General features: G+C 46.0%; 3 protein-coding genes, 2 long non-coding RNA genes and 1 pseudogene across 10 annotated transcripts; 3 read left to right on the top strand and 3 right to left on the bottom strand.

The window, feature by feature from the left end:
• Positions 1 to 46983: 46983 nt before the first annotated feature.
• Positions 46984 to 47958, bottom strand: LOC135036529 (B box-binding protein-like). The gene has a single exon (XM_063954462.1). The coding sequence runs from the start codon at positions 47956 to 47958 to the stop codon at positions 46984 to 46986; it is 975 nt and encodes a 324-aa protein (XP_063810532.1).
• A 30033-nt stretch (positions 47959 to 77991) lies between these two features.
• Positions 77992 to 159731, top strand: LOC134923200 (thioredoxin-like). The gene is made up of 5 exons (XM_063920733.1): positions 77992 to 78069; positions 94220 to 94324; positions 148823 to 148882; positions 155151 to 155216; positions 159409 to 159731. Exons 1-5 carry the CDS (start codon positions 78043 to 78045, stop codon positions 159475 to 159477), a joined length of 327 nt encoding a protein of 108 aa, XP_063776803.1. The 5' UTR covers positions 77992 to 78042; the 3' UTR covers positions 159478 to 159731.
• A 5923-nt stretch (positions 159732 to 165654) lies between these two features.
• On the bottom strand, positions 165655 to 313321 carry LOC134899942 (prostaglandin reductase 1-like). Its single transcript, XM_063914210.1, has 10 exons — positions 313223 to 313321; positions 215690 to 215805; positions 181587 to 181632; positions 179679 to 179735; positions 177974 to 178141; positions 176647 to 176764; positions 173117 to 173272; positions 172384 to 172489; positions 170262 to 170380; positions 165655 to 166843 (listed from the first exon to the last, which is right to left on the bottom strand). Exons 1-10 carry the CDS (start codon positions 313225 to 313227, stop codon positions 166730 to 166732), a joined length of 1005 nt encoding a protein of 334 aa, XP_063770280.1. The 5' UTR covers positions 313228 to 313321; the 3' UTR covers positions 165655 to 166729.
• On the top strand, positions 308780 to 482191 carry LOC134899958 (uncharacterized). Of its 3 annotated transcripts, none has more exons than XR_010173494.1 (6): positions 308780 to 309305; positions 310975 to 311153; positions 425616 to 425764; positions 476845 to 476908; positions 478642 to 480017; positions 480964 to 482191. It is a non-coding gene; the product is annotated as an uncharacterized LOC134899958 (long non-coding RNA). The 3 variants fall into 3 exon arrangements; XR_010173496.1 differs by having other exon boundaries at positions 476845 to 476940; XR_010173488.1 differs by having other exon boundaries at positions 476845 to 476959.
• LOC134935547 (5S ribosomal RNA) lies at positions 439450 to 439568 on the bottom strand (annotated as a pseudogene).
• LOC134899979 (uncharacterized) lies at positions 459183 to 463995 on the top strand. 4 transcript variants are annotated; one of them, XR_010173525.1, is made up of 3 exons: positions 459183 to 459268; positions 460455 to 461830; positions 462777 to 463995. It is a non-coding gene; the product is annotated as an uncharacterized LOC134899979 (long non-coding RNA). The 4 variants fall into 4 exon arrangements; XR_010173507.1 differs by having other exon boundaries at positions 459199 to 459287; XR_010173519.1 differs by having other exon boundaries at positions 459236 to 459316.
• Positions 482192 to 552623: the final 70432 nt, after the last annotated feature.

The raw sequence follows: 552623 nt of genomic DNA, 5'->3' as shown, positions 1-552623 counted from the left end.
AGCCGACGTGCAATGCCATAACTAGCCAAAAATAAAAGGCCAGGACTTCATGGGGAAGGGCGTGTCCACAGAATAGTACCAGTTCACATTACTCCGCATAGTATTGTCCGTTACTCACATTACACTTATGCTTGTACTGGCATGCACTAAATACTGTATGTTGCTACCAGTTTCCTCTCTTGCTGTGAATTCCAGCAGAGGGTATTCTAGAGTGGGATGGCATTCTGTTGAGAGAGAATAGCATAGGTTTATAGTAACTCTGCTGCTGCCAGCAGTGGCCCACAGTAGCTACGAGAGTACATTAGTCAAGCGGCGGGGCTACATTGTATACCTTCCACAAAGGAGTCTGGGTCTGACCATTCTGGCTATGATCACTAGCACAAAAATCTGCGCTCACTGCAGCAGTTTTAATGAAATGTATGTTAGTTTAAAGAGGTACAACAGACAGAAACGGAGGGGGTGCAAATCCCCACCCCTAAATTTCCCTTCAGCACACTAAAAATTACCTGAACCTATCTGGTAATAGAAATTCAGAGAATTAGTCACAAATGGTTGCAAACACGTTTAGCTGCTGAGCCACTTCACAGATTCTCTGATATCAGCAGTCCTAACACTACATAATAGCAGAGTCCACATACCTCTCCCCCTTTCCAGCACCTGATACATAATTATCTCCAGGATTTACCGAGCAACTACCATTGTTTGTAGTTTAAAGAGGTACAAGACACATATACAATCAGTCATAGGGGGATATCCAATTATCCCCGGTAAAACATCGGGTACGAAAAATGGCCGTTTTTCTGACTTTTTTCAGATGTTTCACTGTTTTGTTTTGTTTTGTTTTACAGGCTATCCAGATTGATTGCCTGTAAAATGCAAAAACCTTTCTCCCAAACACACACAGGTTCAGTGAAACCTGTGTGTTTCCGTGTGAAACAGCTCCGTTTTCTGATGAAAACTGGGCTGTTTCCGGGGATTCTGCTTCACCTGCCGGAGGCAGGTGAAACAAAATCCCAGATAAACTGCGTCACGCACAGGCTTATAGGGGCTAATTAGCTAGCCCCCGGCAGGACAATCAGCCCTGGTAAATTACCAGGGCTAATTGGATATCCCCCATAATGTATCTACTGTACAAACAGTTACAATGTGATGCAGGCACAAAGTAAAATAAATGTAGTGGCAACTCTTGTCAGAAAATGTACAAGGCCTGTGGAATAATACTGAAATAAGGAGGGGATAGGTGGGGGGGGGGGGGGGGGGTTTGGTTTCTGGTCGGAGGATCAATATGATTTATATAGGAAAGGATTTTTTCACATTTAGTGGTCCTTTAGGTCATTCACCCCTGAAGAACCTCTTCAGCTCAACCCTTTCCCATGGGGATAGTACTAATAGTGGTCATTCCTGAGGAAGGCCAGGAAGCTCATTCACATACTTTTTAACAGAGACGCTACAGGCTGCTGATAAAAAGGAACGGGAACTGCTCAAAACACCAAACAGCACAGACCCTGAGACAGGCCCGGCCGGGAAGACTTTAGCACCGGAAGTATACAGGAAGGTACGATACATGGAGGGCAATCGACAGGTAAGACTCTACAGAGGGGGTAGTGTGTGGCAGAAGGCTCGTTCAAACCCAAACTTTCTCATACGTCCTAGAGGATGCTGGGGACACCATTAGAACCATGGGGTATAGACGGGATCTGCAGGAGACATGGGCACTTTAAGACTTTGAAAGGGTGTGAACTGGCTCCACCCTCTATGTCCCTCCTACAGACTCCAGTTTTAGAATTGTGCCCAGGCAGACTGGATGCACTCTGAGGAGCTTACTGAGTTTCTCTGAAAAAGACTTATGTTAGGTTTTTTATTTTCAGGGGGAACTGCTGGCAACAGTCTCCCTGCTTCGTGGGACTAAGGGGAGAGAAGTTATGACCTACTTCCAGTGAGTTCAAAGGCTCTGCTTCTGGCTACAGGACACCATTAGCTCCTGAGGGTTTGATCGCTAGGTACGCCTAGATGCTCGTTCCCAGAGCCAGCCATCACCCCCCTTACAGAGCCAGAAGACAGGTGAGTAGAAGAAGATCAAGAAGACTTCGGTGACGGCATTCTGAGGTACCGCACAGCGATCGCACGCTGCGCGCCATGCTCCCACACACACAGCAACACTACAGGGTGCGGGGAAGGGGGGCGCCCTGGGCAGCAGTAAAGCCTCAAAAAGAACTGGCATGAGAGGACATAAGTGCCTAGGCACTGTCCTAACCCCCGCCAGTATAAATATACATTTCAAAAAAAGCGGGACTGAAGCGCCCCATTAAGGGGGCGGAGCTTCGTCCTCACAGCTCACACAGCTCAGTGACATTTTCCTCTACACAGGCTGCAGAGACGCTGGTCCTTCCTCACACTTTTGAATAAGTATCAGGGTGCAAAACGGGGGGGGGGGGGGGGGGGCACAGAAATATTGGTGCAATATGTGTTTAATATAAAAGCGCTCCAGGTCTGGGGTATTCTTTAGTGTTTCAGAACCGGTGATTGATGCTGGGTTGTGAGCTGGCAAACTCCCTCTGTGTCTCTCTGACAGACTTTACTGTGGGTCTGTCCCCTATATGCCCGGTGTGTCTGTGGGTGTTGGGTACACGTGTGTCGGCATGTCTGAGGCTGAAGGCTCTTCCCAGGAGGAGGCTGTATTAGGGACACAAACGGCTGTGGGAGTGGCCCTGTCGGCACCGCCGACTCCGGATTGGGTAAATGTGTTGAACACCTTGAATGTAAATGTCGCTCTTATTAGTAAGATGCTAGATAAGTCTGAGTCTTAGACCCAGGCATGGAAGAAATCTGTAGAAGATATGTTATTGCAAAGTCAGCTCCCCTCAGGGTCACAGAAACGTACGCTGGCCCAGTTGGTAGACACTGATACCGACACGGACTCTGATTCCAGTGTCGACTATAGCGATTCCAGATTAGATCCAAAATTGGCAAAGAGCATTCAGTACATGATTGTGGCGGTTAAAGAGGTACTACATATCACTGAGGACCCGGCTGTCCCTGATAAAAGGGTCTGTATGTATAAGGAAAGGAAACCTGAGGTAACGTTTCCTCCCTCTCATGAACTGAACACGCTATTTGAAAAACTCTGGGAAGCGCCTGACAAAAAGTTTCAGATTCCCAAAAGAATTACAGTAGCTTATCCATTTTCCTCGGCGGATAGGGAAATGTGGGAGTCACCCCCCACCGTGGACAAGGCTCTGTCACGTTTGTCTAAAAAGGTGGCGCTCTCGTCACCTGACACGGCGGTCCTTAAGGATCCTGCGGATCGTAAACAAGAAACTACGTTAAAGTACATTTATGCGACCACAGGTACGCTACTCAGACCTTTCATTGCGTCTGCGCGGGTAAGTAGTGCTATCGAAAAGTGGGCAGACAACTTGTCTTCTGAAATAGATACCCTAGATAGGGATAACGTCCTCTTGACGCTGGGATATATCAAGGACGCTGCAGCATACCTTAAGGAAGCTGCGAGAGATATTGGTCTTTTGGGATCGAAGGCCAATGCCATGGCAGTCTCAGCTACACGAGCGTTGTGGATTCACCAATGGAATGCTGATGCTGATTCCAAGAAAAGTATGGAATCTCTACCATATAAAGGTAAGGCTTTATTTGGTGACGGCCTTGATGATTTGGTATCTACAGCTACCGCGGGTAAGTCATCCTTTTTGCCTTATGTTCCTCCACAACAAAAGAAAACGCATCACTATCAGATGCAGTCCTTTCGGCCCAATAAATACAGAAAGGGCCAAGGTTCTTCCTTCCTTGCTACTAGAGGAAGGGGAAGAGGTAAACGATCACCAGCCTTATCAGGCTCCCAGGAGCTGAAGTCCTCCCAGGCTTCTGCCAATTCCACCACATGACGTTGGGGCTCCTATGCGGGAGTCCGTACCAGTGGGGGCACGTCTCAAACTCTTCAGTCAGTTTTGGGTTCGTTCGGACCTAGACCCATGGGTTTTACAGATAGTATCCCAAGGGTACAAGCTGGAGTTTCAAGACGTTCCCCCTCGCCGGTTTTTCAAATCGGCCTTACCAGCTTCTCTTCCAGACAGGTAGTTTGCGGCACAATACAAAAGTTGTGTCAAAATTAAGTTATCGTCAGGGTTCCCCAGTCAAGACCAATCCTAAACCTGAAATCCCTAAATTTCTACCTAAAGAAATTCAAATTCAAGATGGAGTCTCTCGGAGCAGTGATCTCAAGTCTGGAGGAAGGGGATTGTATGGTGTCGGTGGACATAAAGGATGTCTACTTACATGTTCCCATTTATCCTCCGCATCAGGCTTACCTGAGGTTTGCAATTCAGGATTGTCATTACAAATTTCAAACATTGCCGTTTGGTCTGTCCACGGCTTCGAGGATTTTCACCAAAGTGATGGCGGAGATGATGGTTCTCCTTTGCAAGCAAGGAGTCATGATTATCCCTTACTTGGACGATCTCCTGATAAAGGCGAGATCCAGGGACCAGTTGGTAAAAAAAAGTTGCACTCTCCCTGACAGTCCTTCAGCAACATGGTTGTCTCCTAAACTTGCCAAAATCACAGTTATTTCCGACGACGCGGTTGTCGTTTTTGGGAATGATATTGGACACAGAACTACAGAGAGTCTTTCATCCAGTGGAAAAGGCTCTGGAACTTCAGAGTCAGGTCAAAAAAAATAAAAAATTCTGAAGCCAGCAAGAGTGTCAATCCATCAATGCATTCGGTTGCTGGGGAAGATGGTTGCGGCCTACGAGGCCATTCAGTTTTGCAGGTTCCATGCCAGAGTGTTCCAGTAGGACCTGTTGAACAAGTGGTCCCGGTCCCACCTACACATGCACCGGAGGATAATCCTGTCTTCCAAAACCAGGGTATCACTCCTGTGGTGGCTGCACAGCTCTCACCTCCTAGAGGGGCGCAGGTTCGGGATACAGGACTGGATCCTAGTGACCACGGATGCAAGCCTCCGAGGCTGCGGAGCAGTCACAATGGGAGAAAACTTCCAAGGAAGATGGTCAAATCAGGAAACTTGTCTCCACATAAATGTTCTGGAGTTAAGGGCCATTTGCAACGGCCTTCTGCAAGCGGAACATCTTCTTCGAGATCTACCTGTACTGATCCAGTCGGACAATGTAACAGCAGTAGCGTACGTAAACCGTCAGGGCGGAACAAAAAGCAGAGCGGCAATGGCAGAAGCCACAAGGATTTTCCGCTGGGTGGAAAAGAATACAAGCGCTCTGTCAGCGATCTTCATTCCAGGAGTGGACAACTGGGAAGCAGACTTTCTCAGCAGGCATGATCTCCATCCAGGAGAGTGGGGCCTCCACCAAGAAGTCTTCGCAGAGGTGACAAGTTCGTTGGGGAGTGTCTCAAGTAGACATGATGGCATCTCATCTCAACAAGAAGCTTCAGAGATATTGTTCCAGGTCAAAGGACCCTCAAGCAATTGCACTGGATGCACTGGTGACACCGTGGGTGTTTCAGTCGGTGTATGTAGTCCCTCCACTTCCTCTCATTCCAAAGGTTCTAAAGATCATAAGAAGAGCTGAGATCCGGGCGATCCTCATTGTCCCAGACTGGCCAAGGAGGGCTTGGTATACGGATCTTCAGGAATTACTCATAGGAGATCCCTGGCCTCTTCCTCTGCGCGAGGACCTGTTACAACAGGACTCCCCAACAACAGGGGCCGTGCATGTATCAGGACTTACCGCGGCTACGTTTGACGGCATGGCGGTTGAGCGCAAAATCCAAGCCCGTAAGGGTATTCCCAGTGAAGTCATTCCCACCCTTATTCAGGCCAGAAAAGGGGTAACGTCTAAACATTACCACCGTATTTGGAGAAAATATGTTTCTTGGTGTGAATCCAAGGGGGCTCCTACGGAGGAGTTTCGACTAGGACGTTTTCTCCATTTTCTACAAGCAGGTGTGGATGCGGGCCTAAAATTGGGCTCAATTAAGGTACAGATTTCGGCCTTATTGGTTTTCTTTCAGAAACAATTGGCCTCCCTTCCAGAAGTTCAGACTTTCGTGAAAGGCGTGTTGCACATCCAACCTCCATTTGTGCCTCCAGTGGCACCATGGGATCTTAATGTGGTGTTGCAGTTCCTTCAATCACATTGGTTTGAACCTTTACGGAAGGTGGAGTTGAAATTCCTCACTTGGAAAGTGGTCATCCTGTTGGCCTTGGCATCTGCAAGGCAGGTGTCTGAGTTAACAGCCTTGTCTTACAAGAGCCCTTATTTGATCTTCCATGAAGATAGAGCTGAAGTGAGGACACGTCAACAATTTCTACCAAAGGTGGTTTCCTCTTTCTACATGAACCAACATATTGTGGTGCCTGTGGCTACTGACGCCTTCGCCGAGTCAAAATCTCTGGATGTGGTCAGAGCTTTGAAGATTTATGTCACCAGAACGGCTCAGATTAGGAAAACAGAAGCTCTGTTTGTCCTGTATGCTCCCAACAAGGTTGGGTGTCCTGCTTCCAAGCAGACCATTGCACGCTGGCTCTGTAACACGATTCAGCATGCTCATTCCACGGCTGGATTGCCGTTACCGGAATCGGTAAAAGCCCATTCTACAAGAAAGGTGGGCTCGTCCTGGGCGGCTGCCCGGGGGGTCTCGGCATTGCAACTTTGCCGAGCAGCTGCTTGGTCGGGGTCAAACACGTTTGCAAAGTTCTACAAGTTTCACACCTTGGCCGATGAAGACCTTAAGTTTGGTCAATCGGTGCTGCAGGGTCATCAGCACTCTCCTGCCCGTTCTAGAGCTTTGGTATAACCCCATGGTACTAATGGTGTCCCCAGCATCCTCTAGGACTTATGAGAAAATAGGATTTTAATACCTACCGGTAAATCCTTTTCTCTTAGTCCGTAGAGGATGCTGGGCGCCCATCCCAGTGCATACTGTATCTGCAGTTGTGGTTACACACTTGTTGTGTTACGTTTATTGTCAGCATGTTGCTGCTAGTGTTCATGCCGTTGGCTTGTGTTCTGTTGAATGCCATGTTCTGCGGCATGCTTGAGGTGTGAGCTGGTATGAATCTCACCTCAGTTTAACAATAAATCCTTTCCTCTAAATGTCCGTCTCCCTGGGCACAGTTCCTATAACTGGAGTCTGGAGGAGGGGCTTAGAGGGAGGATGTACGTTAGCAGGGAAAGGGATACTACTGCACTAGCATATTATAGAAAAGTTCCAAATTAGAACAAATTAGAACAAAGGAAACCCCTAGTTATATTATATATCAGATATTTGAATTATATAGGGGGTGCTGCCACTGAATATATTGTTGCCAATATATAGTTATGCACAAAAAGAAACAGAAGGATTGGACTTGAAGTGGCGCACTTAAACATTAAATTGATACATAAAATATAACTTTTATTAGAGTATATTTGTTAAAAAGACCTGTAGCTGTGAAATATTAAAACCAAAAACATATAAATTGTCATTGAATAAAAACACACACTGTGCTAACTGTGTAGTGCTACACATATATAATATATTATAGGTACTATGACCCTTGAATCAAATTATATGTGTTGTTAGGCTGAGTGCCCAATGGCGCTTTAAAGTCACTGATCAGTTGTACTAGATAGGCTTACTGAGGGTACTGTAAAGTGCAATATTCCAATAGAAAGCTCCCCCTCAGTTTGGGCGCTGTGATCCCTCACTTATGTGCAATCATATGCTTGTACAGCTATGAGTCAGTGTTTATCCTCACTAGTGATCTCAATGTAATTAGCTGTTCTCAATCAATTTACAGCAGGTAATATCTGAAGTCAGTATCACTTTAAGTGAATCTCAATATAATTAGCTGTTCTCAGTCGATTTACAGCAGGTAATTAATAAAGTCAATATCACTTTAAGTGAGTAATCACAATGTTCATTAGTGATATTGTTAATGAGAGACACTGTAATGTCCAAAAATGCATATAAACTGACAGTTTTCCACAATATTCACTACTATTATAGTGGAATATAGATCATAGCTGTGAGGCACAGGGTTTAGTGAGCTGTTTGAGTATTGCACTAATGCCGTACACTGGAACACTCCATCAGCTGTTAATAGCAGTATATCCTAACTGGCTGTTTTGTAATTATCAGCTGTGTGATGGAAACCTATATATCAAATGAACAGCATTTAACCTGAGTAGCACATAAACACTGCTAGATAAATTGTTCTATACTTGTAAAGTAACAAGCAGTGCTGTAGAGATGTCTCAGCTGCTACATTAAGCAGTGTATCTTAGTCTTGCTACAATGTTGCTAGTACATGCAGCTTGCTGAGTCATATGTGGTTAAATAATCCTCTCAGTGCAGGAAAGCTTGTGAGCTCCAACAGTGTCATGAGGCTTCACAATAGCCAGCTCAGCTTTAGTATAGATCTCGCTCTATTCCTAACAACACAATACATTTAGCACATTGTTATTATACACAGCAGCACAGTGTGACTCGCCGACACGTGTTTCACAGTTAAGTTTTTTCAGGGCTAACCAGAATGCCTCCAATAGCCCTAATTTAACAGTACAGATACACCAATCGCGGGGCAGATTCCTGGTCACGTGACTGGGCCATCCAATCACGTCGCGTCTCCTGTTAATGGGATTTGGACTGTGCTCAGTCTAATCATGTGACACCTATTAACCTATCAGAGAGCCCAAAATACGTGCACCAGAGATAGGCATAATGTTAAATCTGTGTCTCTGATTCTGGGCTACGGTTCAAGTCATCTGACTGGTTAGATCCAATGGAATCATAATAATAGGTTCCTGAGAGTAATATTAAAGGGATACTCGGTGTTTCCAGTATGAGAGATAAACTTGAGTATGCTTAGTAAGTAAGGTGAGTGTATATTGGAAAAGTGATGTATAACAGTTGTCATTGGCAACCACATAATAGGAAAAACAACAAAATGAACACCTCAAACTGTGCAATGTGAAAATAAAATAAACAATAAAATTGTGAAAAACAGCTGAGTGGTATACTATGTGTGTCTGTGTCAGAATTTAATTTAATACAGTGAAAATAAGATAGTGACTGTATATTATTTATAATGGTCATGTAAATATTTCATGGCCAAGAGTGTTTATTGTCTGGTGAGTGAACTGAAAATGGTGAAATTATAATGATGATTTGATCTAATAGTGACCCGCCAAATAAATGTGATTAAAAATATGTGATATGCATACAAATTGTACACTTATAAATATATTATGAAGGTGGTCCTACAGAATACTAATTCATGGAGTAGTTCCCAGCAATCTCATTATTATAATACATTTAATATGTTGAGCCACCTTATAATTGAGAGATATTGAGTCTACCTGTTGTATATAAATATACCTACTATCTCATCCCACGGTAGCATCCCTTATCTTGTATCGTAGGAACCTATGGAACCGGTTCCTCTCAGTATGATTGGATGTACACATCCCTAATTTTCTCAGATGTATTTTCCCATATTATTCCCAAATCTGCATATATCTCCTTGTCCCCATTATTCCTGGTGTAGTTGTCTCTTTTTAAATTCGAGGTATCTGTTCAAGACGGTAAGTATAATTTCTTATAATTCCTATATACTCATTATTCCAACATAGATAACCAATGGATCACATATGGATTATTTGTTTTGCTTGTTGTTTGTCACCTAGTTTATCGTAGGCCCCTGACCAATCTCCATTGGATGAGCATGTGCTATTCCCCAAGGGAGTAATTCTGAGTTGATCGCAGCAGGAATTTTGTTAGCAGTTGGGCAAAACCATGTGCACTGCAGGGGGGGCAGATATAACATTTGCAGAGAGAGTTAGATTTGGGTGGGGTGTGTTTAAACTGAAATTAAATTACAGTGTAAAAATAAAGCAGGCAGTATTTACACTGCACAGAAACAATAACCCACCCAAATCTAACTCTCTCTGCACATGTTATATCTGCCACACCTGCAGTGCACATGGGGGGTCATTCCGACCTGATCGCTCGCTGCAGTTTATCGCAGTGCAGCGATCGGGTCGGATCTGCTCCGGCGCCGCAGTGCGCCGGTGCATACTGGCTGGCCGAAGGCCGTTGTATTGTAACGATCGCCTCTGCCTGATTGACAGGTAGAGGAGGTCGCTGGGCAGGAGGGGGCTGGACGGCAGCGCTAAGCCGCCGTTTAGGGGGCACGGCCCGGCAATTGCAGGCGTGGCCGGACCATTGGGGGGGCGGGCCGCGGCGGCTACGTGACATCACACGCAGCCGCTGCGACCCGGGCAGCGAGGAGGTTCTCCCGACCAGCCGCAGGAGCTGCGCTGGCCGGGAGTTACACCTGAAATGCAAAAGCATCGCCACTGTGCGATGCTTTTGCATTTCTGCGGGGGGGCGGCAATGACATGCGAGGCAGACTAGCCTTGTGCTGGCGGTCCCCCCGCATGTCAGAGTGCCTGATCGTAGCTGTGCTAAATTTAGCACAGCTATGATCAACTCGGAATGACCCCCACGGTTTTCCCCAACTACTACCAAATTTGCTGCTGCGATCAGGTCTGAATTACCCCCTTTATTTGGTACTAAACAGAGTAAATTACAGTTTTCAACAAACATTCATTAAGTAGTCACTTTTGCAGGAAACAAATGTTTCAGTCTACATAAAACTTATAGTAAAAATCCTAGTGCTCCCACTCTAATAAATTGGACAGGGGACAGACCTTGGGTAAAGGTTTGTGGTGTGACAGATGGTGCTACCTTTTTTTTAAAAAAAAACTCCTTCTGATTGGTATAGAGTGGTTACATCAGCAAGTTTACTTAATACATATAATAATACATTCCTTTTACGGTTTATACTCAATACCCATAACGATTTTGCTATGGTTCACTCCGCTGGGAAGTTGACCTTTAAGTCGTTGGTTGTTCTCATATGTGCATTTAATATAGGTAGAGAAGACCACAATGTGTAATAAATTCCTTACAACCCAACTGAGTAATATATTATGAGGGAATTCATATGTATTCCTGGCAGATGGGATGCTGGCTATCAATATCCCGTCAGCGGCATACCGCTGAATGTCAGCAGCGAGGTGAGCACAAAGAGTGCCCTTGTAGGCGCGCTGCGCTCTCCACGCTGCAGGCTCGCTGTGATCGCCACAGGTTCTATTCCCACTCTATGGGTTTCGTGGACACCCACGAGTGGGAATAGCCCCAGTGCGCCGGAATTCCGGCTGTTATCATTGTCGGTATTTTGGCGCTGGTATCCTGACCCCAATATCCCAAAAGCCGGCAAATTAACTTCATCCCATTATAATATGTAAATTAGTATGTCTGTTATTTAAATGTGTATGTAAGTATGTTGGAGTCGTACCAAAAACTCACAGATATACGGTGAGTAAATTTCATATAAAGATATCTTTCATGCTACATAAAATGGATGAAGTAATCAGTGGATGAGGTGGCATACCTCCCTTACAATTTGAGCTAATGGTGTAACTCATATAATGGTATCTTTATGTCCAGGATTACTCATGGAGAAAATAGGATTTTAATTACCTACCGGTAAATCCCTTTCTCGTAGTCCGTAGGGGATACTGAAAATCCATTTAGTACTATGGGGTATAGATGGGTCCACTAGGAGCCTTGAGCACTTTAAGAATTTGATGGTGTGCGCTGACTCCTCCCTCTATGCCCCTCTTACCAGACCAAGGATAGATAAGGAAAGTGGTGAGATTATGAACCAGCACACACAGAACAAGAGGAAAGCCATGCTAACCAAACTTGAAACCAGGAACAGCAACAGCTGAATACTTAACCAAGTGGAGGAAGAACGAAGCACCGGGCGGGCGCCCAGTATCCCCTACGGACTACGAGAAAAGGATTTACCGGTAGGTAATTAAAATCCTATTTTCTCTTACATCCTTGGGGATACTGGTAATCCATTTAGTACTATGGGGAAGTACCAAAGCTCCCAAACCGGGCGGGAGAGTGCTGAGGTTCCAGCAGAACTGATTGACCAAACTGAAGGTCCTCAGAGGCCAAAGTATCGAACTTGTAAAACTTTGCTAACGTGTTCGAACCTGATCAAGTAGCTGCTCGGCAGAGCTCTAAAGCCGAGACACCCCGGACAGCTGCCCAAGAAGAACCCACGACCTGGTAGAGTAGGCCTGTATAGATTTTGGAACCGGCAATCCTATTGTGGAATAAGCATGCTGGATAGTGAGCCTGATCCAGCGTGCAACAGGCTGCTTTGAAGCAGGACACCCAATCTTATTGGGATCATAGAAAACGAACAGCGAGTCGGATTTCCTGTGATGAGCTCTCCTCTTTAATTAGACCTTCAAAGCCCTCACAACATCTAAAGACTTTGAAGTAGCAGAGGTTTCCGTAACAGCTGGAACCATAATAGGTTGGTTGATGTGAAACGCGGACACCACTTTAGGAAGAAATTGCTGACGAGCTCTGAGTTCAGCTCTGTCCTCATGGAAAATTAAGTAGGGACTCTTGTGAAACAACGCCTCTAGCTCCGACACATGTCTTGCTGAAGCCAAGGCCAACAGTGTGATGGTCTTCCATGTAAGGTACTTTACGTCAACCTCCTGTAACGGTTCAAACCAGTCCGATTGGAGGAACTGCAGCACCAAATTAAGATCCTGAGGTGCCGTGGGAGGCACAAAGGGAGGCTGGATGTGCAGAAAAACCTGTCAAGAACGTCTGGACCTCAGGGAGAGAAGCCAATTGTTTCTGAAAGTAAATAGACAAGGCCAAAATCTGGACTTTAATGTTTGTTTGCTCTCACACCAAGAGACATACTTCTTCCATATACGGTGGTAATGTTTAGATGTTACCCCCTTTCTGGCTTGGATCATAGTCGGGATAACCCTGTCAGGAATCCCTCTCCTGGATAGATTCAGCCGTTCAACTTCCATGCCGTTAAACGTAGCTGCAGTAAGTCTTGATAGACGAACGGGCCCTGTTGAAGAAGATCCTCACAAAGAGGTAGAGGCCACGGATCTTCGATTAGCTTCTCGAGAAAATCCGCATACCAGACCCTTCGAGGCTAGTCCGGAGCAATGAGGATTGCTTGAACCTTTTCCCTTTTTATTCTTTAGAATTCTTGGGATCAGAGGAAGTGGAGGAAACACGTACACCAGCTGGTAGACCCACGGAGTTGTCAGATCATCTACCGCTACTGCTTGTGGGTATCTCAAACTGGAACAATACTGCTTGAGCTTCTTGTTGAGTCGAGAAGCCATCATGTCGATCTGTGGATATCCCCACCGACGCATCAACCACCGGAACACCTCCAGTTGGAGGTCCCACTCCCCCGGGTGTAGGTCGTGTCTGCTGAGGAAGTCTGCTTCCCAGTTGTCTACTCCTGTAATGAAGACCGCCGACAATGCCACGGCGTGCCCAGAGGAGAATTCTTGACACCTCTGACATTGCTGCTCTGCTTTTTGTTCCGCCCTGTCGGTTTATGTACGTTACCACTGTAACATTTTCCGACTGGACTTGAATGACCTGATTCCCAAGTAGAGATGAGGCCTGCAAAAGGGCGTTGTAGATTGCCCTGAGTTCCAAGATGTTTATTGGAAGGACGACTTCCTGACTTGACCATCTTCCTTGAAACTGCACCCCCTGGGTGACTGCTCCCCAGCCTCCAAGGCTTGCATCTGTGGTTAGCAGAATCCAATTCTGATTTCCGACCCTCCGACCCTCGAAGAGGTGAGAAGTCTGTAGCCACCACAGAAGGGAGGTTCTGGCTCTTGGTGACAGATCCTCTGGTGCATGTGAAAATGCGATCCGGCCCATTTGTCCTTTAGATGCAGCTGGATGGGTCTCACAAGAAACCTTCTGTACTGAAGCGCCTTGTAAGAGGTCACCATTTTCCTCAGAAGGCGAATGCACAGATGCACCGAGATCCGGGTTGGCTTCAGGACAGCCCGAACCATCGACTGAATTACCATAGCCTTCTCCGAGGGAAGAAACACTCTCTGAGACTCAGTATCATTCCCAGAAAAAGAAGCCTCTGTATCGGTTCCAGGAGAGATTTTGGTAAGTTCAGAATCCACCCGTTAACCAGGAGTAGTCTGGTTGAGCGGCCAATGCTGTCCAACAACCGCTCCCTGGACGGTGTTTTTATCAGAAGATCATCCAGGTACGGAATTATGTTCACTCCCTGTTTGCGGAGTACAAACATCTCTGCCATCACTTTGGTGAACACTGTCGGTGCCGTGGAGAGACCAAATGGCAGGGCCTGGAACTGGTAGTGACAGTCCTGCAGTGCAAACCGTAGATAAGCCTGATGAGGCAGCCAGATTGGAATGTGAAGGTATGAATCCTTGAAATCCAGAGACACTTATGGGCCCTACACACATGCCGATATTACTGCACGATATGAATGATCTCGTTCATTAATGAATGAGATAACGCTCATATCGTGCAGTGTGGAGTCACCAGCAATGAACGATGCGCGGCCCCACGTTCGTTCATCGCTGGTGACATGTCGGCTGTGCATGCAGGCCAATATGGACGAGATCGTCCATATTTGCCTGCACGTCTATGGAGTCGGGTGACGGGGGGAGTGAAGAAACTTCACTCCCCCCGTCACTGCCCCCCCGCCGCCGGGTCGCCCGTCGGCCGTATTGGCCGTCGGGCACCTCGGCGGCACATCACCTAATGTGTAGGGCACATAAGAATTCCCCTTCCTCCAGACCTGAGATCACCGCTCTCAGAGACTCCATCTTGAATTTGAACACTCGGAAGTACAGGTTCAACGACTTGAGGTTCAAAATCGGTCTTACTGAACCGTCCGGTTTTGGTACTACAAACAATTTGGAATAATGGGGGTCATTCCGAGTTGATCACTCGCTGTCGATTTTCGCAGCGCAGCGATTAGGTGAAAAATCTGCATTTCTGCGCATGCGTATGGGCCGCAATGCGCATGCGCGCCGTATGGGTTCAAAGCCCGTTGTGGTTGTGCACAGGTTGTAGCGAAGTTTTCAGTCGCACTGACGGCCGCAAGAAGATTGACAGGAAGGGGGCGTTTCTAGGTGTCAACTGACCGTATTCAGGGAGTGTTTGCAAAAATGCTGGCATGTCTGAAAACACGCAGGCGTGGCTGGGCGTTCGCTGGGCGGGTGTATGACGTCAAATCCGGACTCGAATAGGCTGAAGTGATCTCAAGCGCTGAGTAGGTTCAGAGCTACTCTGAAACTGCACAAACTTTTTGCAGAGCTTGGCTACAAAAGTGTTCTGCTAAGCTAAAATACACTACCCAGTGGGCGGCGGCATAGTGTTTGCATGGCTGCTAAAACTAGCTAGCGAGTGATCAACTCGGAATGACCCCCAATACCCCTTGTTTTGCAGATGAGGTGGAACTGGAACAATGACCTGAGTCTGTACCAGTTTTTGAATGGCGTCCTATAAGGTTATACTTGCCTCTTGAGAAACTGGTAAGTCTAATTTGAAGAATCTGTGAGGTGGGAGCTCCTGAAACTCAAGTCTGTAGCCCTAGGAAATAAGATCAATGACCCAGGGATCCTGACACGAACCTATCCAGATGTGACTGAAAAATTTTAGTCGGGCTCCCACCCGCCAGTCTTCCAGGTATCGCGGTCCACCATCATGCTGAAGGCTTTGAGGAAGCAGAGCTTGAGTTCTGTTCCTGAAAACCGGTAGTTGCTGGTTTGCGTGGTTTACCTCTAGCGCCTCTGGTGGCTGTAGAAGAACCTCTTGCTTTGCCATTAAACTTGGCAGTCCGAAAGAACTGTAGATTAGGTCCTGAGTAGGCCTTCCTAGCTGGTGGAGCTGCAGAAGGAAGATATGTGGACTTACCCGCAGTAGCTTTGGAGATCCATTTGTCTAGTTCATCCCCAAATAAGGCCTCTCCTTTGAAGGGTAGGCCTTCCACGCCTTTCCTGGAGTCCGCGTCAGCTGTACGCTGGCGTAGCCATAAGCCTCTGCGGGCTGAAACTGCCATAGCAGTGGTGCGTGCATTAAGCAAGCCTATTTCTTTTATGGCTTCCACCATAAAGTTTGCAGAGTCCTGTCACAACTGAGGGCCTGAGCTGACGGGAGGCAGCCTCAGTTGTAGGGGCTGAGATGTAACGGAACCTGGGAGGTTGTATCAGACCCCTAGACATGTAAGTAACATGTAGAATAACTGCCCGAAGGCGTGACCACGACAACCAGGATAAAAGTCAATGATGTTTATTATGACAAACTCCGTAACAGCAGCAGTAAAGGAAACATAAAAGTCAACAGAGGATAAATACAATTCCTGGGTACTACAGGGTGGCAAGGGCCACAGGCACTGGTAGTGTGAGACAGTTCTTATAATCTTCTAGTTGGAAAGTCCTTACCAGGCCTGACTGTAGCAATGGAGAGAACCCAGGATCGTACCAGCTGGTGTTCCAGGAAAAGGCTGGGCTGCTGAAGATAAAACGGCTGCTGTGGATACTGGCTGGAACCAGACTGTTGTTGGTACGGAGTGGATACTGGCTGGAACCAGTTAAATAATAAACGAACTTGAGAGCGATGAAATAATAATGAAGTTTGGAGTTTGAGAGCGGTGAAATAATAATACCGGTGGAGAGTGGTAAACTGCAGAAAGGACACCGGCCCTTTAAGAGAAGCTGTACACTGCTGGAAGCTGGGCTGGAAGCAGGTGATTGATAATGAAGTTTGGAGTTTGAGAGCGGTGAAATAATAATACCGGTGGAGAGTGGTAAACTGCAGAAAGGACACCGGCTCTTTAAGAGAAGCTGTACACTGCTGGAAGCTGGGCTGGAAGCAGGTGATTGTTGTAACTGGAAACAGGTGAGTCCAGAATGGATCGGAGAGTCAGGCTACACCGCAGATGGAATGCTGGTGCGGGTCTCTATAGCAGAAGTCTGGAGACAGGAGCTGGAACCTGGAAGACAACCACAGGAGAGAGACAAACTGGAACTAGGTTAGACAACCAAAGCACTGACGCCTTCCTTGCTCAGGCACAGCTTACTTATACCTGCAGCAAGGAAGGGGTTGGCTAGGCAATTATGCAAATCAACAATACAGACAGCAGATTGGTGGAAATGATCAGATGACAAAATCCAAGATGGCTGCGCCCATGCAGACACTTGGAGGGAAGTTTGGTTTGTAATCCATGTGAGAATTGAAACAGTAATGGCGACGCCGGCCACAGGAGACGGGAGACGCCAGACTGACAAGCGCACATTTAACCACGCGGGCACAGCGGAGGCCGCGGCTGATGAAATCACCACTCTGACATTCTGCATGTGGAAACTCAGGAACAGCGGGATCCGGTCCTGGAACGCTGAGCCAGCCTTAGGAGGCATCTGAAGGGTAAGTAATGGCGTCCAGATACCCGGATCGTGACAGCACCCCCCCCTTTAGGAGTGGCCCCAGGACACTTCTTAGGCTTTAAAGGAAACTTTGCGTGGAAATTTCGGACCAAGGCAGGAGCATGGACGTCTGAGGCATTGGTCCAAGAGCGTTCTTCAGGACCATAGCCCTTCCAGTCAATGAGGTATTGTAACTGACCGTAACGGAAACGTGAGTCCAAAATCTTGGCCACCTCGTACTCGACTTCCCGTTGAGTCTGAACTTTGGGAGCTGGAGGAAGTGCGGAATGAAACCGATTCAGGATCAGCGGTTTCAACAAAGAAACATGAAATGTCCTGGGTATTTTCAAGAAGGATGGTAACTGTAACCTGTAGGCAACAGGATTGATGACTTGTTCAATCTTGAAGGGTCCGATGTAGCGAGGTGCAAATTTCATGCTGGGAACTCTCAACCTCAAATTCTTCGTGGACAGCCACACACGATCACCCACCTTGAGAGCAGGAACCGCTCTACGCTTCCTATCGGCAAACTTCTTATACCTGAATGAGGCTTTAAGCAGGGCTGCGCGGACGTTCCTCCAGTTATTTGAAAACTGACGCAAGGTGACATCCACTGCTGGAACAGAAGTTGCGGGAAGCGGTTGGAATTCTGGGACTTTAGGGTGGAATCCATAATTAATGAAGAATGGTGTAGAAGAAGATGAGGAATGGTATTGATTGTTGTGGCTGAACTCGGCCCAAGGAAGGAGTTGAACCCAGTCATCTTGAGAGGAAGACACATATATACGGAGGAAGGCCTCCAAGTCCTGATTCACCCTCTCGGTTTGACCATTGGTCTGAGGATGGTAAGCCGTGGAAAACCTTAACTTGACTTGGAGGGCTTGACACAAACTTCGCCAAAATTTGGCTACAAATTGTACTCCACGATCCGAGATGATCTCTTCAGGAAGACCGTGAAGTCGGAAGATCTCTTGTATAAACACTTGAGCCAACTTGGAAGCTGACGGAAGACCGGTGAGAGGGATGAAATGTGCCATCTTGGTGAACCGGTCAACTACCACCCAGATGGTATTAAACTTGTTGCAGATAGGTAGATCGGAAACAAAGTCCATCGACAAATGGGTCCAAGGTCGACGGGGAACAGATAATGGAACCAGTTGCCCCGCAGGCGACTGGCGGGAGACTTTGTGTTGGGCACACTTTGGGCAGGAGGCAATAAATTCCATAACGTCCTTCTTCAGAGTTGGCCACCAGTAGGACCTAGAAATAAATTCAAGGGTTTTTTGAATGCCTGTATGTCCAGCAAAACGGGAAGCATGGGCCCAATGCATGAGCTTCTTCCTTAGAACTGGCTTAACAAAACTTTTCCCTGGTGGAGGCGTAGAGTCCATCCCTACCATGGAGAATGCCAACGGATTAATAATAGGATGCTTATCTGCAGACTCGGACTCATTTTCTTGCTCCCATGAGCGGGAAAGGGCATCGGCCTTACGATTCTGAGAACCCGGACAGAACTGGAGTTTAAAGTCAAACCTAGAGAAGAAAAGTGCCCATCTGGCCTGACGAGGATTCAGACATTGTGCGCCTTTGAGATATAAAAGATTTTTGTGGTCGGTAAGTATGGTGATTGAGTGGGAAGCTCCCTCCAACAGGTATCTCCACTCCTCCAGAGCGAGCTTGATGGCTAGCAACTCCTGATCGCCAATGGCATAGTTGCGCTCAGCTGGGGAGAACTTCCGGGAGAAGAAACTGCAAGGATGTAGATGTCCATCTTTGGCCCTCTGGGATAACACAGCTCCTACTCCAACGGAGGAGGCATCTACCTCTAAGATAAAAGGAGAGTCGGTGTCGGGCTGTTTCAGAACTGGTGCAGAGATGAACCGTTGCTTCAGAAGGTGAAAGGCCTGTGTAGCTTCCTCGGACCACTTGGACGGATTAGCACCTTTCTTGGTTAATGCAGTGATAGGCGCCACAATGGTGGAAAAGTCTCGTATAAATTTTCTATAATAATTGGCGAACCCTAAGAACCTCTGGACCCCTTTGAGGCTTAAGGGTATAGGCCAATTCTGGATTGCTTGGAGTTTCTCAGGATCCATCTCTAGTCCGGAACCGGACACAATGTAACCTAGAAACGGAATGGTTTTAACTTCAAACACACACTTCTCCAATTTACAATAGAGGTGATTGACACGGAGACGGGAAAGAACCTCTTTTACCCAGAAACGATGATCTTCGAGATTATTAGCAAAGATGAGGATGTCGTCTAGATAAACCACGACATGGCGGTACAAGATGTCCCTGAAAATCTCATTCACGAAGTGCTGGAAGACTGCTGGAGCATTGCTCAATCCGAAGGGCATGACGAGGTACTCATAATGTCCGTCACGGGTGTTAAAGGCGGTCTTCCACTCGTCACCCTCACGGATTCGGATGAGATTGTAGGCACCCCTCAAGTCCAGCTTTGTGAAAATAGTTGCACCACTAACTCTATCAAAGAGCTCGGTAATCAGGGGTAAAGGGTATCGGTTCTTGACGGTAATGTCGTTCAGACCTCTGTAGTCGATGCACGGACGCAGACCACCGTCTTTCTTCTTAACGAAGAAGAAGCCTGCGCCGGCTGGAGAAGAAGATGGTCGGATGAAACCCTTCGCCAGGTTCTCTTTGATGTACTCTTCCATGGAGTGTGTCTCAGGCAGAGACAACGGATAAGTTCGACCTCGCGGTGGAACCTTCCCTGGAATGAGGTTGATTGGGCAGTCCCATTCTCTATGAGGAGGAAGGATATCAGCAGAGGCTTTACTGAACACGTCCGTGAAGTCTTGATATGGAGGAGGCGGAACATCAGATGACCTGGGGAAGGAAGAACAAACAGGAAGAACTTTGGCTAAACAAGTCTCAGCACAGGAGGGACCCCATGCCAGTATTTGCGTAGTCGTCCAGTCAATTGATGGGTTGTGGAGACGGAGCCATGGAAGGCCTAAAACCACTGGATGTGTGGCTCTTGGAATCACTAAAAAAGAAATATACTCAGAATGAAGAACTCCCACTCTCAGACGAACTGGAAGAGTCCTTAAGGAAATGACTGCGTCAAAAATCTTGCTGCCATCCACGGCAGTCAAAGAGATGGACGAGGACAGTCTCTCGGTGGGTAGGGACCACCGTTTAACATAAGCTTCGGTTATGAAATTCCCAGCTGCTCCGGAATCAAGGAGGGCAATGACGTTCCTGTAACGTTGAGCAATTTGGAGCGACACTGGGAGGTTACAGTCATGAGGAGATGGAGAGGAGATCATTACTCCTAGCCGGCCCTCTCCTTGGCGAGCTAGGATCTGGAGTTTCCCGGACGTTTGGGACAGGCATTGATAGTGTGCGACGGAGCTGCACAGTAGAGACAGAGAGACTCAGAGAGACGTCTTCGGCGCTCAGCGGGAGATAGACGAGAACGACTAATTTGCATAGGCTCATCCTTGGATGGAGATGGTTGACGAGGAGGAGGAGCAGAAGATTTAGGAGTAGATGATCTTCCTCGCTCGGTTGCTCTCTCTCTGAAACGTAGATCAACCTTCGTGCAAAGAGAAATGAGCTCATCCAACTTAGAGGGCAAGTCTCTGGTAGCTAACTCATCCTTGATGCGTTCTGATAAGCCATGCCAGAATGCAGCATACAGGGCCTCGTCGTTCCATGCCAGTTCGGATGCCAGGATTTTAAACTGTATAAGATACTGTCCCACAGTACGTGTTCCCTGGCGTAAACGGAGAATCTCAGATGAAGCAGATGTTATCCGGCCTGGCTCGTCGAAGATGCGCCTGAATGTAGCTACAAAGTCAGTATAGGAGGATAGCAGGGGATCAGACTTCTCCCATAAAGGTGATGCCCAGTCAAGGGCTGAGCCACTGAGAAGGGAGATGATATAGGCAATTTTGGTACGGTCACTGAAGAAATTGCCAGGTAGAAGCTCAAAGTGGATTTCACATTGATTGAGAAATCCCCTGCAGAACCTTGGAGATCCATCAAATTTTGCTGGCGTTGGAAGATGAAGATGTGGACTGGAAATGGGTAAGGTGGGTGGGGTTACAGCTGGTGTCACTGTAGTGGACGCACCGGACGTGCCAGGTCCACGGAGGGTCGTTTGAATCCCATCCAGCCGTGTAGAGAGATCCTGGAGACAGCGGATGATGTGGCCCTGTGCAGCCTCCTGATGTTCAAGTCGGGCTGCCAGTTCTTGCATCGGCCTGGTCGCTTGATCCTGGTCTCCGGCTGAATTCATTAGGTCAGTGCTTACTGTCACAACTGAGGGCCTGAGCTGACGGGAGGCAGCCTCAGTTGTAGGGGCTGAGATGTAACGGAACCTGGGAGGTTGTATCAGACCCCTAGACATGTAAGTAACATGTAGAATAACTGCCCGAAGGCGTGACCACGACAACCAGGATAAAAGTCAATGATGTTTATTATGACAAACTCCGTAACACAGCAGCAGTAAAGGAAACATAAAAGTCAACAGAGGATAAATACAATTCCTGGGTACTACAGGGTGGCAAGGGCCACAGGCACTGGTAGTGTGAGACAGTTCTTATAATCTTCTAGTTGGAAAGTCCTTACCAGGCCTGACTGTAGCAATGGAGAGAACCCAGGATCGTACCAGCTGGTGTTCCAGGAAAAGGCTGGGCTGCTGAAGATAAAACGGCTGCTGTGGATACTGGCTGGAACCAGACTGTTGTTGGTACGGAGTGGATACTGGCTGGAACCAGTTAAATAATAAACGAACTTGAGAGCGATGAAATAATAATGAAGTTTGGAGTTTGAGAGCGGTGAAATAATAATACCGGTGGAGAGTGGTAAACTGCAGAAAGGACACCGGCCCTTTAAGAGAAGCTGTACACTGCTGGAAGCTGGGCTGGAAGCAGGTGATTGATAATGAAGTTTGGAGTTTGAGAGCGGTGAAATAATAATACCGGTGGAGAGTGGTAAACTGCAGAAAGGACACCGGCCCTTTAAGAGAAGCTGTACACTGCTGGAAGCTGGGCTGGAAGCAGGTGATTGTTGTAACTGGAAACAGGTGAGTCCAGAATGGATCGGAGAGTCAGGCTACACCGCAGATGGAATGCTGGTGCGGGTCTCTATAGCAGAAGTCTGGAGACAGGAGCTGGAACCTGGAAGACAACCACAGGAGAGAGACAAACTGGAACTAGGTTAGACAACCAAAGCACTGACGCCTTCCTTGCTCAGGCACAGCTTACTTATACCTGCAGCAAGGAAGGGGTTGGCTAGGCAATTATGCAAATCAACAATACAGACAGCAGATTGGTGGAAATGATCAGATGACAAAATCCAAGATGGCTGCGCCCATGCAGACACTTGGAGGGAAGTTTGGTTTGTAATCCATGTGAGAATTGAAACAGTAATGGCGACGCCGGCCACAGGAGACAGGAGACGCCAGACTGACAAGCGCACATTTAACCACGCGGGCACAGCGGAGGCCGCGGCTGATGAAATCACCACTCTGACATTCTGCATGTGGAAACTCAGGAACAGCGGGATCCGGTCCTGGAACGCTGAGCCAGCCTTAGGAGGCATCTGAAGGGTAAGTAATGGCGTCCAGATACCCGGATCGTGACAAGTCCTGTATATGTTGCAGGAGTAAAATAATCTCCCCCTGAGGCAAGGTATCTAACCCCTCAATTAGGTTACCTGACCATTTGGCGATGGCCTTAGTAATCCACCCAAATGCTGTAGTGGGTCTCTGGGCCACCCCAGCAGCTGTATACAAGGATTTGAGTGTAGTCTCAATTGTACGATCAGCCGTGTCTTTTAGGGAGGCTGCATCCGGGACAGGCAATACAATTTTTCGTGACAGCCTGGATACAGATTTATCTACTATTGGTGGATTTTCCCATTTTTTCCTATACTCAGGAGGAAAAGGAAAAGATGATAGCAACCTTTTAGGGATTTGAAATTTCCTATCAGGATTAACCCACGGTTCTTCAAACAGGGTATTTAGTTCCTTTGACATAGGAAAAGTGGCTGAGGATTTCTTTTTTATATTAAAATAAGATTCCTCAGTCTACTCTGTCACCTTATCAGGGATATGCAGAGCTTCTCTGATAGCCTCTATGAGAGCCTCTATTCCATGTGACAGAGTAGCCTCCCCACCTCTTAGTCCACCTCCACCTCCTACATGTCAGACCCTTCATCATCAGAGTAAGACTGCAGGATATGGGCCAAAGTACGTTTTTGTAGACAAATGGCAGGGGACTGAGATGCTGATTTGGGCACTGAGTCTCTTTTCATAAACTCAGTGTCAGGGCCAAGTGTTTTTGTGAATCTGTTAACCCTAGAACAACCAAAGGTGTAGGTGCTGGGGTATGATGAAAACAGGAAGGACAAAGAAAGTTCAGTTTCATATATTTATTAAAGGCAACAATTCCAGTAAGGAGTTAAATGACAGTTATTAGTCACCATCTGTATACTGACGTATGGCACTGAATGGTATAATGATAAGCAGGAACAGTCTTAAAGATGCATTGAAGAAATGTTCATACAACTGAGTTTAAACAGGCTTGTGAATGAAAGAATAATTATCCAAATGAAGCAATGATTGGTGCCAAACTGTAAGGAGTGTTAACTGGATACTGTAGACATAAATGAATAACTGTAGAGACTTGTACTGAAGCTTAAAGGTTAAACTGGAAGGCTGTGAAGAATTGATTGCAGCAACAATGAATATACAATATTGAATGAAATACTTGCAAGTTGTGAAGATAACACTTGAAGCACTGTGAAACTGCAGCAGACGACGATGGTGAAGAATGAGTTAAACTGGATGATGAGAGATCGAGAACCAGGATTAAGTGAAAACTTCCACAGACTGTGATTATAGCAGGCAGTCACTAAACAGAGAAACCTCACACAGGACTCCGGGGATTCCATTTGTTGCCACTTAGAGAGTGATTAACTGACAGCACAGCAGGAAGCTGGTGGATCTCTTGCAGTGAAGGCTGCAGGCAGATCCCTGGGAGCGGAGGCGATATCAGGACCACTGGGACTACTGTACACAGGATATCACGAAGAGAGCACAGAGCTAGGGCATAGAGTAGATACAACAAAGCACTGGCTCAGAATAACATAATCCCAGCCTACTTAAAGGCAGCACAAGCACGGGATTGGCTAACACCCACAGGTGTTTCACAAGTGCTCTCAGGTGCTCATTTGGTCAACAACATGGCTGCCTCCTATACTGTAGACACACAGCGGCATCTTCGGCCATTCGGTCCCCGCACTCCCGGCTCCCAGAATCTGCATCACCTCTGCCGCTGAACATGCCATGTCCCCACACGGCCGCACAGCACTACGAGCAACTGCACCGGCAACAGATGGACCCCAGAACCTGCAGTGGTGAGTGATCGGTTCATCATAGTACCCCCCTTTAAGGGTGAACTCCGGACACCTTTGATCTTTGTCAGGATTCTTGGAGTAAAATTTTTGTACCAGTCTTGGAGCATGAACATCTTCAGCAAAAACCCAGGACCTCTCCTCCAGTCCATAACCCTTCCAATTAACAAGAAACTGCAGACGTCCATATCGACCAATCTCCTTAACCTCAAATTCCTCATCCTGCAAAGAGTGAACTTTAGGAGGTTTGGACAGGGCAGTGTGAAACTTATTGAGAATCGAAGGTTTCAACAATGATATATGAAAGGCTTTAGGAATTTTCAAAGAAGGTGGCAACTTGACTTTGTATGACACAGGGTTGAGTACCTTTTCAATGGGAAATGGACCAATAAACATGGGAGCAAACTTCTTAGAAGGAACTTTGAACTTAAGATTGTGAGTAGAAATCCAAACTTGGTCTTCTACCTTGTAGTTTGGTACAGCCCAGAGCCGGATTAAGGGGGGGGGGAGGGCTCGAGGGGCACGTTACCCTGGGCCCCCTCAGTGAATGGGGCCCCCAGCTTTGGTTACAGCTGCAGTGCAAAACAGCACTGCGAGCTGTAGAAAATGAAAGTAAACAAGATGGAGGATGAGGAGGGGTGGAGTTCGGGCATGGGGGCGGGGCTTCACGGCACTGTACATTCGGTGCTTGGCAAGCAGCATGGGAGAGGAGGAGAACTTGGAGGCAGGACGGGATCAGATGCACACATACAGTGTGCCTGCAGTGCCCACCCAGTGATTTTAGAGGGAGGTAAGAGGGAGGAGTGGGGGGACTGTGTAAGAGGGAGGAGGGGGACACTATATGTTTATGTGTAAGAGGGAGGAGGGGAACACTGTATATGAATATGTGTAAGAGGGAGGAGGGAGACTGTATAAATATGTGTGAGAGGAAGGAGGGGGACACTGAATAGGAATATGTGTGAAAGGGAAGAGGGGGACACTGTATGAGGGAGGAGGGGGACACTATAGGAATATGTGTGAAAGGGAAGAGGGGGACACTGTATGAGGGAGGAGGGGGACACTATAGGAATGTGTGTGAAAGGGAGGAGGGGGACACTATAGGAATATGTGTGAAAGGGAGGAGGGGGACACTGTATAGGAATATGTGTGAAAGGGAGCAGGGGGACACTGTATGAGGGAGGAGAGGGACACTGTATAGGAATATGTGTGAGAGGGAGGAGGGGGACACTGTATAGGAATATGTGTGAAAGGGAGGAGGGGGACACTGTATGAGGGATGAGGGGGACACTGTATATGAATATGTGTGAGAGGGAGGAGGGAGACACTATATAAATATGTGTGAGAGGGAGGAGGGAGACACCGTATATAAATATGTGTGAGAGAGAGAGGAGGGGGACACTGTATAGGAATATGTGTGAAAGGGAGGAAGGGGACACTGTATAGGAATATGTGTGAAAGGGAGGAAAGGGACACTGTATAGGCATATGTGTGAAAGGGAGGAAGGGGACACTGTATAGGAATATGTGTGAGAGGGAGGAGGGGGACACTATGTATATGTGTAAGAGGGATATGTTTATGTGTGTGACTGTATGTTTATGACTGTGTGTGACAGTTTGTATATATGTGTGATTGTATGCATGTGTGTCTAACTGTACATATGTATGTGTATATGTGTGTGACTACTTATGTGACAGTATGCAAGTGACTGTGTGTGCGACTGTACATATGTATATGTGTGTGACAGTATGTATGTGTATAAGTACTGTATGTGACTGTATTCATGTGTATGATAGTATATATGTATGTGTACTGTATATGTACATATACATATCACCCCCAACAATCACGATGTGATGGGACAGTACTGTTTTTTGGGTTCTGTCCCATCAGTGGGCAGGAGCAATGGGAGGGACATAATGCTCCCAACTACTGTGCGCATGAGGCTGGGGCTGCTGGGGAAGCAATGTCCATGCCCCCAGCATGAAGTGAAATGGGCATGTGACTTGTGGCCACACCCCAGTTCATGTGCACACTGAAGGTTTGCGCACTAAGGAGGTCATTCAGATGTGATCGCTGGGCTGCGTTTTTTGCTGTCCTGCAATCAGATAGTCGCCGCCTGCAGGGGGAGTGTATTTTCGCTGTGCAAGTGTGCGAACACATGTGTAGCTGAGCTGCTAAAAAGCAGTTTGTGCAGTCTCTGCGCAGCCGAGGACTTACTCTTCCAGTGCGATTGAATCCTGCTGATCGGGGCCGGAGGTGACGTCAGAAATCCCCCCTGAAAACGCTTAAGCCCGTCTGCGTTTTTCCGGACACTCCCTGAAAACGGTCAGTTGTCACCCACAAACGGCCTCTTCCTGTCAATCACCTTGCAAACGCCTGTGCGAATGGATCCTTCGCACCATCCCGTCGCTGACCACCTATGCCCGTTGTAGTTGTCCGACGCGACTGCGCATTGCGGTACATATGCATGCGCAGTTCGGATCTGATCGCCCACTGTGCAAAAACGCACAACAGCGATCAGATCTAAATGACCCCCTAAGACCTGATCCAAAAATGTTAATCTTTAGGGCCCCCCCAGTATTAAGTGGATTTAATCAACGACTTGCGCACACAACTCCATATTTTAGACAACCATTGAAGCACTTGATCTGCTGCTGGAACCTCTTGAGCTGGCAACGGATGGAACTCTGGCACACGAGGATGATAACCAAAGTTAGTATAAACCGGCGTAGATTCTAAAGATGAATGAAAGAGATTATTATGAGCGAATTTTGCCAATTGAAGGTAGTCAATCTAATCATCCAGATGGTCCATCTGTCTGGGGATGATATGCTGAAGAAAAATTCAACTTAATGTTTAAAGATGAACAAAGCGACTTCCAAAACTTGGCTACAAATTGTGTTCCCCCATCAGAGATGATCACTTGAGGAAGGCCATGCCACTTTAAGATCTCAGAAATGAATAATCTGGCTAGTGAAGGAGCTGATGGTAATTCAGTTAACGGAATGAAATGCGCCATTTTCGAAAATCGATCCACTATCACGTAAATGGTACTCCGCCCTTTTGATGGGGGTAAATCTGTCACGAAATCCATTGAGATATGAGTCCATGGTTGTTTGGGTATAGATAACGGATGTAACAAACCTGGAGGAGCACTCTTATCTATAAGCTATATGAAATAGGGCTAGGGAGCACAATATGCACTTGGGTCAGTAATTTGTTAGATAATAGGGAGCAGCGCGTTGTGGTCAATGGATCATTTTCAAATTGGACCAAAGTACTAAGTGCCACAAGGGTCTGTACTTGGACCACTTTTGTTCAACATTTTCATCAATGACCTAACAGTAGGTCTAGAGAGCATGGTGTAAATTTTCGCAGACGATACCAAGTTGTGTAAGGTTATAAATACGGAGGGGGATGCTGAGTCTCTTCAGAACGACTTAACTAAACTGGAAGCATGGGCAGCAAAATGGAGAATGAGATTCACCACAGACAAGTGTAAGGTTATGCACTGTGGGGGCAAGACCAAAAATTACACCTACATACTAAATGGGGTAATATTAGGGGATTCTGTACTGGAGAAAGACATAGGGGTTCACATAGATAACAAATTAAGCAGCAGTACCCAAAGTAGGAGTGCAGCAAAGAAGGCTAATAAGATATTAGTATCCATAAAACAGGGAATTGATGCTAGGGACGAGAGTATTATACTCCCATTATATAAATCACTAGTGAGGCCACATCTTGAATACTGTGTGCAATTTTGGGCACCACATTACAAAAAGGATATCCTGGAGCTAGAAAAGGTTCAGAGGCGGGCGACCAAACTAATCAAGGGCATGTAGACGCTGGAATACGAGGAAAGGCTTGTAAGGCTAGGCATGTTTACATTGGAATAGAGGAGACTATGGGGTTTATTTACTAAGCTCACGATTTTGACCGAGATGGTGTTTTTTCTTCAAAGTGTCATCTCGGGAATTTACTAAGCTCAAATCTCGGCAGTGATGAGGGCATTCGTATTTTTTTGGAAGTCAAATAAAAAAAATACGAATGAATACACCATCGGTCAAATACGACTGTTTTTTGATACAACTCGGTAATTTACTAAAAAGTGTATTTCACAAACACTGCCGGCAATAGCCAAACACTGCCGTGAATAAATACAAATTGTAAAAAAATACAGTTTCAAAACAGACCTGCTTTTTTTTTTACAGTGTTCTGATAGGCATGCACGGATCCATGAGATCCGTGCATGGTTATCAGTGGGAAGGGGTGGGAAATAGTGTAAAAGTAGTAAAAAAAAAATGCGTGGGGTCCCCCCTCCTAAGCAAAACCAGCCTCGGGCTCTTTGAGCCGGTCCTGGTTAAAAAAATATGCGGGAAAAAATGACTGGGGTTCCCCCATATTTAAACAACCAGCACCGGGCTCTGCGCCTGGTCTTGGTGCAAAAAATACGGGGGACAAAAAGCGTAGGGGTCCCCCGTATTTTATACACCAGCACCGGGCTCCACTAGTCAGAGAGATAATGCCACAGCCGGGGGACACTTTTATATAGGTCCCTGCGGCCCTGGCATTAAATCACTAACTAGTAATCCCTGGCCGGGGTACCCTGGAGGAGTGGGAACCCCTTAAAGCAAGGGGTCCCTCCCCCTCCAGCCACCCAAGGGCCAGGGGTGAAGCCCGAAGCTGTCCCCCCCATCCATGGGCTGCGGATGGGGGGCTGATAGCCAAGTGTAAAATAACAGAATATTGTTTTTTGCACAAGAACTACAAGTCCCTGCAAGCCTCCCCCGCAAGCTGGTGCTTGGAGAACCACAAGTACCAGCATGCGGGGGTTAAACGGGCCCGCAGGTACCTATAGTTCTTCTGCAAAAAAAATACCCACATAAAAACAGTACACACACACCTTGAAAGTACAACTTTATTACATACATTCCGACACACACATACTTACCTATGTTCATCTGCCGACTCGGCCCACGTCTCGACGTCGATTCCAGGGTACCTGAAAATAAAATTATACTCACCTAAATCCAGTGTGTCCTGTTCTTTTTTTATAATCCATGTACTTGGCAAAAAAACAAACTGCATACCCGATCCACGCACTGAAAGGGGACCCATGTTTACACATGGGACCCCTTTCCCCGTCTGCAGGGACCCCCCCTGACTCCTGTCAAAGAGGGTCCCTTCAGCCAATCAGGGAGCGCCACGTCGTGGCACCCTCCTGATTGGCTGTGACCTCCTGTAGTGTCAGTGAGGCTGTGCAGTGAAGATTCAATGTAGCGCCTATGCGCTCCATTGTATCCAATGGTGGGAACTTTGCGGTCAGCGGTTGACCGAAAGTAACCTCACCGCTGCCCGCAAAGTTCCCACCATTGTAAACAATGGAGCGCATAGGCGCTACATTGTATCTCTGCCGTGTGCTGCCTGACAGACACTACAGGAGCACACAGCCAATCAGGAGAGTGACACGACGTGGCGCTCCCTGATTGGCTGAAGGGACCCTCTTTGACAGGAGTCAGGGGGGTCCCTGCAGACGGGGAAAGGGGTCCCATGTGTAAACATGGGTCCTCTTTCAGTGCGTGGTCGGGTTTCCGTTTTTTTGTTTTGCAAAGTACGTGGATTATACAAAGAAAACAAGATACCCTGGATTATGTGAGTATAATTTTTTCACAGGTACCCCAAGGATTCTACATGGAGAAAAGGACTGAGCCTCGTGGGAACATAGGTAAGTATGTATGTTTGGAGGTGTGCATGTATGTAATAAACTTATACTGTCACGGTGTGTGTGTCCTGTTTTTTGGGGGATATTTTTTTAGTAGTAGTACTACAGGTACCAGCGGGCCCGGTTTTCCACCGCATGCTGGTACTTGTGGGTCTCCAAGTATCAGCTTGCGGGGAGTCTTGCTAGGACTTGTAGTACTGCTACTGAAAACAATATTCACATTTTTTACAAAAGGCTATCAGCCCCCCATCCACCGCCCTTGGATGGGGGGGGGGGACAGCCTCGGGCTTCACCCCTGGTCCTTGGGTGGCTGGAGGGGGGGGGACCCCTTGATTTAAGGGGTTCCCACTCCTCCAGGGTACCCCGGCCAGGGGTGACTAGTTGGGTATGTAATGCCAGGGCCGCCGGGACCAGTATAAAAGTATCCCCCGGCTGTGGCATTATGTACCTGGCTAGTGGAGCCCGGTGCTGGTTTCAAAAATACGGGGGACCCCTACGCTTTTTGTCCCCTGTATTTTTGGAGCCAGGACCAGGCGCAGAGCCCGGTGCTGGTTTATGAAATATGGGGGAACCCCTGTCATTTCCCCCCCATATTTTGTGAACCAGGACCGGCTCAAAGAGCCCGAGGCTGGTTTTGCTTAGGGGAGGGGGGACCCCACGCATTTTTTTTTGTGCTTTTTAACAATTTTTTTTTTTTTTACGAAAGGTGCACAATGAAGCCCTGCACGGATCTCACAGATCCGGCCGAGATTCATTGTGTTAATGTCGACAGTGTTTTACTATTCACTCCCGTAAAACACTGCCAAAAAATACGAATGACATCGACATCGGAAAACACGAAAATGCAGAATACGACAGCTTAGAAATTAGTCGTAATAAATTCAAAAAGTTGCAAATTTACACTTTCGATGTCATTCGTGTTTGAACTTTAACCTCATTCTGAAAAATACGAATTTTAGTAAATATACCCCTAAGAGGGGACATGATCAACATCTACAAATATATAAGGGGTCAATACACAGAGCTTGGGAGGAACCTGTTTTCTATAAGATCAGCACAGAGAACACATGGTCACTCGCTTAGGTTAGAGGAGAGAAGTTTCCGCACATTGAGGCGAAAAGGTTTTTTCACAGTAAGGACAATACGTGTTTGGAATTCCCTGCCTGAGAGATTAGTAACTGTGGACTCAGTCAACACCTTTAAGAATGGGTTAGATAAATTCCTATTGGATAAAGATATTCAGGGTTATGGTGCATAGGCACGCATTATAGTTAATTTAACTATTCCTAACATAAAAATAACTAGTCCTATAATAAGACTGCATAGGAGACCACAAATAGGTTGAACTCAATGGACAATTGTCTTTTTTCAACCTTAGTTACTATGTAACTCCTTGGACAATTATGTTGGGCACATTTAGGACATGCTGCTATAAACTCTCGAACATCAGTTTTGAGACGTTGCCGCCAGTAAGACTGTTGAATAAATTTGAGAGTCTTTAGGACCCCAGGATGACCCATGAAGGATGATGAGTGAGCCCAAGTAAGTAGTTGTTTTCGAAGATTTGTGGTGACAAAGGTTTTGCCAGGTGGAGGAACTTGGACTGAAGACGTTTGAGTCGTTAAAAAGGATGTAGGACTCACAATGGCTTGATTCGCGGTAGCATAATTTGATTCAGAAGAATTGAAAGACTGAGAAAGGGCATCTGCTTTTTTGTTTTGAGACCCTGGACAATAGGTGATCTTAAAATTAAACTGGGTGAAGAAAAGAGCCCATCGAGCTTGTCGTGGATTCAAACACTGAGCCGACTGCAGATAGCGAAGATTCTTATGATCAGTATATAATGTAAAAGGGTGTTGTGCTCCCTCTAGAAGGTATCTCCACTCCTCAAACGTCAATTTGATGGCACGTTATTCCGCTCCCCAATAGCATAATTACTTTCGGCCAGAAGGAACTTATGGGAGAACTATCTGCAGAGATGGACTTTTTTATCTTTAAAGACTTGTGACAACACAGCTCCCACTGCTTCCGTAGATGCGTCTACCTCCATTAGAAAGGGACGGTTCAAATCTGGCTGTCGAAGAATGGGAGCTGACACAAAGGCTTGCTTTAAATCGGAGAAGGCTTTGATTGCTTCAGAAGACCAGTTCGTAGGATTTGCTCCCTTGCAAGTCAGGGCTGTGATGGGAGCGGCCAACGTAGAGTAATTCTTAATGAATTCCTATAAAGATTAGCGAAGCCAAGGAGTCGCTGAATCCCCTTAAGAGTCGTAGGAGTGGACCAGTCTTGGATAGCTTGTATATTTACAGGATCCATACATAGCTCTTATCTGGAAATTATGTAACCAATGAACGGTATAGAAGATACTTCAAATGTACACTTCTCCAACTTACAATATAGTAGATTTTTCCTCAGGTGGGTCAGTACCTCTTTAACTTGGTGATGGTGAGACTTCAGATCCTTGGAGAATATAAAGATATAATCCAAGTACACTACTAAAAACTTGTAGAGAAGATCTCGAAAAAGTTTGTTCACATAGCTTTGGAAAACTGCAGGAGCATTACAAAGACCAAAAGGCATTACAAGATATTCATAATTCCCATCCCGGGTATTAAAGGCAGTCTTCCATTCGTCCCCTGCACGGATGCAAATTAAATTGTAGGCTCCACGAAGATCTCATTTTGTAAACACAGTAGCTCCCTTTACCCGGTCTAATAATTCTGGAATTAACGGCAATGGGTACTTGTTCTTCACAGTGATCTCATTAAGTCTGCGATAATCTATGCATGGTCGTAAACCAACGTCTATCTTCTTTATGAAGAAGAATCTGGCTCCTGCAGGTGAAGATGGTCTAATAAATTCTTTGGATAAATTCTCTTGTATATACTCAGACATAGCTTGAGTCTCCAGGATGGACAGTGGATAAATTCGCCCCCTATGAGGTATTTTGCCTGGCACCAAATCGATTGGGCAGTCCCATTTACGATGAGGGGGTAAGGAGTCAGCCGCTTGTTTACTGAAGACATCCACAAAAGATTGATAGACTGAAGGTAACTCGGGAAGACCGACTGACCGTAGGGGTTTAACTGAAGCTAAACAGTCCTTGGAACAATATTCTCCCCACAAAATAATTTCCATAGTTTGCCAGTTGAATTGTGGATTATGTTTCTGCAGCCAAGGTAATCCAAATATCACATATGAGAGGCTTTGGGAATCACGAGGAAGGAAATATATTCAGAATGGAGCACACCAATTTTCATCTTGAGACATACGGTTCGATGAGTGATTATGCCGTCTGGAATTTGACTTCCATCCACTGCTGTAACAGCAACTGCTACTTCCAGAGGCACGGTTTGAACTTTAGATTGTATGACAATGGCTGAGGTGATGATGTTCTCGGCTGCACCGGAATCTAGGAGTTAGATCTGAGGAAGCCACTGACATGAATACACAGGCGGGGAAACGCGTCTTTTAAAAGTTTTAAAAGCTGATCCTGAGCACCTAATTGATAAACCAGGCAAAAACAACTTGCCTCACGACTGGGGAATTTCTACTTGATCTCCAGATAAGGCTTGCTGAGAAGGTTTGAAGCACCAGAGCCGGCACTTGAAATCTATACAACCCAGGAGGAGGATGTTTTAATATATATGTATTAACATGGCCATGCTTAATTAATAACTGCTTTGCATGAACAAGCCTGCTCTTTCCAAAGAAAAACTGCTTTAAAAATCCTGCATGCTAACCAATTAATAACTGCAATAGCAGAGACTATGTTTTAAGATCTATAAAAGCTGCATGGAACACTGAATACTTATTATCTTTGTAACTGGATAAAGAGACTCTGTGGCGATAGCCTGCAAATTTCACTAACAAAGCAACATCTGAAATCTGTTCTGATAAAGATACAAAGTATAAAGTGGAGCTTGGTTACATTGTAATGCTCATTATGCTGATATGAGACAAATGTTTCTTTACTGTCTATGATAAATTGTTATATACATATTGCCATGTTTTGAGATAGAAAATAAGATTTTTAAACCTACCAGTAAATCTTTTTCTCCTAGTCCGTAGAGGATGCTGGGGACTCCGTAAGGACCATGGGGTATAGATGGGCTCCGCAGGAGACATGGGCACCTATAAATAACTTTTAGTATGGGTGTGCACTGGCTCCTCCCTCTATGCCCCTCCTCCAGACCTCAGTTAGATAACTGTGCCCAGAGGAGATGGACAATATGAGGAAAGGATTTTGTTAATCTCAGGGCAAGATTCATACCAGCCCACACCAATCATACCATATAACCTGGAATACCCAAAACCAGTTAACAGTATGAACATCCAACAGCATCGGTCCAAGACCGATTCCAACTGTAACATAACCCTTATGTAAGCAATAACTATATACAAGTCTTGCAGATTTTCCGCACTGGGACGGGCGCCCAGCATCCTCTACGGACTAGGAGAAAAAGATTTACCGGTAGGTTTAAAATCTTATTTTCTCTTACGTCCTAGAGGATGCTGGGGACTCCGTAAGGACCATGGGGTTTACACCAAAAGCTCCCAATCGGGCGGGAGAGTGCGGATGACTCTGTAGCACCGACTGAGCAAATGCTAGGTCCTCATCAGCCAGGGTATCAAACTTGTAGAATTTAGCAATAGTGTTTGAACTAGAGATGAGCGGGTTCGGTTCCTCGGAATCCGAACCCGCCCGAACTTCATTTTTTTTTACACGGGGCCGAGCGACTCGGATCTTCCCGCCTTGCTCGGTTAACCCGAGCGCGCCCGAACGTCATCATCCCGCTGTCGGATTGTCGCGAGGCTCGGATTCTATCGCGAGACTCGGATTCTATATAAGGAGCCGCGCGTCGCCGCCATTTTCACACGTGCATTGAGATTCATAGGGAGAGGACGTGGCTGGCGTCCTCTCCGTTTATAGAGAAGAGAGTGAGACTAGAGTAGAGAGAGACACAGTAGTAATTTTGGGGAGCATTAGGAGGAGTACTACTACTTGCTGAAGTGATAGATAGATAGTGTGACTGTATAATGTATATCTGACTTGTGGGGGAGACACTGACAGTGGGGAGCAGTTAGAGTCTGAGAGCAGGACTCAGGAGTACATATAACGTACAGTGCACACTTTTGCTGCCAGAGTGCCACACTGCCATTGTGACCACACTGACCACCAGTATAATATATATTGTGATTGTCTGCTTAGGAGTACTACTTGCAAGTTGCTGATAGTGTGACCAGTGACCTGACCACCAGTTTAATAATCACCACCAGTTTAATATATATATATATATATATAAAATTGTATATAATATATATATAATATTGTATACCACCAACCCGTTTTTTTTCTTTTTCTTTCTTCTTCTTTATACATACTACTATAGTAGCTTACTGTAGCAGTCTGCGGTGCTGCTGAGCTGACAGTGTCCAGCAGGTCCGTCATCAGTCATTACATAATAAATATATATACCTGTCCGGCTGCAGTACTAGTGATATTATATATATATATATATTGATTTCATCTCATTATCATCCAGTCTATATTAGCAGCAGACACAGTACGGTAGTCCACGGCTGTAGCTACCTCTGTGTCGGCAGTCGCTCGTCCATCCATAATTGTATACCACCTACCCGTGTTTTTTTTTTTTTTTCTTTCTTCTTTATACATACTACTATAGTAGCTTACTGTAGCAGTCTGCGGTGCTGCTGAGCTGACAGTGTCCAGCAGGTCCGTCATCAGTCATTACATAATAAATATATCTACCTGTCCGGCTGCAGTACTAGTGTGATATTATATATATATATATATATATTGATTTCATCTCATTATCATCCAGTCTATATTAGCAGCAGACACAGTACAGTAGTCCACGGCTGTAGCTACCTCTGTGTCGGCAGTCGCTCGTCCATCCATAATTGTATACCACCTACCCGTGGTTTTTTTTTCTTTCTTTCTTCTTTATACATACTACTATAGTAGCTTACTGTAGCAGTCTGCGGTGCTGCTGAGCTGACAGTGTCCAGCAGGTCCGTCATCAGTCATTACATAATAAATATATCTACCTGTCCGGCTGCAGTACTAGTGTGATATTATATATATATATATATATATATTGATTTCATCTCATTATCATCCAGTCTATATTAGCAGCAGACACAGTACGGTAGTCCACGGCTGTAGCTACCTCTGTGTCGGCAGTCGCTCGTCCATCCATAATTGTATACCACCTACCCGTGGTTTTTTTTTTTTTTCTTTCTTCTTTATACATACTACTATAGTAGCTTACTGTAGCAGTCTGCGGTGCTGCTGAGCTGACAGTGTCCAGCAGGTCCGTCATCAGTCATTACATAATAAATATATCTACCTGTCCGGCTGCAGTACTAGTGTGATATTATATATATATATATATTGATTTCATCTCATTATCATCCAGTCTATATTAGCAGCAGACACAGTACGGTAGTCCACGGCTGTAGCTACCTCTGTGTCGGCAGTCGCTCGTCCATCCTTAATTGTATACCACCTACCCGTGGTTTGTTTTTTTTTTCTTTCTTCTTTATACATACTACTATAGTAGCTTACTGTAGCAGTCTGCGGTGCTGCTGAGCTGACAGTGTCCAGCAGGTCCGTCATCAGTCATTACATAATAAATATATCTACCTGTCCGGCTGCAGTACTAGTGTGATATTATATATATATATATATTGATTTCATCTCATTATCATCCAGTCTATATTAGCAGCAGACACAGTACGGTAGTCCACGGCTGTAGCTACCTCTGTGTCGGCAGTCGCTCGTCCATCCATAATTGTATACCACCTACCCGTGGTTTTTTTTTTTTCTTTCTTCTTTATTCATACTACTATAGTAGCTTACTGTAGCAGTCTGCGGTGCTGCTGAGCTGACAGTGTCCAGCAGGTCCGTCATCAGTCATTACATAATAAATATATATACCTGTCCGGCTGCAGTACTAGTGATATTATATATATATATATATTGATTTCATCTCATTATCATCCAGTCTATATTAGCAGCAGACACAGTACGGTAGTCCACGGCTGTAGCTACCTCTGTGTCGGCAGTCGCTCGTCCATCCATAAGTATACTAGTATCCATCCATCTCCATTGTTTACCTGAGGTGCCTTTTAGTTGTGCCTATTAAAATATGGAGAACAAAAATGTTGAGGTTCCAAAATTAGGGAAAGATCAAGATCCACTTCCACCTCGTGCTGAAGCTGCTGCCACTAGTCATGGCCGAGATGATGAAATGCCAGCAACGTCGTGTGCCAAGGCCGATGCCCAATGTCATAGGACAGAGCATGTAAAATCCAAAACACCAAATATCAGTAAAAAAAGGACTCCAAAATCTAAAATAAAATTGTCGGAGGAGAAGCGTAAACTTGCCAATATGCCATTTACCACACGGAGTGGCAAGGAACGGCTGAGGCCCTGGCCTATGTTCATGGCTAGTGGTTCAGCTTTACATGAGGATGGAAGCACTCAGCCTCTCGCTAGAAAAATGAAAAGACTCAAGCTGGCAAAAGCACCGCAAAGAACTGTGCGTTCTTCGAAATCCCAAATCCACAAGGAGAGTCCAATTGTGTCGGTTGCGATGCCTGACCTTCCCAACACTGGACGTGAAGAGCATGCGTCTTCCACCATTTGCACGCCCCCTGCAAGTGCTGGAAGGAGCACCCGCAGTCCAGTTCCTGATAGTCAGATTGAAAATGTCAGTGTTGAAGTACACCAGGATGAGGAGGATATGGGTGTTGCTGGCGCTGGGGAGGAAATTGACAAGGAGGATTCTGATGGTGAGGTGGTTTGTTTAAGTCAGGCACCCGGGGAGACACCTGTTGTCCGTGGGAGGAATATGGCCGTTGACATGCCTGGTGAAAATACCAAACAAATCAGCTCTTCGGTGTGGAAGTATTTCAACAGAAATGCGGACAACATTTGTCAAGCCGTGTGTTGCCTTTGTCAAGCTGTAATAAGTAGGGGTAAGGACGTTAACCACCTCGGAACATCCTCCCTTATACGTCACCTGCAGCGCATTCATAATAAGTCAGTGACAAGTTCAAAAACTTTGGGCGACAGCGGAAGCAGTCCACTGACCAGTAAATCCCTTCCTCTTGTAACCAAGCTCACGCAAACCACCCCACCAACTCCCTCAGTGTCAATTTCCTCCTTCCCCAGGAATGCAAATAGTCCTGCAGGCCATGTCACTGGCAATTCTGACGATTCCTCTCCTGCCTGGGATTCCTCCGATGCATCCTTGCGTGTAACGCCTACTGCTGCTGGCGCTGCTGTTGTTGCTGCTGGGAGTCGATGGTCATCCCAGAGGGGAAATCGTAAGACCACTTTTACTACTTCCACCAAGCAATTGACTGTCCAACAGTCCTTTGCGAGGAAGATGAAATATCACAGCAGTCATCCTGCTGCAAAGCGGATAACTGAGGCCTTGGCATCCTGGGTGGTGAGAAACGTGGTTCCGGTATCCATCATTACTGCAGAGCCAACTAGAGACTTGTTGGAGGTACTGTGTCCCCGGTACCAAATACCATCTAGGTTCCATTTCTCTAGGCAGGCGATACCGAAAATGTACACAGACCTCAGAAAAAGAGTCACCAGTGTCCTAAAAAATGCAGCTGTACCCAATGTCCACTTAACCACGGACATGTGGACAAGTGGAGCAGGGCAGGGTCAGGACTATATGACTGTGACAGCCCACTGGGTAGATGTATGGACTCCCGCCGCAAGAACAGCGGCGGCGGCACCAGTAGCAGCATCTCGCAAACGCCAACTCTTTCCTAGGCAGGCTACGCTTTGTATCACCGGTTTCCAGAATACGCACACAGCTGAAAACCTCTTACGGCAACTGAGGAAGATCATCGCGGAATGGCTTACCCCAATTGGACTCTCCTGTCGATTTGTGGCATCGGACAACGCCAGCAATATTGTGTGTGCATTAAATCTGGGCAAATTCCAGCACGTCCCATGTTTTGCACATACCTTGAATTTGGTGGTGCAGAATTTTTAAAAAAACGACAGGGGCGTGCAAGAGATGCTGTCGGTGGCCAGAAGAATTGCGGGACACTTTCGGCGTACAGGCACCACGTACAGAAGACTGGAGCAACACCAAAAACGCCTGAACCTGCCCTGCCATCATCTGAAGCAAGAAGTGGTAACGAGGTGGAATTCAACCCTCTATATGCTTCAGAGGTTGGAGGAGCAGCAAAAGGCCATTCAAGCCTATACAATTCAGCACGATATAGGAGGTGGAATGCACCTGTCTCAAGCGCAGTGGAGAATGATTTCAACGTTGTGTAAGGTTCTGCTGCCCTTTGAACTTGCCACACGTGAAGTCAGTTCAGACACTGCCAGCCTGAGTCAGGTCATTCCCCTCATCAGGCTTTTGCAGAAGAAGCTGGAGACATTGAAGGAGGAGCTAACACGGAGCGATTCCGCTAGGCATGTGGGACTTGTGGATGGAGCCCTTAATTCGCTTAACAAGGATTCACGGGTGGTCAATCTGTTGAAATCAGAGCACTACATTTTGGCCACCGTGCTCGATCCTAGATTTAAAACCTACCTTGGATCTCTCTTTCCGGCAGACACAAGTCTGCTGGGGTTCAAAGACCTGCTGGTGAGAAAATTGTTAAGTCAAGCGGAACGCGACCTGTCAACATCTCCTCCTTCACATTCTCCCGCAACTGGGGGTGCGAGGAAAAGGCTCAGAATTCCGAGCCCACCCGCTGGCGGTGATGCTGGGCAGTCTGGAGCGACTGCTGATGCTGACATCTGGTCCGGACTGAAGGACCTGTCAACGATTACGGACATGTCGTCTACTGTCACTGCATATGATTCTCTCCCCATTGAAAGAATGGTGGAGGATTATATGAGTGACCGCATCCAAGTAGGCACGTCACACAGTCCGTACTTATACTGGCAGGAAAAAGAGGCAAGTTGGAGGCCCTTGCACAAACTGGCTTTATTCTACCTAAGTTGCCCTCCCACAAGTGTGTACTCCGAAAGAGTGTTTAGTGCCGCCGCTCACCTTGTCAGCAATCGGCGTACGAGGTTACTTCCAGAAAATGTGGAGAAGATGATGTTCATTAAAATGAATTATAATCAATTCCTCCGTGGAGACATTGACCAGCAGCAATTGCCTCCACAAAGTACACAGGGAGCTGAGATGGTGGATTCCAGTGGGGACGAATTGATAATCTGTGAGGAGGGGGATGTACACGGTGATATATCGGAGGATGATGATGAGGTGGACATCTTGCCTCTGTAGAGCCAGTTTGTGCAAGGAGAGATTAATTGCTTCTTTTTTGGTGGGGGTCCAAACCAACCCGTCATTTCAGTCACAGTCGTGTGGCAGACCCTGTCACTGAAATGATGGGTTGGTTAAAGTGTGCATGTCCTGTTTATACAACATAAGGGTGGGTGGGAGGGCCCAAGGACAATTCCATCTTGCACCTCTTTTTTCTTTAATTTTTCTTTGCGTCATGTGCTGTTTGGGGAGTGTTTTTTGGAAGGGCCATCCTGCGTGACACTGCAGTGCCACTCCTAGATGGGCCAGGTGTTTGTGTCGGCCACTAGGGTCGCTTAGCTTACTCACACAGCTACCTCATTGCGCCTCTTTTTTTCTTTGCGTCATGTGCTGTTTGGGGAGTGTTTTTTGGAAGGGCCATCCTGCGTGACACTGCAGTGCCACTCCTAGATGGGCCCGGTGTTTGTGTCGGCCACTAGGGTCGCTTATCTTACTCACACAGCTACCTCATTGCGCCTCTTTTTTTCTTTGCGTCATGTGCTGTTTGGGGAGTGTTTTTTGGAAGGGCCATCCTGCGTGACACTGCAGTGCCACTCCTAGATGGGCCCGGTGTTTGTGTCGGCCACTAGGGTCGCTTATCTTACTCACACAGCTACCTCATTGCGCCTCTTTTTTTCTTTGCGTCATGTGCTGTTTGGGGAGTGTTTTTTGGAAGGGCCATCCTGCGTGACACTGCAGTGCCACTCCTAGATGGGCCAGGTGTTTGTGTCGGCCACTAGGGTCGCTTAGCTTACTCACACAGCTACCTCATTGCGCCTCTTTTTTTCTTTGCGTCATGTGCTGTTTGGGGAGTGTTTTTTGGAAGGGCCATCCTGCGTGACACTGCAGTGCCACTCCTAGATGGGCCCGGTGTTTGTGTCGGCCACTAGGGTCGCTTATCTTACTCACACAGCTACCTCATTGCGCCTCTTTTTTTCTTTGCGTCATGTGCTGTTTAGGGAGTGTTTTTTGGAAGGGCCATCCTGCGTGACACTGCAGTGCCACTCCTAGATGGGCCCGGTGTTTGTGTCGGCCACTAGGGTCGCTTAGCTTAGTCATCCAGCGACCTCGGTGCAAATTTTAGGACTAAAAATAATATTGTGAGGTGTGAGGTATTCAGAATAGACTGAAAATGAGTGGAAATTATGGTTTTTGAGGTTAATAATACTTTGGGATCAAAATGACCCCCAAATTCTATGATTTAAGCTGTTTTTTAGTGTTTTTTGAAAAAAACACCCGAATCCAAAACACACCCGAATCCGACAAAAAAAATTCGGTGAGGTTTTGCCAAAACGCGGTCGAACCCAAAACACGGCCGCGGAACCGAACCCAAAACCAAAACACAAAACCCGAAAAATTTCAAGTGCACATCTCTAGTTTGAACCCGACCAAGTCGCCACTCGGCAAAGCTGTAATGCCGAGATGCCTCGGGCAGACGCCCAAGAAGATCCCACCTTCCTAGTGGAATGGGCCTTTACTGAATGTGGTAACGGCAATCCACCCGTAACATAAGCCTGCTGAATCGTGTTACAGATCCAGCGAGCAATAGTCTGCTTTGAAGCAGGCGTGCCAATCTTGTTGGCTGCATACAGGACAAACAGAGCCTCTGTTTTCCTAATTCTAGCCGTCCTGGCTACATAAATCTTTAAGGCCCTGACTACATCCAGGGACATGGAATCCTCCAAGTCACTCGTAGCCACAGGCACCACGATAGGTTGGTTCATATGAAATGAAGACACCACCTTAGGTAAAAATTGAGGACGAGTCCTCAATTCTGCTCTATCCAGATGAAAAATCAAGTAGGGGCTCTTGTGAGACAATGCCGCCAATTCAGACACCCGCCTTGCCGAAGCTAAGGCCAATAACATGACCACCTTCCAGGTGAGAAATTTCAACTCAACCGTTTTAAGGGGTTCAAACCAGTGTGACTTAAGGAACTGTAACACCACGTTCAGGTCCCATGGCGCCACTGGGGCCACAAAAGGAGGCTGGATGTGTAGCACTCCCTTCACAAAAGTCTGGACTTCTGGAAGAGAAGCCAATTCCTTCTGAAAGAATATCGATAAGGCCGAAATCTGTACCTTAACAGAGCCTAACTTCAGGCCCATATCCACTCCTGTTTGTAGAAAGAGGAGAAAACGGCCGGGGTGGAAATCTTCCGTAGGAGCATTCTTGGCTTCACACCAAGATACATACTTCCTCCAAATACGGTGATAATGTTTTGCCGTCACCTCCTTCCTAGCCTTTATTAGAGTAGGTATGACCTCCTCCGGAATACCCTTCTCAGCTAGGATCCGGCGTTCAACCGCCATGCCGTCAAACGTAACCGCGGTAAGTCTTGGAACGTGCAAGGTCCCTGCTGTAACAGGTCCTCCCTTAGCGGAAGAGGCCAAGGATCTTCTGCGAGCATCTCCTGAAGATCCGAGTACCAGGCCCTTCAAGGCCAGTCTGGAACAATGAGTATTGTCTGTACTCTTTTCTGTCTTATGATCCTCAACACCTTTGTGATGAGAGGCAGAGGAGGAAACACATAGACCAACTGGAACACCCATGGCGTTACCAGAGCATCTACTGCTATTGCCTGAGGGTCCCGGGACCTGGCACAGTACCTCCGAAGCTTCTTGTTGAGGCGTGACACCATCATGTCTATTTGAGGAACTCCCCAGAGACCCGTTATCTCTGCAAAGACTTCTTGATGAAGTCCCCACTCTCCTGGATGGAGATCGTGTCTGCTGAGGAAGTCCGCTTCCCAGTTGTCCACTCCCGGAATGAAGACAGCTGACAGAACGCTTACGTGACTTTCCGCCCAGCGAAGAATCCTGGTGGCTTCCGCCATCGCGACTCTGCTCCTTGTCCCGCCTTGGCGGTTCACATGAGCCACGGCTGTGACATTGTCTGATTGAATCAGAACCGGTAGGTTGCGAAGAAGACCCTCCGCTTGTCGAAGGCCGTTGTATATGGCCCTTATTTCCAGCACGTTGATGTGCAGACAGGACTCCTGGCTTGACCATAGTCCTTGAAAGTTTCTTCCTTGGGTGACTGCTCCCCATCCTCGGAGGCTCGCGTCCGTGGTTACCAGAACCCAGTCCTGAATGCCGAACCTGCGACCCTCCAGAAGGTGAGCACTTTGCAGCCACCATAGGAGAGACACCCTGGCCCTGGGGGACAGTGTTATTTTCTGATGTATTTGTAGATGGGACCCGGACCACTTGTCCAGAAGGTCCCATTGAAACGTCCTCGCATGGAACCTGCCGAAGGGAATGGCCTCGTAGGCTGCCACCATTTTCCCCAGAACTCGAGTGCATTGATGAACTGACACTCTTTTCGGCTTTAGCAGGTCTCTAACCATGTTCTGGAGGTCCTGGGCTTTTTCCAACGGGAGAAAAACCTTCTTTCGTTCCGTGTCTAGTATCATGCCTAGGAACGATAGTCGAGATGTTGGAACCAACTGTGACTTTGGCAGATTGAGAATCCAACCGTGTTGCTGGAGCACTCTCAGAGAGAGTGACACGTTCTTCAGTAATCGATCTTTTGATCTCGCCTTTATCAGGAGATCGTCCAAGTATGGGATAATTGTGACTCCTTGCCTGCGCAGGATCACCATCATTTCCGCCATTATCTTGGTGAAAATCCTCCTGTACCGCGAATCTCAGGTACTCCTGATGAGCGGGATATATGGGGACATGTAGGTAAGCATCCTTTATGTCCAGTGACACCATAAAATCCACCCCTTCCAGGCTGGCTATTACAGCTCGGAGTGATTCCATCTTGAATTTGAAACGTTTCAAGTACAGATTTAGGGATTTTTTATTTAAACTGGGCCTGACCGAACCATCCGGCTTCGGGACCACAAAGAGGGTCGAATAGTACCCTTTTCCCTGTTGACTCAGGGGAACCCCTATAACCACTTGCTGTTGACACAGCGTTTGAATTGCAGCTAACACTACTTCCCGCTCTGGGGTAGAAGCTGGTAAGGCCGACTTGAAAAATCGGTGTGGGGGCACCTCTTCGAATTCCAGCTTGTAGCCTTGGGAAACTATCTCCATCACCCAAGGATCTACGTCTGACCGAACCCAGACCTGGCTGAAGAGTCGAAGGCGTGCCCCCACCGGTGCGGACTCCCACAGGGGAGCCCCAGCGTCATGCGGTGGATTTTGTATAAGCCGGGGAGGACTTCTGTTCCTGGGAACCCGCCACGGCAGGTGTTCTTTTCCCTCTACCCTTACCTCTGGCAAGGAAGGAGGAGCCCCGACCTCTTCTGGGCTTTTGCGACCAAAAGGACTGCATCTGATACTGTGGAGTTTTCTTTTGCTGTTGGGGAACAAAAGGTAAAAAGGTAGATTTACCTGCGGTAGCTGTGGAAACCAGGTCCGCGAGCCCATCCCCCAACAACACATCACCCTTATAGGGTAAAACCTCCATATGCTTTTGTGATAGGTGGCTAAGCGTACCTGCAGTCTCACGCCTGTCCAGTTGTGGCCTCTCTGGTCGTTCGGTTCTTGCTTGTCGCGACGTCAGGCGGAATCTGCGTGGGAAGGCTGCGTAGGACCTGGGCAGAAGGGACGGGGATACCCCAGTATAGTCAACACCCCCCTTTTAAAGGTGAAAGGACCACTACGGTGGGATACAGTAACAAAGATTTATTATAGACAGGGTTAGTCACTGGTCCATGTGACTAAATTCACCTCTTAGTAGAGTTCAGTGCAATTCAATAAGCCACGATACTTTTAGTCACATACTAAAAATATAACATAACATTAACACAAGAGCATTTCAGAATTTCAACACTCAGACGTCTTATACAGCTGTTTCATGAGTATGCATGCGTTATACTGACGGGTCACTAGATGTCGCTAGATTGGATATGTTCAGTTTATGCTGCTGACAAAATGTTCCAGCTATATCACTGTCCTACAGGGGGTGCTGTAGAATGAGTTCGCACTGTGCACAGTATTTGTAATCCAACGGGTGGTGCCGTGGAGCAGCTACTTGCCATGTATAGCACCAGTTTCCAATAGAGGGCGCTGTGGAGTAAGTCATATCCCAGTATAGCAATGCTTCAAATAGAGGGCGCTGTGGAGTAAGTCATTTCACAGTCTAGCAATGCTTCAAATAGAGGGCGCTGTGGAGTAAGTCATTTCACAGTCTAGCAATGCTTCAAATAGAGGGCGCTGTGGAGCAAGTCATATCACAGTATAGCAATGCTTCAAATAGAGGGCGCTGTGGAGTAAGTCATTTCACATACAGTGGGTCACAGAGCAAATGACCCAATCCTAGCACACACATTGTGCTGCAGCTCAAACAGTCTAGGGATAAGTGTCACTTCGTGTTTTCCTTGCAATTGCAGTGGTAAGGGGAAGCAGAGGGTCTCACACAACCCTATCCCTTAAGGCTCTCTCTGGTACAATGACAGGCAGCTCCAAATAAATCCCACATGTCCCTCTCCTTGTACATAGGGTCCTGCTGTGATCTGTCCCAAGGGGCTGTGATGTTGCAAGCTGTCAGGGTGACCACTGTTGGTCTGGGTGCCCATATGTGGGGGCTGTCTGGGGTGAAGTAGAGTACCTGCATTATCTGCTGCTGTTGCCAGCTCCTGCCGGTCACTTCTCACTGCTGCTTTTCAGGATGACAGCCGTCTCTCGATGCCCAGTCTCTCCCAGCGCAGCGCGCCTCCAGACCTCCGCGTACAGCTCTTCACATCCACGCATGACACACTGCCTCCTGTTCCAAAGCCATGCTCTCTCTGTCTGCTCACTGCAGCTCTCCTTCCTGCTTCTCTCCCCACACAACACGGCCAATCAGAGCGCTCCCAGCTTCCCGCTCTGCAGGGATCCTGATGGAAAGCACAGGGTCCTAGTGCTATACATATTCCTCTCCTGGTTGCCATAGTTGCTTAGCAACCAGTGTAAAAAGGATTTTAATCCTCACAGTGCATCTGCAACTGGTTTAACTGCAGAAGGGGTACCCCAAACGCGGGTATCACATGTTCGCCCGCTGAAATTATGCGTGTCCCCACGCATACTGTAATGGATTAAAGTCCTACACCACAGTCTTTGAACTCCCAATACATGCAAATAATTAGATGCCAACAAGTTAAACCTGAACAGTTATACCTTTCTACTTTTACTCTTGTTAAATAGCTAGGGTATGTCCATCCCAGGGACCCCATCCCTCCGCCACAGGACTCCGATCCCTCTGCGGTACGGGTTCTTCAATGGTGTACATGGGTGGTACTCTATATCATGGCGTGCGATCTGCAACGAGCATGTGGTGCACCTTTATCGCATCTCATTGATCTTCGTATAGCCTGCTGTATCCTGAAGGTGAATTCTTCTCCCGTTATGGTCCTGTACTCACTATCCATTACAGGCTTCTCTTCCGTGGAATGGGCTTCAGCCTTCTCAGCTGCCTGTGGGGTCTCTGCCTGCAGTGCCTGGGGCTTGGGTTCAGACGATGGCATTGCTGGCTCCGGACTTCTGGATTCCACGGGTTCCACTATCTTTGTCATGGCCATGTGGACCACTGCTTCAGTGTCCCTTTTCTGGTCAGTCGCACCGGCATCTGTTTGCTCGAAATTTGCTGCACGGTAATCTGCGTCTTGCCTTTTTGGGATGTACTCTCGTTTTGGTTGAGGAGAAATCTGAGGCTTTATCACATTTTGAAGGCACTGCTGCACTGTCTCACTCTGACCTTTCGCAACCGGTCTCTCGCTTGTGTCCAGCATTTTCCTTTGCTTTGGGACTTCAGGTTCGGGTGGTCGGGGTATCCGTTCAGGTCGAGGAGGATTGGTGTTAGGTCTACCGGTCTCGCTATTACAGTCTCTTGGTTCCTCTCTGCTTCCGCTGTCCCAGTAGTCTTGCTGGTAGTAGAGTGGAGGCTTTCTATACCGCGGACAGCGCCAATACCGGTTACGCTCTCTGGCATGTCTGTTGCCTTGCACTGGAACGCCATTAGGACCTGTGACGTTGATGGCCTTAACGCCCCTTTTTCCATTGGTCAATTCAAATTCGACCCATTCCCCGCTTCCTAGGCTTCGGAAGTAATTGTTCTGATGGGTCTTCTGAATGCCCGTATAGTGAACATATATGGTTCTCTTAGTGTCTGTTCTCCTTATGAAGCCGTAACCACGCGTTGCACTAAACCACAATACTTGGCCTGTCGTCTTTCTTGTTCTGGTTCTTCGATCATCCCCACCAGATGGTACACTCATCACTCCGACTTGACTCTGCCACACCAGTCTTGGTCCTGCTTTTCTGGGTCGTTCCTCCCATGGTAGATCTATTCTCTCCACTCTTTCGGAGGTCTGTTGACATACAGTGCCTTTCAGAGCATGGAATTGATCGGTCAATCGTCGGCCCGATTCTCTTACTACGTCCCAGCGAGGACGACTCTGCCAATCTTGCTCATTGACGCCATTCTCTGTGTCTAGTCCTATCTTGGTCCCTGTCGAGCTCTTCTAATCTCCGGCTCATTTGGGAGAGATTCAATATCATCTCCGTCAGCCTCTGATTGAGCGTTTCCATAGGATCTGGTCCCGGTGGGGCTTGTGCTTGCTGGAGAACCGCTCCCACTTGGGCTAGTCCGTCTGACTTCACGGGCAGTGCGGTTTCTCTGTAGCTGTCATCTTCACTCCACTCTGAAGACGCATCTTTCACGACATTGTTGCTCTGATTTTTCCCAAGGATCTGCAGCACCGTCTCTTTGAATTCAGAGAAGGAGTTCCCTGGTTGCTGTCGTCTCTCCATGCGCATTTGAGAGCGAATCGTCTCTCCTCTTGCCCCTTCTACAAACAGGTCTGTTAACGTTCTATCTATCCCTTCGACTTCTCGTTCATCCAGGGCCCGTATAGCCTTTGCAGCTTCTTGTAGGGCCAGCGCGAAGTCTCGCAGTGATTCGTCAGGTCTTTGTTTTCTCGCATAAAGGCGGCTCTTTAATTCCGCTATAGTCTCGCAGTCGAATATGGTCATCAGCTTCTTAAAGATCCCTTCGACGGTCTTCTTTTCGCTGTCTTCCCATGCTTTCACTTCCCGTAGTGCCGAATCCGTCAATTGACCCATAACGATCTCTATTTTCTGTTCTTCGGTTAGTGAGTACAGGCGGAACATGGAGTACATCTTGTCTTTGAATTCTTTGAACGTACTCGAACCCGGCACTTGTTTTCCTGCAAACGTTGGTAACCATGGTGCTCCAAAATAGTATGGCATAGTCAACGGTGATGCCGCCATGGTGGTCGTGTTTCCTTGTCCGAGTGCCGGTGGTAGCATGGGAGTAGCGGGAACCTGTGGATCCGTCATCTTGCTCGTATCCTGTTCGTGACGCCAAGTGTGATAGGTGGCTAAGCGTACCTGCAGTCTCACGCCTGTCCAGTTGTGGCCTCTCTGGTCGTTCGGTTCTTGCTTGTCGCGACGTCAGGCGGAATCTGCGTGGGAAGGCTGCGTAGGACCTGGGCAGAAGGGACGGGGATACCCCAGTATAGTCAACACCCCCCTTTTAAAGGTGAAAGGACCACTACGGTGGGATACAGTAACAAAGATTTATTATAGACAGGGTTAGTCACTGGTCCATGTGACTAAATTCACCTCTTAGTAGAGTTCAGTGCAATTCAATAAGCCACGATACTTTTAGTCACATACTAAAAATATAACATAACATTAACACAAGAGCATTTCAGAATTTCAACACTCAGACGTCTTATACAGCTGTTTCATGAGTATGCATGCGTTATACTGACGGGTCACTAGATGTCGCTAGATTGGATATGTTCAGTTTATGCTGCTGACAAAATGTTCCAGCTATATCACTGTCCTACAGGGGGTGCTGTAGAATGAGTTCGCACTGTGCACAGTATTTGTAATCCAACGGGTGGTGCCGTGGAGCAGCTACTTGCCATGTATAGCACCAGTTTCCAATAGAGGGCGCTGTGGAGTAAGTCATATCCCAGTATAGCAATGCTTCAAATAGAGGGCGCGGTGGAGTAAGTCATTTCACAGTCTAGCAATGCTTCAAATAGAGGGCGCTGTGGAGTAAGTCATTTCACAGTCTAGCAATGCTTCAAATAGAGGGCGCTGTGGAGCAAGTCATATCACAGTATAGCAATGCTTCAAATAGAGGGCGCTGTGGAGTAAGTCATTTCACATACAGTGGGTCACAGAGCAAATGACCCAATCCTAGCACACACATTGTGCTGCAGCTCAAACAGTCTAGGGATAAGTGTCACTTCGTGTTTTCCTTGCAATTGCAGTGGTAAGGGGAAGCAGAGGGTCTCACACAACCCTATCCCTTAAGGCTCTCTCTGGTACAATGACAGGCAGCTCCAAATAAATCCCACATGTCCCTCTCCTTGTACATAGGGTCCTGCTGTGATCTGTCCCAAGGGGCTGTGATGTTGCAAGCTGTCAGGGTGACCACTGTTGGTCTGGGTGCCCATATGTGGGGGCTGTCTGGGGTGAAGTAGAGTACCTGCATTATCTGCTGCTGTTGCCAGCTCCTGCCGGTCACTTCTCACTGCTGCTTTTCAGGATGACAGCCGTCTCTCGATGCCCAGTCTCTCCCAGCGCAGCGCGCCTCCAGACCTCCGCGTACAGCTCTTCACATCCACGCATGACACACTGCCTCCTGTTCCAAAGCCATGCTCTCTCTGTCTGCTCACTGCAGCTCTCCTTCCTGCTTCTCTCCCCACACAACACGGCCAATCAGAGCGCTCCCAGCTTCCCGCTCTGCAGGGATCCTGATGGAAAGCCCAGGGTCCTAGTGCTATACATATTCCTCTCCTGGTTGCCATAGTTGCTTAGCAACCAGTGTAAAAAGGATTTTAATCCTCACAGTGCATCTGCAACTGGTTTAACTGCAGAAGGGGTACCCCAAACGCGGGTATCACATGTTCGCCCGCTGAAATTATGCGTGTCCCCACGCATACTGTAATGGATTAAAGTCCTACACCACAGTCTTTGAACTCCCAATACATGCAAATAATTAGATGCCAACAAGTTAAACCTGAACAGTTATACCTTTCTACTTTTACTCTTGTTAAATAGCTAGGGTATGTCCATCCCAGGGACCCCATCCCTCCGCCACAGGACTCCGATCCCTCTGCGGTACGGGTTCTTCAATGGTGTACATGGGTGGTACTCTATATCACGGCGTGCGATCTGCAACGAGCATGTGGTGCACCTTTATCGCATCTCATTGATCTTCGTATAGCCTGCTGTATCCTGAAGGTGAATTCTTCTCCCGTTATGGTCCTGTACTCACTATCCATTACAGGCTTCTCTTCCGTGGAATGGGCTTCAGCCTTCTCAGCTGCCTGTGGGGTCTCTGCCTGCAGTGCCTGGGGCTTGGGTTCAGACGATGGCATTGCTGGCTCCGGACTTCTGGATTCCACGGGTTCCACTATCTTTGTCATGGCCATGTGGACCACTGCTTCAGTGTCCCTTTTCTGGTCAGTCGCACCGGCATCTGTTTGCTCGAAATTTGCTGCACGGTAATCTGCGTCTTGCCTTTTTGGGATGTACTCTCGTTTTGGTTGAGGAGAAATCTGAGGCTTTATCACATTTTGAAGGCACTGCTGCACTGTCTCACTCTGACCTTTCGCAACCGGTCTCTCGCTTGTGTCCAGCATTTTCCTTTGCTTTGGGACTTCAGGTTCGGGTGGTCGGGGTATCCGTTCAGGTCGAGGAGGATTGGTGTTAGGTCTACCGGTCTCACTATTACAGTCTCTTGGTTCCTCTCTGCTTCCGCTGTCCCAGTAGTCTTGCTGGTAGTAGAGTGGAGGCTTTCTATACCGCGGACAGCGCCAATACCGGTTACGCTCTCTGGCATGTCTGTTGCCTTGCACTGGAACGCCATTAGGACCTGTGACGTTGATGGCCTTAACGCCCCTTTTTCCATTGGTCAATTCAAATTCGACCCATTCCCCGCTTCCTAGGCTTCGGAAGTAATTGTTCTGATGGGTCTTCTGAATGCCCGTATAGTGAACATATATGGTTCTCTTAGTGTCTGTTCTCCTTATGAAGCCGTAACCACGCGTTGCACTAAACCACAATACTTGGCCTGTCGTCTTTCTTGTTCTGGTTCTTCGATCATCCCCACCAGATGGTACACTCATCACTCCGACTTGACTCTGCCACACCAGTCTTGGTCTTGCTTTTCTGGGTCGTTCCTCCCATGGTAGATCTATTCTCTCCACTCTTTCGGAGGTCTGTTGACATACAGTGCCTTTCAGAGCATGGAATTGATCGGTCAATCGTCGGCCCGATTCTCTTACTACGTCCCAGCGAGGACGACTCTGCCAATCTTGCTCTTGACGCCATTCTCTGTGTCTATTCCTATCTTGGTCCCTGTCGAGCTCTTCTAATCTCCGGCTCATTTGGGAGAGATTCAATATCATCTCCGTCAGCCTCTGATTGAGCGTTTCCATAGGATCTGGTCCCGGTGGGGCTTGTGCTTGCTGGAGAACCGCTCCCACTTGGGCTAGTCCGTCTGACTTCACGGGCAGTGCGGTTTCTCTGTAGCTGTCATCTTCACTCCACTCTGAAGACGCATCTTTCACGACATTGTTGCTCTGATTTTTCCCAAGGATCTGCAGCGCCGTCTCTTTGAATTCAGAGAAGGAGTTCCCTGGTTGCTGTCGTCTCTCCATGCGCATTTGAGAGCGAATCGTCTCTCCTCTTGCCCCTTCTACAAACAGGTCTGTTAACGTTCTATCTATCCCTTCGACTTCTCGTTCATCCAGGGCCCGTATAGCCTTTGCAGCTTCTTGTAGGGCCAGCGCGAAGTCTCGCAGTGATTCGTCAGGTCTTTGTTTTCTCGCATAAAGGCGGCTCTTTAATTCCGCTATAGTCTCGCAGTCGAATATGGTCATCAGCTTCTTAAAGATCCCTTCGACGGTCTTCTTTTCGCTGTCTTCCCATGCTTTCACTTCCCGTAGTGCCGAATCCGTCAATTGACCCATAACGATCTCTATTTTCTGTTCTTCGGTTAGTGAGTACAGGCGGAACATGGAGTACATCTTGTCTTTGAATTCTTTGAACGTACTCGAACCCGGCACTTGTTTTCCTGCAAACGTTGGTAACCATGGTGCTCCAAAATAGTATGGCATAGTCAACGGTGATGCCGCCATGGTGGTCGTGTTTCCTTGTCCGAGTGCCGGTGGTAGCATGGGAGTAGCGGGAACCTGTGGATCCGTCATCTTGCTCGTATCCTGTTCGTGACGCCAAGTGTGATAGGTGGCTAAGCGTACCTGCAGTCTCACGCCTGTCCAGTTGTGGCCTCTCTGGTCGTTCGGTTCTTGCTTGTCGCGACGTCAGGCGGAATCTGCGTGGGAAGGCTGCGTAGGACCTGGGCAGAAGGGACGGGGATACCCCAGTATAGTCAACACCCCCCTTTTAAAGGTGAAAGGACCACTACGGTGGGATACAGTAACAAAGATTTATTATAGACAGGGTTAGTCACTGGTCCATGTGACTAAATTCACCTCTTAGTAGAGTTCAGTGCAATTCAATAAGCCACGATACTTTTAGTCACATACTAAAAATATAACATAACATTAACACAAGAGCATTTCAGAATTTCAACACTCAGACGTCTTATACAGCTGTTTCATGAGTATGCATGCGTTATACTGACGGGTCACTAGATGTCGCTAGATTGGATATGTTCAGTTTATGCTGCTGACAAAATGTTCCAGCTATATCACTGTCCTACAGGGGGTGCTGTAGAATGAGTTCGCACTGTGCACAGTATTTGTAATCCAACGGGTGGTGCCGTGGAGCAGCTACTTGCCATGTATAGCACCAGTTTCCAATAGAGGGCGCTGTGGAGTAAGTCATATCCCAGTATAGCAATGCTTCAAATAGAGGGCGCGGTGGAGTAAGTCATTTCACAGTCTAGCAATGCTTCAAATAGAGGGCGCTGTGGAGTAAGTCATTTCACAGTCTAGCAATGCTTCAAATAGAGGGCGCTGTGGAGCAAGTCATATCACAGTATAGCAATGCTTCAAATAGAGGGCGCTGTGGAGTAAGTCATTTCACATACAGTGGGTCACAGAGCAAATGACCCAATCCTAGCACACACATTGTGCTGCAGCTCAAACAGTCTAGGGATAAGTGTCACTTCGTGTTTTCCTTGCAATTGCAGTGGTAAGGGGAAGCAGAGGGTCTCACACAACCCTATCCCTTAAGGCTCTCTCTGGTACAATGACAGGCAGCTCCAAATAAATCCCACATGTCCCTCTCCTTGTACATAGGGTCCTGCTGTGATCTGTCCCAAGGGGCTGTGATGTTGCAAGCTGTCAGGGTGACCACTGTTGGTCTGGGTGCCCATATGTGGGGGCTGTCTGGGGTGAAGTAGAGTACCTGCATTATCTACTGCTGTTGCCAGCTCCTGCCGGTCACTTCTCACTGCTGCTTTTCAGGATGACAGCCGTCTCTCGATGCCCAGTCTCTCCCAGCGCAGCGCGCCTCCAGACCTCCGCGTACAGCTCTTCACATCCGCGCATGACACACTGCCTCCTGTTCCAAAGCCATGCTCTCTCTGTCTGCTCACTGCAGCTCTCCTTCCTGCTTCTCTCCCCACACAACACGGCCAATCAGAGCGCTCCCAGCTTCCCGCTCTGCAGGGATCCTGATGGAAAGCCCAGGGTCCTAGTGCTATACATATTCCTCTCCTGGTTGCCATAGTTGCTTAGCAACCAGTGTAAAAAGGATTTTAATCCTCACAGTGCATCTGCAACTGGTTTAACTGCAGAAGGGGTACCCCAAACGCGGGTATCACATGTTCGCCCGCTGAAATTATGCGTGTCCCCACGCATACTGTAATGGATTAGAGTCCTACACCACAGTCTTTGAACTCCCAATACATGCAAATAATTAGATGCCAACAAGTTAAACCTGAACAGTTATACCTTTCTACTTTTACTCTTGTTAAATAGCTAGGGTATGTCCATCCCAGGGACCCCATCCCTCCGCCACAGGACTCCGATCCCTCTGCGGTACGGGTTCTTCAATGGTGTACATGGGTGGTACTCTATATCACGGCGTGCGATCTGCAACGAGCATGTGGTGCACCTTTATCGCATCTCATTGATCTTCGTATAGCCTGCTGTATCCTGAAGGCGAATTCTTCTCCCGTTATGGTCCTGTACTCACTATCCATTACAGGCTTCTCTTCCGTGGAATGGGCTTCAGCCTTCTCAGCTGCCTGTGGGGTCTCTGCCTGCAGTGCCTGGGGCTTGGGTTCAGACGATGGCATTGCTGGCTCCGGACTTCTGGATTCCACGGGTTCCACTATCTTTGTCATGGCCATGTGGACCACTGCTTCAGTGTCCCTTTTCTGGTCAGTCGCACCGGCATCTGTTTGCTCGAAATTTGCTGCACGGTAATCTGCGTCTTGCCTTTTTGGGATGTACTCTCGTTTTGGTTGAGGAGAAATCTGAGGCTTTATCACATTTTGAAGGCACTGCTGCACTGTCTCACTCTGACCTTTCGCAACCGGTCTCTCGCTTGTGTCCAGCATTTTCCTTTGCTTTGGGACTTCAGGTTCGGGTGGTCGGGGTATCCGTTCAGGTCGAGGAGGATTGGTGTTAGGTCTACCGGTCTCACTATTACAGTCTCTTGGTTCCTCTCTGCTTCCGCTGTCCCAGTAGTCTTGCTGGTAGTAGAGTGGAGGCTTTCTATACCGCGGACAGCACCAATACCGGTTACGCTCTCTGGCATGTCTGTTGCCTTGCACTGGAACGCCATTAGGACCTGTGACGTTGATGGCCTTAACGCCCCTTTTTCCATTGGTCAATTCAAATTCGACCCATTCCCCGCTTCCTAGGCTTCGGAAGTAATTGTTCTGATGGGTCTTCTGAATGCCCGTATAGTGAACATATATGGTTCTCTTAGTGTCTGTTCTCCTTATGAAGCCGTAACCACGCGTTGCACTAAACCACAATACTTGGCCTGTCGTCTTTCTTGTTCTGGTTCTTCGATCATCCCCACCAGATGGTACACTCATCACTCCGACTTGACTCTGCCACACCAGTCTTGGTCCTGCTTTTCTGGGTCGTTCCTCCCATGGTAGATCTATTCTCTCCACTCTTTCGGAGGTCTGTTGACATACAGTGCCTTTCAGAGCATGGAATTGATCGGTCAATCGTCGGCCCGATTCTCTTACTACGTCCCAGCGAGGACGACTCTGCCAATCTTGCTCTTGACGCCATTCTCTGTGTCTATTCCTATCTTGGTCCCTGTCGAGCTCTTCTAATCTCCGGCTCATTTGGGAGAGATTCAATATCATCTCCGTCAGCCTCTGATTGAGCGTTTCCATAGGATCTGGTCCCGGTGGGGCTTGTGCTTGCTGGAGAACCGCTCCCACTTGGGCTAGTCCGTCTGACTTCACGGGCAGTGCGGTTTCTCTGTAGCTGTCATCTTCACTCCACTCTGAAGACGCATCTTTCACGACATTGTTGCTCTGATTTTTCCCAAGGATCTGCAGCACCGTCTCTTTGAATTCAGAGAAGGAGTTCCCTGGTTGCTGTCGTCTCTCCATGCGCATTTGAGAGCGAATCGTCTCTCCTCTTGCCCCTTCTACAAACAGGTCTGTTAACGTTCTATCTATCCCTTCGACTTCTCGTTCATCCAGGGCCCGTATAGCCTTTGCAGCTTCTTGTAGGGCCAGCGCGAAGTCTCGCAGTGATTCATCAGGTCTTTGTTTTCTCGCATAAAGGCGGCTCTTTAATTCCGCTATAGTCTCGCAGTCGAATATGGTCATCAGCTTCTTAAAGATCCCTTCGACGGTCTTCTTTTCGCTGTCTTCCCATGCTTTCACTTCCCGTAGTGCCGAATCCGTCAATTGACCCATAACGATCTCTATTTTCTGTTCTTCGGTTAGTGAGTACAGGCGGAACATGAAGTACATCTTGTCTTTGAATTCTTTGAACGTACTCGAACCCGGCACTTGTTTTCCTGCAAACGTTGGTAACCATGGTGCTCCAAAATAGTATGGCATAGTCAACGGTGATGCCGCCATGGTGGTCGTGTTTCCTTGTCCGAGTGCCGGTGGTAGCATGGGAGTAGCGGGAACCTGTGGATCCGTCATCTTGCTCGTATCCTGTTCGTGACGCCAAGTGTGATAGGTGGCTAAGCGTACCTGCAGTCTCACGCCTGTCCAGTTGTGGCCTCTCTGGTCGTTCGGTTCTTGCTTGTCGCGACGTCAGGCGGAATCTGCGTGGGAAGGCTGCGTAGGACCTGGGCAGAAGGGACGGGGATACCCCAGTATAGTCAACACCCCCCTTTTAAAGGTGAAAGGACCACTACGGTGGGATACAGTAACAAAGATTTATTATAGACAGGGTTAGTCACTGGTCCATGTGACTAAATTCACCTCTTAGTAGAGTTCAGTGCAATTCAATAAGCCACGATACTTTTAGTCACATACTAAAAATATAACATAACATTAACACAAGAGCATTTCAGAATTTCAACACTCAGACGTCTTATACAGCTGTTTCATGAGTATGCATGCGTTATACTGACGGGTCACTAGATGTCGCTAGATTGGATATGTTCAGTTTATGCTGCTGACAAAATGTTCCAGCTATATCACTGTCCTACAGGGGGTGCTGTAGAATGAGTTCGCACTGTGCACAGTATTTGTAATCCAACGGGTGGTGCCGTGGAGCAGCTACTTGCCATGTATAGCACCAGTTTCCAATAGAGGGCGCTGTGGAGTAAGTCATATCCCAGTATAGCAATGCTTCAAATAGAGGGCGCTGTGGAGTAAGTCATTTCACAGTCTAGCAATGCTTCAAATAGAGGGCGCTGTGGAGTAAGTCATTTCACAGTCTAGCAATGCTTCAAATAGAGGGCGCTGTGGAGCAAGTCATATCACAGTATAGCAATGCTTCAAATAGAGGGCGCTGTGGAGTAAGTCATTTCACATACAGTGGGTCACAGAGCAAATGACCCAATCCTGGCACACACATTGTGCTGCAGCTCAAACAGTCTAGGGATAAGTGTCACTTCGTGTTTTCCTTGCAATTGCAGTGGTAAGGGGAAGCAGAGGGTCTCACACAACCCTATCCCTTAAGGCTCTCTCTGGTACAATGACAGGCAGCTCCAAATAAATCCCACATGTCCCTCTCCTTGTACATAGGGTCCTGCTGTGATCTGTCCCAAGGGGCTGTGATGTTGCAAGCTGTCAGGGTGACCACTGTTGGTCTGGGTGCCCATATGTGGGGGCTGTCTGGGGTGAAGTAGAGTACCTGCATTATCTGCTGCTGTTGCCAGCTCCTGCCGGTCACTTCTCACTGCTGCTTTTCAGGATGACAGCCGTCTCTCGATGCCCAGTCTCTCCCAGCGCAGCGCGCCTCCAGACCTCCGCGTACAGCTCTTCACATCCGCGCATGACACACTGCCTCCTGTTCCAAAGCCATGCTCTCTCTGTCTGCTCACTGCAGCTCTCCTTCCTGCTTCTCTCCCCACACAACACGGCCAATCAGAGCGCTCCCAGCTTCCCGCTCTGCAGGGATCCTGATGGAAAGCCCAGGGTCCTAGTGCTATACATATTCCTCTCCTGGTTGCCATAGTTGCTTAGCAACCAGTGTAAAAAGGATTTTAATCCTCACAGTGCATCTGCAACTGGTTTAACTGCAGAAGGGGTACCCCAAACGCGGGTATCACATGTTCGCCCGCTGAAATTATGCGTGTCCCCACGCATACTGTAATGGATTAGAGTCCTACACCACAGTCTTTGAACTCCCAATACATGCAAATAATTAGATGCCAACAAGTTAAACCTGAACAGTTATACCTTTCTACTTTTACTCTTGTTAAATAGCTAGGGTATGTCCATCCCAGGGACCCCATCCCTCCGCCACAGGACTCCGATCCCTCTGCGGTACGGGTTCTTCAATGGTGTACATGTGTGGTACACTATATCACGGCGTGCGATCTGCAACGAGCATGTGGTGCACCTTTATCGCATCTCATTGATCTTCGTATAGCCTGCTGTATCCTGAAGGCGAATTCTTCTCCCGTTATGGTCCTGTACTCACTATCCATTACAGGCTTCTCTTCCGTGGAATGGGCTTCAGCCTTCTCAGCTGCCTGTGGGGTCTCTGCCTGCAGTGCCTGGGGCTTGGGTTCAGACGATGGCATTGCTGGCTCCGGACTTCTGGATTCCACGGGTTCCACTATCTTTGTCATGGCCATGTGGACCACTGCTTCAGTGTCCCTTTTCTGGTCAGTCGCACCGGCATCTGTTTGCTCGAAATTTGCTGCACGGTAATCTGCGTCTTGCCTTTTTGGGATGTACTCTCGTTTTGGTTGAGGAGAAATCTGAGGCTTTATCACATTTTGAAGGCACTGCTGCACTGTCTCACTCTGACCTTTCGCAACCGGTCTCTCGCTTGTGTCCAGCATTTTCCTTTGCTTTGGGACTTCAGGTTCGGGTGGTCGGGGTATCCGTTCAGGTCGAGGAGGATTGGTGTTAGGTCTACCGGTCTCACTATTACAGTCTCTTGGTTCCTCTCTGCTTCCGCTGTCCCAGTAGTCTTGCTGGTAGTAGAGTGGAGGCTTTCTATACCGCGGACAGCACCAATACCGGTTACGCTCTCTGGCATGTCTGTTGCCTTGCACTGGAACGCCATTAGGACCTGTGACGTTGATGGCCTTAACGCCCCTTTTTCCATTGGTCAATTCAAATTCGACCCATTCCCCGCTTCCTAGGCTTCGGAAGTAATTGTTCTGATGGGTCTTCTGAATGCCCGTATAGTGAACATATATGGTTCTCTTAGTGTCTGTTCTCCTTATGAAGCCGTAACCACGCGTTGCACTAAACCACAATACTTGGCCTGTCGTCTTTCTTGTTCTGGTTCTTCGATCATCCCCACCAGATGGTACACTCATCACTCCGACTTGACTCTGCCACACCAGTCTTGGTCCTGCTTTTCTGGGTCGTTCCTCCCATGGTAGATCTATTCTCTCCACTCTTTCGGAGGTCTGTTGACATACAGTGCCTTTCAGAGCATGGAATTGATCGGTCAATCGTCGGCCCGATTCTCTTACTACGTCCCAGCGAGGACGACTCTGACAATCTTGCTCTTGATGCCATTCTCTGTGTCTATTCCTATCTTGGTCCCTGTCGAGCTCTTCTAATCTCCGGCTCATTTGGGAGAGATTCAATATCATCTCCGTCAGCCTCTGATTGAGCATTTCCATAGGATCTGGTCCCGGTGGGGCTTGTGCTTGCTGGAGAACCGCTCCCACTTGGGCTAGTCCGTCTGACTTCACGGGCAGTGCGGTTTCTCTGTAGCTGTCATCTTCACTCCACTCTGAAGACGCATCTTTCACGACATTGTTGCTCTGATTTTTCCCAAGGATCTGCAGCACCGTCTCTTTGAATTCAGAGAAGGAGTTCCCTGGTTGCTGTCGTCTGTCCATGCGCATTTGAGAGCGAATCGTCTCTCCTCTTGCCCCTTCTACAAACAGGTCTGTTAACGTTCTATCTATCCCTTCGACTTCTCGTTCATCCAGGGCCCGTATAGCCTTTGCAGCTTCTTGTAGGGCCAGCGCGAAGTCTCGCAGTGATTCGTCAGGTCTTTGTTTTCTCGCATAAAGGCGGCTCTTTAATTCCGCTATAGTCTCGCAGTCGAATATGGTCATCAGCTTCTTAAAGATCCCTTCGACGGTCTTCTTTTCGCTGTCTTCCCATGCTTTCACTTCCCGTAGTGCCGAATCCGTCAATTGACCCATAACGATCTCTATTTTCTGTTCTTCGGTTAGTGAGTACAGGCGGAACATGGAGTACATCTTGTCTTTGAATTCTTTGAACGTACTCGAACCCGGCACTTGTTTTCCTGCAAACGTTGGTAACCATGGTGCTCCAAAATAGTATGGCATAGTCAACGGTGATGCCGCCATGGTGGTCGTGTTTCCTTGTCCGAGTGCCGGTGGTAGCATGGGAGTAGCGGGAACCTGTGGATCCGTCATCTTGCTCGTATCCTGTTCGTGACGCCAAGTGTGATAGGTGGCTAAGCGTACCTGCAGTCTCACGCCTGTCCAGTTGTGGCCTCTCTGGTCGTTCGGTTCTTGCTTGTCGCGACGTCAGGCGGAATCTGCGTGGGAAGGCTGCGTAGGACCTGGGCAGAAGGGACGGGGATACCCCAGTATAGTCAACACCCCCCTTTTAAAGGTGAAAGGACCACTACGGTGGGATACAGTAACAAAGATTTATTATAGACAGGGTTAGTCACTGGTCCATGTGACTAAATTCACCTCTTAGTAGAGTTCAGTGCAATTCAATAAGCCACGATACTTTTAGTCACATACTAAAAATATAACATAACATTAACACAAGAGCATTTCAGAATTTCAACACTCAGACGTCTTATACAGCTGTTTCATGAGTATGCATGCGTTATACTGACGGGTCACTAGATGTCACTAGATTGGATATGTTCAGTTTATGCTGCTGACAAAATGTTCCAGCTATATCACTGTCCTACAGGGGGTGCTGTAGAATGAGTTCGCACTGTGCACAGTATTTGTAATCCAACGGGTGGTGCCGTGGAGCAGCTACTTGCCATGTATAGCACCAGTTTCCAATAGAGGGCGCTGTGGAGTAAGTCATATCCCAGTATAGCAATGCTTCAAATAGAGGGCGCTGTGGAGTAAGTCATTTCACAGTCTAGCAATGCTTCAAATAGAGGGCGCTGTGGAGTAAGTCATTTCACAGTCTAGCAATGCTTCAAATAGAGGGCGCTGTGGAGCAAGTCATATCACAGTATAGCAATGCTTCAAATAGAGGGCGCTGTGGAGTAAGTCATTTCACATACAGTGGGTCACAGAGCAAATGACCCAATCCTGGCACACACATTGTGCTGCAGCTCAAACAGTCTAGGGATAAGTGTCACTTCGTGTTTTCCTTGCAATTGCAGTGGTAAGGGGAAGCAGAGGGTCTCACACAACCCTATCCCTTAAGGCTCTCTCTGGTACAATGACAGGCAGCTCCAAATAAATCCCACATGTCCCTCTCCTTGTACATAGGGTCCTGCTGTGATCTGTCCCAAGGGGCTGTGATGTTGCAAGCTGTCAGGGTGACCACTGTTGGTCTGGGTGCCCATATGTGGGGGCTGTCTGGGGTGAAGTAGAGTACCTGCATTATCTGCTGCTGTTGCCAGCTCCTGCCGGTCACTTCTCACTGCTGCTTTTCAGGATGACAGCCGTCTCTCGATGCCCAGTCTCTCCCAGCGCAGCGCGCCTCCAGACCTCCGCGTACAGCTCTTCACATCCACGCATGACACACTGCCTCCTGTTCCAAAGCCATGCTCTCTCTGTCTGCTCACTGCAGCTCTCCTTCCTGCTTCTCTCCCCACACAACACGGCCAATCAGAGCGCTCCCAGCTTCCCGCTCTGCAGGGATCCTGATGGAAAGCCCAGGGTCCTAGTGCTATACATATTCCTCTCCTGGTTGCCATAGTTGCTTAGCAACCAGTGTAAAAAGGATTTTAATCCTCACAGTGCATCTGCAACTGGTTTAACTGCAGAAGGGGTACCCCAAACGCGGGTATCACATGTTCGCCCGCTGAAATTATGCGTGTCCCCACGCATACTGTAATGGATTAAAGTCCTACACCACAGTCTTTGAACTCCCAGTACATGCAAATAATTAGATGCCAACAAGTTAAACCTGAACAGTTATACCTTTCTACTTTTATTCTTGTTAAATAGCTAGGGTATGTCCATCCCAGGGACCCCATCCCTCCGCCACAGGACTCCGATCCCTCTGCGGTACGGGTTCTTCAATGGTGTACATGGGTGGTACTCTATATCACGGCGTGCGATCTGCAACGAGCATGTGGTGCACCTTTATCGCATCTCATTGATCTTCGTATAGCCTGCTGTATCCTGAAGGCGAATTCTTCTCCCGTTATGGTCCTGTACTCACTATCCATTACAGGCTTCTCTTCCGTGGAATGGGCTTCAGCCTTCTCAGCTGCCTGTGGGGTCTCTGCCTGCAGTGCCTGGGGCTTGGGTTCAGACGATGGCATTGCTGGCTCCGGACTTCTGGATTCCACGGGTTCCACTATCTTTGTCATGGCCATGTGGACCACTGCTTCAGTGTCCCTTTTCTGGTCAGTCGCACCGGCATCTGTTTGCTCGAAATTTGCTGCACGGTAATCTGCGTCTTGCCTTTTTGGGATGTACTCTCGTTTTGGTTGAGGAGAAATCTGAGGCTTTATCACATTTTGAAGGCACTGCTGCACTGTCTCACTCTGACCTTTCGCAACCGGTCTCTCGCTTGTGTCCAGCATTTTCCTTTGCTTTGGGACTTCAGGTTCGGGTGGTCGGGGTATCCGTTCAGGTCGAGGAGGATTGGTGTTAGGTCTACCGGTCTCACTATTACAGTCTCTTGGTTCCTCTATGCTTCCGCTGTCCCAGTAGTCTTGCTGGTAGTAGAGTGGAGGCTTTCTATACCGCGGACAGCACCAATACCGGTTACGCTCTCTGGCATGTCTGTTGCCTTGCACTGGAACGCCATTAGGACCTGTGACGTTGATGGCCTTAACGCCCCTTTTTCCATTGGTCAATTCAAATTCGACCCATTCCCCGCTTCCTAGGCTTCGGAAGTAATTGTTCTGATGGGTCTTCTGAATGCCCGTATAGTGAACATATATGGTTCTCTTAGTGTCTGTTCTCCTTATGAAGCCGTAACCACGCGTTGCACTAAACCACAATACTTGGCCTGTCGTCTTTCTTGTTCTGGTTCTTCGATCATCCCCACCAGATGGTACACTCATCACTCCGACTTGACTCTGCCACACCAGTCTTGGTCCTGCTTTTCTGGGTCGTTCCTCCCATGGTAGATCTATTCTCTCCACTCTTTCGGAGGTCTGTTGACATACAGTGCCTTTCAGAGCATGGAATTGATCGGTCAATCGTCGGCCCGATTCTCTTACTACGTCCCAGCGAGGACGACTCTGCCAATCTTGCTCTTGACGCCATTCTCTGTGTCTATTCCTATCTTGGTCCCTGTCGAGCTCTTCTAATCTCCGGCTCATTTGGGAGAGATTCAATATCATCTCCGTCAGCCTCTGATTGAGCGTTTCCATAGGATCTGGTCCCGGTGGGGCTTGTGCTTGCTGGAGAACCGCTCCCACTTGGGCTAGTCCGTCTGACTTCACAGGCAGTGCGGTTTCTCTGTAGCTGTCATCTTCACTCCACTCTGAAGACGCATCTTTCACGACATTGTTGCTCTGATTTTTCCCAAGGATCTGCAGCACCGTCTCTTTGAATTCAGAGAAGGAGTTCCCTGGTTGCTGTCGTCTCTCCATGCGCATTTGAGAGCGAATCGTCTCTCCTCTTGCCCCTTCTACAAACAGGTCTGTTAACGTTCTATCTATCCCTTCGACTTCTCATTCATCCAGGGCCCGTATAGCCTTTGCAGCTTCTTGTAGGGCCAGCGCGAAGTCTCGCAGTGATTCGTCAGGTCTTTGTTTTCTCGCATAAAGGCAGCTCTTTAATTCCGCTATAGTCTCGCAGTCGAATATGGTCATCAGCTTCTTAAAGATCCCTTCGACGGTCTTCTTTTCGCTGTCTTCCCATGCTTTCACTTCCCGTAGTGCCGAATCCGTCAATTGACCCATAACGATCTCTATTTTCTGTTCTTCGGTTAGTGAGTACAGGCGGAACATGAAGTACATCTTGTCTTTGAATTCTTTGAACGTACTCGAACCCGGCACTTGTTATCCTGCAAACGTTGGTAACCATGATGCTCCAAAATATTATGGCATAGTCAACGGTGATGCCGCCATGGTGGTCGTGTTTCCTTGTCCGAGTGCCGGTGGTAGCATGGGAGTAGCGGGAACCTGTGGATCCGTCATCTTGCTCGTATCCTGTTCGTGACGCCAAGTGTGATAGGTGGCTAAGCGTACCTGCAGTCTCACGCCTGTCCAGTTGTGGCCTCTCTGGTCGTTCGGTTCTTGCTTGTCGCGACGTCAGGCGGAATCTGCGTGGGAAGGCTGCGTAGGACCTGGGCAGAAGGGACGGGGATACCCCAGTATAGTCAACACCCCCCTTTTAAAGGTGAAAGGACCACTACGGTGGGATACAGTAACAAAGATTTATTATAGACAGGGTTAGTCACTGGTCCATGTGACTAAATTCACCTCTTAGTAGAGTTCAGTGCAATTCAATAAGCCACGATACTTTTAGTCACATACTAAAAATATAACATAACATTAACACAAGAGCATTTCAGAATTTCAACACTCAGACGTCTTATACAGCTGTTTCATGAGTATGCATGCGTTATACTGACGGGTCACTAGATGTCGCTAGATTGGATATGTTCAGTTTATGCTGCTGACAAAATGTTCCAGCTATATCACTGTCCTACAGGGGGTGCTGTAGAATGAGTTCGCACTGTGCACAGTATTTGTAATCCAACGGGTGGTGCCGTGGAGCAGCTACTTGCCATGTATAGCACCAGTTTCCAATAGAGGGCGCTGTGGAGTAAGTCATATCCCAGTATAGCAATGCTTCAAATAGAGGGCGCTGTGGAGTAAGTCATTTCACAGTCTAGCAATGCTTCAAATAGAGGGCGCTGTGGAGTAAGTCATTTCACAGTCTAGCAATGCTTCAAATAGAGGGCGCTGTGGAGCAAGTCATATCACAGTATAGCAATGCTTCAAATAGAGGGCGCTGTGGAGTAAGTCATTTCACATACAGTGGGTCACAGAGCAAATGACCCAATCCTGGCACACACATTGTGCTGCAGCTCAAACAGTCTAGGGATAAGTGTCACTTCGTGTTTTCCTTGCAATTGCAGTGGTAAGGGGAAGCAGAGGGTCTCACACAACCCTATCCCTTAAGGCTCTCTCTGGTACAATGACAGGCAGCTCCAAATAAATCCCACATGTCCCTCTCCTTGTACATAGGGTCCTGCTGTGATCTGTCCCAAGGGGCTGTGATGTTGCAAGCTGTCAGGGTGACCACTGTTGGTCTGGGTGCCCATATGTGGGAGCTGTCTGGGGTGAAGTAGAGTACCTGCATTATCTACTGCTGTTGCCAGCTCCTGCCGGTCACTTCTCACTGCTGCTTTTCAGGATGACAGCCGTCTCTCGATGCCCAGTCTCTCCCAGCGCAGCGCGCCTCCAGACCTCCGCGTACAGCTCTTCACATCCGCGCATGACACACTGCCTCCTGTTCCAAAGCCATGCTCTCTCTGTCTGCTCACTGCAGCTCTCCTTCCTGCTTCTCTCCCCACACAACACGGCCAATCAGAGCGCTCCCAGCTTCCCGCTCTGCAGGGATCCTGATGGAAAGCCCAGGGTCCTAGTGCTATACATATTCCTCTCCTGGTTGCCATAGTTGCTTAGCAACCAGTGTAAAAAGGATTTTAATCCTCACAGTGCATCTGCAACTGGTTTAACTGCAGAAGGGGTACCCCAAACGCGGGTATCACATGTTCGCCCGCTGAAATTATGCGTGTCCCCACGCATACTGTAATGGATTAGAGTCCTACACCACAGTCTTTGAACTCCCAATACATGCAAATAATTAGATGCCAACAAGTTAAACCTGAACAGTTATACCTTTCTACTTTTACTCTTGTTAAATAGCTAGGGTATGTCCATCCCAGGGACCCCATCCCTCCGCCACAGGACTCCGATCCCTCTGCGGTACGGGTTCTTCAATGGTGTACATGGGTGGTACTCTATATCACGGCGTGCGATCTGCAACGAGCATGTGGTGCACCTTTATCGCATCTCATTGATCTTCGTATAGCCTGCTGTATCCTGAAGGCGAATTCTTCTCCCGTTATGGTCCTGTACTCACTATCCATTACAGGCTTCTCTTCCGTGGAATGGGCTTCAGCCTTCTCAGCTGCCTGTGGGGTCTCTGCCTGCAGTGCCTGGGGCTTGGGTTCAGACGATGGCATTGCTGGCTCCGGACTTCTGGATTCCACGGGTTCCACTATCTTTGTCATGGCCATGTGGACCACTGCTTCAGTGTCCCTTTTCTGGTCAGTCGCACCGGCATCTGTTTGCTCGAAATTTGCTGCACGGTAATCTGCGTCTTGCCTTTTTGGGATGTACTCTCGTTTTGGTTGAGGAGAAATCTGAGGCTTTATCACATTTTGAAGGCACTGCTGCACTGTCTCACTCTGACCTTTCGCAACCGGTCTCTCGCTTGTGTCCAGCATTGTCCTTTGCTTTGGGACTTCAGGTTCGGGTGGTCGGGGTATCCGTTCAGGTCGAGGAGGATTGGTGTTAGGTCTACCGGTCTCACTATTACAGTCTCTTGGTTCCTCTCTGCTTCCGCTGTCCCAGTAGTCTTGCTGGTAGTAGAGTGGAGGCTTTCTATACCGCGGACAGCACCAATACCGGTTACGCTCTCTGGCATGTCTGTTGCCTTGCACTGGAACGCCATTAGGACCTGTGACGTTGATGGCCTTAACGCCCCTTTTTCCATTGGTCAATTCAAATTCGACCCATTCCCCGCTTCCTAGGCTTCGGAAGTAATTGTTCTGATGGGTCTTCTGAATGCCCGTATAGTGAACATATATGGTTCTCTTAGTGTCTGTTCTCCTTATGAAGCCGTAACCACGCGTTGCACTAAACCACAATACTTGGCCTGTCGTCTTTCTTGTTCTGGTTCTTCGATCATCCCCACCAGATGGTACACTCATCACTCCGACTTGACTCTGCCACACCAGTCTTGGTCCTGCTTTTCTGGGTCGTTCCTCCCATGGTAGATCTATTCTCTCCACTCTTTCGGAGGTCTGTTGACATACAGTGCCTTTCAGAGCATGGAATTGATCGGTCAATCGTCGGCCCGATTCTCTTACTACGTCCCAGCGAGGACGACTCTGCCAATCTTGCTCTTGACGCCATTCTCTGTGTCTATTCCTATCTTGGTCCCTGTCGAGCTCTTCTAATCTCCGGCTCATTTGGGAGAGATTCAATATCATCTCCGTCAGCCTCTGATTGAGCATTTCCATAGGATCTGGTCCCGGTGGGGCTTGTGCTTGCTGGAGAACCGCTCCCACTTGGGCTAGTCCGTCTGACTTCACGGGCAGTGCGGTTTCTCTGTAGCTGTCATCTTCACTCCACTCTGAAGACGCATCTTTCACGACATTGTTGCTCTGATTTTTCCCAAGGATCTGCAGCACCGTCTCTTTGAATTCAGAGAAGGAGTTCCCTGGTTGCTGTCGTCTCTCCATGCGCATTTGAGAGCGAATCGTCTCTCCTCTTGCCCCTTCTACAAACAGGTCTGTTAACGTTCTATCTATCCCTTCGACTTCTCGTTCATCCAGGGCCCGTATAGCCTTTGCAGCTTCTTGTAGGGCCAGCGCGAAGTCTCGCAGTGATTCGTCAGGTCTTTGTTTTCTCGCATAAAGGCGGCTCTTTAATTCCGCTATAGTCTCGCAGTCGAATATGGTCATCAGCTTCTTAAAGATCCCTTCGACGGTCTTCTTTTCGCTGTCTTCCCATGCTTTCACTTCCCGTAGTGCCGAATCCGTCAATTGACCCATAACGATCTCTATTTTCTGTTCTTCGGTTAGTGAGTACAGGCGGAACATGGAGTACATCTTGTCTTTGAATTCTTTGAACGTACTCGAACCCGGCACTTGTTTTCCTGCAAACGTTGGTAACCATGGTGCTCCAAAATAGTATGGCATAGTCAACGGTGATGCCGCCATGGTGGTCGTGTTTCCTTGTCCGAGTGCCGGTGGTAGCATGGGAGTAGCGGGAACCTGTGGATCCGTCATCTTGCTCGTATCCTGTTCGTGACGCCAAGTGTGATAGGTGGCTAAGCGTACCTGCAGTCTCACGCCTGTCCAGTTGTGGCCTCTCTGGTCGTTCGGTTCTTGCTTGTCGCGACGTCAGGCGGAATCTGCGTGGGAAGGCTGCGTAGGACCTGGGCAGAAGGGACGGGGATACCCCAGTATAGTCAACACCCCCCTTTTAAAGGTGAAAGGACCACTACGGTGGGATACAGTAACAAAGATTTATTATAGACAGGGTTAGTCACTGGTCCATGTGACTAAATTCACCTCTTAGTAGAGTTCAGTGCAATTCAATAAGCCACGATACTTTTAGTCACATACTAAAAATATAACATAACATTAACACAAGAGCATTTCAGAATTTCAACACTCAGACGTCTTATACAGCTGTTTCATGAGTATGCATGCGTTATACTGATAGGTCACTAGATGTCGCTAGATTGGATATGTTCAGTTTATGCTGCTGACAAAATGTTCCAGCTATATCACTGTCCTACAGGGGGTGCTGTAGAATGAGTTCGCACTGTGCACAGTATTTGTAATCCAATGGGTGGTGCCGTGGAGCAGCTACTTGCCATGTATAGCACCAGTTTCCAATAGAGGGCGCTGTGGAGTAAGTCATATCCCAGTATAGCAATGCTTCAAATAGAGGGCGCTGTGGAGTAAGTCATTTCACAGTCTAGCAATGCTTCAAATAGAGGGCGCTGTGGAGTAAGTCATTTCACAGTCTAGCAATGCTTCAAATAGAGGGCGCTGTGGAGCAAGTCATATCACAGTATAGCAATGCTTCAAATAGAGGGCGCTGTGGAGTAAGTCATTTCACATACAGTGGGTCACAGAGCAAATGACCCAATCCTGGCACACACATTGTCCTGCAGCTCAAACAGTCTAGGGATAAGTGTCACTTCATGTTTTCCTTGCAATTGCAGTGGTAGGGGGAAGCAGAGGGTCTCACACAACCCTATCCCTTAAGGCTCTCTCTGGTACAATGACAGGCAGCTCCAAATAAATCCCACATGTCCCTCTCCTTGTACATAGGGTCCTGCTGTGATCTGTCCCAAGGGGCTGTGATGTTGCAAGCTGTCAGGGTGACCACTGTTGGTCTGGGTGCCCATATGTGGGGGCTGTCTGGGGTGAAGTAGAGTACCTGCATTATCTGCTGCTGTTGCCAGCTCCTGCCGGTCACTTCTCACTGCTGCTTTTCAGGATGACAGCCGTCTCTCGATGCCCAGTCTCTCCCAGCGCAGCGCGCCTCCAGACCTCCACGTACAGCTCTTCACATCCACGCATGACACACTGCCTCCTGTTCCAAAGCCATGCTCTCTCTGTCTGCTCACTGCAGCTCTCCTTCCTGCTTCTCTCCCCACACAACACGGCCAATCAGAGCGCTCCCAGCTTCCCGCTCTGCAGGGATCCTGATGGAAAGCCCAGGGTCCTAGTGCTATACATATTCCTCTCCTGGTTGCCATAGTTGCTTAGCAACCAGTGTAAAAAGGATTTTAATCCTCACAGTGCATCTGCAACTGGTTTAACTGCAGAAGGGGTACCCCAAACGCGGGTATCACACTTTTTTGAATCCGCATCACCCGTCCATTGGCGGGTCCATAAGGATCGTCTCGCTGAAATAGCCATGGCATTGGCTCTGGAACCCAACAATACAATGTCTCTTTGAGCGTCTCTCATATATAAGACTGCGTCTTTAATATGTGCTAAAGTTAGCAAAATAGTATCCCTATCTAGGGTATCAAGGTCAGCTGACAGGGTATCTGTCTAAGCTGCAACTGCACTACATACCGATGCCGACGCAATTGCCAGTCTAAGTAAAGTACCAGTATATGTAGAAATAGACTTTAGTGTAGTCTCCTGCCTGCGGTCTGCAGGGTCCTTGAGGGCCGCTGTATCTGGAGACGGCAGCACCACCTTCTTGGACAGGCGTGTTAGAGCCTTGTCCACTATGGGAAAGGATTCCCAACGTGCCCTGTCCTGTGTAGGGAAAGGGTACGCCATAAGAACCCTTTTGGGAATCTGCAGTCTCTTATCTGGAGATTCCCAAGCTTTTTCAAATAACTCATTAAGTTCATGAGATGGAGGAAAGTTTACCACAGGTTTCTTTTCCTTATACATGCGCACCCTCGTGTCGGGAACAGAGGGGTCTGTGATATGCAAAACATCTTTTATTGCAATAATCATATACTGAATAGTTTTTTCCACCCTAGGGTGCAATCTGGCATCATCATAGTCGACACTGGAATCAGAGTCCGTGTCGGTGTCTGTGTCCACAATTTGTGACAAGGGATGCTTTTGAGACCCTGACGGGCCCTGTGAGTCGGTCCAATCCGTGGATTGACCCCCTGATGTCTCCCTGGATTCTGCTTTGTCTAGCTCTAGCCTCTTATGCAATGATGCTACACTTGCATTTAACATATGCCACATATCCATCCATTCCTGAGTCGGCACTACCGACGGGGACACACCACTTATCTCCTCCACCTCCTCCTTTGATAAGCCTTACGCTTCAGACATACCGACAAGCACGTACCGACCCCCCACACACACAGGGATATAACTAAACGGGGACAATTCCCCAACCAGGCCCTTTGGAGAGACAGAGAGAGAGTATGCCAGCACACATCCAGCGCCAAACTGACACTGGAAAACCCAGATAGCGCTTTTATATATAATGCCAATGCTATTCCCACTCACTGCGCTTGAAATGTGAACCCCTCCTCTTTTTTCCAGCCCTCTGATGCGTTCAGCAGGGGAGAGTCCGGGGAGCCAGCGTTCTCTGCAGCTTCTGTGGAGAAAATGGCGCTGGTTAGTGCTGAGGGATCAAGCTCCGCCCCCTCCAGCGGCGGGCTTCAGTCCCGCTTCAATTTCATAAAAATGGAGGGGGATCGTCTATTTGCTGCCTCGGCAGCCTAATATATATATTTGTGCCAAAAACGAGGTTTATTGCTGCCCAGGGCGCCCCCCCTGCGCCCTGCACCCATCTGTGCCTGTGTGTGTTGTGTGGGAACAATGGCGCGCAGCGTTACTGCTGCGCGCTTACCTCATGAAGATCTGAAGTCTTCTGCCGCCTTGAAGTCTTCTTTTCTTCTCATACTCACCCGGCTTCTATCTTCCGGCTCTGCGAGGAGGACGGCGGCGCGGCTCCGGGACGAACCCCAGGGTGAGACCTGTGTTCCGACTCCCTCTGGAGCTAATGGTGTCCAGTAGCCTATGAAGCAGATCCTATCATTTAAGTAGGTCTGCTTCTCTCTCCTCAGTCCCACGATGCAGGGAGTCTGTTGCCAGCAGTGCTCCCTGAAAATAAAAAACCTAACAAAATTCTTTTACACAGAAAACTCAGGAGAGCTCCCTGTAATGCACCCTATCTCCTCTGGGCACAAGATCTAACTGAGGTCTGGAGGAGGGGCATAGAGGGAGGAGCCAGTGCACACCCATACTAAAAGTTCTTTATAGGTGCCCATGTCTCCTGCGGAGCCCATCTATACCCCATGGTCCTTACGGAGTCTCCAGCATCCTCTAGGACGTCAGAGAAATAATTGTTGAATCTATACAGAATTAAATATAGAGGTATAGGAAGGATTTAGTAATTACATTTATGATCTAAGATAAATAAAATATTTTTAAATTTAGTTTGCTAGCGCTGTCTGTGCTTGGTGCTTTTTCTGGTAGATTATTGAAAGGGTAGAGAAGTCCCTTTTTTTGCAGTGAGCTGCATGCAGACAGAATATTTAAAGTATATAAAGTACTGAGCCAATTTTAATTAGCGCAAGGGGGTACTTTGTTGTACTTTGTTTTGTTTGGATGTTTGCCGTAGCACCGCCTCCTGCGAATTGGTCACCCGACGGATCCATGGGGCCAATGCTTACTGTCAGGGCCGAGTGTTTTTGTGAACAGTCTTAACAGAAACAGTCTTAAAGATGCATTGAAGAAATGTTCATACAACTGAGTTTAAACAGGCTTGTGAATGAAAGAAGAACTATCCAAATGAAGCAATGATTGGTGCCAAACTGTAAGGAGTGTTAACTGGATATTGTAGACATAAATGAATAACTGTAGAGACTTGTACTGAAGCTTAAAGGTTAAACTGGAGGGCTGTGAAGAATTGTCCTTGATTGCAGCAACAATGAAAATACAATACTGAATGGAATATTTGCAAGTTGTGAAGATAACACTTGAAGCACTGTGAAACTGCAGCAGATGACAGTAAAGAATGAGTTAAACTGGATGATGAGAGAACGAGAACCAGGATGAAGTGGAAACTTCCACAGACTGTGATTATAGCAGGCAGTCACTGAACAGAGAAACCTCACACAGGACTCCAGGGATTCCACTTGTTGCCACTTGGAGAGTGATTAACTGACAGCACAGCAGGGAGCTGGTGGACACTTGCAGTGAAGGCTGCAGGCAGACCCCTGGGAGCCGAGGCGATATCAAGACCACTGGAACTACAAAGGATATCACGAAGAGAGCACAGATCTAGGGCATAGAGTAGATACAACAAAGCACTGGCTCAGAATAACATAATCCCAGCCTACTTAAAGGCAGCACAAGCACGGGATTGGCTAACACTTACCCACAGGTGTTTCACAAGTGCTCTCAGGTGCTCATTTGGTCTCCAACATAGCTGTCTCCTATACTGCAGACACACAGCGGCGTCTTCGGCCATACAGTCCCTGTACTCCCGGCTCCCAGAACCTGCATCACCTCTGCCGCTGACCACACCACATCCCCACATAGCCGCACAGCACTGCAAGCAACCGCACCGGCAACGGACGGACTTCAAAATCCGCAGTGGTGAGTGATCAGTTCGTGAAACTCAGTCATTGATTGTCTTAAGTATTGCGTCTCTTTCTCATTGCGGGACAATTGAGTAGAAATATTGGAAATCATTCCCTTAATGGCGTCCAGCCAAGCTGGCTCTGCCCCGCTAGCCTGGGAAGGTACACTGCACTGAGTACAGAGTAGTGAACCCCCTGGAGAAGTGGAACACTGTGCCTTACATGAAGCATACTATTTGTCTGACATACTGTGACAGCACACACACACACACACACACACAGGAAGATGTTAAATGCACAATTAACCCACAAAGAGCCCTTCCAGGGAGACACAGAGATAGTATGGAGCCAGCACACAGCGCCCTTACCGGTAATGCCAAGCTTAGCCGGTTCGCAAACTAAGTACCCAGATTGGGGACTTAGGGGGTCATTCTGACCCGTTCGCTCGCTGCTTTTTATCGCAGCCGAGTGAACGGGTACCCACTGCGCATGCAGCTTTTGGACGCCGTTTCGTGGGCACGGTCCGGCCAATGCAGGAGTGGCCAGACAGTGCGGGGAGCGGCCCGCAGCGGCTGCGTGACATCATACGCAGCGGCTGCTGGCTGGGGAGCGATGAGTAGCTCCCGGACAGCATGCAAAAGCTGCGCTGGTCGGGAGCTACTCTTGAAGTGCAAAGGCGTCGCCGCTGTGCAATGCCTTTGCACTACTGCGGGAGGGGGGGGCAGGCACTGACATGCTGGGCGTCCCCCCGCATGTCAGTGTGAATGACCGTAGCTGTGCTAAATTTAGCACAGCTACAATCATCTCGGTATGAGGGCCTTAGTACACTAATAAACGCTCCCCCCCTGCTATGTACGCTCATCGTGGTGGGGCTTGTGAACAGTTCCCTCAGAAGCTAGTGTCCTGTCAGCGGGGAACAGGACCATTAACCCTTCAAGTGGTTGGGCTGTTCCCCCCCTAAGTCCCACGAAGCAGGCAGGCTGGTGCCAAACAGATAAAATAAATGCAGAAAACTTTTCAGGAGCTTACAGCGATGTGATCGGCTCCTCCGGGCACATTTTCTAAACTGGGTCTGGTAGGAGGGGCATAGAGGGAGGAGCCAGCACACACTATTGAATTCTTAAAGGGCCCAAGACTCCTAGTGGACCCGTCTTTACCCCATAGTACTAAATGGATTCCCAGTATCCCCAAGAACGTAAGAGAAAGACATTTTGCCATTCTTAAAAAGGTTTCTTTGTGATGAGGAAAGTCTTGGTTTAAAACAAGAATTTATTTACAACACAACAACACAAAACAAAGCAGTAAAATGCAGTGGATGCATTTACCATGGAATTTTCCATACACCACAGAATAGAGGAGGCTCCAAAGTAGATATAATTTAAACAATTCCAAATAACCGCTATGATGATATTTACAGAGTAGAAATATGTGGAGTCACACCTCTTTTTCCAGGTTGCAGCATGAGGTGCTTATGTATGAGATCGCAGTCACAAGGTGTAATGTCTGTCCCCCCCCCCCCCCGTTACCTCCCTCAAATGTCTTTCAATCCCGTCGCAAGATCATCGTGGTGCATGAACAGTGCCACTTATATGCATGCGCAGCAGCAAATAATTGCTTCACTGCGTGCAACAACGGCATTGCGTCCATCACTGAATCAGGCCTTTAGTTCCTGGCTGTATCTACTGGGAACACTAGGTTAAGGTTTCTTTTTGTAGTTAAATGTGTAGGTTAATTACATTAGATCTCACAATCATCCACATTTGGTGGCATTAGTGGAGCTCTTATCCCACAGAACCATTCTAACTACAGCACATCAGGGGACTGAGATACCCACTGTCAGTGTCCATGCACACCATGGGTTGCTCCATCAAAACTTGCACCTGCCCTATGGTAGGTGCAGTGTCCCCACTCCACTGAAGGTAAGTCACTGCTGGGCCACCAGAATAAAATGTCAACATTCCAACATGCCTACATTTCATCACTGCCTACATGTCGACATGCTCAGCATCAACAATATGACTGTGCTGACATTCTCATGTCAACATTGTTGATGTCAACATTTCATAACCAACCCGCCTATTACCTTTCCAGCACCATCCAGGAATGCTCCTTACATTTCTGCCACCTGCCTCCAAATCTGTTCTGCGACTCTACATTAAAATGAGAGCGCATTTCAGACTCGTGCATATGAAAAATATTGCTCCTCTGCATGCGATGCATACTTAAGGAGCCCCTACTTCTCTGCTATTAAATACTTACAGTTGCCAATACCCAGTTAGACTCTACTATAACATAATGGGCAGGTAAAGTAAACATGACTGGACAATTTAGATCCTATCACACAAAGTAGGAATCCGTTACATAGGGGTCTATGGGGGGAATTTGTGCTAAATTCACCAAAGCGCCTATTCAGTTGTCAGCAAAAACGGTAATTTCAATTCACCTTTTCTGAGCAGATAATAAACTTGGGGAAAATCCCTATTTTAAGTTCAAAATGTGCAGATTTGTTAATGCACCCCGAGATACCCCCCTGAATAACTAATGAGGCACTTAGAAGTTTTTAATTGGTCAATAATGACATGTCATTTTTGGGGTGAAAAGGTGCAAAATTATGGAAACTGGGGTGCAAGGAGTTATGGGACAGGTATAGTGGGCGCTTTATTAGTGGGACAAGTGTTTTTAGACTTGCAGGTGGGAGTAATTAGTCTGTTTCTAATTTTTTTAAAACATCTCCTAAAACGACCCAAATATATACCCATTTTATGTATCCAAAGTTTAATTTTAGGACTTGTTTTAAAAAAAAAATTCTTATGGCCATTTGACCCAATTTAAGTACTTGAAATGGGTGTGGTATAATAGATAGACAGTGTCTAGTTAGACAGTCAAATGATAGACACCACATGTTAGACATTTAAAAGGTCGACGGGGAGAAAAGGTAGACCTGAAAAAGGTAGACAGTACAAAATTGCGTGGGGTCCCCCCTCCTAAGGCAAACCAGCCTCGGGCTCTTTGAGCCGATCCAGGTTGCAGAAATATGGGAAAAAAATGGACAGGGGTTCCCCCATATTTAAGCAACCAGCATCGGGCTCTGCGCCTGGTCCTGGTTCCAAAAATACGGGGGACAAAAAGAGTAGGGGTCCCCCGTATTTTTAAAACCAGCACCGGGCTCCACTAGCTGGACAGATAATGCCACAGCCGGGGGTCACTTTTATACAGTGCCTTGCGGCCGTGGCATCAAATATCCAACTAGTCACCCCTGGCCGGGGTACCCTGGGGGAGTGGGGACCCCTTCAATCAAGGGGTTCCCCCCCCCCCAGCCACCCAAGGGCCAGGGGTGAAGCCCGAGGCTGTCCCCCCCATCCAATGGGCTGCGGATGGGGGGCTGATAGCCTTTGTGATAAGTGTTTGATATTGTTTTTAGTAGCAGTACTACAAGGCCCAGCAAGCCTCCCCCGCAAGCTGGTACTTGGAGAACCACAAGTACCAGCATGCGGCGGAAAAATGGTCCCGCTGGTACCTGTAGTACTACTACTAAAAAAATACCCCAATAAAGACATTACACACACACACCTTGAAAGTATAACTTTAATACATCCATCCACACCTCCATATACACATACTTACCTTATGTTCCCACGCAGGTCGGTCCTCTTCTCCAGTAGAATCCATTGTGTCCCTGTAGAAAAAATTATACTCACATAATCCAGTGTTTTCGGCTCCTCGGTAAATCCTTTTGTAATCCACGTACTTGAAAAAATAAAAAAACGGATACCCGACCACGAACTGAAAGGGGACCCATGTTTTCACATGGGCCCCCTTTCCCCGAATGCCAGAAACCCACTCTGACTGATGTCTAAGTGGGTTTCTTCAGCCAATCAGGGAGCGCCACGTTTGGCACCCTCCTGATTGGCTGTGTGCTCCTGTACTGTATGACAGGCGGCACACGGCAGTGTTACAATGTAGCGCCTATGCGCTCCATTGTAACCAATGGTGGGAACTTTCAGGTCAGCGGTGAGGTCACTTTCGGTCAACCGCTGACCTGATGTTCCGCTCGCCACCCCTGTCAGGAATGTGTGGTCGGGATTCCGGCGTCAGGATTTCGACCACCGGGATCCCATCCAGCGGGATTTAGTACTGATCCCGCCCAGGGGCCTACACTGCTATTAAGACGGCCCTGGGCTGACCCCACAACTTACACATGGCCCCCCTCCACTACATCCCCCTGGTGCACCCTTCATGCCCCAGTCTAACACTGGGAAGGACTAGAGAGGCTCAGGGGAAATTCCATTGACAAAATGCGCAAAAGTTTGCAGCCAACCCCAGTAGCAGATTAATAATTGGCTTCTTGGAGTCAGCCTCCAAGCCTAACACTACTCTCAGCTACTGTATATGTTTTTAATTTTCTTTCCACATTTATTCTACTACTTTATGTGAAAATACAATACAGGAAATCCAGCAGTTAAAGAAAGCTAAGCATTAGAAAAGTCCCTAGGAACATATACGTATCCCAATGATTAATCTGAACACCTACACTAATCTGCGCCACTCCCAAAATGTCGGTGAGCAGAGGACAGATCACATTGTATTTAGTAATAATGGGCTGGGCTGCTGCCCCGAGGGCCAATGGAGAATGTACAAATATCAGTACGTGCCAAGGAAGACACAGAATGTGCCGCAGCATCTTCATAGAAGGAATTAAACTTGAAGTCTTGTGAAGCTTAAAGCACACCATGGCACTGCAAGAGATAAATGACCTGGTAAATCTTTTCCCCATATTTTGTGGTTCCTTTTAATAAATCTGTTTCATTTAGATTACATATTCACACTTACATAACACCGTAAGATATTTAGTTAATGTGGAACTAAATTCAAAACATATTTCGAGAAGTTGTTAAGGAGCAGTAGTTGTATTAAGATCTGATTTTTTCCTTATTGTCAAAATAGCTCAGGTAACTCTATAAGTTATGTAAAAGTTACTTTATTCTGGGAAAATTATTATTTCTAATCACAGGCTTTGATCAACAAATAAACTGCACTGTTATACTGTAACATCATTTATATAACATATTATCTAACATATATGTGAAATAATAGAATAGAGCATATCCATTATTACAACATTTTCCTTGATTTATGTACATACAGTACAGCAAGGACAGACACTGTGAGAGGACCTATTGTGACTTCCCCAACCAGTGAGAGCTACACAACACCCTTACTGTATAATACTTTACAAGGATGAATTAACTGCCTCTGAGAGTTGAGTTCCCCTGTTAATAAGCTGTTTACAATAAAAAGTACATTTACTCTAAAGCATGCAAGTGAAAAATAATCTTCATGTACTTGAAAAATAGATTTGCCATTTCAGTGCATATAATAATGTTAATTGCAAATTTTGATTGTGTATTGACGTAAAGTTGACTTTTTTTGTGCCTTATAAATTTTATATAATAATAATATTGTACCTGAAACAAAGAAATCTGCTTTGTCTTTGTGGTTGGGCACTCCACAAGTAGGAGCAGATTAGCTATAAGCTTCTCCAGGACTTTTCCCAGGCTCATGGGGTCAATTCAAGATTTTTTTTTTTTAGTGTTTACAGTCGTTGATTTTTTTATATTAACCTGGGGCCGGATCTGGCCTATTAGGGGCTGTCCTAGACATTAGACTGCTCTCTGGTGTTCTCTGTCTGTATTCAGTTTCTTATGCCCCTTCATAATTTATTAGACTGGTCATCATGCTCTGGAGGAACTGCTCACAGGGAGCATAGATTGTCATTTTATTGTGCTTCACTATAGCAAGTGAGTGTATTGGATCCCATATTTTTCTTGATAAATCAAGCAAGCAGTTTGAATTATGCCAAACATCATTTTTATATTGATGGTGGTATGTCTTAGGGTGTTTATTTCCCATGTATATATATATATATATATATATATATATATATATATATATATATATACACAGTTGTGATATACCTTTGGTTTTATTTAGTATTGGAACTTACTAAATATATGATCCTTGAATATCTAACCCCGCTTATAGATGTGGACAATCGTACAGTATGTTCATTTTTGTTTTAACTGTTCATACTGTGAGCCAAATTGTCTAGAAATGGCGCTGGATAGGGGACAGACAGCGGGAACGGTGAAGGATGGGGGGGACATCATACAGCCACTGCAACTATGAGTAGGGGGATGGGGGACAGAGAGTGGAGGAAGCAGAGGATGGGGACCACCATACAGCCACTGGAGGGCCAGAGGACAGGCAGCAGCAGATGATCCAGGGAGGGAAAGGCATACCTCCCAACTGTCCCGATTTTCGCGGGACAGTCCGTGGAAAAGGGGGCGTGGCTTCATCTAAAGGCTGGGATCACGTCGGTATGGTGACCTGCGCTCTCCTGACCTCCGGTCACGCATACCCAGCCCTTGTATAGTGATGTGTGGAATTCTCCATGTATTGTATATCAGTCTCCAAAATTATTTCTATCTATCTATCTATCTATCTATCTATCTATCTATCTATCTATCTATCTATCTATCTATCTATCTATATCCTAATGTGTATCTGGCACTCGGGGACAAATAAAGCGCTGGGACCAAGCAGGTTAAATCAACGTTTCGAGGTGGTAGCCCCTTTATCAAGACCATGTATACTGTATATACTGCAGCAGAAAAAACGGCGGTACTCCTGGGTCTTTTTATGGTTCAAACGTGTATTTCAAAACATCATAAAGGTTTTTTGGGGACTGTCCCACCCGCGGGCCGCAGTGTCCCGCGGTGGTGGTGGTGGTGTGGGGGGGGGGGGGAGTTTAGTTGGGAGGCTCCTGCACTTGCTGCTCTGCTTAGCAGAGCAGCGGAGAATAGACACTGTGCACATGCGCACAACATCTATTCATTGCAGACAGAGTGAGAGAGGGCATGCCAGCAGCTCACAGAGCGCTGGGCATGCCCCCTCAGTGATGAAAATGGGGGTGTGGCTCGTGATAGCAGGCCCTCCCATGAAGCCATGCCCCCTTTCCCACGGGCCACGCCCCTTATTCCGGCGGGCGCGTGCGAAGCACGCGCAGATGTCCCTCTTTACTACGGGACAAAGTTGGGAGGTATGGGAAAGGGGAGACGAAAGGGCTGAGGTTGTGGGCTGGGAGAGGAAAGACTTGGGCAGAGGCTGTGGGCTGGGAGTGGAGCAACAGGGGTAAAGGCTGCGGGCTGGTAGCAGAGACACAGGAGCAGAGGAGACAGCATAGATATAGGGAAAAAGTGTCACAATTCCAAAAAACTGGCTCCGCAGAAAGAGCAGCTTTTCTTAAGTAATACTTTAGTTAATGAGACAAGAAAAATGCCTCTGGTTCTTTGAACTTGCAGCCAGTTCAAAACATAATTATCAATACTGATAATTATGTAATGATGAATAGGCTCCTCAATAACTAATGTGCTGATCACTTCAAATTATATGGCAGTCACTAGGATGATCTCCATATTTAAGGTGTTCTCTAGGATATGAGTTTCTAAATGGCTCTCTATATTGTATAGGGGAGGTAGTTACATGACCGGCGGTCAGGAGACCGCCAGTCACAATACCGATGCCCCCTTACAGTCCCGACATTCAGCATGGTGACTAACAGAGACTATTCCCACTAGTGGGTGCCCACAACACCCATAGAGTGGTAATATAACCTGTGGCGAGCTCAGCTCACCACCGAGCCTGCAAGGGGCTTTGTTGCGCTCACCCCACCATCTAAAGGCTGGGATCACGTCGGTATGATGACCTACGCTCTCCTGACCTCCGGTCACGCATACCCAGCCCTTGTATAGTGATGTGTGGAATTCTCCCTGTATTGTATATCAGTCTCCAAAATGATTTCTATCTATCTATCTATCTATCTATCTATCTATCTATCTATCTATCTATCTATCTATCTATCTATCTATCTCCTAATGTGTATCTGGCACTCAGGGACAAATAAAGCGCTGGGACCAAGCAGGTTAAATCAACGTTTCGAGGTGGTAGCCCCTTTATCAAGACCATGTATACTGTATGTACTGCAGCAGAAAAAACGGCGGTACTCCTGGGTCTTTTTATGCTTCAAACGTGTATTTCAAAACATCACAAAGGTTTGAAATACCCGTTTGAAGCGCAAAAAGACCTGGGAGTGCTGCCGTTTTTTCTGCTGCAGTATTATCTTACCTTTATGGAGGGCACCAGGACAGCAATCCAGGTTTCAACGAGGGCCGGACTTACAAGTATCATATATATACAGGGTGATTCAAAAGTCACAGTACACCCTTTTGTTTCAAAAACTGTGCAGGGAATGGGAAAACTGAATACTCCAGTATTGTATGGGTGAGGTGGGCCATCTTTTAGGGTATGTACCGAACATGGGCGCCATCTTGAAATTGGTCATCTTGAATCTAAGTCAGCTTTTTCAAATGGAAAGGGGATCGTGTAACATGTCAAACAACATCAGCATTTGCTGTGGGGAGAAGGCACCCCTAGCACCCCTAGAGGTGAGGCAGCAGCACTGAGTATTTCAGCATACAGCATAAGTTTGGAAGGGCTGGAGCAATTTACACCAAACTTGGTACACATCTGACTTACAATATGGGAACAAACTCTGTGGGGGTTAGACACCCCTAGCACCCCTAGGGGTGATGCAGCAGCACTGACTATTTCAGCAGACAGCATAACTCTGGAATGCCTGCAGCAATTTGCTACACAAATGACTTACACTCTGGGAACAAACACTGTGAGGGTAACACACGCACCACTAGCACCCCTAGGGGTGGACGTGTGTAAGTGTCACTGGTACAGGGGGTGTTACGTGTGAAAGCGTCACTGGTACAGGGGGCGTTATGTGTGTAGGCGTCACTGGTACAGGGGGCATTATGTGTGTAAGCGTCACTGGTACAGGGGGTGTTGCGTGTGTAAACGTCACTGGTACAGTGGGTGTTGCGTGTGTAAGTGTCACTGGTGTAGGGGATGTTACGTGTGTAAGCGGTACTGGTACAGGGGGTATTACGTGTGTAAGTCCCACTACTACAGGGAGCATTATGTGTACAAGTATTATGTGCGCTGTACCTTTGTAAAGTATGGGAGGGTGCAAATTTATAGTTTGCAGGGGGGCGCCGTACACTCTAGCACAGGCCCTGTGTGTGAGAGTCTGTTGATGTGGGTAAGTGTGGAAGCAGCAGCAGGGCTGCCCCAACCCCCACCCCCGGGCCATGCAAACACTGCCGACTGTTGTTATTGTTTCATCACCCGAGCCGGGTGTAGTCTATGCAGGTGCTGTTCCCCCAGGGGTCACTGTGTAATGGGCCTCTGGGCTGTATACTTGTCAGTTTGATGCTTATAGCGCCAGCATAATTTGACACTAATGTCGGTCATTTTGGACATTTTATTTTTCACTCCTTCCCTTCCCCCATGCTGTTGGGGGCTGAACTTAAACGGCATCGGGAGTGTCACTATTCATCTCAGCAACCTCGAAAACTATGTTTTTTTTACATGTCAGCCCCTTCCTACCCCAACCCGTAGGGGTGCTAGGGGTGTCTTACCCCCACAGAATTTTTTGCCAGATTATAAGTTATATGTGTACCAAGTTTGGTGTAAATTGCTCCAGTCATTCCAGAGTTATGCTGGGACATACACACATATACACATACACACATAAATCCATTTTTATAAATATATAGATTTTTGTTAATTTTGTATAACCTCCACCTACTTCATATTCCAATCAGGCGGCATTGGGGTATAGCCTGGCAGTGTTATTTTAAGTACAGTGTATACCATGCTACAATCAGGGCGGGCGTGTCACTGGCTGATGATATTGTATATGAATATGCTATTGTACCAGGGACATGCAGTCAGGGAAGGCAGGGGAGGCAGTGCCTCCCATGTCATAATCATTAAAATAATAAAGAAAATACTTATGACACATATTCTGTGTCATAAGTATATGCATTAGGCTTTATATTATTTAAATGATTCCTAGTGTCTAAAATATAAATTTTAAATGAGTTTAGGAGGCACCGCTGTCGGTACAAAGGGAAGGAAGCGGGGAGGCGGGACCAAAAATTGGGCAGTAAAAGCCCATTAAAAAATGCAGCTGAAGCGGCACTTAGTGGAAGTGCCTCTTTGACAGGGGAGTGGCAGGGGTGTGCTTTCAACCCATAGCACGCCCCTGTCGCTAAGACTGACCAGCAGCAACACCAGCGATGGAGCGGGAGTCAGCAGAGCGGGAGGGGAGCTGCGAGTCCCGGAGCCCAAGTCTCTGTCTCGCCGCTGTAAGGAGTGTGAGGCGCGTCTTCCCCTTGTCCCGCCGCCGCCATCGTTCCTGAGTCCCGCCGCCGCCGCCGTCCCTACTCAGCCCCTGAGACCAGCTTCCTGCTGCCGCTGTCTGTCTGCTCCAGAGCATCGCTGCAGCTGCCAGCACCCGGACCCTAGGAGAGTGTCTGTGGATGGTGGATCGTGCCCCTCCCCCCCCCCAAGGCAAGTACCAAAAACACACACACACACACACACACACACACACACACACACACACTCTGGAGTCTGCTGATGTAATGTGTAAAAAAAATAAAAAAGGGGGACGCTCTCTGCCATAATGTGTAAAAGAAGGGGGACGCTGTATGCCATAATGTGTAAAAAAAGGGTGACGCTCTCTGCCGTAATGTGCAAAAAAAGGGGGACGCTGTCTGCCGTAATGTGTAAAAAAAGGCGGATTCTCTCTGTCGTAATGTGTAAAAAAGGGGGACTGTCTGCCATAATGTGTAAAAAAGGGGACGCTGTCTGCATAGGCGTGCTCAGCACATTTTATTAGGGGGTGCACTGTTGGAGGGGTGTGTCTAGCACCGCCTTTTGGGCGTGTCTAGCACCATCTATTGATGGTCAACGCAATATAAAATATCCACCCTTGTACCAATCCTAATAATGCAGATGCATTGTCAGATGTTGTGGTGTGGGCCCCCCTCCTCTCCTGTAGCCGTCACCGCCGCTGCTAGTGCTCTCAACGCTGAGACTCTGGCACAGTGCCAGAGTCTACAGCGCATGTGCAGGACTCCGAAAAATGGCCGCCGTGCCATTTTTCCGGAGTCCTGCGCATGCGCTGTAGACTCTGGCACTGTGACAGAGTCTCTAGCACTCAGTGCGCTAGCAGCGGCGGTGACGGCTACGGGAGAGTAGGGGGCCCACACACGGTCAGCGATGGATGCAGGAAAGGTAATTATAGAAGAAATGGGTGCAGTGTGTGCGGTGTGGCCCCCCTCTGGACCCAGTGGCCTGCGTGCACCGCACACACTGCACCCATTATAGATACGCCAGTGGGTGTGCACCAAACAAACACCCCTGATGGCACTCACTGCAATTACACTGCTCCTCCTCATCCTGGTCTGGCTCCCCCTCTCTTTCCCCTGCAAGCTGCAGCAGCTTACTTACAAATCAGTTACTAAACTGACACTGACAGTCGCAGACTTGTACTGCTACTGCTATAAAAACGAGTGACATGTCAATGCTGCTGTCAATCGCCTGCCAGTATTGAGCGCTGGCTGCATGCTGCTCCTCATCAGTGGCTTGCGTTGGTATAGAATAGAAGGAGAGAGGTGGGCGTGTGGCATGTGTGACGGGTGGGCGTGCGAGCAGCATGACGTCATCACGTCACATCACGCTGTTTTTGTACATGGAGATGGAGCCGGGAGTTCGAAAGCCGGTGGCAGTGGCACCCTTGATTAACCCAGGCGTCCATCAGTAATGCAGTCCTGAGAGGGTGCAGCGCAAAGGGGGCAGTAATCAGCCTGCTCGGCGATCGCTGCATCAGGCATGTGAGATCGGGGTGCAGGACATTAGGGGATGCCTGTGCGCACTAGCCCCCCCCCCCCCCGCACACGCCTATGGCTGTCTGCCGTAATGTGTAAAAACGGGGACTATCTGCCGTAATGTGTAAAAACGGGACGTTGTCTGCCTTAATGTGTAAAAAGGGGACGCTGTCTGCCTTAATGTGTAAAAAAGGGGGACGCTGTCTGCCGTAATGTGTGAAAAAGGGGGACGCTGTCTGCCGTAATGTGTAAAAGAGGGGGACTGTCTGCAGTAATGTGTAAAAAAGGGGGACGCTGTCTACCGTAATGTGTAAAAAGGGGGACGCTGTCTGCCGTAATGTGTAAAAGATGGGGACTGTCTGCCATAATGTGTAAAAAGGGGACGCTGTCTGCCGTAATGTGTAAAAAAGGGGAACTGTCTGCCGTAATGTGTAAAAAAGGGGAAGCTGTGTGCCGTAATGTGTAAAAAAGGGGACACTGTGGGGTTTATTTACTAAGATTCGTAATTTCCGAAAAAAGGTCAAAGTTCAATCACGAATGACATCGACAGTGTAAAACTGCAACTTTTTGAATGGATTACGACTAATTTACTAAGCTGTCGTATTCGTGTTTTTCTTTGCTTCCGATGTCGATGTCATTCGTGTTTTTTTACCTAATTTAACGGCAGTGATTAGCAAAACACTGCCGTTTTTTTTTACAATCAATCTCGGCCGGATTTGTGTGATCCGTGCTGGGGTTTTTTTTTTTTTTTTTTTAAAGTAAACAATGTAATTTTTTTTTAAAAAATGCGTGGGGTCCCCCCTCCTAAGCATAACCAGCCTCGGGCTCTTTGAGCCGATCCTGGTTGCAGAAATATGTGGAAAAAAATGACAGGGGTTCCCCCATATTTAAGCAACCAGCATCGGGCTCTGCGCCTGGTCCAGGTCCCAAAAATACGGGGGACAAAAAGAGTAGGGGTCCCCCGTATTTTTAAAACCAGCACCGGGCTCCACTAGCTGGACAGATAATGCCACAGCCGGGGGTCACTTTTATATAGTGCCCTGCGGCCGTGGCATCAAAAATCCAACTAGTCACCCCTGGCCGGGGTACTCTGGGGGAGTGGGGACCCCCTCAATCAAGGGGTCCCCCCCCCCAGCCACCCAAGGGCCAGGGGTGAAGCCCGAGGCTGTCCCCCCCCATCCAATGGGCTGCGGATGGGAGGGCTGATAGCCTTTGTTGTAAAATAAAATATATTGTTTTTAGTAGCAGTACTACAAGTCCCAGCAAGCCTCCCCCGCATGCTGGTACTTGGAGAACCACAAGTACCAGCATGCGGCGGAAAAACTGGCCCGCTGGTACCTGTAGTACTATTACTAAAAAAATACCCAAAAAAACACAAGACACACACACCGTGAAAGTATAATTTTATTAAATACATACACACATACATACATACTTACCTTAAGTTCCCACGCAGGTCGGTCCTCTTCTCCAGTAGAATCCAAGGGGTACCTGTTGAAAAAATTATACTCACGAGATCCAGTGGTCCAGGCTCCTCGGCAAATCCAGGGTTAATCCACGTACTTGAATAAAATAAAAAAAACGCTGTCACGACCACGAACTGAAAGGTGACCCATGTTTGCACATGGGTCACCTTGCCCCGAATGCCAGAAACCCACTTTGCCTTCTGGCTAAGTGGGTTTCTTCAGCCAATCAGGGAGTGCCACGTTGTAGCACTCTCCTGATCAGCTGTGTGCTCCTGTCTTCACTGACAGGCAGCACGCGGCAGTGTTACAATGTAGCGCCTATGCGCTACATTGTAACCAATGCTGGGAACTTTCTGCCCTGCGGTTGACCTAAAGTGACGTCACCGCTGAGCAGAAAGTTCCCAGCATTGGTTACAATGTAGCGCATAGGCGCTACATTGTAACACTGCCGTGTGCTGCCTGTCAGTGAGGACAGGACCACACAGCTGATCAGGAGAGTGCTACAACGTGGCACTCCCTGATTGGCTGAAGAAACCCACTTAGCCAGAAGGCAAAGTGGGTTTCTGGCATTCGGGGCAAGGTGACCCATGTGCAAACATGGGTCACCTTTCAGTTCGTGGTCGTGACAGCGTTTTTTTTATTTTATTCAAGTACGTGGATTAACCCTGGATTTGCCGAGGAGCCTGGACCACTGGATCTCGTGAGTATAATTTTTTCAACAGGTACCCCTTGGATTCTACTGGACAAGAGGACCGACCTGCGTGGGAACTTAAGGTAAGTATGTATGTATGTATGTGTGTATGTAATAAAATTATACTTTCACGGTGTGTGTGTCTTGTGTTTTTTTGGGTATTTTTTTAGTAATAGTACTACAGGTACCAGCGGGCCAGTTTTTCCGCCGCATGCTGGTACTTGTGGTTCTCCAAGTACCAGCATGCGGGGGAGGCTTGCTGGGACTTGTAGTACTGCTACTAAAAACAATATCTTTTATTTTTCAACAAAGGCTATCAGCCCTCCCATCCGCAGCCCATTGGATGGGGGGGGGACAGCCTCGGGCTTCACCCCTGGCCCTTGGGTGGCTGGGGGGGGGGGACCCCTTGATTGAAGGGGTCCTCACTCCCCCAGGGTACCCCGGCCAGGGGTGACTAGTTGGATTTTTGATGCCACGGCCGCAGGGCGCAGTATAAAAGTGACCCCCGGCTGTGGCATTATCTGTCCAGCTAGTGGAGCCCGGTGCTGGTTTTAAAAATACGGGGGACCCCTACTCTTTTTGTCCCCCGTATTTTTGGGACCAGGACCAGGCGCAGAGCCCGATGCTGGTTGCTTAAATATGGGGGAACCCCTGTCATTTTTTTCCCCATATTTCTGCAACCAGGATCGGCTCAAAGAGCCCGAGGCTGGTTATGCTTAGGAGGGGGGACCCCACGCAATTTTTTTTAACAACAAAAAACACTTTCCCACCCCTTCCCATTGATATACATGCACGGATCTCATGGATCCCTGCATGCATCTCAAATCACGAATAAAAAAAGCAGGTCTGTTTTTTTTTAGGACTTTTTTGCGAATTGTAATTTTTCACGGCAGTGTTTTGTGTTTTTTTGCTTAGTAAATGACCGAGATTCGTATCTAAACAGGCGTAATTTGACCGATGGTGTATTCATTCGTAATTTTTTACCTGAACTAGCAAAAAATTACGAATGCCCTCATCACTGCCGTGATTAGTGTTTAGTAAATGACCGAGATTGACCGAGATGACACTTTGATGAAAAAACGGCATCTCGGTCAAAATCGGGAGCTTAGTAAATATACCCCTGTGTGCCATAATGTGTAAAAAGGGGACACTGTCTGCCGTAATGTGTAAAAAGGAGACGCTGTCTGCTGTAATGTGTAAAAAGGGGACGCTGTCTGCCGTAATGTGTAAAAAGGGGACGCTGTCTGCCGTGATGTGTAAAAAGGGGTACCTAACTCTGATTCCAATGCCCCAACTATTTCAACTCAATGGCTACCTAAAACACAAATTTGCAAAAAATAAATACATTTTTAAATAAATAAAAAATAGAAGTAGGCAGGCACTGTCAGCCTACTTCCATGACATCACAAGTGGCGGTAAGGTTCATCGCCGGACTTTGCGGATCATTATGGCTGCAGTGCCTCACCAGCCAATGACCTCACCGCACGCCACTGTATTGTACTCTATTTTAAGTACTACTGTGTATAGGTGATGGGGGCCTGCCTGCTACAGCCAGTGGGACACTGATATATAATCAACACAGTCACACTGACTGAAGAGGGTAATAATGGGTATTATAAAATGCTGATATAAAATGCAGTCAGTGGGTGGACATGGTGCAATCAGTGAAGGGGGAAAGTAATATATTGTACTGTAATAGTATATAAAGGCAAAAACAGCAAACGTTGTAAGAAGCATAAATCAGGTATGAAAATATAGTGCTATGGATTGTTTGAGGGTGGTGGCCCCAAATCGGTAACCTGCTTAGGGCCCCATGAGGTCTAAATCCACCTCTGGTTGCTAGAAGACACCTCACAAGTGGCGTTTCATATATATATATATATATATATATACACACATACACACACATATATATATATATATATAATACTAGCTCGAGTACCCGGCGTTGCCCGGGATTTTGAGAATGTCTGTTTACAAAAATAAATGTAAATATTAAACACACAGTATAAATAACATTGTAGATAGCTGAATACCCATGCTTTGCTATGGGATGAGGATGGTAAATTAGAATGATAGTTGTCCGTTAATTTACATTGGTTGGAGATGTAGTATATAGGCATATCTTGCTTCCCTGATGCACTTTGTGTAGTGGCCGGACCCCTTTTTGGTCCCCCAAGGAACCCTGCTCTTCTCACTAATCAACTCTTAGTTTATGGCTTCTTGCTGCCTCCATTCCCCTCCTCACATCATGTCAGTGCCCCTGTGAAATTATCGATTTTTTCACAGTTTATTATATAGCGCAGCACATTATGTATCTCCTGATATACTCTGTGCTACTGGGGGACCGTGCTACTTCCACTATATAACTCTCAGTGTGTGGGTTTGTTCTACCTGCATCCCCCTCCTCACATCATGTCACTGGCATTGTCACATGCAGCCCTGTCATCACTGCCATATCATGCATGTCCTGATATAGTCTGTGCTGCTGGCCCACCCTTAGGGGTGCTAGTGGTGTCTTACCCCCACAGTGTTTGTTCCCAGAGTGTAAGTCATTTGTGTAGCAAGTTTGGTGTAAATTGCTCTAGGCATTAAAGAGTTATGCTCTCTGCTGAAATACTCTGTGCTGCTGCCTCACCCCTAGGGGTGGTAGGAGTGTGTTACTGCCACATTGTTTGTTCCCAACCTTTAAGTCATATGTGTACCAAGTTTGTTGTAAATAGGTCCAGGCATTCATGAGTTATGCTGTCTTCTGAAATACTCTGTGCTGCTGTCCCTCCCCTAGGGGTGCTAGGTGTGTTACCCCCACAGTGTTTGTTCCCAGAGTGCAAGTCTTTTGTGTAGCAAGTTTGTTGTAAATAGGTCTAGGCATTCGGGAGTTATGCTGTCTTCTGAAATACTCAGTGCTGCTGCGTCACCCCTTGGGGTGTTAGGGATGTCTAACTCCCACAGAGTTTGTTCACAGATTGTAAGTCAAATGTGTACCAAGTTTGGTGTAAATTGCTCAAGGCCCTCCACAGTTATGCTGTCTGCTGACATACTCTGTGCTACTGTCCCACCCCTAGGGGTGCTAGGGGTGTCTGACTCCCACACTGTTTGTTCCCAGATTGTAAGGCATATGTGTACCAATTTCTGAGTACATTGCTCCAGCAATTCCGGAGTTATGCTGTCTCCTGTTATACTCTGTGCTGCTGTCTCTCCCCTTAGGGGTGCTAGGGATTTCTAATTTTTTAAGTTGCCTTCACCATGTTTTAATACGCTTGTATGTCAAATTTCCTGATCTTCGCTTGTAATCTGTGGATTTGTATAGAAATACAGACAGAAGGACAAATTATCACTTTTATATAGTAGATTGTGTGTAGTAAATGTCCACAAACCTTCATTTTCCTTCCCTTAACTCATTGCCTCCACCACTTATATATTTAATGACCCCCCACCCCTTAAATATATATTTAATAATCCTCATACCCTATAAATATTTAATGATTCCCCATTCCTTAAATTTTTAATGAGCCCCCTCACCCCTTATATATTTAATAACCTTTTCTCACCCCCTCGTTATAAAATATTTAATGATTCCCCCCACTCCCTATAGCTTTATATACTCACTGCACAGTCAGGCAGCTTCAGAGTCCCGTAGCTTCCCAAATCCTGCACGCTCCTCACTGAATTCTTGGGGGATGAGATGTCATGAATTCTCATACCCCAGTGTCAGTTGCGCAGCACCGTCTACTCGACACCAGCCCTGCAGACGGAGGGGTGCAAGCACACGGGTAGAGTCACGGGTGCAGGCGTCAGGGATGATTTTACTTCTCTCCAGGTTCCGCCGCAGGCAGCAGCTCTCCCAGCAGATGCCACTGCTGCTGCGAGTGCTGCTGCTGGCAGTGGAGCCTGGAGATAGGCAGACTTGTCCAGCCAAGAGGCCCCCTTAGAAAGGGGGGCCCGGGGTGCTTATCCCCTGGGCCCTTCCCTTAATCTGGCACTGGCATAAAGTCACAGATGTGACAGCAGCAAAACACGATACATCTGACTCATATTCAGACCCATTCTTTGAAGTACCTACAGCAAATTACAACAGAGGAAATTCACATCTACAGTATATGTGATTTGAGCAGCACTGACATATATACGTAATCTAATGAAAATGTTTCTGAGTTCCATATTACAAGTTTGTGCAGGTGTCTGCAGACATGTTGCAGCAAGGAGAATGTACTCATTGAGTAGACAGTTGCTTTGTTTAAATTGCTGCCCAGGAAAACACAGATTATTATGCTATAAACAGTGTACTATCACCATGCTTACTAATTTTATGTCACAACTGTAATTGGTTGATGAACTCAGACTAGATGGTATATTGGATTGTGGTCTGATGTTCTTGGGCAGTCTGCCGTAATGTGTAAAAAGGGGGACTCTGTCTGCCGTAATGTCTAAAAAGGGGGACTCGGTCTGCCGTAATGTGTAAAAAGGGGACTCGGTCTGCCGTAATGTGTAAAAAAGGGGACGCTGTCTGCCGTAATGTGTAAAAAAGGGGACGCTGTCTGCCGTAATGTGTAAAAAGGGAACGCTGTCTGCCATAATGTGTAAAAAGGGGACGCTGTCTGCCGAAATATGTAAAAAGGGGACGCTGTCTGCCATAATGTGTAAAAATGGGGACGCTGTCTGCCATAATGTGTAAAAAGAGGACGCTGTCTGCCGCAATGTGTAAAAAGGGGAACTGTCTGCTGTAATGTGTAAAGGGGCTCTACCTGGTGTAGTGTCGCTACTGTGCAGCGTAATTTGAATAATGGAGACTACTGTGCACCGTAGAATGAATTGGTATTATTTTGTGGCCACGCCCCTTCCCCGTGAAGCCATGCCCCTATATATTTTACGGCGCGCACTGCCTCTATCTTGCATGGGGGGCGCCAATGCCGTTTCTTGCACACAGCGCTAAAATGCCTAGTTACGGCACTGCACAGATGTACATCAGGGAAGGGCTTTTGCAGTAGTAGTATTAGCATAAAGTCACAGACGCAACTACGACAAAGCTACAAACACAGCTGCTTCTAACTCAAAATCAGACCTATATTTACTAAAGTGTGGGATTTCAGAAGTGGAGATGTTGCCCATAGCAACCAATCAAATTCTACTTATCATTTATCTAGCACCTTCTACAAGAATAGCTAGAATCTGATTGGCTGTTATGGGCAACAGCTCCAATTCTGAAAACCCACACTTTAGTAAATATAGTTCTGATACCCCATAATGTGCATCACTGGGCATAAATTACTGACAAAGCAAACACATCTTATAGGTCACTATGGGCTCTATTTACAGAATGTCAGTTTTACAAATTAGAGAGATTTTCAGCGTTTTCAAAGCAGGATTGCATCCCTCAGATTTACAAAGCCCAAATGGCAGCAGGAAATGTAGTTACTATAACGGCTGTCGGGATCCCAGCGGTCAGGATCCCGACGCCGGAATCCCGATAGCTGGTAAAATGCCGGTGATTAGAATACCGACCACCCCTCGGTATTTACACTTGGGTGGTGGGTCCACGCCACTACCTGGGGAGAAAAGAACCTGTGGCGAATGAGCACAGCAAGCCCACGAGGGGACTCGCTGCGCCCGCTGATGGTAATACTGCTGGCCGGATGCTGCTGTCGGGATCCTGACAGCCGGCATCCCATCAGCCGGTATATCAAACTAAACTGGAAGCAGACTATATATTGAAACAATTACAACAAAAAGAGAAGGAGGCTGCGCTTTAAGAGGAAATGAACAATATCCACTGAATTGTGTAAAATTTATAACAATTTATTAAAAACACTACCTAATTAAAAAACAGTATTATTCTGTGCAATTATATTGTGCCATATGCATGCTTTAGAAAAATAAATTTTTACCCAAAATATTAATTCCGGACATGTGTCATATGAGCTCTAAACATATGAGCTCTAAACATATACCTTTGAAAAAGCTGCAAGGCATACGCAGCGAAACGCGTCAGCTTTCTGCAGCTTCTGAGCACGACTCTCTCCAATTGGATCCGAACCAGCCCACAACATTTTCCAGCTACCCAGAGGAATCCCAGAGAGGCACCATCCAACCACCGCACTGCATGAGGTACCCACAGCTTTTGGGACATTTACTCCATCCAAAATCCTCTAGCGGTCTATGGAAATGATAAAGGACTCTCCTAGTACCATCTAAATGGGACTCATATAGTGGAAAACCATTGGATATATACCACCTATGGGCAATACTTGGAACGGATCTTTTAGAGCTCATATGACACATGTCCGGAATTAATATTTTGGGTAAAAATTTATTTTTCTAAAGCATGCATATGGCACAATATAATTGCACAGAATAATACTGTTTTTTAATTAGGTAGTGTTTTTAATAAATTGTTATAAATTTTACACAATTCAGTGGATATTGTTCATTTCCTCTTAAAGCGCAGCCTCCTTCTCTTTTTGTTGTAATTGTATGCATATTGGGAGCGACTTCCCTCTTAAACATTGGCTGCCGCTTAGCTGAGCTCTTCATCTCACAGCGCCCGAATACCCTAGGGTATTTTTTACCTTTCTTTTATATATTGAAACACCATTAATATTTATCCAATTGCAAGTATAGAAAGTACAGATTTACTATGTGGCGGGTTTAGAACTAACTATAAACCTACTGACAAACCCACCACAAAAAATGAGGTGGTTGTGACAGGTTACATAACGTATAAAGCATGCTCAGAGGAGGAATCATAGTACACTTATATAATGAGGGTAATAACTGTACTGAATAAGAAGTAAGTAACATTGTTTCTTATGTGGGAAATACTATTTTGTTAATATCTTAGGGGGGAAACTGTTGTTTAATTTTTTGAAAATGGTAATATTATTTATTAATTATATTACAGGGGCATTATCCATTAATTGTTAACATTGTTATTTCTGCACTGTAGCATGAATTTGAAGGTGCATTGAAGGCAGCTGGGAGAAAACTTATCGTAGTGTGTTTCACCTCTGGAAACTGTGGACCTTGTAGAATAACATCACCGGTTATGGAAGTAAGTGGAGGATTAAGATTGAAATAATGTCATACAGTATAAAGATGATCTTGTGCTTCAAATGGTCCTGCAAAGTAAATAAGAGAACAGTTCACACAGTAAGCATCACAGTTTTCTGAAAATGTCTACAGTACTTTACTGCAGAATTGTAGGGATGTAACTTGGTAGAAATAATAGGAATTTAATACCTATCGGTAATTTATTTTCTCCTAGTCCGTAGTGGATACTGAGGTCTTGTACTTTAGTACCATGGGGTATAGATTGGGTCCACTGGAGGATGGCACTTTAAAACTTTTAGTGTGTGTATGTGTTTGCTGGCTCCTCCCCTCTATGCCCCTCCTTCCAGACTCAGTCTAGGAAAACTGTGCCCGAGGAGACGGACATAACATGAGAGAAGAACAATACAACAGCGGTGAGGCAACAAGGCAACACACAACCTTGAACGAGAGGAGGGGGCTAACCAGAACAGAGAATAGCAACACCAACCTAACCAGGATAGCAAAGCTATCCCAGCAACATAACTGGACCACAACGTCGGTCCAACCAAAAACTTACACAGGTAAGCAGGAACAAAGCACTGAGGCGGGCGCCCAGTATCCACTACGGACTAGGAGAAAAGGAATTACCGGTAGGTATTAAATTCCTATTTTCTCTTACGTCCTAGTGAATACTGGGGTCTTGTACTTTAGTACCATGGGGAAGTCTCAAAGTTCCCAACTAGGTGGGAGAGTGCTGAGACCCTTATAAAACCACCTGGCCAAACTGAAGGTCATCCTTGGCCAAGGTATAAAACCTATAGAATTTGACAAACGTGTTTGAACCAGACCAAGTTGCAGCCCGGCACAACTGGAGGACTGAGACACCCCAGGCAGCTGCCCAGGAAGAACCCACCAACCTTGTCGAGTGGGCCTGAATAGACGTTTTGCTTAGAGGCTGGCCGACCAATCTTGGAGGCATCATAAAGGATAAACAGCGAGTCAGATTTCCGATGAAGGGCCGTCCATTTGACATAGATTTTCAGAGCTCTGACCACATCCAAGGACTCAGGACCAACGGAAGCGTCAGATAACACCAGTACCACACTAGGCTGATTCACATGAAAAGCTGACACCACACTTGGCAAAATTTAAGTTCCGCCCTGTCTGCATGAAAAATCAAATAAGGGTTCTTACAGGATAAGGCCCCTAATTCAGAGACACACGCTTGGCAGACGCCAAAGCCAATAACATCACCGTCTTCCAGGTGAGAAATTTCAACTCCACCCTATGTAAGGGTTCAAACCAATCTGATTGGAGAAAGGACAAAACCACATTGAGGACCCATGGAGCCGTGGGAGGCACAAAGGGCGGTTGCATATGAAGAACACCCTTCAGGAAAGTCTGTACTTCAGGTAACATGGCAAGTTGTTTCTGGAAGAAAATAGACAGCGCCGAAATCTGGACTTTGATGGAGCCTAAACATAGGCCCATATCCACTCCCGATGCAGAAATAGTAGAAAACAACCAATTCTAAATTCCATGGGAGACACCTTTCTACTTTCACACCAGGAAACATACTTTTTCCAGATACGATGATAATGTTTTGACATAACCATCTTCCTGGCCTGGACCAGGAGGGAAGACCCTTTCTTGCTAGAATTTCCCTTTCAACTTCCAAGCCATCAAACGTAGCCGCTGTAAGTCTGGCTAGACGAACAGACCTTGCTAAAGAAGATCGTCTTGGAGTGGTAGAGGCCAGGGATCCTCCAGAGCCATGGCCAGGAGGTCCGAGTACCATGCCCGTCAAGGCCAATCCGGGGCAATTAGAATTGCCAGAACCCTTTCCCTTCTTAGCCTTTTAGCACCCTTGGGATCAGTGGTAGAGGAGGGAACAGGTATACAAACTGGTACGTTCACTGTGTCGTCAGCACGTCCGCTGCTACAGCCTGCAGATCCTTCATTCTGGAACAATAACGGCATAGCTCCTTGTTGAGACAAGAAGCCATCAGATCTATCTGCGGACAGCCCCACTGGTGAATTATCTGTTGAAACACCTGGGGATGTAGGCCCTATTCCCCTGGATGGAGGTCGTGCCTGCTGAGGAAGTCTGCTACCCAGTGGTCCACTCCTGGAACGAATATGGCTGAGATGGCCCTTGCGTTGGCCTCTGCCCAGAGGAGATTCTTTGACACCTCCTGCATCGCCACTCTGCTTCTTGTTCCCTCGATTGAACCTAGATCGCCTGACTCTTCAGGAGATGGGAGGCTTGTAGAAGAGCATTGTAAACTGCCCTGAGTTCCAGGATGTTTATCGGTAAAGCTGATTCCTGAAATGACCATAACCCTTGGAACTGGGCCCCCTGGGTCACTGCTCCCCAACCTCGGAGGCTGGTATCCATTGTCAGTAGAATCCATGAGGGGATATTGAAACTTCTGCCCTCTACCAGGTGAGGTATTTGAAGCCACCATAATAGAGAAATCTGGGCTTTTGGAGATAGGGTCACTTACTGATGCATATGTAGGTGAGAACACGACCATTTGTCCAGCAGATCCAGTTGAAAAGGCCGGGCATGAAACTTGCCGTATTGGATTGCCCTGTAAGCAGCCACCATCTTGCCCAGTAATCTGATGCAAAGATGTATAGACACCCTGCGAGGACTGAGTACCGAGCAGACCATCGGGAGAAACACCTTTTGGGATACCGTGTCCAGTATCATTCCCAGGAACTGAAGATGCTGGGTCGGTTCTAGGTGAGACTTCTGGAAATTTAGGATCCACCCATGATCCGTGTGTAGGCGAGTAGTCAGATCGATGCTGTAGACGCTCCCTGGACACAGCCTTTTTAGGAGATCATCCAAATAGGGGACTTTGTTCACTCCCCTCATGCGCAGCTGCAGCATCATCTCCGCCCTGACCTTGGTGAAGACCCTCGGAGCTGTGGATAATCCAAAGGGTAAGGCCTGAAACTGGGAATGGTCGTCCAAGATGGCGAACCTGAGGTAAGCCTGATGAGGGGGCCACATGGGAATGTGGAGGTAAGCATCCTTGACATCCTATAAACACCAGGAACCTCCAGAGCGGACACCATTGCCCGCAGGGACTCCATCTTGAATTTGAACACCCGCAGATACAGGTTGAGAGACTTCAGATTCAAGATGGGGTGCACCAAACCGTTTGGTTTGGGAATGACAAAAAGGCTGGAGTAAAAACCCCTGTTGCATAATGGATGAGGTACAGGAACTACTACCCCTGTCTGCAAAAGTTTTTGAATAGCTTCTTGCAAGGTAACTTTTGCTGCGGGTAAAGCTGGTAAGCCCGACCTGAAAAACCTTAGAGCAGGGAGTGTTTGAAATTACAGCCGGTATCCGTGGGAAATGAGGTCCCTCACCCAAGGATCCCGGCAGGACTCTGCCCATATTGAAGGCAAGCACCTACCTGAAAGTCGCCTTGTTGCTGGGGCCAACCTTCATGCGGAAGGCTTAGCGGCAGGGGATCTGGGGGTCTGGTCTAGGGAGACAGCAGGTGCAGGTTTATGGGACTTACCATGAGATCCTCTGGGAGTGGTGGAGACCCCTAGGCCCCTGCCTCTGAACCGTGCCACACGAAAGGACTGCGAGGGTCCAGTGTAAGAACGTCTAGCAGGTGACGCATCCGATGGCAGATAGGTAGACTTACCCGCCGTTACTTGGGAGATCCACTTATTTAATTTGTCTCCAAACAAGGCATCACCTTTAAAGGGAAGATTTTCTACACCCTTTTTGGAATCAGCGTCTGCCGCCCATTGACGTAACCAGAGAGCCCTGCATGTTGAGACAGCCATAGCAGTAGTGCAGCCATTTATCTTACACAACTCCTTTATAGCCTTGCTCATAAAATTTGCAGCATCCTGTATATGTTGGAGCAGAGTAACTACCTCATCCCAGGGTGGAGAGTCTAAACCATCAATAACATTATCAGACCACTTTACCACAGCCCTGGAGATCCATCCACAAACTATTGTGGGGCGTTGTGCTGCGCCTGCTGCCATATATATTGCCTTGAGCGTTGTCTCAAATTTATGGTCAGCTGGCTCCTTCAAGGACACAGTCCCGGGAACAGGCAGTACCAATTTCTTAGACTGGATATAGAAGTATCGACCGACGGGGGGTTTTCCCAGACCTTCCTATCCTCAGCTGGACGGGGAACGGTAGATAAAAACCTCCTGAGGAATTTAATTTTTTTTATCAGGTTTATTATTTTTTATCAATTTTTTTTATCCCTGGCCAGGGAGTTTAACTCTTTAGACACCGGAAAGGTAGCTGAACTCCTGGGTCTAACATTAAAGTATAACTCCTCATCTGGTTCCATCTCCTGATCCGGTATGTGGAGGACCTCACGTACAGCAAAAATGAGAGCCTCCACCCCAGGGGACAGATAGCTGTCCTCGTCCATATCATCATTATCCCCATCTGGCTAATCAGAATCAGATTGGAGCACCTGTGGTAGTGAGCGTTTATGTGAAGCCACTAGAGGGTGCTGAGAAGCCTTCTTGGAATCTGCTGCTTTAGCCACACAATCAATGGAGTGTTTCAACACCTGTCTCTCTCTTTTAGCTGCCGCTAGTTCAGAATTTAGATTTTGAATAGTGCTATTAAAGCTATCTAACCATTCAGGTGCCTGTGAGCTGGGCCCTTGAGGAGATAAGGAACATTGTTCACACATGAGTGACCTCGCTGAATACAGGGTAGAATTACAAGCAGCACACATAACCATATCCAAAGACATTGTAAAGGAAACTACAGCTCCCCACACAGACCCTAGAGAGACCTTGGAGTGACACTGAGGAGCGGACCCAGCACACAGCAGTAGAACGTGTGGAGTATAAGTGTATGTGAAACAAGTGCAGCAGCGCTACCGCTGGCATGGTCCCCCCTTGTCTATGACCCCTGGTACAAGTTTAAACAGCCTGTAACAGCTTGGGTCCTGGAGGAGCAGCGTGCATGCAGCCTTGATGATCTGCAGCAGCAGGAAATGGCGCCTTCCCTCTGCTGGTCTCGCTCCGGGAAGCCCCGCCTCTTGCAATGGCGTGTGGTCCCTCACATAGATTATACTGGCCATAGTTGTAAAACACATTAGAAATGTATTAAACAGTCCACACAAAGCCTCAAAGACAGTGAGCACTGCGGGGCAATAGCCCTGAGCCAGTTCGTCCGCGGCGGGTACCGCAGCTCCAGTCCCCTGACCGCCACGTGACATGCCACCAAACTGCATTGGGGACCTGCTAACCGGGGCCCTGGTGTAACACTCACCGCACCTGGTCTTTCGGCATCTGTTAGAGGCTGGCGGCTAGCTGCTGGCGTGGGCACACATACTGACGATGAGTGATCAGCACCTCAGGAGCTCAGTCTCCTGTCAGCAGGGATTATGAACCATTTACCCACAGGAGGTTGGTTCAGTCCCCCCTCTAAGTCCCACCAAGCAGGTAGTCTGTCTGCCAAGCAGAGCTACCTGAAACCCATAAACTAAATTAAATTTAAAGAAAAAACTGGAGCTCCAGAGAAGTGCACCCAGCTCATTGGGCACATTTTTCTAAACTGAGTCTGGTAGGAGGGGCATAGAGGGGAGGAGTCAGCACGCGCATACACACACTAAATGTTTTAAAGTGCCAGGCTCCAGTGGACCCGATCTATACCCCATGGTACTGAAGTACAAGATCCCAGTATCCACTAGGATATAAGAGAAATTGCAGAAGATAACAGGGTCAAGGCCATTTAGGTGTCCCTGTGTGCACACAGACTTGGGTGTAGGATGGGAGCCCTAAGCAAGGTCAGAGAGCAGGAAGTCAGAGATGGGGATGTCACAGAAATGGGAAAACAGTCACTAAGTCTAGGGAGTGACCACGGTGAGTTGGAGTTGAAGCCAACTGGTATAGACCATATGAGCATAATGAGTTTAGAAGGAGGAGTGCCAGTACAGATGACAATGGTAATGTTGAAATCCTGTAGAAAAATTCCCACAAGAAAGTGGGAAACCCAGGCAACAGAATTGCCAAGGATTTGGGAGACAAGACCAGTGAGGGCGATAGTTGACAGTAACATGGAGGTAGATGTAGAGAAGAGGTTTATAATATGATCTACTGTATTAAGGACAATGAGAGGGAAGTTAACAGAGGGTGACACTGAAAGTGTAACCAGGAGAGAGTGGGACACCTATAACCTACTCCATAACCTTGTTGGTCGCAGGGTTTGGGAAGAGTTGTGAAGAAGATAGCCCAATAGGAGAGTGCAGCAGGCAAAGCATTGCCATAGTGAGATATACAAGTTTCACTAGCAATAAGAAGACTATAGAAGTGAGATAAAAATATGTTATGGATGAGAGTTTGTTTTAGGTGGGTCTAGCATTCAAGAATCTACAGAACTGGGGGAAGTGGGTAAGAGGAGGGATGAGAATAATTTTGGAAGAGTTAGAGTTGGGTGGGAAGTTTTTTGGGGCAGAAAGAGGAGATGGTTCAGAAAGAGGGAATTCAGTGGCATCCAAGGATGGGGCAGATGTCACTAGCAATTAGGAGAAATAAGTGGATTAGGCCTGCAGACATATGGATGATGGGGAATATATTGGTATAGGCTAGGTATTGATGCAAGTGCAGGGAACAGTTTCTTTGAAGCTTTGGGTATAGGGAAATTAATAAGGGAAAGGTAGAGTGCAGTTAGAAATAGTAGGGTAGTAGAAGTTAGTAGGAAGAGGGTTAAGAAAATGTGTACATGGCAAGTGGAGAGAGGACAATAAAAACTGGGGGAATGATAGTAGAGGCTTAGTTTACTACTAACAATGTAGATGATAGGTAGTTATAAATAAGGACATAGCAACACAGAAGTGATCGGGTTAGTGAGAAGGGACTATGATCATTCAGGTGATCATGTGCAGGTTATGAGTAGGCATGGAAAGCATTAGACAGCAGTACCTGTGGGATGGTGGCATGTAGTTAGAATACAGTGATGGAGAGATGAGCGACTTATCACAATAATGACGTTTCATGACAGAACAAACTGTTTCTCAGAGGTACAAAGTTCTGGATAGAGAATGTTTTAATTCTTATCAATCTATGCATAGCATCACAAGAAGGTATAGTCATTATAATAACTCCTTGAATAATCCAGTGGTGAGTGTAATACATTATAATGTATTGAAATGGCCTTAAGTGATGGGAGTGGCAATTGTAACTACTTGTTTGTTGGACACATACATTTCTATTAATTGATTATTAATGGAGCTAGCACAATGCTGAGCCTGTAAAAAGCCAGGTTACTGTATGCTGGCCAAAGGATGTCATGCAACAAACTCACTCTTATAAAGGAGAGAGTTTTACCAGTGGATCTGTCCACAAGGTGCCCACTGCCCCCTAAGCCCAGCGGGTGAAGGGGTAGGCCACCTCACTATTCTGAAAGTCTGAATCTTTCAATAGGGGTAAAAATTGTGAAATATGAGGATTTGAACAAAATCTTTTATGCAGAAAGAACCATATTTTCCTAGTAGACTAGTAATAAATCTTTATATGGGATGCATTCAGCATCCAGCTGTCGGGATGCCGGCGGTCATGTGACCTACGCTGGAATCTCGACACCACTCAGGAGACCAGCGCTGGATCACCGACTTCCCGAACACACGGATCTAGCAGTCCCCGCGGGTGGCACCCGCCCACTTACTGGAAGTTCGGATCAACCCCAGCAAAGGACTGCCCACCGCTACCACGGCAACCCGTTGTCACTGTGAACAATATAAACCCATGAATAAATGTATTACAAAATACTTATTATATAATAATGTATCCTGATGACGGGTTTGCAATAAACTCAAAACATTGATTGAGTAAGGAGAATGCTGAATTAATTTTACATAAGTCCGGAGAGTGCCACTACTTGTGTAAGCTGTATGTATGTATGTATATATATATATATACACAGTACACACACACATATATAAGCCGCCAGCCGCCAAAACCTCTTGAGACTGAGACTCTGGTAAGCTTGTCCACAACACACATAGTTAAATGAAAAAAAAATTGCGTGGGGTCCCCCCTCCTAAGCATGACTAGCCTCGGGGTCTTTGAGCCGGTCCTGGTTGTAAAAATACCGGGGAAAAATTGCGTAGGGTTCCCCCATATTTGAACAACCAGCACCGGGCTCTGCGCCTGGTCCTGGTTCCAAAAATACAGGGGACAAAATATGTAGGGGTCCCCCCCGTATTTTTAAAACCAGCACCGGGCTCCACTAGCCAGAGAGATAATGCCACAGCCGGGGGACACTTTTACATAGGTCCCTGCGCCCGTGGCATTTACCCCCCCCCCCCAACTAGTCACCCCTGGCCAGGGTTCCCTGGAGGAGTGGGAACCCCTTCAATCAAGGGGTCCCCCTCCTCCAGCCACCCAAGGGCCAGGGGTAAAGCCCGAGGATGTCCCTCCCATCCGTGGGCGGTGGATGGGAGGCTGATGGCCGTTGTGTAAAAAATAGAATATTGTTTTTTTGTGGTAGAACTACAAGTCCCAGCAAGACTCCCCCGCAAGCTGGTACTTGGAGAATCACAAATACCAGCATGCGGGGAAATAACGGGCCTGCTGGTACCTGTAGTTCTACTACAAAAAAAATACCCCCCAAAAAACACAACACACACACCGTGAAAGTACAACTTTATTACATACATGCACACATACTTACCTATGTTGACACGAAGCCCCTCGGTCCTCTTCTCCAGTAGAATCCACGGGGTAACTGAAAAAAAAATTATACTCACAAACAATCCTGTGTAGATCGGTCCTATTCTTTTCCGACGTAATCCACGAACTTGATTAAAATAAAAACACGGAAACCCGATCCACGCGACTAAAGGGGTTCCATGTTTACACAATTGACCCCCTTTTCCCGAATGTCAGGACCCCCCGTGACTTCTGTCACTGAAGGTCCCTGTAGCCAATCAGGGAGTGCCACGTCATGGCGCACTCCTAATTGACTGTGCACTCCTGCCCTGTCAATCAGGACGAGCGCACTGCCTAGAATGGAGGAGAGCACTCCTCCATTCTAGTCAATGATGGGAACTTTGCGGTTTGCGGTAGTCCGCGAGGTTAATTGGCGTTGCTCTTGTGGGTGACCCCAATTAACCTCGCGGCCTACCGCAGACCGCAAAGTTCCCAAAGGGTGACTAGTTGGGGGGGGGGGGGGTAATGCCACGGCCGCAGGGACCTATATAAAAGTGTCCCCCAGCTGTGGCATTATCTCTCTGGCTAGTGGAGCCCGGTGCTGGTTTTAAAAATACAGGGGACCCCTACATCTTTTGTCCCCCATATTTTTGGAACCAGGACCAGGCGCAGAGCTGGTTGTAAAATATGGGGGAATTCCTGTGCGTTTTTCCCCTGTATTTTTACAGCCAGGACCGGCTCAAAGAGCCCGAGGCTGGTTATACATAGGAGGGGGGACCTCACGCAATTTTTTTTTCCTGTTTTTAAATGCTACTGTGTAAAAGGAAAACTGCAACAAAATGTTATTGCACTGTTGTTCATATAGAAGTACTAAAAGTGCGCAATACACCACTTATGAATTCATTATTGACTATAGTGCCTAACAATATGATTAATCGCGATTAATCGCAGAAAATCCTGCAATTAATCGCGATTAGAAATTTTAATCGTTGCCCAGCACTAATACATATATATTAGTGATGTGCACCGGACATTTTTCGGGTTTTGTGTTTTGGTTTTGGGTTCGGTTCCGCCGCCGTGTTTTGGGTTCGAACGCGTTTTGGCAAAACCTCACCGAATTTTTTTTGTCGGATTCGGGTGTGTTTTGGATTCGGGTGTTTTTTTCAAAAAACCCTAAAAAACAGCTTAAATCATTGAATTTGGGGGTCATTTTGATCCCATAGCATTATTAACCTCAATAACCATAATTTACACTAATTTTCAGTCTATTCTGAACACCTCACAATATTAGTTTTAGTCCTAAAATTTGCACCGAGGCCGCTGGATGGCTAAGCTAAGCGACCCAAGTGGCCGACACAAACACCTGGCCCATCTAGGAGTGGCACTGCAGTGTCACGCAGGATGGCCCTTCCAAAAATTACTCCCCAAACAGCACATGACGCAAAGAAAAAAAGAGGCGCAATGAGGTAGCTGTGTGAGTAAGCTAAGCGACCCTAGTGGCCGACACAAACACCTGGCCCATCTAGGAGTGGCACTGCAGTGTCACGCAGGATGGCCCTTCCAAAAAATACTCCCCTCCCCAAACAGCACATGACGCAAAGCAAAAAAGACGCGCAATGAGGTAGCTGTGTGAGTAAGCTAAGCGACCCTAGTGGCCGACACAAACACCTGGCTCATCTAGGAGTGGCACTGCAGTGTCACGCAGGATGGCCCTTCCAAAAAATACTCCCCAAACAGCACATGACGCAAACAAAAATGAAAGAAAAAAGAGGTGCAAGATGGAATTGTCCTTGGGCCCTCCCACCCACCCTTATGTTGTATAAACAGGACATGCACACTTTAACGAACCCATCATTTCAGTGACAGGGTCTGCCACACGACTGTGACTGAAATGACTGGTTGGTTTGGGCCCCCACCAAAAAAGAAGCAATCAATCTCTCCTTGCACAAACTGGCTCTACGGAGGCAAGATGTCCACCTCATCATCATCGTCCGATTCATCACCCCTTTCACTGTGTACATCCCTCTCCTCACAGATTATTAATTCGTCCCCACTGGAATCCACCATCTCAGATCCCCGTGTACTTTCTGGAGGCAATTGCTGCTGGTGAATGTCTCCATGGAGGAATTGATTATAATTCATTTTAATGAACATCATCTTATGTTATGCACACCAGTGCCTGCAGGAATGTACTGGTGTCAGAACTGTTATGCACTCCAGTGCCTGCAGGAATGTACTGGTGTTTGAACTGTTATGCACACCAGTGCCTGCAGGAATGTACTGGTGTCTGAACGGATATGTATGCAAAGCAAATGAACTCACAGACAGACACAGAAGGTGATAGGGTAACAAAATACACACAAAGTGAACAGAGAAGCCCAGAGGCTAAGGAACTGGGTGTCTCCCTAGTATTAGTAATGCTCAGATGGGAAAAGCAAGATGTTGTGTTTTAATACGTAGAGAACCCGAAATGCTGTTGCTAAGGGCAACAGCAAAACCCTAAAGGGTTACCAACGGGTGTGGCAGTAAACTCCTTGGTCAGAGATGGAATGATAGACACAAGGAGAGTCTCCACAATCCTAATTCTCACTTGCAGTGCACAGGTTCAGCTTACTGCCACTAAACTGACACCTGACACCTTGCACAGTGAGACAGGATTTAGGCAGGCAAGTCTTAGAATACAGCCGCAAACTTGCTAAGTTCACAGAGTAGTAAAAGAACACCAGCAAGCTAAACGACTGACTCCAGTCTTACTGCTAGGTCTGGATTGGCAGAGTGTATTACCAAATCCCCAGGCCTATTTGCAGTAAGCAACAACAAATACAAAGCTACACAGTACTGGCTAACTTTCAGGAACTGACTAACCAACAAAGATTCAGCAGCATCTGCTTAACCTGAGAAGAGGCCTTATAAAGCAGGTGCTGTCCACGCCCCACTCAGACCTCACAGACTGTGGGCACAAAAACCAGCACCGGATCCCCTGCCGTGCACAGAGCCTGTAACCACTGCACAGCAAAAGACCCGAACCGGAGTATCAGCTGCGCTCAGGTTACTCCGCTAGCACTTGTCTCCCGGTTGCCATGACGACGTGGCAGCACAGGGCAGGAGACCCTAACATCTTCTCCACATTTTCTGGAAGTAACCTCATACGCCGATTGCTGACAAGGTGAGCGGCGGCACTAAACACTCTTTCGGAGTACACACTGGAGGGAGGGCAACTTAGGTAGAATAAAGCCAGTTTGTGCAAGGGCCTCCAAATTGCCTCTTTTTCCTGCCAGTATACGTACGGACTGTCTGACGTGCCTACTTGGATGCGGTCACTCATATAATCCTCCACCATTCTTTCAATGGTGAGAGAATCATATGCAGTGACAGTAGATGACATGGCAGTAATCGTTGGCAGGTCCTTCAGTCCGGACCAGATGTCAGCATCAGCAGTCGCTCCAGACTGCCCTGCATCACCGCCAGCGGGTGGGCTCGGAATTCGTAGCCTTTTCCTCGCACCCCTGTCACGATCCGGGTATCTGGACGCCATTTCTTACCCATCAGATGCCTCCTAAGGCTGGCTCAGCGCTCCAGGACCGGATCCCATCTGTTATCCTAATGTTCACATTCCTGCATCCTCTCCTGTCTCTCTGAGACGCTGTCACAGTAACGCCTTATTACATCTGGCATGGCGTCTCCCACGGCCTCCGCCGCCGTCCCTGAGCTTCTGCATGCAGAGTGTCAGAGTGGCGATTACGTCAGCCGCGGCCTCCGCTGTGTCCGCGTGGTTGGATGTGCACTTGTCAGCCTGGCGTCTCCTGTCTCCAGTGGCCGGCGCCGCCATTACTGTTTTCATTACCACATGGATTACAAACCAAACTTCCCTCCAAGTGTCTGCATGGGCGCAGCCATCTTGGATTCTGTCAGCTGATCATTTCCTCCAATCTGTTGTCAGTATTGTTAATCTGCATAATTGCCTAGCCAATCCCTTCCTTGCTGCAGGTATAAATACACTGTGCCTGAGCAAGGAAGGCGTCAGTGCTTTGGTTGTCAAACCTAGTTCCTGTTTGTCTCTCTCCTGTGATTGTCTTCCAGGTTCCAGCTCCTGTCTCAAGACTTCCACCATAGAGACCCGCACCAGCATTCCACCTGCGGTGTAGCCTGACTCTCCAATCCATTGTGGATTCATCTGTTTCCAGCTACAACATTACCTGCTTCCAGCTCAGCTTCCAGCAGAGTACAGCTTCCCTTAAAGGGCCGGTGTCCTTTCTACACTTTACCACTCTCCACCGGTATTATTATTTCTCCGCTCTCAAGTTCTACATTTCAGTTCATATTTCATCGCTCCCAAGTTCATTTATTATTTGACTGGTTCCAGCCAGTATCCACTCCGTGCTAACAACAGTCTGGTTCCAGCCAGTATCCACAGCAGCTGTTTTATCTTCAGCAACCCAGCTTTTCCTGGAACACCAGCTGGCACAATCCTGGGTTATCTCCATTGCTACAGTCGGGCCTGGTAAGGACTTTCCATCTAGAAGATCATAAGAACTATCTCACACTACCAGTGCCCTGTGGCTCCTGCCATCCTGTAGTACCCAGGAACTGTATTTATTATTTGCTGACTTTTACGTTTTCTTTTACTGCTGCTGTGTTGCGGAGTTGTCATAATAAACATCATTGACTTTTATCCAAGTTGTCGTGGTCACGCCTTCGGGCAGTTATTATTCATGTTACTTACATGTCCAGGGGTCTGATACAACCTCCCAGGTTCTGGTACATCTCAGCCCCTACAACTGAGGCTGCCTCCCGTCAGCTCAGGCCCTCAGTTGTGACAGTAAGCACTGACCTAATGAATCCAGCCGGAGACCAGGATCAAGCGGCCAGGCCGATGCAAGAACTGGCAGCCCGACTAGAACATCAGGAGGCTGCACAGGGCCACATCATCCGCTGTCTCCAGGATCTCTCTACTCGGCTGGATGGGATTCAGACAACTCTCCGTGGATCAGGCGCATCTGGTGCGTCAACCACAGTGACTCCAGCTATAACCCCACCCACCTTACCCATTTCTGCTCCACGTCTTCATCTTCCAACGCCAGCAAAATTTGACGGATCTCCAAGATTCTGCAGGGGATTTCTCAACCAGTGTGAGATTCAGTTTGAGCTACAACCTGGCAATTTTCCCAGTGACCGTACAAAAATTGCCTACATCATCTCTCTTCTCAGTGGCTCCGCCCTTGACTGGGCATCACCGTTATGGGAGAGGTCCGACACCCTGCTATCTTCTTACACTGCATTCGTGTCAACATTCAGGCGCATCTTCGACGAGCCAGGCCGGGTAACCTCAGCTTCATCCGAGATTCTCCGTTTACGCCAGGGGTCACGTACTGTAGGACAATATCTGATACAGTTCCAGATCCTGGCATCCGAACTGGCATGGAACGACGAGACCCTGTATGCTGCATTCTGGCATGGCTTATCTGAGCTTATTAAAGATGAGTTAGCTACCAGAGACTTACCTTCTAAGTTAGATGAGCTAATCTCACTCTGCACGAAAGTTGATTTACGTTTCAGAGAGAGAGCAACTGAGCGTGGAAGATCATCTGCTCCAAAATCTTCTGCTCCTCCTCCTCGTCAACTGTCACCATCTAAAGATGAGCCCATGCAAATTGGCCGTTCCCGTTTAACTCCTGCTGAGCGCCGAAGACGTCTCTCTGAGTCTCTTTGTCTTTACTGTGCAGCTCCGTCTCACACCATCAATGCCTGTCCCGAACGTCCGGGAAAACTCCAAACCCTAGCTCGCCCAGGAGAGGGCCGGCTAGGAGTAATGATCTCCTCTCCATCTCCTCATGATTGTAATCTCCCAGTCTCGCTTCAAGTTGCTCAACGTTATCGGAACGTCATTGCTCTCCTTGATTCCGGAGCAGCTGGGAACTTTATTACTGAAGCCTATGTTAAACGGTGGTCCCTACCCACCGAGAGACTTCCTTCCTCCTTTTCCTTAACTGCCGTGGATGGCAGTAAAATTTTTGATACTGTTATTGCTCTAAGGACTCTACCAGTTCGTCTGAGAGTGGGAGTTCTTCATTCCGAACTTATTTCACTTTTAGTGATTCCAAGAGCCACACATCCTGTGGTCCTGGGCCTTCCATGGCTCCGTCTTCACAATCCTACAATTGATTGGACGACTACGCAAATCCTGGCATGGGGTTCCTCCTGTGCAGAGACATGTTTGTTTAAAGTAGTGCCTGTCTGTTCTTCCTCCCCCAGGTCGTCTGATGTTCCACCTCCTCCATATCAAGATTTCACGGATGTGTTCAGTAAAGCTTCTGCTGATATCCTTCCTCCTCATAGAGAATGGGACTGCCCGATTGATCTCGTTCCAGGGAAGGTTCCACCTCGAGGCCGAACTTATCCGTTGTCTCTGCCTGAGACGCATTCTATGGAGGAATACATTAAAGAGAACCTAGCAAAGGGGTTCATTCGACCTTCTTCTTCCCCAGCCGGCGCAGGCTTCTTTTTTGTAAAAAAGAAAGATGGTGGTCTGCGGCCGTGCATCGACTACAGAGGTTTGAACGACATTACCATCAAGAACCGTTATCCTTTACCCCTGATTACTGAGCTCTTTGACAGAGTTAGCGGAGCTACCATCTTTACAAAGCTGGACTTGCGAGGTGCATACAATCTCATCCGGATCCGTGAGGGTGACGAGTGGAAGACCGCCTTTAACACCCGTGACGGACATTATGAGTACCTCGTCATGCCCTTCGGATTGAGCAATGCTCCAGCTGTCTTCCAGCATTTTGTCAATGAGATTTTCAGAGACATTCTATACCGTCATGTCGTGGTCTATCTAGACGAAATCCTCATTTTTGCCAACGATTTAGAGGAACATCGTTTTTGGGTTAAAGAGGTTCTGTCCCGTCTCCGTGTCAATCATCTCTATTGCAAATTAGAAAAATGCGTCTTTGAAGTCAAGTCCATTCCGTTTCTAGGGTACATTGTGTCCGGTTCCGGACTAGAGATGGATCCTGAGAAACTACAAGCAATTCAGAATTGGCCGGTACCCTTAACCCTCAAAGGGGTCCAGAGGTTCTTAGGGTTCGCCAATTATTACCGAAAGTTTATACGAGACTTTTCCACCATTGTGGCGCCTATTACTGCTTTCACCAAGAAGGGTGCTAACCCGTCCAAGTGGTCTGAAGAAGCCATGCAAGCTTTTCATCTTTTAAAACAGAGGTTCATCTCTGCGCCTGTCCTGAAACAGCCTGACATCGACTCTCCTTTCATCCTAGAGGTGGATGCCTCCTCCGTTGGAGTAGGAGCGGTGTTATCTCAGAGGGCTAAAGATGGCCATTTACATCCTTGCAGTTTCTTCTCCCGGAAGTTCTCCCCAGCTGAGCGCAACTATGCCATTGGCGACCAGGAGTTGCTAGCCATCAAGCTCGCTCTAGAAGAGTGGAGGTATCTGTTGGAGGGAGCTTCTCATTTAATCACCATACTTACAGACCACAAGAACCTTTTATACCTGAAGGGCGCACAATGTCTCAACCCTCGTCAGGCCAGATGGGCACTTTTCTTTTCCAGGTTCGACTTTAAACTCCAGTTCTGTCCGGGCTCTCAGAATCGCAAGGCCGATGCCCTTTCCCGCTCATGGGAGCAAGAAAATGAGTCAGAGTCTTCAGACAAGCATCCTATTATAAATCCGTTGGCATTCTCCACGGTAGGGATGGACTCTACGCCCCCATCAGGGAAAAGTTTTGTGAAGCCGATGCTAAGGAAGAAGCTCATGCATTGGGCCCATGCTTCCCGTTTTGCCGGACATACAGGTATCCAAAAAACCCTGGAGTTTATCTCTAGGTCCTATTGGTGGCCAACTCTGAAAAAGGACGTCTTGGAGTTTATTGCATCTTGCCCAAAGTGTGCCCAACATAAAGTATCCCGCCAGTCGCCTGCGGGGCAACTGGTTCCACTATCCGTTCCCCGTCGACCATGGACCCACTTGTCGATGGATTTCATTACAGACTTACCCATGTGCAACAAGTTCAATACCATCTGGGTGGTAGTTGACCGGTTCACCAAGATGGCACACTTCATTCCTCTCACCGGTCTTCCGTCAGCTTCCAAGTTGGCTCAAGTATTCATACAAGAGATCTTCTGACTCCACGGTCTTCCTGAAGAAATTATCTCAGATCGAGGAGTTCAATTCACAGCCAAATTCTGGCGAAGTTTATGTCAAGTCCTCCAAGTCAAGCTAAAGTTTTCCACGGCTTACCATCCTCAGACCAATGGTCAAACCGAGAGGGTGAATCAGGACTTGGAGGCCTTCCTCCGCATCTATGTGTCCTCCTCTCAAGATGACTGGGTTCAATTACTTCCCTGGGCCGAGTTCTGTCATAACAACCAGTATCATTCTTCATCTGCTTCAACACCATTCTTCACTAACTTTGGATTCCACCCTAAAGTTCCTGAGTTCCAACCGCTTCCAGCAACTTCTGTTCCCGCAGTGGATATCACCTTGCATCAGTTTGCCAATATCTGGAAGAGCGTACGATCAGCTCTGCTCAAGGCATCGTTCAGGTACAAGAAGTTTGCGGATAAGAAGCGTCGAGCAGTTCCTGCTCTCAAGGTGGGTGATCGGGTATGGTTATCCACGAAGAATTTGAGGTTAAGAGTTCCCAGTATGAAGTTTGCACCTCGCTATATCGGTCCTTTCAAGATTGAACAAGTCATCAATCCTGTTGCTTACAGACTCCAGTTGCCTCCCTTCTTAAAAATACCCAGGACATTCCATGTTTCCCTGTTGAAACCGCTGATCTTGAATCGGTTTCATTCCTCACTTCCTCCAACTCCGAAAGTCCAAACTCAACGAGGCGTTGAGTATGAAGTGGCCAAGATCCTGGACTCACGTCACCGTTACGGTCAACTACAATATCTTATTGACTGGAAGGGTTATGGTCCTGAGGAACGTTCATGGACCAATGCTTCTGATGTCCATGCTCCTGCCTTGGTCCGGAGATTCCATTCCAAGTTTCCTCAAAAGCCAAAGAAGTGTCCTGGGGCCACTCCTAAAGGGGGGGGGTGCTGTCACGATCCGGGTATCTGGACGCCATTTCTTACCCATCAGATGCCTCCTAAGGCTGGCTCAGCGCTCCAGGACCGGATCCCATCTGTTATCCTAATGTTCACATTCCTGCATCCTCTCCTGTCTCTCTGAGACGCTGTCACAGTAACGCCTTATTACATCTGGCATGGCGTCTCCCGCGGCCTCCGCCGCCGTCCCTGAGCTTCTCCATGCAGAGTGTCAGAGTGGCGATTACGTCAGCCGCGGCCTCCGCTGTGTCTGCGTGGTTGGATGTGCACTTGTCAGCCTGGCGTCTCCTGTCTCCAGTGGCCGGCGCCGCCATTACTGTTTTCATTACCACATGGATTACAAACCAAACTTCCCTCCAAGTGTCTGCATGGGCGCAGCCATCTTGGATTCTGTCAGCTGATCATTTCCTCCAATCTGTTGTCAGTATTGTTAATCTGCATAATTGCCTAGCCAATCCCTTCCTTGCTGCAGGTATAAATACACTGTGCCTGAGCAAGGAAGGCGTCAGTGCTTTGGTTGTCAAACCTAGTTCCTGTTTGTCTCTCTCCTGTGATTGTCTTCCAGGTTCCAGCTCCTGTCTCAAGACTTCCACCATAGAGACCCGCACCAGCATTCCACCTGCGGTGTAGCCTGACTCTCCAATCCATTGTGGATTCATCTGTTTCCAGCTACAACATTACCTGCTTCCAGCTCAGCTTCCAGCAGAGTACAGCTTCCCTTAAAGGGCCGGTGTCCTTTCTACACTTTACCACTCTCCACCGGTATTATTATTTCTCCGCTCTCAAGTTCTACATTTCAGTTCATATTTCATCGCTCCCAAGTTCATTTATTATTTGACTGGTTCCAGCCAGTATCCACTCCGTGCTAACAACAGTCTGGTTCCAGCCAGTATCCACAGCAGCTGTTTTATCTTCAGCAACCCAGCTTTTCCTGGAACACCAGCTGGCACAATCCTGGGTTATCTCCATTGCTACAGTCGGGCCTGGTAAGGACTTTCCATCTAGAAGATCATAAGAACTATCTCACACTACCAGTGCCCTGTGGCTCCTGCCATCCTGTAGTACCCAGGAACTGTATTTATTATTTGCTGACTTTTACGTTTTCTTTTACTGCTGCTGTGTTGCGGAGTTGTCATAATAAACATCATTGACTTTTATCCAAGTTGTCGTGGTCACGCCTTCGGGCAGTTATTATTCATGTTACTTACATGTCCAGGTCTGATACAACCTCCCAGGTTCCGGTACATCTCAGCCCCTACAACTGAGGCTGCCTCCCGTCAGCTCAGGCCCTCAGTTGTGACAACCCCCAGTTGCGGGAGAATGTGAAGGAGGAGATGTTGACAGGTCGCGTTCCGCTTGACTTGACAATTTTCTCACCAGCAGTTCTTTGAACCCCTGCAGACTTGTGTCTGCCGGAAAGAGAGATCCAACGTAGGTTTTAAATCTAGGATCGAGCACGGTGGCCAAAATGTAGTGCTCTGATTTCAACAGATTGACCACACGTGAATCCTGGTTAAGCAAATGAAGGGCTCCATCCACAAGTCCCACATGCCTAGCGGAATCGCTCTGTTTTAGCTCCTCCTTCAATGCCTCCAGCTTCTTCTGCAAAAGCCTGATGAGGGGAATGACCTGACTCAGGCTGGCAGTGTCTGAACTGACTTCACGTGTGGCAAGTTCAAAGGGCAGTAGAACCTTGCACAACATTGAAATCATTCTCCACTGCGCTTGAGACAGGTGCATTCCACCTCCTTTGCCTATATCGTGGGCAGATGTATAGGCTTGAATGGCCTTTTGCTGCTCCTCCATCCTCTGAAGCATATAGAGGGTTGAATTCCACCTCGTTACCACCTCTTGCTTCAGATGATGGCAGGGCAGGTTCAGGTGTTTTTGGTGGTGCTCCAGTCTTCTGTACGCGGTGCCTGTACGCCGAAAGTGGCCCGCAATTCTTCTGGCCACCGACAGCATCTCTTGCACGCCCCTGTCGTTTTTTAAATAATTCTGCACCACCAAATTCAAGGTATGTGCAAAACATGGGACGTGCTGGAATTTGCCCAGATGTAATGCACGCACAATATTGCTGGCGTTGTCCGATGCCACAAATCCCCAGGAGAGTCCAATTGGGGTAAGCCATTCTGCGATGATCTTCCTCAGTTGCCGTAAGAGGTTGTCAGCTGTGTGCGTATTCTGGAAAGCGGTGATACAAAGCGTAGCCTGCCTAGGAACGAGTTGGCGTTTGCGAGATGCTGCTACTGGTGCCACCGCTGCTGTTCTTGCAGCGGGAGGCAATACATCTACCCAGTGGGCTGTCACAGTCATGTAGTCCTGAGTCTGCCCTGCTCCACTTGTCCACATGTCCGTGGTTAAGTGGACATTGGGTACAACTGCATTTTTTAGGACACTGGTGAGTCTTTTTCTGACGTCCGTGTACATTCTCGGTATCGTCTGCCTAGAGAAGTGGAACCTAGATGGTATTTGGTAACGGGGGCACACGACCTCAAGAAATTGTCTAGTTCCCTGTGAACTAACGGCGGATACCGGACGCACGTCTAACACCAACATAGTTGTCAAGGCCTCAGTTATCCGCTTTGCAACAGGATGACTGCTGTGATATTTCATCTTCCTCGTAAAGGACTGTTGGACAGTCAATTGCTTACTGGAAGTAGTACAAGTGGTCTTCCGACTTCCCCTCTGGGATGACGATCGACTCCCAGCAGCAACAACAGCAGCGCCAGCAGCAGTAGGCGTTACACTCAAGGATGCATCGGAGGAATCCCAGGCAGGAGAGGACTCGTCAGACTTGCCAGTGACATGGCCTGCAGGACTATTGGCTTTCCTGGGTAAGGAGGAAATTGACACTGAGGTAGTTGGTGGTGTGGTTTGCGCGAGCTTGGTTACAAGAGGAAGGGATTTACTGGTCAGTGGACTGCTTCCGCTGTCGCCCAACGTTTTTGAACTTGTCACTGACTTATTATGAATGCCCTGCAGGTGACGTATAAGGGAGGATGTTCCGAGGTGGTTAACGTCCTTACCCCTACTTATTACAGCTTGACAAAGGCAACACACGGCTTGACACCTGTTGTCCGCATTTCTGTTGAAATACTTCCACACTGAAGAGCTGATTTTTTTGGTATTTTCACCAGGCATGTCAATCGCCATATTCCTCCCACGGACAACAGGTGTCTCCCCGGGTGCCTGACTTAAACAAACCACCTCACCATCAGAATCCTCCTTGTCAATTTCCTCCCCAGCCCAAGCAACACCCATATCCTCATCCTGGTGTACTTCAACACTGACATCTTCAATTTCACTATCAGGAACTGGACTGCGGGTGCTCCTTTCAACACTTGCAGGGGGCGTGCAAATGGTGGAAGGCGCAAGCTCTTCCCGTCCAGTGTTGGGAAGGTCAGGCATCGCAACCGACACAATTGGACTCTCCTTTGGGATTTGTGATTTCGAAGAACGCACAGTTCTTTGCTGTGCTTTTGCCGCAAGTCTTTTCTTTTTTCTAGCGAGAGGATGAGTGCTTCCATCCTCATGTGAAGCTGAACCACTAGCCATGAACATAGGCCAGGGCCTCAGCCGTTCCTTGCCACTCCGTGCCGTAAATGGCATATTGGCAAGTTTACGCTTCTCCTCAGACGCTTTTAATTTTGATTTTTGGGTCATTTTTTTACTGATCTTTTGTGTTTTGGATTTTACATGCTCTGTACTATAACATTGGGCATCGGCCTTGGCAGACAACGTTGATGGCATTTCATCGTCTCGGCCATGACTAGTGGCAGCAGCTTCAGCACGAGGTGGAAGTGGATCTTGATCTTTCCCTATTTTTTTAACCTCCACATTTTTGTTCTCCATATTTTGCGCACAACTAAAAGCCACCACAGGTATACAATGTAGATGGGTGGATAGTATACTATTATTACTTATACTTATGGATGACGAGTGACGACACAGAGGTAGGTACAGCCGTGGCCTACCGTACTGCTGCTTATATATATATAATATACTGTATAACGGACCTGGTGGACACTGTCAGCAGACTGCTAAACTAGTATGAAGAAAGAAAAAAAAAACACCACAGGTATACAATGTAGATGGGTGGATAGTATACTATTATTACTTATACTTATGGACGACGAGTGACGACACAGAGGTAGGTACAGCCGTGGCCTACCGTACTGCTGCTTATATAATATACTGTATAACGGACCTGGTGGACACTGTCAGCAGACTGCTAAACTAGTATGAAGAAAGAAAAAAAAACACCACAGGTATACAATGTAGATGGGTGGATAGTATACTATTATTACTTATACTTATGGACGACGAGTGACGACACAGAGGTAGGTACAGCCGTGGCCTACCGTACTGCTGCTTATATATATATAATATACTGTATAACGGACCTAGTGGACACTGTCAGCAGACTGCTAAACTAGTATGAAGAAAGAAAAAACACCACAGGTATACAATGTAGATGGATGGATAGTATAGTATTATATTACTTATGGACGACGAGTGCACTGACGACACAGAGGTAGGTACAGCCGTGGCCTACCGTACTGCTGCTTATATATATATAATATACTGTATAACGGACCTGGTGGACACTGTCAGCAGACTGCTAAACTAGTATGAAGCAAGAAAAAAAAAAACACCACAGGTATACAATGTAGATGGATGGATAGTATAGTATTATATTACTTATGGACGACGAGTGCACTGACGACACAGAGGTAGGTACAGCCGTGGCCTACCGTACTGCTGCTTATATATATATATATATATATATATAATATACTGTATAACGGACCTGGTGGACACTGTCAGCAGACTGCTAAACTAGTATGAAGAAAGAAAAAAAAAACACCACAGGTATACAATGTAGATGGGTGGATAGTATACTATTATTACTTATACTTATGGACGACGAGTGACGACACAGAGGTAGGTACAGCCGTGGCCTACTGTACTGCTGCTTATATAATATACTGTATAACGGACCTAGTGGACACTGTCAGCAGACTGCTAAACTAGTATGAAGAAAGAAAAAACACCACAGGTATACAATGTAGATGGATGGATAGTATAGTATTATATTACTTATGGACGACGAGTGCACTGACGACACAGAGGTAGGTACAGCCGTGGCCTACCGTACTGCTGCTTATATATATATAATATACTGTATAACGGACCTGGTGGACACTGTCAGCAGACTGCTAAACTAGTATGAAGCAAGAAAAAAAAAACACCACAGGTATACAATGTAGATGGATGGATAGTATAGTATTATATTACTTATGGACGACGAGTGCACTGACGACACAGAGGTAGGTACAGCCGTGGCCTACCGTACTGCTGCTTATATATATATATATAATATACTGTATATCGGACCTGGTGGACACTGTCAGCAGACTGCTAAACTAGTATGAAGAAAGAAAAATAAAACACCACAGGTACACAATGTAGATGGATGGATAGTATAGTATTATATTACCTATGGACGACGAGTGCACTGACGACACAGAGGTAGGTACAGCCGTGGCCTACCGTACTGCTGCTTATATAATATACTGTATAACGGACCTGGTGGACACTGTCAGCAGACTGCTAAACTAGTATGAAGAAAGAAAAAAAAAACACCACAGGTATACAATGTAGATGGATGGATAGTATAGTATTATATTACTTATGGACGACGAGTGCACTGACGACACAGAGGTAGGTACAGCCGTGGCCTACCGTACTGCTGCTTATATAATATACTGTATAACGGACCTGGTGGACACTGTCAGCAGACTGCTAAACAAACTAGTATGAAGAAGAAAAAATACACAGGAGTGTTTTTCAGGCAGACAAACTTATACTGGACTGGTGGTCACTGTCAGCAAAACTGTGCACTGTACTCCTGCTATAACTGCTCCCCAGTCCCCACAATTAGGCAGTGTGAGCAGTGCACTCAGCACAGATATATCATGCAGCAGTGCAGCACACTGAGTGAGCACAGATATGGTGGTCAGAGCGTTTTTTTCAGGCAGAGAAACAAAGGATTAAACTCACTGGTGGTATAATCAAAACCCTGCACTGTACTCCCTAACAGCTGCTCCCCGTCCCCAATCCTCCCCACAATTATAACAATGTCACTCTTAGTCTTTTCTATTACGGAGAGGACGCCAGCCACGTCCTCTCCCTATTAATCTCAATGCACGTGTGAAAATGGCGGCGACGCGCGGCTCCTTATATAGAATCCGAGTCTCGCGAGAATCCGACAGCGGGATGATGACGTTCGAGCGCGCTCGGGTTAACCGAGCAAGGCGGGAGGATCCGAGTCGCTCGGACCCGTGTAAAAAAAAGGTGAAGTTCGGGCGGGTTCGGATTCCGAGGAACCGAACCCGCTCATCACTAATATATATATATATATATATATATACAAGAATCCATTCGTCTGAGCTTAACCTACAATATAAGCAGCACCTTTCTGGTAGTCACCTGCTGGTGGAGACTGAAACTTGGGATGCCAAGAGCAAATAACCTAAGTTGCGCTATTAAATGTGTTGCAGGGGTAATCCCTCAGTTAGTATATAGGGATGATCCCTTTAGGATAATATATCCTTTTACTAAAATGTCACTCACAATAAAAACAATTTCATACCTGAATATTTATTCGTGGTATACAATAAAAAACTCAATATCTAAAATACACACAATTTTTACATAAGTTTTAATGTACAAGATAACATATAACCGACCACTTATTTAGGAGATACAGTTTTTGTTTCCACCGCACCCATACAGGTGTGAGCTCAAGGTGGATGTCTGCTTTAGTTGGTACAGGGTGTTATGCTGACAACCAAACGCGGTTCGTCCACTGCGGGACTTCATCAAGGGTACAATTCAAAAAAGGCGATCTTATATACGAACTAGACAATGCTATTTCGTGTTAAATCAAAGCCATATTTCCCAGATGGCTTTAATGGAGCCCAATCTACTTTACCACAACGGATTGCCAGTGTATAATATGCTGTTGATAGGTGAGAACATTAAAAAAAAAAATCAATTCCCAGCTATGTGTGTATCCTTGCCTCTGTTCATTCTCTCTATTTTCATGCTAAGTTGCTATTCTAGGTAATCATTCATTGTAGTGACAGTCTAAATTTTAGTTTGCGATTCATAATTTATATAACAGAGTTAAGGAAATTAAACAGAGCATACCTAAATCAATAATGTACATATTATACTGTGCTTTAAACCCAAACTTGTCTCACTCTTCAGGACAGTTATTCTTGGCGATTCTACGGTACCTCCCCAAGGTCACTTAAGACACTAAATATTGCGTTATCTCTATTAATTAGCTCTTAGATGAAAATTCATCTAGATGTTAAGAGATTTTTTAATTATTTAACTTTTATAAGTATTGTTTAAAGAAACAAAACTACCTTGGGATTTAACCACATATAGCCTCAGAAAACCTCTATTTAGTCAAATACAGTAGCTACATGAGATATTTTATTGTTTCATCCATAAATTGTTTAATTTACTAGCTAAAATCTATGCCACATGCGATCAACTTTATCACATAAAAAAACCTATGTGATATCTATCAATACAACACAAATCATTATTTTATTTCAATGTTAATTCTCCTTCCCACATGAACCAATACATTTATTTTCTTACTTTCTGTCTTAAGTACTTATTCATCTGCCTTATAAGTCTTCTTTTCAGCTCCGATCAACAGATATGTACAGTAGCTTACAAAACTACGCTTTAGGGTATGAAATATGTGATGTTAAGCTACTGTAAGTACCAACAGTGTCTGCAGATGCACACTGTGGGGGTCATTCCGACCCGTCCGCAAGCAGCGGTTCTTCGCTGAGGTGCGAACGGGTCGGAACAGCGCATGTGTGGCGGCCGCATTGCACACGCGCATCATTGCGTCGCCGGGCAGCAGCCAGAACAAAGAAGAAAGTGATCGCTAGCGCGATCGAAAGAAGATTGACAGGGAGGAGGAGTTCCAGGGCGTCTACTCACCGTTTTCCGGGCGTGGAGATCCGAACGCAGGCGTGTCCAGGCGTTTGGAGGGCAGATGTCTGACGTCAATCCCGAACCTTCATCGCTGGATCCGTTGCACAGGGTTAGTAGGTCTGACCCTGGTCTTGTTTTGCAGGAAATTTTTTTAGCATAGCAGGACTGTACAAGCGATCGCAGCCCTGCTATGCTAAAATACACTCCTCCATAGGCAGCGTCAAGTTGATCGCACGAGCAGCAAAAAGTTGCTGCGTGCGATCAACTCGGAATGACCACCTGTGCCCTAACATTCCATTTAATTAAATTGCCCCTATAGTTTTAAGGTTTTGAAGGTAAAGGTACCTTATTACAATTTTTTTTTTATTTCCATACCTTAATTTTTAACATCCTTTGGGGCATTGTCATAAAATACAAAAAGAGATGTACATTAGTAACCATTGAATACATTTCTCTCCTATATCCTTAGATGTCAGTGCAGAATTCTTAGTTGTATTTTCTATCAAACATACTGTATGTTACTTGTATTAATTTAGTCATGTAATACCAAGATTTTGTCAAAATGCTTGAATACTCTTGCTTATCCATGACCTGTCAGTGTACTGACCTTGGCTTTCCTGTCTGTTCCTTGCATACACCCTGTGACTTACAGAATACCTGAAGTGTACCAGACATCAACTTGCTGATTTTTGTTAGTATTAACTACAATGAATCTATCAAGCCAGTAACCAGTATTAGAGACTACAATGTGCATTCCAGGCACAGTACAGTCCAAAACTGTTTACAAGGGTCCCTGATGAACAACTCTGGTGTGTCAGACTGTGCACCCTTGATATTGGTAGTGCAAATACAGGCTAATAGCGTCAAATCTATAATTATATCACACCGTTACTTAGGGGGCCCCCTGGACTTAACTATTCCAGCAGTAGGAGCTCACCCAATAGACTGGAGATCCCAGATAATAAAGAATAAGACAGAAGATAGAAGATACGACTGTGTCCTGATAGCTAGGACATAACTGGATACAACTTCGGTGCCACTGGGTTCTACGTGATACTCCCGTACCAGAGGTTGCAGAGAGGCAGAGTAATACGTTGACAAATGCGGGCAGACCATTGTATCAGGCATGGCTGCTGCTCAACCGTGCAGAGTAACAGCAGTTAGGTCAGATATAATGAAGATGTAGTAACTTGACCTTGCAGGCTAAGCTGAAGCTTGGCCTTGCAGTTTGTCAGCGGTCAGGTCAGATATGTAGGATTGGCTGTAGGTTTGATTTTACATAATATTAGCAGGCAGACCAGGAGTGCAGAACTGACCCAAGCTTGGCCTTGCTGGGTGTTACCGGGCTGACCAGTTGTGCAGAAGTGGCCGGAGCTTTGCCTTGTAGGGTGTTAGCAGACAGACCTGGCGTGCAGGGTTGAAAATGTTGACCTTAAAAGATCTTAGCAGACTGACCAGGCATGCAGATTGGCTGAACTTAGGGCCTAATTCAGATCTGATCGCTGCTGTGCGTTTTTGCAAAGCGGTGATCAGATCCGAACTGTGCATGCCTCTGAGCCGCAATGCACACGCGCATCGGACGGCTACAACGGGCATCGGCGGTCAGCGATGGGATGGTGCGAAGGATCAATTTGCACGGGCGTACGCAAGGTGATTGACAGGAAGAGGCCATTTGTGGGTGTCAACTTATTTTTAGCAGCTCTGCTACACACAGGAACGCACACTTGCACAGCGAAAATACACTCCCCCTGTAGGCGGAGACTATCTGATCACAGGACACCAAAAAATGCAGCCCAGCGATCAGATCTGAATTAGGCCCTTAGCCTAGCAGGATGTTAGCTGACAGGTCAGGTGTGCAAGGTTGACCAAAGGAAGCCAGGATGATCCAAAGTACAGAACAGAGCGACGAGGGCTCCTGCAGTAATTAAGGACTATAACCAGCAACGTCAGGCAGGAGTATCTGGAAGATTAAGGGGAGGAGAGCCAATCCAGAGGCCAGCTGGGACAAGCCGCCTTTAATTACAAACTCCATGTAGCCTGAGCACTGCACGTCCCTATTGAGACCTACAATCCCCCTGGCTGCCCGGAATCCCTGTTGCCTGGGCCACCATCGGGGAAGCTGCCAGGCGGAAGCGCTATGACGCAATGACCGGGACTAGTGCTGAGCTACCGCAGTGGCTTGTGACACCAATCCTGGTTTGCTTAAGGCAGTGCTTGATACATGTGAATATGTATGATGGGGTGTGGTATACAAGTTAGACAGTTAAACACAGTCATTAGGTCAACACCATATGCTCGACAGTCAGAAGGCCGATAGGGTCAAAAGTCCGACGCAAAGAAAAAAAAGTGTGCTATTTTTTTTTCAAATGTATTTTACCCAAATTTGTTGAAATCTATCCCCTTGCAGGCTCGCTTTGCTCGTCACGCTTCGGGCTCGGTGGCTCGCTCTACTCCGCTTCGCTTGCCACAAGATTACTAAAAGTAATAGTTTGTGACATGGATAGTAAATAAAAAAAAAGTTTTAAAAGCATTATAAAACCCTAAAAAACATGTGAATCCTGTTGACCTTTTGACTGTCTACAATATGTTGTCGACCAAATGACCGTCCATCTTTGAACTATCTATCAACCGCATCACTGTGTGATGTTGGTGCTTACTCAGACTCACATTTATTTCCCCCATCCAAATAATTCTAATCCCTTAAAGGGATAAGAAAACAGATTCTTCCAAAAGGAGATGGTTCGGGACAGTGGCGTAAGTTCATCCCAGTCAGCAGGAGGCAAGATAAATATTGGTGGGCACCCTCATATAGATATAAACCATGGACACGTCACACCATCAAAATGGGGGCCACACACCCCCATTTTGAAGAAAGGTGCCAGGTGCTACCCCCAACTCTGCCCCCAAATGCTGCAGCATTCATGCTGTGACTGACAGAGGTCTGCAGGCGATATCAAAAGATTCGTTCTGCACATGCGCCTGCGTAGAACCCAAACATCATATTCGTATGAAAGCTATTGGGTTTGCATAAAAATGTGAATTAGGCCCTCTGCCTGCACCAGACTCACACACAGCCCCCCATGGCAGGCAGAGCTTACTACAACACTTCTAATGAAGCCACATTCCACGCCCCCTCTGATTGGCTAGTATTCTGACTGACAGAGACCTCTGCAGCTGACAGGATATAGACATGGCCATAACTAGGGGGGGCCTAGGGGGCCACGTGCCCCGGGTGCTGGGCTGTAGGGGACGCTAAGGAGGCCAGTTCTGGTGCAGGCTGCAGCACTGGCAATGCTGCCAGCCCCGCTGGCTCCCGATGGCTTCCGGCTCCCCCTGACAGTCAGTGACCTGCTGTCGGGTGCCAGTAGCACTAGAGACTCCCGGCGCTTCCAGGTTGCTGATGCATATTGTGCGTGTGACGTCATGACATTGCACGTGCATGTGACGTCACACGCACACATTAGTGGCTGCAGACTGGGGAGAATGGAGGCGAGAGTCCGGCGCCAGCAGTAATCCAGGTGCATCCAAAAGAAGGTGCGTGGCGTGCTGGCAGCACTGGGGCTACAGGCTAAGCCTGGCTGCACACTGCAATAATGGAGGAGGAGGGGGGAGCCTGGGGGCGTAAATATTGCACTGCCTGTCTTGTGTTGCTGTTATGATTCCAATACTCTGGTCTGGGGAGATCTTATAGCAAGATCCCGAGTACTGGAACGTAATGCTGGGAGATGGAAGTGGGAATGGGAATAGCCCCTGGCGCCCTATCTCCGTTGTCTCGCCCGTGTTGTCCGAAATCTCTTGCGAGACTATGGTTGCTTGAGCCCATGGAAGCCGCGTTTGAAGGGCGGATTACGTCTGCCCAACTCCGATGCCCCCTCAGGTCTTAATGGGAGACAAAGAGAAATCCGAGACAGGGTGATAACAAGGGGCCCTCTAACTAAACAACAAAACCAGGGGCTATACACTAACTTTAAACTAGAGTATGTGCGGAAAAACCGCCAGGGAAAAGGACAACCAAAATACCCACTTGTCCACTCTCCTACTCGGCACCGCCGAGTTCCGGAGAGGACTGTGGGAGCGGAAACCTCCGCAAATGCTCCAAAACAGAATACGAGATGAAGCCACCTAGGCCGCAACACGCGGCAGAGCCGCCACTCACGAAAACCACTCGAGATCCTCTAGCGACTGTGGCGGGTAATTGAGGACCGGAAGGCTCCTTGGGATGAGATGACAACTCCAAGATACAGGAACTCTGAGGACAGGAATGACCGGACACAGCAGAAATGGAACAGACGTTCAGCAAACCAAAGCAGCATGCAGGAAGCTATAACCGGCGTCTGTATGAAGCACTGAGAAGGCTTTAAGCACTGCATCCTCCAATCAGGGTTCAGAGGCCGATTAACATAAATGTCGTGCAGCTGCCTTGCTGCACGACCAGAAGACCAGTGTGTTTAATTACTTGATTGACCCTGCAACGGGGAACGCGGTCCGCCCGTGGCGTCCCCGTTGCTAGGGTCCTGGCGGCTGAGCGCGCCCGGCGTCCTAGCGTTGCTAGGGACCCGGCGGCTCAGCGCGCACGGCGTCCCAGCGTTGCTAGGGACCCGGCGGCTCAGCACGCTCGGCGTCCCTAGTTGCTAGGCGCCGGGCCGCGAAGGGAACCCGGACCGCGGCGCCTAACAGTTGCCAGATAAATGTACACTCACTGTCATGTCAACTTTTTAAACCAGTATCCCACAGGTATTTATATGTATGTATGTATGTATGTATGTGTGTGTGTGTATGTATATATATATATATATATATATAATTTTATTTTTTTTGAGGCGAGGGGAGGCAATTACTGCCTTGCTCTGGGCGATGGAAATCCTAGTTTCGGCCCGGATATACCAATATTTTGTTTTTATTACATACTTTATTCAGGCAGCTAATTACACTGACTAGTTGTAGCAGGTTATTTCTCTGACTGCAGCCCCATCCTTGTTCCCGTATCCTTAAACTGCCCTCCCCAATCTCCACACATAACACACCCTATTTTTTATAAGCACTGTTCCCTCTGTACCTGGGTGAGCTGCTGACAGATGGCTCTTTATTACACCTGCTAAAGTAGCAGCAGGCAGGGAAAACATGATTCAAGACCCGGGTGTTGTAGATACAGAAGGCGTTGTGTACTGCACTAGGGAGTGAAGACACAGGAGTCCCATGATGAGGCTTCTCCTGAGCTGATCATCTACACGGGTCAGCGAAACATGTGATGAACTCCTCCAATCAGAGCTCAGCACATGCTCCTCTGATCCCTCTGCAGATTCTCATGGGAATTATTTCCCAAGTGTGCACTGCAGATTGCTGTATGCTATGTTTCGATCCTCAGCATGTAGCTGCTGTGCCTGTCAACAGGCGGCCCCTTGGGACCCTGCGGGACTCAGCACATGGAGAGGGAGACAATGAAAGAGAGGTGTCCTCTTCAGGGCTTCAGCCCAGTGGCAGCTGACTCCATTGTCTGCAGCAGTTCCACATCTGGTTCAGGAGATCTCTGTACCTGACACAAAATCTTATCCGTACAGTGTTCCTGTAAGGAGTCATAACAACACAGCAAGTCCTGACTAATGTGATCTTCTTACTCCAGCAGAATTCTAATGTCTCCAACACACATTAGACCTTGTAACACACTCCTGTTGGTAGGAGGTGACATCACCACACTCTTCCTCCGGATAAACCTATTTGTCCCAAAAACATGTATTTTTGTTCCCAATGAAACCCTAGCCATACTCTGTACCTCCCCTGGGATGTTACCATCTTATCATATATGCTATGTACCCAAGGGAGCTGTATGGCAGGCCTGGCCAACCTGTGTCTCGCCAGCTGTTTTGAAACTAGACCGGACTGGTTACCGACTGAAGGGTTAAAGCTGGACCGGACTGGTTACCAGCTGAAGGGTTAAAGCTAGACCTGGTACAGCTGCTCAGAAGACAAAATGCAGGTTCACTTGTCACACACAACATAACTAGTTGCACAGGCCCAGAGTACCTGCAAAGGACCTCCTTTTATACCTGAGTAGGAAACAGCAGGGAGTGTCAGTGAAGATAGTCCCTCATTGGCCCCTGCCATCATGTGACCAGAGGAAAGATGGTGGTGCCCATACAGGAGACCATGGGGAAGCTGGCCCAACACCACTGGCCCCATACAGCATGGACCATGCAGGGTGATCGCCACAGTCTGCCGGACACTGGATCCCTTCTATCACAGGACCCGACAGACCTCCTGCAGAACCCTGCAGTGTCAATGGTGAGCACTTAGGATGCTGGCCACGCATCCTGACAGTACCCCCCCTTCTGGGTCGGACAGCCAGACACGATCTCCAGGCTGCAATTTCCAACAAGCCCAACGTCTTTTATCAGCATGAATTTTATAATTTCGGGATGCCTTTTTCAAAGAAATATGAATGTCCATCCAAGCTTGTGAGAGATTTTGTATTCTAGATGAGACTGCTGGCAATTCAGAGGCTGGTAGAGGATGGAATTCCAGAATCCGCTGATGATAGCTGTAATTAGCAAAAAAGGGAGTTGTCTTAAATGCTGTATGATAACGAAGATTGTGCGCATTTTGGACCAAGGTAGAAGTTCCAGTCAATTATCTTGGGAAGAAGAAATATATAAACTAATAAAAGTTTCTAATTCCTGATTGACCCTCTCCACTTGCCCATTGGATTGTGGATGATAGGCCGTTGAGAAATTTTATTTGACTTGCATAGCTGTACATAAGGCCCGCCAGAATTTGGCAACGAACTGGACATCACGATCTGACAAGATCTCCCATGGAAGTCCATGCAGCCTAAAGATCTCACAAAAAAAACATCTGGGCGAGTTTAGCAGCAGAAGGTAGTCCAGTGAGTGCAATGAAGTGGGACATTTTTGTAAATCTATCTACTACCACAAGTATGATATTGAACCCCTTCTCTTCCAGTAAGTCTGTAATAAAGGGTCTAATTCAGACCTGATCACCATTGTGCAAAATTGCACAGAGACCGATTATCAAATGACTGTGCATGCATACAGATCGTAATGCGCAGGCGTGAGGTCAGACTGTGAAAAAATCCTGCGTTTTTGTTAATCGCTAGGCGAACGCAGGCTGAGAGACAGGAAGTGGACATTTAGAGGTGGTAACTGGCAATTTTCTGGGAGTGTCTGGAAAAATGCAGGCTTTCCCAAGTGTTTTCAGGGGGGGTTTGTGACGTCAGCTATGGCACGATCAGCCTGTTTGTATCGCACTGTAGGAGTAAGTCCTGGGCTATGTGCAGACTGCACAGACAGGAAAAATCATTCAATGGTGAGAGAGTTGTGAAAAGATTTGCAGATGTCCACTGTCTGGTAAACTTTTTGCACGGCGTACGCATGCATTCGCACACTTGCATGGGGCGAGTTTTCACTTTCTATGGGCGCGACTCTCTGATCACAGCCATCGATCAGGTCTGAATAAGGCCCAAAATCCATCCTGCATGAGTCCATGGACTAACTGGAATAGGAAGAGGTTGAAGAACACCAGCCACAGGAGAACGAGAAGATTTGTGTTGAGCACATGTAGGACAAGATTTATTGAACTCACCAATAACTTGCTTTATAGTAGGCCATCAATAATTTGATTGCAGAAATTTGAAGGTCTCAAAGATCCTGGTATGTCCAGGAGGAATGAGCCCAGGTAAGAAGACACTTCCTTAAATGTTGAGGAACGTGAGACCTCCCCGGTGGTGCTGTCAATTTTGTGGTAGAAAAAGAAAGAGGATTGATGATGGGTTTCTCATGAATGTCATCTTCCTCTTCTTTAGATGAAAAAGATCTAGACAAAGTATCGGCATTTAGCATTTTGGGTCCCTGGCCGGTACTTCATACAAAAATAAATATGAGCAAGGAAAAGAGCCCAGTGAGCCTGTCTTGGGTTTAAACAGTTAGCAAAAGACAAATAAAGCAGGTTCTTGTGGTCGGTAAAGATCGTGACTGAATGAAGAACTCCATCAAGCAGATACCTCCACTCCTTCAACGCAAGTTAATCACAAGAAGCTCCTGATCCCCGAGAAATTAATTTTGTACAGCTTGAGAAAATGTCCTTGAAAAGAATCCGCAGGGATGTAACTTCCTATCCTCAGCAAATTGAGAAAGGATAGCCCCAGTCCCAACACTAGAAGTATGAACTACCAAAAAGAATGGCTATTTCGACACCGGCTGTGAGAGTATGGGAGCAGAAATAAACTCTTGTTTCAGCTGCTCGGGCCATTTTGCAGGATTTGCCCCTTTCTTGGATAAGGCGATAATAGGAGCTGCAACTGTAAAGAAGTTCTTGGTAAATTTCCGGTAATAATTGGCAAAGCCAAGGAAACGTTGTATAGACTTTACAGTGGTAGAAATGGCCCACTCCTGGATAGCAGATAGTTTTTCTGGATCCATGCGAAGTTTGGAACCCGAGCTTATAAACCCAAGGAAAGGTATGCTAGTAACTTCAAAAGTGCATTTGGATAACTTGTCGTATAGTTTGTTCCTATGTAACCGTTGAAGTACCTCCCGATGTCTCTGGAGATCTTTTGAAAAGACCAAAATATCGTCCAAATATATGACCACGTATCGATAAAGGACATCACAGATGATCTCGTTGATGAAATTCTGGAAGACAGCTGGGGAGTTACAGAGGCTGAAGGGCATGACTAGGTACTCATAATGGCCATTCCTTGTGTTAAAAGCAGTCTTCCATTCATCGCGCTCATAGATCCTAATCAAGTTATACGCTCCCTTCAGATCAAGCTTTGTAGGTATTTTGGCACCCCGACCCTGTCAAAGAGTTCTGTAATAAAAGGCAACGGATATCTATTGTTAACAGTAATTTTGGTTAGGTTGCAGTAATCTATACAAGGACGTAACCCACCATCTTTCTTCTTGATGAAAAATAATTCTGCACTGGCAGGTGAGGTAGAAGGCCGAATGAACCCCATCTTTAAGTTCTGTTGCACATAGTCCGACTTAGCCTGAGTCTCAGAAATGGGCAGCAGGTAGTTTTGACCCCTAGTAGTTGTTTTTACAGAGATCAAATCAATCGACAGTCCCATGGCCGGTGAAGAGGTAACTGATCTGCAGCTTGTTCAGAGAAGACGTTTAAAAAATCTTGATATTCTGCTGATAGAGTGGGAGAAGAAAAAGAAGTCTCATGGCACATACATTCTGGTAAGACAGAGGTCTTCTGGTAGGAAAGACCCCAAGCTACAATTTTGGAGGTGCACCAATCAATGTGTGGGTTGTGAAGACGAAGTCATGGTGAACTCAAAACATTGTGATGTTCTCATAGGGCAAGACAAAAAAAATTGTTGTTCATGATGAGAAGTACCTATAGAAAGAGACGTAGGCTCAGTGACATGAGTAATAGTCCCTTCAGGGATCCGAGTTCCGTTGACTGCCGTGAGAACAACTGGTTGCTGAAAACTCTTGAGAGGCTACTCTAAAACTGTCATCAAAGTTGAATAAATGAAATTCCCAGCAGCCCCTGAGTCAATGAGAGCAGGAATTTGATAAGGATGTTTGGTACATTTGAAGGTCACCGTAATTAAACAGTCTGTTCTGGGAGGATGACAATCAGCTGCTTCCAACCTGACTCCTGTACAGGTCAGGAGGTTTAGTTTCCCGGAACAATTCTTTAAGAAATGATTGGCTGAGTCGCAACACAAACAGAGCTTCTCCTGACGTCTGCATTAATGTTCCTCAGGAGTAAGTTGGGACCGTCCTAGCTGCATCGGTTCCTCCATAGGAGGGGACTTGGGATGGAGGGTGGGAGCCAATTGAATTCTGGGATGGTCACCCTGACTACGTTCTAGCCCACGCTCATGAAGACGTAGGACAATCTTGATAATATAATAGTTCATAATGAGTTCAGGGCTTCCAGAGTGTCAGGCAAATCGTTAGTCACTAGCTCATCCTTTATACGCTCAGAAAAGCCGTTGAGGAATGTAGCTTTCAATGCATCATTATTCCAATGTATTTCAGAGGCAATGATTTGAAATTGAACTATATACTGTCCCACTGGGCGAGAGTCCAGCTCAACACAGAGTAGGTCTACCCAAGCTGGCACTGGTCTGTCTGGCTTATCAAAAATGTGTTTGAAAGAAGAAATAAATGAATAGTCAGAGAAAATGGGATCAGAACACTCCCACTGGGGAGACGCCCACTCAAGAGCTGACCCTTCCAGGAGAGACATTATATATGCAACCTTGGACCTTTGTGTGGGAAAGTTCTGCGAAAGTACAGTAACTCGAAGTGTACTTCGCACTGGTTCATGAAACCATGACAATTCTTTGGGTTACCATTATAACGACTTGGAATAGGTAGTTGTATCCGAGGCTTAACGCCCATAGCAGATGTGGAGACAAGTGCCGAAGAAGTTGAGAAGCAGGACCTAAGGAAGACACCGGAGGTGACTGAACTTTTATTGAGAGTTCTGCTCTACGTTGTTTGTGTGTGTGTGTGTGTGTGTATATATATATATATATATATATATATATATATATATAAATATATAGAGATACACTGCTCAAAAATATAAGGGGAACACTAAAATAACACATCCTAGATCTGAATGAATGAAATATTCTTATTAAATGCTTTGTTCTTTACATAGTTGAATGTGCTGACATCAAAATCACACAAAAATTATCAATGGAAATCAAATTTATTAACCCATGGAGGTCTGGATTTGGAGTCACACTCAAAATTAAAGTGGAAAAACACACTACAGGCTGATCCAACTTTGATGTAATGTCCTTAAAACAAGTCAAAATGAGGCTCAGTAGTGTGTGTGGCCTCCACGTGCCTGTATGACCTCCCTACAACGCCTGGGCATGCTCTTGATGAGGTGGCGGATGGTCTCCTGAGGGATCTCCTCCCAGACCTGGACTAAAGCATCCGCCAAGTACTGGACAGTCTGTGGGGCAACGTGGCTTTGGTGGATGGAGCGAGACATGATGTCCCAGATGTGCTCAATTGGATTCAGGTCTGGGGAATGGGCGGGCCAGTCCATAGCATCAATGCCTTCGTCTTGCAGGAACTGCTGACACACTCCAGCCACATGAGGTCTAGCATTGTCTTGCATTAGGAGGAACCCAGGGTCAACCGCACCAGCATATGGTCTCACAAGGGGTCTGAGGATCTCATCTCGGTACCTAATGGCAGTCAGGCTACCTCTGGTGAGCACATGGAGGGCTGTGCGGCCCCCCAAAGAAATGCCACCCCACACCATTACTGACCCACTGCCAAACCGGTCATGCTGGAGGATGTTGCAGGCAGCAGAATGTTCTCCTTGGCGTCTCCAGACTCTGTCACGTCTGTCACATGTGCTCAGTGAGAACCTGCTTTCATCTGTGAAGAGCACAGGGCGTCAGTGGCGAATTTGCCAATCTTGGTGTTCTCTGGCAAATGCCAAACTTCCTGCACGGTGTTGGGCTGTAAGCACAACCCCTACCTGTGGACGTCGGGCCCTCATACCATCCTCATGGAGTTTGTTTCTGATCGTTTGAGTAGACACATGCACATTTGGGGCTTGCTGGAGGTCATTTTGCAGGGCTCTGGCCAGAGCCGGCCCTAACCAATATGATGCCCTAGGCAAGATTTTGGCTGGTGCCCCCTAGCACCACCGCTGGTTCTGCCTCTGACCTTGCACCTCTTTCCCAGCACCATCACCCGTCACCCATAGCAGTCCTTGTACCCCCTATATTTTAAATAGGAACAGTTCGCACATTTGACGCACAGCCCAAAAAGGGGCATCTTCTTGCTTGGAAGGGCCATAGCCACACAATAGTAACCCAAATTCAAATTACGCCACGCAGTACTGCAACTTTACTCACATTTTATCTTGCGATAGTGTCCATAATTCATATTACATCCCACAGTAGTATCACTTTACCTTATAAACGTTACTCCTCACAGTAGAGCCCATTATTCACATTACATCACACTGAATTGCTCCTTATTCACATTACACCACACCTTATTGCTCTTTATTCACATTGGACGACACAGTAGTGCCCTTTCTATATGCAACGCCACATAGTAGAGCACCTTATACACATAATGCCACACATTAGTAATGCATTTATACACAATTCCACACAGTAATGCCCCTTACACATATGAGACACATTAATGTCCTTATAAACATAATGCACCTTACACATTATGACAACCTTTATTAATGCCCTTTTACACATAATGTCCCTTACACATATGCCGCACATTATTAATGCCCTTATACACATAATGACACACATAGTGCCCCCTACACATTTGCTGCACATTATTAGTGCCCCTATACACATAATTACACACATACAGTAGTACCCTGTTACACATATGCCGCACATTATTAATGCCCTTATACACATAATGACACACATAGTGGCCCTTTACACATATGTTGCACATTATTAATGCATTTTTACATGACACACATAATGCTCCTTACACATATTCCGAACACTACTGCACAACCAACCCACTCACATGCACACAGCACTCACACTTCCACTAACACTGTGACCTCTGCCTCTGCTTGGATACAGATGTGTCCTCACAAATCTTGCATCAATGCTAACGTCGGGCACCTTTTTTTAATGAAAATGCATCTGATTTGCATTGTTATGTGGCTAGGATGCACAAGCAGCTTCTGCTGATTAAACTGATATGCAGCATGCCTATATACTGTGTGAGACTGTGGCTGTATCTGCATATGAAATGCTACATACATAATATAGGCATGCCGCATATCATTTTAATCAGCAGAAGCTGATGATGCCCCTAGGCATATCAAATGCCCTAGGCAATTGCCTAGTTTGCCTATGCCTATGGCCGGCTCTGGCTCTGGCAGTGCTCCTCCTGTTCCTCCTTGCACAAAGGAGGAGGTAGCGGTCCTGCTGCTGGGTTGTTGCCCTCCTATGGCCTCCTCCACGTCTCCTGATGTACTGGCCTGTCTCCTGGTAGCGCCTCCATGCTCTGGACACTACGCTGACAGACACAGCAAACCTTCTTGCCACAGCTCGCATTGATGTGCCATCCTGGATGAGCTGCACTACCTGAGCCACTTGTGTGGGTTGTAGACTCCGTCTCATGCTACCACTAGAGTGAAAGCACCGCCAGCTTTCAAAAGTGACCAAAACATCAGCCAGAAAGTATAGGAGCTGAGAAGTGGTCTGTGGTCACCACCTGCAGAACAACTCCTTTTTCTCTAACGTCCTAGTGGATGCTGGGGACTCCGTCAGGACCAAGGGGATTAGCGGCTCCGCAGGAGACAGGGCACAAAAATAAAGCTTTAGGATCAGGTGGTGTGCACTGGCTCCTCCCCCTATGACCCTCCTCCAAGCCTCAGTTAGGTTTTTGTGCCCGTCCGAGCAGGGTGCAATCTAGGTGGCTCTCCTAAAGAGCTGCTTAGAAAAAGTTTTTAGGTTTTTTATTTTCAGTGAGTCCTGCTGGCAACAGGCTCACTGCATCGAGGGACTTAGGGGAGAGAAGTGAACTCACCTGCGTGCAGGATGGATTGGCTTCTTAGGCTACTGGACACCATTAGCTCCAGAGGGAGTCGGAACACAGGTCTCACCCTGGGGTTCGTCCCGGAGCCGCGCCGCCGACCCCCCTTGCAGATGCCGAAGATGGAAGAGGTCCAGAAGCAGGCGGCAGAAGACTTTTCAGTCTTCCTGAGGTAGCGCACAGCACTGCAGCTGTGCGCCATTGTTGTCAGCACACTTCACACAGCGGTCACGGAGGGTGCAGGGCGCTGGGGGGGCGCCCTGGGCAGCAATGTATAATACCTTTTTTATGGCTAAAAATACATCACATATAGCCCCTGGGGGCTATATGGATGTATTTAACCCCTGCCAGGTCTCAGAAAAACGGGAGAAGAAGCCCACCGAAAAGGGGGCGGGGCCTATTCTCCTCAGCACACAGCGCCATTTTCCCTCACAGAAATGCTGGTGGGAAGGCTCCCAGGCTCTCCCCTGCACTGCACTACAGAAACAGGGTTAAAACAGAGAGGGGGGGGCACTGATTTGGCGATATGACTACATATATTAAAATGCTATAAGGGAAAAGCACTTATATAAAGGTTGTCCCTGTATAATTATAGCGTTTTTGGTGTGTGCTGGCAAACTCTCCCTCTGTCTCCCCAAAGGGCTAGTGGGTCCTGTCCTCTATCAGAGCATTCCCTGTGTGTGTGCTGTGTGTCGGTACGTGTGTGTCGACATGTATTAGGACGATGTTGGGAGGCGGAGCAAATTGCCTGTAATGGTGATGTCACTCTCTAGGGAGTCGACACCGGAATAGATGGCTTATTTAAGGAATTACGTGATAATGTCAACACGCTGCAAGTCGATTGACGACATGAGACGGCCGGCAAACATATTAGTATCTGTCCAGGCGTCTAAAACACCGTCAGGGACGTTATAATGCCCATTTTACCTCAGTCGGTCGACACAGACACGGACACTGACTCCAGTGTCGACGGTGAAGAAACAAACGTATTTTCCTTTAGGGCCACACGTTACTTGTTAAGGGCAATGAAGGAGGTGTTACATATTTCTGATACTACAAATACCACAAAAAAGGGTATTATGTGGGGTGTGGAAAAACTACCTATAGTTTTTCCTGAATCAGATAAATTAAATGAAGTGTGTGATGAGGCGCGGGGTTCCCCCGATAGAAAATTATTGGCGGTATACCCTTTCCCGCCAGAAGTTAGGGCGCGTTGGGAAACACCCCTTAGGGTGGATAAGGCGCTCACACGCTTATCAAAACAAGTGGCGGTACCGTCTCCAGATACGGCCGCCCTCAAGGAGCCAGCTGATAGGAGGCTGGAAAATATCCTAAAAAGTGTATACACACATACTGGTGTTATACTGCGACCAGCGATCGCCTCAGCCTGGATGTGCAGCGCGGGGGTGGCTTGGTCGGATTCCCTGACTGAAAATATTGATACCCTTGACAGGGACAGTATTTTATTTACTATAGAGCATTTAAAGAATGCATTTCTATATATGCGAGATGCACAGAGGGATATTTGCACTCTGGCATCAAGAGTAAGTGCGATGTCCATATCTGCCAAAAGATGTTTATGGACACGACAGTGGTCAGGTGATGCAGATTCCAAACGGCACAAAGATGTATTGCCGTATAAAGGGGAGGAGTTATTAGGGGCCGGTCCATCGGACCTGGTGGCCACGGCAACTGCTGGGAAATCCACCGTTTTTACCCTAAGTCACATCTATGCAGAAAAAGACACCGTCTTTTCAGCCTCAGTCCTTTCGTCCCCATAAGCATATCTGCCCAGGGATAGAGGAAAGGGAAGAAGACTGCAGCAGGCAGCCCATTCCCAGGAACAGAAGCCTTCCACCGCTTCTGCCAAGTTCTCAGCATGACGCTGGAGCCGTACAGGACCCTTGGATCCTACAAGTAGTATCCCAGGGGTACAGATTGGAAAGTCGAGACGTTTCCCTCGCAGGCTCCTGAAGTCTGCTTTACCAACGTCTCCCTCCGACAGGGAGCCAGTATTGGAAACAATTCACAAGCTGTATTCCCAGCAGGTGATAATCAAAGTACCCCTCCTACAACAAGGAAAGGGGTATTATTCCACACTATATTGTGGTACTGAGTCTGAAACCAGAAGGCTCGGTGAGACCTATTCTAAATCTGAAATATTTGAACACTTACAAAGGTTCAAATCAAGATGGAGTCACTCAGAGCAGTGATAGCGAACCAGGAAGAAGGGGACTATATGGTGTCCCGGGACATCAGGGATGCTTACCTCCATGTCCCAATTTGCCCTTCTCACCAAGGGTATCTCAGGTTCGTGGTACAGAACTGTCACTATCAGTTTCAGACGCTGCCGTTTGGATTGTCCACGGCACTCCGGGTCTTTACCAAGGTAATGCCCGAAATGATGATTCTTCTTCGAAGAAAATGGACGACCTCCTGATAAGAGCAAGGTCCAGAGAACAGTTGGAGGTCGGAGTAGCACTATCTCAAGTAGTTCTACGACAGCACGGGTGGATTCTAAATATTCCAAAACCGCAGTTGTTTCCGACGACATGTCTGCTGTTCCTAGGGATGATTCTGGACACAGTCCAGAAAAAGGTGTTTCTCCCGTAGGAGAAAGCCAGGGAGTTATCCGAGCTAGTCAGGAACCTCCTAAAACCAGGAAAAGTGTCAGTGCATCATTGCACAAGAGTCCTGGGAAAAATGGTGGCTTATTACGAAGCGATTCCATTCGGCAGATTCCACGCAAGAACTTTTCAGTGGTATCTGCTGGACAAATGGTCCGGATCGCATCTTCAGATGCATCGGCGGATAACCCTATCTCCAAGGACAAGGGTGTCTCTCCTGTGGTGGTTACAGAGTGCTCATCTTCTAGAGGGCCGCAGATTCGGCATTCAGGATTGGATGCTGGTGACCACGGAGGCCAGCCTGAGAGGCTGGGGAGCAGTCACACAGGGAAAACATTTCCAGGGAGTGTGATCAAGTCTGGAGACTTTTCTCCACATAAATATACTGGAGCTAAGGGCAATTTATGATGCTCTAAGCTTAGCAAGACCTCTGCTTCAAGGTCAGCCGGTTTTGATCCAGTGGGACAACATCACGGCAGTCGCCCACGTAAACAGACAGGGCGGCACAAGAAGCAGGAGGGCAATGGCAAAAACTGCAAGGATTTTTCGCTGGGCGGAAAATCATGTGATAGCACTGTCAGCAGTGTTCATTCCGGGAGTGGACAACTGGGAAGCAGACTTCCTCAGCAGGCACGACCTCCACCCGGGAGAGTGGGGACTTCATCGGGAAGTTTTCCACATGATTGTGAACCGTTGGGAAAGACCAAAGGTGTACATGATGGCGTCCAGCCTGAACAAAAAAATGGACAGGTATTGCGCCAGGTCAAGAGACTTTCAGGCAATAGCTGTGGACGTTCTGGTAACACCGTGGGCGTACCAGTCGGTGTATGTGTTTCCTCCTCTGCTTCTCATACCCAAGGTACTGAGAATTATAAGACGTAGAGGAGTAAGAACTATACTCGTGGCTCCGGATTGGCCAAGAAGGACTTGGTACCCGGAACTTCAAGAGATACTCACAGAGGACTCATGACCTCTGCCGCTAAGAAGGGACTTGCTTCAGCACGTACCATGTCTGTTCCAAGACTTACCGCGGCTGCGTTTGACGGCATGGCGGTTGAACGCCGGATCCTAAGGGAAAAAGGCATTCCGGAAGAGGTCTTTCCTACCATGGTCAAAGCCAGGAAGGACGTGACCGCACAACATTATCACCACATGTGGCGAAAATATGTTGCGTGGTGTGAGGCCAGGAAGGCTCCACGAAGAAATTTCAACTCGGTCGATTCCTGCATTTCCTGCAAACAGGAGTGTCTATGGGCCTCAGATTGGGGTCCATTAAGGTTCAAATTTCGTCCCTGTCGATTTTCTTCCAGAAAGAATTGGCTTCAGTTCCTGAAGTCCAGAAGTTTGTCAAGGGAGTACTGCATATACAACCCCCTTTTGTGCCTCCAGTGGCACTGTGGGATCTCAACGTAGTGCTGGGATTCCTCAAATCACATTGGTTTAAACCGCTCAAATCTGTGGATTTGAAATATCTCACATGGAAAGTGACCGTAATGTTGGCCCTGGCCTCGGCCAGGCGAGTGTCAGAATTGGCGGCTTTGTCTCACAAAAGCCCATATCTGATTGTCCATTCGGACAGGGCAGAGCTGCGGACTCGTCCCCAGTTTCTCCCTAAGGTGGTGTCAGCGTTTCACCTGAACCAGCTTATTGTGGTACCTGCGGCTACTAGGGACTTGGAGGACTCCAAGTTGCTAGATGTTGTCAGGGCCCTGAAAATATCGGTTTCCAGGACGGCTGGAGTCAGGAAAACTGACTTGCTGTTATCCTGTATGCACCCAACAAACTGGGTGCTCTTGCTTCTAAGCAGACGATTGCTAGTTGGATGTGTAGTACAATTCAGCTTGCACATTATGTGGCAGGCCTGCCACAGCCAAAATATGTAAATGCCCATTCCACAAGGAAGGTGGGCTCATCCTGGGCGGCTGCCCGAGGGGTCTCGGCATTACAACTCTGCCGAGCAGCTACGTGGTCGGGGGGAGAACACGTTTGTAAAATTCTACAAATTTGATACCCTGGCTAAAGAGGACCTGGAGTTCTCTCATTCGGTGCTGCAGAGTCATCCGCACTCTCCCGCCCGTTTGGGAGCTTTGGTATAATCCCCTTGGTCCTGACGGAGTCCCCAGCATCCACTAGGACGTTAGAGAAAATAAGATTTTACTTACCGATAAATCTATTTCTCGTAGTCCGTAGTGGATGCTGGGCGCCCATCCCAAGTGCGGATTGTCTGCAATACTTGTACATAGTTATTGTTACAAAAAAATCGGGTTGTTATTGTTGTGAGCCGTCTGTTCAGAGGCTCCTACGTTGTCATACTGTTAACTGGGTTCAGATCACAAGTTGTACGGTGTGATTGGTGTGGCTGGTATGAGTCTTACCCGGGATTCAAAATCCTTCCTTATTGTGTACGCTCGTCCGGGCACAGTATCCTAACTGAGGCTTGGAGGAGGGTCATAGGGGGAGGAGCCAGTGCACACCACCTGATCCTAAAGCTTTATTTTTGTGCCCTGTCTCCTGCGGAGCCGCTAATCCCCTTGGTCCTGACGGAGTCCCCAGCATCCACTACGGACTACGAGAAATAGATTTATCGGTAAGTAAAATCTTATTATTGGGGGTGTCTTGCTAATTGCCTATAATTCCCACCTGTTGTCAATTCCATTTGCACAACAGCATGTGAAATTGATTATCAATCAGTGTTGCTTCCTAAGTGGACAGTTTGATTTCACAGAAGTGTGATTGACTTGGAGTTACATTGTGTTGTTTAAGTGTTCCCTTTATTTTTTTGAGCAGTGTGTGTATGTATGTATATATATATATATATATATATATATATATATATAATATAGATAGATACAAATATCTATATCCATCTATCTATTTTATATATATATTTGTCTTTTCTGTATTGTAGTGTTTATTCTGAGGACGGAACGTGTTGCTCCGAAACGTCAATTATTCTAAATACACTTGTATCTGCTGAAAAAATCTCCGTGTGCTGTTACTGTGGACATTTATCTTTGATATCGACATGCACCGGAGGAAGCTGTATGTTTGTTTGTGAGTGCCGGTATTTACTGGATGGATATATATATATATATATATATATATATATATACACAAAGGTTGGTATGGTCGGCACTCCCTGTATAAGTGTGCAACTGCCCCGGTGCCTTCCTTTTGAAGAAATGCAGAGAAAGAAATGTCCTTTTAGAGAGGGGTATGCTTCCATCCACTCCCAATAGTAAAGGAACAGGCGGCACTCCAAGGGACTTGTGAAAACAATCTTGTATTCAAAACAGTGCATCAAGTAAATGGCATATTATGGCCAACGTTTCAGCGCCGCGCAGGGCGCTTTTTTCAAGGCAATGTGCTGTGAAACAGGACAAAACAACATGACAGTGAAAACATACCTTTTAAATGTGAATGCCTCATGTCACGCCATGGAGCTGCGGGAGCCGGCGTCCAGCGGGGTTTCCGGTGGGTGTGCCCGTTACGTCACCAGGAAGTGACATCACTGGTAACTAGGCAACCGCGGGCGTCCCGGCTGCCGCTGTCATCCCGCTAGTCCTGGCGGAAGAGAGCAGGAGTGAAATAGTAAACGTAAACAATGTGAGAGTGATTGCTCAAATGGATACACATTTCTTTCAAAAAAGCAGCGCTGTGATAAATACACAGTGTGGCTGTGTTGTGTCTCAAGTGATTATGTGAAAAAGCGAGTGCCCAGGCGCTGAATGGTGAAAGAAATGTGAGTGATAAAAAACTGTTAAAATCAATTGCACCAGCAATGTCACTGACCGTAGAAAGATAAATGATTCATGCAAATACATAGTAATAATACCCATACAAAATGGTATTGACGTATTAAACAACTTATGAATGTCTGACATAAAAAGATAACTTGGGAAATGTTGTGACAACTGATGTCAAGAGTATGCGTGTGTGCATATATAAACGCACACTAAAGGTGGCTGTCAGACAGCTACCCCATGTGTTTTGCAGAAGTGTCTGACAACACTGACGTGATTGTACATGACTGGCACCCCACGTGACTGAGAGCAGGCTATCTATCTACCTGAATGAAACGTGTACTCAAACATTAATATCTCTATTAAGGCTGCATGTAATAGACCATCATGGGGTATATTTACTAAGGTCCCGATTTTGACCGAGATGGTGTTTTTTCTTCAAAGTGTCATCTCGGGAATCTACTAAACTCAAATCTCGGCAGTGATGAGGGCATTCGTATTTTTTTGGAACTCAAAGAAAAAAATTCCGAATGAATACACCATCGGTTAAATACGCCTGTAATTTGGTAGAACTCGGTAATTTACTAAAAAGTGTAATTCACAAACACTGCCGGCAATAGCCAAACACTGCCGTGAAAAAATACAAATCGTAAAAAAGTGCTAATATAAAACAGACCTGCTTTTTTTTACCGTGTTCTGATAGGCATGCACGGATCCATGAGATCCGTGCATGTTTATCAGTGGGAAGGGGTGGGAAAGTGTTAAATTTGTTGGAAAAAAATGCGCAGGGTCCCCCCTCCTAAGCAAAACCAGCCTCGGGCTCTTTGAGCCGGTCCTGGTTGAAAAAATATGGGGGAAAAAGTGACAGGGGTTCCCCCATATTTAATCAACCAGCACCGGGCTCTGCGCCTGGTCCTGGTTCCAAAAATACGGAGGACAAAAAGCGTAGGGGTCCCCCGTATTTCTGAAACCAGCACCGGGCTCCACTAGCCAGATACATAATGCCACAGCCAGGGGACACTTTTATATTGGTCCCTGCGGCCCTGGCATTACATACCCAACTAGTCACCCCTGGCCGGGGTACCCTGGAGGAGTGGGAACCCCTTAAATCAAGGGGTCCCCCCCCTCCAGCCACCCAAGGGCCCGGGGTGAAGCCCGAGGCTGTCCCCCCCATCCAACTTTGTGGTCAGCGGTTGACCGAAAGTAACCTCACCGCTGACCACAAAGTTCCCACCATTGGTTACAATGGAGCGCATAGGCGCTACATTGTTTCACTGCCGTGTGCTGCCTGACAGACACTACAGGAGCACACAGCCAATCAGGAGGGTGCCACGACGTGGCGCTCCCTGATTGGCCGAAGGAACCCTCTTAGACAGGAGTCAGGAGGGGTTCCTGGCAGTCGGGGAAAGGGGTCCCATGTGAAAACATGGGGCCCCTTTCAGTGAGTGGTCGGGTGTCCATTTTTTTATTTTGCAAAGTACGTGGATTACTTTTTTTCCCATATTTTTCCAACCAGGACCGGCTCAAAGAGCCCGAGGCTGGTTTTGCTTAGGAGGGGGGACCCCACGCATTTTTTTTTTTCATTTTTAAAAATGTTTTATTTTTTACGAAAGGTGCACAATGAAGCCCAGCACGGATCTCACAGATCTGGCCGAGATTCATTGTGTTAAAGTCGGCAGTGTTTTACAATTCACTCCCGTAAAACACCGCCAAAAAATACGAATGACATCGACATCGGTAAATACGAAAATGCAGAATACGACAGCTTAGTAAATTAGTCGTAATAAATTCAAAAAGTTGCAAATTTACACTTTCGATGTCATTCGTGTTTGAACTTTAACCTCATTCAGAAAAATACGAATTTTAGTAAATATACCCCCATGTCTAATAAAAATGTGTCCCAGATGACACACAGTCCCATGAATAGTCTCCAGGGTTTCACAGGAAAACGTTCCAAGCAATATGCTCGTTCAGTCCATTCGGTGCCAATGTGGACAGGCGATGGATCCTGCTCTCAGTCACGTGGGGTGCCAGTCATGTACAATCACGTCAGTGTTGTCAGACACTTCTCCAAAACACATGGGGTAGCTGTCTGACAGCCACCTTTAGTGTGCGTTTATATTATGCACACACGCATACTCTTGACATCAGTTGTCACAACATTTCCCAAGTTATCTTTTTATGTCAGACATTCATAAGTTGTTTAATACATCAATACCATTTTGTATGGGTATTATTACTATGTATTTGCATGAATCATTTATCTTTCTACGGTCAGTGACATTGCTGGTGCAATTGATTTTAACAGTTTTTTATCACTCACATTTCTTTCACCATTCAGCGCCTGGGCACTCGCTTTTTCACATAATCACTTGAGACACAACACAGCCACACTGTGTATTTATCACAGCGCTGCTTTTTTGAAAGAAATGTGTATCCATTTGAGCAATCACTCTCACATTGTTTACGTTTACTATTTCACTCCTGCTCTCTTCCGCCAGGACTAGCGGGATGACAGCGGCAGCCGGGACGCCCGCGGTTGCCTAGTTACCAGTGATGTCACTTCCTGGTGACGTAACGGTCACACCCACCGGAAACCCCGCTGGACGCCGGCGCCCGCAGCTCCATGGCGTGACATGAGGCATTCACATTTAAAAGGTATGTTTTCACTGTCATGTTGTTTTGTCCTGTTTCACAGCACATTGCCTTGAAAAAAGCACCCTGCGCGGCGCTGAAACGTTGGCCATAATATGCCATTTACTTGATGCACTGTTTTGAATACAAGATTGTTTTCACAAGTCCCTTGGAGTGCCGCCTGTTCCTTTACTATTGGGAGTGGATGGAAGCATACCCCTCTCTAAAAGGACATCTCTCTCTCTCTCTCTATATATATATATATATATATATATATCTTAAAAAGAGCTGGCACTCACCCCAAATAAATACTGCTCCGGTGCCCTCTGGAATAATACATATACAGCGAACAGGAACATGCAGCGGCACTCAAAGACTAGATCCCAGTAAATAATGTGCAAAAAAGAGGACTTTAATCCATAACAACAAAGTAAGGTCACCTAACTTTGTTGTTTTGGATTAAAGTCCTCTTTTTTGCACATTATTTACTGGGATCTAGTCTCTGAGTGCCGCTGCATGGTCCTGTTCGCTGTATATATATATATATATATATATATATATATATATATATCTATATCTATATATATCTATATATATATATATATATATATATATATAACAGGGACGTGCGGTGAGCTAAATGGCTCAGGAGGCACTGGCTAACCCCAGAGCCAGATTTTCATGCAATAAATGAGCCAAAGGGTACATCTGGGCATTATACACAGGTGCAGCAGTATAAACTCCTGGAAATTGGGTGAGTTTTGATTAGAGATGTGTGGAAAGGATACACAGGTGAGGCACTGCCTCTCCTGCCATAGACTTTTTACTCCAGAGTTTGGGCTATAAAAATTATTAGAATAATGCAAAGAAGATATTTCAAACAAATTATCAGTATTTTTCATATATTTTATTCAGTCAAAACTCTGGTTTAAATGTAAGTATGACAGGAAAGGCTCTGCCTCACCCCACCGCACATCACTGATATATAATATTATACATAAAACACATAGTTGAAATGATTGACATTTTTTTATAAAATCATTACAGACTTTCACAGTGTGGGGAGGGTGCCAGGTCTCAGGAGGGATTCACTGCAGCCAGAGCATCTTTGATGTCTGTAAATGCCCCATCTGGTTGACCAAGTCTGTGACACTGATAGTGTGTCTTGTGGGAGGCTCAGGCTGGGCACATCTGTTGAGTGTAGGACTGCTTCTTTGTGATGGCAAGAAACAAGTAAGGGCTGGTGCAGTGCAAGATCAGCGTCTTGATGTTGTGACGCCATCACCACTGGGACGAACCAAGTGACAGTTAAACGGAAGGGGACGACGACAGGAGGATTGATGCGGCCTTCCAGTTAATTAGGTTTTTAGTTAATTGGCAGGGGGCAGAGCAGGGTGTTTAAAAAGTATTAATATGTGCTTCTTCCCATTTTTTTTGTTTGTTTCCCTGATCTTCGGGACTTGTCTAACCCCTGGGGCCCAGTACGGGTGTCCCCCTCTGTCGTCAGGCCTACCTGTCACTTGTCAAACGGCCTGTAAAATGACAGAAGCTAATTGGTACTTTATCTCCCTCCAAGCTAAATTAAATCTCCCCCCAAGTACCATGTTCATAACTAGGGTGGTGCGACTAGTGACCAGCATACAGCACAAATGCCATATGGGGAGAATTATCTGCATCTACCTGCTGTCCTAACCCAGTAAAGCCCCTTCTCACCTGCCTCCACTGTATACTGAGCATTTGAGCTGCCCGCCGAGCACGTCACATCTTGCACTAGGCCATTCTTACCCGGGAGCAGAGCTCTGCTCCTGATGCACAGTCTGCCGGTGCCATCTTGGATCCTGCTGCATGGTGCCTCCTTGCTCCTGCCCAACCTCTACATCAGCAGCTGTCTGACTGGAAGACCTGGTGCGGTGCTCCAGGTGACAGCAGGGTCTTCTCCTCTCTCCTGTACCTGAGCTTGCAACCGGGGGTGAGTGCTTTTCTGGCGTTATGGCTGCTGCAGCTGCCATTTTTGCAATTTGCTCCTCAGAGACCTGTGCTGCCAGAGGTCTCCTGCTCTTCTGTGGGTACCTAAATGGGGAGCTCAGGTGCTCTCCATTTACCTGTACAGTTTGTATGTGCTGCCGCCAGCTGCTCTGTACTGCCTGCTGCAATGTATAATAGTAGCAGTGTGCCTGGCTCCTTTTTTGCCAGGTGCACCGCTACTATTATATAATGATGAGGAGGAAGAATGAGGAGGGGCTCTACTGTGGCATAATGTGCATAAGGGGCTCTATTGTGGCATAATGAGCATAAGGGGCTCTACTGTGGTGTAATATGTATTATCGGCTCTACTGTGGTGTAATGTGTATAAGGGGCTCCACTGTGGCGTAATGTATATAAGGGGGTCTACTGTGGTGTAACGTGTATAAGGGGTACTACTGTGCAGTGTAATGTAAATAACGGACATTTCTGTGTGGTATGATGTGAATTGTTACTATTCTGTGTCCACGCCCCTTCCCCCATACATTCCCGCCTCTTTATTTTTGGTGCACTATGCCTATTTCGGGGGTGAAACCAATTGTCTTTCTGGCACAGGGAACCAAAATGTCTAGTTATGGCTCTGCCAAGTACCATTTAATCAGCTCCTGTCATTTTTAAAACACAGACTGATTAGATGGTACTTTAGCCATACCTCCCAACTTTGGTCTTGTTGATAGAGGGACATCTGTGCCTGAAATTAGGGGGTATGACCTCGTGGTTAGTGGCCGTGGTCTTGCTGGAACCACCACAGTTGCAAACCATGTCCCATTTTCATCACTTTAGGGGCTGCTGGACATAGCCCCACTCCCTCTCTTCATTGAATAGGTGATGTGATCATGTACACAGAATCTATTCACCGCTGCTCTGCAGCCCCCCCCCCCCAATAGCTCAGGCCCACCCACTGCGGGACACTGTCAGTACCCTGTGGGTGAGACGTTGGGACAGTGGCCAAAAAAAATGGGACTGTCCTGCCAAAATTGGGATAGTTGACGGGTAAGCTTTATTTCTCTCCAAGCTTTGATAAATCTCCCCTTCAGTAAGAAAAGGCAAAGAAATGTCATATATAATGCACGTGGCTGGCACACACAACTTGTTTTTGTGTTTTTGTGTTGTAATATTGTCAGCCTTCATTATGTCATTTCTTTGGCACTGAAGTGGAATGTGGAAAAGTTTGAATGCCTTCAGTTGGCATAGGAAGTTCATTATAACTTAAGTTCTGCCCTGACATCTATTGCCTTAGAGAAATTGTTCTATTGGCAACCAAAGTGTAAATGCGTACCACTAGACGATATGGTGTATCATGACACATCATTCAGTAGATCGTTGAAGATGCATGCTTACGCACGCTATCAGAGACATCCTCTGTTGAACGCCAACTACTACTGAATGCAGCATGGCCCCAGCAAGCCGTTGTTCGTAGCTGCCGGTGTGTATGCACTTGCTGATGACAGCACCCCCCCAGGGTCACATCGCAGATGATGTTGCATCGTTTGGGAGTGGTCTAGTGTGTACATAGCATAAATCTCTCTTTTCTTAAAGTGAATGCAAAGGTAATCTCATGAAAGAAATGTCTTTTGCAAATGAAATGCCTGCCTGCAGAAATGTGTATAACGCTACACAGGAGCGTATATACAATATGCATTGATTTCCATGCACACTCAGCAGGAGAAATTACATTCAACTTAGAGATGTGCGGGTTTGGATGTATCTGGATCTTCAAATGGCATCTTATTGGCTATTGGCTCTCACATGTTTTGAATAGCCAATAAGATAATTCTAGATAAATCCAAACTTGTGATAAAATTTCCTGAAAAGAACTGAGTAAATCGAAACACGGACATCTCTAGTTCAACTTATTATCATTAACAGTTACTTATATAGCGCTCACATATTCCGCAGAACTTTACAGAGACTATTTGGCCATTCCCTGCCCCAGTGGATCTTACAATCTATGGGCCTAATCTGGACCTGATCGGAGTTGTGCAAAATCGCAAGGCAGGTGATTATCGAATGACTGCGCATGCATACGGATCATAATGCGCAGGCACGAAGCCAAGCGGCAAAATAAATCAGCATCTTTTTTGATTGGTAGGTGTACGCAAGGTGATTGACAGGAAGAGGACGTTTGTGGGTGGTAACTAGCTGTTTTCTGGGAGTGCTGCATCACAAGATGCAAGGGAGTATAATGACTGCTGCCCAGCGACATGTGTACTCATATAAAGTCTGCCGTCTACTGGAATGAAGCCCAGTCCCATCAGCCATCAGTAACTTGGACAGCAGAAGGAGGTGCCACCGGCCAGGGTATTGTACCCAGGATTAGTGTCTGCTGCTGGACATCTCTCCGGGTATTTGCTGACTGAGTCTATGTGCTCCCAGTGCCCCACCTTCTCTCCAGACCATCTAGGGGTGGGAAGGGAGGTGGGAAGGTAGCCACTGCAGGGCAAATAAGAGTTGGATGGGGCATTATAGGTTTAAGCTGTATTTTAAAATATCAACCAGCAGTGTTCGCCCTCTGACTCCCATGCATGGAAGTGGGTTGCGGGAGTGGTGCCAGAGTGAGGCTGATGGGTATCATGACAAGCTTACCAAACTGGACATCTGACGTCTACTGCAGACCACAGTGAGGACAGAGTACTCATTGACTGGGACTGAGGAGTAGGACGAATTGGAGCTCTGATCCCATCTGCTCTGCCTGTGATATTATTGTGCAGTGCCTGTCTACTCTAAGGAGCGGGAGGCGGATGATAGTAAGACAGTTAAAAGATACAGTCATTAGGTCAACGCCATATGGTTGACATTCCAAAGTCCTTCGGGGTCAAAAGTCCAACAGGGTCAAACATCCGACAGGTCGAAAGTCTGCCAGTCAAAAGGTCGACATGGTCAGAAGGTTGACACATGTTTTTAATGGATTTTTCATGCTCTTACAACTTTTTATTTTCCATTTACTATCCATGTCACAAACAATTACCTTTAGTAACCTTGTGGAGACCGAAGCGAAGCAAGCCCACGAGGGGACGAATTTCAACAAATTTGGTGAAAAAATGTTTAAAAACGGAATTTGTTTATTTTTTTGTGCCGACATTTTGACCCTGTCGACCTTTTGACTGTCGGACTTTTGACCCTGTCAGACTTTTGACTGTCGACCTAGTGACTGTCTAACGTTCAACTGTCTAACTTGTATACCACACCCCTAAGGAGCCTGGCCCTGGAGCTGTAAGTAAACTCTGCAGTGCACAGACGAGAATAATTGATTAGACTGTCTGTCTGTCTGTCTGTCTGTCTGTCTGTCTGTCTGTTAAGGTGAATGGTGGGCCTGCACTTGTATTATGTGGCATAATGTGAATATAAGGAGCACTACTACTGTGGGGCATAAGGTGTATATCAGGTACTACTACTGTGGCACAATGTGTATATGGGTTCCTACTACTGTGCAACATAAGGTGTCTATTGTGTACTACTAGCGTTGGAAGGTGAAACAAGGGTCCTGGTGGGATCCATGCTGTGAGCAGTTTTCACTGATGTTATGTATGATTAAAGATGCTTATACTTACGGTGGTATGACCGCCATTTCTGGTATATGAGCTACTGTTGTGTGAATTGTCCAAATATTTTTTTTTTCTAACAGAACAACCTATTTTTCATATATATATATATATATATATATATATATATATAATCTCAATAAGAAGAAATAGGGTGTGCGCCAGGGTGCATGCATCTTTAAAACACTTTTATTCTCACATAAATCAAACCAATTTACAGGTAATGTACCCTTAACGGCGGTAAAACACCGTAAGTTTGAACAGCAAAAATGTATCCAACGGTCAATACAGCAAGCACAGCATATAGCTCCAAAGAACAATCTTTTTCATATCAGGCCACGCCCCTATGCATTTCGTCACTTGGACTTGGTCAGAGGGCTGCCCGACACCTCATACAGCCTACTTTTAAAGCACTTATGTGTTTACAGACTGTTTCTGTTTTTATGGAATGTCCCGTCTCCATCCCCAGCAAATGGGTCAAATATGCCTAATGTTTCGCCCACTAAATACTTATGTTGTATTTGCACTGTGCTAACATATTATCTGAGTACCATAGGAATTATAGGACACATTTGTCACTTTATATCTTCAGTTAAATAAGATTACAAAGAAAATATTTTTTTTTTGTTTTATTACAGCAAATGTCTAAAGAAATGCCAGATGTACAGTTCATGAAAGTTGACGTTCAGAAAGACGACGTAAGTAGCAAGAATAATATATAATTACCGTTAAAAATCTATACATCCTTATTGAAATTGCAGATTTTTTTGTGATGCAAAGCATGAAATCAGGATACAGTACATCATATCAAATATTTAATGTGACCTTGAAACCAACAAAATGTACGCATAAAACAAATAGGCAAATTTAGGGAAAGTAAGTGAAATTATAAAATCCTACAATTGCTTGGTTGCATTACAGTAGCATGCACACACTTTCAGACAGTACCACTATTTGTATTAGAGCAAAGAATTTTTTTAAGTCTCTATTAACTTTGTGCACCTGGGGTACATTAACTAAGAGTTTTGCCATCTATTGCAATCAGATGGACATATAAAGGTGCTTACACAGTGGGTGATTTTGAGCTCAAAGTAGCTCATTTTTGGCATTTTCAGGTACTTTGAGCTTAAAATCGCCTTGTGTGTATGGGCAGGTGATGAGCGATGAGAGCTGTTTTACAGGCCGAGTGAACCACTTTCCACAGTCTCCTACTGTGGAAAGTGGTTGACCCATGTGAAAATAGCTGGGCTCATTGAAAATGGCACTGTGCGATTTTCCGGGCAGCAATTTTCACATCATCGCTCAGCAAACACACTGGGCAAAAACACCCAGTGCGTATGCACCTTTAGAATCCTGTATTTACTAACCATTTGATTTAAAAGTCTGGCAACGATGTACAGTACCTTGTATATTGTCTGTCTAAACCATATCTGATTACCCCTTTTTGATAGAATCTGCTTTCAGTATGTGGTGGATTTAAAGCACTGTACAGATCATTATGATCTATGCTGGCTTTGATTTATGGTTAAGGTTTAAAAGGGTAAAAAAATGTGCGAGAGCCCTAAAAAAATCTATAACCAGCCCCTGACCTCTCAGCCTAGGCTGGTATTGTAAGATAGGGGGAAATGGTTGCTGGCCTTTCAACATTAAATCAAGCGATGTGATCATTATTATCCGCCACATCAAAACCATTCGATGGTATAACCATCAATGGTTACAATGTGTGCATGCGCAAAAGTAATTGGAGCTTTACACATGCACTCATACACTGAACTGCAGATACCAATTTCCAGGTGAAAAAAACAGCCAGCCATTGGACGGACATCGAAAATGAACATCTGATGGCTTACAACCATCGAAAACCCACTATTCAGTGGAAATGTACATCTACTGTCAAAGGTCATTAGGAAAAAGAACCCCCCGACAAATGGAAAAGAGGTCAAAGTCTGAAAATAATGGGAGAAGAGAAGCCTCATCACAAAGGGGTTATGAGAGAAAGAAAAAAATACCCATTTAACAATGGCAGGGTGATTACATCTTTAATTTTCCAAGATCCAAGATATATTAGAATACATAGAAAGGAATTTTAGACCACCAAAATTTCAACATTATATGCCCAGAGTTCAGACCTATTATCGATATGAGCCATTAAGGAATCCAGTAGGAGATTATGAACAGCGAGATTATGCATATGCTAGAGATCAGCCTTTTTTAAGGAGAAACAACAGGAACTTTAAAAGGAGAGGAAAAAGGAAACGTTATTAGAAAAAAGTCAGAAAGTGAAGAGAAGGGGTAATAACGTAGGTTTAAAGAAGAAAACAGATAAGGCAAAATGATTAAAAGAAAAAGACATTGAAAGAAATTTAGGGGATAAAGAGAATGATATTGTGATTACTAATATATATATAATCTCAGATCCCAAGTTTTGTCAGATAAAGAAGAACCATTATTAAGTAGAGAAAAAACAAAAACAAATAATTACAGGGCAATAACTCCACATAAAACAGGAAGCGCTGCCTATACCAATCAAAAGAGACAACTCAATATCAAGATTTAAAAACTCTATATTTATATAATATTTATTTTATTCATAAAAATTGTATATAATGCTGCAGCATACAATAAAATACATTAAATCAACACATGATTAACATATTTTATTTAAGATGTGTGCTCTGCCCGGCATGCAGAATATCTGGAGAATACAAAGTCAAATTGAGGAAGCCGCTGAGGTGATTATAAGGCGGAGAAACACATTTTTGTAGTGACTGAGCCTGTGATCATCACCCCTGTAATTGTTGAAATATACCAGCTTTTATTACGGAGCAGTCATCCAGTGTATCAGCAATATGGGTCAACCACCAGAAGAGGGAACCCAAACACTGTGAGTGATCTGAGTGAGACGCAAAAGAGGCGACTCCAGATATTCTGCATGCCGGGCAGAGCACCAGCATATGGAGCCTGATTCTGGATTAATACAAGCACCATTTATCCGGAGGTGCTGGAAAGGGCAAATTGTATGGTAATTACCACGACATTTCATCTATGTGTGCACACATTTAAAATAGGATTCAAATCGGAATTGGGACTTATGAGTATAGAGAGTTCCATTAAGTTGTCTCAAGTTGTCCTATATTCAATCTACTGGATATTGAAGAATTGGCAATATATATTGGATAGAAGTAAATGTATGCTACGATCCATCAAGTTACCAGTGAACATGTTTTATTAAGTGGGATTAAAAATCCATATTAATTATGAGCCTCAATGAAATTTAAAATGATGTTGATCATGTGTTGATTTAATGTATTTTATTGTATGCTGCTGCATTAGATACAATTTTTATGAATGAAAGAAATATTATATAAATATAGAGTTTTTACATTTTGATATTAAGTTGTCTCTTTTGATTAGCATAGGCATCGCTTCCTTTTTTACAGGGAGTTATTTCCCTGTAATTATTATTATTATTTTTGTTTATCATAAGGAATGCAGTTATCCTTATAATTGGGTGCAGCAGCCTGTGCCTTCATTAAACCATCATTCTCTCTGTAGACACTAGCGCCTGATTGCATATACATGTGCCTGCGCACTAATTAGTGGGGAGGCACCTGTGTATGCAATATTGTGTTTTTTTGTTATTAAGTAGAGGACTCAATTTGTGTCGTCTAACTCTGCTAATTCCTTTGATTTATTTGTTGACACACATACGTTTTTAAGAAAGATGTCGTTAAAGAAATGTTTCTACAAAGAGAACTCAGATACAATAGAGGTAGCGGTAGAAAAAAACTAAAGGCCTAATTCAGACCTGATTGCTGCTACACAGCGATCACAGCCTGAAGCCCTTTCTGGAGTGCACTTGCGCAGTGGGCGCACTATGTGTGTGCACCCTGTTAGATGCGAAAGCATCTCACTGATACGATCGCCTCTGCCTGATAGACAGAGGTGGTTGTGGGGCAAGAGGGGGTGTGCCAACGCCGTTAGATCGCCATTGGTGGAGCACGGTCCAGACAACGCAGGCGTGTCCAGACTGTTGCGGGGGCGAGCCATGGCGACTGCATGAGGTCACACACAGCCACTGCAACCCAGAAAGTGGCGGGGAGCCGCCTGCCAGTGCAGCTAGGCTGCGCAGGCAGGGAGCTACGTGGCGGGTGCAAAAGCATCGCCACCGTGCGATGCTTTTGCACCTATGCGGGGGAAGGGGGAATAGGGCCTGACATGCGGGGCGGACTAACCCTGTGCTGGGCGTCCCCCCACATGTCAGAGAAACTGATCGTAGATGTGCTAATTTTATCACATCTACGATCAGGTCTGAATCACCCCCTAAGTTTCACAAAAAAATCTACATTTTAACCAAATACATCATAGAGGATGGATTAAAGGAAATTGTTTGGATGAGACGGTGTATAATAAACAGGTTTCTGATATTAAAAAAACTATATTTAGACAAAGAATATAAGTTGAATCATTTGGAAACAACATTAGCAGATGTAGCTAAGATAGATAGAGAAACCTTGGGTGCCATTCCGACCTGATCGTAGCTGTGCTAAATTTAGCACAGCTACGATCATCTACCCTGACACGCGGGGGGACGCCCAGCACAGGGCTAGTCCGACCCGCATGTCAGCCCCCCCCCCCGCACAAGTACAAAAGCATCGCACAGCGGCGATGCTTTTGTACATGCAGAGTAACTCCCAGCCAGCGCAGCTCCTGCGGCTGACCGGGAGTTACTCATCGCTGCCTGTCAATCAGGCAGAGGCGATCGCTAGGCAACGACAGCCGTCGCCTGTCAGCCATGCGACGGAGTGCTGTGGTGCCAGTGCATGCGCAGTTCTGAACTGAACGCTGCGCAGAAATGCAGCAAGTGTTTAGGTCAGAATGACCCCCTTTGTTAGTAAAAACAGGTTAGAAAAAAAACTAAGATTTCCATGTGCTTTTGTAACTAGGTTTAGTAAGGATTATAAAAATGTTTAGGGTATTTTAAAAAAACACTGGACTGTCGGGGTGATTCAGCCTGAATTGCAACTGTGCTAAAATCGCTATGAAGCGATTTCAGCACATGTGCGCATGCACGTATGCTGGTATGCACATGCGCAAGGTCTTAAACTGCATTTCCCTGTCTGGGGGCGGTGACGGGGCGTTGATGGCGCATTTTGTTGGCGGTGTCGATGCACCGTTTGGGGGGTGTAGTCCGGACAACACAGGCATGTCTGGTCCATTTGTGGGGCTGGCCGCTGTGGCTGCATCATGTCACACGCAGCCACTGCGACCCAAAAAATGGTGGCCCTCCGTCTGCAATGGCAGAGGTCAGTCCTAATCATGCACTTGCATGTTAGCAGGGGGCAGGACCCAGCATGCCGGGCAGTCTTGCCCTGTGCTGGGCGTCCCCCCACATGTTGGTGTAAAGGGTTATAGTTGTGCAATTTTTTGCACAACTACAACCCATGCTGAATTAGGCCCTGTGGGCCTAATTCAGACCTGATCGCTAGGCTGCGTTTTTGTACAGCCAACGATCAGGGATAAACTGCGCATGTGTATGCACCGCAATGCGCAGGTTTGTCACACGGGTTCAAAGCGGATCACCGCTCAGCGATGGGTTTGTGCGAAAAATCCATTTGCACAGGCGTTTGCAAGGAGACTGACAGGGAGGAGGCGTTTGTGGGTGTCAAGTGACCGTTTCTGGGAATGTTTGGAAAAATGCAGGTGTGTCCAAGCTTTTGCAGGGCGGGTGTCTGACATCAATTCCGGCCCTGAAGAGGCTGAAGTGATCGCAGCGGCTGAGTAAGTCCTGGGCTGCGCAGAGACTGCACAAAATTTGTTTGTACAGCTCTGCTACACTTGCGTTCGCACACTTGCAAATCAAAAATACACTCCCCTATGGGCGACGACTATGCGAATGCAAAAACCCCTAGCAAGTGAACAGGTCTGAATTTGGCCCTGTGTTAAAAAAAAAATTGCAGTTATAAAAAATGTTTAAGGGATACCGCCACAGTAATATATAAATGAGCTCCCAATCTTAAAAATTTGGGAGAACACGCAAACCATTTAAAGTCCGCCTTTGGTGAGCATTTGAAAAACATCTGGAAAGGTTATGAGAACCACTGTTTATCAGCGTATTTTAAGAGTGAACATGCATGTTCCATTAATAACATTCTAAGCTTTAAAGCTAGATAATATATTAAGAGGAATTGTAAAAGAAATGACACAGCCGCAGCCTTGGCATGGGCAGAAATGTGCTGGTTATATGAACTGGTCTCCCTTCAGCTAAAAGGATTGAATGAAGCGTTTGAATTAAAATGTTTTCCTTAATGTTTCCTGCTTTTGCCATATTGTGTTTCTTTCACTCTTTATTTATAAATTATGAGACTGCATATATTTTAGTTATTTTCATTACATTGTACTAAAGTGTGTAAAAAGAGCTTTTGTGTTTTAAAATGGCCATGGAATCTGTATGTTTTACCTTGGAATAAGCATACTTGTTCAGCAATCCGTATAAATGAGTGTATTACCATATCCACCTGTGCCTTGATAAAGACCCATTGTGAGGTTGAAATGCGTCGGGAGCAGGTGGACACGGCTAAAGTATCGTATGAGAAGAAGGGTACATCCTCATGGGAGAAGGTGAAGGTCAGGACCATGCACATGCTGGAAAGAGCAGCGAGTATCAGTAAAGAGAGCTAGCGGTAACACAGTATGGTAATCCCAGGATAACACCAACCCGTATACTTAAAATAACCATATGAATTCGGCATCCTGAAGGTCCTTTGAGGTTATTAGAGATGTTTTTCCTGATATAATATCACAGGCTTATGTGAGGAGGAATACACTCTGTATGCAGAGACATGTTATTTGACTTATTTGTTATTACAGTTGATGAATTTTATTTAATTTTGAGTGGATTTAGAGATTTGTTCTATTATATTAGAATACTATACTCTGTACCTAAAATTATGTTTTATTTTGTAGGAATTTGTGGAGCATTTTAAGATCAGTGGAGTTCCAGCTTTTCTTTTTTACAAAAATTACCAAGTGGTATGTTCATTAAAGTATTCCATAATTTATTAGCCAAAAATGCATTCATTTACCTGTCATCTAATGAAAACTAATTGTTATCTAGGGCTACCGAGTTTTTATCTTTATAAATGTTCCTTAATTTTGGATGAAAACTATGCTTACCATCCTCAGCAATGTTTTTTTTTTCCATATTATGGAGTGCACTGGACCAATAGTAACATAGTAACATACATAGTTGAAAAATGACAAAATGTCCATCTAGTTCAACCTTTTTCAATATATTCTTACCCTAATCCATATTTAATACTATTTTAACTATACTGACTTAGATGAAGTTGAATTACTAAGTCTAACTAACACTATAAATCATGCATTTTCTAAAATGCACTCACTTTTAATGCTATAACCTTGTATATTTATTTCAGTTAGGAATGTATCTAATCCACAGGTTCTCACAAACTCGGTCCTCAGGACCCCACACAGTGCATGTTTTGCAGGTCTCCTCACAGAATCACAAGTGAAATAATTAACTCCACCTGCGGACCTTTTAAAATGTGTCAGTGATTATTAATACACCTGTGTACTTGCTGGGTTACCTGCAAAACATGCACTGTGTGGGGTCCTGAGGACCGAGTTTGAGAACCACTGATCTAATCCATTTTAAACATATTGACTTAGTCCACCATAACTACATTCTCAGGCAGTAAATTCCAAATCCTTACTGCCCTTACTGTGAAGAACCCTTTCCTTTGTTGGGTAGGACATTTTTTCTCCTATAACCTCAGACAGCGTCCACATGTCCTGTGCAGAGATTTTTCAATAAATAAATCTGATAGATCCTTGTATTGTCCTGTTATATATTTGTAAATATTAATAATGTCCCCTCTCAGCCGTCTCTTTTCGAGTGTAAATATATCTAACCTAGTAAGCCCTTCCTCATAATCCAGTGCCTCTAACAGCCTCCACTTAATACCCAAATAGAGGAGAATCCCAGAATGTGGGTGAAATTTCCTGCTGCTGTTCGAACAGTTACACTGAATCTACCAATGCTACAAATGTAGGCCTAATACATGCTTCCTGGACAAAAAATACAAAACTTAACAAAACATCGAAATAGACTTCAGCTAGCTGGAGTTACTAAAAGAAGGAAGTACAGATAGGAGGTGCCGGGAGGGTCACAGTGATGCGGGAGATACTATACTAGAAGGAGGAAGAAAAACATTGACAACTTACATGAATATCACCATTGTGTCCATCTCACAATCAGGCCCTGTAAGAAAACATGTCTCTTTAAAGGTGCAATGTCGCTCATTTTCTTGGCAAGTGTGTATGCCGCCAGCGACAATTGATGCGCCACCCCGCAAGTCGGCAACGATCCTCCCTGTCGGCAGTGTATGCATGCTCTATCTGGACTGTTGTCCAGGAGCCGCATGCACGGCCAGCCGCTGCGTGACGACACTGTACGATATGAACGAGCGATGTTGTCTAGTGGGTATGCAGCTTAACTTGGTTCAACCATTTGTTTCATTTACCCAGAAGTGGTGCACCATCACTGGTGAAATCAGGAGGAACAGATATTATTCTACTGGCATTCAAATCAGGCTTACTGCTATGACCAGCATGCACCAGGGGGGCATCTGACAGCTGTCTTAGCTTCTTTTACTTCTAAACTGTTTGTGATGTAAATCAGGACAAATGAAAAGTAGGTCACTCATCACCGGGGGGGGGGGGGGGGGGAGTCCAGTATTTCCAAAGTGCTGGAACCCCCCTGTCTCCTTTTCCTCCTCTAAAAACAGCATAGTTAATGCTGCTATGTAGAGCAACAGTGGATGTGACATAGCTCCCAACCTTCTGGCATGGATAGAGGGGCAATACTTTCTTCTTACTGTTGTTCTGAATCTTGGAAGCATGTTTTGTTTCCTTACTAGTACCACTTTCAGACAGAAAACCCTGCAATTACCTTGCATTTAAGTGCCGTGTCATGTTACTGGGCTCTGTCTGACCCCCCCTTTCACACAGACAAGCAAATTATCGCGTCGAGAATTTCGACCCGGTAATTTGCAGATCAACACAGGTATTTTGTCTGTGTGAAAGAGTCAACCCAGGTTGAAATTCCAGTGTCTCCGACCCTGGTAAATTCCACAGAAAAAGGACCCGTGTTCATGAAATTACCGGGTAGAACTGCTTCACCCGGTAATTTCAGTTTCAGTGTGAAATAACTAAGCATATTAGAATAGTTTCCAAATGTTTCTAATTGTGAGAGGCAGTTCCAGGTTTTATAGTTTTTATCCTAAGCATTTTTTTCCCTGTAAATTTCTTAATGTAGTGAATATTGATAAACCACATAATAAAATTCCTCCTTTTCTGTCTCTCAGATGCAATTCTTAATATGTATTCTCTGGGCATTATGAGATAACATTTATTTGGAGAAGTACTGTAGCGTACTGAGACACAATTATATGTGACATGCTTAGATGGACCAGCTCAGGTGCAAAGCCCTTTGGTGTGGAAACTATGGGGGTCATTCCGACCCGTTCGCATGCAGCGGTTCTTCGCTGCGGTGCGAATGGGTCGGAACTGTGCATGTGTGGTGCCCGCAATGCGCATGCGCGTCGTTGCCCGGCGATGATCGCAAGAGGATTGACAGCGGGGAGGCGTTCCGGGGTGGATACTCACCGTTCTCAGGGCGTGGAGATCTGAACGCAGGCATGTCCAGGCGTTTGGAGGGCGGATGTCTGACGTCAATTCCGGGACCTTCATCGCTGGAACCATCGCACAGGGTAAGAAACTGCAGGGCTAGTGTTGTTCTGCACAAAACTTTTTTAGTATAGCAGGGCTGCACAAGCGATCGCAGCCCTGCTATGCTAAAATACACTCCCCCATAGGTGGCGTCTAGTTGAGCGCACGAGTAGCAAAAAGTTGCTACATGCGATTCACTCGGAATGACCCCCTATATTATGTTTTTATACTGGCATTTCTACTACTAACAGATCTACAGTAGTTTCCCCTAAGCGCCCTATTCATCATACATTATTGCCCCTTAGCATGTTTTTAGCAAAAAAAAAATCACAGATATCTTCTACATACCTTATAGAAATAAGGGGCACACATTTGAAAACTGCATGCTGAGTCCTGTTCCATCCTAGGGCTGGATTGCAAAGAAGGATCCATTCAGAACCCTCCGCTGGCCCTCACTGTGCACTAAGGGGGTAATTCAGACCTGACCGCTAGGCTGCGTTTTCGTACAGCAGGCTATCAGGTCTAAACTGCGCATGCGTATGCACTTTGTGCAAAAGATGCATTCTCATGGGTGTTCGCAAGGAGATTGACAGGAAGAAGGTGTTTGTGGGTGGCAACTGACCGTTTTCTGGGAGTGTTTGGAAAAACGCAGGCGTGTCCAAGCGGTTGCAGGGCGGGTGTCTGACATCAATGGGTTCCGGTCCTGAACAGGCTGAAGTGATCGCAGCGGCTGAGTAAGTCCTCGGCTGTGCAGAGACTACACAAAATCTGTTTGTACAGCTCTGCTACACATGCGTTCACACACTTGCAAAGCAAAAATACACTCCCTTATGGGCGGCGACTATCTGATCACAGCAGTGCAAAAATCGCCTGCTAGTGATCAGTTCTGAATTAAGCCCTAAGTTCACACAAGTGCACTAAAGGCCAGTACTCACGGCCCGATGCGGGAGAGATGTGTGCTGAGCGAACCGCTCAGCACACATCTCCCCCGGCGCACAGCACAGCGCGATGTGTGCTGAGTGTGTGTGTGTGGGGGGGGGGGGCGCTCATTTCACCCAGCGACCCGCTAGATTGGCCTGCATGCAGACCAATCTAGCACCAGCGATAGCGATGCGCGGGGCTGCGCATCGCTATCGCTGTTAGGGCTACACACGGAGCGATCTTGCTGAAAATCTAAGCAATCTAGTCAGATTGCTTAGATTATTGCTCCGTGTGTACCCCCCTTCCAACAGGGTAGACTAATTAGCTGTGACAATGATAGTTTCGGCATCATGGGACAGCTAAAATTGTAGCTGCCTCGACACATACAATACATTAAAAAATTGATCTCTATATTTAAATTTACATATAAATGTGTTTGAAACTGTTACAAAGTCTTTCCTAAAAGACAGAGTAAATGTATTTATTACTAAAGCACAATTTCACACCTGTCACTTATAGGTACTGACATTATTCATTTGCTTCATTCTAGGTGTACAACTTTCAAGGTGGAAATATGAACCATCTAAAGCAAATGGTTGAAGAACTGAGGTTCAAGTGAGTCAGTTCCTACAAGTGCTTCAGTTTCAAATAAGTGACCATGTCTGGATAGAGGAGATCTTAGGCCGGCTGACACACTTCAGTAGGGATAGGGAAACTTGATTTGATTATTGTAAAATTCTTTAATTAGACACATCTCTTTGGCTTTAACAAAATGTACAGATGTTCATTGTTTACTTAAAAGTATTCCTAATATTTTATATCCAGCCTTCCTATTTTTTTTATTACCCCTTTCAACCACTCCAAATTATTTGAGCACTGTTAAGGGATCATTTGGTTGTTATGTCTAAGTAAATTGCTTTCTAGTAAAATCTCAAAATTTTGTCTACACAATAAAGAACATGTTTATTTCTTTGTATTATTATTTATTTGCAGATAGACTTGTATTGAGCCAAAAAAAAAACCAATTAGCAGTCCAGCTGCCAGAAGGAGTGCAACCTACAAAGTGTAGTCTAGCCAGCACTGAGTAACCACAGCGCACAGTCTGAGCTCTGTCCCCAGTGACTGACTATAAAATATTAACCTGGGGGTAAGAACACAAAACCAGCCCGGGAACTCTCTGGAAGCAGCCCTAAATAGGGAGTGGGGTCAGGGCTGGGGAGAGCAGATATGGATCGAAGTACTGATAGGGTGTGGCAAAATAAGGAGAGGCATGGCCACCCCCTTAAAAAAAAAAATACTATTCATCTGACCCCCTCTGCAACTAACACGGGCCACTACTGTATGTGCAAGGGGATGTACTGTATGCTGATATATCCATGTGGCATGTAGTAAATATCACAACGCCAAAATCCCAACAGCCGGGAATGCCGACAGTGCTCGCCAGGGCGATTCCCACTTGTGGGTCTCCACGACACCCATTGAGTGGGAATGAAACCTGTGGCGAGCGCAGCGAGCCTGCGAGGGGACCCGTTACGCTCACCTTGCTGGTACTCTGGTTGGTGACCGGCGTGTCACTGTTGGTATATTGACAGTCGGCATCCCGTCCGCTGGGATATCATTACCATCCCATCCATGTGTGTAAGACCCTCTCATCCCTTCCTGTAAATATATTTAGCAATGCGTTACATACGGAAAGAGAGCTGTTTGGTGCGATCTGAGTGCAGAGGTGAGGCAGAGCAGTGTGCATGGGAGGGGGGGTCTGTGTGAGAAGGGGAGAGCTCTATGAGGGGGGGATCTAACGGAGTTGAAGAGCAGTGTAAGAGGGAGAGAGGTGTGTTGGGGGATCTGAGTGGTAAGACGCAGAGCTGTGGGAGGGGGGGAAGCTGTGAGTGGGGATCTGAGTGGGAGGGGAGCTGTGGGGGGGTTCTGTGTGAGGAGGGTAGGGCTGTGAGGTGGTGGAGCTGTGAGGAGGGTAGGGCTATGTGTGGGAATATGAGTGAGGGGGGGAGAGCTGTGAGAGGGTGGCACTTGTTCACCGTGGTGGGTGGGCTGAGGCAGGCACCGGCCGTACTTCTCTCCCTGGGGCCCTCCTCTATTTTCCTACATGCAGCGCAGGCTGACACAGCCTGCGCTGCAGTGAGACGCCGCAACCCAGTCCCATGACACAGTTACAGCGGTGGCGACCTCCTCGCCTGTAAGTGGAGAGAGACAGGAGCCGGGAGGTAGCGTGGCACATCAGAAGCTTATGCTCCTGCGCATGCGTGGCCTCCCAATGCTGCCGATCGTGGCAGCCGTCCCAACACGGGTGAGTGAAGGCCACTGAGGGGACGTTGGGACCAGCTAACCGGAAAGTGATCCGGCGTCCCAAGCCGCCCCTGCTAGCCCATCAGGGCCGTAACTAGGTGTGTGCAGAGTGTGCACCGAACATAACGCTGCAGGATAGGGGGCGCTGTTGGCGGCACTTGTCAATTATCTGTTTTAATTACATTCACTTGCAGCCCCCCCCCCCCTTTTTGAAGCCCAACAATTCATGACTGCCCCTTTCTCCTATGAACTTAACTTGATAGCTCTTTGTCATTCAGTCACACTGTGCTTTATTACATTTCAATATGTTGACATACCTAGGATTCGAACCCATTGCATGTGGCATTGCAGTCAGCCCTTGCATAGAAAACTAGAGAATTCTAAGTTAGAGAATTTTAACTATTTGAAGCTTATCTTGTACTTTGTGAAAAAAATTATCAGCATTGCATGTGTGGCTGCAAGAGGTTGGATATGAGGCTGCACACTACAAAGATCTGCTTAATTGTAATGCTAATTATTTTTTACAAAGTACAAGTAGCTTCATATTGTTAGAATTCTCAAAGTTTTTATGCTGGATCAAATAGATCAAAGAGTAGGGTGTTTGACTAGAATGTCACAGGTTATAGGTCTGAATCCTGGGTATGACAGTATCTTGAAATGTGTTATTTAATAAAGGGAATTGTAAAGGGGGGTACACATGGAGAGATCAGTGCTTAAATTCTAAGCAATCTGACTAGATTGCTTAGAAGTTAAGCACGGATCTTTCCGTGTGTATCCCCTACAGCGATAGCGATGCGCGGTCCCGCACATCACTATCGCCATGCTAGACTGACCTGCATGCAGGCACAATCTAGCACATCGCTCATTTCACCTGCTGGGTGAAATGAGCGGCCCACCCCCCCTCGCTCAGCACACAACGCGCTGTGCTCAGCGGGGGGAGAGATGTGTGCTGAGCGGTCACTGATAGATCACTCAGCACACATCTCTGGGGAAATCTCCCCGTCAGTACTGGCCTTAACTGAATAAAAGCGAGCACTCAAGTTAAGTGCATGAATGCGGTATAAAGAGTATTTGTGTCCAACCCCATTTTCTTTCAGTGGTCTCTAAATGTGTGTGTATAATCCATATATATATATATATATATATATATATATATAAATACAAAAGCCCTCACTCACTGACTGACTGACTGACTGATCACTAATTCTCTTACTTCCCTATATGTTAGGAAGCTGAAATTTAACATAGGTATTCTTCAGGTAGGAAAAAGGAAAACGATATAATTACAATTTTACTTAATAAACCTCCCCTGACGGGATGAAAAGGGGTTGACATAATGACATCATTACTGATGTGTGGCTTGCGTTGCATGAGCGATAACGCCAAAACGGACAATCGGATCCAAAGTTGGATTGTAACTCTGGTGTGTAGAATTTAATAAACTACAAAAAATTATCCTGTTACCTTTTACCGTATCTGCTAGGGTGCTCCTCAGGTAACGCCAAGAACCATGGATTAATATTTACTTACATTAAGACGTCTCAAATGTAAATTTCTATAGATTTACCAAATTTTTAACACTCAAGTATATGTACAACCGTGAAACTCAAACTCCCGTATGAATAATGGGTGAAACAGCTAGTACATATATATAAAAATATAAGAAAACGTGAAAAGGGGCATCATAGCGTGGGCTTTACCTGGGATCAATTTTGTAATGTCCCTTCCCCATAAAGCATTGCACCTTATGTCCCTGTTGGAAAAATTATGGGATAGGGGGTGATGGTGGGGCACCAAATTTTCTTTCTGGCTCAGAACACCGAAAAGTGTAATTACAGCTCTATAGCCATGGAGCATGAGCAGTGGTTTTTAGGTTGGAAAATTCTATGTTTGTGGCTGGCTGTTAACTAATGCTAATGTTAGTTGTACATTCATAATACTTGGCAATTCACACCAGTAGGCATTTGCAGATGATAGTTGCCAAATATTTCTGCTGTCAGGGTTATCACTGGTGTTACCTGGGGCTACTGGGCAAAAGCTATTAAAATCAGAAGATTGTGCTTACCTGCCATCTCATGGTTCAGAAGGTTGTGCTTACCTGCCATCTCGTGGTTCAGAAGGTTGTGCTTACCTGCCATCTCGTGGTTCAGAAGGTTGTGCTTACCTGCCATCTCGTGGTTCAGAAGGTTGTGCTTACCTGCCATCTCGTGGTTCAGAAGGTTGTGCTTACCTGCCATCTCGTGGTTCAAAAGATTGTGCTTACCTGCCATCTCGTGGTTCAGAAGGTTGTGCTTACCTGCCATCTTGTGGTTCAGAAGGTTGTGCTTACCTGCCATCTCGTGGTTCAGAAGGTTGTGCTTACCTGCCATCTCGTGGTTCAGAAGGTTGTGCTTACCTGCCATCTCGTGGTTCAGAAGGTTGTGCTTACCTGCCATCTCGTGGTTCAGAAGATTGTGCTTACCTGCCATCTCGTGGTTCAGAAGATTGTCTTACCTGCCATCTCGTGGTTCAGAAGATTGTGCTTACCTGCCATCTCGTGGTTCAGAAGGTTGTGCTTACCTGCCACCTCGTGGTTCAGAAGATTGTGCTTACCTGCCATCTTGTTCAGGAGTGGGAAGGTAATGGGTGAAGAGAGCAGAAGCGATGATGTGATTTGCCCTCCCACAATGGTCATGTCCAACTTGCCTTTGGGTGTCTCCCAGAAGCAGAAGATTAAATTCATATTGAATTTTCTTACACTACACCTTGGCAAAGGTATATTAGGCTAACTTGCCTTTAAGTGACTCTGAGCCACACGCATTATTGCACAAAACATATCTGACAACACTGCCAATCCCATCTAGTCCATTCAATCATGGATTTTGGGAGACTTACCATATGTAATTATAAAGCTTATTCTGAAAGACATCCACTAGCACCTGGGAGGACAGTACATAGGATGTATGTAGTATGTACAGTAGGAGGCATCACTGCAAATTCAGCCCTGTGCATAGTTGAAGACAGTTAAATTGTGAGCTGCTTACAGGCAGGAACCATTGGCAAGATAAATGGGATTTTAGTTAGAATGCCTGCAATCAAAACTCTGTAGACCAGGTGCTAAATTTACTAAACAGTGGGTTTTCAAAGCTGTCTGGATTTCAGCCGTTTTGTCCGTGAGTGTTAAATGGCGATAATATTGAATACAAAGTTACTAATATTAATATTACCATTTTAAATTCAGCTGGTAAAACTGCTGAAATATGGAAGCTTTTAAAACCCTGCCACACAGTGAATATAGGGGGTTACTTTACTCAGAGTGGATCGTAAACCAAAAAAGTAAGCACTTGGGCAAAACCATGTTGCACTGCTGGTGTGGAAGAAGTAACATGTGCAGAGAGATTTATATTTGGGTGGGTTATATTGTTTCTATTCATGGTACAGTAAACACTGGCAATTTAAATTTCAGTTTGAACACACCCTACCCAAATCTAACTCTCTGTGCACATATTTGTTTGCCCAATTGCAAACTTTTTTGGTTTGCTAAAACTGTGAATAACCTCCATAGTCCCGAGTCTCCTATGTAGATGACATAGCATTTATTTTATATTTTTTAATGCGTTGCTAATTTTTCCTTAACCCGATATACTGTATATCTCTTTGTTCTAGCACTTCTCTGTTTTCCAATGTACAGTATGTTTAAATAAAAAAAAAAAAATGTGGGATTGCGTAGCAAAGTAGACAAAATCAAGGATGGCTTAATAAAAATTCTGTGGATTTCAGTGAAATAGAGACATTCCATTTTTTCCTGAAGTCCCTCTCCATCTAACCAACTTATTTATCAGTTAGAAAATGACCCCCCTTTCTTTATGCAAAACATAAAATCAACTTATACAGAATCACAAATGTAGAAAAGTTACTCTAATGGGCCCTACACACTTGGCGATAACGATGATCGATATGAATGATATTGTTCAAAGATGAATGATAGATTGTTCATATCGGTCAGTGTGTATGCATCAACGATGAACGATATGCGGCCCCGCGATCGTTCATTGTTGATCTATCCTCATTTATATGTGCAAGTAATTTTGGATAATATAGATGCATGTACTCTCATATCGTCCAAATTATCCATCGATATCATCCACTGTGTTGGCAAAAATCATTGGAAAAAATTGACTATTGATAATATCGTTAGTCGATAAAATCGCTAACATCGCCCAGTGTGTAGGGACTTTAAATCTAAATTCAGAAAAGCTCATCTGAGGCGGCTCCATCGCAGGAGTGCACTCCCGGCGTGTCTAGGAGATCCATCCGTCAGTTCTGAGCATCTCCTTTGGAGACTTTCTCCCATTCTAGTGAATGGAATGTGTCTCCTACACAGGTGCGCGTGCCCAGCCAGAGACACTCTCGCACAGACGGAGCCACGACTAGCACGGCTCTGTCTATACACAAATGTTAATATTGGTCTCATAAATAACTCTGGTCATGTATTAAAGACCCTTTCAGTAGATGATGCAAAATATGTAGAACCTTTATTTCAAGAATGCATGTGAACAAATATGAATTATCATTCATTGTAAGTCATTGTGCCATACCACATCTTCTAATATAGTGAGGAGGGAAAAACTGTAGATTATGAAAAACTTACTGGGCTATATTTTCAAAGTGGCGGCTTTTATAAGCATCAGCTTCTAGGGGGTTTTATGTGAAAAATGGCACTCACATTAAATGTACAGCATGCAGGGCTTTACATTTTCACCTGAAACACGCCAAAGAGCTGTTGCTTATACAAATCGCCACTTTGTAAATACAGCCCAATATCTCATACATTGTCTTCTTGTCTCATACAGATCTGGACATACTTTTTGGAATACACTTTAGGCAAGCCATGGATCCAACTCAGAACGTAAAACACTGAATTACTGGGACAGCACTGCCAATTATATTGGGATGTTTTTTGGGGGTGGTTTCAGCTGTATTCCAGCTATAGGAATTCTTTTTAATTAGAGATGAGCGGGTTCGGTTTTACTCGGATTTACTCGGTTCTCAAAACGGCATCTTATTGGCTCACGGATGTCTCGTGTTTTGGATAGCCAATAAGATGTAGTTTTGAGAACCGAGTAAATCCGAGTAAAACCGGGTAAAACCCGAACCCGCTCATCTCTATTTTTAATTCGTTGTTGGTGTTTTTACAGCACAAATACATTTGTAACTATATTTCTTCTACTGGTAAACATAGGAAAATAGTTTGCTTTGCTTACACAATTAAATGTATCTAATTCTCCACAAAAAAAAAAAAAACGTCCCTCTCCTATTTTATTAAATCATGGACTGCCCACATTCCCCTTAGTGGGTGACAGAGAGGTTTAATTATTCAGTGTATTAATTCATTAAATGACTTCATCCAATTTGGTCACTAATTGACCCCAACATTACAGCGCATAAAATATATTTGAAATGCAATTTACATATTACAAAAATATAAAATGACTAGATACAATATAGAACATCAGTATCCCGCTGCATAATAACACACAGAGCTTATTTCAGCCACTCTCAGTAGGAAAGTAAAGCAGGCTAGATCCTTATTTAGCAGTTATGATGGCTTTTCCAATGTTGTCTCCTTTCAGCATCCCGATAAATGCAGAGGGCATGTTGTCAAAGCCCCTGGTGATGTGCTCATGGTACTTAAGCTTCCCCTGTGAAAAAACAATGAACTCAATATTAACTATTGCGGTGTCAACATGACAGCTTATATATATTATCAGTGGTGCTGAGAGAAGGGGGTACAGATTACCCAGGCTCGGGCATGCCAGGGGGCCCAGGCCAGAGTACACCAGTAGCCTTTTTTTTTGGAGGGGTGTAATTTTTTTTCTTTATTATAAATCAGTGGGCGTGCGAGCGACATGTCGCTCCATTGAGAGGAGGGCTGTATGTATGTGTCACCTGGCTGTTTGTCACTTGTCGTGGATGTCCCTCACAGCCACTTCCAGTCGTAGTGCCACTTCTGGGATCTCATGAGATGATGACATCATCGTCTCGTGAGTCAATTTTTGCAGTCAGCACTAGCAGCAAGTACTGTACATCCAGCAGGTTAGAAGCTCCACCTGCAGTTTTACTATCACTTTCACCCCTGTGACAGTAGCTCCATGCAAGCTGAGCAACAGCTTCATGCGGCGAGACTGTAATCTCTCTGTCCACGCCTGCCCGGGGCTACGGTTTGAGTTGCGGCAGTGATAGATACCCGGTGTTGGGGGAAGCATGGCCACTAAGGAGAGCAAGGGGGCCCAGCTCAGCAACAAACCATCCCTTCTGTTTGGCACCCCCCTGCAAACGATAAATTTGCACCCTCCCTCCCATGTAATAAAGGGACAGCGCACTTCGAAACATGCAAATGGGTGTGGTCTCACATGGAAGGGGCAGGGCCAGACAATAGTTCAAATTACACCACACAGTAGCAAAATCATATTCACATTTCAAAACACATAGTGTCCCTGATTCATATTACGCCACATAGTAGTTTCCATTATTCACGTTATAAAACAATGTAGTACCCCTTATTCACATTAAATCACACAATAGTGCCCCCTGGTCACGTTACACTACACAGCAGTACCCTTTATACACGTCACGCTATACATTAGTACCCCTTATACACTATGCCCACAGTAGTGTCCATTCAGAGGCGCCACCGGGTATGGTGACACCTGGTATGCACTCTGCATTACTCCCCCCGCACCGGATGCATGACCGCTCGAAAAGGGTCGTGGCCTAATAGAAGGGGTGTGTGGCCTCATTGAGATATTCATTGCATCACTCCAAGGGCGTGTCCAGCATCCCCATAGATGCTGGCTGCCCCCGGAGACTGGTCTATGTGTGTGCCAGCTCTAAATGTGTGAGAGGAGTTGAGTGCTGCAGGAGAATATCACCCAGCTCCTGTCACTGCAAAAGAGCGGGCACTTTGGTGTCACTCCTTCCGAGGGTGACACCCAGGTGACACCTGACTTGTTACGCCACTGTGTACCTTATACACATAACGCCCACAGCAGTAGCGGCCCTTACACATACCATTTACAGTAGTAGTGCAACACATAATGCCCATAGTAGTAGTGCCCCTTACACTAATGTCCACAGTAGTAGTGCCACACATAATAGCCACAGTAGTAGTATCACATCTCTAGTAGTAACGCCTCTTATACATATGCCCGCAGGAGGGCGGGGAGAGAGGGTGGAGTGTGGTACATCCACGGGAGATCAGCGCTGGGTGAATTGGTGACTGAAGAGCCACTTCATGCTGCTTGTGCTGCTGCCGTCATACAGATGCAGGCAGAGGGAAGGTGAGAGGAGGGAGACAGGTAGCTGACGCCGGAAGCGATGTGCTTCAAGTTGCCAGCACCGCTACTTGTCATACAGTTTGACAGCCGCAGCCATCTCAATCCTGCTTCTGCTAAAAATCGCATGTGAAGAGCCACACAGAAAGGTAAAATACGCCATGTGTACGCCGTCTTTCACCTCTGGATTTAGGTTTCTTGAAAATGTTGGAGGATAGCCTCAGGGGGCTATTCCAAATAAAATGAATGAGGGTCTGTTGAACTCTAATTAAGAGGATAACCGGGACTTCCACTAGAAGATTGGAAAAGATATATGGGGGAGATATACTAAACCTTGGAGAGTGATAAAGTGGAGAGAGATAAAGTACCAGCCAATCAACTACTGTTATGTTACAGGCATACTTTAGTTCATCTGCACCGTAGACATTTGGGGAGAATGTTAATTTGTACTGTTTGCAGCTACAATCCTGCCTGGGATGCATTTAATTTGCCGGCTGTCTGGGTGCCGCCAGATGAAATCCCGGTGCAACAGGACTATTCCCACTTGCTGCTGTCCACGACACCCATAGAGTGGGAATAGATCCTGTGGCGAACGCAGCGTGCCACCAATCTCGCAGTGTGGAGAGTGCAGCGAGCATGCAAGGGGACTCTTTGCACTTGCACTCCTGCCGGCATTCTGGCGGGCGGGATGCCGCTGTCGGGATATTGACAGCAGGCATCCCGTCCACCAGTAAATCATACTGAACCCTCCTGCCTAGCCACATGTTGTTTCCAGGTGTTTCCAGGAAGTTACTGTAGATCAGCTTGCAGCTTGGAAAACAGTTGGGGCAAGTTTTCTGAAAAAGTAGCTTGTAGTGAAATGCCAAGAAGTTCCCCATTTTTTTGTTTGCCAAGTAAAGTTTTAAAGGTTTCAATGTCCTGAGTATAATAAACAGTATAGCCCAGGGGTTCCCAAACTGTGTGCCGTGGCTCCCTGGGGTGCCTCAGGACACTTGCCGGGGTGCCCTGGGTTGGTGGTCCAGGACCAATTCAAATTATTCATGGTCAATATAATAGGAAAAACCAGTGCTGGTGGCTGCCAGTCATAAAATATGTGGCCAAACAGAAGCAAATCTTGTCCCTCACCACACAACTGACCCTAAGGATGACATATAAACGCGATCTACTTAATGTAATATTTCTTTCTAAATTTCTCAATAAGAAATTTTTGGCTTAGGAGTGCCGTGAAAAATATTCTGATATTCGGGGGCGCCGTGATTCAAAAAAGTTTGGAAACCACTGGTTTAGCCCGATATATATGAAAACTGGCAGTTAGTGTTCGACACATAGATGTTGGAGCCCAATCTGACATGTGGTGCAAAGACCAGAGTAAAAATCAGGTGCAACAAAGGCCAGCCATGTTTGTTGCAATTAAAAATAGTCACCTTTTCAGAGGGGATATTATTTAATAGGATTCATGTGAAGAATTAGCAATAAAGACCGAGGTAAAATTTAATAAGACCTAAGAGTAAGTGTCGTAATCCCAAGAGATACTGTGTAATGCTTTCTCAGAATCAAAAAAAGGATAATAACTGAGGATTTCCCATAGTTTATATGTATTAAAACTATAGTATGCCTCATATTGTCCCTCACCTGACACCATGGTATTCCATTTGTATTTTAATATTGCCACCATTCAACTTGCATACACCAAAATGTTCGGGGCACAAACAAATGTGATACCTGAGCTCTCCGATTACTGGTTCTTTTATATTATTTTCAAATGACGAAGGCAAAGAACACTTACCTCAACAACCCATTGCAGAAGTTTTTCCAGACCCTCATTGTATCTGTTCAGCCAACGCTGCACTATAAATCCTTCCATTCGCAGCTCTTGGAAAAGTAAAGGGATCTGGACATATTCTCCTGCAGTAAAAGAACGATATATTAGTGATGATTTCTCCATGACGTCTCAAATAGAATACACCATCTTTGATGAACAATTTTAACTTAAGAAAGAGGGGACTAAATGTGATAAGGTGTCCTGTGGCCCATGGTTAAATAACTATTTTGTAATGGTAAAAAGGAGTACAAAACAAATATTAGTTAAAAAAAATAAAAATGAAAATTGCCAGTTTTATGAATATACATCTTGGTCCAGGAGTCCCTTTTGTGGAAAATGCCTTTATGTCAACCTGAAAACTATATGTGGGACACTGTGTGTGGAGATGCTGGATAATCAAAAGATGAAAGGATGCAAAGCTGCTGAAAACACATTTTTATTTATGGAATACTGACAGCGAGCTAATAAAATGGCCACCAGGTAATTTCCAGGGCAAGGGTCATGAGCCAGCAGCTAGAATAGCTTTATCAACATCTATATCATCTCAGGTGTGGAATAGTACAGTATGCCAGAATAAAACAAAAAGAAAAATATACATGCAAATACATGTCAAAACGAAGGTTCACACCAGGTTTTGTAACTTGGCACTAGGCATGGAAATCCTGCCAAATTTATAAAATAAAGAATAAGGCTAATTAGGAAGATTCCTCCTGGGAATTATCTACAAAAGGTATTTCTCGAATTTTTGCACAGCAACTATCAGGTCCGAACTGCGCATGTGCCAGCACCGCAGTGCACCGGCGCATGCCAGACAGCTGAAGGCTGTCTCTGCACTGCAACCGCCTCTGCCTGATTGACAGGCAGAGGTGGTCGCTGGGTGGGAGGAGGCGGGCCGGCGACATATGGCCGCCTTTAGGTGGCGCAGTCCGGGCAACGTGTGCCTAGACCGTTGGGGGGTGGGCCGCGGCGGCTGCGTGTGACCTCACGCAGCCACTGTGACCCAAGCAGCAATGAGTAGCTTCCTGCTAGCGCACAGAAGCTGCGCTGGTGCAGAGTTACTCTTCCAGTACGAAAGCATCGCCGCTGTGCAATGCTTTTGTACTTGTACGACGGGGTAGGGCTTGACATGCGGGCGGACCTGTGCTGGGCGTCCCCCCGCATGTCAGGGAAGCTGATCGTAGATGTGCTAAATTTAGCACATCTACGATCAGGTCTACATCACCCCCATTGTCTGTTAGGGCACTGGGCACATCTTGTTCCAAGTGTGGTCAGAGTTTGCACTTAGTCATGGGAATCACCATGCGGATGTGGCTGGATAAAAAAAGGTCAAACACATCTCTGGAATACTTTTCTAACAGAAGCTTTGCTGTCCAGACTCCTTTCTCAGCTAAGACATTAGACTGCAGCTACCTTGGGCTGTTGGTGTTGTGGGTAATATCCCTTTGAGATACACACAATGCGAACTCTGCACTCATAAATTGAATGGCATTGTCAGTGAATAGTTGTTGAGGAATGCCATGCACTCAAGAGTGCCTTTTCATTGTATTAATTATAGCTGTACTGGTAATGTCAGCAGCCATGATATGGTGGCTTCAACACCAAGATGACCCTGGGTGGCTGAAAAATGTTGAAGTCAGTGGAGAATGAGAAACCACTTACCATGAAGGAGCACCCCGTCAGAAATAGTCAGTTCATCATGCATGGCAAAAAAATGGGCAGATGTCCTGGCAGAGGGCCCAATTCAGTATGTGTTGCAAAAGTGCTACAATCGCTATTTGGCAACTTTAGCACTTCTACACATGCATGCATGCCACTGCGTGCATGTGTGAGGACTTAAACTGTGACTGCAGACTAAGTCTTGTTGGGGGCAGTGAAGGGGCGGTGACGGGCGTCAACGCTTTGTTTTGTGGACGTTGATGCACCGTTTGGACAGCGTGGTCCGGACAAAGCAGGTGTGTCCGGACTGTTTGTGTGGCGAGCTGCGGCGGCTGCATGATGTAAATCTGGGTTTTCTATTCTTCTAACAGAAAAAAACATTGCTAGAAGTGACAGTGTTCAAAATCATACACTTGATATAACCTATTACCTTTTCTAGGGACTGAATCATTGTACAGAGAAATAGCTCCACAAACAGCGATCCTGCCATATTTTCTCATCTGATGCAAAGCCACTTCTGAAAAATATCCCCCAACCTACACACAGAAAAATACAAATAATTTGGTTTAATTTCAGTTTTCTACATCTTTATTGCCAATAACATCTACAATGTAGGCCGAATTGATGACTGAAGTTTATATAGCATCCACTAGTTTATACACTACTTTTAGCATGGTTTACTTTAAGGAAATCATGAACAAAGTGAATTTATTACCATCAAATATCAGAAAATCTTAGCACATAGTTATCTCTCTGCATGTGGTTCATTTCATGCTATTGGTTGGTGGCATGATGTCATTAGTATTTCCCTATTGTTGGTACTATAGTGTGATGTCATACTATTAGCTCTCCAAATGTTGGCTCATTGTCAGTTAAAGCTTAAATGGTTACTTTGTATATCTTTTATTATTAATAGGACTGAACATACATTAAAGTTTGAGAATTTTAAAACATTCAGAGCAACTGTAGAATCATTTTGAAACCATCTTTACTCCCTGGAAAAAAATACTGTAGAATTTTTTTTAAAACAATATACAGTATCCTAGTACAGAGGAAATTACATTGAGATAGTAAATGAGGATGCAGAGTTAGACAACATAAAAAGCCATTCTACAACCGTATTTTCATGCATTAATAGTTATGTTTCAATTATACTAACTTACATTCTCAAAGAAGCAATCATAACCCTCTGGAGATGCCTTCTTCAAGGCTTCTTCTAAGGAGCTTACTGTCTTGTAGTTGAAAGCTTCATCAAAACCAATTTCTTTCAAATATTCCACTTTGTCATCTGAGCCTGCAGAGCCAACCACCTTACAACCCTGAGAGATGAAAAGGCTATTAGTAGAACTACACACCACTGTATCAAATACTACAGTAGATATATATAGTATATACCAGTGGTACCCAAACGTGGTCCTCAATGCACCCTAAAGATAAGGCTGCTTGTGTACAGTGGTCCATCTCACTATACAGCTGTGTCGCCCTCCATACCTGTTGCTAGTGGCTAGTGTGACCATGAAGAGGTCCCACCAGATGGTGCATGCAGGGGAGATTTCAAGGACCCAGAAACCCACCTGATCGACTGAATATTTTTTTTCAGAGACAGCTATGTGTGTGTGCATATATATATATATATATATATATATGTAAATACATATATATATATATGTGTGTGTATGTATGTATATATATATATGTATATATATATATAAATATATATATATATATATATATATATATATATGTACGGTAATCACCCCCCCAATCCGCCCAGCGGTAAATCCTGCATATGCACCTGCCACCAATGCTTGCCCTTAGCAGGGCCCTATTACCTCATCCCCACATTGGTTTATACAGCACACCAGCAGCAGCCTTTGTTGTATGTTTCTTCAAAGACTATGACAGCTCCTGTGCATAATCAGCAAGCAGAGTATCATATTAAGACAGGGGCAAACTTAGGATTTTTAGGGGGGGGTCCACATATGAAAGAGAGAGGGAGAGAGAGAAGTAGACAGAGATCACATATATGGAAACCTCCAACCCACTGCGTGTATATGTAAGCAGGGCTGGACTGCCCATCTGGCGCTTCTGGCAAATGCCAAATGGGCGGGTCCTGTTACACAGAGAGCTGGGAAAGCCTCTCTGGTGTGGCCGCTCCCCCACCCCTCCACCCGTCTCCATGGAAATGGAGGTGTGCCATGAGTCCACGCCCCCCTGACTCGCGGCATGGCCTCGTGTGCCATGTTGTGCCAGCCCACTCATATCCATTTAAATGGGGGCATGCCGCAAGTCCAAGCCCCCTGACTCACGGCATCCCCCCCCCCACGGTAGTGTCCGTGTGCCACGCGCACATGCCAGGGCCATGTCCCTGTGTGTAAGAGATATATATTGTACATTCAGAGCCAAGGAGACATGGGGAGGGGGGGAGAGACATAGAGAGACACAGACATCAGGAGAAAGGGGGGCATGGGGAGGGAGAGAGAGAGACATGGGAAAGGAGAGAGACAGGGACAGAGAGAGAGAGAGAGACAGTTATGGAGAGAGTGTGACATGGGTATGGAGAGACAGACATGGAGAGAGTGACATGTGGAGGGAAAGACAGACATAGAGTTAGACAAAGGGAGAGAGAAAGATAGACATGGAGAGAGAGACATGGGCAGGGAGAAATCCACAGGTAGGGAGCAGACATGAAGAGAGAGAGACATGGGGAGGCAGAGACACATGGAGAGAGAGACAGTGACAGACATGCATAGAGAGAGACGGGCATAAGACATGGGGTGGGAGAGAGAGACTGACAAGAGAAGGGACCCAGAGAGAGGGACACATGGAGAGAGAGAGACACAGACACTGGGAGAGAGACAGATATGAAGAGACAGACACTGGGAGGGAGAGACAGATGTGGAAATGAAGAGAGAGTGACATAGGGAGGGAGCGAGAGAAGGGTCTCAGAGAGAGGGACACATATATAGAGAGAGAGACACTGGGAGAGAGATAGAGGAGACAGACACAGGGAGAGAGATGGAGAAAGAGAGACACAGGGAGAGAGAGAGAGACATGGAGAGACAGACACAGTGAGTGACAGACAGACATGCAGAGAGAGAAAAATAGAAATGAAGAGAGAGTGGAGGGGATGGGGAGGAAGAGAGAGACTGACATAAGAAGGGGTTCGGAGAGAGATACAGAGAGAGAGAGAGAGACACTCAGGGAGAGCAGACACAGGGTGAGAGAGACACAGGGAAAGAGATTCCCATGTTTGCCGCCATCAAATGATAAACATTTTATGGTTCACCGATGTTTACTCTGGGTCCCGTCCCCAATCCGGTCACGCTGCAGAGGTTTTTTTGCATGCGCAAACAGGGTTTTTGCGCATGTACAGATCATATGAAATTTTTTTTTCAATCAAATTCTTTTGATGTGATGGTTAGTTACCATCGCATTGAAAGATTCAATGGTGGAATCCCAGCCATCATGTGATGGTGGGCTTCCAATGTCCATCCCTAGCTATGTCTCAAAGGTCCATGGCAACTGCCTGAGAGGGTGGGATCCGGAATTGGCGGTGTGAAAGGGGAAACAAGGGACAAATTGCAGCTTAATCCCATTGAGTTCTGCTTTTCTTTTGCTATTCCACAAATCACAAATGTCATTCCGTACTGTATTTACAAGGTTACATTTTTCAGAAAATATATTTTCTGAATAGAGCTGAGACTACAATGGTCAATGTATTCTGCTGTGTTGCAATGTTACTGGGAAAAAAGTAAGTCCAAATTACACATGGTCAACAAAAAATGATACTGCCAAATGTGGGATAAACTGAACATTTTGCGGAACAGTTTTGAAAATTGTCCATCATTGCCCATTTGTTTTTTACTTTACTACTTATACTGCAAAATGCAAATCCAGTGTTCTGGGGAAGGTTAATGAGCCTTAACGATACTTTTATTTCTAAGGGGGAGATGTACTTAGCTTGGAGAGTGATGAAGTAAAAAGAAATACAGTGCCAGCCAATCAGCTCCTAACTGCCATATTATAGTCATATTATAGTCTGTGTTTGAAAAATGGCAGTTAGAAGTGAATTGGTCTATACGTTTATCTGTCTCCACTTTATTTCTCTCCAATGCTTAGTACATCTAGCCCCAAGTGTCTTGTCATCAGTGGCGGTTTTTACCTATGAGCTACAGGACTGGAGACTCCCAGGTAAAATCCGCCACCCAGCTAACTGTCAGTGCAGCCAGATGCAGTCCGTGAGACAGCACTGGCTTCACTGTAACTGGCAGTGACTTTCTATTGAAAGTCCTACCTGCCAGTCATAGACACTACAGGTAGTCCCATTGGATGGTGTATCCTCCCTACGGGACTGCCAGACCAGGCTGCAAGAGGCAGAAAGCTAGCTTCCTGTAGGTAGCTAGCTCCCTGCCTCATTAACTTCTAGTCGATGCAGTCCATAGAAGCTGTGGTTTTGTGCATACGCAGTACCGTCGTTGCTACTGCGCATGCACCGGGTCCCGGTATCTGTGAAATGTACATAGCACAGGTGCCGGGACTCAGGCGGCGGCCGCAGCAGGGACAAGGAGGGGGAGACCCAGCAGAAGCGGCAGGCAGGAGCCGCCTCTGCTTGTCATTGCAGTTATTCTGTATAAGGTACATTATTGTATATAAACGTGTGCTGTATTAGAGGTACTGCAGCAGTACTCACCATGATTTTCGCTATCTGGCCAACCAAGGAGCCAACAGCCCCAGCCGCTCCATTGACCAGGACAATTTCACCTTTTTTTGCAAAGCAGATCTCTTTTAAACCAAAGTATGCTGTTAGACTGTAAGGAATATAAGAATAATGTGCTCATGAACAGACAGAACATACAGAGGCTGGACTGCTTTGTGCAGATTCATGTAGCTTTGATTTACATGTATATAGTAGTATTAGTTACTGGGAGCTCAATAGTACAAGGCATTCCATCTTTATTAACCCAGCTCTTAATATTAAACCTAGTATAATATGTTACTGTACATTCTGCAAAGGCATTGAAAGAATGTAGGCTCTCACGATAAGGGCCCTCTTCCCTTATGTGCGTTTCCTTCTCTTACTTATACCACCTTCTACTTCATGCTGCCTTTGACGGCACCAAATCCCTTGGTTTTCTGCCCCGCTGATACTTATTTCAGTGTTTTCTGCTGTTGCAAATATGTTAATATACTCTGTACTTATCTTGTATTGTCTTAAACTGTTAGTAACTGTTTTCTTGTTTTGCTTATTTGTTTATACACTCTGTAATTAAGCGCTGTGGATCCCGTGTGGCACCATATAAATTAAGGATGATGATGATAATAATAATAATAATAATAATAATAATAATATCATCTATAAAGAGAAATATATAGCAAAGACAAAAGTTAGACTTTGAGACTATGCCTAAACACATTAATTTACAGTTGACTCACAAATAGTGTAAGCTTAATAAATGGGCAGCACAGATGGTGTAATCTGTGGGTTCAACACCCACTATGGCAATAACTGTGTGGAGTTTGTATATCCCCCCCCCCCTTCCCCCCGTGCTTGCGTGGGTTTCCTCCAGGTACTCTGGTTTCCTCCCACATTCCAAAAATATACTGGTAGATTAATTAGCTCTCAACAAAAAAATTAAACTGGTGTCTATGTGTGTGTATTTATGGTAAGGAACACAAAATGTATGCTCCTCTGGGGTAGGGATATATAAATGTCTAAGGTGTCAATTCATAAAGCAGTGAAAAGTGTGGAGAAGTGAGCCTGTGGAGAAGTTTCCCATGGCAACCAATCAGCTGCTCTGTACAAATGTATAGTATGCAAATTATAAATGTTACTTCAATGCTGATTGGTTGCCATGGGCAACTTCTCCACTGGCTCACTTCTCCACACATTTCACTGCTTCATGAATTGACCAGTTAATCATCAATTTTCCAGAACAACTGTTGGCTGGTTGGAAAGATAATCTTAGGTGTATAGCTATCTTGAGACTGTAGTGTGCATGGATTACATTTATACTTACCCAGGCATACCTATTGTTCCAAGAGCCAGAGACTTGGGGACATTGTCAGGCCAGTTTGGAAGCAATGGGGTCAAATCTTTGCCTTGAGAGATGTAATGAGTTGTCCAGCCAGCACTTGAAAGAACATAGCTGTGTGCTGGGAATGCAGAATTATTACTTTCCAAAACCCTATGGAAAAGGATTAATAAAGATAATATTTAATATCTTAGCGATAAGGAGCAAAGAACACTTATGGGTAAATTTATTAAGGAGGGAGTATTTTAGAACTGGTGATGTTGCCCATAGCAACCAATCAGATTCTACTTAACATTTATCTAGCTGCTTCTAGAAGATAATAGATAGAATCTGATTGGTTGCTATGGGCAACATCACCAGTTCTAAAATAACTCCCACCTTAGTAAATTTACCCCTGAAGTTCTACAGAAATTAAGATGTTGATAAAAATTTCTACAGAAATCTTATCTAAACAATACCACAGGCATTGTGTATATACAGTTTAATGTAAACATTGAATGCCTATAGTGTTATTGAGCGGTTCATATACTATATTCTGTTTAGTGCACTCACCAAAGCACAAATAAACGTACAAAGTTCTAGGGAGTCATTCTAAAATGATTTACCAAAAACTACTACAATTAGATACGTTTGGAGAATTAATTATGTTTTATATAGACTGTGTCAAATTTCTTTAGGTCATTTTTCAATTCAATTGAATTAAATAAACAACCTAAAAAAATGTAATTAAAAAATAACCTAAAGAATTAAAAAACAACCTAAAGAAATTTGACACAGTCAAATTAACTTTAATAGTGTAAATAAAAAAATAAAAAAATCCCATTATTAATATTTATGGGTATAGTCATGTGGTATTACCACATTAACATGTGTCATATCACATTAACAACATCACATTTGGAAACACAAGTGAAGTATGTACAGTATATAATGTAAATCAAACTACAGTATGTTGTTGTAGACAATGAATCATATTAAGCCCCTCAGATATGATGTCATTTATCAGGGAATTTCCTGTATGTACTGTATATGATTGGGCTTCAAATGATGCATATTATCACATTTGTTCAGTCAGAAAGATGACTGACCCATCCGATAGAGTACTTACTATCACTTTCATTGGCTAATGATATAGACATTCCCTAAAAAATATTCTTGCATTACAGGTTGAGTATCCCATATCCAAATATTCCGAAATACGGAATATTCCGAAATACGGAATTATTTGAGTGAGAGTGAGATAGTGAAACCTTTGTTTTTTGATGGCTCAATGTACACAAACTTTGTTTAATACACAAAGTTATTAATAATATTGTATTAAATGACCTTCAGGCTGTGTATATTAGGTGTATATGAAACATAAATGAATTGTGTGAATGTAGACACACTTTGTTTAATGCACAAAGTTATAAAAAATATTGGCTAAAATTACTTTCAGGCTGTGTGTATAAGGTGTATATGAAACATAAATGCCTTCTGTGCTTAGATTTAGGTCCCATCACCATGATATCTCATTATGGTATGTAATTATTCCAAAATACGGAAAAATCCGATATCCAAAATACCTCTGGTCCCAAGCATTTTGGATAAGGGAGACTCAACCTGTATCACTTTCATTGGCTAATAATATAGACATTCCCTAAAAAATATTCTTGCATTATCCAGAAAGAAACCAATGTTTAAATGTTACCTTGCAACCTGGGTGCCCATCATGACATCTCCCTCTTTCATTCTCTTACTATATGCCCTGTTTAGATACAAACAAAACAATATGAAGATACACATATCACATAAATTAGTTCAATTAGAGAAAGTAAAAGAGGGAATGATTTGATGACTTCTGTGTGTCATTTCAACATCTCTTATACGTAATGATTTTGGCAAGTTATATTGATGTTTTGTGTTTGAGTTGGTGGATTCTGTACCACAACATTGAGTCTTAAATTCGCATAATTACAGATAATCAACATATATTAATCTATGTATACACTAGTACACAGGATAAGTGTATACACTGCAACACTGGGGGCCTATTTTGGACAATTGTACCCAAGGCACAAATAGCACATGCATCTGTGCATTAATAAGTTGTTGTCTTTGATGGCCACAGAGCAGCATAAAGGGAGGGGGGGGGGGGGGGGGTAGTCAGGTTCCCCTGTTCTCAGATACTGGTTGAGTATCCCATGTCCAAATATTCTGAAATACAGATTTTTTTTCAGTAGGAACGAGATAGTGAAACATTTGTTTTCTGATGGCTCATTGTACACAAACTTTGTGTAATACACAAAGTTATTAAAAATATTGTATTAAATGACCTTCAGGCTCTGTGAATAAGGTGTATGTGAAACATAAATTAATTGTGCGTATGTACACAAACTTTGTTTAATTCACAAAGTTATTAAAAATATTTTATTACATGACCTTCAGGCTGTATGTATAAGGTGTATATTATGGTATGCAATTATTCCAAAATACAGAAAAATCTGATATCCAAAATACTTCTGGTCCCAAGCATTTTGTATATGGGATACTCAACTTGTACTCCTGTTCTGTTTGGGGGATGGAAGCTCAGTCACGGTCTTCCTTTCCAACTGTCCTCTGCGCATGTCTCACTGCACCATGTAATGCACAGACATGCACAAACAAGATTTCAGTTTGAGGGATGCAATAACTAAATAAGGTGAATAGGGCCTCCGTAAGGGAAGTGCTCCGGTTTGAGTGTGGCCATACAGCCTCTACCTCCACACTTTTAGATATAGGTAAACTCATCTATAGGCGAGCCAATAACCAGTGTTGTAAAAACATTAATGATGCGACATGTAACAAAGACAGGAAGAATGTTTTCTGCTCAATCCCATCATTTATTCAGCACATAAATGATGCTCAGATGAGCAGTGTTTTTGGTGTAAATGTAAACTTGAACTTTGTGGTCATAAACTGGAATTAGGCCTTCAAATGACTCTTCTCTGCTGTCCACTGTGACCATATTTATGTACAAGCGCAATCCTATAAAAGTAGGTGTATCCCCATTCTATGGGGATAGTTCTCAACAGTGGAATGTTGGTGTGCACTGTGCACTTATAAACTGTACAAAGTGGTATATGTAATACATTATATATATTATATTATATACATGCACTGCATGTCTTCATATTTCCCAGCTAGTATTTGACCTTGGCTGTTTCCCAACTACCTTACTGAAATATAAGGTCAGGTGTAAATAACCTCTCTCCAGATGCTCACAGAATAAGCATTATAGTATGCACTAGCACAATGCAGATTCACTATCTTGCCAGTGACTCATTGGCAGGAGGGGATCCCGCTCTTACCACTTCTGCGGTGCGGTGTCTCTTCGTTCGGGATCCCGATTGTCGGGATTCCAGCATCGAGATCTTGCTCCCTTTCTGGATGCTGGTGCCGGCATTCAGACTGGTGTCGGAATTCCGGTGTTGGTATTCTGACTGCAAGGTTCCCGACAGCCGGGATCCTGACTGCATCCCAGTGGGAGTACCCCTGAAAGACTCACTTGTGCTAGGCTTTAGCCTCTGTTTTACTCAATGTATGATAGATATACATAAATACAAATATAAACATATACCTCATGTATGGGTCCACACTGAAATACTCTGCTTCCACCAGCACCTCTGTAAGATGCAAAATATTAGAATTAATTTGACATACAATATTAAAAAAAAATCGTAAAACTATTAATTATTATGTATACATATATTTGTATATGACACAAAATATTTCTCTTATAAAAATACTTAAAATAATAACACTGCTAATCTAACAAGGATGAAACTGCAGATTTCTTTATTTTATACATCAAAATTGTTTATGTTCTACAATTCAACTTGCTTTTGCTGCAAGACTATAAAAGAGTGTGTTATGTATGTATATCTCTACATAGCATAAAATAAAGTTCCCACAGGGAGTCTATCTATTTGTTCAGGCTAATCTCAAGAACCACTGGACGGATTTAGGTATATAACATTAATCTATGACAAAAGGGAGCCGAGCAGTGTCGATTTTCGTGAAGCAAGCAAAAAGAAAAATGTCCGTTCAGAGCAATTTCTAGGTTTACATTGCCTAAGCCATTAAAAAGTTATCACAATGATGGACTTTATTTCATACTATGTAGAGATTGAAATGTGTTATCCAGTTTCTCAAGAATAAATTGATGTAAAGCCCTATTTATTGTTGTGTTGATGTCAGGAGGAAAACCGACTAAAGTCATCTACAAGAACATCTTATAAGACCTCAGTTAAAAAATTCAAACACCATAAATTAAAAAATGTTCCTGTGCAAAGCTGGGGCGGGTTGCTAGTATCATACAGTATATTATATAAGAGTGTTTCTTTCTAAAGAAATAAATACTTACAGAAATGTATATATTTTTTTCTTTAGAAAGAAATACACTCTCTGTCTTCTGTTTTCTGGTACTTGGTTTATTGATTGATGGCTTTGGTCCAGTTTACAGACCTTTCGCAACTGCTTTAAAATGTTTATTGTGTAACTGTATCCTGAAGTTTACCTAGAATATCTGTGTTCTTTGTCTCAGACATTATGCATGTACTTTACAGTATATATGTATGTACCTGTACGTATGTCAATGCTCCAGTGTTTCTATTGTGTAGACGGGATGCAGTTATGTGACCAGCGGTCGGGAGACCACTGGTCACAATACTGACGGCTACATCCCGGACCCCTGTAAATCCTAATAGTCGGCATGCCGACTCACAGGGACTATTCCCACTCATGGGTGTCCACGACACCCATAGAGTTGGATTAGAACATCGTGGCAAGCGCAGCTCGCCACTGAGCCCGCAGCGTGGCAAGCACAGGGAGCCCGCAAGGGGCTTCATTGCGCTTGCCACCCCCTCGCCGTGTTGACTTTTAGTATTATAGCATAGATTGATCCAGACATTTTGTTTATCTATCTGCCACATGTAGTGTTCTAAACAATGTTACATAAAACCATGTTCCAAAACCGCAACAGGAATGGAATAATTCACATTTCTTGCCACTGTTTATCACAAAATACTGTAATGAACTTTGGATATTCTCACCATGTTTATGTGGGATTTCTCCAGCTTCTACCCACATTTGAAAAAAATACTGGTGGCTTCTGACAAAAATAATTCTTAGTGTGTATATGTATTCTTGTGAGAACATAAATATATACATATATACACAGTGTACCAAGGACGTGCGGTGAGGTAAATGGCTCAGGAGGCACTGGCTAGCACCAGAGCCAGATTTACACACAATATATGAGCCAAAGGGTACATGTGGGCATTATACACAGGTGCAGCAGTATATACTGCTGGACATTTGTTGAGTTTTGATCAGACATGTGAGGAATACATAAGCATTGCTTCACCTGCCATAGACTGTTTACTCCAGAGTTTTGGCTATAACAGTGATTAGAACAATGCAAAGAAGATATTTCAAACAAATTATTTGTATTATTCATATACACAGTCAAAACTCTGGTAAAAACATTAGTGTGACAGGAAAGGCTCTGCCTCACCTACCTCACTCCACCACACGTCACTGCAGTGAACGTATACATAGCATACATTCCGCAAAAGGTCTGTCCTGGTGAAGTACCCAGGGAGCAGCTTCACCTCTCTGAAGTGCTCCACAGAGTGATCCACAGAGCGCCAGATTGCATGCTTGGTTGAAGTTGCTGCTGTATGGGGTTGGGAGTTCCCTAATGTCTGGTGTGTAATTGGAAGCACGGAAACCCATCATTGGTACAAAGAAGCTAGAGGGACTTCCAAAAAGAAACCTTTATAGACACATCTCCGCGCATCAAAGTGTGAGTTGGGTACGCCCCTTGTATCTATTATTTCACGTGTGTGTGGTGACCCTTGCTGGGATATATCGGATTAGAAGATTTTCACAGAAGATAATCCTGATGAATTAAAAGATACCCATTATACATATCTTTCATCCATTTGTGATGTGAGTATGGTACGCACATCACTTACTTATAGAAACCCCTAGTCGATATACACTCTGGATCCATTACGTGCTACACCAATGGTCGTCCATTTCCTCTCTTTTGTCTGAGGTGTCGAAAAGCTCATCTTTCTACCTGGAGGTGCAAAGAAACCTTGACGCGCATAAGACAGGAGAATCAAAGATACCTTTATAGGAAGAAAAAGTCACGTTGCAACGTGAGTTACGGTACGCACGTTCACACTTCCAGTTATGGTTTTTCCCTTATATAGGAGACATTCAAGAAAGGAGGGACTATACCGCAATAGACTATTCACCTTTTCCCCATGCCTATTGAAAGACTCTTTATATTTTAAAATATTCCATCATTGTGTATAGTTAGATTTGATGAGCGCAGAAGTGATGTTTACATTTTTTTCTTGTTTGCATAGTATATATACCAAAGCATACGATACATATACATAGTATAAATATATGTATATATGCAGGATACATATACATAGCATACATATGTATACATACCTATACACAGAATACAGACACATTATATGCATACATACTGTACATAGTGTAAATACAGTATTATTATTATTATTATTATTATTATTATTATTATTATTATTCTTTATTTATATGGCACCAGGAAAACAGTGACTTACAGTTGAAGATAATATAGGACAAGTACAGGGTAACTAAGCATAACTACATCAGTAGACAACACTGAGATAAGTATCAAGGTGGCCGAAGGATTTGGGCAGTTGAGGATTATTAAAGTAAGAAAAGGATAAGCACATGAGGGAAGAGTGCCCTACTCGTGAGAGCTTACATTCTAAAGAGGAGGGGCAGACAGACAGGGGTGACACAGATGGGATAGACCGAGCGTGGAACAGAGGGTTAGGGTGAGATTTGGCTGGGTTTGGTAAAGAAGTGGGTCTTAAGAGCCCGTTTGAAGTTCAGTATAAGTAAATCTTGAGTAAATCCCCTTATAACAGCTTCAAATCTTTAAGTAGGTTTAGTCTTGCAACCCTAACTCTCCTGGCAGTGTTTCAACCCTCTATATATGCTTGGAGAACTCTCATGGCTCAGTTACACCAAGATGGTCCAGGCAATCTGTTTTATCAGGACATTACCCACTGCCTCAAAGCAACTTATATATTTTGCCAGTTAAAGGTGGACTACAGATAGAGAGTTGCATTAATCCTCCCTATTGGCATTCTAGTTCCCGCCACAAAGACCCAGGCTCCAGACATCATTGATGGATGTATTTTATAGCACACCCCAGATTCTCCAGGTAAGAGATTATGAACCCCAGAAATGGATATGTCTTCTATGAAAACTACAATGCAATACCTGCTTCCACATTTACCAGGTACAGCAAGCCTTCTTACTAGTCTGGAACCTTACTACAGACCAAAGATAAATGCCAGTCTTAGCCCTAACTAACACATTTATCTAGAAAGATTTATACTGTAGTTATAAAGAAAAGAGACGAGAAAAAATGTCTCCTTGTTGGCGCACATAAGATATTTAAAAATTAACCTTTATCATAATAATTCAAAAATGTCCAATCACGAAGTAAAGACAGTAATATGACAAAAATATAATTATCCTATTGAGTGAATGAAGTGCTATAATAAAGTGAATTAAAATCAAGGCTCGCTACCTGTTTCATGTCCTTATTTATCAAATATTTTAAATGTATTGCTGCAGATCAGAGACCATAAAGCATGAACAGCTTGTATGCATGAATGAGCCCAGAACAATACTGCATGGAGATATATTAATGTTACACTGTTACCAGCAGCTGCAGAACACACAGTACTGCATGGAGATATATTAATGTTACACTGTTACCAGCAGCTGCAGAGCACACAGTGCTGCATGGAGATATATTAATGTTACACTGTTACCAGCAGCTGCAGAGCACACAGTGCTGCATGGAGATATATTAATGTTACACTATTACCAGCAGCTGCAGAGCACACAGTGCTGCATGGAGATATATTAATGTTACACTGTTACCAGCAGCTGCAGAGCACACAGTGCTGCATGGACATATATTAATGTTACACTGTTACCAGCAGCTGCAGAGCACACAGTACTGCATGGACATATATTAATGTTACACTGTTACCAGCAGCTGCAGAGCACACAGTGCTGCATGGAGATATATTAATGTTACACTGTTACCAGCAGCTGCAGAGCACACAGTGCTGCATGGACATATATTAATGTTACACTGTTACCAGCAGCTGCAGAGCACACAGTGCTGCATGGAGATATATTAATGTTACACTGTTACCAGCAGCTGCAGAGCACACAGTGCTGCATGGAGATATATTAATGTTACACTGTTACCAGCAGCTGCAGAGCACACAGTGCTGCATGGAGATATATTAATGTTACACTGTTACCAGCAGCTGCAGAGCACACAGTACTGCATGGACATATATTAATGTTACACTGTTACCAGCAGCTGCAGAGCACACAGTGCTGCATGGAGATATATTAATGTTACACTGTTACCAGCAGCTGCAGAGCACACAGTGCTGCATGGACATATATTAATGTTACACTGTTACCAGCAGCTGCAGAGCACACAGTGCTGCATGGAGGTATATTAATGTTACACTGTTACCAGCAGCTGCAGAGCACACAGTACTGCATGGACATATATTAATGTTACACTGTTACCAGCAGCTGCAGAGCACACAGTACTGCAGTACCAGAGTGATTTTTGAATTAGCTAATAAGGAAAATTGCTTAAACACTTTAGATCAACATCATCAGATAGATTTTATGACACATTGGGGCATCAGATAAATAATACATTACGGCCTCAGGAGTAATTATAGACAACCTAGCAAGGTGCTGTTAACACCCTTTATTATATATAACGTTTAAAATTATGAGAAATCAGACCAATTATAAGTAGTTTAGTGGGCATAAAATATATTTAGTGATTTATAGCAACCTTTAATGACAACAGACAGATATTACTGAATAGACAGCACTCCAATGAGCTCATAAATGTTCAATTGTTACAGAGAACATAACAAGGGATTTTACCCAGTAGCTACAATTGTAACAATCAAGTTACAATAAATAACAGTTTATATAGCACTAGGTAGTGAGTTTATCAAAGATTCTCCTTAATGAACATACCTGTACGAAGTAATCCGCAACACCAATAAATATCTGGTATAATATTCAGCCCAGAGAATATAGGGGTGATATGAAATTTAATTAGATATTTAATCCCAAAATGTACCAATATTGGGGAACCCTTTGACATAATTACATCAATTTATTGAGGTGCATTAGATAATAAACACTGATAGTTTGTCATTAGTAATAACGGGATAATCTAAATACAAGCATATGCTCTCCTTGATTTATAATATATGCTGATACATAACACCATTAGGTTACATAACCTAAAAATATTTTCAAGTGATTAATAATTGGTCTCTGATCTGCAGCAATACATTCAAAATATTTGATAAATAAGGACATAAAACAGGTAGCGAGCCTTGATTTTAATTCATTTTATTAAAGCACTTCATTCACTCTATAGGATAATTATATTTTTGTCATATTACTGTCTTTACTTCGTGATTGGACATTTTTAAATTATTATAATAAAGGTTAATTTTTAAATATCTTATGTGCGCCAACAAAGAGACATTCTTTCTCTTATCTTTTCTGTACAATTTAATTTGTCTCTGGTAGCACCCCCGTATGTCCAGTAGTTGTCACATGATATATTTATGGACATTGGTCGAGCCTTTTTCTTAGATATTACATATCCATTTAGCTGGTGCAGAGCAACATCCCATTCCCCCATCCCTGTTATGATACTGTAGTTATAAACAGAGTCATAACTAGACTTTTTGGTGCCCTGTGCCAGAAAGAGAATTGGCGCCTCCTTGTTCTAGCACCAATAACTTTAGAATTATACTGTATTATATTTCAAGTGGCTAAAAACTTGCAAATGTACTTTAACATCAGGCAAATGTGATAATGAGGTAAATTAAATATTAGCAATTTCTTAAATAAATGACCATATTCTGAAACTGCATCTTGAATTTGAAGATTACAGATAACAAAAATGGAAAAGTCCAGGGGAACATCCATTACTGGAATGGAAGACACATGTCAATCAAAGAATAAAATTGGAAAGTCTCCGGAAGAATATTCCTCCAAGGAAATTACAAGGATAGCTCAAGCAAGTGGAGGCAAAATCAATCTGGAGGAAATTCTCCAATATTTAAATGCCGTTTCCACAAAAGAATATTTCTGAAACCCAGTATAACAATATAGGAATCAGTGAGCTATAAAATGGCCTTTTTACACACTGGCATTACCCACATAGCATCCATACTCATGGGATTACTAGAGAAACAGGAGAAACCAATGACTTGTACTATACATTATCCAAATACAGTGTTGACAGAAGTTGACTTTCTTTCTTGGAGCACTCGAATAATAAATGTGTTAATCTTATTAAAAAAAATTATAACCTTTCTTAAATGGGATCCAGTCTCTAGGTCGACAGTAACTAGGTCGACACTATCTAGGTCGACCGCTATTGGTTGACAGTAACTAGGTCGATATGTTCTAGGTCAACAGGTCAAAAGGTCGACATGCATTTTTCACAATTTTTTTAAACCTTTTCATAGTTAACGATCCACATGGACTACGATTGGAATGGTAATCTGCCTGAAGGGGACACAGTGCACTAATTGGGGTTCCCGGTCAATCTACGAAGAAAACGACACAAAAAAAAACATAAAAACTCATGTCGACCTTTTGACCTGTCGACCTAGACTATGTCGACCTAAATAACCTGTTGACCTAGAGACCTTGTCGACCTAGTTACTGTTGACCAATAGTAGTCGACCGAGACACTGTTGAGCTAGTTACTATCTACCTTCCATACCACACCCTCTTAAATATACTCTAAAATCGTGATGTGTGTTTCTTTTACAACTACTTGAAACTATAAAAGCAATAAAACATGACTTGATCTCCTATCTGGTGAATGCCAGTATGTGGAGATCCACGTAGTAAGCGAACATTGTGAAAATAATTAGTGAATGAACATGTGGTCCTTCTGTATATAGAGATGTGCGGTGGACAGTTTTCGGGTTTTGTGTTTTGGTTTTGGTTTTGGATCTGGATCTCCATTCGTGTTTTGTATCTGGATTGGTTTAGCCAAAACCATCCTTTTGGGTTTTGGTTTTGGATCTGGATTTAAAAAAAACAAAAACAGCTAAAATCACAGAATTTGGGGGTATTTTTGATCCTATAGTATTATAAACTTCAATAACGTTCATTTCCACTCATTTCAAGTCTATTCTGAACACCTCACACCCAGAGGAATCACCGGGTGTCAGGCTGCACCCCCCGCACCCGCCTTGTGGCGCCACTGCTCACACCTAACAACATTGTTTTTAGGGGCCAAAAGGTTGCACCGAGGCAGCTGGATGACTAAGCTAAGCAACACAAGTGGGCGGCACAAACACCTGGCCCATCTAGGAGTGGCAATGCAGTGGCAGACAGGATGGCAGTTTTAAAAACTAGGCCCCAATGAGCACATAATGCAGAAAAAAAAGAGGTGCAAGATGGAATTGTCCTCAGGCCCTCCCACCCACCCTTATGTTGTTTAAACAGGACATGCACAGTTTAATAATTCCATCATTTCAGCGACAGGTGGTCCCCCTGAAAAAAGCTCACCAAGTTCTCTGAATCATAGCTAGCTACAAACATACCACCTCCATATTTGATGATTTTCCACATAATGAAAAGAGGCAAGAGGAAGAGGTGTCAATAAGGTGATTAAAATTAGAGAGGCGCATGCAATCAAGAACAACACACAGGCTTTCACCTCTACTCCTATATTGGTGTGGAACGAAAAGGACTTTAACCAAGCACATATATTATTACCACATTACTGGACAAACTAAAAATCTAGGAGCCAGATGTTATGCTGTTAGCGGAAAAACAAGAAGATTTGGATAATAGGGGCCGTCGAAACAATCTTAGAATCCGTAACGTCCCCGAGACGGTGGAACAGACCCACCTCACTGATTACCTGCTCCGCCTTTTCCACTCTCTCGCTCCCTCTGTTCCTGACGATATGCTACTCCTAGATAGGGCTCACAGGGCCCTACGTCCTAGATCTCAGGATGCTAAAACGCCAAGGGATGTAATTCTGCGTTTTCACTACTTTGCTGTCAAAGATCAAGTCTACGCCAAAGCTCGGATGTCTCCTGCCATCTCTTTCGAGGGCTCCGATCTCCTAGTCTTCCAGGACCTGTCATTGGTTACGTTGAATAGAAGAAGAGAACTAAAGGACATAACCAAAACCCTGAGAGACAACAATGTCAGATACAGATGGGGCTTCCCTTTTGCCCTCCAAGTCAGATCTGATGGTAAAGTCCTATCTGCTAGATGCCATGATGAAGCACTTCAACTGCTCCGCCACTTGAACATCTCCGGCCCTTTGGTTACCTCTCCGCATCCTCCCCCAGTCAACACCTCCCCTTCCCTCACAGCCCCATCCTCAAATTGGAACACTGTTGGATCTGCCTCCCATACCTCTCCGGGTACATGACTCTACATTTGTTACTGCCCCTGAGCTGGCCTCACTCCCGCAACAGCTCTCATTGGACCTCAGGGTGCCTTTTTGCGTTTCATCCGTGTTCCCATACCCTGTAGAGTCCTCTGTTTAGTTAATGTTTACTGTTTTTTGCCTTATTATATTTGTGGAGGTTGGGCCTGTTTGGGTCCTGGGGCCGAGGTTCTCTGCAGTCGGCCGCGCTGGCCCCTGCCCCAGATGACCCAATCGGATCACGCTTTCTGTTCCTGTTTTCAACAGTTCCAGTATTACTGTTTTTCTCCTTCCCTACGTTTAAATGCATATTTTTAGGGAGCCCAAGAGTTGGGGGTCCACGGACCTCTATTTTTTCTAAGGTTATGTAGTCATCACACCATATCTCCCCTTTGTCCCTTTAGATGTGCTCTTCCTCCTTTCCTCCCCCCCTCACCTGCAGCTCCTTTTGCCTACTAACTACATTATGCACACTTTATTGGTTTTGCCCACACACGGGACCCGGTCCCCACAAGTCTCTCCTACGAGCGGCTGGGTTCACCCATCCCCCATTCAGCCTTCAGGGTCGACGTCGGACGAACTAGGCCCGCGGGCCTATTCCTTCCTCGGGTTCGACCTGTGAGAATGGATTTTCTCTGTTTTCCAGTTGCTGGTGCTGACATATGCCTGTTTTTCATCTGTTCTCCTTCTATTTCTCTTCTTCTTTCTCTGGTCTTCTTCCCTTCTTTTTCCCCTCTCTCTTTCGAGGTCCCGCTGGTGCGTTTCCGCTTGAATAGTGCTCCACTCCTATTCCATGGTTCCTAGAATAGTTTCCATGAACACGAAAGGTTTGAACAGCCCACGCAAACGCTCTCTCTTATTTCAGTCCCTTAAAACAACTTAGAGGCGATATTATATTTCTACAAGAGACCCCCTTCTGTGGCACTTCACATCCTGAACTTAGGTCTAAAACCTTCCCACACACTTTCCATGCTTGCGATCCCATATGCAAGAAGAAGGGGGTTTCTATACTCTTTGCTAGCCACCTGACTTTCGTCCCCTCCGACATACTGAGGGACCCTGAGGGTAGATATTTACTGTTAGTGGGGTCGTTAAATGGGACCCCCTATACATTCTTGAATGTTTATGCTCCAAATCAACTACAGGCCCCTTTCCTCCATTCCCTGAATAGCCTCTTAGCTCTGCACAGACGCGGTAATGTGGTTATGAGTAGGGATTTTAATGTGACCTTGGATAGTGCTCTGGACAGATCTAAACCTCTGCCCAGATCAATGCATTCGCGTAATGCAGCTGCTTTGAATCTCTTGCTATCCCGACACCTTCTTTTCGATGCATGGTGAGTGAAAGAGATGTTTACACTAGATTGGACATGCTCTTTTTGAGTACAGAGCCTGCTCAGTGCATTCTTGACACCTCCATTTACCCTAGCACGTGGTCAGACCATGGTCCGGTCACGGTGGACGTCCCGGGCCCATGCCCTCCCGCTCGCCACCCTACGTGGCGGTTAAATGACAGAATCCTTCTCAATCCCCAAATGAAAGCCCACATAGCTGCTGAAATTTCCCATTACTTTAATACAAATGCATCTCCGACTGTTTCTCCTATGTTACTGTGGGACGCTCATAAGGCGGTCTTACGCGGATGCTTGATCAGTGCCTCCTCTCATAATAAGAAGGCTAGAACCAATCGCATTCGGGAACTCTCGGACTTGGTCACATCCCTTTCGCTGAGACACAAAACATCGGTATCTGAAGCAGATCTCTCTTCTCTGTCCTCTGCCAGAGGGGAACTAAACTTGCTCTTGACAGCTAAGGTGGAAACTAGCTTGAAATGGCTCAACCAATCTTTTTACGAAAAGGGGGATAAGGCTGATCGGCTGCTGGCTTCTTGGCTTCAGACTAGATTGGCGAGGAACAACGTTTTATCTATCCAGTCTTCCCCTGGTAAGAAAACTTGTGATCCTAAACGTATCACCGAGACTTTCTCTCGCTTCTACGAGAAGTTATACAATGCTTATGGGTCCTCTCAATCTAGCCCGGATTTTCTCGCGGACATATGTGCTTTTCTGTCCCACTGCCATCTGCCCTGCCTGTCCCCAATGGTTTCCGTGGAATTAAACTCTAGGATCTCTGATGAAGAAATTGCCACCGTCATTAAAAGCCTAAAACCTAACAAGGCTCCTGGCCCAGATGGCTTTTCAGCCACCTACTATAAGACTTTTCTTCCCCAGCTTATGCCCCATCTTTCACCTCTCTTTAGTGCTGTTTTACAGGGGGAATCATTCTCCAAATCGGCTCTGGAGGCTAGGATTATAGTTATTCCCAAAGATGGCAAAGATGCATCCAATTGCATTAACTATAGACCTATCTCGCTACTTAACTCTGATATTAAGATACACGCAAAAATCCTGGCCCTCCGACTGAACAGCGTATTGCCCCACCTTGTCCATAATGACCAGGTGGGATTTATCCCTGGTCGCCAAGCCCGCGATAATACGAGGCGGGTCATTAGCCTTGCCCACTATATCAACCTTACACATACCCCTGCTCTTTTGCTTTCTCTGGACTCGGAGAAAGCGTTTGACAGGATAGGTTGTCCCTTTATGTTCGAAACTCTTGCTCAATTTGGTTTTCGGTGTGAATTCCTTACAGGGATTCAGGCCTTGTACTCGGATCCCTCTGCAAGGGTTTCCGTAAATGGAGTGGTGTCAGACCCTCTGGGTATCTCTAACGGTACCAGACAGGGCTGCCCACTCTCACCCCTGATCTTTGCTTTAGTGATAGAACCATTAGTAGCCCGTATCCGGACCTCGACCGATATTGGGGGGCTGGAGGTGGGGGGCTCCGTTTACAAGATCTCCCTGTTTGCAGATGATGTCCTCCTCTTGCTTTCCTCACCGCACACTTCTTTGCCGAACCTTTTCAACCTTCTGTCTGAGTACGGACATATATCGGGTTATAAAGTTAATTGGTCTAAAACGGAAGCTCTCCCCTTCCACATTCCTCCTAACCACCTGTCCCGCATGCAATCCAACTTTAAATTTTCTTGGTGTGCTTCTAAACTCCGATACCTGGGGATCTTTATTTTTTAAACACATTTTAGTAGGTGGATCACAAAATTGTTACATTAATAACAGAACATACCAGGCAAAGTAGGTAACCGAAGTACAAATGTGACTACAATAGGTTGTAACATCAACAGAGTGGATCCCTTTTTTTTTTTTTCAAAGTTAAGGCAATTGAAAAGGGTAACTCTCGGCAACGGAGTGGCCGTCCGTCAAAAAGAGTTGACAGTGGGAATTAGAAGAAAATAATACTCGGAGGGAAAATAGAAGGGGTCAGGGAAATAGAGGAGATAGAGCAAATTCAGTCAAAAAGAAAGAAAGGGAGTAGAAAGAGGTGGAGGGGTGGCCTCCAGAGACAAGAGGTAGGTAGAGCTGCAATGCACGGTGTCAAGTTGCAAATGGGGAGGAAGCCTGTTGTAAGGTTAGCCATGGGGACCATATTTTATCAAATTGTTTCGAGGTGTTACGAATAACAGTGGTCATGTATTCCATTTTATGTACATACCAAATTCGGGAGATTATCACCGGTATTGGGGAGGAAGTCGGGTTCTTCCAGTCCGTGGCTATTTGGCAAGTCATTGCCGAAACTACATGTCGAAATAGCTTGTTTTGGTGTCTGTTAAGAGTATGGAGGGTCATAGGGAGCAGAAAGTATTGGGGATCAGGAGAAATGGAGGTGTCAAATAAGCGCGAGAGCAATGTAATGGGCTCACCCCAAATTTTAAACATTTTTGGGCAGGTCCACCATATGTGTAAAAACGAGCGAACGTCCGCACAACCCCTCCAGCATCTATCCGGAGTGTCGGGAAACATAGTGTGTAGATGGGAAGGGACATAATACCAGCGGTAGAGTAATTTGTAGATATTTTCTTTAATTCTTACACATATGGAACTGGAGGCTGCATTATCCCAGATATCCACCCAATCTTCATTGTCTATAGTGAATCCCAGCTCCTTTTCCTATGCCAACTCGTGAGGGGCCCAGGATGAAGGAGGGTGGTCGCTAAGTAAAGCGTAAATATCGGAAATGAGGCCCTTAGTGTTGGTGCGTTTCCAGCTAATGTATTCGAAGGGGGATAGTTGTCTGTGGAGAAGGGTAGTGGTAGTGGTGGAGTGAAAATGTCTAATTTGCAGATAGCGAAAGAAGTCCGAAGAAGGGATTACTGTTCCTTCTTGAATATCTGCAAATTGAGGGTAGGTAGCGTTAGAAGTGATGTCATTAATATATAGCATACTGCTCGAGTGCCAGGATGTATACGAGGACCTACACGTACCCGGGGGTAAGGCTGGATTATGAAATAACGGAATTAGTGGGGACGGGTTTGGGGCCAAAGTGAACCGTCTATTTGCCAGGTCCCATATCGCTAATGAGCGACTTACCACAGGATGTGAAAGGGCCATACGGGGGCGCTGGTTCCGGCGAAGCCATAGTAGGGAGGATAGTGTAGCTAGACCCATCTCCTCTGCCTCAATCCTCACCCAAACTTTCCCCGTCCCACCCTCGTTGCACCATTGTGCACATTGAGAGAGTTGCGCAGCATAGAAGTATTTTCTAAAGTCCGGGATACCCAGCCCTCCGCCTCTGGAAGGGCGCTGAAGCAGTTTAAGTCTGACGCGAGGGCGTTTACGGTTCCAGATAAAAAAAGGAGGTTTGGCGTTGCAAAGTCTTAAAGACATAGGTAGGAACATAAATCGGGAGAGTCTGAAACAAATACAGAAGTCGGGGGAGTACACTCATGTTGACAGAATTTATTCTGCCTATCCATGAGATGAAGTAGCTGGACCATTCCAACAAGTCATCTTTGATTTTCTGCAATAAGCGGGGGTAATTTGCTTGGAAAAGTTGGTAGTGATGATGGGTCAAGTATGTACCAAGGTACTTGATTTTCTTTGTATACCAATTACAGGGTAGGATAGTTTGTAGGTCTTGTTTGAGAGCTGCCGGGATATGAAAGTCATGGACCTCTGTTTTGTTAACGTTAATTTTATAACCGGAAAACTGTGAATATGAACGGATCTCAGTTAAAAGAGAGGGGAGGGATTGGGCTGGATCTGTGAGGGAAATCAGGACATCATCAGCGTATAACGCTATCTTGTGCTCGGATAGGCCTGTGGATACTCCGTGGATAGTGGTGTTATTACGGATCTTTGCTGCCAGGGGCTCCATGACTAGTGCGAAAATTAAAGGAGAGAGGGGGCATCCCTGCCTGGTGCTATTGGCAATCCCAAAACTGGCGGATGAAACACCGTTAACCAAAACCTGGGCTGATGGGGAGCGGTAGAGTGCTTTAATCCCCTCTAAAAAATTTCTAGAGAATCCCATTTTGCCAAGGACTGCGAAGGCAAAAGACCACGAAATGCGGTCGAAGGCCTTCTCCGCGTCGAGAGCCAGAATGAGAGAGGGAGACTTCCGCTTTTGAATGGAGTAAATTAGGTCTATAGCCCTTCTAGTGTTGTCAGACGCCTGGCGGCCAGGAATGAAGCCGACCTGGTCCGGGTGGACCAAACCGGGCAACAGGGGAGCCAGACGGTTGGCTAATATTTTCGCATATATCTTCAGATCGACATTCAATAGTGAGATTGGTCTATAATTTGAGCAACTAGTCGGGTCTTTGTCAGGCTTTGGGATTACCACTATGTCGGCCCGGGTCGTCTCCGGCAGAAAGGAGGCTCCCTCAAGAATATCATTGAATAAGGAGGAGAGATGCGGGTCCAACTCTTTCGCAAACAGTTTATAGTATTGGGCTGTGAAACCATCCGGTCCCGGAGTGGCTGACGAACGCATGGAGCGTATAGCGGCCATTGTCTCCTCATCCGAGATCCGACTATTAAGGGTATCTAACCGAGTGTCAGATAGGGCTGGGAGGGGGGTATCAGACAAGTATGAGTGTACTCCTCCAACCCCGTCAGGAGATAGAGGGGGCGAGTCAGACAAGTTATAGAGGGAGCTATAAAACAAGCGGAAATCTTCGGTCATCACTTCAGGGTCATATGTGTAGGTTCCCCTTTGTGGCGAGTACAACTTATCTATTGCGCCCAGCGCCTGTTTACGACGTAGTTTGTTGGCCAGTAGGGAGTCTATTTTATCCATTTTATCATAAAAGCGTTGCTGTAGCTTCCGGAGAATTAGTGCTGCACGGGTAGAAAGAAGGGTATTAAGTTGTCCCCGGAGGGAGTCAATCTGAGAGAGCAGAGAAGCGTCGGGGGTTGCTTTATGTCTAGTTAGTAAGGTGGCTATTTCTGATTCGAGTGAGGTAATCTCCTGCGCAGATTTTTTCCTAATTGCCGACGATTTCGCCAGCAAAGCGCTGCGAATCGTGGCCTTGTGAGCTTCCCACAGGACACTAAGCGAGATGTCAGGAGATATATTTTCGGAGAAGTAATGTGTAATTGCTAATCGGATTTCCTCCAGTGCAGAAGGGTGTTGCAAAAGCGAATCGTCAAGACGCCATTTATATTTCCTAAGAGGTGAGCGGTATATATCTATGAGGAGGTAAACCCCAGCATGATCCGTCCATGTCAGTGGCGTGATACCCGCATCGGAAATCAGTGGTACAAGGGCAGAGGAGATGTGGATCATATCGATCCTAGAATAGTGTTGGTGTGGAGCCGAGAAATGGGTAAAATCTTTAGTGTGGGGGTGTTGGGATCGCCAGGTGTCACAGAGCCCGTGGTGTTTTAAGGTAGCAGTGAGAGTACGAGAGGCCCGAGGCAGGGATGTCATGGACGCGTGAGGTGGAGGACCGGATCTATCTAACAACGGGTCGATAATGGTGTTAAAATCACCGCCCATAATAATGTTTCCCTGTGCTTCTCTGGACAGGCGTTTAGACAGAGAGTCAAAAAACAGAGATTGGTCTTGGTTGGGAGCGTAAGTGGAGACCAAAGTGAGAGTCACAGAGCGGAGGGTACCCATCACCATAAGAAACCGTCCGTCTGGGTCCATCACTGTCCTAGAGTGGATAAACGGAATATTACGGTGAATTAAAATGGCTACACCACGTTTTTTACAGTCCGCCGAGGCAAAGTAGGACTGGGAGAACCATTTACCCTTAAGCAGAGTATGGGAACCAGTGAGATGTGTTTCCTGAAGAAAGGCTATGTCGACTTTCTCTCGCCTGCAAGGACTCAGAAACACAGTACGCTTCCTAGGAGAGTTCAGGCCATTTACATTGACCGAAAATATTTTAAGGGACATGGCTATTCACATGAGGGAGTACGACATATTGCAAAACATGACCAGATAAAGTACTATTTGTGCCAGGAGGAGGCCACCCCTCGGGACAGAGAGAGAGAAGGAGCGGGAGGGTCAGAAAGAAGCCACAAGAAAAAAGAGAAGGGGAAAAACATAGAGAAGAAAAAACCCAAGCGGGGAAAAATCCCTGAAATTGTGGTTCCCGTTCGAGGACCGCAGGAAAGGAAAACTGCATAAACAACAATGTATACAACAAAAAGGGAATGTTGGGGGGTAACTGAGGTACCATGTGAGAGAGGGTAGACTACCCGGACCACAAGGGTTGAGTGTGGTCGTGGCCACTTTACAGCTATAAAGAACATAATATAATATATAACATATAGGGCTGTGTCCAGACAAAACAACAACAAAAAAAAAGGGGGGGGGGATTACCACGGGAGTGCAAACTAATATAACTTAACTGTAACAGCAATAACAGAAAATAGTTACGACATGGGATTTTGGACAGAGGTCAAATCCTCCGCAGCCATTGCTCATTACGAGGCATGGAGGCGCTGCTTCCGACAGTTTGAGGGCAAACCACCGCGGGGGGTCCCCCCAGGTCAGGGAGGATCTCTGTCCACAGTGCGCTGGCGGGTCACCCTTGTCAATTCAGGCAGGGGAGACTGAGGGTGTGGCGATTTAGAGGATGAGGTCGCCATGTCGACTGTAGATGATACCGGGAGGAGATCCAGCTTTGCCAGCAATTCCTGTCCTTGGGTCAAAGTTTTGACAGAATGAACGGAGTTGTTGAATGAAACATTAAGTTGAAAGGGGAATCCCCATCTATATCTTATCTGGTGCTGTCGCAGGACCCGGGTGACCGATTGGAGGTCCCGTCGTTTTTGGATAGTGGAGGGAGCCAGATCCTGAAAGATTTGTAACTGCATACCTTTAAACAGGATCTCTGGGGAGTCCCAGACAGAGGACAGGATTTTCTCTTTTGAACGGAAATAATGGAAACGGACAATAACATCCCTGGGCGGTTGAGCGGGAGAGGGTTTTGCACGAAGTGATCTATGAGCCCTATCACAGAGACACTCTTCGTCTGTGAGGTCTGGTACGAGGTGTATAAAGAATTCTCTCAGGAATGACGGCAGCGATGAGCCGAGGACTGATTCCGTAACATTGCGTATTCGTAAGTTATTCCTATGCGAGCGATTTTCTTGGTCCTCTTGTTGCTCTTTAAGAGTCTCCATTTCTTCGTGCAATCTAGTGAGCTCTCTGTCAAGGCGGTGTTGGGAGCGGCAGAGATCATCAGTCTTTGTTTCCAATGCATCCGCTCGGTTACCGAGAGCTGTTAGGTCCGATTTAAATTCTGCAATAGCGTTAGAGAGTTCCTGTTTAAACGCGGACTGCACTCCCTCCAGCAGGCTCAACATTACCGCCTGAATCTGAGGGTCAATACCCGCCTCTGAAGAGCACGGAGAAGGAGGGGAGTTTGTGGTCATGTTGGGGTTCTGCGGGCCCTTCGACTTTGAGCCAAAGAAGTTAGTCGGAGCTTGCGTTACTTTCTTGTTTTTGGACATAATGGGATATATAAAAAAAGAAAAAAAAAGAAAAAAGGACGAAAAAATTATTAAAGAAAGGACACAGTCCGTAAATTGTATAGTAGGTGAGCGGCCCAGGCAGGTCAGGTTGCTGACTTATGGCTCCATCCCGGGCTCCTATTGGAGTGAGAAAGCAAGTATTTCAGGCTTTAGAAAGCTCGAAGGGCGGAGGAGGGAGCTGCAGCAGCTTCGTAGAGAATAACCGTGGTCCAAATTGTGAGTTATTCCAGGCTTCAGTTAGTGTCGATCAAGTAGCTAACAGCAGCGGCCACCAGAGGGGGACGGATTGTCAGCTTCAAGTACACCAACAAAGGAGTCGGGAGGAAGGTGCCAGAGATTATTATATATAAAGTCCAGCTACATAAATATGGCACGCGTAGTATTTTATTATATTGTATTATATCATAATAATAATGATTCGAGGATACGAGGATCCGTGTGTCACAATAATGGAGCTGTAACTCTTTCAGGTGCTATCCCTGCAGCTGGGGTTAACTCGCAGCCCAACCTCTCATCCAGTGGTCTAGGTACACATGGTAAAAATTAAAGCATTTTTACGGCCGTCTCAGTTACGGGCGGTAGTGCGAGCAGGTTCTGCAATCTTGCAGGGGTGAGGAAAGTGTGATGCAGTGCAGCTTTACCTTTACTCCGGCTGGTTGCCAGGGAGCAAGATGGCGGCTTTGGATTCCTGTCACAGGCCTTAGTGGAAGGGAGAGGAAATTCCCCCCAGATTCAGTGGTGGTGTTAGTGGGCCTGGTCCCCGCGGCCACAACCTCCTCCGCCGGGTCTGATGTCCGCAATTAAGTTGATTACAGCGGCAGCAGCAGCCGCGGACAGACTGAGCGGCGCAGCCGCGGTCTCGCTCTCCCGCTCGTCCGGCCACCCAGCGGGGGTCGTAATCAGCTCCGGGGGAGTCCTTTGGCCCGGCCGGCTCGCCGCAGGCGGGGAGACCGCACTGCGGGGGGACCGTCCAGAGACCCCGATCCACTGCTGCGGCCCCGCTCACGATCTTGTCGCGGCACTTCCGGTCCGGGTGCCGCACTACTCCAGCCCCCGGCTTCTGCCGAGCAGGTAGGCCGCAACCTGCACGTGTCTCAGGGGCACCCACCGGCTCCGCAACCCACCGCTCCACAGCCAGCAGGGGCTCGACAGCCCCGGGGTGCAGATTATTAGGCTGTATCTGTTGCCGGGAGGGTGATATATATAGTCGGGGTCAGGAGCACTGATTCAGCAAGTCTTCCCTTCTCAATGGCCAGGCCACGCCCCCTCCCTGGGGATCTTTATTACGCGCCGCTACGGAGATCTGTATAGGGAGAACTTCTCCCCCCTGCTTATAAACATTAAGGCCGATCTCCATAAATAGCAGTCTTTGATTATATCTTGGTTTGTCCGCTTTGTGTGGAGAAATAAGATCCCTAGGATAGGTTTCTCCACTTTACGTAAACCAGTACAGGATGGCGGTAGAGGTTTCCCAGATATCCGCCTCTACTATCTGGCCACTCATCTTAGCCAAGCTATTGCTTGGTTCGCCCCTGCTCAGAATGTCCGATTGCTCCAACTGGAATCTGCACTGGGCCACACTATGTCTTTGTCGTCCTTACTCTTATCCTCCCCCAGATCTAGATCTCCTCATTTGCAACTGCACCCTGTGCTAGAATTCTCTTGCCAGATCTGGGCCTACTGCACTCGTCGCTTTCACCTGCTGTCATCCCCCTCTTCGCTTACCCCCTTATGGGATAATCCTTCTTTCGCCCCGGGTCATTCCCGGACTCGCTCTTGTCTATGGTCGGAAAGGAATATCTGCTTTGTTCTGGATGTACTGTCAGAGGGCGCCTGCGCGCCTCTATCGGATATCATGAGAAAATATAATTTCTCGGAAGCGAACCTCTATTTCCAGATAAGACACTTTGTCTCTTCTCTATCGAATTCTTCCCCGTTCCAACCTTTATCCACTCTGGAGTCTTATTGCTATCATAAACCACTAGCCCGAGGAATTATTTCCCTAGTATACTCCCTTCTTCAGGAGCGGGGTCAGTCGACGACCCCGGCTTTTGTACTTCAGTGGGAACAGGACCTGGGACCGCTGCCTGCTGACCATGATTGGTCGGATGTCTTCACTGCTGCCGCAAAATCTTCCATCTCAACCCTGGTAAAGGAAAACGCCTACAAAATATTATACAGGTGGTATTTTGTCCCCTCTAGACTCCATAAAATGTTTCCTTCCTCTTCGCCCACGTGCTGGAGAGGTTGCGGCGGCCACGGCTCTTTCCTCCACATCTGGTGGACGTGTCCTAAGATCGTGCTATTTTGGGACTCAGTCGCACACCTGATAAGCACAGTGCTCCATACCCAGGTATCTAAAGACCCTTGGTATTTTCTGCTGGGCCTCCCCATTGTTAACATTCCTCCAAACTCCGGTAAACTACTAACACAGATCTTAAAAGCTGCTCGATGCTCAATTGCCCTCCACTGGAAACAGAGGGAGGCCCCCCCTATTAAGCGGGTCATTGATAAAGTATGGTACTTAGCAAGCATGGAAAAAATCACTGCATACCTCCATAACAGATCTTTCCAGTTTCTTCTGATTTGGGAATTATGGTTCGAATCTCAAGCTCCCACACGTAGAATACGCTCCCCTGAGGGTTCTGTGGCCCTCCTACTGTGACTTTTGTAATCTCCTAACCTATCGAGTTGACATGGGACCATTCTTAATATTACCTTTTCGTGTATCTCAAGTATTACCTTCTATTTTGCACTAGCTCTCCGAGTGGCATTTGCTGGATACAGAGGCACACCGGCGGACCCTCCAACTCTGTCTTTTCTCCCTCTACTCTATACCTTCCCCGTCTTTCCCTTCTCTTCTTCTCTCTTCTCTTGCATTTTCTTTATCCTTCCTTTCTTTACTGGTACAGTCACGAGATTATTTCTGGGTTCCTATTTAATCGGTTTGCCTCTGTTACTCCCGATGTATATTTACCTTTATTTCTTTTATTATCAATGTAATGTCTTTAATTATGGGAACCCCATGACCTCTTTCCTAAGGTTATATTTCTGCTCTATCTATAATGTTGTTTTATGGATATGCTCTCCCCACGTGTTGTGGGGGGTTAATGTTATCCCTTATAACCTGAAAATTAAATAAACAATTAAAAAAAAAAACTAGGAGCCAAAGCCTCCGAATTTGTATCCCCTTATCTATTTTCAGGGATTACGATAATCTCGGATTTAATGCTGGGATGCAAATAAACTGGTGTATACCACAGGATCAAGATTGGATATTTTACCCTCCACAGAGTCTGGAGACTTATTTTGTGAAAATCTTGTGGGTTTCTTATTTTTCCATTTTTTAATTGCATTTTTATTTACATATTTTGTGGCAGATGCCTTATTTTCATTTTTCTCAGCTTCCAGGTACACGCATGTGAGCATACCTGTGTGTCTCAGTTACAGGCAAGTGAGCATACCTGTGTGTCTTGTTTATTTTATTCATATTTCTCTTACGTCCTAGAGGATGCTGGGGACTCCGTAAGGACCATGGGGATAGACGGCTCCGCAGGAGACATGGGCACTGTAAAGCTTTAGAATGGGTGTGCACTGGCTCCTCCCTCTATGCCCCTACTCCAGACTTCAGTTAGTTCCTGTGCCCAGTGGATACTGGATGCACTGCAGGGGAGCTCTCCTGAGTTTCTCTGAAAAAGCTTTTGTTAGGTTTATTATTTTCAGGGAGCACTGCTGGCAACAGGCTCCCTGCTTCGTGGGACTGAGGGGAGAGAAGCAGACCTACTTAAATGATAGGCTCTGCTTCTTAGGCTACTGGACACCTTTAGCTCCAGAGGGAGTCGGAACGCAGGTCTCACCCTCGCCGTTCGTCCCGGAGCCGCGCCGCCGTCCTCCTCACAGAGCCGGAAGATAGAAGCCGGGTGAGTATAAGAAAAAAGAAGACTTCAAAGGCGGCAGAAGACTTCAGATCTTCATGAGGTAACGCGCAGTGGTAACGCTGCGCGCCATTGCTCCCAGCTCACACACACAGGCACCACAGTAAGGGTGCAGGGCGCAGGGGGGGCGCCCTGGGCAGCATAAATATACCTCAGATAAGACTGGCAGAGTACTTATATATACTGTAAAGGCTATATAATTCCAAATCCCCCACCAGTATAAAGATTAGAGCGGGACCAAAGCCCGCCGTCGGGGGGCGGAGCTTGATCCTCCAGCACTAACCAGCGCCATTTTCTCCTCAGCATGCTGCAGAGAAGCGGCCCAGGACTCTCCCCTGCTGTTAGCTAGTACAGAGGGCCAAAACGAGGGGGGGGGGCACATTATTTGGCGCAAAAATGTGGTGTTTTACACATATATATATATAAAGCGCTGACAGGCTGGGATTTTTGTCTCAGTGTACAGTGGCGCTGGGTGTGTGCTGGCATATTCTCTCTCTGTCTCTCCTAAAGGCCTTATTGTGGGTCAGTCCCCATAATATTAGGTATCCCAGTGTGTGAGGGGGTGTCAGTACGTGTGTGTCTACATGTCTGAGGTGGAAGGCTCATCTATAGAGGAGGCAGAGCAGATGATTGTGGTGTCTCCGTCGGCGCAGCCGACACCTGAGTGAAATGTTTTAAATGCTAATGTGACTTTATTACACAAAAGATTGGACAAAGCTGAGTCCAAGGAAAAAGCAGGAAGTCAATCCATAGCTTTGACTGTGTCACAGGGCCCTTTGGGGTCTCAGAAACGTCCCCTTTCACAGGTAGTAGACACTGATACCGACACGGATTCCGTCTCCAGTGTCGACGATGATTATGCTAAGTTGCACCCAAGGGTGGCCAAGAGTATTCAATATATGATTGTTGCAATAAAAGATGTTTTGCATATCACTGAGGACCCCTCTGTCCCGGACACAAGGGTCTGCAGGTTTAAGGAAAAGAAACCTGAGGTAACTTTTCCCCCATCTCACGAGCTGAACGTCCTGTTTGAAAAAGCTTCGGAAACTCCAGATAAGAAACTGCATATTCCCAAGAGAATTATTATGGCGTAACCTTTCCACCCCCAGGACAGGTTACGGTGGGAATTCTCACCCACGGGGGACAAGGCTTTAACGCGCTTGTCAAAAAAGGTGGTGCTACCATCCCCTGATACGGCAGCCCTCACGGATCCTGCTGATCGCAGACAGGAAACTACCTTAAAATCAATTTATACACATACGGGTGCCCTACTAAGGCCGGCAGTAGCGTCGGCATGGGTGGGTAGCGTGGTTGCAGCGTGGGCAGATACCTTGTCATCTGACATTGACACCCTAGATAAAGATACAATTTTGTTGACCTTGGGTCACATTAAAGACGCAGCATTATATATGAGAGAAGCTGCGAGAGATATTGGGCTGTTGGGTTCAAGAGCCAATGCCATGGCAATTTCTGCTAGACGGTCCCTGTGGACCCGCCAATGGACAGGTGATGCTGATTCAAAAAGACATATAGAGACTTTGCCTTACAAAGGTGAAGTTTTATTTGGGGAGGGCCTCGCGGATCTGGTTACCACAGCTACTGCGGGTAAATCTTCTTTTTTGCCTTATGTTCTCCCACAGCAAAAGAAAACACCTCAATATCAGATGCAGCCCTTTCGGTCGCATAAGTTCAGAAAGGGTCGGGGCTCTTCCTTCCTCGCCAGAGGTGGAGGTAGAGGGAAAAGAGCGCCTGCTACGGCTAGTTCCCAGGGACAAAAGTCCTCCCCGTTCTCTACAAAATCCACTGCTTGACGCTGGGGCTCCGCTGAGGGAGTCCGCGCCGGTGGGGGCACGTCTTCGACTCTTCAGCCAAGTCTGGGTTCAGTCAGACTTGGATCCTTGGGCGGTAGAAATTTTATACCAGGGATGCAAACTAGAATTCGAAGATGTGCCTCCTCACCGATTTTTCAAATCGGTCTTACCAGTTTCCTCCCCAGAGAGGGAAACAGTGGCAGCTGCCTGCCATACAGAAACTGTATCATCAGTAAGTGATTATCAAGGTTCCCCTTCTACAACAGGGGAAGGGTTTTTATTCAAGCCTTTTTGTGGTCCCGAAACCGGATGGCTCGGTCAGGCCCATTCTGAATCTAAAATCCCTGAACCTATATCTGAAAAGGTTCAAATTCAAGATGGAATCTCTTCGGGCAGTGATCTCCAGCCTGGAAGGGTTTTTTTTTATGGTGTCACTAGACATAAAGGATGCATACCTTCATGTCCCCATTTATCCTCCTCATCAGGCGTACCTGAGATGCACTGTACAGGATTGTTATTACCAATTTCAGATGTTGCCGTTTGGGTTTTCCACGGCCCCGACAAGGTAATGGCGGAAATGATGGTGCTCCTGCGCAAGCAAGGCGTCACAATTTTCCCGTACTTGGACGATCTCCTGATAAAGGCGAGTTCAAGGAAAAAATTGTTACAAAGCGTATCTCTTTCCCTGAGAATACTACAACAACACGGCTGGATCCTAAATCTATCAAAGTCGCAGTTGGTTCCAACAACTCGACTGTCTTTTTGGGTATGATTCTGGACACAGAAAAACAAAAGGTCTTTCTCCCAGAGGAAAAAGCCCAAGTACTCCAGAACATGGTCAGAGACCTGTTAAAGCCAAAAAGAGTGTCAGTTCATCAATGCACTCATGTATTAGGAAAGATGGTGGCGGCCTACGAGGCCATTCCACACAGACTTTTCAGTGGGTCCTTCTGGACAAGTGGTCAGGGTCCCTCCTGCACATGCATCGGAAGATTGCCTTGTCCCCCCGGGCCAGGGTCTCTCTCCTGTGGTGGCTCCAGAGTGCTCACCTTCTAGAGGGTCGCAGGTTCGGCATTTAAGATTGGGTTCTTGTGACCACGGACGCGAGCCTCCGAGGATGGGGAGCAGTCACACAGGGAAACAACTTTCAGGGAATATGGTCAAGCCAAGAGGCTTGCCTACACATCAGTGTGCTGAAATTGAGGGCCATTTACAACGGTCTCAAACAAGCAGAGAATTTTCTTCACAACCTGCCTGTTCTGATCCAGTCAGACAACATCACGGCCGTGGCGCATCTGAACCGCCAGGGCGGGGCAAAAAGCAGAGCAGAAATGGCAGAAGCCACTAGGATTCTTCGCTGGGCGAAAAATCATGTAAGCGCTCTGTCAGCGGTCTTCATTCCAGAGTGGACAACTGGGAAGCAGACTCACGATCTCCATCTAGGAGAGTGGGGACTTCATCAGGAAGTCTTTACAGAGGTGACAAGTCGTTGAGGACTTCCTCAAATAGACATGATGGCATCACGCCTCAACAGGAAGATTTGGACGTATTGTTCCAGATCGAGGGACCCTCAGGCAGCGGCGGTGGACGTCCTGGTGACACTGTGGGTGTTTCAGTCGGTCTATGGGTTCCCTCCACTTCCTCTCATCTCAAAAATATTGAGAATCATAGATGAACAAGAGTGCAGACGATACTCATTGTTCCAGATTGGCCTCGATGGGCCTGGTATGCAGATCTTCAGGGACTGCTCTCAGAAGATCCGTGGCCCCTTCCTCTCAGGGAGGACCTGCTACTACAGGGGCCATGCGTGTTCCAAGACTTACCGCGGTTACGTTTGACGGCATGGCGGTTGAACACCAAATCCTAGCTAAAAAGGGTGTTCCAGAGGAGGTCATTCCTACTCTTATTAAAGCTAGAAAAGACGTTACGGCGAAACAATATCACCGTATCTGGAGAAAATATGTGTCTTGGTGTGAAGCCAGGATGCTCCTACTGAGGATTTCCAATTAGGACGTTTTCTCCATTTTCTACAGACAGGAGTGGATATGGGCCTAAAGTTAGGCTCACTTAAGGTGCAGATTTCTGCCTTATCCATATTCTTTCAGAAGGAATTGGCTTCTCTCACAGAAGTCCAGACTTTGGTAAAAAGAGGGTTGCACGTCCAGCCTCTTTTTGTGCCCCCAGTGGCACCATGGGACCTTAACGTGGTGTTAAGTTTCCTTGAGTCACACTGGTTTGAACCGCTTCAAACAGTTGAATTGAAGTTTCTCACTTACAAAGTGGTCATGTTATTGGCCTTGGCATCTGCGAGGCGGCTGTCCGAGTTGGCGGCCTTGTCTTTCAAGAGCCCCTATCTGATTTTCCATGCGGATCGAGCAGAGTTGAGGACTCGTCCTCAATTTCTGCCTAAAGTGGTTTCGTCATTTCATGTGAACCAACCTACTGCGGTGCCTGGGGCTACGGGATCCTTGGAAAATTCCAAGTCCCTTCCTGTAGTCAGGGCCTTAAAGATTTATTTAGCCAGAACGGCTACGGTTAGGAAAACAGATGCACTGTTTGTCCTGTATGCTGCCAACAAGGTTGGCACTCATGCATCTAAGCAGACTATTGCTCGCTGGATCTGTACCACGATTCAGCAGGCTCATTCTACGGCTGGATTGCCAGTACCAAATTCAGTAAAGGCCCATTCCACTAGGAAGGTGGGCTCTTCTTGGGCGGATGCCCGAGGCGTCTCGGCATTACAGCTTTGCCGAGCAGCTACTTGGTCGGGGTCAAACACTTTTGCTAAGTGCTACAAGTTGATACCCTGGCTGATGAGGACCTCGTGTTTGCTCTGTCTGTGCTGCAGAGTCATACTCACTCTCCCGCCCGTTCTGGAGCTTTGGTATAATCCCCATGGTCCTTACGGAGTCCCCAGCATCCTCTAGGATGTAAGAGAAAATAAGATTTTAAACCTACCGGTAAATCTTTTTATCCTAGTCCGTAGAGGATGCTGGGCGCCCGTCCCAGTGCGGAAACATTCTGCAAGACTTGTATACTTAAGGGTTAAGTTACAGTTGAGATCGGCCTCTGGCCGATGCTGTTTTTGTTCATACTGTTAACTGGTTATGGTATGCCACCATGTTGTACGGTGTGTATGGTGTGGGCTGGTGTGTATCTCGCCCTTAGATAACAAAATCCTTTTCCTCGTACTGTCAGTCTCCTCTGGGCACAGTCCTAACTGAGGTCTGGAGGAGGGGCATAGAGGGAGGAGCCAGTGCACACCCATTCTAAAGCTTTACAGTGCCCATGTCTCCTACGGAGCCGTCTATCCGCATGGTCCTTACGGAGTCCCCAGCATCCTCTACGGACTAGGAGAAAAAGATTTACCGGTAGGTTTAAAATCTTATTTTTATTTTAAAATAAAGCATCTCCTTAGATGTTTTAGCAGCCCCTCGTGTGCCCCCACAGCAGCCCCGGATCGGGCAAGTTGAGTTCGGGTGGGTTCAGTAAAGTACTAAGCAGGACTGTGCAGTGATTTTTTTTGTTATTGAGTTCCTGCCCTAGTGGAGCTTACCACTCTACAGTCAAAACTCATTTCATACTATAAGTAGGACTGTGGGAGGAAGCAATGCTAACCTCTGTGCCAACAGCATGCCTCAACCTGGCAAGCCAGACATCTTGGCTGTAAGCCACCATGAGACTCCATACTGGACCTTATTCAGTAACTGTTTGTGACTCACAGGAGCTCCTGGCCCATCTAGTGCTGCAGTGCAATGAAAAGCTGATGCAATGCAAGATCACTGAAACTCTGTTCTTCTAACACTGCAAGGTCTTGCGATAACCCTACGCAGCCCTTACATTGTACAATTATAAAGGAGAAAACATTTACAAAATAAAGAAACAGAACCCTGTACAACAAATGTGCGTCTTATATATAATCCCAAAATGTGGAACATTAATAATAAATCAAAATGAAGATTGACTAATTGGAGCCATTCATTTGAGTGAGTCCCTAACATAAAATAATTGAAAAGAACCTCTCTCTAATGCTAGGTACACAGTGCACATTAGAAGATGTAGATGAGCGGGTTCAGACAGGGCACCCCTGGAATTATATGGCAGACATATAGACATAGGTGTGTTTGGAAAATCTAGTTTTCTCTGGCAGTTGTGCTGGATTAAGATTCTGTCTTTTCTGAGTCTGACTGACTTTGGCCACAAATGTGGCCTCACTGGTGAACACTACATTAAAAGTGCAATTTCCATTTCAACCTTTGCGGCATTATGTTTTCACAAATCTGGTTGTGATGTTGAAGCTTGTTTCATATCCTGCTCTAGGCTTTAATTTAAACCTAGGATCAAGTACAGCAGCACCACTGGAATTATAAGGCAGCGCCCCTGGACTTATACAGCATAAACAGCACCCCTGGAGAATTGCACAGCAGACAGGCAACAGCACCCTTGGACGTAAACAGCAGTGGGGCAGCACCACTGATAGGGCAGAGGGACAGCACCCCTGGAATGATGTGGCAGATAAAGAAAAGATGTGCAAGATGGAATTGTCCTTGGACCCTCCCACCCACCCTTATGTTGTTTAAACAGGACATGCACACTTTAACAAAACAATCATTTCAGTAACAGGGTCTGCCACACTACTGTGGCTGAAATGATTGGTTGTATTGGGCCCCCACCAAAAAAAGAAGCAATTAATCTCTCCTTGCACAAACTGGCTCTACAGAGGCAAGATGTCGTCCTCATCTACATCCTCCCCCCGTTCAGTGTTTACATCTTCATCCTCACAGAGAAATAATTTCACACCGAAGAGATGGATTTTTGGTATTTTGTCCAGACATGACAATGGGCTTTTTCATCCCATGGCCAACAACTGCCTCCACTCATGCCTTATTCATACAAACCACATTATTTAGGTGTCAGTGGACTGCTTACAATATTACCCAAAGTTTCTGAAATTGACAAAGACTTATGATGAATGCGCTGCAGGTGACGTATAAGGGAGGATGTTTCTAAGTGGTTAACAGCCTTACTCCTACTTATTATGGATTGACAAAGGCAACACATGGCATGACACCTGTTTTCCGGATTTGTGGAGATGTAATTCCACACCAAAGAGGTGGCTTTTTTTGGTGTTTTGCCAAGCATAACAATGGGCTTTATCATCCCATGGCCAACAACTGTCTCCACTGGTGCCTTATACAAACAAACCACATCACAATCAGAATCCTCATTGTCAACTTCCTCCTCAGCGCCAGCTACACCAATATCCTCCTCATCCTGGTGTACTTCTACAGTGACATCCTCAATCTCAATTTCAGCAACTGGACTGGCGGTGCTCCTCCCAGCACTTGCAGGGGGCATGCAAATGGTGGTAGGAGCCTCCTCTTCCCATACAGTTTTGGGAAGGTTAGGCCTAGATATTGCAACCGCGGACACACTTGGACTCTCTTTGGGGATTTGTGATATCTCTGAATGCACAGTTGTTTTTTCCTGTGCTTTAACAAGCTTTTTTTATTTTCTTTTTTTTGGAGAGGGAGGAGGGCTTTCATCTTCATGAGAAGCTGAACTACTAGTCATGAACATAGACCAAGGCCTTAGCCTTTCCTTGCCAATTCGTGCATGAATGGCATATTGTCAATTTTACATTTCATATCAGATAATTTATTTTTTCTTTGGTTACTAATTTTTGCTTCTTGGGTTTACATGCCCTCTATGACATTGGGCATCGGCCTTAGCAGACGACATTAATGGAATTGCATATCATGACTGGTGGCAGCACTAGTATTAGGAACTGGAATTGGTTCCTGATCTTTCACTATTTTTTCCGCCAAATTTTTGTTCCCCATTTCACATGACAACACCCCTTTATTATGGCAGCACACAGAACAGTGCCCCTTTATTTTCTCAGCACCCCTGAATTTTTACAGCATACAGGACAGGGCCAGTGTACATTTATTTTCACAGCACCCCTATATTTTTACAGCATACAAGACAGGGCCAGTGTACCTATTATTTTCACGGCATCCCTGAATTTTTACAGCATACAAGACAGGACCAGTGTACATTTATTTTCACAGCACCCCTGAATTTTTACAGCATACAAGACAGGGCCAGTGTACATTTATTGCACCTCTGAATTTTCACAGAATACAAGACAGGACCAGTGTACATTTATTTTTACAGCACCCTTGAATTTGTACATCATACAGGACAGGGCCAGCATCCCTGTATTTTAACAACACCACTGTAATTTTACAGCATACAAGACAGGGCCAGTGTACATTTATTTTCACAGCACCCCTGAATTTTTACAGCATACAGGACAGGGCCAGCACCCCTGTATCTTAACATCACCCCGTAATTTATCAGCATACAAGACAGGGGCAATGTACATTTATTTTCACAGCTGTACTGCATACAGGACAGGGACAGCACCCCTGTATTTTCACAGCACCCCTGTATTTTCATAGCATAAAGGACAGTGCCCCTGTACAGCACAGTGACAGCCAGGACAGCAACACCCATGTACAGCTGCAGTACCCCTAACAGCAGGGCCGTAACTAGGGGGGGCTAAGGGGTCACGTGCCTCGGGCGCCGGAAGGAGGGGGGCGCCGAGAACTCTGCCCGGCTCCTTCGCCATCTGCTCCTCCACCCACCGATACATCCTAAAAATCCAGCATTGTCACGGAGGGGAGGTGGTAGCTATTGCATCCAGCAGGGCATATTCCTGTTATCATCAGCTGCCTACTGGACTATACCAGGTTACCTGCATTCACATACTGACACGCTGACCGCGGCCCGCTCACACAACAGTGCTTCGCTGCACTCACGATCGGCAGCACCAACACTTTACACTATCCTGCTACCTACATATAGATTGGTAAATGCTCAATTAGCTTAGTGATATCATTCAGGTGCTCGAAAGGAAGGGGTATTTCTGAGCAAGAAAAAAAGCAATTGGTTTCCCCAGCACCCTGAATGATAACAGTAACCAGATATAAATCCCACATGATAATAGAATTCAGAGATCTTCGTTACACATATTTGCGCAAATGTGTGGTTAAGCCCCAAAGCCGCATCAAGGCCTCTCTGTATATTTGGGGTCCCTAGCGCTATATCTAGGTGCAGGGTGTGGCACCCCAAAACACCAGAATGAGCCAGAAAGCCCAGCGTGGCACACCAGTGTAAAAAACTATAGTGTTAATAAATTAGTATTTAGGAAGCCGAAGCTATAGACAGGCTACCTGCAATTGCATATTGTCACACTGACAACGGTCAGCAAATTTAACAGTGCTCCACTGAACTTACAATCGGCGGCACTAACATCCCGTGTGGATATATATATAAAAAACAAATTTCTGGGAGGGGGGGGGGGGGGGTTGTTGGGGGTGCCAAATTACTGCCTTGCCCCGGGTGCCGAGAATCCTAGTTTCGGCCCTGCTAACAGCACATGACACTAGTGACAGGACGGCACCCCTAACAGCACAGGACAGCACAGTGACAGGATAGTACCCCTAAAGAGCACACACTGACCCCACCTGACGCCACCACCCACAGAGAGAGTTAGAGGTCTTTCTTCCTCACTCTCCAAGTCTGGAGTGAAAATGGCTTTATATGGAGTCCAAAACCCACGAGAATCCAACAGCAGCATAAAATTTTTTTGCCTCATTCTGGCAGGGAGTCCTGAGCCGGACTCGGTTCCCGACTCGGATCGTGAAGTGCGGGGGTGTTTGGTTCCCTGGAGAACCGAACCCGCTCATCTCTAGTATAGATAAATATCTTCTAATAGGTACAGTACTGTAGGTCCCATTAATTCAGTTTTAACTTTCTTGTTATGAAAGTGTATATGATCTTGATCAAATATATGTTCAATATGTATCACAAAGAATATTGTAGGTGATCAAAAAATACTGCAATCATAAATTGGAGAAGAAGAGAGAAGAGAATATGGTAGTCATGGTGTACTGCTGGTAAGTCTCGGGCTGCTACTTCCCACCTATGTGCTTATATAGGCAGTGAACTATTGGATGAGAGTGCATGAGCTTTACAGACTCTGATGAAGAAGGATAAAGAGTGCTTTTGTGAGAATGACCAGAGCAAAGGAGCACACAAGTGGTCTTGCAACGTGTCCAATATCAGAAAATATAAGAAATTATATGCTTCTACTACCTTTCTTTTTGCTATAATTAGCAGTGAACAGTCAGGAGTGCTTGCATAAGCTTGTTGTCCCCTCTGATGAAATAAGAAGAGAGGAATGGATCTGCTTGTTTTAGCATGCATAAGAGACATCCATTGTAGAAATATCCAGCGCAGAGAGGTACTCAACCAATTTCACAATGGGAATTACATTTTAGAAAATCAGTGGAGAAGTCAATGTGGAATTTATAATAGAGAGAAAGGTTGGTATCCGGACTCCAGGTCGAAAACAAAAAGGTCGACACACCTTAGGTCGACACCAATTGGTTGACACACCTTATGTCGACATGGACAAAAGGTCGACAGGAACAAGGTCAACATGGAAAAAGGTCGACATGAGTTTTTCACAATTTTTTTCTTTTTTGGAACTTTTTCACACTTAACGAGCCACGTGGACTACGATTGGAACGGTAATCTGTGCCGAGCGAAGCGGAGCGGAGCGAAGGCACCATGCCCGAAGCATGGCGAGCGAAGCGGGCACTAATTGGGGTTCCCGGTCACTTGGGGTTCCCGGTCACTCTACGAAGAAAACGACACCAAAAAAACTAAAAAAACTCATGTCGACCTTTTTCCATGTCGACCTTGTTCATGTCGACCTTTTGGCCATGTCGACATTTTGTCCATGTCGACCTAAGGTGTGTCGACCAATTGGCATCGACCTAAGGTGTGTCGACCTTTTTGTTGTCGACCTGGAGTCCCAGACCCGAAAGGTTAGAGCGTTACATAACAGTATTGAGAGATCTCCAGAATTTACTGTAGATACAGTATGTACAGTGTACATTAGTCAGGGCTGAAATAAGGTCTACCCTGGACCATGTACCCTGAGTCACTCCGTAGTTTCCACATAAAACTTGTACTATAATAACCAGAATTTAGCCAAGTAGTGCTCCCCAGAGTTGCATGCAGTATGATCAAGAACATAAATATTCCGCATTAATTTACAATCATCAGGGAAGCATATATTCACAGTGGGGAATGCATATAGTGTGGCTAGACTGATACAGGAGGAATGATCCTTAATTAATATCACACAGTACATAATCAAGCACATATGGACTGAAAAAAGGTCTGCCCTGGATCATATAGTCTGAGACAATCTAAAGTTTTCGCATTAAAAACCTTTGGTAAATGCAGAATTGGAGAAATGCATATACAGTATACCGAGAATACATACATTCCGAGAACATAAATATAATGTATTATTTTGCCCCTACACATTCCAAGAAATTATAAAGCTTAATTCATTGCTTTTAAAATCAGACCTGGCCTGATCAGATGACTTGGCCAGTAGTAGGAGTAACAGCCTACAGATTAGATTATGCAAGGGTGAGCAGTAAGCGACCCTCCAGCTGCTTGAACTATACATCCCAGCATGCCCTGCCCCACTTTTATCATGCCCCAATAGCAAAATTATGGCCACTTATTGCCCATTTCTGGATTAGTAGAGGAATGCCTGATGATATACAATAATATACATAGGCAGAAAAGAGATCTAGGAGCAATAGTCTGACTAATGGTGCATACACACTTGCTGAGAAAATGAGCCACATCGCACTACTGTGTGTTCACAAAATAAACCAGGGCAATATTATGGGCACAACATTAGGGAACTGCTATGGGGCAAAAAATGAACTAGGGTTTATGGTGCATAGAATTAACAATTGCTGCAAAGGGGTCTACAACACTAGACCGGCGCTTGGGATCCCGGAGCAGAGCACACTGACACCGGGATCCTGATCGCCGGAATGCCAGCAGCAGGGCAAGTGCAAAAGAGCCCCTTGTGGGCACGGTGGCGCGCGTCCTCCAGGGGTGTTGTGGACACCCCAAGAGGGAGAATAGTTGTCGGTATCCCAGCTCCGGGATACAGAGCGCTGGGATCCCGACAGCCAGGATATCCAGCGCCTCCCGCTGTAAAGAGGTGTCTCTCTTGCAGCATTTTAACAAGGACCACTACAAAATGTTGCAATGGGGCCCACACAGTTCTAGTTACGTACTGTCATTAAAACATTAATTTAAGGAAATTGAAAGGATTTGTAAACTGTCCATGATTCTTAAATTATCCATATTATAAACACAAGTATAGACTAATCCAGTGGTTCCCAAACTTTCTTGAATCAAGTCGCCCTAGAGTATCAGCATATTTTTCACAGCACCCCTAGGAGTGTTTTTATTGATAAATTTGAAAAAATAAAAGTCGTGGACCACCAACCTGAGACCCCTGCAATAGCCTTGCGGCACCACAGACAGGGTGCCTAGGCACACAGTTTGGGAACCACTGGACTAATCACTAAACAGCTTGTTACAGATTTGAAGCACAGTCAGCCTTACCTCCATGTTTTAGTTTTGGTAATTCAACCTCCTTTAGTTTGAAGTCTGATAATTTTGGTGCCCCCTCAAAGTACTTTGCCAGGGTCCATGAACGAGACAGCACCATTCTGTGGAGGCTAAAGAAAACCATAAGGTCAAATAATAGCTACACCCTGTTAAGTCTTTTAATACTTTCATAGGAAAGAGGTGGATTCATTTAGAAAAATCTGCTCTGCTCTATTGGCCCACATAACAAAGCTACATTCACACCACGGAGATTCCTTGCCAAAAACTTATCCCTATTTACATTTTCACTGAGCTGATTGAACTTCTTTTGTTGTTTTCTGGGCAAACATTTGTATTGCAAACCTTTACAAAATGTATGATTTTATGATATGGGTAACATAATAACATTAAATGAAGTAAATGTATTTTAAGTATGACTTGTCTCTTTCCAAAGCTGGGAAAGGCTGGGACTGCAAGTATAGTCATGTCTATTCATGTGGTAACAGTAACGATTAAGTGGGAGAGGTACTAAGCCTTGGAGAGTGATAAAGTGGAGAGAGATAAACTACCAACCAATCAGCTCCTGTCATTGGCCAGATGCATCATTGCTTGGAAAGTGATAAAATGGAGAGTGGAAAAGTACCAGCCAATCAGCTCCTAACTCCCATTTTTCAAACACTGCCTGTGACATGTTAGTTAGGACCTGATTGGCTGGGACTTTTTCACTCTCCATTTTATCACTTTCCAAGCGATGATGCATCTAGCCCACAGTCTGTAACATGGCAGTTAGGAGCTGACTGGCTGGCACTTTATGTCTGTCCACTTTATCTCTCACCAAGGCTTAGTAAATAGACCACTAAATCTCCAATATTAACTATTGCCTACCTACAGTTTTTGCCCACTTCCTGAATTCTTCTATTTTTGCATATTTTTCACAATTAATTATATCAAATATAAGACCAAGGCAACATGAGTTAACACAGTTTTTAAATAATCATTTCATTTATTGAAGGAAAAAAGTTATCAAACATCTGTATCACCCATGTAAAAAATGAATAGCTCCCTAAACCTAATACAGGTAACTGCAACCAAACACTTCCAATAACAGGTCAGGGCCATCTTAATGAATAGGCACACAAGACAGCTGCCCAGGGCCCCATAATTTTAGGGGTCTTTGAACAGGAATGGGTGGTGATCAAGGATGGTTCTAGACTGGAGCTCAGGGCAAAAGCTTAATTTGACTGGGGATGATTAGTCCCTCCACCTTGATACAGCTTGTTCTGTCTGCAGTGCATGAGTGCCAGAGACTGTCACACGTCTTCTCAGGCTCAGGCAGGCAGTGCATGGGTGCTTGAGGTGAGATGTGCTGCTGCTACAAGTCCAGAACCGCACCTGACTAAACTACACCCTACCATTACTGTACACCATACTTACCTACTCTCCTGCAAGCAGAGGCGTAACTAGCACGGGGCGAGCAGGGCATGTGCCCTGGGCGCCGTGGCAACCCCAGCAGAGGGGGGCACCACAGACACCTGCATGGCCCGCACACCCCATGCGCCCACCGCCGCCGGAGTTCCGCTCTGCTGCCTGCCGCCTCAGCCCGTCGGCTCCCACTAGGTGCGGGGAGGTGGCGAGAGTCAGTCAGTGGCGGAAGGAAGCTTGGATGCGGGCCGGCGCCAGCAAGGGAGAAGGGTGATGAAATCCATTTTCATCTCCCTTCAACTCGTTCTGTGCCGCTGGATGTCATTTTCCCTGATAACCGTCTCTGATGCCTGGCTAGCCCACGCACTGCCTGCTGGGAGACAGGAGGAGGGAGGAGGAAGAGTCACGGGGTAGCTCTGTAATGTCAGCGGCTACCATGAAGAGCCTTACCGCACCTGAGCCGGAGAAGCAAGTGATGCAAAATGCAAAGTATGTTGTGTGAAAAAATAAACAAACAAACAAACATGTAAATACCAGTGTGTGTTTTGCTATGTATGTGTGTATGTGTTTTGGTGTGTGTGTGTGTGTGTGTGTGTGTGTGTGTGTGTGTGTGTGTGTGTGTGTGTGTGTGTGTCTTGCTATATGTGCAAAGTGGCACTCCTTAAAGGAAAAGAGCTTCATGCACATGGTAACAGGACTTTGTGTCTAATAGACTATTCCAGCTTGTTGTATCCACTGCCCCAACATCTCCGTCCTCCTCACACATTACACCTCCCTGCCTCCCTCCCCACACATTACACCACCCTGCCTCCCTCCCCACACATTACACCCCCCTGCCTCCCTCCCCACACATTACACCCCCCCGCCTCTCTCCCCACACATTACACCCCCCTTGCCTCCCTCCCCACACATTACACCCCCCTGCCTCCCTCCCCACCAGAGGCGTAACTAGGGTTTTCGGAGCCCAGGGCAAGATGAAGAGTGGTGCCCCCTCCCCCCCCCCAAAAAAAAAAAAAAAGACACACACAAAAAGTATGTGCAAAATGGGCGTGGCCACACCCCAGAAGGGGTGTGGTCACGCACCAGATGGGGTGTGGCCACTTAAAATGGGCGTGCCAACATGACTATCGCCTACCCCTTGTGTCGCCTCTCAGTACACTATCACCTACCCCTTGTGTCGTCTCTCAGCACACCTTCATTCAATTTTTGCACAGTACGCATGCAGAGTCCCATTTTTACACAGTGCCAGATACACAATTGCCCCACAGTGCCAGATACACAGTGCTCCACAGTGCCAGATACACAGTGCCCCACAGTGTCAGATCCACAGTGACAGATACAGCGCCCCACAGTGCCAGATACAATGCCCCACAGTGCCAGATACGAAGCCCCACAGTGCCAGATACAATGCCCTACAGTGCCAGATACATGCCCCACAGTGCCAGTTACATTGCCCCACAGTGCCAGTTACAATGCCCCACAGTGCCAGCTACAATGCCCCACAGTGCCAGATACATGCCCCACAGTGCCAGCTACAATGCCCCACAGTGCCAGATACATGCCCCACAGTGCCAGTTACAGTGCCAGATACATGCCCCACAGTGCCAGTTACATGCCCCACAGTCCCATACATGCCCCGCAGTGCCAGATACAATGCCCCACAGTGCCAGTTACAATGCCCCACAGTGCCAGTTACATGGCCCACAGTGCCATACATGCACCACAGTGCCAGATACAATGCCCCACAGTGCCAGTTACAATGCCTCACAGTGCCAGATACAATGCCCCACAGTGCCAGTTACATGCCCCACAGTGCCAGTTACATGCCCCACAGTGCCAGATACAATGCCCCACAGTGCCAGTTACAATGCCCCACAGTGCCAGATACAATGCCCCACAGTGCCAGTTACATGCCCCACAGTGCCATACATGCCCCACAGTGCCAGATACAATGCCCCACAGTGCAGGTTACATGCCCCACAGTGCCATACATGCCCCACAGTACCAGATACATGCCCCACAGTGCCAGGTACATGCCCCACAGTGCCATACATGCCCCACAGTGCCACATACAATGCCCCACAGTGCCAGTTACATGCCCCACAGTGCCAGTTACAATGCCCTACAGTGCCAGTTACAGGCCCCACAGTGCCAGATACATGCTCCACAGTGCCAGTTACATTGCCCCACAGTGCCAGTTACAATGCCCCACAGTGCCAGATACATGCCCCACAGTGCCAGTTACAATGCCCCACAGTGCCAGTTACATGCCCCACAGTGCCAGTTACATGCCCCACAGTGCCAGTTACAATGCCCCACAGTGCCAGTTACATGCCCCACAGTGCCAGATACATGCCCCACAGTGCCAGTTACATTGCCCCACAGTGCCAGTCACAATGCCCCACAGTGCCAGAAACGATGCCCCACAGTGCCCGATACAATGCCCCACAGTGCCAGTTACAATGCCCTACAGTGCCAGTTACATGCCCCACAGTGCCATACATGTCCCACAGTGCCAGATACAATGCCATACAGTGCCAGTTACATGCCCCACAGTGCCATACATGCCCCACAGTGGCAGATACAATGCCCCACAGTGCCAGTTACATGCCCCACAGTGCCATACATGCCCCACAGTGCCAGATACAATGCCCCACAGTGCCAATTACATGCCCCACAGTGACAGATACATGCCCCACAGTGCCAGTTACAAGACTCCCCCCCCCCGTCACTCACCGCTTCCCTCTGCTATGTGAGGGATGGAGAGCGCAGCGCCTCTCCTGCCCCTCAACGCTCCAGGTCTCCGGCAGCGGCTATGTGGCACCAGTTCGTTAGCCAATCAGAGCTCGCGGACCGGCAGCCAATCAGGAGCCGGTCCGCAAGCTCTGATTGGCTAACGCCGCCGGAGACCGGACACACACGCAGCGCTGCAGGCAGCGCCGTGTGGCAGCGGCAGTTAGCACATCGAGGGGCAGGAGAGACGCTGCGCTCTCCTCCCCTCACATTGCAGCGTGACGGGGGCGAATGGGCATGATGCCCTGGCCGCCGGCGGCGCCCCCCCTCTGCTGGGCCTGCCAAGGCGCCCAGGGCACATGCCCCACTTGCCCTGCCTTAGTTACGCCTCTGCTCCCCACACATTACACCCCCTGCCTCCCTCCCCACACATTACACCCCCCTGCCTCCCTCCCCACACATTACAACCCCCCTGCCTCCCTCCCTCCCCACACTTTACACCCCCCCTGCCTCCCTCCCCACTCCTCTCTCTGTCACTCTCCCTGTCCCTATGTCCCTGCTGTCACTTTCCCTTTGAATTTTCAGTTCATTCTATGTGCTATAATGTAAATTTTTGCTCATTCTATGTACTATAAAGTGAATTTCGGCTCATTCTATGTGCTATAATGTGAATTTTGGCTCATTCTGTGTGCTATTATGTGAATTTTGGCTCATACTGTGTGTTATAATGTGAATTTTGGCTCATACCATGTGCTAAAATGTGAATTTCGGCTCATACCGTGTGCTATAATGTGAATTTCGGCTCATACCGTGTGCTATAATGTGAATTTCGGCTCATACCGTGTGCTATAATGTGAATTTCGGCTCATACCGTGTGCTATAATGTGAATTTCGGCTCATACTGTGTGGGGTAATGTGAATTTTGGCTCATACCATGTGGGGTAATGTGAATTTCGGCTCATACCGTGTGCTATAATGTAAGTTTCGGCTCATACCATGTGGGGTAATGTGAATTTCGGCTCATACTGTGTGGGGTAATGTGAATTTCGGCTCATACCGTGTGCTATAATGTGAATATCGGCACATACCGTGTGCTATAATGTGAAAGGGGCACCAGTATTAGATAGTATTAGGGGTCCTACTACACTGAATTACACGCCCCTTTTGAGTGACCACGCCCCCTTTTCCTGAGCGCGCGCGCTGGCGGCCCGCGCATAATTGCTATCTATACTTTTTCATTCCCCCTTCAAAAATTCCACTTCAACCACTGCACCTACATCTATACATACACACCCTGACATCTTTGTATACAGTGACACCGGTGGCGTGTGCACATACTTTCCTCTTGTAGTTTTTTTTTTATGGGAGGGGGGGGTGCGCCAGTATTGATCTTGCCCTGGGCTCCAAAAACCCTAGTTACGCTTCTGCCTGCAAGTGCCGGGAGACTCCCAATGTTTCTGGCAGTGCCCCGGACGAAAGAGTGGGCAGTTCTCCCGCATCCTGCCCACTTCCTAGTGAAGTAGGCAGGATGAGGAGATTCCACGTTCAGTGCATGTATGGAGGGGGCGGGGCTTAATGACGCAAACCCGCGAATCACAGCCTTTTGGGGGTGAAGTGGCGCAGTAGAAAATCACAGGGAAAATGGCTGCCGCACCATTTTCCTGGAGACCTGCGCATGCATACTAGACTCTGGTGTAGTGCTAGGGTCTCCTAGTGACCCTAGTGCTCAGAGTCTATTGCTCTGCCGGCTAGAGAGGAAGGGGCCCTGACAGAGACTGCACATGGGTCTCCTCCTCTCCTCAAGCGCCCCTAACTGCACGTTAACATTGCACTGCACTCAGGGCTAGCCCAAGTTTATTTTTTTTGTAAGCAAAAATTAATTTTGCCGCCCCTTGATGGGATAAACTTTTTAAGGGGTAGAGCGCCATAGTACAAAGTGGTGTGGTTACTCAAGAAAGGGGCATGGTCACACAATTGTACTCCCAAGGGTACAGGGTAATAGTGGGTGACAGGAAGATGTTAGGTAACTGGGGAGGCAGGGGTGACAGGGAGTTAGTGGGTGACTGCTAAGGCAGGGGTGACAGTGAGATAGTGGGTGACTGCAGCAGGGGGGACAGGGAGATTGTGGGTGACTGAGGCAGGGGTGAAAGGGAGATAGTGGGTGACTGCAGCAGGGGTGACAGGGAGATAGTGGATGACTGATGCAGGGGACTGTGTGGAGGCTGGCAGTTGCAGTTTATGGATAAAGAGGGCACTATATTGAATAATATTAATTTTAAACTTGTCCCTGGCTGGCTCATATACCTAGAGATTACTGAAGTGAATGTCAGCCAAGCAACAGAAATACCTAAAGAAGAAGAACTGGCCTCTTCTGGGAGCTTTAGCATAGTGATGAGCGGGTTCGGTTACACGGGTCCAAGCCATACTCGGATTCTCCCGTATGGCTCGGGTAACCCGAGCGCGCCCGAACGTCATCATCCCGCTGTCGGATTCTCGCGAGATTCGGATTCTATATAAGCAGCCGCGCGTCGCCGCCATTTTCACTCGTGCATTGGAAATGTTAGGGAGAGGACGTGGCTGGCGTCCTCTCCGTTTATGTTGATGCATTGCAAATATTTTGTGCTTGCTTATTACTTAATTGTGGGGACTGGGGAGCAGCTGTATATAGGAGGAGTACAGTGCAGAGTTTTGCTGACAGTGACCACCAGTAATACGTTGTCTGCCTGAAAAACGCTCCATATCTGTGCTCAGTGTGCTGCATATATCTGTGCTCACACTGCTTAATTGTGGGGACTGGGGAGCAGCTGTATTATATAGCAGGAGTACAGTGCAGAGTTTTGCTGACAGTGACCACCAGTATACGTTGTCTGCCTGAAAAACACTCCATATCTGTGCTCAGTGTGCTGCTTTATTGTGGGGACTGGGGACCACCAGTATAATATTATATAAGAGGAGTACAGTGCAGAGTTTTGCTGACCAGTGACCACCAGTATATAATATATAGCATTACGGTACAGTAGGCCACTGCTGTACCTACCTCTGTGTCGTCATTAAGTATACTATCCATCTAGATTCTATACCTGTGGTGCATTTCAGTTGTGCAGTTTGCTGACACAGTGACCACCAGCAGGCCCGGACTGGCCACTGACTTTACCGGGGAGAATACCGGTGGGCCGATTGGTGTGCGGGGCCGATTGGTGTGCGGGGCCGACTGTCTTACATGCCCCCCCCGCACTTCACCCACTGATACTGTGCTCACTAATCAGTTTGACGCGGCCACCGGCCATTGGGAGAGCAGGCTCCGCCCCCATCACACCCAGGTGACCCGGCTTACACAGTGTATGAGTCAGTAATGCTGCTGCTGCTGCCTGCCGCGGACCCTGCTCCCGTGCCAGTGGCTAATCCAGAGGCAAGCCACGCTACGCCACCCACTTCCCCCCCCTTCCCTTACCCGTATGTCCAGTGAAGCAGAGCAGTGGACCCAGCCGGCAGTCAGGGCTTTGCATTACAGTGTCTGGCCGGCCCCTCCCACCAGGCTCAGAGAGGGCTGCGTGAGTCAGCCCAGCCCTGCCCTCTCTCCCTGCTCCTCGGCTGCATACACTTCCTGGCTGCCTGTGTCCGTGCTGGTTTCTATTATTCAGAGGAATAAACTAAAAAGCAAGGTAGGGGCTGTGGTGAGTAATATGGAGCATGGAGGGGGGTAGTAATATGGAGCATGGAGGGGGCACTGTGTATAATATAGCATGGGTGTACTATGGGGGGGGGTGTTTCTGTACAATGTAATATATTATGGGTGTGGGAGGGCAGTTTATATTATAATAAACTATGGATGTGCTGGGGGGCTGTGTATAATGTAATACAGTATGGGTGTGCTATGTGGGAGGGGGTTGTGTATAATGTAGCATGGTTGTGCTATGGGGAGGGGAGCTTGTGTACAATGTAATATGCTATGGGTGTGGATGTGCTATGGGGGAGGGGGGCTGTGTATATTTAATGAAATATAGTATGGGTGTTCTATACGAGGCTGAAGTTAGCTTCTTATTCGGCCAACTTCTTATTCACTTCTTATTCGGCTCCAGCTTCTTATTCGCTTCTTATTCTGCTCCAGCTTCTTATTCAGAAATTATTATATTAAAATAAATTAAATAAGAATAGATCACTAAGTTAACATTGCATAAACTTCAAATAGTGTCCCTTACACCAATTTACAAGACATTTTGCATTAAACAAAAATGATTTAGGCATGAAAATGGTGGTAAAGCAGGCACAGACACCAGATTTCATCATTTTGAATAAGAAGCTGTAGCTGTGCAAGGGTTAAACAGCGTTGGTCAACAGATTTGACACTTGAAACTCACACAGGGTGGTCACTTACATATCACCCACTTGCAATTTGCCTTGACCAACAAGCATTTGGGCATGAAAATGGTGGTAAAGCGGGCACAGACACCAGATTTCATCATTTTGAATAAGAAGTTGTAGCTGTGCAAGGGTTAAACAGCGTTGGTCAAAAGATTTGACACTTGAAACTCACACAGGATGGTCACTTACATATCACCCACTTGCAATTTGCCTTGACCAACAAGCATTTGGGCATGAAAATGGTGGTAAAACGGGCACAGACACCAGATTTCATCATTTTGAATAAGAAGCTGTAGCTGTGCAAGGGTTAAACAGCGTTGGTCAAAGATTTGACACTTGAAACTCACACAGGGTGGTCACTTTCATATCACCCACTTGCAAGTTCCCTTCACCAACAAGCATTAGGGCATGAAAATGGTGGTAAAGCGGGCACAGACACCAGATTTCATCATTTTGAATAAGAAGCTGTAGCCGTGCAAGGGTTAAACAGCGTTGGTCAACAGATTTGACACTTGAAACTCACACAGGGTGGTCACTTACATATCACCCACTTGCAATTTGCCTTGACCAACAAGCATTTGGGAATGAAAATGGTGGTAAAGCGGGCACAGACACCAGATTTCATCATTTTGAATAAGAAGCTGTAGCTGTGCAAGGGTTAAACAGCATTGGTCAACAGATTTGACACTTGAAACTCACACAGGGTGGTCACTTACATATCACCCACTGCAATTTGCCTTGACCAACAAGCATTTGGGCATGAAAATGGTGGTAAAGCGGGCACAGACACCAGATTTCATCACTTTGAATAAGAAGCTGTAGTTGTGCAAGGGTTAAACAGCGTTGGACAACAGATTTGACACTTGAAACTCACCCAGGGTGGTCACTAACATATCACCCACTTGCAATTTGCCTTGATCAGCTGGCATTTGGGCATGAAAATGGGGGTAAAGCGGGCACAGACACCAGATTTCATCATTTTGAATAAGAAGCTGTAGCTGTGCAAGGGTTAAACAGCGTTGGTCAAAGATTTGACACTTGAAACTCATACAGGGTGGTCACTTTCATATCACCCACTTGCAAGTTCCCTTGACCAACAAGCATTTGGGCATGAAAATGATGGTAAAGCGGGCACAGACACCAGATTTCATCATTTTGAATAAGAAGCTGTAGCTGTGCAAGGGTTAAACAGCATTGGTCAAAAGATTTTACACTTGAACCTCACACAGGGTGGTCACTTAAATATCACCCACTTGCAAGTTGCCTTGACCAACAAGCATTTGGGCATGAAAATGGTGGTAAAGCGGGCACAGACACCAGATTTCATCAATTTGAATAAGAAGCTGTAGCTGTGCAAGGGTTAAACAGCGTTGGTCAACAGATTTGACAATTGAAACTTACACAGTGTGGTCACTTACATATCACCCACTTGCAATTTGCCTTGACCAACAAGCATTTGGGCATGAAAATGGTGGTAAAGCGGGCACAGACACCAGATTTCATCATTTTGAATACGAAGCTGTAGCTGTGCAAGGGTTAAACAGCGTTGGTCAACAGATTTGACACTTGAAACTTACACAGGGTGGTCACTTACATATCACCCACTTGCAAGTTCCCTTCACCAACAAGCATTAGGGCATGAAAATGGTGGTAAAACGGGCACAGACACCAGATTTCATCATTTTGAATAAGAAGCTGTAGCTGTGCAAGGGTTAAACAGCGTTAGTCAAAAGATTTGACACTTGAACCTCACACAGGGTGGTCACTTACATATCACCCACTTGCAAGTTGCCTTGACCAACAAGCATTTGGGCATGAAAATGGTGGTAAAGTGGGCACAGACACCAGATTTCATCAATTTGAATAAGAAGCTGTAGCTGTGCAAGGGTTAAACAGCGTTGTTCAACAGATTTGACAATTGAAACTTACACAGGGTGGTCACTTACATATCACCCACTTGCAATTTGCCTTGACCAACAAGCATTTGGGCATGAAAATGGTGGTAAAGCGGGCACAGACACCAGATTTCATCATTTTGAATAAGAAGCTGTAGCTGTGCAAGAGTTAAACAGCATTGGTCAAAGATTTGACACTTGAAACTCACACAGGGTGGTCACTTTCATATCACCCACTTGCAAATTCCCTTGACCAACAAGCATTTGGGCATGAAAATGATGGTAAAGCGTGCACAGACACCAGATTTCATCATTTTGAATAAGAAGCTGTAGCTGTGCAAGGGTTAAACAGCGTTGGTCAACAGATTTGACACTTGAAACTTACACAGTGAGGTCACTTACATATCACCCACTTGCAATTTGCCTTGACCAACAAGCATTTGGGCATGAAAATGGTGGTAAAGCGGGCACAGACACCAGATTTCATCATTTTGAATAAGAAGCTGTAGTTCTGCAAGGGTTTAACAGCGTTGGTCAACAGATTTGACACTTGAAACTCACACAGGGTGGTCACTTATCACCCAGTTGCAATTTTCCTTGACCAACAAGCATTTGGGCATGAAAATGGTGGTAAAGCGGGCACAGACACCAGATTTCATCATTTTGAATAAGAAGCTGTAGATGTGCAAGGGTTAAACAGCGTTGGTCAAAAGATTTGACACTTGAAACTCACACAGGGTGGTCACTTACATATCACCCACTTGCAATTTGCCTTGACCAACAAGCATTTGGGCATGAAAATGGTGGTAAAGCGGGCACAGACACCAGATTTCATCATTTTGAATAAGAAGCTGTAGCTGTGCAAAGGTTAAACAGCGTTGGTCAACAGATTTGACACTTGAAACTCACATAGTGTGGTCACTTACATATCACCCACTTGCAATTTGCCTTGACCAACAAGCATTTGGGCATGAAAATGGTGGTAAAGCGGGCACAGACACCAGATTTCATCATTTTGAATAAGAAGCTGTAGTTGTGCAAGGGTTAAACAGCGTTGATCAAAAGATTTGACACTTGAAACTCACACAGGGTGGTCACTTACATATCACCCACTTGCAATTTGCCTTGACCAACAAGCATTTGATGAAGTCGCCGAGCTACTGAAGGCGGGGAAACGCGTCTGTACGTCTCCCAAACACACGGGATACAGCTTTCAAATACCACATCCGCTGGCCAGCGTGTTGCAGACCCCACAAAGCCATTGGGACGGAGTGCTTAAAGGCAATGTATATGTACTCCAGATAAGGTTGCCGGGAGGAAGTCCAGCCGGGAGGAATACCATCAACTCCGCTGATTAACTGAGGTTATTCCAATTTCCATATTGGCATATATGGTAAACTAACCTGATATGAGCATTTGCATGATGTCTACTAATACTGCATGAATACGCATGAACTGTGTCTATTAACTCAGCGAGAGTTTTCAGCGAAGTATAATTATAAAGCTGAAGGACGCCTAAAGGCTAATTAACAACTCTAACAGCTAACAACTCTCAGGTGCTGGATATTAAACACTTTAGGTGCTACCTAGTGTTATTGAGACTTAAGTAAAGGAGACTTTGTTACAGATAAATTCCAGGTGATACATAGTCCCACAGCAGTATAAGATAAAGAGACTTTGTTGCAGAATAGTCTTGCAGTATTTTGCTCTGTGGTGGTACATTTTGTCATTTATATATCTAACTAGGTGCTTCATCGCGCCCTACGGGCGCTCTTCACACCGTCGCAAGGGCTACACCCCCTTAACCCTTGCATGCCTTTCTGGGGTTCAATATTTGTATTATATGGAGTATTACCTGCATTCCTTTGTTAGTGGTTAAATATTGCACAATGAAAGGGCGTGCGATGGTGAAGGAGGCGCAGCCCCTTGCGACGGCGTGAACAGCACCTGCAGGGCACGATGTACAGAATATAGCGGGTGCGGGGGGGGACTGCGGATGAGGGAGGGTGTCTGTAGATGCTGCGGGTGGAGGGGGGGCGGAAGCGGGGGGAGCCCGGATGGGGAAGGGTCGGGAGGTGCCACGGGTGGGAGAGGGGCAGGTGCGGGGATGTTGCGGATGGGTTAAGGGTTCCGTAGGTGCTGTGGGATGGGAAGGGGCGGGGGTGCCGGGGGTGGGGTAGGGGGTTTGGAGGTGCCGTGGGTAGGGAGGGGCAGGTACGGGTGGTGCGGCGGATGGGGAAGGGGGTCCGGAGGCGCTGCAGGTGGTGGAGGGGCAGGTGCGGGGGTGCCATGGGTGGGGGAGGGGTGGGTGAGGGGGGGACCGCGGATGGAGGAGGGTGTCTGCAGATGCTGCGGGTGGAGGGGGGCAGGTGTGGGGGGAGACATATATGGGGGTGGATGGTGGAGGGGGTCTGGAGGTGCTGTGGGTGGTAGAGGGGCGGAGGAGTGGGAGCCGCGGGTGGTGGAGGGGGTCTGGAGGCACAGCGTGTGGGGGAGGGGTGGAGTGCCGCATGTGGTGGAGGGGAATTTGCGGAGGTGTGGTGCATTGGTAGAGGGGTCTGGAGGCGCTGCGGGTACTGTACCTGCCAAAAAGGTAGTTGGAGGGTATGCAGTAACAGGGCCAGGACAGGGGTGACGGGGTCAGAACAGGGGTGACGGGGCCAGGACAGGGGTGACGGGGCCAGGACAGAAATGACAGGGACAGAATAGGGGTGACAGGGACAGAATAGGGGTGACAGGGCCAGGATAGGGGTAACAGGGCCAGCATAAGGGTGAAAGGGCAAGGATAAGGGTGACAGGGCAAGGCCAGGGATGACAGGGACATGACAGAACACAGGGCACGGGAGAGATTGGTATTAGGGACAAAACAGTGGTGACAGACAGATGTGTATTACCGGAGTCACTGCTGCTGGCTGCTGCTGTTCCACTCCAACCTGTTGGAATCTGCCGCTGGTGGAGACTTGGCATGGCTGACTCTCTCAGGCTGGAGTCCTGCTTCCTCTACCCGTCAGCATCCCTCCCCCCCTCCTCAGTCACAGACCGCGGACCTCGCGCAGCTGCCGGGCACTGAGGTAAGGGTAGACTGAGAGTGACTGGTTAGCCCCCAGGAGACGCTGCAACTGGAGGGAGGAGGGGGTCATAGCATGCACGCGCTGCTTAGCAGAGCAGCGGTGAATATTTAGTGGAGACAGAGGGAGAGGGGGCATAAGGGGGTACGGATTAAGGGGGAGTTCCGGCAGCAGAGCCGGATAAAGGGGGGGGGGAAGCAGGGCGTACGTACCGTGGGCCCCACAGTAGCTTTGTCCCAGCTCAGAAACTCCTCCGTCCTGCCAGCAACAGCATTGTGGTACAGTCAGCACACGCTTCTGCGTGTTTGCAGGTCTGTGGTGTTGCAGGGAGGCAGCAGCCTCCCTGCTTTCTTCTGCCTGTGCGGGTGTGTAGGGGAGAGCGACCACCTCCTCTGGATTTAGCCGTAGCTGAGGGGCCAAAATTCCATAAATAAAAAAAAAATCCCGGAATTTGCATAAGGGGGTGTGGCCACGTGGTCCGCGATTAGGCCACGCCCCCACCCCCACAGTAGGCACAGCAATGAGATAGGGCCCCCCTGTCTCTAGTGCCCTGGCCCCCCCGGACTCATAATCCGTCCTTGGAGGCATGCCAGCAGCTCACAGAGCGCTGGGCATGCCCCCTCACTGACGAAAATGGGGGACTCCTGTGAAGCCACGCCCCTTTTTGTTGGCCACGCCCCCTTTTGCCGTGCGTGTGTCCCTCCTTCTGCCTGAAGAAAGCTGGGAGGTATGCACCCCTGTCTGCCTGAAGAAAGCTGGGAGGTATGCAGTGCACCCCTGCCTGTGCCATGCCCATGCTATCTGCTTCTGCTCCTAGTCTCCTATAGCTTTGCCCAGATCTGTGACTCATTTGACTAACTCCACCCAGTGTTGTGACCCCGCCCAGCGTTAGCAAATGAGTCACAAAGTCACAGATCTGGGCTATTATATAGGAGATAATTTTTACACTATGGAGCATATTTTATATGTGTGAAAGGTGCTGGCCAGTATCAAATGGTTTGTTATATGTGATATAATTTTTTTTTCTTTTAAATAAAAAACAAAATATATCTACTACAGATTTCTAGCGCTTTTCCATTTGTTTTTTGGGCATTAAAATGGTGGTAAAGCGGGCACAGACACCAGATTTCATCATTTTGAACAAGAAGCTGTAGCTCTGCATAGTGATGAGCGGGTTCGGTTCCTCGGAATCCGAAGCCCCACGAACTTCACCCATTTTACACGGTTCCGAGGCAAACTCGGATCCTTCCGCCTTGCTCGGTTAACCCGAGCGCGCCCGAACGTCATCATCCCGCTGTCGGATTCTCGCAAGATTCGTATTCTATATAAGGAGCCGCGCGTCGCCGCCATTTTCACTCGTGCATTGGAGATGATAGGGAGAGAACGTGGCTGGCATTCTCTCAGTTTGTTCAGTGTGCTGCAAATATCTGTGCTCAGTGTGCTGCAAATATCTGTGCTCAGTGTGCTGCAAATATCTACATTCTCTGCCTGAAAAACGCTCCATATCTGTGCTCAGTGTGCTGCAAATATCTGTGCTCAGTGTGCTTTATTGTGGGGACTGGGGACCAGCAGTATTATATAGGAGGAGTACAGTGCAGAGTTTTGCTGACATGTGACCACCAGTATTATACGTTCTCTGTCTGAAAAACGCTCCATATCTGTGCTGCATTGTAGTATATAGGAGTACAGTGCATAATTTTGCTGACCACCAGTATATAATAGCAGTACGGTACAGTAGGCCACTGCTCTACCTACCTCTGTGTCGTCAAGTATACTATCCATCCATAACTGTGGTGCATTTAAGTTTTTGTGCGCAGTATATATATAGTAGTAGGACAGTGCATCATTTTGCTGACCACCAGTATATAATATATAGCAGTACGGAACAGTAGGCCACTGCTCTACCTACCTCTGTGTCGTCAAGTATACTATCCATCCATACCTGTGGTGCATTTAAGTTTTTGTGCGCAGTATATATATAGTAGTAGGACAGTGCATAATTTTGCTGACCACCAGTATATAATATATAGCAGTACGGTACAGTAGGCCACTGCTCTACCTACCTCTGTGTCGTCAAGTATACTATCCCTCCATACCTGTGGTGCATTTAAGTTTTTGTGCGCAGTATATATATAGTAGTAGGACAGTGCATCATTTTGCTGACCACCAGTATATAATATATAGCAGTACGGTACAGTAGGCCACTGCTCTACCTACCTCTGTGTCGTCAAGTATACTAGCCATCCATACCTGTCGTGCATTAAAGTTTTTGTGCGCAGTATATAGTAGTAGGACAGTGCATCATTTTGCTGACCATCAGTATATAATATATAGCAGTACGGTACAGTAGGCCACTGCTCTACCTACCTCTGTGTCGTCAAGTATACTAGCCATCCATACCTGTCGTGCATTAAAGTTTTTGTGCGCAGTATATATATAGTAGTAGGACAGTGCATAATTTTGCTGACCACCAGTATATAATATATAGCAGTACGGTACAGTAGGCCACTGCTCTACCTACCTCTGTGTCGTTAAGTATACTATCCATCCCTGTGGTGCATTTAATTTTTTGTGCGCAGTATATATATAGTAGTAGGACAGTGCATAATTTTGCTGACCACCAGTATATAATATATAGCAGTACGGTACAGTAGGCCACTGCTCTACCTACCTCTGTGTCGTCAAGTATACTATCCATCTATACCTGTGGTGCATTTAAGTTTTTGTGCACAGTATATATATAGTAGTAGGACAGTGCTTCATTTTGCTGACCACCAGTATATAATATATAGCAGTACGGTACAGTAGGCCACTGCTCTACCTACCTCTGTGTCGTCAAGTATACTAGCCATCCATACCTGTCGTGCATTAAAGTTTTTGTGTGCAGTATATATATAGTAGTAGGACAGTGCATCATTTTGCTGACCACCAGTATATAATATATAGCAGTACGGTACAGTAGGCCACTGCTCTACCTACATCTGTGTCGTTAAGTATACTATCCATCCATACCTGTGGTGCATTTAATTTTTTGTGCGCAGTATATATATAGTATTAGGACAGTGCATCATTTTGCTGACCACCAGTATATAATATATAGCAGTACGGTACAGTAGGCCACTGCTCTACCTACCTCTGTGTCGTCAAGTATACTATCCATCCATACCTGTGGTGCATTTAAGTTTTTGTGCGCAGTATATATATATATAGTAGTAGGACAGTGCATCATTTTGCTGACCACCAGTATATAATATATAGCAGTACGGTACAGTAGGCCACTGCTCTACCTACCTCTGTGTCGTCAAGTATACTAGCCATCCATACCTGTGGTGCATTTAAGTTTTTGTGTGCAGTATATATAGTAGTAGGCCATTGCTATTGATATATTACTGGCATATAATTCCACACATTAAAAAATGGAGAACAAAAATGTGGAGGGTAAAATAGGGAAAGATCAAGATCTACTTCCAACTCGTGCTGAAGCTGCTGCCACTAGTCATGGGTGAGACGATGAAATGCTATCAACGTCGTCTGCCAAGGCCGATGACCAATGTCATAGTAGAGAGCATGTAAAATCCAAATAAATAAAGTTCAGTAAAATGACCCAAAAATCTAAATCAAAATCGTCTGAGGAGAAGCGTAAACTTGCCAATGTGCCATTTACGACACGGAGTGGCAAGGAACGGGTGAGGGCCTGGCCTATGTTCATGGCTAGTGGTTCAGCTTCACATGAGGATGGAAGCACTCATCCTCTCGCTAGAAAACTGCAGTGCCACTCCTAGATGGGCCAGGTGTTTGTGTCGGCCACTTGGGTCGCTTAGCTTAGCCATCCAGCGACCTTGGTGCACCTCTTTTTTTCTTTGCATCATGTGCTGTTTGGGGACAATTTTTTTAATCTGCCATCCTGTCTGACACTGCAGTGCCACTCCTAGATGGGCCAGGTGTTTGTGTCGGCCACTTGGGTCGCTTAGCTTAGTCACACAGCTACCTCATTGCGCCTCTTTTTTTCTTTGCATCATGTGCTGTTTGGGGACAATTTTTATAATTTGCCATCCTGTCTGACACTGCAGTGCCACTCCTAGATGGGCCAGGTGTTTGTGTCAGCCACTTGGGTCGCTTAGCTTAGTCACACAGCTACCTCATTGCGCCTCTTTTTCTCTGACGTCCTAAGTGGATGCTGGGACTCCGTAAGGACCATGGGGATTAGCGGCTCCGCAGGAGACTGGGCACAACTAAAGAAAGCTTTAGGACTACCTGGTGTGCACTGGCTCCTCCCACTAAGACCCTCCTCCAGACCTCAGTTAGATTCTTGTGCCCGACTGAGCTGGATGCACACTAGGGGCTCTCCTGAGCTCCTAGAAAGAAAGTATATTTAGGTTTTTTATTTTACAGTGAGATCTGCTGGCAACAGACTCACTGCAGCGAGGGACTAAGGGGAGAAGAAGCGAACCTACCTAACAGGTGGTAGTTTGGGCTTCTTAGGCTACTGGACACCATTAGCTCCAGAGGGATCGACCGCAGGACCCGACCTTGGTGTTCGTTCCCGGAGCCGCGCTGCTGTCCCCCTTACAGAGCCAGAAGCATGAAGAGTCCGGAAAATCGGCGGCAGAAGACTTCGGTCTTCACCAAGGTAGCGCACAGCACTGCAGCTGTGCGCCATTGCTCCTCATGTACACCTCACACTCCGGTCACTGATGGGTGCAGGGCGCTGGGGGGGGGCGCCCTGAGGGCAATATATGACACCTTGGCTGGCAAATCTACATCATATATAGTCCTAGAGGCTATATAGATGTAAAATTACCCCTGCCAGTATTCCAGAAAAAGCGGGAGAAAGTCCGCCGAAAAAGGGGCGGGGCTTCTCCCTCAGCACACTGGCGCCATTTTCTCTTCACAGTGCAGCTGGAAGACAGCTCCCCAGGCTCTCCCCTGTAGTTTTCAGGCTCAAAGGGTTAAAAAGAGAGGGGGGGGCACTAAATTTAGGTGCAATATATGTATACAAGCAGCTATTTGGGGAAAAATCACTCAGTTATAGTGTTAATCCCTGCATTATATAGCGCTCTGGTGTGTGCTGGCATACTCTCTCTCGGTCTCCCCAAAGGACTTTGTGGGGTCCTGTCCTCAGTCAGAGCATTCCCTGTGTGTGTGCGGTGTGTCGGTACGGCTGTGTCGACATGTTGGATGAGGAAGGTTACGTGGAGGCGGAGCAGAGGCCGATAAATGGGATGTCGCCCCCTGTGGGTCCGACACCAGAGTGGATGGATAGGTGGAAGGTATTAACCGACAGTGTCAACTCCTTACATAAAAGGCTGGATGACGTAACAGCTGTGGGACAGCCGGCTTCTCTGCCCGCACCTGCCCAGGCGTCTCAAAGGCCATCAGGGGCTCAAAAAACGCCCGTTACCTCAGATGGCAGACACAGATGTCGACACGGAGTCTGACTCCAGTGTCGACGAGGTTGAGACATATACACAATCCACTAGGAACATCTGTTACATGATCTCGGCAATGAAAAATGTGTTACGCATTTTCTGACATGAACCCAAGTACCACATAAAAGGGGTTTTATTTTTGGGGAGAAAAGCAGCCAGTGTTTTGTTCCCCCATCAGATGAATGAATGAAGTGTGTAAAGAAGCGTGGTTTCCCCCGATAAGAAACTGGTAATTTCTAAAAAGTTACTGATGGCGTACCCTTTCCCGCCAGAGGATAGGTCACGTTGGGAGATATCCCTTAGGGTGGATAAGGCGCTCACACGTTTGTCAAAAGGTGGCACTGCCGTCTTAGGATACGGCCACCTTGAAGGAACCTGCTGATAAAAAGCAGGAGGCGATCCTGAAGTCTGTATTTACACACTCAGGTTATATACTGAAACCTGCAATTGCCTCAGCATAAATAGTGCTGCTGCAGCGTGGTCTGATACCCTGTCAGATAATATTAATACGCTAAGACAGGGATAATATTTTGCTAACATTGAGCACATTTAAGACGTTGTCTTATATATAAAGGATGCACAGAGGGATATTTGCCGGCTGGCATCCAGAATTAATGCAATGTCCATTCTGCCAGGAGGGTATTAGAAACCCGGCAGTGGACAGGTGATGCTGCCTGTAAAAGGCACATGGAGTTTCTGCCTTATAAGGGTGAGGAATTGTTTGGGGATGGTCTCTGGGACCTCGTATCCACAGCAACAGCTGGGAATAAAATTTTTTTACCTCAGGTTTCCTCACAGCCTAAGAAAGCACCGTATTTTCAGGTACAGTCCTTTCGGCTTCAGAAAAGCAAGCGAGTCCTTTCAGGTTCAGAAAGGCGCTTCCTTTCTGCACAGAGACAAGGGAAGAAGGAAAAAAGCTGCACCAGCAGCCAGTTCCCAGGATCAAAAATCTTCCCCCGCTTCCTCTGAGTCCACCGCATGACGCTGGGGCTCCACAGGTGGAGACAGGTGCGGTAGGGGCGCGTCTCGGGAACTTCAGGGACCAGTGGGCTTGCCCACAGGTGGATCTCTAGGTTCTGCAAATAGTATCACAGGGATACAGGCTGGAGTTCGAGGCGACTCCCCCTCGCCGTTGCCTCACATCAGCCTTGCCTGCTGCCCTCGGAGAAAGGTAGTACTGGCGGCAATTCACAAGCTGTACTTCCAGCAGGTGAAATCAAGGTACCCCTCCTTCAACAAGGCCGGGGTTACTATTCCAAAATGTTGTGGTACCGACACCAGACGGTTCGGTGAGACCCATTCTAAAATGGAAAGCCTTGAACACTTATATACGAAGGTTCAAGTTCAAAATGGAATCGCTCAGGGCGATTATTGCAAGCCTGGAGAATTTCATGGTATCACTGGACATCAAGGATGATTACCTGCATGTCCCTATTTACCCTCTTCACCAGGAGTACCTCAATATTGTGGTACAGGATTGTCATTACCAATTCCAGACGTTGCCGTTGGTCTGTCCCCGGCACCGAGGTATTTACCAAGGTAATGGCCGAAATAATTATCCCGTACTTGGACAATCTCCTTATAAAGGCGAGGTCCAGGGAGCAGTTGTTCGTCGGAGTAGCACTATCTCGGGAAGTGCTACAACAGCACGGCTGGTTTCTGAATATTCCAAAGTCGCAGCTGGTTCCTACTGTGGTCTACTGTTCCTGGGTATGGTTCTGGACACAGAACAGGATAAAAAGGTTTTCTCCCGGAGGAGAAGTCCAAGGAGTTGTTGTCTCTAGACAGAGACCTCCTAATACGTATACAGGTGTCGGTGCATCAATGCACGCAAGCCCTGGGAAAGATGGTAGCTTCTTACGAAGAAATTCCATTCGCCAAGTCTCATGCAAGGATTTTCCAGTGGGATCTGTTGGACAAGTGGTCCGGGTCGCATCTTCCGATGCATCGGCGGATAACCCTGTCTCCAAGGGTCTGGGTGTCGCTGTTGTGGTGGCTGCAGAGTGCTCATCTTCTAGGGGGCCACAGATTCGGCATACAGGACTGGATCCTGGTGACCACGGATGCCAGCCTTCGAGGCTGGGGGGCAGTCACACAGGGAAGGAACTTCCAAGGCTATGGAAAAGTCAGGAGACTTCCCTACACATAAATATTCTGGAACTGAGGGCCATTTACAATGCCCTAAGTCAAGCTAGACCCCTGCTTCAACACCGGCCGGTGCTGATCCAGTCAGACAACATCACGGCGGTCGCTCATGTAAACCGACAGGGCGGCACAAGAAGCAGGATGGCGATGGCAGAAGCCACAAGGATTCTCCGATGGGCGGAAAATCATGTGTTAGCACTGTCAGCAGTGTTCATTCCCGGAGTGGACAACTGAGAAGCAGACTTTCTCAGAAGACACAACTTCCACCCGGGAGAGTGAGGACTTCATCCAGAAGTCTTCCAAATGATTGTACACCATTGGGAAAGACCACAGGTGGACATGATGGCGTCCCGCCTCAACAAAAAGTTACAAAGATATTGCGCCAGGTCAAGGACCCTCAGGCGATAGCTGTGGACGCTCTGGTAACACCGTGGGTGTACCAGTCGGTGTATGTGTTCCCTTCTCTGCCTCTCTTACCCAGGGTAATGAGAATAATAAGAAGGAGAGGAGTAAGAACTATACTCATTGTTCCGGGTTGGCCAAGAAGAGCTTGGTAACCAGAACTCCAAGAAATGATCTCAGAGGACCCATGGCCTCTGCCGCTCAGACAGGACCTGCTGCAGCAGGGGGCCTGTCTGTTCCAAGACGTACCGCGGCTGCGTGGACGGCATGGCGGTTGAACGCCGGATCCTGAAGGAAAAGGGAATTCCGGAGGAAGTTATCCCTACGCTATTTAAAGCTAGGAAAGAAGTGAACGCAAACCATTATCACCGCATATGGCGAAAATATGTTGCGTACTGTGAGGCCAGGAAGGCCCCAAAGGAGAAATTTCAGCTAGGTCGATTTCTGCACTTCCTACAGTCAGAGGTGACTATGGGCCTAAAATTGGGTTCCATTAAGGTCCAGATTTCGGCTCTATCGATTTTCTTCCAAAATTGAACTGGCTTCACTGCCTGAAGTTCAGACTTTTGTTAAGGGAGTGCTGCATAGTCAGCCCCCGTTTGTGCCTCCAGTGGCACCATGGGATCTCAACCTGGTGTTGGATTTCCTGAAGTCGCATTGGGTTGAGCCACTTAAATCCGTGGAGCTATAATACCTCACGTGGAAAGTGGTCATTCTGTGGGCCTTGGCGTCGGCCAGGCGTGTATCAGAATTGGCGGCTTTGTCATACAAAAGCCCTTATCTGTTTTTCATATGGATAAGGCGGAATTGAGGACTCGTTCCCAATTCCTTCCTAAGGTGGTATCAGTTTTTCATGTGAACCAACCTATTGTGGTGCCTGCGGCTACTTGGGACTTGGAGGATTCCAAGTTACTGGATGTAGTCAGGGCCCTGAAAAGTATATGTTTCCAGGACAGCTGGAGTCAGGAAAACTGACTCGCTATTTCTCCTGTATGCACCCAACAAGCTGGGTGCTCCTGCTTCTAAGCAGACGGTTGCTCGCTGGATCTGTAGCACGATACAACTTGCACATTCTGCGGCTGGACTGCCGCACCCTAAATCAGTAAAAGCCCATTCCACGAGGAAAGGGGCTCTTCTTGGGCGGCTGCCCGAGGGGTCTCGGCTTTACAATTTTGCCGAGCTGTTACTTGGTCGGGTTCAAACACTTTTGCAAGAGTCTACAAGTTTGATACCCTGGCTGAGGAGGACCTAGAGTTTGCTCATTCGGTGCTGCAGAGTCATCCGCACTCTCCCGCCCGTTTGGGAGCTTTGGTATAATCCCCATGGTCCTTACGGAGTCCCAGCATCCACTTAGGACGTCAGAGAAAATAAGATTTTACTCACCGGTAAATCTATTTCTCGTAGTCCGTAGTGGATGCTGGGCGCCCATCCCAAGTGCGGATTGTCTGCAATACTTGTATATAGTTATTGCCTAACTAAAGGGTTATTGTTGAGCCATCTGTTGAGAGGCTCAGTTATATTTCATACTGTTAACTGGGTATAGTATCACGAGTTATACGGTGTGATTGGTGTGGCTGGTATGAGTCTTACCCGGGATTCAAAATCCTTCCTTATTGTGTCAGCTCTTCCGGGCACAGTATCCTAACTGAGGTCTGGAGGAGGGTCTTAGTGGGAGGAGCCAGTGCACACCAGGTAGTCCTAAAGCTTTCTTTAGTTGTGCCCAGTCTCCTGCGGAGCCGCTAATCCCCATGGTCCTTACGGAGTCCCAGCATCTACTACGGACTACGAGAAATAGATTTACCGGTGAGTAAAATCTTATTTTTTCTTTGCATCATGTGCTGTTTGGGGACAATTTTTGTAATCTGCCATCCTGTCTGACACTGCAGTGCCACTCCTAGATGGGCCAGGTGTTTGTGTCGGCCACTTGGGTCGCTTAGCTTAGTCATCCAGCGACCTCGGTACAAATTTTAGGACTAAAAATAATATTGTGAGGTGTGAGGTGTTCAGAATAGACTGGAAATGAGTGGAAATTATGATTATGGAGGTTAATAATACTATGGGATCAAAATTAACCCCAAATTTTATGATTTAAGCTGTTTTTGAGGGTTTTTTTGTAAAAAAAACACCCGAATCCAAAACACACCCGAATCCAACAAAAAATTTTCAGGGAGGTTTTGCCAAAACGCGTCCGAATCCAAAACACGGCCGCGGAACCGAATCCAAAACCAAAACACAAAACCCGAAAAATGTCCGGTGCACATCACTATGCACAACTACAGCTTCTTATTCAAAATGATGAAATCTGGTGTCTGTGCCCGCTTTACCACCATTTTCATGCCCAAATGCTTGTTGGTCAAGGCAAATTGCATGTGGGTGATATGTAAGTGACCACCCTGTGTGAGTTTCAAGTGTCAAATCTGTTGACCAACGCTGTTTAACCCTTGCGCAACTACAGCTTCTTATTCAAAATGATGAAATCTGGTGTCTGTGCCCGCTTTACCACCATTTCCATGCCCAAATGCTTGTTGGTCAAGGAAAATTGCAGGTGGGTGATATGTAAGTGACCACCCTGTGTGGGTTTGAAGTGTCAAATCTGTTGACCAACGCTGTTTAACCCTTCCAGAACTACAGCTTCTTATTCAAAATGATGAAATCTGGTGTCTGTGCCCGCTTTACCACCATTTCCATGCCCAAATGCTTGTTGGTCAAGGAAAATTGCAGGTGGGTGATATGTAAGTGACCACCCTGTGTGGGTTTCATGTGTCAAATCTGTTGACCAACGCTGTTTAACCCTTGCAGAACTACAGCTTCTTATTCAAAATGATGAAATCTGGTGTCTGTGCCTGCTTTACCACCATTTCCATGCCCAAATGCTTGTTGGTCAAGGAAAATTGCAAGTGGGTGATATGTAAGTGACCACCCTGTGTGAGTTTCAAGTGTCAAATCTTTTGACCAACGCTGTTTATCCCTTGCGCAACTACAGCTTCTTATTCAAAATGATGAAATCTGGTGTCTGTGCCCGCTTTACCACCATTTCCATGCCCAAATGCTTGTTGGTCAAGGAAAATTGCAGGTGGGTGTTATGTAAGTGACCACCCTGTATGGGTTTCAAGTGTCAAATCTGTTGACCAACGCTGTTTAACCCTTGCAGGACTACAGCTTCTTATTCAAAATGATGAAATCTGGTGTCTGTGCCCGCTTTACCACCATTTTCATGCCCAAATGCTTGTTGGTCAAGGAAAATTGCAAGTGGGTGATATGTAAGTGACCACCCTGTGTGAGGTTCAAGTGTCAAATCTTTTGACCAACGCTGTTTATCCCTTTCAGAACTACAGCTTCTTATTCAAAATGATGAAATCTGGTGTCTGTGCCCGCTTTACCACCATTTTCATGCCCAAATGCTTGTTTGTCAAGGCAAATTGCAAGTGGGTGATATGTAAGTGACCACCCTGTGTGAGTTTCAAGTGTCAAATCTGTTGACCAACGCTGTTTATCCCTTGCGCAACTACAGCTTCTTATTCAAAATGAAGAAATCTGGTGTCTCTGCCCGCTTTACCACCATTTCCATGCCCAAATGCTTGTTGGTCAAGGAAAATTGCAGGTGGGTGATATGTAAGTGACCACCCTGTGTGGGTTTCAAGTGTCAAATCTGTTGACCAACGCTGTTTAACCTTTGCAGAACTACAGCTTCTTATTCAAAATGATGAAATCTGGTGTCTGTGCCCGCTTTACCACCATTTTCATGCCCAAATGCTTGTTGGTCAAGGCAAATTGCAAGTGGGTGATATGTAAGTGACCACCCTGTGTGAGTTTCAAGTGTCAAATCTTTTGACCAACGCTGTTTGTCCCTTGCGCAACTACAGCTTCTTATTCAAAATGATAAAATCTGGTGTCTGTGCCCGCTTTACCACCATTTTCATGCCCAAATGCTTGTTGGTCAAGGAAAATTGCAGGTGGGTGATATGTAAGTGACCACCCTGTGTGGGTTTCAAGTGTCAAATCTGTTGACCAACGCTGTTTAACCCTTGCAGAACTACAGCTTCTTATTCAAAATGATGAAATCTGGTGTCTGTGCCCGCTTTACCACCATTTCCATGCCCAAATGCTTGTTGGTCAAGGCAAATTGCAAGTGGGTGATGTGTAAGTGACCACCCTGTGTGAGTTTCAAGTTTCAAATCTGTTGACCAACGCTGTTTAACCCTTGCACTGCTACAGCTTCTTATTCAAAATGATGAAATCTGGTGTCTGTGCCTGCTTTACCACCATTTTCATGCCTAAATCATTTTTGTTTAATGCAAAATGTCATGTAAATTGGTGTAAGGGACACTATTTGAAGTTTATGCAATGTTAACTTAGTGATCTATCCTTATTTAATTTATTTTAATATAATAATTTCTGAATAAGAAGCTGGAGCCAAATAAGAAGTGAATAAGAAGCTGGAGCCGAATAAGAAGTGAATAAGAAGTTGGCCGAATAAGAAGCTAACTTCAGCCTCGTGTGTTCTATGAGGAGGGAGAGGCTGTGAATAATGTAGTCTAATATGTGTGTGCTATGGGAGGGGGGGCTGTGTATAATGTGATATAAATATTAGAGATGAGCGCCGGAAATTTTTCGGGTTTTGTGTTTTGGTTTTGGGTTCGGTTCCGCGGCCGTGTTTTGGGTTCGACCGCGTTTTGGCAAAACCTCACCGAATTTTTTTTGTCGGATTCGGGTGTGTTTTGGATTCGGGTGTTTTTTTCAAAAAACCCTAAAAAACAGCTTAAATCATAGAATTTGGGGGTCATTTTGATCCCAAAGTATTATTAACCTCAAAAACCATAATTTACACTCATTTTCAGTCTATTCTGAATACCTCACACCTCACAATAATATTTTTAGTCCTAAAATTTGCACCGAGGTCGCTGTGTGAGTAAGATAAGCGACCCTAGTGGCCGACACAAACACCGGGCCCATCTAGGAGTGGCACTGCAGTGTCACGCAGGATGTCCCTTCCAAAAAACCCTCCCCAAACAGCACATGACGCAAAGAAAAAAAGAGGCGCAATGAGGTAGCTGTGTGAGTAAGATAAGCGACCCTAGTGGCCGACACAAACACCGGGCCCATCTAGGAGTGGCACTGCAGTGTCACGCAGGATGTCCCTTCCAAAAAAACCTCCCCAAACAGCACATGACGCAAAGAAAAAAAGAGGCGCAATGAGGTAGCTGACTGTGTGAGTAAGATAAGCGACCCTAGTGGCCGACACAAACACCGGGCCCATCTAGGAGTGGCACTGCAGTGTCACGCAGGATGGCCCTTCCAAAAAACCCTCCCCAAACAGCACATGACGCAAAGAAAAAAAGAGGCGCAATGAGGTAGCTGACTGTGTGAGTAAGATAAGCGACCCTAGTAGCCGACACAAACACCGGGCCCATCTAGGAGTGGCACTGCAGTGTCACGCAGGATGGCCCTTCCAAAAAACCCTCCCCAAACAGCACATGACGCAAAGAAAAAAAGAGGCGCAATGAGGTAGCTGACTGTGTGAGTAAGATAAGCGACCCTAGTGGCCGACACAAACACCGGGCCCATCTAGGAGTGTCACTGCAGTGTCACGCAGGATGTCCCTTCCAAAAAACTCTCCCCAAACAGCACATGACGCAAAGAAAAATAAAAGAAAAAAGAGGTGCAAGATGGAATTGTCCTTGGGCCCTCCCACCCACCCTTATGTTGTATAAACAGGACATGCACACTTTAACCAACCCATCATTTCAGTGACAGGGTCTGCCACACGACTGTGACTGATATGACGGGTTGGTTTGGACCCCCCCAAAAAAAGAAGCAATTAATCTCTCCTTGCACAAACTGGCTCTACAGAGGCAAGATGTCCACCTCATCATCATCCTCCGATATATCACCGTGTACATCCCCCTCCTCACAGATTATCAATTCGTCCCCACTGGAATCCACCATCTCAGCTCCCTGTGTACTTTGTGGAGGCAATTGCTGCTGGTCAATGTCTCCGCGGAGGAATTGATTATAATTCATTTTAATGAACATCATCTTCTCCACATTTTCTGGATGTAACCTCGTACGCCGATTGCTGACAAGGTGAGCGGCGGCACTAAACACTCTTTCGGAGTACACACTTGTGGGAGGGCAACTTAGGTAGAATAAAGCCAGTTTGTGCAAGGGCCTCCAAATTGCCTCTTTTTCCTGCCAGTATAAGTACGGACTGTGTGACGTGCCTACTTGGATGCGGTCACTCATATAATCCTCCACCATTCTTTCAATGTTGAGAGAATCATATGCAGTGACAGTAGACGACATGTCCGTAATCGTTGTCAGGTCCTTCAGTCCAGACCAGATGTCAGCATCAGCAGTCGCTCCAGACTGCCCTGCATCACCGCCAGCGGGTGGGCTCGGAATTCTGAGCCTTTTCCTCGCACCCCCAGTTGCGGGAGAATGTGAAGGAGGAGATGTTGACAGGTCGCGTTCCGCTTGACTTGACAATTTTCTCACCAGCAGGTCTTTCAACCCCAGCAGACTTGTGTCTGCCGGAAAGAGAGATCCAAGGTAGGTTTTAAATCTAGGATCGAGCACGGTGGCCAAAATGTAGTGCTCTGATTTCAACAGATTGACCACCCGTGAATCCTTGTTAAGCGAATTAAGGGCTCCATCCACAAGTCCCACATGCCTAGCGGAATCGCTCCGTGTTAGCTCCTCCTTCAATGTCTCCAGCTTCTTCTGCAAAAGCCTGATGAGGGGAATGACCTGACTCAGGCTGGCAGTGTCTGAACTGACTTCACGTGTGGCAAGTTCAAAGGGCATCAGAACCTTGCACAACGTTGAAATCATTCTCCACTGCACTTGAGACAGGTGCATTCCACCTCCTATATCGTGCTCAATTGTATAGGCTTAAATGGCCTTTTGCTGCTCCTCCAACCTCTGAAGCATATAGAGGGTTGAATTCCACCTCGTTACCACTTCTTGCTTCAGATGATGGCAGGGCAGGTTCAGTAGTTTTTGGTGGTGCTCCAGTCTTCTGTACGTGGTGCCTGTACGCCGAAAGTGTCCCGCAATTCTTCTGGCCACCGACAGCATCTCTTGCACGCCCCTGTCGTTTTTAAAAAAATTCTGCACCACCAAATTCAAGGTATGTGCAAAACATGGGACGTGCTGGAATTTGCCCATATTTAATGCACACACAATATTGCTGGCGTTGTCCGATGCCACAAATCCACAGGAGAGTCCAATTGGGGTAAGCCATTCTGCGATGATCTTCCTCAGTTGCCGTAAGAGGTTTTTAGCTGTGTGCGTATTCTGGAAAGCGGTGATACAAAGCGTAGCCTGCCTAGGAAAGAGTTGGCGTTTGCGAGATGCTGCTACTGGTGCCGCCGCTGCTGTTCTTGCGGCGGGAGTCCATACATCTACCCAGTGGGCTGTCACAGTCATATAGTCCTGACCCTGCCCTGCTCCACTTGTCCACATGTCCGTGGTTAAGTGGACATTGGGTACAACTGCATTTTTTAGGACACTGGTGAGTCTTTTTCTGACGTCCGTGTACATTCTCGGTATCGCCTGCCTACAGAAGTGGAACCTAGATGGTATTTGGTAACGGGGGCACACTGCCTCAATAAATTGTCTAGTTCCCTGTGAACTAACGGCGGATACCGGACGCACGTGTAACATCAACATAGTTGTCAAGGCCTCAGTTATCCGCTTTGCAGCAGGATGACTGCTGTGATATTTCATCTTCCTCGCAAAGGACTGTTGGACAGTCAATTGCTTACTGGAAGTAGTACAAGTGGGCTTACGACTTCCCCTCTGGGATGACCATCGACTCCCAGCAGCAACAACAGCAGCGCCAGCAGCAGTAGGCGTTACACGCAAGGATGCATCGGAGGAATCCCAGGCAGGAGAGGACTCGTCACAATTGCCAGTGACATGGCCTGCAGGACTATTGGCATTCCTGGGGAAGGAGGAAATTGACACTGAGGGAGTTGGTGGGGTGGTTTGCGTGAGCTTGGTTACAAGAGGAAGGGATTTACTGGTCAGTGGACTGCTTCCGCTGTCGCCCAAAGTTTTTGAACTTGTCACTGACTTATTATGAATGCGCTGCAGGTGACGTATAAGGGAGGATGTTCCGAGGTGGTTAACGTCCTTACCCCTACTTATTACAGCTTGACAAAGGGAACACACGGCTTGACAAATGTTGTCCGCATTTCTGGTGAAATACTTCCACACCGAAGAGCTGATTTTTTTGGTATTTTCACCAGGCATGTCAACGGCCATATTCCTCCCACGGACAACAGGTGTCTCCCCGGGTGCCTGACTTAAACAAACCACCTCACCATCAGAATCCTCCTGGTCAATTTCCTCCCCAGCGCCAGCAACACCCATATCCTCCTCATCCTGGTGTACTTCAACACTGACATCTTCAATCTGACTATCAGGAACTGGACTGCGGGTGCTCCTTCCAGCACTTGCAGGGGGCGTGCAAATGGTGGAAGGCGCATGCTCTTCACGTCCAGTGTTGGGAAGGTCAGGCATCGCAACCGACACAATTGGACTCTCCTTGTGGATTTGGGATTTCGAAGAACGCACAGTTCTTTGCGGTGCTTTTGCCAGCTTGAGTCTTTTCAGTTTTCTAGCGAGAGGCTGAGTGCTTCCATCCTCATGTGAAGCTGAACCACTAGCCATGAACATAGGCCAGGGCCTCAGCCGTTCCTTGCCACTCCGTGTGGTAAATGGCATATTGGCAAGTTTACGCTTCTCCTCCGACAATTTTATTTTAGGTTTTGGAGTCCTTTTTTTACTGATATTTGGTGTTTTGGATTTGACATGCTCTGTACTATGACATTGGGCATCGGCCTTGGCAGACGACGTTGCTGGCATTTCATCGTCTCGGCCATGACTAGTGGCAGCAGCTTCAGCACGAGGTGGAAGTGGATCTTGATCTTTCCCTAATTTTGGAACCTCAACATTTTTGTTCTCCATATTTTAATAGGCACAACTAAAAGGCACCTCAGGTAAACAATGGAGATGGATGGATACTAGTATACAATTATGGATGGACTGCCGAGTGCCGACATAGAGGTAGCTACAGCCGTGGACTATTGTACTGTACTGTGTCTGCTGCTAATATAGACTGGATGATAATGAGATGTAGTATGTATGTATAAAGAAGAAAGAAAAAAAAACCACGGGTAGGTGGTATACAATTATGGATGGACTGCCGAGTGCCGACACAGAGGTAGCTACAGCCGTGGACTACCGTACTGTGTCTGCTGCTAATATAGACTGGTTGATAATGAGATGTAGTATGTATAAAGAAGAAAGAAAAAAAAAAACCACGGGTAGGTGGTATACAATTATGGACGGACTGCCGAGTGCCGACACAGAGGTAGCTACAGCCGTGGACTACCATACTGTACTGTGTCTGCTGCTAATATAGACTGGATGATAATGAGATGTAGTATGTATAAAGAAGAAAGAAAAAAAAACCACGGGTAGGTGGTATACAATTATGGATGGACTGCCGAGTGCCGACACAGAGGTAGCTACAGCCGTGGAGTACCGTACTGTGTCTGCTGCTAATATAGACTGGTTGATAATGAGATGTAGTATGTATAAAGAAGAAAGAAAAAAAAACCACGGGTAGGTGGTATATAATTATGGACGGACTGCCGAGTGCCGACACAGAGGTAGCTACAGCCGTGGACTACCGTACTGTGTCTGCTGCTAATATAGACTGGTTGATAATGAGACGTAGTATGTATAAAGAAGAAAGAAAAAAAAAACACGGGTAGGTGGTATACAATTATGGATGGACTGCCGAGTGCCGACACAGAGGTAGCTACAGCCGTGGACTACTGTACTGTGTCTGCTGCTAATATAGACTGGTTGATAAAGAGATGTAGTATGTATGTATAAAGAAGAAAGAAAAAAAAACCACGGGTAGGTGGTATACAATTATGGACGGACTGCCGAGTGCCGACACAGAGGTAGCTACAGCCGTGGACTACCGTACTGTACTGTGTCTGCTGCTAATATAGACTGGTTGATAAAGAGATGTAGTATGTATGTATAAAGAAGAAAGAAAAAAAAACCACGGGTAGGTGGTATACAATTATGGATGGACTGCCGAGTGCCGACACAGAGGTAGCTACAGCCGTGGACTACTGTACTGTGTCTGCTGCTAATATAGACTGGTTGATAAAGAGATGTAGTATGTATGTATAAAGAAGAAAGAAAAAAAAACAACGGGTAGGTGGTATACAATTATGGACGGACTTCCGAGTGCCGACACAGAGGTAGCTACAGCCGTGGACTACCGTACTGTACTGTGTCTGCTGCTAATATAGACTGGTTGATAAAGAGATGTAGTATGTATGTATAAAGAAGAAAGAAAAAAAAAACACGGGTAGGTGGTATACAATTATGGATGGACTGCCGAGTGCCGACACAGAGGTAGCTACAGCCGTGGACTACTGTACTGTGTCTGCTGCTAATATAGACTGGTTGATAAAGAGATGTAGTATGTATGTATAAAGAAGAAAGAAAAAAAAACCACGGGTAGGTGGTATACAATTATGGACGGACTGCCGAGTGCCGACACAGAGGTAGCTACAGCCGTGGACTACCATACTGTACTGTGTCTGCTGCTAATATAGACTGGTTGATAAAGAGATGTAGTATGTATGTATAAAGAAGAAAGAAAAAAAAACCACGGGTAGGTGGTATACAATTATGGATGGACTGCCGAGTGCCGACACAGAGGTAGCTACAGCCGTGGACTACTGTACTGTGTCTGCTGCTAATATAGACTGGTTGATAAAGAGATGTAGTATGTATGTATAAAGAAGAAAGAAAAAAAAACCACGGGTAGGTGGTATACAATTATGGATGGACTGCCGAGTGCCGACACAGAGGTAGCTACAGCCGTGAACTACCGTACTGTGTCTGCTGCGACTGGATGATAAATAATGATATAAAAAATATATATATATCACTACTGCAGCCGGACAGGTATATATTATATAATGACGGACCTGCTGGACACTGTCTGTCAGCAGAATGAGTTTTTTATAGAATAAAAAAAAAAAACACCACACAAGTCACACGACGAGTGTTTAACTTTTTCAGGCAATCACAATATAGTATACTACTAACTATACTGGTGGTCAGTGTGGTCAGGTCACTGGTCAGTCACACTGGCAGTGGCACTCCTGCAGCAAAAGTGTGCACTGTTTAATTTTAATAATATGTACTCCTGGCTCCTGCTATAACCTATAACTGGCACTGCTCCCCAGTCTCCCCCACAATTATAAGCTGTGTGAGCACAGTCAGATATATACATAGATGATGCAGCACACTGGGCTGAGCAGTGCACACAGATATGGTATGTGACTGAGTCACTGTGTATCGTTTTTTTCAGGCAGAGAACGGATTATATTAAATAAAACTGCACTGTCTGGTGGTCACTGTGGTCAGTCACTACTAAACTCTGCACTCTCTACAGTACTCCTAAGCTCCAGTAAATCAAGTGTCTCTGTCTCAAATCAATCTCACTCTCTCTCTTCTAATCTAAATGGAGAGGACGCCAGCCACGTCCTCTCCCTATCAATCTCAATGCACGTGTGAAAATGGCGGCGACGCGCGGCTCCTTATATAGAATCCGAGTCTCGCGAGAATCCGACAGCGTCATGATGACGTTCGGGCGCGCTCGGGTTAACCGAGCAAGGCGGGAAGATCCGTGTCGCTCGGACCCGTGAAAAAAAACATGAAGTTCGGGCGGGTTCGGATTCCGAGGAACCGAACCCGCTCATCTCTAATAAATATACTATGGATGTGCTATGGTGGAGGAGGATGTGTATAATGTAATGTAGCATGGGTGTGCTATGGGGGAGGGGTGCTTGCGTACAATGTAAATACTATGGGTTTAGGTGTGATATGGGGGAGGGGGCTGGATATATCATAATATACTATGGATGTGCTATGGTGGATGTATGGTGCTGTGTATAAGGTAATATAGTATGGGTGTGCTATGGGGGAGTGGGAGTCTGTGCATAATATAATCTATGCTGTGTGTACTGGAGACAGTGGCAGATTCAGGCATGTGCCCCCAGGTCGTTCAGTTGATTTTTTTTTATTTTTTTATTTTATTGCAGCTGCATGAATGAGGCTGCAGCTGCCAGCCCTTCCCATGCTGCTATGATTGATCTCAGTAGTGGACTGTAGCCAGCGTGGCTCTGCGGTCTTCATTTTCAGCGTCCTCAGCTGCCGTAAAGTAGACCGTGCAGCAGTGGCCGGGTGTTGGCGAACCTGTTTGCGAGCTTATATTAATTCGGCAACTTATGAATAGCGCCGGGAATTAGCTCCCGACGCTATTCAATTCAGCTCCAGTTAAGTCGGCAATGTCCCGTTCTCGCCGACTAAACAGGTTGAATTGCCGGGAGAACGGGCATTCTCCGACTTAACTCCCCGGCGCGAGGCAGCACTTTTGTCGGGTTTCTTCTCTCATCCCCCGGGGATGACAGAAGAATTCCCGACAATTGCGGGTAACTAGCAGCTGAATTGAATAGCGTCGGGAGCTAATTCCCGGCGCTATTCATAAGTTGCCGAATTGAATTGACCCCTATGTGGCGTAATGTGAATTTCGGCTCATACTGTGTGACATAACGTGAATTTCGGTTCATACTATGTGGCGTAATGTGATTTTCGGCTCATACTGTGTGATATAACGTCAATTTCGGCTCATACTATGTGGCGTACATTTCGGTTCATACCGTATGGCGTAATGTGAATTTCGGATCATACCATGTGGCGTAATATGAATTTCAGCTCATACTGTGTGGTGTAATATGAATTTCAGCTCATACCATGTGGCGTAATGTGAATTTCAGCTCATACTGTGTGGCGTAATGTGAATTTCAGCTCATACTGTGTGGCGTAATGTGAATTTCAGCTCATAACGAGTGGCTTAATGTGAATTTTGGCTCCTACCATGTGGCATAATGTAAATTTTGACTCGTACTGTGTGGCGTAACATGAATAAGGGTCACTACTGTCAGTAGCTGGTGAGCATGGGGACATGTGTGACAAATGCTGGTGTCCTGCAGAGAAGGGGACTGATGGCATGGAAAGTGGCTATGATGGCACGTGTAAACTTTAAACTTTACTTGTCTTATATTAAAACTCAAATGTTCGTCCCCCTAAATCTCCTGTACTTTTCAGAGTGGCCAGCTCAAAATCAGGGTGTAGGTGGTGGGGGTGCAAGGGGTGAGGTGTGTGTGTGTGTGGGGGGGGGGAATGCATATGCACCTAACCCACCACTCTCTAATGCCACTACTGGGCCAGGTATAGTTTGGGGAAGTGTAAGCAGTGATAGGGTGTAACGGCAGCTAGGGCTCAAGGTTATGCCGTAGCAGACAGTTAGTACCGGCCGGTGGTCGCACCATTATGTTTAATTTTATTTCTCTGGGGTGTTTTAGATCTACTTTATTATTAGGAACTAGGTAGAAATTAGATTAAGCCATGTGATTATACTAAGAAAATGTAAAATAGTGCTAGACATGCCCCTGGGTGGTGCTAGGAACACCCTTCCTGCGGTGCACCCCCTAATAAAATCAGCTGCTCACGCCTATGATCAGTACGGAATCCCGATTCTCCCTGCATACCAGCTCCTGGGGTAGCCTGAGAGCTGGAAGGAGGTGGACGGCAGGCTGGGGGGAGAGACTGAGCTGGGCTGCTCCACTGTGCCTGGTAACAGGAAGCCACACACCTCCCACCTGCTGCTACCATGGCCTCTGCTGTCCCTGTCTCTCTCTCATTGCAGGTGGTCAGTATTGTGGGCATGAATGCATGCAGCCCTGCAGTGAGCCATCTCCATGTGTGCCTGGTGTGCAGTATGCTAGCAATCACCCTACACATATGATTTTATCATGTATTAGATAGGCCACTGATGTGTGTGCTGTGTACAGGGGTGTAGTACGGTAGGCCGGCGCTCGGGCTCCCGGCGACCAGCATACCGGCGCCGGGAGCCCGACCGCCGGCATACTGACAGCGGGGCGAGCGCAAAGGAGCCCCTTGCGGGCTCGCTGCGCTCGCCACGCTGCGGGCACGGTGGCGCGCTACACTATTTTATTTTCCCTCCAGGGGGGTCGTGGACCCCCACGAGGGAGAATAGCTGTCGGTATGCCGGGTGTAGGGGATTCCGGTGCCGGTATACTGTGCGCCGGGATCCCATCATTCGGCATACTGAATACCACCCGTGTACAGAAGCCATGGTTTTCAGCTGGGCACTCCCTCCCACCTCTACTGTGGTGGAATGTGTGTAAGGGGCCCTAACATATATAAGGGGTAATACTGTGTGGTGTAATGTGACTGACGGACACTACTGTAATGCACTAACCTTATTTTAAATTGGGGAGGGGCGCCAAAATCTATATTTGTGTACCAATTTTTTGGGGCTTGGGCCGGCCCTGGCTGTGATGTGACGCTGGCCTGTCTCCAGGGAGGGAAGAAGCAGCCAGGACTTGAGAAATGGGGCCATTGAGTCTGTCCTGATTGCTCCAATCAGACAGATCTCCATGTAGCACTGGCACTGCAGCTTGCAGGACATTTTTTTGTAGACTGACATGCTGCCTGCAGAGCTGCAGTACCAGTGGTACATAGAGATCTGTCTGGGTAAATAAATGGAGATCTGAGGGGGGACGACGACAAGTGAATGATAGGGACAACCAGAGGCGTATCTAGGTCGGGGCGAGCAGGGTGCTTGCCCTTGGTGCCATGACAGGTCTGACAGAGGAGGGCGCAGCCGGCCAGGTCAGTGTAACCTGTGCAGCGTCTTTCAAGGGTGTTTACTGAATGAAGAGCTCTACCAGCCTCCCACTGCTCCGCCTCCGATCTGTAGGGGTAGTTGGGGAGTGTGGAACTGGGTAGCCACACCCGATGTCATTGCCGGGCCAGTAGGAGTATGTAAGGATGGGGATGGGGAAGTTGCCCACGGAGCATCATGGGTGGGTAGGATGTCCAGATCCTGGAGGCTCTGCACCATGTGTGTGTATTTTTTTTTTTACATTTCTGCCATATCAGCAGTTTGTGCCGCCGCGGGTCCCGGTGGGAGGGATGGAAGGCAGCAGTCCTGCAGGTGTGTCATCTCCACAAGCGTGGGTGAGTGACCTCGGCCGGGGATGTTTGCTGACTTGACGCGCAGCAGCAGCCACCATGTCACACCACACAGCACACTGCCCTTTTCTCTCCTCACTTATGGCTCCACCTCCTCACACTGCTGCGAATGTAAGCTGCCGCAGGTTCCGACTCCCGCTCCTCCACGGCATTCCCCATGCACGGCTGCACTGACTGGGAGACTTCTGCAGAGCAGAACCATAATTCCTTATGGGCCCTACACACTGGCAGATAAAATGCATGATATGAACGTTCTCGTTCATTAATGAACGAGAACTCGTTCATATCGTGCAGTGTGGAGGCACCAATGATTAACGAAGCGCGGCCCCGTGCTCGTTAATCGTTGGTGCCCCGTCGCTTATGCATGCAGGCCAATATGGACGAGATTGTCCATAGTAGCATGCAGTGCTATGGACCCGGGTGATAGGGGATTGAGGAAACTTCACTCCCCCGTCAACTCCCCCTGCCGCCAGGTCGCCCGTCGGCCGTATCCGCCGTCGGGCAGCTCGGAGGCAGATCGGTACGTGTGTAGAGCCCATTACTGCAAGTTGGTAATGTTACATAGTACCTACTGTCTCTCTCTCTCTGACCCTGCTCTCTCTCTCTGTCCCTACTGTCTCTGACCCTGCTCTCTCTGTCTCTGACTCTGCTCTCTCTATCCTTACTTTCTCTGACGTCCTAAGTGGATGCTGGGACTCCGTAAGGACCATGGGGAATAGCGGCTCCGCAGGAGACTGGGCACAACTAAAGAAAGCTTTAGGACTACCTGGTGTGCACTGGCTCCTCCCACCATGACCCTCCTCCAGACCTCAGTTAGAATCTTGTGCCCGGCTGAGCTGGATGCACACTAGGGGCTCTCCTGAGCTCCTAGAAAGAAAGTATATTTTAGGTTTTTTATTTTACAGTGAGATCTGCTGGCAACAGACTCACTGCAGCGAGGGACTAAGGGGAGAAGAAGCGAACCTACCTGACTGGAGATAGTTTGGGCTTCTTAGGCTACTGGACACCATTAACTCCAGAGGGATCGAACACAGGACCCGACCTCGATCGTTCGGTCCCGGAGCCGCGCCGCCGTCCCCCTTACAGAGCCAGAAGCAAGAAGTGGTCCGGAAAATCGGCGGCAGAAGACCTCGGTCTTCAACAAGGTAGCGCACAGCACTGCAGCTGTGCGCCATTGCTCCTCATGCACACCTCACACTCCGGTCACTGATGGGTGCAGGGCGCTGGGGGGGGGGGCGGGGCGCCCTGAGCAGCAATATAAACACCTTGGCTGGCAAATCATCACAATATATAGTCCCAGGGCTATATATGTGATAAATTACCCCTGCCAGAATCCATGAAAAAAGCGGGAGAAAAGTCAGCCGAAAAAGGGGCGGGGCTATCTCCCTCAGCACACTGGCGCCATTTTTTCTTCACAGTGCAGCTGGAAGACAGCTCCCCAGGCTTTCCCCTGTAGTTTTCAGGCTCAAAGGGTTAAAAAGAGAGGGGGGGCACTAAATTTAGGCGCAATGGGGTATATTTACTAAGGTCCCGATTTTGACCGAGATGCCGTTTTTTCTTCAAAGTGTCATCTTGGTAATTTACTAAGCAAAAATCACGGCAGTGATGAGGGCATTCGTAATATTTTGGAAGTCCTAGGAAAAAATCACAAATCAATACACCATCGGTCAAATACGCCTGCAATTTGGTAGAAATCGTGAATTTACTAAAAAGTGCAAATCACAAACACTGCCGACAATAGCCAAACACTGCCGTGCAGAAATACAAATCGTAAAAAAGTGCTAAAAAAAAACAGACCTGCTTTTTTATCCCGTGTTTGGATAGGCATGCAGGGATCCATGAGATCCGTGCATGTTTATCAGTGGCAAGGGGATGGGAAAGTGTTAATTTTTTGAAAAAAAATTGCGTGGGGTCCCCTCTCCTAAGCCAAACCAGCCTCGGGCTCTTTGAGCCGGCCCTGGTTGCAAAAATATGGGGAAAAAATTGACAGGGGTTCCCCCATATTTAAGCAACCAGCAGCGGGCTCTGCGCCTGGTTCCAAAAATACGGGGGACAAAAAGCGTAGGTGTCCCCCGTATTTTTGAAACCAGCACCGGGCTCCACTAGCTGGACAGATAATGCCACAGCCGGGGGTCACTTTTATACAGCGCCCTGCGGCCGTGGCATTAAATACCCAACTAGTCACCCCTGGCCGGGGTACCCTGGAGGAGTGGGAACCCCTTCAATCAAGGGGTCCCCCCCCTTCAGCCACCCAAGGGCCAGGGGTGAAGCCTGAGGCTGTCCCCCCCATCCAATGGGCTGCGGATGGTGGGCTGATAGCCTTTGTTGTAAGTTATGAATATTGTTTTTAGTAGCAGTACTACAAGTCCCAGCAAGCCTCCCCCGCAAGCTAGTACTTGGAGAACCACAAGTACCAGCATGCGGCGGAAAACCGGGCCCGCTGGTACCTGTAGTACTACTACTAAAAAAATACCCCAATAAAGACATAACACACACACCTTGAAAGTATAACTTTAATGCATACATACACACCACCATATACACATACTTACCTTATGTTCACACGAGGGTCGGTCCTCTTCTCCATGTAGAATCCATGGTGTACCTGTTGAAAAAATTCTACTCACCAAATCCAGTGTAGAGGGCTCCTCGGGTAATCCATTTGTAATCCACGTACTTGTAAAAATAAAAAAACGGACACCCGACCACAAACTGAAAGGGGCCCCATGTTTTCACATGGGACCCCTTTCCCCGAATGCCAGAAACCCCCTCTGACTTATGTCTAAGAGGGTTTCTTCAGCCAATCAGGGAGCGCCACGTTGTGGCACCCTCCTGATCGGCTGTGTGCTCCTGTACTGTCTGACAGGCGGCACACGGCAGTGTTACAATGTAGCGCCTATGCGCTCCATTATAACCAATGTGGGAACTTTGTGGTCAGCGGTGAGGTTACTTTCGGTCACCCGCTGACCACAAAGTTCCCACCATTGGTTACAATGGAGCGCATAGGCGCCACATTGTAACACTGCCGTGTGCCGCCTGTCATACAGTACAGGAGCACACAGCCGATCAGGAGGGTGCCACAACGTGGCGCTCCCTGATTGGCTGATGGAACCCTCTTAGACTTAAGTCAGAGGGTTTCCTGGCATTCGGGGAAAGGGGTCCCATGTGAAAACATGGGGCCCCTTTCAGTTCGTGGTCGGGTGTCCGTTTTTTTATTTTTACAAGTACGTGGATTACAAATGGATTACCCGAGGAGCCCTCTACACTGGATTTGGTGAGTAGAATTTTTTCAACAGGTACACCATGGATTCTACATGGAGAAGAAGACCGACCCTCGTGTGAACATAAGGTAAGTATGTGTATATGGTGGTGTGTATGTATGCATTAAAGTTATACTTTCAAGGTGTGTGTGTTATGTCTTTATTGGGGTATTTTTTTAGTAGTAGTACTACAGGTACCATCGGGCCCGGTTTTCCGCTGCATGCTGGTACTTGTGGTTCTCCAAGTACCAGCTTGCGGGGGAGGCTTGCTGGGACTTGTAGTACTGCTACTAAAAACAATATTCATAACTTACAACAAAGGCTATCAGCCCCCCATCCGCAGCCCATTGGATGGGGGGGACAGCCTCGGGCTTCACCTCTGGCCCTTGGGTGGCTGGAGGGGGGGGACCCCTTGATTGAAGGGGTTCCCACTCCTCCAGGGTACCCCGGCCAGGGGTGACTAGTTGGGTATTTAATGCCACGGCCGCAGGGCGCTGTATAAAAGTGACCCCCGGCTGTGGCATTATCTGTCCAGCTAGTGGAGCCCGGTGCTGGTTTAAAAAATACGGGGGACCCCTACGCTTTTTGTCCCCCGTATTTTTGGGACTAGGCGCAGAGCCCGGTGCTGGTTGCTTAAATATGGGGGAACCCCTGTCAATTTTTTCCCATATTTTTGCAACCAGGGCCGGCTCAAAGAGCCCGAGGCTGGTTTGGCTTAGGAGGGGGGACCCCACGCAATTTTTTTTTAAAGTTTAAACATTTTTTTTTTTTTTTTTTTACAAGGTGCACAATGAAGCCCAGCACGGATCTCTCAGATCCGGCCGAGATTCATTGTATTAAAGTCGGCAGTGTTTTACAAGTCACTCACGTAAAACACTGCCTAAAAAAACGAATGACATCAACATCGGAAAAACCGAAAAGGCAGAATACGGCAGCTTAGTAAATTAGTCGTAATCAATTCAAAAAGTTGCATATTTACACTTTCGATGTCATTCGTGATTGAACTTTGACCTCAAACGGAAAATTACGAATGTTAGTAAATTTACCCCAATATGTGTATACAAGCAGCTATTGGGGGAAAAATCACTCAGTTATAGTGTTAATCCCTGCATTATATAGCGCTCTGGTGTGTGCTGGCATACTCTCTCTCTGTTTCCCCAAAGGACTTTGTGGGGTCCTGTCCTCAGTCAGAGCATTCCCTGTGTGTGTGCGGTGTGTCGGTACGGCTGTGTCGACATGTTGGATGAGGAAGGTTACGTGGAGGCGGAGCAGAGGCCGATAAATGGGATGTCGCCCCCTGTGGGGCCGACACCAGAGTGGATGGATAGGTGGAAGGTATTAACCGACAATGTCAACTCCTTACATAAAAGGCTGGATGAGGTAACAGCTGTGGGACAGCCGGCTTCTCAGCCCGCGCCTGCCCAGGCGTCTCAAAGGCCATCAAGGGCTCAAAAAACGCCCGTTACCTCAGATGGCAGACACAGATGTCGACACGGAGTCTGACTCCAGTGTCGACGAGGTTGAGACATATACACAATCCACTAGGAACATCCGTTGCATGATCTCGGCAATGAAAAATGTGTTACACATTTCTGACATGAACCCAAGTACCACATAAAAGGGGTTTTATGTTTGGGGAGAAAAAGCAGCCAGTGTTTTGTTCCCCCATCAGATGAGTGAATGAAGTGTGTAAAGAAGCATGGGTTCCCCCGATAAGAAACTGGTAATTTCTAAAAAGTTACTGCTGGCGTACCCTTTCCCGCCAGAGGATAGGTCACGTTGGGAGATATCCCCTAGGGTGGATAAGGCGCTCACACGTTTGTCAAAAAAGGTGGCACTGCCGTCTTAGGATACGGCCACTTTGAAGGAGCCTGCTGATAAAAAGCAGGAGGCTATCCTGAAGTCTGTATATACACACTCAGGTACTATACTGAGACCTGCAATTGCTTCAGCATGAATAGTGCTGCTGCAGCGTGGTCTGATACCCTGTCAGATAATATTAATACCCTAGACAGGGATAATATTTTGCTAACATAGAGCATATTAAAGACGTCGTCTTATATATGAGGGATGCACAGAGGGATATTTGCCGGCTGGCATCCAGAATTAATGCAATGTCCATTCTGCCAGGAGGGTATTAGAGACCCGGCAGTGGACAGGTGATGCTGACTTTAAAAGGCACATGGAGATTCTGCCTTATAAGGGTGAGGAATTGTTTGGGGATGGTCTCTGGGACCTCGTATCCACAGCAACAGCTGGGAAGAAATTTTTTTACATCAGGTTTCCTCACAGCCTAAGAAAGCACCGTATTTTCAGGTACAGTCCTTTCGGCTTCAGAAAAGCAAGCAGGTCAAAGGCGCTTCCTTTCTGCACAGAGACAAGGGAAGAAGGAAAAAGCTGCACCAGACAGCCAGTACCCAGGATCAAAAATCTTCTCCCGCATCCTCTGAGTCCACCGCATGACGCTGGGGCTCCACAGGTGGAGACAGGTGCGGTGGGGGCGCGTCTCGGGAACTTCAGGGACCAGTGGGCTTGCCCACAGGTGGATCCCTAGGTTCTGCAAGTAGTATCACAGGGATACAAGGTGGAGTTCGAGGCGACTCCCCCTCGCCGTTACCTCACATCAGCCTTGCCTGCTGCCCTCAGAGAAAGGGAGGTAGTACTGGTCGCAATTCACAAACTGTACTTCCAGCAGGTGAAATCAAGGTACCCCTCCTTCAACAAGGCCGGGGTTACTATTCCAAAATGTTTGTGGTACCGAAACCAGACGGTTCGGTGAGACCCATTCTAAAATTGAAATCCTTGAACACTTATATACGAAGGTTCAAGTTTAAAATGGAATCGCTCAGGGCGATTATTGCAAGCCTGGAGAATTTCATGGTATCACTGGACATCAAGGATGCTTACCTGCATGTCCCTATTTACCCTCCTCACCAGGAGTACCTCAAAATTGTGGTACAGGATTGTCATTACCAATTCCAGACGTTGCCGTTGGTCTGTCCCCGGCACCGAGGGTATTTACCAAGGTAATGGCCGAAATAATTATCCCGTACTTGGACGATCTCCTTATAAAGGCGAGGTCCAGGGAGCAGTTGTTCGTCGGAGTAGCACTATCTCGGGAAGTGCTACAACAGCACGGCTGGATTCTGAATATTCCAAAGTCGCAGCTGGTTCCTACGACGCGTCTACTGTTCCTGGGTATGGTTCTGGACACAGAACAAGAAAAAAAAAGGGTTTCTCCCGGAGGAGAAGTCCAAGGAGTTGTCGTCTCTAGACAGAGACCTCCTAATACAAATACAGGTGTCGGTGCATCAATGCGCGCGAGCCCTGGGAAAGATGGTAGCTTCTTACGAAGAAATTCCATTCGCCAGGTCCCATGCAAGGATCTTCCAGTGGGATCTGTTGGACAAGTGGTCCGAGTCGCATCTTCAGATGCATCGGCGGATAACCCTGTCTCCAAGGGCCAGGGTGTCGCTGTTGTGGTGGCTGCAGAGTGCTCATCTTCTAGAGGGCCGCAGATTCGGCATACAGGAGTGGGTCCTGGTGACCACGGATGCCAGCCTTCGAGGCTGGGGGGCAGTCACACAGGGAAGAAACTTCCAAGGACTATGGACAAGTCAGGAGACTTCCCTACACAAAACTATTCTGGAACTAAGGGCCATTTACAATGCCCTAAGTCAGGCTAGACCCCGGCTTCAACACCGGCCGGTGCTGATCCAGTCAGACAACATCACGGCGGTCGCTCATGTAAACCGACAGGGCGGCACAAGAAGCAGGATGGCGATGGCAGAAGCCACAAGGATTCTCCGATGGGCGGAAAATCATGTGTTAGCACTGTCAGCAGTGTTCATTCCCGGAGTGGACAACTGGGAAGCAGACTTTCTCAGCAGACACGACCTCCACCCGGGAGAGTGGGGACTTCATCCAGAAGTCTTCCAAATGATTGTACACCGTTGGGAAAGGCCACAGGTGGACATGATGGCGTCCCGCCTCAACAAAAAGCTAAAAAGATATTGCGCCAGGTCAAGGGACCCTCAGGCGATAGCTGTGGACGCTCTGGTAACACCGTGGGTGTACCAGTCGGTGTATGTGTTCCCTTCTCTGCCTCTCATACCCAGGGTAATGAGAATAATAAGAAGGAGAGGAGTAAGAACTATACTCATTGTTCCGGATTGGCCAAGAAGAGCTTGGTACCCAGAACTCCAAGAAATGATCTCAGAGGACCCATGGCCTCTGCCGCTCAGACAGGACCTGCTGCAGCAGGGGGCCTTGGCGTCGGCCAGGCGTGTATCAGAATTAGCGGCTTTATCATGCAAAAGCCCTTATCTAATTTTTTTATATGGATAGGGCGGAATTGAGGACTCGTTCCCAATTCCTTCCCAAGGTGGTATCAGTTTTTCATGTGAACCAACCTATTGTGGTGCCTGCGGCTACTTGGGACTTGGAGGATTCCAAGTTACTGGACGTAGTCAGGGCCCTGAAAAATATATGTTTCCAGGACAGCTGGAGTCAGGAAAACTGACTCGCTATTTATCCTGTATGCACCCAACAAGCTGGGTGCTCCTGCTTCTAAGCAGACTATTGCTCGCTGGATCTGTAGCACGATTCAACTTGCACATTCTGCGGCTGGACTGCCGCACCCTAAATCTGTAAAAGCCCATTCCACGAGGAAAGTGGGCTCTTCTTGGGCGGCTGGCCGAGGGGTCTCAGCTTTACAAATTTGCCGAGCTGTTACTTGGTCGGGTTCAAACACTTTTGCAAGAGTCTACAAGTTTGATACCCTGGCTGAGGAGGACCTAGAGTTTGCTCATTCGGTGCTGCAGAGTCATCCGCACTCTCCCGCCCGTTTGGGAGCTTTGGTATAATCCCCATGGTCCTTACGGAGTCCCAGCATCCACTTAGGACGTCAGAGAAAATAAGATTTTACTCACCGGTAAATCTATTTCTCGTAGTCCGTAGTGGATGCTGGGCGCCCATCCCAAGTGCGGATTGTCTGCAATACTTGTATATAGTTATTGCCTAACTAAAGGGTTATTGTTGAGCCATCTGTTGAGAGGCTCAGTTATATTTCATACTGTTAACTGGGTATAGTATCACGAGTTATACGGTGTGATTGGTGTGGCTGGTATGAGTCTTACCCGGGATTCAAAATCCTTCCTTATTGTGTCAGCTCTTCCGGGCACAGTATCCTAACTGAGGTCTGGAGGAGGGTCATGGTGGGAGGAGCCAGTGCACACCAGGTAGTCCTAAAGCTTTCTTAGTTGTGCCCAGTCTCCTGCGGTGCCGCTATTCCCCATGGTCCTTACGGAGTCCCAGCATCCACTACGGACTACGAGAAATAGATTTACCGGTGAGTAAAATCTTATTTTCTTTCTCTGACCCTGCTCTCTTTCTCTCTGTCCCTGCTGTCTTTCTCTGACCCTGCTCTCTTTCTCTCTCTCTCTCTCTCTCTCTCTCTCAGTCCCTGCTGTCTCTCCCTGACCCTGCTTTCTCTCTACGTCCCTGCTGTCTCTCGCTCTCTGTGTCCCTGCTGTCTCTCTTGCTCTGTCCCCGCTGTCTCTCTTTCTGACCCTGCTGTCTCTCCCTGACCCTGATGTCTCTCTCTATGCCTGTTGTCTCTCTCTGCTGTCTCTCTCTGACCGTGTTGTCTCTCTCACTCTGTTCCTGCTGTCTCTCTCTATGTCTGCTCTCTCTCTTTGTCCCTGCTATCTCTCTCTGTCCCTGTCTGCCACTCTATATCCCTGCTATCTCTCTGTCCCTGCTGTCTCTCTCTGTCCCCACTGCCTCTCTCAGTCTGTCCCTGTCTCTCTCTCTGTCCCCACCAAAGACGTAAGTAGGGGGGGGGGGGGGGGGGGCGAGCAGCTCTTCCTCCCAATGTCTTTTAATTAATTAAATCCGCCCCCAGTGATGACATCACCCGCGTGCCAAGCTGTGTCAGGGGAAGAAGAACTTTGGTGGAGCTGCATAGCCACAGAATGGATGTCACCACACAGTCTGGCGACTGCTGACAGCTGCCTGTCCCTGGCGGAGGAGAGCCATCCAGTCACAGAAGCCTTAGATTTCAGGTGAGTATATTTTTTTATCCGGCACTCCCACTAACCCACTCACAGCCTGTCACCCCATATCCACTACCCCCACTCACAGCCTGTCACCCCATATCCACTACCCCCACTTACAGCCTGTCACCCCATATCCACTACCCCCACTTACAGTCTGTCACCCCGAACCCACAACACCACCTTCTCGCTCACAGCCTGTCGCCCCACTCCCATTGACCCCAATCAGAGCCTGTCACCCCATTCCCGCTACCCCCACTCACAGCCTTTCACCCCTCACCCATTGTCACCACTAATAGCTGCCTCTCTCTCTCTCTCTGTCCCTACTCTATACTCCTCCTGCCTTTGTCCCTACTGTATGTTACTGCTGCCTCTGTGTCCCTACATCCCTGCTGCTTCTGTCCCTACATCCCTGCTGCTTCTGTCCATACTTCCCTGCGGCCTCTCTCTGTCCATACATCCCTGCTGCATCTCTTTCTCTGTCCCTTCGTTTATGATAGGCAAAACCAGTGATAGTGGCTGCCAATCACTGTTTTGGTCCTGGACCACATCCCATGGCACCCCTGCTTGTGCCCCGTGAGGACCCAGCTTGAGAACCACTGTAACAGAATATAGCATGAAGTTGCTATAATTGCCTTACAATTTATTTAGTGAGTGTGCAGAGGATTAAATGTCACCCCAGTTTTAAATTCTTAATTACTTCTGTCTGCTACAACACAATACTTTATAAACTTTTTAATGTGTTACATCCAGCTAATATAACATGTTCTGCCTTTTGTTGGTGTAACTCCATGTACATTACATTTTGAAGTATTAATCCCGCCTACTTTGGTATTGGCTCCACCTACAGTTGATTCGGTGCCGCCCACATGAGGCCACTTTTAGAAATTTTTCCAGGGCCACTTTTGATTCCCAATCCGCCCATGACCACCAGTATATATAGCAGTACGGTACAGAAGGCCAATGCTGTACCTACCTCTGTGTCGTCATTAAGTATACTATACAGCTACATTCTATACCTGTGGTGCATTTTAGTTTCTCTAACGTCCTAGTGGATGCTGGGGACTCCGTAAGGACCATGGGGAATAGACGGGCTCCGCAGGAGACGGGGCACTTTAAGAAAGAATTTGGATACTGGTGTGCTCTGGCTCCTCCCTCTATGTCCCTCCTCCAGACCTCAGTTTGAATCTGTGCCCGGACGAGCTGGGTGCTACTTAGTGAGCTCTCCTGAGCTTGCTATAAGAAAGTATTTTGTTAGGTTTTTTATTTTCAGGGAGCTCTGCTGGCAACAGACTTTCTGCTACGTGGGACTGAGGGGAGAGAAGCAGCCCTACTCACTGAAGATAGGTCCTGCTTCTTAGGCTACTGGACACCATTAGCTCCAGAGGGATCGTACACAGGATCGCACCCTTGGTCGTCCGATCCCGGAGCCGTGCCGCCGTCCCCCTCGCCGGAAGACAGAAGCCGGTGACAGAAGCAAGAAGACTTCGAAATCGGCGACAGAAGACTCCAGTCTTCATATGAGGTAGCGCATAGCACTGCAGCTGTGCGCCATTGCTCCCACACTACCCCCACATACTCCGGTCACTGTAAGGGTGCAGGGCGCAGGGGGGGGCGCCCTGGGCAGCAATTAGAGACCTCTTTGGCAATAGTTTGCATAATATACAGTTGGGCACTGTATATATGTATGAGCCCCCGCCAAAATTGTACATGAAAGCGGGACAGAAGCCCGCCGTCGAGGGGGCGGGGCTTCTTCCTCAGCACTCACCAGCGCCATGTTTTTTCTCCACAGCACCGCTGAGAGGAAGCTCCCCAGTCTCTCCCCTGCAGTTACACGGTAGAAGAGGGTAAAAAGAGAGGGGGGGCACATAATTAGGCGCAAAAATCAATATAAACAGCAGCTACTGGGTTAACATTAAGTTACTGTGTTATTCCTGGGTTAATAGCGCTGGGGTGTGTGCTGGCATACTCTCTCTCTGTCTCTCCTAAGGGCCTTATGGGGGAATTGTTTTCAGATCAGCATTCCCTGAGTGTGGGGTGTGTCGGTACGTGTGTGTCGACATGTCTGAGGTAAAAGGCTCCCCTAAGGAGGAGATGGAGCAAATATGTGTGTGAGAGGGTGTCTCCGTCGACAACGAAGACACCTGTTTGGATATGTGTAATTAAGTGCTAAGGTGAATTTATTGCACAAAAGATTAGAGAACAGACAGGAAATCTACCCATGTCTGTCCCTATGGCGCAGAGACCTTCAGAGTCTCACAATGCTCACTATCCAAAATAATAGACACTGATATCGACACGGGGGTATATTTACTAAGGTCCCGATTTTGACCGAGATGCCGTTTTTTCATCAAAGTGTCATCTCGGTAATTTACTAAGCAAAAATCACGGCAGTGATGAGGGCATTCGTAATATTTTGGAAGTCCTAGGAAAAAATCACGAATCAATACACCATCGGTCAAATACGCCTGCAGTTTGCTAGAAATCGGGAATTTACTAAAAAGTGCAAAACACAAACACTGCCGACAATAGCCAAACACTGCCGTGATAAAATACAAATCGTGAAAAAGTGCTAAAAAAAAACAGACCTGCTTTTTTATCCCGTGTTTGTATAGGCATGCACGGATCCATGAGATCCGTGCATGTTTTTCAGTGGGAACGGGGGGGAAATGTTATAAATTTTCTGAAAAAAAATTGCGTGGGGTCCCCCCTCCTAAGGCAAACCAGCCTCGGGCTCTTTGAGCCGATCCTGGTTGCAGAAATATGGGGGGAAAATGGACAGGGGTTCCCCCATATTTAAGCAACCAGCATCGGGCTCTGCGCCTGGTCCTGGTTCCAAAAATACGGGGGACAAAAAGAGTAGGGGTCCCCCGTATTTTTGAAACCAGCACCGGGCTCCACTAGCTGGACAGATAATGCCACAGCCGGGGGTCACTTTTATACAGTGCCTTGCGGCCGTGGCATCAAATATCCAACTAGTCACCACTGGCCGGGGTACCCTGGGGGAGTGGGGACCCCTTCAATCAAGGGGTCCCCCCCCCAGCCACCCAAGGGCCAGGGGTGAAGCCCGAGGCTGTCCCCCCCATCCAATAGGCTGCGGATGGGGGGCTGACAGCCTTTGTGAAAAGTGATTGATATTGTTTTTAGTAGCAGTACTACAAGGCCCAGCAAGCCTCCCCCGCAAGCTGGTACTTGGAGAACCACAAGTACCAGCATGCGGCGGAAAAACGGGCCCGCTGGTACCTGTAGTACTACTACTAAAAAAATACCCCAATAAAGACAACACACACACACCTTGACAGTATAACTTTAATACATCCATCCACACCTCCATATACACATACTTACCTTATGTTCCCACGCAGGTCGGTCCTCTTCTCCAGTAGAATCCATGGTGTACCTGTAGAAAAAATTATACTCACATAATCCAGTGTTTTCGGCTCCTCGGTAAATCCTTTTGTAATCCACGTACTTGAAAAAATAAATAAACAGATACCCGACCACGAACTGAAAGGGGACCCATGTTTTCACATGGGTCCCCTTACCCCGAATGCCAGAAATCCCCTCTGACTGATGTCTAAGTGGGTTTCTTCAGCCAATCAGGGAGCGCTACGTTGTGACACCCTCCTGATCGTCTGTGTGCTCCTGTACTGTCTGACAGGCGGCACACGGCAGTGTTACAATGTAGCGCCTATGCGCTCCATTGTAACCAATGGTGGGAACTTTGTGGTCAGCGGTTGACCGAAAGTGACCTCACCGCTGACCTGAAAGTTCCCACCATTGGTTACAATGGAGCGCATAGGCGCTACATTGTAACACTGCCGTGTGCCGCCTGTCATACAGTACAGGAGCACACAGCCGATCAGGAGGGTGCTACAACGTAGCGCTCCCTGATTGGCTGAAGAAACCCACTTAGACATCAGTCAGAGTGGGTTTCTGGCATTCGGGGAAAGGGGACCCATGTGAAAACATGGGTCCCCTTTCAGTTCGTGGTCGGGTATCCGTTTTTTTTATTTTTTCAAGTACGTGGATTACAAATGGATTACCCGAGGAGCCCTCTACACTGGATTATGTGAGTATAATTTTTTCTACAGGTACACCATGGATTCTACTGGAGAAGAGGACCGACCTATGTGGGAACATAAGGTAAGTATGTGTATATGGAGGTGTGGATGGATGTATTAAAGTTATACTGTCAAGGTGTGTGTGTGTTGTCTTTATTGGGGTATTTTTTTAGTAGTAGTACTACAGGTACCAGCGGGCCCGTTTTTCCGCCGCATGCTGGTACTTGTGGTTCTCCAAGTACCAGCTTGCGGGGGAGGCTTGCTGGGCCTTGTAGTACTGCTACTAAAAACAATATCAATCACTTTTCACAAAGGCTATCAGCCCCCCATCCGCAGCCTATTGGATGGGGGGACAGCCTCGGGCTTCACCCCTGGCCCTTGGGTGGCTGGGGGGGGGACCCCTTGATTGAAGGGGTCCCCACTCCCCCAGGGTGCCCCGGCCAGGGGTGACTAGTTGGATATTTGATGCCACGGCCGCAAGGCACTGTATAAAAGTGACCCCCGGCTGTGGCATTATCTGTCCAGCTAGTGGAGCCCGGTGCTGGTTTCAAAAATACGGGGGACCCCTACTCTTTTTGTCCCCCGTATTTTTAAAACCAGGACCAGGCGCAGAGCCCGATGCTGGTTGCTTAAATATGGGGGAACCCCTGTCCATTTTCCCCCCATATTTCTGCAACCAGGATCGGCTCAAAGAGCCCGAGGCTGGTTTGCCTTAGGAGGGGGGACCCCACACAATTTTTTTTTTTACATTTAAACTTTATTTTTTTGTTAAACAAAGTGCACAATGAAGCCCAGCACGGATCTCTCAGATCCGGCCGAGATTCATTGTATTAAAGTCGGCAGTGTTTTACAAGTCACTCACGTAAAACACTGCCAAAAAAAACGAATGACATCGACATCGGAAAACCCGAAAATGCAGAATACGGCAGCTTAGTAAATTAGTCGTAATCAATTCAAAAAGTTGCATTTTTACACTTTCGATGTCATTCGTGATTGAACTTTGACCTCAAACGGGAAAACACGAATCTTAGTAAATTTACCCCACGGAGTCTGACTCCAGTGTCGACTACGATAATGCAAAGTTACAGCCAAAATGGCAGAAAAGTATTCAATATATGATTATTGTAATAAAAGATGATTTGCATATCACTGATGACTCATCTGACCCTGACACAAGGGTACACATGTTTAAGGGGAAGAAACCTGAGGTAAATTTCCCTCCTCTCATGATGAAAAAGAGCGGGAATCTCCAGACAAGAGACTGCAGTTTCCCACAAAGAATTCTCAGGCAGTATCCTTTCCCCACTAGGGCCAGGATATGATGGGAATCTTCCCCTAGGGTGTCACGTTTGCCCAAAAGGTAGCCCTGACGTAACAGCTATTCTCAGGGATCCTGCAGATAGCGTGCACATTCTGGTACACTACTCAGGCCGGCGATTGTGTCGGCATGGGTTTATAGCGCTGTGGCAGCGTGGAATTGAGACCATAGTATGCATATAGATATATATATATGTATATATAGAGATACATATATATATATATATATATATATTAAAGATGCTGTCTTAAGAGATATGTATATATAAAATATGCCCAAAGAGACATGAGTATACTGGGTCCTAGAGTCAAAGCTATGTCGATTTCGGCTTGACGTGTCCTGTAGAATATGCAATGGACAGATGATGCCGACTTAAGAGGCATATGGAAGGCTGAGGATTGTGTGGAGAAGGGTTCTCGGACCTGGTCTCCACAGCTATAGCTGGTAATTCTGATATTTTGCCTTATATTCCTGCACAGCCTAGGAAAGCACGACATTATCAAATGCAGCCTTTCGAATAAAGAAACAAGAAAGTCCGAGGTGCGTCCTTTCTTGCCAGAGGCGGGGGCAGAGGAAAGAAGCTGCACAACACAGCTAGTTCCCAGGAACAGAAGTCCTCCTCGGCCTCTACAAAAATCCACCGCATGTCGCTGGGGCTCCACAGGCGGAGCTAGGCCCGGTGGGGGCACGCCTTCGTAAGTTCAGCCACAAGTGGGTTCACTCCCTGTTAGATCCCTGGGCAATAGATATTGTGTCTCAGGGATACAAGCTGGACTTTGAGAAGATGCCCCCTCACCGACGGTCCTACCGGCTTCCCCCCACGAGAGGGAAACAGTGTTAACTGCAATTCACAAATTGTATCTTCAATAGGTGGTGGTCAAGGTTCCCCTCCTTCAACAAGGAGGGGGGTATTATTCGACCATGTTGTAGTCCCGAAACCAGACGGTTCGGTCAGACCCATATTGAATTTAAAATCCCTGAACATATACCTGAAAAGGTTCAAGTTCAAGATGGAATCGCTAAGAGCGGTCATTGCAAGCCTGAAAGGGGGAGATTTTATGGTGACTCGGGACATAAAGGATGCATACCTTCATGTCCCCATTTATCCACCTCATCAGGCGTACCTCAGAATTGCGGTACGGGATTGTCATTACCAATTTCAGACGTTGCCATTTGGTCTCTCCACGGCCTTGAGAATATTCACCAAGGTAATGGCGGAAATGATGGTGCTCCTGCGGAAGCAAGGGGTCACTATTATCACGTACTTGGACGATCTCCTCATAAAAGCGAGATCAAGAGAGCAGTTGCTGAACAGCGTATCACTTTCTCTGGAAGTGTAACGGCAACACGGCTGGATTCTATATATTCCAAAGTCGCAGTTGGTTCTTACAGCTCATCTGCCTCTCCTAGGCATGATCCTAGACACAGACCAGAAAAGGGTTTATCTCCCGATCGAGAGAGCTCAGGAGCTCGTGACACTGGTCAGGAATCTATTAAAACCAAAACAGGTGTCAGTGCATCACTGCACTCGAGTCCTGGGAAGGAGGGTGGCATCATACGAGGCCATTCCCTTCGGCAGTTCCAAGCGAGGACCTTCCAATGGGACTTACTGGACAAGTGGTCCGGATCACATCTTCAGATGCATCGGTTAATCACCCTATCCCCCAGGGCCAGGGTGTCTCTCCTGTGGTGGCTGCAGAGTGCTCACCTTCTCGAAGGTCGCAGATTCGGCATTCAGGACTGGGTCCTGGTGTCCACGGATGCAAGCCTCCGAGGGTGGGGGGCAGGAAAGAAATTTCCAAGGGCTGTGGTCAAGGCAGGAGACTTGCCTTCACATCAATATCCTGGAACTAAGGGCCATATACAACGCCCTAAGTCAAGCGGAGACCCTGCTTCGCGACCAACCGGTTCTGATTCAGTCAGACAATATCACCGCAGTGGCTCATGTAAACCGCCAAGGCGGCACAAGGAGCAGGGTGGCGATGGTAGAAGCCACCAGAATTCTTCGCTGGGCGGAGAATCACGTAAGCGCACTGTCAGCAGTGTTCATTCCGGGAGTGGACAACTGGGAAGCAGACTTCCTCAGCAGGCACGACCTCCACCCGGGAGAGTGGGGACTTCATCAAGAAGTCTTCACGCAGATTGCAAGTCGGTGGGAACTGCCACAGGTGGACACGATGGCATGCCGCCTCAACAAAAAGCTACAGAGATATTGCGCCAGGTCAAGAGACCCTCAGGCGATAGCTGTAGACGCACTAGTGACACCGTGGGTGTTCCAGTCGGTTTATGTATTTCCTCCTCTTCCTCTCATACCAAAGGTGCTGAGAATCATAAGAAAAAGAGGAGTGCGAACAATACTCATTGTTCCGGATTGGCCAAGAAGGACTTGGTATCCGGATCTGCAAGAAATGCTCACTGAGGACCCATGGCCTCTACCTCTAAGACAGGACTTGCTGCAACAGGGGCCCTGTCTGTTCCAAGACTTACCGCGGCTGCGTTTAACGGCATGGCGGTTGAACGCCGGATCCTAGCAGAAAAAGGCATTCCGGGTGAGGTTATTCCTACGCTGATTAAGGCTAGGAAGGACGTGACGGCTAAACATTATCACCGTATATGGCGAAAATATGTTGCTTGGTGTAAGGCCAGGAATGCCCCTACGGAGGAATTCCAGCTGGGCAGTTTCCTTCACTTCCTACAGTCGGGAGTGACTTTGGGCCTTAAATTGGGTTCCATTAAGGTCCAGATTTCGTCTCTATCCATTTTCTTTCAAAAAGAACTGGCTTCTCTTCCTGAAGTCCAGACGTTTGTAAAGGGAGTGCTGCATATTCAGCCCCCTTTTGTGCCTCCAGTGGCACCTTGGGATCTTAACGTGGTGTTGAGTTTCCTGAAGTCACACTGGTTTGAGCCACTCAAAACCGTGGAGTAAAATTTCTCACGTGGAAGGTGGTCATGCTATTAGCCTTGGCGTCAGCTAGGCGTGTGTCAGAATTAAAAGCCCCTATCTGGTTTTCCATATGGACAAGGCAGAATTGCGGACCCGTCCACAATTTCTGCCAAAAGTGGTGTCATCCTTTCATATGAACCAACCTATTGTGGTGCCTGTGGCTACTCGTGATTTGGAGGATTCCGAGTTACTAGATGTGGTTAGGGCTTTGAAGGTTTATGTAGCCAGAACAGCTAGAGTCAGGAAAACTGAGTCGCTGTTTATCCTGTATGCATCCAACAAGCTGGGTGCTCCTGCTTAAAAGCAAACTATTGCTCGCTGGATCTGTAACACGATTCATCAGGCTCATTCTGCGGCTGGATTGCCGCTTCCAAAATCAGTAAAAGCCCACTCCACAAGGAAGGTGGGCTCTTCTTGGGCGGCTGCCTGAGGGTTCTCGGCATTACAGATTTGCCGAGCAGCTACTTTGTCAGGTTCGAACACTTTTGCAAAGTTTTACAAGTTTGATACCCTGGCTGAGGAGGACCTTGTGTTTGCTCATTCGGTGCTGCAGAGTCATCCGCACTCTCCCGCCCGTTTGGGAGCTTTGGTATAATCCCCATGGTCCTTACGGATTCCCCAGCATCCACTAGGACGTTAGAGAAAATAAGATTTTACTTACCGGTAAATCTATTTCTCGTAGTCCGTAGTGGATGCTGGGCGCCCGTCCCAAGTGCGGACTTCTTCTGCAATACTTGTATATAGTTATTGCTTAAATAAGGGTTATGTTTGGTTGCATCAGGGTTGATCTGATGCTCCGTTGTTGTTCATACTGTTAACTGGGTAAGTTTATCACAAGTTATATGGTGTGTGTCACAACTGAGGGCCTGAGCTGACGGGAGGCAGCCTCAGTTGTAGGGGCTGAGATGTAACGGAACCTGGGAGGTTGTATCAGACCCCTAGACATGTAAGTAACATGTAGAATAACTGCCCAAAGGCGTGACCACGACAACCAGGATAAAAGTCAATGATGTTTATTATGACAAACTCCGTAACACAGCAGCAGTAAAAGGAAACATAAAAGTCAACAGAGGATAAATACAATTCCTGGGTACTACAGGGTGGCAAGGGCCACAGGCACTGGTAGTGTGAGACAGTTCTTATAATCTTCTAGTTGGAAAGTCCTTACCAGGCCTGACTGTAGCAATGGAGAGAACCCAGGATCGTACCAGCTGATGTTCCAGGAAAGGCTGGGCTGCTGAAGGTAAAACGGCTGCTGTGGATACTGGCTGGAACCAGACTGTTGTTGGTACGGAGTGGATACTGGCTGGAACCAGTTAAATAATAAACGAACTTGAGAGCGATGAAATAATAATGAAGTTTGGAGTTTGAGAGCGGTGAAATAATAATACCGGTGGAGAGTGGTAAACTGCAGAAAAGGACACCGGCCCTTTAAGAGAAGCTGTACACTGCTGGAAGCTGAGCTGGAAGCAGGTGATTGTTTGAGAGCGGTGAAATAATAATACCGGTGGAGAGTGGTAAACTGCAGAAAAGGACACCGGCCCTTTAAGAGAAGCTGTACACTGCTGGAAGCTGGGCTGGAAGCAGGTGATTGTTTGAGCTGGAAACAGGTGAGTCCAGAATGGATCGGAGAGTCAGGCTACACCGCAGATGGAATGCTGGTGCGGGTCTCTATAGCAGAAGTCTGGAGACAGGAGCTGGAACCTGGAAGACAACCACAGGAGAGAGACAAACTGGAACTAGGTTAGACAACCAAAGCACTGATGCCTTCCTTGCTCAGGCACAACCTATTTATACCTGCAGCAAGGAAGGCATTGGCTAGGCAATTATGCAAATTAATAATACAGACAGCAGATTGGTGGAAATGATCAGATGACAAAATCCAAGATGGCTGCGCCCATGCAGACACTTGGAGGGAAGTTTGGTTTGTAATCCATGTGAGAATTGAAACAGCAATGGCGGCGCCGGCCACAGGAGACAGGAGACGCCAGACTGATGATTGCACATCTAAACCACGCGGGCACAGCGGAGGCCGCGGCTGACGTAATCGCCACTCTGACACTATGCATGCAGGAACTCAGGGACAGCGGTGGAGGCCGCGGGGAACGCCATTCCAGATGTTACATGGCGCCGCGGTGACCGCGTCTCAGAGTGACAGGAGAGGAGGCAGGAATGTGGACATCAGTGTAACGGATGGGATCCGGTCCTGGAACGCTGAGCCAGCCTCAGGAGGCATCTGAAGGGTAAGTAATGGCGTCCAGATACCCGGATCGTGACAGCACCCCCCCCTTTAGGAGTGGCCCCAGGACACTTCTTAGGCTTTAAAGGAAACTTTGCGTGGAAATTTCGGACCAAGGCAGGAGCATGGACGTCTGAGGCATTGGTCCAAGAGCGTTCTTCAGGACCATAGCCCTTCCAGTCAATGAGGTATTGTAACTGACCATAACGGAAACGTGAGTCCAAAATCTTGGCCACCTCGTACTCGACTCCCCGTTGAGTCTGAACTTTGGGAGCTGGAGGAAGTGCGGAATGTAACCGATTCAGGATCAGCGGTTTCAACAAAGAAACATGAAATGTCCTGGGTATTTTCAAGAAGGATGGTAACTGTAACCTGTAGGCAACAGGATTGATGACTTATTCAATCTTGAAGGGTCCGATGTAGCGAGGTGCAAATTTCATGCTGGGAACTCTCAACCTCAAATTCTTCGTGGACAGCCACACACGATCACCCACCTTGAGAGCAGGAACCGCTCTACGCTTCCTATCGGCAAACTTCTTATACCTGAATGAGGCTTTAAGCAGGGCTGCGCGGACGTTCCTCCAGTTATTTGAAAACTGACGCAAGGTGACATCCACTGCTGGAACAGAAGTTGCGGGAAGCGGTTGGAATTCTGGGACTTTAGGGTGGAATCCATAATTAATGAAGAATGGTGTAGAAGAAGATGAGGAATGGTATTGATTGTTGTGGCTGAACTCGGCCCAAGGAAGGAGTTGAACCCAGTCATCTTGAGAGGAAGACACATATATATGGAGGAAGGCCTCCAAGTCCTGATTCACCCTCTCGGTTTGACCATTGGTCTGAGGATGGTAAGCCGTGGAAAACTTTAACTTGACTTGGAGGGCTTGACACAAACTTCGCCAAAATTTGGCTACAAATTGTACTCCACGATCCGAGATGATCTCTTCAGGAAGACCGTGAAGTCGGAAGATCTCTTGTATAAACACTTGAGCCAACTTGGAAGCTGACGGAAGACCGGTGAGAGGGATGAAATGTGCCATCTTGGTGAACCGGTCAACTACCACCCAGATGGTATTAAACTTGTTGCAGATAGGTAGATCGGAAACAAAGTCCATCGACAAATTGGTCCAAGGTCGACGGGGAACAGATAATGGAACCAGTTGCCCCGCAGGCGACTGGCGGGAGACTTTGTGTTGGGCACACTTTGGGCAGGAGGCAATAAATTCCATAACGTCCTTCTTCAGAGTTGGCCACCAGTAGGACCTAGAAATAAATTCAAGGGTTTTCTGAATGCCTGTATGTCCAGAAAAACGGGAAGCATGGGCCCAATGCATGAGCTTCTTCCTTAGAACTGGCTTAACAAAACTTTTCCCTGGTGGAGGCGTAGAGTCCATCCCTACCGTGGAGAATGCCATCGGATTAATAATAGGATGCTTGTCTGCAGACTCGGACTCATTTTCTTGCTCCCATGAGCGGGAAAGGGCATCGGCCTTACGATTCTGAGAACCCGGACAGAACTGGAGTTTAAAGTCAAACCTAGAGAAGAAAAGTGCCCATCTGGCCTGACGAGGATTCAGACATTGTGCGCCTTTGAGATATAAAAGATTTTTGTGGTCGGTAAGTATGGTGATTGAGTGGGAAGCTCCCTCCAACAGGTATCTCCACTCCTCCAGAGCGAGCTTGATGGCTAGCAACTCCTGATCGCCAATAGCATAGTTGCGCTCAGCTGGGGAGAACTTCCGGGAGAAGAAACTGCAAGGATGTAGATGTCCATCTTTGGCCCTCAGGGATAACACTGCTCCTACTCCAACGGAGGAGGCATCTACCTCTAAGATAAAAGGAGAGTCGGTGTCGGGCTGTTTCAGAACTGGTGCAGAGATGAACCGTTGCTTCAGAAGGTGAAAGGCCTGTGTAGCTTCCTCGGACCACTTGGACGGATTAGCACCTTTCTTGGTTAATGCAGTGATAGGCGCCACAATGGTGGAAAAGTCTCGTATAAATTTTCTATAATAATTGGCGAACCCTAAGAACCTCTGGACCCCTTTGAGGCTTAAGGGTATAGGCCAATTCTGGATTGCTTGGAGTTTCTCAGGATCCATCTCTAGTCCGGAACCGGACACAATGTAACCTAGAAACGGAATGGTTTTAACTTCAAACACACACTTCTCCAATTTACAATAGAGGTGATTGACACGGAGACGGGAAAGAACCTCTTTTACCCAGAAACGATGATCTTCGAGATTATTAGCAAAGATGAGGATGTCGTCTAGATAAACCACGACATGGTGGTACAAGATGTCCCTGAAAATCTCATTCACGAAGTGCTGGAAGACTGCTGGAGCGTTGCTCAATCCGAAGGGCATGACGAGGTACTCATAATGTCCGTCACGGGTGTTAAAGGCGGTCTTCCACTCGTCACCCTCACGGATTCGGATGAGATTGTAGGCACCCCTCAAGTCCAGCTTTGTGAAAATAGTTGCACCACTAACTCTATCAAAGAGCTCGGTAATCAGGGGTAAAGGGTATCGGTTCTTGACGGTAATGTCGTTCAGACCTCTGTAGTCGATGCACGGACGCAGACCACCGTCTTTCTTCTTAACGAAGAAGAAGCCTGCGCCGGCTGGAGAAGAAGATGGTCGGATGAAACCCTTCGCAAGGTTCTCTTTGATGTACTCTTCCATGGAGTGTGTCTCAGGCAGAGACAACGGATAAGTTCGGCCTCGCGGTGGAACCTTCCCTGGAATGAGGTCGATTGGGCAGTCCCATTCTCTATGAGGAAGGATATCAGCAGAGGCTTTACTGAACACGTCCGTGAAGTCTTGATATGGAGGAGGCGGAACATCAGATGACCTGGGGAAGGAAGAACAAACAGGAAGAACTTTGGCTAAACAAGTCTCAGCACAGGAGGGACCCCATGCCAGTATTTGCGTAGTCGTCCAGTCAATTGATGGGTTGTGGAGACGGAGCCATGGAAGGCCTAAAACCACTGGATGTGTGGCTCTTGGAATCACTAAAAAAGAAATATACTCAGAATGAAGAACTCCCACTCTCAGACGAACTGGAAGAGTCCTTAAGGAAATGACTGCGTCAAAAATCTTGCTGCCATCCACGGCAGTCAAAGAGATGGACGAGGACAGTCTCTCGGTGGGTAGGGACCACCGTTTAACATAAGCTTCGGTTATGAAATTCCCAGCTGCTCCGGAATCAAGGAGGGCAATGACGTTCCTGTAACGTTGAGCAATTTGGAGCGACACTGGGAGGTTACAGTCATGAGGAGGTGGAGAGGAGATCATTACTCCTAGCCGGCCCTCTCCTTGGCGAGCTAGGATCTGGAGTTTCCCGGACGTTTGGGACAGGCATTGATAGTGTGCGACGGAGCTGCACAGTAGAGACAGAGAGACTCAGAGAGACGTCTTCGGCGCTCAGCGGGAGATAGACGGGAACGACTAATTTGCATAGGCTCATCCTTGGATGGAGATGGTTGACGAGGAGGAGGAGCAGAAGATTTAGGAGTAGATGATCTTCCTCGCTCGGTTGCTCTCTCTCTGAAACGTAGATCAACCTTCGTGCAAAGAGAAATTAGCTCTTCCAACTTAGAGGGCAAGTCTCTGGTAGCTAACTCATCCTTGATGCGTTCTGATAAGCCATGCCAGAATGCAGCATACAGGGCCTCGTCGTTCCATGCCAGTTCGGATGCCAGGATTTTAAACTGTATAAGATACTGTCCCACAGTACGTGTTCCCTGGCGTAAACGGAGAATCTCAGATGAAGCAGATGTTATCCGGCCTGGCTCGTCGAAGATGCGCCTGAATGTAGCTACAAAGTCAGTATAGGAGGATAGCAGGGGATCAGACTTCTCCCATAAAGGTGATGCCCAGTCAAGGGCTGAGCCACTAAGAAGGGAGATGATATAGGCAATTTTGGTACGGTCACTGAAGAAATTGCCAGGTAGAAGCTCAAAGTGGATTTCACATTGATTGAGAAATCCCCTGCAGAACCTTGGAGATCCATCAAATTTTGCTGGCGTTGGAAGATGAAGATGTGGACTGGAAATGGGTAAGGTGGGTGGGGTTACAGCTGGTGTCACTGTAGTGGACGCACCGGACGTGCCAGGTCCACGGAGGGTCGTTTGAATCCCATCCAGCCGTGTAGAGAGATCCTGGAGACAGCGGATGATGTGGCCCTGTGCAGCCTCCTGATGTTCAAGTCGGGCTGCCAGTTCTTGCATCGGCCTGGCCGCTTGATCCTGGTCTCCGGCTGGATTCATTAGGTCAGTGCTTACTGTCACAACTGAGGGCCTGAGCTGACGGGAGGCAGCCTCAGTTGTAGGGGCTGAGATGTAACGGAACCTGGGAGGTTGTATCAGACCCCTAGACATGTAAGTAACATGTAGAATAACTGCCCGAAGGCGTGACCACGACAACCAGGATAAAAGTCAATGATGTTTATTATGACAAACTCCGTAACACAGCAGCAGTAAAAGGAAACATAAAAGTCAACAGAGGATAAATACAATTCCTGGGTACTACAGGGTGGCAAGGGCCACAGGCACTGGTAGTGTGAGACAGTTCTTATAATCTTCTAGTTGGAAAGTCCTTACCAGGCCTGACTGTAGCAATGGAGAGAACCCAGGATCGTACCAGCTGATGTTCCAGGAAAGGCTGGGCTGCTGAAGGTAAAACGGCTGCTGTGGATACTGGCTGGAACCAGACTGTTGTTGGTACGGAGTGGATACTGGCTGGAACCAGTTAAATAATAAACGAACTTGAGAGCGATGAAATAATAATGAAGTTTGGAGTTTGAGAGCGGTGAAATAATAATACCGGTGGAGAGTGGTAAACTGCAGAAAAGGACACCGGCCCTTTAAGAGAAGCTGTACACTGCTGGAAGCTGAGCTGGAAGCAGGTGATTGTTTGAGAGCGGTGAAATAATAATACCGGTGGAGAGTGGTAAACTGCAGAAAAGGACACCGGCCCTTTAAGAGAAGCTGTACACTGCTGGAAGCTGGGCTGGAAGCAGGTGATTGTTTGAGCTGGAAACAGGTGAGTCCAGAATGGATCGGAGAGTCAGGCTACACCGCAGATGGAATGCTGGTGCGGGTCTCTATAGCAGAAGTCTGGAGACAGGAGCTGGAACCTGGAAGACAACCACAGGAGAGAGACAAACTGGAACTAGGTTAGACAACCAAAGCACTGACGCCTTCCTTGCTCAGGCACAACCTATTTATACCTGCAGCAAGGAAGGCATTGGCTAGGCAATTATGCAAATTAATAATACAGACAGCAGATTGGTGGAAATGATCAGATGACAAAATCCAAGATGGCTGCGCCCATGCAGACACTTGGAGGGAAGTTTGGTTTGTAATCCATGTGAGAATTGAAACAGCAATGGCGGCGCCGGCCACAGGAGACAGGAGACGCCAGACTGATGATTGCACATCTAAACCACGCGGGCACAGCTGAGGCCGCGGCTGACGTAATCGCCACTCTGACACTCTGCATGCAGGAACTCAGGGACAGCGGTGGAGGCCGCGGGGAACGCCATTCCAGATGTTACATGGCGCCGCGGTGACCGCGTCTCAGAGTGACAGGAGAGGAGGCAGGAATGTGGACATCAGTGTAACGGATGGGATCCGGTCCTGGAACGCTGAGCCAGCCTCAGGAGGCATCTGAAGGGTAAGTAATGGCGTCCAGATACCCGGATCGTGACAGTGTGATTGGTGTGACTGGTATGAGTCTTGCCCTGGATTCCAAAATCCTTTCCTTGTACTGTCAGCTCTTCCGGGCACAGTTTCTCTAACTGAGGTCTGGAGGAGGGACATAGAGGGAGGAGCCAGAGCACACCAGTATCCAAATTCTTTCTTAAAGTGCCCCGTCTCCTGCGGAGCCCGTCTATTCCCCATGGTCCTTACGGAGTCCCCAGCATCCACTACGGACTACGAGAAATAGATTTACCGGTAAGTAAAATCTTATTTTTGCAGTTTGCTGACACAGTGACCACCAGTATACTATATATAGCAGTACGGTACGGAAGGCCACTGCTGTACCTACCTCTGTGTCGTCATTAAGTATACTATCCATCTACATTCTATACCTGTGGTGCATTTTAGTTTTGCAGTTTGCTGACACAGTGACCACCAGTATACTATATATAGCAGTACGGTACGGAAGGCCACTGCTGTACCTACCTCTGTGTCATCATTAAGTATACTATCCATCTACATTCTATACCTGTGGTGCATTTTAGTTTTGCAGTTTGCTGACACAGTGACAACCAGTATACTATAAATAGCAGTACGGTACGGAAGGCCACTGCTGTACCTATCTCTGTGTCGTCATTAAGTATACTATCCATCTACATTCTATACCTGTGGTGCATTTTAGTTTTGCAGTTTGCTGACACAGTGACCACCAGTATACTATATATAGCAGTACGGTACGGAAGGCCACTGCTGTACCTACCTCTATGTCGTCATTAAGTATACTATCCATCTACATTCTATACCTGTGGTGCATTTTAGTTTTGCAGTTTGCTGACACAGTGACCACCAGTATACTATATATAGCAGTACGGTACGGAAGGCCACTGCTGTACCTACCTCTGTGTCGTCATTAAGTATGCTATCCATCTACATTCTATACCTGTGGTGCATTTTAGCTTTGCAGTTTGCTGACACAGTGACCACCAGTATACTATATATAGCAGTACGGAACGGAAGGCCACTGCTGTACCTACCTCTGTGTCGTCATTAAGTATACTATCCATCTACATTCTATACCTGTGGTGCATTTTAGTTTTGCAGTTTGCTGACACAGTGACCACCAGTATACTATATATAGCAGTACGGTACGGAAGGCCACTGCTGTACCTACCTCTGTGTCGTCATTAAGTATACTATCCATCTACATTCTATATCTGTGGTGCATTTTAGTTTTGCAGTTTGCTGACACAGTGACCACCAGTATACTATATATAGCAGTACGATACGGAAGGCCACTGCTGTACCTACCTCTGTGTCGTCATTAAGTATACTATCCATCTACATTCTATACCTGTGGTGCATTTTAGTTTTGCAGTTTGCTGACACAGTGACCACCAGTATACTATATATAGCAGTACGGTACGGAAGGCCACTGCTGTACCTACCTCTGTGTCGTCATTAAGTATACTATCCATCTACATTCTATACCTGTGGTGCATTTTAGTTTTGCAGTTTGCTGACACAGTGACCACCAGTATACTATATATAGCAGTACGGTACGGAAGGCCACTGCTGTACCTACCTCTGTGTCGTCATTAAGTATACTATCCATCTACATTCTATACCTGTGGTGCATTTTAGTTTTGCAGTTTGCTGACACAATGACCACCAGTATACTATATATAGCAGTACGGTACGGAAGGCCACTGCTGTACCTACCTCTGTGTCGTCATTAAGTATACTATCCATCTACATTCTATACCTGTGGTGCATTTTAGTTTTGCAGTTTGCTGACACAGTGACCACCAGTATACTATATATAGCAGTACGGTACGGAAGGCCACTGCTGTACCTACCTCTGTGTCGTCATTAAGTATACTATCCATCTACATTCTATACCTGTGGTGCATTTTAGTTTTGCAGTTTGCTGACACAGTGACCACCAGTATACTATATATAGCAGTACGGTACGGAAGGCCACTGCTGTACCTACCTCTGTGTCGTCATTAAGTATACTATCCATCTACATTCTATACCTATGGTGCATTTTAGTTTTGCAGTTTGCTGACACAGTGACCACCAGTATATATAGCAGTACGGTACGGAAGGCCACTGCTGTACCTACCTCTGTGTCGTCATTAAGTATACTATCCATCTACATTCTATACCTGTGGTGCATTTTAGTTTTGCAGTTTGCTGACACAGTGACCACCAGTATACTATATATAGCAGTACGGTACGGAAGGCCACTGCTGTACCTACCTCTGTGTCGTCATTAAGTATACTATCCATCTACATTCTATACCTGTGGTGCATTTTAGTTTTGCAGTTTGCTGACACAATGATCACCAGTATACTTTATATAGCAGTACGGTACGGAAGGCCACTGCTGTACCTACCTCTGTGTCGTCATTAAGTATACTATCCATCTACATTCTATACCTGTGGTGCATTTTAGTTTTGCAGTTTGCTGACACAGTGACCACCAGTATACTATATATAGCAGTACGGTACGGAAGGCCACTGCTGTACCTACCTCTGTGTCGTCATTAAGTATACTATCCATCTACATTCTATACCTGTGGTGCATTTTAGTTTTGCAGTTTGCTGACACAGTGACCACCAGTATAATATATATAGCAGTACGGTACGGAAGGCCACTGCTGTACCTACCTCTGTGTCGTCATTAAGTATACTATCCATCTACATTCTATACCTGTGGTGCATTTTAGTTTTGCAGTTTGCTAACACAGTGACCACCAGTATACTATATATAGCAGTACTGTACGGAAGGCCACTACTGTACCTACCTCTGTGTCGTCAAGTATACTATCCATCCATACCTGTGGTGCATTTCAGTTTTGCACAGTTTGCTGACCACCAGTATATAATATATAGCATTACGGTACAGTAGGCCACTGCTCTACCCACCTCTGTGTCGTCAAGTATACTAGCTTAGTCACACAGCGACCTTGGTGCGTCTCTTTTTTTCTTTGCATCATGTGCTGTTTGGGGACTATTTTTTTGAAGTGGCATCCTGTCTGACACTGCAGTGCCACTCCTAGATGGGCCAGGTGTTTGTGTCGGCCACTTGTGTCGCTTAGCTTAGTCACACAGCGACCTTGGTGCGTCTCTTTTTTTCTTTGCATCATGTGCTGTTTGGGGACAATTTTTTTGAAGTGCCATCCTGCCTGACACTGCAGTGCCACTCCTAGATGGGCCAGGTGTTTGTGTCGGCCAATTGTGTCGCTTAGCTTAGTCACACAGCGACCTTGGTGCGCCTCTTTTTTTCTTTGCATCATGTGCTGTTTGGGGACTATTTTTTTGAAGTGCCATCCTGTCTGACACTGCAGTGCCACTCCTAGATGGGCCAGGTGTTTGTGTCGGCCACTTGTGTCGCTTATCTTAGTCACACAGCGACCTTGGTGCGCCTCTTTTTTTCTTTGCATCATGTGCTGTTTGGGGACTATTTTTTTGAAGTGCCATCCTGCCTGACACTGCAGTGCCACACCTAGATGGGCCAGGTGTTTGTGTCGGCCACTTGTGTCGCTTAGCTTAGCCATCCAGCGACCTCGGTGCAAATTTTAGGACTAAAAATAATATTGTGAGGTGTTCAGAATAGACTGGAAATGAGTGGAAATTATGGTTATTGTGGTTAATAATACTATGGGATCAAAATGACCCCCAAATTCTATGATTTAAGCTGTTTTTTAGGGTTTTTTGAAAAAAACACCCGAATCCAAAACACACCCGAATCAGACAAAAAAATTTCGGTGAGGTTTTGCCAAAACGCGTCCGAATCCAAAACACGGCCGCGGAACCGAATCCAAAACACAAAACCCGAAAAATGTCCGGTGCACATCACTACTTAAGCATGACAGCGGGAAGGTGGGCTGCAGGCCACCCACTCAAACATGTCTCCTCTGCTAAGTCCACTCCAGGCTCCGCACGGTTGTATTGGGCATCCTCCCCAGCACAGTTTGCGCATAGTGGTGGTCATTCCGAGTTGTTCTCTCGCTAGCTGCTTTTAGCAGCATTGCACACGCTAGGCCGCCGCCCTCTGGGAGTGTATCTTAGCTTAGCAGAATTGCTATCGAAAGATTAGCAGATTTGCTATTAAATAATTCCCTGCAGTTTCTGAGTAGCTCCAGACCTACTCCTAGATTGCGATCACCTCAGTCCGTTTAGTTCCTGGTTTGACGTCACAACACGCCCTGCGTTCAGCCAGCCACTCCCCCATTTCTCCAGACACTCCTGCGTTTTTCCCTGACACGCCTGCGTTTTTTAGCACACTCCTGGAAAACGCTCAGTTACCACCCAGAAACGCCCCTTTCCTGTCAATCACTCACTGATCAGCAGTGCGACTGCAAAGCGCCGCTCGAGCAACAGCAAAACTGCTAAGTTTTAGTTAAATAACTTAGCGCATGCGCGATGCGTACCATGCGCATTTAGCATCAAATCGCAGCATAGCGAAAATCGGCAATGAGCGAACAACTCGGAATGACCACCATTGTAATGAGCAGTGTGATCTCATGATGCTCCGTTGCTCCTTACATATGCATGCAGGACTACACAGATGTGAGCAGCGTCCACAGCAGGCAGCAGCATTCAGTAATAGAAGTCAGTGAGACAGGCTGCAGAGGCAGGCACTTTATAATGTCCAGAGCGGCCTCTATGTGCGGCGCCTTACTCAGCTGCGTAGTTTGTGTATTTATAGGGCTGGCCCTGACTGCACTGCACACAACCATTACTGCACACTGCATGCTAACACTGCACTGCACTATTGTATATTCTACCATTACCTCACACTAACATTGTACTGCACTACACCCTACCATTGCTGCACATTGCATGCTAATATTACACTGCACCCTACCATTACTTTATACTAACACGGCACTACACTACACTACACTACTCCCTTCTTTTATTACTGTACATAGGGGGTAATTCAGACCTGATCGCTAGCTGTTTTTTGCAGTCCTGCGTTCGCATAGTCGTTGCCCTCCGGGGAGTGTATTTTAGCTGTGCAAGTGTGCGATTGCATGTGCAGCTGAATGGTACAAAGAAATCTTGTACAGTTCCTGAGTAGCCCAGGACTTACTCAGCTGCTGCGATCACTTCAGCCTGTCTGGGGCCGGAATAAACGTCAGACACCCGCCCTGCAAATGTTTGGACACACCTGCGTTTTTCCAAACACTCCCAGAAAATGGTCAGTTAACACCCACAAATGCCTTCTTCCTGTCAATCTCCTTGCAATCGGCTGTGCGAATGGATTCTTCGTAAAACCCATCACACAGCAACGATCCGCTTTGTACCCGTGCGACATGCCTGTGCATTGCGGTGCATACGCATGCGCAGTTCTGACCTGATCGCAGTGTTGCAAAAAACGCTAGATCATGTCTGAATTTCCCCCATTGCACATTAAATCCACAGCCACGCTTCACTTGTTGACTGACATGTAAATTGGAGTGGCTGCAGAACCACTTGATATACAATATTGTAGTTTATTACTAGCTGTTCTACCTATTCTTCACACAGGAGTTTCAGATTTTCACGTTTATACATATAAATGAGTGTTAAAAATTTGGTAAATCTATAGAGGTGTAAATGTGAGACGTGTTAATGTAAGTAAATATTAATCCATGGTTCTTGGCAATACCGGAGGAGAACCCGTAGCGGATATGGTAAAAAGTGACAGGACCATTTTGGTAGTTTATTAAATTCTACACACTGAAGGTGCAATCCAAATTTTGATCCGATTATCCATTTTGGCGTTATCGTTAACAAGCCATGCATCAGTAATTATGTCATTATGCCAACCCCCTTTCCATCCCCTCAGGGGATGTTTATTAAAACTCTAATTAAGTAATTTTCCTATTTTCCACCGGCAAATTACCTATGTTAAATTTCATCTTCCTAACATATTGGGAAGTAAGAGAATGAGTGAGTGAGTGAGTGAGTGAGTGAGTGAGTGAGTGAGTGAGTGAGTGAGTGAGGGCTTTCACATTTTTGTAGTTTATTAAATTCTAAACACTGGAGGTGCAATCCAAATTTTGATTCGATTGTCTGTTTGGGCATTATCAATCACACAACGCAATCCACGTATCTGAATGATGTCATTATGTCAACCCCCTTTTTTATCAATTCTAATTACGTAAGAGAATTAGTGATGAGTCAGTGAATGAATGAGTGAGGGCTTTAGCATGATAAATAGACAGACAGACAGACAGACAGACAGACAGACAGACAGACAGACAGATAGACAGATAGATAGATAGATAGATAGACAGATAGACAGATAGATAGATAGATAGATAGATAGATAGATAGATAGATAGATAGATAGATAGATAGATAGATAGATAGATAGATAGATAGATAGATAGATAGATAATCTGCTCACTGTGTCTGGCGCTGTAGATCTTTATAATAATAATAATAATAATAATTATTATTATTATTATTATTATTATTATTATTATTATTATTTTATTTCTATAGCACTCTTTCTCCAACAGGACTCAAGGCACTTTACAAACTCTTCCTGCACATGTTATATCTGTCCTCACTGCAGTGCACATGGGGGGTCATTCCGAGTTGTTCGCTCGCAAGCTGCTTTTAGCAGCTTTGCACACGCTAAGCCGCCGCCTACTGGGAGTGAATCTTAGCTTATCAAAATTGCGAACGAAAGATTAGCAGAATTGCGAATAGACACTTCTTAGCAGTTTCTGAGTAGCTCCAGACTTACTCGGCATCTGCGATCAGTTCAGTGCTTGTCGTTCCTGGTTTGACATCACAAACACATCCAGCGTTCGCCCAGACACTCCTCCGTTTCTCCAGCCACTCCCACGTTTTTCCCAGAAACGGTAGCGTTTTTTCACACACTCCCATAAAACGGCCTGTTTCCGCCCAGAAACACCCACTTCCTGTCAATCACACTCCGATCACCAGAACGAAGAAAAAACCTCGTAATGCCGTGAGTAAAATTCCTAACTGCATAGCAAATTTACTTGGCGCAGTCGCACTGCGGACATTGCGCATGCGCATTAGCGACTAATCGCTCCGTTGTGAGAAAAAAATAACGAGCAAACAACTTGGAATGACCCCCATGGTTTTGCCCATCTGCTAACAAATTTGCTGCTACGATCAGGTCTGAATTAGGCCCACTGACACTTGTGTAGTAGTACCTGTCTGGAAAGATCCACATGAACTACATAGTGCCCCTTAGAGGAACCATCCGTGGAATCCATCTGGAGTTGATGGTGGCAGGGTGTGTAATCAGTGGAGGTACACATTTACAGCAATAGCATACAGTGAGGTGGAAGTACGTTGTTAGGAAAAAAAAACACATTTGCAGGTAACCAACGGAAAGGGGAAAGTTGGGAACTTGGGATAACATTATTTTGATAAAATTATAAATATCCTAGTCTCATGGAAGCAGTACGGGTGGGTATGAGAATGTGTGGAGCACACTTAAGTCTGATGGAAATGTCCCTGCTGAGCCTGGTCCTGGGACTCACCTCCCACAGCTCCCTGCTCTCCTTGAGGGGTAGGCCCAGGGGCTGTCCTGATCAGGGGGCCTGTGTGCTGACTCTAGGTGGGCCCCTTCCTCTGTATGGTGCCAGTGGCAGAACTACCGCCAGTGCAAGCAGTGCCTTGCACTGGGTCCTGCCACTGTCCAGGGGCACAAAGCAGCGCGGCATGTAATGAATCAAATTGACTCATTACATGCCGCTGTGAGCTGCGGGCAACCACCTCCCACAGCACACAGCCGCCGCAGAGGAGAGGAGCACAGCGGCCACGGGGGAGAAGGAGGAGGAGGGCGGTGGAGCAGGGAGCTGCAGCAGCTCTGTGTAATTGGTGGAGGCACTGCTGCTGTCCCTTTCCTTCACCATAGGCTGTCCTCCGCCGCTGTGAATGCTGGGAAGTGCATCCCAGCATTCACAGTGGCGGAGGACTGCCTATGGTGAAGGAAAGGGACAGCAACAGCAGCGCCTCCACCAATTACACAGCGCTGCTGTGGCTCTATATATTCTGTCTGCCTTAATGTGTAAAAAGGGGGATGCTGTCTGTCGTTATGTGTAAAAAGGGGACGCTGACTGCCATAATGTGTAAAAAGGGGACGCTGTCTGCCGTAATGTGTAAAAAGGGGACGCTGTCTGCCGTTATGTGTAAAAAGGGGGACGCTGTCTGCCGTAATGTGTAAAAAGGGGACGCTGTCTGCCGTAATGTGTAAAAAGTGGACGCTGTCTGCCGTAATGTGTAAAATGGGGGACGCTGTCTGCCGTAATGTGTAAAAAGGGGACGCTGTCTGCCGTAATTTGTAAAAAGGGGACGCTGTCCGCCGTAATGTGTAAAAAAGGGATGCTGTCGCCGTAATGTGTAAAAGGGGACGCTGTCTACCGTAATGTGTAAAAAGGGGAATCTGTCCGCCGTAAGGTGTAAAAGGGGCTCTACCTGGTGTAGTGGTGCTACTGTGTGGCGTAATTTGAATAATGGAGACTACTGTGCACGCACTGTTATATGAATTTGTATTATTTTGTGGCCACACCCCTTCCCCACGAAGCCACGCCCCTATATTTTTTGTGCGCGCCTATGCCGCGCACTGCCCCTGTTTTGCATGGAGGGGGGGCTCCGATGCTGTTTCCTGCACACAGTGCTAAAATGTCTAGTTACGGTACTATTGCTAGGTATCCATTTCTCTGGCCCTGAGCAGGTCCCCCTCACCAGATCCTCTCCAGGGGTGAGGGGGTGGACTTGGATGGGATGGGGAGGGGGGGCCAAAAGCATTTTGTCGCACCTGGGCCCACCGCTCGCTAGTTCCGCCACTGTATGGTGCAGTAAGCTACGGCAGTGTGCCGGAGTCGTCTTCGCATGTGCAGGTTTCCAGAAACATTGCACTTGCCATGGTCCAAGGACAAATTATCCACTGCACATGTGCGGAGGCCATTTTGGAATTGATTTTTGTCCGTGGCTGGTAAACTGCAGCACCTGTCGTAGGACTCCAGAAAGGTGAGTATCAAAACAATATGGGTGCAATGTGTGCGGTGTGGGCCCCCCAGGACCCAGGGGCCCATGTGCACCGCACACATTGCACCCACGATAGAAATGCCTATGGTCCTAATGTTCTCAGCCGGAGGGGGTGGTTGGTCTGGTCCTGGTGTTCTCATGGCAGAGATGAGGAGAGGCCACATAATGATCCAGAGTCTTGTGGTTGTAATGCAGTACTTCTGCAGTAATGTTGGTTTGTTGTTTATTTGTCTTCTGTTTTCCTTCGGTTTAACACCAGTATAATGTTGCTATTGATTTTAAGCTGACACTTTATAACTAGACACTTTATATACTAGACACCCTAGCATCCTAAAGGAATGGTGTCCTAACCCATATAAGTATTCTGAGCTCCTACTCCACAGGCTACAACAGTTTGCCAGGCCACCACTGCCTCTGTGTCTCACACACATGATGTCCATCCAGGAGGCTGCAGGGCGGGTCCCTGATATATAAACCTGAGGAACCTGATGCCAGTAATGATGCTGTATGCTCTAGCACATCATTGAGCAACAACAGGAGCACAGGAGAACTACATTTACAATCCCAGCGACAGCAGTGACTGTGGCTGCTACCCTCAGGCTGCAGCGCCCCGGGCGACGGCCCTGCTTGCCTTCCCCTAGGACAGCAACTGGTGGTGGTCACACAATCAGATCAGCCAGGCAGCATGCTCGACCTGCCTTCCAGCCTGCAGACAGAGAGATAATGGCTGTCAGCATGCTGATTGGTGGATGGTTGTAGCTATTCACCAATCAGAGTCCTGACAGCATTCACTGTATTGAAGCACTTGGAGAGACATTTCCTGTTAATGCTTGGGTAGGAGCCCCAGTGCATTGCTTTGCCCAGAACCTACAATGCTATTAAGACGGCCCTGCAGAGATTCAGTCTTTCACATCGCTGTGGAGGAATTTTGGACTCTTTTGTACTTTAATTCAGCCACACTGGAGGGTTTTCAACATGAACTGCTTGTCTATGGTCCCGTCACAGCATCTCAATTGGATTCAACTCAGGATTTTGACTAAATCACTCCAAAACCTATTTTTCTTTAATAAATTAAATGAACATTTAAAAATTATATTTTGTGTTCACTCAGGTGGTCTTTGGGCCCGATTCAGCTTGGATCACTGCACATGCACGAGGACTTAGATTGAAATCGCAAGCACTCGCAGTCTAAGTGCCGGTGGGTAGCAGTGACGGGGCAGCGTTGCAGTGTTTTTTGGGAATCGGTGTGGCATTGGGAGGGCATGGCCCAGACAACGGAGGCGTGTCAAATGAGTGTTACAAATTTGGTATATTTATAGAGATGTAAATTAGAGACGTCTTAATGTAAGTAAGTATTAATCCATGGTTCTTGGCGTTACCCGAGGAGCACCCATACCAGATATGGTAAAAAGTGACTGTGCTTTTTTTGTAGTTTATTAAATTGTATACACTGAAGGTGCAATCCAAATTATGATCTGATTGTTTGGGTGTTATCGTTAATGCAACGCAAGATACCCATTGGTAATGACTTCATTATGTCAACACTCTTTTCATCCTCTTAGGGGAGGTTTATTCAAATTCTAATTATGTCGTTTTTCTATTTCCCACCTTCAGAATACCCATGTTACATTTCATCTTCCTAACATATTGGGAAACACAGAGATTGGGAATCTGCACACTCAGAACAGTGTAATATAGATGTCTGAAGTCTAATACATTGATTCATGAACCCCTTTTAATATTATCATACATAATTATCCAAGCAGGGGGTGATGTCAACTATAGTATACAAAACAATTAACATTTTTGGAAAAGAAAAAGAGAATCTGTACTGTTGACTAGTGATGAGCGGGTTCGGTTTCTCGGAAACCGAACCCCCCCCGAACTTCACCCTTTTTACACGGGTCCGTGCCATACTCGGATTTTCCCGTATGGCTCGGTTAACCCGAGCGCGCCCGAAGGTCATCATCCCGCTGTCGGATTCTCGCGAGATTCGGATTCTATATAAGCAGCCGCGCGTCGCCGCCATTTTCACTCGTGCATTGGAAATGTTAGGGAGAGGACGTGGCTAGCGTCCTCTCCATTATTGTTGAACTTGATTGTGCATTATTGCTTAATTGTGGGGAGGGCTGGGGAGCAGCTGTATAACATAGGAGGAGTACAGTGCAGAGTTTTGCTGATCAGTGACCACCAGTTATCCGTTCTATGCCTGAAAAAAACGCTCCATATCTGTGCTCAGTGTGCTGCATATATCTGTGCTCACACTGCTTAATTGTGGGGACTGGGGAGCAGCTGTATTATATAGCAGGAGTACAGTGCAGAGTTTTGCTGACAGTGACCACCAGTATACGTTGTCTGCCTGAAAAACACTCCATATCTGTGCACAGTGTGCTGCTTTATTGTGGGGACTGGGGACCACCAGTATAATATTATATAGGAGGAGTACAGTGCAGAGTTTTGCTGACCAGTGACCACCAGTATACTATATATAGCAGTACGGTACGGAAGGCCACTGCTGTACCTACCTCTGTGTCGTCATTAAGTATACTATCCATCTACATTCTATACCTGTGGTGCATTTTAGTTTTGCAGTTTGCTGACACAGTGACCACCAGTATACTATATATAGCAGTACGGTACGGAAGGCCACTGCTGTACCTACCTCTGTGTCGTCATTAAGTATACTATCCATCTAGATTCTATACCTGTGGTGCATTTCAGTTGTGCAGTTTGCTGACACAGTGACCACCAGTATACTATATATAGCAGTACGGTACGGAAGGCCACTGCTGTACCTACCTCTGTGTCGTCATTAAGTATACTATCCATCTACATTCTATACCTGTGGTGCATTTTAGTTTTGCAGTTTGCTGACACAGTGACCACCAGTATACTATATATAGCAGTACGGTACGGAAGGCCACTGCTGTACCTACCTCTGTGTCGTCATTAAGTATACTATCCATCTACATTCTATACCTGTGGTGCATTTTAGTTTTGCAGTTTGCTGACACAGTGACCACCAGTATACTATATATAGCAGTACGGTACGGAAGGCCACTGCTGTACCTACCTCTGTGTCGTCATTAAGTATACTGTCCATCTAGATTCTATACCTGTGGTGCATTTTAGTTTTGCAGTTTGCTGACACAGTGACCACCAGTATACTATATATAGCAGTACGGTACGGAAGGCCACTGCTGTACCTACCTCTGTGTCATCATTAAGTATACTATCCATCTACATTCTATACCTGTGGTGCATTTTAGTTTTGCAGTTTGCTGACACAGTGACCACCAGTATACTATATATAGCAGTACGGTACGGAAGGCCACTGCTGTACCTACCTCTGTGTCGTCATTAAGTATACTATCCATCTACATTCTATACCTGTGGTACATTTTAGTTTTGTAGTTTGCTGACACAGTGACCACCAGTATACTATATATAGCAGTACGGTACGGAAGGCCACTGCTGTACCTACCTCTGTGTCGTCATTAAGTATACTATCCATCTACATTCTATACCTGTGGTGCATTTTAGTTTTGCAGTTTGCTGACACAGTGACCACCAGTATACTATATATAGCAATATGGTACGGAAGGCCACTGCTGTACCTACCTCTGTGTCGTCATTAAGTATACTATCTATCTACATTCTATACCTGTGGTGCATTTTAGTTTTGCAGTTTGCTGACACAGTGACCACCAGTATACTATATATAGCGGTACGGTACGGAAGGCCACTGCTGTACCTACCTCTGTGTCGTCATTAAGTATACTATCCATCTACATTCTATACCTGTGGTGCATTTTAGTTTTGCAGTTTGCTGACACAGTGACCACCAGTATACTATATATAGCAGTACGGTACGGAAGGCCACTGCTGTACCTACCTCTGTGTCATCATTAAGTATACTATCCATCTACATTCTATACCTGTGGTGCATTTTAGTTTTGCAGTTTGCTGACACAGTGACCACCAGTATACTATATATAGCAGTACGGTACGGAAGGCCACTGCTGTACCTACCTCTGTGTCGTCATTAAGTATACTATCCATCTACATTCTATACCTGTGGTACATTTTAGTTTTGCAGTTTGCTGACACAGTGACCACCAGTATACTATATATAGCAGAACGGTACGGAAGGCCACTGCTGTACCTACCTCTGTGTCGTCATTAAGTATACTATCCATCTACATTCTATACCTGTGGTGCATTTTAGTTTTGCAGTTTGCTGACACAGTGACCACCAGTATACTATATATAGCAGTATGGTACGGAAGGCCACTGCTGTACCTACCTCTGTGTCGTCATTAAGTATACTATCCATCTACATTCTATACCTGTGGTGCATTTTAGTTTTGCAGTTTGCTGACACAGTGACCACCAGTATACTATATATAGCAGTACGGTACAGAAGGCCACTGCTGTACCTACCTCTGTGTCGTCATTAAGTATACTATCCATCTACATTCTATACCTGTGGTGCATTTTAGTTTTGCAGTTTGCTGACAGTGACCACCAGTATATATAGCAGTACGGTACGGAAGGCCACTGCTCTACCTACCTCTGTGTCGTCAAGTATACTATCCATCCATACCTGTGGTGCATTTCAGTTGTGCGCAGTATATATAGTAGTAGGCCATTGCTATTGATACTGGCATATAATTCCACACATTAAAAAATGGAGAACAAAAATGTGGAGGTTAAAACAGGGAAAGATCAAGATCCACTTCCACCTCGTGCTGAAGCTGCTGCCACTAGTCATGGCCGAGACGATGAAATGCCATCAACGTCGTCTGCCAAGGCCGATGCCCAATGTCATAGTAGAGAGCATGTAAAATCCAAAAAACAAAAGTTCAGTAAAATGACCCAAAAATCAAAATTGAAAGCATCTGATGAGAAGTGTAAACTTGCCAATATGCCATTTACGACACGGAGTGGCAAGGAACGGCTGAGGCTCTGGCCTATGTTCATGGCTAGTGGTTCAGATTCACATGAGGATGGAAGCACTCATCCTCTCGCTAGAAAAATGAAAAGACTTAAGCTGGCAAAAGCACAGCAAAGAACTGTGCGTTCTTCTAAATCACAAATCCCCAAGGAGAGTACAATTGTGTCGGTTGCGATGCCTGACCTTCCCAACACTGGACTGGAAGAGCTTGCGCCTTCCACCATTTGCACGCCCCCTGCAAGTGCTGGAAGGAGCACCCGCAGTCCAGTTCCTGATAGTCAAATTGAAGATGTCACTGTTGAAGTACACCAGGATGAGGATATGGGTGTTGCTGGCGCTGGGGAGGAAATTGACAAGGAGGATTCTGATGGTGAGGTGGTTTGTTTAAGTCAGGCACCCGGGGAGACACCTGTTGTCCGTGGGATGAATATGGCCATTGACATGCCTGGTCAAAATACAAAAAAAATCAGCTCTTCGGTGTGGAATTATTTCAACACAAATGCGGACAACAGGTGTCAAGCCGTGTGTTGCCTTTGTCAAGCTGTAATAAGTAGGGGTAAGGACGTTAACCACCTCGGAACATCCTCCCTTATACGTCACCTGCAGCGCATTCATCATAAGTCAGTGACAAGTTCAAAAACTTTGGGTGACAGCGGAAGCAGTCCACTGACCACTAAATCCCTTCCTCTTGTAACCAAGCTCCTGCAAACCACACCACCAACTCCCTCAGTGTCAATTTCCTTCTTACCCAGGAAATCCAGTAGTCCTGCAGGCCATGTCACTGGCAAGTCTGACGAGTCCTCTCCTGCCTGGGATTCCTCCGATGCATCCTTGAGTGTAACGCCTACTGCTCCTGGTGCTGCTGTTGTAGCTGCTGGGAGTCGATCGTCATCCCAGAGGGGAAGTCGGAAGACCACTTGTACTACTTCCAGTAAGCAATTGACTGTCCAACAGTCCTTTGCGAGGAAGATGAAATATCACAGCAGTCATCCTGCTGCAAAGCAGATAACTCAGGCCTTGGCAGCCTGGGCGGTGAGAAACGTGGTTCCGGTATCCACCGTTACTTCAGAGGCAACTAGAGACTTGATTGAGGTACTGTGTCTCCGGTACCAAATACCATCTAGGTTCCATTTCTCTAGGCAGGCGATACCGAAAATGTACACAGACCTCAGAAAAAGAGTCACCAGTGTCCTAAAAAATGCAGTTGTACCCAATGTCCACTTAACCACGGACATGTGGACAAGTGGAGCAGGGCAGACTCAGGACTATATGACTGTGACAGCCCACTGGGTAGATGTATTGCCTCCCGCAGCAAGAACAGCAGCGGCAGCACCAGTAGCAGGATCTCGCAAACGCCAACTCGTTCCTAGGCAGGCTACGCTTTGTATCACCGCTTTCCAGAAGAGGCACACAGCTGACAACCTCTTACGGAAACTGAGGAAGATCATCGCAGAATGGCTTACCCCAATTGGACTCTCCTGGGGATTTGTGACATTGGACAACGCCACCAATATTGTGCGTGCATTACATCTGGGCAAATTCCAGTACGTCCCATGTTTTGCACAAACATTGAATTTGGTGGTGCAGAATTATTTAAAAAACGACAGGGGCGTGCAAGAGATGCTGTCGGTGGCCCGAAGAATTGCGGGCCACTTTCGGCATTCAGCCACCGCGTACAGAAGACTGGAGCACCACCAAACAGTCCTGAACCTGCCCTGCCATCATCTGAAGCAAGAGGTGATAATGAGGTGGAATTCAACCCTCTATATGCTTCAGAGGATGGAGGAGCAGCAAAAGGCCATTCAAGCCTATACATCTGCCCACGATATAGGCAAAGGAGGGGGAATGCACCTGACTCAAGCGCAGTGGAGAATGATTTCAATGTTGTGCAAGGTTCTGCAACCCTTTGAACTTGCCACACGTGAAGTCAGTTCAGACACTGCCAGCCTGAGTCAGGTCATTCCCCTCATCAGGCTTTTGCAGAAGAAGCTGGAGACATTGAAGGAGGAGCTAAAACAGAGCGATTCCGCTAGGCATGTGGGACTTGTGGATGGAGCCCTTAATCCGCTTAACCAGGATTCACGGGTGGTCAATCTGTTGAAATCAGAGCACTACATTTTGGCCACCGTGCTCGATCCTAGATTTAAAACCTACGTTGTATCTCTCTTTCCAGCAGACACAAGTCTGCAGAGGTTCAAAGACCTGCTGGTGAGAAAATTGTCAAGTCAAGCGGAACGTGACCCGTCAACATCTCCACCTTCACATTCTCCCGCAACTGGGGGTGCGAGGAAAAGGCTAAGAATTCCGAGCTCACCCGCTGGCGGTGATGCAGGGCAGTCTGGAGCGAGTGCTGACATCTGGTCCGGACTGAAGGACCTGCCAACGATTACTGACATGTCGTCTACTGTCACTTCATATGATTCTCTCACCATTGAAAGAATGGTGGAGGATTATATGAGTGACCGCATCCAAGTAGGCACGTCAGACAGTCCGTACGTATACTGGCAGGAAAAAGAGGCAATTTGGAGGCCCTTGCACAAACTGGCTTTATTCTACCTAAGTTGCCCTCCCTCCAGTGTGTACTCCGAAAGAGTGTTTAGTGCAGCCGCTCACCTTGTCAGCAATCGGCGTACGAGGTTACTTCCAGAAAATGTGGAGAAGATGATGTTCATCAAAATTAATTATAATCAATTCCTCCGTGGAGACATTCACCAGCAGCAATTGCCTCCACAAAGTACACAGGGACCTGAGATGGTGGATTCCAGTGGGGACGAATTAATAATCTGTGAGGAGGGGGATGTACACAGTGAAAGGGGTGAGGAATCGGAGGATGATGATGAGGTGGACATCTTGCCTCTGTAGAGCCAGTTTGTGCAAGGAGAGATTGATTGCTTCTTTTTTTGGTGGGGGCCCAAACCAACCAGTCATTTCAGTCACAGTCGTGTGGCAGACCCTGTCGCTGAAATGATGGGTTCGTTAAAGTGTGCATGTTCTGTTTATACAACATAAGGGTGGGTGGGAGGGCCCAAGGACAATTCCATCTTGCACCTCTTTTTTCTTTAATTTTTCTTTGCATCATGTGCTGTTTGGGGACAATTTTTTTGAAGTGCCATCCTGCCTGACACTGCAGTGCCACTCCTAGATGGGCCAGGTGTTTGTGTCGGCAACTTGTGTCGCTTAGCTTAGTCACACAGCGACCTTGGTGCGCCTCTTTTTTTCTTTGCATCATGTGCTGTTTGGGGACAATTTTTTTGAAGTGCCATCCTGCCTGACACTGCAGTGCCACTCCTAGATGGGCCAGGTGTTTGTGTCGGCCACTTGTGTCGCTTAGGTTAGTCACACAGCGACCTTGGTGCGCCTCTTTTTTTCTTTGCATCATGTGCTGTTTGGGGACTATTTTTTTGAAGTGCCATCCTGCCTGACACTGCAGTGCCACTCCTAGATGGGCCAGGTGTTTGTGTCGGCCACTTGTGTCGCTTAGCTTAGCCATCCAGCGACCTCGTGCAAATTGTAGGACTAAAAATAATATTGTGAGGTGTGAGGTGTTCAGAATAGACTGGAAATGAGTGGAAATTATGGTTATTGAGGTTAATAATACTATGGGATCAAAATGACCCCCAAATTCTATGATTTAAGCTGTTTTTTAGTTTTTTTTGTAAAAAACACCCGAATCCAAAACACACCCGAATCCGACAAAAAAAATTCGGTGAGGTTTTGCCAAAACGCGTCCGAATCCAAAACACGGCCGCGGAACCGAATCCAAAACCAAAACATAAAACCCGAAAAATGTCCGGTGCACATCACTACTGTTGACGCACAGGGAGATTAAATTGTATTTAAAATATAACTTTTATTATTCCTTTGGTTAAAATACTGTGATTATAGCTCACATGTTGATCCTAGACTACAGTGAAACATATTATTTAAAATCGCAAACTCAACATACATGTGAAAAAAGAAAGATGGTGAAATAAAGATTTAAAATTGTATCCACGTGTTGTTATTTATTTGGTCTAATAAGTTCACAATGACTAGATCACTTTCGATTGTAAGCTCGCAAGAGCAGGGACTTCTTTCCTCATGTGCCTTTCCTCTTCTTACTTAAGGTGCATACACATTGGGCGTTTTTGCTCAGCGTGTATGCACAGCGATGATCGCTGTCATCGCTGGGCCGAAAAGCGCTCAGTGCATACACACTGAGCGCTTTTCCCTGCTGCCTAGCGATGTCAGCTGGGGTGAGCGGCTTTCCATAGCAGGAACGGTGTCCGCTGGCGATGAAGCAGGGGCGCGCCTCAGCGCTCACCGTTCATCGCTTGCTCATACACACTGGGGGGTTTTGAGCTGAAAGCAGCTCAAAACACCAAAAGTGACCTGCTTTCAGCTCAAAATCACCCAGTGTGTATGGGCCTTTACACTATCTTATACTCCATACTCCCTTTGGTGGCACCTAACGCTGAGTTTTCTATACCTGTCCTATATTGTCTTGAACTGTAAGTGCTGTTTTCTTGTTTGCTCATTTTATTATGTACTGTGTAACGGGCGCTGCGGATCCCTTGTGGCACCATATAAATAAAGGATGAAAATAATAATAATAATAATTTTTTGGGAAAGGAAAAAGAAAATCTGTAATTGTATTTAAAATATAACTTTTATTATTCCTTTGGTTAAAATACTGTGATTCTATCTCACATGTTGATCCTAGACTACAGTGAAACATAGAAGTTAAAATCGCAAACTCAACATACATGTGAAAAAAGAAAAAAGAAAGATGGTGAAATAAAGATTTAAAATTATATACATAATATCAATATCTTTGTATTATAACATTAGTAGCTAAAACACGTGAACATAAAGATATGGATATTATGTTGTATGACTGTCAGTCTCTATAGAAAGAGATTAGTGTAACACCTTGAGAAGAGATAAAGGCTACTAATAGCTGTGATGTATGATTATTGGTCTTGCAGCCTTAAGGTTGACTTAATAACAACCACACTGACACCCATGATAGGATGTACATACTGTATATTTAATATGTCTATCTCTGAGCGCTCACCATTTATACCCAATTATGATGACCATTATGGCTTCTCTATATGTCTGAATTACCATAACCCCCACTTGAAGCCTATTGTTAATGAGTATTTCTCTAGGGCAATATTGGCAAATAGGAGGTTTACGGTACTGATATATGTTTAGAATCATTCTAGTGACACAGAGACCAATTAGAGATTGCCATATGTTCAGGAACAAATGGATAATTTCTCTATACCTGTGGTGGTCTCCCCATTGGCATTATGATTCATAGTCACCACAACTTGCAGTCTAATACCCCTTTTCCACTAGCTTTTAAAACACGGGTAAATGTGCGGGGGCGCGCATTTACCCACTGTTTTTCCCTAGTGGAAAAGGGTCCCCCTGCAAATTCCCGGATCAAGTGATTCGGGAATCCTACCCGGGTAGCTTGCCGGGTTGAACACGTGTTCAACCCGGTAAGCTGTGTAGTGTGAACGGGAGCCGTGTCGAGGCGACACGGCTCCCGTTCACAGTGTATAGGGAGGGCGGCGTTGAGAGATCTGTGATCTCCCAGCGCCGCCCCTGCCGCATCACCAACCCGGCAATATGCCGGATTGGTGAGTGCTGTGGGAAAGGGGTCTATAGCACGGGTCGCAGCCGTGTCAGGCGACACGGCTGCGACCCGTGCTACAGTGGAAAAAGGGGTATTAGCCTCAAATAATAAGGAGCATCCCTCTGAGGTATACATTTGAGAGCAGCAGGTTGGTGTTGTAATTCTTGAGAGACCCCCATTAATTTATAGGAAAGTTAATATTTTAAGGAAAAAAGTTGGGGGGTGTGACCACAGGCAATTTTGAACAACCAATGAAAAAGAAAAGAGGGAATAATTGCCCTAGGGTGGTGCACAATAATAGACAATATTAAAACATAACTTTTAATTGTGTATCAATTCATGTGATAAAAACTAGCAAAATATAGAATAAAGGGGGTAATTCCAAGTTGATAGCCTCAGGAATTTTGTTAGCAGTTGGGCAAAACCATGGCCCTCATTCCGAGTTGTTCGCTCGCAAGCTGCTTTTAGCAGCATTGCACACGCTAAGCCGCCGCCTACTGGGAGTGAATCTTAGCTTAGCAGAATTGCGAACGAAAGATTCGCAATATTGCAAAAAGATTTCTCTGTGTAGTTTCTGAGTAGCTCGAGACTTACTCTTCCAGTGCGATCAGTTCAGTGCTTGTCGTTCCTGGTTTGACGTCACAAACACACCCAGCGTTCGCCCAGACACTCCCTGTTTCTTCAGCCACCCCCGCGTTTTTTCCAGAAACGGCAGCGTTTTTTCACACACTCCCATAAAACGGTCAGTTTCCGCCCAGAAACACCCACTTCCTGTCAATCACACTCCGATCACCAGAACGAAGAAAAAACCTTGTAATGCCGTGAGTAAAATACCAAACTTCTTAGCAAATTTACTTGGCGCAGTCGCAGTGCGAACATTGCGCATGCGCAATTAGCGGAAAATCGCTGCGATGCAAAGAAAATTACAGAGCGAACAACTCGGAATGAGTGCCAATGTGCACTGCAGGGGAGGGGCAGATATAACATGTGCAGAGAGAGTTAGATTTGGGTGTGGTGTGTTCAATCTGCAATCTAAATTGCAGTGTAAAAATAAAGCAACCAGTATTTACCCTGCACAGAAACAAAATAACCCACCCAAATCTTAATCTCTCTACACATGTTATATCTGCCTCCCCTGCAGTGCACATGATTTTGCCCAACTGCTAACAAAATTCCTGCTGCGATCAACTTGGAATTACCCCCAAAATCAAGAAAAGTGAAAGTAAATAAAGAGTTTTTATTAAAATGTTTATTTTGTGCACTAGATGCCACTGGAGTTTGCAACTATTAAAATATCCTTTGTTTCAATGTACTGTAAATGTGTCTATTTTTTATGTGTGTTTCTTTCTGATTTCTTATTATGTAACTTCAGTTGTGAGTCACATCTGATCACATTGTTATCAATAAACAGTTACTTTATCACTCAAGGGATTTGTGTGTGTATCAAATTGTACCTGTTATATACTCAGAGTGTATCTATTTTCATTTATTATGATAGGGGAATAATCAGAGCCGGCCCTGACCAATATGATGCCCTAGGCACGATTTTTGTCTGGTGCCCCCTAGCGCCACCGCTGGTTTCGCCTCTGACCTTGCACCTCTTTCCCAGCACCATCACCCCTCACCCATAGCAGTCCTTATTTTGGTGTTTGTACCCCCTATATTTTAAATAGGAACCGTTCGCACATTTGGCCCAAAAAGGAGTGTGTTTTTGCTGGCAAGAGGCATGGCCACACAATGGTAACCCCAATTCCAATTACGCCACACAGTACTGCAACTTTATTCACATTTGATCATGCAACAGTGTCCATAATTCATATTACATCCCACAGTAGTATCACTTTACCTTATAAACATTACTCCTCACAGTAGAGCCCCTTATTCACATAACATCATACTGAATTGCTCCTTATTCACATTACACCACACCATATTGCTCTTTATTCTCATTACCTCATACCATATTGCTCTTTATTCACATTAGATGACACAGTAGTGCCCTTTCTATATGCAACGCCACATAGTAGAGCACCTTATACACATAATGTCACACATTAGTAATGCATTTATACACATAATTCCACACAGTAATGCACCTTACACATATGAGACAAATTATTAATGTCCTTATAAACATATTGCGCCTTACACATTATGACAACCTTTATTAATGCCATTTTACACATAATGTCCCTTACACATATGCCGTACATTAATAATGCCCTTATACACATAATGACACACATAGTGCCCCCTACACATTTGATGCACATTATTAGTGCCCCTATACACATACAGTAGTACCCTGTTACACATATGCCGCACATTATTAATGCCCTTATACACATAATGACACACATAGTGCCCCCTACACATATGTTGCACATTATTAATGCATTTTTACATGACACACATAATGCTCCTTACACATATTCCGAACACTACTGCACAACCAACCCACCAGCACACAGCACTCACACTGCCACTAATACTGTGACCTCTGCCTCTGCTTGGATACAGATGTGTCCTCATAAATCTTGCCTCAATGCTAACGTCGGGCACCTTTTTTTTATGAAAATGCATCTTATTTGCATTGCTATGTGGCTAGGATGCACAAGCAGCTCCTGATTATTAAAATGATATGCAGCATGCCTATATACTGTGTGAGACTGTGGCTGTATCTGCATATGAAATGCTACACACAGAATATAGGCATGCCGCATATTATTTTAATCAGCAGAAGCTGCTGATGCCCCTAGGCATATCAAATGTCCTAGGCAATTGCCTAGTTTGCCTATGCCTATGACCGGCTCTGGGAATAATGTTGTTATTTACACAGATTTAAGGGGCCAATTTCTTAACATTATTTTTACTAAAATAATGTGAAAAAGGGTGTTTTCACACTCTTTTCACATTAATTTAGTATCACCTGAATGTATTAAAGGGCTTTTGGAGCAATTTTCATGAAACACTGCTCCAAACCATTTTCTCTGACGTCCTAAGTGGATGCTGGGACTCCGTAAGGACCATGGGGAATAGCGGCTCCGCAGGAGACTGGGCACAACTAAAGAAAGCTTTAGGACTACCTGGTGTGCACTGGCTCCTCCCACTATGACCCTCCTCCAGACCTCAGTTAGAATCTTGTGCCCGGCTGAGCTGGATGCACACTAGGGGCTCTCCTGAGCTCCTAGAAAGAAAGTATATTTTAGGTTTTTATTTTACAGTGAGATCTGCTGGCAACAGACTCACTGCAGCGAGGGACTAAGGGGAGAAGAAGCGAACCTACCTAACTGGTGGTAGTTTGGGCTTCTTAGGCTACTGGACACCATTAGCTCTAGAGGGATCGACCGCAGGACCAGACCTTGATGTTCGTTCCCGGAGCCGCGCCGCCGGCCCCCTTACAGAGCCAGAAGTGTTCCGGAAAATCGGCGGCAGAAGACTTCAGTCTTCAACAAGATAGCGCACAGCACTGCAGCTGTGCGCCATTACTCCTCATGCACACCTCACACTCCGGTCACTGATGGGTGCAGGGCGCTGGGGGGGGCGCCATGAGGGCAATGTAAACACCTTGGCTGGCAAATCATCACAATATATAGTCCCAGGGCTATATATGTGATAAATTACCCCTGCCAGAATCCATGAAAAAAGCGGGAGAAAAGTCAGCCGAAAAAGGGGCGGGGCTATCTCCCTCAGCACACTGGCGCCATTTTTTCTTCACAGTGCAGCTGGAAGACAGCTCCCCAGGCTCTCCCCTGTAGTTTTCAGGCTCAAAGGGTTAAAAAGAGAGGGGGGGCACTAAATTTAGGCGCAATATGTGTATACAAGCAGCTATTGGGGGAAAAAATCACTCAGTTATAGTGTTAATCCCTGCATTATATAGCCCTCTGGTGTGTGCTGGCATACTCTCTCTCTGTCTCCCCAAAGGACTTTGTGGGGTCCTGTCCTCAGTCAGAGCATTCCCTGTGTGTGTGCGGTGTGTCGGTACGGCTGTGTCGACATGTTGGATGAGGAAGGTTATGTGGAGGCGGAGCAGAGGCCGATAAATGGGATGTCGCCCCCTCTGGGGCCGACACCAGAGTGGATGGATAGGTGGAAGGTATTAACCGACAATGTCAACTCTTACATAAAAGGCTGGATGACGTAACAGCTGTGGGACAGCCGGCTTCTCAGCCCGCGCCTGCCCAGGCGTCTCAAAGGCCATCAGGGGCTCAAAAAACGCCCGTTACCTCAGATGGCAGACACAGATGTCGACACGGAGTCTGACTCAGTGTCGACGAGGTTGAGACATATACACAATCCACTAGGAACATCCGTTGCATGATCTCGGCAATGATAAATGTGTTACACATTTCTGACATTAACCCAAGTACCACATAAAAGGGGTTTTATGTTTGGGGAGAAAAAGCAGCCAGTGTTTTGTTCCCCCATCAGATGAGTGAATGAAGTGTGTAAAGAAGCGTGGGTTCCCCCGATAAGAAACTGGTAATTTCTAAAAAGTTACTGCTGGCGTACCCTTTCCCGCCAGAGGATAGGTCACGTTGGGAGATATCCCTTTGGGTGGATAAGGCGCTCACACGTTTGTCAAAAAAGGTGGCACTGCCGTCTGGGGATACGGCCACTTTGAAGGAGCCTGCTGATAAAAAGCAGGAGGCTATCCTGAAGTCTGTATATACACACTCAGGTACTATACTGAGACCTGCATTTGCCTCAGCATAAATAGTGCTGCTGCAGCGTGGTCTGATACCCTGTCAGATAATATTAATACCCTAGACAGGGATAATATTTTGCTAACATAGAGCATATTAAAGACGTCATCTTATATATGAAGGATGCACAGAGGGATATTTGCCGGCTGGCATCCAGAATTAATGCAATGTCCATTCTGCCAGGAGGGTATTAGAGACCCGGCAGTGGACAGGTGATGCTGCCTTTAAAAGGCACATGGAGATTCTGCCTTATAAGGGTGAGGAATTGTTTGGGGATGGTCTCTGGGACCTCGTATCCACAGCAACAGCTGGGAAGAAAAAATGTTTACCTCAGGTTTCCTCACAGCCTAAGAAAGCACCGTATTTTCAGGTACAGTCCTTTCGGCTTCAGAAAAGCAAGCGGGTCAAAGGCGCTTCCTTTCTGCACAGAGACAAGGGAATAAGGAAAAAGCTGCACCAGACAGCCAGTTCCCAGGATCAAAAATCTTCCCCCGCTTCCTCTGAGTCCACCGCATGACGCTGGGGCTCCACAGGTGGAGACAGGTGCGGTGGGGGCGCATCTCGGGAACTTCAGGGACCAGTGGGCTTGCCCACAGGTGGATCCCTAGGTTCTGCAAGTAGTATCACAGGGATACAGGCTGGAGTTCGAGGCGACTCCCCCTCGCCGTTACCTCACATCAGCCTTGCCTGCTGCCCTCGGAGAAAGGGAGGTAGTACTGGCGGAAATTCACAAGCTATACTTCCAGCAGGTGAAATCAAGGTACCCCTCCTTCAACAAGGCCGGGGTTACTATTCCAGAATGTTGTGGTACCGAAACCGGACGGTTCGGTGAGACCCATTCTAAAATTGAAATCCTTGAACACTTATATACGAAGGTTCAAGTTCAAAATGGAATCGCTCAGGGCGATTATTGCAAGCCTGGAGAATTTCATGGTATCACTGGACATCAAGGATGCTTACCTGCATGTCCCTATTTACCCTCTTCACCAGGAGTACCTCAAAATTGTGGTACAGGATTGTCATTACCAATTCCAGACGTTGCCGTTGGTCTGTCCCCGGCACGAGGGTATTTACCAAGGTAATGGCCGAAATAATTATCCCGTACTTGGACGATCTCCTTATAAAGGCGAGGTCCAGGGAGCAGTTGTTCGTCAGAGTAGCACTATCTCGGGAAGTGCTACAACAGCACGGCTGGATTCTGAATATTCCAAAGTCGCAGCTGGTTCCTACGACGCGTCTACTGTTCCTGGGTATGGTTCTGGACACAGAACAGAAAAAAAAGGGTTTCTCCCTGAGGAGAAGTCCAAGGAGTTGTCGTCTCTAGACAGAGACCTCCTAATACAAATACAGGTGTCGGTGCATCAATGCACGCGAGCCCTGGGAAAGATGGTAGCTTCTTACGAAGAAATTCCATTCGCCAGGTCCCATGCAAGGATCTTCCAGTGGGATCTGTTGGACAAGTGATCAGGGTCGCATCTTCAGATGCATCGGCGGATAACCCTGTCTCCAAGGGCCAGGATGTCGCTGTTGTGGTGGCTGCACAGTGCTCATCTTCTAGGGGGCCGCAGATTCGGCATACAGGACTGGGTCCTGGTGACCACGGATGCCAGCCTTCGAGGCTGGGGGGCAGTCACACAGGGAAGAAACGTCCAAGGACTATGGAAAAGTCAGGAGACTTCCCTACACATAAATATTCTGGAACTAAGGGCCATTTACAATGCCCTAAGTCAGGCTAGACCCATGCTTCAACACCGGCCGGTGCTGATCCAGTCAGACAACATCACGGCGGTCGCTCATGTAAACCGACAGGGCGGCACAAGAAGCAGGGTGGCGATGGCAGAAGCCACAAGGATTCTCCGATGGGCGGAAAATCATGTGTTAGCACTGTCAGCAGTGTTCATTCCCGGAGTGGACAACTGGGAAGCAGACTTTCTCAGCAGACACGACCTCCACCCGGGAGAGTGGGGACTTCATCCAGAAGTCTTCCAAATGATTGTACACCGTTGGGAAAGGCCACAGGTGGACATGATGGCGTCCCGCCTCAACAAAAAGCTAAAACGATATTGCGCCAGGTCAAGGGACCCTCAGGCGATAGCTGTGGACGCTCTGGTAACACCGTGGGGGTACCAGTCGGTGTATGGGTTCCCTTCTCTGCCTCTCATACCCAGGGTAATGAGAATAATAAGACGGAGAGGAGTAAGAACTATTCTCATTGTTCCGGATTGGCCAAGAAGAGCTTGGTACCCAGAACTCCAAGAAATGATCTCAGAGGACCCATGGCCTTTGCCGCTCAGACAGGACCTGCTGCAGCAGGGGGCCTGTCTGTTCCAAGACGTACCGCGGCTGCGTTTGACGGCATGGCGGTTGAACGCCGGATCCTGAAGGAAAAGGGCATTCCGGAGGAAATTATCCCTACGCTAATTAAAGCTAGGAAAGAAGTGAACGCAAACCATTATCACCGCATATGGCGGAAATATGTTGCGTGCTGTGAGGCCAGGAAGGCCCCAACGGAGGAATTTCAGCTAGGTCGATTTCTGCACTTCCTACAGTCAGGGGTGACTATGGGCCTAAAATTGGGATCCATTAAGGTCCAGATTTCGGCTCTATCGATTTTCTTCCAAAATGGAACTGACTTCATTGCCTGAAGTTCAGACTTTTGTTAAGGGAGTGCTGCATAGTCAGCCCCCGTTTGTGCCTCCAGTGGCACCGTGGGATCTCAACGTGGTGTTGGATTTCCTGAAGTCGCATTGGGTTGAGCCACTTAAATCCGTGGAGCTAAAATACCTCACGTGGAAAGTGGTCATGCTGTTGGCCTTGGCGTCGGCTAGGCGTGTATCAGAATTAGCGGCTTTATCATGCAAAAGCCCTTATCTAATTTTTTTATATGGATAGGGCGGAATTGAGGACTCGTTCCCAATTCTTTCCTAAGATGGTATCAGTTTTCATGTGAACCAACCTATTGTGGTGCCTGCGGCTACTTGGGACTTGGAGGATTCCAAGTTACTGGACGTAGTCAGGGCCCTGAAAAATATATGTTTCCAGGACGGCTAGAGTCAGGAAAACTGACTCGCTATTTATCCTGTATGCACCCAACAAGCTGGGTGCTCCTGCTTCAAAGCAGACTATTGCTCGCTGGATCTGTAGCACGATTCAACTTGCACATTCTGCGGCTGGACTGCCGCACCCGAAATCTGTAAAAGCCCATTCCACGAGGAAAGTGGGCTCTTCTTGGGCGGCTGCCCGAGGGGTCTCGGCTTTACAAATTTGCCGAGCTGTTACTTGGTCGGGTTCAAACACTTTTGCAAGAGTCTACAAGTTTGATACCCTAGCTGAGGAGGACCTAGAGTTTGCTCATTCGGGGCTGCAGAGTCATCCGCACTCTCCCGCCCGTTTGGGAGCTTTGGTATAATCCCCATGGTCCTTACGGAGTCCCAGCATCCACTTAGGACGTCAGAGAAAATAAGATTTTACTCACCGGTAAATCTATTTCTCGTAGTCCGTAGTGGATGCTGGGCGCCCATCCCAAGTGCAGATTGTCTGCAATACTTGTATATAGTTATTGCTTAACTAAAGGGTTATTGTTGAGCCATCTGTTGAGAGGCTCAGTTATATTTCATACTGTTAACTGGGTATAGTATCACAAGTTATACGGTGTGATTGGTGTGGCTGGTATGAGTCTTACCCGGGATTCAAAATCCTTCCTTATTGTGTCAGCTCTTCCGGGCACAGTATCCTAACTGAGGTCTGGAGGAGGGTCATAGTGGGAGGAGCCAGTGCACACCAGGTAGTCCTAAAGCTTTCTTTAGTTGTGCCCAGTCTCCTGCGGAGCCGCTATTCCCCATGGTCCTTACGGAGTCCCAGCATCCACTACGGACTACGAGAAATAGATTTACCGGTGAGTAAAATCTTATTTAATTGTCATTTTTTTTTTTTTATAAGCCCCATCGCATTCCTCATACTTATAATGGGAAATGCGTTGTGGCCAAATTTACAACAACAAAAAATACTGCAGTGTGCCCTATGATAATCTCGCCTGCTCTGCTCAGGCTGGCGAGATCACAGGGCAGCACTGCGATGTACACCCCTTGCCCAGCTTTCTTTGTCCCCACAGCCTACTGAAGCAGTGGACACCGGCTCCTGAACAAGTGAGTATAAAATCCGGGGTGAAGGGACACTTTTGCATGTGGGGGTAGTCGCGATGAGGGGGACCTGGTGGCAGAGGTAGCGACATGCGGCGGTGCATGCGCAGCAGGACATCGGGGTATTTTTTATGAAAAATAACCTGATGATGCCGCAGAGAGGCATCACAGGGACAGAGCATGAACGCAAGCTCTGACCCCTGCATGCGATAATTGATACATCCATGCAATGTATTAAAGTATCGCAGTGTGAGTTGGGTCGAGTTTATCACCTGTCATCCGCAACATCAGATGCGGATGGTGATAAATACACCCCTTAACCCTTTTGGGATTGTTAAAAAATCATCATTCCTTCTTGTCTCTTTAACAGAGATCAATACCTAGTGAGCAGATGCTCCATATGTGTCAAAATTCCTGTGTCTGTTAGTTTGTATCTGTTATATCCCTCAGGGTATTAACCCTTGATGTATTGCGACACAGTCATTGGAATGACATCAATCCTGTACTGCAATTGTTGTTATAAATGTGTTAATAAATAGTGCTAATGGTATTGTTGTCACGTGACCTGAAATACGTCCATCTGCAGTTCTTAGCGCTATTATTGGGTGAAGATTGTTTTAAATATTATTTAATTTTAACCAATGAGATGGTTATAATCTTCCTATTGGGATTATTTATCCCTTATATCAGCAGGCAGGCAAATAATTCAAAGACATGTCAATTCCAAATGTGTTATTCATAGATGGTGATCGATACTCCTACTAATACTGCTGGCATATTTGATTCGGCGATGTCTTTGTGCTGCCAGCATTTTAATCCATATTATAGGTATTGTAGCTGTAATATAGTTTTATACTGAGGAAAAGATAGACCATGAAGACCTTTAGAGATTATGATCATATATCCTTTATCTATCCTGGATTCACATAGAATCAGTGGTGTAACTATAGAGAGTGCAGGGGATGCGGCTGCTATGGGGTCCAGCAGCTTGGGAGGGCCCCAAAGGCAATCCCAGAGCACCCTCTAAAAAACATTTTTTTCTTAATTTTTAATTTTTAATTAGTGTTGCCGAGTTTGGGTTCCAGCAGTGTACTTATTGGTAGGGAGGAGAGAGATGGAGCCACTTGTTCTAGAGAATCCAGAAGCGCGGCTGCGCCTGCAGTAATGGCACCAGGGCAGCACAGCTGACAGACGCGCACTGATTGTGATTATACAGTGCCACATCCGTCTGCCTGCACCACCGGCACCACTGCGGCAGTGGCTTGCCCCCCCCCTCCTTCCTGTCAGTAAGTATACTGCTGGGCCCCAAACCTGGCGTAGCAGTAGTAAGTAAATATAAAACAATGGAGAAAAAAATAATATTAAATAATAATACACTTTAGCAGGTGGATTGGGATTGTCTTTGGGGCCCCACCAAGCCCCAAGACAGCTGCATCCCCTGCACCTTGTATAGAAAGAGCGTCCGGCCATTTCTGGTGTCTATGCCCTCTCTCATCTGTCCGTCTATGCCCCCTCCTATCCATCTGCCTATCCACCTATACCCCTGTATGGTGCTCTATCTGTCCGCCCATGCCCCTGTACATCCGTCTATGCCCCCTCCTGTCCATCAATCTATACCACCATATGTGCTCTGTCTGTCTGTCCATCTATGCCCTGTCCCGTCCATCCATGCCCCCAAATTGTACTCTGTCTGTCCATCTGTCCATCAATGGTGCTAATGTCCATCTATGCCCTCATATGGTGCTCTGTCCATCCGTCTGTCCGCCAATGCCCCAGACTGTCCATCCGTCTATGCCTCCACCCCATCCTCTGCTGTAGTCAAGTAGTGTCTCTCCTGCTCATTCCTCCCTCTCTCTCTCCCCCTCTATCATTAACACTCTCTCTCGCTACTCTCTTTCTCTCTCCATAACATTGTCTCTCTCTCTTTCTCTCATTCCATCTTTTTCCATGAAAACACTCTCTCTTTCTCTCCCTCTCTAACTCACTCCTCTCTCTCTCTCTATCTCCCTCTGACACCTTCTTTCTCTCTCTCTCACTCCACTCTCTCTACTGCTCCTAAGGGGCATTGTAGTGTCAAAGGCTGAGGGGTCCCTTTAAAGATTTTGCTATGGGGCCCACAAAGTTCTAGTTACACCCCTGCGTAGACTACCGGGCATCACTATAGATGTGAGCACTTAAATCAATCATAGCCTCATTAACACAGTCAGGGCCGTAACTTGGTGTGTGCCGATGGTGCCTTGCCCACAGCGCATATGCACTGTAGGCGCACCATCTGGCATCACCACCCGCACGGCCGCTCAATAAGAATGAATCTACCAGGACCCAGGAGGCGCCCACCGCACCGCAGCTCCGCACGAGTGAAGAAACAGGAAATAAACTACCGCTCCCAGCAGCCCTTGCTGCTGGAAGCTGTAATTTATTTCCTGTTTCATCACTCAGTGAGTGTGGGTCCGGCATGTGATGCTGCCCCCGCGCTCTTACTGTTGCCGGCCGGTTGGTTCTATATCGGAGGGGCTGAAGGGACCTTGTGACGTATTGAGGGGAGGAGCTACGTCACCAGGGGGAGGAGCTACGGGCGAACAGGGTACCCGAAAAGTACCCTCGCGGGCTCGCTTCGCTCGCCACGCTTCGGGCACGGTGGCTCGCTCCGCTCCGCTTCGCTCACCACCTAATTACTAAAGGTAATAGTTGGTGGCGTGGATAGTAGAGGAACTATCCCGCTGGCCTAGCTCCTCCCCCTTGCGTCGTAACTCCTCCCCCTTACGGAAAAGGTCCCTTAGCCCACTTGATTCTAGCATCTACCGTTGCCGGCCCCACAGCGCAGCACTGCAGGAGAGGAGACAGAGAGACAGCCCTCACTGCTGGGAGCTGAGGTCTCTGGCTGTCAGGGGGCGGAGCCAAGCTCAGGCAGACGTTACAGACAGAAGGCCCACACTCTGGAGGAGCAGAGGTGACAGGAAGTGTGTAAGTCTGTCTCTCTCTTCCAGCTCTCTCCTTCATCTCTACCCCTGATTAACACTCTCTCCTCTCTCTTATCTTTCTTATCTCTCCCCCTGTGTAACACTCTCCCCTCTACCTTATCTCTCCCCCCTACCTTATCTCTCCCCCTGTGTAACACTTCCCCTACCTTATCTCTCCTTCTGTGTAACACTTCCCCTACCTTATCTCTCCCCGTGTGTAACTCTCCCCACTACCTTATCTCTCCCCATATGTAACCCTCCCCCCCACCTTATCTCTCCCCCCTACCTTATCTCTCCCCCTGTGTAACACTTCCCCTACCTTATCTCTCCCCCTGTGTAACTCTCCCCCCTATCTTATCGCTCACCCTGTGTAACTCTCCCCTATCTTATCTCTCCCCTCTGTCTGATCTCTCCCCCTACCTTATCTCTCCCCCTGTGTAACTCTGCCCTACCTTATCTCTCCCCCTGTTTAACACTCCCCCTACCTTATTTCTCCCCCCGTGTTACTCTCCCCCCTATCTGATCTCTCCCCCTATCTGATCTCTCCCCCTGTGTAACTCTCCCCCTACCTTATCTCTCCCCCTGTGTAACTCTGCCCTACCTTATCTCTCCCCCTGTGTAACACTTCCCCTACCTTATCTCTCCCCATGTGTAACTCTCCCCCTACCTTTTCTCTCCCCCTGTGTAACACTCCCCCCTATCTTATCTCTCACCCTGTGTAACTCTCCCCCTATCTGATCTCTCCCCCTGTGTAACTCTCCCCTACCTTAACACTCCCCCTACCTTCTCTCTCCCCCTGTGTAACTCTGCCCTACCTTATCTCTCCCCCTGTGTATCACTTCCCCTACCTTATCTCTCCCCCTGTGTAACTCACCCCTACCTTCTTTCTCCCCCTGTATAACACGCTCCCCTACCTTATCTCTCACCCTATATAACACTATCCCCTACCTTATCTCTTTCCTTCTTGTATAATTCTCTCCGCTATCTTATCTCCCCCCTGTATAATCTCCCCTATCGTATCTCTCCGCCTGTATAACACTCTCCCCATAAAATCTCTCCCGCCATATAACACTCTCCCCACCTTATCTCTTACCCTGTATAACACTTCCCCTATCTTATCTCTCCCTCTGTATAACACCCTCTCCTTCCTCCTCGTTCCATCTGTATAACACCCTCTCCTTCCTCCTCGTTCCATCTGTATAACACCCTCTCCTTCCTTCTCTCTACCTCTGTATAACACACTCTCCTTCCTCCTCGCTCCCTCTGTATAACACCCTGTCCTTCTTTCTACCTCTGTATAACACTCTCTCCTTCCTCTTCTCTCCCTCTGTATAACACTCTCCTTCCTCCTCTCTCCCTCTGTATAACACACTCTCCGCGCTTCCTCCGTATAACACACTCTTCCTCGTCTCTCCCTCTGTATAACACTCTCTCTCTCCTTCGTCTTCTCTCCCTCTTTGTAACACCCTCCTCTTCCTCTTCTCTCTCTCTCTCTGTATAACACCCTCTTCTTCCTCCTCTCTTTCTCTGTATAACACTCTCTCCTTCCTCCACGCCCCCTTCGTATAACACTCTCTCCTTCCTCCACGCTCCCTCCGTATAACACTCTCTCTTCCTTGTCTCTCCCTCTGTATAACACTCTTGCATTCATTCTCGCTCCCTCTGTATAACAGCGCCACCTTTATCCTGGATCTGATGCTCGCCCCCCTGCAGTGTCTCTAGGGAGAGACATGATGACATAGGGGTTTGAAGAGGAGGCATTCCAGCTCACAATGAAGCAGCAGCCAAGTGAGTCCGGTCAGACCTCCGGTGACCTTTTCCCCACCTGCCGTCAGTCACAGAGCTTGGGGTGGTGAGTGATGTTTGAAACAAGAATGTTATTTTATATTTCTCTACCTGGAGCAATGTGTAAAATGGGAAAGTGGCGCTACTGTGCGGTGTAATTTGAGTACTGGAGACTACTGTGCAGTGTAATATGAATTGGTATTATTTTGTGATCACACCTCTGCCCCTAGAAGCCATGCCCCTATAGTTTTGGTGCGCGCCTACTATGTGTGCTCGCCCTGTTTTAAATATTGGGGGGGGGGGCGCCGATGCTATTTCTTGCACACAGCGCTAAAATGTCTAGTTACGGCACTGAACACAGTATCAGTAATTTCTGAGATGGTATTGTAAGTGTGGGTACTATTGCAAATGTCAGCACTATTAGCGCTGTGTGTGTAGTCTCTATTGTATTGTTGGTATGTAGTACTGTATGAGCACATACACAATAAAACCCCTCCGGGTTAGAACACGTTACCTTTCTGCCTAGATTCACATAGACTGCCAGGCTTCACTTTGAATGTGAGTGCTGTCTGTATTCTGATTGCCGGGATCCTAACCACTGAGATCCTGACTGCTGGGATCCTGACCGCATACCAGTTTCAGTACTCCTGCATCCAGTACCCTAATTATAACCCCACTCCCACCCCTTCCAGATGCAAATAACCGTACCAAGAGAACCCCATTAGTTTCTACATTGGAAAGCAAAAATTATAGTGGGTGTAATGGAAACTCACTCTAGAGGAACACCATAATAAACACTCTGCATAAATAATATTGATACAGTTGTTATCTAGTGTTCGAGGGGGAAAAGTACACCAGAGCAGGGCCATCTTAACAACATTGAAGAGTATCCGCTGTGAGCCAGACAGCATCCGGAGCTTGAAAGGCTTTTCCATTGTTGTCATCTAGTGGAGTCAGCTGTCAACGTATTTGAGTCACACCAATAGGTGCTATATGTTGGTTTTAAATGTGCTAAATGTGAGTGCAACGTATACTCATATGTTTATCAATATATAAAAACAATATTGCTCTATATTTGACTACTTTAAGTTTTAGAAACCTGTTGAAGAGGATCATCTAAATCTGAATCTGAATGGACTATAAGTGCTCAAAGAGGAATAGTATAAGTGTAAGCGGTTTGTGAATACTTTTGTCACCTAAATCACATTTGAATTGTAATAGGTTGTGCCACTGTGAAAACACAAATTTTGTGCACTTATATATTGTGGGAGGTCTTGGTGGAGGCTCCTTTTGTGTTTTTTATAGGCTGTAAACCTAGTGTGCGCAACTTGATCAACTTTTGTATACAACTATCTGTGTGCAGTTTTCATGGCTGTCCCTGATCAATTTGGTGCCCTAAAAATAGATGTTGACAACATCATTCTCTGGGCGAGAGGGCAAGGTTTTAGCTGGTGCAGCCAGTCAACGTATCAGTGGGTACCAGGGGGCCCCAGTTTCCTTCTATAGTCCAAAAACATACTGGTTAATGTCAGTGTGCGTAGGCCTCATGTACAATGAGAAACATTTTAAATGAAAAAGCAGATGTTAAATATGTGTGTGTTTGCCCCCCCAAAAATGTCGCAATTACATATATATGCTGAGCTGCATTGTTTTTAAGCATGTTTCTTCATAGTATGCTGCAGGCATATACCACACACTTTATTAAGTATGGAAAATCTCCGTAAGATTTTGTGAGTTTGTGGGGTAGAGAATTTGGACTGTAAGCTTCAAACATTCTCTTACAGTTCTACGCAATATGATGACTCATACAATAAAGGTTATAACTTTGATAGCAAAACATATAAACAGCTGCTAAATAGAAACTTTGGATTATCAGTGCAGTATGCATAAAAACTTAGGTTTACATACTATATGAATAAATATCCGCGCAGTACACATTCCAACACAAAGTGGGTTAAGATAAACAAGTGCTAGGAAATCTGTCCTTAAATGACCGACAGCTGCAGAGCTTATTATTAGAATAGCCATACTTAACATTACAAAGAAAACTCACATTTAACGAGGACTTATATACAGTGGGCTGCAACATTAGAACTAGGTGCATGCAATAGAAAAACAATAAATTCTCTATGGTACCTCATTGTTAGGAGATGGAAAATATCCAAGTTTGTGGAAGCTTCTAAAAGAATCTTGCAAGCTAGCTTAGTGCTACAGGCTCCTCCCACCTGTATATGGGATTTTTAATTAAAGGGGAAAGCTCACTGGGAATAGCAAACTTTGTTATCTGTGCACTAGTCCCAATGTTGCATTAAGTTAAACACAATGTCATGTGGAAGTATGTTTCTCTGACGTCCTAGTGGATGCTGGGTACTCCGTAAGGACCATAGGGTATAGACGGGCTCCGCAGGAGACTGGGCACTCTTAAAAGAAAGATTAGGTACTATATCTGGTGTGCACTGGCTCCTCCCTCTATGCCCCTCCTCCAGACCTCAGTTAGTATCTGTGCCCGGCCAGAGCTGGATGCACCCTAGGGGCTCTCCTGAGCTTCCTAGAAAAGAAAGTATTTGTTAGGTTTTTTATTTTCAGTGAGATCTGCTGGCAACAGACTCACTGCTACGTGGGACTGAGGGGAGAGAAGCGAACCTACCTGCTTGCAGCTAGCTTGGGCTTCTAAGGCTACTGGACACCATTAGCTCCAGAGGGATCGAACACAGGCCCAGTCCTCGGTCGTCCGGTCCCGGAGCAGCGCCGCCGTCCCCCTTGCAGAGCCAGAAGAACGAAGAGAAGTTGAAAATCGGCGGCTGAAGACTCCGGTCTTCATTAAGGTAGCGCACAGCACTGCAGCTGTGCGCCATTGCTCCCTTAGCACACCACACACTCCGGTCACTGATGGGTGCAGGGCGCTGGGGGGGGGGGGGGGGGCGCCCTGGGCAGCAATTAGATTACCTTACTTGGCGAAAAGCACATAATACAGTCTGATAAACTGTATATGTGCATTAACCCCCGCCATTAAAGTACATAAAAGGACAGAAGCCCGCCGCTGAGGGGGCCGGGCCTTCTTCCTCAGCACACCGGCGCCATTTTCTCTTCACAGCTCAGCTGGAAGGAAGCTCCCCAGGCTCTCCCCTGCAGTATCCTGGTACACAAAGGGTAAAAAAGAGAGGGGGGGCACATAAATTTAGGCGCAAAAACTGTGTATATAAGCTGCTATAGGGGAAAAATCACTCAGTATAGTGTACATCCCTGTATTATATAGCGCTGTGGTGTGTGCTGGCAGACTCTCTCTCTGTCTCTCCAAAGGGCCTGGTGGGGGAACTGTCTTCAAATAGAGCATCCCCTGTGTGTGTGGTGTGTCGGTACGCGTGTGTCGACATGTCTGAGGTAAAAGGCTCCTCTAAGGAGGTGATAGAGCGGATAAGTGTGTGGGAGGGTGTCTCCGTCAACAACGCCGACACCTGTTTGGATATGTGTAAGTGCTGAGGTAAAATTATTGCACAAAAGGTTAGGGAACAGAAAGGAAATCTAGCCTGGTCTGTCCCTATGTCACAGAGTCCTTCAGAGTCTCTCTATGCTCACTATCCAAAATAACAAACACTGGTATCGACACGGAGTTTAACTCCACTGTCGACTACGATAATGCAAAGTTACAGCCAAGAGGGCTAAAAGATATTCAATATATGATTATTGGAATAAAAGATGATTTGCATATCACTGATGACTCATCTGTCCCTGACACGAGAGTACACATGTTAAGGGGAAGAATGCTGAGGTAAATTTCCCTCCTCTCATGAGGAAAAAGAGCGGGAATCTCCAGACAAGAGACGGCAGCTTCCCACAAGAGAATTCTCAGGCTGTATCCTTTCCCCACTAGGGCCAGGATGTGTTGAGAATCTTCCCCTTGGGTGTCCTGTTTGCACTAGCTATTCTCAGGGATCCTGCAGATAGTGTGCACATTCTAGTATACTACCCAGACCGGCGATTGTGTCGGCATGGGTTTATAGCACTGTGGCAGCGTGGACAGGTACCTTATCAGCAGAGATTGAGACCCTAGTATGCATATAAATATTTTAAGATGCTGTCTTAAGTGATAGATATATAATTATAAAGCATGCCCAAAGGGACATGAGTATACTGGGTCCTAGAGGCAAAAGCTATGTCGATTTCTGCTTGACGTGTCCTGTAGAATATACATTGGACAGATGATGCCGACTTAAGAGGCATATGGAAGGCTGAGGATTGTGTGGAGAAAGGTTCTCGGGCCTGGTCTCCACAGCTATAGCTGGTAATTCTGATATTTTGCCTTATATTCCTGCACAGCCTAGGAAAGCACGACATTATTAAATGCAGCTTCTCGAATAAAGAAACAAGAAAGTCTGAGGTGCGTCCTTTCTTGTCCGAGCCGGGGGCAGAGGAAAGAAGCTGTACAACACAGCTAGTCCCCAGGAACAGAAGTCCTCCCCGGCCTTTACAAAAATCCACCGCATGTCGCTGGGGCTCCACAGGCGGAGCTAGACCCGGTGGGGACACGCCTTCGTAAGTTCAGCCACAAGTGGGTTCACTCCCTGTTAGATCCCTGGGCAATAGAAATTGTATCGCAGGGATACAGGCTGGACTGTGAGAAGATGCCCCCTCACCGAGGACCCGGCGGGCTTCCCCCCAAGAGAGGGAGCCAGTGTTAACTGCAATTCGTAAATTGTATCTTCAACAGGTGGTGGTCAAGGGTCCCCTCCTTCAACAAGAGGGTGTTATTATTCGACCATGTTATAATCCCGAAACCAGATGGTTCGGTTAGACCCATATTGAATTAAAATCCCCGAACATATACCTGAAAAGGTTCAGGTTCAAGATGGAATCGCTAAGAGCGGTCATTGCAAGCCTGAAATGAATCGGGACATAAGGGATGCATACCTTCGTGTCCCCATTTATCCACCTCATCAGGCGTACCTCAGAATTGCGGTACGGGATTATCATTACCAATTTCAACAAGGTAATGGCGGATATGATGGTGCTCCTGCGGAAGCAAGGTGTCACTATTATCACATACTTGGCTGATCTCCTCATAAAAGCGAGATCAAGAGAGCAGTTGCTGGACAGCGTATCACCTTCTCTGGAAGTGAAACGGCAACACGACTGGATTCTATATATTCCGAAGTCGCAGTTGGTTCCTACAGCTCATCTGCCTCGCCTAGGCATGATCCTAGACACAGACCAGAAGAGGGTTTATCTCCCGATAGAGAGAGCTCAGGAGCTCATGACACTGGTCAGGAATCTATTGAAAACCAAAACAGGTGTCAGTGCATCACTGCACTCGAGTCCTGGGAAGGATGATGGCATCATACGAGGCCATCCCCTTCGGCTGGTTCCATGCAAGGACAATGGAACTTACTGGACAAGTGGCCCGGATCACATCTTCAGATGCATCGGTTAATCACCCTATCCCCCAGGGCCAGGGTGTCTCTCCTGTGGTGGCTGCGGAGTGCTCACCTTCTCGAGGGCCGCAGATTCGGCATTCAGGACTGGGTCCTGGTGACCACGGATGCAAGCCTCCGAGGGTGGGGGGCAGTTACACAGGGAAGAAAATTCCAAGGTTTGTGGTCAAGCCAACAGACTTGCCTTCACATCAGTATCCTGGAACTAAGGCCCATATACAACGCCCTAAGTCAAGCGGAGTTCCTGCTTCGCGACCAACCGGTTCTGATCCAGTCAGACCGCAGGGGCTCATGTAAACCGCCAGGGCGGCACAAGGAGCAGGGTGGCGAGGGTAGAAGCCACCAGAATTCTTCGCTGGGCGGAGAATCAAGTAAGCGCACTGTCAGCAGTGTTCATTCCGGGAGTGGACACGGCCTCCACCCGGGAAAGTGGTGACTTCATCAGGAAGTCTTCACGCAGTTTTGCAAATTGATGTAAACTGCCTCAGGTGGACTACATGGCGTCCCACCTCAATAAAAAGATAAAAAAGGTTTTACGCTGGGTCAAGGGACTCTCAGGCGATAGCTGTGGTCGCACTAGTAACACCGTGGGTGTTCCAGTCGGTCTATATATTCCCTCCTCTTCCTCTCAGACCCAAGTGCTGAGAATTGTAATAAACGGAGGAGTGTGAACAATATTCTTTGCTCCGGATTGGCCAAGAAGGACTCTGTACCCGGAACTGCAAGAAATGCTCTCAGAGGACCCATGGCCTCTGCCTCTCAGTCAGGACATGTTGCAACAGGGACCCTGTATGATCCAAGACTTACCGCGGCTGCGTTGGACGGCATGGCGGTTGAACGCCGGATCCTAGCGGAAAAGGGCATTCCGGATGCAGTTATTCCTACACTGATAAAGGCTAGGAAAGACGTGACAGCAAGACTTTTTCACTGTACATGGCGAAAATAGGTTGCTTGGTGTGTGGCCGGGAAGGCCCTACAGAGGAATTCCAGGGGGGTCGATTCCTGCACTTCCTACAGTCAGGAGTGACTATGGGCCTAAAATTAGGATCCATAAAGGCCAAGATTTCGGCCCTATCCCTTTTTCTCTCAAAAAGAACTGGCTTCACTGCCTGAAGTTCGGACGTTGTTACAGGGGTGCTGCATATTCAGCCCCTTTTGTGCCTCCAGTGGCACCTTGGGATCTTAACGTGTGTTGGATTCCTAAAATCCCACTGGTTTGAGCCACTTAAGACCGTGGAGCTAAAATATCTCACGTGGAAAGTGGTCATGCTTTTGGCCTTAGCTTGGACTAGGCGTGTGTCAGAATTGGCGGCTTTGTCATGTAAAAGCCCATATCTGATCTTCCATATGGAAAGGGCAGAATGGAGGACTCGTCCCCAATTTCTCCCTAAGGTGGTATCATCGTTTCATTTGAACCAACCTATTGTGGTGCCCACTGGCGTGCGCAGCACATTTTATTAGGGGGTGCACCGTTGGAGGGGTGTGTCTAGCACCGCCTTTTGGGCGTGTTTAGCACCATCTATTGATGGTCAACGCATATAAAATATCCACCTTTGTACCAATCCTAATAAAGCAGATACATTGTCAGATGTTGTGGTGTGCACCAAACACCCCTGATGGCACTCGCTGCAATTACACTGCTCCGCCTCAGCCTGGTCTGGCTCCCCCTCTCTTTCCTCTGCAAGCTGCAGCAGCTTACTTACAAGTCAGTAACTAAACTGACAGTCGCAGACTGGTATTGCTGCCGCTGCTGGAAAAACGAGTGACGTGTCAATTCTGCTGCCATCCGCCTGCCAGTATTGAATTTGTCTTCCTAAGAGGAATGCTGGCTGCATGCTGATCCTCATCAGTGGCTGGCGTTGGCATAGAATAGAAGGAGAGAGGTGTGTATGTGGTGGGTGTGACGGGTGGGCGTGCGAGCAGCATGACGTAATCACATCACATCACGCTGTTTTTGTACATGGTGGTGGAGCTGGGAATTTGAAAGACGGTGGCAGTGGCACTCTCGATTAACCCAGGCGCCCGGTCAGTAATGCAGTCCTGACAGGGTGCAGCGCAGAGGAGACAGTAATCAGCCTGCTCTGCGATCGCTGCATCAGTCATGTGAGATCGGGGTGCCGGACATTAGGGGGTGCCTGTGCGCACCAGGCACCCCCCCTGCGCACACCTATGGTGGTGCATGCGGCTACTAGGGACTTGGAGGATTCCAAGTTGCTGGACGTAGTCCGGGCCCTGAAACTTTATGTTTCCAGGACGGCTAGACTCAGAAAAACTGACTCGCTATTTATCCTGCATGCACCCAACAAAAAACTGGGTGCTCCTGCTTCAAAGCAGACTATTGCTCGCTGGATCTGTAGCACGATTCAGCTTGCACATTCTGCGGCTGGACTGCCGCATCCTAAATCAGTAAAAGCCCATTCCACGAGGAAGGTGGGCTCTTCTTGGGCGGCTGCCCGAGGGGTCTCGGCTTTACAACTTTGCCGAGCTGCTACTTGGTCGGGTTCAAACACTTTTGCAAAATTCTACAAGTTTGATACCCTAGCTGAGGAGGACCTTGAGTTTGCTCATTCGGTGCTGCAGAGTCATCCGCACTCTCCCGCCCGTTTGGGAGCTTTGGTATAATCCCCATGGTCCTTACGGAGTACCCAGCATCCACTAGGACGTCAAAGAAAATAAGAATTTACTCACCGGTAATTCTATTTCTCGTAGTCCGTAGTGGATGCTGGGAGCCCATCCCAAGTGCGGACTCTCTGCAATACATGTATATAGTTATTGCTTAACTAAAGGGTTATTGTATGAGCCATCTGTTGGGAGAGGCTCAGTTATTGTTTATACTGTTAACTGGGTATAGTTATCACGAGTTGTACGGTGTGATTGGTGTGGCTGGTATGAGTCTTACCCTGGATTCCAAATCCTTTCCTAGTAATGTCAGCTCTTCCGGGCACAGATTCCCTAACTGAGGTCTGGAGGAGGGGCATAGAGGGAGGAGCCAGTGCACACCAGATATAGTACCTAATCTTTCTTTTAAGAGTGCCCAGTCTCCTGCGGAGCCTGTCTATACCCCATGGTCCTTACGGAGTACCCAGCATCCACTACGGACTACGAGAAATAGAATTACCGGTGAGTAAATTCTTATTTTCCCATATATATATATATATATATATATATATATATTAGAGATGAGCCGGTTCAGTTCACAGAGAACCGAACCCCCGAACTTCACAATCTGATGAAGTCCTGAGCCAGGTACCGAGTCTGGATCAGGACTTCTTGCCAGACTCTGATCCCAGAACGAGGAAAAATGTCACCATTCCGCTGTTGAATTCTCACGGGTTCTTGATCCCATATAAACAGCCGCGCATCGCTGGCATTTTCACTCCAGACTTGGAGAGTGAGGGAAACAGACCTCTGTCTCTCTCTCTGTGGGTGGCAGCATCGGGAGTGGTCAGTATGTGCTCTTTAGGGGTGCTGTTAGGGTTGCTTTCCTGTCACTGTGCTGTTAGGGGTGCTGTCCTGTCACTCACTGTGGTGTCTGTTCTCCTGTATGCTGTGAAAATACAGGGGTGCTGGCCCTGTCCTGTATGCTGTAAAAATTTAGGGGTACTGTGAAAATAGAACAAAAATAAAAATAAAAGATCTGCTAAGAAAGGTAAAATTGACAATATGCCATTCGCGGCACAAAGTGGCAAGGACAGGCTAAGGCCTTGGCCTATGTTCATAACTGGTGGTTCAGCTTCACATGAAGATGGAAGCCCTCCTCCCTCTCCAAAAAATAAAAAATAAAGCTTGTTAAACCATAGGAAAAAACAACTGTGCATTTAGATATATCACAAATCCCCAAGGAGAGTCCAAGGGTTTCCGCGGTTGCGATGTCTAGGCCTGACCTTCACAAGACTGCACGCTCCCTGCAAGTGCTGGGAGGAGCACCGCCAGTCCAGTTGTTGATAATGAGATTGAGGATGTCACTGTAGAAGTACACCAGGATGAGGAAGATATTGGTATAGCTGGTGCTGAGGAGGAAGTTGACGATGAGGATTCTGATGGTGATGTGGTTTGTTTGAGTAAGGCACCAGTGGAGACAATTGTCCGTGGGATGAAAAAGCCACCTCTTCATTGTGGAATTATTTCTCCACAAATCCGGACAACAGGTGTCAAGCCATCTGTGGCCTTTGCCAATCCATAATAAGCAGGGGTAAGGACATTAACCACCTGGGAACATCCTCCCTTATACGTCACGTGCAGCGCATTCATCATAAATCATTGTCACGTTCAGAAACTTTGAGTAATAGCTAAGCAGTCCACTAACACCTAAATTATGAGGTTTGTTTGTTTCTTTATGAGGATGAGGATGTAATCACTGAAGGGGGGGAGGAATCAGAAAATGAGGATGACATCTTGCCTCTGTAGAGCCAGTTTGTGCAATGAGAGATTAATCGCTTCTTTTTTGGTGGGGCCCAAACAAAGCAATCCTTTCAGCCACAGTCATGTGGCAGACCCTGTCACTGAAATGATTGGTTTATAAAAGTGCGCACGTCCTCTTTATACAACATAAGGGTGGGTGGGAGGGCCAAAGGACATTCTATCTTGTAAGTCTTTTCTTTGTCTGCCACATCATTCCAGGGGTGCTGCCCTTAAGGGGTGCCTCCCTCTACCCTATCAGTCTTGGGGTGCTGCCCCACTGCCTTTTAAGTTCAGGGGTGCTGTTGCCTGTCTGCTGTGCTGTGTAATTCTCCAGGGGTGCTGCCTATGCTGTATAAGTCCAGGGGTGCTGCCTATCTGCTGTATAAGTAGAGGTGCTGCTGTATAATTCCAGGGGTGCTGCTGTACTTGATCCTAGGTTTAAATTAAAGCCTAGAGCAGAATATGAAGCAAGCTTCAACATCACAACCAGATTTGTGAAAACATAATGCCGCAAAGGTGGAAATGGAAATTGCAATTTTAACTAAGTGTTTTCCAATGAGACCACATTTGTGACCAAAGTCAGTCAGACTCAGAAGAGACAGAATCATAATCCAGCACAACTGCCGGAGAAAACTAGATTTTCCAAACACACCTATGTCTATATGTCTGCCATATAATTCCAGGGATGCCCTGTCTGAACCCACCAATCTACATCTTCTAACGTGCACTGTGTACCCAGCATTAGAGAGAGGTTCTTCTCAATTATTTCATGTTAGGGACTCACTCAAATGAATGGCTACAATTAGTCAACCTTCATTTCGATTTATTATTAATGTTCCAAATTTTGGGATTATTTACAAGATGCGCATTTGTTGTAGAGGGTTCTTTTCCTAGGAAGGGTTATTGCAAGACCTTGCGGTGTTAAAAGAAAAGAGTTTCAGTGATCTTGCATTGTATCAGCTTTCCACTGCACTACAGCACTAGATGGGCCAGGAGCTCCTGCGAGGCACAGTTACAGAATTAGGCCCAGTATGGTGTCTCATCCAGGAAGATGTGTGGCTTGCCAGGCTGAGGCATGCTGTTGGCACAGAGGTTAGCATTGCTTCCTCCCACAGTCCTGCTTATAGTATGAAATGAGTTTCAACTGTAAGGTGGTAAGCTCCACTAGGGCAGGGGCTCAATAACAAAAAATTCACTGCACAGTCCTGCTAAGTACTGTACCAAACCCACCCGAACTCAAGTTGCCCGATCCGGGGCTGCTGTGGGGGCTCACGAGTGGCTGCTCAAACATCTAAGGGGCTGCTTTATTTAAAAATAAAATATGAATAAAATAAACAAGACACACAGGTATGCTCACATTCGTGTCACTGGGACACACAGGTATGCTCACATGCGTGTATCTGGTAGCTGTGAAAAATGAAAATAAGGCATTTGCCACAAAATGTCTAAATAAAAATGCAATTTAAATTTGCAAAAAAAGAAACGAACGAGATTTTCACAAAATAAGTCTCCAGACTCTGTGGAGGAGAAAATATCCGATCCTGTGGTATACACCAGTTTTTTTTTTGGCATCCGAGCATTAAATCCGAGATTATCTAAATCCCTGAAAATAGAGAAGGGGGTACAAATTTGGAGGCTTTGGCCACTAGTTTTTCAGTTTGTCCAGTGTCAAAGTCGAAAAATATTGCAATACACACACCACATGCAAACACCACAAAGATGGCATCCATGCATGTAGTCAGTCTGCCGTGCGTGCGCATACTCGCAAATTGCGTACAATCGCCTCCCACAGGAGTGCGCGTACGGGCGTGGTATGAGCAATTACAGAAAGATTCTTACTTGCAATGGAAATGATTAGACACATGCCACAGTGCCCAGCCTGTGTCGAGTCACTGTTCACACACACACTAATCTAACCAAACATGCACATCCTTCCAACACAATGTCTTGTTCACTCCAATGTTTGAACAGACCCCCTGGTCTGTGAAGAAAGACAAACACAAACCGAACAAGTCATCGTTTGGTAGGGGCCAGAACAATGGGAGACAAATATCTCAATAGATACACTCAAGCCTGCGGTTGCAAATTATTAACTACTGGCAGCCTGCAGTATAGAAACACTTATAAATAAATAAATATATATATATATATATATATATATATATATTTATTTATTTGTGTGTATCTTGAGAATGGTTGGTCATTTCATGTGTAGGATCATGTTGCCTGGAGATAACATAACAAAGTAACCTAATGAACATGGAAATATCTGTCACACATTACATATTTCCCAAACTTAGTACACACATTACACATAGTCTCCCCTTTCCCCTCATGCAACTTTTACTTATTTACAAGGCACAACAAGGGAATTATACACCTTTACAGTATGCGAGGGGACAGTAACTGATTAGAGCATCATGCATGGTATCTACGTGTTCGGATAATTATGAGTAATAATCCGGTGTTGGTTTGGAGAAGATCGCATGTCGTTGCGAATAGTTATTCGCAAAGGCAGATTAAAGGTATATTTGTGTTTATTATGTACTTGGTATGCGGTGGGAATCCAGAGCTGACCAGCTGTACACACCCCTGGATCAAGGCATCGCCCATCTCTTCAAACCGACCAATGACCTCTCCTGTACTGTAAACGACCATCCCTCTAACCAATCAGTGGAGAGCATACAGCCCCATTGTATTGTATTTTGGGCAAGGGTATATAAACCTTGCACCTGGGCCGGTCACTCTCTCTCTTGCTCTAAGGTCATCTTGCCAGATCGACTAGAGGACCGGATCTGGGTTGCGCAGGCGAACAAACGTACGTATCATTGGGTGTGACTCTCTCTCTGTGATTGAATTGTATTGTGTTGTACCATTTATATTTTAACTTATTGTAATCCCCTTTTACAAATATATTATTACTTGTTGCTGCTTTGGACCACAACATACAATCAAATACTGGTGTCGCATTCAGTTTCTGTTGAGCATTTGTATAGTGTAATTGCCACACCTAGAGCTGCCTCGTGCTCTCAGCGTGTCGGTCTGTGTGTATGCACTGAGTGTAAGCTGCACGGCTATTCCGGCGTGTACGCAAAGTGCGTGCACTGTACGGGACTGTGTACGCTAACTGGGGACAGAGTAGGAAGGTAAAGGATTTATTACAGCGGCCGCAGCGGCTTCAGTTACAGTGTGCAATAGGGGTTAGTGGCTGCTTTCCAAGAAGTCTATCGAACTTCTCAGTTGAGGGCATCGTCCGGCTCGTCTCATACTGTACCTGGCTTTTGCACAACATTGCAGGCGCTTGCCAGCAGCAAAGGGTGGATTAGCATTATTATATTGTGTTGAGCTATCTTGTGCTGCTGAACCGCGCCTGTACTGCATTGGTTAGGGATGCTGGCGTGAACCGCAAGGACAAAGGGAAAAAAAGCCATTTAAAAGTTTGTTTGTTTTTTGCACATGTAACCTTGCGTAAAGGCGCACACAGCGTACCCATACTTTGCATCCATCCCAAATTGTTGCCATAGGTTATAACGGTCATTTATAGGTTTGTGTGAAACCGGATACATCTGTGCTGCTATATACATTTGAAGTAACTGTGTTAATGATATAGTTGTAAGAACACAAAACGCAGCTCTGGCCTAGTCTTTTAGGTTAAACAGAGCAATTGTGGGGTGTGTTCGTGAGCGATAATAGTTTATATCGCTCACATTTATACTGTGTGATTTGTTTTAGTGCGGGCGCACTTTTGTACACGTGGCCCGGACAAAGTACGTGAGCGCGCACAAGCGTGAAAAGGCACGTGCGGTTGCGTAATTACGCAAGTTGCGTAAGATCGCTAACGCCAAGGACAAACCACACAATAGTTCAATTTAAAGCGGAGTAGTAGATGTTTATCTACAAATAGCACATAACTATCTGGTTTCAAACGCAGATAAGAATAACATTGATAAAGTGTGTTACCTCTGGGGAAAGCTATCAGTTAACAGGAAAGGATATTTTTCTGATCAGAAAACTATAGAGTGTTAGTGTGGGCTGAAAAGGGTGTGAATGTATTGAACCCCGCTTGGTGAACTCGGTGAAACTCGGTGAACTTGGTGAGCACGGTCTAGGTGGACACGTGCAACGGAGTGTGATAAAGCTTTGTGAAGTTGTTGTTTTAAAGGTTTTTTTTCTTGGTATTACACTCCGGCTGTTTTGGAGCACAGTGTGAAGACTCCAGTGATCCCACAACTTATAGATAGCAAGTGTCTATAAGCAGTACGATTGGACCGCACGGTTGTGTGAGCGATACGTGGCGCACGTGATACGAAGTTTTGCATATTTGTGCGTAAATCTCGTCATCATACGCGTTGTGTAAAGCACATGCAAGCGTGATTTGTGTAAAAATTGTCTTTTAGGCAGATATTCACTGGGTACGGTAAGCTACTCCTAAAGGCCCAGGGGATATAGGCCGAAGTAGGGCCTGCACTGGCTACGCGTGTCTGCTAAATAGGGTGGATCCGTGGTACTCGGAGCAGAAGAAGTTAGTGGAAGAACTTTGAGGACTTCCACCGTTAGACTACTGTGTTCGGAGCATTTTAGGAAGTTTTCCCGTGTTAAAAAGGTCCACAATGGGAGCCAAGTGCACAACACAGGGACGTTCCTCAGTCAGGGTTCAGACAGCCGAATTGAGACCCAGGGGGTCAGCTCGGTTGGTAATGTGGGGGAAGTATGGTCCCCACACTGAGACCTTTTGTGATGAATGGACACGAATGACTGTGGGGAATAAAGCATCATATCCTGGGATAGGTAGTTTTGATCCAGAGGTACTACAAAATGTAAGGATTAGAATATGCCTGCTCAAATCCAGAAAGCAAAGGGTAAGGCATACAGATTGTTTAAACTTGTGGCAACAAGAGGGGGATGTGCAAAGGGAGCTTACTCGCACAGCAAGTTCCAAACCAGGCAGAAGCGTGAATGCGACAGCACCACCACCACCATATGTTGATGGAGAGAAGAGTGTCACCACCAATGATACAAAGGTAGAGGTCAGGGAAATGCGCAGCGAATGTATTAAAACTAACGCTTGTACCTTGTACCCTGTTTTACCTTCTCCCCAAGATTACAGCAACGTAGAGGATGAGCCTAGCATGATCTCAGCCCTTGCCCTGGCTGCCACCATACACAACACAAGGGTGGGCATTGCCCAACCACCAAGGGCAGTGGCCGCATCAGCCAGTGAGGGGGCAGATGAGATTGTGGCGATTGGTAAGTACGGTAACGTCCATTATGCAGAAACAGTGACTCCCCGTATTGTAGAGACAAACAAGAAAGATGTGGTTGAGTTGCATTCAGTTAGGGTGATTGCAGTCCCTAACTGGAGAACTGACACTCAGGGGGTGACCCCAATCAGGAACATTGCAATGTACTGTCCCTGGTCCCGTATGGAGCTGAGGTCAATTATGGCAGAATTCCCTGACCCCAGAAAGGATTTAGTCGGATGCCAGAAATATATAAGAGATTTAGGACTTTCCCAAGAACCCACAAACAAAGATTGGCGGACGGTGTTGCGAGCGAGTCTCCCCTCTAACATTGGCATCCCAAAATTTATTACAGACTGCAACCTAGATGCAGAAGTGCCACTCACTGATGCTTACAATCAGGAGAATGTCAGGCAAATCAATATACAACTAGGTTTGTATTTCCCAGCTGTAGTTAGATGGAATAAGATTTTTCTATAAGACAGAAAGAGGATGAACTGGCATCCGAATATTTTCACAGAGCTTTGATGGAAATGGCTAAATTCACTGGGGTTGAGGATATTAGAGACAATGTCAACCACAGGGAAGTAGCTGTCTCTGTATTAATGTAGGGATTGAAGGAGGCACTGAAAACTAGGGTGCAAACTTCTCTGCCAAACTGGAGGGGTATTACGGTGACTGCACTTAGGGAATCAGCACTGGAGCACGACCGTAATATCCAGAAAACTAGGGAGGCACAAGGGGAGCGGTTGATGGTGATGAGCATCCAAGCACTGGAAGGAGCACCAACTCGACCAAAACCCCAGGCCCCTGACACATGGAAAAAGTCAAGAGTTTGTTATCTGTGTAAAAGGGCAGGGCATTATGCCAGCAATTGTAACAGCACACAAAAATTCAGACCCCCTAGACAAGAACACGAGTAAAGTAATTATACACATAGAGGAGATCAGGGATCATACAGGAGAGAGTACGAGCCGCATAGAGGGGAAACAAGGAGGTACCCACCACGGGAGGACTGGCGAGCCCCCGAAGACTTACCATTATCCCACTCACATATCATAGCTGCCAACGCCCAAAGGGTGGGTCCACAGCCCCAATAGAGGTTAGGCCAAACCTGTAGTCTGCAGCCTTTGAAGCTGATCGCTGGCCCTAGGAATAAACCTGAGGTCTTGGTCAAAGTAGCATGAACACTACAACCATTTCTTGTAGATACAGGGGCGGCCAGATCTGTACTCAAAGCTCCAACCAATTTACCGACCACGGGCAAAACCATTTCGGCTATGGGAGTGACGGGAAGAGTGCAGCAGTATCCTTTGTCTAGACCTGCAGAGATTACGATTGGGCCCTTGCAAACCAGACATTCATTTTTGTTGGCTGCGTCGGCTCCGACTCATCTACTAGGCAGAGACCTACTGGGCAAAATGCGATGTGTCATATATTGTACACCTGAAGGCGTGTTTTTAGATATCCCTGAAAACCACGCACAGGAAGTGTAAGATATGCTAGACACACCACAACGGCTAATGTTGCACTCTACTGTCCTAGACGCATGTCCATCGCAGGTAGAGGAAATGATCTCACAAATACCGGGTTCCCTATGGACCAAAGATGGACAAGACACTGGATTGATGGCGAATGTAGCCCCAATAGTGGTACAATTAAAAGATGGCAGGATAGCTCCAAAAATCCCCCAATACCCTCTGAAGCCAGAGGTAGAACTAGGAATTTTTCCTGTCATAGAACGGCTGCTACAGCAGGGCATCCTAGTCAGGACGTCCAGCACAGCCAATGGTCCCATTTTACCTCTCAAAAAGAGCGGGGGGAGGGGTACCGGCTAGTGCAGGATTTAAGAGTGGTGAACAAAATAGTTGAGAGTCAATTCCCCGTAGTGCCCAATCCAGCTGTCATCTTGATGCAGATCCCCGCAACCTCTTCACACTTCACTGTCATTGATCTCTGTTCTGCCTTCTTTTCTGTCCCTCTCCACCCCAACAGTCAGTACCTTTTCGCTTTCTCTTACAGGGGAGTACAGTACACCTGGACTCGTCTCCCCCAAGGCTCCATTGACAGCCCAAGTATCTTCTCCCAAGCACTGCATGACTGTTTGCAATCCTTTCAACCTGAAAATGGCTCAGTGCTAATACAGTATGTTGATGACTTATTGTTGTGCTCTGACTCATTTGAAACGTCCTTGGCAGATACGAAGCAGCTGCTGCTTCACCTCTCCCAGACAGGACACAAGGTTTCAAAGGATAAATTACAGTTGTGCAGTAAAAGGGTGAGGTATTTGGGGCATTGCTTGACACAAGGACAACGACACCTCACTGCTGATAGGATAGAAGCGATTCGCAACATGACTCTGCCGCAAACCCAACAACAAATCCATACTTTTCTAGGAATGTGCGGGTACTGTCGGAACTGGATTCCAGGATACTCTATTTTGGCACTACCTTTGCAAGAAATGGTCTCGTCAAACAAGCCAGACCGGGTCTCCCAAACTGAGGACTCCGAGATGGCGTTTGAGAGACTAAAAGAGTGCTTGTCACAAGCGCCAGCATTGGGAATGCCAGATTATGAGAAACCCTTTGAATTGTACGGTACGGAAAGTTCTGGGTGCGCGGCCGGAGTCTTGACCCAGAAACACGGTGATGCCAGCAGACCGGTAGCCTATTACAGTGCACAACTGGACACTGTAGCAAGGTCTCTCCACACTTGCCTACAAAGTGTTGCAGCCATCACTTTGTTGGTAAGTAAGAGTGAGGATGTAGTGCTAGGGCATGACATGACCATCCATACGCCTCATGCAGTGTCAGCCTTGCTAAACTCCACCCAAACCAGACATGTCTCATCAGCCAGGTTTACAAGGTGGGAACTATCATTGATGGCCCCTGTAAACCTCACCATCAAAAGGTGCAGCACGCTAAATCCAGCAACTTACTTGCCTGGTGTGCCTTGTCATGCACAAAGGGTGGGAGGTGAGAATAATGATGACATAGGGGGATTTAGTGTTGACACTGACACGCATGACTGTATGGAATACCTCAACCAAACTTTCACTGCAAGACCTGACATCAGTGACAACCCCTTAGATGACGTAGATTTAACTTTTTACATTGACGGTAGTTGCCACAGACAGACGGACTCGGGAGACCTGTGCACTGGGTACGCAGTTGTAGACGACAGAAGTATCATAGAAGCTGAGCCCCTGGGCCCACCGCACTCAGCACAAGTTGCTGAGCTGGTCGCCCTAACCAGAGCGTGTGAACTGGCCAAGGGTAAGTCAGCTAATATATACACAGATTCTAGGTATGCCTTTGGAGTGGTACATGATTTCGGGGCCCTATGGCGCCTCAGAAATTTCATGACAGCAGCTGGCACACCCGTGGCGCATGCGACCCACATCAAAAGATTGCCATCAGCAATACAAGACCCCGACAGAGTGGCTGTTATCAAGTGCAAAGCTCACACTTAGTCAAGACCCAGTGTCACTTGGTAACAGCCGGGCAGACGAAGCTGCCAAGGCAGCAGCAAGTTCAGCCACACTAACCAACATCACACCACTGATGACATTTAACACAATAAGCACACAACAACTCATTGAAATGCAAGATTTGTGTTCCCTGCAGGAGAAGTCCGTCTGGAAGGCGAAGGGATATGGAAAAGAGTCTTCGGGCCTCTGGACAGATGGGCACGGTAAGCCAGTGGCCCCCAAGGCATATCTTCCAGCCCTAGCGGAAGCAGCTCACGGCCTGACCCACTTGGGCAAGGAGGGTATGTGCAAACTGGTCAGGGCATACTGGAGTGCACCAGGGTTCTCATCTCATGCAGGTAGGAGGGCAATGGCTTGTATTACCTGCATGAGAAAGAATGTTGGGAAGACAATACCGACGGACCCATCCCATATCCCTCCTACGGACGGACCCTTCCAGGTAATACAAATAGACTTCATACAGTTACCACCCTGTAGGAATCTGAAATATGTCCTAGTGTGTACAGATGTCTTTTCAAATTGGGTAGAAGCATTCCCCGCTGCCACAAATACTGCTACGTTCGCTGCAAAGAAAATTGTGCAGGAATTTGTGTGTAGATATGGTATCCCTAGAATAATTTTAAGTGCTAGGGGTACCCATTTTACAGGTGAAGTCTTTCAGGTCATGTGCAAACTGATGGGTATTAATAGCAAGCTACATACTCCGTACAGGCCACAGGCGAGCGCAAAGGTGGAGAGAATGAATAGCACTATTAAGAACAAGCTTAGCAAAGTGATGGTTGAAACTGGATTGTTGTGGCCAGAGGCTTGCCACTAGTGTTGTACAGCATCAGAACCACTCCCAGGTCACCACTTAACCTATCACCCTTTGAAGTTCTTTTTGGGCGACAACCTCACGTAATGATTGACCCCCAGGATGATTTGAAATGTAATAATGAAGTGACTGTGCAATATTTGGTTAGGATGAGCCAGCAGCTCAGAAATCAACAAAGAAATCTAAAGCTGGTGATTCCTGACCTACCAAACAGTAGTTGTCATGACATTGAACCTGGGGACTTTGTGATGATTCAAAATTTTCTATGCTCAGGTTGCCTCATTGACAGGTGGGAAGGACCGTACCAAGTTTTATTGACCAGTACAACAGCACTAAAGGTCGGCGAAAGAGAGACATGGGTCCACTCGTCCCATTGCAAGAAAGTTGCAGACCCGGAGACAGCTCGTGATAAGGTGAAGAGAACCTTGTATCGCTGGAGCAGCTATTCCGGGAGAACTAAAAAGGCAAGACTGTTGAGCGGCACCCGAGCGTAGGGAGCGGAAAGAGCAAAGATGGTTGGTGCAGCCAGAGACGGTTAACAAAGATCAAGGAAGGTTGTCGCACCAGTTTTTCTTTTTTTCACCTCCCCACTACTTTCTCTTGTTTTTGTTTTTCCCCCTCATCTTCCCATTTTTGTCCCTAACGAAATGGATCCATCCCAAGAGACTGTATTCCGGCTTTTTCTGGTGGTTTTGTTTTTGTGCAGGACAATTTGGTTTTGTGAGGGCCCCCGAGACGTTGAGCAAGGATCTGGAGTTAGTTCTAATAGAGAGTATGGGTTGGTAGGACCCCAGGATCAGCGTATCGCTTTCGCCAAGGAAATCCACAAACCGGAACCCAACTCATCAATCACCAAAAATGTCATTTTATTGTTGTATGTACCGTTACATGTCTTCTGTTCATCTCTGTAGGGCTAGGTTAGTGAAACATACATAATCATTAGATAATAGGGACACATAATTGCTCACACATATGGATCCCCACGATGTATTATCAGATAAATGTGCTCCCCATTTATCATATAGCTCGGTGGAGTTTGTTGGACCATGTACAGACCCTTAATACGGGATGAGAAGGAATATAATGAATACTTCGCAAAGCCTAGAAGCTAGTGATGCACGATGATACATCCCCCTCAGGCAGTTACTCATACATACATGTTTTTCCTATCACACTAGGCCATCCATTTCTCACCTATGACCTTTTCTCCCTCTTCCAAGGTACATACTCGCCCATTGTAATGTATAGCATGTAAATATTTTTTTCTGTTATTAATATTAGTGGCAGTTATTGTTGACTGCCAAAGATTGGACTGTCAAAGTCGAAAAAATATTGCAATACACACACCACATGCAAACACCACAAAGATGGCATCCATGCATGTAGTCAGTCTGCCGTGCGTGCGCATACTCGCAAATTGCGTACAATCGCCTCCCACGGGAGTGCGCGTACGGGCGTGGTATGAGCAATTACAGAAAGATTCTTACTTGCAATGGAAATGATTAGACACATGCCACAGTGTCCAGCCTGTGTCAAGTCACTGTTCACACACACACTAATCTAACCAAACATGCACATCCTTCCAACACAATGTCTTGTTCACTCCAATGTTTGAACAGACCCCCTGGTCTGTGAAGAAAGACAAACACAAACCGAACAAGTCATCGTTTGGTAGGGGCCAGAACAATGGGAGACAAATATCCCAATAGATACACTCAAGCCTGCGGTTGCAAATTATTAACTACTGGCAGCCTGCAGTCTAGAAACACTTACACACATATATATATATATATATATATGTGTGTATCTTGAAAATGGTTGGTCATTTCATGTGTAGGATCATGTTGCCTGGAGATAACATAACAAAGTAACCTAATGAACATGGAAATATCTGTCACACATTACATATTTCCCAAACTTAGTACACACATTACACATAGTCTCCCCTTTCCCCTCATGCAACTTTTACTTATTTACAAGGCACAACAAGGGAATTATACACCGTTACAGTATGCGAGGCGACAGTAACTGATCAGAGCATCATGCATGGTATCTACGTGTTCGGATAATTATGAGTAATAATCCGGTGTTGGTTTGGAGAAGATCGCATGTCGTTGCGAATAGTTATTCGCAAAGGCAGATTAAAGGTATATTTGTGTTTATTATGTACTTGGTATGCGGTGGGAATCCAGAGCTGACCAGCTGTACACACCCCTGGATCAAGGCATCGCCCATCTCTTCAAACCGACCAATGACCTCTCCTGTACTGTAAACGACCATCCCTCCAACCAATCAGTGGAGAGCATACAACCCAATTGTATTGTATTTTGGGCAAGGGTATGTAAACCTTGCACCTGGGCCGGTCACTCTCTCTCTTGCTCTAAGGTCATCTTGCCAGATCGACTAGAGGACCGGATCTGGGTTGCGCAGGCGAACAAACGTACGTATCATTGGGTGTGACTCTCTCTCTGTGATTGAATTGTATTGTGTTTTACCATTTATATTTTAACTTATTGTAATCCCCTTTTACAAATATATTATTACTTGTTGCTGCTTTGGACCACAACATACAATCAAATACTGGTGTCGCATTCAGTTTCTGTTGAGCATTTGTATAGTGTAATTGCCACACCTAGAGCTGCCTCGTGCTCTCAGCGTGTCGGTCTGTGTGTATGCACTGAGTGTAAGCTGCACGGCTATTCCGGCGTGTGTACGCAAAGTGCGTGCACTGTACGGGACTGTGTACGCTAACTGGGGACAGAGTACGAAGGTAAAGGATTTATTACAGCGGCCGCAGCGGCTTCAGTTACAGTGTGCAATAGGGGTTAGTGGCTGCTTTCCAAGAAGTATATCAAACTTCTCACCAGTAATGTGGTAATTATATATTTGCTTGGTTAAAGTCCCTTCCATTCCACACGAATATAGGAGTGGAGGTGAAAGCCTGTGTGTTGCTCCTGATTGTGTGTGCCTCTCTAATTTTTAATCACCTTTTTGACACTGTCCTGTTCTTCTTCTTGCCTCTTCTCATATTGTGAAAAGTCATCAAAGAAGGAGGTGGTATGTTTGTAGCTAAATATGATTCTGAGAACTTGGCAAGCTTTTTCTAGGGGGACCACCTTTTGCTGAAATGATGGGTTTATTAAACTGTACATGTCCTGTTTAAATAACATAAGGGTGGGTGGGAGGTCCCGAGGACAATTCCATCTTGAATTTCTTTTTCTCTATGCATTATGTGCTCTTTGGGTCCTTGTTTTTAAAACTGCCATCCTGTCTACCACTGCAGTGCCACAGGGCCCAAAAACAATATCGTGAGGTGATCAGAATAGACTGGAAATGAGTGGAAATTAATGTTATTGAGGTAATAATACTGTAGGATCAAAAATATCCCCAAATTCTGTGATTTTAGCTGTTTTTTATGGATTTGTTTTTCAAAAAAATACAGATCCAAAACCAAAACCCGAAAGGGTGGTTTTGACAAAACCAATCCAGATCAAAAACACGAACAGAGATCCAGATCCAAAACCAAAACACAAAACCCGAAAAGTGTCCATCACACATCTCTACTTAAAAGCCCTCATTTGATGAAAGCCAATTTAATAGAATAATAAAAAAGCCACTATAATATTTTAATTATGGATAAATGTTTATATATACTAAATATGACAGCATACAGGGAAAGTATGTGCATGTCCTACCCATTTACACTCAATTCAAGATGACATATGGTACAGTATATTGGAAATATTTTGCAGTTACTGGTGCTTTTTGGACTGACCGTACCATCACAAGCATCCAAGTGCCACCCTCAAACAAGTGCCGCCCCCAAACAAGTGCCTAATGGCTAATTCGCCACTGCTAGTGACCCTAGTGCTCAAAGTAAAAAATGCTGCTGGGTGGAGAGGAGGGGGCCCAGAAGGAGACTGCACATGGGCCTCCTTCTCTCTGAAGACACCCCCCACCCCCTTCTGTGGCTCGTGCCTCTGCTACCCCAACCCAACTGTTCTCCTGCATATTTTGTGGTAGGCTGTGACAACTGAGGCCTTATGACATGGGAAATAGTGTAGTTTAAGACAGAAAGTATTTGACTTAAAAATTGTGCCCATTGTCATGTCTTATGACCATGATTGGTGCCCACCAAACATGGGTGCTGCAAGAAATAAGGAGATATGAGAAAATGCATAAGATGAAAGTGCTTCATGTACTGTACCTGCCAACATGGTACATTTTTCTAGTAAGTGACCACTTTATTAGGTACGCCTTTCTAGTACTGAATAGGACCCTCATTTGTCCCTAGAACAGGCTAGATCTTTTGTGCTGCAACAACTACTGGAAACACTACTTAGAGATTCTGGTCATGATGACTTAACACCATTGTACAGTTGTTGGGGTAATATAAATATACAGTGGGGCAAAAAATAAGATTTTAAACCTACCGGTAAATCTTTTTCTCGTAGTCCGTAGAGGATGCTGGGGACTCCGTAAGGACCATGAGGATAGACGGGCTCCGCAGGAGACATGGGCACTTTAAGAAAGAACTTTAGGTATGGGTGTGCACTGGCTCCTCCCTCTATGCCCCTCCTCCAGACCTCAGTTATAGAAACTGTGCCCAGAGGAGACGGACAGTACGAGGAAAGGATTTTTGTTAATCCAAGGGCAAAATTCATACCAGCCCACACCATTCACACCGTATAACTTGTGATATACTAACCAGTTGAAAACAACATAGCATCAGTCCAAGACCGATGAAACTATAACATAACCTTTTAGTAAGCAAAACTATATACAAGCCTTGCAGAAGTAGTCCACACTTGGGACGGGTGCCCAGCATCCTCTACGGACTACGAGAAAAAGATTTACCGGTAGGTTTAAAATCTTATTTTCTCTTACGTCCTATAGGATGCTGGGGACTCCGTAAGGACCATGGGGATTATACCAAAGCTCCCAAATGGGCGGGAGAGTGTGGATGACTCTGCAGCACCGATTGAGCAAACAGGAGGTCCTCCTCAGCCAGGGTATCAAACTTATAGAATTTTGCAAAGGTGTTTGAACCCGACCAAGTAGCAGCTTGGCACAGCTGTAGTGCCGAGATTCCTCGGGCAGCCGCCCAAGAAGAGCCCATTTTCCTAGTGGAATGGGCCTTGACCGATTTTGGTAACGGCAATCCAGCCATAGAATGAGCCTGCTGAATCGTGTTACAGATCCAGCGAGCAATAGTCTGCTTTGAAGCAGGAGTGCCAACCTTGTTGGCTGCATACAGGACAAACAGTGCTTCTGTTTTTCTGACTCTAGCCGTTCTGGCCACGTAAATTTTCAAAGCTCCGACCACATCAAGGGACTCGGAATCCTCCAAGTCTCGCGTAGCCACAGGCACCACAATAGGTTGGTTCATATGAAAAGATGACACCACCTTAGGCAGAAATTGAGGACGGGTCCGCAATTCTGCTCTATCCATATGGAAAACCAGATAGGGGCTTTCATGAGACAAAGCCGCCAATTCCGACACTCGCCTAGCCGAAGCCAAGGCTAACAACATGACCACCTTCCAAGTGAGATATTTTAACTCCACCGTTTTAAGTGGTTCAAACCAGTGCGACTTAAGGAAAATCAACATCACATTAAGGTCCCAAGGCGCCACCGGAGGTACAAAAGGAGGCTGAATATGCAGCACTCCCTTCACAAAAGTCTGTACTTCTGGGAAAGAAACTAATTCTTTCTGAAAGAAAATGGATAAGGCCGAAATCTGAACCTAATGGAGCCTAGTTTTGGGCCCATATTCACTCCAGTATGTAGAAAGTGAAGAAAACGGCCCAGATGGAATTCTTCCGTAGGAGCATTCCTGGCCTCACACCAAGAAACATACTTTCGCCATATACGGTGATAATGTTTAGCTGTCACGTCCTTCCTAGCCTTTATCAGAGTAGGAATGACCTCATCCGGAATGCCCTTTTCCGCTAGGATCCGGCGTTCAACCGCCATGCCGTCAAACGCAGCCGCGGTAAGTCTTGGAACAGACAGGGCCCCTGTAGCAACAGGTCCTGCCTAAGAGGAAGAGGCCACGGATCGTCTGTGAGCATCTCCTGCAGATCCGGATACCAGGCCCTTCGCGGCCAATCTGGAACAAAGAGAATTGTCTGTACTCCTCTTTTTCTTATTATTCTCAACACCTTTGGGATGAGAGGAAGAGGAGGAAACACATAAACCGACTGGAACACCCACGGTGTCACTAGGGCGTCCACAGCTACCGCCTGAGGGTCTCTTGACCTGGCGCAATACCTCTGCAGCTTTTTGTTGAGGCGGGACGCCATCATGTCTATCTGGGGCAGTCCCCACTGACTTGCAATCTGTGCGAAGACTTCCTGATGAAGTCCCCACTCTCCTGGATGCAGGTCGTGCCTGCTGAGAAAGTCTGCTTCCCAGTTGTCCACTCCCAGAATGAACACTGTTGACAGTGCGCTTACATGATTTTCCGCCCAGCGAAGAATCCTGGTGGCTTCCGCCATTGCCACTCTGCTCCTTGTGCCGCCTTGGCGGTTTACATGAGCCACTGCGGTGTTGTCTGACTGAATCAGAACTGGTAGGTCGCGAAGTAAGGTCTCCGCTTGACGAAGGGCGTTATATATGGCCCTCAGCTCCAGGACGTTGATGTGAAGACAAGCCTCCTGACTTGTCCAAAGTCCTTGGAAGTTTCTTCCCTGTGTGACTGCTCCCCAACCTCGGAGGCTCACGTCCGTGGTCACCAGAACCCAGTCCTGAATGCTGAACCTGCGGCCCTCTAGAAGGTGAGCACTCTGTAGCCACCACAGGAGAGATACCCTGGCCCTGGGGGACAGGGTGATCATCCAATGAATCTGTAGACGTGACCCGGACCACTTGTCCAGTAGGTCCCATTGGAAGGTCCTCGCATGGAACCTGCCGAAGGGAATGGCCTCGTACGATGCCACCATCGTTCCCTAGGACTCGAGTGCAGTGATGCACTGACACCTGTTTTGGCTTCAATAGGTTCCTGACCAGGGTCATGAGTTCCTGAGCCTTTTCTATCGGAAGATAAACCCTTTTTAGGTCCGTATCCAGAATCATGCCCAAGAAGGTCAGACGAGTCGTAGGAACCAACTGCGACTTCGGGATATTGAGAATCCAGCCGTGTCGCTGTAACACTTTCAGTGAAAGCGACACGCTGCTCAGCAACCGCTCTCTTGATCTCGCTTTTATGAGGAGATCGTCCAAGTACGGGATAATTGTGACACCCTGCTTGTGCAGGAGCACCATCATTTCCGCCATTACCTTGGTGAAAATCCTCGGGGCCGTGGAAAGCCCAAACGGCAACGTCTGAAATTGGTAATGACAATCCTGTACCACAAATCTCAGGTACGCCTGATGAGGTGGATATATGGGAACATGAAGGTATGCATCCTTTATGTCCAGGGATACCATAAAATCCCCACCCTTTCAGGCTGGCGATGACCGCTCTGAGCGATTCCATCTTGAATTTGAACCTTTTCAAGTCTAGGTTCAGGGATTTTAAATTTAAAATGGGTCTGACCGAACCGTCCGGTTTCGGGATTACAAATAGGGTTGAGTAATACCCCCTCCCTTGTTGAAACAGGGGAACCTTGACCACCACCTGTTGAAGATACAATTTGTGAATTGCATTTAAAACTAACTCCCTTTCTGGGGGAGAAGCCGGCAGGGCCGATTTAAAAAACCGGCGAGGAGGCACCTCTTCGAATTCCAGCTTGTAACCCTGAGAAACAATTTCTATTGCCCAGGGATCCACCTGTGAGTGAACCCAGATGTGGCTGAAAAGTCGAAGACGTGCCCCCACTGGGGCGAACTCCCTTAGCGGTGCCCCAGCGTCATGCGGTGGATTTTGTAGAGGCCAGGGAGGACTTCTGTTCCTGGGAACTAGCTGTGTTGTGCAGCTTTTCCCCCTGCCCTTACCTCTGGCCAGAAAGGATGCACCACGTACTTTCTTGTTTCTCTGTGACCGAAAGGACTGCATTTGATAATGTGGCACTTTCTTAGGCAGTGAGGGAATATAAGGCAAAAAATTGGATTTACCAACTGTAGCTGTAGAGACCAGGTCCGAGAGACCTTCTCCAACAATTCCTCACCCTTGTAAGGTAAAACCTCCATATGCTGTTTTGAGTCGGCATCACCTGTCCATTGTCGGGTCCATAGGACTCGTCTAGCAGAAATCGACATGGCGTTGACTCTAGAACTCAGTAAACAAATGTCTCTTTGAGCATCTCTCATATATAAGACAGCATCTTTTATATGTCCTAGGGTCAATAAGATAGTATCCTTATCCTGGGTCTCAATCTCCGCTGATAAGGTATCTGTCCCTGCTGCTACAGCGCTACAAACCCGACACAATAGCCGGTCTGAGTAAAGTACCAGAATGTGTGTAAATTGACTTCAAAGTAACCTCCTGCTTGCGATCAGCAGGATCCCTTAGGGTAGCCGTATCTTGGGATGGCAGCGCTACCTTTTTGGATAAGCGTGTGAACGCTTTGTCCACCCTAGGGGAGGATTCCCACCGTATCCTGTCCTTTGCTGGGAAAGGATACGCCATAAGAATCCTTTTGGGAATCTGCAGTTTTTTGTCTGGAGATTCCCACGCTTTTTCACACAACTCGTTCAGCTCATGAGAAGGGGGAAAGGTTTCCCTTATACATGTGTACACTGGTGTCAGGGACCGGGGGTTCCTCTGTGATATGCAAAACATCTTTTATTGCAATAATCATATATCGAATACATTTAGCCACTTTTGGCTGTAACTTTGCATCATCGTAGTCGACACTGGAGTCAGAATCCGTGTCGGTATCAGTGTCTACTATTTGGGATAGTGGGCGCTTTTGAGACCCCGAAGGTCCCTGCGACATAGGGACAGACATGGGTTGACTCCCTGGCTGTTCCCTAGCCTCAGCTTTGTCTAATCTTTTGTGCAATAAATTCACATTAGCACTTAAAACATTCCACATATCCATCCAGTCAGGTGTCGGTGTTGTCGACGGAGACACCACATTCATTTGCTCCACCTCCTCCCTGGGAGAGCCTTCTACCTCAGACATGTCGACACACGCGTACCGACACACCACACACACAGGGAATCCTCTTATCTGAAGACAGTTCCCCCACAATGCCCTTTGGAGAGACAGCGAGAGAGTATGCCAGCACACACCCAGCGCTAATGACCCAGGAAAAAACACAATATGTTTACCCAGATAGCGCTGTAATCTGTATATTGCGCCAATTATGTGCCCCCCCCCTTCTTTAAAACCCTCTTTCACCGTGGATAAGCAGGGAAGAGTCTGGGGAGCTTCCTCTCAGCGCTGTGCTGTGGAGAAAATGGCGCTGGTGAGTGCTGAGGAAGAAGCCCCGCCCCCTCGGCGGCAGGCTTCTGTTCTGCTCAAATATCGAAAAAACCTGGCTGGGGCTCTGTATATATACAATGCCCAGCTGTATATATACACATTTGCCAGAAAGAGGTTTTATTGCTGCCCAGGGCGCCCCCCCCTGCGCCCTGCACCCTTACAGTGACTGCAGTTTGTGTGTGCTGTGTGGGAGCAATGGCGCACAGCTTTACTGCTGTGCGTTACCTCAGTGAAGATCTGAAGTCTTCTGCCGCCTCTGCACTCTTCTTTCTTCTGATACTCACCCGGCTTCTATCTTCCGGCTCTGCGAGGAGGACGGCGGCGCGGCTCTGGGACGGACGGTGAGGGTGAGACCTGCGTACCGATCCCTCTGGAGCTAATGGTGTCCAGTAGCCTAAGAAGCAGAGCCTTAAAACTCACAGAAGTAGGTCTGCTTCTCTCTCCTCAGTCCCTCGATGCAGGGAGTCTGTTGCCAGCAGGCTCCCTGAAAATAAAAAAACCTAACAAATATACTTTCTTTCAGGAAACTCAGGAGAGCTCCCTGTAATGCACCCAGTCTCCTCTGGGCACAGTAGTAAACTGAGGTCTGGAGGAGGGGCATAGAGGGAGGAGCCAGTGCACACCCATACCTAAAGTTCTTTCTTAAAGTGCCCATGTCTCCTGCGGAGCCCGTCTATCCCCATGGTCCTTACGGAGTCCCCAGCATCCTCTAGGACGTAAGAGAAAAGTATTTGGACAGCCACCGATTGTGCAAGTTGAACCACTTAAAAAGATGAGAGAGGTCTGTAATTCCCATCATAGGTACACTTCAACTGTGAGAGACAGAATCTCAAAAAAAAAAAACCTGGGAAATCACAACAATTTATTTGTGTATTCTTGCGGAAAATAAATATTTGGACACCTACCAAGCAGCAAGATTTCTGGCTCTCACAGACCTGTTACATCTTCTTTAAGAAGCTCTTCTATCCTCCACTCGTTACCTGTATTAATGGCACCTGTTTGAACTGGTTATCTGTATAAAAGACACCTGTCCACACCCTCAAACAGTCAGACTGCTACCTGTCCACCATGGCCAAGACCAGAGACCAGAGAGCTGTCTAAGGACACCAGGGACAAAATTGTAGAGCTGCACAAGGCTGGGATGAGGCTTGGGAGGATATTACATTGCAAATTCTGGCTGGTCAACACACTTCATATCAGATGGTCAAGGACTACAGACAATATCTGGCCTGCATCTCTTCCCAAATCTCTGGCACTTGGAGCTGTTGGCATGCCTGGGTAAGTCACATCTGGAGCTGGAGAAAAATTCTAATGAAATTGCTTATTTGCATTTTTACTGCAGTCTTCTTATATTGACTAAGGTACCACAGCCAGCAATTTTGCCCATATAAAAAAAAACAGCAACAGACATATGAACAGTTATGGATTACTGACCAAATGATGTCTGTAAATATTAAATGTGTGCCACCAAAATGATCCAATCAAAACCCATTGCACCAAAAACTGTAGATGGTTACTGTCTGCTGTGTGTGTGCGGTACTCTACTTACTGTGATAACAGGTCAATATATGGTCCAGTCCAAGTGGATTATGCCATTCAGTGCTTGAGATCAAAGGATGCTATTTAATTTTTTTATTGTTTTTCCTGTGGGTGGCCAGCATTAAAAAAAAAAAAATTCACACCCTGTTAAGTTAACATTACAGGTTGAGTCTCCCATATTTGATATTACAAAAACTGAAATATTCCAAAAACTGTAGGTTCTTCGGGAGCCATGTCGGTGACGTCATCTAATTTTCATAACGTGACAGGTGTAGCTTACCTGTAACTCCGGCTTTGTCACCAATATCTAACTTTTCGGATACCCCTTCTCTGGTTCTGCTCTGTGGGGTGCCATTCCTGTCTGCTCGTTTTCTCGCAGGACCATCCACACAAAGCCGCCTGACTCCTTACTGGGAGCGATGCGACTTCCCAGCAGACCTACTCACCACTATGGAGGATATCCAATTAGCCTCGAAAAGGGGATGGGGAACTGACTATTTTATTATATTTTTTTCTCCCTATCATATTTTTCCAGACAAAACTCCCTTTTTTCACAAGAAAAATACATAAGATCCACAAAACGTTGTTGTCCTATGTATTTTGCACCCGCAGTCGGGTAAAAAATGTATACTTATTGGGGATTTGGTTTTGCCAGCATGAGCAGGGGCTGGCTGGCAACTTTTAGCCTGGGGGGCAAGTCAAGAGCACTGGCTCATAAGTAATGGCGCCATCTAAAATGGAGTTTTTATCTTATACTTTATTATAAATTTGTCAGTGCGGCCGTGGCTTCAGCAGAGCTGTGTAGTACAGGGGTGACAACCAGTCAGTTGCAAAGAGCCAGAAAAGATCTGTAGTCAAGGGCAAGAGCCATATCATGCGCGTGCCTAATGAGCAATGAGCAAAAATGGGGGGTGGCATAGTTGTCACAAAGCCACACCCCATTTTTATGCGCACATCTTTCAGTTTGATGTTTGTAGGCGTATAACCTCGTTTCATAACCCCATTTTTAGTCATGTTGTACAGTGCCACATACAAATAAAGCCCCTGTACAGTGCCACATACATATAAAAACACCAAAAAATGGGTGCCTCCACAGTGCCAAATATATATATATGCCCCCAGTGCCAGATACATACATGTCCTCCACAGTGCCAGATACATATATGTCCCCACAGTACAGATACCTATATGCCCCCAGTGCCAGATATGCCCCCAGTGCCAGATACACATGTCCCTCTAGTGTCAGATATGCCCACAGTGCCAGATATGCCCACAGTGCCAGATACACGTCACCCCAGTGCCAGATATGCCTCCAATGCCAAATATTACCCCAGTGCCATATATGCCCCCACTGCTAGCTACACGTCTCCCCAGTGCCAGATATGCCCCCAGTGCCAAATATGCCCCCACTGCCAGATGCATGTCCCCCCAGGGCCAAATACACATGTCCCCCCAATGCCAAATATGCCCCCAGTGCCAGAACACACATGTCTCCCCAGTGCCAGATATACCCCCAGTGCCAGATACATGTCCCCCCAGTGCCAGATATGCCCCCATTGTAAGATGCACATGTCCCCACACTGCGCCTCCCCCAAGTGCTGCTCACCGCTGTGCTGCTGCTCTGCTCAGTCTGCTACTTGTGAGGGGAGTAGAGTGCAGCATGCACCTCTCCTGCCCCTCAGTCTTCACTCTCCGGTGGTGTTGATTCTATCTAAATAGGTGCCGATACGTTAGACCATCAGAGTTCGCGGACCGGCAGCTAAGACTCCTGATTGGCTGCCGGTCCGCGAGCTCTGATTGGCTCACGGGCCAGCATCGTGCACTGCAGACTAGGGCAGCGGGAGGCGCCGCGGGAGCTTACGAGCCGCATGCGGAGATAGAATGAGCCGCATGCGGCTCGAGGGCCGCGGGTTGGCCACCACTGGTGTAGTGGAAGGTGGCAGCAGCGTGGCCCAGGGGGCATATGGCCGCGGCCGTGTTTTGGATTTGGACGCGTTTTGGCAAAACCTCCATGAAAATTTTTTGTCGGATTCGGGTGTGTTTTGGATTCGGGTGTTTTTTTTTTTCAAAAACCCCTCAAAAACAGCTTAAATAAACGAATTTGGGGGTAATGTTGATCCCATAGTATTATTAACCTCAATAACCATAATTTCCACACATTTGCAGTCTATTCTGAACACCTCACACCTCACAATATTATTTTTAGTCCTAAAATTTGCACCAAGGTCGCTGGATGACTAAGCTAAGCGACCCAAGTGGCCGGCACAAACACCTGGCCCATCTAGGAGTGGCACTGCAGTGTCAGACAGGATGGCACTTAAAAAAATTAGCCCCAAACATCACATGATGCAGAGATAAATTAAAAAAAAAGAGGTGCAAGATGGAATTGTCCTTGGGCCCTCCCACCCACCCTTATGTTGTATAATCAGGACATGCACACTTTAACAAACCCATCATTTCAGCGACAGGGTCTGCCACACGACTGTGGCTGAAATGACTGGATGGTTTGGGCCGCCACCAAAAAAGAAGCAATCAATCTCTCCTTGCACAAACTGGCTCTACAGAGGCAAGATGTCCACCTCCTCATCCTCCGATTCCTCATCCCTTTCACTGTGTACATCCCCCTCCTCACAGCGTATTAATTCGTCCCCACTGGAATCCACCATCTCAGGTCCCTGTGTACTTTCTGGAGGCAATTGCTGGTGAATGTCTCCATGGAGGAATTGATTATAATTCATTTTGATGAACATTATCTTCTCCACATTTTCTGGAAGTAACCTCGTACGCCGATTGCTGACAAGGTGACCGGCTAAACACTCTTTCAGAGTACACACTGGAGGGGGGGCAACTTAGGTAAAATAAAGCCAGTCTGTGCAAGGGACTCCAAATTGCCTCTTTTTCCTGCCAGTATACGTACGGACTGTCTGACATGCCTACTTGGATGTGGTCACTCATATAATCCTCCACCATTCTTTCAATGGTGACAGAATCATATGCAGTAACAGTAAACGACATGTCAGTAATCGTTGGCAGGTCCTTCAGTCCGGACCAGATGTCAGCACTCGCTCCAGACTGCCCTGCATCACCGCCAGCGGGTGGGCTCGGAATTCTTAGCCTTTTCCTCGCAGCCCCAGTTGCGGGAGAATGTGAAGGAGGAGCTGTTGACGGGTCACGTTCCGCTTGACTTGACAAGTGTCTCACCAGCAGGTCTTTGAACATCTGCAGACTTGTGTCTGCCGGAAAGAGAGATACAACGTAGGTTTTAAATCTAGGATCGAGCACGGTGGCCAAAATGTAGTGCTCTGATTTCAACAGATTGACCACCCGTGAATCCTGGTTAAGCGAATGAAGGGCTCCATCCACAAGTCTCACATGCCTAGCGGAATCGCTCCGTTTTAGCTCCTCCTTCAATCTCTCCAGCTTCTTCTGCAAAAGCCTGATGAGGGGAATGACCTGACTCAGGCTGGCAGTGTCTGAACTGAATTCACGTGTGGCAAGTTCAAAAGGTTGCAGAACCTTGCACAAAGTTGAAATCATTCTCCACTGCGCTTGAGACAGGTGCATTCCACCTCCTATATCGTGCTCAGTTGTATAGGCTTGAATGGCCTTTTGCTGCTTCTCCAACCTCTGAAGCATATAGAGGGTTGAATTCCACCTAGTTACCACCTCTTGCTTGAGCTGATGGCGGGGCATGTTCAGGATTGTTTGCTGGTGCTCCAGTCTTCGGCACGCGGTGGCTGAATGCCGAAAGTGGCCCGCATTTCTTCGGGCCACAGACAGCATCTCTTGCACGCCCCTGTCATTTCTTAAATAATTTTGCACTACCAAATTCAATGTATGTGCAAAACATGGGATATGCTGGAATTTGCCCACATGTAATGCACACACAATATTGTTGGCATTGTCCGATGTTACAAATCCCCAGGAGAGTCCAATTGGGGTAACCCATTCTGCGATGATGTTCCTCAGTTTTCGTAAGAGGTTGTCAGCTGTGTGCCTCTTATGGAAAGTGGTGATACAAATCGTAACCTGCCTAGGAACGAGTTGGCGTTTGTGAGATGCTGCTACTGGTGCCGCCACTGCTGTTCTTGCTGCGGGAGGCAGTACATCTACCCAGTGGGCTGTCACAGTCATATAGTCCTGAGTCTCCCCTTCTCCACTTGTCCACATGTCCGTTGTTAAGTGGACATTGGGTACAACTGCATTTTTTAGGACACTGGTGAGTCTTTTTCTGACGTCTGTGTACATTCTCGGTATCGCCTGCCTAGAGAAGTGGAACCTAGATGGTATTTGGTACCGGGGACACACTACCTCAAGCAATTCTCTAATTCCTTGTGAATTAACGGTGGATACCGGACACACGTTTAACACCAACACAGCTGCCAAGGCCTAAGGTATCCGCTTTGCAGCAGGAAGACTGCTGTGATATTTCATCTTCCTCGCAAAGGACTGTTGGACAGTCAGTTGCTTACTGGAAGTAGTACAAGGGTCTTCCGACTTCCCCTCTGGGATGATGATCGACTCCCAGCAGCAACAACAGCAGAGCCAGGAGCAGTAGGCGTTACACTCAAGGATCCATCGGAGGGATCCCAGACAGGAGAGGACTCGTCAGATTTGCCAGTGACATGGCCTGCAGGACTATTGGCTTTCCTGTCTACGGTGGAAATTGACACTGAGGGAGTTGGTGGTGTGTTTTGCAGGAGCTTGTTTACAAGAGGAAGGGATTTAGTTGTCAGAGGACTGCTTCCGCTGTCACCCAAAGTTTTTGAACTTGTCAATGACTTCTGATGAATGCACTCCAGGTGACGTATAAGGTAGGATGTTCCTAGGTGGTTAACGTCCTTACCCCTGCTTATTACAGCTTGACAATGGCAACACACGGCTTGACACCAGTTGTCCGCATTTCTGTTAAAATAATTCCACACCGAAGAGGTGATTTTTTTTTATTTTTTTTTTGTAATTTGACCAGGCATGTCAATGGCCATATTCATCCCACGGACAACAGGTGTCTCCCCGGGTGCCTGACTTAAACAAACCACCTCACCATCAGAATCCTCCTTGTCAATTTCCACCCATATCCTCATCCTGGTGTACTTAAACAGTGACATTTTCAATTTGACTATCAGAAACTGGACTGCGGGTGCTCCTTCCAGCTGCAAATGGTGGAAGGCGCCATCTCTTCCCGTCCAGTGTTGGGAAGGTCAGGCATCGCACCCAACACAATTGGACTCTCCTTGGGGATTTGTGATTTAGAAGAACGCACAGTTCTTTGCTGTGCTTTTGCCAGATTAAGTCTTTTCATTTTTCTAGCGAGAGGATGAGTGCTTCCATCCTCATGTGAAGCTGAACCCCTAGCCATGAACATAGGACAGGGCCTCAGCCGTTCCTTGCCACTCCGTGTCGTAAATGACATATTGGCAAGTTTACGCTTCTCATCAGGCGCTTTTAGTTTTGATTTTTGGGTCATTTTACTGAACTTTTGTTTTTTGGATTTTACATGCTCTCTACTATGACATTGAGCATCGGCCTTGGCAGACGACGTTGATGGCATTTCATCATCTCGGCCATGAGTAGTGGCAGCAGTTTCAGCACGAGGTGGAAGTTGATCTTGATCTTTCTCTATTTTATCCTCCACATTTTTGTTCTCCATTTTTTAATGTGTGGAATTCTATGCCAGTAATATATCAATAGCAATGGCCTACTGTACCGTACTGCTATATATTATATACTGGTGGTCAGCAAAATTATGCACTGTCCTCCTACTATATATACTGCGCACAACTAAAATGCACCACAGGTATGGATGGTATACTTGACGACACAGAGGTAGGTGGAGCAGTGGCCTACTGTACCGTACTGCTATATATTATATACTGGTGGTCGCAAAATTATGCACTGTCCTCCTACTACTGCGCACAACTAAAATGCACCACAGGTATGGATGGATAGTATACTTGACGACACAGAGGTAGGTAGAGCAGTGGACTACTGTACCGTACTGATAAAATACTGGTGGTCACTGGTCAGCAAAATTCCACACTGTCCTCCTACTATATACTACAATGCAGCACAGATATGGAGCGTTTTTCAGGCAGAGAACGTATAATACTGGTGGTCACTGGTCAGCAAAACTCTGCACTGTCCTCCTACTGTATAATACTGGTGGTCCCCAGTCCCCACAATAAAGCACACTGAGCACAGATATTTGCAAGCACACTGAGCACAGATATTTGCAAGCACACTGAGCACAGATATTTGCAGCACACTGAGCACAGATATTTGCAAGCACACTGAGCACAGATATTTGCAGCACACTGAACACAACTGAGAGAACGCTGCACGTCCTCTCCCTATCATCTCAAATGCACGAGTGAAAATGGCAGCGACGCGCGGCTCCTTATATAGAATACGAATCTCGCGAGAATACGACAGCGGGATGATGATGTTCGGGTGCGCTCGGTTTAACCGAGCAAGGCGGGAAGATCCGAGTCTGCCTCGGAACCGTGTAAAATTATTGAAGTTCGGGGGGGTTCGGATTCCGAGGAACTGAACCCGCTCATCTCTACATGTAACCAGTGTCGAACTGGGGTATGTAGGGCCCAACGGGGGAATACAGTGATAGGTGCCCATGTTTAGGGGTGTGGCCAGTCTCTAGAGGGGGTGTGCCCAGCCGCCACATTGGTTTGCCTAACCATTTTACATGGGTTGGTCCCCTAGTTAAATATATACAGTAAATACTGTAGTGCATGCATGATAATGTACTAGATTAATAACAGCACAGCCTGGAACTTGTCCCTAACCGACATATGAATCATACCATTAGGAATGATATTCAAGAAAGGTGGCAGCTTGCCTTACTGCCTACATGATACTATTCCACTTTGGCAATCTGTTGTGAACATTTACAGTGTGTACAATGAGTGTATTACCTTTTCTAATACTAATGTAGTAAAAGTTTTCTATGGTATTATATAAGCTTAATTTTGGGTCTGTTTGGTCTTATCTGTTCACATGTTACAAGCATTTAGCCAAAACCTGACGTTTGTCATGCAGTACTTTGTGGGTTTTTACCATGTATTCTTTACAATAGGTGTGTCATGAACTTTCTAATCACCATGAGAGTGCAATAATTTCAGCAGGCAGCTATCTTTTACAGGAAAGTTTACACTGGCAAATCATCAAAGGTGTGTCATAATGTACAATAGAAAAATGCTAAAAAAAATGTGCAGTAGTTATTAGCTAATAGCATATCATATGCATTCTGTAAATCTACAGCAAAAGGCAGATAAAGTAAGTTCATGGCAACTGAGTGTATTATGTCTGCTTTACATACACTGCATATAGGGCATTCATTCTCATCCTCCAAACTGTCATACAGTGCATAGTTTGTTAATCTGTTGGCAATTGTGTAATATCACTACTTGTACAATGAAACTAAGATCAAAACACATTTTGATGTTTTAGATGAGGGAACATTGGGGGTAATTCAGACTGCATCACTGCAGCGGCAGCAATCGCAGTCTGAATTACTATGCCGATGCTGGAATCCCGACCACCAACATACTGACAGCTGGGCGAGTGCAAATGAGCCCCTTGCGGGCATCTATTCTCCCTCCAGGGGGGTCATGGACCCCCAAGAGGGAGAAAAGCTGTCGGTATGCCAGCGGTCGGGATTCCGGCACCGGTATGCTGGTCATCGGGAGCCCGGCCGCGGGCAAACTGGAGACCACCCCCCAGACCAGTAGATGTCCCCAATCTGATAGATTCTAACCTTTTCGGACCCGACTTCATGGACGAAGTGAAGGTCCGCTATAAAACTCGTAAGTCCTTTGCAGACCTTAAAGGACCTCAGCCTTCCAGATGGCCCTTTCATAAGGAGGGTCATCCTGAGGGAGCCAGCAGTTCGACCCGGATCACAGAGGTGCCCCCAGAGCTCACAGGGGTGGCCCACCCTGGACATGGACCACAAGAGGCACAGGGTCCGGCGGCACATACACCCCCAGGAAAGACAGAGGATACGGTAAGTCACCTTATTCTACAACCTCCACCTTGTCTTTCCCAGGCAATAGCCTCCTGGAGGCAGATTACCACAGAGAGGTGGTTAAAAATCATGGAAAAAGGTCTATCCCTGCCCCTTTTTCATTTTCCATGACAAATTTTTCCCTGTTCAAAAAACACCAGTCAGTTATTAGATGGGGTCCTATCCCTTGCCCTGCAGCTAGGCAAGATAGAGTTGGCAGATACTTCCACAAAAGGTTGAGTCAGTCACCTTTTTACTGTCAGAAAGCAGGACGGTTCATACAGACCAGTCATAAATATCAAATCTCTCGACACATAAAACCTCATTCCTTCGACATACCTTTCCTACTAACAAAGAACGATTTCTGTATCAGAAAAGACCTCAAGGAGGCCTTTCATACAATTCAAATACACCCAAACCACAGAAGACTTCTGAGGTTCATGTGGAGGGATGTTCTCTATCAGCGGACCATCATGGTCTTCAGCCTTTCCACAGGAGAGGACTCCTCAGATTTGCCAGTGACATGGCCTGCAGGACTATTGGCTTTCCTGTCTACGGTGGAAATTGACACTGAGGGAGTTGGTGGTGTGTTTTGCAGGAGCTGGTTTACAAGAGGAAGGGATTTAGTTGTCAGAGGACTGCTTCCGCTGTCACCCAAAGTTTTTGAGCTTGTCAATGACTTCTGATGAATGCACTCCAGGTGACGTATAAGGTAGGATGTTCCTAGGTGGTTAACGTCCTTACCCCTACTTATTACAGCTTGACAAAGGCAACACACGGCTTGACACCAGTTGTCCGCATTTCTGTTAAAATAATTCCACAACGAAGAGGTGATTTTTTTTTTTGTTTTTTGTAATTTGACCAGGCATGTCAATGGCCATATTCATCCCACGGACAACAGGTGTCTCCCCGGGTGCCTGACTTAAACAAACCACCTCACCATCAGAATCCTCCTTGTCAATTTCCACCCATATCCTCATCCTGGTGTACTTAAACAGTGACATCTTCAATTTGACTATCAGAAACTGGACTGCGTGTGCTCCTTCCAGCTGCAAATGGTGGAAGGCGCCATCTCTTCCCGTCCAGTGTTGGGAAGGTCAGGCATCGCACCCAACACAATTGGACTCTCCTTGGGGATTAGTGATTTAGAAGAACGCACAGTTCTTTGCTGTGCTTTTGCCAGATTAAGTCTTTTCATTTTTCTAGCGAGAGGATGAGTGCTTCCATCCTCATGTGAAGCTGAACCCCTAGCCATGAACATAGGACAGGGCCTCAGCCGTTCCTTGCCACTCCGTGTCGTAAATTACATATTGGCAAGTTTACGCTTCTCATCAGGCGCTTTTAATTTTGATTTTTGGGTCATTTTACTGAACTTTTGTTTTTTGGATTTTACATGCTCTCTACTATGACATTGAGCATCGGCCTTGGCAGACGACATTGATGGCATTTCATCATCTCGGCCATGAGTAGTGGCAGCAGTTTCAGCACGAGGTGGAAGTTGATCTTGATCTTTCCCTATTTTATCCTCCACATTTTTGTTCTCCATTTTTTAATGTGTGGAATTATATGCCAGTAATATATCAATAGCAATGGCCTACTGTACCGTACTGCTATATATTATATACTGGTGGTCAGCAAAATTATGCACTGTCCTCCTACTATATATACTGCGCACAACTAAAATGCACCACAGGTATGGATGGTATACTTGACGACACAGAGGTAGGTGGAGCAGTGGCCTACTGTACCGTACTGCTATATATTATATACTGGTGGTCGCAAAATTATGCACTGTCCTCCTACTACTGCGCACAACTAAAATGCACCACAGGTATGGATGGATAGTATACTTGACGACACAGAGGTAGGTAGAGCAGTGGACTACTGTACCGTACTGATATAATACCGGTGGTCACTGGTCAGCAAAATTCTGCACTGTCCTCCTACTATATACTACAATGCAGCACAGATATGGAGCGTTTTTCAGGCAGAGAACGTATAATACTGGTGGTCACTGGTCAGCAAAACTCTGCACTGTCCTCCTACTGTATAATACTGGTGGTCCCCAGTAGTGATGAGCGGGTTCGGTTCCTCGGAATCCGAACCCCCCCGAACTTCAGCCTTTTTACACGGATCCGAGGCAGACTCGGATCTTCCCGCCTTGCTCGGCTAACCCGAGCGCGCCCGAACGTCATCATCCCGCTGTCGGATTCTCGCGAGGCTCGTATTCTATCGCGAGACTCGGATTCTATATAAGGAGCCGCGCGTCGCCGCCATTTTCACACGTGCATTGAGATTGATAGGGAGAGGACGTGGCTGGCGTCCTCTCCGTTTATAGAGAAGAGAGAGTTAGAGACACTATTTACTAATTTTGGGGAGCATATTAGGACTGGAGTACTACTACTTGCTGATAGTGTGACCAGTGACCATTGACCACCAGTTTAATTAATCCGTTCTCTGCCTGAAAAAAAACGATACACAGTGTGACACAGTCACATACCATATCTGTGCTCAGCCTCAGTGTGCTGCATCATCATATGTAATACTGTATATCTGACTGTGCTGAGTGCTCACTGCTCACACAGCTTAATTGTGGGGGAGACTGGGGAGCAGTTAGAGCAGGAGTACATAAATAATATATTTTAAGTACAGTGCACACTTTTGCTGCCAGAGTGCCACACTGCCAGTGTGACTGACCAGTGACCACACTGACCACCAGTATATTGTGATTGTCTGCTTAGGATGGAGTAATACTTGCTGATAGTGTGACCAGTGACCACCACCAGTTTAATTAATCCGTTCTCTGCCTGAAAAAAAACGATACACAGTGTGACACAGTCACATACCATATCTGTGCTCAGCCCAGTGTGCTGCATCATATGTAATACTGTATATCATTATCTGACTGTGCTGAGTGCTCACTGCTCACACAGCTTAATTGTGGGGGAGACTGGGGAGCAGTTATAGCAGGAGTACATATTTTAAGTACAGTGCACACTTTTGCTGCCAGAGTGCCACTGCCAGTGTGACTGACCAGTGACCACTGACCACCAGTATATTGTGATTGTCTGCTGACCACCAGTATATTGTGATTGTCTGCCTGAAAAAGTTAAACACTCGTCGTGTGGTGTTTTTATAAACGCATTCTGCAGACAGTGTCCAGCAGGTCCGTCATTACATAATATATACCTGTCCGGCTGCAGTACTAGTGTGATATATATATATATATTTTAATTTTATCTCATTATCATCCAGTCTATATTAGCAGCAGACACAGTACGGTAGTCCACGGCTGTAGCTACCTCTGTGTCGGCAGTCGCTCGTCCATCCATAATTGTATACCACCTACCCGTGTTTTTTTTTTTTTTCTATCTTCTTGATACTAGTAGCTTACTTTAGGAGTCTGCAGTGCTGACAGACAGTGTCCAGCAGGTCCGTCATTACATAATATATACCTGTCCGGCTGCAGTACTAGTGTGATATATATATATATATATATATATATATATTTTAATTTTATCTCATTATCATCCAGTCTATATTAGCAGCAGACACAGTATGGTAGTCCACGGCTGTAGCTACCTCTGTGTCGGCAGTCGCTCGTCATCCATAAGTATACTAGTATCCATCCATCTCCATTGTTTACCTGAGGTGCCTTTTAGTTGTGCCTATTAAAATATGGAGAACAAAAATGTTGAGGTTCCAAAAATAGGGAAAGATCAAGATCGACTTCCACCTCGTGCTGAAGCTGCTGCCACTAGTCATGGCCGAGACGATGAAATGCCAGCAACGTCGTCTGCCAAGGCCGATGCCCAATGTCATAGTACAGAGCATGTAAAATCCAAAACACCAAATATCAGTAAAAAAAGGACTCAAAAATCTAAAATAAAATTGTCGGAGGAGAAGCGTAAACTTGCCAATATGCCATTTACCACATGGAGTGGCAAGGAACGGCTGAGGTCCTGGCCGATGTTCATGGCTAGTGGTTCAGCTTCACATGAGGATGGAAGCACTCAGCCTCTCGCTAGAAAAATGAAAAGACTCAAGCTGGCAAAAGCACAGCAAAGAACTGTGCGTTCTTCGAAATCACAAATCCACAAGGAGAGTCCAATTGTGTCGTTTGCGATGCCTGACCTTCCCAACACTGGACGTGAAGAGCATGCGCCTTCCACCATTTGCACGCCCCCTGCAAGTGCTGGAAGGAGCACCCGCAGTCCAGTTCCTGATAGTCAGATTGAAGATGTCAGTGTTGAAGTACACCAGGATGAGGAGGATATGGGTGTTGCTGGCGCTGGGGAGGAAATTGACCAGGAGGATTCTGATGGTGAGGTGGTTTGTTTAAGTCAGGCACCCGGGGAGACACCTGTTGTCCGTGGGAGGAATAGGGCCATTGACATGCCTGGTGAAAATACCAAAAAAATCAGCTCTTCGGTGTGGAAGTATTTCACCAGAAATGCGGACAACATTTGTCAAGCCGTGTGTTGCCTTTGTCAAGTTGTAATAAGTAGGGGTAAGGACGTTAACCACCTCGGAACATCCTCCCTTATACGTCACCTGCAGCGCATTCATCATAAGTCAGTGACAAGTTCAAAAACTTTGGGCGACAGCGGAAGCAGTCCACTGACCAGTAAATCCCTTCCTCTTGTAACCAAGCTCACGCAAACCACCCCACCAACTCCCTCAGTGTCAATTTCCTCCTTCCCCAGGAATGCCAATAGTCCTGCAGGCCATGTCACTGGCAATTATGACGAGTCCTCTCCTGCCTGGGATTCCTCCGATGCATCCTTGCGTGTAACGCCTACTGCTGCTGGCGCTGCTGTTGTTGCTGCTGGGAGTCGATGGTTATCCCAGAGGGGAAGTCGTACTCGTAAGCCCACTTTTACTACTTCCACCAAGCAATTGACTGTCCAACAGTCCTTTGCGAGGAAGATGAAATATCACAGCAGTCATCCTGCTGCAAAGCGGATAACTGAGGCCTTGGCATCCTGGGCGGTGAGAAACGTGGTAATGGTATCCATCATTACTGCAGAGGCAACTAGAGACTTGTTGGAGGTACTGTGTCCCCGGTACTAAATACCATCTAGGTTCCATTTCTCTAGGCAGGCGATACCGAAAATGTACACAGACCTCAGAAAAAGACTCACCAGTGTCCTAAAAAATGCAGTTGTACCCAATGTCCACTTAACCACGGACATGTGGAGCAGGGAAGGCTCAGGACTATATGACTGTGACAACCCACTGGGTAGATGTATGGACTCCCGCCGCAAGAACAGCAGCGGCGGCACCAGTAGCAGCATCTCGCAAACGCCAACTCTTTCCTAGGCAGGCTACGCTTTGTATCACCGCTTTCCAGAATACGCACACAGCTAAAAACCTCTTACGGCAACTGAGGAAGATCATCGCGGAATGGCTTACCCCAATTGGACTCTCCTGTGGATTTGTGGCATCGGACAACGCCAGCAATATTGTGTGTGCATTAAATATGGGCAAATTCCAGCACGTCCCATGTTTTGCACATACCTTGAATTTGGTGGTGCAGAATTATTTAAAAAACGAGAGGGGCGTGCAAGAGATGCTGTCGGTGGCCAGAAGAATTGCGGGACACTTTTGGTGTACAGGCACCACGTACAGAAGACTGGAGCACCACCAAAAACGCCTGAACCTGCCCTGCCATCATCTGAAGCAAGAAGTGGTAACGAGGTGGAATTCAACCCTCTATATGCTTCAGAGGTTGGAGAAGCAGCAAAAGGCCATTCAAGCCTATACAATTGAGCACGATATAGGAGGTGGAATGCACCTGTCTCAAGCGCAGTGGAGAATGATTTCAACTTTGTGCAAGGTTCTGCAACCTTTTGAACTTGCCACACGTGAATTCAGTTCAGACACTGCCAGCCTGAGTCAGGTCATTCCCCTCATCAGGCTTTTGCAGAAGAAGCTGGAGACATTGAAGGAGGAGCTAACACAGAGCGATTCCGCTAGGCATGTGGGACTTGTGGATGGAGCCCTTAATTCGCTTAACAAGGATTCACGGGTGGTCAATCTGTTGAAATCAGAGCACTACATTTTGGCCACCGTGCTCGATCCTAGATTTAAAACCTACCTTGGATCTCTCTTTCCGGCAGACACAAGTCTGCTGGGGTTCAAAGAACTGCTGGTGACACAATTGTCAAGTCAAGCGGAACGCGACCTGTCAACATCTCCTCCTTCACATTCTCCCGCAACTGGGGGTGCGAGGAAAAGGCTCAGAATTCCGAGCCCACCCGCTGGCGGTGATGCAGGGCAGTCTGGAGCGACTGCTGATGCTGACATCTGGTCCGGACTGAAGGACCTGACAACGATTACGGACATGTCGTCTACTGTCACTGCATATGATTCTCTCCCCATTGAAAGAATGGTGGAGGATTATATGAGTGACCGCATCCAAGTAGGCACGTCAGACAGTCCGTACTTATACTGGCAGGAAAAAGAGGCAATTTGGAGGCCCTTGCACAAACTGGCTTTATTCTACCTAAGTTGCCCTCCCACAAGTGTGTACTCCGAAAGAGTGTTTAGTGCCGCCGCTCACCTTGTCAGCAATCGGCGTACGAGGTTACATCCAGAAAATGTGGAGAAGATGATGTTCATTAAAATGAATTATAATCAATTCCTCCGTGGAGACATTGACCAGCAGCAATTGCCTCCACAAAGTAGTACACAGGGAGCTGAGATGGTGGATTCCAGTGGGGACGAATTGATAATCTGTGAGGAGGAGGATGTACACGGTGATATATCGGAGGATGATGATGAGGTGGACATCTTGCCTCTGTAGAGCCAGTTTGTGCAAGGAGAGATTAATTGCTTCTTTTTTGGTGGGGGTCCAAACCAACCCGTCATTTCAGTCACAGTCGTGTGGCAGACCCTGTCACTGAAATGATGGGTTGGTTAAAGTGTGCATGTCCTGTTTATACAACATAAGGGTGGGTGGGAGGGCCCAAGGACAATTCCATCTTCCACCTCTTTTTTCCTTCATTTTTCTTTGCGTCATGTGCTGTTTGGGGGGTGTTTTTTGGAAGGGCCATCCTGCGTGACACTGCAGTGCCACTCCTAGATGGGCCAGGTGTTTGTGTCGGCCACTAGGGTCGCTTAGCTTACTCACACAGCTACCTCATTGCGCCTCTTTTTTTCTTTGCGTCATGTGCTGTTTGGGGAGTGTTTTTTGGAAGGGCCATCCTGCGTGACACTGCAGTGCCACTCCTAGATGGGCCAGGTGTTTGTGTCGGCCACTTGGGTCGCTTAGCTTAGCCATCCAGCGACCTCGGTGCAAATTTTAGGACTAAAAATAATATTGTGAGGTGTGAGGTGTTCAGAATAGACTGAAAATGAGTGGAAATTATGGTTATTGAGGTTAATAATACTTTGGGATCAAAATGACCCCCAAATTCTATGATTTAAGCTGTTTTTTAGGGTTTTTTGAAAAAAACACCCGAATCCAAAACACACCCGAATCCGACAAAAAAAAATCGGTGAGGTTTTGCCAAAACGCGTTCGAACCCAAAACACGGCCGCGGAACCGAACCCAAAACCAAAACACAAAACCCGAAAAATTTCCGGTGCTCATCACTAGTCCCCAGTCCCCACAATAAAGCACACTGAGCACAGATATTTGCAGCACACTGAGCACAGATATTTGCAGCACACTGAACACAACTGAGAGAACGCTCTCGTTTTTCAGGCGAGAGAGTAGATATTTTCAGCACACTGAGCACAGATATTTGCAAGCACACTGAGCACAGATATTTGCAGCACACTGAACACAACTGAGAGAACGCTGCACGTCCTCTCCCTATCATCTCCAATGCACGAGTGAAAATGGCAGCGACGCGCGGCTCCTTATATAGAATACGAATCTCGCGAGAATACGACAGCGGGATGATGATGTTCGGGTGCGCTCGGTTTAACCGAGCAAGGCGGGAAGATCCGAGTCTGCCTCGGAACCGTGTAAAATGATTGAAGTTCGGGGGGGTTCGGATTCCGAGGAACTGAACCCGCTCATCTCTACATGTAACCAGTGTCGAACTGGGGTATGTAGGGCCCAACGGGGGAATACAGTGATAGGGGCCCATGTTTAGGGGTGTGGCCAGTCTCTAGAGGGGGTGTGCCCAGCCGCCACATTGGTTTGCCTAACCATTTTACATGGGTTGGTCCCCTAGTTAAATATATACAGTATATACTGTAGTGCATGCATGATAATGTACTAGATTAATAACAGCACAGCCTGGAACTTGTCCCTAACCGACATATGAATCATACCATTAGGAATGATATTCAAGAAAGGTGGCAGCTTGCCTTACTGCCTACATCATACTATTCCACTTTGGCAATCTGTTGTGAACATTTACAGTGTGTACAATGAGTGTATTACCTTTTCTAATACTAATGTAGTAAAAATTTTCTATGGTATTATATAAGCTTAATTTTGGGTCTGTTTGGTCTTATCTGTTCACATGTTACAAGCATTTAGCCAAAACCTGACGTTTGTCATGCAGTACTTTGGGTTTTTACCATGTATTCTTTACAATAGGTGTGTCATGAACTTTCTAATCACCATGAGAGTGCAATAATTTCAGCAGGCAGCTATCTTTTACAGGAAAGTTTACACTGGCAAATCATCAAAGGTGTGTCATAATGTACAATAGAAAAATGCTAAAAAAAATGTGCAGTAGTTATTAGCTAATAGCATATCATATGCATTCTGTAAATCTACAGCAAAAGGCAGATAAAGTAAGTTCATGGCAACTGAGTGTATTATGTCTGCTTTACATACACTGCATATAGGGCATTCATTCTCATCCTCCAAACTGTCATACAGTGCATAGTTTGTTAATCTGTTGGCAATTGTGTAATATCACTACTTGTACAATGAAACTAAGATCAAAACACATTTTGATGTTTTAGATGAGGGAACATTGGGGGTAATTCAGACTGCATCACTGCAGCGGCAGCAATCGCAGTCTGAATTACTATGCCGGTGCTGGAATCCCGACCACCAACATACTGACAGCTGGGCGAGTGCAAATGAGCCCCTTGCGGGCATCTATTCTCCCTCCAGGGGGGTCATGGACCCCCAAGAGGGAGAAAAGCTGTCGGTATGCCAGCGGTCGGGATTCCGGCACCGGTATGCTGGTCATCGGGAGCCCGGCCGCGGGCAAACTGGAGACCACCCCCCAGACCAGTAGATGTCCCCAATCTGATAGATTCTAACCTTTTCGGACCCGACTTCATGGACGAAGTGAAGGTCCGCTATAAAACTCGTAAGTCCTTTGCAGACCTTAAAGGACCTCAGCCTTCCAGATGGCCCTTTCATAAGGAGGGTCATCCTGCGGGAGCCAGCAGTTCGACCCGGATCACAGAGGTGCCCCCAGAGCTCACAGGGGTGGCCCACCCTGGACATGGACCACAAGAGGCACAGGGTCCGGCGGCACATACACCCCCAGGAAAGACAGAGGATACGGTAAGTCACCTTATTCTACAACCTCCACCTTGTCTTTCCCAGGCAATAGCCTCCTGGAGGCAGATTACCACAGAGAGGTGGTTAAAAATCATGGAAAAAGGTCTATCCCTGCCCCTTTTTCATTTTCCATGACAAATTTTTCCCTGTTCAAAAAACACCAGTCAGTTATTAGATGGGGTCCTATCCCTTGCCCTGCAGCTAGGCAAGATAGAGTTGGCAGATACTTCCACAAAAGGTTGAGTCAGTCACCTTTTTACTGTCAGAAAGCAGGACGGTTCATACAGACCATTCTTAAATATCAAATCTCTCGACACATAAAACCTCATTCCTTCGACATACCTTTCCTACTAACAAAGAACGATTTCTGTATTAGAAAAGACCTCAAGGAGGCCTTTCATACAATTCAAATACACCCAAACCACAGAAGACTTCTGAGGTTCATGTGGAGGGATGTTCTCTATCAGCGGACCATCATGGTCTTCAGCCTTTCCAACGCCCCCTATACATTCACTCATCTTATGAAAGCAGTGATCTCTCACCTTCGCCAAAAAGTGATCCGTTGTATAATTTACCTAGACGACTTGTTAGTAGTCCACTCAGACCAAAAAACCCTTTTGCTTCACAAAGAGCTCATTATTTCTCTCCTCCAGAACCTAGGGTTTACTATAAATTGCGACAAGTCCATGTTAACACCTGTCCAGTCAATAATTTTTCTGCATTTCTTGATAGATACCCCTTCCTTCTCGATAGAAGTTCCCCCAGACAAGTAGATAGACATTCAAGACTTCGTATCTCGAACCCTATAAACACCGTTTCTCGCTGAGAGACTTGGCCAGGGTGATAGGGAAAATGAGGTCCTTAGATCAAGGATTTCTTCATGCTCCCCTTGTCTGCAGACACTCTCAGATTCTTCTTTCAGCTCTCCTTTGTCGGGGATGGACTTGGTCAGACAAAATCCTCTTGACACCCATAGTTCTCAAAGAGGTTCGCAGTTGGAAGGACCTTCCACTGCCATCTCCCAGACCTCTCCTACCTCCTCCACCAGACATGGTCATCACATCAGATGCGTCCCTCTCAGGTTGGGGAGCATTTACAAGAGACCAGGTAGTAAGAGGAAAATGGTCCGCTCAGGAATCTACAGCGCACATCAATCTATTAGAATTAGCACTTTCCTCTCTAGTTTCGCCGAGATCCCGGGACAACTCAGTCCTCCTCTGTCTAGACAACAGAACTGCAGTGTCCTACCTCAACAGAATGGGAGGCACTTGATCTCTGATTCTCTGCCATGAAGCAATAGACATCTGGAACTGGGCAGTGGAATGGTCCATACTCCTCTCTGCAACATACGTCCTAGGAGAGCTAAACAAGATAGCCAACTCCTTATCCAGGAAAAAAAATAAACACTGGATCGGGCGTCTCGGATGTTTTCATCAGTATCGTGAAAACCTTTGGTGGACCTGTTTGCAACTCCATCGAACACACAGGTCCCAACCTTCATGTCCAAAATCTGGACTCAAGGGGCTCTCCACATAGATGCAATGTCTTTTCCGTGGACAGATCTGATTCTCCCATATGCTTTCCCTCCTCCAGCTATGATACTGAAGGTACTTCACAAGAGCAAGACAGACAGAGTGTCTCAGCTCATCTTGGTTTACCCCGTTTGGCCTTCCAGAGTTTGGATCCCATTAATCAACCCTCTTCGCAAGGGACCCAAGCTTCCCCTAGGCATGTCCGAGGATTGCTTCCAAGGGACTCCCGACCTTCTACAGGAACTTCCACATTGCATGTGGATAGCGACATTACTCAGTTGCTGACCACCACTAACCTCTCGACCTCCTCAGTAGCCTTGATAAATGCTTCCCTTAGACCCAGAACAAAATCCAGATACCAGTCCATCATAAATGAGTTTTTGTCTTGGTGGGCTTCTCAGAATCCTCCTTTAGCTTCTCTTTCGGAGCCTAACTTAGCGCTAGACTTCCTGGCCATTAAGTTTGAGTCAGGCCTAGCCTCCGCCACCATACGGTCGTATGGCTTGGCCCTAGCTCTTCTCATTCCAGGGCTCACCGAAAACAAGCTGTACCTTAGATTACTCAAAGGTATTTTCTTGTCTAGGCCACCATGTCCGTGATACTCTTCCACGTGGGACATTAATCCTTTCTTAAACTACTTAGCCACAATCCCTTCAGATTCCAACATCTCCAATCTTTCAAGAAAACTGGCTTCACTACTAGAACTAGCTTTCGCAGCTAGAGGAGCCGAACTTTCCTTAATAGACACATCCGAACCCTGGATGACAACCACTCCAATGGGTTTCCATATCGTCCTAAAAGGTCACACAAAGACCAGCTCCATTCAAACCCCTTTGGTGGAGTTTGATCTAGAGATGAGCGCCGGAAATTTTTCGGGTTTTGTGTTTTGGTTTTGGGTTCGGTTCCGCGGCCGTGTTTTGGGTTCGACCGCGTTTTGGCAAAACCTCACCGAATTTTTTTTGTCGGATTCGGGTGTGTTTTGGATTCGGGTGTTTTTTTAAAAAAACCCTAAAAAACAGCTTAAATCATAGAATTTGGGGGTAATTTTGATCCCAAAGTATTATTAACCTCAAAAAACATAATTTACACTCATTTTCAGCCTATTCTGAACACATCACACCTCACAATATTATTTTTAGTCCTAAAATTTGCACCGAGGTCGCTGTGTGAGTAAGATAAGCGACCCTAGTGGCCGACACAAACACCGGGCCCATCTAGGAGTGGCACTGCAGTGTCACGCAGGATGGCCCTTCCAAAAAACCCTCCCCAAACAGCACATGACGCAAAGAAAAAAAGAGGCGCAATGAGGTAGCTGTGTGAGTAAGATTAGCGACCCTAGTGGCCGACACAAACACCGGGCCCATCTAGGAGTGGCACTGCAGTGTCACGCAGGATGTCCCTTCCAAAAAACCCTCCCCAAACAGCACATGACGCAAAGAAAAAAAGAGGCTTTTTACTGATATTTGGTGTTTTGGATTTGACATGCTCTGTACTATGACATTGGGCATCGGCCTTGGCAGACGACGTTGCTGGCATTTCATCGTCTCGGCCATGACTAGTGGCAGCAGCTTCAGCACGAGGTGGAAGTGGATCTTGATCTTTCCCTAATTTTGGAACCTCAACTTTTTTGTTCTCCATATTTTATAGGCAGAACTAAAAGGCACCTCAGGTAAACAATGGAGATGGATGGATTGGATACTAGTATACAATTATGGACGGACTGCCACGGTTAGGTGGTATAAAAAACCACGGTTAGGTGGTATATAATACAATTATGGATGGACGGACTGCCTGCCGAGTGCCGACACAGAGGTAGCCACAGCCGTGAACTACCGCACTGTACACTGGTTGATAAAGAGATAGTAGTATACTCGTAACAACTAGTATGACGACGGTATAAAGAATGAAAAAAAAACCACGGTTAGGTGGTATATAATACAATTATGGTTGGACGGACTGCCTGCCGAGTGCCGACACAGAGGTAGCCACAGCCGTGAACTACCGCACTGTACACTGGTTGATAAAGAGATAGTAGTATACTCGTAACAACTAGTATGACGACGGTATAAAGAATGAAAAAAAAACCACGGTTAGGTGGTATATATTATAATAATAATACAATTATGGATGGACGGACTGCCTGCCGACTGCCGACACAGAGGTAGCCACAGCCGTGAACTACCGCACTGTACACTGGTTGATAAAGAGATAGTAGTATACTCGTAACAACTAGTATGACACTATGACGACGGTATAAAGAATGCAAAAAAAACCACAGTTAGGTGGTATATATTATAATAATAATACAATTATGGATGGACGGACTGCCTGCCGACTGCCGACACAGAGGTAGCCACAGCCGTGAACTACCGCACTGTACACTGGTTGATAAAGAGATAGTAGTATACTCGTAACAACTAGTATGACACTATGACGGTATAAAGAATGAAAAAAAAACCACGGTTAGGTGGTATATATTATAATAATAATACAATTATGGATGGACGGACTGCCTGCCGACTGCCGACACAGAGGTAGCCACAGCCGTGAACTACCGCACTGTACACTGGTTGATAAAGAGATAGTAGTATACTCGTAACAATTAGGATGACACTATGACGGTATAAAGAATGAAAAAAAAACCACGGTTAGGTGGTAGGTATATAATAATAAATAATACAATTCTGGTCGGACGGACTGCCTGCCGTGTGCCGACACAGAGGTAGCCACAGCCGTGAACTACCGCACTGTACACTGGTTGATAAAGAGATAGTAGTATACTCGTAACAATTAGGATGACACTATGACGGTATAAAGAATGAAAAAAAAACCACGGTTAGGTGGTAGGTATATAATAATAAATAATACAATTCTGGTCGGACGGACTGCCTGCCGTGTGCCGACACAGAGGTAGCCACAGCCGTGAACTACCGCACTGTACACTGGTTGATAAAGAGATAGTAGTATACTCGTAACAATTAGGATGACACTATGACGGTATAAAGAATGAAAAAAAAACCACGGTTAGGTGGTAGGTATATAATAATAAATAATACAATTCTGGTCGGACGGACTGCCTGCCGTGTGCCGACACAGAGGTAGCCACAGCCGTGAACTACCGCACTGTACACTGGTTGATAAAGAGATAGTAGTATACTCGTAACAATTAGGATGACACTATGACGGTATAAAGAATGAAAAAAAAACCACAGTTAGGTGGTAGGTATATAATAATAAATAATACAATTCTGGTCGGACGGACTGCCTGCCGTGTGCCGACACAGAGGTAGCCACAGCCGTGAACTACCGCACTGTACACTGGTTGATAAAGAGATAGTAGTATACTCGTAACAATTAGGATGACACTATGACGGTATAAAGAATGAAAAAAAAACCACGGTTAGGTGGTAGGTATATAATAATAAATAATACAATTCTGGTCGGACGGACTGCCTGCCGTGTGCCGACACAGTGGTAGCCACAGCCGTGAACTACCGCACTGTACACTGGTTGATAAAGAGATAGTAGTATACTCGTAACAATTAGGATGACACTATGACGGTATAAAGAATGAAAAAAAAACCACGGTTAGGTGGTAGGTATATAATAATAAATAATACAATTCTGGTCGGACGGACTGCCTGCCGTGTGCCGACACAGAGGTAGCCACAGCCGTGAACTACCGCACTGTACTGTGTCTGCTGCTAATATAGACTGGTTGATATTTAAAGAGATATTAGTAGTATACAACAATACTATACTGGTGGTCAGGCACTGGTCACCACTCCTGCAGCAAAAGTGTGCACTGTTAATTAATATAATTGTACTCCTGGCTCCTGCTAACAACCTGCAGTGCTCCCCAGTCTCCCCCACAATTAATTATAAGCTTTTAATTTATACATTGATGACTGTGCAGCACACTGGGCTGAGCTGAGTGCACACAGACTGAGTCACACTGTGTGACTGACTGTGCTGTGTATCGTTTTTTTTTTCAGGCAGAGAACGGATATAGCAGAGAGAAGTGAACGGATATATTATATTAAATAAAAGTTAACTAGCAACTGCACTGGTCACTGACTGTGGTAAACTAACTCTGTCTGCGACTCTGCACAATCTCTCTCTATCTAATCTATCTATCTCTATTCTAATGGAGAGGACGCCAGACACGTCCTCTCCCTATCAATCTCAATGCACGAGTGAAAATGGCGGCGACGCGCGGCTCCTTATATAGAATCCGAGTCTCGCGATAGAATCCGAGCCTCGCGAGAATCCGACAGCGTCATGATGACGTTCGGGCGCGCTCGGGTTAACCGAGCAAGGCGGGAAGATCCGAGTCGCTCGGACCCGTGGAAAAAAAAGTGAAGTTCGTGCGGGTTCGGATTCAAAGAAACCGAACCCGCTCATCTCTAGTTTGATCTAGTCAGAGACCAGCTAGACATGGATCTTTGCATAGTTGAGTGCTTATCCACTTACCTCGCAACAACAGCTCCATGGAGAGATGACATTTCTAGCCTTTTTATCACATGCCGGAAGCCTTTTCGTCTGGCCAGACTCTCTACAATCAGGGGTTGGATAGTTTCTGCCATGCATTTCTTATCACCTGTATTACTGTTGAAATGTTTCTAGTAAACACATTTGTTTCTGCATCTATATGGTCTCCTGTGTCCTTCGTTACTAGGTTATAGGAGCTAAGGTGATCTTACCCCTTTAAATTTATCTCTTGTTCTAGTTAGGATTGCCATCTGTAAGCTTCCGTAAAATCTGCTGTCTGGGGGTGGGGCCTAGCGCCTTTTAGGGTGCACACGCACGTGCCCAGCATGCGCGCACAATCCCGTGATGCATGCCATGTGCGCGCATGGGTACTAGCGCTGCCGCGATCCGCGGCTCTGTCCCCGCTCCCCCCAGGCTGTGGGAAGGTAAGTGAAAGTTTTTTCTTTCACTATACCTTTCCAGCGATCCATCGGGAGGCTTGCACCTAACCCACCAGCTGTTGCTAGGTGGCAATCCTATTCCCTAGAACAAAGAGAGTTTGCAGGTCATAGATTCCTGCAAAGTATTGTTTCTGTTTATACATTTTACTATACCCTGCCTATGGGGTGGTGGTGAGTTGTGAATGGTGCAACCTGAGGCCTGAAGCAACATTGAAGCCACTGACAGCACAGCTACCAAAAAGCAGAGCAGTTCAGAGGAAAGAGAGAACCAGACAGATAGGCATCCAAGTCTTGGACTTCACAAGGCAAACTGTTCAGCATCTGAGGGTGCTGATGCAGAAACTGGATAAATCTGGTAAAGGTATGTCCGCAAGTTGTATGTGCACATACACATTATTAGTGAAATACATACCCCTAGAATGTAAGCTCTCACGAGTAGGGCCCTCTTCCCTCATGTGCTCACCCTTTTCTTCTTTAATAATTCTCAACTGCCCAAATCACAGTTTTTGGGCCACCTGGAACTTATCTCTGTCATTTACTGGTGTAGTTATGCTTAGTTACCCTGTACTTGTCCAAAATTGATTTCAACTGTAAGTCACTGTTTTGATTATGTGCATATGTACTCTGTAATTGGGCGCTGCGGAACCCTTGTGGCGCCATATAAATAAATGATAATAATAATAATAAAATGTTACAGCACCAGAGTGTACATAAACTCTCTATCAGTTAACAGTTTTGAGCATAGACCCTTTAAATACGTATTCACTAAAATCTAATAAAGACACATGACACTGGAGTTGACATTTAAAATATAGGGGTCTATTCATGAAGCAGTGAAAAGAGTGGAGAAGTGAACAAGTGGACAAGTTGCCCATGGCAACCAGTCAGATGCTACATATAATGCTATAGAATGCATTTGACAAATGTTACTTAAAAGCTGATTGGTTGTCATGGGCAACTTCTCCACTGGCTCTCTTCTCCACTCTTTTCACTACAGTACTTCACAAATAGACCAGGTAGTCAAATTTATTATGACAAATTAGTATGGTGGCGAATAAAGAATGGATGACAAAACAAGGTAATTACACTCCTGCAACTCAAAACTAAATCCTAGTTTCCCCGAGACAACCACTAGTAGACACCTCTACCTTCAAGAAAGAAGAAGAGACTTTGGATGGAGGCACCACCACTAGAAAAGGCATCCAAAGAAATCATAGTGTTATCGCCTACCCTGCAATAAAGGTGAGCAGGTGTACACCAGCAGAAAAATATATGTATACCAACCATTCCTTCACAACATGATCAACTATGTGATCCTTCCAGCTCAGAGGGAAATCCATGGGGACCAAAATTTTCTGTGCCAAAATTCCATTGAATAACAACACTGGGTACCTGTTGCAATTGCAGTTTTTTTCTTCTCTTCAATTGAATGTACTTCCCTTTAGCAAAACGAACTCTGTGGCTTCTTTGCTCTAGGACATTGATGGCTATAGTATTTGTTCCCATCTCTGATACATAAAGCATGTCTTTTATTTCTGTGACTTTAGTTTTAGTCCCAATTTTCAAGCAGGTTTTAATTGTTTCAACCTTTGTACCTGTAGGCACTTATTTCCAATTTTCTTTGATTGTGGTAGGGCCACATACATTTAAGATAAAATGCCTTGTTGCTCCTTGATCAATATATCAACAATCTTTTCTGCTGCTACCTGTGATACGCAGGACTGATTCATCTTTGTTGTTGTACTTCTTATTCTGCATGGCATTCAAATTTTTCTGCTTTGCGACCTATCCTGTATATAGCACTACTAGCATTTGCCCAAGGCTTTGCATGTGTGGATGTCTGTTATTGTTCATCGTAAGTAATTTTACAGAGACAGTAGTGTCATCTAATATTGTATATTTTAAATTGTACACATTGATCACAAAATTTCTTTGTAAACATGATTTGCAGTTTTTCCTTCAGGGATTAACACAAAAGATGCTTGGGGCTACTAACTCGTGAGCAAGCCATGTAAAGCTGCCCATGGGAGAAGCAGCTGGTCCTGAGATCTACACTTGAAGCCCTGAGCGTTTGCCCCTGCGACTTGTTGATTTTCACAGCGAAGCAGATGCTTACAAGAAACTGCAGGTGCTTGTAATGAAAAGGAAAATTGTTGGGGATAAGGGGCAATTGTGGTATAAACACACCTGCTCCACATTCCATTAGCATCTCTACTTCAATTAGGCTCCTCGGCAGAGAAGTCACTTTAAGTCGGGTTACGTCAGGAGCTGGCTGGCAACTTTTAGCCTGGGGGGCAAGTCCAGAGCACTGGCCCATAAGTAATGGCGCCATCTTAAATGGAGGTTTTTTTGTTTAAAAAATATTTATTAATAAAAAAAAAATTAGGCCTGGTGTAAATTATCCCAATGATACTTTATTATAAATTTGTCAGTGCGGCCGCTGCTTCAGCAGAGCAGTGTAGTGCAGGGGTGGCCAAACAGTCAGTTGCAAAGAGCCAGAAAAGATCTGTAGTCAAGGGTAAGAGCCATATCATGCGCTGAGCAAAAGTGGGGGCATGGCATAATTGTCACAAAGCCACACCCCATTTTTATGCGCACACATTTTGGTTTGTAAGAGTATGCCCTTGTGTCACAACCCCATTTTTAGTCATGTTGTACAGTGCCACATACAAATAAAGCCCCTGTACAGTACCACATACATATAAAAACACCAAAAAATGGGTGCCTCCACAGTGCCAAATACATATATGTCCCCACAGTGCCAGATACATATATTACTCCACAGTGCCAGATACATATATGTCCTGATAATGTCGATATTATCTTAAACCATACAGCTATACCGTATAACACACTTTTACCATGGAGCCGCTACGGCCGCTAAACTTAATATTCACTCTATATATCCTTTATGCTATTTGCGTAATGAGTCCCGTACCGCGTACGGACTCTGCATACAAACGCCGCGCTGAGGGTACAAAGTACACGCAGCGCGTACACACCTTATTAATACACTTTTGAACCTTATGCAGTTAGGTAATGTAATACACTTTAAACCCTAGCAGGGAAAAGAGGACACAACACCGATTTGTAGTTAAACACTGGGTTCCGACACCACAGAGTAATATATCTGAAAGGGGGTTAACAATACAATTCACACACTACAATACAACAGAGTAAATGGCTACAGTCAATGTACATACGTGAGAAAATTTGCATGCGCTTCCTGGTCCAGTCCTCCGCTAATCAGTTAGATAGCGTTGAGAGTCTTCTGACCGGCCGGCCTGCAGCAGGCTTTATTTATACAAGTCTTCCAAAAGCAATACAATGGATACTGTAATCCCTTTGTCCATTGGACAAAGGGATGCATCTTTACAGTACAGGAGAGGTCATAGGTTGATTTGAAAAGGTGGGCGATGTCTTTCTCAACTGCTCTTGTGGGTGGTCTTCTCTGGATTCCCGCCGCATACATAATATACAGTAAATACAGTTTATATCTATATTCTGCTTCTGCACATAACTATCCACAGGAACATGCGATCTTCCGCAAACCAACACCGGAATGTTACCCTTAAAATACCCTACAGCTGGATACCAGACACCACCTTATTACCTTAGTCTGTTCCCTCCTATCATGCAAAGGTGAATCCCTTTGTTATTAAATCATTTAAACTGTTGATACTTGCTGATGTGGTGCAGGGGGGCTATGTGTACAATGTGCACTATTTGGATTAAATATGTAATGTTTTGATAGCCCTCCATGCGTTCACAAACTCCGCCGTAAATACCCACACCACGCGCAGGACCGCGGGAGCGACCATACGCAAATTGCGGATATGTGCACGCACGGCGGAACAAGTGCACGCGCAGCGGGCATGTGTGTGTATTTTATACGTGCTGTGTGTTCTGGAATATTTTTCGACTTTGACAGTCCACCCTTTGGCAGTCAACAATAACTGCCACTATCTAAACACTAAACAGAAAAATATGTAATACAATATCTACAGATGATTGGATGGTAGGAGGAGAGGTGTAGGCGGGAAATGTATGACCTAGTGGGATAGTAAAAAGTATGTATGTATGAATCCATGTCTGAGGGGCATGTATCATCGTGCCGTATATGTTCTAGATAAGCTTCGAGGTATTGCGAAGTATACATTAAATCCTTCTTATCCTGTATTAAGGGTCTGTAAGTGGGCCAACAAACACTACCAAGCTCTTTTCGGCTTCTTGTTCCAACAAATGGGGTGCACATTTAGTTGATGATACATGGAGGGGGAACATATGTGAGTGCTAGTACATGTGGATATCACCTGTCGACTATGTGTGTCATTAACTGAAGGTTGTAGAAATGAAGATAAGACACATATCTAAAATACGTTCACATAACATTTTCATAATCGTTCTTGGGTAGGGTCGATGTCTTTTCTGGATCGGTGTATCTGGGCAAAGGGGGAGACAACGGAAAAACGGGTGAAAGAAACAGGCCATGGAATTCATTTGCAATCCTTATCATAACACTGTCTCTATGGATGGGTCATAAATTAAATCTGCTGCTGTAACAATGCCCCCGCTCCTTAGACTCATCAATTTTGTGCCGTGCTTGCACCGCGTTAGAATTCGAACACACCTAAATATCAAGCCAATTATGACGACTCCCAGGATGCAAAGGAGAAACTTCCCTACACTCATAATAACATTTTGAGCCCACTCTCCTAAACCTGAGAACCAATTGCGTGGGTTCAACCATGAGACCCAGCCGGTCAGTTCATTACCCACAGCGGTCAGGGTAAGATTGTGCCTCCTCCGGAACTCCCACTTCAACTGCAATATATCATCCATCTTTTGATCGATAATCTTTGTGGGGTCGTCAGTGCTGTTTGTAATATACGTGCAGCACTTCACACCATATTGAGTTGCCAAAGTGACACAGTACCCACCCGTCACAGCTGTGATATAATTGAGGACCATCCTATGCTGGATCAGTTCTGTCTTGTAAGCTTGCAACTCCCTACCCGTATACCTGAAGGTGTCGTCATACATCTCAGTGATATTATCTATCAAGTTCGTTAGCGCATGGATATACCTATAATTTATAATTCCTCTGGCAGTACGGGTGATGTCTAATGCGAGAAGGAATTGAATCCCGGTGGATTTGTGAATCAAATCAGAGGCTACGTGCTCTGTCCTATCTATGAGGTGTCTCTTAATGATGTGTTCATAGTGAGTATGAGTATAAGGAGCCTGAGCACTGCGGTGAACGTCTTTCATCTTATCATGGGTTATGGTCATGACCTCTGGCAACACTCTTCCAACATAACACAATCCCTCTGAGTTCGGGGCAAGCCACTTATACGCCTTCCTCCCACATATGAAATAGGCATCATCAGGGAGAACATATGGGATAGAATATGACATTACCATATTACAAACTTTCCAAGTGAAAAACCCAATCCCTAGTTTTCTCATCTGCTCAGTACAAGTATCAGGCTGGATGATATGAGCACAGTACCCTGGTGATACTTCTCCAACCCACATGGTCTTGCTTCCTCGAGTATACCTATACCGAAAATACCTTCCACTGTTGGCTATTATTTGGCGTACAAGTTGCGAGTCTATGGGTATCTTATCAGCTCTATGCGAAAAGGCCATGGTCTGGTTGTTCCATGTCACCTCCCAATTTCCTGGTTTTTGGTAATGTCGAAGTCAGAAAAATGTCTCTATGCACGTTGCCATATTTGCACCGCACACTGGTCCGTGCTGCGCATGCGTGCGCTCTCCCGTGGAGGCGCATACCCGCAATAGCGTGCACTCGCAGGCGCGGTATGCGTATTTACGGTAGAGTTTACGTAGTCGTAGCGTGCGACCCATTCGTTACAACTGTTCACAATTAATGTAGTTTATAGATCATGGTCCCTTTGATAGATTCTGAAAGTTTGGTTAAAATAGAATGTCCCTGAGCTGAGGAGTCCCTCTTTGCATCGTACGAAGGGTCTAACAGGAATCATACAGCAGTGTTTGGTACCCATCGGAAGAGTATTTAATTAGCAATATTCCGGTGTTGGTTTGGAGCGTATTAATCGCTCGTGCGAATAGTTATGGGCATAAGAAGTTATGTCCATTTATTTATTATTATTTGTTCTTACTTAGTCATGCATCTGAAACAGTTGGAGACAGGCATCAGTAGGTCTCAAATGTCTCTTTGACCTCAGAGATCCCCCAAACAATAGTTTGCATGTTAAGAGGGCCTCATATCTACACATGCATAAGGTAAACACAGGAATAGTAATTGAAGATCAATTGTACTCCAAATCAGTATCTTTCCCGCAGACGGAGTACAATAGCCTTTAATTACACTGAGCTTTTGAGACTCAATAAGGAGGGCCAACACCTGTGTTTACAAATGGGGCTGGATTTGTATACAGGAGAATGAGGGCTGAGATGTCATTGTCTCAACTGAAAGTGGACATCATGAATATAGAACAAAACCCAGACAGGATTCTGTTTTGTATTCGCCAAACAATAGCTTCTCACTAGACAGGAATGTGTTGGTCATCACCCATTGTGTTACATAACCAAGGCCACTGATGCAGCTGGCTCACATGCTGGGAGGGACACACACTTCCTGTGGTTGACACACCCCCACAGCTGGAATGCAGGTATGATATACCCACTGGAGATCACAGGGCTGACGGACACTCAGAACTAAGCTAGCATCAAGCAGCATGGCGGCTACATCCCCAGGACAGAATTCCTTCCCAAAGGCTAAGTATAGAATCACATGGCTATAGAAGGAAATATAGACATATTGCTTTCTGGTTTAAATAGGATATTGTAACTTGGCTGTGATGATTGTTGGGTGTTAGTGTTGGTGCCCTGTGGAATCTGTGATGGTAGCTGGGATCTTGTTAATCATAAATACCACCATGCAGTACTTTTGAATATGTGCTGGTAGCAATGGCAGGCTGATACTTGTGAGTACCTGGTGGTCTGGTCTTGTGATAACTCATATGCTCTGGTTATAGAGATACTGTGTTTGCTTGAAATTGTGAAAGGTGATTTAGATTGTTTGGAATTGTAAAATCAGAACATATGCATTGTTTTGAGGCTTGGACATTTTGGAATAAAATGGAGTCTAGCTTCTGCCCCATGCGGCATTGTAGGGACGATTGTGTAGCTGGGTGTTGTGTATATAGGGACAGGCAGCATGGGTAAGCTCAAGTACTTTCTAAACAAAGATTCTCAGCATTGATTAACTGCGCAGCGATTGTTCCTCACATGTGTAAGCTTCGCTGCAACCATATTGTCTTTTAATGTTATTGTGAGCCAATCTCTCTCAAATCTCTCTCTCTCTCTTGTCTTCTCATCTTCTCTTATTTCTCCTTAAACTTAACTGTATTGTATTGTAGTGTGTTTCCTGTATAGTTATCTGGTTAGGTGGTTTATGTTATACTGTAGTGTATCATTTGTACTGTGATTCCTTTTTGCAAGTATATTAGTTATAATACATAGTTAATAGGCTTTGGAACCTAAACCAGTATCTGTGTATTTTCTATAGTGTTAAGTGTTCACTTGAGCGTCGGTGACGCTCAAGCAGCTTTGTAGTTAGTCAGGTTACACAAGGTTGCACTTACACCCTGTACTCACATTAAGGTATTCAGTGTATTTCATTGGTATAAGGTTTTAACATAAAGGTATAGTGTTGTGAGCATCTGCATCGCTGGTGACCTCCTCGTGGTCTCGAGCGTAGGCTACGCTACAGCGAATCATTCCCCTAGACATAACCAATAACGTGTCCTGTGATCACTGGGCCGTGAGCGAACGTGACGCTTGAGCGTCTCGCCTACGGCTTAGCGATCGTTACGCAGATAGCGTACCCATACGGTATTTCTTAAGCAAACAGCGTACAGTGTTCTTAGCTTCATAAAGGGTTGTTTATACGACAAGGGAATTTAGCATTGTCAATTGGGAACTCGTCCTATACTTCTCACATCTGCACTAGGTAGATCAGCAGACATTATCCCCCAGCAAAGGGTGGGAGATTGTCTCATAGTGCTGGCGGGATAAGCGTCTGCTTCGCTTAGATAAAGAGTGCTGAAGGAACCCGGTAACCGGAAGTAAGAACAAAACGCTTGTGTCCTTTTAAAACTGTTTATTTTTCTTTTGTCTTGCGTACGCACGCATATATCTGCATTTCTGTTTCATTTTCGTATATCACTATTCCTGTTTGCCAATTTTATAGTTGATAGAAAGTGCTAAAAAGAGATTTGCTGTTATTTCATAGTAGAGGTAATAGTTAAAGTATAGAACAACACACGGTTTGTCTGAGATACAAGGCAGTCAGTGTGGATTGCGGTAGATGATCAGGGATCATTTACATTGATAAAAATATATTGTGTTACGGTGGATCTTTGCATTGCGTACACGTGTCGCTAACAAAGACTAGCGTACGCAATCCAAAGGCAGACGCACGCAGCGTTCATTACGCAACGTAGCGTCCGGTTACGCCCACGTAGCTCAAGTTGTGATAAAGTGAAGTAACGCAAAGGCGATAATTAACGCACAGCGGTAGATAACGCGAAGCGGTAAATAACGCAAATCTATTTTTGGAAAATCTGAAATTTAGTTTAACAGATCCTGCTCCTAATTGGTACACTTTTGGCCTAAAGACAATTTCTGCGCAGAAATAGATATAGAAACAAAAGTGTACATGTGTTGAGTGAGTGTGTTTTGTATACAAAAGTTTATATAACTGTAAGGTGGAACCAAAAGGAAAGCCGGGTACTCGTCAAGGGACATACGTGTAAGTGACATATACGGTGGCTAGGGAGGCATCCCTGGTTAAATAATATTTGAGCATTAGAGTATAGCGGACCATAAGGTAACAAGACCAGGAGGTCATAAGGTAACAGACCAGGAGGTCATAAGGTAACAAGACCAGGAGGTCATAAGGTAACAGACCAGGAGGTCATAAGGTAACAGGTAAAATAGACAAAGAGGTCCGCTATAAAAGTCCAGTGGCACAACGCCTGGGGTGTTGGTGCAGAACCCATATAGGCCATACAAGCTCTTGCTGAAGGAATCGCGGCCGGAAACATCGATTCCATTGATCTTTCAGTACATGACAAGTAGTGCTCGTGTACTGAACGATTGGACCGCACGTAATTGTGTGCAGTAGTTAGTAATCTGACCTAATACCATTAGAGTAAAGTGGTCACAAACGCTATTTGTACATTCTGACGTGATTTGTGTAATTTTTTATTTTTGGAAGGGAAGTTCGCTGGTCACTCAGGAACTATCCAACAACCGATACTTGCTGGGGAACGCGCCCCAGTAAATAAAGGTTCACAGGGGCCCTGGGTTGGGTACAGCAGCTCTGGTTACAGTGATTGCAGCACAGGCCAACGTGGGCGAGAAGTAAGTGGGGTACTTGATAAACCAACACCGCCGGCCTGCCCAAGGACATCTTGGTTTGTTTGTAAGGGTTCGCTGAAAACCTTGAGATAAAGATCCAAGGAGGAATAAGCAACGCCTGCAGATTATGGGGGCCATTTGTTCAGGTAGGGGGCGATCAACCTCGGTTCGGGTTGATTCAGAGAACCGACCAGTTGGGTCGGCACGATATGTAATGTGTGAAAAATACGGTAGTCACACAGAGGTTTTATGTGATGAATGGGAGAGAATGACTGTACAAGACAGGGACAAATTCCCAAGAATAGGTAGCTTCAGTCCAGTAGTGTTACAAAATTTAAGGAGGAGGATAAGTCTCATTGAACCAACGAAGAGACAAAATAAACATTATGAATATTTACAGTTATGGCAACAGGAAAGTGAATTACAAAAAGAGTCTATTGACTTTTCTGACTCTTATCTTGAGAGGAGAGACAGTGGCATCAGGAGAGGGGTTGATTGCGGAGAGAAAGACACAAGGGTGAACAATAAAAACGCTCTTAGCAACTGTAATATAGATTATAAGAATAAGTGTAATAAATGTAACAATGATTATTGTAATACTGTTGAATGTACAACTATTAACCTGTGCAAGCTGCACCCCATGTCAAACCTCCCTCAGGAATACAAACAAGAAAGTGAGCCCAGAACGATGTCGGCACCTCTTCCAGAAGCCATCCTACAAGACATCCAGGTGGACACGACCAAATTGGTAAAGGCAATAATCAAACCCCCTAACGGAGGGTCAGGTGAGGTCGTGTCCACAGGTACGTACAATGTTTTATATCACGCACAAACAAATGTACCTCATATTGTAAGACCAAAACAAGGTGATGTGATTGAGTTTAGTCCTGTCAGGGTGATCACAGTCCCCAATGGGAAGACTGACGATCAGGGAACCATTCCCGTCAAGGACAGTGCAATGCGCCATCCCTGGTCCCGGACAGAATTGAGATCAATCATGTCTGATTACCCAGATCCTAGGAAAGATCTAACTGTATGATCAAAGATTCACAGAAGGTATATCAACTCCCTAGACAACGACATAATCATGGTATCCAAGGAATCAGGTAGGTACAGGGAAAGCGGTTGATGGTGATGAGCATCCAAGCGTTTGAGGAGGCATCAAATCAACCAAAACCCCAGGCCATTGGCACATGGAGGAACTTAAGGATTTGTGATCTGTGCAAAAGAGAAGGGCATTGTGCTAGCAACTGTAATAACCCACATAAAGTTAGACCCCCTAGACCAAGAAATGAGCAAAATTACAATACACACCATTATAATCAAGGATCACATAGGCAGGAAAGGTGATTATTAGGAATGGAGGCAAGCCTGAAGTAACGGTTAATGAAGTGGGAGGTCATTCACTAAAGACACAGGAATGACCAGGTGAAAAGTTGTAAATGTATTTGTGAAAAATGTTTTTCTCTCCCTCTCTCTATCCCCATCTCTGACTAGTATTGGTAAGAATTCACACATTGCATACCCACTTGGTCCTTGCAGAAGTCTACCAAACCCCAGCATGACCTCCGCCACAATGTATTTCTGGCCAGATACAGACAGTGGAGTAATGCAGGTGCTGGTGGGGAGGGACTGCTCAAGGAGACCAGTAGACACATAGATATGACAGCCTAATAAGTCTGACAATGTTTTTCTAATGCTAACAATGTTTTCTTACAATGTTTAAAAATGCTTTGTTTCTCTTTTCTTATTGATGGTTATTGTCGAGTTATGTAATGTATATATGCACATGAATTGTTCTCTATCTCTTTTGTTTTTTTTTTATTTTCTCTCTCTTCTCACTCATGTTTCCATGGTTTAAAGATGCTATGTCACCCCTCAGTTGGACCAATGGTAATGCCAGATTTTTGCTCCTTACAGAAAGATCGTCGGTTAGGAAGGAATATTGCATCACCAGAATGATCGTTTTTGAAGACTGAGAGACAACACCTTTGAGAGGACAGCAGAACAAGAAGAACAACAAGACGAGAGAACTTATTATCGTAACGAGTTCTCTCCCCCTCAAACTGATTTTCTTATACCCCATTTACAAATTTCTTCTTTTCTCCTCCTGTAAGATGGACTTGCCCCAAGAGACTGCGATATGGATTTTCCCGTTAACCATGATGTTGACCAGAGCAGTCTGTTTCGGTGAGAGTACCAGTGAGGTCGAGAAAGGATCCAGAAAGGCTCTAATGACTGAGACGGAGGTGTAAATTTCCAATAGCAACCCAATCACCAAGCAAAGGCGAGTACCGGGCATGATCTAACAACCATGTTATTTGTAAACAACTGTGAAGGAATGTTAGTTCAAAAAGAAAGTTGTATCTGTAGGCTCTGTAACAAAGAAATGCCAATCCAGTTTTAATATCCATATGGACCGGCATCCATTGAGTGACTATCACTCTCTAGTGGGTAACGTGTTAAACCAAACAGATTGTTGGCTATGCTCTCAAGTACCTCAGGGTCATAGTAAATCAGGGCTAGTACCATTTCCTTTAACGTTAGGGGAGGTACTTGAGCTAAGTGGTGGGAGACCGGTGGACCGGAGGTTTAACATCTCCAGCCCTCCTAGTTTGAAGCTCCACCAATACCATGTGGATAGGTCCCTCATATGTTTTAACATCTCCAATCCCAGAAAACCGGGAAATTGGGAAGTGTCATGGAGCAACCTTACCATGACCTTTTCACACAGAGCAGATAGAATGCCTACAGATACAGAGCTCGTACGCCACATAGCTAGTAGAGGAAAATCTTTCCGGTATCGATATACCTTAGGAAATAGGATTACTAGAGTTGGAGAGGTATCACCAGGATACTGTGCACATATCGTACAAACTGATACGTGCATTAAGCAGATGGAAGAATTAGGGTCAGGAGATTTCACCTGGAAGGTTTGTAACATGGTCATGTCCTTCTCCGTCCCCTATGTTCTCCCCGATGACGCATATTTCATATGTGGGAGAAAGGCGTACAAGTGGCTTGCCCCAAACTCTGAAGGATTGTGTTATATTGGAAAAGTATTGCCTGAAGTGATGACTGTTACACATGACAAAATGAAGGACATACACCGTGGTGCCCAAGCTCCTTATACTCACACTCATTACGAGCACCGAGTTAAAAGACAACTGTCAGAAAGGTTAGAGCATCCGGCCTCTGATCTTATCCATGAATCCACCGGGATTCAGGTTCTGGTAGCGTTAGATTTCACTCGTACCGCTCGGGGAGTGATGAATTATAGATACATTTCCGCACTCGCCAATTTGTTAGATAATATCACTGAAATGTATGATGACACGTTTAGATACACTGGAAGAGAACTTCAAGCTTATAAAACAGAACTAGTTCAGCATAGGATGGTTCTTAATTATCTTACAGCAGTAACAGGCGGATATTGTGTTACATTGGCAACACAGTACGGCATAAAGTGTTGCACGTATATCACAAATAGCACCGAGGATCCGGTAGAGGTCATAGACCAAAAGATGGACGATATTCTCCAATTGAAGTGGGAATTTCGTCGAAAACACAATCTCACCCTTGCTGCTGTAGGTAATGAGCTGACTAGTTGGGTGTCATGGTTGAACCCGCGAAATTGGTTCTCCGGTTTGGGAGAATGGGCTCAAGGAGTCATAATGGATGTTGGAAAGTTTCTCCTATGTATTTTGGGTGTTGTTATATTTATTGGATTGATATTTAGATGCGGGCAGGCTTTAATGAGGTGCAAACAAAGTACAAAAGTGATGAGCTTGAGGAGTGAGGAAACCGTAATTAACCTGGATTTGATTTATGACCCAATGATAGAAACCAGAATGTGATGAAAAATGCGATTATACGGTCCGTTTCTTTCACCTGTTTTTCTGCTTTTCTCCAAGATGCAAAGACCCCCTTGGACGTGGAAGTTGACGAGACGCTATACAGACAACAGACAAGCACCAAAGATGAAGTTTTGACAACCTATGATATGGACACTTGATGAACTTTGCCATGGATCCCCAGTTTCCCTAGTACTTTTAAACTCACGCTAGCCCAACATTTTTTGTAAATCTGATGGCTCAGACAAAGCTATTTGCTCATGCCTAAGGAGCAATACAGCGCAAAGAAGACGACTCTCAACAGATACCGAACACAACCTCAACGACAGATGTACATTTCCCTGACATAGAATATCATTGCATTCTCCATAAGTGTTCTTTATCTTCATCTCTACAACCCTCAGGTAATAACACACATAGTCGACAGGGAATACAGGCACAGATATCAGCAACCACATACCTCCCCCATTCATGTATCATCAACTAAAATGTGCATCCCCATTTTGTTACAACCATAGCCGAAATGAGCTCGGTAGAGTTTGACAGCCCATCCACAGACCCTTAGTACGGGATAAGAAGGAATTCAAATGTATACTTCGCAATACCTCGAAGCTTGATTTACCACACGTACGGCACGATGATACATGACCCTCCAAACATGGACTCATACACACATGCTTCTACTCTCTCACTAGGTCATACCCTTTTCACACCTACTCCTCTCTTCTTCCTTACCCCACCATGGAAATCAATTAACCCCTGACTTACATTTTTCTCCTTAAACGTTTTGTGGCAGTTATTATTGACTGCCAAAGGGTGGACTGTCGAAGTCAGAAAAATGTCTCTATGCACGTTGCCATATTTGCACCGCACACTGGTCCGTGCTGCGCATGCGTGCGCTCTCCCGTGGAGGCGCATACCCGCAATAGCGTGCACTCGCAGGCGCGGTATGCGTATTTACGGTAGAGTTTACGTAGTCGTAGCGTGCGACCCATTCGTTACAACTGTTCACAATTAATGTAGTTTATAGATCATGGTCCCTTTGATAGATTCTGAAAGTTTGGTTAAAATAGAATGTCCCTGAGCTGAGGAGTCCCTCTTTGCATCGTACGAAGGGTCTAACAGGAATCATACAGCAGTGTTTGGTACCCATCGGAAGAGTATTTAATTAGCAATATTCCGGTGTTGGTTTGGAGCGTATTAATCGCTCGTGCGAATAGTTATGGGCATAAGAAGTTATGTCCATTTATTTATTATTATTTGTTCTTACTTAGTCATGCATCTGAAACAGTTGGAGACAGGCATCAGTAGGTCTCAAATGTCTCTTTGACCTCAGAGATCCCCCAAACAATAGTTTGCATGTTAAGAGGGCCTCATATCTACACATGCATAAGGTAAACACAGGAATAGTAATTGAAGATCAATTGTACTCCAAATCAGTATCTTTCCCGCAGACGGAGTACAATAGCCTTTAATTACACTGAGCTTTTGAGACTCAATAAGGAGGGCCAACACCTGTGTTTACAAATGGGGCTGGATTTGTATACAGGAGAATGAGGGCTGAGATGTCATTGTCTCAACTGAAAGTGGACATCATGAATATAGAACAAAACCCAGACAGGATTCTGTTTTGTATTCGCCAAACAATAGCTTCTCACTAGACAGGAATGTGTTGGTCATCACCCATTGTGTTACATAACCAAGGCCACTGATGCAGCTGGCTCACATGCTGGGAGGGACACACACTTCCTGTGGTTGACACACCCCCACAGCTGGAATGCAGGTATGATATACCCACTGGAGATCACAGGGCTGACGGACACTCAGAACTAAGCTAGCATCAAGCAGCATGGCGGCTACATCCCCAGGACAGAATTCCTTCCCAAAGGCTAAGTATAGAATCACATGGCTATAGAAGGAAATATAGACATATTGCTTTCTGGTTTAAATAGGATATTGTAACTTGGCTGTGATGATTGTTGGGTGTTAGTGTTGGTGCCCTGTGGAATCTGTGATGGTAGCTGGGATCTTGTTAATCATAAATACCACCATGCAGTACTTTTGAATATGTGCTGGTAGCAATGGCAGGCTGATACTTGTGAGTACCTGGTGGTCTGGTCTTGTGATAACTCATATGCTCTGGTTATAGAGATACTGTGTTTGCTTGAAATTGTGAAAGGTGATTTAGATTGTTTGGAATTGTAAAATCAGAACATATGCATTGTTTTGAGGCTTGGACATTTTGGAATAAAATGGAGTCTAGCTTCTGCCCCATGCGGCATTGTAGGGACGATTGTGTAGCTGGGTGTTGTGTATATAGGGACAGGCAGCATGGGTAAGCTCAAGTACTTTCTAAACAAAGATTCTCAGCATTGATTAACTGCGCAGCGATTGTTCCTCACATGTGTAAGCTTCGCTGCAACCATATTGTCTTTTAATGTTATTGTGAGCCAATCTCTCTCAAATCTCTCTCTCTCTCTTGTCTTCTCATCTTCTCTTATTTCTCCTTAAACTTAACTGTATTGTATTGTAGTGTGTTTCCTGTATAGTTATCTGGTTAGGTGGTTTATGTTATACTGTAGTGTATCATTTGTACTGTGATTCCTTTTTGCAAGTATATTAGTTATAATACATAGTTAATAGGCTTTGGAACCTAAACCAGTATCTGTGTATTTTCTATAGTGTTAAGTGTTCACTTGAGCGTCGGTGACGCTCAAGCAGCTTTGTAGTTAGTCAGGTTACACAAGGTTGCACTTACACCCTGTACTCACATTAAGGTATTCAGTGTATTTCATTGGTATAAGGTTTTAACATAAAGGTATAGTGTTGTGAGCGTCTGCATCGCTGGTGACCTCCTCGTGGTCTCGAGCGTAGGCTACGCTACAGCGAATCATTCCCCTAGACATAACCAATAACGTGTCCTGTGATCACTGGGCCGTGAGCGAACGTGACGCTTGAGCGTCTCGCCTACGGCTTAGCGATCGTTACGCAGATAGCGTACCCATACGGTATTTCTTAAGCAAACAGCGTACAGTGTTCTTAGCTTCATAAAGGGTTGTTTATACGACAAGGGAATTTAGCATTGTCAGTAATTGGAAATGTTGAAGCATAATAAGGATCTATCTACATGATACTGGTGGAGCTTCAAACTAGGGGGCTTAGAAATATACAATTTCTTGTCCACAGGTCTCCCACCCCATAATTCGAGTACCTCATCTATTGCTAAAGGGTACGGTACTAATCCTGACTTGCTCTGACCTTGAGGTACTTGTGAGCACACCCAGAATTCTGTTTGGTTTAAAACCTTACCCACTAGTGAGTGGTAATCACTCAATGGATGACGGTCCATGTTGATATTAAGGCTGGACTGACACCTTTGGATGCACCCATCCTCGTCTATGTTCTCACAATTTCTACAAATGCAATTTTCCTCAGCCAATAACCCTTCACAGTGCCTCCGAGCTCCCTGACTACCAGATCGTTTTCTGATACTCGCCTTTGCTCGAGTGATGTGTTGCTCTTGGAATTCTACAAATCCGTCCTCGCCATCAGAACCCATTCCAGATCCTTTCTCGACCTCTCTGGGACTTTCACCAAAACAGACTGTTCTGGTCAACAACAGGGTTAACAGGAAAACCCGGAATGCAGTCTCTTGGGGTAAGTCCATCTTGTTAAGGGGAGAGAAAGGAAACAAGAAGGGGGAGAAAAGGGAAGGAGAGAAGGAGGGTAGTGGGAGATGGAGAAAATAATAAAAAAAGAAAAACTGGTGCGACAACCGCCTCTGGTCTTGTTGTTCTCCGTGCTCAGGTGCTGTCTCAACAGTACTGCCTCTCAACCTTCCCGGAACAGACACTCCAGTGATACGATGTTCTCTACACTCTGCTCTTTGTCACGGGTTCTCTCTGGGTCAGTGACCTTCTTACAGTGGGACGAGTGGACCCAAGTCTCTCTTTCGGCAACTTTTAATGCTGTCGTGCTGGTTAGTAAGACTTGATACGGTCCTTCCCACCTGTCAATGAGGCAACCTGAGCGTAGAAAATTTTGAATCATTACATAATCCCCAGGTTCAATGTCATGACAATTACTGTTCGGTAGGTCAGGAATCACCAGCTTTAGATTTCTATTTTGATCCCTCAACTGCTGGCTCATCCTAACCAAATATTTTACAGTCCCTTCGTTATTGCATTTCAAATCATCCTGGGGGTCTATCATTACATGGGGTTGTCGGCCAAAAAGAATCTCAAAGGGTGATAGGCTAAGGGGGGGACCTGGGAGTGGTTCTGATGCTGTACAATACTAGTGGCAAAGCTTCTGGCCACAACAATCCAGTTTCAGCCATCACTTTGCTCAGCTTGTTCTTAATAGTGCTGTTTACTCTCTCCACCTTCGCACTCGCCTGTGGGCGGTATGGAGTATGCAGCTTGCTATTTATTCCCATCAGTTTGCACATAACCTGAAAGACTTCACGTGTAAAATGGGTACCCCTATCTCTTTCAATTATTCTAGGGATACCATATCTACACACAAATTCCTGCACAATTTTCTTTGCAGTGAACGTAGCAGTATTTGGGGCAGCAGGGAACGCTTCTACCCAATTGGAAAACACATCAATTCAGACTAACACATATTTTAAATTCCTACAGGGTGGTAACTGTATGAAATCAATTTGTATTACCTGAAAAGGGCCGTCTGTTGGCGGGATATGGGATGGTTCTGTTGGAATTGACTTTCCAATATTCTTCCTCAAGCAAGTAAGACATGTCATTGCTCTCTTACCCGCATGAGAAGAGAATCCTGGTGCACACCAGTAGGCTCTCACCAGCTTACACATACCCTCTTTACCGAGATGAGTCAGACCGTGTGCCGCCTCAGCTAAGCTTGGAAGATATGCTCTGGGGGCCACTGGCTTACCCTGTCCACCTGTCCAGAGTCCTGAGGACTCCTGGCCATACCCCTTTGACTTTCAGACCGCCTTTTCCTGTGGAGAACACAACTTTTGCATTTCAATTAATTTTTGTGTGTTGATTGTGTTGAATGTCATCAGTGATGTGATATTTGTTTGTATGGGGGTGCTGGCTGCTGATTTAGCAGCTTCGTCTGCCCGGCTGTTACCGAGTGAGATTGGATCTTGGTTGTAAGTATGTGCTTTACACTTGATAACAGCCACTCTGTCTGGTTCTTGTATCGCTGTTAGAAGCCTTTTTATGTGGGATGCATGCGCTACAGGTGTGCCAGCTGCCGTCATGAAATTTCTGAGGCACCATAGGGCCCCGAAATCATGCACTACTCCAAAGGCATACCTAGAATCTGTGTATATATATTGGCTGACTTACCCTTGGCCAATTCACACGCTCTGGTTAGGGCGACCAGCTCAGCAACTTGTGCTGAGTGCGGTGGGCCCAGGGGTTCAGCTTCTATGATACCTCTGTCATCTACGACTGCATATCCAGTACACAGGTCTCCCGAGTCCGTCTGTCTGTGGCAACTACCGTCAGTGTAAAAAGTAAAATCTACGCCTTCCAGTGGGTTGTCACTAATGTCAGGTCTTGCAGTGAAAGTCTGGTTCAGGTATTCCATACAATCATGCGTGTCAGTGTCTTCACTAAATCCTCCTTCACCATCATTCTCATCCTCCACCCTTTGTGCCTGTCCAGGCACACCCGGCAGATAAGTTGCAGGATTTAGTGCGCTGCATCTCTTTATGGTGATGTTTACAGGGGCCATTAGTGCTAATTCCCACCTTGTAAACCGTGCTGATGAGACATGTCTGGTTTGGGCGGAGTTTAGTAAGGCCGACACTGCATGAGGTGTATGGACTGTCAGGTTGTGTCCTAACACTACGTCTTCGCTTTTACTCACTAGCAAAGCTATCGCTGCAACACTTTGCAAGCATGTGGGGAGAGACCGCGCTACGATGTCCAACTGTGCACTGTAGTATGCTACTGGTCTGTTGGCATCACCATGTTTCTGGGTTAGGACACTTGCCGCACACCCAGCACTTTCCGTACCGTACAATTCAAAGGGTTTCCCATAATCTGGCATGCCTAATGCAGGTGCCTGTGATAGGCACTGTTTGAGTCTCTCAAATGCTAGTTCGGACTCATCTGTGTGCGAGATCCGATCTGGTTTGTTTGAAGAGACCATTTCTTGCAAAGGTAAAGCCAGTATGGAGAACCCTGGGATCCAGTTTCGGCAGTACCCACACATTCCAAGAAAAGTGCAGATCTGTTGCTGGATTTGTGGCAGAGTCATGTTGCGAATTGCCTGTATTCTATCAGCGGTAAGGTGTCTAAGGACTTGCGTCAAGCAATGTCCCAAATATTTTACCCTGGTCTGGCACAACTGCAACTTACCCTTTGAAACTTTGTGTCCCGTATGGGAAAGATGAAACAGAAGCTGTTTCGTGTCTTTCAAGGACGATTCGAGTGAATCAGAACACAGCAGTAAGTCATCTACATACTGTATTAATACTGATCCGCTCTCAGGTTGAAAGGATTGTAAACAGTCATGCAGAGCCTGGGAGAAAATACTTGGGCTGTCACTGAAACCTTGGGGTAGGCGAGTCCAGGTGTACTGTACTCCCCTGTATGTAAATGCAAAGAGGTATTGGCTGTCAGGGTGCAGAGGGACAGAAAAGAAAGCAGAACAGAGGTCAATGACAGTGAAAAATTTAGCAGTAGGGGGAATTTACATGAGGATGACAGCTGGATTTGGCACTACTGGGAATTGGCTCTCAACTATCTTGTTTATCCCTCTTAGATCCTGCACTAGCCTGTAACCCCTCCCCCCACTCTTTTTCACAGGGAAGATGGGACTATTGGCAGTGCTGGACATCCTGACTAGGATGCCCTGTTGTAGCAAGCGCTCTATGACTGGGTACACTCCTAGTTCCACCTCTGGCTTCAGAGGATACTGAGGGATTTTTGGAGCTATCCTACCATCTTTTATTTGCACTACTACGGGAGCTACATTCGCCATCAATCCAGTGTCTTGTCCATCTTTGGTCCAGAGGGATCCCGGTATTTGTGAGATCATTTCCTCTACCTAGGATGGACACCTGTCCATACCAGCAGAGTGTGACATTAGCCTTTGTGGGGTGTCTAACATATCCTGCACTTCCTGAACGTGATTCTCGGGTATATCCAAGAAGACACCCTCAGGAGTACAATATATGACACACCCCATTTTACACAATAGATCTCTCCCAAGTAGATTAGTCGGAGCTGATGCAGCTAACAAAAAGGAATGCTTGGTCTGCAACGGCCCTATCGTAATCTCCGCAGGTCTACTCAAAGGGTAGTGTTGTACTACTCCTGTTACTCCCATTGCCGAAATTGTTTTACCCGTGGTTTTCATACCTACCGTTGAATTTAACACTGACCTGGCCGCCCCTGTATCTACAAGAAAAGGTAATGATCTACCAGCTACATCAACTGTGTTTTTAAACACACTTAATGATAACTACTTAGTCCAACTAATTGAGGAACCAACTAGGTACAATGCAATCTTAGACCTGGTATTAACAAACAATGGGGATTTGGTATCAGGTATTTTAGTAGGGGAACCCATAGGAAAAAGCGACCACAATATGGTCACATTCAATATCAGTTTCCATAAACAGCCCTATACTGGCTCAACTAGGACTCTAAACTTTAGCAAAGCAAATTTTGAAAAGATGAGGGTATTTTTCAGGGATATTGAATGGGAAGGTTTGTTTTTAGGAAAAAATACTACGGAGAAATGGGAGGTACTAAAATTCCTGCTAGCTAAAAATACACTCAAATTTATTCCTATGAGTAGCAAAAAAAGGAATAAAAATCATAAACCGATGTGGCTTAACAAAAAGATTAAGGAACTTATGGGCAAGAAAAGGCGAGCATTTAAAAAATACAAATCTGACGGGGAAGCAGAGTCATTTCAGCACTATAAGGAATGTAACAAAATTTGCAAAAAGGAAATAAGAGCGACTAAAGTAGAAACTGAAAAACTAGTAGCAAAGGAAAGCAAAGCGAATCCCAAAAAATTATTTAAATACATTAATAGCAAGAGATTAAAGAAGGAGAGTATAGGCCCTTTAAAAGACAAGTTAGGAGTCTTAAGCAAAAATGATAATGACATAGCGGACATACTAAATGTGTTTTTTTCAACAGTATTCACTAGAGAGGACCAATTTCAGGGACTGACACACAATCTCAATAATGAGAATATCCCACTGATAGGTACTTATTTAAGCGAGGAAGTAGTCTGTGACCGATTAAAACATTTAAAGATTAATAAATCACAAGGGCCCGATGGTATTTACCCAAGGGTTCTAATGGAGCTTCACTCTGAACTGGCAAAACCGCCATCTTTGATCTTTAAGGATTCAGTTATATCAGGTATGGTTCCCAAAGACTGGCGTATAGCGGAAGTAGTGCCTATATTCAAATAGGGGAGGAAAGCTGAACCATGTAATTATAGACCAGTTAGTCTTACATCTATAGTGGGGAAAGTATTGGAAGGTATTCTAAGAGATAGTATTCAGAAGTTCCTTGAAGTCAATAAGGTCATTAAAAGGAATCAACATGGGTTTATGAAGGACAGATCCTGTCAAACCAACTTACTTGGCTTTTATGAAACAGTAAGCGCAAACCTAGATCAGGGTAAAGACGTGGATGTAATCTTTTTAGACTTTGCCAAAGCGTTCGATACTGTACCACACATGAGACTTATCTACAAGCTACAAGAATCAGGGCTAGGAAGCACAATATGCACTTGGGTCAAAAACTGGTTATATAACAGGGAGCAGCGCGTTGTGGTTAATGGATCTTTTTCAACTTGGACTGAAGTGCTAAGTGGTGTTCCGCAAGGCTCAGTATTAGGACCGCTATTGTTCAATATTTTCATTAACGACCTAACAGAAGGTCTAGAGAGCATGGTGTCAATTTTTGCAGATGATACCAAATTGTGTAAGGCTATAAATACAGAGGAGGATGCCGAGTCTCTTCAGAACGACTTAGTTAAATTAGAAGCATGGGCAGCCAAATGGAGAATGCGCTTCAACACAGACAAGTGTAAGGTAATGCACTGTGGTAACAAGAACAAAAATTACACCTACCTACTAAATGGGGTAAAATTAGGGGATTCTGTACTGGAAAAGGACTTAGGTGTCCTCATAGATAGCAAGCTAAGCAGTAGTACCCAAAGTAGGACTGCAGCAAAGAAGGCTAATAAGATATTAGCATGCATAAAACGGGGTATTGATGCTAGGGACGAGAGTATTATACTCCCGTTATATAAATCACTAGTGAGGCCACACCTTGAATACTGTGTACAATTCTGGGCACTGTACTACAAAAAGGATATCCTGGAGCTTGAAAAGGTACAGAGTAGTGATGAGCGGGTTCGGTTTCTCGGAAACCGAACCCCCCCGAACTTCACGCTTTTTACACGGGTCCGAGGCAGACTCGGATCTTCCCGCCTTGCTCGGCTAACCCGAGCGCGCCCGAACGTCATCATCCCGCTGTCGGATTCTCGCGAGGCTCGTATTCTATCGCGAGACTCGGATTCTATATAAGGAGCCGCGCGTCGCCGCCATTTTCACACGTGCATTGAGATTGATAGGGAGAGGACGTGGCTGGCGTCCTCTCCGTTTAGAATAGAAATAGATAGTGAGAGTGAGACACTTGATTTACTGGAGCTTAGGAGTACTCAGAGAGTGCAGAGTTTACTAGTGACTGACCAGTGACCACCAGTGCAGTTTTATTATTATTTAATATAATCCGTTCTCTGCATGAAAAAAAACGATACACAGTATACCATATCTGTGCTCAGCCTCAGTGTGCTGCATCATCTATGTATATCTGACTGTGCTGAGTGCTCACTGCTCACACAGCTTAATTGTGGGGGAGACTGGGGAGCAGTTATAGCAGGAGTACATATATTTAACAGTGCACACTTTTGCTGCCAGAGTGCCACTGCCAGTGTGACTGACCAGTGACCAGTGACCACCAGTATATTGTGATTGTCTGCCTGAAAAAGTTAAACACTCGTCGTGTGGTGTTTTTATTCTATAAACGCATTCTGCTGACAGTGTCCAGCAGGTCCGTCATTATTTAATATATACCTGTCCTGCAGTAGTGATATATATATATTTTTTATATCATTATCATCCAGTCTATACTAGCAGCAGACGCAGTATGGTAGTCCACGGCTGTAGCTACCTCTGTGTCGGCAGTCGCTCGTCCATAATTGTATACCTACCTGTGGTGTGTTTTTTTTTTTTTTTCTATCTTCTTCATACTAGTAGTTAACTTTAGGAGTCTGCAGTGCTGACAGTGTCCAGCAGGTCCGTCATTATATAATATATACCTGTCCGGCTGCAGTAGTGATATATATATATTTTTTATATCATTATCATCCAGTCTATATTAGCAGCAGACGCAGTACGGTAGTCCACGGCTGTAGCTACCTCTGTGTCGGCAGTCGCTCGTCCATCCATAATTGTATACCACCTACCTGTGGTGTTTTTTTTTTCTATCTTCTTGATACTAGTAGCTTACTTTAGGAGTCTGCAGTGCTGACAGTGTCCAGCAGGTCCGTCATTATATAATATATACCTGTCCGGCTGCAGTAGTGATATATATATATTTTTTATATCATTATCATCCAGTCTATATTAGCAGCAGACGCAGTACGGTAGTCCACGGCTGTAGCTACCTCTGTGTCGGCAGTCGCTCGTCCATCCATAAGTATACTAGTATCCATCCATCTCCATTGTTTACCTGAGGTGCCTTTTAGTTGTGCCTATTAAAATATGGAGAACAAAAATGTTGAGGTTCCAAAAATAGGGAAAGATCAAGATCGACTTCCACCTCGTGCTGAAGCTGCTGCCACTAGTCATGGCCGAGACGATGAAATGCCATCAAAGTCGTCTGCCAAGGCCGATGCCCAATGTCATAGTACAGAGCATGTAAAATCCAAAACACCAAATATCAGTAAAAAAAGGACTCAAAAATCTAAAATAAAATTGTCGGAGGAGAAGCGTAAACTTGCCAATATGCCATTTACCACACGGAGTGGTAAGGAACGGCTGAGGCCCTGGCCTATGTTCATGGCTAGTGGTTCAGCTTCACATGAGGATGGAAGCACTCAGCCTCTCGCTAGAAAAATGAAAAGACTCAAGCTGGCAAAAGCACAGCAAAGAACTGTGCGTTTTTCGAAATCACAAATCCACAAGGAGAGTCCAATTGTGTCGTTTGCGATGCCTGACCTTCCCAACACTGGACGTGAAGAGCATGTGCCTTCCACCATTTGCACGCCCCCTGCAAGTGCTGGAAGGAGCACCCGCAGTCCAGTTCCTGATAGTCAGATTGAAGATGTCAGTGTTTTAGTACACCAGGATGAGGAGGATATGGGTGTTGCTGGCGCTGGGGAGGAAATTGACCAGGAGGATTCTGATGGTGAGGTGGTTTGTTTAAGTCAGGCACCCGGGGAGACACCTGTTGTCCGTGGGAGGAATAGGGCCATTGACATGCCTGGTGAAAATACCAAAAAAATCAGCTCTTCGGTGTGGAAGTATTTCAACAGAAATGCGGACAACATTTTTCAAGCCGTGTGTTGCCTTTGTCAAGCTGTAATAAGTAGGGGTAAGGACGTTAACCACCTCGGAACATCCTCCCTTATACGTCACCTGCAGCGCATTCATCATAAGTCAGTGACAAGTTCAAAAACTTTGGGCGACAGCGGAAGCAGTCCACTGACCAGTAAATCCCTTCCTCTTGTAACCAAGCTCACGCAAACCACCCAACCAGCTCACTCAGTGTCAATTTCCTCCTTCCCCAGGAATGCCAATAGTCCTGCAGGCCATATCACTGGCAATTCTGACGAGTCCTCTCCTGCCTGGGATTCCTCCGATGCATCCTTGCGTGTAACGCCTACTGCTGCTGGCGCTGCTGTTGTTGCTGCTGGGAGTCGATGGTCATCCCAGAGGGGAAGTCGTACTCGTAAGACCACTTTTACTACTTCCACCAAGCAATTGACTGTCCAACAGTCCTTTGCGAGGAAGATGAAATATCACAGCAGTCATCCTGCTGCAAAGCGGATAACTGAGGCCTTGGCATCCTGGGCGGTGAGAAACGTGGTTCCGGTATCCATCATTACTGCAGAGCCAACTAGAGACTTGTTGGAGGTACTGTGTCCCCGGTACCAAATACCATCTAGGTTCCATTTCTCTAGGCAGGCGATACCGAAAATGTACACAGACCTCAGAAAAAGACTCACCAGTGTCCTAAAAAATGCAGTTGTACCCAATGTCCACTTAACCACGGACATGTGGACAAGTGGAGCAGGGCAGGCTCAGGACTATATGACTGTGACAGCCCACTGGGTAGATGTATGGACTCCCGCCGCAAGAACAGCAGCGGCGGCACCAGTAGCAGCATCTCGCAAACGCCAACTCTTTCCTAGGCAGGCTACGCTTTGTATCACCGCTTTCCAGAATACGCACACAGCTAAAAACCTCTTACGGCAACTGAGGAAGATCATCGCAGAATGGCTTACCCCAATTGGACTCTCCTGTGGATTTGTGGCATCGGACAACGCCAGCAATATTGTGTGTGCATTAAATATGGGCAAATTCCAGCACGTCCCTTGTTTTGCACATACCTTGAATTTGGTGGTGCAGAATTATTTAAAAAACGAGAGGGGCATGCAAGAGATGCTGTCGGTGGCCAGAAGAATTGCGGGACACTTTCGGCGTACAGGCACCACGTACAGAAGACTGGAGCACCACCAAAAACGCCTGAACCTGCCCTGCCATCATCTGAAGCAAGAAGTGGTAACGAGGTGGAATTCAACCCTCTATATGCTTCAGAGGTTGGAGGAGCAGCAAAAGGCCATTCAAGCCTATACAACTGAGCACGATATAGGAGGTGGAATGCACCTGTCTCAAGCGCAGTGGAGAATGATTTCAACGTTGTGCAAGGTTCTGCAACCTTTTGAACTTGCCACACGTGAAGTCAGTTCAGACACTGCCAGCCTGAGTCAGGTCATTCCCCTCATCAGGCTTTTGCAGAAGAAGCTGGAGACATTGAAGGAGGAGCTAACACAGAGTGATTCCGCTAGGCATGTGGGACTTGTGGATGGAGCCCTTAATTCGCTTAACAAGGATTCACGGGTGGTCAATCTGTTGAAATCAGAGCACTACATTTTGTCCACCGTGCTCGATCCTAGATTTAAAACCTACCTTGGATCTCTCTTTCCGGCAGACACAAGTCTGCTGGGGTTCAAAGAATTGCTGGTGACAAAATTGTCAAGTCAAGCGGAACGCGATCTGTCAACATCTCCTCCTTCACATTCTCCCGCAACTGGGGGTGCGAGGAAAAGGCTCAGAATTCCGAGCCCACCCGCTGGCGGTGATGCAGGGCAGTCTGGAGCGACTGCTGATGCTGACATCTGGTCCGGACTGAAGGACCTGACAACGATTACGGACATGTCGTCTACTGTCACTGCATATGATTCTCTCCCCATTGAAAGAATGGTGGAGGATTATATGAGTGACCGCATCCAAGTAGGCACGTCAGACAGTCCGTACTTATACTGGCAGGAAAAAGAGAGGCAATTTGGAGGCCCTTGCACAAACTGGCTTTATTCTACCTAAGTTGCCCTCCCACAAGTGTGTACTCCGAAAGAGTGTTTAGTGCCGCCGCTCACCTTGTCAGCAATCGGCGTACGAGGTTACATCCAGAAAATGTGGAGAAGATGATGTTCATTAAAATGAATTATAATCAATTCCTCCGTGGAGACATTGACCAGCAGCAATTGCCTCCACAAAGTACACAGGGAGCTGAGATGGTGGATTCCAGTGGGGACGAATTGATAATCTGTGAGGAGGGGGATGTACACGGTGATATATCGGAGGATGATGATGAGGTGGACATCTTGCCTCTGTAGAGCCAGTTTGTGCAAGGAGAGATTAATTGCTTCTTTTTTGGTGGGGGTCCAAACCAACCCGTCATTTCAGTCACAGTCGTGTGGCAGACCCTGTCACTGAAATGATGGGTTGGTTAAAGTGTGCATGTCCTGTTTATACAACATAAGGGTGGGTGGGAGGGCCCAAGGACAATTCCATCTTGCACCTCTTTTTTCTTTCATTTTTCTTTGCGTCATGTGCTGTATGGGGAGTAGTTTTTGGAAGGGCCATCCTGCGTGACACTGCAGTGCCACTCCTAGATGGGCCAGGTGTTTGTGTCGGCCACTAGGGTCGCTTATCTTAGTCACACAGCTACCTCATTGCGCCTCTTTTTTTCTTTGCGTCATGTGCTGTTTGGGGGGTGTTTTTTGGAAGGGCCATCCTGCGTGACACTGCAGTGCCACTCCTAGATGGGCCAGGTGTTTGTGTCGGCCACTTGGGTCGCTGAGCTTAGTCATCCAGCGACCTCGGTGCAAATTTTAGGACTAAAAATAATATTGTGAGGTGTGAGGTGTTCAGAATAGACTGAAAATGAGTGGAAATTATGGTTATTGAGGTTAATAATACTTTGGGATCAAAATGACCCCCAAATTCTATGATTTAAGCTGTTTTTTAGGGTTTTTTGAAAAAAACACCGAATCCAAAACACACCCGAATCCGACAAAAAAAATTCGGTGAGGTTTTGCCAAAACGCGTTCGAACCCAAAACACGGCCGCGGAACCGAACCCAAAAACCAAAACACAAAACCCGAAAAATTTCCGGTGCTCATCACTAGTACAGAGGAGGGCGACCAAACTAATTAAGGGCATGGAGACGATGGAATACAAGGAAAGGCTTGAAAGACTAGGCATGTTTACATTGGAAAAGCGGAGACTAAGAGGGGATATGATCAACATCTACAAATATATAAGGGGACAATACACAGAGCTTGCGCGGGACCTGTTTTTGGTTAGATCAACACAGAGGACTCGTGGACACTCGCTCAGGTTAGAGGAGAGGAGATTCCGCACAATACGGCGTAAAGGCTTTTTCACGGTAAGGACAATACGTGTTTGGAATTCCCTGCCCGAGGGAGTTGTAATGGCGGAATCTGTCAACACCTTTAAGAATGGGTTAGATAAATTCCTAATGGATAAGGATATCCAGGGGTATGATGCATAGTCATGCATTATAGTTACTATAAATAGGGATAAAATGCAATGGCTGACAGCAGCATCAGTCAGAAATTTTAGTCAAATCATCATGCATACGAGACCACAAATAGGTTGAACTCGATGGACAATTGTCTTTTTTCAACCTCAGATACTATGTTACTATGTATGTTACTATGACCTCAGGTTCACTACCAAGGCTAGCAATTAACTTCACTGGCTGCAGACTACAGGTGTGGCCCAACCCCTATTGTATATTGTGACCCTCCCGCAGCGCACTGGCAGCTACAATATGTGAGGGGGGTAGCTGAGAATTTTCGGAGGTCTGCCAGTCCCTCCTAGGTGGGTACCTCTTTGTTTCCCCTGCGTGTGGCTCGTAACTTCTCCAATGCGGTCCCTGATCCCAATTATGTGTATTATAGTGTGGTTCATATCCTGGTCTAGGGGGTCGATATACATTATGTGTGCCTTTATAACTACAGTTTCGTGCAAAATGTCCTTTCTTCCGACAGTTATAGCATACTACTACACGTGACTTACCATCAGGGGTCTGGGGTTTTGGCTGATGCGGTTTGGTGGTAAGGGCATTTATACTCACTGTCATCAGCTTATCCCCCTGTGACTCCCTGTGCTTCATGACGTTCCGATCGTGCACGATAGCGGACTCTCTTAATGCAGCCACCGAGATACCTCTCCAGTTAGGTAGAGTGGTTTGTACCCTTGTTCTTAATGTCTCTTTTAACCCGTCCATTAATACTGACACAGCTACCTACCTGTGATGTATATTGTCCTTAATGTCCTCGATCCCAGTGTATCTAGCCATTTCCTGCAGTGCTCGGTGGAAATATTCAGATGCCGTTTCACCTTCTTTTTGTCTTATGGAAAAGATTTTATTCCATTTGACAACAGTCGGGAAATATACTCCTAATTGCAGATTTATTTGCCGTACATTCTCCTGAGTGCACTCATCAGTGAGAGGTACTTCTGCGTCTAATCTACAATCAGTTATAAATTTCACGGGGTCAATATTGGAGGGCAAACATACCCGTAGCACTGTTCGCCAATCTTTGTTTGCGGGTTCGGTGGCGTTACCTAATTCTTTAATGAACCTATGGCATGCAACTAAATCTTTTCTGGGATCAGGAAATTCAGACATAATTGACCTTAATTCAGTCCGGGACCAAGGACAATGCATGGCAATGTTCCTGACGGGAGTTACTCCCTGAGCGTCAGTCCTCCCATTGGGGACTGCGATCACCCTGACAGGATTTAATTCAATTACATCATTTTGATTTGACTCTACAATGTGAGGTGCTATTGTCTCTGCATAATGTATGGTACCGTACTTACCTGTGGACACGACCTCACTTATCCCTCCGCTAGGGGGCCTTACTACTGATCTTACTGGTTGGGCCGTGCCCACCTGAGTGTTCTGCATGGTGGCTGCTAGAGAGAGTGCCGATATCGTGCTGGGCTCATCTTCTTGCTCACAGTCCTGAGGAAAGTTTAAAATGGGATACAACTTGCAAGGGTTAGCGTTAGTGCATTTATCAACTATACTCTTATCGGATACCAATATGCCATTGTCTGTAGCCACTTTCTCCCCTACAATATACGGTGGTGGTGGTGCGGTTGCCATCATTTTCCTGCTAGGTTTGGAACCTGCTGCGTGAGCTAATTCTCTTTGCATATCGCCCTCTTGCTGCCATAAGTTTAAACAGTTTGTGTGTCTGACCCTTTGCTTTCGGGATTTTATCAGACATATCCTAATCCTTAAATTCTACAATACCTCTGGTTCAAAACTGCCTACCTTAGGGAATGGTTCCCTATCTTCCGCAGTCATACGTTCCCATTCATTGCAAAAAACTTCTGTGTGTGGTCCATGCTTCTCACACATTATGTACCTCGCCGACCCCCTGGGCCGCGGAATGTCAACCTGAATTCTGGTTGAACGTCCCTTACTTGAGCAACTGGCCCCCATATTTTGCAGGTATTGTCCTTTCGGCTAATCCCACAAAAAAAAACAAAATACTCAATATAAGGCAACGGTGAAAGTTCTCTGAGTGCTTTCACCCACTCACGCCACCATTGGCCAGTACTACCATACACTGTTGATAGGGCAGGCAATGTACCCAACCTAGGGCCCCTATGTAACCTCTATTTACTGGAAGTTTCTGGGAATAACTTACCCTTTCCAGTAAATATTGGCCATTGGAGATTTCCTGAGAGAGACCAGCGAAAACTCCCTAAACCTTTATTATACACAATCACGCTTGCGTATGCTATAGTTAGCGCTAATGATACCGCGATTTTACGCAAAGCTCGTAAAAAGAGTATCACGTTGCGCTAATATTGCACCCACTAACGCGCGGTCCAATCGCACAGCGTTGAGGTACTTGTTACTTATCCGCCGTACGACCAATGGAATCGATTTTTCAGGCTGCGAAACCTCAGCCGGAGCGTATAAAAAAAAAAAAAACCTATATGGGTAAACCTCGCTAACCCCCTGGGCTGCGGTACTCTAAACCTTGCTGACCTTCTGGGCCGCGGTACTCTGCTACCTTGCTCCTTTGTACTTCAATCTATATTAACATGAGTCAGCTGCCTCACGCCACCAAGTCTCCACTCACTTGATGTACCACTCGACGGGATCCCGAATTCCCTGGGTCCACAAAACCTTTATTATGTTTGCTCACTCACGTTCGTTCACTCAAATATACTTTGGTTTTTCTGTACAGAAAATTAACTTTCATTCAGATAAACAGCCTTAGTACCAGAGGTAATACAGTAAAAAAGGTTTTATTTAAACTAAATTTTGGAAACCGAGCAATTTGTGCTATTGTAGCGTGGCTACTGTTCCGCCCCTAAACTAAACAATGCTATTGTGTAATTTGTACTTAGCGGTCGTACCCTTACGCACGTTGCGTAAACATGCGACAGTGCGTATGTCTTTACGTTGCGTACGCAGTCCCGTACTTTGTCTGAGACACGTGTACAAAAAAAAACATACGTCCGCAATAGTACAAATCCCACACGTCTATAAATGTAAGCGATATTATCTATAATCGTTTACTTAACACAACACAGTTGTCTTTCTGTATAAACCTTTTTAACTAGGCCAGACTGTGTTTGTGTTTTACGTTTACTTCCTTAATATTTATTCTATATTTTTAACTAAATAGCAACAAATTTCTCCGTACAGGTCTAAATGAATCTAGTAATCAGTATTTATGGCAACAATATGAGCAGGTATACAAATACAAAGCACAGGTGTATGCTTGTGTTGTGTGAGCATTTGGTGCCAAACAGAAATTCACAGACCTTTAAAAAAAAAAATAGCTTTGCGTATTTACTTTACGGGTCCCACCAGCATCCCTACAAACCATGCAGAGCAGACGCCATCTAATCAGCAATAAATTAGGGTTTCCAGTGTATCCACCAACCAGGAGAAGGCTTACGTGGGATACCTATCCGACCTTTGCTGATAGATAAAGTTTGTTTTAACCTGCTAGGCTGCGGGTATGAGGAAAAACCGGACGATGCCCCCAATTGATAATGTCGCTATTATCTTAAACCATACAGCTATACCGTATAACACACTTTTACCATGGAGCCGCTACGGCCGCTAAACTTAATATTCACTCTATATATCTTTTACGCTATTTGCGTAATGAGTCCCGTACCGCGAACGGACTCTGCGCACAAACGCCGCGCTGAGGGTACAAAGTACACGCAGCGCGTACACACTCAATTGATACACCTTAAACCTTCGTAGTAATGCAATGCAATGATATTATACTTTACACCTTATGCAGCGCTGACGGTACAAAGTACCCGCAGCGCGTACACACCTTATTAATACACTTTTGAACCTTATGCAGTTAGGTAATGTAATACACTTTAAACCCTAGCAGGGAAAAGAGGACACAACACCGATTTGTAGTTAAACACTGGGTTCCGACACCACAGAGTAATATATCTGAAAGGGGGTTAACAATACAATTCATACACTACAATACAACAGAGTAAATGGCTACAGTCAATGTACATACGTGAGAATATTCGCATGCGCTTCCTGGTCCAGTGCTCCGCTAATCAGGTAGATAGCGTTAAGAGTCTTCTGACTGGCTGGCCTGCAGCAGGCTTTATTTATACAAGTCTTCCAAAAGCAATACAATGGATACTGTAATCCCTTTGTCCATTGGACACAGGGATGCATCTTTACAGTACAGGAAAGGTCATAGGTTGATTTGAAAAGGTGTGCGATGTCTTTCTCAACTGCTCTTGTGGGTGGTCTTCTCTGGATTCCCGCTGCATACATAATATACAGTAAATACAGTTTATATCTATATTTTGCTTCTGCACAGAACTATCCACAGGAACATGCGATCTTCCGCAAACCAATACCGGAATGTTACCCTTAAAATACCCTACAGCTGGATACCAGACACCACCTTATAACCTAAGTCTGTCCCCTCCTATCATGCAAAGGTGAATCCCTTTGTTCTGAAATCATTTAAACTGTTGATACTTGCTGATGTAGTGCAGGGGGTCTATGTGTACAATGTGCACTATTTGGATTAAATATGTAATGTTTTGATAGCCCTCCATGAGTTCACAAACTCCGCCGTAAATACCCACACCACACGCAGGACCGCAGGAGCGACCATACGCAAATTGCGGATATGTGCACGCACGGTGGAACAAGTGCACGCGCAGCGGTTATGTGTGTGTATTTTATACGTGCTGTGTGTTCTGGAATATTTTTCGACTTTGACAGTCCCCACAGTGCCAGATACATATATTACTCCACAGTGCCAGATACATATATTACTCCACAGTGCCAGATACATATCTGTCCCCATAGTGCCAGATATGCCCCCACTGCCAGATACACATCTCCCCAGTGCCAGATATGCCCCCACTGCCAGATACACATCTCCCCAGTGCCAGATATGCCTCCACTGCCAGATACACATGTCCCCCCAGTGCCAGATATGCCTCCACTGCCAGATACACATGTCCCCCCAGTGCCAGATATGCCTCCACTGCCAGATACACATGTCCCCCCAGGCCAGATATGCCCCCAGTGCCAGATACACATGTTCCCCCCCCCCCCCAGTGCCAGATATACTCACAGTGCCAGATATGCCCCCAGTGCCAGATATGCCCCCACTGCTAGCTACACGTCTCCCCAGTGCCATATATCCCTCCAGTGCCAGATACACATCCCTCCAGTGCCAGATACACATGTCCCCCCAGTGCCAGATATGCCCCCAGTGCCAAATATGCCCTCACTGTCAGCTACATGTCTCCCCAGTGCCAGATATGCCCCAGTGCCAGAAACACATGTCCCCCCAGTGCCAGATATGCGCCCAGTGCCAGATACACATCCCCCCAGTGCCAGAAACACATGTCCCCCCAGTGCCAGATATGCCCCCCATGCCAGATATGCCCCCAGTGCCAGATACACGTCCTCCCAGTGCCAGGTATGCCCCCAGTGTAAGATACACATGTTCCCACACTGCGCCCCCCCCAAGTGCTGCTCACCGCCTCGCTGCTGCTCTGCTCAGTCTGTTGCTTGTGAGGGGAGGAGAGAACAGCGTGCGTCTCTCCTGCCCCTCAGTCTCCACTCTCCGGCGGCGTTTATTCTCTCTAATTAGGCGCCGGTCCGTGAGCCAAGCAGAGTTCGCAGACCGGCAGCTAAGACTCCTGATTGGCTGCCGGTCCGCGAGCTCTGATTGGCTCACGGGCCAGCGCCAGGCACTGCAGACTAGGGCAGCGGGAGGCGCCGCGGGAGCTTACAAGCTGCATGTGGAGATACTGTAGAAAGAGCCACATGCGGCTCGAGAGCCGCGGGTTGGCCACTGCTGGTGTAGTGGAAGGTGGCAGCCGGCCCGTGACTCTTTGCAGTAGCGTGCCCCCCCCCCGGGCCAGCCCGCCCCTGGGTTCCATTGCATAAATTGGGCAATCAAGTTCTGCAGAAGCATGATTGGAAAACCAACTTTCTAAATTTATATGCATATAATCATTTTGGACTTGAGGAGCCTGCACACTGCACATGCCTAGTGTGAAGCGTTGTTTTTTCCTTTTATTGCTCCTCTCCCTGATGTCACCAGGGCCGCAACTAGGAGTGGGCCAGTGGTGACTGGCACACAGCGCAGAACCAGGCAACACCCTCCTGGCCGCTCCGCTACCGCCGCACTGTGGGATCCATCCCGCATCCCCCTACCATCACCACCTGGCGCCCAGACTGGAGTGTGCAGCGCCGGGAGGAGCAGCCACCAAAGAGGACCCCTGTGAGGGGAGGACTGGGAGACGCCATTGGAGAGGATCTGCAGCAGAAGACCCTCCCCATCCTGAGTAGGAGAAGCAGAGGAGAAGCAGAGGAGCAGCGCTGGCCAGTCAGGGGCAACACAGGCACCGTGGATGATGCCTACCTAGAGGTGAGGACCCGAGAAGGACCCCTACCAGACACCAGGGAATACCACGCTGACACTGCAGGAGAAGAGAGAAGAACTCGGCAGAGGAGCCAAGGACGAGCTCGAGCAGTGAGAGGACATCACAGGCGGACCCCAGCAAAGAGCGCAGCCCAGTGCTGAAGACCAAAGGAGCCAGATCAGAGGTGACAGAAGAGCTACAGCGATGGGTAAGACACAGTGTACAAGTGTGTCTGCTGCCATACTCTGCCCCTGACTGCACTAAAGTAAGGGGTGGAGAGGAGGCTCTGGGTGCAGTGTGTCTAAGGGGCTACTGGGTGCAGTGTGTATAAGGGCGATACCTGGTGCAGTGTGTATAAGGGGTTACTGGGTGCAGTGTGTATTGGGGTGCTACCTGGTGCAGTGTGTATAAGAGGCTACTGGGTGCAGTGTGTATAAGGGGCTACTGGGTGCAGTGTGTATAAGGGGTTACTGGGTACAGTGTGTATAGGGGTGCTACCTGGTGCAGTGTGAATGAGGGGTTACTGGGTGCAGTGTGTATAGGGGTGCTACCTGGTGCAGTGTGTATGAGTTACTGAGTGCAGTGTGTATAAAGGGGTTATTGGGTGCAGTGTGTATTGAGGTGCTACCTGGTGCAGTGTGCATAAGAGGCTACTGGGTGCAGTGTGTATAAGGGGCTACTGGGTGCAGTGTATATAAGGGTGCTACCTGGTGCAGTGTGTATAATGGGTTACAGGGTGCAGTGTGTATAGGGGTGCTACCTGGTGCAGTGTGTATAATGGGTTACAGGCTGCAGTGTGTATAGGGGTGCTACCTGGTGCAGTGTGTGTATAAGGGTTACTGGGTGCAGTGTGTATAAGGGGCTACTGGGTGCAGGGTGTATAAGGGTGCTATCTGGTGCAGTGTGTATAAGGGCTTACTGGTTGTAGTGTGTATAGGGGTGCTACCTGGTGCAGTGTGTATAAGAGGCTACTAGGTGCAGTGTGTATAAGGGGCTACTGGGTGCAGGGTGTATAAGGGTGCTTATTTTGAGGGAAGGACAAAACGTCTGAAGGATAATGCACAGGTATTTCTACAAAAATTAACATAAGTAATTGTAGTTAACCAACCGATAGATGAAATGAAATGAGGGCTAAGAGAAAGAGAAGCCCTAGTCAAATTGAAACTGGGTTGGAGGTGCGCCACTAAGCTGAGTATGCAGTGTTTTTCTAAACATTATTAGTGTAAACCACTAGTGGGTTTCTCACTAAAAGAAAGGCTTAGTGTGTGGCGCACTCTTTTGAAATATTAATGCAGTGTTAAAACATAACTTTTATTTAATCTTTTAAAATAAATCTCTGTAGCCAGGCAGGACAAGTCATCTGATAGCCTGAGAGTACGAGGTAATAGAGTATTATATTAACCCTAAATTTCAAAATACTGTAATAATAATAATTCTACAATGAGATTAAAGTAAACGAAATATTGAGATACATATATTAATAAATTAAAAATACAAATTTTATAACCAAGCTGTGTGAATATTTATTCAGAAATTATCAATGCTAATAGGCTATTATTTCAGAGAATTATTAACCCATGCGGCTCATTAAATTAGTAGTCCTTTATTATTTCTAGGACCCAGACTGCTGCAAGGCAAAGTTTGTACCTAAAAGGAAAATGTGAAGGTGTTGTAACATAACGCCATCTTTTATACCAGTCTACTGTTCAAGACTGTATAGTGCAGATGTAAATTGATACAAAATTATGTCCACCAACTTGCAACAATTATATGGCTGGCATAACAACAGATACAAGAGAACAGATAATAAATGAACTGTCTCTTGTAAAGATATTAATGAGAACTGTGAGGAAAAAGGGGGTCAGGTTATAAACAAAATAATTGATACTCCTGATAAATACAGTCTCACAAGTGATCATTAATTTATCAAATATAAGTAGACACAATCAGATGTTAGATGCTAGTCTCGATTCATCAAACAGACAAACTAATCGTGTATATAGAAAGGTACAACCGTATAATTAAACTCGTTTGTCCATGTCTCAAAATCTCCACATTTACAACAGCTTTTATCATTTATATGGTGATAAATAGCATTAATAGGTTGCTATACTAAAAGACTGGTTATTAATGTTGCAGCTTATTATTCAAAATCCCATATAACACTGTATGTTATTAAAACATTTTGGAAGTGCATCAGATAGGGAGAAACAGATATAAACAAGAGCCCTTGGTGTGTGGAAACGGATACCCTTTCTACTGTTGCCCCATATACCACAGTGGGCAGTTGTGGGTACAATGAGAGCGGGGAAGAGCCGTCCACCAAGGACTGAAAGGACAGAGTAGTGCGAGCTGCTTCTGCTGTCCACGTTCTATGTCCCCCCTCCCCTGTTGCATATAGGCATTGCAGGGGAAGCCGCAGACAAGAGAACAGTGGATGAGAGGGCTGCTCTGAGTATCTTTCTGATGTCCCGTGTGGTGTGTCTGTGTCAGAACGAGGGGGATTCCCCGTTAATCCTGTGGGGCCACTGCCACGGTGAAGCACCTGGTCGAATCAATCGCAGCCGTAGTTATAACAGAACACTGGGTTTGCACCTGGAGCGGGTAGTGATCTCCGTAATGACAGGGAGCCAAGTCGGCAAACCTCCGTCTTAGCAATACACAGCCGAGTCTCACTAGTATTACGTGCTGAGTATAATTGCCGGTCAGCTAGAGAGCCGCTATCCAAATAGGGCACCGGGAGTATAACATACCGGGCTGGGTATAATTACCCGTCTTTTGGAGAGCCACTACCACAGTGGAGCGCCAAAAATGTAGCTTGCCGGGCTGGGTATAATTACCCGTATGTTAGAAAGCCGCCTCCGTCTTAGCAGGGAGCCGTAAGCAATACACACCCGAGTCTCACTAATATAACATGCCGGGCTGAGTGTAATTGCCGGTCAGCTAGAGAGCCGCTATCCAAATAGAGTGCCGGGAGTGTAGCATACCGGGCTGGGTATAATTACCCTTCTTTTGGAGAGCCACTACCCCAGTGGAGCGCCGTGAGTGTAGCGTACCGGGTTGGGTATAATTACCCGTCTGTTAGAAAGCCGCTGCCTTAGTAGAACACCGGGTCAGGGTTAATCTCTGCACCCCTGTGTGTGGTCTCCGTCTTTGCAGGGAACCGACAGGTTTCTGTCCCTGCAGCGAGCCTGTACAGGAGATGGGCGCCGGGTCGGGTATAATTCCCGAACCTCCGTAGGAAGTACACGCCCACGTCCCGCTGATGACGTACGTTTCACAAAATAGCTTGATCACATCAGTGATATAAGGGTGCTACCTGATGCAGTGTGTATAGGGGTGCTACCTGGTATAGTGTGTATAGGAGTGCTACCTTGTGCAGTGTGTATAAGGGGCTACTGGGTGCAGTGTGTATAAGGGTGCTACCTGGTGCATGGTGACTCTGCTGCCTAATGTTTAAAAAGTGGACTCTTCCTGCTTAATGTGTAAAAAAAGGGGACTCTGCTGCTGTATTGTGTAAAAAAAAAAAAAAGGGGGGACTGCCTGACATAATGTGTAAAAGGGGGGGCTCTGCAGCTGTACTGTGTAAAAGGGGGCTCTACCTGCCGTAATGTGAAAAAGGGAGCTCTGCCTGATGTAATGTGTAAAGGGAGCTCTGTGGTCACGTCACTTCCCCATGAAGCCATGCCCCTATAGTTTTGCTGTCACCTTCGGCACACACTGGCTCTATTCTGTATATGGGGGGGGGGGGGGGGGGCACCGATGCTGTTTCTCGCACACACCGCTAAAATGTCTATTTACGGCACTGGATGTCACACTGAGATCATACATAACTCAGTTTCTTTCTAGGTCACAAGGCTATACAATATTGAAAACACAATCCATATTCATTCAGTTTTGCGTGATGCCCAAACGAACAGACAGACAGACATAAAAATCTGGGTTTTTTTTTTATCTCTATAGTTCAAAAACAGCCCATAGAAGTATATTTCTCAAAAGAAAATTGCTGTTTACAGACACGACCCTTATGTATTTGTTTATTTATTACCAGATATTTATATAGCGCACACCTATTCCACAGCGCTTTACAGAGAATATTTGGATATTCATATCAGTCCCTGCCCCAGGGGAGCTTACAGTCTATTTTCACTACCACATGTAAACGCACACACATTCATGCTAGGGTTAATTTTGTTAGGAGCCAATTAAACTACCAGTATATTTTTGGATTGTGGGAGGAAACAGGAGTACCCAGGGTAAACCCATGCAAGTAAGTGGAGAATATGAAAACTCCACACAGTCAGGGCCATGGTGGTAATTGAACCCATGACCTCAGTGCTGTGAGGCAGTAATGCTAACCATTACACTATCTGTAATGCCCAGCTTTATCATATGTATTATTACTTGAATTTTCAAGTTTCCCACTCTCTGTGCAGTACTCTCAGCATTAAACTTAAATGGCACACTTACTTGGAACTATGGTAGCTTTGCTCGGACTGTGGGGATAATTCAGAGTTGATTGCAGCAGCAAATTTGTTAGCAGCTGGGCAAAACCATGGGGGTCATTCCGAGTTGATCGCTTGCTGGCTAGTTTTAGCAGCCGTGCAAACGCATTGTCGTCGCCCACCGGGGAGTGTATTTTAGCTTTGCAGGACTGTGAACGCTTATGCAGCAGAGCGCCTGCAAAAACATTTTGTGCAAAACAAGCCCTAAACCTGTAGTTACTTATCATGTGCGTTGATTCTAACGATGGAGGGACGGCTTTTGACGTCACACACCCGCCCAGCAACGCCTGCGTTTTTTCAGACACACCTGCATTTCCTCAAACACTTCCTGAAAATGGTCAGTTGACACCCAGAAACGCCCACTTCATGTCAATCTTCCTGCGTTCAGCCGTGCAAAAGGAATCGTTAGAACCATAGCAAAAGCACAAAGCGCACATTGTGGTGCATACGCATGCGCAGAAATGCCGATTTTTTTTGCCTGATCGCTGCGCTGCGAACAACGGCAGCTAGTGATCAACTCGGAATGACCCCCCAAGTGCAGTGCAGGTGTGGCAGATATAACATTTGCAGAGAGATTTAGATTTGGATGGGTTATTTTGTTTCTGTGCAGGGTAAATACTGGCTGCTTTATTTTTACACTGCAATTTAGATTTCAGTTTGAACACACCCCGCCCAAATCTAACTGTCTCTCTGCACATGTTATATCTGCCCCCCCCCCCTGCAGTGCACATGGGGCCTCATTCCGAGTTGTTCGCTCGCTAGCTGCTTTTAGCAGCCATGCAAACGCTAAGCCGACGCCCTCTGGGAGTGTATCTTAGCAGAGGTGCGAACGAAAGGATCGCACAGCGGCTACAAAATAATTTTGTGCAGCTTCAGAGTAGCTCCAGACCTACTCCTAGCTTGCGTTCACTGCAGACTATTTAGTTCCTGTTTTGACGTCACGAACACGCCATGCGTTCGGCCAGCCACGCCTACGTTTCACCAGCCACTCCTGCGTTTTTATCCGGCACGCCTGCGTTTTTTCACTCACTCCCTGAAAACGGTCAGTTACCACCCAGAAACGCCCGCTTCCTGTCAATCACTTTGTGGTCAGCAGTGCGACTGAAAAGCTTTGCTAGACCTTGTGTGAAACTACATTGTTTGTTGTAATAGTACGACGCGCGTGCACATTGCACCGCATGCGCAGAACTGGTGTTTCTTTGCCTGATCGCTGCGCTGCAACCAAAAGCAGCTAGCGATCAACTCGGAATGACCTCCATGGTTTTGCCCAACTGCTAATAAATTTGTTGCTGCGATCAACTCTGAATTACCCCCTGTGTCTGTATGTAACTTGGTTGTGTTTGCTTCTAACGCTATGACTAGAAAGTCAAACTCACACGATACATTTTGTAGCATTGCTACGGCAATTTCTCAATATTCTACTCAGACAATAGTTGCTGAGAAACAGTTAACATTTTGTAAATGTAGTCACCCTACTGCTGCATTTATATTTTTGGATTGTGGGAGGAAACCCATGCAAGTGAGAGGAGAATATACAAACTCCACACAGTTAGGGCCTTGGTGGGAATGGAAACCATAACCTCAGTGCTGTGAGGCAGTAATGCTAACCATTACACTATCCGTAATTCCCAGTTTTATTATATGTATAATTACTTGAAGTTTCTCACTCTCTGTGTGTAATGCAGTACTTTCAGCATTAAACTTAAATGGCACACATTGTTGGAACTGTAGTAGCTTTGCTCAGACTGTGTCTGTATGTAACTTGGTTATGTTTGCTTCTAACGCTATAAGTAGAAACACAAGACTAGAAACACTAGTTACATTTGTAGCATTGCTGTGGCAATTTCTTCTTATTCATGAAGTCCACGTCTGGGAAGCCCCATCTGTCTACGAGTAGTTGGAAGACTTCAGGAGGAAGACCCCACTCTCCGGAGTGAACGTCCTGACAACTGAGGAAGTCTGCTTCCCAGTTTAGGATGCCTGGAATGAACACTGCCGATTTGATCAGCAGATGGCGTTCCACCCATTGAAGGATACTTCCAACATTGCCATCCGGCCTTGGGTACTGCCTTGATGGGTGATGTAGACCACCATGGTGGCATTGTCTGATTGTACTTGAACAGGCCTATTCTGTACCAGTGGAAAAGCCAGAAACAGTGCATTGAACACTGCTCTCCATTCCAGAATATTGATGTGAAGCAGGGATCCTTCCAACAACCCTGAAAGGAGTTTTGCCCTATCACCACTCCCCAACCCTGCAGACTGGCATTTGTTGTTAGTAGGACCCAGCTGGGGATCCAGAAGGGATGGCTCATGCTTATTTGCTGGTCCTGTAGCCACCAGGACAGCAACGAGCGAACCTCCGGAGTCACAGAGATCATCTGAGATCTGATCCGATGAGGCAGGCCATTCCATTTGGATAGGATCAATTGTAGAGGGCGGGAATGAAACTGAGCGTACTCTATCATGTCGAAGGATGATACCATCAGATCAAGCACTTGCATCGACAAGTGTACTGACACTCTGGGGTGATGAAGGAAGTGTCGTATCCGGTCCTGAATTTTCAGGACCTTGTCTGGAGAAAGAAACAGTCTGACTGTGGGTGTCCAGAAGTGCCCCTAGGTGTACCATGCTCTGAGATGGAACCAGTGAGGACTTTCTCCACTTTATCAGCCACCCGTGGGCCTGAAGGAAAGTTATTGTCAGTTGGAGATGAGAAGAATTTCCTTTGAATTTGTCAGGATCAGAAGATCGTCCAGGTATGGCAGGGTTCTGATCCCCTGGCGATGGAGGTAAGCCGTCATAACAGTCATGACTTTGGTGAAGATATGAGGAGCTGTCGCCAGTTCAAATGGCAGCACCTGGAATTGGTAATGTAGGTTGCCAATAGCAAATCGCAGGAACTGCTGATGTGACTTGGCAATAGGAATATGCAGATATGCATCCTGTATATCCAGGGATACCATATTGTCTCCGGGTTCCATAGCCAGGACTATCGAGCACAAAGTTTCCATTCAAAACTTGGATACTTTCACAAACTTGTTCAAAGATTTGAGGTTGAGAGTAGGCAGGTGTGAACCATTGGGTTTGGGTACCAAGAACAGGGTCGAGTAATAACCTCTGCCCCTTTGGGACTGAGGAAATGGCACAATCACTCCTGTATGAAGGAAGGCCTTGACTACAGTTTGCAGAGTTTGTGCCTTCAGCAGGTCATATGGAAGGCCCTTGGTGAAGAACTGGTGAGGGGGACATCCCTTGAGCGAGACAGTGTACCCGTGAGAGACAACTTCTAGCACCCAAACGTCCGAAGTGGTCGCGTGCCAGACCTGGGCGAAGGGCAGAAGTCGGCCCCCCACCCTTGGGTACCCCAGAGGAAGGCCCGCCCCATCAGGCTGCAAGCTTGTCAGGCTTAGCGGCAGTCTGCTGGGCTGCCCAGGGCTGTTTAGCCTTGGACTTGGAGGGTTTGGGATTGCAATACTGTCTAGTGTATGACTAACCCCTCAATTTTCCCTCAAGCCGAAAGGAACAAAAAATGGTATTCTTGGTCTTCTGAGAAGGATTATTAATGGGGAGAAAAGCTGTCTTGGCAGCTGCCAGTTCAGACACTTTTTTATTTAGGTCTTCCCCAAACAGAATGTCCCCAGTGAAGGGGAGGATTTCCAAGGTTTTTTTGGAATCTAAATCCACTTTCCATGGTCTCAACCACAGAATGTGGCATGCCAGAATGGACATAGCAGATGCCTTGATGGCCAGCACTCCCGCCTCAGATGACACTTCTTGTATGTAATAAGAAGCCATCTTAATGTTAGACAGGCATAGTCTGCCTTCCTCAGAGACATGCTCAGTAAGCTCATCCTCCAGTTCCTGAACCCAAGCTTCCATGGCCTTTGCAGCCCAAGAAGCAGCTATAGTGGGTCTATGAACAGCTCCTATAAGGGGGTATTTAGATTTCAGGCACCCTTCAATACGTTTATGAGTCGGTTCCTTCAGAGGGGTGACTGTAATAACTGGAAGAGTGGATGACACCATGAGGAGGGCGAAATGAGAATCCTCCAGAGGCAGATTTTCCCATTTGTTGCACAGCTCTGCAGGGAGAACTTAACGAGTTAAAGCCCCTTTGGAGACAGGGAACTTTTTGCCTGGGGTAGTCCAGGGTTCCAGTCTGATGTCCAACAAATGATCAAAATGGGGTAATTCAGTTTTAACCACCTTCTGCTTTTTAAACTTGTCAGTATTTTTAGCCACTGTAGTGGAATCCTCCTCAGAGAGTTGGAGGATATGCTTAATAGCATTCACCAGTGCAGGGACATCTATGGACATGGGATAATCCTCATCTGCAACACGGGAGTCTGTGTCAGAGAGAATAGTACACTCCCCCTCCTCTTCAGATGAAACATCAGAGAGGATAGTGGATTGTGAGGTAGAAGTAGCCTGCTTGGGGGGATTAGAGACACGTGTGACCTGTGGGAGCATTTTGTCTAGGCAGCGACTGATTAAGCTGCTGCAATTGATTAGACAAATTTTCTGCCCACAGTGGGTTCACCATAGTGACAATTTGAGGAGGAAGTGCCACAGTCGGACCCATAGGGACGCAAGGTGTTCTACCAGAGTACCTAGTAATTATGAAAATACTGCCCATGGGGGTCTCCTGAACAGGGGCAGGAGCAGCGGATTGATTGGTAGACATAAAACAAACAGTACAGAGACTGTCATGTAATATGTCCCCCTCAGCCAAACCAGCTGAGCACACTGTGCATGACATTGTTACAGGGGCTTCAGCCTGTTTGCGACCCTTTTTGTTAGACATTCTGATAATGGAAATAACTGGACTTATACAGTACGATAAATGCAATGTAAACAGTACAGAAGACTTAATGCAAGCAGTACAGGGTACAATGTAACTGTGACACAGATTAATATACTTATATATGGGGTGGCACTCGATATCCCGGCTGTCAGGATACCGGCGCTGGGAACCCAACCGCCATGATACCGACAACTATTTTCCCTCTTGGGGTGTCAAAGGGGCTCTGTTGTGCTTGCCCCGCTGCTGGCATTCCAGCGGTGGGGATCCCGGCGCTGGTATGCTGGCCACCGAGATCCCGACAGCCGGGCAAGCGTAATAGACTCTTATATATGAATATATATAAAACCAGTGGCGGAACTGTGGGAGGCAGTGGAGTCGTCTGCCGCCGGGCTCCTGACCTCAAGGGGGCACATCTCCTCCACTGTCTCCCGCTACCTGATGATCGCTCGCTGCTACTTTTTTTTTAATTATTATTCTTGCAGACGGAGGGTCTATGTCAGTGACTCGGAAGCTGCCTCCTGTATATACAGAGAGCTGGCACTGGCTGCAGCTAGGGGGAGCTCCAGAGCGCAGCTCCTCCAGGGCTTTTCCAGTTAAGCAAGCCAGCCAAGTGAAGCTCTCTGTTCCTTAGTCAGGCTGATGATAGCCAAAGGTAGACACTGGCAGCACTTGCCTCAAGCTGCATTGTGGGGGGTGTGGGGAAGGTGCAGTTGGGGGTGCTGGGGGGGCTTTAATAAATGTTGGAAGCACAATGTTTTGTGTGTGCATGTTTTTAAGTGAGGTGTGTGTGTAAGTGAGTGGCATGTGTGTGTGGGAGGCATGTATGTATGTGTGTGTAAGTGAGAGGCATGTGTGTGTAAGTGAGAGGCATGTGTGTGTAAGTGAGAGGCGTGTGTGTGTGTGTGTGTGTGTGTGTGTGAGGAATGTGTGTGTGTAAGTGAGAGGCATGTGTGTGAGAAGCAAGGATTAAAGGAGGCATTTGAGCATTTCTACAGGACTATGTACAGAGCACACACCTGGTCTGGGTACACGCCACCTTACAAATATATGGAGGGTTGTCCGCGCGTGTGTGTGTGTGTGTGTGTGTGTGTGTGTGTGTGTGTGTGTGTGTAAGTGAGAGGTGTGTGAGAGGCATGTGTGTGTGTAAGTGAGAGGCGTGTGTGTGTTTTTAAGTGAAGGAGGCACGTGTGTGTGTGTGTGTGTGTGTGTGTGTGTGTGTGTAAGAGGCATGTGTAAGTGAGAGGCATGTGTGTGTTTTAAGTGAAAGAGGCATTTGTGTGTTTAAGTGAAAGGCGTGCGTGTGTGTGTTTAAGTGAAAGAGACGTGTGTGTGTTTTTAAGTGAATGAGGTGTTTGTGTGTTTTTTATATATATCGGCACACCGCTGCGCCAAAGCATCTCCATCGAGACACGCTAGTGGGTGAGGGAGCACTGTAGCTGTACTATACAGGTATGCTGGTGTCTGTTTTATTGTAATGACTGACTTGGAGTGTGTCCACTTTGTATGTGTATCTATATTACTATTGGGAAAGGTACCTGAGCACGCTACAACTGTTCACCCTGAGTGCCGGAAAGTTACATATGGTATGTGTGTGTATCAGGGACGTGCAGTGAGGGGAGGCAGGGGAGGCAGTCCCCTGTCATAATGAGTAAAGTAATACAAAGAAGATATTTATAACACTTCCTGTGTCATAATTATCCTCTTTGCATTTTTCTAATCCTATTTGCTGTGAAAACAGTGCTAAATGTGGGTGGGAGGCAGCTGAGAGCGCTGCCTCCCACTGACAATGAGAAAGTGTGTGAGCGGGGGGCGGGCAGGAGGCGGGGCCAAACGGAGGGCAGGAAAAGCCCATTGAAAAATCATAGAATAGAGGCACCAGCAGATCTGCCTCAGTTACAGGGGCGTGCCTGCATCAGACCTCAGAGCACATCCCTGTCAGTGAGGCAGGTTTGATTGGTCAGCAGCTGCAGCACTGAGCAGTGACTGTTTCCTGCTGTCATTGTCAGTGCAGAGTTCGGCTCTCTCCCCCTCCCTCTCCAAGTGCTGGTCGTGTTACAGATTGTGGGTAAGGCTATCAGGGTGCACACTCCAACGTCTATAGCTGTGGTAGCACTGCTATAGCCATGTACAGTAGGATCAGGCTGCTGCTGTCAGGGTTGGAGCTATGGGAGGAGCAGGTTGTGTGTCACTGTCTGCTCCAGCCTTCAGCTGCTGCCTGTGGATGTGTGTTACTGATAAGCAGTAACCTAAGTATGTTACTCCCTCATTCCCACACACACTGCTGAAGCAGCAGCACAGCTCTGGCTGGGAGTGTGAGGAAGATGGACACTGGGGTTCCTCACTTGTTGTTCTGTACACTGGAGTACTCCTGGTGTCATTTCTTATGTTTGTACTCGGTTCACACTTGCCAATGCTCCCACATCCTGCGGTAGACTCCTGTTCCACCAACCAGTCTCCCGCTACCCCGCAAAGCCCTTCCAATCCCACGGAACCCTCCAGGCACATCTAAAATTTGAAATGCGCAAGGAAGGCCACGAAATGGGTGGAGCTTGATGCACAATGACGAATTCGCCAGCCACACACGTCAGGTAGCATTGTCCGTGGCCGCACAGCATTACACTGCATATAGCCTGCAAGGAGTGAATCAATGGTGTATGCAGGCCAGGCCCAGCGACAGGGGGGGTCAAAGGGGACACCCGGCCCGGGCCCCGTCGTTGTTAGGGGCCCCAAGGTCCAGGCCGGGCCGCCCGCTGTGTGGTTGATTTTTTTTTTTTTTTTGTTCAGCGTGCGTGTTCTCCCTCCCTCCGGAGTCCTGTGTTCACCCCTCAGTGCCCCCAGCCCCAGGTCACCTGCCGTCCGGGCCGCCCCTCCAGAGTCCTCACCGCACGCGGTCTCCGTGACTGTGCTGTGTGAGTGAGTGAGGAGCTGGACGGAGCGCAAAGCAGGAGCGGCCCAGTCGGGACAGACAGAGTACTGCGGGAATTGGGGAGGCGATGCAAGCCTAGTCAATTAGCGCCGCGGCTCCGGCGGGCGGCTGTGAGTGTCAGTGTGTTGCTGCTGCAGGCAGCCTGCTGGTAAGGCTTTTCTCAGTTCATATAATACATGTATAGGGAATGGGATTTGGGTTTGGTTTAGGGCTGTAGGATTGGTTTGGGGCGGGATGCAGGCAGGCACATTCTGCATGCATCTGCATTCTGCACATATGGATGCATCTGCATGCATGCATGTGCATGTCAGATGAGATCAGACTCATCAATATATTTATTGGCACATGCAGGGAGGGATGTGTGACTGTGAGTCAGGGGGCAAGAGGGGGTTTGGGCTGGGGAAGGGGGGGCGCAGAGATTTCAGTGTACTGGGCCCCAAAATTTCTGTTGCCGGCCCTGATGCAGGCATGAAGAACACACTCCACAATGCCCCTCTCCTGCGGCAGCTGCGGCGGATCCCTCCCCGGCCAAAACCATGATAGCAGTGCATTGTGAGCCATGGGCAGTGAGACATCTTGGATGGGGAATTATGGAGGAACTGGCCAAGGGTGGAGAGCTGCTCTCATAGAGAGACTGACAGCTCTGAAATGGCAGGGGCTTGGACAAACTGGAGAAGGAGGAGGAGTGCACAGTCTCAACTTAGTGAGTGTCTGTGTAGTCTGGCAGTGTGTGTGTGTATTAACACTGACCCCAGTGGAGGTAAAAAAAAGTATTTGTCAGATGGTGTATGTGGTCATATTCCTTGCATACATGTCTTGAGACAATTACAGGCACTTTATCGGTTAATATTACATAGTGCTGTATACCTGCCTAATTAAGCAGCATGTAAATGTGGTTATCACGCTATATGATTTGATATACCGTATATACTCGAGTATAAGCCGAGTTTTTCAGCACATTTTTTGTGCTGAAAAAGCTCCCCCTCGGCTTAATCTCGAGTGATGCTCCCGGAGTCCTGTGCAGGAGCAGAGCGCAGGGGGCAGCCATGAGGGAAGGAGGAGGAGGAGGGAGGGGGACTCGGGAGCCGCAGCAGCGCACTGTAATTGGTGCATCAACCAGTGACGCTGCTGCAGCCATCCTTCTCCCTCTCCATGCTCGCTGAAGCACCGCCGCGCCGCCCGCCTCCTCAGCCGCTGCGTTCTGTCCCAAGGACGGCCACCGCTGCCCGCACCGCCTGCCGCTGCCTGCACTCCTATGCCCCGTCATTGTTGGTGAGTAGAGACAGGCTACGGGAGGGGGAGCGCGGGTGTGTCGGGGGGGGGAGTTGGGGGCAGGGCACATCGGGCACTATGAGGGCATACGGTATCTGGCACTGTGGGGGCATATGTAGCACTGTGGGGGCATATCTGGCACTATGAGGGCATATGTGGCACTGTGGGGGATTATCTGGCAGTATGAGGGCATATGTGGCACTGTGGGGGAATATCTGGCACTATGAGAGCATATCTGGATATGAGGGCATATCTGGCACCGTGGGGGAATATGTGTATCTGGCAATGTGGGGGCATATCTGGCACCATGGGGGCATATTTAGCACTGTGGGGGCATATCTGGCACTGGGGGGCATATCCGGCAGTATGAGAGCTGCATTTCCCACCCTAGGCTTATACTCGAGTCAATAAGTTTTCCCAGTTTTTTGGGGGGAAATTAGGTGCCTCGGCTTATATTCGGGTCGACTTATACTCGAGTATATACGGTAGATTATATTTATTTGAAAGGTTTTGGTTGTAAATCTTGTTATTGCTGATTGTAGATTTTGCTGCCCTGAGTTACCATATTGTTGCCGGGATGCAATGGAGTCCGAAGGTTGACGGCCGATCCCAGACGTTTTATAAAAGGGGCAATCACTTACAAGGCATAGTTTTGCCTTGTTAGTGATGTTACTAAGATAGCGTTTATGTCTTATCTGGTAAATTGGTTTCCAAAAAATTATCTGCCACTTAGGGTATAAGCATACCTCCCAACATTAGGGTATAAGCATACCTCCCAACATGACCCTCTCCGGGTGGGACAGAATGCTCTGCTTCTGGACTCCCCTCTTAATTGATGATTGCCATCACCTGTAATGAAACACCTTTCCTATCCATTAACCTGTTCAACACAGGTGCCGGCATTCATAGATTAAGAGAAAAGTCCAGAAGCAGAGCATTGTGTCCCTCCTGGAGAGGGTCATGTTGGGAGGTATGTATAAGGAAATTATGTTATTAGTACATACCTCACAACATGACCCTCTCCAGGAGGGACACAATGCTCTGCTTCTGGACTTTTCCCTTTCTCTATGACTGCCGGCACCTGTGTTGAACAAGTTAATGGATAGGAAAGGTGTTTCAGCACCGGGGCTGGCAATCATCAATTAAGAGGGAAGTCCAGGAGCCGAGCATTGTGTCCCTCCTGGAGAGGGTCATGTTGGGAGGTATATTCGTATATTGATATTATATGAAGGGCAGCTGTTGACCCCTAGTTACTGTAGTGTCACAGAGCCCATAGAGTAAGTCAAACTGTTATCTTTCGAAATCTCCAAATGTTTACTGCATAGTTGCCTACCCTCCCATTTACGGAGGAGGCTCCTGTTACCCCAGAATTTTTAAAACATCCTACGGATTCACCAAGGCCAGTGAGCCGAGTAGTGGTTTACCACCTCAGCTATAGCCTATGTGTGTATAAGGTGTCTGCAGCAGCGTGTACCAGGCTGTGTTCCTCCTGCTGGCAGGGTGTGCAGTGTCTCTGTAATGCCATACTGAGTGTCAGCAATTAGCATGGTAACCTGGGCACCTGCAATGTTTAGGCTTAGTACACCGGCTACTGGCACAATGCAGCCACAGCCGCAGTGAGTGAGGTACCAGCAAGGGGATCCCCTCCTCACACTCCCCAGTATTACCAGTCACCCGAGTCTGCAGGAGTCTGGGTGGGATGTGGCGGGAAGGTGTATTTCCTACTTATGCTAGTGTGGTGTTTGGCTGTGCTGGGATGTTGCGTGCCGCAGTGCGAGTCCCGGCTCTCGGTCAGGCATGCTAGTACAGAACGTCAGCGGTCTGTGTACAGTGTCTGCTTCCTGCATGGGTTAGACATGAACTGTCAAACCCAAAGATACCCATGGTGTGCTCTACTCATGAAAAAAGGGGTGATCCTTACCTGCCTTCCTGGGGGCTAGCCCAGTCGAAAGAAAGGGAACCTTGTACTAGCGGGGGGGCTGTATATGTATATAGGATTATTTAACCTATCTATCCTGTACTAAAGGCACACATATCAGGGTTAGGCACTAGGGAGGTTAGGGTTGGGCTACGGGAAGGGAGGGTTAGGGAGAGGGAAGAACACCCCCTACTCACCCCAAGCTGTACCTTGGTGTAAATCCATTTCTGTTATTAGCCAGTGCCTCCCCAGTCATTGACCTCACCGCACGTCACTGGTGAGTATATGTAGGGGGGCACCAACATTTATCATGCCTCCGGGCCACTGGATAAAACCTGTGTTACTTATATTCTAACCCAAATGCACCGCAGCCTAGGGTATAGAATAATAGGGAGATATATATGAGATACACTTGAAAGTGAAACCAGACGCACTCGGTCACACACAATGCAGAATTTATATCACATTAATATAATACTGCAATGGACCCCTATATCACAGCACAGCCCGTAGACTAGAGAATATAGCAGATAACTCGCTGCCTTGTGTCTACTGAGAGGAAAGTGGTAGAGTAAAGCAGCTTAAGGGCGGGAAGTCTGCTGTAGATGTCACCCAGAGCCGGGGGAGGAGCTACAGGTCAAGCACCGCCTCCCCTATGCTGGTATTCCACCCCAGGTACTGCAGGGCCTTATTAAACTAGGTGTTAATACACCTAAACCTGTGCCCTTATGCCCTAGTGGTCTAGTGGGGTTCCTGCTCGGTGACAGTGTCTACGCCAGCGCCGCAGTCAGTCTCCCCAGATCGCGGTCGGAATGCGATTTAATGGCATGTCCTGCTAGGAGGCCCTCTTACCTTCCTCCCGGTAGCAGCAACGCGAATCCAGGGAGCATTCCACGGCTGTGCTTATGACCATGGATGTCCCCACAGCGTTGCCAGCTCATGAAGAAAAAATCTACTTCTTGTAAAAACAAAAGCTATCAGATTATTGTAGTGTCACTTGTTACTGCTAAATACCCTACCTAGACAGTTAATGTCCCTTTTGTGACATCCAGTCAAAGGGCTGGGCAGATGGCAGGGAATAGAATTAGGTCAAGAACGCAAGCTACGGTCAGGGCAGGCATCAAGCAAGAATAGACACAAACACACCAAGAAAATTAAGACCAAAAAACTAAGATAAAGTTATTGCACTACAAAGGGCATTTGAAGAGTGCAGTCATCACTACAAGGATGCATGCTTTTCAAGAGAACACAGTCACGATGGCATAGACCTGAAGCATGCAAAGAGATCCCTGATATTTGCAATGGGGCATTACCACGCCCGCACACAGCTAGCCATGACAGCATTGGAGTACGCATCAGAACAGATGAGTAATGCTGCGGGCACATGACTGTGACAGCCGGAGCTCTAGGTGTGAGCCTCACCAGCATGTGGGAGAAGTGGAAGAGGCGCCGAAGAGCGGGCCGGAGGGAGGTGTATATGGCGCTGTATGTATCACTGCTGTGTGCTGCTGGTGCCCTGGGTTCTAGAATTTGTGACGTCACAGTGCCCTGGCTGTATACAGGGTGCCCGCGGAACGCAGATGCGAGTGATGTAGTGGGTGATGTGCCGCAGGTCCCCGGATTGTGGCAGCACTGATCCCTGGTACTCCTGCCAGTAAGGTATCAGTATAATCAGTATATGTGCCGTCTCTCGGGGGTGCCATGTACAGGGTGGAGCACCGCCTATATACAGTACCTTGCTAAAGTATTCACCCCCTCCTCTTTGCATTTTTTATGTTTCGTTGCCTCACAACCTGGAATTAAAATGGATTGTTTGAAGGTTTGCATCATTTCATTCACAGAAAACTTCAGCGTGCATAACTATTCACCCCCCTAAAGTCAGTATTTTGTAGAGCCACCCTTTGCGGCAATTACAGCTGCAAGTCGCTTTGGATAAGTCTCTATGAGCTTGCCACATCTTGCCACTGGGATTTTTGCCCATTACTCAAGGCAAAACTGCTCCAGCTCCTTCATGTTGGATGGTTTCCGCTTGTGAACAGCAATCTTCAAGTCTGACCACAGATTCTCAATTGGATTGAGATCTGGGCTTTGACTAGACCATTCCAACATATTTAAATGTTTCCAGTTAAACCACTCGAGTGTTGCTTTAGCAGTATGCTTTGGGTCATTGTCCTGCTGGAAGGTGAACCTCTGTCCCAGTCTCAAATCACAGGTAGACTGAAACAGATTTTGCTCAAGAATATCCCTGTATTTACCACCATCCATCTTTCCCTCGACTCGAAACAGTTTCCCAGACCCTGCTGCTGAAAAACATCACCACAGCATGATGCTGCCACCACTATGTTTCACTGTGGGGATGTTGTTCTTGGGGTGATGGGATGTGTTGGATTTGCACCAGACATAGCGTTTTCCTTGGTGGCCGAAAAGTTCAATTTTAGTCTCATCTGACCAGAGCACCTTCCTCCATACATTTGGGAAGTCGTCCACATGCCTTTTGGCAAACTCAAAACGTGCTTTCTTATTTTTAACACTAAGTAATGGCATTTTTCTGGCTACTCTTCCATAAAGCCCAGCTCTATGGAGTGTATGGCTTATTGTGGTCACATGAGTAGATACACCAGTCTCTGCTGTGGAACTCTGCAGCTCCTTCAGGGTTACCCTTCATCAGAAGATCAGCCTGTCCCCCAGGGCCAGGGTATCTCTCTTGTGGTGGCTGCAGAGTGCTCACCTTCTAGAGGGTCGCAGGTTCGGCATTCAAGACTGGGTTCTGGTGACCACGGACGCGAGCCTCCGAGGATGGGGAGCAGTCACAGTGGGAAGAAACTTCCAGGGACTGTGGTCAAGCCAGGAGGCTTGTCTACACATCAACGTACTGGAATTGAGGGCCATATACAACGGCCTGCGTCAAGCGGAGAATCTTCTTCGCGACCTACCGGTTCTGATTCAGTCAGACAACGTCACAGCCGTGGCTCATGTAAACCGCCATGGCGGAACAAGGAGCAGAGTGGCAATGGCGGAAGCCACCAGAATTCTTCGCTGGGCGGAAAATCATGTAAGCGCTCTGACAGCAGCCTTCATTCCGGGAGTGGACAACTGGGAAGCAGACTTCCTCAGCAGACACGATCTACATCCAGGGGAGTGGGGTCTTCATCAAGAAGTTTTCACAGAGATTGCAAGTCAGTGGGGACTGCCTCAAATAGACATGATGGCGTCACGCCTCAACAAGAAGCTTCCGAGGTATTGCGCCAGGTCAAGGGACCCTCAGGCAGTAGTAGAGGACGCCCTGGTGACACCGTGGGTGTTTCAGTCGGTCTATGTGTTCCCTCCTCTTCCCCTCATCTCAAAAATATTGAGAATCATCAGACAAAAATGAGTACAGACAATTCTCATTGTTCCAGATTGGCCTCAAAGGGCCTGGTATCCGGATCTGCAGGAAATGCTCACAGAAGATCCGTGGCCTCTTCCTCTCAGAGAGGACCTTTTGCAACAGGGGCCCTGTCTGTTCCAAGACTTACCGCGGCTGCGTTTGACGGCATGGCGGTTGAACGCCGGATCCTAGCTGGAAAGGGCATTCCGGATGAGGTAATTCCTACTCTGATAAAGGCTAGGAAGGAGGTGACAGCGAAACATTATCACCATATCTGGAGGAAGTATGTGTCTTGGTGTGAGACCAAGAATGCTCCTCCGGAAGATTTCCATCTGGGCCGTTTTCTCCACTTCCTACAGACTGGAGTGAATATGGGCCTAAAATTAGGCTCCATTAAGGTACAGATTTCAGCCCTGTCCATTTTCTTTCAGATGGAATTGGCTTCTCTCCCAGAAGTCCAAACTTTTGTGAAAGGAGTGCTGCACATCCAGCCTCCTTTTGTGCCTCCAGTGGCACCATGGGACCTTAACGTGGTGTTACAGTTCCTTAAGTCTCACTGGTTTGAGCCTCTTCAATCCGTGGAATTGAAGTATCTCACTTGGAAGGTGGTCATGTTGTTGGCCTTGGCATCGGCAAGACGAGTGTCTGAGTTGGCGGCTTTGTCTCACAAAAGCCCTTATCTGATTTTCCATGTGGATAGAGCTGAGTTGCGGACTCTTACTCAATTTTTGCCTAAGGTGGTTTCCTCTTTTCATATGAACCAACCTATTGTGGTGCCTGTGGCTACACGGGACTTGGAGGATTCTGAGTCCCTGGATGTGGTCAGGGCATTGAAAATTTATGTAGCCAGAACGGCTCGGGTTAGGAAAACAGAGGCACTGTTTGTCCTGTATGCAGCCAACAAGGATGGCGCTCCTGCTTCTAAGCAGACTATTGCTCTCTGGATCTGTACTATGATTGAGCAGGCTCATTCTACGGCTGGATTGCCGTTACCAAATTCGGTAAAGGCCCATTCCACTAGGAAGGTGGGCTCTTCTTGGGCGGCTGCCCGAGGCGTCTCTGCATTACAGCTTTGCCGAGCGGCGACTTGGTCGGGTTCAAACATTTTTGCAAAGTTCTACAAGTTTGATACCCTGGCTGATGAGGACCTCGTGTTTGCTCAATCGGTGCTGCAGAGTCATCCGCACTCTCCCGCCCATTTGGGAGCTTTGGTATAATCCCCATGGTCCTTACCGAGTCCCCAGCATCCTCTAGGACGTAAGAGAAAATAAGATTTTAAACCTACCGGTAAATCTTTTTCTCCTAGTCCGTAGAGGATGCTGGGCGCCCGTCCCAGTGCGGACAACATTCTGCAAGACTTGTATATAGTTATTGCTTACATAAGGGTTATGTTACAGTTTTGGTCAGTCTCGGACTGATGCTGTTTGTTTCATACTGTTGACTGGTTCGTATATTCCAGGTTATATGGTGTGGATGGTGTGGGCTGGTATGAATCTTGCCCTTGTATTTTCAAAATCCTTTCCTCGTACTGTCCGTCTGCTCTGGGCACAGTTTCTCTAACTGGGGTCTGGAGGAGGGGCATAGAGGAAGGAGCCAGTGCACACCCATTCTAAAGTTCTTTATAGTGCCCATGTCTCCTGCGAAGCCCGTCTATACCCCATGGTCCTTACGGAGTCCCCAGCATCCTCTACGGACTAGGAGAAAAAGATTTACCGGTAGGTTTAAAATCTTATTTTTTCACTGAAACGTACTTGTTCATATTTTACGATCCCAGTGGACGTGGAGGGAGAATATAATAGTGTGCCGAGCTCAGCGAGCCATGTGAGGGGACGTGGTACACTTATACGGTGTCCATATCGACCTATGTCGACATACACACCAAAATTAATTTTGAAAAACTTGTGTCGACTTTTTGACCTGTCAACATTTTAACGGTCAGCATTTTGACTGTGTTGACATTTTAAATGTTGGCATTTTGACCATGTCGGTATTTTGACCTTGTCACGATTTTGACCATCGGTCAATTGTTGTTGGTAGTTTGACCATCGGGATTTTGATTGTAGGTAAATCATACTGATCCCCTTGGTCCTTGTACATAAAATATGTTTGGAATGATGCTCTTGCTCCACGTTGTGCCTAGTTTTTGCCTTGATGCCTGGATTCATTGTTTTTCCAAACGGTTTTCACTACTAGCATCTTGGAACCTTTTTTTTATAAATTAAGTATATTAACCTCATCTTCACTATGCTTTGTGTCCCCCTGTGAGGTGATTAGGGATGGACTGCCTATGTCCACTCAGATAACTGTAATGCTCACAGCACACGTATAACACTACTTATACCCCTTTGAGACCAAAATCCTGGATCCAGTCCGGCTCACTGAATACAAGTTTCAAGCCGTGTCACAGCGGCTTAAAACCCCCTCACACCGCAGGCTAGAGCTGGGTTATTGCCAGGGTTTATCCTCTGCCAGCGCTTGGCAATGAACTCCCCAAGCTCCGGTGAGCCAGCTCTCCCTATTGTTAATGGGACCAGGGTCAGATGACCAGGATTACCCATTCACACCGCCCTGTAATCTGGGTCGTATAGTGTCCAACTCAGGTCGCTACTCAAGTTGGATTTCTGGGTTACTCACCCTGTTTTTTTTTTTTTGGGAACCTTTCACGACCCGGGTCATTATCTGTACTGCTATCTACAAGATAGCACGCTGATATGCTGGGTAATGTATAAATGGTCAGTGGCACTGACCATTCCGACACCTACAGCTATCGATATCGACAGCTGCAGGTGTCATTGCCCATTCACCACAGCAGGGACAGCTCTGTCCCCGGCTGTGGCGGCTGTTGGGTTGCATAGGAGATCCCGCAATAGTAGTTAGATCTCGTGCATGTCCAGTGGCGCTGGCTTGGGGGAGGCAGAGCCGGCCCTAACCAATATGATGCCCTAGGCAAGATTTTGGCTGGTGCCCCCTAGCACCACCGTTGGTTCCGCCTCTGACCTTGCACCTCTTTCTCAGCACCATCACCCCTCACCCATAGCAGTCCTTGTTTTGGTGTTTGTACCCCCTATATTTTAAATAAGAACAGTTCGCACAATTGTCGCACAGCCCAATAAGGGGTGTGTTTTTGCTGACAAGGGGCATTGCCACACAATAGTAACCCCAATTCCAATTATGGCACACAGTACTGTAACTTTCTTCCCATTTCATCATTCGATAGTGTCCATAATTCATATTACATCGCACAGTAGTATCACTTTACCTTATAAACGTTACTCCTCACAGTAGAGCCCCTTATTCACATTACATCATACTGAATTGCTCCTTATTCACATTACACCACACCCTATTGTTCCTTATTCACATTAGATGACACAGTAGTGCCCTTTCTATACGCCAGGCCACATAGTAGAGCACCTTATACACATAATGCCACACATTAGTAATGCATTTATACACATAAATCCACACAATAATGCCCCTTACACATGAGACACATTATTAATGTCCTTATAAACATAATATGCCTTTACACATTATGACAACCTTTATTAATGCCCTTTTAGACATAATGTCCCTTACACATATGCCGCACATTATTAATGCCCTTATACACATAATGACACACAGTGACCCCTACACATTTGCTGCACATTATTAGTGCCCCTATACACATGACACACATACAGTAGTACCCTGTTACACATATGCCGCACATTATTAATGTCGTTATACACATAATGACACACATAGTGCCCCTTACACATATGTTGCACATTATTAATGCATTTTTACATGACACATATAATGCTCCTTACACATATTCCAAACACTACTGCACAACCAACTCACTCACATGTACACAGCACTCACACTGCCACTAACACTGTGACCTCTGCCTCTGCTTGGATACAGATGTGTCCTCATAAATCTTGTCTCAATGCTAACGTTACACACCTTTTTTAATGAAAATGCATCTTATTTGCATTGCTATGTGGCTAGGATGCACAAGCAGCTTCTGCTGATTAAAATGATATGCAGCATGCCTATATACTGTGTGAGACTGTGGCTGTATCTGCATATGAAATGCTACACACAGAATATAGGCGTGCCGCATATCATTTTAATCAGCAGAAGCTGCTGATGCCCCTAGGCATATCAAATGCCCTAGGCAATTGCCTAGTTTGCCTATGCCTATGGCCGGCTCTGGGGGGAGGGACACAGCACCAAGCTGGTGCGCTGTGGCCAGTGGCAGAACTAGCGAGTGGTGGGCCCAGGTGCAACAAAATGCTTTGGACCCCCTCATCCCGTCCAAGTCCACCCCCCTCACCCCCAACTCCAAATTAGGGATTTATTACATGCTCCCGTGTGTGTGTGTGTGTGTGTGTGTATATATGTATATTTGTGTGTGTGTGTATGTATATATATATATATATATATATATATATATATATATATATATATATGTAGAATTTAGATCCGCGCACACTGCGGTTAGTCCAGAGTTTGTTTGCTCATGTGGTGCCTGCTCATCCACTCCTGCCAGGAGTAAGGGATTTCTAAATAATATCAAGAATAAGGAGAGCGCACCGGTGAATGATAATAAAAGGTAACACTTTACTATGTAAATATCCACGTACATGAAAGTTAAAATTGATGCACTTAGCCAGCTCCTGACGAAGTCCCATAGTGACGAAACGCGTTGGGCGTGGCTTGCATCCGTAGACGAAGTCGGTCTCCAGTCTGGAACAGAGCAGACGATCTCTCCGTGAAAAATACTCCGCCAGCAGAAGGTTCAGCCCGAGGCGGCAGTTATCGGAGGACTGGCTAAGTGCATCAATTTTAACTTTCATGTACGTGGATATTTACATAGTAAAGTGTTACCTTTTATTATCATTCAACGGTGCGCTCTCCTTATTCTTGATAATATATATATATATATATATATATATATATATATATATATATATATAATATATATATCTAAAATTTAAAAAACGGATTGCTGTCCACACAGGTGTATGTGTATATAATGTGTATTTAAATGGTCGGCTGTCATTTGCTCCCGTCCATTGCCAGATTTTCGTTCCGGCCAGCCAGATTGGAAGATAGATCTTTAGGTGTATGGGCCCCTTAACAGTTAACTAAAGATTGTGCCTTTGAAGACTTTCCCCATAGCGTAGTTGCAGGACTGAACTAATAGGAAATCCTATACTGTCTTCAGGAAACTGTTCAGGGACACATACAGTATGGAATTGTAAGTCTGTTATTGTACTGTACTATATCGATTTACAATCCAAGCCATGCAGATCCTCTGTTTAGAAAGAAAAGATATATATATATATATATATACAATTGTTCCCAAAGTTTTGCCCAAGGGGGTTAGACAAGAGGAGACCAGCACACCACCAAATGAAAAAATATAAAAAACATTTAATGAGTAAATAGCATTATCAGGCCTTTTGAAAAAAGATTCTTAGTACTCATCATAAGTCACTGAGCAGTATTCATAGTACAGAACAGCCATCCCAACGGCCCGTTTCGGTTGTCACACCTTCATCATGGGGTCAGCTGGTGTGACAACCGAAACGGGCCGTTGGGATGGCTGTTCTGTACTATGAATACTGCTCAGTGACTTATGATGAGTACTAAGAATCTTTTTTCAAAAGGCCTGATAATGCTATTTACTCATTAAATGTTTTTTATATTTTTTCATTTGGTGGTGTGCTGGTCTCCTCTTGTCTAACCCCCTTGGGCAAAACATTGGGAACAATTGTATTATTAAGAATCGACACGGCACCCTTCTATTTCTATTTAAGTGTGTGCGCTTCATTTCTGGACTTTATATATATATATATATATATATATATATATATATATATATATATATATAAACAAGAAGTATAATAGCAGGCACTCACAGTATGTTCAGCCACCGGGGTGCCATCCAAGGAAGGAAATATCATTAATACAGTCCCCTGGGTGAAGCTATACTTAATCACCCTCCAGAGACCAGGCGGCACTCCACGGATTTTTAAAGAGAGAAAGCTTTTATAAATATGCTCAAAAAAAATATCAATACATAGTGCTTTTTTGCACTATGTATTGATTTTTTTTGAGCATATTTATAAAAGCTTTCTCTCTTTAAAAATCCGTGGAGTGCCGCCTGGTCTCTGGAGGGTGATTAAGTATAGCTTCACCCAGGGGACTGTATTAATGATATATATATATATATATATACACGAGAGAATAGGAATAGGGGTATTAGCGACCGCCAGTGTCTAGTAAAGTTAAATGAGTATGAAGAATTTAGCAGGATACGTATTTATAAAAAAAAAACGAGGTATATTTATTTATACACAAATACTAAAACAGGATGGGCTAAAAATTATAGACATAAATTATTGTGAAGGCTACGCATTAGTAAAAACTAGGGTAACGCACTATAAAAAACATGATAAAAAAAAAAAATATATATATATATATATGTCATTGTCATTCCAGTCAGTCACAAGCAAGTTCACAGTTTTAGATAACAAACCAGTCATATTAATGCAGAGTAACACTTTATTTCATTTATGTACTTTATTATTCTGACAGGGATTGTTACATGTCCATCTGCATGCATTGTGACTGTTTAATTACATTATCTCTATTCTCACACTCAGCGCCGGAGACCGGGGACGCAAGCCGGGTTGCCAGGGCAACAAGCTGCAGCCAATGACAGCCACTTCAGGGATTTCGTCACCGGGACCAGGGGCACGCCTCCCCAGCCTCCGTGAGCAGCTGAACACACACACACCAGCAGGGATATAAGGTAAGATTTAGCACACTTTTTCTTTCTTCCTTTTTTTTTCTTACAGCATGTTTTTCACCACTGATTATAGCAACCAAAAGTAATCCTGACGAAGGGACTATGCCAGGTACCGAAACGCGCCGTTGATATGACGGACAGGCTGTTTTCTCTATGCATTTAAAAATTCATTAAAAGCACTTTTTTTACAATGGAGTGACGTGCAGCTTGCTGATTTAGCAACAGTGGAACTTATACATTATAGCACGAGCACCCAGCATTACCAATACCAACAAGGGAGTGCCGGATCATCCAAGGTATATATGTATGTATATGTATGTGTGTGTGTGTATATATATATATATATATATATATATATTTATATATATTCAATAAAAAAGTCACTAAAAGCATAAAACTTCTAAGATAAGAAATGGTTGCTTATCTTAAGAATGGAGAGTCAATTGAGGTCTGCCCAATGCGTTTCGTCCATCAGACTTCATCAAGGGGTAGGGAGCTACTGAGCAGTATCTCTATTTATGACTGATACAATTAAGGATAAGTGATTGTGACATCACTTCCCATTAAGGCTATATATTACTAATACAGGTTGAGTCTCCCTTATCCAAAAAGAGGTATTTTGGATATGGGATTTTTCCGTATTTTGGAATAATTGCATACTATAATGAGATATCATGGCGATGGGACCTAAATCTAAGCACAGAATGCACTTATGTTACATATACACCTTATACACACAGCCTGAAGTTCATTTTAGCCAATATTTTTTATAACTTTGTGCATTAAACAAAGTGTGTGTACAGTCACACAATTCATTTATGTTTCACATACACCTTATACACACAGCCTGAAGGTCATTTAATACAATATTTTTAATAACTTTGTGTTTTAAACAAAGTTTGTGTACCCTGAGCCATCAGAAAACAAATGTTTCACTATCTCACTCTCACTCAAAAAAGTCCGTATTTCAGAATATTCCGTATTTCGGAATATTTGGATATGGGATACTCAACCTGTATTCCAGCAAACTTAAATATAGACATATGTTAGGAGTAGGGAATGTAATGACAATTCCAGTAAACTTAGTATAGTGCAAAAACGAGTGTTTAAACGTCTGTTATTAATGAAAACTGTCCGGGGCGCGTCCAATGTCATTTCCGCCCCACTTCCTGCGTCTGTGTAATCATAGTGCGCATGCGTATTCTGCCACACTTCTGGTACTCGCGTCTGAGTGAAGTCACCACGCTTCCCCGCTTCCGGCCAGTTCATAATACAGGCTATGCCACACTTCCTGTTGCGGCGGGACTCTGCAGTTCTCGTTCAGCTACAGGATGGAGTGGGCTGTCAATCACCGCGGCGGCCATCTTTATGGAGCCTTGCAGTCATAGGCATATTTCTAGGACGTTTTTGTAATGTGGATGCGGCACACCTACAAATAAAGCAAAAATATATATAAGAATATGAGTACAAGCATTAGTGTATCCTTTAGACTTAATTAGTGCTTCATATCAATGTACCAGTGGTCTCCAGTCTCCTGCCATATTGACGCTTGTTGTGATGCTGACACTGCTGACGAGACTGTACATTCTTGACAAAGGTCCCGCTGAGGACCAAAACGTTGGAGATCGTTTTTGAAAACCACTTTGGAACTGTGAGATTACCTTTACATTAAAATTTTCTATTTTTGATTAATTGATTTTGAAGTCTGGAGAGTGCTATCATTTTTTCACTAGTGTGGAAAAAACCTGTATTGTACTATGGGCCCCACAACCTGGTGTGTGGGACTCTGATTGGCACCCTAGCTGATGGCTCTAGTTTCTGTGAGAGTGCAGGAATTATTTATGTGTGTATATATATATATATATATATATATATATATTTATTTTATCATGTTTTTTATTGTGTGTTACCCTAGTTTTTACTAATGCGTAGCCTTCACAATAATTTATGTCTATAATTTTTAGCCCATCCTGTTTTAGTATTTGTGTATAAATAAATATACCTCGGTTTTTTTATAAATATGTATCCTGCTAAATTCTGCATACTCATTTAACTTTAATAGACACTGTCGGTCGCTAATGCCCCTATTCCTATTCTCACTTTTAAATTGCAAGGCAGCTTATCCCTGCCTAACTTCTTAGGGGCCAGCTGACACCTTATATCCTTAAAGGAGTGTCTCTACCATAGTATTTTACAACCCTAATCTATAATCTACCCACATATACCTGTCAGTGATCGCGCTGAGCCCCCAAAAAAGTGGGTCCCATAGACCCCTCACTTTTAGAAATTGGGGTCCTACCGGTCTTTTTCTGGGTCCCATCGGAATAAAGGTTCGTATTAATCTTAATCTTGTTTGGACACTACAAAAGTGTTGCAAGGTGGGGGGATGGGGTGACAGTGCTGCTGGGCTGTGTAGCATGCAGGACACCCTGCACCAGAGCTGTAACCAAACATTTTGGTGCCCTTAGGCAGAAAGTGAATTAGTGTTCCACCTCCTAGCCTGCAAAGCACAGGCGGCGCGCGCCAAAGGCGCGCTGCAAAATTTTAGGGGCGTGGCTTCATGGGGACAGGGTGTGACCACATAATAGTGCCAATTCACATTACACCACACAGTGGTGCCGCTTATACACATTGCACCAGGTAGAACCTCCTATGCACACTGCGCCAGGTATAGCACGTTATACACTTTGCGCCAGGTACAGCACGTTATACACTTTGCACCAGGTACAGCACGTTATACACTTTGCACCAGGTACAGCACGTTATACACTTTGGGCCAGTTAGAGCACGTTATTATACACATTGCGCCTGTTAGAGCACGTTACTATACACATTGCGCCAGGCAGAGCACGTTACTATACACATTGCGCCAGGCAGAGCACGTTACTATACACATTGCGCCAGGCAGAGCACGTTACTATACACATTGCGCCAGGCAGAGCACGTTACTATACACATTGCGCCAGGCAGAGCACGTTACTATACACATTGCGCCAGGCAGAGCACGTTACTATACTCATTGCGCCAGGCAGAGCACGTTATTATACACATTGCGCCAGGCAGAGCACGTTATACACATTGCGCCAGGCAGAGCACGTTATTATACACATTGCGCCAGGCAGAGCACGTTATACACATTACGCCAGGCAGAGCACGTTATTATACACATTGCGCCAGGCAGAGCACGTTATACACATTACGCCAGGCAGAGCATGAGTGTGGTACTACCCCGCTAGCCCAAGTGGCATTATACCATTGTGCAGATATGCCAAGGAGGTGCAAATAGAGGGTACTGCATACATGAATTGCCAAATATAGCTGATGGGAACCCACTTCTTGGCAACCAGATTTTAAGTTAGACACCTCTGGCTTTAGTTTAAAAACACACACACACACACACACACACACACACACACACTTATTATAAACAAACATCGACACAAACGTATATATACAGACAATAACACAAGCTGCCCATCCCTGTTACCGGGTTGCTGGGTGCTGAGAATAGCCGGGAACAGAGCTCTCTCCACTCCGCATCTCCTGCCGCCCGCCCCCAGGCCCGCGCTCCATAGACACTGTGCCTGACAAAGCCGTCTCCCCCCCCACCGCCAGGTAATCACTGCTCCGTTATAGCCGCCGCACTCTCTGCTGTGTCGTGCCGTCTGGGACGGGGAGGCGGCACCAACCATGCGGCACCCTCCCTGTCTATCAGTGACCGGGGGGGGGCTCACGGCAGCGCAGCACCAATTGGAAGGGGACGTGGAGGCGGCACCAACCATGTTCCACCCGGGCTCACGGCAGCGCAGCATCCATTGGAAGGGGACGGGGAGGCGGCAGCGACTATGCTCCGCCTTCCCTGTCTATCAGTGACCCGGGAAGGGGGGCGGCTCACGGCAGCGTAGCATCAATTGGAAGGGGACGGGGAGGCAGCAGGAGGATTTACTGATCGCGGTGTGCAGCGCTCGTCACAGCGCGTCCTGTGGGACCCGCTGATTTTTGAAAACCGGGTCCCTTACTGCTTATAGCGCGTAAAATACGCGCTATAGCGAGTATTTGCGATCACTGCCTGTGGCGCCGTACTCCCACTATTCTATGTATGTATGTATGTATGTATGTATGTGTATATGTGTGTGTGTGTGTGTGTATATATATATATATATATATATATATATATATATATATGGGGATGAGGGTTCGTAGCGACCTTGGTGTCAGTAAGGTAAAAACTAGCAGTAAGTTTAAAAAGTTAAAAACTATTTATTCACATAGAAATTCAAACATAAAAGAGATACATAGAAAATGGGACAATTTAAAACACAACTGAACTAAAAGCACCAAATAAAAGAGTATAAAAGATCCTTATCTTAGAGTGAGGTAAGTACAGGTCACCCAACTCGTTTCGTCTGATGAGACTTCTTCACAGGGTAGGGACAAAATGAACCTTGGCAGCTATTTATAGCCCTAGCCCTCAGTGGGAGGGTAGTGACATCATTAGGAATCATGTGACATAATTTGTTAACACTTATTCTTATACATATATATCAGTATACATGGCAGTGGATTACAGCTTAGTCGGGAGTTGTACATAGTAATTACAGTTCAAAACGAGGGCTCAATGTGTAGGAAATAGTCTTTAAAGTCATAAAAAGTGGCATTTCCGCCATACTACCGGTTGCGGCGGACGCGGAACGTCACTTCCGCCCCACATCCGGTTTCTTCTGCGCATGCGTCCGCTGCAATCCAGCGCGATCACATGGGCTGTATGCTTGTGCAGGATTCGGGGGCTTTTAGGTCATAGAAAGAGGCTGTGATATTCAGTATCTCCATATGGCGGCGGCCATTTTCTGCAGGATTATGTCCATAGAATTCCAGTATGTGGCGGCCATTTCTCAGTAGTTCATTGTATAAAAATGACACTCCAGTAATCCCGGTCGTCATGGCAACTGTTCAGTACATGGAAGTAATAAATGAGAATATCAGAATCACATTATTCTTATTAAGAGATCTCTAGTAGTTTTCTAGTAGTACAAAAAACTTAATTAGAAACAGTGTTATTAATGAAGCAGATTACTTAATGTTAGAACAGTAAACTATTATGACATTAAACTATAAGGTGTGTATTAGAGATGAGCGGGTTCGGTTTCTCTGAATCCGAACCCGCCAGAACTTCATGTTTTTTTTCACGGGTCCGAGCGACTCGGATCTTCCCGCCTTGCTCGGTTAACCCGAGCGCGCCCGAACGTCATCATGACGCTGTCGGATTCTCGCGAGGCTCGGATTCTATCGCGAGACTCGGATTCTATATAAGGAGCCGCGCGTCGCCGCCATTTTCACACGTGCATTGAGATTGATAGGGAGAGGACGTGGCTGGCGTCCTCTCCGTTTAGAATAGATTAGAGAGACACTTGATTTACTAATTTTGGGGAGCATTAGGAGTACTCAGTACAGTGCAGAGTTTTGCTGATAGTGACCAGTGACCACCAGTTTTATTTATAATCCGTTCTCTGCCTGAAAAAAGCGATACACAGCACACAGTGACTCAGTCACATACCATATCTGTGTGCACTGCTCAGGCTCAGGCCAGTGTGCTGCATCATCTATTATCTATATATAATATTATATATATCTGTCTGACTGCTCAGCTCACACAGCTTATAATTGTGGGGGAGACTGGGGAGCACTACTGCAGTGCCAGTTATAGGTTATAGCAGGAGCCAGGAGTACATAATATATTATATAGTGAGTGACCACCAGACACACAGTGCAGTTTATTTAATATATCCGTTCTCTGCCTGAAAAAAGCGATACACACAGTGACTCAGTCAGTCACATACCATATCTGTGTGCACTGCTCAGGCTCAGGCCAGTGTGCTGCATCATCTATATATATTATATATCTGTCTGACTGCTCAGCTCACACAGCTTATAATTGTGGGGGAGACTGGGGAGCACTACTGCAGTGCCAGTTATAGGTTATAGCAGGAGCCAGGAGTACATAATATTATATTAAAATTAAACAGTGCACACTTTTGCTGCAGGAGTGCCACTGCCAGTGTGACTAGTGACCAGTGACCTGACCACCAGTATATATAATATTAGTAGTATACTATCTCTTTATCAACCAGTCTATATTAGCAGCAGACACAGTACAGTGCGGTAGTTCACGGCTGTGGCTACCTCTGTGTCGGCACTCGGCAGCCCGTCCATAATTGTATATACCACCTAACCGTGGTTTTTTTTTCTTTCTTTATACATACATACTAGTTACGAGTATACTATCTCTTTATCAACCAGTCTATATATTAGCAGCAGACACAGTACAGTGCGGTAGTTCACGGCTGTGGCTACCTCTGTGTCGGCACTCGGCAGCCCGTCCATAATTGTATATACCACCTAACCGTGGTTTTTTTTTCTTTCTTTATACATACATACTAGTTACGAGTATACTATCTCTTTATCAACCAGTCTATATATTAGCAGCAGACACAGTACAGTGCGGTAGTTCACGGCTGTGGCTACCTCTGTGTCGGCACTCGGCAGCCCGTCCATAATTGTATATACCACCTAACCGTGGTTTTTTTTTCTTTCTTTATACATACATACTAGTTACGAGTATACTATCTCTTTATCAACCAGTCTATATATTAGCAGCAGACACAGTACAGTGCGGTAGTTCACGGCTGTGGCTACCTCTGTGTCGGCACTCGGCAGCCCGTCCATAATTGTATATACCACCTAACCGTGGTTTTTTTTTCTTTCTTTATACATACATACTAGTTACGAGTATACTATCTCTTTATCAACCAGTCTATATATTAGCAGCAGACACAGTACAGTGCGGTAGTTCACGGCTGTGGCTACCTCTGTGTCGGCACTCGGCAGCCCGTCCATAATTGTATATACCACCTAACCGTGGTTTTTTTTTCTTTCTTTATACATACATACTAGTTACGAGTATACTATCTCTTTATCAACCAGTCTATATATTAGCAGCAGACACAGTACAGTGCGGTAGTTCACGGCTGTGGCTACCTCTGTGTCGGCACTCGGCAGCCCGTCCATAATTGTATATACCACCTAACCGTGGTTTTTTTTTCTTTCTTTATACATACATACTAGTTACGAGTATACTATCTCTTTATCAACCAGTCTATATATTAGCAGCAGACACAGTACAGTGCGGTAGTTCACGGCTGTGGCTACCTCTGTGTCGGCACTCGGCAGCCCGTCCATAATTGTATATACCACCTAACCGTGGTTTTTTTTTTCTTTCTTTATACATACATACTAGTTACGAGTATACTATCTCTTTATCAACCAGTCTATATATTAGCAGCAGACACAGTACAGTGCGGTAGTTCACGGCTGTGGCTACCTCTGTGTCGGCACTCGGCAGCCCGTCCATAATTGTATATACCACCTAACCGTGGTTTTTTTTTCTTTCTTTATACATACATACTAGTTACGAGTATACTATCTCTTTATCAACCAGTCTATATATTAGCAGCAGACACAGTACAGTGCGGTAGTTCACGGCTGTGGCTACCTCTGTGTCGGCACTCGGCAGCCCGTCCATAATTGTATATACCACCTAACCGTGGTTTTTTTTTCTTTCTTTATACATACATACTAGTTACGAGTATACTATCTCTTTATCAACCAGTCTATATATTAGCAGCAGACACAGTACAGTGCGGTAGTTCACGGCTGTGGCTACCTCTGTGTCGGCACTCGGCAGCCCGTCCATAATTGTATATACCACCTAACCGTGGTTTTTTTTTCTTTCTTTATACATACATACTAGTTACGAGTATACTATCTCTTTATCAACCAGTCTATATATTAGCAGCAGACACAGTACAGTGCGGTAGTTCACGGCTGTGGCTACCTCTGTGTCGGCACTCGGCAGCCCGTCCATAATTGTATATACCACCTAACCGTGGTTTTTTTTTCTTTCTTTATACATACATACTAGTTACGAGTATACTATCTCTTTATCAACCAGTCTATATATTAGCAGCAGACACAGTACAGTGCGGTAGTTCACGGCTGTGGCTACCTCTGTGTCGGCACTCGGCAGCCCGTCCATAATTGTATATACCACCTAACCGTGGTTTTTTTTTCTTTCTTTATACATACATACTAGTTACGAGTATACTATCTCTTTATCAACCAGTCTATATATTAGCAGCAGACACAGTACAGTGCGGTAGTTCACGGCTGTGGCTACCTCTGTGTCGGCACTCGGCAGCCCGTCCATAATTGTATATACCACCTAACCGTTGGTTTTTTTTTCTTTCTTTATACATACATACTAGTTACGAGTATACTATCTCTTTATCAACCAGTCTATATATTAGCAGCAGACACAGTACAGTGCGGTAGTTCACGGCTGTGGCTACCTCTGTGTCGGCACTCGGCAGCCCGTCCATAATTGTATATACCACCTAACCGTGGTTTTTTTTTCTTTCTTTATACATACATACTAGTTACGAGTATACTATCTCTTTATCAACCAGTCTATATATTAGCAGCAGACACAGTACAGTGCGGTAGTTCACGGCTGTGGCTACCTCTGTGTCGGCACTCGGCAGCCCGTCCATAATTGTATACTAGTATCCAATCCATCCATCTCCATTGTTTACCTGAGGTGCCTTTTAGTTGTGCCTATTAAAATATGGAGAACAAAAATGTTGAGGTTCCAAAATTAGGGAAAGATCAAGATCCACTTCCACCTCGTGCTGAAGCTGCTGCCACTAGTCATGGCCGAGACGATGAAATGCCAGCAACGTCGTCTGCCAAGGCCGATGCCCAATGTCATAGTACAGAGCATGTCAAATCCAAAACACCAAATATCAGTAAAAAAAGGACTCCAAAACCTAAAATAAAATTGTCGGAGGAGAAGCGTAAACTTGCCAATATGCCATTTACCACACGGAGTGGCAAGGAACGGCTGAGGCCCTGGCCTATGTTCATGGCTAGTGGTTCAGCTTCACATGAGGATGGAAGCACTCAGCCTCTCGCTAGAAAAATGAAAAGACTCAAGCTGGCAAAAGCAGCACAGCAAAGAACTGTGCATTCTTCGAAATCCCAAATCCACAAGGAGAGTCCAATTGTGTCGGTTGCGATGCCTGACCTTCCCAACACTGGACGTGAAGAGCATGCGCCTTCCACCATTTGCACGCCCCCTGCAAGTGCTGGAAGGAGCACCCGCAGTCCAGTTCCTGATAGTCAGATTGAAGATGTCAGTGTTGAAGTACACCAGGATGAGGAGGATATGGGTGTTGCTGGCGCTGGGGAGGAAATTGACCAGGAGGATTCTGATGGTGAGGTGGTTTGTTTAAGTCAGGCACCCGGGGAGACACCTGTTGTCCGTGGGAGGAATATGGCCGTTGACATGCCAGGTGAAAATACCAAAAAAATCAGCTCTTCGGTGTGGAGGTATTTCACCAGAAATGCGGACAACAGGTGTCAAGCCGTGTGTTCCCTTTGTCAAGCTGTAATAAGTAGGGGTAAGGACGTTAACCACCTCGGAACATCCTCCCTTATACGTCACCTGCAGCGCATTCATAATAAGTCAGTGACAAGTTCAAAAACTTTGGGTGACAGCGGAAGCAGTCCACTGACCAGTAAATCCCTTCCTCTTGTAACCAAGCTCACGCAAACCACCCCACCAACTCCCTCAGTGTCAATTTCCTCCTTCCCCAGGAATGCCAATAGTCCTGCAGGCCATGTCACTGGCAATTCTGACGAGTCCTCTCCTGCCTGGGATTCCTCCGATGCATCCTTGCGTGTAACGCCTACTGCTGCTGGCGCTGCTGTTGTTGCCGCTGGGAGTCGATGGTCATCCCAGAGGGGAAGTCGTAAGCCCACTTGTACTACTTCCAGTAAGCAATTGACTGTTCAACAGTCCTTTGCGAGGAAGATGAAATATCACAGCAGTCATCCTACTGCAAAGCGGATAACTGAGTCCTTGACAACTATGTTGGTGTTAGACGTGCGTCCGGTATCCGCCGTTAGTTCACAGGGAACTAGACAATTTATTGAGGCAGTGTGCCCCCGTTACCAAATACCATCTAGGTTCCACTTCTCTAGGCAGGCGATACCGAGAATGTACACGGACGTCAGAAAAAGACTCACCAGTGTCCTAAAAAATGCAGTTGTACCCAATGTCCACTTAACCACGGACATGTGGACAAGTGGAGCAGGGCAGGGTCAGGACTATATGACTGTGACAGCCCACTGGGTAGATGTATGGACTCCCGCCGCAAGAACAGCAGCGGCGGCACCAGTAGCAGCATCTCGCAAACGCCAACTCTTTCCTAGGCAGGCTACGCTTTGTATCACCGCTTTCCAGAATACGCACACAGCTGAAAACCTCTTACGGCAACTGAGGAAGATCATCGCGGAATGGCTTACCCCAATTGGACTCTCCTGTGGATTTGTGGCATCGGACAACGCCAGCAATATTGTGTGTGCATTAAATATGGGCAAATTCCAGCACGTCCCATGTTTTGCACATACCTTGAATTTGGTGGTGCAGAATTTTTTAAAAAACGACAGGGGCGTGCAAGAGATGCTGTCGGTGGCCAGAAAAATTGCGGGACACTTTCGGCGTACAGGCACCACGTACAGAAGACTGGAGCACCACCAAAAACTACTGAACCTGCCCTGCCATCATCTGAAGCAAGAAGTGGTAACGAGGTGGAATTCAACCCTCTATATGCTTCAGAGGTTGGAGGAGCAGCAAAAGGCCATTCAAGCCTATACAATTGAGCACGATATAGTAGGTGGAATGCACCTGTCTCAAGTGCAGTGGAGAATGATTTCAACGTTGTGCAAGGTTCTGATGCCCTTTGAACTTGCCACACGTGAAGTCAGTTCAGACACTGCCAGCCTGAGTCAGGTCATTCCCCTCATCAGGCTTTTGCAGAAGAAGCTGGAGGCATTGAAGAAGGAGCTAAAAGGGAGCGATTCCGCTAGGCATGTGGGACTTGTGGATGCAGCCCTTAATTCGCTTAACAAGGATTCACGGGTGGTCAATCTGTTGAAATCAGAGCACTACATTTTGGCCACCGTGCTCGATCCTAGATTTAAAGCCTACCTTGGATCTCTCTTTCCGGCAGACACAGGTCTGCTGGGGTTGAAAGACCTGCTGGTGACAAAATTGTCAAGTCAAGCGGAACGCGACCTGTCAACATCTCCTCCTTCACATTCTCCCGCAACTGGGGGTGCGAGGAAAAGGCTCAGAATTCCGAGCCCACCCGCTGGCGGTGATGCAGGGCAGTCTGGAGCGACTGCTGATGCTGACATCTGGTCCGGACTGAAGGACCTGACAACGATTACGGACATGTCGTCTACTGTCACTGCATATGATTCTCTCAACATTGATAGAATGGTGGAGGATTATATGAGTGACCGCATCCAAGTAGGCACGTCACACAGTCCGTACTTATACTGGCAGGAAAAAGAGGCAATTTGGAGGCCCTTGCACAAACTGGCTTTATTCTACCTAAGTTGCCCTCCCACAAGTGTGTACTCCGAAAGAGTGTTTAGTGCCGCCGCTCACCTTGTCAGCAATCGGCGTACGAGGTTACATCCAGAAAATGTGGAGAAGATGATGTTCATTAAAATGAATTATAATCAATTCCTCCGCGGAGACATTGACCAGCAGCAATTGCCTCCACAAAGTACACAGGGAGCTGAGATGGTGGATTCCAGTGGGGACGAATTGATAATCTGTGAGGAGGGGGATGTACACGGTGATATATCGGAGGGTGAAGATGAGGTGGACATCTTGCCTCTGTAGAGCCAGTTTGTGCAAGGAGAGATTAATTGCTTCTTTTTTGGGGGGGGTCCAAACCAACCCGTCATATCAGTCACAGTCGTGTGGCAGACCCTGTCACTGAAATGATGGGTTGGTTAAAGTGTGCATGTCCTGTTTTGTTTATACAACATAAGGGTGGGTGGGAGGGCCCAAGGACAATTCCATCTTGCACCTCTTTTTTCTTTTCTTTTTCTTTGCATCATGTGCTGATTGGGGAGGGTTTTTTGGAAGGGACATCCTGCGTGACACTGCAGTGCCACTCCTAGATGGGCCCGGTGTTTGTGTCGGCCACTAGGGTCGCTAATCTTACTCACACAGTCAGCTACCTCATTGCGCCTCTTTTTTTCTTTGCGTCATGTGCTGTTTGGGGAGGGTTTTTTGGAAGGGACATCCTGCGTGACACTGCAGTGCCACTCCTAGATGGGCCCGGTGTTTGTGTCGGCCACTAGGGTCGCTAATCTTACTCACACAGCTACCTCATTGCGCCTCTTTTTTTCTTTGCGTCATGTGCTGTTTGGGGAGGGTTTTTTGGAAGGGACATCCTGCGTGACACTGCAGTGCCACTCCTAGATGGGCCCGGTGTTTGTGTCGGCCACTAGGGTCGCTAATCTTACTCACACAGCTACCTCATTGCGCCTCTTTTTTTCTTTGCGTCATGTGCTGTTTGGGGAGGGTTTTTTGGAAGGGACATCCTGCGTGACACTGCAGTGCCACTCCTAGATGGGCCCGGTGTTTGTGTCGGCCACTAGGGTCGCTAATCTTACTCACACAGCTACCTCATTGCGCCTCTTTTTTTCTTTGCGTCATGTGCTGTTTGGGGAGGGTTTTTTGGAAGGGACATCCTGCGTGACACTGCAGTGCCACTCCTAGATGGGCCCGGTGTTTGTGTCGGCCACTAGGGTCGCTTATCTTACTCACACAGCGACCTCGGTGCAAATTTTAGGACTAAAAATAATATTGTGAGGTGTGAGGTATTCAGAATAGACTGAAAATGAGTGTAAATTATGGTTTTTGAGGTTAATAATACTTTGGGATCAAAATGACCCCCAAATTCTATGATTTAAGCTGTTTTTTAGTGTTTTTTGAAAAAAACACCCGAATCCAAAACACACCCGAATCCGACAAAAAAAATTCGGTGAGGTTTTGCCAAAACGCGTTCGAACCCAAAACACGGCCGCGGAACCGAACCCAAAACCAAAACACAAAACCCGAAAAATGTCAGGCGCTCATCTCTAGTGTGTATTACATCGTGACTGTGGTTACAGAGGTATGGATGTGTAAATTTAGTACTTGTGTGATATAATAGGAACTAAAGATCGTGCTCAGTGTAACTATATATATTTATATATATATATATATACAGGTTGAGTATCCCTTATCCAAAATGCTTGGGACCAGAGGTATTTTGGATATGGGATTTTTCCGTATTTTGGAATAATTGCATACCATAATGAGATATCATGGCGATGGGACCTAAATCTAAGCACAGAATGCATTTATGTTACATATACACCTTATACACACAGCCTGAAGGTAATTTTAGCCAATATTTTTTATAACTTTGTGCATTAAACAAAGTGTGTGTACATTCACACAATTAATTTATGTTTCATATACACCTTATACACACAGCCTGAAGGTCATGTAATACAATATTTTTAATAACATTGTGTATTAAACAAAGTTTGTGTACATTGAGCCATCAGAAAACAAAAGTTTCACTATCTCACTCTCACTCAAAAAAGTCCGTATTTCGGAATATTCCGTATTTCGGATATTTGGATATGGGATACTCAACCTGTATATATATATACGGATAAATAAGGAGCATACCTCTTTCATAGGCACTTATTCCTATTTAATACAGTACCTGATCTTCCCAGGTGGTCCCCCTTTCTGGTACTGATCAGGCCCATCGCTGCTTGGCTTCCAAGATCGGGCGTATTTGGGCATTTCCAGCGTGGTATGACTGTAATACTTCTTCGCCTTCCAGATTCATGCTCCGACCGCAAATTTAAAACTATTTTACTATCGTGAAACATTTCCGAAGTGTACGGGAGGGAGGTGGGGGTGTGTGTGGATAGGGAGGGGAGGGGGGTGGGGGGGTGGGGGGGGGAGGGGTTGTATAAGGGATTGCCGGACGGCGACTATTATGAAGTAAAAGTACCGTGTTTTTAAAGGAAGGGGGTGATCTCGTAGTTGTCATTAAATCCTTTTGGCTGAAGTGTCTGTAGTTGAAATATCCAAAACATTTCGCTACGTGACAACTTATTAGCGAGATCCCCTCCTCTGTCTCCTAGTTTCACCAATTCTATGGCTTTGAATGTCAGGGCTTCCGGATTAGAGTTGTGTGTATGGATGAAATGTTTAGACACGGCATGGCTCTCTACTTTATTCTTGATGTTTCTCACATGTTCTTGTATCCTTAATTTCAGAGGTCTCTTTGTCTTCCCTACATACTGTTTACCACAGTTGCATTCCAAAAGGTATACCACTGATTGGGTGTTACAGTTCATATGTTCTTTGATTCTGTACTCCTTTTTCTTTTCCATATCAGTGAATGTTTTTCTGTTGGGGTGTAGATATCTACAAACATTGCACTGCCCACACTTATAGGATCCCACACATTTTGGCCATGTGTGGTCCTTTCCTTGGTGTGCCTTCAGCATACTTGGGGCTATCAAGTCCTTCAAGTTTCGTGATTTTCTGAATACGATTTCAGGATGGGGAGGGAGGATTTCTTTCAAGATTGGATCCATCAATAAAATTCTCCAGTGGTTCCTGAAGGAGTCTCTAATGGATCGTTCGTGCCGGTTGAAAGTTATGATAAATGCTGTAGAGTCTTTTGGTTTTTCCTTTGTTTTATACTCGAGCATCTTTGTTCTATCTGTTTGGTTGGTTCTGGTGATGGCTTCTTTCAGGATGGTGTCTGGATATTCCTTCTGTTCGAATCTATCTCTGTATGTTTCTAGTTGGATCTGGCAGTCTTCTGGTTTACTACAATTCCTTTTAATTCTGCTAAATTGTGAGAAGGGAATATTGTTCTTCCAACTTTTAAGATGGTTACTCTTGTAATGGAGAGAACTGTTGGTATCTACTTGTTTGATGAAGTTTTTTGTCGTGACTTTCCCATTCTCTCCTGTAAGAACCAGGTCCAGAAATTCAATTTGTTCTTTATTCATGTTGAAGGTAAAGGCCAGGTTCATCGTATTGGTGTTAATATGCTTAAAAAATTGGTTAAAACATTCCATATCGCCATCCCAGATAATTTAAAATATCATCAATGTATCTCCGATAAAAGATGATATTACTGGTAAAAACTTGATGGTTATAAATAAAATCTCTTTCACAGCTGCCCATAAAAAGATTTGCGAAGCTGGGCGCAAAAATTTTGCCCATAGCGGTACCACACTGTTATAGGTAAAACTGATCCAAGAACTTAAAATAATTATGATGAAGGATAAAATACATAATATCACAAATACATTTTTTATGGTTGTCTGTTAAAGAGGCATCATTATCCAGATTTTCCTTACAGGCCTTTACTCCCTTGTCATGTTCGATACATGTGTATAAGGATTGGACATCTATTGTAACCCACATGTATGAGTCCTTCCATTCAATGTAATTTAAAAGATTTAAAACTGACGTCGTGTCCTTAAGGTACGATGGAAGATCCTTTACATATGGTTTTAAAAAAAGATCAGCATATTCCGAGAGATTTGATGTAAGTGAGTCTATCCCCGCCACAATGGGTCTTCCGGGCGGGTTCTCCAAGCTTTTGTGTATTTTGGGTAGGAAATAAAAGATGGGGGTAGTGGGTTCTGATCTCATTAGAAATTGGTATTCCTCTTTGGTAATGGTCCCTGTTCTTAGACCCTGCAGTAGGAGTGTCCTTAATTCCTCAACGTAGTCATCCTTTGGATCTCCTGTTAGTTTCTTGTACAATACTCCGTCTCCACAACAGAAATGTGACTCCGCACCAGCCCTAAGGTTCAAGTAATAAATTTATGGAACCAGAATCATAAATTTATGGAAACCCCCCGAACTTCACCCTTTTTTGCACGGGTCCGAGCAGACTCGGATCCTACCGTCGGTTAACCCGAGCGCGCCCGAACGTCATCATCTTGCGTTCGGATTCTCGCGAGATTCATATTCTATATAAGGAGCCGGGCGTCGCCGCCATTTTTCACTCGTGCATTGGAGATGATCGTGAGAGGACGTGGCTGGCGTCCTCTCAGTTTCTGTGTTCAGTGTGCTGCAAATATCTGTGCTCAGTGTGCTGCAAATATCTACGTTCACTGCCTGAAAAACGCTCCATATCTGTGCTCAGTGTGCTGCAAATATCTGTGCTCAGTGTGCTAATTGCTTTATTGTGGGGACTGGGGACCAGCAGTATTATATAGTAGGAGGACAGTGCAGAGTTTTGCTGACCAGTGACCACCAGTATACATTCTCTGCCTGAAAAACGCTCCATATCTGTGCTGCATTGTAGTATATAGTAGGAGGACAGTGCAGAATTTTGCTGACCACCAGTATATATATATATATAGCAGTATGGTACAGTAGTCCACTGCTCTACCTCTGTGTCGTCAAGTATACTATCCCATCCATACCTGTGGTGCATTTAAGTTTTGCACAGTATATATATATATATATATATATATATATAGTAGGAGGACAGTGCATAATTTTTCTGACCACCAATATATAATATATAGCAGTACGGTACAGTAGGCCACTGCTCTACCTACCTCTGTGTCGTCAAGTATACTATCCCATCCATACCTGTGGTGCATTTCAGTTGTGCGCAGTATATATAGTAGTAGGCCATTGCTATTGATATATTACTGCCATTTAATTCCACACATTAAAAAATGGAGAACAAAAATGTGGAGGGTAAAATAGGGAAAGATCAAGATCCACTTCCACCTCGTGCTGAAGCTGCTGCCACTAGTCATGGCCGAGATCATGAAATGCCATCAACGTCGTCTGCCAAGGCCGATGCCCAATGTCATAGTAGAGAGCATGTAAAATCCAAAAAAATAAAGCTCAGTAAAATGACCCAAAAATCTAAATCAAAATCGTGTGAGGAGAAGCGTAAACTTGCCAATGTGCCATTTACGACACGGAGTGGCAAGGAACGGCTGAGGGCCTGGCCTATGTTCATGGCTAGTGGTTCAGCTTCACATGAGGATGGAAGCACTCGTCCTCCTGCTAGAAAACTTAAAAGAGTTAAGATGGCAAAAGCACAGCAAAGAACTGTGCGTTCTTCTAAATCACAAATCCCCAAGGAGAGTCCAACTGTGTCGGTTGCGATTCCTGACCTTCCCAACATTGGACGGGAAGAGGTGGCGCCTTCCACTATTTGCACGCCCCCTGCAAGTGCTGGAAGGAGCACCCGCAGTCCAGTTCCTGATAGTCAAATTGAAGATGTCACTGTTGAAGTACACCAGGATGAGGATATGGGTGTTGCTGGCGCTGGGGAGGAAATTGACAAGGAGGATTCTGATGGTGAGGTGGTTTGTTTAAGTCAGGCACCTGTTGTCCGTGGGACGAATATGGCCATTGACATGCCTGGTCAAAATACAAAAAAAATCACCTCTTCGATGTGGAATTATTTAAACAGAAATGCGGACAACTGGTGTCAAGCCGTGTGTTGCCTTTGTCAAGCTGTAATAAGAAGGGGTAAGGACGTTAACCACCTAGGAACATCCTCCCTTACACGTCACCTGGAGCGCATTCATCAGAAGTCATTGACAAGTTCAAAAACTTTGGGTGACAGCGGAAGCAGTCCACTGCCAACTAAATCCCTTCCTCTTGTAACCAAGCTCCTGCAAACCACACCACCAACTCCCTCTGTGTCAATTTCCTCCTTAGACAGGAAAGCCAATAGTCCTGCAGGCCATGTCACTGTCAAGTCTGACGAGTCCTCTCCTGCCTGGGATTCCTCCGATGCATCCTTGAGTGTAACGCCTACTGCTGCTGGCGCTGCTGTTGTTGCTGCTGGGAGTCGATCGTCATCCCAGAGGGGAAGTCGGAAGACCACTTGTACTTCTTCCAGTAAGCAATTGACTGTCCAACAGTCCTTTGCGAGGAAGATGAAATATCACAGCAGTCATCCTGCTGCAAAGCGGATAACTCAGGCCTTGGCAGCCTGGGTGGTGAGAAACGTGTTTCCGGTATCCACCGTTAATTCACAGGGAACTAGAGAATTGATTGAGGTACTGTGTCCCCGGTACCAAATACCATCTAGGTGCCATTTCTCTAGGCAGGCGATACCGAAAATGTACACAGATGTCAGAAAAAGAGTCACCAGTGTCCTAAAAAATGCAGTTGTACCCAATGTCCACTTAACCACGGACATGTGGACCAGGGCAGACTCAGGCTATATGACTGTGACAGCCCACTGGGTAGCTGTATTGCCTCCCGCAGCAAGAACAGCAGCGGCGGCACCAGTAGCAGCATCTCGCAAACGCCAACTCGTTCCTAGGCAGGCTACGCTTTGTATCACCGCTTTCCATAAGGGGCACACAGCTGACAACCTCTTACGGAAACTGAGGAACATCATCGCAGAATGGCTTACCCCAATTGGACTCTCCTGGGGATTTGTGACATCGGACAACGCCACCAATATTGTGCGTGCATTACATCTAGGCAAATTCCAGCACGTCCCATGTTTTGCACATACATTAAATTTGGTGGTGCAGAATTATTTAAAAAACCGACAGGGGCGTGCAAGAGATGCTGTCGGTGGCCCGAAGAATTGCGGGACACTTTTGGCATTCAGCCGCCACGTGCCGAAGACTGGAGCACCAGCAATCACTACTGAACCTGCCCTGCCATCATCTGAAGCAAGAGGTTGTAACGAGGTGGAATTCAACCCTCTATAAGCTTCAGGGGATGGAGGAGCAGCAAAAGGTCATTCAAGCCTTTGCAGCTACCTACGATATAGGCAAAGGAGGGGGAATGCACCTGACTCAAGCACAGTGGAGAATGATTTCAACGTTGTGCAAGGTTCTGCAACCCTTTGAACTTGCCACACGTGAAGTCAATTCAGACACTGCCAGCCTGAGTCAGGTCATTCCCCTCATCAGGCTTTTGCAGAAGAAGCTGGAGAGATTGAAGGAGGAGCTAAAACAGATCGATTCCGCTAGGCATGTGGGACTTGTGGATGGAGCCCTTAATTCGCTTACCAGGATTCACTGGTGGTCAATCTGTTGAAATCAGAGCACTACATTTTGGCCACCGTGCTCTATCCTAGATTTAAAACCTACGTTGTATCTCTCTTTATATCGTCTACTGTCACTGCATATGATTCTGTCACCATTGAAAGAATGGTGGAGGATTATATGAGTGACCGCATCCAAATAGGCACGTCAGACAGTCCGTACGTATACTGGCAGGAAAAAGAGGCAATTTGGAGGCCCTTGCACAAACTGGCTTTATTTTACCTAAGTTGCCCCCCCCCCCCCTCCAGTGTGTACTCCGAAAGAGTGTTTAGTGCAGCCGCTCACCTTGTCAGCAATCGGCGTACGAGGTTACTTCCAGAAAATGTGGAGAAGATGATGTTCATCAAAATAAATTATAATCAATTCCTCCGTGGAGACATTCACCAGCAATTGCCTCCAGAAAGTACACAGGGACCTGAGATGGTGGATTCCAGTGGGGACGAATTAATAATCTATGAGGAGGGGGATGTACACAGTGAAAGGGGTGAGGAATCGGACGATGAGGAGGAGGTGGACATCTTGCCTCTGTAGAGCCAGTTTGTGCAAGGAGAGATTGATTGCTTCTTTTTTGGTGGGGGCCCAAACCAACCAGTCATTTCAGTCACAGTTGTGTGGCAGACCCTGTCGCTGAAATGGTGGGTTTGTTAAAGTGTGCATGTCCAAGGACAATTCCATCTTGCACCTCTTTTTTCTTTCATTTTTCTTTGCATCATGTGCTGTTTGGGGACTATTTTTTGAAGTGCCATCCTGTCTGACACTGCAGTACCACTCCTAGATGGACCAGGTGTTTGTGTCGGCCACTTGGGTCGCTTAGCTTAGTCACACAGCTACCTCATTGCGCCTCTTTTTTTCTTTGCATCATGTGCTATTTGGGGACTATTGTTTTGAAGTGCCATCCTGTCTGACACTGCAGTGCCACTCCTAGATGGGCCAGGTGTTTGTGTCGGCCACTTGGGTCGCTTAGCTTAGTCATCCAGCGACCTCGGTGCAAATTTTAGGACTAAAAATAATATTGTGAGGTGTTCAGAATAGACTGTAAATTATGGTTATTGAGGTTAATAATACTATAGGATCAAAATGACCCCCAAATTCTATGATTTAAGCTGTTTTTGAGGTTTTTTTTGTAAAAAACACCCGAATCCAAAACACACCCGAATCCGACAAAAAATTTTCAGGGAGGTTTTGCCAAAACTAGTCCGAATCCAAAACACGGCCACGGAACTGACAATGCTAAATTCCTTTGTCGTATAACCAACCCTTATGAAGCTAAGAACACTGTACGCTGTTTACTTAAGAAGTACCGTAATGGTACGCTATCTGCGTAGCGATCGCTCAGCCGTAGGCGAGACGCTCAAGCGTCACGTTCGCTCGCGGCCCAGTGATCACAGGACACGTTATTGGTTAAGTCTAGGGGAAAGATTCGCTGTTACGTAGTGTACGCTAGAGACCACGAGGAGGTCACCAGCGATGCAGACGCTTACAACACTTTACCTTGATATTAAACCTTATACCAATGAAACACACAGAATACCTTAATGTGAGTACAGGGTGTAAATGCAACCTTGTGTAACCTGACTACCTACAAAGCTGTTTGAGCGTCACCGACGCTCAAATGAACACTTAACACTATAGTAAATACACAAATACTGATTTAGGGTTCCAAAGCCTATTATCTGTATTATATCTAGTATACTTGTAAAAGAGTAACACAGTACAAATGATACACTACAATATAACAAAGACTTCCTAACCAAACACCTAACTAAGGGATAAACTACAATACTATCCTGGTCTAACACAATACAATACAATACTATAAAGTTTAGTCTAGGGGAGATATGAGAGAAAAGAGAAAATAGAGAGAGAGAGAGATAGACACAGAGAGAGAGAGAGGAATTGGCTCACAGAAAGACAATGATTACGGAGAGAACTTACGCACAAAGGGTATGATCGCCAGCGCCTCGATATCCAGCTCCCGATTATCAGCAGATAACCGTTGATGAGAGAGTGAGAGCTGGATGTGGTCGGTCTGCCTATTTATGCCCCACACACAATGCAATCTCCTAGTCCCTACAATCCTACAGTTTATTGGACACAGGAATTCGGCCCTGTACTGTAACCAAAGGTCATAGGTTGATTCATACAGGTGGGCTGTGCTGATTTCCAACAGCTCAGGTGGGTGGGGAACTGGGTTTCCCGCCGCATACCTGAGTATGTGCAAATCATAGAAATGGACATAAACTTCTTATGTCCATAACTATTCGCACGAGCGATTAATACGCTCCAAACCAACACCGGAATATTGCTAATTAAATACTCTTCCGATGGGTATCAAACACTGCTGTATGACTCCTGTTAGACCCTTCGTGCAATACAAAGAGGGATTCCTCCGCTCAGGGACATTCTATCTAAACCAAACTTACAGAAACTATTGAGGGGAACATGATCTATGAAATACATTAATTGTGAATATTTGTAACGAATGAGTCGCACGCTACGATCACATAAACTCTACCGTAAATGCGCATACTGCGCGTGCGAGTGCACGCTATTGCGGGTATGCGCTTCCACGGGAGAGCGTACGCATGCGCAGCACGGACCAGTGTGCGGTGCAAATATGGCAGTGTGCATTAAGACATTTTTCTGACTTCGACAGTCCACCCTTTGGCAGTCAATAATAACTGCCACAAAACATTTAAGGAGAAAAATGTAAGTCAGGGGTTAATTGATTTCCATGGTTGGGTAGGGGAGGAGAGAGGAGAAGGTGTGAAGAGGGTATGACCTAGTGAGAAAGTAGAAGCATGTGTGTATGAGTCCATGTTTGGGGGGGTCATGTATCATCGTGCCGTACGTGTGGTAAATCAAGCTTCGAGGTATTGCGAAGTATACATTTGAATTCCTTCTTATCCCGTACTAAGGGTCTGTGGATGGGCTGTCAAACTCTACCGAGCTCATTTCGGCTGTGGATGCAACAAAATGGGGATGCACATTTTAGTTGATGATACATGAATGGGGGAGGTATGTGGTTGCTGATATCTGTGCCTGTATTCCCTATCGACTATGTGTGTCATTACCTGAGGGTTGTAGAGATGAAGATAAAGAACACTTATGGAAAATGCAATGATATTCTATGTCAGGGAAATGTACATTCGTCGATTGAGGTCTTGATTGGTGTCATTTGCTTGGAGTCTTCTTCTTTGTGCTTTTGCTCATAAATCGTGAGTAGAGCAATCAACGTCCATGGATTTACAAAAAAATGTTGGGCTAGCGTGATTTTAAAGTTCCTAGGGAAACTGGGGTACCCATGGCATTGTCCATCAAAATCTTGTATATCAGGTCGTCTGCTCTTCCTCTTTCCATCTTTCCGTTGTCGGCCCCTTGGCTCATCAAATCCTTCGTCTACGTGGGTCTTTGTACCTCGGAGGAAAACATAGAAATGGGTGAAAGACGGACCGTATACTCATTACATCATTACGTCATGGTTTCTAGCATTGGGTCATAAATCAAATCCAGGTTAATTACAGTTTCCTCACTCCTCAAGCTCATCACTTTCGTACTTTGTTTACACTTCGTCAAAGCCTGCCCGCATCTAAATATCAATCCAATCGATATAACGACACCCAAGATACACAGTAGAAACTTTCCAACATCCATTATGACTCCTTGAGCCCACTCTCCCAAACCGGAGAACCAATTTCGCGGGTTCAACCATGACACCCAACCAGTCAGCTCATTACCTACAGCAACAAGGGTGAGATTGTGTTTTCGACGAAATTCCCATTTTAATTGCAGAATATCATCCATCTTTTGGTCTATGACCTCTACCGGATCCTCGGTACTATTTGTGATGTACGTGCAACACTTTATGCCGTACTGTGTTGCCAATGTAACACAATATCCGCCTGTTACTGCTGTAAGGTAATTAAGAACCATCCTATGCTGAACTAGTTCCGTTTTGTAAGCTTGGAGTTCTCTTCCGGTGTATCTAAACGTGTCATCATACATTTCAGTGATATTATCTAACAAATTGGCGAGTGCGGAAATGTATTTATAATTCATCACTCCTCGAGCGGTACGAGTGAAATCTAACGCTACCAGAACCTGAATCCCGGTGGATTCATGGATAAGATCAGAGGCCGGATGCTCTAACCTTTCTGACAGGTGTCTTTTAACTCGGTGTTCGTAGTGAGTGTGAGTATAAGGAGCTTGGGCACCACGGTGTATGTCTTTCATTTTGTCATGTGTTACAGTCATCACTTCAGGCAATACTTTTCCAATATAACACAATCCTTCAGAGTTTGGGGCAAGCCACTTGTACGCCTTTCTCCCGCATATGAAATATGCATCATCGGGGAGAACATAAGGGACGGAGAAGGACATGACCATGTTACAAACCTTCCAGGTGAAATCTCCTGACCCTAATTCTTCCATCTGTCTAATGCACGTATCAGTTTGTACGATATGTGCACAGTATCCTGGTGATACCTCTCCAACTTTAGTAATCCTATTTCCTAAGGTATATCGATACCGAAAAGATTTTCCTCTACTGGCTATGTGGCGTACGAGCTCTGTATCTGTAGGCATTCTATCTGCTCTGTGTGAAAAGGTCATGGTAAGGTTGCTCCATGACACTTCCCAATTTCCCGGTTTTCTAGGATTGGAGATGTTAAAACATATGAGGGACCTATCCACATGGTATTGGTGGAGCTTCAAACTAGGAGGGCTGGAGATGTTAAACCTCCGGTCCACCGGTCTCCCACCACTTAGCTCAAGTACCTCCCCTAACGTTAAAGGAAATGGTACTAGCCCTGATTTGCTGTGACCCTGAGGTACTTGAGAGCATACCCAACAATCGGTCTTGTTTAATACGTTACCCACTAGAGAGTGATAGTCACTCAATGGATGCCGGTCCATATGGATATTAAAACTAGATTGGCATTTCTTTATGCATCCATCTTCAACCAGATTATCACAAAGCCTACAGATACAATTTTCTTCAGCTAACAATCCATCACAATTTCTTCTATCGGATCGTTTTCTGATACTCGCCTTTGCTTGTTGGATTGGTTGATCTTGGAAAACTACACCTCCATCATCATAATCGGAACCCATTCCAGAACCTCTCTCGACCTCTATGGTACTCTCGCCGGAACAGACTGCTCTGGTCAACATCATGGTCAACATCAAAATCCGGATTACAGTCTCTTGGGGCAAGTCCATCTTTGAGGAGGAAATGGAGAAGAATGAGAAAGGGGAAAAAGAAATATCAAGGGAGAAGGGATGGGAAGTGGAGAAAAACAATAAAAGGGAGTGGGGAGTCGACAGCTGCTTTCGATCTTCAAGGCTCAGGTGCCGCCTCAGTCCTCCTGAAACAGACACTCCAGTGATACAACCTCTACCGTCTGTTCCTTATCACGGGACTTCTCTGGGTCAGCAACCTTTTTGCAGTGGGATGAATGGACCCAAGTCTCTCTCTCAGCAACCTTCAATGCTGTGGTGCTAGTCAATAAGACCTGGTATGGTCCTTCCCATCTATCAATAAGACAACCTGAGCGTAGAAAATTTCGTATCATTACATAATCCCCAGGTTCAATGTCATGACAATTACTATCTGGTAAATCAGGAATCACCAACTTCAGATTATCATTTTGACTCCTCAACTGCTTACTCATGTTAATTAAGTACTTTACAGTTACTTCATTGTTACATTTCAAATCATCCTGAGGGTTAATCATGACGTGCGGTTGTCGACCAAACAGAATTTCAAAAGGAGACAGATTAAGAGGGGACCTGGGAGTGGTTCTGATGCTATACAAAACAATGGGTAAAGCTTCTGGCCACGTCAAACCTGTCTCTGCCATTACTTTACTCAATTTATTTTTAATAGTGCTGTTCACTCTTTCGACCTTCGCGCTCGCCTGTGGACGGTACGGAGTGTGCAGCTTACTATCAATACCCATCAACTTACACATTCCTTGGAAGACATCACCTGTAAAATGGGTACCCCTATCACTTTCAATGATTCTAGGGATACCATATCTACATACAAATTCCTGCACAATTTTCTTAGCTGTAAACATAGCAGTGTTTGTAGCTGCTGGAAAAGCTTCGACCCAATTCGAGAAAACATCTATACAAACAAGTACATACTTCAAATTTCTACATGGGGGTAATTGGATGAAGTCAATTTGTATTACTTGGAAAGGGCCGCCGGCAGGTGGGATATGGGAGGGTTCTGTAGGTATTGCCTTTCCAATATTCTTTCTCAGATAGGTAAGGCATGACATTGCTCTTTTACTAGCATGGGAGGAGAATCCTGGGGCACACCAGTATGCTCTTACCAATTTGCACATCCCCTCCTTGCCTAGATGAGTCAGCCCGTGAGCTGCTTCAGCCAGACATGGAAGGTATGCCCTGGGGGCCACTGGTTTACCATGTCCATCCGTCCAGAGCCCTGAGGACTCCTGGCCATATCCCTTTGCCTTCCAGACTGCTCTCTCCTGAGTGGAACACAAATTCTGCATCTCACACAACTTCTGTGTGTTGATGGTATTGAATACCATCAACTGTGTGGCGTCTGTCTGTATGGGGGTAGCAGCTGCAAGCTTTGCGGCTTCGTCTGCTCGGCTGTTACCAAGGGATACTGGGTCTTGGCTATATGTATGTGCTTTACATTTGATAACAGCCACTCTGTCGGGTTCCTGTATCGCTGTTAGAAGCCTTTTTATATACGCTGCATGCGCTATCGGTGTGCCAGCTGCCGTCATGAAATTTCTGAGCCGCCATAGGGCTCCGAAATCATGGACTACCCCGAACGCGTATCTAGAATCGGTGTAGATATTGGCAGACTTTCCCTTAGCCAATTCACATGCTCTGGTTAGGGCGACCAGTTCAGCAACCTGGGCTGAGTGAGGTGGGCCTAGCGGTTCCGCTTCTATGGTGTCTTGGTCATCTACGACTGCGTATCCAGTACACAAGTCTCCCGAGTCTGACTGTCTGTGACAACTACCGTCCGTGTAGAACGTGAGTTCTGCATCTTCTAGTGGATTGTCACTGATGTCAGGCCTTGCGGTAAAATTTTGGGTCAAATATTCCATACAATCATGTGTATCTTCCTTTGCATTAAATCCTCCTTCCCCATCACTCTCACCTCCCACCCTTTGTGCCTGTCCAGGCACACCTGGGAGAAATGTTGCAGGGTTTAATGCACTGCATCTCCTTATGGTGATGTTTACGGGGGCCATTAATGCCAATTCCCATCTCGTAAACCTGGCTGATGAGACGTGTCTGGTTTGGGCAGAATTCAATAAGGCAGATACTGCATGTGGCGTATGGATTGTGAGGTTGTGGCCTAGCACGACATCTTCGCTTTTCGTCACTAGCAATGCTATCGCCGCAACACTACGCAAGCATGTGGGGAGGGATCGCGCTACCGTGTCTAGCTGCGCGCTGTAGTATGCAATTGGCCTGCTGGCATCACCGTGTTTTTGTGTTAGTACACCTGCTGCGCACCCAGCACTTTCTGTTCCGTATAGTTCAAAGGGTTTCCCATAGTCTGGCATACCTAGTGCTGGTGCCTGCGTTAGGCATTGCTTGAGTCTTTCAAATGCTGTTTCGGATTCGTCTGTATGCGAAATCCGATCAGGTTTGTTTGAAGAGACCATTTCCTGCAAAGGTAACGCCAATATGGAAAACCCTGGGATCCAATTACGGCAATACCCACACATTCCTAAAAACGTCCTTATCTGTTGCTGGGTTTGTGGCAGTGTCATGTCTCTAATGGCTTGGATTCTATCAGCGGTCAGGTGTCTCAGTCCTTGTGTTAGACAGTGTCCCAAATATTTTACCTTAGTCTGGCATAATTGCAACTTGTCTTTGGAAACCTTGTGACCTGTGTCTGAAAGGTGAAACAGGAGCTGTTTCGTATCTTTCAGGGAAGCTTCCAGTGAATCTGAACACAGCAGTAAATCATCCACATACTGTATCAATACTGATCCACTCTCTGGTTGAAAAGACTGTAAACAATCATGCAAAGCCTGAGAAAATATACTTGGACTATCTATGAAACCTTGGGGTAATCGAGTCCACGTGTATTGGACTCCTCTGTATGTGAATGCAAACAAATATTGGCTGTCAGGGTGCAGAGGTACCGAAAAGAAAGCGGAGCAGAGGTCAATAACAGTGAAAAATTTGGCAGTGGGAGGAATTTGCATTAGGATGACAGCTGGATTAGGCACTACGGGGAACTGACTCTCGACTATTTTGTTAATCCCCCTTAGATCCTGCACTAGCCTGTAACCCCTCCCCCCACTCTTTTTAACAGGGAAGATGGGACTATTTGCTGTGCTGGACGTTCTTACTAGAATGCCCTGTTGTAGCAAGCGCTCTATTACGGGAAAAACTCCTAACTCCACCTCTGGCTTCAGAGGATACTGTGGGATTTTTGGAGCTATCCTACCATCTTTTACTTGTACTACTACTGGAGCTACGTTTGCCATTAATCCAGTGTCCTGTCCATCTTTTGTCCAAAGTGACTCTGGTATCTGAGATGTCATCTCTTCTACCTGGGATGGGTTCCTATTTGTTATAACGGTGTGTGACATTAATTTTGATGGGGAGTCTAACATGTCTCGTACTTCCTGAGCGTGATTCTCAGGGATGTCCAAGAATACACCTTCAGGAGTACAATAGATGACGCAACCCATTTTACATAGTAAGTCTCTTCCCAGGAGATTGGTTGGTGCCGATGCAGCCAGCAAAAAGGAATGCTTGGTGTGCAAAGGCCCTATTGTAATCTCGGCTGGTTTGCTAACAGGGTAGTGCTGGACTACTCCTGTTACTCCCATGGCTGGAATTGTCCTACCAGTGGTTCTCATGCCCACTGTCGAATTTATCACTGACTTGGCCGCCCCTGTGTCTACAAGAAAGTTTAAAGTTTTACCAGCCACATTGATTGCAATCTCTGGTTCACTTCCAAGACTAGCAATCAATTTAACTGGTTGCAGATTACAGGTATGGCCACACCCCTATTGGGTATGCTGACCTCCCTGAATCCCATTGGCAGCAACTATTTGTGAGGGGGTTAGCTGGGAACTACCAGAGGCATGCCAATCTCTGTTCGGGGGATATCTTTTTGTTTCCCCTGTATGTGGCTCAAAACTCCGCCTCTGTGGACCCTGCTCCCAATGTCGTGTGTTGTGTTGTTGTCTAGGGGGTTGAAAAGATCTTTGTACATTTCTTACTCTACAGTCTCGTGCAAAGTGTCCTGGTTTGTTACAAGAAAAACATGTTATTATACTTGCCTTACCCACAGGATTCGGTGGTACATACGCAGGCTGCCTTGTGGTCAGCGCCTGTATACTTACTGACATCAACTTATCACTTTGCGACTCCCTGTGCCTAGTGATGTTTTTGTCATGATCAACAGCAGCCTCTCTCAATGTGGACACTGACAGACCTCGCCAGCATGGCTGCGTGGTCTGAACCCTAGTCTTTAATGTTTCTTTCAAACCATCCATCAGTACAGACACTGCTACTTCCCGATGGTTTGGGTTGGTCTTTATGTCCTCTATACCAGTGTACTTTGCTATTTCTGTTAGTGCCCGGTGGAAATATTCTGCTGCCGTTTCGGACTCTTTTTGCTTAATGGAAAATATTTTATTCCATTTAACAACGGCTGGGAAATACTCCTTTAGTTGTAAATTTATCCTTTTTACATTATCCTTATTGTATACGTCTGTAAGCGGTACATCTTTATCCAATTGACAGTCAGCTAAAAACTGAGTTGCGTCGACATTGGAAGGTAAACAAGCTCTTAGCAGTACCTGCCAATCCTTGTTGTTGGGCTCTACAGTGTTACCTAAATCCCTGATGTATTTTTGGCTAGCAACTAAGTCTTTCCTGGGGTCAGGAAATTCGGACACTATTGCTCTTATTTCCATTCTGGAAAATGGGGCGTACATGGCAATGTTCCTTAGGGGAGTGGCTCCAGACACATCTGTTTTTCCATTGGGAACTGCTATTACCCTTACAGGAGCAATTCTAACAGCATCTTCCTGTGTAGATTCTACAACTTGTGGTACAATGGTTTCAGTGTAGTGCATGGTGCCGTACTTACCCGTTGACACGACCTCACCTATCCCTCCGCTAGGGGCTTTCACTAATCTCGTGGGTGTCGCTGTGCCTACTGTGGTCTCTGATATGGTGGCCGCAAGAGAGAGAGCTGAAATTGTTGCCGAATCGTCTTCTTGTTCACACTCCTGAGGAAGGTTCAAAACAGGGTACAACTTGCACGGGTTAATACTTGCATGAGTTATTCGGTTAACATCATTTACATTTACAGGGTTACTAAGAGTTTGTGTTTTACAACCCAGTGCGTTTCTCTCCGCAATCAACCTCTCTCCTGCAATGTATGGTGGAGGAGGAGCTGTGGCAATCAGCTTCCTGACCGCCCCAGTTCCCGCCGCCAGAGCCAAACCTCTCTGTATCTCACCTTCCTGGTGCCATAACTGCAAGTAATCATGATGCTGAATTCGTCTCTTTGATGATTTTACGAGACATATCCTCCTCCTTAAATTTTGTAACACATCTGGACTGAAGCTACCTATTCTTGGGAACTTGTCCCTGTCTTGTACAGTCATTCTCTCCCATTCATCACATAAAACCTCTGTGTGACTACCGTATTTTTCACACATAATGTATCTTGCCGACCCGACTGGTCGGTTCTCCGAATCAACCTGAACCTGGGTTGATCGCCCCCTACCTGAGCAACTGGCCCCCATCGTCTGTAGGTGTTGCTTAGTCCTCCTTGGATTTTCTGTATCAAGGTTTTCAGCAAGCCTTTACAGACAACCAAATTACTCCACAGTAGGCCGGCGGTGGCGGTTTACCGAGTACCCCACTCACTCGCCCACCTCGACCAATACGACCTGATCACACCGATATGGTGCTGGCGTACTCGATACAGGGCCCCTATGGAACCTTCAGTTTACTGGAACATATGAGGGTTACCCGCAGGACACTTACTCTTTCCAGTAAAGTTGGGGTTGTTAGATAGTTCCTGAGTGACCAGCGAACTTCCCTTCCAAAAATAAAAAATTACACAAATCACGTCAGAATGTACAAGTAGCGTTTGTGACCACTTTTCTCTAATGGTATGAGGTCAGATTACTAACTACTGCACACAATTACGTGCGGTCCAATCGTTCAGTACGCGAGCACTATTTGTCATGTACTGAAAGATTAATGGAATCGATGTTTCCGGCTGCGATTCCTTCAACCAGAGCTTGTATGGCCTATATGGGTTCTGCACCAACACCCCAGGCGTTGTGCCACTGGACTTTTATAGCGGACCTTTTTACCTTATGACCTCCTGGTCTTGTTACCTTATGGTCCGCTATACTCTAATGCTCAAATATTATTTAACCAGGGATGCCTCCCTAGCCACCGTATATGTCACTTACACGTATGTCCCTTTACGAGTACCCGACTTTCCTTTTGGTTCCACCTTTAAAATTGTATAAACTTTTGTATACAAAACACACTCACTCAACACATGTACACTTTTGTTTCTATATCTATTTCTGCGCAGAAATTGTCTTCAGGCCAAGTGTGTTACCAATTAGGAGCAGGATCTGTTAAACTAAATTTCAGATTTTCCAAAAATAGATTTGCGTTATTTACCGCTTCGCGTTATTTATCGCTGTGCGTTAATTATCGCTTTGCGCTAAAATCCAACTTTATCACAACTTGAGCTACGTGGGCGTAACCAGACGCTACGTTGCGTAATGTACGCTGCGTGCGTCTGCCTTTTGGATTGCGTACGCTAGTCTTTGTTAGCGACACGTGTACGCAATGCAAAGGATCCACCGTAACACAATATATATTTTATCAATGTAGATGATCCCTGATCATCTACCGCAATCCACACTGCACACTGGCTGCCTCGTCTCTCGGACAAGCCGTGTGTTGTTCTATACTTTAACTATTACCTCTATTATTAAATAACAGCAAATCTCCTTTTAGCCCTTTCTATCAACTATAAAAATGTGGCAAACAGGAATAGTGATATACGAAAAATGAAATACACAAGTGAAAAGAAATGCAGGTATATATGCGTGCGTATGCAAGACAAAAGAAAAAAATAAACAGTTTTAAAAAGACACAAGCGTTTTGTTCTTACTTCCGGTTACCGGGTTCCTTCAGCACTCTTTACCTAAGCGAAGCAGACGCTTATCCCGTCAGCAACTGCGAGACAACCTCCCACCCTTTTGCTGGGGGATAAAGTCTGCTGATCTACCTAGTGCAGATGTGAAAAGGACCGGGCGAGCCCGCAATTGACAATGCTAAATTCCTTTGTCGTATAACCAACCCTTATGAAGCTAAGAACACTGTACGCTGTTTACTTAAGAAGTACCGTAATGGTACGCTATCTGCGTAGCGATCGCTCAGCCGTAGGCGAGACGCTCAAGCGTCACGTTCGCTCGCGGCCCAGTGATCACAGGACACGTTATTGGTTAAGTCTAGGGGAAAGATTCGCTGTTACGTAGTGTACGCTAGAGACCACGAGGAGGTCACCAGCGATGCAGACGCTTACAACACTTTACCTTGATATTAAACCTTATACCAATGAAACACACAGAATACCTTAATGTGAGTACAGGGTGTAAATGCAACCTTGTGTAACCTGACTACCTACAAAGCTGTTTGAGCGTCACCGACGCTCAAATGAACACTTAACACTATAGTAAATACACAAATACTGATTTAGGGTTCCAAAGCCTATTATCTGTATTATATCTAGTATACTTGTAAAAGAGTAACACAGTACAAATGATACACTACAATATAACAAAGACTTCCTAACCAAACACCTAACTAAGGGATAAACTACAATACTATCCTGGTCTAACACAATACAATACAATACTATAAAGTTTAGTCTAGGGGAGATATGAGAGAAAAGAGAAAATAGAGAGAGAGAGAGATAGACACAGAGAGAGAGAGAGGAATTGGCTCACAGAAAGACAATGATTACGGAGAGAACTTACGCACAAAGGGTATGATCGCCAGCGCCTCGATATCCAGCTCCCGATTATCAGCAGATAACCGTTGATGAGAGAGTGAGAGCTGGATGTGGTCGGTCTGCCTATTTATGCCCCACACACAATGCAATCTCCTAGTCCCTACAATCCTACAGTTTATTGGACACAGGAATTCGGCCCTGTACTGTAACCAAAGGTCATAGGTTGATTCATACAGGTGGGCTGTGCTGATTTCCAACAGCTCAGGTGGGTGGGGAACTGGGTTTCCCGCCGCATACCTGAGTATGTGCAAATCATAGAAATGGACATAAACTTCTTATGTCCATAACTATTCGCACGAGCGATTAATACGCTCCAAACCAACACCGGAATATTGCTAATTAAATACTCTTCCGATGGGTATCAAACACTGCTGTATGACTCCTGTTAGACCCTTCGTGCAATACAAAGAGGGATTCCTCCGCTCAGGGACATTCTATCTAAACCAAACTTACAGAAACTATTGAGGGGAACATGATCTATGAAATACATTAATTGTGAATATTTGTAACGAATGAGTCGCACGCTACGATCACATAAACTCTACCGTAAATGCGCATACTGCGCGTGCGAGTGCACGCTATTGCGGGTATGCGCTTCCACGGGAGAGCGTACGCATGCGCAGCACGGACCAGTGTGCGGTGCAAATATGGCAGTGTGCATTAAGACATTTTTCTGACTTCGACAGAACCGAATCCAAAACCAAAACACAAAACCCGAAAAATTTCCGGTGCACATCACTATAATAGTTACTTATATAGTTCACACATATTCCGCAGCACTTTACAGAGAATATTTGCCCATTCACATCAGTCCCTGCCCCAGTGGAGCTTACAATCTATATTCCCTACCACATGTACATGCACACACATTCACGCTAGGGTTAATTTTGTTCAGAGCCAATTAACCTACCAGTATATTTTTGGATTGTGGGAGGAAACCGGAGTACCCGGAGGAAACCCACGCAAGTACGGGGAGAATATACAAACTCCACACAGTTAGGGTCATGGTGGAAATCGAACCCATGACCTCAGTGCTGTGAGGCAGTAATGTTAACCATTACACTATCTTAGAACAAGGATATAATATCTAGACTAGACGAGATCCAGATGGATTAAAATAAATGTTAAATATACATGTTATCACCATACTACACTAGAGGGACACACCCTATATTCTTCTTTTTTTCCCCAATTTGTAATCTGCGTATACAATTAAAGTGATAAATGGACTCCAAATGTTTACATATAGTTTACTTGTTTTGCAGATGCTGTCATCAACTGCAGATGACTCCAAAGTGGAATTTGACTCTTCACCAGCAGCTGGGACAAGTAGATTGCAGAGCCATGGACCACCAGCAGATGTGTCTCCTGACTCAAAATGTCCCATATGCCTGGATAAGTTTGATAATGTCTCCCACCTAAACCCGTGTTTTCACAAGTTTTGCTTCAAGTGCATCAAGGAATGGGCAAAATATCACCCTTTCACACGGGAGGCAATCGATATGCTGGCTGTCGGGATCCCAGCACTCACCATACCGATGCCGGGATCCCGACAGGCGGCATTCCTACTACTATTCTCCCTCTTGGGGTGTCCACGACCCCTGGTGAGAGAATAAATAGCATGGCGCGCCACCGTGCCCACAGCGCGGCGAGCGCAGCCAGCCCACAAGGGGCTCTTTTGCTCTCGCCCAGCTGCCGACGCATGGGATCCCGGCGCTGGTATGCTGGGTGCTGGGATCCCAAGCGTCGATATAACATAATAGACCCCTTTCACACACACAGGCTCATAGAAGCTAGCGATAACACGTTGGGCTCAAAGTTAGTACAGCAACAGTGCACCATATTTGTCTCACCTCCCTGTAATGCCCTTTGATGGGTTGGTAATATGGGGTTTAAGTGATCAAAAATACCCTTATCTGGGGTATGTGATTGAATTTCCAAGGGATTCAACAGGCTATCATGATCCTCTTCCCTTTCTATCTTTAGTTTGCCCTGATTCTCACTCAGACCAAGGAGTTGTGACAGTCATTGTAGGGACTAACTCTAGCCTATTTAAGATTCTATCCGAGTGGTGCTTAAATCAAGAAAGAAGTCAGACTCTTCCTATAGCTGTTGACTCTCTCAATTCCCATGTTATGCAAGAGACCGATGCTACATCCATGTCGACAGAGCAGCATAAAGTGACTTCCCCTTACAGAGAATTATTCCTTCATAAATAAAATTACTGAATGTTTCCAAGGTAGTGATATCACAGAGGAAGAAAAAACCCAGTTGATACAACAATTTATTCTTCGTGAACAGATATTTTCCCTTGGAGATTGGGAATTAGGCATAGCACAGGGAGTCGAATATCGGATTAAACTTCAGGATGATAGTCCTTTCAGAGAACGGTCTAGACGACTAGCTCCTGCCGACTTTGACCATGCTTCACTAGAGGGACACACCCCATAGTCTTCCTCTTTTTTTTTCTCCAATTTGTAATCTGCGTATACAATTAAAGTGATAGATGGACTCCAAATGTTTACATATAGTTTGCTTCTTTTGCAGATGCTGTCATCAACTGCAGACGTTAGGAAGCATTTAAAATATCTGTTGGAAAATCACGTCATTGCAGATTCTGAAAGTCCTTATGCATCACCCATAGTAGTAACCAGGAAAAAGAATGGGGACATACGTTTGTGCTTTGACTATAGAACCCTGAAAAATTGCACCATAGTGGATCAGTAAACTGTTCCAAAAGTGGAAGAGGCATTAGATTGCCTACAGGGAAGCAAATGGTTTTCAGTTCTTGATTTACTCTGTGGTCATTACCAAATTCCAATGCATCCGGACGTCCGGGCTAAGGCTGCATTCATCTGTCCCATTGGATTTTTAGAATTTATCAAGATGCCTCAATGAATAAAAGGAGCTCTCACCACTTTGCAACGTACCATGGAGCAGACTGTGGGAGACATGTGTTACAGAGAAGTACTGGTCTATGTAGATGATGTCATCATATTTGGAAAAACCTTGGATGAATGTAATGCCCGCTTGTTAAAAGTGCTGGACCGATTAAGTCAGCAAGGGTTAAAATTCTGCATAGACAAATGTAGACTGTGCCAAACCACCGTAAAGTACTTAGGACATGTGGTAAGTCGAGAAGGAATTTCAACCATACTGACAAGGTAGACGCCGTCTTTTGAATTTAAAGGATCTGCGCTCTTTTCTTGGTTACTGTGGCTATTATCGTCGTTTTGTTCCTCACTATTCCAAAATAGCTCAACCATTCACTGATCTCACCTTTGTGGGTCAGGGAATATACCAGCGTCAGCACAATCAATGTAAACCAATAGCCTATGTCAGTATAGGATTGTCCAAAAGCGAAAAGAAATATGTCGTACACAAACTTGAATTCTTGGCCCTTAAGTGGGCAGTAGTAGACAAGTTCCCTGGTTATTTGTCGGTGTGAATTGTAAACGTTGCTCCATACAACAACCCTCTTACCTATATTAATACCACAGATAAACTAGATGCTACAGGTCACCGCTGGTTGGCTGCCTTATCCAATTACAATTTCACTCTAAAGTATAAGTCTGGGATTCATTACGTTGATGCTGATGTATTATCAAGACTACAACATCCTCCTACAGACAGCACTAATGATGAATGGGTGGAGGTGCCTGCTCCTGCAATACGCAGCCCCTTTCATCAGACATTACTACTGAACAATCCATCCAAGGGAGCAGCAAATGTGCTAGGAGCATCTGGGTCAGCGCTACCGTTAATGTATTGCTGGATAACTCAAGCTGAACTCAATGATTTACCGCTGATCACCAAAGAGCAACTGAGAACAGAACAACAGCGTGATCCTCATTTGGCTTTAGTGATGCAGTATTGGCAGAATGGTTACATTGCTTCTGACTTAATTGGAATTTCCAACCAAGGTAAAATTTAACTACGGCAGAAAAATAAATTAGTGTTCAGACAGGAAATATTGTACAGAAAAACAAAGCCTAATGGAGAAATAAAGGTACAACTTGTTCTGCCTGCTGTGTATATACTGATGATCTTAAAGTCACTGCATGATCAACATGTACATTTAGGGTATGACAAAACACAAGCTCTGATTGCCAAACGAGTGTATTGGCCCTTGATAAACACTGATATAGACAAATACTGTAACAACTGTCGGAACTGCATTTTACATAAAACTCTTCCAATGCATGTGCTTCACTAGTGAATCTGAGTAGCTCCGGACTGCTAGAACTTGTGTGCATGGACTTTCTATCATCGCAAGGACCTAATGGACAGGAGAGCAATATCTTAATAGTGACTGATCACTTCACCCGATATGCCCAAGCTTTTGTCACTCCTGATCAGAGAGCCATTACTGTAGCCAAGACCCTTTGGAAGAAGTTTTTCATTCATTCATTATGGATTACCTTCCAGAAAACATACAGATCAGGGCGGCGACTTTGAAAGTAATCTTATTAATTAATTTTGTGCCTGTTGCGATATAAAGAATCACGTAAGGAGATCCCCAGCCTGATAGGACTATGCTTGGGACTCTGGAAAATAAGCAAGAGATACAATGGAAATGCTACATATGCCATCTTGTCCATGCATATAATTGTACCAAAAACGACGCCACTGGGTATTCCCCATATGTACTTATGTTTGGGAGAGAAGCACGTTTGCCAATCGATATATGCCTAGACACTTCCCCTACTACCATAACATAAACTTCACACACACACAGTACTGTATGTTAAACGATTGAGAAAGGAAGTTAATGAAGCTTTTGAGATTGCCATCAAAGCATCCCAGAAACAAGGTGAAAAGAATAAGAGATTATAAAACAAAAAGTAACTGAACATGTTTTGTTACCAGGTGATAGATTACTACTCGAACGATTAGGATTTCCACATCATCAAAAGATTGCTAGTAGATGGCAGAGACTCCTTACCGAATAGTGAAAAAGCTACCTGATAGTCCGGTGTATCAACTTACTCCTGAGAGTGGAACTGGACCTCTACTTACTTACCATCGACAACATTTGCTACCTATTGGACAGGATATCTCTTTTCCAGATGTTACTAAAGTGGAAGAAGACCCAGCAGAATCAGTGACCCTTAATAAAGTAGATTCAGCTCATCCAGACCACTCATTAGGTGAATACACACCAACTGAATTCACTGACGTTGAGATGGGATATTTTTACATTAATGCATTTCAAAATGACATGCCAAACCAAAGTGAGACTACAAACTATTGAACAACAGATGATTGCTACAGGAAGGAGAAGTTGTAAATTCTGATTGTGGTAAATGGGACTGTGCCAGTGATAAGAATAGCCAATCTCCCACACCTGATGTATTGTCAACTCCTTCAATTCCTAGGTCTGAGACTGCAACATCTGTATCTTGGGAAGAAACTAACCACACTCAAACACAACGCCTACATAGGCCGCCCATGATTCTTACCTATGATAGGCTAGGTAGCCACTCATGATACACCCTTGTGTGGTGCAGAGCCAGCCCACACCAATATGATGCCCTAGGCAAGATTTGGCTGGTGCCCCATAGCACCACCGCTAGTTTTGCCTCTGACCCTGCACCCCTTTCCCAGCACCATCACCCCTCACCCATAGTAATCCTAATTTTAGTTCTCCTACCCTCTGTATTTTAAATAGAAACAATGCGCATTTCGGCGCACAGCTCAAAAAGAGGTGTGTTCTTGCTAGGAAGCGGCATAGCCACACAATAGCACTCCCAATTCAAATTACGCCACACAGTAGTGCAACTTTATTCACATTTTATCATGCAATATTGTCCCTTATTCACGTTAAATCACACAATAATGCCCCTTACACATATGCCGAACACTACTGCACCACCAACCCCCCCGCACACAGCACTCACATGGCTGCTAACACTGTGGCCTCTGCCTCTGCTTGGATACAGATGTGTCCTCATACATCTTGCCTCAATATGCCATGCAGCAGGAGATGCCTGGCGTGAGTCAGCTGGCAGCTCTGCTAACGTCGGGCACCTTTTTGTCTTATTTGCATTGCTTTGTGGCTAGGATGCACAAGCAGCTTCTTCTGACTAAAATGATATGCAGTATTCCTATATTCTGTGTGCGACTGTGGCTGTATCTGCATACGAAATGCTACATTAAAGTGATTTCCAGGAATACACTGTAACGCAGCATTTAGTATGTAGATACAGCCGCAGTAATACACAGAATATAGGCATGCTACATATCATTTTAATCAGCAGAAACTGCTTGTGCCCCTAGGCATACCAAATGTCCTAGGCATTTGCCTAGTTTGCCTATGTCTAGGGCCGGCTCGTGTGGTGAATAGTTGGCCCTATTTTGGTTATAAAGATGACCCAGTGATCATATGTCATTGAAATTTTATTAACATCTCATTGTAAAATGTTAATGTTAAATGCACAAGTGGTGATCTGTGTGATAACGAAACAGAAGATTATGATCCAGATCACCAGGGGAAGAATGTGATCATATATTTCATGCTATACTAAAGGTTGCGGACTGTAATATATTGTATATAATACATGAATTTACCTATGAATATTTGAACCCCTGTGGAGTAAGAGGAGGCTATATCATCTTTAAAACATATGTGCAATTGGACTCATATTCCTCTGCTTAGGAATATATGAATATACATCCATTTTGAGATAATGGGAGAGGGGATAGTATGGTGCCAGGAGCTATATAGACTGTATTAGGGACTAGAATGGGCATGAGACTGGCTCTGAGGTAAAGTACCTTACAACCTGAGTGGAAATAAACACTGTGCCCTCTAGGACAAGAGAGCAGTATAAAAAGGAGGACGAGCAGCGGTGCAAGTACGCGGTACGCTTGGGTACGGAGTACCTTTAAGAATTTGGCAGCTGGTATGCAGTACCACCTGCTACACACTTTGTCATTACCACAATTATAAAGTGCCACAAAGCAACAAGACCATGGTGCTTGGCAGCATGACAGCTCCTTCCACTTTGTCAGGGTTACTGGGAGTGCGACAGTGGCTGTATTTTCCTGTTATAATGGAGGCATTAATATATATCGTTATTAAATTGGGGGCATTACTATATATTTCTATTATACTGGAGGTATCACTATATATTTATTTTATATTGGAGGCATTACTATATATATATATATATATATATATATATATATATATATATAGCCTTGCTTCCAGATTTCAAAAAAGGTTCTGTGTCATGTGGCCACTCCCACTAGCAGCATGTTGCCACGCCCCCTCACAACACATGACCACACCTATTTTTCCGGCACTCAGTACCACTAAGAAAATATTTCTACTTGCACCACTGAGGACGAGTCGCGTTGTGAGCCCCAGTCAAGAGTGAGCCGCCACAGAGGTCACTTCACTCTTTCCTGCTCCACACTAAAGAGCTGTGCTGTAAACATATGCGTTCAGCAGGAGAGAGGAAGTGGCATAGGTGAGGCAAGGCACACGAAGACCAGAGCTGTGACAGCTGAGCGGCAGTGGTGAATTTCCGGGCGGAGGCAGAGACTGGGAGACAGAGACGGCACTACAGAAGGTCCCCCAGCTCGCGGCTATTGACAAAACATCCGGCCACCTGACAGCGCAGATTTGGGGGAGGAATCCCGCTGCTGATCTCCTTTCTAGGTCCAGCACAAGTCCCCACTGACCTAATATTGCGGCTGTGAGACTCTACTGCTCTGAAAGCAGCTGCTAGCATCGACTCCACCTCCCACCAATGGAAAAGCAGGAGGGCGTGGCCATTGGCGTAATCAAATGGTCATTGGTTGGAACCAATGTACTGAAGACAGCAGAGTTCTGTAATTGAGACTCTATCACCCTTTCACACACACAGGTTCATAGAAGCTAGCGTTAACACATTGGGCTCAAAGTTAGTACAGCAACAGTGCACATATCCCAGGAAGCGGATTAAGGGATTTACAACCACATAGGACTACACAGGGACATGTCACCAAAAACTTCAATATTAGAGATAAAGTGACTCTTACCCAGGAGTGGTTATAAGTGAGTTCTTTCTTTAAGCATCAGCATGGACAAAGGTACCAGGGAGTAAAGAAGAGCAAAATTAATCATACAGTCAACTACAGCTCATAGGAACTGCGTTATAGTTGATTATTTGTTTATGTACTCTGTAATTGGGCGCTGCGGAACCCTTGTGGCGCCATATAAATAAAGGATAATAATAATAATAGTTTATTTCTACAGCTAAATTTAAATGCATTTAAGTCAAAGGATATCTGCTTGACTGACTAAATAGAGACACCTAGTGGAGGATATATGCTAACATCTGACTGAATGCTTATTATCCAGTGAGTTTAGTTACTACTGAAAAGGATAAAAGCTGATTACAGTACATTGTATGATCTGGAGTTACTACACCAATACAAGTATCTATTGGATATAAATCATACTACACTGTGGCATTGGAGCCATTAAAGAAGGATAGCTATAACTACAACTAGCCATATATATGCATATATATCTTTTACCTAAGTGAACTAAACGTTATCGTTACTGTACATAACTGCATAACGGAATACTGACTTTATGGCCTTATGTTTGTTTATCTGACTAATAACTACTATTGGAAGCCTTAGTTATCACAACATAGGCTTTAGGTGAAAGTGTATGGTTATGCCATGAGAGTCACCATAGTAAGTTGCAGTAATTTACCAATACCATCTTTACCTTCTATTTTATGTCATGGGGGTAAATTTACTAAGATGGGAGTTCTATTTAAGATGGGATGTTGCCCATAGCAACCAATCAGATTCTACTTCTCATTTATCTAGCTCCTTTCTAGAACATAATACCTGGAATCTGATTGGTTGCTATGGGCAACATCACATGTTAAATAGAACTCCCATCTTAGTAAATTTACCCCATGATATGTAGGTTACTTGTATTACAATCCCCTCCATGCACAGTGTAAAATGCTGGTTCTTTATACAGGGTAATAATACTCGAAATGTTACTAATATACTCTCTTGAAACTGAGCTTTAGGGACTACTTTACACGGACGATATTTCTGGGGCTTTGCAGAGTAGCTCAAGTGCAGGCTCGGACTGGCCTACAAGGGTATAGGGGAAACCACCGGTAGGCCCCACTGCCTGGGGGGCCCTCCTCCTCTAAGGATTAGGTTCTAGACTGTGCACTTGAATTATATATTATACATATGCTACCTTACACTGCACAGCATTATGATGTATTCGCTACAGTACATTGCTGTCATTAATTTGGCACATTATCATGCATGCACTAGCATTAATTACTATATAAATTATCAAGGAGTCCAGACCAGGTACTCTATAATGGTTAGCCAAACCTCTGTGGTGACTGGACACACCTCTAATCATGGGCCCCTACCACTGCATACCCCCGGTGGGCCCTTTGAAGCTCCAGTCCGACACTGCTCACGTACCCAGCCAAAAACTAGGGCTTTGTAATGCAGAGAGGGGGTGCAATTGGTAGGACATGCACAGAGATTGCATCTTCTGAATGGTTATCCCAACCCCCCCCCCCTCCCCCCATAGCCGTAGCCATTATAAGCTGTGACTGTATGATGTTTGCCAGCTGAGCAAGTTGTACTGCATTTGCGGATTATCTCAAATGAATATCATAATTGAATAGTTTAGGTATGATTCGTGGAACTGCACATCCCAGCAAGTTGTACTACATTTGCTGATTATCTCAAATGAATATCATGATTGAATAGTTTAGGTATATTGAAAAAGCGAGTTTTTTTTTTCGTTTTGTCTATTTTTTTTCCCCCTTTGTAAAGATATAGTTGGCTGACTTACTGGTATATAATGCCTGTTTTTCTAAGCTAATTTATGGCATTAGCTTAAAGGGGGATTGTATTGGGTGGAGTTTGCAATCATTGCATTCACATGGCTATTGTTCCTATTTAAAGTCGAGTATATGGCTGGATAGCCATCGGCTGGTAGTGCTTCCATAGCAGTGCTGACATAAAAGTGTTATTATAACAAAAGCGTTATACCTGCGTTAAACCGAAGGGAAACAACAACACACCAACACTACCACAAATGGTCTGCCTTAATGCCTCAAAAGTATGTAATTCATCTTATGCATATTATCTGTTTTTTAAAACCTATGAAAAGGCATCACTACAGTTCTCTCTTATGCAAACTCATGTATGTTTCTTGATGTAATGATTTCTTGTAATTGTCATTGCATGTTTGGGGAAGTTGCTCGGTGAAACAGTTTATTATTGCATACTGACAGGTGTTTACCTCCTTTGAACATTTGCCCATTGTGGTCAGGTGTACTATATCTTTATATTTAGTAAGGTGTAGTCATGGTGTAAAGGACAGAGTATGATTACTGATTAGTAAAAGAAAACAAATACTGAGCAACATCCCCAAACAGGTAATTTCAACTTTAAACTTGTCATTTATTTTGTACGCTCTGGACATGGCTACTAATAACAAATGCACAGCCAAAATTCTTAAAGCTATGTCTGCAAATGCTAGGAGCTTAGGAGACAAAATACCAGAGCTAATTGCGATAATGACAAGGGATAACCTGGATTTTGTGGCAATTACAGAGTCTTGGTGCAATGAGAATCATGACTGGGACATAGCTATACCAGGATACAATTTATTTAGGAAGGATAGAATAGGAAGAATAGGTGGAGGGGTAGCAATGTATGTGAAAAAAAGCATAAATACTACTTTAATACAAAATATTGAAGCCAAAACTGAGGCCCTTTGGGTCACCATAGAAACCGGGATAAGGACATTATTCGCATTGGGGTGATCTATAGACCACCAGGCCAGGGGCAGGATTTGGACAGGAACCTATTGTTGGACATCTCTAAAATGGCTTTAAAGGGAGAAGTCATAATCATGGGAGACTTTAATTTACCTGATGTAAATTGGGAGGGGTCTTTTGCAAGTTCAGCTACAAGTGGCAAATTTCTACATTCCTTACAGGGAGCATCTCTCAAGCAATTGGTGAAGGAGCCCACTCGCAAAGACTCAATATTAGATCTTATTCTTACAAATGGTGATAGGATATCTGATATATATGTGGGTGAGCACCTGGGATCCAGTGATCATCAAGCAGTATGGTTTAGTATAAAGACAGGATCCAACTCCTGTCACACAAAAACAAAGGTGTTGGATCTTAGAAATGCTGACTTTGCAAAAATGGGGAGATGTTTAAGTGATTCTTTGGTGGACTGGAGGAACTTGGATGGAGTGCAGGAGAGGTGGGAAAAACTGAAAAGTGCAATACTAAGTGCAACAGACCTTTGTATCAAAATGGTTAGGAAAAGCACCAGGAAAAGGAAGCCAGTGTGGTTCACAAAAGAAGTATCAACTAGTGTGAAAGCAAAAAAGGTGGCTTTTAGGAAATACAAAGACTCAAAATAATAACGACAAAGAGGTGTATCTGGACAGACGGAATGATGCTAAGAAAGTGATCAGACGTGCAAAGACAGAAGCTGAGGAGAAAATGGCCCAGTCAGTAGATAAAGGGGGCAAAACTTTTTTTAAGTATATAAGTGAAAGGAGAAAATCAAATGGAGGAATAATAAGACTTTAGACAGAGAGTGAGCATTTGGTGGAGGGAGACAAGGCAATAGCAGATCACCTAAATAATTATTTTTGCTCAGTATTTACTACAGAAGAAGGGATGGGGCCACAGTTAAGTTGCAAGGTTATTCATAAAAATAAGGTAGATGAAAATACATTTACAGAGGAGAAGGTCCTAACAGAACTTTCACAACTAAAAGTTGATAAATCAATGGGACCAGATAGGATACACCCAAGGATACACAAAGAGCTAAAATATGTGCTGGTTACACCTTTAACAGAATTATTTAACCAGTCACTAAATACAGGTGCCATTCCAGAGGACTGGAAAAGAGAAAATGTAGTTCCACTGCACAAAAGTGAAAGCAAGGAAGAAGTAAGTAACTACAGACCAGTAAGCCTTACATCAGTAGTAGGGAAAGTAATGGAAAAACTATTAAAAGAAAGAGTAGTGGAATATCTTAAATCAAACAACTTACAGGATCCAAAACAGCATGGATTTACTGGTGGGAGAGCATGCCAAACAAATCTTATTTACTTTTTTGACTCTGTGACGAAAATAATAGATCAAGGGGGAGCTGTAGATGTAGCATATCTAGACTTTAGTAAGGCATTTGACACTGTCCCACATCGCAGACTCCTAAATAAACTTGAAAGCCTGGGGGTGGATTATAAATCAGTTAAATGGATAAGAACCTGGTTGCAGGATAGGAAACAGACAGTCATAGTTAATGGAGGGCAATCTATGGAGGGAAATGTTACCAGTGGAGTACCCCAGGGATCTGTACTTGGTCCAGTTCTCTTTAATATCTTTGTTGGTGACATTGCAGATGGTATTGAAGGGAAGATATACCTTTTTCTCTAACGTCCTAGTGGATGCTGGGGACTCCGTCAGGACCATGGGGATTAGCGGCTCCGCAGGAGACAGGGCACAAAAATAAAGCTTTAGGATCAGGTGGTGTGCACTGGCTCCTCCCCCTATGACCCTCCTCCAAGCCTCAGTTAGGTTTTTGTGCCCGTCCGAGCAGGGTGCAATCTAGGTGGCTCTCATAAAGAGCTGCTTAGAAAAAGTTTTTAGGTTTTTTATTTTACAGTGAGTCCTGCTGGCAACAGGCTCACTGCAACGAGGGACTTAGGGGAGAAGAAGTGAACTCACCTGCGTGCAGGATGGATTGGCTTCTTAGGCTACTGGACACCATTAGCTCCAGAGGGATCGAACACAGGCCCAGCCATGGAGTCCGGTCCCGGAGCCGCGCCGCCGACCCCCTTGCAGATGCCGAAAAGCGAAGAGGTCCAGAAACCGGCGGCAGAAGACTTTTCAGTCTTCATGAGGTAGCGCACAGCACTGCAGCTGTGCGCCATTGTTGTCACACACTTCACACCAGCGGTCACGGAGGGTGCCGGGCGCTGCAGGGGGCGCCCTGGGCAGCAATGAGAATACCTTATTCTGGCTAAAAAATACATCACATATAGCCCCTGGGGCTATATGGATGTATTTAACCCCTGCCAGGTCTCTCAAACTCCGGAGAAGAGCCCGCCGAAATAGGGGGTGGGGCCTATCTCCTCAGCACACAGCGCCATTTTCCTGCTCAGCTCCGCTGCGAGGAAGGCTCCCAGGACTCTCCCCTGCACTGCACTACAGAAACAGGGTAAAACAGAGAGGGGGGGGCACTTTTTTTTGGCGTTTTTGATATATATTAAGCTGCTATAAGGGAGACAACACTTCTATAGGGTTGTTCCTATATATTTATAGCGCTTGGGTGTGTGCTGGCAAACTCTCCCTCTGTCTCCCCAAAGGGCTAGTGGGGTCCTGTCTTCGATAAGAGCATTCCCTGTGTGTCTGCTGTGTGTCGGTACGTGTGTGTCGACATGTATGAGGACGATGTTGGTGTGGAGGCGGAGCAATTGCCGGTAATGGTGATGTCACCCCCTAGGGAGTCGACACCGGAATGGATGGCTTTATTTATGGAATTACGTGATAATGTCAGCACATTACAAAAATCAGTTAACGACATGAGACGGCCGGAAAACCAGTTAGTACCTGTACAGGCGTCTCAGACACCGTCAGGGGCTGTAAAACGCCCTTTACCTCAGTCGGTCGACACAGACCCAGACACGGACACCGAATCTAGTGTCGACGGTGAAGAAACAAACGTATTTTCCAGTAGGGCCACACGTTATATGATCACGGCAATGAAGGAGGCTTTGCATATCCCTGATACTGCATGTACCACAAAAAGGGGTATTATGTGGGGTCTGAAAAAACTACCTATAGGTTTTCCTGAATCAGACGAATTGAATGAAGTGTGTGATGAAGCGTGGGTTAACCCCGATAAAAAACTGCTAATTTCAAAGAAGTTATTGGCATTATATCCTTTCCCGCCAGAGGTTAGGGCGCGCTGGGAAACACCCCCTAGGGTGGATAAGGCGCTCACACGCTTATCAAAACAAGTGGCGTTACCGTCTCCAGAAACGGCCGCCCTCAAGGATCCAGCGGATATATTGCCGTATAAGGGGGAGGAATTATTTGGGGTCGGTCTATCGGATTTGGTGGCCACGGCAACAGCCGGGAAATCCAGCTTTTTACCTCAGGTCCCCTCCCAACAGAAAAAGACACCGTCTTTTCAGCCGCAGTCCTTTCGTTCCTATAGGAACAAGCGGGCGAAAGGACAGTCATATTTGCCCCGAGGCAAAGGAAAGGGTAAGAGACTGCACCAAGCAGCTTCTTCCCACGAGCAGAAGCCCCCCCCGGCTTCTGCAAAGCCCTCAGCATGACGTTGGGGTTTTACAAGCGGACTCAGGGGCGGTGGGGGGTCGACTCAAGAATTTCAGCGCACAGTGGGCTCACTCACAGGTGGACCCCTGGATCCTGCAGATAGTATCTCAGGGTTACAGGTTGGAATTCGAGAAGTCTACCCCTCGCCGGTTCCTAAAGTCTGCTCTGCCAACGTCTCCCTCAGACAGGGCGACGGTATTGGAAGCCATTCACAAGCTGTATTCTCAGCAGGTGATAGTCAAGGTACCCCTCCTACAACAGGGAAAGGGGTATTATTCCACACTATTTGTGGTACCGAAGCCGGACGGCTCGGTAAGACCTATTCTAAATCTGAAATCTTTGAACCTGTACATACAAAAATTCAAGTTCAAGATGGAGTCACTCAGAGCAGTGATAGCGAATCTGGAAGAAGGGGACTTTATGGTGTCCCTGGACATCAAGGATGCTTACCTGCATGTCCCAATTTGCCCTTCACATCAAGGGTACCTCAGGTTCGTGGTGCAAAACTGTCATTATCAGTTTCAGACGCTGCCGTTTGGATTGTCCACGGCACCTCGGGTCTTTACCAAGGTAATGGCCGAAATGATGTTTCTTCTGCGAAGAAAAGGCGTATTAATTATCCCTTACTTGGACGATCTCCTGATAAGGGCAAGGTCCAGGGAACAGCTAGAGGACGTAGTAGCACTAACCCAAATAGTGCTGCAACAGCACGGGTGGATTCTGAATTTTCCAAAATCTCAATTGACCCCGACGACACGTCTGCTGTTCCTGGGAATGATTCTGGACACGGTTCAGAAAAAGGTGTTTCTTCGGGAGGAGAAAGCCAGGGAGTTATCCGAACTTGTCAGGAACCTCCTAAAACCAGGAAAAGTGTCTATGCATCAATGCACAAGAGTCCTGGGAAAGATGGTGGCTTCTTACGAAGCGATTCCATTCGGCAGATTCCACGCACGAACTTTTCAGTGGGATCTGCTGGACAAATGGTCCGGATCACATCTGCAGATGCATCAGCGGATAACCTTATCGCCACGGACAAGGGTGTCTCTTCTGTGGTGGTTGCAGAGTGCTCATCTGTTAGAGGGCCGCAGATTCGGCATACAGGACTGGGTCCTGGTGACCACGGATGCCAGTCTGAGAGGCTGGGGAGCGGTCACACAGGGAAGAAACTTCCAGGGAGTATGGTCAAGCCTGGAGATGTCTCTTCACATAAATATACTGGAGCTAAGAGCGATTTACAATGCTCTAAGCCTGGCAAAACCCCTGCTTCAGGGTCAGCCGGTGTTGATCCAGTCGGACAACATCACGGCAGTCGCCCACGTAAACAGACAGGGCGGCACAAGAAGCAGGAGAGCAATGGCAGAAGCTGCAAGGATTCTTCGCTGGGCGGAAGATCATGTGATAGCACTGTCAGCAGTGTTCATTCCGGGAGTGGACAACTGGGAAGCAGACTTCCTCAGCAGACACGATCTACACCCGGGAGAGTGGGGACTTCATCCAGAAGTCTTCCACATGATTGTGAACCGTTGGGAAAAACCAAAGGTGGACATGATGGCGTCTCGCCTCAACAAAAAACTGGACAGGTATTGCGCCAGGTCAAGAGACCCTCAGGCAATAGCTGTGGACGCTCTGGTAACACCGTGGGTGTTCCAGTCAGTGTATGTGTTTCCTCCTCTGCCTCTCATACCAAAAGTACTGAGAATTATACGGCAAAGGGGAGTAAGAACGATACTCGTGGCTCCGGATTGGCCAAGAAGAACTTGGTACCCGGAACTTCAGGAGATGCTCACGGAAGATCCGTGGCCTCTACCTCTAAGACGGGACCTGCTTCAGCAGGGACCGTGTCTATTCCAAGACTTACCGCGGCTGCGTTTGACGGCATGGCGGTTGAACGCCGAATTCTAAGGGAAAAAGGCATTCCGGAAGAGGTCATTCCTACACTGGTAAAAGCCAGGAAGGAGGTGACTGCACAACATTATCACCGCATTTGGAGAAAATATGTTGCGTGGTGTGAGGCCAGGAAGGCCCCCACGGAGGAATTTCAATTGGGTCGATTCCTACATTTCCTGCAAACAGGATTGTCTATGGGCCTCAAATTGGGGTCCATTAAGGTTCAAATTTCGGCCCTGTCGATTTTCTTCCAGAAAGAATTGGCTTCAGTTCCTGAAGTCCAGACTTTTGTAAAAGGAGTACTACATATACAGCCCCCGGTTGTGCCCCCAGTGGCTCCGTGGGACCTTAATGTAGTTTTGGATTTTCTCAAATCCCATTGGTTTGAGCCACTCAAATTGGCGGATTTGAAATATCTTACATGGAAAGTAACCATGCTACTGGCCCTGGCTTCAGCCAGGAGAGTGTCAGAATTGGCGGCTTTATCCTATAAAAGCCCATATCTGATTTTCCATTCGGACAGGGCAGAACTGCGGACGCGTCCGCATTTTCTGCCTAAGGTGGTGTCAGCGTTTCACCTGAACCAGCCTATTGTGGTGCCTGCGGCTACTAGCGAATTGGAGGATTCCAAGTTGCTGGACGTTGTCAGGGCATTGAAAATATATATTTCAAGGACGGCTGGAGTCAGAAAATCTGACTCGCTGTTTATACTGTATGCACCCAACAAGCTGGGTGCTCCTGCTTCTAAGCAGACGATTGCTCGTTGGATTTGTAGCACAATTCAACTTGCACATTCTGTGGCAGGCCTGCCACAGCCTAAATCTGTCAAGGCCCATTCCACAAGGAAGGTGGGCTCATCCTGGGCGGCTGCCCGAGGGGTCTCGGCATTACAACTCTGCCGAGCAGCTACGTGGTCGGGGGAGAACACGTTTGTAAAATTCTACAAATTTGATACCCTGGCTAAAGAGGACCTGGAGTTCTCTCATTCGGTGCTGCAGAGTCATCCGCACTCTCCCGCCCGTTTGGGAGCTTTGGTATAATCCCCATGGTCCTGACGGAGTCCCCAGCATCCACTAGGACGTTAGAGAAAATAAGATTTTACTTACCGATAAATCTATTTCTCGTAGTCCGTAGTGGATGCTGGGCGCCCATCCCAAGTGCGGATTGTCTGCAATACTTGTACATAGTTATTGTTACAAAAAAATCGGGTTGTTATTGTTGTGAGCCGTCTGTTCAGAGGCTCCTACGTTTGTCATACTGTTAACTGGGTTCAGATCACAAGTTGTACGGTGTGATTGGTGTGGCTGGTATGAGTCTTACCCGGGATTCAAAATCCTTCCTTATTGTGTACGCTCGTCCGGGCACAGTATCCTAACTGAGGCTTGGAGGAGGGTCATAGTGGGAGGAGCCAGTGCACACCACCTGATCCTAAAGCTTTATTTTTGTGCCCTGTCTCCTGCGGAGCCGCTAATCCCCATGGTCCTGACGGAGTCCCCAGCATCCACTACGGACTACGAGAAATAGATTTATCGGTAAGTAAAATCTTATTTTACAGATGATACAAAAATATGCAACAGGGTAGACACACCGGGAGGGGTAAAACAAATGATTAATGACCTAGGTAGGCTTGAGAAATGGTCAAGAACGTGGCAACTACAGTTTAATGCTAAAAAATGCAAAATCATGCACTTGGGTCTCAAAAACCCAAAGGCTAAATAAAGTATCAACGGTACTATAATGGAAACTACTGAGGAGGAAAGAGATTTAGGAGTCACTATTTCAAGTGACTTGAAGGCAGGAAAGCAATGCAACAAAGCAATGAGAAAGGCAAGTCAAATGCTTGGTTGCATAGGGAGCGGAATCAGTAGCAGGAAAAGAGAAGTGATAATGCCACTGTATAGGTCATTGGTACGGCCCCATCTGGAATACTGTGTCCAGTTCTGGAGACCCTATCTCCAGAAGGATATAAATACATTAGAGAGTGTACAAAGAAGGGCAACTAAAATGGTGCATGGCCTACATCACAAAACTTACCCGGAAAGGCTAAAAGATCTTAACATGTATAGTTTGGAGGAGAGAAGGGAAAGGGGGGACATGATAGAAACTTTCAAATATTTCAAGGGTCTTAACAAAGTTCAGGAGGGAAACATTCTTCAAAGGAAAAGAAGTATTAGAACTCGAAGGCATACATTGAGACTGGAGGGGGGAGGTTCAGGGGAAATCTAAGGAAAAATTACTTCACAGAAAGGGTAGTGGATAAGTGGAATAGCCTCCCATCAGAGGCGGTAGAGGCTAAGACTGTAGGGCAATTTAAACATGCTTGGGACAGGCATATGAATATCCTTACAAAGAATTAAGGTTAAAAAAGGGTTGAGATTGCCTAAATGATAAAATAAAAAAGGGGCAGACTAGATGGGCCAAGTGGTTCTTATCTGCCGTCAAATTCTATGTTTCTATGAGTTGATAATGCAGCTTTAATACAGAACACCTGACCAGCAACTGCACCTTCCCTCCGGAAGGCGGCGCCCCGGGCAAAAAGTCCTGCTTGCCTGTGGCAAGATCTTTTACTGGACACACCCTATATTCTTCTTTTTTTCTCCAATTTGTAATCTGCGTATACAATTAAAGTGATAGATGGACTCCAAATGTTTACATATAGTTTACTTCTTTTGCAGATGCGGTCATCAACTGCAGATGACTCCAAAGTGGAATTTGACTCTTCACCAGCAGCTGAGACAAGTAGATTGCAGAGCCATGGACCACCAGCAGATGTGTCTCCTGATTCAAAATGTCCCATATGCCTGAATAAGTTTGATAATGTCTCCCACCTAAACCAGTGTTTTCACAAGTTTTGTTTCAAGTGTAGAAAGGAATGGGCAAAATATCACCCTTTCACACGGGAGGCAATCTATATGCTAGCTGTCGGGATCCCGGCACTCACCATACCGATGCCGGGATCCCGACAGGCGGCATTCCTACTACTATTCTCCCTCTTTGGGTGTCCACGACACCCCTGGAGAGAGAATAAATAGCGTGGCGCGCCACAGTGCCTGCAGCGCGGCGAGCACAGCCAGACCACAAGGGGCTCTTTTGTGCTCGCCCGGCTGCCGATGCATGGGATCCCGGCACCGGTATGCTGGGTTCCCAAGCGTCGGTAAAACATAATGGACCCCTTTCACACACACAGGCTCATAGAAGCTAGCGATAACACGTTGGGCTCAAAGTTAGTACAGCAACAGTGCACCATATTTGTCTCACCTCCCTATAATGCCCTTTGATGGGTTGGTAATATGGGGTTTAAGTGATCAAAAATACCTTTATCTGGGGTATGTGATTGAATTTCCAAGGGATTCAACAAGCTATCATTATCCTCTTCCCTTTCTATCTTTAGTTTGCCCTGATTCTCACTCAGACCAAGGAGTTGTGACAGTCATTGTAGGGACTAACTCTAGCCTATCTAAGATTCTATCCGAGTGGTGCTTAAATCAAGAAAGAAGTCAGACTCTTCCTATAGCTGTTGACTCTCTCAATTCCCATGTTATGCAAGAGACCGATGCTACATCCATGTCGACAGAGCAGCATAAAGTGACTTCCCCTACAGAGGATTATTCCTTCATAAATAAAATCACTGAATGTTTCCAAGGTAGTGATATCACAGAGGAAGAAAAAACCCAGTTGATAAAATAACTTATTCTTCGTGAACAGATATTTTCCCTTGGAGATTGGGAATTAGGCATAGCACAGGGAGTCGAATATCGGATTAAACTTCGGGATGATAGTCCTTTCAGAGAACGTTCCAGGCGACTAGCTCCTGCCGACTTTGACCATGCCGACTTTGACACTAGAGGGACACACCCCATAGTCTTCTTTTTTTCTCCAATTTGTAATCCGTGTATACAATTAAAGTGATAGATGGACTCCAAATGTTTACATATAGGCCCTCATTCCGAGTCGTTCGCTCGGTATTTTTCATCGCATCGCAGTGAAATTCCGCTTAGTGCGCATGCGCAATATTCGCACTGCGACTGCGCCAAGTATCTTTGCTATGAAGAAAGTATTTTTACTCACGGCTTTCTCATCGCTCCGGCGAACGTAATGTGATTGACAGGAAATGGGTGTTACTGGGCGGAAACACGGCGTTTTATGGGCGTGTGGCTGAAAACGCTACCGTTTCCGGAAAAAACGCAGGAGTGGCCGGAGAAACGGGGGAGTGGTTGGGCGAACGCTGGGTGTGTTTGTGACGTCAAACCAGGAACGACAAGCACTGAACTGATCGCACAGGCAGAGTAAGTCTGGAGCTACTCTAAAACTGCTAAGTAGTTTGTGATCGCAATATTGCGAATACATCGGTCGCAATTTTAAGATGCTAAGATACACTCCCAGTAGGCGGCGGCTTAGCGTGTGTAACTCTGCTAAATTCGCCTAGCGACCGATCAACTCGGAATGAGGGCCATAGTTTGCTTCTTTTGCAGATGCTGTCATCAACTGCAGACGTTAGGAAGCATTTAAAACATCTGTTGGAAAATCACGTCATTGCAGATTCTGAAAGTCCTTATGCATCACCCATAGTAGCAACCAGGAAAAAGAATGGGGACATACGTTTGTGCTTTGACTATAGAACCCTGAAAAATTGCACCATAGTGGATCAGTAAACTGTTCCAAAAGTGGAAGAGGCATTAGATTGCCTACAGGGAAGCAAATGGTTTTCAGTTCTTGATTTACTCTGTGGTCATTACCAAATTCCAATGCATCCGGATGTCCGGGATAAGGCTGCATTCATCTGTCCCATTGGATTTTTAGAATTTATCAAGATGCCTCAAGGAATAAAAGGAGCTCTCACTACTTTGCAACGTACCATGGAGCAGACTGTGGGAGACATGTGTTACAGAGAAGTACTGGTCTATGTAGATGATGTCATCGTATTTGGAAAAACCTTGGATGAACGTAATGCCCGCTTGTTAAAAGTGCTGGACCGATTAAGTCAGCAAGGGTTAAAATTCTGCATAGACAAATGTAGACTGTGCCAAACCACCGTAAAGTACTTAGGACATGTGGTAAGTCGAGAAGGAATTTCAACCATACTGACAAGGTAGACGCCGTCTTTTGAATTTAAAGGATCTGCGCTCTTTTCTTGGTTACTGTGGCTATTATCGTCGTTTTGTTCCTCACTATTCCAAAATAGCTCGACCATTCACTGACCTCACCTTTGTAGGTCAGGGAATATACCAGCGTCAGCACAATCAATGTAAACCAGTAGCCTAAGTCAGTATAGGATTGTCCAAAAGCGAAAAGAAATATGTCGTACACAAACTTGAATTCTTGGCCCTCAAGTGGGCAGTAGTAGACAAGTTCCCTGGTTATTTGTCGGTTTGAATTGTAAACGTTGCTCCATACAACAACCCTCTTACCTATATTAATACCACAGATAAACTAGATGCTACAGGTCACCGCTGGTTGGCCGTCTTATCCAATTACAACTTCACTCTAAAGTATAAGTCTGGGATTCATTACGTTGATGCTGATGTATTATCAAGACTACAACATCCTCCTACAGACAGCACTAATGATGAATGGGTGGAGGTGCCTGCTCCTGCAATACGCAGCCCCTTTCATCAGACATTACTACTGAACAATCCATCCAAGGGAGCAGCAAATGTGCTAGGAGCATCTGGGTCAGCGCTACCGTTAATGTATTGCTGGATAACTCAAGCTGAACTCAATGATTTACCGCTGATCACCAAAGAGCAACTGAGAACAGAACAACAGCGTGATCCTCATTTGGCTTTAGTGATGCAGTATTGGCAGAATGGTTACATTGCTTCTGACTTAATTGGAATTTCCAACCAAGGTAAAATTTAACTACGGCAGAAAAATAAATTAGTGTTCAGACAGGAAATATTGTACAGAAAAACTAAGCCTAATGGAGAAATAAAGGTACAACTTGTTCTGCCTGCTGTGTATATACTGATGATCTTAAAGTCACTGCATGATCAACATGTACATTTAGGGTATGACAAAACACAAGCTCTGATTGCCAAACGAGTGTATTGGCCCTTGATAAACACTGATATAGACAAATACTGTAACAACTGTCGGAACTGCATTTTACATAAAACTCTTCCAATGCATGTGCTTCACTAGTGAATCTGAGTAGCTCCGGACTGCTAGAACTTGTGTGCATGGACTTTCTATCATCGCAAGGACCTAATGGACAGGAGAGCAATATCTTAATAGTGACTGATCACTTCACCCGATATGCCCAAGCTTTTGTCACTCCTGATCAGAGAGCCATTACTGTAGCCAAGACCCTTTGGAAGAAGTTTTTCATTCATTCATTATGGATTACCTTCCAGAAAACATACAGATCAGGGCGGCGACTTTGAAAGTAATCTTATTAATTAATTTTGTGCCTGTTGCGATATAAAGAATCACGTAAGGAGATCCCCAGCCTGATAGGACTATGCTTGGGACTCTGGAAAATAAGCAAGAGATACAATGGAAATGCTACATATGCCATCTTGTCCATGCATATAATTGTACCAAAAACGACGCCACTGGGTATTCCCCATATGTACTTATGTTTGGGAGAGAAGCACGTTTGCCAATCGATATATGCCTAGACACTTCCACTACTACCATAACATAAACTTCACACACACACAGTACTGTATGTTAAACGATTGAGAAAGGAAGTTAATGAAGCTTTTGAGATTGCCATCAAAGCATCCCAGAAACAAGGTGAAAAGAATAAGAGATTATAAAACAAAAAGTAACTGAACATGTTTTGTTACCAGGTGATAGATTACTACTCGAACGATTAGGATTTCCACATCATCAAAAGATTGCTAGTAGATGGCAGAGACTCCTTACCGAATAGTGAAAAAGCTACCTGATAGTCCGGTGTATCAACTTACTCCTGAGAGTGGAACTGGACCTCTACTTACTTACCATCGACAACATTTGCTACCTATTGGACAGGATATCTCTTTTCCAGATGTTACTAAAGTGGAAGAAGACCCAGCAGAATCAGTGACCCTTAATAAAGTAGATTCAGCTCATCCAAACCACTCATTAGGTGAATACACACCAACTGAATTCACTGACGTTGAGATGGGATATTTTTACATTAATGCATTTCAAAATGACATGCCAAACCAAAGTGAGACTACAAACTATTGAACAACAGATGATTGCTACAGGAAGGAGAAGTTGTAAATTCTGATTGTGGTAAATGGGACTGTGCCAGTGATAAGAATACCCAATCTCCCACACCTGATGTATTGTCAACTCCTTCAATTCCTAGGTCTGAGACTGCAACATCTGTATCTTGGGAAGAAACTAACCACACTCAAACACAACGCCTACATAGGCCGCCCATGATTCTTACCTATGATAGGCTAGGACATCTGACCCAGAAGCCACTCATGATACACCCTTGTGTGGTGCAGAGCCAGCCCACACCAATATGATGCCCTAGGCAAGATTTGGCTGGTGCCCCATAGCACCACCGCTAGTTTTGCCTCTGACCCTGCACCCCTTTCCCAGCACCATCACCCCTCACCCATAGTAATCCTAATTTTAGTTCTCCTACCCTCTGTAGAAACAATGCGCATTTCGGCGCACAGCTCAAAAAGAGGCGTGTTCTTGCTAGGAAGCGGCATAGCCACACAATAGCACTCCCAATTCAAATTACGCCACACAGTAGTGCAACTTTATTCACATTTTATCATGCAATATTGTCCCTTATTCACGTTAAATCACACAATAATGCCCCTTACACATATGCCGAACACTACTGCACCACCAACCCCCCCGCACACAGCACTCACATGGCCGCTAACACTGTGACCTCTGCCTCTGCTTGGATAAAGATGTGTCCTCATACATCTTGCCTCAATATGCCATGCAGCAGGAGATGCCTGGCGTGAGTCAGCTGGCAGCTCTGCTAACGTCGGGCACCTTTTTGTCTTATTTGCATTGCTTTGTGGCTAGGATGCACAAGCAGCTTCTTCTGACTAAAATGATATGCAGTATTCCTATATTCTGTGTGCGACTGTGGCTGTATCTGCATACGAAATGCTACATTAAAGTGATTTCCAGGAATACACTGTAACGCAGCATTTAGTATGTAGATACAGCCGCAGTAATACACAGAATATAGGCATGCTACATATCATTTTAATCAGCAGAAACTGCTTGTGCCCCTAGGCATACCAAATGTCCTAGGCATTTGCCTATGTCTAGGGCCGGCTCGTGTGGTGAATAGTTGGCCCTATTTTGGTTATAAAGATGACCCAGTGATCATATGACATTGAAATTTTATTAACATCTCATTGTAAAATGTTAATGTTAAATGCACAAGTGGTGATCTGTGTGATAACGAAACAGAAGATTATGATCCAGATCACCAGGGGAAGAATGTGATCATATATTTCATGCTATACTAAAGGTTGCGGACTGTAATATATTGTATATAATACATGAATTTACCTATGAATATTTGAACCCCTGTGGAGTAAGAGGAGGCTATATCATCTTTAAAACATATGTGCAATTGGACTCATATTCCTCTGCTTAGGAATATATGAATATACATCCATTTTGAGATAATGGGAGAGGGGATAGTATGGTGCCAGGAGCTATATAGACTGTATTAGGGACTAGAATGGGCATGAGACTGGCTCTGAGGTAAAGTACCTTACAACCTGAGTGGAAATAAACACTGTGCCCTCTAGGACAAGAGAGCAGTATAAAAAGGAGGACGAGCAGCGGTGCAAGTATGCGGTACGCTTGGGTACGGAGTACCTTTAAGAATTTGGCAGCTGGTATGCAGTACCACCTGCTACACACTTTGTCATTACCACAATTATAAAGTGCCACAAAGCAACAAGACCATGGTGCTTGGCAGCATGACAGCTCCTTCCACTTTGTCAGGGTTACTGGGAGTGCGACAGTGGCTGTATTTTCCTGTTATAATGGAGGCATTAATATATATCGTTATTAAATTGGGGGCATTACTATATATTTCTATTATACTGGAGGTATCACTATATATTTATTTTATATTGGAGGCATTACTATATATATATATTAGAGATGAGCGGGTTCGGTTCCTCGGAATCCGAACCCGCCGGAACTTCATGTTTTTTTTCACGGGTCCGAGCGACTCGGATCTTCCCGCCTTGCTCGGTTAACCCGAGCGCGCCCGAACGTCATCATGACGCTGTCGGATTCTCGCGAGACTCGGATTCTATATAAGGAGCCGCGCGTCGCCGCCATTTTCACACGTGCATTGAGATTGATAGGGAGAGGACGTGGCTGGCGTCCTCTCCATTTAGATTAGAAGAGAGAGAGTGAGATTGATTTGAGACAGAGACACTTGATTTACTGGAGCTTAGGAGTACTGTAGAGAGTGCAGAGTTTAGTAGTGACTGACCACAGTGACCACCAGACAGTGCAGTTTTATTTAATATAATCCGTTCTCTGCCTGAAAAAAAACGATACACAGTGACTCAGTCACATACCATATCTGTGTGCACTGCTCAGCCCAGTGTGCTGCATCATCTATGTATATATCTGACTGTGCTCACACAGCTTATAATTGTGGGGGAGACTGGGGAGCAGTGCCAGTTATAGGTTATAGCAGGAGCCAGGAGTACATATTATTAAAATTAAACAGTGCACACTTTTGCTGCAGGAGTGCCACTGCCAGTGTGACTGACCAGTGACCTGACCACACTGACCACCAGTATAGTTAGTAGTATACTATATTGTGATTGCCTGAAAAAGTTAAACACTCGTCGTGTGACTTGTGTGGTGTTTTTTTTTTTATTCTATAAAAAACTCATTCTGCTGACAGACAGTGTCCAGCAGGTCCGTCATTATATAATATATACCTGTCCGGCTGCAGTAGTGATATATATATATTTTTTATATCATTATTTATCATCCAGTCGCAGCAGACACAGTACGGTAGTTCACGGCTGTAGCTACCTCTGTGTCGGCACTCGGCAGTCCATCCATAATTGTATACCACCTACCCGTGGTTTTTTTTTCTTTCTTCTTTATACATACATACTACATCTCTTTATCAACCAGTCTATATTAGCAGCAGACACAGTACAGTAGTCCATGGCTGTAGCTACCTCTGTGTCGGCACTCGGCAGTCCATCCATAATTGTATACCACCTACCCGTGGTTTTTTTTTCTTTCTTCTTTATACATACATACTACATCTCTTTATCAACCAGTCTATATTAGCAGCAGACACAGTACAGTACGGTAGTCCACGGCTGTAGCTACCTCTGTGTCGGCACTCGGCAGTCCGTCCATAATTGTATACCACCTACCCGTGGTTTTTTTTTCTTTCTTCTTTATACATACATACTACATCTCTTTATCAACCAGTCTATATTAGCAGCAGACACAGTACAGTAGTCCACGGCTGTAGCTACCTCTGTGTCGGCACTCGGCAGTCCATCCATAATTGTATACCACCTACCCGTGGTTTTTTTTTCTTCTTTATACATACATACTACATCTCTTTATCAACCAGTCTATATTAGCAGCAGACACAGTACAGTACGGTAGTCCACGGCTGTAGCTACCTCTGTGTCGGCACTCGGCAGTCCGTCCATAATTGTATACCACCTACCCGTGGTTTTTTTTTCTTTCTTCTTTATACATACATACTACATCTCTTTATCAACCAGTCTATATTAGCAGCAGACACAGTACAGTAGTCCACGGCTGTAGCTACCTCTGTGTCGGCACTCGGCAGTCCATCCATAATTGTATACCACCTACCCGTGGTTTTTTTTTCTTTCTTCTTTATACATACATACTACATCTCTTTATCAACCAGTCTATATTAGCAGCAGACACAGTACAGTAGTCCACGGCTGTAGCTACCTCTGTGTCGGCACTCGGCAGTCCATCCATAATTGTATACCACCTACCCGGGTTTTTTTTTTCTTTCTTCTTTATACATACTACATCTCATTATCAACCAGTCTATATTAGCAGCAGACACAGTACGGTAGTCCACGGCTGTAGCTACCTCTGTGTCGGCACTCGGCAGTCCGTCCATAATTGTATACCACCTACCCGTGGTTTTTTTTTTTCTTCTTTATACATACTACATCTCATTATCAACCAGTCTATATTAGCAGCAGACACAGTACGGTAGTCCACGGCTGTAGCTACCTCTGTGTCGGCACTCGGCAGTCCGTCCATAATTGTATACCACCTACCCGTGGTTTTTTTTTCTTTCTTCTTTATACATACTACATCTCATTATCAACCAGTCTATATTAGCAGCAGACACAGTACGGTAGTCCACGGCTGTAGCTACCTCTGTGTCGGCACTCGGCAGTCCATCCATAATTGTATACCACCTACCCGTGGTTTTTTTTTCTTTCTTCTTTATACATACTACATCTCATTATCATCCAGTCTATATTAGCAGCAGATACAGTACAGTAGTCCACGGCTGTAGCTACCTCTGTGTCGGCACTCGGCAGTCCATCCATAATTGTATACCACCTACCCGTGGTTTTCTTTTCTTTCTTCTTTATACATACATACTACATCTCATTATCATCCAGTCTATATTAGCAGCAGACACAGTACAGTACAATAGTCCACGGCTGTAGCTACCTCTGTGTCGGCACTCGGCAGTCCATCCATAATTGTATACTAGTATCCATCCATCTCCATTGTTTACCTGAGGTGCCTTTTAGTTGTGCCTATTAAAATATGGAGAACAAAAATGTTGAGGTTCCAAAATTAGGGAAAGATCAAGATCCACTTCCACCTCGTGCTGAAGCTGCTGCCACTAGTCATGGCCGAGACGATGAAATGCCAGCAACGTCGTCTGCCAAGGCCGATGCCCAATGTCATAGTACAGAGCATGTCAAATCCAAAACACCAAATATCAGTAAAAAAAGGACTCCAAAACCTAAAATAAAATTGTCGGAGGAGAAGCGTAAACTTGCCAATATGCCATTTACCACACGGAGTGGCAAGGAACGGCTGAGGCCCTGGCCTATGTTCATGGCTAGTGGTTCAGCTTCACATGAGGATGGAAGCACTCAGCCTCTCGCTAGAAAACTGAAAAGACTCAAGCTGGCAAAAGCACCGCAAAGAACTGTGCGTTCTTCAAAATCCCAAATCCACAAGGAGAGTCCAATTGTGTCGGTTGCGATGCCTGACCTTCCCAACACTGGACGTGAAGAGCATGCGCCTTCCACCATTTGCACGCCCCCTGCAAGTGCTGGAAGGAGCACCCGCAGTCCAGTTCCTGATAGTCAGATTGAAGATGTCAGTGTTGAAGTACACCAGGATGAGGAGGATATGGGTGTTGCTGGCGCTGGGGAGGAAATTGACCAGGAGGATTCTGATGGTGAGGTGGTTTGTTTAAGTCAGGCACCCGGGGAGACACCTGTTGTCCGTGGGAGGGATATGGCCGTTGACATGCCTGGTGAAAATACCAAAAAAATCAGCTCTTCGGTGTGGAAGTATTTCACCAGAAATGCGGACAACATTTGTCAAGCCGTGTGTTCCCTTTGTCAAGCTGTAATAAGTAGGGGTAAGGACGATAACCACCTCGGAACATCCTCCCTTATACGTCACCTGCAGCGCATTCATAATAAGTCAGTGACAAGTTCAAAAACTTTGGGCGACAGCGGAAGCAGTCCACTGACCAGTAAATCCCTTCCTCTTGTAACCAAGCTCACGCAAACCACCCCACCAACTCCCTCAGTGTCAATTTCCTCCTTCCCCAGGAATGCCAATAGTCCTGCAGGCCATGTCACTGGCAATTCTGACGAGTCCTCTCCTGCCTGGGATTCCTCCGATGCATCCTTGCGTGTAACGCCTACTGCTGCTGGCGCTGCTGTTGTTGCTGCTGGGAGTCGATGGTCATCCCAGAGGGGAAGTCGTAAGCCCACTTGTACTACTTCCAGTAAGCAATTGACTGTCCAACAGTCCTTTGCGAGGAAGATGAAATATCACAGCAGTCATCCTGCTGCAAAGCGGATAACTGAGGCCTTGACAACTATGTTGGTGTTAGACGTGCGTCCGGTATCCGCCGTTAGTTCACAGGGAACTAGACAATTTATTGAGGCAGTGTGCCCCCGTTACCAAATACCATCTAGGTTCCACTTCTGTAGGCAGGCGATACAGAGAATGTACACGGACTTCAGAAAAAGACTCACCAGTGTCCTAAAAAATGCAGTTGTACCCAATGTCCACTTAACCACGGACATGTGGACAAGTGGAGCAGGGCAGGGTCAGGACTATATGACTGTGACAGCCCACTGGGTAGATGTATGGACTCCTGCCGCAAGAACAGCAGCGGTGGCACCAGTAGCAGCATTTCGCAAACGCCAACTCTTTCCTAGGCAGGCTACGCTTTGTATCACCGCTTTCCAGAATACGCACACAGCTAAAAACCTCTTACGGCAACTGAGGAAGATCATCGCAGAATGGCTTACCCCAATTGGACTCTCCTGTGGATTTGTGGCATCGGACAACGCCAGCAATATTGTGTGTGCATTAAATATGGGCAAATTCCAGCACGTCCCATGTTTTGCACATACCTTGAATTTGGTGGTGCAGAATTTTTAAAAAAACGACAGGGGCGTGCAAGAGATGCTGTCGGTGGCCAGAAGAATTGCGGGACACTTTCGGCGTACAGGCACCACGTACAGAAGACTGGAGCACCACCAAAAACTACTGAACCTGCCCTGCCATCATCTGAAGCAAGAAGTGGTAACGAGGTGGAATTCAACCCTCTATATGCTTCAGAGGTTGGAGGAGCAGCAAAAGGCCATTCAAGCCTATACAATTGAGCACGATATAGGAGGTGGAATGCACCTGTCTCAAGTGCAGTGGAGAATGATTTCAACGTTGTGCAAGGTTCTGATGCCCTTTGAACTTGCCACACGTGAAGTCAGTTCAGACACTGCCAGCCTGAGTCAGGTCATTCCCCTCATCAGGCTTTTGCAGAAGAAGCTGGAGACATTGAAGGAGGAGCTAACACGGAGCGATTCCGCTAGGCATGTGGGACTTGTGGATGGAGCCCTTAATTCGCTTAACAAGGATTCACGGGTGGTCAATCTGTTGAAATCAGAGCACTACATTTTGGCCACCGTGCTCGATCCTAGATTTAAAACCTACCTTGGATCTCTCTTTCCGGCAGACACAAGTCTGCTGGGGTTGAAAGACCTGCTGGTGAGAAAATTGTCAAGTCTAGCGGAACGCGACCTGTCAACATCTCCTCCTTCACATTCTCCCGCAACTGGGGGTGCGAGGAAAAGGCTCAGAATTCCGAGCCCACCCGCTGGCGGTGAAGCAGGGCAGTCTGGAGCGACTGCTGATGCTGACATCTGGTCCGGACTGAAGGACCTGACAACGATTACGGACATGTCGTCTACTGTCACTGCATATGATTCTCTCAACATTGAAAGAATGGTGGAGGATTATATGAGTGACCGCATCCAAGTAGGCACGTCACACAGTCCGTACTTATACTGGCAGGAAAAAGAGGCAATTTGGAGGCCCTTGCACAAACTGGCTTTATTCTACCTAAGTTGCCCTCCCACAAGTGTGTACTCCGAAAGAGTGTTTAGTGCCGCCGCTCACCTTGTCAGCAATCGGCGTACGAGGTTACATCCAGAAAATGTGGAGAAGATGATGTTCATTAAAATGAATTATAATCAATTCCTCCGCGGAGACATTGACCAGCAGCAATTGCCTCCACAAAGTACACAGGGAGCTGAGATGGTGGATTCCAGTGGGGACGAATTGATAATCTGTGAGGAGGGGGATGTACACGGTGATATATCGGAGGGTGAAGATGAGGTGGACATCTTGCCTCTGTAGAGCCAGTTTGTGCAAGGAGAGATTAATTGCTTCTTTTTTTGGGGGGGGTCCAAACCAACCCGTCATATCAGTCACAGTCGTGTGGCAGACCCTGTCACTGAAATGATGGGTTGGTTAAAGTGTGCATGTCCTGTTTATACAACATAAGGGTGGGTGGGAGGGCCCAAGGACAATTCCATCTTGCACCTCTTTTTTCTTTTCTTTTTCTTTGCGTCATGTGCTGTTTGGGGAGGGTTTTTTGGAAGGGCCATCCTGCGTGACACTGCAGTGCCACTCCTAGATGGGCCCGGTGTTTGTGTCGGCCACTAGGGTCGCTTATCTTACTCACACAGTCAGCTGCCTCATTGCGCCTCTTTTTTTCTTTGCGTCATGTGCTGTTTGGGGAGGGTTTTTTGGAAGGGCCATCCTGCGTGACACTGCAGTGCCACTCCTAGATGGGCCCGGTGTTTGTGTCGGCCACTAGGGTCGCTTATCTTACTCACACAGTCAGCTACCTCATTGCGCCTCTTTTTTTCTTTGCGTCATGTGCTGTTTGGGGAGGGTTTTTTGGAAGGGACATCCTGCGTGACACTGCAGTGCCACTCCTAGATGGGCCCGGTGTTTGTGTCGGCCACTAGGGTCGCTTATCTTACTCACACAGCGACCTCGGTGCAAATTTTAGGACTAAAAATAATATTGTGAGGTGTGAGGTATTCAGAATAGACTGAAAATGAGTGTAAATTATGGTTTTTGAGGTTAATAATACTTTGGGATCAAAATGACCCCCAAATTCTATGATTTAAGCTGTTTTTTAGGGTTCTTTGAAAAAAACACCCGAATCCAAAACACACCCGAATCCGACAAAAAAAATTCGGTGAGGTTTTGCCAAAACGCGGTCGAACCCAAAACACGGCCGCGGAACCGAACCCAAAACCAAAACACAAAACCCGAAAAATTTCCGGCGCTCATCTCTAATATATATATATATTTAGCCTTGCTTCCAGATTTCAAAAAAGGTTCTGTGTCATGTGGCCACTCCCACTAGCAGCATGTTGCCACGCCCCCTCACAACACATGACCACACCTATTTTTCCGTCACTCAGTACCACTAAGAAAATATTTCTACTTGCACCACTGAGGACGAGTCGCGTTGTGAGCCCCAGTCAAGAGTGAGCCGCCACAGAGGTCACTTCACTCTTTCCTGCTCCACACTAAAGAGCTGTGCTGTAAACATATGCGTTCAGCAGGAGAGAGGAAGTGGCATAGGTGAGGCAAGGCACACGAAGACCAGAGCTGTGACAGCTGAGCGGCAGTGGTGAATTTCCGGGCGGAGGCAGAGACTGGGAGACAGAGACGGCACTACAGAAGGTCCCCCAGCTCGCGGCTATTGACAAAACATCCGGCCACCTGACAGCGCAGATTTGGGGGAGGAATCCCGCTGCTGATCTCCTTTCTAGGTCCAGCACAAGTCCCCACTGACCTAATATTGCGGCTGTGAGACTCTACTGCTCTGAAAGCAGCTGCTAGCATCGACTCCACCTCCCACCAATGGAAAAGCAGGAGGGCGTGGCCATTGGCGTAATCAAATGGTCATTGGTTGGAACCAATGTACTGAAGACAGCAGAGTTCTGTAATTGAGACTCTATCACCCTTTCACACACACAGGTTCATAGAAGCTAGCGTTAACACATTGGGCTCAAAGTTAGTACAGCAACAGTGCACATATCCCAGGAAGCGGATTAAGGGATTTACAACCACATAGGACTACACAGGGACATGTCACCAAAAACTTCAATATTAGAGATAAAGTGACTCTTACCCAGAAGTGGTTATAAGTGAGTTCTTTCTTTAAGCATCAGCATGGACAAAGGTACCAGGGAGTAAAGAAGAGCAAAATTAATCATACAGTCAACTACAGCTCATAGGAACTGCGTTATAGTTGATTATTTGTTTATGTACTCTGTAATTGGGCGCTGCGGAACCCTTGTGGCGCCATATAAATAAAGGATAATAATAATAATAGTTTATTTCTGCAGCTAAATTTAAATGCATTTAAGTCAAAGGATATCTGCTTGACTGACTAAATAGAGACACCTAGTGGAGGATATATGCTAACATCTGACTGAATGCTTATCATCCAGTGAGTTTAGTTACTACTGAAAAGGATAAAAGCTGATTACAGTACATTGTATGATCTGGAGTTACTACACCAATACAAGTATCTATTGGATATAAATCATACTACACTGTGGCATTGGAGCCATTAAAGAAGGATAGCTATAACTACAACTAGCCATATATATGCATATATATCTTTTACCTAAGTGAACTAAACGTTATCGTTACTGTACATAACTGCATAACGGAATACTGACTTTATGGCCTTATGTTTGTTTATCTGACTAATAACTACTATTGGAAGCCTTAGTTATCACAACATAGGCTTTAGGTGAAAGTGTATGGTTATGCCATGAGAGTCACCATAGTAAGTTGCAGTAATTTACCAATACCATCTTTACCTTCTATTTTATGTCATGGGGGTAAATTTACTAAGATGGGAGTTCTATTTAAGATGGGATGTTGCCCATAGCAACCAATCAGATTCTACTTCTCATTTATCTAGCTCATTTCTAGAACATAATACCTGGAATCTGATTGGTTGCTATGGGCAACATCACATGTTAAATAGAACTCCCATCTTAGTAAATTTACCCCATGATATGTAGGTTACTTGTATTACAATCCCCTCCATGCACAGTGTAAAATGCTGGTTCTTTATACAGGGTTATAATACTCGAAATGTTACTAATATACTCTCTTGAAACTGAGCTTTAGGGACTACTTTACACGGACGATATTTCTGGGGCTTTGCAGAGTAGCTCAAGTGCAGGCTCGGACTGGCCTACAAGGGTATAGGGGAAACCACCGGTAGGCCCCACTGCCTGGGGGGCCCTCCTCCTCTAAGGATTAGGTTCTAGACTGTGCACTTGAATTATATATTATACATATGTTACCTTACACTGCACAGCATTATGATGTATTCTCTACAGTACATTGCTGTCATTAATCTGGCACATTATCATGCATGCACTAGCATTAATTACTATATAAATTATCAAGGAGTCCAGACCAGGTACTTTATAATGGTTAGCCAAACCTCTGTGGTGGCTGGACACACCTCTAATCATGGGCCCCTACCACTGCATACCCCCGGTGGGCCCTTTGAAGCTCCAGTCCGACACTGCTCACGTACCCAGCCAAAAACTAGGGCTTTGTAATGCAGAGAGGGGGTGCAATTGGTAGGACATGCACAGAGATTGCATCTTCTGAATGGTTATCCCAACCCCCCCCCCCCCCCTCCCCCCATAGCCGTAGCCATTATAAGCTGTGACTGTACGGATGTTTGCCAGCTGAGCAAGTTGTACTGCATTTGCGGATTATCTCAAATGAATATCATAATTGAATAGTTTAGGTATGATTTGTGGAACTGCACATCCCAGCAAGTTGTACTACATTTGCTGATTATCTCAAATGAATATCATGATTGAATAGTTTAGGTACATTGAAAAAGCGAGTTTTTTTTTCGTTTTGTCTATTTTTTTCCCCCCTTTGTAAAGATATAGTTGGCTGACTTATTGGTATATAATGCCTGTTTTTCTAAGCTAATTTATGGCCTTAGCTTAAAGGGGGATTGTATTGGGTGGAGTTTGCAATCATTGCATTCACATGGCTATTGTTCCTATTTAAAGTCGAGTATATGGCTGGATAGCCATCGGCTGGTAGTGCTTCCATAGCAGTGCTGACATAAAAGTGTTATTATAAAAAAAGCGTTAAACCGAAGGGAAACAACACACCAACACTACCACAAATGGTCTGCCTTAATGCCTCAAAAGTATGTAATTCATCTTATGCATATTATCTGTTTTTTAAAACCTATGAAAAGGCATCACTACAGTTCTCTCTTATGCAAACTCATGTATGTTTCTTGATGTAATGATTTCTTGTAATTGTCATTGCATGTTTGGGGAAGTTGCTCGGTGAAACAGTTTATTATTGCATACTGACAGGTGTTTACCTCCTTTGAACATTTGCCCATTGTGGTCAGGTGTACTATATCTTTATATTTAGTAAGGTGTAGTCATGGTGTAAAGGACAGAGTATGATTACTGATTAGTAAAAGAAAACAAATACTGAGCAACATCCCCAAACAGGTAATTTCAACTTTAAACTTGTCATTTATTTTGTACGCTCTGGACATGGCTACTAATAACAAATGCACAGACAAAATTCTTAAAGCTATGTCTGCAAATGCTAGGAGCTTAGGAGACAAAATACCAGAGCTAATTGCGATAATGACAAGGGATAACCTGGATTTTGTGGCAATTACAGAGTCTTGGTGCAATGAGAATCATGACTGGGACATAGCTATACCAGGATACAATTTATTTAGGAGGGATAGAATAGGAAGAATAGGAGGAGGGGTAGCAATGTATGTGAAAAAAAGCATAAATGATACTTTAATACAAAATATTGAAGCCAAAACTGAGGCCCTTTGGGTCACCATAGAAACCGGGATAAGGACATTATTCGCATTGGGGTGATCTATAGACCACCAGGCCAGGGGCAGGATTTGGACAGGAACCTATTGTTGGACATCTGTAAAATGGCTTTAAAGGGAGAAGTCATAATCATGGGAGACTTTAATTTACCTGATGTAAATTGGGAGGGGTCTTTTGCAAGTTCAGCTACAAGTGGCAAATTTCTACATTCCTTACAGGGAGCATCTCTCAAGCAATTGGTGAAGGAGCCCACTCGCAAAGACTCAATATTAGATCTTATTCTTACAAATGGTGATAGGATATCTGATATATATGTGGGTGAGCACCTGGGATCCAGTGATCATCAAGCAGTATGGTTTAGTATAAAGACAGGATCCAACTCCTGTCACACAAAAACAAAGGTGTTGGATCTTAGAAATGCTGACTTTGCAAAAATGGGGAGATGTTTGAGTGATTCTTTGGTGGACTGGAGGAACTTGGAAGGAGTGCAGGAGAGGTGGGAAAAACTGAAAAGTGCAATACTAAGTGCAACAGACCTTTGTATCAAAATGGTTAGGAAAAGCACCAGGAAAAGGAAGCCAGTGTGGTTCACAAAAGAAGTATCAACTAGTGTGAAAGCAAAAAAGGTGGCTTTTAGGAAATACAAAGACTCAAAATAATAACGACAAAGAGGTGTATCTGGACAAACGGAATGATGCTAAGAAAGTGATCAGACGTGCAAAGGCAGAAGCTGAGGAGAAAATGGCCCAGTCAGTAGATAAAGGGGGCAAAACTTTTTTTAAGTATATAAGTGAAAGGAGAAAATCAAATGGAGGAATAATAAGACTTAAGACAGAGAGTGAGCATTTGGTGGAGGGAGACAAGGCAATAGCAGATCACCTAAATAATTATTTTTGCTCAGTATTTACTACAGAAGAAGGGATGGGGCCACAGTTAAGTTGCAAGGTTATTCATAAAAATAAGGTAGATGAAAATACATTTACAGAGGAGAAGGTCCTAACAGAACTTTCACAACTAAAAGTTGATAAATCAATGGGACCAGATAGGATACACCCAAGGATACACAAAGAGCTAAAATATGTGCTGGTTACACCTTTAACAGAATTATTTAACCAGTCACTAAATACAGGTGCCATTCCAGAGGACTGGAAAAGAGCAAATGTAGTTCCACTGCACAAAAGTGAAAGCAAGGAAGAAGTAACTAACTACAGACCAGTAAGCCTTACATCAGTAGTAGGGAAAGTAATGGAAAAACTATTAAAAGAAAGAATAGTGGAATATCTTAAATCAAACAACTTACAGGATCCAAAACAGCATGGATTTACTGTTGGGAGATCATGCCAAACAAATCTTATTTACTTTTTTGACTCTGTGACGAAAATAATAGATCAAGGGGGAGCTGAAGATGTAGCATATCTAGACTTTAGTAAGGCATTTGACACTGTCCCACATCGCAGACTGCTAAATAAACTTGAAAGCCTGGGGGTGGATTATAAATCAGTTAAATGGATAAGAACCTGGTTGCAGGATAGGAAACAGACAGTCATAGTTAATGGAGGGCAATCTATGGAGGGAAATGTTACCAGTGGAGTACCCCAGGGATCTGTACTTGGTCCAGTTCTCTTTAATATCTTTGTTGGTGACATTGCAGATGGTATTGAAGGGAAGATATACCTTTTTACTGATGATACAAAAATATGCAACAGGGTAGACACACCGGGAGGGGTAAAACAAATGATTAATGACCTAGGTAGGCTTGAGAAATGGTCAAGAACGTGGCAACTACAGTTTAATGCTAAAAAATGCAAAATCATGCACTTGGGTCTCAAAAACCCAAAGGCTAAATAAAGTATTAAGGGTACTATAATGGAAACTACTGAGGAGGAAAGAGATTTAGGAGTCACTATTTCAAGTGACTTGAAGGCAGGAAAGCAATGCAACAAAGCAATGAGAAAGGCAAGTCAAATGCTTGGTTGCATAGGGAGCGGAATCAGTAGCAGGAAAAGAGAAGTGATAATGCCACTGTATAGGTCATTGGTACGGCCCCATCTGGAATACTGTGTCCAGTTCTGGAGACCCTATCTCCAGAAGGATATAAATACATTAGAGAGTGTACAAAGAAGGGCAACTAAAATGGAAGGATATAAATACATTAGAGAGTGTACAAAGAAGGGCAACTAAAATGGTGCATGGCCTACATCACAAAACTTACCCGGAAAGGCTAAAAGATCTTAACATGTATAGTTTGGAGGAGAGAAGGGAAAGGGGGGACATGATAGAAACTTTCAAATATTTCAAGGGTCTTAACAAAGTTCAGGAGGGAAACATTCTTCAAAGGAAAAGAAGTATTAGAACTCGAAGGCATACATTGAGACTGGAGGGGGGAGGTTCAGGGGAAATCTAAGGAAAAATTACTTCACAGAAAGGGTAGTGGATAAGTGGAATAGCCTCCCATTAGAGGCGGTAGAGGCTAAGACTGTAGGGCAATTTAAACATGCTTGGGACAGGCATATGAATATCCTTACAAAGAATTAAGGTTAAAAAAGGGTTGAGATTGCCTAAATGATAAAATAAAAAAGGGGCAGACTAGATGGGCCAAGTGGTTCTTATCTGCCGTCAAATTCTATGTTTCTATGAGTTGATAATGCAGCTTTAATACTGAACACCTGACCAGCAACTGCACCTTCCCTCCGGAAGGCGGCGCCCCGGGCAAAAAGTCCTGCTTGCCTGTGGCAAGATCTTTTACTGGACACACCCTATATTCTTCTTTTTTTCTCCAATTTGTAATCTGCGTATACAATTAAAGTGATAGATGGACTCCAAATGTTTACATATAGTTTACTTCTTTTGCAGATGCGGTCATCAACTGCAGATGACTCCAAAGTGGAATTTGACTCTTCACCAGCAGCTGAGACAAGTAGATTGCAGAGCCATGGACCACCAGCAGATGTGTCTCCTGATTCAAAATGTCCCATATGCCTGAATAAGTTTGATAATGTCTCCCACCTAAACCAGTGTTTTCACAAGTTTTGTTTCAAGTGTAGAAAGGAATGGGCAAAATATCACCCTTTCACACGGGAGGCAATCTATATGCTAGCTGTCGGGATCCCGGCACTCACCATACCGATGCCGGGATCCCGACAGGCGGCATACCTACTACTATTCTCCCTCTTTGGGTGTCCACGACACCCCTGGAGAGAGAATAAATAGCGTGGCACGCCACAGTGCCTGCAGCGCGGCGAGCACAGCCAGACCACAAGGGGCTCTTTTGTGCTCGCCCGGCTGCCGATGCATGGGATCCCGGCGCTGGTATGCTGGGTGCTGGGATCCCAAGCGTCGGTAAAACATAATGGACCCCTTTCACACACACAGGCTCATAGAAGCTAGCGATAACACGTTGGGCTCAAAGTTAGTACAGCAACAGTGCACCATATTTGTCTCACCTCCCTATAATGCCCTTTGATGGGTTGGTAATATGGGGTTTAAGTGATCAAAAATACCTTTATCTGGGGTATGTGATTGAATTTCCAAGGGATTCAACAAGCTATCATTATCCTCTTCCCTTTCTATCTTTAGTTTGCCCTGATTCTCACTCAGACCAAGGAGTTGTGACAGTCATTGTAGGGACTAACTCTAGCCTATTTAAGATTCTATCCGAGTGGTGCTTAAATCAAGAAAGAAGTCAGACTCTTCCTATAGCTGTTGACTCTCTCAATTCCCATGTTATGCAAGAGACCGATGCTACATCCATGTCGACAGAGCAGCATAAAGTGACTTCCCCTACAGAGGATTATTCCTTCATAAATAAAATCACTGAATGTTTCCAAGGTAGTGATATCACAGAGGAAGAAAAAACCCAGTTGATAAAACAACTTATTCTTCGTGAACAGATATTTTCCCTTGGAGATTGGGAATTAGGCATAGCACAGGGAGTCGAATATCGGATTAAACTTCGGGATGATAGTCCTTTCAGAGAACGTTCCAGACGACTAGCTCCTGCCGACTTTGACCATGCCGACTTTGACACTACAGGGACACACCCCATAGTCTTCTTTTTTTCTCCAATTTGTAATCTGTGTATACAATTAAAGTGATAGATGGACTCCAAATGTTTACATATAGTTTGCTTCTTTTGCAGATGCTGTCATCAACTGCAGACGTTAGGAAGCATTTAAAACATCTGTTGGAAAATCACGTCATTGCAGATTCTGAAAGTCCTTATGCATCACCCATAGTAGCAACCAGGAAAAAGAATGGGGACATACGTTTGTGCTTTGACTATAGAACCCTGAAAAATTGCACCATAGTGGATCAGTAAACTGTTCCAAAAGTGGAAGAGGCATTAGATTGCCTACAGGGAAGCAAATGGTTTTCAGTTCTTGATTTACTCTGTGGTCATTACCAAATTCCAATGCATCCGGATGTCCGGGATAAGGCTGCATTCATCTGTCCCATTGGATTTTTAGAATTTATAAAGATGCCTCAAGGAATAAAAGGAGCTCTCACTACTTTGCAACGTACCATGGAGCAGACTGTGGGAGACATGTGTTACAGAGAAGTACTGGTCTATGTAGATGATGTCATCGTATTTGGAAAAACCTTGGATGAACGTAATGCCCGCTTGTTAAAAGTGCTGGACCGATTAAGTCAGCAAGGGTTAAAATTCTGCATAGACAAATGTAGACTGTGCCAAACCACCGTAAAGTACTTAGGACATGTGGTAAGTCGAGAAGGAATTTCAACCATACTGACAAGGTAGACGCCGTCATTTGAATTTAAAGGATCTGCGCTCTTTTCTTGGTTACTGTGGCTATTATCGTCGTTTTGTTCCTCACTATTCCAAAATAGCTCGACCATTCACTGACCTCACCTCTGTGGGTCAGGGAATATACCAGCGTCAGCACAATCAATGTAAACTAATAGCCTATGTCAGTATAGGATTGTCCAAAAGCGAAAAGAAATATGTCGTACACAAACTTGAATTCTTGGCCCTCAAGTGGGCAGTAGTAGACAAGTTCCCTGGTTATTTGTCGGTGTGAATTGTAAACGTTGCTCCATACAACAACCCTCTTACCTATATTAATACCACAGATAAACTAGATGCTACAGGTCACCGCTGGTTGGCTGTCTTATCCAATTACAACTTCACTCTAAAGTATAAGCCTGGGATTCATTACGTTGATGCTGATGTATTATCAAGACTACAACATCCTCCTACAGACAGCACTAATGATGAATGGGTGGAGGTGCCTGCTCCTGCAATATGCAGCCCCTTTCATCAGACATTACTACTGAACAATCCATCCAAGGGAGCAGCAAATGTGCTAGGAGCATCTGGGTCAGCGCTACCGTTAATGTATTGCTGGATAACTCAAGCTGAACTCAATGATTTACCGCTGATCACCAAAGAGCAACTGAGAACAGAACAACAGCGTGATCCTCATTTGGCTTTAGTGATGCAGTATTGGCAGAATGGTTACATTGCTTCTGACTTAATTGGAATTTCCAACCAAGGTAAAATTTTACTACGGCAGAAATATAAATTAGTGTTCAGACAGGAAATATTGTACAGAAAAACTAAGCCTAATGGAGAAATAAAGGTACAACTTGTTCTGCCTGCTGTGTATATACCGATGATCTTAAAGTCACTGCATGATCAACATGTACATTTAGGGTATGACAAAACATAAGCTCTGATTGCCAAACGAGTGTATAGGCCCTTGATAAACACTGATATAGACAAATACTGTAACAACTGTCAGAACTGCATTTTACATAAAACTCTTCCAATGCATGTGCTTCACTAGTGAATCTGAGTAGCTCCGGACTGCTAGAACTTGTGTGTATGGACTTTCTATCATCGCAAGGACCTAATGGACAGGAGAGCAATATCTTAATAGTGACTGATCACTTCACCCGATATGCCCAAGCTTTTGTCACTCCTGATCAGAGAGCCATTACTGTAGCCAAGACCCTTTGGAAGAAGTTTTTCATTCATTCATTATGGATTACCTTCCAGAATACATACAGATCAGGGCGGCAACTTTGAAAGTAATCTTATTAATTAATTTTGTGCCTGTTGCGATATAAAGAAGTCACGTAAGGAGATCCCCAGCCTGATAGGACTATGCTTGGGACTCTGGAAAATAAGCAAGAGATACAATGGAAATGCTACATATGCCATCTTGTCCATGCATATAATTGTACCAAAAACAACACCACTGGGTATTCCCCATATGTACTTATGTTTGGGAGAGAAGCACGTTTGCCAATCGATATATGCCTAGACACTTCCCCTACTACCATAACATAAACTTCACACACACACAGTACTGTATGTTAAAAGATTGAGAAAGGAAGTTAATGAAGCTTTTGAGATTGCCATCAAAGCATCCCAGAAACAAGGTGAAAAGAATAAGAGATTATAAAACAAAAAGTAACTGAACATGTTTTGTTACCAGGTGATAGATTACTACTCGAACGATTAGGCTTTCCACATCATCAAAAGATTGCTAGTAGATGGCAGAGACTCCTTACCGAATAGTGAAAAAGCTACCTGATAGTCCGGTGTATCAACTTACTCCTGAGAGTGGAACTGGACCTCTACTTACTTACCATCGACAACATTTGCTACCTATTGGACAGGATATCTCTTTTCCAGATGTTACTAAAGTGGAAGAAGACCCAGCAGAATCAGTGACCCTTAATAAAGTAGATTCAGCTCATCCAGACCACTCATTAGGTGAATACACACCAACTGAATTCACTGACGTTGAGATGGGATATTTTTACATTAATGCATTTCAAAATGACATGCCAAACCAAAGTGAGACTACAAACTATTGAACAACAGATGATTGCTACAGGAAGGAGAAGTTGTAAATTCTGATTGTGGTAAATGGGACTGTGCCAGTGATAAGAATAGCCAATCTCCCACACCTGATGTATTGTCAACTCCTTCAATTCCTAGGTCTGAGACTGCAACATCTGTATCTTGGGAAGAAACTAACCACACTCAAACACAACGCCTACATAGGCCGCCCATGATTCTTACCTATGATAGGCTAGGACATCTGACCCAGAAGCCACTCATGATACACCCTTGTGTGGTGCAGAGCCAGCCCACACCAATATGATGCCCTAGGCAAGAGTTGGCTGGTGCCCCATAGCCCCACCGCTAGTTTTGCCTCTGACCCTGCACCCCTTACCCAGCACCATCACCCCTCACCCATAGTAATCCTAATTTTGGTGCTCCTACCCTCTGTATTTTAAATAGAAACAATGCGCATTTCGGCGCACAGCTCAAAAAGAGGCGTGTTCTTGGTAGGAAGCGGCATAGCCACACAATAGCACTCCCAATTCAAATTACGCCACACAGTAGTGCAACTTTATTCACATTTTATCATGCAATATTGTCCCTTATTCACGTTAAATCACACAATAATGCCCCTTACACATATGCCGAACACTACTGCAGCACCAACCCCCCCCCCCCTCCCGCGCACAGCACTCACAAGGCCGCTAACACTGTGGCCTCTGCCTCTGCTTGGATACAGATGTGTCCTCATACATCTTGCCTCAATATGCCATGCAGCAGGAGATGCCTGGCGTGAGTCAGCTGGCAGCTCTGCTAACGTCGGGCACCTTTTTGTCTTATTTGCATTGCTTTGTGGCTAGGATGCACAAGCAGCTTCTTCTGACTAAAATGATATGCAGCATTCCTATATTCTGTGTGCGACTGTGGCTGTATCTGCATACGAAATGCTACATTAAAGTGATTTCCAGGAATACACTGTAACGCAGCATTTAGTATGTAGATACAGCCGCAGTAATACACAGAATATAGGCATGCTACATATCATTTTAATCAGCAGAAACTGCTTGTGCCCCTAGGCATACCAAATGTCCTAGGCATTTGCCTAGTTTGCCTATGTCTAGGGCCGGCTCGTGTGGTGAATAGTTGGCCCTATTTTGGTTATAAAGATGACCCAGTGATCATATGTCATTGAAATTTTATTAACATCTCATTGTAAAATGTTAATGTTAAATGCACAAGTGGTGATCTGTGTGATAACGAAACAGAAGATTATGATCCAGATCACCAGGGGAAGAATGTGATCATATATTTCATGCTATACTAAAGGTTGCGGACTGTAATATATTGTATATAATACATGAATTTACCTATGAATATTTGAACCCCTGTGGAGTAAGAGGAGGCTATATCATCTTTAAAACATATGTGCAATTGGACTCATATTCCTCTGCTTAGGAATATATGAATATACATCCATTTTGAGATAATGGGAGAGGGGATAGTATGGTGCCAGGAGCTATATAGACTGTATTAGGGACTAGAATGGGCATGAGACTGGCTCTGAGGTAAAGTACCTTACAACCTGAGTGGAAATAAACACTGTGCCCTCTAGGACAAGAGAGCAGTATAAAAAGGAGGACGAGCAGCGGTGCAAGTACGCGGTACGCTTGGGTACGGAGTACCTTTAAGAATTTGGCAGCGGGTATGCAGTACCACCTGCTACACACTTTGTCATTACCACAATTATAAAGTGCCACAAAGCAACAAGACCATGGTGCTTGGCAGCATGACAGCTCCTTCCACTTTGTCAGGGTTACTGGGAGTGCGACAGTGGCTGTATTTTCCTGTTATAATGGAGGCATTAATATATATCGTTATTAAATTGGGGGCATTACTATATATTTCTATTATACTGGAGGTATCACTATATATTTATTTTATATTGGAGGCATTACTATATATATATATATATATATATATATATATATATATTTAGCCTTGCTTCCAGATTTCAAAAAAAGGTTCTGTGTCGTGGCCATGCCGCTAGTGTCATGTAGCCACTCCCACTAGCAGCATGTTGCCACACCCCCTCACAACACATGACCACACCTATTTTTCCGGCACTCAGTACCACTAAGAAAATATTTCTTCTTACACCACTGAGGAGGAGTCGCGTTGTGAGCCCCAGTCAAGAGTGAGCCGCCACAGAGGTCACTTCAATCTTTCCTGCTCCACACTAAAGAGCTGTGCTGTAAACATATGCGTTCAGCAGGAGAGAGGAAGTGGCATAGGTGAGGCAAGGCACAGGAAGACCAGAGCTGTGACAGCTGAGCGGCAGTGGTGAATTTCCGGGCGGAGGCAGAGACTGGGAGACAGAGACGGCACTACAGAAGGTCCCCCAGCCCGCGGCTATTGACAAAACATCTGGCCACCTGACAGCGCAGATTTGGGGGAGGAATCCCGCTGCTGATCTCCTTTCTAGGTCCAGCACAAGTCCCCACTGACCTAATATTGCGGCTGTGAGACTCTACTGCTCTGAAAGCAGCTGCTAGCATCAACTCCACCTCCCACCAATGGAAAAGCAGGAGAGCGTTGCCATTGGCGTAATCAAATGGTCATTGGTTGGAACCAATGTACTGAAGACAGCAGAGTTCTGTAATTGAGACTCTATCACCCTTTCACACACACAGGTTCATAGAAGCTAGCGTTAACACATTGGGCTCAACAGTGCACATATCCCAGGAAGCGGATTAAGGCCCTCATTCCGAGTTGATCGCTCGTTATTTTCCTTCGCATCGGTGCGATTTTCCGCTAACTGCGCATGCGCAATGTTCGCACTGCGGCTGCGTCAAGTAAATTTGCTAAGAAGTTTGGTATTTTACTCACGGCATTACAAGGTTTTTTCTTCGTTCTGGTGATCGGAGTGTGATTGACAGGAAGTGGGTGTTTCTGGGTGGAAACTGACCGTTTTATGGGTGTGTGTGAAAAAACGCTGCCGTTTCTGGGAAAAACGCGGGAGTGGCTGGAGAAACGGGGGAGTGTCTGGGTGAACGCTGGGTGCGTTTGTGACGTCAAACCAGGAACGAAACTGACTGAACTGATCGCAGTGGCAGAGTAAGTGTCGAGCTACTCAGAAACTGCTAAGAAATTTCTATTCGCAATTTTGAGAATCTTTCGTTCGCAATTCTGCTAAGCTAAGATTCACTCCCAGTAGGCGGCGGCTTAGCGTGTGCAATGCTGCTAAAAGCAGCTTGCGAGCGAACAACTCGGAATGAGGGCCTAAGGGATTTACAACCACATAGGACTACACAGGGACATGTCACCAAAAACTTCAATATTAGAGATAAAGTGACTCTTACCCAGGAGTGGTTATAAGTGAGTTCTTTCTTTAAGCATCAGCATGGACAAAGGTACCAGGGAGTAAAGAAGAGCAAAATTAATCATACAGTCAACTACAGCTCATAGGAACTGCGTTATAGTTGATTATTTGTTTATGTACTCTGTAATTGGGCGCTGCAGAACCCTTGGATAAAGGATAATAATAATAGTTTATTTCTACAGCTAAATTTAAATGCATTTAAGTCAAAGGATGTCTGCTTGACTGACTAAATAGAGACACCTAGTGGAGGATATATGCTAACATCTGACTGAATGCTCATCATCCAGTGAGTTTAGTTACTACTGAAAAGGATAAAAGCTGATTACAGTACATTGTATGATCTGGAGTTACTACACCAATACAAGTATCTATTGGATATAAATCATACTACACTGTGGCATTGGAGCCATTAAAGAAGGATAGCTATAACTACAACTAGCCATATATATGCATATATATCTTTTACCTAAGTGAACTAAATGTTATGGTTACTGGACATAACTGCATAACGGAATACTGACTTTATGGCCTTATGTTTGTTTATATGACTAATAACTACTATTGGAAGCCTTAGTTATCACAACATAGGCTTTAGGTGAAAGTGTATGGTTATGCCATGAGAGTCACCATAGTAAGTTGCAGTAATTTACCAATACCATCTTTACCTTCTATTTTATGTCATGGGGGTAAATTTACTAAGATGGGAGTTCTATTTAAGATGGGATGTTGCCCATAGCAACCAATCAGATTCTACTTCTCATTTATCTAGCTCCTTTCTAGAACATAATACCTGGAATCTGATTGGTTGCTATGGGCAACATCACATGTTAAATAGAACTCCCATCTTAGTAAATTTACCCCATGATATGTAGGTTACTTGTATTACAATCCCCTCCATGCACAGTGTAAAATGCTGGTTCTTTAGGGTAATAATACTCGCTTTAGAGCTGCAGTACCACCCTTTGTTAAATGTTACTAATATACTCTCTTGAAACTGAGCTTTAGGGACTACTTTACACGGACGATATTTCTGGGGCTTTGCAGAGTAGCTCAAGTGCAGGCTCGGACTGGCCTACAAGGGTACAGGGGAAACCACTGGTAGGCCCCACTGCCTGGGAGGCCCTCCTCCTCTAACGATTAGGTTCTAGACTGTGCACTTGAATTACGGTATATTTTATACATATGTTACCTTACACTGCACAGCATTATGATATATTCTCTACAGTACATTGCTGTCATTAATCTGGCACATTATCATGCATGCACTAGCATTAATTACTATATAGATTATCAAGGAGTCCAGACCAGGTACTCTATAATGGTTAGCCAAACCTCTGTGGTGGCTGGACACACCTCTAATCATGGGCCCCTACCACTGCATATCCCCGGTGGGCCCTTTGAAGCTCCAGTCCGACACTGCTCATGTACCAAGCCAAAAATTAGGGCTTTGTAATGCAGAGAGGGGGTGCGATTGGTAGGACATGCACAGAGATTGCATCTTCTGATTGGTTATCCCAACCCCCCCCATAGCCGTAGCCATTATAAGCTGTGACTGTATGAAGTTTGCCAGCTGAGTTGGTAATGCAGCTTTAATACATAACACCTGACCAGCAACTGCACCGGCTGCTATGCCTACAAAAAAAGCAATCAATGCAAAATAAATTGTACAGTTTTTGTAAGAGCCGGATTCTGAGGTGGGAGTAAAGCAAAAAGGAGCAAGTAAGTGTGCACCTGTGCAAACTTTGCATTGCAATTTGCAAGAGGTGCAAATTTATTTATTATAGGCCCTCATTCCGAGTTGTTCGCTCAGTAAAATTCTTCGCATCGCAGCGATTTTTCGCTTAATGCGCATGCGCAATGTCCGCACTGCGACTGCGCCAAGTAAATTTGCTATGCACTTAGTAATTTTACTCACGGCTTTTTCATCGTTCTGGCGATCGTAATGTGATTGACAGGAAATGGGTGTTACTGGGCGGAAACAGGCCGTTTTATGGGCGTGTGGGAAAAAACGCTACCGTTTCCGGAAAAAACGCAGGAGTGGCCGGAGAAACGGAGGAGTGTCTGGGCGAACGCTGGGAGTGTGGGAGTGTTTGTGACGTCAAACCAGGAACGACAAGCACTGAACTGATCGCAGATGCCGAGTAAGTCTGAAGCTACTCAGAAACTGCTACGAGGTGTGTAATCGCAATATTGCGAATACTTCGTTCGCAATTTTAAGATGCTAAGATTCACTCCCTGTAGGCGGCGGCTTAGCGTGAGCAACTCTGCTAAAATCGCCTTGCGAGCGAACAACTCGGAATGACCTCCATAGTTATTTAAATAGCTCACTTTTTACCATAGTGCTCAAGATGCTTGATTTTTTTCATTCATTTTTTCCCATGTAGAGTAAATACTGTCTGCTTTTGTATATAGCCCACAAATGCTGGACAGTTTTATTTTTACACTGTGATTTAGATCTTGGGGGGTGATTCAGAGCTGATCGCAGATGTGCTAAATTTAGCACATCTACGATCAGTTACTCTGACATGCGGGGAACGCCCGGCACAGAGATAGTCCTCCCCGCATGTCAGGCCCCACCCTCCCCCCCCCCCCCCCCCACACCCAGGTACAAAAGCATTGCACGGTGGAAATGCTTTTGTACCTGGCGAGTAGCTCCCTACCTGCACAACTCTTGTGCTCTGGCAGGAAGCTACCTGCCGCATTCCGAGTCACATCGGCTGCGTGTGAAATCACACAGCCGCCGCGACCCGCCCACCCAACAGTCTGGACACTCCTCTGTTATCTGGACCATGCCCTGCCAATGGCTTTCAAACGCCGTTGGCACACCCCCTACCACCCTGGTGACCGCCTCTGCCTGTCAATCAGGTAGAGGCAATCGCAACCAGTGAGATGCTGATAGCATCTCATTGGGCTCTCGGGGTGCGCATGTGCACTCCACAAAGTAATTCAGACTGCGATCACCGCTGCTGCAGCGATGCAGTCCGAATCACTCTCTGGGTTTGGAAACTTCCCGCTCACATCTGAATCTCTCTGCACATGTTACATCTGCCTCACCTGCAGTGCAGCACGGTTTTACCAATGTTCACAGTTACTTGCTCTTTTTTGCTTTGCTCTCAACTCAGAATCAGCCCCTTCAGGTAAAACCAGTTTATGCAAGGTCTTTTCATTTGTTTAAAGCAGTGGTTCCCAAACTTTCTTGTATCACGGCTCCCTACATATCATCATTTTAATCACTGAATCACTAGGCCAAAGTCCTTAATGAAGAATTCAGCAAAATAATTAAGTAAATTGTGCTTTTCATCCGTAGGTTCCGGTATGTGGTTGTGGACAGGGTTGTGTTTCTGTTTGTCCACATATTTTATGATAGTCAGAGCCAGTGCTGGTGGTTGGCAATCATATAAATCATTACATTTCATCCTGGACCACCAACCCATGGCACCCCTGCAAGTGCTCCGCAGCACCCAGTTTGGGAACCACTGATTTAAAGGACATATTTACTTTTTCAAATTAGGTGCAATAGCGTATCTACCCATTGGCCAGGATGGCATTCGCCAGGGGCGCCTGCTGAGGAGAGGACACCACCCAGTGGTGACACCCGCGGCCAAGGGGTAGAATCACCTAGCAGAGGATTTACCTACTGTCCCCCTCTCAGCGGTGGCTATCCCGGGGACTCGCACATCAGCCAGTCACTATTGCTAGCGCCAGTGTCCCACCGTGCCACATTACAGGGAGGAAGAAGCTCTAAATAAACTACAGCTCCCAGCAGCCCTTAGCATCGGGAGCTCCAGCAACCCCCTATTGTCTGGCACTCCCTACACGCTACGCCTGCAGCACAGTGGTCGCTGTTCGATCCTGTGCCCTTTCCAGTCCACGCTCTTTCTCCCCCTCCCATCCGTGCTTAGTCTCCCTCCTCCCATCTGCGTCTCTCTCTCCCCCCTCCCATCCGTGCTCTGCTGGTGTGCAGCCACAGCCTTAGGCCAGCATTCCTATTGGTACTGTAGGGCTCGAACTCATATATAAAGTTACACCCCCCCCCCTTCAAAAAAGAGGAGATCTGTAGACTGTAAGTGCACTCAGAAAAAAAATTACAAAGATAGAAAAAAGAAAGGAAGCCTGTTTATACATGCACAGTTTATATATAAATATATATATATATATATATATATATATACACACACACACACAAAATCTGTTTAATATATGTTACAATTCTATATTTTATTACTCAATATGTATATTATTAATACAGTAATGTGTTTTTCTTATAATGGTGAGCACTGGGGGTACTGTGTGTATCTGGCACTGCTAGAGGCATACTCTGTGGTGTAATGTGAATTTCAGCTCATGCTGTGTGGTATAATGTGAATTTCGGCTCTACTGTGTGGCATATGTGAATTTCAGCTCATACAGTGTGGCGTAATGTGAAGTTCGGCTCATACTGTGTGGCTTAATGTGAATTTCAGCTCATACTCTGTGGCGCAATGAGAATTTCGGCTCATACTCTGGTGTAATGTGAATTTCAGCTCATGTTGTGTGGTGTAATGTTAATTTCGGCTCATACCATGTGGTGTAATGTGAATTTTGGCTCATACCCTGTGGCGTAATGTGTATTTCAGCTCATACTGTGTGGCGTAATGTGAATTTTGGCTCATACTGTGTGGCATAATATGTGTAATGGGTACTACTGTGTGGCATAATATGAATAATGGACACTACTGTGCAGTGTAATGTGAATAAGTGGCACTACTGTGGTTAATTTGTTTTGTGGGTACTATTGTGTGGCCACACCCCTTTTTCAGCACGAGCACCTTCCCTATTCAGATATGGAGGGGCACCAGTCCCTTATTTTGCAAGGGGCACTCAGACTCCTAGATACACCCCTGATTAGGTGTATTCGGTCAGTAGCTACGTCTTCAAATAAAAACCCAGTACTCAATGTCCGCTATGTATGTAACACACTACTACTTGGCTAGCACATGTATCTAAAAAACATCTGCCTAGGCACTTGTATTGGCAAAAACTGGGGTTTATGTAATAGCAGGCAGTGATGACATTCTGGCGAGTCTGACCTTATTTTTAAAGCAGCCGTCATTGCAAAAGTGAAGCCATGTTGGTTTTACACACTATTAAATAAAGTCCTTTTATATCTAATGTAATATAGATTTCTTAGTGTATTATTAATAATTGACTGGAGTGTTTATTAAACATCAAGTCTAAGTGTGGCTATATGATTTTTATACAAAGCAGGAAAACAGCGTGGTGCTGAATATTTTTCTATATTATATATATATATATATATATATATATATATATATATATATATATATATATATACACACACACACACACACACACACACAATTTCTGGTGTAGACCCTATTAACGCGCTAAGTAAAAAGAGCTCCAACCTCGGGAATTACACCCTGTTAGGTAGGGGTACAGTACACAGATAAAAGAAAAGGTTTTCCCAAAGGAGCTTGCAATAGTGCTCTGGTATATCACAGTATAATTATATACTTAATAATGATTCTTAAATAAGAATTTTTATTATATAAAATGCAATACATAAAACTGTTTGAAATCTTCAAATGACAGTCAATGATGCTTTATACATGAGATATATATATTATATATATATTGTCGAGGTCAAAAATATTACATACCGACAACATACAAACTCCAATCAGAGAGGTCTCTGTTCATGCGCATACACGCAGCGTGCACAAGATATACGGTAGCATACGCATCCACACAGACAAGCCACATAGATAATAGGATTTTGATACCTACCGGTAAATCCCTTTCTCTTAGTCCATAGAGGATGCTGGGGATACCATAAGAACCATTGGGTATAGACGTGATCCGCAGGAGACATGGGCACTTTAAGACTTTGAAAGGGTGTGAACTGGCTCCTCCCTCTATGCCCCGCCTCCAGACTCCAGTTATAGGAACTGTGCCCAGGGAGACGGACATTTTGAGGAAAGGATTTTATTGTTAAACTAAGGTGAGATTCAAACCAGCTCAAACCTCAAGCACGCCATACAACTTGGCATTCAACATAACTCAAGGCAACAGCCTGAACAATGTCAGCAACAGGCTGACTATAACGTATTCCAATCTGTGTGTAACCATAACTAACAACTGCAGACACAGACCGCACAGGGACGGGTACCCAGCATCCTCTACGGACTAAGAGAAAAGGATTTACCAGTAGGTATCAAAATCCTATTTTCTCATACGTCCTAGAGGATGCTGGGGATACCATAAGAAACATGGGGTTTATACCAAAGCTCTAGAACGGGCGGGAGAGGGCAGATGACACTGCAGCACCGATTGACCAAACATGAGGTCCTCATCGGCCAGGGTATCAAACTTGTAAAATTTTGCAAAAGTGTTTGGACCCGACAAAGTAGCTGCTCGGCAGAGTTGTAATGCCGAGGTCCCCCGGGCAGCCGCCCAAGACGAGCCCACCTTTCTGGTAGAATGGGCCTTCACCGATTTTGGCAACGGCAATCCAGTCGTAGAATGAGCATGCTGGATTGTATTACAGATCCAGCGTGCAATAGTCTGCTTAGAAGCAGGAGCCCCAATTTTGTTGGGAGCATACAGGACAAACAGAGCCTCCGTTTTCCTAATTTGAGCCATTCTGGCGACATAAATTTTCAAAGCTCTGACCACATCCAGAGATTTCGACTCAATCAAGGTATCAGTAGCCACTGGCACCACAATAGGTTGGTTCATGTGGAAAGATGAAACCACCTTCCACAGAAATTGCTGACGAGTCCTCAACTCTGCTCTATCTACATGAAATATCAAATAAGGGCTCTTGTGAGACAAAGCCGCTAACTCAGACACCCACCTCGCTGAAGCCAAGGCCAACAGCATGACCACTTTCCAATTGACAAATTTCAACTCCACCTTCTGGAAAGGCTCAAACCAATATGATTGAAGGAACTGCAACACCACGTTAAGATCCCATGGTGCCACTGGGGGCACAAAAGGAGTTTGGATGTGCAACACACCTTTCACGAAAGTCTGAACTTCTGGAAGGGAGGCCAAGGGTTTCTGAAAGAAAACCAATAAGGCTGAAATCTGTACCTTAATTGAGCTCAACTTTAGGCCCGCATCCACACCTGCTTGCAGAAAATGGAGAAAACGTCCTAACTGAAATTCTTCCATAGGAGCCTTCTTGGATTCACACCAAGACATATTTTCTCCAAATATGGTGGTAATGTTTAGACGTTACTCCTTTTCTAGCCTGAAGAAGTGTGGGAAGACCCTTTCGGGCTAGGATTTGGCGTTCAACCGCCATGCCATCAAACGTAGCCGCGGTAAGTCTTGGTATACGCACGGCCCCTGCTGTAACAGGTCCTCGCGTAGAGGAAGAGGCCAGGGATCTCCTATGAGTAATTCCTGAAGATCTGGATACCAAGCCCTCCTTGGCCAGTCTGGAACAATAAGGATCGCCTGAACCTTTGTTCTTCTTATGATCTTTAGAACTTTCGGAATGAGTGGAAGTGGAGGGAATACATACACCAACTGAAAAACCCACGGTGTCACTAGGGCATCCACTGCTCTTGCTTGAGGGTCCCTTGACCTGGAACAATATCTCTGAAGCTTCTTGTTGAGATGAGATGCCATCATGTCTATTTGAGGAGTTCCCCATAGACTCGTCACTTCTGTGAAGACCTCTTGATAAAGACCCCACTCTCCTGGATGGAGATCGTGTCTGCTGAGGAAGTCTGCTTCCCAGTTGTCCACTCCTGGAATGAAGATCGCTGACAACGCGCTTGTATGCCTTTCCGCCCAGTGGAGAATCTTTGTGGCCTCTGCCATTGCCGCTCTGCTTTTTGTTCCGCCCTGGGGGTTTATGTACGCTACTGCAGTTATATTGTCCGACTGGATCCGTACGGGCAGATTTCGAAGATGTTCCGCTTGAAGAAGGCAGTTGTAAATGGCCCTTAACTCCAGAACGTTTATGTGTAGACAAGTTTCCTGGCTTGACCATCTTCCCTGGAAGTTTTCCCCCTGCGTGACTGCCCCCCAGCCTCAGAGACTCGCATCTGTGGTTACTAGGATCCAGTCCTGGATCCCGAACCTGCACCCCTCTAGGAGGTGAGAGCTTTGCAGCCACCACAGGAGTCTTGGAAGACAGGACTATCTTCCGGTGCATGTGCACCGGTTTTGGAAGACAGGACTAACTTCCGGTGCATGTGCAGGTGGGATCCGGACCACTTGTCCAACAGGTCCCACTGAAAAACTCTGGCATGGAATCTGCCAAACTGAATGGCCTCATAGGCCGCTACCATCTTCCCCAGTAATCAAGTGCATTGATGGATTGACACTTTTGCTGGTTTCAGAATTTGTTTGACCAGACTCTGAATTTCCAGAGTATTTTCCACTGGAAGGAAAACTTTCTGTAATTCTGTGTCCAGAACCATTCCCAAAAACGACAGCCGCTTCGTCGGAGTCAACTGAGATTTTGGCAAGTTTAGGAGCCAACCATGATGTTGCAGAACTGTCAGGGAGAGTGAAATGTTCTGCACCAGTTGGTCCCTGGATCTCGCCTTTATCAGGAGATCGCCCAAGTACGGGATAATTGTGACTCCCTGCTTGCGCAGGAGAAGCATTATTTCCGCCATTACCTTGGTGAAAACTCTCGGAGCCGTGGACAGACCAAACGGCAACGTTTGAAATTGGTAATGACAATCCTGAATTGCAAACCTCAGGTAAGCCTGATGCGGAGGATATATGGGGACATGTAAGTAGGCATCCTTTATGTCCACCGACACCATAAAATCCCCTTCCTCCAGACTGGAGATTACTGCTCGGAGAGACTCCATCTTGAATTTGAATCTTAGGTAGAAATTGAGGGATTTTAGGTTCATAATTGGTCTGACCGAGCCGTCCGGCTTCGGGACCACGAACAGGCTTGAATAAAAGCCTTCTCTCTGTTGTGATGGGGGAACCTCGATAATGACCTGATTTTGACACAACTTTTGTATTGCGTCGCATACTACCTCCCTGTTTGGCAGAGAAACTGGTAAGGCCTACTTGAAAAATCGTCGAGGGGGAACGTCTTGAAACTCTAATTTGTACCCCTGGGACACTATTTCTAATACCCATGGGTCCAGGTCCGAACGAACCCAGAACTGACTAAAGAGTTTGAGACGTGCCCCCACCGGTGCGGACTCCCGCAAAGGAACCCCGGCGTCATGCGCTGGATTTGGCAGAAACCTGCCACTGCCGATGATCTTTTACCTTTTCCCTTTCCTCTAGTAGCAAGGAAGGAATAACTTCGTCCCTTTCTGTATTTATTGGGCCGAAAGGACTGCATCTGATAGTGGTGTGTTTTCTTTTGTTGTGGAGGAACATAAGGTACAATGATGACTTACCCGCGATAGCTGTAGAGACCAAATCAGCGAGACCATCACCAAACAAGACACCACCTTTATATGGTAGAGATTCTATATTTTTCTTGGAGTCAGCATCAGCATTCCATTGATGAATCCACAAAGCTCGCCTTGCCGAGACTGCCATGGCATTGGCCTTTGATCCCAAAAAGCCTATATCTCTTGCCACTTCCTTTAGGTAGGCCGCAGCGTCCCTGATATAACCCAGCATTAAGAGGATGCTATCCCTATCTAGGGTATCTATATCAGATGACAAGTTATCTGCCCACTTCTCGATAGCACTACTCACCCACGCAGATGCAATTGTTGGTCTGAGCAGTGTACCTGTGGTGACATAAATGGATTTTAACGTAGTTTCCTGTCTACAATCCGCAGGATCCTTAAGGGTTGCTGTGTCAGGAGACGGGAGAGTAACCTTTTTTGACAACCGCGATAGAGCCTTGTCCACCATGGGTGGTGACTCCCACTTTTCTCTATCCCCAGAGGGAAACGGATACGCCGCCGGAATCCTTTCGGGAATTTGAAACTTTTTGTCAGGATTTACCCAAAGCTTTTCAAAAAGAGTGTTCAGTTCATGAGAGGGAGGAAACGTTACCTCAGGTTTCTTTTCCTTGTACATACAGACCCTTTTATCTGGGGCAGCAGGGACTTCAGAGATATGTAATACGTCTTTTATCACCACAATCATGTACTAAATGCTCTTTGCCAATTTGGATCTAATCTGACATCACTATAATCTACACTGGAGTCGGTGTCCGTGTCGGTATCCGTGTCTGCCGACTGGGCAAACGAACGTTTTTGTGACCCCGAGGGGGTCTAAACTTGTAATAACACATCCTCCACAGATTTCTTCCATGCCTGGTTCCGAGATTCAGATTTATCCAATCTCTTGGTAATAAGAGCCACATTAGCATTTAAAGCATTCAACACATTTACCCAATCAGGCGTCGGTGGTGCTGACAGGGTCACCCCCACAGCCGTTTGTGTGCCTAATACAGTCTCCTACTGGGAAGGGCACTCAGCCTCAGACATGCCGACACACGTGCACAAAACACCCACAAACACACTGGGCATATAGGGGACAGACCTCCAGTAAAGCCTGTCAGAGAGACACAGAGGAAGTGTGCCAGCTCACAACCCAGCGCTTAAACACGTTCTGAAACAGTTAAAGAATGTCCCAGACCTTCAGCGCTTTTATAATAAATTATATTGCACCAAAAATCACTGTGCCCCCCCCCCCCCCCCCGTTTTGCACCCTGTTACTTGTACAGCAGTGCGAGGAAGAACCAGCGTCTCTGTAGCTTCTGTGAAGAGAAAATGGCGCTGATGTGAGCTGTGAGGACTAAGCCCCGCCCCCATAATGACGCGCTTCAGCCTCGCTATTTTTCAAAATCTTTATACTGGCGGGGGTTAGGACAGTGGCTTGGCACCTTGTCCCCTCTTGCCAGTCACTTTTTTAGAGGTGTACATGCTGCCCAGGGCACTCCCCCACGCCCTGCACCCTGTAGTGCCGCTGAGTGTGGGAGCATGGCGCGCAGCGCGGCCGCTGTGCGGCACCTCTGAAGCAGTCACTGAAGTCTTCTGTCTTCTACCCACCTGTCTTCTGGCTCTGCAAGGGGGGTGACGGCTGGCTCTGGGAATGAGCCCCTAGGCATACCTAGTGATCAAACCCTCAGGAGCTAAGGGTGTCCTGTAGCCAAGAAGCAGAGCCTTTAACTCACTGGAAGTAGTTCTAACTTCTCTCCCCTAAGTCCCACGAAGCAGGGAGACTGTTGACAGCACTTCTCCCTGAAAATAAAAAACCTAACATAAAGTCTTTTCAGAGAAACTCAGTAGAGCTCCTCAGAGTGCTTCCAGTCTGCCTGGGCATATGTCTAAAACTGGAGTCTGGAGGAGGGACATAGAGGGAGGGGCCAGTTCACACCCTTTGAAAGTCTTAAAGTGCCCCTGTCTCCTGCGGATCCCGTCTATACCCCATGGTTCTTATGGTATCCCCAGAATCCTCTAGGACGTATGAGAAATATTCAACACATATTTCATACAACACATAAATTACACATAGACAAAACATGTCAAGCACCAGACATTATAATGTATTTATATAATAGAGTGTAACATCAGATATATATGTATTATTGGAACGGAACACGTTAAATATATCATGCTTAGTGTCAAAAAGATCAGGAGAATGTGTGTATTTGATATGTAAATGCTGATTTACATACAGGACTAAAAGCAACACTTTAAAAAGACATTTTATACACTTTAAATGGAGCCGCTGCGGCCGCTATACTTAATCCTCAACTTACGTACTTATTACACCATTAGCGTACAGAGCCCCGTACCGTGTACGTACTTTGCGTACAAACGCCGCGCTGGCTGTACAAAGTACACTCAGTGCGTACACACCCAAAGATACACCATGAACCCTTAACAGCTATACATGTGATAGTAATACACTTATAACCTTAGCATGGAAAGGAAAAACACGAAACCAGTTAGTATTTAAAATGCCGGGTTCCGACACCACAACATATTATTACTCAAAGGGGGTTACAATAACAAAGCAATACAATACAACAGAATAATGGCTACAGTCAATGGTACATACGGGTTTGGTTTTCGCCGCGCTTCCCAGTCTGGTCTTCAGTCATCTGGGTAGATGACCTTTTGAGTCTGTGTGTGACCAGGCCTGCAGCTGGCTCTTTTTATACAATCTTCCAAAACTTAACACAATGGATACTGTAATCTCTTTGTCCATTGGACACAGGGATGGTCATTTACAGTACAGGAGAGGTCATAGGTTGGTTTGAATAGGCGGGCGATGTCTGTTCCAGATGCACTTGTGGGTGGTCTCCTCTGGGTTCCCGTTGCATACCAAATGTACAGTAAATACAGTTTATATCTATATTCTGCTCCTGCGCATAACTATTCGCAGGAACGTGCGATCTTCTGAAAACCAACACCGGAATATTGCCCTTAAAATACCCTACAGCTGGATACCAAACACCACCTTATAACCTTGTTCTGTCCCCTCCTATCCTGTAAAGGTGAATCCCTTTGTTCTGATACCATTGAAACTGTTGTAACTTGCTGGTGTGGTGCAGGGAGACTATGTGTACATTATGCACTATTTGGATTAAATATGTAATGTGTTTTGATGGCTTTTCCATGCGTTCACAAACTGTACCGTAAATACTCATACCACGCGCTAATGTGCAGGACCGCGGGAGCGACCATACGCAAATTGCGAATATGCGCATGCACGGCAAAACAAGTACACGCACGGAGGCCATCTGTGTGTAGTTTGTACGTGATGTGTGTACTGCATTATTTTTCGACTTCGACAGTCCACCCGTTGGCAGTCACCAATAACTGCCACTACCTAATCAATAAAAAGAAAAATATCAATACAATATCTACAGAAGCTTGGATGGTTGGGGGAGAGTTGAAGGTGGGAAATGTATGACCTAGTGGGATAGTAAAAAGCATGTATGTATGAATCCATGTCTGAGGGGCATGTATCATCGTGCCGTATATGTTCTAAATAAGTTACGAGGTATTGCGAAGTATACATTAAATCCTTCTCATCCCATATTAAGGGTCTGTAAATGGGCCAACAAACACTACCGAGCTCTTTTCGGCTTCTTGTTCCAACAAATGGCGTGCACATTTAGTTGATGATACATGGAGGGGGGAAACATATGTGAGTGCTAGTATATGTGGATATCACCTGTCGACTATGTGTGCCATTAACTGGAGGTTGCAGAGATGAAGATAAGACACATATATAAAAATACATTCACATAAACATTTTGGGTAGGGCTGACGTCTTTTCCAGTTGGATGTATCTGGGCAGAGGGGGAGACAAAAGAAAAACGGGTGAAAGAAACTGGCCATGAAATTCATTTGCAATCCTTATCATAGCGCTGTCTCTATGGATGGGTCGTAGATTAAATCTGCTGCTATAACAGTGCCCTCGCTCCTTAGACTCATCAAATTTGTGCCGTGCTTGCGCCGCGTTAGAATTTGAACACACCTAAATATCAAACCAATAATTATGATGAATCCCAGGATACAAAGGAGAAACTTCCCCACACTCTTAATGACATTTTGAGCCCACTCTCCTAAACCTGAGAACCATTTGCGTGGGTTCAACCATGAGACCCAGCCGGTCAGTTCATTACTCACAGTCGCTAAGGTAAGGTTGTGATTCCTCCTGAAATCCCACTTCAACTGCAAGATATCGTCCATCTTTTGATCGATGATCTCCGTTGGGTCGTCAGTGCTGTTTGTAATATATGTACAGCACTTCACACCATATTGAGTTGCCAGAGTAACACAGTACCCACCTGTCACAGCTGTGACATAATTAAGGACCATCCTGTGCTGAATCAGTTCCTTCTTGTAGGCTTGTAACTCCCTTCCTGTGTACCTGAAGGTGTCATCATACATCTCAGTGATATTATCTATCAAGTTCGCTAGCGCATGGATATACCTATAATTTATAGTTCCTCTGGCAGTACGGGTAATGTCTAATGCAAGAAGGAACTGAATCCCGGTGGATTCGTGGATCAAATCAGAGGCTGCGTGCCCTGCCCTGTCTATGAGGTGTCTCTTGATGATGTGTTCATAGTTAATATGAGTAATATGAGTATAAGGAGCCTGAGCACTGCGGTGAACGTCTTTCATTTTATCATGGGTTATGGTCATGACCTCCGGTAGTACTCTCCCAATATAACACAATCCCTCTGAGCTCGGGGCAAGCCACTTGTACGCCTTCCTCCCACATATGAAATAGGCATCATCTGGGAGAACATAGGGGACAAAATATAACATCACCATATTACAAATTTTCCAAGTAAAGAAACCAATCCCTAGTTCTCCCATCTGCTCAGTACAAGTAGCGGGCTGGATGATATGAGCACAATACCCTGACGATACTTTTCCAACCCACATGTACAGAGCCGTCTTAACAGCAGTGTAGGCCCCTGGGCACAGCAATGCACTGGGCCCCAGAACCCGAGATATCAGGCTGGGAAGAGCAATTAAGATGGGGACCACTGCTTTCAAGTCGGATATCTCCGGTTCCCCAGGGCCGATTTTCAAAAATCTGGTACCCCTGGAAAGAGGAGACCCTCAGCTATCAGCCTAGGGCCCTTATTCTCTTGGGGCCCTTGGGCAAGAGCCCATTGAGCCCATACGAAAAGACGGCCCTGCACATGTACTTGCTTCCACGGGTATACCTATACAAAAAATACCTCCCACTGTTGGCTATTTGGCGTACAAGTTCAGAGTCTATTGGTATCCTATCAGCTCTGTGTGAAAAGGTAATTGTCTGGTTATTCCACGTTACTTCCCAATTTCCCGGTTTTTGGTAATTGGAAATATTAAAACACAATAAGGACCTGTCTACATGATACTGGTGGAGCTTTAAACTAGGGGCCTAGAGATATTGAATTTCTTGTCCACCGGTCTCCCACCCCGCAATTCGAGTACCTCATCTATTGCTAAAGGGTATGGTACTAATCCTGACTTACTCTGACCTTGAGGTACTTGTGAGCACACCCAGCATTCTGTCTGGTTTAAGACCTTACCCACTAGTGAGTGGTAATCACTCAACGGATGGCGGTCCATGTCGATATAAAGGTTGGACTGACATCTCTGGATGCACCCATCCTCTACTATATTCTCACAATTCCTACAAATACAATATTCATCAGACAATAACCCTTCACAGTGCCTCCGAGCTCCCTGACTACCAGAGCGCTTACTGATACCAGCCTTTACTCGAGTGATGTGCTGCTCCTGAGATCCTACAAATTCATACTCGCCATCAGAACCCATTCCAGATCCCCGCTCGACCTCTCTAGGACCCTCACCAAAACAAACTGTCCTGATCAAAAACAGAATTACTAACAGAACCCGAAACGCAGTCTCTTGTGATCGATCCATTTCGTTAGGGGAAAGAAGGAAAATAGGAAGGAGAAAAGAAAGGAAAATGCAGGGGGAGGTGAAAAAAGAAAATGGTGTGACAACCGTTCTAGATCTTGTTGCTCTCTGTGCTCAGGTGCCTTTCAACAGACCTGCCTCTCAACTTTCCCGGAACAAACACTCTAGTGTCTCTTTGCCTTGCTCTTTGAACCCACAGTTCACTTTGAACTCACAGTTACCAAACTACTTTGTCACGAGTTCTCTCCAGGTCAGCGACCTTCTTGCAGTGGGACGAGTGGACCCAAGTCTCTCTTTCGGCGATCTTTAATGCTGTCGTGCTGATTAACAAGACTTGGTATGGTCCTTCCCACCTGTCTATGAGGCAACCTGAGCGTAAGAAATTTCAAATCATCACATAATCCCCAGGCTCAATGTCCTGACAATTACTGTTCGGTAGGTCAGGAATAACCAGCTTTAAATTTCTTTGTTGATTTCTCAGCTGCTGGCTCATCCCAACCAAATATTTCACAGTCACTTCATTATTACATTTCAAATCATCCTGGGGGTCTATCATTACATGAGGTTGTCGACCAAAAAATTAATTTCAAAGGGTGATAAGTTAAGTGGAGACCTGGGAGTGGTTCTGATGCTGTACACCACTAGTGGCAAAGCTTCTGGCCACAACAATCCAGTTTCAGCCATTACTCTGCTCAGCTTGTTCCCATCAGTTTGCACATGACCTGAAAGACTTCACCTGTAAAATGGGTACCCCTGTCACTTTCAATCATTCTAGGGATACCATATCTACACACAAATTCCTGCACAATTTTCTTTGCAGTGAACGTAGCAGTATTTGTGGCAGCAGGGAATGCTTCTACCCAATTGGAAAATACATTAATACAAACTAACACATATTTCAAATTCCTACAGGGTGGTAACTGTATGAAATCGATTTGTATTACCTGAAAAGGTCCGTCTGTAGGAGGGATATGGGATGGCTCTGTTGGTATTGTCTTTCCAATATTCTTCCTCAAGCAAGTAAAACATGTCATTGCTCTCTTACCTGCATGAGAATAGAATCCTGGCGCACACCAGTAGGCTCTCATCAGCCTGCACATACCCTCTTTGCCTAGATGAGTCAGACCATGTGCCACCTCAGCTAGACTTGGAAGATATGCTCTGGGGGCTACTGGCTTACCGTGTCCACCTGTCCACAGTCCTGAGGACTCCTGGCCATACCCCTTTGTCCTCCAAACTGCCTCTTCCTGTAGGGAACACAAATTTTTCATTTTAATTTACTATCGTGTGTTATCAGTTGTGTGAAGTAAACCATCTCTGGATGAGAGAAGAGAGGGGGAAAAAATAGTAAATAATGAAAAAAAGAAAATGTCAGGTTTGGAAATGTCAGGTTTGGCATTCACCAACAGGCTGTCACACCATCATGCATATCGGTGTCTGTGCACAGTCTCCCTTCACCAGTATTCTCATTCTCCACCCTTTGTGCATGACCAGGCACACTGCATTAGACTGGTGTCCTTATGTCCTTATGCTGGTGAGATATACTGGATTTGGGCAGAGCTCTGAAGGACTGAGGAAGCCTGTGGCGTTTGAACTGTAATCGGGTCCATGTGTTGTACCCTCCTGTCGGTGAACGTAAGAGATGAGGAGGAAACTTTGAAGGAAAATCACATAGAGGTTAGTAATAGGTAAGTTTATAGAGGCAAAGAGAATTTTATAAAATTTGACAACTGGACTGGGCACTATGGGGAAGTGATTCTCTACTGTCTATACCCCTAAAAAAATTCTATGTGTCATATATCTATTGGGACTATCCCAGCCATCAATCCAGTGTCCTGTCCATCCTAAGTTCATAGGGAACCCGGTATCTGTGAGATAATTTCCTCTACCTGTGATGGACATGCATCTAGAACAGTGAAATGCAACATTAGTCTTCGTGGGTATCCCAACATACTTTGTGCTTCCTGGGCGGGAGCACGCTATGTGTATACTATCTCTAACAAAACTCCTGTTAAGTTAATCAGGGGCCATTTCTGCTAGAGAAAGAAGCAAAAGTTTAGAGGCCTCCTCTTAACCCCAGCAAGTTCTGTCAAAAGGGTAAAGTTTCATTTATTCCGTTCTTCCCATTAACCGAATCTGTGTTTTCTATATGGCTCATGATTCCTTACTATATGTTCCTTGATCCCGTCTATGGCCCTCATTCCGAGTCGTTCGCTCGGTATTTTTCATCGCATCGCAGTGAAATTCCGCTTAGTGCGCATGCGCAATATTCGCACTGCGACTGCGCCAAGTATCTTTGCTATGAAGATAGTATTTTTACTCACGGCTTTTTCATCGCTCCGGCGATCGTAATGTGATTGACAGGAAATGGGTGTTACTGGGCGGAAACACGGCGTTTTATGGGCGTGTGGCTGAAAACGCTACCGTTTCCGGAAAAAACGCAGGAGTGGCCGGAGAAACGGGGGAGTGGTTGGGCGAACGCTGGGTGTGTTTGTGACGTCAAACCAGGAACGACAAGCACTGAACTGATCGCACAGGCAGAGTAAGTCTGGAGCTACTCTAAAACTGCTAACTAGTTTGTGAGCGCAATATTGCGAATACATCGGTCGCAATTTTAAGATGCTAAGATACACTCACAGTAGGCGGTGGCTTAGCGTGTGTAACTCTGCTAAATTCGCCTTGCGACCGATCAACTCGGAATGAGGGCCTATGTGTTTTAATACTGTGGCTTGTGTTCTCTGTCTAGGGGCAGTGGCGTAACTACTGCCCCCGCAGTCCTCGCGGTGGCTTGGGGGCGAGGGGCTGCGGGGGCGCCACTGATTTAGAACAGATTGACATGCGGACGAGCGTCCGCATGTCAATCTGCGATCTCCTCTCCCTCCTTGCTGCGGTGCCTGCTCCCCCGGCTCTCCCCCCCCCATGTGTTGGAGGGACACGAGCGCATCGCGCGTCTCTCCTGTGTCCCTCCTGGCTCTCTCCCGGCCGGTCTAAGGAAGCAAGTGCCGTTCGTGAGCTCTGATTGGCTCACGAACGGCACTTCCTTTATTAGACAGCTGGGGGAGAGCCAGGAGGGACACAGGAGAGACGCGCGATGCGCTCGTGTCCCTCCAACACATAGGGGGGGGGGGGCCGGAGGAGCAGGCACTGGGGCATATACCCGGCACTGGGGACATATACCTGGCACTGGGGGGGCATATACCTGGCACTGAGGGCATGTACCTGGCACTGGGGGCATGTACCTGGCACTGGGGGCATATACCTGGCACTGGGGGGGCATATACCCGGCACTGGGGGGGCATATACCCGGCACTGGGGGCATGTACCTGGCACTGGGGGCATATACCCGGGCCGGCACTGGGGGGCATATACCTGGCACTGGGGGGGCATATACCTGGCACTGGAGGCATATACCTGGCACTGGGGGGGAAGCAGGCACTAGGGGGGAATATATGGCACTGGGGGCATGTACCTGGCACTGGGGGCATATACCCGGCACTGGGGGGGCATATACCCGGCACTGGGGGCATATACCTGGCACTGGGGGGGCATATACCCGGCACTGGGGGCATATACCTGGCACTGGGGGGGAAGCAGGCACTGGGGGGGAATATCTGGCACTGGGGGCATATACCTGGCACTGGGGGCATATAACTGGCACTGGGGGGGCATGTACCTGGCACTGGGGGCATATACCTGGCACTGGGGGCATATACCTGGCACTGGGGGGGGAATATCTGGCACTGGGAGAATATCTGGCACTGGGGGGGCATATACCTGGCACTGGGGGCATATACCTGGCACTGGGGGGGCATATACCTGGCACTGGGGGAATATACCTGGCACTGGGGGGGCATATACCCGGCACTGGGGGCATATACCCGTGACTGGGGGGGCATATACCTGGCACTGGGGGGGGAAGCAGGCACTGGGAGGGAATATCTGGCACTGGGGGCATATGCCTGGCACTGTGGGGGAATATCTGGCACTGGGGGCATATACCTGGCACTGGGGGGGGGGAATATCTGGCACTGGGGGGTCATATACCTGGCACTGGGGGCATATACCTGGCACTGGAGGGGGGGGATATCTGGCACTGGGGGCATATACCTGGCACTGTGGGGGAATATCTGGCACTGGGGGGGGGCATATACCTGGCACTGTGGGGGAATATCTGGCACTGGGGGGGGGGGGCATATACCTGGCACTGTGGGGGAATATCTGGCACTGGGTGCATATACCTGGCACTGTGGGGGAATATCTGGCACTGGGGGCATATACCTGGCACTGGGGGGGAATATCTGGCACTGGGGGGGAATATCTGGCACTGGGGGGGGGGGCATATACCTGGCACTGTGGGGGAATATCTGGCACTGGGTGCATATACCTGGCACTGTGGGGGAATATCTGGCACTGGGTGCATATACCTGGCACTGTGGGGGAATATCTGGCACTGGGAGCATATGTGGCACTGGGAGCACGGCCCTAGCAACAAGCACTACCCCCTAGCAACGAGCAGGACACCCAGTGCATGAAACCCCTGGCAACGAGCATGACACCCTGAGCATGAAAACCCCTGGCACCGTGCATGGAACCAAGAGCATGAAACCCCTGGCAACGAGGAGGTAATTTAAAAGTAATTGGAAGCCTTACTGTAGAACTTAATGTGTAATGGGCATTACGGTGTGTGGCATAATGTATCACGGACATTGCGGTGTGTGTCATAATGTATCAGGCATTACGGTGTGTTGTATACTATATCACGGGCATTGTGGTATGTGGTATAATGTCTCAGGATCATTGTGGTGTGTGTCATACTGTGTCACAGACATTGTGTGTGCTATAATGTATCAGGGGCATTGCAGTGTGTAGCATAATGTATAACTGGCATTGCGATTCCTGTCATAATGTGTCACAGGCATTACGGTGTGTGGCATAATGTGTCGGGGGCATTACGGTGTGTGGCATAATGTGTCGGGGGCATTACGGTGTGTGGCATAATGTGTAGGGGGCATTACGGTGTGTGCATATTGTGTCATGTGCATTATTGTCAGTGATCGCAAAAACGCGCCATGGCGCGTATTTTACCCAGAAACAGCCGCCCGGGACTCACATTTAGAAGATGAGCGGGTCCCACAGGACGCGCTCATCTGAATATGTGTTTGCATGTGTTAAGCCTGTCAGCGGAATGCAGGAGGTGACTGGCTGTTTCCTCGGCCAATCACCTCCTGTAGTCTCCATCCAATCACAGCCTGCAGCATCTCCCGCTTTGAATCCTGCTCCCCGCCAGCACATGAATCTGTGCTGCAGGGCTGACAGACTGGCCCCGCTCATCCGGCTCCACTGCCGCTCTGCCGCCAGCACCCTCCTCTGCGACTGGGAGTACAGCTCCGGATCTGCCCGCCGCCACCCCCCTACCCGGGACCCGCTCAACGCCCCACCGAGACCCGACAACTACCTTCCAGCAGGAGCCGTCCGGGCTGCGCAGCTCCCGCTGTAGGTAAGCAGTAGACAGTGCTGCATCGCCCCGCTTCACCTGGAGTAGCTGGTGCAGATGCGGGATGTCCGGGGGCTGCAAGCTCCGTGTGTGCAATGTGAGGCCGCTCAGAGTGTCAGGGCCTCACTGACACCATTTTTCTGACAGCACAGTGCAGTGAGTGCACTGGCACAAGTAGCCAGCCGGCGCCGCAGCATGAAGGAGCTATCTGTGAAATCGCAAGCAGAGGCTGGCAAGAAGGAGCTCCTCCGATCGCTTCCCCTGACGGGCTGGCCACTGCTAAATATACCAGTATATCAGTACAACTGTGCAGTGACACTGACTTTCCCATTGCACCTGGGGCTCCACTACTTTGACACAGTTGGAACTGATTATCGGTATATTTAGCAGTGGCCAGCCCGTCAGGGGAAGCGATTGGACGAGCTCCTTCTTGCCAGAGAACAGCCTCTGCTTGCGATTTCACATAGAGCTCCTCCAGGCTGCGGCTACTATAGGCGCAGGCTGGCTACTTGTGCCAGTGCACTCACTGCACTGTGCTGTCAGAAAAAATGGTGAGTGTCAGTGAGTTGCTGCTGGGGGCGGAACCACTTGTGTCAAACGGCCCCTTCGTGCAACTGGAGGTGATAAGTGAGTGGTTACTGCAATGTGCCTCAGTGCTCTACCAGGCGCATTGTGTATAATAACGTGTTCTACCTGGCGCAATGTGTATAATAACGTGTTCTACCTGGCGCAATGTGTATAATAACGTGTTCTACCTGGCGCAATGTGTATGATAACGTGCTCTACCTGGCGCAATGTGTATGATAACGTATTCTACCTGGCGCAATGTGTATGATAACGTGTTCTACCTGGCGCAATGTGTATGATAACGTGTTCTACCTGGCGCAATGTGTATGATAACGTGCTCTACCTGGTGCAATGTGTATAATAACGTGTTCTACCAGGCGCAATGGGTATGATAACGTGCTCTACCTAGTGCAATGTGTATAATAACGTGCTCTACCAGGCGCATTGTGTATAATAACGTGTTCTACCTAGTGCAATGTGTATTATAACGTGCTCTACCAGGCGCATTGTGTATAATAACGTGTTCTACCTGGCGCAATGTGTATGATAACGTGCTCTACCTGGCGCAATGTGTATGATAACGTGTTCTACCTGGCGCAATGTGTATGATAACGTGTTCTACCTGGCGCAATGTGTATGATAACGTGCTCTACCTAGTGCAATGTGTATTATAACGTGCTCTACCAGGCGCATTGTGTATAATAACGTGTTCTACCTGGCGCAATGTGTATGATAATGTGCTCTACCAGGCGCATTGTGTATAATAACGTGTTCTACCTGGCGCAATGTGGCTGATAACGTGCTCTACCAGGCGCATTGTGTATAATAACGTGCTCTACCTGGCGCAATGTGTATAATAACGTGTTCTACCTGACGCAATGTGTATGATAACTTGCTCTACCTAGCGGCAATGTGTATGATAACTTGCTCTACCTAGCGGCAATGTGTATGATAACATGCTCTACCTGATGCAATGTGTATGATAACTTGCTCTACCTAGCGGCAATGTGTATGATAACATGCTCTACCTGGCGCAATGTGTATGATAACGTGCTCTACCTGGCGCAGTGTGTATAACGTGTTCTACCTGGCGCACTGTGTATGATAACGTGCTCTACCTAGCGGCAATGTGTATGATAACGTGCTCTACCTGGTGCAAAGTGTATGACGTGCTGTACCTGGTGCAAAGTGTATGACGTGCTGTACCTGGTGCAAAGTGTATGACGTGCTTACCTGGAGCAAAGTGTATGACGTGATCTACCTGGATCAGTGTGCATAGGAGGTTCTACCTGGTGCAATGTGTATAAGCGCCACTACTGTGTGGTGTAATGTGAATTGACACTATTATGTGGCCACGCCCCTTCCCTATGAAGCCACGCCCCTAAAAATTTACGGCGCGCCTACGGCGCGCACTACCTGTTCTTTGTGGTCTAAGTGGTCTAACACCAATTCACTTTCTGCCTAAGGGCACCAAAATGTCTAGTTACAGCTCTGGTGCAGGGTGTCCTGCATGCTACACAGCCCAGCAGCATTGTCACCCCATCCCCCCCATCTTGCAACACTTTTGTAGTGTCCAAACAAGATTAAAATTAATAAGAACCTTCATTCCGATGGGACCCAGAAAAAGACCGGTAGGACCCCAATTTTTAAAAGTGAAGGGTCCCTGGGACCCACTTTTTTTTTGGCTCAGCGCGATCACTGATTGTGTGTGGAATAATGTCTAAGGGCCATTGCAGTATGTGGAATAATGTATACTGGGCATTACTATAAGGAGGAAAAATGACAAATAATGTAAGGGGCATGAATCAGGATTATTTTTCTTTCCTGTGGTGGCCAACGTCTGGGCGTGCAGGTTGCAAAACTGGGGTATAAGGTAGTCTTTTCCTGCAACGCCACGCCCTCCACGCAAAGCCACGCCCATTTCGACAAAGCCACACACCCTTTTTGCCAGCGCGCGCCGCAGGCAATTACGGGGTGTATGGGGGGGGGGGGGGGGCGCCGAAGGATTTTTTGGCTTGGGGGAGAAAAATTTCTAGTTACGCCACTGTCTAGGGGTCTATATTGACTATGTGTTCTACTATTCCTACAGTCTCTGGAAAAATGCCCTTCCTTTTTACAAATGTAACATATTCTAGGTCTATTCCAAACAGCAGGGGTCTGGGATTTTGGCTGATGGGGTTTTACTGTAAGAGCCTGTAGACTTATTGTCATCAGCTTCTCCTCCTGTTGTTTTCTGCGCCTAGCAATATTCTTGTGGTGTTCAATTGCACACTCTTTAAGACAAGCTACTGTGACCCCTCTCCAATTGGGCAAAGATGTTTGTACCCTGTCCCTTACTGTCTTATTGAGTCCGTCCATTAGCACAGAGACAGCCACCTACCTGTAATCCGCATCGTTCCCTGTATCTGATACCCCAATGTATCTATCCATTATTTGCAGGGCCCGATGAAAATATTCAGATGCCATTTCATTTTCCCTCTGTTTTATGGAGAAAATTATTCTCCACTTAACAGTAATAAGGAAACACAACTCTAGTTGCCTATTAATTCGTTCTACATTCTCCTGATTGTTTCCGTCAGTCATAAGACTATCCGACTCTAACCTACAATCAGTGATACATTTTTGGGTGTCAATATTAGGGGGTAGGCACGCTTTTAAAAGTATCCGCCAATCTTTATTAGCTGGTTCATAAGCATTACCCAGATCTCTGATAAACTTCTGATATCTGGCTAAATACTTCCGGGGATAGGGGAATTCTGAAATGATTGACCGCAGCTCAGCTCTGGACCACGGGCAATACATTGCGTTATTCCTGGTGAGGATTACTCCCTGACTATCGGTTCCCCCATTGGGAGTTACTATTCCCAAGACAGGATGTAATCCTACCATTCCGTTTCTAATCTGTTTACTGTAGGGTGTTGTTGTCTCTGTGCAATGACCCGTCTCACACTTACCGGTAGCTGTGACCTCACTAGTTCTTTCAGTGGGGAACACTGTTACTGCTCTAACTGGGTGTACAGGCCCCATCTGAGTTTCCTGTAAGGCGACTGCCTGAATGAGAGCTGTGATTTGGCTGGATCCTTCATCTTCCTGTGACCTATAACCTTGAAAAGACTTCAAAACAGGATACATCTTGCAAAAATTAGGGGTTAATACATTTCTCTTGCATTATACTATCATTCATAGATATACCATTGACTGTAGCCATCTGTTCCCTCTCGACCTGTGTCGATAATGGTGTGTTTGTGTCCTCATTCCTGCTAGGTTTGGAACCTGCTTTGCGGGTTTGTTCCCTTTGCATTTCCCCCTCTTGTTGCCATAATTTGAAACAATCATTATGTCTAATCCTTTGTTTTCTGGATTTAAGAAGACATATTTTACTGCTTACATTCTGCAGTACCTCTGATTCAAAGCTGCCCACCTTAGGGAATGGTACCCTATCTTTGTCAGTCATACATACCCATTCGTCACATTAAACTTCAGCGTGTGGACCATATTTTCCACACATATTAAACCTCGCTGACCCCTTGGGCCGCGGCTCTTCAACCTGAACCCTGGCTACCAAACGTCCCTTAGTTGAGTAACTGGCTCCCATAATTGTGGGCCTTTTCCCACAAACACCAAAATACTCAATATAAGGCGACGGTGAAAGTTCTCCGAGCGCTTTCACCCACTCCCGCCCACGTTGGCCGGTACTATCATACACTGTCGATAGCGAAGGCGATGTACCCAAGTTAGGGCCCCTAAATTAGCTATATTTACTGGAAGTTTTTAGGAGTAACTTACCCTTTCCAGTAAAATATCTGTCGTTGGAGATTTTCCTGAGAGAGACCAGCGAAAACTCCCTATACACTTTTTATACACAAATCACGCTTGCGTATGCTCTACACAGCGCTAATGATACCGCGATTTTACGCAAAACCTCGTAAAGGGGTATCAAGTTGCGCTATATATTGCACCCACAAACGCGCAGTCAAATCGCACAGCGGATAGGTACTTGTTACCTATCTGCCGTACGACCACTGGAATCGAATCACAAGCTGCGAAACCTCAGCCAGAGCATATCAAAAAACTATATGGGTCACAAAGTTCACAATTCACAATTCCCTACCATGCTCCTGTGTAAGTCTCCTCACAACTTACATATTCCAAATCCTATACTAACGTGAGAGTCAGCCGCCTCACGCCACCTAGCCTCCACTCACTTGGTGTACCGAACGACGGGATCCCGAATTCCGGGGTTCAAATCCACTCACTCTGCTTTCGCTCACTCAAATACACTTTGTTTTTCTGTACAGAAAATTTTCACTCGTTCTGATTGGCAGCTTTAACCCAAGAGGCAATACAGTTTAAACAAAAGTTTTATACTAATCTGCTTTAGAAACCGGGTAGTTTTGTGCTATTGTAGCATGGCTACTGTCCCACCTTTTAACTAAACGACACTATTGTGTAATTTGTACTTAGCGCCCGCACTCTTACGCACTTTGCGTAAACACGCGACCGTGCGTGTCTTTTACGCTGCGTGCGCAGTCCTGTACTTTGTCCGAGACACGTGTACAAAACCATGCGTCCGCAATAAAACATCCCACATCTATAAATGTGAACAATACTAATTACTATTGTCCGCTAGACACAACTTGTTCCGTATAAACTTTTATGCAGACCTGCATTTGTGTCTTTACACTTAATTCCTTAAAATATTGTTATTTTAGTTTTAACTATAAAGCAACAAATGTATCCAATTTCACACAGATCTAAATGAATGCAATAATCTATAATTTAAATGATATGATTAAGATTGGATAGCTATCTTGCAGAACATACACTGATATAAATATTGTCAAAGTCGAAAAATATTGCAGAACACACATCACGTACAAACTGCACACACATGCCCACTGCACGTGCACTTGTTCTGCCGTGCGTGCACATATCCGCAATTTGTGTATGGTCGCTCCTGCGCATCGGCGCGTGGTATGGGTATTTACGGCAGAGTTTATGTACGCATGGAGAGCCATCAAAACACATTACATATTTAATCCAAATAGTGCACAATGTACACATAGTCTCCTTGCACCACATCAGAAAGTTATAGCTGTTTAAATGGTTGCAGAACAAAGGGATTCACCTTTACAGGATAAGAGGGAACAGACTAAGGTTATAAGGTGGTATTTGGTATCCAGCTGTAGGGTATTTTAAGGGTAACATTCCGGTGTTGGTCTGCGGAAGATCGCATGTTCCTGTGGATAGTTATGTGCAGTAGCAGAATATAGATATAAACTGTATTTACTGTATATTATGTATGCAGCGGGAATCCAGAGGAGACCACCCACAAGAGCAGTTGAGAAAGACATCGCCTACCTTTTCAAATCAACCTATGACCTCTCCTGTACTGTAAAAGTGCATTCCTGTGTCCAATGGACAAAGGGATTACAGTATCCATTGTATTGCTTTTGAAAGAATTGTATAAATAAAGCCTGCTGCAGCCCGGCCAGACACAAGACTCACAACGTTATCTATTTGATGACGGAGGACCGGACCGGGAAGCGCACGCGAATATACTCACGTATGTACATTGACTGTAGCCATTATTCTGTTATATATTGTCTTGTATTGTAGTGTATAATTTGTATTGTAAACCCCCTTTCAGAAATAATCCACTGTGGTGTCGGAACCCAGCGGTAAAATCACATTTGGTGTCGTGTCCTCATTGCCCTGCTAAGGTTTAAAGTGTATTATTATTGCATAGCATTGCTGTAGAAGGTTTAAAGTTTATCTCTGGGTGTGTACGCGCTGTGAGTACTTTGTACCGTCAGCGCGGCGCGTGTACGCAAAGTCTGTATACTGTACGGGACTCTGTACGCTAATAGCGTAAAAGGTGCGTAGAGTGTGAATTAAGTATAGCGGCCGCAGCGGCTAAAGATTTAAAGTGTATTTAAGGTATGTTTAAGGCATAGCTTTCATTCCTGTAAATATAATCTGCTTTATCAATTGGGGGCTCTCCAGTCTTCCACATTTTTATTGCTTAACAGGTCACGAGCAGACTTAATCTATCAGCATAAGGGTGGACAGGGATCCTACGTATCCTTTTCTTGGTCGGTGGATGCACTGAAAACCCTACTTAATTGCTGATTAGACTGTGTCTGCTCTGTATGGTTTGTAGGGATGCTGGTAGAACTTGTACGGTAAGCAGGAAAAAAGGTATTTAAAATCTGTGAATTTATTTTTGCCGCTAAATGCGTACACAACAAAAGCATACACCCATACCCTGTGCATACTCTCCCACATTGTTGCCATAACATTCAGATTACTAGATTCATAATATAAATATTAAGGAAGTAAGTGTAAAACACAAACACAGTCTGGCCTAGTTATAAAGGTTTATACAGAGGAACTGTGTGGCGTGTTAAGTGAGCGATTATAGTTAATATTGCTCACATTTATAGAAATTGTGTGAGTTGTTTTATTGCGTCCGCACATTGGTACACGTGGTACGGAACGTGAGGACAGCGTACACAAAACGTGCACGTAGTGCAAGGCCGCACACGTGGCATAAAGGTACGCACGGTTGCGTAATTACGCAAGCTTACGTAGCGTTGTGTGCGCATAATAAAACCACACGATGGTTCGTATAGTTTAAAGGTGGGATAGTAGCCACGCTACAATAACACAAGATTGCCCAGTTTCCAAAGTTTAGTATAAAACCCTTATTTACTGTATTGCCCCTGGGAGTAAAGCTGCTTGTCTGAATGATAATTTTCTGTACAGAAAAATAAAGTGTATTTGAGTGAGAAAGTGCAGGAGTGAGTGGATACTGAACCCAAGAACTAGGTGGATTGCTAGGTGGTCTAGGTGGACACACTGGGTTAGTAGAGGCCCAGTGGCGTAGGGTTCGCAACCTCGCGTTAATTAACTAAGTGGACTAAGTGGTCTTGGTGGACTGAGTGGTTTCCCATACAACTCTAGGTGGTCTACAGCAATCGTAGGGCATATAGATAACTAGTATCTATAGGCTGTGCTATTGCATCACATGTCCGTTTGTTCTGCATAGCGCAACGTGATATTATCGTGTCACATTTGCTGTGGAAGAGCATACGCCAACGTGATTGTATAGACAAAGGGGTTTTTCTTTGATAATTTCGGGAAATCTCCCTGGTGGGCTTCACTGGAAAGGGTGAAGGATATCTAATTTCTCTGCTTTTCACCCTACAAACAATTCCAGTTGAAAGATACCGAAAAGGAAATTTTCACTGCCTCTCTCAGGAAAATATTCCAAACAGAACTTCCACCGAAAGAAATTACGGTGTATGGTCTGATAGGAGCCCTAAGTTGGGTACATTGCGATCCGCTATCAACAGTGTATCGTTGTATTGGTCAGCGTGGGCGCGAGCGAGTGGAAGGCGCTCAGGTATACTTCCACCGTCTACTTATATTGAGTATTTTGGTGTTTGTGGGAATTTTTTTGAAAGTATTAGAAAAGACCCACAAATATGGGAGCCAGTTGCTCAAGTAAGAGGCGTTTAGACAGGGTTCAGGCAGAATTGTGGCCAAAAGGCTCAGCAAGGTATATCATGTGTGAAAAATATGGTTCACACACACAGAAGGTTTATGCAATGAGTGGATATGTATGACCAACAATGATAGGGTACCATTCCCTAGAGTGGGCAGCTTTGAATCAGAGGTATTACAGAACTTAAGGTTAAGGATATGTCTGATAAAATCCAAGAAACAAAGGATTAAACATACAGACTGTTTAAATTTATGGCAACAGGAGTGGGATATGCAAAAGGAATTAGCTCGCGCAGCAGGTTCCAAACCTAGCGGGAAAACAATGGCGACGGCACCACCACCACCATATATTGTTGGGGAGAAAATGGCTACAGACAATGATACATTGGTACAGAATAAGAGTGTAATTGCAAAATGTACTAACCTTAACCCTTGCCAGTTGTACCCCGTTTTAAATTTTCCCCAGGACTGCGAACAAGAAGATGAGCCCAGCACGATATCGGCACTCTCTCTAGCAGCCACCATACAAGACACTCAGGTGGGCACGGCCCAACCAACAAGAGCAGTAGTCAGGCCCCCTAGCGGAGGGATAAGTGAGGTCGTGTCCACAGGTAAGTACGGTACCGTACATTATGCAGAAACCATAGCACCCCACATTGTAGAATCAAACCAGAATGATGTAATTGAATTAAATCCTGTCAGGGTGATTGCAGTCCCCAATGGGAAGACTGACGCTCAGGGAGTCACTCCCATCAGGAACATTGCCATGCATTGTCCCTGGTCCCGGACAGAATTGAGGTCAATTATGTCAGAATTTCCCGATCCCAGAAAGGATCTAGTCGCATGCCAGAGGTTCATTAAAGAGTTAGGTAACACCACCGAACCCACAAACAAAGATTGGCGAACAGTGCTACGGGTATGTTTACCCTCCAATATTGACCCCGCGAAGTTCATAACTGATTGCAATTTAGACGAAGAAGTACCTATCACTGATGAGTACACTCAGGAGAAGGTACGACAAATCAATCTGCAATTAGGAATATATTTCCCTACTGTTGTCAAATGGAATAAAATCTTTTCCATAAGACAAAAGGAAGGTGAAACGGCATCCGAATATTTCCATCGAGCACTGCAGGAAATGACTAGATACACTGGGATCGAGGACATTAGAGACAATGCACATCATAGGGAGATAGCTGTTTCAGTATTAATGGACGGCTTGACGGAGGCACTCAGAACAAGGGTACAGACCTCTCTACCAAACTGGAGAGGTAGCTCAGTGGCTGCATTGAGAGAGTCCGCTGTCGAGCATGATAGGAACATCATTAAACACAGGGAGTCACAGGGGGAAAAACTGATGACGGTAAGTATACAGGCCCTTACGGCAAAACCCCATCAGCCAAAAACCTGGACCCCTGTTGTTTGGGACAGACCTAGAACATGTTTCATCTGTAGGAAGGAAGGGCATTTTGCCAAAGACTGTAGAAGTGGTAGAGCGCATAGCCAAGATAGAACCCTAGACAGAGAATACGAACCACACTACTCACATAATTGGGATCAGGGACCACATAGGAGAAGTTACGAGCCACATGCAGGGGAAACAAGGAGGTACCCCCCAAGGAGAGATGGGCAGACCTCCGGAAATTCTCAGCTACCCCCACACACATATTGTAGCTGCCAGCGCGCTGCGGGAGGGTCTCACCCCACTATAGGGGTTGGGCCACACCTGTAGTCTGCAGCCAGTGAAGTTGATTGCTAGCCTTGGTAGTGAACCTGAGGTCACGGTTGATGTAGCTGGTGTACCATTACCTTTTCTTGTAGACACAGGGGCGACCTGGTCAGTGTTAAATTCAACTGTAGGTATGAAAACCACGGGTAAAACAATTTCGGCAATGGGAGTAACAGGAATAGTGCAACACTACCCTTTGAGTAGACCTGCAGAGATTACGATAGGGCCCTTGCAAACCAAGCATTCTTTTTTGCTGGCTGCAGCGGCTCCGACTAATCTACTCGGCAGAGATTTATTGTGTAAAATGCGGTGTGTCATATACTGTACTCCTGAGGGTATCTTCTTGGATATACCTGAGAATCACATTCAGGAAGTGCAAGATATATTAGACACCCCTCAAAGGCTAATGTCGCATTCTGCTGTTATAGAAAAGTGTCCATCAAAGGTAGAGGAAATGATCTCACAAATACCGGGTTCCCTTTGGACCAAAGATGGACAAGACACTGGATTGATGGCGAATGTAGCTCCGGTAGTAGTGCAAGCAAAAGACGGTAGGATAGCTCCAAAAATCCCTCAGTATCCTCTGAAGCCAGAGGTAGAATAAGGAGTGTACCCCGTCATAGAGCGATTGCTACAACAGGGCATACTAGTCAGGACGTCCAGCACTGCCAATAGTCCCATCTTCCCTGTGAAAAAGAGTGGGGGGAGGGGTTACAGGCTAGTACAGGATCTAAGGGAGATAAACAAGATAGTTGAGAGCCAATTCCCCGTAGTGCCCAATCCAGCTGTCATCCTCATGCAAATTCCCCCTACTGCAAAATGTTTCACTGTCATTGACCTCTGTTCTGCCTTCTTTTCTGTCCCTCTGCACCCTGACAGCCAATACCTCTTTGCATTTACATACAGGGGAGTACAGTACACCTGGACTCGCTTCCCCAAGGTTTCATTGACAGCCCAAGTATTTTCTCCCAGGCTTTGCATGACTGTTTACAATCCTTTCAACCTGAGAGCGGGTCAGTATTAATACAGTATGTCGATGACTTATTGCTGTGTTCTGATTCACTCGAATCATCCTTGAAAGACACGAAACAGATTCTGTTTCACCTTTCCAATATGGGACACTAGGTTTCAAAGGATAAGTTGCAGCTGTGCCAGACCAGGGTAAAATATTTGGGACATTGCTTGACTCAAGGACTTAGACATCTCACCACTGATAGATTACAGGCGATTCGTGACATGACCCTGCCACAAACCCAGCAACAGATCCGCACTTTCCTTGGAATGTGTGGGTACTGCCGAAACTGGATCCCAGGATTCTCCATACTGGCTTTACCTTTGCAAGAAATGGTCTCCTCGAACAAACCAGATCGGATCTCGCACACAGATGAGTCCGAATTGGCCTTTGAGAGACTCAAACAGTGCCTATCACAGGCACCTGCATTAGGTATGCCAGATTATGGGAAGCCTTTTGAATTATACGGTACAGAAAGTGCAGGGTGCGCAGCAGGAGTTTTAACCCAGAGAAATGGTGATGCCAGCAGGCCGGTAGCTTACTACAGTGCACAGTTGGACACCGTAGCGCGGTCTCTCCCCACATGCTTGAGAAGTGTTGCAGCGATAGCTTTGCTAGTAAGTAAAAGCGAAGACGTAGTGTTAGGACACAACCTGACCATCCATACACCTCATGCTGTATCATCCTTACTGAACTCCACCCAAACCAGACATGTCTCATCTGCTCGGTTTACAAAGTGGGAATTAGCACTAATGGCCCCTGTAAACATCACCATAAAGAGATGCAGTGCACTAAATTCTGCAACTTATCTGCCAAGTGTGCCTGGACAGGCACAAAGGGTGGAGGATGAGAATGATGGTGAAGGAGGATTTAGTACAGATACTGATATGCATGATTGTATGGAATACCTGAATCAGACTTTCACTGCGAGACCTGACATCAGTGACAACCCACTGGAAGGCGTAGACTTTACCTTTTACACTGACGGTAGTTGCCACAGACAGACGGACTCGGGAGACTTGTGTACTGGATACGCAGTTGTAGACGACAGAGGTATCATAGAAGCTGAACCCCTGGGCCCACCGCACTCAGCACAAGTTGCTGAGCTGGTCGCCCTAACCAGAGCGTGTGAATTGGCCAAGGGTAAGTCAGCCAATATATACACAGATTCTAGGTATGCCTTTGGAGTAGTGCATGATTTCGGGGCCCTATGGCGCCTCAGAAATTTCATGACGGCAGCTGGCACACCTGTAGCGCATGCATCCCACATAAAAAGGCTTCTAACAGCGATACAAGAACCAGACAGAGTGGCTGTTATCAAGTGCAAAGCACACACTTACAACAAAGACCCAATCTCACTTGGTAACAGTCGGGTAGACGAAGCTGCTAAATCAGCAGACAGCACCCCCATACAAACGAACATCACATCACTGATGACATTCAACACAATCAACACACAAAAATTAATTGAAATGCAAAATTTGTGTTCTCTCCAGGAAAAGGCGGTCTGGAGGTCAAAGGGGTATGACCAGGAGTCCTCAGGACTCTGGACAGGTGGACACGGTAAGCTAGTGAGAGCCTACTGGTGTGTTCCAGGATTCTCTGATCATGCAGGTAAGAGAGCAATGACATGCCTTACTTGCTTGAGGAAGAATATTGGAAAGTCAATACCAACAGAGCCATCCCATATCCCTCCGACAGACGGACCTTTTCAGGTAATACAAATTGATTTCATACAGTTACCACCCTGTAGGAATTTAAAATATGTGTTAGTCTGTATTGATGTATTTTCCAATTGGGTAGAAGCGTTCCCTGCTGCCACAAATACTGCTACGCTCACTGCAAAGAAAATTGTGCAGGAATTTGTGTGTAGATATGGTATCCCTAGAATAATTGAAAGCGATAGGGGTACCCATTTTACAGGTGAAGTCTTTCAGGTAATGTGCAAGCTGATGGGAATTAATAGCAAGCTGCATACTCCGTACCGACCACAGGCGAGTGTGAAGGTGGAGAGAATGAACAGCTCTATTAAGAACAAGCTGAGCAAAGTGATGGCTGAGACTGGATTGTTGTGGCCAGAAGCTTTGCCACTAGTATTGTACAGCATCAGAACCACTCCCAGGTCCCCCCTTAACCTATCACCCTTTGAGATTCTTTTTGGCTGACAACCTCATGTAATGATAGACCCCCAGGATGATTTGAAATGCAATAACGAAGTGACTGTAAAATATTTGGTTAGGATGAGCCAGCAGCTGAGGAATCAAAATAGAAATCTAAAGCTTGTGATTCCTGACCTACTGAACAGTAATTGTCATGACATTGAACCTGGGGAATATGTAATGATTCGAAATTTTCTACGCTCAGGTTGCGTCATTGACAGGTGGGAAGGACCGTACAAAGTCTTGCTAACCAGCATGACAGCATTAAAGGTTGCCGAAAGAGAGACTTGGGTCCACTCGTCCCACTGTAGGAAGGTCGCTGACCCGGAGAGAACCCGTGACAAAGAGCAGAGTGTAGAGAACATCGTATCACTGGAGTGTCTGTTCGGGAAGGTTGAGAGGCAGTACTGTTGAGACAGCACCTGAGCGCGGAGAACAACAAGACCAGAGGCGGTTGTCGCACCAGTTTTTTTTTTCTCCATCCCCCACTACCCTCCTTCTCTTTCTCCCCCCTTGTTTCCCTTCTCTTCCCTTAACAAGATGGACTTTCCCCAAGAGACTGCGTTCCGGGTTTTCCTGTTAATCTTGTTGTTGGCCAGGACAGTCTGTTTCGGTAAGGGTCCCAGAGAGGTCGAGAAAGGATCTGGAATGGGTTCTGATGGCGAGGATGGATTTGTAAAAACTCAAGAGCAACACATCACCCGAGCAAAGGCGAGTATCAGAAAGCGATCTGGTAGTCAGAAAGCTCTGAGGCATTGTGAAGGGTTATTGTCTGAGGAAAATTGCATTTGTAGGAATTGTGAGAACATAGTTGAGGATGGGTGCATCCAGAGATGTCAGTCCAGCCTTAATATCAACATGGTCCGTCATCCATTGAGTGATTACCACTCACTAGTGGGTAAGGTCTTAAACCAGACAGAATGCTGGGTGTGCTCACAAGTACCTCAAGGTCAGAGCAAGTCAGGATTAGTACCGTACCCTTTAGCAATAGATGAGGTACTCGAATAATGGGGTGGGAGACCGGTGGACAATAAATTCAATATTTCTAGGCCCCCTAGTTTGAAGCTCCACCAGTATCCTGTAGATAGATCCTTATTATGTTTCAATATTTCCAATAACCGAAAACCGGGAAATTGGGAAGTGACGTGGAATAACCAGACAATGGCCTTTTCGCACAGAGCTGATAGGATACCCATAGATTCTGAACTTGTACGCCAAATAGCCAATGGTGGAAGGTATTTTCAGTATAGGTATACTCGAGGAAGCAAGACCATGTGGGTTGGAGAAGTATCACCAGGGTACTGTGCTCATATCATCCAGCCTGATACTTGTACTGAGCAGATGGGAGAACTAGGGATTGGATTTTTCACTTGGAAAGTTTGTAATATGGTAATGTCATATTCTGTCCCCTATGTTCTCCCCGATGATGCCTATTTCATATGTGGGAGGAAGGCGTATAAGTGGCTTGCCCCGAGCTCAGAGGGATTGTGTTATATTGGAAGAGTGTTGCCAGAAGTCATGACCATAACCCATGATAAGATGAAAGATGTTCACCGCAGTGCTCAGGCTCCTTATACTCATACCCACTATGAACACATCGTCAAGAGACACCTCATAGAGAGGACAGAGCACGTAGCCTCTGATTTGATCCACGAATCCACCGGGATTCAATTCCTTCTCGCATTAGACATCACCCGTACTGCCAGAGGAATTATAAATTATAGGTATATCCATGCGCTAGCGAACTTGATAGATAATATCACTGAGATGTATGACGACACCTTCAGGTATACGGGAAGGGAGTTACAAGCTTACAAGACGGAACTGATTCAGCACAGGATGGTCCTTAATTATATCACAGCCGTGACGGGTGGGTACTGTGTTACTCTGGCAACTCAATATGGTGTGAAGTGCTGTACATATATCACGAACAGCACTGACGACCCCACGGAGATCATCGATCAAAAGATGGATGATATCTTGCAGTTGAAGTGTGAGTTCCGGAAGAGACACAACCTTACCCTGACGGCTTTCGGTAATGAGCTGACCGGCTGGGTCTCATGGTTGAACCCACAAAATTGGTTCTCAGCATTAGGAGACTGGGCTCAAAATGTTATTATGAGTGTAGGGAAGTTTCTCCTTTGTATCCTGGGAGTCGTCATAATTATTGGCTTGATATTTAGGTGTGTTCGAAATCTGATGCGGCGCAAGCACGGCACAAATTTGATGAGTTTGAGAAGCGAGGGCATTGTTATAGCAGCAGATTTAATTTACGACCCATCCATAGAGACAGTGTTATGATAAGGATTGCAAATGAATTCCATGTCCTGTTTCTTTCACCCGTTTTTCCTTTGTCTCCCCCTCTGCCCAGATACACCCATCCGGAAAAGACATCAGCCCTACCCAAGAATGTTTATGTAAATGTTATGTGAATGTATTTTAGATATGTGTCTTATCTTCATCTCTACAACCTTCAGTTAATGACACACATAGTCGACAGGTGATATCCACATATACTAGCACTCACATATGTGTCCCCTCCATGCACCCCATTTGTTGGAACAAGAAGCCGAAAAGAGCTCGGTAGTGTTTGTCGGCCCACTTACAGACCCTTAATACGGGATAAGAAGGATTTAATGTATACTTCGCAATACCTTGAAGCTTATCTAAAACATATACGGCACGATGATACATGCCCCTCAGACATGGATTCATACATACATGCTTTATACTATCCCACTAGGTCATACATTTCCCACCTACAACTCTCCTCTGACCATCCAATCGTCTGTAGATATTGTATTGATATGTTTCTGTTTAGTGATTAGATAGTGGCAGTTATTGGTGACTGCCAAAGGATGGACTGTCAAAGTCGAAAAATATTGCAGAACACACATCACGTACAAACTGCACACACATGCCCACTGCACGTGCACTTGTTCTGCCGTGCGTGCACATATCCGCAATTTGCGTATGGTCGCTCCCGCGGTCCTGCGCATCGGCGCGTGGTATGGGTATTTATGGCAGAGTTTATGTACGCATGGAGAGCCATCAAAACACATTACATATTTAATCCAAATAGTGCACAATGTACACATAGTCTCCTTGCACCACATCAGAAAGTTATAGCTGTTTAAATGGTTGCAGAACATAGGGATTCACCTTTACAGGATAAGAGGGGACAGACTAAGGTTATAAGGTGGTATTTGGTATCCAGCTGTAGGGTATTTTAAGGGTAACATTCCGGTGTTGGTCTGCGGAAGATCGCATGTTCCTGCGGATAGTTATGTGCAGAAGCAGAATATAGATATAAACTGTATTTACTGTATATTATGTATGCTGCGGGAATCCAGAGGAGACCACCCACAAGAGCAGTTGAGAAAGACATCGCCTACCTTTTCAAATCAACCTATGACCTCTCCTGTACTGTAAAAGTGCATTCCTGTGTCCAATGGACAAAAGGATTACAGTATCCATTGTATTGCTTTTGAAAGAATTGTATAAATAAAGCCTGCTGCAGCCCGGCCAGACACAAGACTCACAACGTTATCTATTTGATGACGGAGGACCGGACAGGGAAGCGCACGCGAATATACTCACGTATGCACAGGCGTGCGCAGAGACTGACTGGCGGGTGCCGCTCCGGACTTCCCCCCCCTCCACGGCATTATAGTGTTCTCTCACCTCCCCTGTCCTGGATATAAACTGCTCACCTGGGCGGCCCAGGTGAGCGGACCAGGTGAGCAGTCTATATCCAGGACAGGGGAGGCGAGAGATCACTATAATGCCGTGGAGGGGGGGGGAGTCCGGAGCGGCACCCTCCAGTCAGTCTCTGCGCACGCCTGTGCACGTATGTACATTGACTGTAGCCATTATTCTGTTATATATTGTCTTGTATTGTAGTGTATAATTTGTATTGTAAACCCCCTTTCAGAAATAATCCACTGTGGTGTCGGAACCCAGCGGTAAAATCACATTTGGTGTCGTGTCCTCATTGCCCTGCTAAGGTTTAAAGTGTATTATAATTACATAGCATTGCTGTAGAAGGTTTAAAGTGTATCTTTGGGTGTGTACGCGCTGTGAGTACTTTGTACCGTCAGCGCGGCGTGTGTACGCAAAGTCCGTACACTGTACGGGACTCTGTACGCTAATAGCGTAAAAGGTGCGTAGAGTGTGAATTAAGTATAGCGGCCGCAGCAGCTAAAGGTTTAAAGTGTATTTAAGGTATGTTTAAGGCATAGCTTTCATTCCTGTAAAGATAATCTGCTTTATCAATATACACATAATTATAATATTATATATATGTATCATTCACTAGCCTTCTATGTGACACCTTACCTCTTATTTGTATATCAAAGCTATTTGCTTTTCACTGCTAAAAAAAAAAAAAAAAAACAGTTACACATGTTAATTTGCATTTCAATGGCTATCCTCCCTAGTAAGCAGATTCTACAAGTCTTGGAAGGAAAAAAAACAACAACAACCCTTTCTTTCCTTTTTCTGTGTGCAATTTCTTACACCAAGCCAAGCATTTATCTCACCATTTACTCTCACTAGGCCCAATTGAAACTATTTGTAATTGACTATGGCATGGGTTAAATAAATGCATTGGTAACTCATAAATGGTGCTTGATGTGACAAAGGAAACTGATTGTTCTGAGCAGACTGAAAATCAGCTACTTAGAAAATGACCTTTCTAAAATGGCTACTGCTCCTCCCCCTTCCACATCCATGAGGTTTACACAAGATGGTGGACAGGCCATGTGGTTAGTCCAAAATTGAGGACAGACCATGCAGTTTCCTTTGTCACACAGAAATCCCAAATCATACAAGCACCAGAAGTTATGTTAGGCCTGAGTTTAAAAAAAAAAACTATATCAAGGCTATGCAGCAACTTTTAAATGTACTTTTAAATCTACTTAACAGATAAACAACCAATCTGAATCAAACACAATACGAATTATTTGAACTTTGTTTTGCAGCAATGTGAAAGGGTATGCAAAGTATCGGTGCCCTTTTGTGTACGTTTTTGGTGCCACAAAAAAAATTCACAAATTTTTTAAATAGCTTTTTTCCTGGTGTTTTTTACGGGTTCTACCAGCACCTCTGCAGACTAGACAGAGCAGACGCCATCTAATCAGCACACAAGTAGGGTTTTCAGCGTATCCATTGACCAAGAAAAGGTTATGTAGGATAACTTGTCCGCCCTTTGCTGATAGATTAAGTCTGCTGTGACCTGTTAGGCTGTGAGTATGTGGAAACTGGACGATGCTGCCAATTGTAAATGCTGATTTACATACAGGACTAAAAGCAACACTTTAAAAAGACATTTCATACACTTTAAATGGAGCCGCTGCGGCTGCTATACTTAATCCTCAACTTACGTACTTATTACACCATTAGCGTACAGAGCCCCGTACCGTGTACGTACTTTGCGTACAAACACCGCGCTGGCTGTACAAAGTACACTCAGTGCGTACACACCCAAAGATACACCATGAACCCTTAACAGCTATACATGTGATAGTAATACACTTATAACCTTAGCAGGGAAAGGAAAAACACGACACCAGTTTGTATTTAAAATGCCGGGTTCCGACACCACACCATATTATTACCGAAAGGGGGTTACAATAACAAAGCAATACAATACAACAGAATAATGGTACATACGTGTATGGTTTTCGCTGCGCTTCCCAGTCTGGTCCACAGTCATCTGGGTAGATGACCTTTTGAGTTTGTGTGTGACCAGGCCTGCAGCTGGCTCTTTTTATACAATCTTCCAAAACTTAACACAATGGATACTGTAATCTCTTTGTCCACTGGACACAGGGATGGTCATTTACAGTACAGAAGAGGTCATAGGTTGGTTTGAATAGGTGGGCAATGTCTGTTCCAGATGCACTTGTGGGTGGTCTCCTCTGGGTTTCCGCCGCATACCAAATGTACAGTAAATACAGTTTATAGCTATATTCTGCTCCTGCGCATAACTATTCGCAGGAACGTGCGATCTTCTGCAAACCAACACCGGAATATTGCCCTTAAAATACCCTACAGCTGGATACCAAACACCACCTTATAACCTTGTTCTGTCCCCTCCTATCCTGTAAAGGTGAATCCCTTTGTTCTGATACCATTTAAACTAGTGTAATTTGCTGGTGTGGTGCAGGGAGACTATGTGTACATTATGCACTATTTGGATTAAATATGTAATGTGTTTTGATGGCTTTTCCATGCGTTCACAAACTCTATCGTAAATACTCATACCACACGCTAATGCGCAGGACCACGGGAGCGACCATACGCAAATTGCGAATATGCGCACGCACGGCAGAACAAGTACATGCACGGAGGCCATCTGTGTGTAGTTTGTACATGATGTGTGTACTGCAATATTTTTCGACTTCGACAGATAGCTATGGGTAGATTGTAGCACATTGCAACGATTAGTTATGACCAAATATATGAATACAAAGGACTTTCTGAGACTTGAAACTAGCTCCACAGCACGGCCCTGGGGGCTGACACATGTACCAGCAACAAAGGACAGCCCTCACACTGACCTATGAGCCGTTGAGTTCTTGAGAGGTCTGGCCTCTGGACCAATGGAAGGAGACCTAAACCAACAGACTGTTAACTCCCACTGTTTGGATATAGGCAGTTTTCTAAGATATGGTTAGTTAGTTGAGGGGGAGCAAGATGGAGAGGACTGTGCACTGAGCAACAGGGTGAAGTATGCTGGCTGTAACTGATTCATATGTAACTACAACTGCTTTTTTATAACTGTAACTCTGTAACCATATGTATACATGTTATACCTAATGATATACTGTACATAAGTAATTTTGTATGCATACCCATTTTAATATCAAATATATATATCTCTGAGCATTGGACCTCAGCTTACAATGTGTGCGACTGCTTGCTTTCTCTTAAGGGATATAGTGCTGTGACGTTCAGCGCACTTTTATCGTATATGGTAATAAGATGCGCCATGCGTCCGCAGTATATATTAACGCTGGCATTGAAATGTTTATTTAGAAATAATTTTAAATTCACAATATGCATATGCATATATATATATATATATATATATATATATATATATACACACACATACACAAACAGATGTATTTATACATTTGCATCGTTAATAGTATTTTCGATCATCATTCACTGGCTCACTAGCTTTGCAGGAGGCCACCCTCACATTCTCTTCCACCCCATTCTATTTCTCTGTCCCTGTTCTCTTGCTCCTTCTCCCCACGTGTGTGTGTAAATATATATAGTTCCACAGTGGTTTGGCACTCCCAAATCAAAGTGGTAGCTGCCGCCGGTGCCCCCATAAGCAAATAAATAGTAACGTGTGGAAGCGGCACTCACAGCTTATATGGACAAATCACAGACTCCTTGGAGTCTGTGATTTGTCCATATAAGCTGTGAGTGCTGCATCCACACGTTACTGTAAATATATATATATAGGGGGGGAGAGAGAGAGAGAGCTGTGCCAGGACTTCCAAGGCTGTCCTGTGGTCTTCATACATTGCATTATCATGCACATTTGCATAAACTATTGAAACAACTCAGAATACTGTATTTACTTTAATCATGTACAGTACTTGAAGGTATCATCGACCCCCATGGCACTTGGAGGCTGCCGCAGTGAGTTTCTGCCCCACGAGTCCCCGAACCATCCTCCACTAAAGTCTCACGAGATGATAACGCGTCATCTTGGAAGGCATTTTCCATAGTTCCGCAGCAGCAGCTAATGAATTCTGTCTTTCAGGGAACAGCTGATCCGCTTTGAAAGACAGCGTGTAAGGTATTGGTAACAGCGGCAGCCCCACAGAAATGGAATTATACTGGCCTGTCCCCTGCCCAGCCTGCCACATCTGCACTACCTCCCCGATGGTCTCAGCCAGGGGTGGTTTGGGGAATAAAAGTGGCCCTGGAAAAATTTCTAGAAGTGGCCTCACATGGTTGGCACCAAAACCAAGGTAGGCAGGATTAGTACATAACTATACCTGGAGACATCGGTGATAGGCAAGGTAAAACAATGGTAGGCAGAGTTACACCAACAAAAGGTGGAGCAGTAGCCAGACCCAACACACAAGTTTATAAAGCATCTGGCTGCACCACAAGTACTGTAGTTAAGAAATGACATTGGGTGACATTTAATCCTCTGCACTCACCAACTATATTTTTTCAAAAATTTTAGCTACTTCAAAAATGTTCATTCCATATACTGCAAAACATGGTAAGCTAACCAACTTAGGCCAATATTTACTAAAAAATCGAGTTTGTCCGATTTGTGTTTTTTTTTTCAAAGTCCCAATCCGGGAATTCACTAAGCACAAATCTCGGCAATGTCTGGTCTATTCGTAATGGATTTATTGGCAAAGTTCTGAAATACGAATGAATAGACCATCGGTCAAACGCGGCTGTTATTTCATACAATACGGGTATTCACTATTCATTCGTATTTCGGTGTTAGTCTCTGAGTGCTCAAGTGCGGGTCTATTTTTTTGCGAATCGTTAAAAAAAGCAGCAAAAAAATAGACCTGCTTTTTCCAGTCGAGTTTGGATAACCATGCACGGATCAGTGAGATCTGTGCATGGTTATCTATGGGAAAGGGTGTGTTTAGTGTAAAAACAGAAAAAAAAATTGCGTGGGGTCCCCCCTCCTAAGCACAACCAGCCTCGGGCTCTTTGAGCCGGTCCTGGTTGACAAAATATGGGGGGAAAAATGGCAGGGGTTCCCCCATATTTCATCAACCAGCACCGGGCTCTGCGCCTGGTCCTGGTTCAAAAAATATGGATGACAAAAAGCGTAGGGGTCCCCCGTATTTCTTAAACCAGCACCGGGCTCCACTAGCCAGGTACATAATGCCACAGCCGGGGGACACTTTTATTGTGGTCCCGGCGGCCCTGGCATTACATACCCAACTAGTCACCCCTGGCCGGGGTACCCTGGTGGAGTGGGAACCCCTTAAATCAAGGGGTCCCCCCTCCAGCCACCCAAGGGCCAGGGGTGAAGCCCGAGGCTGTCCCCCCCATCCAAGGGTGGCGGATGGGGGGCAGATAGCCTTGTGTAAAAAATTTGAATATTGTTTTTAGTAGCAGTACTATAAGTCCCAGCAAGCCTCCCCCGCAAGCTGGTACTTGGAGAACCACAAATACCAGCATGCGGTGGAAAACCGGGCCCGCTGGTACCTGTAGTACTACTACTAAAAAAATACCCAACAAAAAACAGGACACACACACCGTGACAGTATAAGTTTATTACATACATGCACACCTCCAAACATACATACTTACCTATGTTCACACGAGGCTCGGTCCTCTTCTCCATGTAGAATACTCGGGGTACCTGTGAAAAAAATTATACTCACATAATCCAGTGTTACTGGTCTTCTTTGTATAATCCACGTACTTGGCAAAACAAAAAAACGGAAACCCGACCACGCACTGAAAGAGGTCCCATGTTTACACATGGGACCCCTTTCCCCGACTGCCAGGACCCTCCCTGACTCCTGTCAAAGAGGGTCCCTTCAGCCAATCAGGGAGCGCCACGTCGTGGCACTCTCCTGATTGGCTGTGTGCTCCTGTAGTGTCTGTGAGGCTGCACACGGCAGAGATACAATGTAGCGCCTATGCGCTCCATTGTATCCAATGGTGGGAACTTTGCGGTCAGCGGTGACCGCAAAGTTCCCACCATTGGATACAATGGAGCGAAATACGGGGTATCACTACGCTTTATGTCCCCCGTATTTTTTGAACCAGGACCAGGCGCAGAGCTCGGTGCTGGTTGAGGAAATATGGGGGAACCCCTGTCATTTTTTTCCCCATATTTTGTCAACCAGGACCAGCTCAAAGAGCCCGAGGCTGGTTGTGCTTAGGAGGGGGGACCCCACGCAATTTTTTTCTGATTTTTTAACACTTTAAACACCTTCTTAAGGTACACAATGAACCCCTGCATGGATCTCACAGATCCGGCCGGGATTCCTTGTGTTTTGTCAGGCAGTGTTTACTCATTACTCCCGTAAAACACTGCCTGACATTACGAATCACATCGACATCGGAAAATACGAATTTGGAAAAATCGGCAGCTTAGTGAATGATCGTATCAGAATTAAAAAATTTGCAGTAAAATGCACCCGATACCATTCGAGTTCAAACACCCTTAAAAACGGCAAAAACACGAATCTTTGTAAATATACCCCTTAGGGGGTAATTAGGAGTTGATTGCAGTAGAAGATTTGTTAGCAGTTGGGCAAAACCATGTGCACTGCAGGTGTGGCAAGAGGAGGCTTATCTCCAACAGTTACATGGGTGCTATTGTTCCGGGATCGATGAGCTATTGATATCAGATGACGTCACGACTACTGGACGTGTGCAACTACTGACATACGCGGGTGAGTAATCTAAAGATTGATCATTATATATCAACTTGGTTACTCGGTCAGTACTTGTACACAGGTCTTTTAGTTTGTTCATCTGCTTAGATAGCGATACTCGATTATTTGGACCCAATTGTCTGTTTGAAAAGCATTTATTATTTTTCTGTGTACGATGATAATGTTATAAGTTTTAGCTTCACTGTTGCAAGGGAAAAAATGTGGTTTGTTTAAAGTTGTAAGTTTCGGTTTCACTTTTGCAAGAGAAGTGGAAATTGTGGTTTTATTTTTTAAATGACCTGTCAAACCTGCAAATGCTCATTACTTCTGTGGTATAATCCTGCTATTGAGTCTGAATATTGTGAATTTAAAGGTGTTTTGCAAAGCAGTAATTTCAGTTTTGTGGGGAACCTTAAGACAGGCTTTGCGGCAGTTGTGGGGTGAAGAAACTTCAGTAAAAAGCTGGACCTGAAGAAAAGGCCTCTTGGGAGAAAAGAGGGGCCAAGCAAGAAGACGAAACCGGCCTATGGAAGGAAGGACAGATTATGTCTACCAAGAGGTTTGTATCCACCCATGTGCCAGCTCAGCCATGGACTTACACACTTGGGAAAAGACCAGATGGGAAACATAGTCGCAGAAAGAAGGGTAGCTCCAGGATTCTACGCAGCTGCAGCCAAATTTGTACAGGCTTGTTGGATATGTGGAATTTCCAATCCAGGGAAAAAGGTCAGGACAACCCTTGGTGCAACCCCCAAAAGCTACTTCCCATTTCAAAGACTGCAAATTTACTATATCCAGATGCCCAAGGTGGGCACCTATGAGTATGTTCTGGTATGTTTGGACACTTTTAGCAAATGGATCGAGGCTTGGCCAGTTGCCAAAGCAACAGCCAGAAACAGCTAGAAACTCTTGTCAGAAGTTGGCTGCAGATATGGAGTACCAGAGACTATTGAATCAGATAGGGGGTACCTATTTCACAGGAGAGGTAATGACCCATATCATGCTAGATATGGGGATACAGCAGACCTTGCATGGGGTCTATAGGCTAGAAGCAAATGGTCTTGTTGAAAAATATAATGGAACTCTCAAGCTTAAGATACAGAAAGCTATGCAGGACACTGGGAAAAATTGTTTAGAGTGTTTGCCAATAGCCTTGTTCAGTATTAGAACCACACCCAGTAAAACTACTGGTTATTCACCTTATGAAATCTTGTTTGGTAGCATACCTAAGATAGGATGTTATTATCCACAAGAATTACAGCATAAGCATGGTGATTTGACTGGATATGTAAAAAGTCTTACTGAGAAACTAACATCTTTGCATTCTCTAGCCTTTACCTCTCAGACTCAGGAGCAGATCTGAATCCCCACAAGCTTCAGCCAGGAGATTGGGTGTACCTCAAAAGACACATGAGGAAGTCACTTGAGCCCAGATTTGACGGTCCATACCAAGTGCTGTTGACCACGCCCACTTCCATGAAGGTCAAGGAGAGAGAGGCTTGGGTACATGCATCCCACTGCAAGCAGGCCCAATTTAAGTTTGGATATGCAAACATACTCACATATAACCATGCAAAGATTACTTGGGCCTAAGCCAGACAAACCATTATGGGGAGTCATATTAGGAACCTCAGTCATTGTTGTCCTAATTATATACTATATATGTATTTTTCTTTGAAAACAATGAAACAGTGGAAGGTTTCTCACACCAACCTCCTCCCCATGAAAACAATAGCAATCTTGTAAGAGACAAGAGAAGTGCTACTGTCTGGCTAAACTCATTAGTCCAGTCCCATTTCCAAGTAGCACAGGCCCTTAATTTGTCCGACTATTGGGTATGTACTCATCCACCAGTAAGTGCCCAATCCATGCACTGGTATGGGGTCCCCTTAACATTAACTTAATTCCAGGCTTTGAACTACTCATTAGGGGAGTACCATAACAAATCCATAACTGGGAAATCAGTAAGTTTGGTTATAGTTGGGATGACCAGTCCCCCTAGTTTTTGTATACAGGCACCACCCACTGCTAAAAGTCTACCCTTAGCTGATGGGACATATAAAACCAGTCACTCGAAAACTGGGTCTTGTAGACTGTTCCCAGACACTAGTAAATTTCACAACTAACAAGGGGTTGGACATAACCACATGCGGTAGAGGAGGTTATTTAACTCCATTTCCCCTTAAGGGCATAAAAGTACAGGCAAACACTTCCAACCCCCAAATAATTAAATGGCTCAATGGGTCAGAATGCAGCACACATGCTCATTCTAAACCTAGCTTCCAAGGGAAAAAACAGGATGGATATTTTCAATCTCAGGTACCTGATTGGTTCAACAGTTCCATTGAAAACGTGTTTGTCATAACCCAAGATATTTCTAATCAAATGTATGCTCTACAGATTGCATATGGAGTAGTGGTTAATAAACCTTACATTCTGCAACCATAAGTGTACTTTCTATGTGGTAAAAAGGCTTACATGTGGATACCATATGGGGGACAGGGTACCTGCACCCTACGGAAAGTGATACCTGCGATTAGAGCAATAGATAATCCAGAGATAGAGGATATCCCAAACCATTTCAATCCCTTGGAAAAAAGGGAACTAAAAAAGAGCAAAACTCATGCCCATGATCTCATTTACATTCCATGGTATAAGAAAATGGGACTAGCCCTTGCAGGAGGTACAGTTCAGAATTCCCATAACATAGAAGCATTGGCGGAACTGCTTGACAATACAGGTTGAGTATCCCTTATCCAAAATGCTTGGGACCAAAAGTATTTTGGATATCGGATTTTTCCGTATTTTGGAATAATTGCATACCATAACGAGCTATGGAACCTAAGTCTAAGCACAGAATGCATTTATGTTTCATATACACCTTATACACACAGCCTGAAGGTCATTTAATACAATATTTTTAATAACTTTGTGCATTAAACAAAGTGTGTGTACATTCACACAATTCAATTATGTTTCATATACACCTTATACACACAGCCTGAAGGTCATTTAATACAATATTTTTAATAACTTTGTGTATTAAACAAAGTTTGTGTACATTGAGCCATCAGAAAACAAAAGTTTCACTATTTCATTCTCACTCCAAAAATTCTGTATTTCGGAATATTTGGATATGGGATACTCAACCAGTATTACTGCCATATATGATGACATAAACTAGTTTTAGAAGACATAAAAATGGTGAAACAAGAGGTGCAGGCTCATAGAATGGTTTTAGATTACTTGACAGCCAAAGAAGGGGGTATATGTATGGTAATAGAAGGTGCATGCTGTAATTATCTGAACCAGACCACCTCTATAGAGGAGGCCATGGAAGACCACTTAAATTAGGTACAAGAACTTAAGGATGCGTTCAGAGAAAAGCATAATGACCCTGAATATGATGTAGATGGAGCAGGATGGTTATCATGGCTGAATCCAGCCAATTGGTTTAGTAGAATCAAAGGATGGATTTTTGGGTGTTTAATGTTTTTATTAAAAATTGTTGGCTTAGCAATTTACATATATCTGTGTCTTAAGATACTATTTGTTTTTTTTTCAGCTTGCAAAAAGTCTATAAACTCAAGACTCGAATCCTTCGAGTTTAAGAAACTACAGAAGAGCTTGGCAGTCTACCTTAATGGATATGATGTGAACGGTTCTATACCTTCCATGGGATAGAGTGACAAGCATGATCCTATTGGTACATAACCTTTAGCACCATTATAGCTAGACTGTTTGCTTAGTCTCTTGTAGGCAGAGTTTGTATGATGCCTTGTAGCTCAACTGTAATGTCATATTGTTATCAGCTGTAATGTCATTTTATTATGAAAAGGAGGGACTGAGGAAGATAAATGTATTTAGCTTAAGCAGTGTCAGCCATTTTGTTAAGTAGCAGCCATGATGTAGTGAAGTAGAAGTATGCTTTGCTGGATAAATCATAATAATGCTGACATTTCACAGTTAGTACATTCTGTCCGAAGCAAGGTCATAGCTAAAAGTCTTGAAAACATGTTATTAGACAATTTCTGTGTGTTTAAACTTCTTGTGAAGGACTCGTAGGAGGGTGTCAGCCTGAGAGGAGTTATGAGAAGAGATGCATTATTGTTTTGAAAATGTGACGTATCAAGTGTTCATGCAAGTACCTTTTTTTCTCTAAATAATGTCATGCTGAATAAAGTAAAGCCAGTCTCATTTGGTGGACATAACTGCGTGTGTTGTCTGCTTCCTGGGATTCCCAATACATTGGTAACCAACCGGTATCATACAGACGATTGAAGGGACTTGCTAGAGGAGGCTTATCTCCAACACCATCAAGTCACCAGGGCCCACCACGGCATCTCTACTGGGAACAGACTCATTTTCTACCTGGCTACTCACTGCACCACCTCTCACACTCTCCCGTCCTCTTCTGGAGTCAGTACACTGCTGGCCAGGCATGACATAGCTGGCATTGATTTAACCAATTTGTCTGAACGACAGGTTTTGTCCATTTTCCAGTGTTTGGGAGCAAAATAGTCGATGGTCATTTGCTCTCATCCATTACAAGATTTTCATTCCAACCAGCCAGATCTGGCAGATTATCTGCCAGAAAATTGT

This window comes from Pseudophryne corroboree, chromosome 1 (genome assembly GCF_028390025.1).
Source record: "Pseudophryne corroboree isolate aPseCor3 chromosome 1, aPseCor3.hap2, whole genome shotgun sequence".
Taxonomy (NCBI): domain Eukaryota; kingdom Metazoa; phylum Chordata; class Amphibia; order Anura; family Myobatrachidae; genus Pseudophryne; species Pseudophryne corroboree.
Note: the sequence above shows the minus strand (reverse complement) of the source record. Positions and strands in the feature narration are given on the sequence as shown.

What these genes read in the sequence shown, in the direction of transcription:
- LOC134923200 (XM_063920733.1), top strand. Translation starts at nt 78,043, where the DNA reads ATGGCACTGCAAGAGATAAATGACCTG. An exon ending in TGCAAGAGATAAATGACCTG is followed by an intron (nt 78,070 to 94,219) that starts GTAAATCTTTTC and finishes TCTGCACTGTAG; the next exon opens with CATGAATTTGAAGGTGCATT. An exon ending in TTGACGTTCAGAAAGACGAC is followed by an intron (nt 148,883 to 155,150) that starts GTAAGTAGCAAG and finishes TTTATTTTGTAG; the next exon opens with GAATTTGTGGAGCATTTTAA.
- LOC134899942 (XM_063914210.1), bottom strand. An exon ending in GGAACAATAGGTATGCCTGG is followed by an intron (nt 176,765 to 177,973) that starts GTAAGTATAAAT and finishes TATTCCTTACAG; the next exon opens with TCTAACAGCATACTTTGGTT. An exon ending in TTCTGCAATGGGTTGTTGAG is followed by an intron (nt 166,844 to 170,261) that starts GTAAGTGTTCTT and finishes GTTTTTTCACAG; the next exon opens with GGGAAGCTTAAGTACCATGA.
- LOC135036529 (XM_063954462.1), bottom strand. Translation starts at nt 47,958, where the DNA reads ATGAGTGTACCATCTGGTGGGGATGATCGAAGAACCAGAACAAGAAAG.